Genomic DNA, 417,029 nt, shown 5'->3' on the forward strand with positions numbered 1-417,029 from the left:
AGCTAGTATCAATTGCCGTTTGCGGAAGAGAGTTCCAAACTTCTACCACCCTTTGTGTGTAGAAATGTTTTCTAATCTTGCTCCTGAAAGGTCTGGCTCTAATTTTTAGACTGTGCCCCCTACTCCTAGAATCCCTAACCGGCGGAAATAGTTTCTCTTTATCCACCCTATCTGTTCCCCTTAATATCTTATAAACTTCGATCAGATCACCCCTTAGTGGGTGAGCAAGCGGGGTGATTTATGCCAGGAATTCAGTAATGAGGTCTGTCTGCACGTTTATACCTTAACACACCTCCCCCAGAGTATCCACAATTCTCATCTGATGAGGTGCCAGCTTTGGCTCAGTGGGTAGCACTCTTGCCTGAGTTACAAACATCATGGGTTCAAGCCCCACTCCAGAGATATATGTACATAACATAGCCTGACACCCACAGTGCAGTACTGAGGGAATGCTGTACTGTCAGAGGTGCTGTCTTTTGGATGAGATGTTAAATTCAGGCTATGCCTGCCCCCTTGGGTAGATGTAAATGATCCCATTGCACTATTTCAAAGAAGAGCAGAGCTGGTGTCCTGGCCAATATTTATCCCTCAACCAGAATCATTTAAAAAAAAACATTATCTGGTTATTTTTTATTTATTCCATTGTTGTTTGTGGAACCTTGCTATGCGTAAAGTGTTGGCCGTGTCTCCGACACTACAACAATGACCACGCTCAAAAGTACTTCATTGACTGTCAAGCGCTTTGGGACGTCCCAAGGTCGTGAAAAACTAACTTTCCTTCTAATTTCTTTCTTTCCTTTGTTGATGTGAAGCAATGGCAATGATTTTAAAATTTATTTATTGAGAACTTTGGGTGAGAGACAGAGGTCCATAATGCAGGATACTGCCAATGTTGGAAAGAGTAGGACAGAAGGTGAGATAAACCAAGCTGTGGTTGGGTAACACTAAGCTTGAGTTTTCCAACTACGGAGGTGGCCTGGCACTGGGACTCTCGCGCTTCAGCTGCAATACAAGACGGTCACTGGTAACGACTGTAATGCAATGAGGCACCCTAGAGTGCCATGAACTGTATTTACAATGTATGGTGCGTAACTATTGATTGTACCGGGACCGTTGATTTGTACTGTATGTCCCATTGCAAATTGTATGACCTGTATTGTATTGTTTGAAGCATGACTTGGATTGCATTGTATGTACCTTTACAAATTTTATGAATAAAGTTTATTTTGAAATATAAAAAAAACAGAGGGTCACTGATGAGGGAGCTCTAGGGGGAGCTCTATCACCAGGTGTGATAAGATGCAATACACAGGAACTCTCAGTAGATGAGGCTAGCACATTACTGTACTACACCTTCCAGGTGAATCAGAGATTTATTTGTACTTCTTTCAATTTAGTATACTGTAATCGCTGCTCATGATGCGGTCTCCTCTACACTGGGGAGACCAAACGCAGATTGGGTGATTGCTTTGCTGAACACCTTCGCTCAGCCCGCAAGTGTGACCCTGACCTGCACCGCGGTCACTTGCCATTTTAACTCTCAGTCCCACTCCCACTCTGATCCCTCTGGCCTCGGCCTCCTACACCGTTCCAATGAAGCTCAACGAAAGCTCGAGGAACAGCACCTCATCTTTCAATTAGGCACTTTACAATTTTCCAGACTCAACATTGATTTCAATAACTTCAGATCATAACCACTGCTCCCACTTTTTCGGACAGCAGATGCTGGTAATGGTTCTGCTGTTGCCATTTACTGCTCCTCTGATCCATCTTTTGCTTCTTCTTTGTTTCTTTACTTGAAACCACCCTCCTTCCCTTTTGCCATTTAATCACTCCTGCCTTCCACCCTCTCATAGAATTTCCCATTTGTTCTTTCCTCCCCTCCCCTTCCTCCCCCCACCTTTCCTGGCTCTGCACTTGCTTAAAAACTGTTAAATCTTTAACTTCTTCCAGTTCTGACGAGAGGTGACGCAAACGTGACTCCAGGATGGTATGTTGCCTCCCTGGTGCTAGGGTCAAGGATGTCACGGAGTGGCCGCAGGACATTCTGGAGGGGGAGAGTGAACAGCCAGTAGTCGTGGTCCATATCGGTACCAATGACATAGGTAAAAGAAGGGATGAGGTCCTGCAAGGTGAATTTAAGGAGTTAGGAGATAAATTAAAAAGCAGGACCTCAAAGTGATCTCAGGATTACTACCAGTGCCACGTGCTAGTGAGTATAGGAGCAGGATGAATGCGTGGCTGCAGGGATGGTGTAGGAGGGAGGGATTTAGATTCCTGGGACATTGGGACCGGTTCTGGGGAAGGTGGGACCTGTACAAGTTGGACAGGTAACACCCGAGCAGGACCGGGACTGATGTCCTCGCGGGGGTGTTTGCTAGTGCTGTTGGGGAAGGTTTAAACTAGAATGGCAGGGGGATGGGAACCTAAGCAGGGAGACAGAGGAGGGGGAAACAAGGATAGAAACAAAAGACAGAAAGGGAAGAAGCAATAGTGGAAGGCAGCGAAAACAAGGGCGAAAAACAAATAGGGCCATAGTGCAAAATAAAACTGAGATGACTAGCAATCTTAAAAAGACAAGTCTAAAGGCATTGTGTCTTAATGCACGGAGCATTCGCAATAAGCTAGATGAATTAACAGCGCAGATAGATATTAACGGTTATGATATAGTTGTGATTACGGAGACATGGCTGCAGGGTGACCAAGGATGGGAACTGAACATCCAGGGGTATTCCATTTTTAGGAAGGACAGGCAAAAAGGGAAAGGAGGTGGGGTAGTGTTGTTAGTAAAGGAGGAAATCAATGCAATAATGAGGAAGGATATTGGCTCGGAAAATCACAATGTGGAATCTGTATGGATGGAGCTAAGAAACACCAAGGGGCAGAAAATGTTGGTGGGGGTTGTCTATAGGCCCCCAAACAGTAGTGGAGATGTAGGGGAGGGCATTAAACAGGAAATTCAGGTGCAGCAAGCAGTTAGGAAGGTGAATGGTATGTTGGCCTTCATTGCAAGAGGATTTGAGTACAGGAGCAGGGATGTCTTACTGCAGTTATACAGGGCCTTGGTGAGACCACATCTGGAGTATTGTGTGCAGTTTTGGTCTCCTTATCTGTGGAAGGATGTCCTTGTCATGGAGGGAGTGCAATGAAGGTTTACCAGACTGATTCCTGGGATGGCAGGACTGACGTATGAGGAGAGATTGGGTCGACTAGGCCTATATTCACTAGAGTTTAGAAGAATGAGAGGTGATCTCATCGAAATATATAAAATTCTAACAGGACTAGACAGACTAGATGTAGGGAGGATGTTCCCGATGGCTGGGGTGTCCAGAACCAGGGGTCACAGTCTCAGGGTACGGGGTATGCCATTTAGAACTGAGATGAGGAGAAATTTCTTCACTCAGAGGGTGGTGAACCTGTTGAATTCTCTACCACAGAAGGCAGTGGAGGCCAAGTCATTAGATGTATTCAAGGAGGAGATAGATATATTTCTTAATGCTAAAGGGATCAAGGGATATGGGGAAAAAGCAGGAACAGGGTACTGAGTTAGACGATCAGCCATGATCATTTTGAATGGTGGAGCAGGCCCAAAGGGCTGAATGGCCTATTCTTGCTCCTATTTTCTACGTTTCTATATTTCTATAGGTCATCGACCTGGAACGTTAACTCTGTTTCTTTCTCCACAGACGCTGCCTGACTTGCTGAGGATTTCCAGCCTTCTCTGTTTGTATTAACATATATCCTGGCCATTAAAGTCTAACACCTTCAGCACTGTAGGATGTTGTTGGTATGTCTGCCTTTTCTTTACTACTATGAATTAAGGACCCCTCCACTTGTCATCAATGTTGGTAGAACTCTTCATCTAGTTCATTTGAAACAAAAGAATAGGTTTGTTGTGTTTAATTCTGCAAACAGGCACCTGTACCCCAGTGAGAGTCAGTGCCTGTGGGACCCGTATCCCAGTGAGAGTCAGTGCCTGTGGGACCCGTACCCCAGTGAGAGTCAGTGCCTGTGGAACCCGTACCCCAGTGAGAGTCAGTGTCTGTGGAACATGTACCCCAGTGAGAGTCAGTGCCTGTGGGACCCGTACCCCAGTGAGAGTCAGTGCCTGTGGGACCTGTACCCCAGTGAGAGTCAGTGTCTGTGGAACCCGTACCCCAGTGAGAGTCAGTGCCCATGGAACCCGTACCCCAGTGAGAGTCAGTGCCTGTGGGACCCGTACCCCAGTGAGAGTCAGTGCCTGTGGGACCCGTACCCCAGTGAGAGTCAGTGTCTGTGGAACCCGTACCCCAGTGAGAGTCAGTGCCCATAGAACCCGTACCCCAGTGAGACTCAGTGCCCGTGGGACCCGTACCCCAGTGAGAGTCAGTGCCTGTGGGACCCGTACCCCAGTGAGAGTCAGTGTCTGTGGAACATGTACCCCAGTGAGAGTCAGTGCCCGTGAGACCCGTACCCCAGTGAGAGTCAGTGCCTGTGGGACCCGTACCCCAGTGAGAGTCAGTGCCTGTGGGACCCGTACCCCAGTGAGAGTCAGTGTCTGTGGAACATGTACCCCAGTGAGAGTCAGTGCCTGTGGGACCCGTACCCCAGTGAGAGTCAGTGCCTGTGGGACCCGTACCCCAGTGAGAGTCAGTGCCCATGGAACATGTACCCCAGTGAGAGTCAGTGCCTGTGGGACCCGTACCCCAGTGAGAGTCAGTGCCCATGGAACATGTACCCCAGTGAGAGTCAGTGCCCATGGGACCCGTACCCCAGTGAGAGTCAGTGTCCGTGGGACCCGTACCCCAGTAAGAGTCAGTGCCCGTGGGACCCGTACCCCAGTAAGAGTCAGTGCCCGTGGGACCCGTACCCCAGTAAGAGTCAGCGTCCATAGAACCCTTACCAGCGCCTTCCGGCGAAGAGAGGAGGAAACTGGGGAAATTCATTTATAATGATCGGAAAACCCAACAGAGGAAATTCTGGCTTCTGCAGAAAACCAACACAGCAGGAAATTATGTGGTAGAATCTTTTTTAGTTTAACCAGGAACCCAGTCTCACCACAGCGCATTCTGTAGAAAGGTGATGAGACATCCGTATCCTGGTGCTGACACACAGCCAGATGTCAACCTGTCCTGTGGTAAGGTCAGGACTGTCAAAAACCAGAGAGAGAACCAGCTGGGAGAGTTTTGAAGTGTGACCCAAGCAAACACCTGTACTTCAATAGCAGCCCCTCTCCTGTGACCTCGACTACCGAGGAGGACAAGAGCAGCAATGTCATGGGAACATCATTTCCTCCAAGTTCCCCTCCAAGTCATGCCCCACCTCCATCAGTGCCCTGCGAAGGCGGTAATGGGCCTTCTCCTTGTGGTGATGGTGCTCCCACAATGTAGTTCGATCGGGATATTGACCCGGCGGAAATGAAGGAATGGCAATACATGTCCAAGTCAGGGTGGTGTTTGACTTGATGGGGTACTTGGAGGAGATTTTTAAATTTTCATCCTCATGTTCAAATCCCTCCATGGCCTCGCCCCTCCCTATCTCTGTGATTCTGCTCCAGCCCTACAACCGTCCAAGAACTCTGCGCCCCTCCAATTCAGGCCTCTTGTGCAGCCCCCACTCCCTTTGCCCCACCTTTGGCGCCCGTGCTTTCAGCTGTCTATGCCCTAAACTCTTGAACCCCCTCCCTAAACCTCTCCACCTCTCAACCTCTCTCTCCTCCTTTGCTCCTTTAATCCTACATGTTTAACCAAGCTTTTAGCCACCCATCCTAATATCTCCATCTTTGGCTCGGTGTCAATTTTTGTCTGATTACGCTCCTGTGAAGCGCCTTGGAACATTTTGCAATGTTAAAGGCGCTTTATAAATGCAAGTTGTTGTTGTTGAATGTCGGAGGGTGGTGGTTGGGCCTTTTCTTGTTAGTGATTGTCATTGCCTGACATTTAGGTGGTGCAAATGTTACCCACCACTTGCCATCCCAAGCCTGGATGTTACCCAGGCCCAACTGTAAGGTGGCACGGAGCTATTGGAGGATTTGTGAATGGAGCCAAACATTGCATCAGTGTTTCGGACTTAATGACGGAGGAAAGGTTGCTGATGAAGCGGCTGGAGATTGGGTGGAGGATGCTGCACTGAGAGACTCCTGCAATAATGTTCTGGGATGTGGACAGGTGGAGTTACCCAGCGGTGGTGAGAAGAGCGTTTCTTTGGTGGGGGGTGGGGGGGGAATAGGGTGGATACATGGAGTCCATGTCTGAATCTCTCCAATCAGGATTCCGTCCCTGCTACAACCCTGAAATAGCCCTCATCAAAGTCACAAATGACACTCTCTGTGACTGCAACCACAGTTCCTCGTCCCTCCTCGACCTCTCTGCAACCTTTGACATCCTCCTGTAAAGCCTTTCCTCCATTGTCCATCTGACTGAAACTGCTCAACTGGCCGTTGGTCTCACGAATCAGTCAAAGTGTTTGTAACTGGTCAATGGGTCAAACCATTCATTCAACTACAAGGATCCCATGGAACAGTAAACAGGATGTGTTGATTTGGCAGCTGAACCCATGTGTGCCACCTGTAAATGAGGTGAAGAGGAGTAAGACAGCAGAGGACAACGGGACCAGGGTGTAATTCAGATCTCCTTTCAAGTTGTATATTCCATCCTTAACACTTGGATTTTATATAATTAGTTAAAGTCCAACAGCAGATGAGAGAGGAATCTGGGGCTGGACACCTGGATCTGAAGCTAGATCGCTGTCCAGTGATTCCTGTTGCAAACCCCATGGTTCAATAGCCTACCGATACTGTCTCTGCTCGCGAGGGGAGTGTGGTCATTCCCAGTGGAGGCCTCTCCTCAAGCCTGCGGCAGCTCCAGGGAGGGAGGGTGAAGCGTTAAATGGGTTTTGGGGGTGTGGGTAAGGAGTTGATCTCTCTATAAGCCGGGGCAGTTGATAGGCCTAAGCAGTGTCCTGCTATCCCCAACACCGAGCCAAGTGGGAGGGAGACAGGTTCCTATTTGTCTAAAGATTAGGAACGCCCCCTGGTGGCTCATTGGCAAAGGTGGACACGTGGAAATAATGACCAGATAATCTGTTTTTAATGATGTTGGTTGAGGGATGAATATTGGCCAGGACACCGGGGAGAACACCCCTGCTCTTCTTTGAATAGTGTCGTGGGATCTTTTACATCCACCTGAGAGGGCAGACGGGGCCTCGGTTTATCACGGTGAAACGGGCGGACACGTGGCAGATGAAATTTAATGCAGAGAAGTGTGAAGTGATGCATTTTGGGAGGAGGAATGAGGAGAGGCAACATAAACTAAATGCTACAATTTTAACGGGGTTGCAGGAACAGGGAGACTTGGAGGTTCACATACACAAATCTTTGAAGGTGACGGGACAAGTTGATAAAGCTGTGTAGCAAACAGGGAAGCTACGTCCAAACCTACACATTTAAATTTAAAATGACATCAACAGCAGCCTAGCTGGAAAACCTATTTGTTTGTTCTTGTGATTAAATCAGTTTTTTTAATGAAATTTCATTACCAATAAAGCAAGTCTGAGAACTCAATCAGATAGATGGTTTGAAGTGCTAATTTATACACAGCTTTGGAGACAGTCTGAACATGCCTGATTGCTGACTGTGGATATGTTAACATTTGAGGGTAGTTGCACCAACCAAGGTTGTTCCTCACAATCCCTGTAAAAATCCACTTCTACATAATTATACCAGTGTAAGTTTTGGTGGATTCTACACAAGTGTTCTATGTCCGCCATTATCCACTTCGATATACAACTTCGTTTGTCTTCAAAACTTGACGTCAAAAGCTGCTTTTTCGTTGTGCAAAATCCACTAAGTCTTCTTGGCAACCTCTTTCAGTGAGTCTTAGCAGTTTTACATTTACTTTGACACAACTAATGTGGGTCTTGCCCAATGTAAAAATCAGCTTTAATAACGAGTCTTTGGTTTGGCAATCTGTGTATCCACCTGAGAAAGCTGTGTAGGGGAAGGGCTCACCAATTGAAATACCTCTCTACCTCTCTCTCCTCCTTTAACACCTTCCTTAAAACCTACCTTTTTGACCAAGCTTCTAGTCACCCCTCCTAATATCTCCTTCTTTGGCTCGGTGTCAATTTTTCTCTGTGACGCACCATGGAACCGCTTAAAGTTGCTTTGTAATCACAAATTGTTGTTGAATGGCTGTGGATTTTTGGCCCCAGGTGTTTCTGTGGGATGTTTCGATCAGCCATGATCATTTTGAATGGCGGAGCAGGCCTGAAGGGCCGAATGGCCTACTCTTGCTCCTATTTTCTATGATTCTATGTCGGACGCGTTATCATACAAGGCTTTTTATTCATTTATGTTGGTTTAAACTATGATCTATTTTGATGTAGAACTCTATTATTTAATTGGGTTTGGTGATAAATCTCATTCCTGAATATTTCCCCCAACGTTGAGGGAATCAGGCGGGAAAGTGGAGTTGAGGTCAAAGATCAGTCATGAACTTACTGAATGGTGGAGCAGGCTTGAGGGGCTATTTCTTATGTTCTTATATTGATAGCTGTGTTAAACACAGACAGCTCTAATAAAAATACTTGCATTGGTATAGTACCTTATCCTATCCAAACGTCTCAGAGTGTTTCAAGTGTAGAGACTGTTGTTATGTGGGCAAACTTTGAGATACAACAACGACTTGCATTTATATAGAGCCTAGTAAAATGTCCCAAGGTGCTTCACAGGGGTGTTATCAAACAAAATTTGACACTGAGCCACATAAGGAGATATTAGGTCAGGTGACCTAAAGCTTGGTCAACGAGGTAGATTTTAAGGACCGTCTTAAAGGACGAGAGGTGGAGAAGCAGAGAGGTTTAAGAATGGAATTCCATAGCATAGGGCCTAGACAGCTGAAGGCACGGCCGCCAATGGTGGGGGTAAAGAAAATTGGGGATGCGCAAGAGGCCAGAATTTGAGGAGCGCAGAGATCTCAGAGAGTTGTAGGACTGGAGGAGGTTACAGAGATAGGGAGGGGGGTGGGGGCGAGGCCATGGAAGGATTTGTAAACAAGGATTTTAAAATCAAGGCATTGCCGGACCGGGAGCCAACGTAGGTCAGCAACCATAGGGGTGACGGGAGAACGGGACTTGGTGCGCATTAGGACATGGGCAGCAGTGTTTTGGATGAGCTCAAGTTTATGTCAAAATGAGTCACATTTTTTTAAAACCTTATTTTCCAATGAGACTTTACAGGCCAGTGAAATGATTTATTTGTTATGTTGTCATGGTAGTCTTGCTCTTGATCTCATTCTCAGCCACTTGGTCCCAATGTGTGGGGAGGAAATTGAGGCCATGGCTCTGACGTCATTGCGGGGCGGGAAGGAACCGGGTTGTGGGCTTGACGTCACAGCGGAGGGGGGGGCGGGGTGTGCGCGAGCGCGGAAGGGGGCGGGGTTAGATGGGGGGGCGGCGCCGGTCTCACGTGACATTATGCGTTTAGCGGCGTCGAGGGAGCGTTCGAAAAAAAAAGTGGGCGTGGCGGAAAGGAGTTGGGCGGGGCGGGAAGGAAAGGAGGCGGAGCTCCGGGGGGGCTGGCTCGAACTTGCGTGCGTGATATACGTATGGTGCGCGCGGCTGACGCGTTTCCGCCGTGCGCGTGCACGAGTGAGTGTGACCGGCTGTCGGGGGCTGGGGAGCGCGCGCAGGAGCGAGGGGAAAATAGTCGGAGGCGCGAGCGGAGGGAAGCGGAGAGAGAGAGAGAGAGAGCGGAGCCCGGCCTGCGCCTCCCCTCCACTCCCCTCCCACACACATACACAGCCGAGCCCGGCCACGCAGCGCCATGGACACCCGGCACAGCACGGCAAGCGACTGGGGGTCAAACTCCGGCCACTGACCGGCTGACCTTTTTTTTAAAAAAAAAACCCTCCCTTTTTTTACCTCACGGAGTGACCGGTCCCCCGGGAGAAGGAAGGAAGGAAGGAAGGAAGGGGGGTGGAGGAGGAGGAGAGAAGGTCGGACGGAGGAGCGAGAGAGCATCCCTGAGGGCAGCGCTGGGGTACTGGGGGTAGCGGAGAGTGTGGGTCAGTTTCTCCACCCCCCCCCCCCAATCTTCCTTCCTTCCTTCCTTCCTCCCCTCCCTCCGCCTCCCCTCCCCTCCCTTTCAATCACCACCGCTGGCTGAGGGAACCGAGTCTGGCGGCGACTGACCAGCGGATCCCGGGGCCCTGAGGAGCGAGCGAGCGAGCGAGCGAGCGCGGGTCCAGGCGGTGAGTGACCGCAGGGTCGGGGACTGAAGCGGACAATCGCCCCTGCGCGCGCGGGGTAGGGGGTGGTGGGGGGGGGGGGGGCGGGGTGTATGTGTGTGGTGTGTGTGTGTGTTGTGGGACCTTATTGACAAGAGGTGGCCGTAGAGTGACTGGCGGCGAACTGACCATTGCAATAAATTAAACAGCAGCAAGGCAATGGAGTGGGGGCCGTGGGCCGTCCTCTCCTCCTGGACACTCGTCGCTCTTTGCGCCACTTCGGCGGCCGTCCCGCAGAAAGTTTACACCAACACCTGGGCGGTGCACATCACAGGAGGGCAGCAGGCGGCGGACAGCATCGCCAACCAGCACGGCTTCGTCAATCTGGGAAAGGTAAGCAAGTGGGGAGCACCTCACTCCAGTAAAGAACCTGCATTTAAATTGTTGCATGCAACTTTTTAATTTTAAAAGCGCATTTCACTACCTGCACGTTAACCCAATGCAACGCGTTTTTTTAAAACTTTGAATGAGCTAATTCTGAGTAACTTTTTGCTCTATCTTCATGAAAAAGTACTTGGCAATTGTTTTTTTACAATTCTACAACGCAGCAAGTTTAAAATGCATGAGAACTCATTCTTGTGTCATTTTCGTGATGATATTATGATTAAAATGATGGACAACTTTTTATCACGACCAAAAGGACACAGAGGAAGCCCGTTCAGCCCATTGTGTTTGTTCTACCTCCCCATCGGAGCGATTTGCTCTCATTTTCCTGTTGTTTACCTGTACCCTTGAATATAATCAAAATGATGGAAACAGAATCCATAATAACTTTTAAAAGGGACGTGAGTAAACATTTGAAAAAGATAAAATTGAAAAGGAATGGGGAAAAGGCAGGGGAATTAGACTAATGATTACCCCTGTTCAGAGATCTGACACAAGCAATGGGTTGATTGGCTTCCTTCTGTGCTGAAAAATGATCATGACCGATTCTGCTTCAGGTATTCTTGTAATGCATTCAAGGTGTGTTGTAATAACCCTTTGCATGAAAGAAAACTTTTAGCCTCACCCAATTTGTTTTGTTTCTAATAACATGTAATTTAGTTATGGAAATAATTATGCTAAGTATGTTGTATTTCTCTATGTCCTTATCTGTAATACCAAGCTAAAGATTTGTTACATAAGGAGGAAGCTCTGAACAAGGGATTTATGTGGTACATTTTAGAGTCTTTATCATTGAATCCTGGGACTGTAATTTGGGTTTTGCATTGGAAGTTGTCGCAGTCCCTTCTTGTATCGCAAGGTAGTTCCATGATCTGGACAAAACAAAAAATGGTTGTTCCCACTGCCTGTGTGCTGTCCTATTTTTCACCACCTCTCACTTTGCATTAGGAGAAATTAAGGTTTCCATAAAAGGAAGAGTTGGATGTAACAAGTGGCTTCCTTCATCTGTACTTTGTGATAGCTTTAAAATTATGCAGATACATTTTGTTGAATTTTTTTTTAGTATGGCAATTATAGAGCGGTCTGACGCAGTCAGTATGTTTAGGAGGGTGAAAAATAGTGGAGATTCAATTTTATACTGAGAGAACTCTTTGTGTCTAAATAGGCTTTGGGATGAGACCTGCTGCTCAGTTGGGTCTCTATCTGGGCACTAATTTGGAGTATGGATCACATATTGTAGCAAAATAAGCCCATTTTGTATGATTTTGACTCCTTTTACCACTATTAATTTTGCCATCACATTAAATCTGTGTGGACAGTGTTGTTGCATACTTTGCTTCTGTACGTTACCACTTGTTCCTATCTTGTAATACAAGTGTGGAACTATCTAGCATTCCTGGACCTCAACAGAACTGATTTTCCTAGACCATAGGACAAGGAGTTTCATACCACTGTATGAGTTACAGACTTCTAGATGTTAACCAATATTAAACACCTGAGTTCTGTATTGTATTGTAGTTACAGATTCAGTTTGTTTTGAACTTAGTGACTTCCATGAGTGGGTTACATGAGGTAATGTGTAAGAGCTATAATCTTTCAAGGCTTAGTAAATGAATAAATTTAACTTTCCTCATGTGAACTTTCTCATGTTCTGAAGTGTGTACTATTATCTAGGATATCCTTAAAGAAAGGTAGTAATGAATTGCAGTGACTGCATGAGTTCTGTTTCTTGAAAATTGGGTAGAATTTTGTAAAAACTTTTATGAAAAAATCTCATAATGCATATGTGTTTTTACTAGCTGATATGTAGAAATTGGGAAGTAGTTTTTTTCTAAACTGGAAGAGAATAGCAGTTTTCTAATATCACAAATTAATAACTTTCACTTCTATCTACTATCCCTCATGGATTTAACTGTTTGTAATGTTTGCATTTTTAAGCAATTTTTAAAATGCTCATAGTCCTGCAGTGAATTTACTGGTTGTCTGCTTGTAGAACAGTGGGTTGGTTTATTAATGCACTCTGCTATAGAGTTTGACTCTGTGATTCTGCAAATTGTATATTCCTGACTATGGTCATGTTAGCGGAGATTGAAGCCAGCCACAATCCCACAGGGGAGAGGGAAAAATTTATCGGTGAACAATCCTGGGATTCTCTTCCATACCGTTGATCTTCAGATTGAGTGAGATGTAGTAGCAGGTTATCTGTCTGATTGTCAGGCAGAGAGAAGTGCAATGTGGGAAGCAATGAGTGCAATCGTTGTAAGATCAGTAAACTAAATGGGAGGTTCAGATGACTATCTAACCTGCACGAGTTTTACTCTTTTTATATCCTCATGAGGAGCCTGGGGGGAGGCATTATTCATGGTGACCCGCAACCTCTGTGTGCAGCTCACCCCTGTTTACTTCAGCTGGTGTTGTCTGTCTAGAGACCTGTTTGAAACCAGAAATCTGCCACTGTTCTGGCTCCATGGTTTTAGTTTTAGGTGGAAGTATGATGGCAGCTTATGAAAAAATGTGTGACTCCGGTGAGGTTGGGACCTTTTATATTATAGATTGCTATCGGCAGCAGGAGCTCTGAGTCAAATGGCACTGCTGGCATTTTAGTTTGGTATCGGAGCTCCTTGAGTGAAATAGCTTTTTGATTCCACTTGAGACTATTCCATACAGCAATGTTATACTGTGTGTATGAAACCCATATTAATCATACTTCCTCCTACAGCAATAGTCATACTGTGTTGGGATTAAAGCAGAGATACAGTTGCAGCAGAAGTGGTTACTGTTTAATGCCATAATTCATTATCCTCTGCAACACATGATACACCCCATGCTATTGAGTCATTTCTATACACTGTAAACTAAGTAATTTTCATGAGGGAGCTTAATGAAAAATTCACAGGATTAATTTTGCCCCTGGCAATATTTGACCTTTTCATACAACATGACAAGCACTTATGGTTTGATTATCACAAAAAACAAGATCCACAAGACTAAGACCCAGTCTGCAGTAGTTCTCGCAGTTCATGTACAGATTCAGAATGTTCCTTGTTTTTAAGTTGGGAAATGGTTTCTTAAAAACCATAACTGAAACAAGTTAAGCGATCTAGATCAATCAGTATGTTTAAAATCTATTCAAAGAATATAATCTAGGTTTAGTTACAATTAAAGAGTAATGTTAAATATTTGACCTAGTGCTTACAATGTCTATAAAAGGAAATTGTGATGGAGGTAAATCTGATATCAAACTGCGTTGCCCATCTATTTGATTTGGTCAAGATATGATTTCTAAGCAAATACGATTTTTCTAGCAAAATGCTTGTTGTATCATCTTAGTCCAACTATTCCTAAGCATTTTGGATCTTGATTAAAAATTTATGTGAAGAAACAAATCTCCTCGTTACTGAGCAAGTCAGGATTTATGCGCCATTGCCTATTTATAAGGGCGTTGGGTCAGTTCAGTATGCGCCTGTGTTTTCAGCAATGGATGTATTTGTGAATCCCTGTTAGTTGCCCGAAGTTATGAAGATTACAGGAATAGTAATTTTTTGGTGTGTTGGATCCAGGTAATAGTCCTTAGGACCCACCCACCGTCTGCAGTCTGTCAGACTAGGACATGGTGTCGAGCCAAGGAGCCCTGCAGTAAGTCACCCAAGTAGCCGTTTTTTCACGTGAACCTCAACAGTAAGTGTCATCGGGCAATTTGATGCGAACGGAAAAAGTCATTGCTGAGATCAGCTAATGGAGCACGGCAATTGAATTTTGGACCTTACTGTTTGGTATATCCATAGACATGCCCCTTGATTTATTTAGTCACTGGATTGTTGTGGAAATCTTGTTTAAAAATTGTCTTAAACCTCTCTTTAGTGTCCAATTTATTATTAGCTGAGCAGCCCTCGAACCCAAACTCAAAAGGATAGCGTTGTCCAAAGTTGTAGGAGGGAAAGTAAAAGGAACAGATCTCCAGTTAGATTTTGTAAACCTTGTATTGGAATAACTGAAGGAAGGTGACCTTCAGACTCAGGAGAGTACTACCACTGTGCTAAGGCTGACACCTGAAAACTCCAATTTATAAAAAGCTGTATGTGTAAAGTACATGTTGAGGACAAGACATTTGTGCAAAATAAGCCTCTTCATCTCATGGCCACCAGAACTCCTGCTTACAGAGGTCATGAGTTAATCAGTTATTACCAGTCAGTGCTTTATTTTGTGTACACCACCAGTTCTTAATCAGCAGGTGTCCTCTAACCAGGAAAAAATTCAATTTCCAGTGCTGAATATTTAAATAAATGTTTGATTAGTCTTGGATTGCAGTAGACTGTGCATGCAGTACTAAAGAGGAGAAAAAGTATATTTTATATATATTAAAAACACAATATTAAGGCACTTACTAATTACTGTACAAACTTAAAAATTTGCTTGGATCTTATTTGTCCTTTTCCCCACCCTGCAAAAAAAACCCTAACTGATTGACCACTGTTCAAATTCCTGGATTAAACAAAGCCTGCGCCCATTTCCTGAAACTTCAGGAGTGGTTCCTAGTAAAAGCAATTACCATTTACCAGGAAAGAGATGTGGTGGAAGTGGTTGGTTTGCAAATGTGCATTGTCACGTAGTGGTAGGGCAAAAAGCAGCTCTCATTTCAACATTTTTGCTGTGTTTGCTATCTTTCAGTTGATCTTAAAAACCCCCCAAAAAAACTTTACCAAAGGCACAGGCTAATAAGTCTTAGCGTCAGATACTTGTAAAATTTAAATTGTGACTTCGAAAAAATGTTATTCCTGCAGTCTTAAGAATTTTTAGGAACTGCAAAAGGTCATTTGACCCAAGGACTTGTGCCTTTTTAAGTTTTAATCTGTTGACTTCAACTATGTCTCCAATTTCAGTAGTATTCAATTTATTAGAACCTAGTAATTGCCAGGATAATTTTGCAGTAATGGGTGATTTTTATTGATGGTAACTGATCACAATTCAACACTTACAATACAGGTTTTTGATTTTTAAAATTAGTCCTACTTTGGAAATGGTGAATATATAGAATGTGAATTAAGTAAACTTGTAATCATGTGAATCATTGAAATTTGTATAATCCTAAACCTTGACTCTCCATTTATAGCTGGGTTGGAGTGGATGTCAGACGGAGGGAGTATAAATATTGAGTTTTATTTTTAATAGCCTTTGAAGAACATTGATACCATAGTTTTACAGTATTGATACAGCTTAGTATTGTCATTAGGCTTATTTAGCATATTGGTATCAGCAAGCTATAGGAAAATGGCATTTAAGCCAATTAAGTTTTATATTGTCCCAATTCATTACCTCAAATAGCACACAACCCCCCCCATCACCAGTGACAGACCTATGACCAACCACCAGTACTTTCCCCTAGTCTTACGTAATTCAAAATGCTCTCTTCAGATGTAACCCAAGTTTGAAAGGGTAAACTCTATATGGTTGTGTTTTTCCTAATACAAATGGAGATGTACTACCCACCTCTCAGCCACATTCCTGATGAACTGCCAGAATTTTTGTAAGAAAAAGCCTTGTGCAAGACATTTTTTTTGTTCACCTTTTCATTGAATTTTCTTGAAGAAAATTATGATTTAAAAAGAATTATATTGCACTTGTCATTCATGTGCCAAGGGTATTGCTGTACCATATGTATGGGACTTTAATTTTAAGGACACTCAGTGTTGAGATCTATGTATTTCACAGTAGTAGTTCTTTTTATTCCAGTCGCTGCAATTATATAATGAATTTGCACAAGAGAAATTATAACTGTGAAAATTGGTCTGTTTACATAGCCAAAAGAGTACCCTTTGGATTCCTTTCACATTTCAAAAATGTGGCATCTTGGTTTTTTACAATAACCACGTGTAAGTGCTGTATTTCTGCTGTTACAGTAAAATTTCACACCAGTGTTAAAACAACTGTGGCAGCATTTGCATTGTTACTACAGAAGCATCAACACTGCAAATAACCTTTCATTACCATTCCCTGTCACACATTGGGCTAGAATGTCATGGTGTTCTGTCGCTTTGTCTATAGCGAAACACTACATGGCATACTAATATTTGCATGTGTTTGTATTCTGTTGAAACTTTGTATTGATGAGTCACACTGTTGCGTACATTGTTTCCAGGATATTGGATGTTATGGGGAAAAGGCTCGAGGGGCCGGGTGGCCTACTCCTCCTATTTCTTATGTTCTTAACTATCATTTGGAATTGAGGGTACAGTTTTTCAATTCTTGTTTTTCCCCCCTCCCCAATCTTCCGGCTTCCTTCCCTGAGCGTGCTGAGGTATGGTTCCACGGGTTGCAGCAGTGCTGTTACCTTACTCAAATGACCATTGTTCATGTAAGCCTAAGTACCAGCAAACTTTTTGAAGCAGGAGGCATTATAGCCGAGTCCATACCTATCCTCACCTGCATTTGCAGCAGGGAGCTCTGGTGTTTTTTTTCCCCCATCCCTGATCCAGGGATGCTAAGGCCAATTGTAGCACCCCTGCTCCTGCAACAGCTGAGCAACTAACTCAGCACAGACTAGGGATTGAAACTAGTTTGTGGAGCTCTACTGCTCATTGTCTTAAGCAGCTGATCAATTTGGGAGTTAGACTGGTACTGCAAATTGATTACTACCACAACATAGTTTACAGGAATATTGGACATTTTGGAGAAAATACCAATGGAGTAGAAAACACTACGCGACCCGTAAATCGATTTTATTTCCATGAAAGTAGAGCAACAGTTGAGGGATTTGGATAAATAAAACATTTCACAGGTAAGCAGTATTTCATGCTTGAAGGGTTTGTCTGAATTCTGTTCTTAAAAAAAAATTAGAGAAGCATTGGGTGGCATTATGTCAGAATGCCTCTGAAATATGCCAAATATTTTTTAGTCTTGAGAGTTTATATGCCACATTCTCCAACATAAATACTGATGCTAATAAACTGTTTGACTCCAAGAGGTTTCATAGGTATCAAAATTTAGCAACTGTTTGACTTTTACTTGATACTTTAGTACTTTCTCTGAGTGAAGACAATATGGGAAGAGGGAGGTTGTGTGGAGGAAGGGAAAGTGGGGAGGGGTTCTCTTATTGGCTAGAAAATATCAGTCTGTGTTTGTCTGGTTTAAAAAATAATTCCTATTTGTACAATGAAAGTTTGTGGGCTGAGAGATTCAAAGTGGCCATTATAGCTGTGGAAATATCCTGTTCTCACTGAAATCTGCACACCCACTTCTAGCAAGAATTGCTGCAAAGCTATTGGGAATGGAACCTTCCCCCCCCCCCCCCCCCCTCTAGTCAGAGAATTCTGAGGTTGGTTGGAGTGCCGCCTTGCCATCATTTGAATTTTAATGTGCAGTCCTAGCAGACTTGTAGAAGTCGTCATTATTTGATGGTGTGAGCAAGCTAATTGGAAGCAATACAGGACTTAGATAATGTCCATTTCAGTTCTATTGTTAAGTCGCTTTTATTCATTTTCTACATGTTGCAAATGAGTAAAGCTCCTGCTAGAACCAGTTGAAAATGCAGCATGTGGTTCCATGTGAAAAAGCATTTTCTTTTATATTTGATGCAATATAAATGGAATTAATACAGGTGATGTAATTGAGCCAAAAAGACTGTTCGATCCCTGGTACGATTCCTGCTTTGCGCTGAATTAGCTGATCTCAACCGGAATGACTTGGGATGCTATGACTGGCCGCAGCATCCCGAGTAGAGAGGTGGGAAGTAAGGTATAGCCAATGTCACCTGTTGGGTATAGATCATACCTAGTGACTCTAATTTATCCTTGCCTTTTCTATTGGTCCACAACTTGATATCAGCATCATAAGATCCCCATTCCAATCTAGTACTTTAATTTTAGAAAATAACCAACCAACTGATTGTTGTCACTAGGATTTCAGTAAAGTATAATGGTGGGTGTGAGGAATTTTTGTACTATGGGGAAAAATTGGAAATACCGAGCACAATTATAGATTGTTATCCTTCGGTTGTTTCTGGAGATAGCATTTTGATCTATATAACACTTGAGTGAAGTACTAATGGAAGCAGTTGGAGGAGTTGAATGAGTATCACGCAAGAGATCTATTGGCACACATTAAAGTGCATTAACTTAAATTAAATTTTTACTGTAGCGTTTTGGAACCAGTACGCTAAATAAGCCAAGCAACAACACTGGAATCTCTGTCTGCTCAGACTGGGTAAAAGACTGCACCGCCAGGAAGTGCTGCAGAAAATGTTTCCCAAAGGAAGGTTGTTGGGATGAAATAATTATGGAAATGAAAATAGGGCAGTGAATGATTTTTACAAGGTTAAACATATAGGTCTTTAAAATGTTCAACTATGAGTTTAGGAGAGGTTGGGAAGAGGAGACTAGTGCTTCTCAATTTGCCCAATGTAGGGCAGTTGAAATGGGATATCACTGAGGTTTCATTTCCCACAGTGTTGTGACTGTAGTGTAATTATTAATTTGAATTACCTATTCATTTTGTGCTAGCAGTTTAAATTCCAGCTGGTCTGTATGTTGACAATGCTGTGACTGTTCACTGCTCTGTGCTAGTAACATTGAGGGCTTTTCTCCCCCTCCAATTTTGAAGGGATTTGGGGAGCCTAGAATTTTTGTATACTAATAATTGCAGGAAAAGTCCACATGATTACTTGCAAAATATAAAACAGGAAGTCTTCCGTTTTTAGTATTTTTCCATTCACTGTCAGCAGGACAGAAATCCAATCTTTGTGATGGGCTATGCATCATGTCAGCAAAATATGGATTGTGGCCATGTGGGTGTATCTTGCACTGTACTGTATTTAGATCTGCATTGGAGTTGGAAAACAGCTGTTCTGATGTGCACACTATATCTGTGTAATAAAACCTTGTTATGAAGCTGAGATGGCTGGTTCCTGTTTGGAACAAATGGACCCCATTGGCATCAGAACTTGGGATTCAGATGTTACTGAAATGAAAGTCAGTACTGTATTGTAATTAACTGAACTTTTAATTTCCAAATCATCTTTTTACAAAATAGTTTCTAATTTAGTATATTTTAAAACTCGCTTTTAATTATGTCTGCGAATAATATAGATTTTTTAAAAAAAAGTCATTGAACCAGACATCTGTTTATTGTCTTTAGTGTTAATGAATATTACAGACTATTTTGTTCCACTACTATATCACCTTTGGCTCTAGTAATATGCACCCATTGTGATGGACCCAAGATAGGCCCAAATCTCTAAGTATTCGTGCTATTATGGAATTAGTTGATATTTAAAAAAAAAAGACTCACTCAAACCTGTATCCTTCTTGGATCCTCATGGAATTGACTAGTGTATTCCTTTCTTGTCTAACGGATTTCAGCTGCCCGTGAAGAACATGTGCAACTTATATAAATGTATTCACCACCCTAAACATTCACTCCCTTCACCAACGGCGCACCGTGGCTGCAGTGTGTACCATCCACAGGATGCACTGCAGAAACTCGCCAAGGCTTCTTCGACAGCACCTCCCAAACCCGCGACCTCTACCACCTACAAGGACAAGGACAAGGGGAGCAGGTGCATGGGAACACCACCACCTGCACGTTCCCCTCCAAGTCACACACCATCCTGACTTGGAAATATATCGCCATTCCTTCATCATTGCTGGGTCAAAATCCTGGAACTCCCTACCTAAAAGCACTGTGGGAGAACGTTCACATGGACTGCAGCAGTTCAAGACGGCGGCTCACCACCACCTTCTCGAGGGCAATTAGGGATGGGCAATAAATGCTGGCCTTGCCAGTGACGCCGACATCCTATGAACGAAGAAAAAAAAACTTAGCTTGTTGCATTATATGTGCTATGGTAACTCGTGGTATTACTAAGCATTTGTTTACATTGTTTAACAGGTTAAATGCTTTTTGTTATTGATGTTTGCAATGCTAGTGTAACGGGAAACCACATCAAATGAAACTAATTTTATCTTTTTCATTCCTTTGTGTCTGGAGAATTACTGCAGTTTCTTTTATGCTACAACGGTATTCATGTGACAACTATAATCCATATTACATAGAATGTACAGCACAGAAACGGGCCATTCAGCCCAACAGTTCCATGCCAGTGTTTATGCTCTATACGAGCCTCCTCCCACCCTCCTTCATCTAACCCCATCAACATATCCTTCTATTCCTTTCTCCCTCGTGTGTTTATCTGGCTTCCCCATAAATGCATCTATGCTAGTCACTTCAACTACTCCATGTGGTAGCAAGTTCCACATTCTAACCACTCTCTGGGTAAAGAAGTTTCTCCTGAGTTCCCTATTGGATTTATTGGTGACTTATATTTATGGCCCCTAGTGATTCTATGATTCTATGTTCTCATACTTTGCACTTAGTCATCGTTAGTCAGTAAACTGATTCACTGGCAGAATAGTTATTTTCTTGGAGCTGTGATAGATTTTGTCTGCCTCGCCATTAAGTTCTGTTCCATATACTTTTCTGTTAAAGTTTTGATTTTGTTTGGAGTTTGTATGAAGTTTCTTATGTGAATTAAACTGAAACCCTGCCTGCCTGCCTGCTCAGGCAGAGGTAAAAGATCCCATGTCACTATTTGAAGAAGAGCTGGGGAGTTCTCCAAGTAATTCCACCAAAATAGATTATCTGGTCATTTATCTGTTTGCTGTTTGAGGGACCTTGCTGTGCAAAATTGGCTGCCACATTTGCCTCATTAATAATGGTGAATACTCTTCAAAAAGTAATTAATTGGCTGTAACATGTTTTGGAATGTCCTGAGATTGGGATAGGTGCTATATAAATGCAAGTTCTTTCCTTCCCATGTTGGTAAATTGGAAGTTTGATTTTTGAAAATTTTTTGCTTTTTTACTAACTGAAGCATCATTCGCTGGCTGAGGGGGCAGGCCATTAACTGTTACTAGCCTGATGTATCAAATTCTCAGGCCCTTTGGAATATATTTATGTTGGCATCGAGAGAGAAATAGCTCCTAAGCCTTGGCTAGATTTTGTGTTGCACATTTATTGGTTTAGAAAATGCCAAGCTTGTGAACCAGTGTAGATTTAAGGTAGGAAAGACAGAGGGTAAGGAGTTCCATGGTTTTGAAATACTTGGAAAGAACAGATAAGAGTAGGAAATAGTGGTGTGCCTTGATTTCAACAGAGCAAGGGCACAGAGGAGGAACTGTATATAGGATGGTGTATTTGAAGCTTGGGAAGAACAAGAGTAAAGTTCAGAGGAGCAATGTCCATAGTATTGATTAAAACTGAGATAACAAGTGTTACAACAGCAGCATTGACTACAATATACACAAAATGTGCACCATGCAGGACTGCTGTTGGTGCTCTTGGCTTTTCACTTCTATAGCTGTTCCATATTCGGCAGAAAGTTGGAAAGCATAGACTTTGTGATTGTCTTAGCGATATCTAGGCTTAAGGCAAAATTAAAACACTAGTATTGACACTGATTGTATGCCAATATTAAAAAAATTGAAAAACCAAGTTGAAGGGCTGAGCCCATAGTGTAGGAACTACCAAGGTCAATAAAAGTAAGAGACAGCAGTGTAAATTGGGAAGTGATGGTTAGGTGACACCAAGCTTGAATTTTAAAGCCTGAAGACTGCAGCTGGAGGGTGCAAAGAGATTCATGGTTTGTGGTCCTGGCAAGGATTGAGTGTTATTTTGTATGCCAGTGTATTGTATGTAATTTGATCTAAAGTGCATTTCAAACAACAGATTCACTTCTTTTTCCATTACCCTGCCACTTTCTTGATCTGATTCTCATTAACAGTACTTGCCAGCTTCAATATACAGAATCTCTTCTAAATAACCTTACAATAAACTCAGAAGACCACATTACAGATACAAAGTTAGTTACATGAGCTTTCCTCAACTGCTGATGGAGTGTGCTCTAGCACTGGAACCTAACTGACTTGATGCTTGTAGCCTGGCTATTCAACTGGATGTTGTTACTGAGTCAAAAAACCAACAGGTTCTGATCAATCCATTCAATAATAATAGAAGTAGCTTGTTCTTTGGTGTCACGATCTTGATCCTCCACTGCACATAGACTTGATGGGTGACAGGCTTAAAAATCACTGTGGATATCTAGAAGCCTAGTCTACCGTCTTTTTATGGCAACATCCTTGACTTGCAGCTTTTATGAAAGGTCCTTGGGCAGTGAAGCCCCCAGCTAAGCTTTTGAAACTTGATACAGCCTCCCTATAAATACCATAGAGCTCAATCTGCTGTTACATCAAGGTTTCCCCCAGGAGAGTCAGTAATAGGTTTTTTTTTCTCCTAGCTGAGCAACCTTACCTGAACTTGCACAAAGATGATGTGGAACACATATGGGACACAATCATTGTTCCAAATTATATTGCCGTCTCAGTTGATGGTGTCAGGGCGGAGCCTAACTTTCATCTTCTGGCTCTGCAAATTCTTTATAGCAGCCATATAAAGCAGTTTGTACACCTTGCGTGCTCACTTTTTTTCCAGACCTATGCTTTGCTCCTTTTTTTTTAATGCAAGGTAAACTGGCCTTTCTCGGCCCCAGGAATCACTAGTTTGCTACCCAAAACACAATTTTCATGTCAGATCGGGTAAAGTTGCTCAACTAGGAATAAAATTCTGTGTTTCAATTTTTTAAAATCTTTCTTTCCGTGATGGGTGTAAGATACCCATATAAATTACTTGTTGAACCCCAAGCTCTGCCTCTGGTTGTGAAATAATTAAAGCTTGTGTTATGCAGGAATGGAAGATCACATCGTTCAGGCTTGAATTCCCTTGACATTTATGTTCTCTCCTTTTTTCAGTTTTTTTCCCCTTCTGCTCCTTCCTCTCTTAACTGCCACCCCCCCCACCCCCCAAAAAAAAACACTTGGGTAAGCTAGCTACCCTTGAATTGTGCAATGTGCTGTCTGTTAACAAATGTCTAGTACTCATAAGGGCATAATCTAGCTGTCATAGATGAATTCATTTGGAGATGAATCTTGCTGATTTTTTTTATGAGGAGCTCATATTTCATTTTCTGTTTGAATAGGTGCTATAATTGTCACAGAGTTAAAGGAGTATACGTTGACTATGGTTGCAATGGCTCACAGCAGGCAGAGTTCCACAATTGCATCTTGGATTAATGGGCAATGAGGGAAAGAATCCTTTGCTCGCATAAAAAGAGCAGTATATCAACACTGTCATATCGAGTACTTTGGAGAATGAGGCCTGGTGTGTGAGATGTGCCAATTCAATGGATTGCAAATTGGTGTAGTAGGAGGCATATTTGCTTACACTTCCTAACATGGCACATTCCACATCTTTTTAAATTTGTTGTTATTGTGCTAATCTCTGTGAAGGATGATCATTCTGAGGCATAGTACGCTTCCTGTTTCAGGCACCTGGTGTCAGCATCAAGCGCTCACTCCCAGGATATACTTGCTGGTTATACAGGGCCTTGGTGAGATCACACCTGGAGTATTGTGTGCAGTTTTGGTCTCCTTACCTATGAAAGGATATACTTGCCATAGAGGGAGTGCAGAGAAGGTTCACCAGACTGATCCCTGGGATGGCAGGACTGTCATGAGGAGAGATTGGGTCGACTCGGCCTGTATTCACTCGAGTTTAGAAGAATAAGAGGGGATCTTATTGAAACATATAAAATTCTGACAGATCTGGACAGACTGATGCAGGGAGGATATTTCCCCTGGCTGGGGGGTTCCAGAACGAGGGGGTCACAGTCTCAGGATACGGGGTAGGACATTTAGGACTGAGATGAGGAGAAATTTCTTCACTCAGAGGGTAGTGAACCTGTGGAATTCTCTACCACAGAAGGCTGTGGAGGCCAAGTCACTGAATATATTTAAGATGTGGAGATGCCGGTGATGGACTGGGGTGGACAAATGTAAGGAGTCGCACAACACCAGGTTGTAGTCCAACAGCTTTATTTGAAATCACAAGCTTTTGGAGCTTTGCTCCTTCGTCAGGTGAGCACAATAACAAGTACCAGACTCAGAAGGGAAACAGCAAATCAAAACTATTAATTTCCTGGTGGTGTATAAATGACATGATGGCCCAGAGATAGATGTTTCTCTTTTCAGCTGGCTGTAAGGCTTCTATGTGAAATGAGTTTGGGCAGTCTCAGGCCAGTTCCAAGTGAAATTGGGCCTACAGCACAAAACTGTCCTCAACTTGGCTCCAACAATTTAAGGAGGAGCTAGATAGATTTCTGGACACAAAAGACATGGGGAGAGAGCAGGAATATGGTATTGAGATAGGGGATCAGCCATGATCATATTGAATGGTGGAGCAGGCTCGAAGAGCCGAATGGCCTACTCCTGCTCCAATTTTCTATGTTTCTATGTAAGTCAGGTACAGCACAGCCAGAGGCAGAGTAATGTATATTCTGTCCCAACGGCATGCCTCCACTCCAGTGTCAGTAGATCATCCAGTACTGCAACAGTGTGACATTATTTTCATTTCCCACACCAGTCATCTTGTGGCTTTTCGGTGCGATTGTTGGAGCCAAGTTGAGGACAGTTTTGTGCTGTAGGCCCAATTTCACTTGGAACTGGCCTGAGACTGCCCAAACTCATTTCACATAGAAGCCTTACAGCCAGCTGAAAAGAGAGACATCTATCTCTGGGCCATCATGTCATTTATACACCACCAGGAAATTAATAGTTTTGATTTGCTGTTTCCCTTCTGAGTCTGGTACTTGTTGAAGATGTAAATGTGCATAAAGTGCCACGTTCCACTCACTACTCAAAATTCTAAGAATGATTCATATGCCATTTGGTGTGAAAACACTTTGTTACCATAAAATATTGTAAAGCTGTAAGGAACCACCACAGAAAATGAGAGTTCCTGGTGTGAAGTATAACTGCTTTCTAGAATTGAGACACCACTGAATTTTAATGCTGTTGGACAAACTTGTTTTTACTATGCAAGCAAGGTTAATTTGATTATTATAAAAATTAATTTTTTTTGTATTTTTGTTCGTGGGCAGTAGTTTGTTTAAAGTTAAATGACCAAGTGGATGCTGCTTTTCTCTTTTTAAAAAAAAAAATCCAGTTCAAAAGTATGAGCAAGAATATTTTAAATGGGGGTGGGGGTTGAGTTGCCTGTTAGTGCAAATTCATCCTAAATCTGGAAGAGTGGAGGGAGATTCTTTGGACACTGTCTGACTCACTTTGCTCCAGTCATGTTTTTTTTTATTCGTTCATGGGATGTGGGCGTCGCTGGCAAGGCCAGCATTTATTGCCCATCCCTAATTGCCCTTGAGAAGGTGGTGGTGAGCCGCCTTCTTGAACCGCTGCAGTCCGTGTGGTGAAGGTTCTCCCACAGTGCTGTTAGGTAGGGAGTTCCAGGATTTTGACCCAGCGATGATGAAGGAACGGCGATATATTTCCAAGTCGGGATCGTGTGTGACTTGGAGGGGAACGTGCAGGTGGTGTTCCCATGTACCTGCTGCTCTTGTCCTTCTAGGTGGTAGAAGTCGCTGTCGAAGAAGCCTTGGCGAGTTGCTGCAGTGCATCCTGTGGATGGTACACACTGCAGCCACAGTGCACCAGTGGTGAAGGGAATGAATGTTTAGGGTGGTGGATGGGGTGCCAATCAAGCGGGCTGCTTTGTCCTGGATGGTGTCGAGCTTCTTGAGTGTTGTTGGAGCTGCACTCATCCAGGCAAGTGGAGAGTATTCCATCACACTCCTGACTTGTGCCTTGTAGATGGTGGAAAGGCTTTGGGGAGTCAGGAGGTGAGTCACTCGCCGCAGAATACCCAGCCTCTGACCTGCTCTTGTAGGCACAGTATTTATATAGCTGGTCCAGTTTAATTTACAAGTTTAGTGTCGGTGTGAAGTGGAAACTGCTTAACACTGCTAAATGTATAGTGAATGCACCAATATCTTAAAACTGGGATTAAAATGTAATCGAAAAAGGTCATTTTTTGGTAGCGTAGTATACACACGTTTAACAAATGGAATGAAGCCTGAATTTGAAACCCCTGAGTTGGGGGTGGCAGAGAGAGACAGAAGCAGCAGTTTGGAGGTCATTGAATTAATTGGAAATTCATAAATGCAGGAGAACTGAGGTAATGTATATTATACTAGCTATTCATTCTAGTGCCATAAAACTTTGTTAAATTGAACTCAATTAGCTGAACCCATAAATATGTTAAATCATCCATTGATTTTAGAACATTCAATGTTTAATGCTGTTCATTAGCAGAATGAATTACAATCCAGTCAGCTCAATTTCACTGCAGCTTTGGAAGTTTTGTTATTTAGTTTAACTTTATGGTCTTTCCTGAAAGCTTAATTTTTCAGAGACTATGATCTTAAATGAATACCAGAAAAGTCATGGATTTGCTAAACTTTATTTTGGGTCAGATGTTTGAATGCAACATTTGCTCCTCTTTGAATATTTGTTTGTTCATTATTTGTTTTCATCATATTCATTTATTTGTTCTAAGAATAGATCGAGAGTTTAGCTGAGGGGAAGTTGTTGGGGCATTGCTTCCCCATGATCATCTGTGCAGTTTAAAAGCCCATCTATAGATCAGCCTTTGGTCGACTTCCAGGATAATAGTATAGTCATTGCCTCTCAGTTGGAAAAATTCTCAACCAAATTTTTGAAGTGCAAGTAATGTCTTCCTTTCAACTTGGTTGAAGTGTTGTTGTGGATTCTCATTGGTATGAGAGTGTTAAACTTGAAGGTTCATGTACATACCTGCAGCCAGCTTTCAGATTTTGCGATTCCTCTTGTCAGAATTCCAAAGATTGTATAACTTCAACAACCACCACTCGCTTGGAATTGGACTTTGACATTTGGGTCTGGATTCCAGAAAAGTACTTTTAGGACTGGATTTTCAACCAGATAGCATGTCCTTTGAAGAATTTGATTTATCCCCAGGATGTCTTTTAACATCCACAAAATCCAGCCTACTCTGTTAACCCAGACTTCTTTGAACATGCAGTTTTCTTTGCTGCCTAGTCCATTACTGTGGGCACCTTCCAAAGATGGATCGGCTTTCGAAACGATTGAATCTTCCACTTTTAGTGACGTTGTTTGCATCCAAGAAATCAATTCGTCATGGTTTAAAGACAGACACTTTGTCATAAACTAGCACTTTAGCAATGTTTTACTTGAGCACTCTTTTTGATTAGAATGTTGACCCTAGTTCCATTAGTGATTTAGATAGAATTTCCTTGGAGGTTCATGGGGAAGAGTGGCTAGCACTTAACCTTTCATGGGATCTTTTCTTCCTTTTATGGCTCCCTTTATAAACCAGGCCTTCTGACTCGGGTGAGTGTGTTACTATTGAGGCAAACTTAGACTTGAGGTACTGTCCTATACCCGGATCACCAGAAATAGCTGGGCACCATTCTCCCATTTTAAAATAAATAAATAAAAAATTTGGCTGAGAAAAATATTTTTTAAAAGAAAGTAACAACCAGTGTATAAATGAAACAGGTGGCTGCCATTCATAGTAAAGTTATTTAATCCATTGTGCTGTTTGGCAGCTTGCACAGAGCATGCCACTCGTGGGAGAAACTAGAACTTTGAAAAAAGTTTTCTCTAAAAGCAATGGGGGAGGTTGAACCTTAGCTGGTGATCTATGCTAATTTATTTCAAATAACTTGTAAGTCTAAAAAGAGTTTTGTGAATGAATCGACATTTATCTTGCTAAACTGTTATACAGTACATTTCAGAGAAACTTTCCCAGAGATTTTGTTTGCTTAGTTGAGGTATGTATTTAAGCAGAAACTTCCAAATTTCCTCTGGTCCTTTACTGTCTTGAAGAACTAGTTTCTTGGTTTCAAAGCATGAGTAAGCATCCACTTCTAAAGCTTAATCTAACATTTGAGTGTGGGAGAAGTGATGGGTGTTGTCCAATGTGCAACAGATCAGCAGAGTACTTAAATATTGCCTGTTAATACTGACTAAATGTATCTGTGAGGTATTGATCTAACTTCTATTAGTGGATGAGAGGTGGAAAGTCTTCCATAATCACAAGAATTCATTTAATTTATTCAGTTGCATGGAATAACCAGCATGAATTAATGTGCCAAATAGATTGGATCTTAAATTCACTTATCTAAAAATGTTGATTCAAATTCATTTGTATTGGTACTGAGACAGTATAGGAAAACTGTCACTTAAGTATATATGCTTTAATGTTGTGTCAGTACACTACTTGTGTTATGCTGTTGGTTAATCAACTCAAATTGCTTGACTATTATTACTTCTAGTCACAGGCCTGTAAATACCAGCATTTTCCTCTGTTAGATATAACAATGCTCTCCAGTGACACCTCTAGTTTGGCAGGGTGAAATCTATGAACAGTCTGTACTGCTGGTTATACAGGGCCTTGGTGAGACCGCATCTGGAGTATTATGTGCAGTTTTGGTCTCCTTACCTATGAAAGGATATACTTGCCATAGAGGGAGTGCAGAGAAGGTTCACCAGACTGATCCCTGGGATGGCAGGACTGTCATGAGGAGAGATTGGGTCGACTCGGCCTGTATTCACTCGAGTTTAGAAGAATGAGAGGGGATCTCATTGAACCATATAAAATTCTGACAGGGCTAGACAGACTGATGCAGGGAGGATGTTTCCCCTGGCTGGGGGGGTTCCAGAACGAGGGGTCACAGTCTCAGGAAACGGGGTAGGACATTTAGACTGAGATGAGGAGAAATTTCTTCACTCAGAGGGTGGTGAACCTGTGGAATTCTCTACCACAGAAGGCTGTGGAGGCCAAGTCACTGAATATATTTAAGGAGGAGCTAGATAGATTTCTAGATATAAAAGACATCAAGGGGTATGGGGAGAGAGCGGGAATATGGTATTGAGATAGAGGATCATATTGAATGGCGGAGCAGGCTCGAAGGGCCGAATGGCCTACTCCTGCTCCTATTTTCTATGTTTCTATGTTGTTCCAGCTCAAGTGGACATACATAGTACAAAAATTTCACATGCTTATTTTGGTTTAAAGAAATCCATGTGACAACACCTCATTTAAATGACATGGCCTATTTTGTAACTGAGAATTATAGGATATCAGTATGAATAAAATTTGTAATTAAGACTTCAGTAACAATTTATACTAAACTCCAGTATACAGATATGTTCCATGTTATGCTGTCTGATCAAACAGCTGACTTTACAGCTTGTATCAAGAAAGTGTAAGGACAAATTTCTAAGGATTACTTTGTGTGGAGGACAAATTAAGCACACTTCTGAGAGATTTTCCTTATTTAAGAAGATAGACTAATGATAAATGATATGAATGACTGTTACTTTTTCTAACGTAATTGCCTTCAGGAGTTGTCCATAGAAATGCTGGTGGATCCAAAGATCAGACCCTCCCCACTCCTCCAACTCCATCCCATTTCTTTACTCCTGGCCCCTCTACCCACGCTACGTGTGGGCCCTGCTAGTCCTTTTGACCATTTCTTTAGGCCTGGCCCCCTCCCATGTAGGCTTCTGCAAGGAGGCTTCCATTACATAATACACAGCACAATATTCTTTTTGTTACATAGCAGTGTATCTTCTGACTCACTGAGCAACACTATGGGAGATAACACCTTTTAATAGTCTAGCCCCCTTTTTGAGATAAGAAACTTGAAAGAAGTCATGCTGGAGATATTGAGCCTATTTGGGTGTAGCAGAAGGCCTGTTTTTCCTGTTTTGAGTTCTGTGGCAGTGGGGGAGGGAACTAAAAGCTGACAAATCCCCAGGACCTGATGGCCTACATCCTAGGGTTCTAAAAGAGGTGGCTGCAGCGATAGTGGATGCATTGGTTATGATCTTCCAGAATTCTGTAGATTCTGGAACGGTAGCAAATGTTAACCCGCTATTCAAGAAGGGAGGGAGAGAGAAAACAGGGAACTACTGGCCAGTTAGCCTGACATCGGTCATCAGGAAAATGCTGGAATCCATTATTAAGGAAGTGGTAACAGGGCACTTAGAAAATCATCATATGATTAGGCAGAGTCAACATGGTTTTATGAAAGGGAAATTGTGTTTGACAAATGTATTAGTTTTTTGAGGATGTAACTAGCAGGGTAGATAAAGAGGAACCGGTGGATGTAGTATATTTGGATTTTCAAAAGGCATTCGATAAGGTACCACATAAAAGGTTGTTTACACAAAATAAGGGCTCATGGGGTTGGGGGTAATATATTAGCACGGATAGAGGTTTGGTTGAAGGACAGAAAACAGGGAGTAGGGATAAACAGGTCATTCTCAGGTTGGCAGGCTGTAACTAGTGGGGTGCCACAAGAATCGGTGCTTGGGCCTCAGCTACTTAAATCTATATTAATGAATTAGATGAAGGGACCGAGTGTAATGTATCCAAGTTTGCTGACTATACAAAGCTGGGTGGAAAAGTAAGCTGTGAGGAGGACACAGAGAGTCTGCAAAGAGATAGAGACAGGTTAAGTGAGCAGGCAAGAAGGTGGCAGATGGAGTATAATGTGGGGAAATGTGAGGTTATTCACTTTTGTAGGGAGAATAGAAAAACAGAATATTTTTTAAATGGTGAGAAAGTATTAAATGTTGGTGTTGAGAGATTTGGATGTCCTCATACAAAAAACACCAAAAAGTTAGTATGCAGGTACAGCAGGCAATTAGGAAAGCAAATGGCATGTTGGCCTTTATTGCAAGGGGGTTGGAGTACAAGAGTAAGGAAGTCTTTCTACAGTTGTACAGGTCTTTAGTGAGACCTCAATTGGAGTACTGCGTACAGTTTTGGCCTCCTTATCTAAGGAAGGCTATACTTGCCTTGAAGGCGGTACAACGAAAGTTCACTAGATTAATTCCTGGGATGAGAGGGTTGTCCTATGAGGAGAGGTTGAGTAGAATGGGCCTATTCTCTCTGGAGTTTAGAAGAATGAGGTGATCTCATTGAAATATATAAGATTATTAGGGGGCTAGATGCTGAGAGATTGTTTCCCCTGGCTAGAGTGTCTAAATCTAGGGGGCATGGTTGTAGGATAAGGGATCGGCCATTCGAGACTGAGATGAGGAGGAATTTCTTCATGCAGAGGGTTGTAAATCTTTGGAATTCTCCACCACAGAGGGCTATGCATGCTGAGTCATTGAATATATTCAAGACTGACATGGATAGACTTTTGGACTCGAGGGGAATCATGGGATATGGGGATTGGGCAGGAAAGAGGAGTTGAGGTCGAAGATCAGCCATGATCTGATCGAATGGCGGAGCAGACTCTAGGGGCCATATGGCCTACTCCTGCTCCCGTTTCTTATGTTCCTATGTTCAGGGTGCAGCTAAAATTGCATTCAGAATACATACCAAATTTGTGATGCTGATTTTATGCATAGGCTGGATACCAGTCGGTACTTAAATTGCCTGTTTTTGTAGTTCGTGGATCAATCTGAATTAATTTAAATTATCTTCAGTAAGCTATCTTATAGATCCTTCTCTCCATGATTGTGCACACATGGTTGCTACAGCCATCTTTCTGCTGTATTTTTTGATGGTTAAATGAGGATGTGGAAATGCCAAGATTGTTACATTGCTGGTGGCTTTTCCTTCTGTAGCAGGTTCCATCAGCAGCTGGAATTACAAGTATTTTTAATTGCTCATCTGTACATATTAGTGGCTTTTGATACAAATAATTTGAAAAGCCTTGATTTGTGCAGCATTCTGGATATAATTTTAAATTGGATTTTTGCCCCTCTCTTAAAGTTGACAAATTCATGCTAAGTATGGTCCAAGCAGTAGTGGCCTTCTGAGGCCTTGCTGCATGCCATTCCTTATTTGTGAGGCTGGACAGTGTATATTAATAGACTTGTCAATTGTGGATGCTGGTCTTGTCCAGTGGCCATACATACTTCCCACAGAATTTGTTATGCAGTAGTTGGGATGGCAGTTTTGCTGCGCACTTTTTTTCATCACTTTTCCTCTACTCTTAAAATTTTCCTCCTCCTTCCCTATTCTAGGGATGCTAAGGCACAGTTGTATCCCAGTGCTTCCCTAGTTGAGATCAGTTAACTCAATATAGAGTGAGGATGAGTCTTGAGACATTCCTGAGTTTTGTGACTCATTGCCACACTATTTGCTCACAGCATCTGCTCACAGCATCAACATGGAACTAGATATAAAAGCTATCCCAATGCACTTAAGAGTCTGAGCATCAGATGCAAGAAAGGAGGAGAATTTTTGGGCAAGATCACGGTTCTAATACATTTGTAAACATTTAAAAGTGTTTCTCTGAGCACAGGAGAACACAAGTATTTTAATTATTCCACCAAGGTATTGCTTTGAACTTGTCCAAGTAAATTGTCTTTTCTTTTCAGATTTAAACTTGGCAGCCTTAAGTCAGTTCATTAAAGAAGCCCAGCTGACTGGAGAGCGATCAGCTTAAGCTGTTTCAGCATTGCCTAACATAACTTTCCGTGCAAGTCTAGTTGGAATCTTTTTCTCTTTTTAATTAAATATTGTGTGCTTAATTGAATCTTTGTCATCCAGTGTGGGATTCTCAGTTGTGCCAATGTGTTGATGCTACCTAAAATTCTTGACTTCCTTGGAAAGCTTCTACCAGCCTTGTATATGGGCAGTGTCCTAGGCCCAACCATCTTCAGCTGCTTCATCAATGACCTTCCCTCCATCATAAGGTCAGAAATGGGGATGTTCGCTGATGACTGCACAGTGTTCAGTTCCATTCGCAACCCCTCAGATAATGAAGCAGTCCGAGCCCGCATGCAGCAAGACCTGGACAACATCCAGGCTTGGGCTGATAAGTGGCAAGTAACAGTCGCGCCAGATAAGTGCCAGGCAATGACCATCTCCAACAAGAGAGAGTCTAACCACCTCCCCTTGACATTCAACGGCATTACCATCGCCGAATCCCCCACCATCAACATCCTGGGGGTCACCATTGACCAGAAACTTAACTGGACCAGCCATATAAATACTGTGGCTACGAGAGCAAGTCAGAGGCTGGGTATTCTGCGGCGAGTGACTCACCTCCTGACTCCCCAAAGCCTTTCCACCATCTACAAGGCACAAGTCAGGAGTGTGATGGAATACTCTCCACTTGCCTGGATGAGTGCAGCTCCAACAACACTCAAGAAGCTCGACACCATCCAAGATAAAGCAGCCCACTTGATTGGCACCCCATCCACCACCCTAAACATTCACTCCCTTCACCACCGGCGCACTGTGGCTGCAGTGTGCACCATCCACAGGATGCACTGCAGCAACTTGCCAAGGCTTCTTCGACAGCACCTCCCAAACCCGCGACCTCTACCACCTAGAAGGACAAGGGCAGCAGGCGCATGGGAACAACACCACCTGCACATTCCCCTCCAAGTCACACACCGTCCCGACTTGGAAATATATCGCCGTTCCTTCATTGTCGCTGGGTCAAAATCCTGGAACTCCCTTCCTAACAGCACTGTGGGAGAACCGTCACCACACGGACTGCAGCGGTTCAAGAAGGCGGCTCACCACCACCTTCTCAAGGGCAATTAGGGATGGGCAATAAATGCCGGCCTTGCCAGCGACGCCCACATCCCGTGAACGAATAAAAAAAAAGCGGGGGATACCTGTACCCCTCCATCTGTAGTTTCATTCTGGATGTTAAGTTGCATTTTTAGCGGAGTCTGATTAACAGCTATGGTAGCTGTTTCAAGGCTTTTGCCAGATACATATATTCCAGCTATAAAATACTTTCTTCAATAATTTATTGATGACTTCTATTTAACCTTCAGCAAAGATGCATTAGTAATTTATTGCATTTCTTAAATATTTAAGAAATTTAAAAAATTAAGCATGGTGAAAACGCATTTCTTACCCCCCCCCCCCCTCCCAATTCTTCAAAAACTCAGGTTTGAAGTGACCCACGGAGACAAGAGATTAACCTTTCCACGTGCTGGGTGAATTATTTTCACCAAAAGGCCATTTGTTTGCATGAAAGCTTTGTGTCAAGCAAAGGAATTGTTAGACAAATAGTTGCACGGTGCTCGTTCCCTTTGAACTATAAAAGGATTAGCAGCTGTACATTATCTCAACACCTGTAACTTGGTTTTTATTGAGAAACCTTGGTGGTAGGCCAAGGCCCATAGTGCAGGGCATCAATGAGATTGGAGCAGGAGGGAAGAAAGATAAATAGAGTAGTGAATAGGTGGTGGCAGGCTTAGATTTTTAGAAGCCTGTAAATTGTAGGGGGTAGGAAAGACTGGAAACATGGCTGAAATCAATACCGCAGTCGACTTCCCAGTTGGAGTTGCAGAGGAAATCTAGTATTCTTTTGTGGTGACTGACTAAAATAAATTCTCCAAATGCACCTATTGTACAAGCAAAATTCCATAGCTGTGAGATTTCAGAAGCCATGGCTGAGATGTCCAGTATCGCTCAATTCAGCAGCATTCATGAATGTTCTTGCCTTTTTTGTCCAGAGGTGTGGATACGGCATTAGTTAGAATTCTCTAAGAATTGAAAGTTTATGAGAAGGAAAGGCGTGCATCGCTCCAAAGTCTTCACACAATACTGATATGTTAAGATCTGGAATGCACTGTCTGAAAGGGTGAAAGCAAATTCAATAATAACTTTCAAAAGGGAATTGGATAAATACATGAAGGGGAAAAATTTGCAGGGTGATGGGGAAAGAGCAGAGGAGTGGGACCAGTTGGATAGCTGTTTCAAAGAGCTGGCGTAGGCACGATGGGCCAAATGGCCACCTTCTGTGCTGAATCATTCTATGATTTTTATAAGGAAAAGTTTGCAGGAGTAGGTGTGGGACATTTTTAAATCCTTCCATGTGTTCAGTGTCCATGCACTGCATACTTCGACTATTTTTGTGGTTGGAGCTACCCTATGAAAAGTGTGGAAATATTTTTATTGTGAACATAAACAGTTCTACGGTATTTCAGTGAATGCATTACAGTATTGGTCTCTGATCTGTTATAGCGACAAGAGTCGGAAGACCATAATTATGCTGTCTGCTGCACAAGGCTAGTAAAGAAAACCTAAATTTTGTGCACAAGTCCTCTTTCCAGCATCTGAATGAAAGTTTAATTTTAGTGGAGAAGCCAACTGTTCTCTTGGCTAACTAACATCAAGTCCCTGTGGATTTCTCAATAGTTTTGTTTGGAGGCTCTTGAGTATGGTGCTGGGTTCTCATGTGTGTCAAACACTCAACTGGCCAAAAAAAAGGTTCAAAATTATATCTTGAACGTTTGAAAGCAGTGTTAGAGCTGATCTTACCTTTTGTTTCCGGTGACTTCAAGTTGAAGTTTGTGTTGATGTGAATCTGCTGCTGAAACCGTCATCCAGCCTTTGTTACTTCTAGACTTAACTACTCCAGTACTCCTGCCGGCCGCCCATCTTCCACCCTCCACAAACTTGAGCTCATCCAAACTCTGCTTGTATCCTAACTCGCACCAAGTCCCGTTCACCCATCATCTCTATGCTCGCTGACCTACATTGGCTCCCGCTTCACGATCGCCTCGATTTTTAAAATTTTCATCCTTGTTTCCAAATCCCATCGTGGCCTCGCCCCTCCCTGTAACCTTCTCTAGCCCTACAACCCTCTGAGATTTCTGCATTCCTCCAATTCTGGCCTCTTGCGCATCCCTGATTTTAATCGCTCCACCATTGGCGGCCGTGCCTTCAGCTGCCTAGGCTCTAAGCTCTGGAGTTCCTGCCCTAAACCTCTTCACCTCTCATTCAAGATGTTCCTTAAAACCTACCTCTTAACCTGTCTTAATATCTCCATATGTGGCTTGGTGTCAAATTTTGTTTGATAACACTCCTTTGGAGCGCCTTGGGACGTTTTACAATGTTAAAGGCGCTATATAAATGTAAGCTGTGAAGCCAAATCTGCATCATGTTAATTGAACTGTGTGATGCAACTGTATACTACAGTTAAAACTTTTTTTTAAACAAAGTTTGGTTTCTGTTCCAGTTAAATTACTTGCTGTCTGTAATTGAAATGTGTTTCTCTACCCCCACCAACATTTTTTCTTGCCTCCTTCCCCTTTTTCATGTTGCTGAGGCCTATTCCAGAATTTGTAGACTGGATCTGACATGATGGTGCCAAGTTACATATGGTGCAAATCAGCAGATAGCCTTTGCGAGACTTTAATCAAACACAAATTCATGCAGGTCACGAATGAATCCTAATCCCAAAAGCTACATCACAGCCTGATTGGTGGTGTTGCTGCTTAAATGCAGGATATTTCTTTGCACAGGAGCCTGCAGCAAGATGGTGCCTCAGCAGCTTGTTAACTCACTCTCTGCAAGAAGTCCTTTTAATGAGCTCAGTAGCAACTTTAAAACCCTTTTTTAAAAGATGGTTAATTTGCTGCAAAGTCAGACTCCCCCCTGCCTAGGTTTCAATATCAAAGGACTGTTAAAGGCACTCCGTATTAATTACTGCATACTCCAGCAGGTGAGGGCACTTCCTGTAACCTGACTGGCAATATTTGAAAAAGTAATGAAGAAAGCTGCCGATTAATTTTTCCTATTGAATTACCTATACATTAGTTCAACCATTAACTATTTACTTTGTGGCATATTTTGAGTTATTGGAAAGGATTAAAGTTGCCATATTCTCACTAAATTTAAATTGGAATTCATAGAACTGCGACAACTGTGGTTTTTGTCCTAAAGCTGCGCAATTAGGCATTTAAATTTTCTTAGTACCTATGTCTGTACTTCATCAAATATTTTGTATGTTGGCATTGAAATATTTCATTTGAGTACAATTTAGTTTTTGCAAATTATCTAATCACCTACGCCTTCGTGGTTAGATTAGTGTTATGTAGAACATGCTGAGATCTGAGGGAGAGATTTTACTTGCATGTTATACAATGCAAGGAGATTTCTGACTTGTGGCATTTGACTGTAGCATTGTGCAGCTGCTTTAATACTGGTTGTAATCCTCTCTACCAAACTTGGATTACTAATTCATAGGCCCCAGTTTACTTTTGACACATATGCAAATTTCAGTTGGGATATATTTGCTGTTTGTGGTGTTATGCATGGCATCTAGGTTGCTTCAGTTTTTCACTCGTGTGCAGGAAGGCAGAGCAAGGATATTCGTGTAGGAGAAGAGGAAAACTTGTGATGTCAATATAGCAGCTCAGCCCAGTTGTTTTGCAATCACCTTGGCAAAAGGTCACATGATTTAGTAGTTATTTTGCATTGCCAAAAACCACCCTGAATGCTTCATCAGTAGGGTCACCACAGAGGTGGCCTTAGCACCTTCAGCTAGGGAAGGGAAAATTTTGGGTTACTGCTCCTGATCTCAATCCAGTCACCCTTGCTAGAAATTGTACCTGATGAGTGTGGGCAGGCTGAGGCGAAGCACCCTTTTCCTCCCCTTTACTTTTGCCTCGCTTGCCACCCCGCCGCCCCTAAAAATCCACCTCTTGACCAAGCTTTTGGTCATCCCTCCTAATATTTCCTTTGTTGGCTTAACGCCCAGTTTTTTTCTTTGTCTTTTGTGAAGCATGTTAGGATGTCTTTTTTTCTATATTAGAGTTGCGACATAAATGTATGTTTGTTATTGATGTAGAGGCTGCAGACAATTCATATACTTATTACATTTATTGAGGCTATATTTTCCACTCCTCCACGTTTGTTTAGGAAATGCCTATTTATCGATCTACCCAATGTTACTGATTCCTGGAGCACATGAAGAAAACATTTTTCTGTAATAGCTTTCACCAAAAGCTTACTATTTGTAAAATTTTGGAAAGTATACACGTTGTTGTCCAGAATGAGCAGCATTTGTTTCAGACCGTTTCAGTAGCATGTTGCTGCACTGTATCACTTTGCCTTGTACTAAAGGATTGTCTGTCAGAGCAGAGAGACAAACATTTGCATCTCTAGCCTGCACAACAAAGGAAGTTGGAGAGGGTGGGGTTCTGCATATGTCTGCTAGCAGCCAAAGCAGAAGGTAGGACATTATGGAAAATGTGTTAGAGATTAAAGATAACAAGCACACTGGTAAGACTTTACACCTGTTTTTGCAATATATATATATTGGGCTTAACAAGAGACTTAATACAACTTATGTTGCTCCTTTTTGTACCCTTGTGAAGTTTTTATTCGTGGCGTTGTCTCAATCAGATTCATGAACCATTTTTGCATACCTGGTGTTTTTTCATGGTATTTGGTTTTGTTCCTTTTTAAATTTATAAACAGCTTTTATTTTTTCGAATGCAACTACATAGCTTAAAATTGGCCAGCATGTAAAATGGAATACAGAAGGATTTACTGGAGCTAGTTGCCTGTCCAGGATATCTATTATAACAATGTACATCCTAAATTAAGGAGTAACAGAGGAACGTGATAGTGTGGCTAGAGCAGAAAAATGATGAAATATACTTACGGTCAGAGAACAAACTTATGAAAGCTAGCAGTTACAGCCTATTTGTAGGAGGTACTTTATTTTGCAGTCCCAAACTTCTGATCAAATCAACCTAGGTGCTGCTAAATATGAAAAGTTGATTGTTTTCATTTTAAAGTTTATTAATTTGTTTGAATAAACACGATTCTCTACTTGCTATCAGTAAAGTAATAGTTCCACATGTATGCTGATGACACCCAGCTCTACCCCACCACCACCTCTCTCGACCCCTCCGTTGTCTCTGATTTGTCATGCTGCTTGTCTGACATCCAGTACTGGGTAAGCAGAAACTTCCTCCAACTAAATATTGGGAAGACTGAAGCCATTGCCTTCGGTCCCTGCCACAAACTCCATTCCCTAGCCATCAACTCCACCCCTCTCCCTGGCCACTGTCTCGGGCTGAACCAGACTGTTGCAACATTGGCATCCTATTTAACCCTGAGATGAGCTTCTGACCACACATCCACTCCATCACCAAAACTGCCTACTTCTACCTCTGTAACATTGCACGTCTCCGCCCCTGCCTCAGCTTATCTGCTGCTGAAACCCCCATCAATGATTTTGTTACTCTAGACTTGACTATTCCATTGCTCTCTTGGCCAGCCTCCCATCTTCCACCCTCCATAAACTTGAATTCATCTAAAATTTTGCTGTCCGTATCCTAACTTGCACCAAATCCTGTTCACCCATCATCCCTGTGCTCGCTGACTTACGTTGACTCCCGCTCCGGCAATGCCTCGATTTTTAAAATTCTCATCCTTGTTTTCAAATCCCTCCCTTGCCTCACCTCTCCCATCTCTGTAACCTCCTCCAGCCCTGCAACCCTCCGCGAACTCTGCGTTCCTCCAATTCTTGCCTCTTGCGCATCCCCTATTTTAATCGCTCCACCATTGGTGGCTGTGCCTTCAGCTGCCTAGGCCCTAAGCTCTGGAATTGCCTCCCTAAACCTCTTCGCCTCGCTACCTCTCCTCCTTTTAAGATGCTTCTTAAAACCTACCTCTTTGACCAAGCATTTGATCACCTGTCCTAAAATCTCCTTATGTGGCTGTGTCAAATTTTGTTCGATAACGCTCTTGTGAAGTGCCTTGGGATTTTTACTATGTTAAAGGCACTATATAAATGCAAGTTGTTGGTTGTAACTGGTAAGTGCTAGTGATCTAGCTCTTGTGTAGGGGACCCACATGAGTGATTATCACTGTTGAATTTTAAAAATCTTTCTTCCCCCTCTTGCCTTTCATGTGGCTGTCTTTTTTTAAAATTGTATTTTCAAGAGTTTACATTATGATGCATATTTGAAACCATTGTACATTTTGCCTGCAGGGGAATACATTGATAATTTAGATTACTTGACACGGCTGTGCAGTATTGTAGCTGTTGTGTATTTAAGGATTGAAGCAGTTTGTTTAGTTGCTATGTCGAGTTTATTTGAGCAAAGAGAGTAAGGAGGTTCTGTTTAACGTGACTGAGTATTTGTCAAAACTATGCTACTGTATGTAATTTTTCTAATTTGGAAAAAATTCTCACCATGAGGTGGCTTATTTTCCAATTAGAACTTTTACCTTCATTGCATTTGAGACCTGCGTATGAAAACATACACTCTATTGTCAAATCTTGGCTTCCACGTAATATTTCCCCTTGCTTTCACTGAGTGGAAAGGTACTTTCAGATTTGGTGAATCTAGTTTTTCAATTGAAAAGCCATCCACGTCAGAAAACAGAAATATTTACATGTAGGAGTGATTTTTGCCAAAAATAATTCGGCCAATGTAAACATGGGCATGACCAGAGGGAGAAATGAAGGAGACATAGGTTCCTGCCCCAACAATTTTTGGGGCATTGTTTACGCTAGCCTTTTCTTCTCTCTTCTCTTCCCCCCCCCCCTCCCCCCATTCTTTATATATGGTTGTGCCTTAAATTGTGAGACCTTATGCTTAAGTGTTGCTTTTCACAAGACCATATAATAGTCAGATCAGTGCACCCAAGAACTAAAAGAGGAAAACAAACCTGCTAGCAAGCTCTAAGGGGAAGAGGGCAGAAAATACAGTTTCTGGAATATAACTTAATTCAAAGGATATTGAATAATTTGGTAGTTCAAACATTGGACCAATATCTTGCACTGAGATATTTGACATGACTCCATTTGACACCAACTTGCTCAGGATCCAGAGCAGAATTGGGTGCAAATCTACCAAACTTTGTCTTTATCTTCCCTCTCTACCTAGTTTTTGCCCCTTATTCTGTCTCTCCTGAAAATGGTAATTCCTTTGGCGAGCAGTTCCATGAGTGCCTAGAGTCCTCCAGTACCTTGCTGGAATTCGCATTCTTCATGTTCAAGGCTTAAGTGTTGACATTCGCAGGTGAAAAGCAACAGGCTCCTCAACGGGAGAGGGGAGGGGAGGGGAAGACGAAGAAATTGCACAGCCGTGCTCCTGCATCCAGTATCCATGCAAATACAACAACTTGCATATCGCATCTTTAACTTAACAAAACGTCCCAAGATGTTTCACAGAAGCGGAATCAGACAAAAATGAATGTTGAGCCAAAGGAGACTTATTAGGAGGGGTTACCAAAAGCTTGGTCAAAGAAGTGGGTTTTAAAGAGGCTCTTGCAGAAAACAAGGAAGGTGGAAGGGCAGAGATTTCTAAAGGGAATTCCAGATTTGGGGCCCAAATGCTGAAGGCATGGTCACCAATGGTGGGGCGAAGGAAGTGGAGGGTGTAGAAGAGGCCAGAGTCAGAGTAACACAGTTATGGGAGTGTTATAGGGCTGGAGGAGGCCATGAATGGATTTTAAATTGAAGATTTTGGAGGACTGAGAGCCAGTGTAGGTCGGTGAGGACAGGGGTGATGGGTGAGTGGTACTTGGCATGGGATATAGGCAGAAAAGTTTTGGAGGGTGGAGGATGAGAAGCAGGCCAGGAGAGTATTGGAATACTTGAGTCTGGAGATGACAAAGGCATGGATGAAGCGGGGGTGGATGTGGATGATACTGAAATGGAAGTAGGTGTTCATTGTGATGGGGAGGATTTGGGGTCAAACAGGATGCCAAGGTTACAAACTGGCTGTGGAAGGCTTTCTGGGGGAAGGGGTCCTCTGTCAGAGCCAGAAACCCTGCCTGATCATGTTCTGCAAGCTTTCCCTTAGAATAAGAGGGGCACTAAGGCCAACTAATAGCTTTTCTGCACTGCTACTAAACTCTGTTTTTCTAACATTTTAAAAATATTTATAGTGTGCAGAATGTAGAGGAGTGAGTGTGCTTTGGGACATCCTCAGCTCTCAATAAGATGCTACATAAATGTCAGTTCACTTGTTCTTTCTTCCTTTTCCCTCTTTCCTCCTTTCTACCTTCCCGTTTTACTTTTAATTTTCTTCCCTGTCATTCTTTCTCTTTCTCTCTTCCCCCCCCACCCACCCCACAACCACTTCACCAGTCAGAGAGACGAGCCTGCTGAATGATACAATACCCTAACTGCATTTGAAATGGTTGCAAATATCTGATATTTTGTTTTAAAATCTGTTTTGCTGCTTTTTGAATAAATTGAATGATTGATCCTTTCAGCAGGAATTCAAAAAGCCATCTTATAGCTGCTCATAAACATGCCATCCTTTGGAGATTTATTACATTTATGAAGCCAACAGAAATTTTGGCTACCATAGGGTTTGTATGGTCCGTCAAGCTTCAGTGGAAACTAGTAAAGCAAATAATCCTCGTACCACATCACTGACTTCCATTTTTAAAAAAAATTACTGATGGGTCCATTAACTTTTCTCTATCCCTTGATCCTACTTAAAATCTGAGTTGGCTGGCATTATTAGTCTTAAGAGTAACATTTTTACTAATTCCAGTTGGGCTGTCTTTAAAGAGACAAAAAAATTATCTTGACATTGCTCAAGTATGCCATTAGTTCGACTGTAGATGGCACATTGATGTCCAAATCCCTCTAGCTCTAGTTTTCCCTACTTGCATGTATTTACACCAAAAATGGGATTAAACAAAAGGTGAGAGGGAGGGAAGTCCATGATAGAATAATCATACATGGACTCTCTCCAAACTCTTATTTTTGATATGACTTTTATAAAATACTGGAATGATAAATTGAGCAACTTCTCTATCATGCACTTCTACATAAACTATTACTTGGTTCCAAGGACAGGTCTGTTATTTTATTGCAAGCACAGTACCATTTTCTGGTTACCAGTTTTTGCATTTGATTTTTCCTGAAGGTGTTAGTTGAGATGTTATAAATCAGTGGTTTATATTTTTTATACAAAAAGGAAAATGCCAAGGGATATTGAACAAGATGAATAGAAACTGGTGTATGCAATAACTGAGGAAAATAAATACAGCTCTGTGTATGTATGCCTGTGATTGGATATTTCCCACTCTTGCAGGAACATTCAGTTCCTAGAGTTCATGGCTTGGAATGTTTATCCACAGTATGTACCAAGAGAAACAACCCTGTGTGCATGACTGTTGGTTACCATGGTAATTGGAGTTCAAGGGACACTGGAGGTCCTTGCACTGTGATTCAGGATTGATGCCTGAAATTGTGCATGAAAATGTCAGATTAACTATGCTATTATTTCATTAATAGCATGCCTGCATGTGGTTTGTATTTTAGGGCAGTGTTGTCCAAAAGAAATTGCTGACTAGCCACAGGTGTTGCTATGGTGACACCGTTTTAGCCACATGCACTAATTTTAGTAGAAAATGCAGTACACTCGATATAGGTAAATGTACTTATTTATTTGCTATTATTTATTTATATAAATATTTATTTAACAAACATCTGCCACCATTCAGTGCAAAACTTTGCAGTCTTTCCCTTCCACCAAAGTTTGGAATCCTAGCATGAATTTATCAGACACCGAACATCTTAGTATAGCTTCTAGGTTTTTGTCCAGCAGTTGAGAGTGGTACTTTGACTTCATCAGACTGATGGCTGAGATTGTTGACTCGCACAATGCGTCACGCCAGACCAACCCTGCTCACCATCCAGAACGGGGTTAGATGCTGTTTTACCTTTGACATCTTTGCAGATGCCCTAACTATAATCTTTCAAAGTTCTCTAGATTCAGGAAATGTCCCTCCTAGATTGGAAAATTGCACGCGTCACTCCGCTTTTTAAGAGAGGAGAGGGAGGGAAACCGGGGAATTATAGACCAGTTAGCCTAACATCTGTTGTGGGGAAATTGCTGGAGTCTATAATTAAGGATAGGGTGACTGAACACCTCGAGAATTTTCAGTTAATCAGAGAGCCAGCATGGATTTGTGAAGGGTAGGTCGTGCCTGACAAACCTGATTGACTAAAGTAGTGGACAGGGGACTGTCAATGGATGTTATTTATATGGACTTCCAGAAGACATTTGATAAGGTCCCACATAAAAGACTGTTAGCTAAGATAGAAGCCCATGGAATCAAGGGAAAAGTACGGACTTGGTTAGGAAATTGGCTGAGCGAAAGGCAACAGAGTAGGGATAATGGGTAGGTATTCACGTTGGCAGGATGTGACTAGTGGAGTCCCGCAGGGATCTGTCTTGGGGCCTCAATTATTCACAATATTTATTAACGACTTAGATGAAGGCATAGAAAGTCTCTTATCTAAGTTTGCCGATGAGACAAAGATTGGTGGCATTGTAAGTAGTGTAGATGGAAACATAAAATTACAAAGCGATATTGATAGCTTAGGTGAATTGGCAAATGGAATTTAATGTAGACAAATGTGAGGTCATCCACTTTGGATCAAAAAAAGATAGAACAGGGTACTTTCTAAATGGTAAAAAGTTACAGTGGATGTCCAAAGGGACTTAGGGGTTCAGGTACATAGATCATTGAAGTGTCATGAACAAGTGCAGAAAATAATCAAGAAGGCAAATGGAATGCTGGCCTTTATATCTAGAGGATTGGAGTACAAGGGGGCAGAAGTTATGCTGCAGCTATACAAAACCCTGGTTAGACTGCACCTGGAGTACTGTGAGCAGTTCTGGGCATCTTCGGAAGGACATATTGGCTTTGGAGGGAGTGCAGCGTAGGTTTACTGGAATGATACCCGGACTTCAAGGATTAAGTTACGAGGAAAGATTACACAAATTGGGGTTGTATTCTCTAGCGTTTAGAAGGTTAAGCGTTTAGAAGGTTAAGGGGTGATCTGATCGAAGTTTATAAGATATTAAGGGGAATGGATAGGATGGATAGAGAAACTATTTCCGCTGGTTGGGGATTCTAGGAGTAGGGGGCACAGTCTAAAAATTAGGGTTAGGGTAACCCTAACCCTAACCCTAATGCAGACCTTTCAGGAGTGAGATTAGAAAACATTTCTACACACAAAGGGTTGTAGAAGTTTGGAACTCTCTTCTGCAAACGGCAATTGATACTAGCTCAGTTGCTAAATTTAAATGTGAGATATAGCTTTTTGGCAACCAAAAGTATTAAGGGATATGGGCCAAAGGCAGGTATATGAAGCTAGATCACAGATCAGCCGTGATCTTATCAAATGGCGGAGCAGGCACGAGGGGCTGAATGGCCTACTCCTGTTCCTGTGTTCCTACATGATGTACCCTGTTGGAGCTGCTAGTTATTGGTTCGTTTTACTTTCTTCTGGCTTGGAGCGATTATTCAGATTGGTCGAGCTGACCACGACGACAGCTCCCCTCTCCATAAAATGTTGCTGGTGTTTCCATGGTGCTGAAATCTGGCTTTTTCACCCATGTTAGATGCCATTTTAGCAGATAACAAACAAGCGGTAACCAAGGAAGTAAATCACCCAACAATTTTAAAAAACGCTTGCACCATCTGCTTTTTGTCTTACAATTTTACCAACAAACGCACAAAAAGGCATAAGTGCACATGCATATGCTGTGCAAATGAGAATTGAGACCACGTACCCCACGTGTTTATTCATTTTTATTTACCAATCAAAAATGCAATTAGCCACACCTGCATTCCCAATTAGCCATGTGTGGGTAGTGGCTAATGTATTGGACAACACTGGTTTAGGGAAACAATCAACATTTTTCTAAAATCAAAATGAAGGGTTCAGTTGCATGAAAATGTCCAATGTTTTAGAGAAAAAATTCTCAGCCAGTTTTGGAACAAGTATTTGTTTTCTCCTTTGCCTGGCAATTCTTTCAAAGATTCATGTTCAAATCTACGAACAGGAAAAAATTCTGTAACCTGCACAAGAACGTGTGACTGACTGATTTAAAATATTCTGAAACAGAACTGATCATATTCTACTATCTGGTTAAATGTAGTTTAATACTTCAAAATGCAAGGTAAGAACAGTAATATCTTCATGCTGATCCTTGGCTTGTTGGGCTTCTGTTTTTCATCAGTTGATACTGATGAAAAATCCCTATACTGGTTAAATCCTAAGAATGATTTTTGTTGTAAGCCATATTGGTGGTTGTATGTGACTGAATTAGCTCCTATTTTGATTATATAAGTTGACTTTGTAAATGACGCAACCAACTTTAAATTTTGTATGCATGCTAACCCTTCTGTTTCAAATCAAATGCTTCATGAAATGAAATCCAAGTATTTCTTGATTTGGGAAAGCTGGAGACAGTTTTACATTAATGGATTGCTGCGTTTGAAGTGCTCCTTAATACAAATAACTGGGTCTCTAAAGACATGACTGCGTTGGAGACCCATGTTTTCCTGGTTCTTGTGAGCTGTATTTGGTCATCCAGTTTAAAAGCGCGCAGAACCTAACTACCCCCTCTTTCAGCAATGACAATTGTGAAACTCACTAAGTAAGTGGCAAGAAAAAAGTTAAAAGGGCGAGAAAAGTGAATGGAGGTTGTGATTGAGTGTGGAACCACTTGTATAATTCTCAGACTATCTTAACGGCTTCAGACAAGATTATGACATAATGTGTTTTCGTCCTTTTCTGGTGCCAACTGAACAGCTTGCGCTTTGGGGGCTGCTGATTGCTTGGCTCCCAATTAGATTTTGAGGGGTGCCTATCAGACTTTGCTAATTAAATGCTAGATCACTGGATAGTGACCCATTCAGGTGTGTGATGATCAGTTTCAGGATAAGAGGAAAAACTGACTCTGTTGGCCTAATCCCACTTAAATTGAGTTGCCTTCTGTTCTATTATGGAGCAGCAATTGCATTCACTACAGAGCAGACAGACTTTCCAATGCTCGTGGATTCCAAAACATAATGTAATACCAAACCTTAAAGACAGAACCAAGAAGAGGAAAACTTCTATTTTTGTTACTTGATACCTACAGATTGATCTATTGGGGTAATACATATAATATTTAGAAATACTTGCAATGTGTTGGGCTCTTCCACACTCCTCCCTCACAATTGTACACCATAATCTTCAAGCTTAGAAAATTAGAAACTTTTAACTGTCTAACTTTTCATATCTCAACACTGAAGGCTTTCATGTAGAGCGAGATTGCACACTTTTTACAGTATATTGGAAAATTTCACATGTATAATGCTGCTGCGTCCCTTGTGTCATGCAATTTCTGCTTTGGTTTTGCGGTCTCAGCTTTTCAGACATCAGATCAACCCAACAGTCTCTGAAATTATTTTATCTATTTTCACGCTCCAGAGATGTACAGAAATGATTGAATTCCTGGAATATCCTTATTTAAGACATAAACACTCGTCAGGCTAATAAAAAAAATCCTTTGTTTCTATAATTTCATACTGTTATAAAAGTTTGACTTTATTCTCTTTTTGATTATCCTGAATCAGCAAACTGTAGAAATGTGGATGTAGAAGCACAATATCCTCTTTCTCATGTCTTTTGCGATTAAAACACAGTATCAATAAATAGAAATTCTGGGTTTCGTAATTGAATCCGGAACTTAAAATCTATTACGGAAATCACTTACACATTTCAATAGTTGCTGCTTTAAGGATTAGCTGAATTTAAGGACAAAATACTTTGGGTTTTAATCTGTTCCTTTCAAGAATAGAAATTAAAATAGATGTGATACAGACAGTAATACCCAAGTAGGACTTTTTTTTTGTGGAAGCTGCTGGTTTTGGCCAAAGCAATACGATTTTTGTATATAATCAAATCTGTGAGATGTTGAGTGCGCAATGGATGCATTCTGGAGACTGACATGAGTGATCGTACAAGTGAGTTGTCCTGATAACTCATGACAGACGGTCGATGGTCAGAGCCAAAGTGGGATATAAAAAACATACTTGCACTATACATTAAAGATTATGAAACTGAAATGCCGCAATTGATCCCAGGGCCCATGTCTAGGGAGGGGAGAATCATCCAGGGTCCTTGCTTGTGATTACTGTTGAGTAACTGTGTGTGTGGGGAAAGATGTTGGTGAGAACAAGTTGAGAGGGGGTTATGATCCCTGCCCCCTCTATGGTCAAATAGCCTGCCAATACTCCAGCTAGGCTTTCAGGTACAGATAGGTCACTTGGATGAGCCATTGGAGATTGCTAGCAGCTGTGGAACTATACCCAGTGCAAGTTTGTGTTCTCAGGAAAGGAGGGGAGCAATCATGATGAGGGAATAGCAAGATATAGATTTAATGTTGTTTCACCTTGCTTTACATATTGGGTCCAGGTCAGCAAGTTCTTTGTGTGGTGTGGAATGAAATGTTTATGCTTTTAACATTCTCTTGAAACAGATTTTTAAAGCAAAAATAGTGCAATAATATTTCCATGAAATGAAAAATATTCCATAGATATTATATCTGTTTATCTGTCACTTTATTTGCATGATAGTTTCTCTTAATTCAGCATAGACAACATCATACTAAACATTGCAAATGGCCCTCGAGAGCCTAAATACACTTTTTTGGGTACTGGTTGTAGAAGTAGTCTTATCCAGATTTTTTCAAAAGTTGTTATATCCAATTTTTGTGTTCATTTTTTAATTCTGATGTAGCTTGTTCCATCCCTGCCTCACCAACTAACAGACATATTCTAATTTAGCTATTTCCTAAATAAAAAAGCTATGAAATTGTATTCAGAAATCAGCTTCTGAAATGGTTGGATGGAAATGAAAAATTAATCCCAGGCCAGTGCTGAATCGAAGATGGTATCTGAGCCAAACTTGTTTATATAGAAAATCAAAATAAAACTAGCAGTTGTGCAAATCCTATATTTAATCTACACATCTGGAAATAAACCAAGGGGCATCCTGAATTAAATGAATTGCAGATAACTCCTTGTAATTCAAAGTCATGTTTGTGCTAATTATCCAATAATTTGAATTAAGCAATGTAAATAGCAAAGTGGAAATTTAATGCCAAAAAACAGAATTCAGATAATTTGAATTATGTAACTGAATTAAGAAGAAACTCTCTTCAGCCAATGTTGCAGTCTTTTTTGTGCATTTCTGTATTGATTGTGTCCAGCTACAAAATATTGACAGGGCTACTTGCATGTAGTGTGTTTTCTGTTGTGTATATTATCAAGAGTGGGACAGATATGTGTATTTTTTGTAATACTCCTGGGTAAAATGTGTATACAGCAGTGCTTAAAATTAACTCTGGTGCGCTAGATTGACAACCAGACTTGGCAACAAAATGATGATGTTGGGAGCTTTCCCTCTGCAGTTTGAAAAGCAAACTCATTCTGAAGCCAATTGACATTGTGCATATTGTTTTTACAAATAGGAGGCTTTGTGCAAGCTTTTTACATATTGCTTCCAAGATATTGTCAGTATATCTATATTTAATACAAGTTCTGTACCCTTGCTGAGTGGGTTCTATTGTGGGTCAAATTTTTGGTGGCGTTTCTAAAGGATGAGCCCCTTTTTATTAAGTCATTTTTTTCCCCTTCTATTCCTACCTTCCCATAGTTTTCTCCAATAAGGAGACTACTTCCCTCTTCGACCATACCTTGAGCATCTCCTTGTGCATTTCCAGTTCTGAGTCCACCGCTGGGAAATTTTGCTATGTGAAAGGTGCTTTATAAATGGAAGATGGCTGATTGTTGGTCACATTGGCTGCCAGGTCTATGGTGTTTTGAGTTGCATTGCATTATCATTGCTTAGCTCCTTCAGGTCATCTCTTCATGCAGAAACACTTGTTATTTGCTGCCCAACAAAGCAACTGAGATTAGAAATTCCCACAAAGATTTATTTCTTGTAATCTGTATTTTCCTTTCATAATTCTAGCAAAAATATTTTTAATGAGTATTTACTGATTGGGCTGCAAAATCACTCTTCCTTTCCTCCTAAATCTTCAAGGTTTTAAAACCCAAGCTTGGGATCACATCAATTCTTCATTTACCTCATTCTCTCCCCTACTCTTTTCAACTTTTGTGCCATGTGATATGGACCATGGCCCTTTACCTGAATTTCTTAATTTTAATTCTCTTTTTGAAGAAAAAATACGTTCATGTGGTCTTTCATTAATTTAAAAGCTAAAACATATTTTTGATTAATCTTGATATAAATTGCTTGCTGAATGTGTGTTTTTTAGTTGCTGAAAGAAACTCGAGCAATTTCAGTATTATCTTTGCTAGTAATGCCTTGCACTTACAGTAGCCATCTCAGCTGTTTCTACTATAATTTGTTGTAATTTACAATTTTGGTTTCAAAGTTCCATGAAAAGCTGGTTTTTTGGCAGGTCCAGCCCTTTCCCAGTAGTCCTGGCCAATGTTATAGTACATCTGCTCTAAATTTCTGTATTGCAATGTTAATCTATTTACTGTTTCAATAATCATGTAGGTAGGAAGTAGCAGAGTGCACTCTGAATAGGAGTTTATTTTTTTTTAATAAATTCTTTTACCAATTTTGCTATGCCACTTTTCTCTCCTCCCTTCCTTGAGGCATTGACTGAGGTACAGTCCTTGCCCATGTGACTGTGTGTTGGCAGGCCACTTGATTACAGGGGTATTGCGGGTGTGTCCGACCCTTCCTCAGCTGAAATACACACAAATTTCTAGCAGCATCACTAATCACTAGATAGCAATCATGAATGGGAACCCTTACCAATGTGGTGGGGGGAGAAAAAACCCTCTTCCCCACCCCCACTAACTACCTTGGGACAGAGGCAAATTATAGCAATCTTACTACTTCCCCAGCAGAGATCAACTAACTTAGTACAGATCATAAATTGAATCTGGAACTTTTGTGGTCTGTGTGGTTCATCTACTCACTGGATAAACTTGCTGAGCCATTGAAGGAGTCTGACTATTTACTCGAATACCAAGGTTATGACGGGTGCTTTTGAGCATCAGGGTTTCATTAGGCGACAACTAAATTTTCCCATATATTCTCTTAATCTGACTAACCAGTGACATATTAACTTTTGTGACCCCCGCACCCTTCCAAACCAAAGAAACTGTTTTGTAGATTTTGGTGTAGGAAACTTTGCTGATACCACCCTCCTGGTCAAGGAAAACTGGATTCTCTCTGATCATCTAAACCTATGATGTGGAGATGCCGGTGATGGACTGGGGTTGACAATTGTAAACAATTTTACAACACCAAGTTATAGTCCAGCAATTTTATTTTAAATTCACAAGCTTTCGGAGGCTTCCTCCTTCTACACATAATTAGGATCACACTAAATGGATGTGTGTTCACCTGACGAAGGAGGAAGCCTCCGAAAGCTTGTGAATTTAAAATAAAATTGCTGGACTATAACTTGGTGTTGTAAAATTGTTTACAATCATCTAAACCTAAGCATTGATGAACCATTTCAGATCCAATCCACAACATATGTGTTGAGGTGTAGGGCCAAGTGTGAAAGTGACAGTTTCGTTCTTGAGAGCAACCTAAACAAGCAGGGCTTCCTACCCTTGGTTGAAACACTCCTGGCCATATTTAAAGCTTGGGTCTTGTAGGCTTTTATACCAAATGGAAAATGCTTGGTAATTGGTGCTGGCACCGTAGCTATAACTTGCTTGGATGTGCTGCTTCAGGTATGCTGTTATGACTCTTCCACTGAAAGCAAATGAGACAGTGGGAAGGACTTGGACTTTCACTTGTCTCAGGAAATCATGGTGTCACTCATTTTTGCCAGAACAATAAATTATTCTCTGTTGAGCACTCTATCCAGGTAACAAACAAGATATGTTGGATTTATCACCAAAGTGTCTAGTTCATTGACAACACACATCCATTTAGTGTGATCCTAATTATGTGTAGAAGTTGAATGAGAACAATTACTTACTTGTAGATATGGTCTTAAATTTATCCCAAAACTTCACATGTATTTGTAAGTAGGATAACATTGTTCAGGAGTGTGCAAAGGGAGTAGTATAACAGGGTACTGATAACCAAAAAGCAAGAACTAGGTTATGAACATTGGGTGAACTTCATACAGTTACTACTTTGAAACATCTTTTGTGTTCTTTTACAGATTCACTATTCAGAATAATTCTTGAACAAATCTGGATTTAGGGTAGCATAATGAGCACTGAGTCAGAGTTATAACAGCATGTGACGCATTGTGGGTTCCACTAAAGTGAGATGCCAGTTTCACAGTTATATATCATACGCGAACGGGGCTTTGTGGACAAAGGTATTCACAAAGCTGTTCAGAGGAAACTTCTGATGAAATGTTGTGGTTCTAATTCATCAAATTGCCAAAACTACCCAATTAAAAAACCCTTGCAAATATAACTTATTATGGCTCTTCTACTATAGTTATTGGTCTCTGGAGTAGATATGTGAATGTTTCTATTTTATTGTGCTGTTGTACTTGGGTGCCAGAGCAAGTCAGGTGCATTGAATGATACCAGATGGGTTTTGGGAAAGAGCAAGGAAATGAGATTGAGTGGATCTCTGAGAACCAGCACAAATGGCCAAATGGACTCCTGTGCTGTAAAATATGATCTGATTTTCTGGCCATCCCATCTTCCCTTCACCCTCTGCAATGAATTTCTAGCCTCAGCCAGAGCTGTCTGTAAATATGTACTTCCTCCAAAAGGAGGGACATCTGAGGGAGTTTAAACCCATCCCCACTTTTGAGCACTTCCTAGTGGCCTGTCCTAGAGTAGTAGGAGCCAGAGAACAGATTATACTTTTTTTTTGGAATTGGTGAGTTGTGATTGGGGAGTGGGGGAGAGAAAAAGAAACTGGAAAAATAGGAGAAAATAGACCATTTCAAACTGAACCTGGGCTAGGCACTGGTGACGAAAACGATCAGGACTGACTCCACACCTGTTAACTGGCAGCATTAGGAAAGAGGCAAAATTCAACTCTGTGTAATGCCCATGGTTATCACTGTTGTAGCTTAAATATCCAAGTGTAATAAATATCAACAAAAGGGGAAAAAATACAAAAGTTGAAATGTTTGTGGTACAATTCAGAGTTTTATTACCCAAGGCTGGTGAATGGGGGATTTATTGCCTCTTAAACTAACATGGACCACTGAGTTGTGCTCTGAGATAGATTGCATTAAAATGCAACTTCAGATATGCCAGAGCTAATCTCTGTTTGAACTGTATAATGTTTTTGCTGTTAGTTTTTGAAGTGTGTGTGTTGTGCAACTAGTGTGGCAAGCTGCCTGCGTGTTAGCTTGAAGATGTGTCAACACCAGCCTATCCAGGGTGATTGAGACAGTAAACATATGCGCTGTGTGCTATTTGTTTTCTTTTTAACGTGGCTTTGACCTGAACCTTGAATGTACTAATGGAAAGTGGATAGATTTTTATTTTAAATTTGGCTCCAGTGAGCTAAAGCTGACCCTTTTAAAAAGGCAGGCAGGCGCTATCCGATTTTAAAAAGGGGGGTGAGCGAAGTGCAAGACTGAAATAAACAGAAATATACAGCAGATCAGAGAGTCTCTGAGAAGAAATACATAGGTTAATATCCAAAGTTGTCTGTTTGAAACATAAACCTGTACTTATTTTTCAGCATTTCAGATGTTGTCATCTTCCTGTTTTGTAGCATTTCCAGTTTTCATCTGAATTGTTCTCAGGCAGCCAACAGTTTGTTCCTCTTGTTCTCTGCCATAAAGCAATATTATTTCTGATTAAGCCACTCCATGATGAAATTAGTTTTTATGTAGCTGTAAAATTAGGGTACCAAGAATTTGTTACACTCTGGTCATAAACCCAGTTTTGAAATTCAGTAGCTTAAAATGTCCATTTTGCCAGGGGTCAAAACTTCACAGGAGTTTGCTTTTATTAATCTATTTTGTGTAGCCATGCTAATAATGGTGTTTTCTAATGGTGAAAATGCTAGATCTTAAGGGGAAAAATGTGCAGGGCTATGGGGAAATAGCAGGGGAGTGGGAATGATGGGATAGCTTTCAAAGAGCTGGAACAGGCACGATGGACCGAATGGCGGCCTCCTGTGCTGTTTCATTCTGGTTTCAGAAAAATTACCAGAATATCGACAAAACTCATTTTTCTGTGATCAGGAAATCTTGGAATTGCTGTATTAAACATGTTAAATTTATAATACAGCACAAATACTTAAATTGTCTCAGCTTATGTCAGTTAGATTTATTCAGAGCATCATCATTGGTATTGGGGAAAGTTGGCTGAGTGTCAGGGAATTGAATTCACCTCCACATAAACCGAAGCAGTATTAATGGTTACTGAATTCAGAAAGGGACATCTGACTTAGGAATACGTTTTTACTACGTTAAAGGTGCTATATAAATGAAAGTTGTTGCCCCAATAAAGGGGGAAAAAACTGCAAATTCTGGGTATTTGAAATTAAAACACAAAAATGCTGAAAATACACTTTAATCTGTAAGCAGCTATAAAGAAAAAAGGACAGGTTCATGTTTCGGGTGTGAGTCCGTCCAAACTGATAAGCGTTCACCTCTGAAATGGTAACCTGTTCTTTCTTACAGATGTTGCTGTACATTATTTGCGTGTCCTGAATTTGATGTCTGTCTTTATCAGCTCAGAAAACAATGTACATGAGTGATTTTTCAACTGAGCAGGTGGGGGGTGGGGGGCGGCGGGCGGGGTGGGGAGAGTTGGTGGAAATATCATTGCCACTGCTAATTGAAGCTACCCCCTCTGTCTGGCATCCAACTCCTACAATGTCTTTTCTCCACTCCCCACCAACTTACTTTGCCCACGGCCTGGAGATCAGTTGAAAAGACTTAATTATTTTTTTTAATGTTCGTGCGATGACACAACCATGCTATAATATTGAAACCAAAAGATTGACATCTACTCCTGAGGCAAGCACCGCTTGAGTGCAAGTAAGTGGTGCGTGCAGTTTTGCAGACTTTTGAAGTAAAGCTAGGTGTGGGGCTTGGGGAAAGTGGAGTCGCAGAGGAGGGGCAGCTCACCCAAAAGAAATGGACTCTTGATTGACCAAATTAATGTTTCGTTGTCTTTGTAATACTAAACTAGATTTATCTATACAGAAATTCAACTCCCATGGGTGGGGCCAGTGACTACCCAAAACATTCACCTCCAGTACCAACAGTTGTTTAACAATTTTTTTTTTGTTTTTAAAAAGCAGAAATAGAAAAGCTCAATGACTTTTTCTGAAGTTTTTTTTAACAATGGGCACAGATGGTTACTTGCTCAACTGTGCAATTTGTTGTAAAAAAAAATCATACAGGATGTTATACACGTTTGTCCAACATAAATCCTGAGCTTAAACTTCGAGCAATTTTTCATTTTTAACATTGACAGTCCACAGTCCTCCCTTTACTTTACTTGTGGTGCAGTTTGACAGTGGTATGGTTGCTCTCTATAATCATCTGTAATCCAAGTTACTAAACTAATAATTATTGTGATGTAGGGTTTTGTGAATTCTGCACGTAAACCATACTCTGGTGATTTTCATGGGTATTGTACTTTGGGGAGAAAATGGTGAATTTCTTTTGCAAATTGAAGAAACAGAGGCCCACAGTGCAGGATGCCAACAAAGGTGGGGTAAAAGAAGGAAAGTCTGGAGCAAATTGAGCAATGGCTAGATGAAGCCACACTTGGATTTTAAAAGTCTGTAGATTGTAGCTCAAAGGGTAGACAAGGAGATAAGGAATTCCTTGTGGGGATTGTGTGGGGGGGGGGTGGAAATAGTGTCAGCGACGGTGGTTAGAGTTGGCTATGAAAGTGTTGGATAGACTCTTGTAAAAGGGCAAGAATTTATACTCTGTTCAGCCAGTGACAGATGTTCTTTGCGGCAATTTTCAGGGCTTTTTTTTTTCTTTTTACCATGCACATGTAGCTAATTAAAATCAGTGGTAAGAATAAGCAATTGTAATGCCATTATCCTCTGTGCAATATTGCGGTGCATTGAGAATTATTTCTCGTTCAGATTTAGCAAAAGTGGACTGATCCAAAGTTTTAAAACTCTCATTCATTCGATGCTAAATTAAACCTAACATAGCCACAAAATTGAGTGTGCTGCTAGCTGAGTTCAGCAGGGCAATTTGAGCAGCTTACTGATATTGTATAAATGTAAGGAGTCGTACAACACCAGGTTATAGTCCAACAGCTTTATTTGAAATCACAAGCTTTCCTCCTTCGTCAGGTGATTTCAAATAAAGCTGTTGGACTATAACCTGGTGTTGTACGACTCCTTACATTTGTCCACCCCAGTCCATCACCAGCATCTCCACATCGTGATATTGTATAGGTATTGTAAATTTGCAATCCATTTTTTTAAAACAGGTTTTTAAGCCCCGTTTATTTTGGAATCTGCGGCTGCTCCATTTCCAAGTATTAGCAGGACTCATTTTACGCCATGCTGTTCCTAATGCACGCAGAGACGTGGTTGGAAACATAAGAGTTGCATTTTTTACATGTCCAAAAAAAATTGGAGGAAAATTGCCATTTATAACGTGATATAAAACTGTAAAAGATTGTAAGTATATTGATAAAATATCCAAGGTATATGGAAAGCTAAGAAAAGTGGGAGCGTAAGAAAGCAGTTCATCTGTTCCTGCTGCCTTGTATATTAATTAAGCTAATGCAGTGCTTCCCCACTTCCTCACCGCCCCCCCCCCCCCAACATGAGAGCTTTCAGCCATAAAATATAGGAAATTATATTTTTATAGTGTCAGTATGGAAGAGGCAAAGTGTTATTGGAGGAGCTCCAGACCAAGTGTCTCTGGGAGAATTTCTACCACCTCACTTTGAATCCTTGGCATGATGCCCAAATTACTCATGCCATGGTTGGGGCAACTGTTAAAGTAAATTGATATGTGCTGGAAATTGGTAATGCCTCACTCTTCCTTGTATTCCCATCTTTGCCCTCCCCCTTTCTAGTCGATCCTGTAGCGATGTTCTTAATTAGGCCACCATTCTTTTGATCTTCGAATAGCAAATCTGCCACAACTTTCCACACTCGCCGCCTTTTCAGTTTCATTGCCCTTAGAATAAAGTGTGATTCTCAAATAAATGTAATAGTGCCCTTCAACTTGTTCAGCCTCTCCATGAATATGAGCACCTTGGGCTATTTATACCGAAAAGGGTTGGGACAGGGTATCGCAGCTGAGCCCGACGTCCAAACGTGTACTGATTTTGCTTGACATCCACACGTGTGCTTCCTTCTGTGGTTACTCGATACTGATCATGAGCAGGAACCCTGGTTGACTTTTTCCTTCCCTGAGGCCAATCGTAGCACCCATGCTCCACCCCTCCTGAGATCAGAAAACTCAAAACAGACCAGGTTTTGAACCTTGGGCCTTCTTGGTACTGAACTATGAGACAAGCTTACAAGATCTATAATGCTGCTGTTACACTGAATTTGAATTTGGTGCTGCTTCAGTATCATTTAAGTGGAATTAATTCTTGAGTATTACACTCACTGCTTCATTATAACAGATAAAGAAAGAAAGAACTTGCATTTATATAGCACCTTTCACGATGTCTCAAAGCGGGAAATGTTGGGGAGGGAGAAGTGCTGGAAACTTGATGGTTTTCAAAATCATGAAATTGGTGTGGTGAGCATAGTTCTTTGTGTTTCACTGGGAGCATGATTGAGACAGATGCCAAAAACCATTGAAGTTAAAACACTTAAAATTCACATGAAATAGACTGTCACCTAGTGGAATAACTGTGCATTGAGCTGAAGCATTCACAAAAAAGTCAGATTTTTGATTCAGGAGGTTTTATGACTAGGTAGATGGAAGATTAAAGTTGTTTGGGCCTGAACAGTGGTCCGATAAGGGAATGTGAATTAAATGGGATGGGGTGGTCCCTTGATCCTGCCTTTTAGTTCTTGCATTGAACAGCAAAATGATAGTTCAGTCAGCCACTTAGCATTTGGTCACAGTTGCCATTTTTTTTAAACCTAGTTTTTCCTGGGCAGAATTTTTAAAAGTAAACTTAGATGAAGGGCTGAGGCCCCTACCACAGAACAGCACAAGTTCGAAAAGTGTAGGAGAGAAGGGGAAATGCACAGAAACTGTAGTTAGGTGATGGCAAGTTTGAGTGCTAAAAGCATGTGGAGGAATGGAAAATTGATAGAGGTAGGGATTTGCGACCTTGGAAAAGAGTAATTTGAAGTATGAGCTGGTGGAGAGAGCACTGTTTAATGGTGTTGGAACAACTTGTGAATTTATAAAATTCTGGTCAGGCGGGTAGTGAGTGGCGAACTCCCATATAACTTTACTGTCCAGTTACATTGATAGTCCAGTCCTGCCCATTCAGATGTTCTAGATTTTGCCCCTCGTCAGAAAGTGTAAAATATATCCTGGATAAACAGTATAGCTGAAGCAGCCTGGTAATATGGAAAGCAAAGCCCACAATTACTGCAGTATCTTGTGCTGCTCGGTGACGGTGGAGAAGGCTTTGCGGAATGTTTTCGGAAAATCTTGTGTTTTTTAATGGACCAAAAGAAACACTTGACGGCCTGATTGATGATCAGCCCATTCGTGTGGCTGTGGTTGCTTGCTGCTCCTGTAGGTGCTGATCCCTTTAATCAGCCTGAAACAGAGGAAAGCAGACCAATGTGTGAAGTAACAACTTTTATTTTGGGATAGGGAAGATAACTCAGTCATTTAGAACTCCAAATCTTAGTCTTCAACCCAGTTTCTAAAGAACATGGACCATTAGAACAGAACTGGCAAGCCCCATCAGAGGCCACAGAATAGCCGGTGTGGAAAACAAAGAATAATTTCACAATTCTGCAATAGGGATTGCTATGCTCCAATTGAAGGTGACGGATATTTGGACAGAGTCGAAAGAGCTTTGGATTGTATCTAACCACACTGTACCTGATCTAGGAGTGTTTAGTGCAGGCACTGATTGGGTGTCCAAAGTGGAAAGTGTCCATTTTCCAATACTAGCATATTTCCACTTCACGTAATTCACAGAAGCATTTTTCATTTTCAATAAAACCTGTCAATTCAAGCTCTGAACTATTAATCATCTGTCTGCAAGCCAATCTGAACTACAGCAGTGGTATTTTACTCTGGTCATGGGCCATAGCCTTGCCTGTTATTTCGATCACACAGCTGTCTTTTCAAGAGAATTAACAATGTACAATGTCACATGTTTCAGAAATTTCTTAAACTTTTGATCTTCTAAAGCAGCAATTGCCACACATTTCTTGCATTTGGTATACTGCATTCTAATCTGGAATAGAATGCATTGTATGAATTGGAAACAAGTTAGACAAACTTCTGACAGGGTGTCAGCCATGGCTCATTGGGTAGCACTCTCGCCTCTGAGTCAGAAGGTCTTGGGTTCTAGTCCCACTGCAGGAACTTGAGCACAGAATCTAGGCCGACACTCCAGTGCAGTATTGAGGTAGTGCTCCACTGTCGGAGGTGCTCTCTTTTGGATGAGATGTTAAACTGTGGCCCCCGTTTGCCCCCTCAGATGGATGTAAAAGATCCCATAGCACTATTTTGAAGAGCAGGGGAGCCAGTACAGTATTTATCCCTCAACCAACATCACGAAAACAGATGATCTGGTCGTTATCACATTGCTGTTTGTGGGAGCTACGCATATTAGCTGCGGTGTTTCCTACATTACCAATAGTGACTATACTTCATTGGTACTGTAAAACCTGAGGTCATATAAGATGCTCTATAAATGCAAGTCTTTTACCCAATCATACTACACTGTAACTTCATTCATTCTCTCTTTCACTCTTTATCTCTAACTCTGTCTCTGTCACTTTCTCCCATACTAATAGTTGGTCATTGGTCCTTGAGCTTTCCCTTCTCATTATTCCGTACTCAAAGTTTTTATATCCTATGCAACATCCTTCTCCTTGCCTCCTCACTGTTTTGAAATCAAGACTCATTGCAGTGTGTCCTGTTCTCACTCATTTTTCCCAGAACCTCAAAACTTCTTTCTCTCAGTCGTCTTCCTTCCATTTGTAGTGTCAAGTTAGCTCAGTTGGTGACACTCTCTTCTCTGAGTCAGAAGGTTGAGAGTTCAAGCCTCACTCAAGGTTGACACTCCAGGGCAACACTGAGGGAGTGCTACATTGTTAGATGTGTAATGGTTGGATGCGATGTTAATCTAGGGCCCCATTTGCCTGCTCCAGGTGGATGTAAAAAATGCCATGGCCGTTTTAGACAAAGAACATGGAACTCTCCCTGGGTCAGAGCCAGTACTCTTCCTTTCATCTCTCTTTCACATCGTCCCTTTTCCCAAACTAGGTGCTTCCTTTCCCTCCATAACTGTTGTAAAATCTTGGCGTCCGTTGGAGTTTCACGAAAAGACACGTTATCTTTTCAAATGGCGACCCTACATCTGACACATCGACCCCACTTGAAATGTTTTGCTGATTGAGCTGTGCACTTCCAGCATTTTCTTTTTTTTGGCATTATAGAATCTTTTTCACGGGTGCTTTATTATATTGGCACCACTCATTTATTTTGTTACATAATTTTATTCTTGATGTAATCTATTGTAATCCTGTCTCTTAAACAATGTGTCCATGCCCTATTAACAGCCAGCTGTACAAACAAGATATATTTGCTCTGTGTAAATCCGAATCAAAAGGTTAAACTATGGCCCTGTATTCTACCATAAATATGACCTACGTTTGTGATGTACAGGTGCACTTTTGTATTGCACGATCACAATAATGTGAATGAGATGTGGCATCTTTCTGTCTGACAGTGTTAAACTATTGTCCAGGAACATAATAGCGTAGGTATTACGGGAACACCAGGAAATTTGTGTCCTGTAAATATTTATTGGCAGGTTTTCTGAACCTGATGCTGCTTATTTGTGAAATGCAAGACTCATTCTGTATGCTATCGTTTGGTACAATGCAAAGTGGGACTACTCTCCGCACCCCCCCCTCCCCACCATTTAAAATCAGAATTGTGGATTGAAGAAAACTACAGATGTATTTATTATAAATTGCAAGGAAAGAACATGCATTTATACTAGTGCCTGTCATATCCTCGAAGTCCCAAAGCACTTCACAGCCAAAAAATACTTTTAAAATGTAGTCGCTGTTCCTAGGTAGGCAAACACAGCAACCAATTTGTGCACAGCAAGGTTCCACAAATAGCAAATCAGCTAAATGACTAGTTAATCTATTTTGGGATTAATAGTTGTAGGATTAACTTTGGGAGAACACTGGGAGAATTTCCCTGCTCCTTCGAAAAGTTTCATGACCAGGTAGACAAGGCCTTGATCTGATGTTTTGTTTGAACGACAGCACCTCTGACAATGCAGTATTCCCTTAGTACTGCATTGAAGTGCCAACCTAGATTATGTATTTCAGTCCTGGCTTGAGGCTTGAACCTTCATTTGGAGGCGAAAGTGCTACTACTGAGGTGTAGCAAGTATATTCATTATCCATTTAGAAAACTAGCAGATCTATAAATAATCAGTCAGCTGTTAAGCCATGTAGCACTTTGGCATAAAATTTGATTCTTGATTTAATGAAGGAAGCCAAATGGATGGATGCTGTAGTGGGGTCACTTAAAGATAAAGTTCCTCTTGTTAAATCAAAATTGGCATTAGGACTCCAGTATTGGGCGCAAGCCCAGCTTGGGTTGAAGATGAAAGCATCCAGTCCTAGTGGTGAAACGGTGCTTTTAGATCATCCAATAGTTGCAGAAAAGTAGTGCCAATGAGTAGGGTTAAATAATACACAATAAATGGGCGGCAGTGGATCACAGAACAGATATTCAACTCCAAGAGCAGACAACATAATCTGAATCCCTCATTTTAATAACCAGCTTGTAATCCACCTCTACTCACCAAGTGCTCTTTACGTATTAAACATTTCACAAAGATTGCTGGTTCTCCGCCGTTCATCTAATGCATAGTTTGAATTTGCCTTTCTGTAGAAACTCCCAATTTTTCAGCCAAACCTTAAGTTCAGTAGCTTCAGGCATTTGTTGCAACTGCAATTACTGTAAATTAAAACTTATTGTTAAAAAAGCTTCAAGATTTTCAAATCCATTTCTAAAATTCAGCATCCCTCACTGACTGCATTTAGAATTGCTGGCGCTGGAAGTGTGCCTAAAGTCCTTTAGTGTACAAACAGCCCACAGTAGCATTTCAGCATTTGAGCCAACCAACCAGCTACTGAACTGAAGCTGGACAGAAAACTTGGGAGTTTCTATGAAAGAGAAATTCATTGGATTAGAGAACTGAGAGGGGAATATGAGGTCGTCATCCAAATGAGGGCTTCAGGTAATGCTGTCTGCTCCTGGGGTTGTTTGTTCATAAACTTCTTAATTGGACAATTGCCTTGTAATCCATTGTTCCACTTTTTAAAAACCTTTGTCATTGTCATTGCTTCTCTTAAATTGTTGGGTGATGCAAAATGACAGTCGTAACTGCTGGTCACAGGTACTGTTGATCCTGCTTGTATACAAGTTCAATGTATGCAAGGTCCCCCTATCTGCTTCAGTTTTCCATGCAGCTATTTTTGATTCAGCTGGCTACCAGGTAGGTTTATGTGCCCTGTCCAAGACCAATTCATATGATGGCGTTGCTGGCGGTCTTCCTAGTTGTAGATGCAAATTCCTAGCTCGGTCAATGAGTTTCAGCTTTTCTGTGTAAACTATTTTGACTCTGATAACATGGTTTGCCATTATCTGTCCCCTTTTACTACTTGGTCCATCTCCATCCTGCAATAAATTCAGACTGTTTCAGTGTTCAGGATCTCCCAATCTTCATCAATTCAGACCGGTCAAGCCTTGTTAATTTGGAGTGAAAATCGCTCCTTTTAGATTAAAAGCTGTACACTGCTCTGGTCAGACCACACCTTGAATACTGTTTAGTTTTGGTCGAGACATTGGGGACATTCAAGTGCTGGAGGCAGTGCAGAGAAGAGCCATGAGGCTGATCCCCAATGTTAGGGGTCTGAGTTATGAGGAAAGACTGGAGAAACTTGGCCTTTTTATCCTGGAAGAAGGCGATCTTAGAGAGAGGGAATGTTTGGAATATTTTAATTAAATGTATATCAAGGAGACAGAGGTTCAAAGTTATCAAAGGCAAATTTAGGACTGATGTCAGGAAACTATTCACACATGTTGATCAGTGTATGGAATGGACTTTGAGGAAGAGTGTGTGGGGTAAAAACCTGGAATCTTTTAAGAAACAATCCATGCTGGAATGGGAAGCTTTAGAATCTCTGGATGAATTAAGATGGGCCGAATGACCTTCAGCTGTAATTATCATGAAAATTGTGTCCTAATTTCACAAAGTTTTAAAAAAAAAATAGGTACAGCTCCATATATTTGATCTAACTCCCTGATGACATCTCTGCATTCTTGCACAGATCATGCACTTCTTACTCCCTACTGCACAATTGCCATCTCGTGTCTAGTCTCATCTATAGACTTATAGTCTTAATTGCAAGTGTACTCGTTACATTTCTCACAATTTTCAAATGAACACAACTCATTTTTTGACCACAAACTGACCCAACTACGCTACAGGAGTCAGAATTCCAATAAGGTCATGTTTGTTTGTGTGTTCTATTCCGGATTAATTTGTGTAACAGCATCAGCTGTAAGAATATTGCACAATAAAAGTGTGTTTTTTGGTATTCAGGGTATGCTCACTAAGTGGTGAATATGCTGTCTAGTTAACTATTTTGTATTGCTTACCTGGTTTAGCAAAAGTGATATCTCAACATTTATTTGGTCAACAGTTTGGGGTTGCTTTAGTGTGCAGAGCAAGTACTGGTAAATGGTGTAAGGTCGTAAAAATAGATTGCATCAGTGATGTACTGAGCAATCATTCAGTCACTTCAAAGATGAAGTATTGGAGTCAGCTGCAGGCAGTCACAGGCCATTGTGTTTGATGTTGTGAATCATTTACACCCACAAACAAATGTTTTGCCTCTCAGGCGAAGCACATGGAACAAGATAAAACCAGAATATTTAGTTGGCAGTAGGAGCTGATTTAGCCCATCATCCATTTATAGTAGTAAGTGGGAGCCCCTGAACAAATCAATGGATTGAATCATTTAAGAACATAAGAAATAGGAGCAGGAGTAGGCCATATGGCCCCTCGAGCCTGCCCTGCCATTCAGTAAGATGATGGCTGATCTTCAACCTCATTGCTGCTGGAGTTCCTCAAGGCAGTGTCCTAGGCCCAACCATCTTCAGCTGCTTCATCAATGACCTTCCCTCTGTCATAAGGTCAGAAATGGGGATGTTCGCTGATGATCGCACAGTGTTCAGTTCTATTCGCAACCCCTCAGATAATGAAGCAGTCCATGCTCGCATGCAGCAAGATCTAGACAACATCCAGGCTTGCGCTAATAAGTGGCAAGTAACATTCGCGCCAGACAAGTGCCAGGCAATGACCATCTCCAACAAGAGAGAGTCTAACCACCGCCCCTTGACATTCAACGGAATTACTATCGCCGAATCCCCCACCATCAACAACCTGGGGGGATCACCATTGACCAGAAACTTAACTGGACCAGCCATATAAATACTGTGGCTACAAGAACAGGTCAGAGGCTGGTTATTCTGCAGCGAGTGACTCACCACCTGACTCCCCAAAGCCTTTCCACCATCTACAAGGCACAAGTCAGGAATGTGATGGAATACTCTCCACTTGCCCGGATGAGTGCAGCTCCAACAACACTCGAGAAGCTCCACACCATCCAGGACATAGCAGCCCGCTTGATTGGCACCCCATCCACCACCCTAAACATTCACTCCCTTCACCACTGGCGCACCGTGGCTGCAGTGTGTACCATCCACAGGATGCACTGCAGCAACTCGCCAAGGCTTCTTCGACAGCACCTCCCAAACCAGTGACCTCTACCACCTAGAAGAACAAGGGCAGCAGGCACATGGTAACACCACCACCTGCACGTTCCCCTCCAAGTCACACACCATCCTGACTTGGAAATATATCGCCGTTCCTTCGTCACTGGGTCAAAACCCTGGAGCTCCCTACCTAACAGCACTGTGGGAGAACCTTCACCACATGGACTGCAGCAGTTCAAGGTGGCGGCTCACCACCACCTTCTCTAGGGCAATTAGGGATGGGCAATAAATGCTGCTTTTGCCAGTGACGCCCACATCCCATGAACAAATAATTTTTAAAAAATTTACCGCCCGATCCCCATTTCCTTGATTCCCTTAGCGTCCAAAAATCTATTGATCTCAGCCTTGAATATACTCAATGACTGAGCATCCGCAGTCCTCTGGGGTAGAGAATTCCAAAGATTCAGACATCAGTCCTAAATAGCCGACCCCTTATCCTGAGACTGTGCCCCTAGTTCTAGACTCTCCAGCCAGGAGAACTAGCTCCTCAGCATCCACCCTGTTAAGCCCTCTCAGAATCTTTTATGTTTCAATGAGATCACCAGTCATTCTTCTAAACTCCAAAGAGTAAAGGCCCATTCTACTCAATCTCTCCTTGTAGGACAACCCTCTCATCCCAGGAATCAATCTGGTGAACCTTCGTTGCATCACCTCTAAGGCAAGTATATCCTTCCTTAGGTAAGGAGCCCAAAACTGTACACATTACTCCAGGTGTGGTCTCACCAAAGCCCTGTACAATTGTAGCAAGACTTCCTTGCTCTTGTACTCCAACCCCCTTGCAATAAAGGCCATTTGCCTTCCTAATTGCTTGCTGTACCTGCATGTTAACTTTGTGTTTTGTGTACAAGGTCACCCAAATCCCTCTGAACACCAACATTTAATAGTTTCTCACCATTTTAAAAAATATTCTGTTTTTCTATTGTTCCAACCAAAGTGAATAACCTCACATTTCCCCACATTATACTTCATCTGCCATCTTCTTGCTCAGTCACTTAACCTGTTTATATCCCTTTACAGACCCTTTGTGTTCTCCTCGCAGCTTTCTTTCCCACCTAGCTTTGTATAGTCAGCAAACTTGAATATATTGCATTCGGTCCCTTCATCTAAGTTATTAATATAGATTGTAAATAGCTGAGGCCCCAGCACTGATCCTTGTGGCACCCCACTAGTTACAGCCTGCCAACCTGAAAATGACCCGTTTATTCCTACTGTCTGTTGTCTGTCCGTTAACCAATCCTCTATCCATGCTAATATTTTATCCCCAACCCCATAAGCCCTTGCCTTGTGTAACAACCTTTCATGTGGCACCTTATTGAATGCCGTTTGAAAATCCAAATATAGTACATCCAAATATACTTCTATAATTTGATTTCATTCATATCATAAATCTTAATCAAGTAACAAATTCTGGTTTCCCCGCTCCCCTTTTTCCTAAAGGCAGTGAGTCATGCATGCTCATTGTCTTGTATCTTGCCCAAGTGGCCATTCTTCACTGGGAAATGCACTGACCTACTGGGTCATTAGGCGAGCTGGTGAATTCTTTCCTGATTCTGCGCATTACTTTCAGGCACCTCATTTATATATAGTAGTATTCCATTTGTTAACTCTGCATATGTAACATGATACACATGCAATTTTGAGAGGGCTTTTTCTGGATATGCATGAGTCAGGGAGCTCATGTAAAGATGGTTGGTTGTAGTTGGCATAATTGGGAGGGCTTGTAGTAGACAGGAGCCTGGACAATGAGTGGCAGCAAGCTAGTTTACCACCAGGGGTGTAATACCCAAGATTGACTCTTTCCTTGCCCAACATCCTTTCTGGCACTTTTCCAGCAGGGATCAGTGGATAATCAGTAGCAGGGATCCTCGTCAGTCTTTTATAATAAATGTTACCCGTCCTAGCCCAAGGATACTGGGGCCAGCTACTGCCGCAGCTGGAATCAGTTAACTCAGCACCGAATGGGAATTCAACCTGTAACCTTTTCATCTGTGTGGCTCCATTACAGCGCACTCTTACCAATTGTACCATCAAAGGAAGCCTGCCAACGTAAATCTGTTGAAATGGATATTTGCATATAGTGAAATGTACCTCCTTGTGTGTTTTAAAGCAGCATTTGATGTGTTGTTTGAGTTTACTTTCCCACTCATAAACTGATCAAGTAGGAAAATATTTGAGGTAGCCAGAAACACTACTGGTTCCAGGCTGACTCCTGCCTGTTTCATGCCCTCCAACTTATGTCCAGCTGTTTTTACATGAGCTCCTTGGCTAAGTATGAATACTGTGGGAGGAGGAGGGGACCCTTTTTGAAGAAGAGTCCATCAGCTCCCTAATGGGTCTAATCAATAAGGCATAAAGCCTTTGAAGTTTTTAAGTTCAATTGCAAATCTGTGAGTTAGCTGATCTTGGATGGAACGGGGTGGGGGTGACGGTGACGGTTACAATTGGCCTTTGTGCTTTTGACCTAGGGAGGGTAACAATCCAGGGTTATATGGACGTAAGTGAGAATCTAATGAGGATCAGCTGTGATTCCCCGTATAGTCAAATAGCCTGCCCACCCTTACTGTCACATATGAAGAATGGCCAATAGAACAAGGTGCCCTATATGGCAATAGCTGCTGGCTCTGCCAAGAGGAGAATTAGTGGAAAGAGGAGGGGAAAGTTTGCCGCCATATCAGTGCCATTAGAAAAAAATAAGACATTTACTGTATTCTGAAATCTCCCTTTACCATTAAAAAATGAATTTGTGATTTGGAGAATTTTATTAATGAATGTTTAGAAAACTTTTGCCACTGTGTAATTTTAAAATTGAAACACTCGCTCTGCAGCAGGTTGGATTAGAACATTGCAAGTTTCTTTTGGATGCTAATCTTCATGTCTCTCCTGAAGGTGCCAACTCTTGCTTGGGTATGGTTTCCACAGGTGCTGGAAATCTGCTCAATTTTCCTCTGCCTAGCTTGGGGGCACTGAAGCCATTTATAGCATCTATATTATTGCCCTGACTAGGATCAGCTAACTCAGCAGAGGCCAAGTTATCTTTGCTTAATACTGCCCAGCATCATAAATTTCCTCAGCTTCAAACGACTTGCTTTTGTTTGACTTAACGAACATGAGAAAACTTGACTTTTTTTATAGTTAATATTTTGTTTTAGGATTAACTAACCTTTATTATGTTTGTGTTTTGCAGATTTTTGATGATTACTATCATTTCCGGCATCAAGGGGTGGTGAAAAGATCATTGAATGAACACACGCATCAGCAGAATAAACTGCGACAGGAACCTCAGGTATATAAGGGACCAGGCTTGAATTCATATTTCCTTTACATTAAATTGGGCCTTTGGTTTGGTTGCTGCAGCTCTTAAATTATTGTCATTTCTAATAACCTGGGAATTGGCTTCTGTTTAAGGACTGTATTCCCAAGTTAAATGCAAGGACACTTGTGCACAAGTTTGAGAGAACATAAACAGTGTTGTAACTAGGATTTCAGTAAACACATCCATTAGTGCAATTGTAGATTCTGTTCTTCCAAACTTGGATTGTAGCTCGAGGGAGCGCTTTAAACTGTACAACACGAGGATGAAATGCTGGTGGTTACAGGTCTGTCACCAGTGGTGGGAACAACTTGAGATGAATTAAGAGTTCTCAAGTGTATTAGTAATTGGAAATGTGATTACTTGAGCAGAATATTCCTACTATAGTATTTTGAGTATATCTGTGTTTCAAATTCATCACACCTCTGGTTCAGTAACTGGTCCTGGATCAATTCAAAAGCATGACTTTTTAGCACATTGAATCGGATTTGCTTGCTTTCAGACTAGTTTGGATGCCTGTGACCTGGTAGCCGTAATTCGGAACCTGGAGTCAGTGTTCATGGCAGGCTTTGCACAAAAAAAATAATCTGGAATAGGTATACCTATATATACATATGAACTGTTTGTTTTCATGCTAATATTGGGTGGAACCAGAATTTAGTGTGTGGGAGTCTGGACAAGCAAGAAACTCTGGTTCCACTCCCATGCTAATTATTTAGATTCCATTTGGAATTAAGAGAAAATTTTAAACTGAAATTTTAATAGTTCCTGTTATCATACTCAGGCTGCAGGAGTCTCCCAAGCACATTCCCTTCAGCTTGTGTTATTCTGCTTTCACAACATCGTGGTTGTAATGGAGGAACTCGAGGCTGTATTCTACTTGTGCATGTTAGCTTCTGGCCATGGAGACCAATGCTGGCTTTGTGGGCTTGTGAGCTTATATCCAATATAGATAGGCTTAAACCATTTCATTCTGACTTCAATCCATTTGATGCACAATCTAATTTGGGAAATGGAGACAACATGGCTGGCAGTGCAGTGTTTCCAACCCCAGGTGCAGAGCTGGTGACTGAGCACGACTGCAAATTCCACCCTACTTGGATAGACTCTGGTATTGGAAGCAGTCATTTTGACCATCCACATCTTAGCGGTGGTATTTAGAATGCAGTGCTCTTAGGAGCATAACTGACAAGCATGGACTCTTCTGTAATGTTCCAATTTCTTTGCATATTGATGAGTGCAGCTAAACCTTTTATCCGTTTTGAGAAATAAACCCATTTCAAAATTGACCTATGTCTTGTTGCTCTGTTTCTTTGAGATAACATGTTGCACAGGAGATGCACAGAGAATACAATGATGATTCTTTGAAGCCTCCTCAATATCCTAGTATGTAATGAGGTGCCTAGTGTAACACTAACCCAAGAAGATTTGGAAGATCCCAGGTTTGATTCTTGGTCTGCACTGGGATAACTGATCTCAGCTGGTAAAGCATTTGGATGCTGCAATTTTTGATGCTCAGTTGTTGAGAGGGGGAGGAGAAATTAGCCAGGGTTTCCACTGCTGCTCACTATCCTGCTGCAAAGTGCACATGAAATCAGGATATAGCTTGGCTGTGATACCCTCCATGGAAGGATAGCCTGGCCACACTACTTTTATGAAGAATTGCTACTTGGGTGAGGTACCCGGGTGCAGCCCTTGGAACTGTACCCCAGGAAGAGTTGGTGCTCGGAGAAGATTCCCTGAATATTTGCTGTTTTATTTTCCCTTTGTTAAAATAAAAATTGTAACTGGCATTTTGCAGTATTTGAGGGTATTATTTAATAACACCATTCAATTAGATGCAGAGGTTAACAAACCAGTGAAGGAAACACACAATACAGGGACTTGGTTGAACTTTGTTTAAAAAAACAAAGGCGGTGGGTTTATTTCCCTTTCTGAGTAAACCAGCAGGATGCAGCTGGCAGAGCCAAACAATACATGCAAAACATTAGAGCTGAGACTTGCACGGTATTCCCACGCAAAGAGGGTAAGGCATGCCAGTTGCATTGTATTTGTTCCACAGTTTGTCTGCTTTGATAAATAAATATGAAAGTGGTTTATGTTCGTTAGATATTGTATATCCTGCACAGTTTTCAACTCAGTGTATTCTCCTTTTAATTAAGAAAAGCTAGAGAGTAGTAAAATCAGCTGTTTCCTTATTCAGGTGAGCTGACTTTCTTGTCAGCATACAATTGGTAGAGCCCACAAGTGGAGCTGCATGCAGGTGCAAGCTTCTCCTGAGTTATTCATGGGAGTGCCCAGGAGATTAATCTTTAATTCCTGGAGACTCCAGGGCACCCTGGGGGGTTGGCAAATTTACCGACATAAGGTTTTAAATACCTACTTGGAGAAAGCCTAGGTGAAGTTGGTGCAATCCAATCCCCAAGGATACTGTGTCTTGAGACACCACAGATGTAATCAATTGAGGATTGCAGACATATTCAGTGAATGAACATCTGGTGTATTCCTTCCGTTCCTGGATGCTAATCTGAAGCAACCAGTCACCCCCTAATCCTTTTTATTCTCTGCTGAGATCTAACCTTTTGGTCCATGTTATGTCAAAAATACAATGAATGAATCTGCTGGTTTGATTTCTTTATTAAAACCAAGCTTGAATTCCAGCTCGACTTGCAAGGACATCTGGAGGAGACTTCTCTATCTTGCATGCAAATGTTTTTATTTTGACTGCAGAATACAGAATGCACTTTGCAGAGAGACTAAAGTCATATACTACATTGCTGCAATGTTCTCAAACCAATGGGGCTTTATCTATTCATGCTGATAAAGGACTCATTTGTAGACTTAACCGCCACTGATACTCCATTTACAGTAGCAATCGGCGCCAAAACAAAGCAGAATTCATCTGTTTCTCCCTGGTAACACTTGAATTAAAGAAAACCTATAATGGGCTTACAAAGATTGGAGACGCCATGTGTGACTTGGTAGAGATAAAAGGAAAATCACAAATTCTGAAATAAAAACATAACATACTGACTATCCAAAAGAGAGAACAGTTAATATTTCAGGTTGGACTTCTATACATTCATGTGGGATCCCAGATGCAGTTTGGTAGAAGGGCCTGAAAAGTTGGTGGAGCTCAGAACAGGAAGGTTAGGGTGAGTGAGATCATTTGTCTGAGGCCAGGAGGGATCACACATCTTCCCAAAGATTTCATTTTTTCCTTAAAAAGGAGAATTGAAAATTGGTCAGTATAGTGTATCATTTTAAAAGGATGTTGACCAGATTTGATTTTTAATGCTGCAGTACTCTGAAATTTGCTGTAACGTTTTGTGTTCCTGCAGGATTTCTCCATTTGGAAATACTAGAGTATTGCTAATGGCAATTACTGAGTTGAAGACTTATTGCAGGTGAAATCTAGGCCAGGGAGGGTGCAGAGCCTGGGGTTGGGGTGGGCCAGGGAGGGTGCAGAGCCTGTTTATTGGGGTGGGCCAGGGAGGGTGCAGAGCCTGTTTATTGGGGTGGGCCAGGGAGGGTGCAGAGCCTGGTTATTGGGGTGGGCCAGGGAGGGTGCAGAGCCTGGTTATTGGGGTGGGCCAGGGAGGGTGCAGAGCCTGGTTATTGGGGTGGGCCAGGGAGGGTGCAGAGCCTGGTTATTGGGGTGGGCCAGGGAGGGTGCAGAGCCTGGTTATTGGGGTGGGCCAGGGAGGGTGCAGAGCCTGGTTATTGGGGTGGGCCAGGGAGGGTGCAGAGCCTGGTATTGGGGTGGGAAGGAAAGTCACCTGAAGCCCAGGGCTGAGATTGGAAACTGAGAAGCGTACTGCAGAGGGGTCAGCAAAAGCAAGGTAATGTTTGGCCCTGAAAACTACATGACTTATTACACACTTCTGCTCTTGCAAAGGCCAGCGTGTACACATTGAGCTGAAGGCCGCGTCCTGTGCTCTAGACATCTATGATTAAACTGAACCAATGAAATGCAAAATGGGTAGACAGCTCCATTTCTTTTGCACAGGTGAAATGGAACTTCAGAGTTCGTTCTTCCTCTCCTATTCTCCTTTTTCCGCCCCCTGCCCCCCAATCCCCAGACAATTTGTTACACAAGACCATGATCAAAATACTATGAAGGTCTGAGCTAATAGATACCATTGCTTTCCAGTTCTGGGGACAGATGCTGGAATTTTGAATTTCATTGCAGCTTAAAATCAATTTACCATGCATGATTATTAAAGAATTGGAATTGAATCACTGGGACTTTGAAAACTCATTTATATCTATTATGGGGATGAGTTTAGCTGTGCAGGAGCCATGAGATCAAACTCTGGAGCTTTAAATGGGATTACAGTAAAAGAAAAATAATGGCATGATATTTGGCTTTTATTAAAAGCTGGCTCATTCCACTCGAGTGATCCTATCTTATCCAGTCACTTTCCATCTGCTGTATTCCAACCTATATCTTCAAATATAATGTCTTCACTTTTTCCGCTTTTGTCGACCAGTAAAAATATTTACGGAGTTGTAATTGTGAGCTGAAACTCTCAGTAACTGAGAGAAATGTGAAGCATTTCCATAAGCAACAGATAGACTTGAGTTCAAGGGTTCCACCTCCCAGTCCAAAACCAGATGGGGGCGTGCATATTTACTTTTTTAAAAGGGGGGCCATGTCCATGTGTGAAACAGTCCTGAACATGCACAGCCTTTACCGTAACAGCCAAAAACTGGACTTTGGCACTCTGCTTTTCATTCCTCAAAATTGCTGGGACCATCATCAAAAACAGGTGATTGTCCAGTTCAAAATAAGTGTGTTTTCCTCAACCTCTCATCCCCACTCCTTCAAATAGCTGCCAGGTCTTCCTGGCAGCAGGTGTTGGGCAGTTTTACATTTGGGCTGCGTAAGAGACACGTTTTGGGAACCTGGCAGCAAAGCACAGGTCTGGTAGAATGTAATAGCACCTCAGTAGGAGGTACAAGGTGGGGGAGGAATAGAGTGAGAGTTACCTGACTTAAGATGGGATTGGAATTGAGTAATGTAGTTGTAGTTACACCTGTTCTGTAGTATGTCATGTGTTTACTGCCAGTATCAACCTAATGGCCTGGGCTTCTTGGGTTGGCCTTCAAACAAATCTAACTGAACCTATTAACGGATGCAGTTACACCCCGCTCTGTAGCATGTCATCAGAATGATGGGTGGCTGCTGTGAATAATCCTGATCGAGCTTCCTGTTTGAATATGGGACATAGATGGAAAACTTATTAATAGTTTCACTTTTATGCGACACAGGTAAAATAATTGCACATTTTCTGTTGTACATTGCTCATCAGGTTAAATATTGTCTTTTCTGGTAAGAACAGGCAATCACTCTAAATATGCAGTGACTTTGTCACAATTGTTCCTTGGGTGATGTTAAAACATGTAGACAGCTGATCTTCGTATTATTTACCAATAGCGCAAACTTGATTGAAAACCAAACAGAACAGTTTCTCCCCACCTTCAGCTTCACAATTCGTTATATTATTGAGAAATAATGACGAGTGATCGCAGGTAATGTTGGGAGGGATTGGATACTGATAATTTACCTTTTCTTTGGGTGTACAGTGTGCCCAGCTGGTAGCTGCCTTCCTGAGGTTTGCTAGTTATGGCTGAACTCTGACTTGGCTGAAATTGTGTCTCCAGTTAAAATGAATGGCAGCCCCTCAATATATGTAACAACCTGGAAAGGTGACGACGCAAAATGCGGGTCTCCATTGGGCCAACAAATATTGAATCATTTTTATTTAAAAATGCATTATTTGCAATTTTTTTCAGACATGGGTGGAGTGCTTTGAACAAATGTAAAATCCGCCACCCTTTCCTTCCCTTTTTATTTGGTACATTAGATGTTTTATTAATCTGGTTAAACAGAGTTGCTTATCTGTAATATCCTTGTAGATGAATAGTTTACTGATTACTTTTTTCCTAAGATGCAATTTTATTTTTGTAAATAGGTCAAATGGCTGGAACAGCAAGTAATTAAGAGAAGAACAAAGCGGGATATTTACACCGAACTAAATGACCCCAAATTTTCACTGCAGTGGTACCTGGTAAGTAGTAATTTCTGCATTGTGCTGCACCAGTGTATTAGAATGGAAAGGTGCAAGTTCTTCCCCATATTCACATGTCCTTTGATCACTATGGTGAAGAGTTCCAATATCTGGAACTGCAAGGGGAAGTAAGGAGGTCAGTAGATCTTTCTTTAAACCTAAAGGGGAATAGGAGTTGTGGAACAAGTTATAAGGGAAGAATATTGAAACCAATAGTGCAGACTAGCTCAAAGTTTCTTTTTTGTGTTAATTTAAGTGCGGTTAAGGAAAGGAGATTTTTGTATGTAAAGTATGTCCAAGCCTCAACACATCAAACTAAACACTGTAGCTGTCTTCAGCGGTTTTGTGGACTTTTGTTTATTGAAAAGTTTCCTTTTCACTATTCAACATCCCGATGACTGGGACACTAGAGTGGCACAGTATTTGTAGCAATATGTTTTGCATTAAATTTTTGTCCTGGATTGATGCATGTAGGGAGCTTTCAAGTCTTGAGAAACAACTATCGGCAACTGCTCTGCACCCCCTCCCCCCCGACCACCTTTAACTATCTCCTTAACCCGCCTCCCAAATAATTTTGTTTGCCTGCATTATTTAGTTCTTCCACCACCCCCCCCCAACCCATATTAAACTAATTGTACAAAGAATTCAGCAAATCTTGAACTTATAAATAGTTTTCCTGTTCAGACAAACTTCAGCAGACAGACCCAACGGGAGTGCGTTTGGTGAGGGTTGGCCTGATTTTAAGCTCCTGTCGGTCTGTTTTGTGCACAGTGGGGGGTGATTTTAAACCCCAAGAACCGGGTGGGTTGGGGGTGGGTGGATTTGGAAATTAGTTGTTTTTTGGGTCGCGATCACAACCCGGCTTTATTTCCAGGTTTAACGCTGGTGCGGAAAAGTACAGGTTTCCCACTGGGAGAACACAGTCCGAAAATTTTGCAGTTGTGACCCCAAAAAAACAACTATTTTCAACTCCCACCCGCCCCCAACCCACCCGTTCTTGGGGTTTAAAATCACCCCCAATGTGTGTTTTTTTTTTATTCGTTCACGGGATGTGGGCGTCGCTGGCGAGGCCAGCATTTATTGCCCATCCCTAATTGCCAAATGTGTCTGATTGGATCCATGGGAATTTGGAGATGCATCTTGACATGGTATAACAACACTTTTGGACAAGCCCTATATAAGCCGCCTGGGGCGCCGAATGTCTTTTTTTTCTGATTTGCTTTGACCTAGTGTTTCTGGTGGGCAAAAAATGTACAGAAATTGTTTGCCCATTAACTTCACTGGAATCAACGACCTGTGTGAGGTAGATTCAGTAAAGTGACATTTGTGAGCCATTTCACCTGTAATATGTCCAGGATGGTATTGGCCAGGTTTATGCAGTGCAGTCAGTAATAATTCTACTTATCCTCTAAGGAAATAAATCTTGTATGTTTATTAAATTGAAGGTTTGTACATATTCAGTGTGTTCAGGTCAGAATCACCACTTAATGTTAATAAAGCAGCGCACTGTGCTAAAGTACTTAAATTCCAGATAAATCATCAACATTGTGTTTATATAGCACTTTTCACATAAGAAAATGTCCTAAGGAACTTTTCAAAGGCATCGGAGGACCCTTAGCAAGAAGTGGGAACAAAGTTAGGGGAAGTGGCAAGGCGGTTTAAAAAGGATGTATTCATTTCACATGTTGTCAATTCAAAGCTGGGATTAAAGCTTCATATTGTTCTAAGTTAAAGCAGAGCAGCTTACTATTGCTGTGTTCTATTTTCTAGCGTAACTCAAATCATTATGACCTGAATGTACAAGATGCTTGGAAGCAGGGTTACACTGGAAAGGGTGTTGTAGTCTCTATTCTGGATGATGGAATTGAGAAGAATCACCCAGACCTGGCAGTTAATTATGTAAGTAGAACTATTTTTTATTCTCAGGCTGGTATTTGTGACCTAACCTAACGACTACCAGATTCCTATGAAAAGGGAATGCTAATTAACAAGACCCCTGGTTTTCAGGGGAAAAAAAACTGGAGTTGTGTAATGTCTTCCAAAATACTGGGAAAATTCATAGAATCCTGTGTGATAAAAGTTGAGTTTAACTCAGTCACATTAAACCAGTGGCCCTTGTAATGAATAATTCTGCAATGGATAACCCTTCCCCCTCCCCGCCAAAAAAAATAAGCTCAAAACTTGAGTGGGTCAGTTGGCTGTCCATCAATTCTGAAGTCAAGATCCTCTTCACATTCATTGGAGCTGCTCCAGGACAGTGCACATTAGTGACATCCAAGCAGCTCAGCAGGATGAAGGAGATCCAGTCTGCTCAGTCTACATGGAGATACATAGGAACAGGAGTAGACTATTCAGCCCCTCGAGCCTGTTCCGCTATTCAACTAGATCATGGCTGATCTGTATCCTTAACTCCATTTACCCGCCTTGGTTCCATAATCCCCTAATGCCCTTGCCGAATAAAAAAATCTATCACTCTCTGTTTTAACATTTTCAATTGACCCCCAGCCTCAACAGCTTTTTGGGGGAGGGGGGGTTGTTCCAGATTTCCACTACCCTTTGTGAAGAGGTGCTTCCTGACATCACCCCTGAATAGCCTAGCTTTAATTTTAAGGTTTTGCCTCCTTCTTCTGGACTCCCCCCACCAAAGGAAATAGTTTCTCTCTATCTACCCTATCAACTCCTTTAATCATAAACTTTCATTTTAAAGTTGATGTCCAATTTTATGTTGAAGCAAAACTGGTTAATACATTGAATAAAAATACTGTTTCTCTACCCCCTGGATTTTCTTCCTCCGCCCCCCCCCCTACCTTTTTAACATGAAATGCTCTAGTGATGCAGTATATAGTTTAAATACCATTGTTGTGTGACATTTAAGTCTGTTTGAATACCATTCACTGGTCTCTGCTCAGTTGACATCACTAGGTACTCGATACTTTTGACAGTGCGCTAGCAGGAGTCAACCAAGATCCAATCCTTTGTTCTTGCTGGAGGGAACTATTTGGTGGTACATAAGGAAGAGGAAATTAAGAACTTTTATTTCTTCCTGTTCCAGGATCCAGGTGCCAGTTATGATGTGAACAATAATGACCCTGATCCTCAGCCTCGTTACACACAGCTCAATGATAACCGGTAGGTCACTGCAGTGAAAGACCTGCTCCAGGGTGAATCTGAAGTCTTTTAAAAATGATTTTGCTTCAGCATCTCCATATACCAGTGGTTTTCAAGTGTATCCCTGTATCTTAAAAAAAAAACTTAATGTATAGCAACAGAATTAACATGCTAATAAGTCAACACTTATAGACAAATGCAGGAATGCAGTCACCATATTATCTCTGAAGGGTCCAGAACCCCCAGTGTAAATGGCATGAATTTCATGTTGACTCTGGCACCATAGCCCTGAATTTTCAAGGATCCTCAGGGCTACTGTATGGAAAAAATGAGAGCAGCATTTGTTGGTTGAGTCTCTGCTTGAGTGTCAATATCCTGGGGCTTAACAGCATTGTGTAAGCAATATTAAGAAAGTAGGAGAATTCAGTGTAGAAAATAAACTGACTTCTGAAAAGAAAACTAATGAGACTTGCCTGGTTTTGTCTTAATTGGTACTTGTCCAGAAGAACCTTACTGTTGGGCAACAATGAATGTGTTGTCATTGGAATTTCGGTAAAGTTTAATGGTGGGTGTGTGAAATTGTCTCACTAAATGAAAAGCACCAAATAGCGCATTTATAGATTCTGCCCTTCCAGCATGAGTTGTATTTGGAAGGAGCATTTTGGTAACACTAGGATTAAGTACCAGTGATTTCAGGTTTATCGCTGGTGCTGCATACAAACCTCTTGTCACAACAAATGAAGTAACAGAGGGATTCAAACCCAGGTGAGACTAACTGATAAATTGTCTGACCTCCCCATCACATCTGTGTAATACGGTTTCACTGGCATTGATTATTCTGAAGGATTCCATGGGGTTGTTCCACGTTTCAGCCTGTGTAAAGGCACTGTGTATGGACTAGAATGAAAGGGATAGGAGAAAGTAGGGACACGAAATTGTGTAAATTTTTTTTTGTTTGTACAAGAATTTGAACAGTTAATGATTTGCAATGTTCTCATGTTTGCCATTTCTTCGCAGACACGGTACACGATGTGCTGGTGAGGTGGCAGCTGCTGCCAACAATGGGATTTGTGGTGTGGGGGTGGCGTATAATGCCAGAATTGGAGGTATGTATCAACTGTGTCTCCTGAAGACACTATTCTTGCTGGGATATGATTCTCCTAGTGCTGAAAGCCCAACTGGCCATTCATTAACGAATGCTGGCACTCTATTTGGGGTATCATTTCTGGATCTGATCCTGTCCACTCGCACCTTCCCAGTGATCAGAAGCAAGAGCCCTGGCTGAATTTTTAAAAAGATTTCCTCGCCACACTCTCTAGCCCAAGGGCAGTGAGGTCAATTGTAATGACTGAGTCCTAACTGACATCCACTAATTCAGCACCAGAGACCAAACCAGGGACCTTCCTGGACTGTCATATGGGGCAGTGTATTTACCTGCTAAGCCCATGGCAGTTACAGATTTGTTCTATTAGATATTTTTTAGTGTTTGCTGAGATAATCTGGAACGCACCTAGGCTAGAAGAGGATACAGTGTATAGGGCACTGAGCTGATTTTCGATTTTGTAAGAGGCATGCTGATAAATCATCAGTGTGAGTGTAATTTTTTTCCCCCCACTGCCTCCAGTAATGTTCCTTTTGTGACATGCCATTTCTTAAGTTTAGTATTGTATTTTATTTATATGCTGCCTTGCTTTCTATTTTACTCTTTAAAAATATTAATGATTGCCATCTTGAAAACCCCTTAGCAAAGAATATCATCACACTGCATTGAATTTCTCACCTGAGCCATGTTGAGGTTTTTCTTATTCATGGGATGTGGGCGTCGCTGGCAAGGCCTGCATTATTGCCCCATCCCTAATTGCCCTTGAGAAGGTGGTGGTGATCCGCCACCTTGAACCGCTGCAGTTTGTGTGAAGGTACTCCTGCAGTGCTGTTAGGTAGGGATTTCCAGGATTTTGATTCAGCGATGTTGAAGGAACGGCGATATATTTCCAAGTCAGGATGATGCGTGACTTGGAGGGGAACGTGCAGGTGGTGTTCCCATGCGCCTGCTGCCATTGTCCTTCTCGGTGATAGAGGTCGCGGGTTTGGGAGGTGCCTTCGAAGAGGCCTTGGCGAGTTGCTGCAGTGCATCTTTAGATGGTACACACTGCAGCCACAGTGTGCCGGTAGTGGAGGGATTGAATGTTTAAGGTGGTGGATGGGGTGCCAATCAAGTGGGCTGCTTCATCCTGGTCGGTGTCGAGCTTCTTGAGTGTTGGAGTTGGAGTCATTGAGCCAAGGGAATTAGATGAGTCGTATGTGGGCAGTCTTTACTGCCCAGCTACAAGGGGGTATTGGTGGCCTGGAGCACGGTGGGGTGCTTCCCATCTTGGCTGCACCAAGGCTAAGTGGACAGAAAAAGGGAATAAATAGGGGAGGGAACATACCCAAAATATCCTGGTAAAAATGATTCAGAATGTTAATTCTTCGTGGCAGTTCTTGTGGCTTTGTTGGTACAGCAGCTTATATATTACTGCCATTAGTACTGCCTCTACTAGTAGGCAGCAAGATCTTTCAGTTGCTAGCAAGCCTATCTGGTGAGAATATAAAGCTTTTGTACTAGCTGATGGCAGTGGTAATTGTGGAAGTTTTTTGAGGCATTTGAGGAATAAAATGTTGTGCCCAATTTTCCAACCGTTATGTGCAGCTGCAGTTGGTTTAATAGAAAACACCAGCATACACATGAGAATTTTTTTTGAAGTATTTGCATTTTCCCACCCTTTCCCTCCTTGCTGGGGTCGGTATCTCAGGCACCAGTCTGCCTCTGGCATATTGCCCAAGTGGCTGCTGTTTAGGTGTGAGCCTCGTCAGTGAATGTCAACATGCTACTTAACCAAGAAGGGCAATACAGTTGAGTGCAACCCTTACTCGGCACTTCCAATAAAAAAGGTGGCTATCACCCAGGAGCGCAAACTGTGGTCAATTTTTTTAATTCTTCCCTCCCCCTGCCCCCCCCCCCCCCACCCCCTCAACTAATTTGGGATCACTGAGGTCAATTGTATTGTCCTTGCTGCTATCCTGGCTGATATTAGCTAGCTCAGCATAGAACTTGGGATTTCCCTGCTCTGTGTAGCTCAACGACTCGTTCTTTAAACCTGCTGTTCCATCTGGGGAGATCTGCTTTTTAATTTCATGGTAACAGTGCTGCGACTTGCTGCTGGACCTCTGCCCATATCGCTTGCCAATTTAGATACTGTGCGCATAATTCTGTTCACTAACATCCCCAAGTCAGACCATGGCCAAAACCAGAACCTGGCCATAGGGAGTCTTATCTACAAGCCAGTACCCTGCTTCTTCATGGTACATCATGAGTGCGCTGGAATGAACAAACTCGGCCACTTCTTGAAAACGCATCAACATAAAACAATTTGAAATGCTACCCACAACATGGGCCTTTTTTGTTTTAAAAGAAAAACCAAAATGGCTATATTGCTACCTGAGGTGATCTCCAACACACTACCATGGTTTACCTGCTGGGGTCACTCATTAAAGTCCATATGATACTGTTGTGCTAGCAATGGTATACAGTTAAGAATATGCAATTTTAAAAAAAATGGTGTTTGGGGTTTAACACAGGTAACTCGAGAAATTTTAAGAATGGTGCAGAGACAATTTTTTTTTAGGTTACTTGCTGTAGGGTTTTTAACTTGCCTGGACTTTCACTTGTCTGTATCTGTAGAGCAGGGGGATTGATAGAGTTATTAATAGCACTGCTTGTTTTTGACAAATTACTGTTGCCGATGTTAGTGGTCAAACACTTAATGTGTTTGTAGTACATCCCTTTGTCCACTATTTTAATATAGATGTTAACCAGTTTATTTTAAGAGTTAACTCCTCCACTAAACTTGAGGGCAAAGGAATATTGTACATGCTAATACTAGCAACAATCATTTTTAGCCTTTAGAGTGCTTAAAGATGGGGATCAATTTTTTGGTGGGGGAAGGCATGATGAGAAACATGGACCCTGGATGGCAGGGGCTTGATGGGTTGAATGGCCTTTTCTCGCTCTGGACTTTTTCTTATGAAAAAGATTTTGACCTTTCAGCCAGAAAACACTGATCCCAAAAGGGATTAATCTCTTTGGTATGAATAAGAAACAGAAAATAAATGAGCTGCAATGCCAGACACACAATGGTAACAGAGGCATTAATTCCAGAAGGACAGAGGTGAATGGAAGCTAATGCTTACTTATATTTTAGTCAAGCTGATTGTACTGGGGTTAGGGAACTGACCACTCCCGAACCAAATTGGGAATGCCAAGGATGACTATCTTCTTGCTTTCACTCCAGCCACTTCCTGATTGAGCTCATGGCCGACTATTTATTGTTCCCTCAATCTCAGGGCTATGTAGGTTTATATGTTACTCTTAAAATGATATTTTACTTTAAAAACACTGAGCAGTTTAAATTTAACCAGACGTACTTACTTTGAAAGGGCTTCCCTCTGCAGCTGTACTGCTTTTAACAATTGATCACATAAATAACCATTCCTCACTTGAGTCTGGACAATGAGCGCTGGCGGGCTCTTTGGTGGAGGTACCATCCCCAGTCTCTACCTGTGTGTTTCCAACAAAGGTTCCGGAATAGTAGAGGAGCAGAAATTCTAGTTTCTCTATTTTCCCCCTCCCCCTTATTTTGTTCTGTACCGTCCCTTCCCCTCTGGTAGTTTGTCAGCTAAGTTTTGAACCTAGAATATTCGTGACATGTATGGTGCATTCCCACACTGGGCAGTCCAGCTGTTTTAACTTGTGCATTTTTTTGGATTCTGTAGGTGTGCGAATGCTGGATGGAGAGGTGACTGATGCCGTGGAAGCTCAGTCCCTCAGTATGTACCCTCAGCACATTGACATCTACAGTGCCAGCTGGGGTCCAGAAGATGACGGAAAGACAGTGGATGGTCCTGCTAAACTAGCACAGGCAGCATTTTTTAAAGGCATTACTCAGGTAAAGTAAATATTACCTGGTGCGTATTGCACAGAATAAGTTACGTACAGTGGAATGTGCATTTCCGACCTTCTGGGCAAAAGTATGAAAGTAAATGCAGTAGAATTGAAGAAGTGAATGGACTTGGCTTCTCTGCAGTGTCCCAATCACAACTGGGTTGCATTAAACTTGATTCAGTTGATGGATTGTAGAGGATAATGTACTTGTATTTAACTGTGTATTTAACGGATCAATTTTGTGCTACTTTTTAAAAAAAAAACTTTTATGGACTGTCTGCTTCAAATATAGGAGATGACCCAGCAATGCACCTGTAGATTCTGCCCTTCTAAACTTGGGTTGTGTTTGCAGAGAGCACTTTGAGCTGTGTGACACTGGAGTAAAGTACTGCTAGTGGGACCAATTTGAAGTGATGTATTAAGAGTAACACACTAGAAGTATATTGCTCAAATGTGTTTTGTTTTTTTCCTGCAGCCTGTTAGTACCAGTGTGTTCAGTATAGTAACAACAGTGTTCTGGCTGAGGCAGATAATTGCTCAACGCAGATGTGTAGGGTTCTGCCGTGTATGTGTCAGCTTTCCTCAGTAGCACTTGTGGTGGAGAGTCAGAAGGTTTTAGGTTCAAGCCACACTTCAGGATTTCAGCACCTATCCAGTGCAGCACTGAGGTAATACTGCATTGTTGGAGGCACCTTCCTTCAGATGTGAAGTTGAACTGAGTTCCTGTCTGCCACTTTGGGTGGTGTTCTAGATCCCATTGCACTATTTGAGAAAGAGCAGGGAGTTTTCCCAATGTCCTGGCCAAGACTTTTTTTGTATCTTCCCCTCCGCACCCCCCACACCATGTGTCTTACCCCATCTCTCCTGAAGGCAGTCGCTTTTGGTGCGATATGGTTCCAAAGGCACTTGCAGCCTTCAGATGTTTGCCCAAAGTCCCCATTCGTGTGCCTTTATAGTCTTGATAGGCTATTCCACCACAGGAGTATCACAGCTGGCCAGATTCTCACCCTACTTCCACACTTATGCCCTTTCCAGAAGTTGTCACTGGATAGCGATCAGATGAAGGAACCATAGCGTTTTTCCCCAGCCCTAACCCAGGGCATTGAAATCAGTCACGCGTGAGGGCAACTAACTCAGTATAGACCAGAGTTGTAATGTGAGCTTTGTGGTCTGTACCTTGCTAGGCTATCCTTTACCCAATAAGCCACACTGAAGCATGAAGCTTACAACACACTGTTGCCAGTGTGTGGGGAAGGTTGAACATTGTAGAAGAACTTGATGTTAAAGAAAATTTTACCTGCGTCTTCATGCAGGACACTTACCATGTTGCACATTGTTGTCAAATCAATCACTTTGAAAAAGGCAGAGATAGGGACTGTTGACTGTAAAGCTGTCCTGGAAATAGTTATGGTGCAAGTGTTGACAGAAATGACTTGGCTACAAATGCATTTCTGATAAACACGCACACAAACAATTTTGTAACGTAAAATTATCTGAATATTTAAATTTTGTTCAATGGCAGTATCAGGTTGGACTTGTTTTTGTTAACTATTTACAGGGTCGTGGTAGTCTGGGCTCGATATTCGTGTGGGCCTCTGGGAATGGTGGCCGGGAGCATGACAGCTGTAACTGTGACGGATACACAAACAGTATTTACACCCTTTCAATCAGCAGCACGACTCAAAATGGGAATGTGCCGTGGTACAGCGAGGCATGCTCCTCAACACTTGCTACTACGTACAGCAGTGGAGGTCAATTTGAAAAACAGATTGTAAGTAGTTGTTACTCCGTGTTAAAGTTTTGTTACCCAAAGTTCAAAACTTTTGTTGTATAACCCGCTTTCAGTTATTGATGCAGTGATGTTGGAATAATCAATGCCCATTTTCAAAGTGTTACATTATAAAACTTTTTTTGCTTGGGAGAGGCCTAATAACATTGTTGCTTGAATTTATTTTCATGTGCAGATTTTAGATTACATTTTACAAATGGCTATTAAACTGATTCAGTTACAACGTTTAAGAGGTTACTTCCCATCTTAAAGAAAAATATTAAAGGGCAAGATGAGGGAAAACAGGATTAGAATAGACAGCACTGAGTGAAGCTGGTGGTGGAACAGGCACAATAGCCCTATTGGTTTCCTTTCTGTGCTTAAATTCTACGGTTGTATTCTAGGAAATACACTATGGTGTGTCCTAAGGTTGCATTGTCACTGCTAAGTTAGCTTATCTCAGCTGGGGGGGTGGGGGAAGAAAGAGATACAAATAAGAGCGTAGCTAGATTTGAACTGGCAGTAATGGATGAGGTCAGATGTAGTAATGTTTTGGGAGTTTATTTGGTCTCAGTAACCTACCCGTTCAAACCTCTCATTAGTTTCTTTACCATTATTCTGCGACTAATAGCTGTATCCCCTCTTCCATCAGGAATCCATCCTCTTTTTTTAAATCCTGCCATGGTTTCCTGTACCACCACTCTTGCTGGTAATCTGTTCCACAATTCTATCACCCTCTTTCAAAAAAAACAAATGCCTAAATTTCCCATTTTATTTTGACACCATTAACTTTAAACGCTGTTGCCTAGTCCTTGAATCCTGTGCCTAACAGTAGAACTTTCCTGGATGAGATTCTCCATGATGTGGAGATGCCGGTGATGGACTGGGGTTGACAAATGTAAGGAATCTTACAACACCAGGTTATAGTCCAACTGTTTTATTTGAAAATCACAAGCTTTCGGAGGCTTTCTCCTTCGTCAAAGGAGAAAGCCTCCGAAAGCTTGTGATTTTCAAATATAACAGTTGGACTATAACCCGAGATTCTCCATAGCTGTGAAAATCTTACACCTGTGTCAAGTCCTCCCTCTTATCCTGTTCTTCAGACTAAAGTCCCAGGTAGATGATCTTTTCTCCTAACTCAACCTCCTGGAATTCAGGAATCAGTGCTCCTGGACTTTCTCCAATAATGCTACATCTTTCCTGTAATATGGAGACCAAAACCAAATGCAGTTCTCCAGATTTTTTTGTCTCCTTTGAAGACTTAGAAGCCACACCCTTAGTAATCTATACGCCCAAACAATTTACTTGTTTTCTTCCTGCCTGCGAACACTGAACTGCCTTTTTTAATGTATCCACTGAAACCCCCAGATCTCTTTCCTGCTCCATTGCCTCAAGCATGTTGCCATTTAATATGAATCCACATGTTTATTGCTTTTATCTGATATCAGGATATGGGGTAGTTGAAGGTTTTCACCTCACCAGCATTCATTTTGAGAATAGAACCATGCAGGATCCATGAGTCAGGCTGCTTGGGCTTTCACGAATAAAGAGGAATTGTTTCTGATGACTCACCTGATTTTTGCTTCTCCTTAACTGGTAATTTAATAAGAGGCTTTTGTTTAAACAGTTTACAATCTGATGCCAATTGTGTTCCATCTTGTCTCGTGCTTCAGTTTTAAGTTTCAGTTGATTATTCTCAAAATCCTTTGCTTGACTTGTTGCTGCCATACTATTTAATCCTGAAAGTGTAAACGTTTTTTTGCTTTTCTTTAAAAGATAGTTCTCTTTTCAAATTTCCACTGACTATTGCCCCAATGCCCTGTGTATAAAGGCTCCTCCCAACATAGTACCAAAGCTTTCACAGTCTGGGAGGTCAATTCAGATCAAACCTTGTTTGATCTCCAGTCTATGCTGAGTTAACAATCTGAAATAGGCAGCAGTTAAGGTGCTACATTTGATCTTCAGGTCCCTGTTTGGGAGGGTAAAAATCGGCCAGGTCTCTGTCCAGGGGGATAAAAATCGGTCAGGATTCCCACTTCTGATTGCGATGTGGTGACTTGTGCTGTCAGGTCAAGTCAGGATTAAGTTTGGTTACAATGCATATCACTGTCAAATAGCCTGTCGACATTCAGTTTTGAATTGACCTGTGTAGAGTGGCCACATGGGCCAAGTACTGGAGGATGGCCAGCACCTGTGATTCCATGCCCAGCTACAATCGGTGTCGTCTAGGAAGGGAGAAAATCACAAACACTTTTTTTTAATCTTGCTCGTGCAATAAGGTGTGTTCCCTCCAAATGAGACAAAATCACTGTGGTGATATCCCATCAAAAGCTGTGGTGGCTGTGGAACGAGAGCACTTTGATCTCTTTCCCACCCCAACCTGTGTAAGTCTCTGATGTGTTGCTAATTAATACCAGCTGGTGTGCAACAACTGTCTGACAAGCTCTCAGTACAAACTGCCTTTAGTTTTGGGTCATCCAGATAGACTCGAATATTGGAGGAGGGTGGACACGGTATAAACCAAGTGTATTAATGCTATTGTGCATTTTTGAGAGTGTTTTCATGATCAGAAGAGAAATTGCTGGGATATGTATCTGGTCTGAAACAGAAAAGGCTATTTTAATGTTTCGGGTTAAAACCCTTTGTCGGGACTGATGCTGACAGACCTGCTGTGTACTTCCAGCATTTTCCATGTTTTATTTCAGACTCCCAGCACTTGGTGCCAGTTTTAGCACCTGATCAAGATGTTTGCACGTTTTGGTTGCTCATGTACCTCGTAACAATTCCTTTATTTCTGTTTAGGTTACCACTGATCTCAGACAGAAATGTACAGAGTCACACACCGGAACGTCTGCCTCCGCTCCGCTTGCTGCAGGAATCATTGCCCTTGCACTGGAAGCGAAGTATGCATCACACTCTAACTTGTCACGCAGCTGTCAGCAAAATGTTTCTGTACCAACTTGCTAGTTAAGGTTCCAATAAATACAGTATTTAAATTGTAGCTATTTGCTATCAAAACTGCAGCAACTTTTAAAATTGCGTGACTTCATTGTCAAAATATGAGCTGAATTAGTAAGACTTGTTTCTCCCTCCCACCCTGTATAATTTTCTCCCCATCTCTCTCCTAGTGGTGCAGGGATCTTGATGGGACATAGTCCTGTGGGCATCACTCATGGTCATTCTTCACGTGAGTCTAGACAGTGAGTGTTGGCAGGCTGTTGGACTACGAAAGCATCAATTGAGGCCAATTCTGTCTGTATCTGACTTGCACTCTTTTCAGCTGAAGTCACTGGTTATCCATTAGGTGTCAGATCCCTGGCTTTTCATTCCCCCCCTTCACTCCTCTTGCCCCACCCCCTGGCTCCCAAAGCTTACAGGCACTTAGGCCAATGTAGCAACCCAGCTGTTTCCCTGATTACCTTGTCAGTTACCTCAGAACAGACTGAGGATCAAACCTAGTACCTTTTGATCTCAATTGCTCAGTCCCACATCACATGGTGCATTTGCCTACTAAACTATGGGGAGAACTTCATTAAGTTTAAATTGCTGCCGATGCGATTTTGTACATGATCAGGGTCAGTACAGATAACGATGAGCAGAAATGCAGTGTAACTTGATGAAGGTCCATACTCCTGGACCCAGTTAAGTAAAAACGAATGTGTTGGTTTTGCCGTCCCTTGCAAGTTGCAATTTTTTAATCATAAAACAGAAGCAGGATAAGTGAACGTTCCCTGTTGAAAATTGTATACAATATAATTAGTGATGCTGGAAAATCTCATGCCATTGATTAAATTTTTTCCTTCCTTCCCTAGTAAAAATCTGACCTGGCGAGACATGCAGCACCTTGTAGTACGAACATCCAAACCTTCCCACCTTTCCACTAACGACTGGATCACAAATGGTGTCGGCCGCAAAGGTGAGAACACAACTGTTTAATTTGTCTGCTTACATCTCACGTGAGACTCATCTGGAAATAAAAGAAAAATGAGGGGCTATAAAAAGCCATTCAGCTCATCGAAGCTTTTCCCTGTGGTCCCCTAACTCTCCTATCACAGCATCCAGCTACAACTTGTACAGTTCCCAGCATTTCTGCCTCTTATTCAACCTGGCAGGCTATTCTGTATATTTGTCAATGAGTAAAGAAGTTCTTCCTGATACCTGTTTGAAATTTACTTTGCACTAATTTAAATATATTTAAATTCTGGTTCTATTTTCCTGGCTTAATTTGAATTAATTTTCTGTTTTTTCCACTTAATCTGAATGTTGATAAGGTTGTCCTTATCTGCCTTCTCTGTAGTCTGTAGAGTTTAATCTTGTGTAATCATTTCTCTTAGCTCATCCCCTTATACTTGTGGTTTGTAGAGACATGTGCATCTTTTTGTTGGCACGGTGATGAGAACCCTATAGGTTGTGAATGCTTTTAACATGCTCTGTGGATGCTTAGCAATCTTGTCTCCATATAGCATTGTATAACCTTCACCCACTAGAGAGTGAGAAAGAAAGAATAAGCATCTGTACAAAATGACGGTTAGAACAGACTGTTTTTTCTACTGTGTAAATTTTTTTTTCGTTCACGGGATGTGGGCGTCGCTGGCAAGGCCAGCATTTATTACCAATCCCTAATTGCCCTTGAGAAGGTGGTGGTGAGCTGCTGCCTTGAACCGCTGCAGTCTGTGTGGTGAAGGTTCTCCCACAGTGCTGTTAGGGATTGGGATGCAACAGGCAGAATGAGATTTTAGGGGTGTCCTGTCCTCTACCTGCTTATCCCTTCAGCATTTTCCACTCTTTTGCCAGTGCTGGAGACAAAATCTCAACTTGAATCCTTTGTGGATTGTCGGACAATAAAGGGTAGCAAGATTTAGGACTGATTTCCCACCCCCCCCACTTTCCCTCTTTGCCCCCCCCTCCCCATCCCTTTTCTCTTTGCCTCCCCCTCCCCTTCCCTTCCCTTTTGCAATTGTGCTATGAATCGTACATTCATAGTATTACAAAAAGCCCTAAACAATCATCATGTCAACTCAACTTAAAAAAAAAATAGACAGGAGTATTGCCATGATTTGTGTTACTGAGATATTTTCCAATTCTTTTACAGTCAGTCACTCCTATGGGTATGGGCTTCTTGATGCTGGAGCTATGGTTGCGTTGGCTAAGAACTGGACAAGCTTGGGAGATCAGCGGCAATGTGTCATTGTTATCACCTCCGAGCCAAAGTAAGTGGAGCTCCTTTGGTTAGAATTTTCCTTGGAAATTATGCAGGCAGAGTTCTGCTAAAATTAGACATTATTTGCCTTCATTTTCATAGTTTCTTTGCAACCCATAGGAACTAAAATGAGATGTTTGAATACATTTTCCACCATGATTACATGAAAAATTCTTCCCCTCTTTTTTCCACCAATTATCTCCCTCCTATTCTGAAGGCATTGACTCCTGCTGGGGTATGGTTTCTCTGGTGCTGGGAGTCCCCCGGTACTTAGGCCGAATGATCATCCATCTGTGAAACTTGACAGTAAGCATTAACAGGGTATTTGATCTTGGAGGATATCCCAGCCAAGCCCAATCCTGCCCTCGCCTGATGTCTACACACACGCTCTTTCCATCAGAGTTACAGGATACCAACTAGGCACAAGAGCTCTGATTCTGCTCCCTAAACATGGGGTGGTGAGATCAATTCTTATGCCCCAACTACAGGCCCATTTGAGGTAAGTTACGTCAGCACAGACCAAGGATCAAACTTGGGACATTCTTGATGTGCAGGAACTAGTTACTCACTACCTTAACTAACCAAGCTGAAGGAGAGCTATGAGCAAACATTTTTACAACACTGATGACCTGTTTTATGCACCTGATTTAATAATGGATGAGCACTATCATCCATCTTTAACTTCTTTGCTATTTAAATCCCAGTAGCACTGTTGGTAAAGACACTGCTTTATATGATAATGAGCCATACCAGTTTTGATCCCTGATCTCTGAGTTTGCCGATCTTTTCTGGGTTGGCATATTTGGCCTCCGTGTCTGTAGACTAGAAAAGGTAGAAAATTGCCCAGACATTCTACTCCTGATTGCTACTAAGTGATCACACGACTTGGTTGTGGTGCCCCCCCCTCCCATGGTCAAGTAGCTCATCACTTATTGTCCAGGCTCATACGTGAAGAATGGCTATTTGGTCAATATACTGACTTAACACTGTTTTCCCGCTTCCCATGTGAGATCAATTCTATTCACTGCTGTGCAACATTTTGATTCAAAGCATCAACAGTTTAAATCTCGGGGTTTGTCTTTTTTCAAGCCTGGATTGGTTAAAATCAAACAGTATTTAACTCTGGCACCGAAGTATTTAACTCTTGAGTTGAGCCGTCTGTTGACCATTGAGTTACTCATTGAATATTTTTAGTATTAAATTGCCTACTGGCATTGAACTAGCAGTTTTAAAGGCTAAAGCAGAGAAGTCCCTGAACCCCAGATAATTTCCAGCTCTGCAGATTCTAAATTGTTGGAGAATTGCTACTGTAGCCTTCACCAAAGAGGTTTGCTTTTTAAAACTAGATTTTATTCTCCTCCCTCTCTTCCCCTCCCCCCCCCCCCCCCCCCCACCCACCAGGCCTCTTATCGATTCATAGCTTGCAGCACCCTGTTTATAATGTCTCGCTGTGAATCTGACCCCTCAGTCCCACAGACCTCTCCGTACATGCACACCTGGCCAGTAAGAGTGAAAGCAGGAGTGTTGGTACACTCAAAATAAGTTCAAGTGCCCTTGACTCTAATGCACAACCTGAGCACTTTATAAGCTAGGCTTGACACCACACTGGAGTCGAAGCTGTGTGAAACAGCCAAGTCCCCTCGCTGCTGCCCTTTGATGTCAGGTCAAGAGCTGTGTTGAGTTGTGCTGCCACTATTGCACCACCATGAAGTGAAGTCACCAACACAAAAATGGACAAGTAACTCAGTCCTGAGGTTTCATGATGTAAGTGAATGTTTACCCAACATTGCAATTTAATTTTTAAAAAGCTGTCTGTTTATTGAGTCCTGACTATCCAGTTTATTCACGGAAACCAAAAGAAATTGACAATTGGTACCCGATCATCATCGGTGCCAGGTATCTCATAATTAGGTTTCATGTGTCTGTGGATAGCTGTGCGAGTTGTGCTGAATCAGGTCACTGAATGAATGGTCTTTTGTGATGACAGGGTGTCTGACAGATCAGTTACCACAGGACTGTGGTTGTGGGCGTAGTAGCAAAGTTAAAGGCTGGTGTGTGTGAGCTCTGTTTGTGGGTGGGTGTGTGGGTCCACAGTCACACCCACGCCCACACTGCTGGTAACCTGTTTCTAATGAAGGGAGAATTGTCTATTACCTGTGTGATTAGTAAGACCGTTGCAATAGATCTGGCACAATTCTTGTTGGTGCTTCTGCTAAATTACCTTCATTGAGGCATATTATAAAAAATGAAAACCTGACCATTTAATTTAATAGCCAGTTCATTATTTCTTTATTGAGGAACACTGTTCCCAGAAGCGTTTGTCCCTTTTACTAACTTATTCTTCTCATTTAAATTATTCTGTCGGAAGTTTTTGAATATAAACCTTGAATTCATATGAAGGAGGGAAAAATACCAAATACATTTTTTAAAAGTCACTAAGCCACAGAGCCCAGGAGGGTCCCAGGTTCGATACTCTGCCTGTGCTGCATTAGCTGATCTCAGACAGGCAGCAGTAGGCATGCTAAAATCATCCTAAACCCCTCAAATTAGGCAGGGGAATATTGGCCAGGATTCCTGCTGCTGATGGTTATTCAGTGCCACCCTTGCCGAGAGAGTACAATTACAGTGTGACAAGTTTATATGGACAGTTTCAATTATAAATGTGGACACAGAAATTTACAATGGAAATATAAAAATAAGGGCAGAATGTATAACTTTAAATGGGGACTGAATTATGTCTGTGTGCCCTAGTCCGATTATCCCCCAGATTCTAACCCCATTTTACCTGAAGACTATATAGAAGTGGTAGAAGTAGGGAACCTTGGATGACTCGGGAGATTGTGACCCTAGTCAAAAAGAAGAAGGAGGCATATGACATGCATAGGCAGCTGGGATCAAGTGGATCCCTTGAAGAGTATAGAGATTGCCGGAGTAGAGTTAAGAGAGAAATCAGGAGGGCAAAAAGGGGACATGAGATTGCTTTGGCAGATAAGGCAAAGGAGAATCCAAAGAGCTTCTACAAATACATAAAGGGCAAAAGAGTAACTAGGGAGAGAGTAGGGCCTCTTAAGGATCAACAAGGTCATCTATGTGCGGAACCACAAGAGATGGGTGAGATCCTGAATGAATATTTCACATCGGTATTTACGGTTGAGAAAGGCATGGATGTTAGGGAACTTGGGGAAATAAATAGTGATGTCTTGAGGAGTGTACATATTACAGAGAGGGAGGTGCTGGAAGTCTTAACGCGCATCAAGGTAGATAAATCTCCGGGACCTGATGAAATGTATCCCAGGACGTTATGGGAGGTTAGGGAGGAAATTGCGGGTCCCCTAGCAGAGATATTTGAATCATCGACAGCTACAGGTGAGGTGCCTGAAGATTGGAGGGTAGCAAATGTTGTGCCTTTGTTTAAGAAGGGCGGCAGGGAAAAGCCTGGGAACTACAGACCGGTGAGCCTGACATCTGTAGTGGGTAAGTTGTTAGCGGGTATTCTGAGGGACAGGATCTACAGGCATTTGGAGAGGCAGGGACTGATTAGGAACAGTCAGCATGGTTTTGTGAGTGGAAAATCATGTCTCTCAAATTTGATTGAGTTTTTTGAAGGGGTAACCAAGAAGATAGATGAGGGCTGTGCAGTAGACGTGGTCTACATGGACTTTAGCGAAGCCTTTGACAAGGTACCGCATGGTAGGTTGTTACATAAGGTTAAATCTCACGGGATCCAAGGTGAGGTTGCCAATTGGATACAAAATTGGATTGACGACAGAAGACAGAGGGTGGTTGTAGAGGGTTGTTTTTCAAACTGGAGGCCTGTGACCAGCGGTGTGCCTCAGGGATCGGTGCTGGGTCCGCTGTTATTTGTTATTTATATTAATGATTTGGATGAGAATTTAGGAGGCATGGTTAGTAAGTTTGCAGATGACACCAAGATTGGTGGCATTGTGGGCAGTGAAGAAGGTTATCTAGGATTGCAACGGGATCTTGATAAATTGGGCCAGTGGGCCGATGAATGGCAGATGGAGTTTAATTTAGATAAATGTGAGGTGATGCATTTTGGTAGATCGAATCGGGCCAGGACCTACTCTGTTAATGGTCGAGCGTTGGGGAGAGTTATAGAACAAAGAGATCTAGGAGTACAGGTTCATAGCTCCTTGAAAGTGGAGTCACAGGTGGATAGGGTGGTGAAGAAGGCATTCGGCATGCTTGGTTTCATTGGTCAGAACATTGAATGCAGGAGTTGGGATGTCTTGTTGAAGTTGTACAAGACATTAGTAAGGCCACACTTGGAATACTGTGTACAATTCTGGTCACCCTATTATAGAAACACTTCTCACCACGATGGACGTCTCGGCACTATACACCAGTATCCCCCACGATGACGGCATCGCTGCGACAGCATCAATACTCAACACCAACAACAGCCAATCTCCGGAAGCCATCCTACAACTCATCCGCTTCATCCTGGATCACAATGTCTTCACCTTCGATAACCAGTTCTTTACCCAAACACACGGAACAGCCATGGGGACCAAATTCGCACCCCAATACGCCAACATTTTCATGCACAAGTTCGAGCAGGACTTCTTCACTGCACAAGACCTCCAACCAACACTATACACCAGATACATCGACGACATTTTCTTTCTATGGACCCACGGCAAGGAATCACTAAAGAGACTACACGATAACATCAACAAGTTCCATCCCACCATCAAGCTCACCATGGACTACTCCTCAGAATCAGTTTCTTTCTTGGACACACGAATCTCCATCAAAGACGGGCACCTCAGCACCTCACTCTACCGCAAGCCCACGGACAACCTCACGATGCTCCACTTTTCCAGCTTCCACCCTAACCACGTCAAAGAGGCCATCCCCTATGGACAGGCCCTGCGAATACACAGGGTCTGCTCAGACGAGGAGGAACGCGATGGACACCTACAGACGCTGAAAGACGCCCTAGTAAGAACGGGATATGACGCTCGACTCATCGATCGACAGTTCCGACGGGCCACAGCAAAAAATCGCATAGACCTCCTCAGGAGACTAACACGGGACGCAACCAACAGAGTACCCTTTGTCGTCCAGTACTTCCCCGGAGCGGAGAAACTACGCCATGTTCTCCGCAGCCTTCAACATGTCATCAATGAGGACAAACACCTCGCTATGGCCATCCCCACACCTCCACTACTCGCCTTTAAACAGCCACCCAACCTCAAACAGACCATCGTTCGCAGCAAACTACCTAGCTTTCAAGAGAACAGCGTCCACGACGCCACACAACCCTGCCACGGTAACCTCTGCAAGACATGCCAGATCATCGACACAGATACCACCATCACACGAGATGACACCACCCACCAGGTGCATGGTTCATACTCCTGTGACTCGGCCAATGTTGTCTACCTCATACGTTGCAGGAAAGGATGCCCCAGAGCATGGTACATTGGCGAGACCATGCAGACGCTGCGACAACGGATGAACGGACACCGCGCAACAATCGCCAAACAGGAGGGTTCCCTCCCAGTCGGGGAACACTTCAGCAGTCATGGACATTCATCCACCGACCTTCGGGTAAGCGTACTCCAAGGCGGCCTTCGAGACACACGACAACGCAAAATCGTCGAGCAGAAATTGATAGCCAAGTTCCGCACCCATGAGGACGGCCTCAACCGGGATCTTGGGTTCATGTCACGCTACACGTTACCCCACCAGCGAACAAATGTTATCTGTTTTTAATATAATGGGTCATTTGCTGGCTCTCTCTGCCTTCCGGATGTTTCTGCCTCTCTCTGTTTTTTTTCTCTTTTTTTTTCCCTGTTTGTTTTTTTGTTGAATGTGTATTCGGGGGTTCTGCAGGTGACACCTCTCTGTCTGAACACGGTGATTGCCTTGGCAACGGGCAGTTGCAGGGGCAGTCTGTAAACACCATGTATTGTTCAATATGTATAAATGCGTAGGCTTCAAGGAGCTCTTGAAACATTTGCCTGAGGAAGGAGAAAATCTCCGAAAGCTTGTGAATTTAAAATAAAATTGCTGGACTATAACTTGGTGTTGTAAAATTGTTTACTATTATAGAAAGGATATTATTAAACTAGAAAGAGTGCAGAAAAGATTTACTAGGATGCTGCCGGGACTTGATGGTTTGACTTATAGGGAGAGGTTGGATAGACTGAGACTTTTTTCCCTGGAGAGTAGGAGGTTAAGGGGTGATCTTATAGAAGTCTATAAAATAATGAGGGGCATAGATAAGGTAGATAGTCAAAATCTTTTCCCAAAGGTAGGGGAGTCTATAACGAGGGGGCATAGATTTAAGGTGAGAGGGGAGAGATACAAAAGGGTCCAGAGGGGCAATTTTTTCACTTAAAGGGTGATGAGTGTCTGGAACGAGCTGCCAGAGGCAGTAGTAGAGGTGGGTACAATTTTGTCTTTTAAAAAGCATTTGGACAGTTGCATGGGTAAGATGGGTATAGAGGGATGTGGGCCAAGTGCAGGCAATTGGGACTAGCTTAGTGGTATAAACTGGGCGACATGGACATGTTGGGCCGAAGGGCCTGTTTCCATGTTGTAAACTTCTATTATTCTATATGGTCTGAACTCCCCATATGTAGCACCGAGAGGTTGACTCATACCCTAAATATGCTGCACGATATCGTATTTACCCAGCGTATTTGTTTAAAATTCTTTGTCCACTATTTTAAAGAGTGCATTGACATCTGTTAAAATAGCAAAGTAATTTTATAAGATAAATTGAGTTTATACAGTAATATCTCAGTGCAATTTCTAAGTATATATGTACATGCGTGCAGTATTGTGGAAAGCCAGATTGCAGTAGTTGGGTGATGGCTTTGAAACAGCTGCTCACTTTTGCGCCCGCTGGATTTTGCCAGCAAATGTTTTAGTATCTGGGATATGGATAATCTAATCAGTATCATTTTCATTAAAAGTGCATTAATCCGATTTGCAGCATATGACAGTGAGCTACTGTTAGTATCTTGGCAGGTGAAGCCTGGAGTCTTATAACAGTAGATTATATTCATTAAAGCATGAGGTCAATTGAAACAGCAAGTCAATACTGTAGGAATATTCTCTTGAGAATTCAATGTAATAGGAATTTGATGACTGAGTTTGTAGCGTGGCTGTACAAATAGGATATGAAATTTTAAATAAACTTACCTGCCTGATAGTCTATACTGTTTGTGTTTTGGTTTTGTATTGACTCAAGCTGTGCAGTATAATTTGAGTGTGAAGTTGTCTGGACCGTATTTGGGGACAGAGCCGTACGTCTTCAGTTTCACACCATCTAGTATAACTGCAACCAGTTCAAAGCAAACTTTTCAACTTCATTTTAAACTCTTCATGTTGACAAAGAGCTTACTGTCCTATTAGGCCTGCTGGCTTCTGCAATCTGTGGTTTGAGCAGAAGTGATAATGTAACACATACTTTCAGCGGTGGTTTTGAGAATTTTATTTACATTATGTTACGTGGAAATATGGTTGCATATATATTTTATCACTGGAATGGCTGTCTGAAATCTCCATTGACCAGATGTTCTGACTTGCTGATCAAAAGGCTACCAGATGTTGTACCACTTCATCCTTAAGGTGAAGAATAAATAGGCAGCAACCCTGGTGTGCAGAATTCTTAATTACAAAACCAAATGGCTTGTTGAAGTTGTCTCACTGTCAGCATGTCCCTACCCTTTGTGTTTTATGTTTTCCACACTGGCTGTTCTCCCCTGCTCCAACTCGCTTGCACAGTGAATGTGCTGCTGCCATATTTTTTATCTGCGTGTTGGTGACCACTACCTGCCTCCAGCACTTTAAGTAAAAATGCAGCATCCAAGCAGCAAATTGCACTGAACGCAGTAAGTGAAGAAAAGATTTGCACTGCCCTAGCACATCTCTCAAATGTTCCAAAGCGCTTCATGTACAGTGGGTTGGTTGTTACATAAGCTAATTTGCACATAGCAAGGGATGCATGTCAAACCGATCTGTTTCTGGTGGTGTTTGAGGGGGAGGGGGGGAATGTTCACTAGGACACTCCCTGCTGCTCTCCAGTCAGTGTTGTGGGATCTTTTAATGTCCAGCTGAACCACCAGAGCAGGCAGGTGAGATCTTGGTTTAAAATCTAAAGGATGACATCTGACTATGCAGCACTCTGCCCAGTACTGCACTAGTGTGCCAGCCTAGATTGTGTTCCAAGTCCTAGAGTGGGACATGAAACTACAACCATCTGATTTTAAGGTAAGTGTTCTACCAGCTAAGCCAAGCTGAAATAGGATTCAACCTGGGATTTGCACAGCCCTAGATCGCTAGTCCTGCAAATGACCCACGAGCCCTAGGCCCAACTGATCTTGTTTATACTGTGCATGCTAATGGGTGATTTCAATGGATAATGTGACACTTCCTTTGCATAATTCACAAAGTTCAGTACTTTCTGCAGGTCTGATGTACAACCTATCTTTTTAGGGATATTGGTAACCGACTAGAGATACGGAAAAGGGTTGATGCGTGCTTTGAAAGTGCAAATTTTATCCAGTCTTTGGAGCATGTGCAGGCAAGAATCACACTATCATACAACAGGCGTGGAGACTTGGCTATATACCTCACCAGCCCCATGGGGACAAGGTCAACGCTGTTGGCACCAAGGTATGAATTTGCTAATCAATTGGTGAAATCGGTAACTCAAAAGACAATAGAATAAAGTACATAGAAATTATGAATAATATCCTGTGAATAACAAAAATCAGACCACTTGATTCTATAATGTGTGGGTTTTTTTTAAAAAGTGTCTTTGTGCTTGACACCATTTTGTTTATTTCTATCTGGTAATGAGGAGTTTGAAGTTCAATCTCTTGTAGCATAACTGCAACCTGCTCAGATGGTGGTTGGATGAGCCACTTTCCCCTTCTGCCCCAAACATGGTCAGTTAAGGCTCTAAGGAAGATAGTGGCGTGGGCAAAAATGATGCTGGACCATGAGAAATCCGGACCCCATTTGGTGCTCACTGCTGGTGTCTGGCACGTCTTTAGCAAGCCAGTTACCTGGATTCTACCGGAGCAGGGTGACAGAGACAAAATGGCACAACCAAAACTGACAAGGCACGGACACAGCAGTACTCACTAGTACCACTCCCACTACCTTAAATCAGTCCTTACGGTCATCAATAACCTCAGCCACTCTAAAGCTCACTCACTGGTGCCATGTGTACCGTACCTCTTTTTATTAAATTGTGTACATTGTGTGCCATGAATATAATGGCCCAGATTTTGCTGTAGCAGGGCATCTAACTGCATCTGCCGTTAGTTAGACTTGCCTTTGCACGTTTAGGTTTTTAAAAAAATTTTTACCTGGCAAGTTGCTGAAAGTGCGAGCTGATAACAGGGCAGCGAGGGAAACAGGGCATCTGGGACCTGAGTGAACTGGGCAAGCAACTGTATATCACCTTAACCAATCCGATTGAAGGATTGTGCAATGAACAGTGCAAGGACTGAGAAGGAAAAAAAAGAGACTGAAAGGAAAAGTTTAAAAATCTAAATTTTACGTTTTTAGAATCTCCAACAACAATTAATATCAGAAGGAATGAGACTCCACAACTGTTATAGTTAATTTTCAGTGCCAGAGAGGTTGATTGGCAGTAATTAACACATCACTTCATTAAAAGGGTACTTACATTTGAAATTACAAGACTTAACTTTCTGTGACGAGTTTAGTTCATATCTACTGTCCAAATACAGCAACTTCACGACATTCAATGCATGTCAGTGGTGAGGCAGACAGCGAAATCCCATTTTCACGAAGCCAACGGAGCGGCGCAACTCAGACAGCAACTTATGGATACTGGCATTTAAACGTGCATCTGCTGCTTGCCTGAAGTTGCTGTACCATTTGTGCATAAATAACGGTGAATGCCATTAGCCTCACTGTTATTTTGACAGCAAAATCTGGCCCAATGTATGTCACTGGGTTGTAAGCAAAGAGCAGTGGCAGTTTAAAAGTAATTGACTGTACTGGTGTCGAGTCAGTACCACTGTAAAGTAATCTGAAGGAGAGTAGCCATGATGTGGAGGTGCCGGTGATGGACTGGGATGGACAAATGTAAGGAATCTTACCTCCTTCGTCAGGTAAGTGAGTGAAGGGTTCTTCACTCACTCACCTGACGAAGGAGGTAAGCTCCGAAAGCATGTGATTTTCAAATAAAACTGTTGGATTATAACCTGGTGTTGTAAGATTCCTTACATTAATCTGAAGGAGTCCTGCTAATGGAACTTGCCTTTATAAAAATGTTGCTAAATATTGGGCTGGTTTTTGCTTCCAGAAAATGCAGAGTTTAACAGCTCTGAACATTGCTGGATCCTTATCTCTCTAGAAAGAAGTAAATATACAAAAATGTCTTAATTGAAACGCATAATCACAGTTCAATTGTAAAATATCAAGAAGTTTTAGCCTTCCTAGAGTGAAGATGAGCTGAGTCATTCTGTTTACTGCCATAGGACGTTGACCTTTAGGAGAGATGGGCCAGAGTAAATCTGATATGTGGGATACATGTGATTGAGTTTCTGGCCTCCATCCCATTTTTGTCAGAGAAAATAGAGCAAGTTATTGGACCTATCATTGCAGGGGCAACCTGAGAGTCTTTATCTCTATCATTGTTTTATACAGAGAGTAAACTTGAATCCACTTGTTTATGTGGAGCTCATGGTTTAGCGACTGTAGCACTGATCTCTGATATGAGGGATCATGAATTACAGCCCTTGATTCTTACCTTCCAGACTTTCAAGGACGGAAGGAGGCCAAAGCACTACCCTAAATTCCTGCTCGATGTGCTCTTGGAGTTGGATTTCAGGAGATCACAATTTCACCCTTTATGTCCCTGTCCATCACTCAGCAAATAAAGCATAGACTTTGCCATTTGTGTGTAGAATGTTGGTTTTGTATGGTTAGGAGTAAAAGTAAAATTGGGAGGGGATAAGTAAGCATTGCATTGTATACTTTCAGAAATGAATCAATGAGTGCTTACAATTTATTTTTTAAAAAAGTCTTTTCTATATCATTTGGGGCTGAAGAGATAAAATAATACCATCAAGTTTTCTTCAGTATTTTGGGATGAAAGAACCATAAGGGTTTGTACTAATTTACAACTGTGTTTCTATCTCGTGCAGACAGCGTGATTACTCATCTGAGGGGTTTACTGACTGGGCATTCATGACTACACATTCATGGGATGAAAATCCATCAGGAGAATGGGTGCTGGAATTGGAGAATATGTCTGGTGCAAATAATTATGGTTTGTGTTTCTAAAATCAAGCATTAAGTAGTTGGTCTAAACCCCTTCCTCAATGGCCATATGTGAATCATAGAAATTACAGTACAGAAGGAGCCCATTGTGCCTTTTGGAGCTATCTGTTCTACTCCCTTTTGTGTGCTTTCCCCGTATCCTTTTATATTCTTTTCCAATATGTAGTTCCCTTTTAATTGATCTTGTTTCTGCCTCAATAGCCACGTGGTACATTTCATGTCCTAATGATACTCCATGTAAAAAAAATTTCTTCAACTACTTTGTTCATTCTTCGAGTGATCTTCAATCGATGCCCTTATGTTACTGATATACCAACCAGCAGAAACAGTCTTTTGCTGTTTACCCTCTTAAAACCCTTCATAGTTTTCAAAGCCAGGTTGGTCTGGATCCAGACAAGATTACGGTTTGGGGTGACCCTTCATGCAAATATTCTATTAAAGGGCCACACCCAAACAGGTCTCTCCTCGCGCTTGCTGTCTTCCAGATGCTAACTCGATCTGTTTTATATTTCCAAAAAAAATTGAAGTGTCTTTGCATTCTAATATCTCTTGTAGTTTTATTATGGTTGTCACTATTTAACGTGCTTGCTTCGAACAACGTGTAGCGGATTTTTTGTAATACGGAAACGTGGTGCATTCTTTTGTCTCTTCAGGTACCCTGAGACAGTTTACGCTGGTTCTGTATGGTACAGCACCAATTAATCAGAGCCAGCTGAAATTGACCAACACCTCACTACCCACCAACTGCAAGACACTGAACTCTCAGCAAGTGTGTGCGGGTGAGTAAGCAAAAAAAAAATGCAGGGGTTTGAATTTAATAGGAGGGGATAGAATTTTCTGCCTCAGAGCGCCCTCTACAAGCAGGAGCTGGAAAACAATTACAAATATATATTAAGAAAAACCTTAAGCTCCCTCCCATCCCCCCCCAAAAAAACAAGCCATGACTGAAAGAATAATTAATGGATATTTTGTATACTGTTAAATGTTTAACACAGAAGAAAGTTAAATAATTTTGATTCTAGGGAGAACAGTTCCATATTTGGTTTGTGCTACAGTTTTTGAAGTCAGCTGTTAGCTTTTTCAATACGTCAGGAATTAAATGACTAGTGAATGGGAATTCCTTCAAATTAATTCGATGAATTTAACGTAACTTCGGACAGAGCTTAATGAAGGCTTTCTGTAAAGTTACCAACCTGAATGACTAGTGGTAACCTTCGATGGTTAGTAGATGCTTATAGTGGCACTTTGCTCATATTTGCAGCCTAGTTGTGAATTTTGTTTTTGCTTGTGCCTTTGTTATGCCTTGCACAAATGATGTGTTAAGCCTCAGTATTTCAGAGGTCATCTTGCACTGTTATAGATCTATTTGTTACAGGCTGACCAATTGGTGTCAACACTCCCCAAATAAAGGACCTTTGTATGCTGGTTGCAAAAAGTCAAGAGTGGAGTTTTGTGGAGTGGTTAGGGATGAGGGTAGAGAATAAAAATGAAAAAAAGACCATATATTAATAAAATCTCATTTGAGGTTATGCCCCGTATATTTCTGAAAGATTTACAAGTGTTAACTCTTAAAAATGCCAGTATAAGCATTTGTGCTAACTGGGTTAAATTGCTGCTAGAATTTGGATCTTTCATCCCATGGAGAGTGCTGTAATACTTGACTCTAAGATTAGAAACCAACACTTCAGATTAAATTGTTATGTTAACCTTGCAGTCATTGCCATGTTATGGTGAGTAAGCAGTGATATGGTGAAATAAAAGTTTAAATCAATTCACTAGTGTTTTTTTAGCTTTTAGAATTTTTCTTTTAGTGAAACCTAGGTGAAAGGCCACGGCTCATAATGCTGAACACTGTGACTTGACAAACACTAAGAAAAGGAGAGAAAATAACTTCATTCGGGAAGTAGTAATTAGGTGACGCTAAGTTTGGAGGGGAAGGCTTAAGTAGATGTGAAGTTTAACTTGTACTTTCCCAGGTTCAGACAACTGAGTGTAAAAAGTGTGTCGGGTGCAGTATTTGCAGCAAGACAGAAAAGTTCAGAGGTGCAACAGCCATAGTAGTATTGACGAGAGAGAGCGAGACAAAAAAACATTGCAGCTAGATATGGGGGTGATTGGAGGCTGTGGTATAGAATAAAGTCTGAACCAAACAAGATATCTGAGGGATGGTTGGGAATCTATTGACAATTTGTGTCTTGGTTTGAAGAGTAGCTGTCGTTGGGCAAGAACAGTACAGGCAAAGTTGTGGTATTGGTAGGTTTTATATGAACGATGACTTTTTAGGCCTAGACTTGAATCCCTCTGTGAAGTGCTAACTACAGATGATCCACTGTTTTGAGGAGAGGGAATTGGCTGGGAGTTGAGGTTATTGGTGCACAGTGGAACTGGGTAGTTTTACATTGAAGCTATATTCATTCTTGTGATTGACTGTTTTAGGTGCCAAATCACTGCCAGGTGTTACATGCACAGTACTGCCATACTACACAAGTAATTGTCATTTTAATAGTGGCTTGGTAGAACCACAACCTAAATGTTCCCCTCCAAGTCACACACCATCCTGACTTGGAAACGTATCGCCGTTCCTCCTTCATCGCTGGGTCAAAATCCTGGAAGTCCCTTCCTAACAGCGCTGTGGAAGAACCTTCACCACACGGACTGTGGTGGTTCAAGAAGGTGGCTCACCACCACCTTCTCAAGGGCAATTGGGGATGGGCAATAAATGCTGGCCTTGCCAGCGACACCCACATCCCATGAATGAATCTTTTAAAAATGCACTTACATTAATAACTGGCTACGACAACTTCAGTACAGTGAGCAATGCTGAATTTTACAGGGTTTCTTGCATGATGTTGGAGCTGCTATTTGCTTTAGCTCTTATATTAGACTCGATTAATAGCGAGGTGACCAATGGCAACTCTCGGCCAAAGGCATGTATATGATTGACGTACTAAATCCAAGTAATTTTGATCAAATGCACACTACAATGCAATAATTGGCTCGTGTGGTTTTTTTTTGGGAGTGGTGTGTGTGGGTTGGTGTCCAACTCGAGTTCGAGACTTTTTTTCCGTCGTGGCTTTTGCCTTAGAAAGTTTTAAAATTCCCCCTGTATGGAGATCCTTTTTTGTGTAGCTGAATCTCAAGATTGCTTTGACAGTCAGAAGGGAAATGGTTCTTTGCTCTCAAAGTGAACTCTGCATGTACACTTTGCAATAAAGTGACAAAATCTCTTCATGTTCCGTGTCGTTGGTTTCGCAGGGATAAATTGGCAGTGTGTGTTTGCTGACCTGGCAGACACAGTGAATGGAGCGCCGTAGATCAGGCTGACTTGTTACCAACTTTATAACCAAATACCAGCATCTTATGTTGGTTAAAGTGCAAAGAAAAGGAGGGGGGATTTGTGTTTACGGCATGCATCTCTCTCCCTCTCCCTGCCCCGTGTGTGCGCGGGATGATGCAATTGAGGCCCACATCCCTGGGCTAGGGAGGGGATAAATTGGGCGTCATTCCCGCCCCTGGTTGATATCCAGTGACTCCTGCTGTGTGTGGGCATTGTGTGAAGACAGGATTGAGCTCAGCTGTGGTGCCCATGGTTGAATAACCTGCCAGCATTCATTGTCTTAAGCGCTCACATGAATGGCTTCTTGGCCAAAACACCAGAAGGGTCTGAGTTTTGCTAAATTTTAGCAATTGAGGTAGGCACCTGGATTTCATAAGAAAATAATTGGGGAAAATGCTTTGAAAAACTTCAAAGTTTGTTTTTAAGTTATGCACCCTGTTGAGCATTTTAAAAGGCTTCTGTCTACTGAACAGGTTTCAGATACAGCCAGTAATGTTTTATAAATTTATCATTCATTATAACCTGCTTACTATACGGTTTGGAAGCAATGTCTCAGCTATGTTTTGAATTGAATTTTAAAACAAACAAGTTATCTGCTTTTCGATGAGCCATTTTATGTAGGTTTCAGTGAAAAAAGAATCTGGTGTTTTGATCTTTTTTGAGGCATGTTTCAATGGGGAACTTTTTAATAGGTGATTTTAAAAAAAGGTTTGTGGGTTTCTTTGAAGTTCACAGGTTCTTTTAGGAGTGTTTTTTAATAACCTTCTGTTTCACATTTTTACCCTCCATTTTTCCTACTGGTGATTTAAAAATAGAGTAGAAGATTAATCTTTTCTTATTGTATGATTTCTTGTAAAACAGAAAAACTGCAAATGCGGGAAATCTGGAATGAAAACACAAAATACAGTGAGAAAACTGGTTAATACTTCAGGTGGAGACCCTGCATCAGAAGTTCTGATGAAGGGTTTCCGTCTGAAATGTTATCCTTTCTTTTGATGGGCCCTCTGAATATTTCCAGTGCTTTTTTAAAATTTCATGCCTCCTTGAGGTCAGTGAGCTTACTAATTTTAAAAATTGCTGCATTGAGATTGGTTGGACAGGGTCTTCCTAAATTAGTTTTTATTTTTAATTAGTGTACTTTCTGTTTTTATTTGAAACCAAAATGTGTATTTTCCCTGCTCCAGCACCCCATTTGCAAATTTAGAACAAGTTGCAAGTACTGTCACCAAGCTCATCTAGTACGCTATTGGATTTCTTGCTTGCGCTCATAGTAAGTTCACAGTAAGCTCAGCCACTGGGCTGGATTTTGCTGTGAAAATAACAGTGAGCGCGCATACGCAGTTAAACACAAAATCTGGAAGTTGCTGTCCGAGGTGCGCTGCGCCTCCGTAAGCTACACGAAAACGGCACGTCGTGTCTGGCTCCCCATTCAAATGTATTGAACGGCGTGACGTTCCTGTACTGACGTCGTAGATACGGATTAAACTCGCCACAGAAAGTTAGGACTTGTCCATTCCAGTCGAAGTACCCTTTTAATGGCGTGGTAAGTCTTAATTACTGCCAAGCAACCTTTCTGGCACTGAAAATTAACTTTTACAAGTGTGGCGTCTCATTCCTCCAGCTTTTGATTATTATTGGAGATTTAAAAAAAAAAAATTTTTTTTTTACTTTGTCTTTTTTATATCTCTCTTAATCCAATCTTTCTTTCCCTCTCTTTATTTTGTTTCCTGTATCTGATTTGACATTGAATTCACTATTCTAATTTACACTTCCTTCTCAGTCCTTGCGCTGTTTATTTCTCCTGATTGGTTAAGGAAATACACAGTAGTTGCTTGCCCTGGTCATTTCTCCTGATTGGTTAAGGAGATACACAGTAGTTGCTTGCCCTGGTCACAGCTCCCAGATGCTTTGTAGAGGGTGCGCACTGTTTGGATCTCAAATATACAATAACTTGCCGGGCAAAACCCTACAGAAAGTCTGTGGGCAAGTGCCATTCGTTCACCGCTCAGAGCAAAATCCGGCCCAATGTGTTGTTTTATGCAGGGAATATTAATGCAGAGTGTAATTTTCTACTGCTAAGGTGGAGCTGCATTTCAGCTGGTCTATCCTTTTAAGGCCATAAAGTCCAATTGTAGTGAATAAACCCAGCCCGAGGTTAACTAGAGTTTAATTGCTGTTGAGTGGAGAGGGGTTATAGGGCTGGAGGAGGTAACCGATTGGAGGGGCATGGCCATGAAAGGAAACAGACTTATTAACCAATAAATGGATATGAATGGAGGCAGTGACAGTAGATTTCCAGTAGTTACAGTTTTAACTATCCTCCTTAGAAGATAGGAAATAACAAAGTCACAAAAAGGCTAATGGAATGTTGGCCTGTATTTCAAGGGGGCTGGAATTTAAAAGTGAGTTGTGAAGAGCCTTGGTCAGACCCTATCTGGAGTGTACTGCGTTTGGTTTTGGGCACTGAACCTTAGGCAAGATATTGGCCTGGGAAAGGGTACAGTGCAGATTCACAGAATGATCCCAAGGCTTAAAGGGTTAAATTATGAGGACAGGTTGCATAAACTTGGCTTGTATTCCCTTGAGTTTAGAAGGTTGAGGGGTGATCTGATTGAGGTGTTTAAAATAATGGAGATTCAATAGGGTAGATTCAGAGGAACTATTTCCTTTTGGTGGGGGAATTCAGAACGAGAAGGCATAATCTTAAAAGTGGAGCTTGGCCATTTAGGAGTGAAATCAGGAAGCACTTTTTCTCACAAAAGATAGTGGAAATCTGGAACTCGCACCAAAAAGCTGTGGATGTTGGGACAATTGGAGCTTTCAAAACTGAGGTAGATAGATTTTTGTTGGATAAGGGTAGCAAGGGATATGGATCAAAGGTGGATAAATGGAGTTGAGGTACAGATCAGCCATGATCTAATTGAATGGCAAAACAGGTTCGAGGGGCTGAATGGCCTACTCCTGCCTATATTTGCTTTGTTAAACCACAATCTACATCGCATTGGACATGAGTTCCTTGAATATTAACCTTTATGTGGCTCTTTGTTGACAATATACAGAGTCTCCAGAATCTGTGTGTCACTCACTAGTTTCAGGTAGACAAAAAATTACTTTTCAAAAAAATGACTGGGAGAAATTAAAGACCTACTAATCAAACATATATGTACAAATAAAATCAACAAGATACTTGAATTGAATGGCTTGACTCCTTCAACACCTGGCCAGATGTAACGTCAACAGTCTTGGGTATATTGTATCAAAACGAGTTGTCATTTTCTGTGACTGAACCTGGTTTTTAACTCCATACACAGTGTGGCAAAGAAAGAAGCCAATACCATAATGGATCATAGACTAAAATGCTTCATTTTTGTTACTCCTAATTCATCACTTCAAATTGCTTTCTCCTGTGTCACCACTACTTCATCCTCATATTATACAGCTCAAAATGTTCTCTGCAGACTCAATCCAAGTTTGAAAAGTTCAAAATCTCAATTGTTTTAGTTTACCATTCAAGTGAACACAGTAAAAGTGGGAACGGAGTCTTGTTTAAAAGATTGTACAGACTCCTCAAACTTTCTACTTTCAACCTTTAGTCTGTTAAACCAAAATTAATCATGAGGTCTGTGAATGAGCCACTTGGATCCTGTTCCATAATCTAAATCCAGTCTAACCTTAAATGATGGGGAGTATTTTAGATCTTAGCTGAATCCCTTTGCCTTGCCTGTTTAGAGCCTCACTGTAGCTGGAAAGTTATCACTGCTGAAATTGTTCCTGAAGTTTTTGTTTCTCTCCTGTTCTGTCTTTTCAGAATGTAAAGATATATTTTACCTACATCAACAAAGCTGCATAGAAAAATGTCCGCCTGGCTTTGTTAAAGGACTCATCGACGGCCCCCTGGAGAACAACATTGAGCCTCTGCAAGTTTTGGCCTGCATTCCTTGTCATGCTTCTTGCCGCACGTGCAGCGGGTTTACTGCCAATCACTGCCTTTCCTGCCTCCCTCATTCACGCCACAATGAAATTGAGTTGAGCTGCTCACCCCAAATGCAAGTCAGTAGGGAGTCTCCCCTGGAGGATGAGGAAGTCGTCGAACCACTCACTGAGTCACACGTACCTATATGGTTTGCGTTAACCATCTGTGCCTTCATTATAATGGTATTTTTTATAATATTTATAGTTCTTCAGGTCAGGTCAGGATTCCAGTTCAGCAAAGTGAAAGTCTACACTCTGCAAAACGGGAAAGGGATCATATCTTACAAAGGAATTTCTGATACCTTGAAGGACGGTGATTTATCCGAATCGGATTGTGAAGAATTTGATGTTGAGGGCCAAAATGAGAAAACGGCATTTATAAAGAAAATACAAAGTGTCCTCTAAGATTCCTCTTTCAAATATTCCATCCCATTGCTAATGTGTGTCTCATATTCATGGACTTCAAGGAAAGGTGTCTTTAGGGGACAAGAAAGCCACACACCCATTTTTATCTGGAATGATATTGGACACAGTCCCTTACAGCTGAACTGTTGACAATACTGGAAATTGGGCATTTTTCACAGCATTAAATGAGGTAGGTTGGTGACTTCAGTTCCCAGCAAGACCTGGTCAGGGCCATAAAATGGTCAAGTGGAGTGGAATTTTTTAAAAAATCAGTAGTGTACAATGAAATCAGTAATGATGGAAATTTTGTGACTCCAAAATTATCTGCACCCAAAATTGAAAAGCAAAATCTAGTCTGGATAAATTGACGTCCTTTAATTGTGAGGAATTTGAAATTGCAGTTTAGAAGACTTTTGGAAAATTCTTTTAATCACAACCTATCGAAGGGAACAGAAGCCTTACTGATGTTTGGTAAAGTGTCATAGCCTGTTTTTATGTTGTAGAAATAGTGATAGTTTCAAGGGATACCATTTTTGCAATTTCAAAAAAAAATTCCATCCCTTAAAACACTCACTGAATTGTAGTTGAAGTTTCAATTAATTTTAACATTTTTTTCTCTATGAATTCCCTCTGACTCATTGGGTGAATCACAACTCATTGTGGTCCTGAGGCATTCAGACCAATAAGCTTCCAGATTCAGTCCCCAGTCTGTGCTGAGTTAAGGTACCAGTTAGAGTGCTATGGTTAAGCCCAGTACTTCTGGGGGGGCTAGGGAGGGAAACAATCAGCCAGGGTTCCTCCTGCTAAAAATGCACATGTGGACGTCGTAGTCAAGTTTGGGCTTGACGTGATGTCCTGCATGGCTGACTAACCTGATAACCTTTCCTATCGAAGCTCAGATACAAAGATTGGCACTTGGGTGAGGTACCAACAGGCTGATTGTAGCTGTGGAACCATCACCCAGCAAGAGTCAGCAACTTGGAGAGAAGCAAGAATAAAATTAGAGTTCTTGAGCAAGAACTTCACCTTGAGCAGATTGGACTCTGGCAATTTTGGGGCAAATAAAATAATTTGATGTTGAAGACGAACCACACTATATAGATTTTCATATTTGTTTTATGCATCATCTAAACAACTCACTTGTGACCCAGTTGTTTGAGCTATTTAGTTCTTAACAGGGCACTGGTGATATAGTCCATTATATACTTCCATACTTGGCACCTGGGCTTAAATCCAGGCTAGACTAATGGGGTGGTGGTCTCTTCTGTCTGTTGGCTGTAAGGATCCTATGCAAAATGACTGGTCCAAAATAGTATGAGGCCTAAAGCACAAAACCTCCCAATGAATTGGCGATCTCGCCTGGAGAGGCCAGAGGACGGTGTAGGAAATGGAAAAATAATATCCTGGTGCAGAAGGAGGTGCTTTTGAGGTTAGTGCTGAGGCACATTGTTGGGGCAGCGAAGAGAGGGCTTATCTGGCCCAACTTAGGAAAACATTTTATTCCCGAGCACTAACACACCACTTTGAGCACAAAAGATTCCCCTTTAGTATAAATATTTATTGCACGCCACATAAGTTACTGAGGTGTTGATTCAACTCACTTCAATAGCACTTTGTATAGCTACCAGAATTCCTGCTCCTAATTAACACAGTATCATTTTCAAATAGTGCTCACCAGTTATTTTCATCAAGGGAATTGACTATAAGCATTCTGTATATTTTTTGTCAGGGAAATCTGATCAGGAAATGATGTCTCAGCTGGCCAACAAAGCAGAACAAATAGAACAGGCTGAAATTGGGCACTAAATATGATTCAATGTTGAGATTCACATTTTCTTAACTATAGTAGTGTCTGTTGCAGTAAGTTTGGCATCCGGGAATTGTAGATACAAATGCACTTTTGTTCAACTGCATTTTTCTAAATATGTACCAAGTTCCAAGGAAGAGTATTTGGGCATCTATGCATTTTAAGGAAAAATTTTAAGGATGTAGCATTAAAATTCAGAAATAAACACTATTTAAAAATACACATGAAAACGTTACCCAAATCCCATTCCATGCTGCAAATGTCATGCAGTTTATTGGACACGAGCCAAGTCTCTCAACAAAACCTTGGACAGGGTCTGTTCTGAACAGTTCTATAATCTCCACCCTCTGGTCAGTGCTGCTTCCTCTTGAGTCAAACCTTAGACTCTTCAATTTTATTTTTTTCCCTTTTACCATTTGTGCCTCCTGACCTGTGCTGAAATTTGTGGCTATTAGCTGTGAAAAATGTTTATCTTCACTGCTGTATGTCTGTAAGAAAAAACAATGAGTACAAAACATCGTGGAGAGGGGGGTGAGGTATTCTCTTTTTTTTCATGTGGTGGGGGGGGGTAAATTAAAGTGAAATGGGGGTTCAGGACTTCAGGGCAAAAAAAACCTACAGACCATTGAATCCCTCAGGGTGATTCACTGATGACATCAAGATTTCCTTCAATGGAGTATGGCGACTGTCTCAGAATAATAGTGTTTTAAAATTGCATTATTCTTGTTTTTGTCTGGTGTCAGCAATTATGGATAAAAATGTTAAGCACTCAACATTTGAAAGAAAAGCTCAAAGGTTGATCAGAGAATAATCTTACTCAGAACTTTGTTGGATCTGTTATAGATATGTATTTCCCTACCCTTAACCTAGTCAAATGATCCATTTGCTCTGCATTGGTAGTGGACTAATCATTTTATTCCCAATTGGTTTGTCACCAGGCTTATTTAGCATACTGCCACTAATACACTACAGAAACAAATCAAACTTAAACCAACACTTCAGTGCTGTTCAGTACTCTTTATTCACCTTAAATTGCTCCTCCCACCAGTGACAAACCTGTTCCCCATGGTAATTCATCCTAGTGTTGCAAAAATGCTCTCCCGAGAACACCACCCAGGTCTAGAAGGACAAAATCTATGTTTAATGCACAAGTAGGTGGGCTTTTTTCCCCTCACAGTTCAAGGAGACATATCAAAATTTGACACACCGTTGCACTTCACCCAAATCCTAGTGAGAAAATGATGCCTTCACACAACTTCATATTACTCATGTTGAGTTATAACACTGTAGATGCTGAGTTACTGGTTTCACCTGAATGGATAGGGCAGGAGACTGATTTTGAACTTGTCAAGTATAGAGGTGGGGGGGTGGTGGAATGGATTCAGCCAAAATTGAATGCCGAATATCTTGCCTGTGGATAGGTAGAATTTAGGTGACATTTAAAAGCTGAAAATACTCCCTTAACCAGGATGTAGAATCATGCATTAGTGCATGTTGGGTGGAATTTAATTTTGTTCTGCAGGAAATCTTGCAAAATGGGAGTGATGTCTTCAGTGAAGCATTGTGCTTGTACCTCAGCTTTCACGCACAGTTCTAACAGGCCAAACTAAATGGAGAGAGAAAGATTCTGTTGGACCTCATTTGAAATCTACCATTACCCATGAGCTGTGTGATAGAAACCCTGTTCTTGATTATAACATTCTTATTGATTGACCTAAGCCAGAGCAGCAATTGGGGGGGCTACATTTGGCCTCAATACCCCAGCATTAGGGAAGTTGAAAAGTCTGCCATGATTCCTGCTCCTGATTACTATCCAGTAACCCTTGCTAGAAAGTGCATGTGTGGGGATGCCTGGATCTGGTAAGGATGGGACTGGACTTGGCTGTGATGTTCTCTGCCATTGAATAGCCTGCTTGACTCACTGGGCTCTCGTATGGAGAAAGGCCACCTAGGGCGAGGTACAGTAGTGTGGACCAACCTTTGTAGAACCATACCGCATTAAGAACTGACACATTCAGGAAAGGAGAAAAATTACAGTGGAAAAAAAATCACTTCTTTATGACAGTATGCAAACCATGTTGAGTAGATGGGGTTTTAAATATTTAGGGTTTTCAGGCCTCGGGTATGAGAGTTGCGGTCTAGCCTCTATATCCCTGAGGGTGTCGTGTGTAGTTCAACAGCCTTGCTAACATAAGTCATCGTTTTGTTATCTATTGACTTTGCACTATTTTAACATGCACAATATTCTCTTCCCTTCTATCATTGTGAATCTCGAGCACTAAAACAGTGGTGCAAAAGCATTACTGAAATCCCAGTTGTTCGCAGTGCTGGTTCAGCGTGACTTCTTTGAACTTGTGTAAAGTGATGGCACCATGTGACTTGTATTTTAATAAAGCAATATGATTGTGGGCCTTGGGGTGGGGGGGCAGGTATATGATTGTCAATCAGTGAATTCATGAAAAGTAATTGTAAATAATTGTAATATATATTATAAACCATGATTTGATAATATGCAACCTCTTAATGTATAAAGGAATCGAGCAGTTCGTCAGCGTGCGTCAGGGGGATCCTGAGGTGAGTTGATTGTCCTGGTGTGGTGTGGGAGGAGGAGAGGAAACAACCTTGCCTATTCTTTGTTTTGCAGTGCATTGTGGGATACTCAAGGATGGGGGGAGGGAAAGGGACGCAGAGCTAAACTTAAAATGGTGTTGCGTTGTAGCAGTCTCTTGTATGGGTGATCCTTCATCATTATCACTACACCCAAGTTCCATTCCTACCTGTGCTGCACCCGATTGCTCGGTTTGGTGCTACGTTTCTCTGTCCTGTAAGGCACGACAATTTTACAAATAATATGTTGTGCTCTGGATTGGGAAGGAGGAGATAATCTTGCCTGTAGCACCATTAAAAAGTGACCAATTTAGACTCTATGGTCAGTTCCGTCCATTCCTAAAACACCTTTTCACTGTTGAATGTTGAACAGCTCCAAGTTCCCATGTTTGTCAACGCACTTTAGACTGGCTTTTTTTTTGCTGAACCCCGGATGGTTTACCCCACAAATTCTGTGGTATTTGCTCCAGTTTTTGGTGTTCCTACCCCCACAGTATTACAACACGAACCAAAATCTTTTTTTTGAAGTGGGTGGGGGGGGGCATGCGGGAGGAATAGCTTAATGCTGTTCTGGGCGTTTTTCTAAACAAAAAATAATTGGGGCTCAAAAAAAGTTTGAGGATGAAAAGATCTGTGTCTTTTTGACCCTTTTGCACAACTCTTAATGACAATATACTGTGCAAAAACTATAAATGATTAGTCATAGTTACCCCAGAGTACCAGGGGCTCTTTAATTGATTTGTTGGCGATGCGCTGGTAGTCATTAGTTTCATGCATTCCCATTGATCGATCAGTCACAATTAAGCTTTGTCTTAACCAGGTAAAAACAAAGTTGCAGAAATGTTTGCACATTTTGTTGGAGATTAAGTGTAGTTGTAGTTCATAATAAATAACGACACTTCAGTGGGTTATTATATTCTCCTCTTTCCTTTCTCCCCTCATTATAATGTGTAGCTGCATTGCACTAATGTATTTTATCATTCCAAATCTTGTCTTATGCATTAACTGTAGTGCCCAGAAACCATTTGCAAAGAGACTCCCCCAAGGGCTTGGTGGGTAAAGGCATTCTGCAGGGTAGCAGTGAGCCATACAGACCAGAAGGTCTGTGTCTCAGTCTGTGCTGAGTTAGCTAATCCCAGGCAAGATAGAACTACAATTGGCCTCAGGGCCCATAAGATTGGGAGTGGTGAAATCAGGAGTGAGAGCCAGAGTTGCTGCGCTAATTGCTATCCAGTGACTTCTGTTGCAAAGGGCATGTGTGGATGACCGTTTAGGAGCGCATCAAGCTATATTGTGATGCCTGCCTTCGTCAAATAGTCTATCAACACACTTTGCCTAAGCTCGCACGTGAAAAATGGACACTTGTCAAGAGACTGGAGAGCAGCTAGCACCCATGGGACTGTTCCCCATTGTGTCAAGCCTTTGGAAGAGGAGGGGAGAAAATTAGGGGAGTGGAGAAATGTGCAGCACCCAAAACCATTCACAAACATTTAATTGAAAGGGCTATGTAAACTCAGTTGCAGTCTTATTCCACAGTGCAATGCACTAAAACACGAGAGATGCTGGCTGCTTGCTGTGATGTGAAGTCCTAGTGCTAAAATGCTGACATTGTGGATGATTTACTAAGATAACTGAACAGACATATTTTTGTACAATATTATATAGTGCACAGTAATTTTCTTGTAATATAAAAATGGCTTAAAACAAATTACTCTTATTATTTAATGGATGTGGAAATATTGTCATAGATCTACTTAAAGAAATTAAAGACTCTTTCAAAGCAAACAATGTGTTTTCTTTCTCTCTAACCTATGACGAAAGTCAAATCTTTTCAGGGAGATATGCTTTACGTCTTTTTGCAGATGCTGATGGACCTGCTGTGTTTCTTTTTTTTAAAGACTCTGCTTTGCAGTGAATAGTTACAACTGCACTACAGCTCGGTCAAGAGATCTGGTGTAGCAGGAGCTCCTGTTGCAACGTTGCACCGATCTTGAGGGGTTGGGCTGTGGAAAGGTGGAGTTGTGACTCCCCGGAGCGGAGGGTGTGTTGATTATATATGGCAAAACCCAGAAGCCTGTGTGAAGAGAGGGAGGTAGACAGTCAACGTATTAAATATACTCTGATCTGTATTTGTGATTATTTGGAGTTTTGTCTGGAAGAAGTTGAGCCTTTTATCTGGTGAGTTTCTGTAGGGTATAATGTAATTTACTACCAGAGTTAGAAATTTTGTTTAAAAGTACCAGAGGTAGAGAAAAGGCAGGTTTCTGAGCAAGTCTCACTGATAACTTTTTGTTAAGTAAGGCTAACCAGGAATATGGAGAAAGGGTGGGTAAATGGAGTTGAGGTATAGATTAGCCATGATATAATAGAATGGTGGAACAGGCTCGATGGGCTGAATGGTCTTCTGTTCCTATAACGAATTGCTTGCTGAAACTATAGTGCAAGAGACCTTTGAGAAGAGCAGAAGGCCAACAACCAATCCTTCTCACTATATCCTTCATTTCCAGAACCAAATGAACTAATTTAAATTGGTTCTTGAACCCATTTATATTGTCTGCTTAAATGGCTATCACTGGTAATTGATATAAACACATGGCCTCTATATTTAATGACTGTGTTGTATCCCAGATATTGGACACATAACTTGGAAGATGAGTAATTATATTTTTATTTCTCCTCAGGAGTGAAAGTGCTCGGAATTGTTGCAATATTCAGCTTCATCTGTGGATGGCTGGCTCCTGACTGAACAATTATTTAAAGATGTGCTTTTGATTCTAACAGTTGGTGCTGTACCCTTGGAATAGCCTGCCGACAAACTCACTCGGGGAAGATTGGCCGAGGTATTCGCGGGCCACGTGGAGCCACGTTACCGGCATGGTATTTGAGGAACTTGGATAAACGCCTGACAGGAGCAGGAAAGTAGGAATAAAGTAGATAGCCCTTTGTGGGTGGGGGGAGGGGGGTTAGGAACCAGCAGTGTGGACAGTTTGGGCTGAAAGAAATTTCAGTAAAGGTCAATCATTTGACGTGTTCTGGCTGGTTCCTATCCAGCAATAAAGAGCAGAGGTGTTCAACCTGTAGCTTCTGAGCCCTGGGACTCTAGGCCTTGAAGCCTATCTGTGCTTTTATTTCTTATTTGCTGGTTTGTCCCATTTGAATTTAATGGGCCTGGAGGTTTGGGAAGGGTTGTTTTGAGTGCTGTTATTTCATTAGTTAATAAATTCTAAATCAGAACAAGATCTGTTAGTATCAGAAACTTGAGATATTTGCAGATTAATGGGGACATGGATTTAAACTTTCAGTGTGGTCCCTGAAATATCATGACACATACAATAATACATAGAGAAGATGTTTCCACTTAAAATAGTCACTAATAAATCCAATTAAGAATTCAGGAGAAACTTCTTTATGCAGAGAGTGGCTAGAATGCGGAATTTGCTACCACATGAGGTGAATAGCATAGATACATTTAAGGGGAAGCTAGACATGTACACAAGGGAGAAAGGAATAGAAGGATATGTTGATGGGGTTAGATGAAGTAGAGTGGGAGGGAGGCTCATGTGAAGCATAAACACGGCATAGACCAGTTGGGCCAAATGGCCTGTTTCTGTGCTGTTAGTTCTATGTATTAGCAACCCATGGAATACCCTGCTGACGCACTCGCTAAGTGGTGACAAAAACTTGGCCAACCCCGATGCAAGGTTGTCGCAAAACTAGTTTTTATGGAGGCGTGTAATGATGTGCATTTACCTCTGTGTGTCACTGTTGCTGAATTCTGTACATAAAGTGCTGCTCTTCGCTTTAATAATTTTGTTGAACTGGTTTCTTGGCAACCAGTCACAATTCTGCCCCAGCCAACATTCCTTCCACCATCATAAGTAGATATATTGGCCATTTATATCATTGCCATTTTGTAGGATGTTGGCACTTTAAACTAATTAAGCACCACTTCGAGACATTTTGCTCTGATAATGTTGTATAAATGCAAGTATTACTGGATCTTTTGAGCTGTTAGAAAGGTGGCTACAGTGTGGTTTGTGTTTAAATCTGAGAGATGCTAAGATTGAAATGCTATTTGGTTCAAGTCACGGGCATTTTGTCGTTTTACTAATGGAAAGGGAAGAGAGAATTTGCATTTATGTAACTCCTTTCACATCCTCAGGAAATCTCGAAGGGCATCACAGCCAATGAATCACTTTCGAAGTGAAGAGACTCGTTTTGTAGACACATTCAGCAGCCAATTTGTGCACAACAAGGTCCCCCAAACAGAAAATGGGATGAATGACCAGTTAATCTGTTTTGCTGGTGTGGGTTGAGGGAGGAGTGTTGGCCAGGAGACTGGTAGAACTCCCTGCTCTTTGGAAAACATGCCATGGGATCGTTTACATCCACCTGAACAGGCAGCAGGGGCCTTGCTTTAACATCTCATTTGAAATACAGTAGGTGGGTAATGCAATGGGATTATGCTGTGTATTGGAAATTCTTGGTGTATCCTATTTCCAATTCACAAAGTTCAATAAAGTCCTAGTCACCAGAAGTGTTTAAAAGGGCACTTTGGTGGGTAGGTGGGATAAACCAGCCTGCCAAAAGAAAGGATTGGCACTGGCTGCAGCTGTTTATTGTAAATGCATTTTGCTTTTGGGGGCAGGGAGTGACATTGTGTTTGGGTCTCCAGAAGCACGTCCGGTCCTCCATCTACGTTAGAATGCCGCTGAGGAGGTGACGGATATGGGGGAAATGCAGCAGATGCGATGTGCATAGACTTCAGAAAGACGGCGACAAGGTATCACACAGGAGACTATCGGAGAAGATTAAGAGGTATAGGATTAAAAAGGTGGGGGAGGGTAACAAATTGGATTAAAAACTAGTTGGAAGGGAGCACAGTTTCTCGTGGGTGGCAGTGTCCAACAGGGTTCTGTTCTGGGACCATTTCCATTCACTCTGTACATCAATGATTAGGATGTATGACTAGAGGTGCCCAAATTTGCAAATGATACTAAAATAAGCATAGTAAGTAATTAAGGACGAAAAGAAACTGCAATAAGATGGTAGAGTGGGCATAAAAAGTGGCAGATGGAATTTAATGTCAATAATTGAGTTGGTACAGTTTGGTAAAATAAAAGTAATTATATCTTGAATGGGGGAAAGCTGGGTGATGTGGAAAAGCGAGGGATTTGGTTTGGGTTACAAGACTTTAAAAGCAGCACCTCAAGTAGATAAGGCCATAAAAAAAACTAATAGAATACTGAACTTTATGACGACAGCCATAGAATAAATGTTGAGATGCAAAGGTGAATCTATATAAAACTTAAACATGACCAGAGTTGGAATACTGTGTGCAGTTTTGGGCTCCACACCATAGGAAGGAAATTGAGGCAATAGAGAGGGCACAGTGCAGATTCACTGGGATGTGATCTGGTATGAGGAAAGACTTGGGAAAAGTTAGGACTGTTTTCTTTAGAACAGAGGAGATTGAGGTGATCTGATAGAGGTGCTTAAAATTATGAAGGGATGGGACAGAATAGATAGTAACAGACTGCTTTCAGTGATTGTGGGGACTAGAATGAGGAGACTTGGATACAAGATTAAATGTAAGAGTTTTAGGATAGCAAACAGGAGAACTTTTCTTGCACAGGATTTGTGAGGCTGTGGAATGCACTACTGCAGTTAGTGATTGAAGCAGATAACTGTGTCAACATTTAAGAATTGGTTAGATGGGTGGTTGAAAGAAAGAGGCATAAAGGATTAGGACTCTGCTGGTGTGGAGAACAAACACTAACACAAGCTGGTTGGGCTGAAAGGCCTCTTCCATGTTGTAATTTCTATGTAATTCTGAAGGTCAACAGCTGCCCCTAGAGCTGAAAAGTAAGTGGGGTTCCTTGTGTTTTTACAGGCCCTGGCAGACAGCTATGCTCAGAGATCTTCGACCTCTATCTGCTGCTGCTCCCCATTTACTTCAGGTGCCGCTGTTTGCGTTGGAAACCGCAGATCCACAATTCCCATCCTTACCAGCAAGGGAATCTGACTCCGCGGTTTTAATTTTAAATAGAGAGCCGATCGCAGCTCAAGACTAGTCACAAAGTAAGGCCTCTGATTCCGTGGCAATAGCAATTGTAAGCTTGTTTATGTTTACAAATGCAGCTGACGCCAGATGACTTTCCGAGTGACGGCTTGACTCAGTTGGTAGCGCTCTTTCCTGAGTTAGAAGGCCATGGGTTCAAGCCCCACTCCAGGATGGGAGCATGTAATCCAGGCTGACACTCCAATGCGGTACTGAGGGAGTGCTGCATTGTCAGAGGTGCCATCTTTTAGATGTTAAAAAACCAGGGCCAGGTGGACATTTAAAGAACCAGTGACACTACTTGAAGAGAAGCAGAAAGTGGTCCTACATTGTTGGCCCTGCTCAACATTCAAATATCACCAGCAAAAAAACAGATTAGCTGTCATTCATCTCTAGCTGTATTTGGGATCTTGCTGTACACAAATATTGGTGTTTGTTGAGTTCTTCTCTTGAAGGATTTGTTTAGGGAAAAAGCTTCATGATCTAAACTTGCTCACTCAGGCTTTTGTATCATTCTGAAGGCAACCAGTCTGAGACCTGCTGACCCTATTGATTAAAGAAAAACACCAAAAGTATTTTGTTTGCATTTCAAAGTTTAGCTGATGAAAGTTAATTTTTGATTAGTTTATCTTTTTTTATTAAAACCTTTGTAAATTTGCACCACATTGTTTAATATCACTGTGCTGAACATCAAGATTACAAGTACAAAGGGCAACATTTTCACTCAATCTTCATGATGGCAGTCCTAGTCTCTAAAACAAGTTAAGTCCTTAGGTATGTGGGCAATCTGTGTTACGGTCTTATTAACCAGTGAAAACAATCTCTCGCTATTTACCTCTTCAGAACCCTTCAAAATCTTGCTTTCTTTAACCTTAAAAGCTCTGGTGGAAAAAAACTTCTAACTTCTTGAGTTTCTCTCTCGTGCCCACGATTTTCAGCCAGTAGCTGGCAGGAAACAAGGTTCCTCGCCACTGATGCACACTTGGAAAATTCTTCACTACACGTTGTCTTTAAAATATTAGCCAGGAATCTGGCAGTGGTGAGTATGCATCTGATGTCTGGATGCATTGGTTGTGGTATCTAAGCCAAGGCCACCTGGAAACTTGGAACACATTTTTTTGCTTTTTGTTGTGAAATTCAACTTTGGCATTGAGTATCGATCCCTAGGTGTCAGCCGTACGGAAACTAAGACACCTTTTTCTCCAGGTAACATTCCCTTGCCACACCAAGAAAAAGGAGAGGGAACAGCACTGAATCCCAGCTCAATTAACATCCCACAGCCAGGCATAGCATGAATGGAGGCCCAGAGAGACAGCGAGCAGCAACTCCACGGAGGCCAAGGGTGAACGAGATGTGCCCCTCAAGTGGCTCCTGAGCCCATATTATGAGAACTACTGTCATTACCTATTACTTCAGTTGATTTGCCAAATATCAATGTGCTCTGACTCCACCTACCCAATGTTAGATTCTCCCTAGCTACCTCTGAGTCACTGTGTTGCGTGGTACAGGATAATGCTTGGCTCTCAAGCCAAGTACCTGTACAAATGTTACTTAACCTGTAATTTTCTAATTGCATGCCTTGTTTTGCCAACTGTGCAGAGTTCCTGGTAATTCAGCTGAATTATTTAACCAAAGTAATCTTATTGGTGCAAGGACCAGGAACAAGAAAGAATGAAAAACAGCAGGATCCTCCTCTTAAAAATCCAAGACTGCTGGACTCCAGTTCTATTTTGACCTCTGGACTGTCTTGATTTTGTTTTTGGAGACTGAGTTACTGCAGCAAGAAACAGCAAACCAAATATTTGACTCTGGGCTTTTTTCTAAACTTCCCTCTTGTTCCTTGTAAGATGTGGTTATATCATACCACATACCCTTCCTCCTTCCTCTTTGTTTGAAATCAAGACTTGTTACTCTGTCTCCTATGCTTAACTCATTCTTTGCCAGTATCTCAAAAATGGTACAACTCCTCACCTCCCTTAGTCTTTTCTTCATCCTTCAATCTAAAGGCTTTTAAAATTTAAGTATGGTATCACCTATCTACTACCTGATTTACCTTGTGTTTTTCACTCTTTTTAACCCAGCTGGTGCCCTATACTGTGGGGCCTTTGCCTGTCATTGAGGTTTCTCCGTTTTAAACAAAGCCTTAGTAGCAGTTAAGTGGATAACAACCTTTTTAACTGTCGTCTGAGAAGGTGCCCTGGGCCTTAGAGTGTTATTGTACTTGACAAACGGCCAGTTGGAGTGGACATCGTACAGATTCAAGGATGCAAGAGCAGACACTGCTTGGGAGGAAGGAGTCTTTGGAGCCATTCTGTAGCTCTTGGACCTAGAACATTGTTGACTATTACCAGTCTCGTTAGATGGAGGGATTGGCTGTTCCTGTTTGTGATTGATGATGGAGATGTTTCCACTTCTGTAAAGATATAATGAGCTGTGTTGAACAAGTAACTGTCTGGGAGAGGGATTATTATATACTGTACTGCTGTATTTGAGAAGTTATTAAACTTGGAACTTACAAACAAAGCATCTTTATTCAAAGCACATTGCAGATAACATTGAGAATGGACATGCTGATAGGTTTTGAACCAGTTGTTTCCTTTTTGAGGTACTTCCTCATTCATTTGCTACAGCTTTCCCGACTCGTCTGTTGCCTGCTGGTGCTGCCTATTAGCAGAAGCTACAGGTCATCCACTGACCCACCAACTACAAGACAATAATACCTGCAGAGGACAAAAAGAATTGCCTGATACAGAGCCAGCTGATGCTATAACCCCAGAATCTTAACAGGGTAAGGTGAAAAGTCAGTTCCAATTGAATTGTGTTTAGTGGCCCAGTGTGGTATTGAGCCATACTATCTCGCAAGGTCCCAGGTTTGATCACTAGTCAGCCTGAGTTAGCTAATCTCTACTGGAGGCAGCAGTGGAGGTGCTGTGTTTTGGCTTAAGTTGCAAAGGAGGCAAAATCAGCCAGGGTTCTAGTCAGTGATTCCTTCTAGACATTCCATGAGCGCAACAACGGGATCTGATTTACCATTGGACACTGTCCATGATCGAAAACCTTGCTTTTACAATATTTGGAGAGGCTGACCTATGAAAAATGGCCACTTGGTTGAGATGCCAGAATTGTCTGTAGAGCTTGGACCCAGCAACAGTCGACGTCTTCAGGATGGGAGGGGAAATTGTGACTCACTGAAGTGTACTTTTGAGTATGATCAACTTAGCTTAGTTAGTATCACTCTTGCCTCTGAGGCAGAAGATTGTGGGCCATAACACAGCAAAAGGCAACAATTCAGAAAACTGATCTGTGGTGTCAGCTCAGAGGGCAACACATGATTGATTATAATGACTTTCTGCCCTGGCTCAATCTCTCTGTTCAGCTAATTCACCACCTGTCCAGCTCAGGAAGTGAGAGTTCTCAACATCCTCATAGCTGAAGAATTTCGACTTAACGATTTTAATTAGAACTTTCCCTCTTGTGTCCCCAAAGTTCTGTTCGACGCACTCTTCCCCCTTCCTGTATGTGCTGAAATCGATGCTCATCTCCTACTCTAATTCATTCTTTCCCAGGACTTCAAAATCAGTGAACTTCTCACCTTCCCTTTCTCCGACAATCTGCAGATACTTAAAACCCAAGTTTGCTGTCACCTACCCACTACATCCTCATTTAGCTTGTCTTCTCTCCTACTCCTTTCAACCTTGATGTGGAGATGCCGGTGATGGACTGGGGTTGACAATTGTAAACAATTTTACAACACCAAGTTATAGTCCAGCAATTTTATTTTAAATTCACAAGCTTTCGGAGATTGTGAATTTAAAATAAAATTGCTGGACTATAACTTGGTGTTGTAAAATTGTTTACACCTTTCAACCTTGGTACTGTCCTGCACTATGGGTCTCGACCTTTCACCTGGGTGCCTGAATATTTAAAAATAACTTTAATAAGCTGAAGGAAAAGAAGTTCGAAAGTGAAGGATTCAAATTCGCCGGATGCTCTCTTGTTGAGTTGCCATGGCACTTAATTAGCACAGTGGGAAACTGGCAATTCTGATACAGCCCTCGACAAGGTTCCACATCTCTCACAAGTGAGAAACTTTTTTTTTTACTCTGTAGTGGTGGCCTGTAAACTCTTCATAGGTGAAGGTTGAATCCAACTATACCCCAGCCTAGCATACTGCTGAAGTTAGATGCATTCGTGGTTGTGCCTGATTCAGCCATTAACTGGGGTTTCAGAAGAGATTAATAATTGAGCGGGACCAGTCACCAACTTGGATGAGTCTGGGACGCGTTTGATGGAGCTGAATATCCTCATGAGTCTGCAGCCCTCCCGTGCCCTCTGCTCTTCCTACTCTGGCCTTCTGTGCACCTCAATTCCACCATCAGTGGCTGGGCTTTAAGCCAGCTCTCTGAAATTCCCTTCCTAAACCCCTTCCCCTCAATCCACCTCTCCCAACCCTCAAAGGTCTCCTCGCCATCCTCCTCTTGGATTGCACCTGTTACGTCTCTCCCGCCTGCTCCATTTGAAAACATTCCTATGGGTATTGTGACTTTAAAGACACTTGTATGACTACAAGCGTTTACATCTCACCCCACGCCGAATTCGGGCAGTGGTCGAGGCCCAGTCTGCCTGTTCCATTCGATATAGGTTTCACTCGATGCTAATCTTGGGGTATCTTTTCATTTGCTGCGGTAAGCCAGCATTAACCACTTGTTGACGTTTCAAATTAAAAACACAGACTCGCATCTCCACACTGCAACACTAACACACAGGCCCTGAGCAGTGTCTCTTCATGTTTATATTTAACCTGCTGCATGCAATTGACTTCCGTCACTTTGTTTAAATGTACAAAAAACATCACATGCCCGATCGAAGTTAGCGTTATGAATAAAAGTATTCACAAACTCCATTTCTCATTTGGGAAGGTCGAAGAGCTGAGTTATGTGTAGCTACAGCACACAGAGACACAAGGGCCGAATCAATTGCCCACCTAACAATCACTGCACCTCAAAAATGAACTCGCAGTGTGAACACTAAGACATTTGATCCGAAAGGTGTTGTATAAATGCAAGCATTTATCACTAACTGGTCCGTTGTTGCTGGTCGATAGTTTGCAGCACGGCTGTGGTGTTTAGCTACTAAAATTGGACCATTTGATGTGGCGTGTCCTATCAAAGCCAATGTTCAGTTACTCCGAGTGGGGAAAGTGGTTTAAGATAGGCCCACTGCAAAGGTCAACTAGAATCTAATTGGCATTGGGGAGAGCTCTGTTGTCAAAATCAGAAAAACACCAGGAAATGGCCCATAACCTCTTGCTCTAGACTTTTGTACATAGGATAGGAATATGTTAACGAACGAAAAAAGTGCTTTTATCAAACACTTTGGATTTTAAATGCCCCCTTTAAGAACATTGACCAATCTGTATGCTTCACAATGATTTCAATATTGATTTTGCAGATATTTTGAACGGCGAAGGTTAAAAAATATATAAATTCTAAAGACTTGGTAAAACTTTGTGCCAACTGTTTAATATTCCTCCCCCAATTCCAAGGCCCGTCAAAAAGTCTGCGTGTTATTTTCTGTGTGAAAAGTCATTTAAAAAAAATTAAACTGGTGTTAATGTCCAGCAGTTCGAGGGTTAAGCAAAAGCACCGAGCTTGGTTTGAAATTCACACTTTACAATCGAGAGGAAGGAAACTCGGGGAGGGAGCGTGAGATGAGGAAAGAGTCCAAAGCGTGAAACTGAAAGGAGAAACAGGAACGGTTAAAAAATAAACTGCAAAGGACGAGCTTTGAGGGCACCGAAGAGAATATTTAAGGATGAAAAAATGTAATTGATTAGAAGGAAGAAGAATCACCAGAGTTTTCGGAGAAACTCAAGAGTTGCTGCCTCGTTAATTTCATCATTCGACTGGGTTCAATATTCGTCTGAACAAAGCTCCAACTTACAGTCGGGTCATTTTCCTAAAAAAAATATAAACTCACCAAATTACTTCAGGGGGAAAAAAAAGAGCACCAGAAGAACGAAAGAGTTTCTATTCAGCCATTTCCGGTAACTCCACGCTCCATTAACAATCATTATAATATAGAAAAGTCGTCAGTAAACAATAAGTAATAGAAAAGCAGGACAAAGTACCTCGATGTAAGTTTATAATCCGTTTTTATTTCCTTGACGTAATTACTTCTCAGTTTTTAAACTCTTCCTAAAGACTCTGGTGTGCTGTAAAAAAATATGCAATTTATAATTACTTGTAGACAAAAATCTGCTTAAGAAATCAAATATTAATTTAATTATAGTGGTAGACAAAGGGGCTATAATTTAATTTATTGGGAAGGCACTCAGAAACGGTACAACTGGTGCTGGAAATTTTGACTAGGAGTAATTAGATATTTATGTTTTAAGTAGATGGATCTATTTATAGAAAGAGCTCTTTCACATTTTGTCTTAATTGAATTTTGATAAAATAATTTGTTTTGCAGAGAGACATATAGCAGACAGCAGACCTGGGTTTAGCAGTATCATGGAACAGATGTTGTATCATTTCACTATAGCACATGGGTTTCAGTAAAGTGCAATGGCCAGTGTGTGTGAAACTTGCACGCATGAACTGTGAAAAGCGCCTGGCAGGACAATTTCAGATGTTACCCTTCTTGATGTGGACTGTCTCTGGCGAGCGTTTTTTGAGCAGTATGACAGTATTGGGCGAGTGCTGTACTGTCACAGGTGCTGCCCTTTGAGTGAGATGTTAAATTCTACCTGTTCAGGTGGATGTGAAAGATCCCACGGCACTATTTGAAGAAAAAGCAGGGAGTTCTCCTGGTGTCCTGGTCAACATTCATCCCCCAACTAACACCATCAAAAACAGAGGTCATTTGTCTCATTACTGTTTATGGGAGCTTACTGTGTGCAAATGGCTGCTGTATTTGACTATATAAAAATGCTTACACTTCAGAAGTATTCCATTATGTGTGAAACACTTTGAGATGCCCCCGCAGATGTGAAAAGCATTGTATAAATTCACGTTTGTTCTTTCTTATAACAGTATGGTGAAGCATTGGTGATTACAGGTCTGTTACAGGAAGGTGAGTATCTTAAGGGGGTGAATTAAGAGTGTCTCACAATATTAAAGCATGCTGGATTAAGTACACTACTCCCTGTAGTGTGTTGTCACCATGCATTAAATAATCCTTGTGCTGTACACAAGCTTTCCTTTAATGGATTTTACATGTGAATTTGTTTTTGGCCCTAACTGAAAATGCTCACAGAAAGTTCTCCCTGAAAAAAACATTGCTGGACAAAGCAACTTATTTTTGGATAGATTGAGATGAAGAACTTTTGGCTCATTTTAGCCCTTCCTTTGAGAATACCACCAACATTTCACTGAGAGAGTGCTGCACTGTCAGAAGTGCGTCTTTCAGAAGAAACTTTAAGCCAAGATCCTGTCTGCCCTCTCAAGTGGGCATAAAAGATCCCATGGCACCATTCGAAGAAGAGAAGGAGAGTTCTCCCCGGTGTCCTGGCCAAGATTTATCCCTCAACACCTAAACCAGATGACCTGGTCATTTATTTCATTGCTGTTTGTGGGACCTTGCTGTGCACAGTTTGGCTGCCGTGTTTCCTGTATTACAACAGTGAGTACATTTCAAAAATACTTCATTGGCTGTGGAGTGCTTTGGGACGTCCTGAGGATGTGAAAGGCACGATTGAAATTAGATTTTTTTTCTTTCTTTTACCAACCCTTTTGTCTAAACATCCACTTTGACAGATAGACAAGACCTAGGTTTAACATCTCATCCAATGGATGGCACCTCTGACAGTGCAGCACTCTGTACAGAAGTGATGGCCTGGTTTATGTGCAAAGCAGGCTTTGAGTCACAACTTCTGACTGAGGCAAGTATGCTGTCAGTTGATCCAAGCTAGCTCCTGCAACCCCAGTGATTGAGAATTTAAAATAATACAGCTGAGACTATTACTGTAACCAGAAGATGCTAAATTTCCATTCAGTTTGTTCAGTGAATGCTCCGGATTTAAGTCTAAAATTGACTCTAACTTTCAGTCTGCACGTTTATCTTGCTCTGGGGTAAACCGTTTCTAACTTTCCAGAAACATGAACGTGTGCAACATATTTAAAGTGTTTTCATTCGGTACAGACATTGTGGAAATGTGTAAAGCAATGAAACAAGAGAAGATCATTCTACTCATCTGGCCTGCTCCATCCACAGGCTCTTTATTTGTTGCATTTTTCAGTCATTTAGAATTTGCAGGACATGTGGGTATTGCAATTTCTTAATCCAAAAAAAGGAAGTGAAATTTGCTGAATTTTTATTGAAAACTGTTGTCTCTTCAATTTTGGAATGAATTGCTTTACTCCATATTTTAAAACTTCTTTCTCTCATTAGCAGCAGATATTCTATTACAAATAGGGAGTTTAAACCCCATCCTCCTGACCGTCCCTGTTAGGGTGCCGGACAGCAGATGGTACCCACATTTCCCCTCCATGCAACAATTTCTAGGAGGTCTGGGGGCCATGTTCCCTTGGAAAATATTTAAATTTTACATTGAAAATGATGTATTATTTTAATTAGTTTTGAGCACTTTTATACTTCACAATTGCTAGATTTTTAATCTAAGAATAAAGGAAGATTAATTACATTTGGGTTTTCAACAGACTAACCAAACCATCACTTCCCCAAAATCTATCTTTGTTCCAACTTCTCCATAGTTCACGGAGACATTCTACCCTCCCCAAACCCTGTCCACATACAGTAGCCTCTCCAAACTCTGTTTTAGTGTTGTTGGTTGAAGGATAACGCTGACAGTGCAGCACTCCCTCAGTACTGCACTGAAGTGTCGGTCTAGATTTTGTGCTCAAATTTCTGGTCCGCTCGTTGCTGAACACTGGAATAAGTGTAAACAATTTTACAACACCAAGTTATAGTCCAGCAATTTTATTTTAAATTCACAAGCTTTCGGAGACTTCCTCCTTCCTCAGGTAAATGTTCGAACATTTACCTGAGGAAGGAGGAAGTCTCCGAAAGCTTGTGAATTTAAAATAAAATTGCTGGACTATAACTTGGTGTTGTAAAATTGTTTACAATTGTCAACCCCAGTCCATCACCGGCATCTCCACATCATGACTGGAATAAGTGGCTGCAAAGCAGAGGTTGTGTTTTACACTTGCTGCCCAGTGCAGAGTTTAAGGATTTCTTGTGTCTCCCCCACTGGAAGCTGCTCCAGGTGTTCTCTCCTTAAAGGAAGCAGGAGTTGTAATTCTTCCAATTAACTTTTCTCATTTATATTTTGTGGGGTGTTGAAGCTATGCTGTGTGAGATTAAAAACAAACAAATCAACACTGATGAATTGTACCGAATTCCTCGGCCAGCTAATTTAATAATGAAAGAAGAAAGGAGTTGCAGTGGAGTCATTGTTTCAGTCACGCACACACTCACCCTACGCACCTCACACGCACATACACACACCGCACTCACACCACGCACACCACACACACTCCCCACACACGCACATACACCCTCCACACACACCATGCGCACATGCACATACTCTCACCACGCACCCTACATACCCCTCATGCACACTACACACACTCGCACACCACACGCACATACTTGCACCCTACACACCCCACACGCGCACACATACCTCATACATACCACACATACACCCTCCACACACACCATACGCTCATGTACATACTCAGACCACGCACCCTACACACCCCACACGCGCGCACACACACCCCATACATACCACACATACACCCTCCACACACACACCATGCGCACATGTACATATTCAGACCACGCACCCTACACGCCCCACACACACTACACACCTTACACGCACACCTGCACCCCACACGCACAGCCACACCCCCCCCACGCTCACCACACGCATATACTCGCACCCTACACACCCCACATGCAACCTACACTCCCCACACGCACACACACACCCCATTCATACCACACATACACCCTCCACACACACCATATGCACATGTACATACTCAGACCACGCACCCTACACACCCCACACACACTACACACCTTACACGCACACCTGCACCCCACATGCACACCCACACACTCACCCCACACGCATATACTCGCACCCTACACACCCCACACGCAACCTACACTCCCCACACGCACACACACCCCCCATTCATACCACACATACACCCTCCACACACACCATACGCATATGCACATACTCGCACCACACGCACCACGCACCCTACACACCTTATATGCACACCCCCACACACACCACATGCACACTGCGCACACCACACAGTGAATATTGACTTTAGTATCATTAGACCCTAACTAGAGCTCCTACTTTTCTCTTTGGCAGGGAGTGCTGGCGATGTGGGATAGGTGTGCCGGTATTTCTGGGGTGGGTGGGTGGGATGGGTTGGTGCTTGGGATGCGGACCCTCCCTCAGAACACCATGCTGGCGAGGTGGTTTGCATCCTTGGTGTTGACAGGCTTTTTTCCTCTCCCAGGCTTCTGACCACCAGAGCTTGCTCCACTTTGCCAGTTATCACTACCTGTCTTATCCCTCACCACCTCAGCTATTCTCTGTATCTCACAGTGTCTTTAATTTCATTGATTTCTCTCATTGTGCCTCCTATTGTTTCATGCTGATATCACTTTGGCCATTTAACCATGCTATAAAAGTGCCAGGCAATGATAATCTCCAACATGAGACAGTTGACATTTCAGGTATAAAGCTTTTCGTTAGAACTTCAGAAAGGTTGTTTCTGTCATTGTCAACTGTCTCGTGTTTTCTCAACTGACATTGCCTGACCTGCTGAGTATCTCCAATGTTTTCTGTATTTACTTTACAAGTCATTCTATTTCTTTTCTTGTCCGTGTGCTTGCATGTCCGTTTGCTTGCTTGCATATGCATTTGCTTGCATGTGCGTGTGTGTGCTTGCATGTGCATGTGTACCTTTGCGTGTGCTTGCATGACCCTGTGCGTTTACATGCCTGTGTTTGCATGATAGCGTGTGCGTGTGCCTTTTCCCTCCTCTTTCCTTTGTTCTGTTCCTTTCTAAATACTGCTCTGTAATTATTTTCCAGTTCTGAAGAAAGGCACCTGAAACATCAGCTTGTTTGTTCTCTCTATGGATGTTGTCTGCCCTGCTGAGTGTTTCCTGTATTTTCTGTTTTTGCTACTTGTTTTTATTTTCTGTTCCCTGGCAATTGAACCCTTCACTCTAGTGAGCAAATTACTTGGAATCAAATCATTTTACAATCCGTTCTAGAAACACAATCACTTGACTGCACCCGAATAGAATTCGCTGTGTTTTTCTTCCCACAAAATGAACAGTTGGTTTCTTGCATAACTAATTGGCAGCATTTTTTGCACATGGGATTATTAAGGTTCGCATTCCTGACTACAGAGGCTGCCTCCAAGCTGGCAACCTCCAGCTAATACTTGACAAATGAGGAATACCACAATTAAAGATGGAAGGCAGCTGTTAAACAGGGATGGTTTGGGGAGTTTTGCGGTGAGGAGGAGGAGGATAGAGTTGACCAGGTGCAGACAGCTGGGTGCTTCATGCCTGAGCTACATTCTGTGCTTCTAGACAACATCAGATGGTAGCGTTGCCAACCCTCCAGGATTGTCCTGTAGTCTCCAGGAATTGAAAATTAATCTCCTGGACACTACTGCGAACAAAAACCAAGGAGAAAAATCATAGGGGCATTAAAAAAAAAAGTTGAGTTTTTAAACATTTTCTTTGAATGCTTTCATTTATTAGTTATAACAATATTGGAGATGGGGATAAAAGGCTGTTTGACTAACAGACAAGAATAATCCAATTGGGTAACTAAGAACCTGTTCCCTTTCCAATTGGCGGAAGGCAGTACACCTCGAGGATGAAGCAATGGATGGAGCAACCCTGCTGCCCGTGCCCTAACTCGCACCAAGTCCCGTTCTCCCATCACTGTGCTTGCCATCCTACATTGCTTCCTGTTCCGGGAGCGCTTTGATTTTAAAATTCTCTTCCTTGTTTTCAAATCCCTCTATGGCCTCACCCCTCCCTACCTCTGTAACCTCCTCCAGCCCTACAACCCCCCGAGATCTCTGCGCTCCTCCAATTCTGGCCTCTTGCGCATCCCTGATTTTCATTGCTCCACCATTGGCGGCCTTGCCTTCAGCTGCCTGGGCCCTAAGCTCTGGAATTCCGTCCCTAAACCTCTCCGACTCTCTATCTCTCTCTCTCCTCCTTTAAGACGCTCGTTAAAACCAACCTCATTGACCAAGCTTTTGGTCCCCTGTCCTAATATCTCTTAATGTGTCTCGGTGTCAAATTTTGTTTAATAATGCTCTTGTGATGCGCCTTGGGATACTTTACTACGTTAAAGGCGCTATATAAATGCAAGTTGTTGTTGTTGAGTGTGGGTGGGAGGCCCTGCGATGAAACCTCCAGGAATACACCCGACCAGACTTGGCAACCCTACCGGGTGGCCAAACTGTTAAATTGCCACTCAACCATTGAAAGCCTGTCTATCTGTCCAGATTTATCACCCTTGGGCCTACATTTTCTGAGTAGGAGCTGGAAGCCAGGGCCTCGCCTGCGTATCGGAGAGTCTATGGCGCGATTGTCTGCTATTTCTCGATATGCACTAATGCTGTGTGAGGTTCCTACCCACCAGCGACGACACAGAAAATTACCCTCTTGATGTTGACCTTAAGGAGATAAATCAAAATCAAAGAATGGGTAAAGGGCCTTGAGCCGATGTACCAAGTACAGCCTCACTGCCGCCACCTAAACCCAGGAGTCACTGCGTAGAGCTCAAGAGGGGAGTCCCCTATCCATCTTTTCCCCCTCCTGAGCTTCAGTGACTCTGGGGCCAGTTGCAACTGAGGGCAGTTAACTCAGCACCGACCGTGGAAGGGACCTGGGAAATTAGTGATCTCTCTTTGATTCAGTAAAATACCGTGCAATACACTTACCCATTGAGTCATCGTGGGGATCTGTTTTTCTAAAAATTTGATGTGAGATGAGGCAATGAAGCTAATGCAGCAACAAAACTGAGATGGTATCTCACATCCTGTGGCAAACAGCTTCCTTTGTGCCTGTGAAGATCCTGGTACAACGTTTGGACAGAAAGGAAAAGCAGTTCTGACTCTGTGTGCGTCTTCAGGTGTGTCTTTATGTTAAAATCGTGGTTGATTTCCCCCCCCCCCCCCCCCCGGAAGTGTTGACCCTCACAGGATACCACATGTGCCAGCTGCTCGCTCAGCCATTCTTTGAGTCTGACCCCAGACAATGAGGCTATTTGATTGACGGGACATCACCAGCTCAGCTTGATCCCATCCTCAAGGCATCCTAGCTTATACTAATGCCATCCTCAGCTGGCACCTGTGCACACAGCTGGCATCATTGGGTAGGGCTAGTGTTAGAGAATAAGATTGAGAAATAGTAAGAGAAATCATTTTACGAAAATAATTCATTTGTTAAGTTCTACAGTTAAATCTCAGTTGGTTTCACCATCTTTAATTTGACAGTGCAGTGTCGGTACAGAGGTTAACTACAACCTGCTTCTGGGCCAGGTTTGTACATGTTTACATTTAGATTCACTTAATCACTCGAAACTGGAGACTCAATATCATTGTTTTGGTAGCATGGCTCCTTTTTTTCTCTTGCTGTCAGCTGTGGCTCAGCAGTAGCACACTTGCCTCTGAGTCAGAAGGTTGTGGGTTCAAATCCCACTCCAGAAAAATCTAGGGTGAAGCTCCAGTGCAGTACTGAGGGAGTGCTGCACTGTCGGTGGTGCCGTCTTTCGGATCAGACATTAAACCGAGGCTCCGTCTGCTTTCTCAAGCGGATGTAAAAGATCCCGTGGCACTATTGGAAGAAGAGCTGGGGATTTCTCCCTGGTGTCATGACCAATATTTATCCCTCAACCAACATCATTAAAACAAATTATCTGGTTATCATCACATTATTGTTTGTGGGACCTTGCTGTGCACAAATTGGTTGCTGCGTTACAACAGTGACTGCATTTCAAAATAAATCATTGCACTTAAAGCACTTTGGAATGTCCTGAGGTCGTGAAAGGCACGATATAAATGCATGTCTTTTTCTTCCTATGGTGTAGTTCACACATGATTGTTAAAATGATCTTCTCGCCAGTTCCTCTTGAGGTTCCTTAAATTCATATTTTTGTTGGTTCTGCAAATTTAATGCTGTAACCGACCTCCCACACTGAATGCCTAGTTACAAACTTCCTGCTGCTGGCGGATTTTAGTTCTAGTTTCTCCTCTACTGTCCTTTAAAGGCAGTGACTGGTGCAGGGGCATGGGTTCCACGAGTGTTGGCAGCCCTCCAATACCTCAGCCACATGGTCGTTCTTCACATGAGCCCAGGTGGCGAATGGCATCTTGCTATTCGACCACTGAGGGCATCGCAGCCACCCCTGATCCCGTTATCGCTTTGATGCCCACACGCATGAACTTTTCAGCCAGGTTCTCACTGATTAGCCACCACATCCCTGTATAATCTAGACTGACTCTCCCAGTGCAGTGCTGAGGGAGTGCTGCAATGTTGAAGGTGCCGTCTTTCGGATGAGACTTTAAACCAAGGCCTCATCTGCCCTCTCATGTGGAAGTAAAAGATTCCACGGCACTATTTTGAAGGAGAGAAGGGACATCTCCCAGTGTCCTGGCCAATATTTATCCTTCAACCAACATCACTTAAACAGATTATCTGATCATTATCTCATTGCTGTTTGTGGGACTTTGCAGTGCCCAAATTGGCTGTCGCGATTCCTACATTACTGCAATGACCACACTTCAAAGGTATTTCATTGGCTGTAAAGAGCTTTGGGATGCCCTGAGGTCGTGAAATGCGCCATATAAATGCAAGTCAGCCTTTCTTTTACTGCACCTGGCATACTGTGCACCTGTACGATGTAACATGTCAACATGTTATAACCAAAGAGGAATTGCAATAAGAAAAAATAAAAAGAATGAATAGATCTCCTCTGACACATTACCTGACAACCCCTCGTTGAAACCAGGGTAATCGTTGTAGGGAAGAAGAAGCCATGGAGAATGTAGAAAGTTTCAGACACAGGAGAAAGCTGTTCAGTTCCGCCCAGTGATTTTGTTCCTGATTTTACATTACTGTTTCATTGTGTGAGATTTCCAAGACAGATGGGGGAAGAGAGAGCACATTAGCTCTTCCTCCCTTCCTCCCTCCTTCCCTCCCTTCCAGTTAATCTGGGAATCAATAAATCATTAACAAAATTGTGAGTGTTAGGAACGTTGCCCGCTCCTTTTTTGATTCATGTGAATGTGCAGGGTTGTAAAGGACTAGTTTCCTCCATCTGGTAGGTGTCTCAAAGTACCATATCCCACAATACCTTCCATACCCCTCTCTCAAATATCTCTTATCTGATTCTCTCTTGAAGTTGCTGATATTCTCAGCATCCCCACGACAAACCCCCACCGCCCTGTCCCCTGCCTCCCTGGGCCATGCATTCCAAACATTCACCATCCTCTGAGTAAAAGAGTTGAATCAAGACTGTCTTTTCAACTTCCCCTCTTCTGAGTTTAAGGCCCCTGAACTGCACTTTTCGGTCTTTTGACCTTACCCAACTATCCAGTCTTTCTCCTCATGCCTCTGCCCTTTAAAAAAGAAAGACTTGAAAGAAGTGCATTTATATAGCACCTTTCACAACCTCAGGATGTCCCAAAGTGCTTTACAGCCAATAAAGTACTTTTGAAGTGTAGTCACTTGTAATGTAGGAAATGTGGCAGCCAATTTGCGCACAGCAAGGTCCCACAAACAGCGATTTGATAAATGACCAAATAATCAGTTTTTAGTGATGTTGGTTGAAGGATAAATACTGGCCAGGACACCTGGGGAGAGCTCCCCTGCTCTTCTTCAAAATATAGCCATGGGGTCTTTTGCATCCACCTGAGAGAGCAGACAGGGCCTCGGCTTAACGTCTCATCCGAAAGATGGCACCTCTGACAGTTCTGCACTCTGTCAGTACTGCACTGGATTGTCAGCCTAGATTTTGTGCTCAAGTCTCTGGAGTGGGGCTTGAACCCACAACTTTCTGACTTAGAGGTGAGAGTGCTACCCACTGAGGCACGGCTGGTACTCTTGTGTGTATTAGCTGGACATTACACGCTGATTAGTAGATAGGTTCTGGTCTTGTATTCAGCTGAGCTCCTAAGGTTGTAGAGCTTGTGCTGTGGTTCCATTCCCTTCGAGATCATTCCTGTCTTCCTAAGCTTTTTTTTCCCTCCTCTTTCTGTGTCAGGTCCAGGAGTGATGGGTTTCAGCACTGATCTCTGGTGTCCCCAAGGTCACAACATGCTGCTGCGCTTACAAGACTCTGAGCTCCGGCTGATGGAGATGATGAAGAAGTGGATGACCAATCGAGTTAGGAGCGACAAGGAATACTCAGGGTTACTTCACCAAATGTTCTCCCAAGTAGAGAAGCAGGAGAGCAGCCTGCAGGCTGGAGGGGTCGATTACATCAGTCAACTCAACAAGGTAGGAGCATCTCACTGATGCAGGCTTCATCTGATTTTTCTCATTTACGGCCACGCCTGGACGCCGACCCTGGACATGGCTCTGTGAGCAAATGCACTGCCCAAGGTGGTACTGAGTCAAACAGACCACAAACATTAGCCATGGCTTAGCTGTAGCGCTCTTGTCTGAGTCAGAAGGTCGTGGGTTCAAATCCCACTCCAGAGACTTGAGCACAAAATCAAGGCTGACATTCCCATTGCAGTACTGAGGGAGTGCCATTCTGTTAGAGGTGCCGTCTTTTGGATGAGACGTTAAACTGAGGCCCCGTCTGGAGGGTCAGGTGGACATAAAAGATCCCATGGTTCTATTTGAAGAAGAGCAGGGGAGTTCTCCCTGGTGCCCTGGCCAATATTTATCCCTCAACCAACATCCCAAAAAAACAGATTATCTGGTCGTTATCACATTGCTGTTTGTGGGATCTTGCTGTGCGCAGATTGGCTGCTGTGTTTCCTACATTGCAACAGTGACTATATTTCAAAAGTACTTTGTTGGCTGTAAAGCACTTTGGGACGTCCTGAGGTCATGAAAGGTGCTATATAAATGTAAGTTCCTTCTTCATTAGCGTAAGTCAGCCGAGGTAGTGCTAGGGGCACAGAGGGATTGCTGCTCCTGATCGCTATTCAGTGAACACTGTCACAAAATGCAGGTGTGTGGACAGTGGGCGAAGGGCAGGGTCGAACACTATTCCTGTGCCCCCCACAGTCGAATAGGCTGCTGACACTCATTGTCAAGGATCACACAGTGAACAGTGGTCGGTCGGGGTACTCCGTTGAATTGTATCCCAGCTGAGAGCCAGTGCCTGGGGAAACACTGGGAGAAATTTTTTTTCAGGTATTTGGAATACGGCATGCTGCACAAAGTTCGAATAAACCCAGATAATGGTGGAAATAGGCTCACATGGAGCATAAACACTAACATGGACCTGTTGGGCTGAATGGCCTGTTTCTGTGCTGCACATTCATTGTAATTCTTTGAACTACACAGCAGGTCACTTTCACTGGTGTCCTGTGCTGTGGACCTTGGCCTTTCACGATAACCCAGCAGAGGTTAGATACAGAATAAAGCTCCCTTTATGCTGTCCCATCAAACACTCCCAGGGCAAGTACAGCATGGGTTAGATACAGAGTAAAGCTCCCTCTACACTGTCCCATCAAACACTCCCAGGGCAGGTACAGCACAGGTTAGATACAGAGTAAAGCTCCCTCTACACTGCCCCAACAAGCTGTCAATAAGCTCTTTGCTCTGTGTTATTTCCTGTTTGTTAGGTTTTTTTTTAGCTTGATGCTGTCTCTATGGCTGGATGTTTCCACTGCTCATCTGGTAGTGGTTTTCTGAAGAGGACTTTGACCACCTCTCATCTTGCAAAAGTACAGAGAGAGGCAAGAAAGTCAATAATTTTTGGAAAATGGCCTGTTTGCTTTTTCAGTCCTGGTCAACGATTGTAAATCAGACCGAAGTTTTGAGCCGGATGATGCGGAAACATTCGGACGATCTGAACTCGGGGCCCATCAACAAATTGACGTTACTAATCCGTGACAAGCAACAGCTGAAGAAAAGCTACAGTGAGCAATGGCAGCAGATGAACCAGGAGGTGATCAAGGTAAGGAGTCAAGCGATGTGCCTCCTTGTCAATATGTTAGAAAAATTCACCAAAAAAACGACTGGCTTTAAACATTCAGAATATTTTCCTTTCTTTGTCTGCACTAATTTTCTCTTCCACCTTCCCTTTCTCAGAGGCACTGACCCCTTGGTTGGGTATGGCTGGGTAGGGTTGCACCTCTGTCCCAGTCCCCCGTTTACACTCCCGATACACAGACCTCTGTCCCCAATCCCCCGTATACACTCTCGGTACACTGACCTCTGCGCCCAATCCCCCGTATACACTCTCGGTGCACTGACCTCTGCGCCCAATCCCCCGTATACACTCTCGGTACACTGACCTCTGCGCCCAATCCCCCGTATACACTCTCGGTGCACTGACCTCTGCGCCCAATCCCCCGTATACACTCTCGGTGCACTGACCTCTGCGCCCAATCCCCCGTATACGCTCTCGGTACACTGACCTCTGTTCCCAATCCCCCATATACACTCCCAATACACTGACCTCTGTTCCCAATCCCCCATATACACTCCCAATACACTGACCTCTGCGCCAAATCCCCCATATACACTATCGGTACACTGACCTCTGGCCCCAATCCCCCGTATACACTCTCAGTACACTGACCTCTGCGCCCAATGCCCCGTATACACTCTCGGTACACTGACCTCTGCGCCCAATGCCCCGTATACACTCTCTGTGCACTGACCTCTGTCCCCAATCCCCCATATACACTCCCAATACACTGACCTCTGTTCCCAATCCCCCATATACACTCCCAATACACTGACCTCTGCGCCCAATGCCCCGTATACACTCTCGGTACACTGACCCCTGTCTCCAATCCCCCATATACACTCTCAGTACACTGACCTCTGCGCCCAATGCCCCGTATACACTCTCGGTACACTGACCCCTGTCTCCAATCCCCCATATACACTCCCAATACACTGACCTCTGTCTCCAATGCCCCGTATACACTCCCAGTATACTGACCTCTGTGGCCAATCCTATGTACTCAGATAATAAAGGGAGTGGGGAGAGGTTGAGTGTGGAGTGTTCATTGACTTCCTGCAATGCCTCACCACACAGTCGGAGAACCTGCTGTGTTGATGAGATGCACGGCTGAGTACCTTTGGCAATTGAGCTTTGAAATGTTGGGTCACACCTTCTGACACAGTCTCAAAACGTTTCATCAGATTGTGCAAGTGTTGTGTTAGTCCTTTCGGAGCACTTGCAGTTACAGTGTTTACCCTTGGGTGTCAGATTAGGTCGCGTGCTCAGGTTTCTGGAGTGGGACTTGAAGCTAAACCTTCTGACTCACTGATCCTGACTTCGGGACCAACAAACCTGTCCTTCGAACATCTCACCAGTAGAGTTGCCAAGTCTGGTTGGACGTATTCCTGGAGGTTTCATCACACAACCTCCCGCCTCAAACCGAGCTGTTTTGCAGCTCACTTCCACTTCCCCCGTGGCCCTTGGCTCTATGCCTGTGATTCTGACCTACGTAGATGAATGATGCCCCTGTTCACCTTCCCTTTTTCTTTGCCAATTCTCTCAGAGCTGCTACCTTTTACATTGAGAAACATTTTCGTTGCTCTTCAAGTGTTGCAGCTTCAGTTAGCGTGCCGGGAAACTTTGAATCTTTGCGGGTGATTTAACAGACACATACTGCACTGCCAGTTGTGCCTGTAGCAAGTGGCAAAGCACGGTTGATATAGTTACAGTACTAAACAAAAGCATTTTGTAAACTGGTTTGTTGAGGGTGTAACTTTCTCAAATATTTACCAACATATTAATTGTGATAACCTGGCCAGTCCCGTTAAGGGTGAGTGTCGGTATATGGAGTGAGCTGAGCCCAAAGGCATTAGTTAGATTTGTACCAATCCTGTTGAATAAAGACAAACAATATTTTAGAATCATAGAATCTTACAGCACAGAAGGAAACCATTCAGCCCATTGTGCCGGCTCATTGAAAGAGCTGAACAATTAGTCCCACTCCCCCTGTTCTTTCCCCATAGCCCTGCAAATTTTTCCCTTTCAAGTATTTCTTCACCTTTCCCCAAATGTTTTCTTTTGCCTCACTCTTACCCCCACCCCCCGCCCCCCCAACAAAAGCTGTCACTTCTTCCAGTTGGCCAAAGGTACATTTACTCTACCGTTTTTCCATTGCCCCCTCGGGAGAGTCGTTGTTACCCCCCCCCCCCCCCACCGATCTCCCCCTTCTGTTTTGTTCTTGCGTAGCGAGCTCTGCAGTCTCGCTGGGCTTTGGCGGCTCGATCAGTGCCATCAGCTCCTGGAAAGGAACCCCCATGGCCAACAGCACCTTCAGGGACAACCGCGTGGATTGCTCAGGCTGGATCCGTTTTCTCACCCGTTTAATCTCCTCCCACAGCCCGTGTACACTCTCCCCTATCATGGACTTTACCCATTTAATCTCCTTTCACACCCTACCCCTCCAATCCCATTCCTAAACAGGGTCATCGCCAGCTCCGTTTTGAGCTAATCAATGCAACCTCATTTATATCCATTCCTTTCTCCCCGTATCCTCATCGTGTTGCGATCAAGGCACATTACCCTGTCTCCTGTAGGTGTCAGCCGTGGTACCGATGGTAGCACTCTCGCCTCTGAGTCAGAAGGTTTTTTTTTATTCGTTCATGGGATCCTGTTGGCCATGTGGGTGTCGCTGGCGAGGCCAGCATTTATTGCCCATCCATAATTGCCCTTGAGAAGGTGGTGGTGAGCCGCCTTCTTGAACCGCTGCAGTCCGTGTGGTGAAGGTTCTCCCACAGTGCTGTTAGGAAGGGAGTTCCAGGATTTTGCCCCAGCGACGATGAAGGAACGGCGATATATTTCCAAGTCGAGATGATGTGTGACTTGGAGGGGAACGTGCAGGTGGTGTTGTTCCCATGTGCCTGCTGCTCTTGTCCTTCTAGGTGGTAGAGGTTGCATGTTTGGGAGGTGCTGTCGAAGAAGCCTTGGCGAGTTGCTGCAGTACATCCTGTGGATGGTACACACTGCAGCCATGGTGCGCGGTGGTGAAGGGAGTGAATGTTTAGGGTGGTGGATGGGGTGCCAATCAAGTGGGCTGCTTTGTCCTGGATGGTGTCGAGCTTCTTGAATGTTGTTGGAGCTGCACTGATCCAGGCAAGTGGAGAGTATTCCATCACACTCCTGACTTGTGCCTTGTAGATGGTGGAAAGGCTTTGGGGAGTCAGGAGGTGAGTCACTCGCCGCAGAATACCCAGCCTCTGACCTGCTCTTGTAGGCACAGTATTTATATGGCTGGTCCAATTAAGTTTCTGGTCAATGGTGACCCCCAGGATGTTGATGGTGGGGGATTCGGCGATGGTAATGCTGTTGAATGTCAAGGGGAGGTGGTTAGACCCTCTCTTGTTGGAGATGGTCATTGCCTGGCACTTGTCTGGCACGAATGTTACTGGCCACTTATCAGCACAAGCCTGGATGTTGTCCAGGCCTTGCTGCATGCGGGCTCGGACTGCTTCATTATCTGAGGCCTTGTGAATGGAACTGAACACTGCAATCATCAGCAAACGCCCCCATTTCTGACCGTACGATGTGGGTGGTGGGTTCAAGTCCCACAAGGCACTTCAGTGCAGTACTGCTGGAGTGCCATCTTTTGGATGAGATATCTGCCCTCTCAGGTGGACGTAAAAGATCCCATGGCGCTATTTTGAAGAAGAGCAGGGGAGTTCTCCCTGATGTCCTGGCCAATATTTATCCATCAACCAACATCACTAAAAAACAGATTATCTGGTCGTTTGTGGGACCTTCCTGTGTGCAAATTGGCTGCCGTGTTTCCTACATTACAACAGTGACTACACTTCAAAAAATACTTCATTGGCTGTAAAGCGCTTTGGGACGCCCTGATGCAAGTCTTTGTTTCTTTCCAGCTCTAACTTTTTCTTTCATGGGATCTCCTCACCTCCCTCACTTCTCCATTCCTCCCTACAATCCACATCCTTTTAAATCTCCAGCTGTAACCACTGCTTCAATGCTGCTCGCCTTGTTTCTAACCTTTTCAATTTTAGTGGTGTTTTCGATGGGGGGCTTAGACTTTCACCTGGGCCTCTAAACAAAAATATTGCTTTAGTTTCTCTAGAACGGCTGAGTTTGAGAATGCTCAAGCCAGCACTTGGCTTCCTGTACTGTATTCTTGCGTTTAAACTGTGCTGCTGTGATTTACAGAATACGCAGAACGAAATTGAGAAAATTAAGTCGCAGTATCGGCAACAAGCCAAGGAAACGAGCTTGGCAAAGCGAAAGTTTCAGGAGGCCAGCAAAGGTGAGTGCAGAGACAGAGGAAAGAGTACAGTAAGCCAAACAGGTAAACACCTTGGGACACTGCACTGGGAACTCACACAGGTAAATCATTCACACCTTGGGACACTGCACTGGGAACTCACACAGGTAAATCATTCACACCTTGGGGCACTGCACTGGGAACTCACACAGGTAAATCATTCACACTTTGGGGCACCGCACTGGGAACTCACACAGGTAAATCATTCACACCTTGGGGCACTGCACTGGGAACTCACACAGGTAAATCATTCACACCTTGGGGCACTGCACTGGGAACTCACACAGGTAAATCATTCACACCTTGGGGCACTGCACTGGGAACTCACACAGGTAAATCATTCACACCTTGGGGCACCGCACTGGGAACTCACACAGGTAAATCATTCACACCTTGGGGCACTGCACTGGGAACTCACACAGGTAAATCGTTCACACCTTGGGGCACTGGACTGGGAACTCACACAGGTAAATCATTCACACCTTGGGGCACCGCACTGGGAACTCACACAGGTAAATCATTCACACCTTTGGATACTGCACTGGGAACTCACACAGGTAAATCATTCACACCTTGGGGCACTGGACTGGGAACTCACACAGGTAAATCATTCACACCTTGGGACACTGCACTGGGAACTCACACAGGTAAATCATTCACACCTTGGGGCACTGCACTGGGAACTCACACAGGTAAATCATTCACACCTTGGGGCACTGCACTGGGAACTCTCACAGGTAAATCATTCACACCTTGGGGCACTGCACTGGGAACTCACACAGGTAAATCATTCACACCTTGGGGCACTGCACTGGGAACTCTCACAGGTAAATCATTCACACCTTGGGACACTGCTCCTTAAACCTATCTCTGACCAAGCTTGTGGTCACCTGTCCTAATATCTCCTTACGTGGCTCGGTGTCAAATTTTGTCTGATAATGCTCCTGTGAAGTGTCTTGGGACGTTTCACTACGGTAAAGCTGCAATGTAAATGCAAGTTGTTGTTACCTCTCAAGGGAGCTTCGCGAAAAATATTTAAGAGAAATGGCACACTGGTACAGAATGAGACACCTGGGTTCAAGATGAAGATCTCCTCCATCTGATGGTCACAAGGGTCCTTTGTACAATGAGTTCGGGCAGTCTCAACCCCATTTAAAATTGCCCCAAATTTGACACCAAGTTGATGATCTCACGCAGATAGGCCACAGACTGGCTGGTGTGGGGAATGGTAAATTGTCACATTGGTGTAGTTAGAGGCGTTGCTAATATTGAGGGGGGGAGGGGATTTTGCACTTGCACTCACCAGTCTGTGTGCTATCATCCAATCGGAAGCAGGAAACCCCCAGCCTGAGTGTGCAAGTCTCCTCCGCGCTAATATCCCTCGCCTCAATGAGTACAACAATTTAATTTTAATAATCTCTCCGACTGCGTGCATCTCTTTCCAAATCCAGATAAGGAACGGGATAGATTGAGGGACAAATACATCAAAACCACCATGAAGATGCACCTGCTCCATAATCAGTACGTACTGGCTATCAGATCTGCAGAACTCCATCACCATCACCATTATCACCAGGGACTGCCGGGTCTGCTCAACACTCTGCAGGAGCTGCACGAGGAGATGGTTTATATCCTGTAAGTACATAGCCCCATTCCTGCATACAGATCACCCGTTCGAGTTCATTGGGAGGGGGAGGGCTCAGCTTTAGAATATTTTTTAAATGGTGAGAAACTATTTAATGTTGGTGTTCAGGGAGACTTGGGTGTCCTCATACAAGAAACACAAAAAAGTTAGCATGCAGGTACAGCAAGCAATTAGGAAATCAAATGGTATGTTGGCCTTTATTGCAAGGGGGTTGGAGTACAAAAGTAAGGAAGTCTTACTACAATTATACAAGGCTTTGGTGAGATCTCACCTGGAGTACTGCGTACAGTTTTGGTCTCCTTATCTAAGTAAGGATAAACTTGCCTTAGAGGCGGTGCAGCGAAGGTTCACTAGATTAATTTCTGGGATCAAATGGTTGTCCTATGAGTAGAATGGGCCTATACTCTCTGGAGTTTAGAAGAATGAGAGGTGATCGCGTTGAAACATATAAGATTATGAGGGGGCTTGACAGGGTAGATGCTGAGAGGTTGTTTCCCTTGGCTGGAGAATCGAGAACCAGGGTGCATAGTCGCAGGATAAGGGGTTAGCCATTCAAGACTGAGATGAGGAGGAATTTCTTCACTGAGGGTTATGAATCTTTGGAATTCTCTACCCCAGAGGGCTGTGGATACTGAACCATTGAATATATTCAAGGCTGAGATAGATAGATTTTTGGACTCTAGGGGAATCAGGGGATATGGGGATCGGGCTGGAAAGTGGAGTTGAGGTCGAAGATCAGCCATGATCTGATTGAATGGTGGAGCAGGCTCGAGGGGCCATGTGCCCTACTTCTGCTCCTATTTCTTATGTTCTTGTGTAATCCCAAACTAAAGAATCCAACTCCAGTGGGAGAGTATTTGTGGTTCGGGTGAGAAAAATTGGGGCAGAGAGCACTTTCCATTTCAGACATCCAAGTCCCATCAAACAATCCCCCGTCAGGTACAGCATGGGTTAGATACAGAGTAAAGCTCCCTCTACACTGTCCCATCAAACACTCCCAGGGCAGGCACAGCATGGGTTAGATACAGAGTAAAGCTCCCTCTACACTGTCCCATCAAACACTCCCAGGGCAGGTACAGCATGGGTTAGATACAGTGTAAAGCTCCCTCTACACTGTCCTATCAAACACTCCCAGGACAGGCACAGCATGGGTTAGATACAGAGTAAAGCTCCCTCTACACTGTCCCATCAAACACTCCCAGGGCAGGCACAGCACGGGTTAGATACAGAGTAAAGCTCCCTCTACACTGTCCTATCAAACACTCCCAGGGCAGGCACAGCACGGGTTAGATACAGAGTAAAGCTCCCTCTACACTGTCCTTTCAAACACTCCCAGGGCAGGCACAGCACGGGTTAGATACAGAGTAAAGTTCCCTCTACACTGTCCCATCAAACACTCCCAGGGCAGGCACAGCATAGGTTAGATACAGCCCTGGAAAAGAATGAATTAGAGTAGGGGACGATGTGGGGATCGGGCTGGAAAGTGGAGTTGAGGTCGAAGATCAGCCATGATCTGATTGAATGGTGGAGCAGGCTCAAGGGGCCATGTGCCCTACTTCTGCTCCTATTTCTTATGTTCTTGTATAATCCCAAACTAAAGAATCCAACTCCTTACAGCTCAAGTGGGAGAGTATTTGTGGTTCGGGTGAGAAAAATTGGGGCAGGGAGCACTTTCCATTTCAGACATCCAAGTCCCATCAAACAATCCCCCGTCAGGTACAGCATGGGTTAGATACAGAGTAAAGCTCCCTCTACAGCCCTGGAAAAGAATGAATTAGAGTAGGGGACGATGTGGTGAATCTTATTGCCGGTGCAGGGAGGAGGACGGATGTGTAGGACGGAGGGCTTGGAACGTTGGAGGAACTGGAGATGAATGTTCCGAGAAGCACTGACCCGTATAGAATCTGTTTCTGAGAAGCTCACCTCTGCTGCGTGTTTTTTCCTGTTTGTCTGGTTTTAAGTTTGACCATCTCCCTAGTGTTTTCACTGTTCGTTTGGTTCAATTTCAACACTAGCTGTGACGTACAATTGTTGTGGTTGTTTCTCAATCCTTCAATCTGCTGTGTTTCATTTTACAGTACAGAACTGTTGCTGCCATTTTTGAAGTTGTTACTGATGGTCACTTCTAACAATATCCTTTTGCAGTACAAAGCTGCAGGTCTGAGCTGAACTATCAGTCGGTGTCTCCTCTATCAACCAAACACTGGGGGAAAGGCTAAACACAATCTCATATTTTATAAAATAATGTGAAAAAAAATGTAGAAATGATACTGTGCTGATCTCACTCGGTGTGGTCCTGTGGCAAACAGAGCGGAAAGAGCTCGGGCCCTATTCCCGGCCTGTGCTGGGTTAGCTGATCTCACCCTGTGTGATTTCATTCCTAAATGGTCCAGCTCCAATCGATCATTAAAATAATCATCAGCACTGCAGGAGGAGAAAGATTAACTCCTGATAGATAAGAGACAGACTAATACTTTTATATAAGTCACTGAAATACTCAGTTGAGCTAAAGTTAAGACAGCAGCAGAGGGCAAGTTTTCCAATTCCCAGCATGGAGCCTCACCAACTGGGAGCATGTTTCAGGAAATTGTGCATACACAGCTGGTTCTCCGTCCACATGTGTGTGCGTGTGATTTCCTGATAGACGTTCCCTGTGGGTGGGGGCCTGAGCTGGGTATGTGCATGCATGTGTGTGTTGGGTGTGTGTGTTGGGTGTGATTGTATGTTGGGTGTGAGAGTATGTGTGTTGGGTGTGTGTATGTATGTGTGGGAGTGGGCGTATGTGTGTTGGGTGAGGACAGCATCGGTCTCATCCGTTCCACCCCTCCCCTCAGGCGGAATACCCTGCCAACAGCTCATACACAAAGACTGGCCACTTGATTGAGGTGTTGGAAGTTAGCTAGCACCCAGTGAGCATCAGCACCTGGGAGAGGATGGGAGGAAGAGGAAAAAAATATGTTGATTGCTGATCATAAAGAGTCTGATACAGTCCACTGGCAAAATATCCCACTCGGAAACACGTGGGGTAGAAATTCACCTGTTATACGCTCGCTTGATAATCAGATCTATTGAAGTCAATGGGCGGGAGTGTATCGGGAGGCTGATGCGATACACTCAACACGAATTTCTACTCCCCCAATTTCGTCAAGGACTCCAACATAAAGGGATCACCGGTCGGAGTGTGGGGGGTTGGGGTTTGAACCCTCGCGGAATATCTTTGAATGGGGAGCGGCGCACTTACACACCTGTCTTCCGATCTGTTTCTTGTTTTCCACAGTAAAGAGATTTTGCAGGAATATCAGGAGCTTACCAGCCTGGTGCAGGAGGAAGTGCTGACCGTTCACCGGGAAATCAGCGACGCCATCGAGGGCATCGACCCTCGCAAAGAATACGAGAGCTTCATTGAACAAAACAGGTCTGGGCTTCCGGTACTCACAGCTATTAGTACTCTGATCTCTGTCCCACACTTTGCTCCGGTGATTTGAGAGGCGTGCAGTACTTGTTTGAGAGGGGTGCAGATTTTAGAGGGGTGCAGCATTGTTTCCAATATTTACAACACTGTACGTGCTCCGAAAAAAAGTGCTTATCAAGAAATAGTTTTCTCCCTCCTCTCCTGAAGATGCTGACTCCTTGCTGTGTGCAGTTCCACTGTTGCCAGCTGTCCCTCCAGTACTTCGTTCAGTGGCCATGCTTCACGTGTGAGCCCAGGCAGCAAGTGTCCGCAGGCTATTCCACCATGGACCTCATCACAGCTCAGCCCGCCCTCCACGTGTGGGGTTTACTGGATTGCTATCATGAGCGGGAGCCCTGGCTGATTCACACCCCCACTCCCCAATCCAGGGCCACTGCTAACTCCCTGCTAACCCCAGGCTGACTCAGTAAAGATCGGGGGTTTGACCCCAGCACCTCTCTGGCCTGTACAGCTCAGCACTGCACGTCGGGGGAGCTCTGAAAGAGTGTTCCACGTGAAACTCCCAAACGATGCCTGTTGTTGGGGTGTTGCTCTGCCCCACTGTGAATCTCTATATTCTTTGCCCGAATACACAGGTCAGTGGCTGAGACCCCTCCACTCGTGACCTTTGACATTAGCCTCCTGGAGGACTTGGACAACCTGCAAGCGGGAAAGTTACAGCTCAATGAACTGACCATCGAGTCAATGCAACACAGGTAAGCTGCACGTCTCTTGCACTACTGTGCGTTTGTTAGTGTGAGTGTTTGTGCACTTGTAAGTGTGGGTGTGTGCAGTGCATGCATGTGAATAAGTGTGTGCACATTTGTGTGTGCCTATGAGCATATGTGTGTACATGCATACGTGTGAATTTGGGTATGCATTTGTATGTGTGTGCACACTTGTGCATTTCTAATAAAATATGACGTCTGGAGTGTGACGTCTGGAGTGTGACGTCTGGAGTGTGACGTCTGGCTTGTTTTCAATATATTTCTGGGTAGATATTGTACAGATTCATGTTTCTTTCTTCCCCTAGTCTAACATCCATCGAGGAAGAGTTGAAATCTCTGACAGAGACTATTGACAATCGACAGGCAACCATCAGACAGATATCTACAGAAATAACAGCAGAGGAACAGTCGAGTGGCTGCAGATCACGGTGAGGAAATGCCCACTCTCAGATGCACGGCCGTATCTCAGATGCACGGCCCTGTCTCAGACGCACGGCCTGCTCCCAGGCACTCCCAATCCCCCCTGTAGCAGTTGCCTGGAAGCCCCGGAGAATATCCAAATACGACTCTCCCTCCAATTTTCCTTCCTCTGAGCTGGGATTTACCTGTCCTCCACCCCCCCAAGATCCCCATTGGACGTGTCACTGATTGAGATTGCCAGTTTTGTGCTGTGGATCTGTGCTCATAAACAACTATGCTGAGACTGGCCAAACTTCACTTCACATGGGACCAGTATCTAGCCAACTGCCAGAGTCTCTCCCCGCATCAGCCCGTCCTGCTTTCAAAACACTGGCCTGAGAGGCATGAAGTCAGTGTACCACTCGCTGTTCCGCCCATCTCCATCCCACCTCTTGCTGTGCCTCCTGTGCTGGCTGCGTCTCTTTCTCACTAAATGCTTTCCGTCTGTTCCCTTGCAGTGTCTACATCTTCAGCAAGAAATGTGCCTTGGAAGAGAGTCGACAGCAGGTCCAGGCCCTTCTGTGCAATAAGGGGAGGCTGGAGGCTCAGCGGCTGCCGCTGGTACAACAGCTGAAGGAGCTGGGAGACAAGGAGCCTCCACCCGCCGTCCAATTAGAGGAGGACGGATATTCCATCTCCTCAGTTGTGAGTCTCGACAGTCGTCAACGTGGAAAGAATGAGCTTGCATTCTGTCCAGCAACTTATTGTGTCCTCGGGACGTCTCAAAACACTTCACAGCCGATCAGTTACCTTTGAAGTGCAAGTTTGTTCTTTCTTAAGTTTGTTCAGATAAAAAAAAGAATGAAAAAAAACTGCAAATGCTGGAAATCTGAAAAGAGAAAAGTCTCGAGTGTCGCAGAGAAAACATTTCTGCTTGTGGATGATACCAGAACTGAGAGGTTATAACTATCAGGAAAGATTGAACAGGCTGGGGCTCTTTTCTCTAGAAAAGAGAAGGCTGAGGGGTGATCTGATGGAGCTCTTTAAGATTACGAAAGGGTTCGATAGGGTAGACAGAGAGAAGATGTTTTCACGTGTGGAAGGAGATCAAAACTAGGGAGCTATAAATATAAGCGATTCAGGGAAAACTTTTTTACCCAGAGAGTGATGAGAATATGGAACTCGCTACCACAAGGAGTATTTGAGGCGAATAGCATAGATGCACTTAAAAGGAAGCAAGATAAGCACATGAGGGAGAAAGGAATAGAAGGATATGCTGATAGGGTGAGATGAAGTCGGGCGGGAGGAGGCTCGTGTGGAGCATAAACACCGCCATAGACCAGTTGAGCCGAATGATCTGTTTCTGTGTTGTAATTTCTATGTAATTCTATGTAGACCCATCATTGGGACTGGTGAAGGGGCTACACACCAAAGAGGTCATTTTACGCTGGACTGGGGCGTCTCACTATCGGAGTTCCGACTCCCCACCGCCTGTGATTTTCCGACCGTCTAGTCGGAAGACTGCGTGTGGCACTGGCCAAATTTCCGATCCCCCGACCAGTCCAATGACCCTGAACCTTTTAACCGGCCGATCCTCTTTACAGATACTGGCAGAACCTGCTGTGCACTTCCACCATTTTCAGCTTTTATCTTGTTCTAAACTGTTTGTCTTTTGTTAAAAGGAGAAGGATGGAGTCAAATCCCTGACCCTGGAAACGCTCAAGAACCACATCTCCGGACTTTTCAAACCCAAATTCAGTGTAAGTGACACCTGCTTCTGAATTCTGAGCATGAGATTTTTGATAGATTTTTGTGAGGCAATGGTATTAAGGGTTACTGAATCATGGCGGATTGATGGAGTTAAGATACAGATCAGCCATGATCTAATTGAATGGCGGAACAGGCTTGAGGGGCCTATGTTCCGATAATCAGAAATGGGGCAATCGTTAACAGAATCGAGTTGCTTAGCTTCCCAAAATAACCCATCAGACAGTCTGTTGCATTTGGAAATTCTCTCTTACTCAAACATGCTTAGCCAAGGTAGAATCGGACCAAAAACATTCGTTGTAACCAGGCCACCCGTGCATCTCATAGCGCACCAGGAGAGCCCTGGCTGAATTTGTACCTCCCCCCTCCAGCTCAGGAATGCTGGGGCCAGTTGTAAGACCCCCCCCCCTCCACCTGCTTCATAGGAACAGGAGGAGGCCATTCAGCCTCTCGAGCCTATTCCGCCATTCAATTAGATCATGGCTGATCTGTATCTTAACTCCATCTACCCGCCTTGGTTCCATAACCCTTAATACCCTTACCTAACAAAAAAAATCTATCAATCTCAGTTTTTAAATTTTCAATTGACCCCCCAGCCTCAACAGCTTTTTGGGGGAGAGAGTTCCAGATTTCCACTCCCCTTTGTGTGAATAAGTGCTTCCTGACATCACCCCTGAATGGCCTGGCTCTAATTTTAAGGTTATGCCCCCTTGATTTGGACTCCCCCCACCAGAGGAAATAGTTTCTCTCTATCTACCCAATCAACTCCTTCAATCATCTTAAACACCTCAATTAATCTTCTAAATTCAAGGGAATACAAACCTAATTTATGTAACCTGTCCTCATAATTTAACCCTTTTTGCCCCAGTATCATTGTGGTGAATCGTCCCTGGCTGATAGCCCCTACCTCAGCACACGCCAGGAACTGACCCCGGGGCCTTTTTGGCCTATATAGCGCCCTGCTCCCCTAAAGGAGCTTCAGATCCTGCTCCTGATTTACTGTCCAGTAACTCCTGCTGGAAAGTGCATGCGTGTGGACTGTGGCTGAGAACAGGAGCCTCCCTGATGCTCCCCATGTTTGAATAGCCAGATGGTGCTCTGTGTCCAGGCTCACAGGTGAAGAGTGGGCACCTGGAGGAGGTACAGGAGGGCGACAGGTGTCTGTGGAACTGTACCCTAACAGGGTTTCGAAGAGAGGAGGAAATTGGAGGGGATGAAAAAAAACATGAAATGTAAGAACGTTTTAATGGGAATGGCACGATGGAAACTGTTGGGTTCAACATTAAAAGATGTTCACTGTGATTCTGTGAGGGTTCAGGTGATCTGAGGTAATGTTAGTCTTTTTTTTAAAATCTGAGATGACATGACACGATATAATACAGAGTGATATACGGGCTCACGATATAATACAGAGTGATATACGGGCTCACGATATAATACAGAGTGATATACGGGCTCACGATATAATACAGAGTGATATGCGGGCTCACGATATAATAGAGTGATATACGGGCTCACGATATAATACAGAGTGATATGCGGGCTCACGATATAATACAGAGTGATATGCGGGCTCACGATATAATACAGAGTGATATACAGGCTCACGATATAATACAGAGTGATATACGGGCTCACGATATAATACAGAGTGATATACGGGCTCACGATATAATACAGAATGATATACGGGCTCACGATATAATACAGAGTGATATACGGGCTCACGATATAATACAGAGTGATATACGGGCTCACGATATAATACAGAGTGATATACGGGCTCACGATATAATACAGAGTGATATGCGGGCTCACGATATAATACAGAGTGATATACGGGCTCACGATATAATACAGAGTGATATACAGGCTCACGATATAATACAGAGTGATATACGGGCTCACGATATAATACAGAGTGATATACGGGCTCACGATATAATAGAGTGATATACGGGCTCACGATATAATACAGAGTGATATACAGGCTCACGATATAATACAGAGTGATATACGGGCTCACGATATAATACAGAGTGATATACAGGCTCACGATATAATACAGAGTGATATACAGGCTCACGATATAATACGGAATAATATACAGGCTCAAACAGTAACCATGTTCAGTTGAGACTTGTTTTGACTGCAAATTGAGCGTAAGAAATTCTGGAGTGAGAAAAGGCCACTCGGATGATCCAGGCTTCGTGTCTGATCGCTGGACCATGGACTGGCCCCTCGCCTCACCACAACTCTAAGTTCCTTTCCTTATCTCCCCTGAAAACCAAAGTTTAAGCAGTGCTGTTAACATTGGTCCAGTGTTAATTCACCCTGAATCTGCCAGAAAGAAGGAAGAACTCCCATCAATTTAGCACCTTGCTCATCCTCAGGACAACCCAAAGCACTTCATAACCGACAAGTTATTTTTGAATTGTAGTCAATGTTGTTTTGTAGCCAAATGCAGCAGCCAATCTGCACACAGCAAGATCCCACAAACAGCATTGACATGGATGACCAGTTAATCTGATTTGGCAATGATGATTGAGGAAAAGTGTTGGCCAGGACACCCGGAGACCTTCATGCTCTTGTTCAAACAGTGCCACCTAATTTTAGCATCCACCTGACCCTCCAGAAGGGGCCTCAGTTTAACGTCTCATCCGAAAGACGACGCCTCTGACAATGCAGCACTCCCTCAGTACTGCACTGAAGAGCCAGCCTAGATTATGTGCTCGAGTCCTGGAGTGGCACTTGAACCCACAACCTGGCTCAAAGATGGCTCCCTTCTCTGGGAGTCTATTCCACAAGTTGACTAGCCTGTGGGGATGGAGGGAGTTTTTTCTAATCGCTAACTTTGCTCGAGGCTTGTGAATTTTGTTCTTGTAAACTGTAATCCTGCATGGGATGCCTACTTCCACCTCACCTCTACCTTCCATTATTCTGAAGACATCTTTTCGAGAAGTAAGTTTGCAAGAAACTTGAAGCGTGCAAGTTGAGTTGAGGCCGTTTCTCCCCAGAACCCTCCACAGATTGTTTTCGTTTTGATTCATCGATTAAGTGAATCTGACAGGATGTATTCTCCTCATTCCAGCTTCCTCCCCTCTTGACGATAGTACCAGCCGTTCAGAAGCCTCTGTGCCAGCAGGCCTGGTACCATGGTGCCATACCCCGAATGGAAACTCAGCAGCTCCTGGTTAACGAAGGGGACTTCCTGGTGCGTGAGAGCCAGAACAAGGGAGAATATGTTCTTTCCGTGATGTCTGCGGGACAGTGCCGCCATTTTATCATTCAACACGCAGACGTAAGTACGAGAGCAGTGTGGGACAGCAAGGGCGGTGTTCTAGAGACCACCCCAGGATATTTATTTCCAGCAGCTGATGTTTAGTCAGGCTTGCTTGATTCTGCTTTGTGGTGAGATGTTTATCTCTCTGGTAGGGGAGTTAATCCACCAATTCTGGCCTCTTATGCATCCCTGATTTCCTTCACCCCACCATTGGCGGCAGTGCTTCAGCTGCCTAGGCCCTAAGCTCTGGAATTCCCTCCCTAAACCTCTCCGCCTCTCTCTCCTTCCTTAAGTCATTCTTTAAATCCTACCTCTTTGACCAAGCTTTCAGTCACTTGTCGTAATATCTTTTTTTTTTGACTCGGTGTCAAATTTTGTTTGATTACGCTCCAGTGAAGCGTCTTGGGACGTTTTACTACGTTAAACGCGCTATATAAATGCAAATTGTTGTTGTTACAATTGGCCTCAGTGCCCCTGAGTTAGAGTGGAAAACAATCAGTGGGGGTTCCTGCTCCTGATCGCTCTCCAGTGACCCTTTCCCTTTCCACTGGAATGTGGATAACTATCTGGTGAGGTCAGTGTCAGGCTTGGCTGTGATGTCTCTAAGGTCGAATAGCCTGTTGAGCACACTGTGTAGGCTCAAACATGAAGAATGGCCACCTGGGCATTTGATGCCTGTGGAACTGTGACCCAGCGAGAGTCAGCACCCTCAGAAGAGAAGGTTGGAGAAACAACAAAAGGTGTTTTGGGTCGGGCACCGACAACTGTGGAACTGAATCTGTGCCTTCAGGAGTGGAGGGAGAAAGGAGTGACCAAAGGGGAAGAGCTATTTCCACAGTTACATTGTCAGTAAGTGGAGTGAGTACTCTGTGTCTCTCCTGTTCAACATCAACAACAATTTGCATTTATGCAGCGCCTTTAACGTAGTAAAATGTCCCAAGGTGCTATACAAGAGTGTCATCAAACAAAATTTGACACCGAACCACATCAGGAAATATTAGGGCAGGTGACCAAAAGCTTGGTTAAAGAGATAGATTTTCAGAAGCGTCTTAAAGGAGGAGAGAGAGGTGGAGAGGCAGAGAGGTTTAGGGAGGGAATTCCAGAGCTTAGAGTCTAGGCAGCTGAAGGCACGGCCACCAATGGCGGAGCGATTAAAATAAAGGATGGTAAGTGGGAGGCTTTCAAAAGTGTGTTAACCAGGGTTCAGGGTAAGCACATTCCTTATAAAGTGAAGGGCAAGGCTGGTAGAAGTAGGGAACCTTGGATGACTCGGGAAATTGAGGCCCTAGTCAAAAAGAAGAAGGAGGCATATGACATGCATAGGCAGCTGGGATCAAGTGGATCCCTTGAAGAGTGTAGAGTTAAGAGAGAAATCAGGAGGGCAAAAAGGGGACATGAGATTGCTTTGGCAGATAAGGCAAAGGAGAATCCAAAGAGCTTCTACAAATACATAAAGGGCAAAAGAGTAACTAGGGAGAGAGTAGGGCCTCTTAAGGATCAACAAGGTCATCTATGTGCGGAACCACAAGAGATGGGTGAGATCCTGAATGAATATTTCACATCGGTATTTACGGTTGAGAAAGGCATGGATGTTAGGGAACTTGGGGAAATAAATAGTGATGTCTTGAGGAGTGTACATATTACAGAGAGGGAGGTGCTGGAAGTCTTAACGCGCATCAAGGTAGATAAATCTCCGGGACCTGATGAAATGTATCCCAGGACATTATGGGAGGTTAGGGAGGAAATTGCGGGTCCCCTAGCAGAGATATTTGAATCATCCACCGCTACAGGTGAGGTGCCTGAAGATTGGAGGGTAGCAAATGTTGTGCCTTTGTTTAAGAAGGGCGGCAGGGAAAAGCCTGGGAACTACAGACCGGTGAGCCTGACATCTGTAGTGGGTAAGTTGTTAGCGGGTATTCTGAGGGACAGGATCTACAGGCATTTGGAGAGGCAGGGACTAATTAGGAACAGTCAGCATGGTTTTGTGAGAGGAAAATCATGTCTCACGAATTTGATTGAGTTTTTTGAAGGGGTAACCAAGAAGATAGATGAGGGCTGTGCAGTAGACGTGGTCTACATGGACTTCAGCAAAGCCTTTGACAAGGTGCCGCATGGTAGGTTGTTACATAAGGTTAAATCTCACGGGATCCAAGGTGAGGTTGCCAATTGGATACAAAATTGGATTGACGACAGAAGACAGAGGGTGGTTGTAGAGGGTTGTTTTTCAAACTGGAGGCCTGTGACCAGCGGTGTGCCTCAGGGATCGGTGCTGGGTCCGCTGTTATTTGTTATTTATATTAATGATTTGGATGAGAATTTAGGAGGCATGGTTAGTAAGTTTGCAGATGACACCAAGATTGGTGGCATTGTGGACAGTGAAGAAGGTTATCTAGGATTGCAACGGGATCTTGATAAATTGGGCCAGTGGGCCGATGAATGGCAGATGGAGTTTAATTTAGATAAATGTGAGGTGATGCATTTTGGTAGATCGAATCGGGCCAGGACCTACTCCGTTAATGGTAGCGCGTTGGGGAGAGTCATAGAACAAAGAGATCTAGGAGTACAGGTTCATAGCTCCTTGAAAGTGGAGTCACAGGTGGATAGGGTGGTGAAGAAGGCATTCGGCATGCTTGGTTTCATTGGTCAGAACATTGAATGCAGGAGTTGGGATGTCTTGTTGAAGTTGTACAGGGCATTGGTGAGGCCACACTTGGAGTACTGTGTACAGTTCTGGTCACCCTATTATAGAAAGGATATTATTAAACTAGAAAGAGTGCAGAAAAGATTTACTAGGATGCTACCGGGACTTGATGGTTTGACTTATAGGGAGAGGTTAGACAGACTGGGACTTTTTTCCCTGGAGAGTAGGAGGTTAAGGGGTGATCTTATAGAAGTCTATAAAATAATGAGGGGCATAGATAAGGTAGATAGTCAAAATCTTTTCCCAAAGGTAGGGGAGTCTATCACGAGGGGGCATAGATTTAAGGTGAGAGGGGAGAGATACAAAAGGGTCCAGAGGGGCAATTTTTTCACTCAAAGGGTGGTGAGTGTCTGGAATGAGCTGCCAGAGGCAGTAGTAAAGGCGGGTACAATTTTGTCTTTTAAAAAGCATTTGGACAGTTACATGGGTAAGATGGGTATAGAGTGATATGGGCCAAGTGCAGGAAATTGGGACTAGCTTAGTGGTATAAACTGGGCGACATGGACATGTTGGGCCGAAGGGCCTGTTTCCATGTTGTAACTTCTATGATTCTATACAAGAGGCCAGAATTGGAGGAGCGCAGAGATCTCGGAGAGTTGTAGGGCTGGAGGAGGTTACAGAGATAGGGAGGGGCAAGACCATGGAGAGATTTGTAAACAAGGGTAAGAGTTTTAAAATCGAGGTGTTGCCAGACATTGTCATGCGTATTGTGCCATGTTTAATGCGGCATGCATACAACACCACGCATACTGCAGCATGCATACTGCGCCGTGCATGCTGCAGCATGCATACTGCGCCGTGCATACTGCGCCACGTACGCTGTACATTATTAATGCAACATGTGTCAGCGTGCAATTACATAGAAATTACAATGTGGAAACAAGCTGTTCAGACTAGTCTATTTTGATGTTTATTCTACATATTGTAATGAAAAGATGATTACAATTTTTTTTAATGAATTAAGACAAACTACAGAAAAAATTGTTAACAGTTTCAGGTAATGGTTGATGTTGGCAAAAGGTGAGCTTCGAATGTGTAAATCCAATTTTGTTCTCCACTGCTATTTCTCAACAGTCCCAGTTCCGATTTGATGGTGAGAGTTTTCCTACAATCCCTCTCCTCATCGACAACCTCTTGAAAACTGGACAACCCGTCACCAAGAAAACAGGAGCTATCCTGATCAAACCAATTCCTAAGGTACACGTTAACATCTCAGACATCCTATGGAAAAGGACACAGACCACTCTAAAGTAAAAATACTCAATTGGAGGAGGGCCAATTTCAGTGGGATGAGAACGGATCTGGCCCGGGTAAATTGGAATCAAAGATTGGCAGGCAAAACTGTAATTGAACAGTGGGCGGCCTTTAAGGAGGAGATGGTTCGAGTACAGTCTAGACACATTCCCACAAGGCAGAAAGGTGGGGCAACTAAAGCCAGAGCTCCCTGGATGACAAAAGAGATAGTGAGTAAGATGAAATGGAAAAAAGGAGCATATGACAGATGTCAGGTTGATAACACAAGTGAGAACCAGGCAGAATATAGAAAGTTCAGAGGGGAAGTGAAAAAGGAAATAAGAGGATCAAAGAGAGAGTATGAGAATAGATTGGCAGCCAAAATAAAGGGGAATCCAAAAATCTTCTACAGGCATGTAAACAGTAAACGGGTAGTAAGAGGAGGGCTGGGGCTTATTAGGTACCATAAAGGAGATCTACTTATGGAGGCAGAGGGGATGGTCAAGGTACTAAATAAGTACTTTGCATCTTTGGTCTTTACCAAGGAAGAAGATGCTGCCAGAGTCTCAGTAAAGGAAGATATAGTTGAGATACTGGCTGGGCTAAAAATTGATAGATAAGAATAGGTACTTGAAAGGCTAGCTGTACTTAAAGTCGATAAGTCACCCGGTCCAGATGGGATGCATCCTAGGTTGCTGAGGGAAGTAAGGGTGGAAATTGCGGAGGTACTGGCCATAATCTTCCAAACATCCGTAGGTATGGGGATGGTGCCAGAGGACTGGAGAATTGCAAATGTTACACCCTTTTTTGAACAAGGGTGTAAGGATAAACCGAGCAACTATAGGCCAGTCAGTTTAACCTCAGTGGCGGGGAAACTTTTAGAAACAATAATCCAGGACAGAATTAACAGTCACTTGGACGAGGGTGGATTGATTGGAGAAAGCCAGCACAGATTTGTTAAAAGGCAAATCGTGTTTAACTAACTTGAAAGAGTTTTTTGATGAGGTAACAGAGAGGGTAGATGAGGGCAATGCAGTTGATGTGGTGTATATGGACTGCCAAAAGGCATTTGATAAAATTCCACATGGTAGGTTTATCATCAAGATGGCAGCCCATGGAATAAAGGGGGCAGTAGCAACATGGATACAGAATTGGCTAAGGGACAGGAAACAGAGAGCAGTGGTGAACGGTTGTTTTTCGGACTGAAGGGAGGTGTACAGTGGTGTTCCCCAGGGGTCAGTGCTGGGCCCACTGCTTTTCTTGATATATATTAATGACTTGGACTTGGGTGTACAGGGCACAATTTCAAAATTTGCAGATGACGCAAAACTTGGAAGAGTAGTAAACAGTGAGGAGGATAGTGATAGACTTCAAGAGGACATAGACAGGCTGGTGGAATGGGCGGACATGTGGCAGCTGAAATTTAACGCAGAAAAATGCAAAGTGATACATTTCAGTAGGAAGAACGAGGAGAGGCAATATAAATTAAAGGGCACAAATCTAAAAGGGGTACAGGAACAGAGAGATCTGGGGGTATATGTGCACAAATCGTTGAAGGTGGCAGGACAGGTTGAGAAAGCGGTTAAAAAAGCATATGAGATCCTCGGCTTTATAAATAGAGGCATAGAGTACAAAAGTATGGAAGTCATGATGAACCTTTGTAAAACACTGTTTCAGCCACAACTGGAGTATTGTGTCCAGTTCTGGGCACCGCACTTTAGGAAAGATGTGAAGGCTTTAGAGAGGGTGCAGAAGAGATTTACTAGAACGATTCCAGGGATGAGGGACTTTAGTTACGTGGATAGAATGGAGAAGCTGGGGTTGTTCTCCTTGGAACAGAGACGGTTGTGAGGAGATTTGATAGAGGTATTCAAAATCATGAAGGTTCTAGAAAGAGTAGATAGACAGAAACTGTTCCCATTGGCGGAAGGGTCAAGAATCAGAGGGCATAGATTTAAGGTGATTGACAAAAGAACCAAAGGTGATATGAGGAAAAACTTTTTTACACAGCGAGTGGTTAGGATCTGGAATGTACTGCCTGAGGGGGTGGTGGAGGCAGATTCAATCATGGCCTTCAAAAGGGAACTGGATAAATACTTGAAAGGAAAAAATTTGCAGGGCTACAGGAAAAGGCGGGGGAGTGGGACTATCTAGATTGTTCTTGCATAGAGCCGGCGTGGACTCGAAGGGCCGAATGGCCTCCTTCCATGCTGTAACCTTTCCATGATTCCATGATTCACACCAATTATAACCCTCCCAAGATCTCTCTCTCATGCTCTCTTTCTTTCTCTCTCGCTCTCACTGTCTTGCTCCCTCTCTCTCTCTCTCTCTCTCGCGCTCTCTCTCTCTCTCTCTCTCTTTCTCTCTCTCGTTCTCTCTTTTTCTGTCTGTCTCTCTCTTGTCCCAGAAAACTAGAGCACACGGAGATGTACCATACCAATTATAACCCATTAGGGAATTTCCTCATTGAAGTAGGAGGTAGAGGAACTGTGTGATGTGGTAGTGAGCCAAATGGACTAAAAGGTATCAGGTTTGAATCACTCTGTGGCGAGTTATCTAATCTCTGCCTGGACTAATGGTGTTGGGCAGAGGCTACAATTGGCCTCAATGCCCCGGCTTAGGAATAAGAAAAACTAGACAGGGATCCTGCTCCTACCTACTGTCTAATGACTCCTGCTGGAAATTGTGGCTAGCAGGTGATGGTCTCCACAGTTGAATAGTTTGCAGACACTCACTGTTTAAGCTCCCACACCACCATTTGGATGAGGCACCTTTGAGCTGCCAAGGCCTTTAAACTGTACTGATACTATGCATTTCTTTGTAGGATAAGTGGGTACTGGACCATGAAGATGTTCTAATCGGAGATCAAATTGGTCGGGTAAGTGCATGAGAGCTGATCTGCCTGTATGACTGATAACATTCACACAGAATATCACTCTTCTCCCCTGCCCCCCCATATTGCATAAAATCGATACCCGGGGCGCCCCCTCCTGAAAGCTTAGCCGGTTAAGCCAGTGAGCAACTCAGCTGTACAGAACAGGAAGGACTCGATGATGCCCTCTGCAGTTGAATTGCCTGCTGATGCTCACTGTCCAGGCTTGCACATGAAGACTGACTACTTGGGTGAGGAGAGCTGTTGGTGCCTGTGGAACGGTACTCCACCACCCACCACCCACCATCCATCCTCTCCAGGATCAGCACCTTCAGGAGATTGTTTTGGGGACGGAGTATGTTCTGCTGTTTGAGGCAACCAGGTGTATGACTGATCAACAGGTGTCGTGGCTTTTAACCTTTCCTAATCCTTCTGCCCACAGGGTAACTTTGGCGAGGTGTTCAGTGGGAGGATGAGAAATGACAATACTCTAGTGGCTGTGAAGATGTGCCGCGAAAATCTCCCTGCTGACCAGAAGAATAAGTTCCTCATGGAAGCCAGGTCTGTACTGGTGGCGTGTAGCATGGGATCCCAGCTTCATGAGATCAGTGATAATCTGTACAAACAGCAAAATACACAGATCAAAGGCTTGGCGAGCCAGCTCCTTAACTAACTCTTAGCATGGTGTAGTTGTCCAGGCCGATCCAGGAGTGTTGTATGCCCTACCAAAGATGTTCTGGTAATCTCTAAATAACCTATCTAATATAAGTAATGTTTTGGAACCAGAATTACCATTGCTGTGTGTCTACCACCAACACTCTGCCGTTTTATGGATGAGTGAGCTCAGTGGACCACAGCACTGCATTGTGATGGGAGTGACCGTTCACTGGTGTCCAGCGATGGGAGTGACCGTTCACTGGTGTCCAGCGATGGGAGTGACCGTTCACTGGTGTCCAGCGATGGGAGTGACCGTTCACTGGTGTCCAGCGATGGGAGTGACCGTTCACTGGTGTCCAGCGATGGGAGTGACCGTTCACTGGTGTCCAGCGATGGGAGTGACCGTTCACTGGTGTCCAGCGATGGGAGTGACCGTTCACTGGTGTCCAGCGATGGGAGTGACCGTTCACTGGTGTCCAGCGATGGGAGTGACCGTTCACTGGTGTCCAGCGATGGGAGTGACCGTTCACTGGGGTCCAGCGATGGGAGTGACCGTTCACTGGGGTCCAGCGATGGGAGTGACCGTTCACTGGGGTCCAGCGATGGGAGTGACCGTTCACTGGGGTCCAGCGATGGGAGTGACCGTTCACTGGGGTCCAGCGATGGGAGTGACCGTTCACTGGGGTCCAGCGATGGGAGTGACCGTTCACTGGGGTCCAGCGATGGGAGTGACCGTTCACTGGGGTCCAGCGATGGGAGTGACCGTTCACTGGGGTCCAGCGATGGGAGTGACCGTTCACTGGGGTCCAGCGATGGGAGTGACCGTTCACTGGGGTCCAGCGATGGGAGTGACCGTTCACTGGGGTCCAGCGATGGGAGTGACCGTTCACTGGGGTCCAGCGATGGGAGTGACCGTTCACTGGGGTCCAGCGATGGGAGTGACCGTTCACTGGGGTCCAGCGATGGGAGTGACCGTTCACTGGGGTCCAGCGATGGGAGTGACCGTTCACTGGGGTCCAGCGATGGGAGTGACCGTTCACTGGGGTCCAGCGATGGGAGTGACCGTTCACTGGGGTCCAGCGATGGGAGTGACCGTTCACTGGGGTCCAGCGATGGGAGTGACCGTTCACTGGGGTCCAGCGATGGGAGTGACCGTTCACTGGGGTCCAGCGATGGGAGTGACCGTTCACTGGGGTCCAGCGATGGGAGTGACCGTTCACTGGGGTCCAGCGATGGGAGTGACCGTTCACTGGGGTCCAGCGATGGGAGTGACCGTTCACTGGGGTCCAGCGATGGGAGTGACCGTTCACTGGGGTCCAGCGATGGGAGTGACCGTTCACTGGGGTCCAGCGATGGGAGTGACCGTTCACTGGGGTCCAGCGATGGGAGTGACCGTTCACTGGGGTCCAGCGATGGGAGTGACCGTTCACTGGGGTCCAGCGATGGGAGTGACCGTTCACTGGGGTCCAGCGATGGGAGTGACCGTTCACTGGGGTCCAGCGATGGGAGTGACCGTTCACTGGGGTCCAGCGATGGGAGTGACCGTTCACTGGGGTCCAGCGATGGGAGTGACCGTTCACTGGGGTCCAGCGATGGGAGTGACCGTTCACTGGGGTCCAGCGATGGGAGTGACCGTTCACTGGGGTCCAGCGATGGGAGTGACCGTTCACTGGGGTCCAGCGATGGGAGTGACCGTTCACTGGGGTCCAGCGATGGGAGTGACCGTTCACTGGGGTCCAGCGATGGGAGTGACCGTTCACTGGGGTCCAGCGATGGGAGTGACCGTTCACTGGGGTCCAGCGATGGGAGTGACCGTTCACTGGGGTCCAGCGATGGGAGTGACCGTTCACTGGGGTCCAGCGATGGGAGTGACCGTTCACTGGGGTCCAGCGATGGGAGTGACCGTTCACTGGGGTCCAGCGATGGGAGTGACCGTTCACTGGGGTCCAGCGATGGGAGTGACCGACTATTCAATGATGTCCATAAATCATGTGAAAAATTGGGGCTGTTTTCATTGGCATACAAGAGATTATGGAGTGATTTGATAGAGGTGTTTAAAATCATAAAGGGATGGAGCATAGTAGAACCAGTCTGTTTCCAGAGATTGATTGGTCTAGAACAAGGGGACAAAGATATAAGATTAAACGTAAGAGGTTTGGAACAGAGAGCAGGAGAAACTTTTTTTGCACGGGGCTGTGAGGCTGTGGAGTTGGTGATTGAGTAGAGACCAGGTCAATATTTAAGAATAGGTTGGATAGATGATTGAAGGAAAGGGGAATAAAGGGATATGGGAACAGAGCAGGCACATCGGATTAGGACTATTGCTCTTGTGGAGGATAAACACTCAGACGGACTGGTTGGGCCGACCGGCTTGTTTCTGTGTTGTAATTCTGTGTGTGACACATCTGTGAGGCTGTTAAAGGAAAGGGCGCTATTTTAACATTCTGGGTTTTTTTCAGAATCCTGAAACAATACGATCATCCAAACATCGTCAAACTCATTGGGGTCTGCACTCAGAAACAGCCCATTTACATCGTCATGGAGCTGGTACAAGGTGAGGGGATCAGGCACTAAAGCAGGGCGACTAACAGCAGGGGGCGAAAAGTAACGAGAAAATGAACATTCAGCCCTTCGAACCTATTCCTTCCACAGATCATCTACAACCTGTTCCGTCATGAACTACACCCAATCAAAAGCAAAACACTGTTGGAAATCTGAAATATAAACAGAAAATGCTGGAAAATACTCAGCAGGTCAGGCAGCATCTGTGGAGAGAGAAACAGAGTTAATGTTTCAGGTCAATGACCGTTCATGAGAACTGGAAGATATTAGATTAACAGTTTTTCATATTCATCAAATCACTGATGTACACAATCAAATCACCGCTGACCTAATTTGGCTCCCGGTCCAGGAACGGCTCGATTTTAAAATTCTCATCCTTGTTTTCATATCTCCCCGTGGCCTCACCCGCCCCTATCTCTGTAACCTCCTCCAGCCCTACAATACTCCAAGATCTCTGCGCTCCTCCAATTCTGGCCTCTTGCACGTCCCCGATTTTAATCGCTCCACCATCGGCGACCGTGCCTTCAGCTGCCTAGGCCCTAAGCTCTGGAATTCCCTCCCTAAACCTCTCCGCCTCTCTCCTCCTTTAAGACACTCCTGAAAATCTACCTATTTGAACAAGCTTTTGGTTGCCTGTCCTAATATCTCCTTACGTAGCTGTGTCAAATTTTGTTTGAAAATCGCTCCTGTGGAAGGGCCTTGGGATGTTTTACTACGTTAAAGGCACTGTATAAATGCAAGTTGTTGTTGTTGCTATACACCATCAAATCGCTGATGTACACCATCAAATCGCTGATGTACACCATCAAATCGCTGATGTACACCATCAAATCATTCACACACTTCAAGAAACATGCCTTTTCACTCGTTACTTTCTCATTTCAGGGGGGGATTTCTTGACATTTTTACGCAATGAAGCAAATAGACTTCGCACCAAAGACCTGATAAAGATGGCGGAGAATGCTGCCGCCGGAATGGCCTATCTGGAGAGCAAGCACTGCATCCACAGGTTAGTACAGAACAAACTCTGGGAACCGTTCCAATGATACAGTCGCATGGGGTCACGGAGCCGGTTGATTGTTGATTTGATTGTCACTATGCCTGGTTCCTGTTTCTTCTCTGGCAAATTCCTCTTCTTCTCCCTCCTGAAGGGGGGTGGGGGGGGGATTCATGGGAACCCTGCAATACCTTTCCCATAATGGCCGTTAGTCCTCTCTTAACTTTGGCGGCGAGCTGTCCGACTACAGTGAACATCACAGCCAACCCCAAACCTGCTCTCACCCAACAGGAGCCACCAGCTCACAATCATAAGTGGGAACTTGGGTGGATTTTCTTCCCCTTTTCCTCAGTCCAGGGCAGTGAGGTCAATTGTAGTTCACCTGCAGCCATTCCAGCGGAGACCAGCTAACTTGCACTACTCTGCACAGATCAGGTCTCCGTATTATAAAAAGGATATGGAGGCACTGGAGAAGGTGCAAAAAAGATTTACAAGGATGATACCAGAATTGAGAGGTTTTAGCTATTAGGAAAGATTGAACAGGCTGGGGCTCTTTTCTCTAGAAAAGAGAAGACTGAGGGGTGACCTGATAGAGGTCTTTAAGATTATGAAAGGGTTTGATACAGATGTTTCCACTTGTGGGGAGACCAAAACTAGGGGCCATAAATATAAGATAGTCACCAATATATCCAATAGGGAATTCAGGAGAAAACTAGTTACTGAGAGAGTGGTTAGGTTGTGGAACTCGCTACCACATGGAGTAGCTGAGGGAGCGCTGCAATGTCGAAGGTGCCATCTTCCAGATAACATGATAAACTGAGGCCCCATCTGCCCTCTCAGGTGGACATAAAAGATCCCATGGCACTATTGGAAGAGCAGGGGAATTCTTCTGGTGTCCTGGCCAATATTTATCCCTCAACCAACATCAATAAAACAGATGTGGCCATTTTATTTCATTGCTGTTTGTGGGAGTTTGCTGTGCACAAAGTGAAAGAAAGTTGACTTGAATTCTCTTACAGAGATCTGGCAGCCCGGAACTGCCTGGTTTCTGAGAAGAATGTGCTGAAGATCAGTGATTTTGGGATGTCTCGAGAGGAAGAGGATGGAGTGTACTCCTCTACCGGAGGAATGAAACAAATTCCTATCAAATGGACGGCACCTGAGGCACTCAATTATGGTATGTCATGGCTTTCAGTAAGACTAGGACTAATTAATTTTAAACCCTATTTAATAAGTGTGAGCATCAGTGTGTCAACCTGCCACAGCAGTGAGTACCTGCAGGTTAATCAACCACAGTGTTTGCTAGAATCGAGCTCGATTTTTTACCTCACCCGACGCCCACACTCACCGACATTTCAGCAGCGAGCTCTAGATATCGATCAGGAGCCTCGGCTGATATTTTTCCCCCTCTCCCTAGGGGCACTGAGGCCGACTGACTAACTCAGCACGGACCAGGGATCGAACCTGGGACTTTCCCCTTTGTGTGACTCAGTGACACACCATGGAAGGGGCTGTCACCCTGAGGCAATGATGTTTATTCAGCTCCTTATGCTGCTCGAATTAGAAAATCAGAGGACGCCAATCAGCATTATTTTTTTACAAATTGTGTCGCATTATTTATTAATATTTTGGGATGGGAGCATTTACAATCCTGGGGGATCGGCCTTGACTCTGTGCGATAGTGTAAAAGGGGTGCTCGTCAGTCGGCAGCCCGTTTTACATCTCTCCTGATTTTTATTTCCTTTGATGTCAATTGTGGAACAGACGTAAAACGTGCCGCCGATTCACTATCACCTGTTTTACACCATCGCACAAAGTCAAGATCTATGTGGTGCTCATATTTGTAAAATTCCCTTGTGAAAGTCTGTGGGCGCTAAATTGGGCCCATTTTTTTGGCGCTACATGGCCTCTCCGACATCCAGGATGGCGCCGTGGATGTGCACGCACGTTTCCAGCGTGATGTGCGCCAGACACCACCTTGGTATAGGAGTTAGCGCAGGCACAGATAACGAATGCTGGAATCATGTAAAGTAGGGAGAAAATGGCTTCAATCAGTGTGCAACGCTGATTTAAAGTGACAGACACCATTTTGGGACTTAACGCTCAACTCAATGCAGAATCTTAACCCCGACCATCTGAACGTGTCTTAGAGTGCCTGGAGGACCCCCCCAACCGGCGCTATTTAAAGGGACCATGCAGGATTTACACGTTAGTGGTTGGATTATTGCTTCTGGTTGCTGAAACATTTGTAACTGTTTTTGGAGGTCTCCTAGACTTGAATACTAGGACGCAGGGACATAGCCTAACATTTACAGCTGGGACGTGCAGGAGTGAAGTTAGGAAATGTTCTACACACAAAGGGTGGGAGACATTTGGAACGCTCTTCCACAGATGACAGTTGATGCAAGCTCACTTGTGAATGTTAAATCTGAGGTTGATAGATTGCTGTGAACCAAGGGTATTAAGGGATATGGAGCTAAGACGGGTATATGTGGAACAGGCTCGAGGGGCTAAATGCCACTGCCACTTGCTGCCTCCTGATATGTGCCACCTTCTCCTGCAAGAAAGAGGGACGTGTGTCTGGGTGATGTGCCTGTTATGGTTGAATAGCTAGTGTGTGTGGCCTGTGAGTTGTGGGTGGGCGGCTTGAAACAGTGGTAATGTGTGAGGAAGCATCTGGTTGGAAGAGTTGAGTACTGATGGAAAGAGTTTTTTGGTATGTGGTGTAGTGCATGGTGCAGTTGGTATGAGACGCCACTTGAGAGTTGACCTTGCTCACCTTGACCACTCCTGTCAAAGCATTGAACTTCTTCCTGCACTGCATCCATGTTCATGATGCTGTGCGGCTGGCATCGACTTCATCCCTCGCTGCCTCCCACTGCCTTTTGGATATATATCTGGAGGGCCTCTTGCCCTTCTCCCACCCCCCCCCTCCACTGCGGATATAGGATGTCCCTTCTTCTGTCCACCTCTTACACCAAGGTCTCTAGTGCATCAGCAAGACACTTGGTGCACACCCTCTCGCAGGCCTGGTACCAACTCAGATCAGCAGATTGGTGAGGTCTGGCATGCAGATTGGAGGATGTGAGATTTAATAGTGCGCAACTTTTATTCAATGTTTTAACATAGCTCATCAGTGTGTAAACATAGGGATGGGACCTGTATCTGTGGTTTACGTGTGCATTGTCTGATCTCTGTTCATACTCCGTGCGTACGGTAGACTGTTATTTTCAGCAAATAACAGGCACCAGCTACCTTTAAGAGATTTCGAAGCAACATCCTCCCTTTAAGAGATTGAGCTCCCCCTGGTGGCGGAAAGTGCGAATCGCATTGATTCCACGTGCAAGGCCCGGAATGGAACGCTGATTGCAGGGGAGTCCTTGGGCCACCTGCGCAGGGGTCATTGTACGCGGGTAATAGCACATCACGCTACCTACGCCCAAAAACGGCCCTTATCTAATTTTTTCCCCCTGTGTTCGTTAAATAAAACCAGAAACTGCTGTGAACATATGGCAGGTGAAGGATTTGATGGGGTAGATAGAGAAAAACTATTTCCTCTGGAGGGAGAGTCCAGAACAAGGGGGCATAACCTTAAAATTAGAGCTCGGCCGTTCAGGAAGCACTTCTTCTCACAAAGGGCAGTGGAAATCTGGAACTTTCTCTCCCAAAAGAAATTGTTGAGGCTGGGGGTCAATTGAAACAGAGATTGATAGATTTTTGTTAGGCAAGGTATTAAGCGATACGGAACCAAGACGGGTAGATGGAGTTAAGATACAGATCAGCCATGATCCAATTGAATGGCGGAACAGGCTCAAGGGGCTGAATGGCCTCCTCCTGTTCCTATGGTCCTAGGCCTTTCAGCATCTGAAAGAGAAAAGGCCGGTTCATGATTCTGGTGTAAAACTTCGACCAGTACTGATGAAAAGGTCTTGGCCCAGAAACACGATCCTGCTTCTATTCCGTGCGGATGGACCTGCTCTTTTTTAAATCTCTGTCTCTGTTAATTTACCAAGTTGATTATTTCACAGGGCGGTTCACAACTGAGAGTGACATCTGGAGTTTTGGGGTGCTGCTGTGGGAGACTTTCACTCTGGGCTCAACACCATACCCAACAATGACAAATCAGCAAACTCGAGAGGAGATTGAACAAGGTGAGAGTTCGCACAAGAGAAGTTTAAAGCAATAAGAATGGAAAAAAGCACTGGGCACAACAAACATCCCTTTTTCATAATCACTGCCACTGACCAACCTTCTCAACCTGTGCTTTCTGCTGTTTGATGGGACAGTGTAGAGGGAGCTTCACTCTGTATCTAACCCGTGCTGTACCTGCCCTGGGAGTGTTTGATGGGGCAGTGTAGTGGGAGCTTTACTCTGTATCTAACCCGTGCTGTACCTGCCCTGGGAGTGTTTGATGGGACAGTGTAGAGGGAGCTTTACTCTGTATCTAACCTGTGCTGTACCTGCCCTGGGAGTGTTTGATGGGACAGTGTAGTGGGAGCTTTACTCTGTATCTAACCCGTGCTGTACCTGCCCTGGGAGTGTTTGATGGGACAGTGTAGTGGGAGCTTTACTCTGTATCTAACCCGTGCTGTACCTGCCCTGGGAGTGTTTGATGGGACAGTGTAGTGGGAGCTTTACTCTGTATTTAACCTGTGCTGTACTTGCCCTGGGTCTGTTCGATGCTGACACTGAGAAGTCTGAAATGAAAAGCGCATGTGCAGATATCAGATGAGGGCAGGATTGAGCCTGCCGACACTTACTATTGGGCTGACACATGTAGAATGTCGGTGTGGGTAAGGTGCTGCCGAGTGTGCGGAACCGAACCCCAGAAACCTTTTAAGGAGAGAAGAAATGTTGTTTGGTGGGGGTGGGGTGGGGGGGGGGGGGGAGAAAGTGGAGGGAATACACAACTGATTTGCTAATTGATTTGTTCCTTGTCCTAGGCTATCGACTCAGTGCCCCTGATTCATGCCCGGAGGAGATTTACAGTATAATGTGCCGCTGTTGGCTGTACGATCCGAAGAAACGGCCAAGTTTCAGCACCGTTCACCTGGAGCTTGTGGATGTGAGAAAAAGATGGAAATGAAACTGGAATTTATTTCTTTTGTGGAGTCTCCCTGTTCCCCTTGGCGTGAATACTTTAGTACAGCAGCAGCAGAGGTTAACAGAGCTGGGGAGTAACACCAAATGTTTAGCTTAATTCTCATCCTTGTTTTCAAATCCCTCCATGGCTTCGCCCCTCCCCATCTCTGTGATCTCCTCCAGCCCTACAACCTTCGGAGATCTCTGCGCTCCTCAATTCTTGCCTCTTGCGCATCCACGATTTTAATCGCTCCACCATTGGCGGCCATGCCTTCGGCTGCCTAGGCTCTTAAGCTCTGGAATTCCCTCCCTAAACCTCTCCACCCCTGTACCTCTCTCACCTCCTTTAAGACACTCCTGAAAACCTACCTCTTTGACCGAGCTTTCGGTCACCTGTCTGAATACCTGCTTATGTGGCTCAGTGTCAACGTTCGTTTGATAACGCTCTTGTGAAGTGCTTTGCACCTGTTTTAAAAATCTCTCTTTAACCTATGGGTGCTGAGGCTAATTGTAGAACCCCAACCACTAACACAACACAGACTGGCATTGAACCTGGGACCTTTCTAGTTTGAATGGTTCATCTGCTCACTATCTTAACCAGCTGAACCATTGAAGGAGCCCTCAGAAAAGTCTATAGGCTACATGATTAATATGGGAAATATTTGCCATTACTAAATCTGCCTGCACGATCTTCCTGTACATGCTAACTGATGTTGAATTGTTATCTTGGAATTAATTATGCTCAAGATTGTGTATTTCAAGGATGTCTAAACCATGACCTCTGGGCCAATTCTGACCCTCGAGCCTAGCAATCCAGCCCAGGCAACTTTGTTCTTTTTGCGTTTATATTTCTCACTTGTTGGTTTGTCCTATTTGAATTTTATCTGCCTGGAGGTTTGAAAAGGCCTGTTCTAAGTGCTGTTTTTTCATTGGTGGATAAATCTTAAAATCAGAACACCAAGATCTGTTAGTATCAGCAACAGATTAATGAGAACATTGATTTAAACTGTACATGGGGCCTCCTGAAGCTCGATGGTGTGCAGCTAAATGGCTCACAACGACAAAAAGCTCAAATGCTCCTGATATACTGTGTTCTACTGTGAAAATGAACCGCAGAAATGTTAATCCATGAAGTACAACAGTCTGCTATGTAATAAAGCTTAAACTGGAGTGCTATAAGTTATTAATTTATGTGTTGAATTGGTTTACTGTAGTGTGCGGTGAAACAAACAAACAAACTATAGTGACCTAATTTATTGCCTTATGCTCTATACTGGTGTACAGTGCAATGAGAATTGAGTTGTAGATATATAAATATCTAGCCTCTGCTCTAGGCCAGTTGTGCTGATAATATAGACTGGACTGGGAGTCTCCACTTCACAAGATGGATACAGTTAGAGGAGGTCATTCAATCCATCTATCAAGTTCCCCCATCATGTCAGCCAACTGTTGGGGTGGATGTTAAAGAAAAATTAGGACATCTCCCAGTGTCCTGATCAACATTCCTCTGTCAACCAACACCACCAATAATAAATCATCTCATCGCTGTTCATGAGAATTTGCTGGGTGCAAAATGGCTGCTTTATTTGCCTACAGTGAGTGCACTTCAAAAAGTAATTTACTGTAGGTGAAGTGCTTTGACAGTGCATTCGCACCACAAGTCAGCGTGGCTACAAAGGTGGTTTAGGTTTTATACTGTGCTAACCTTCTGGAGTGTAAATCGAATATCAAAGCCCAAACTAACTCTTAAAGTGAAAGCAGAGCAAGACTACTTCCCACAGGGGCTCTCACTCCACTTGTCAGATTGGCCCTGACACCTGATTCAGGCTACATTTACACTACAAGCATGTGATCAGTGGGGAGAAAAGCACTGTGAGATTTTTGTTTTTTTTATTCGTTCATGGGATGTGGGCGTCGCTGGCGAGGCCGGCATTTATTGCCCATCCCTAATTGCCCTTGAGAAGGTGGTGGTGAGCCGCCTTCTTGAACCGCTGCAGTCCGTGTGGTGACGGTTCTCCCACAGTGCTGTTAGGAAGGGAGTTTAAGGATTTTGACCCAGGATGAAGGAACGGCAATATATTTCCAAGTCGGGATGGTGTGTGACTTGGAGGGGAACGTGCAGGTGGTGTTGTTCCCATGTGCCTGCTGCTCTTGTCCTTCTAGGTGGTAGAGGTCTCGGGTTTGGGAGGAGCTATCGAAGAAGTTTTGGCAAGTTGCTGCAGTGAATCCTGTGGATGGTACACACTGCAGCCACAGTGCGCCCGTGGTGAAGGGAGAGAATGTGGTGGATGGGGTGCCAATCAAGCGGGCTGCTTTGTCCTGGATGGTGTCAAAATGATTGAATCCTGGCTCCCTTTGTACATTACCACGGGAGATTGACTAGTACAAGTGTAGTCACTCAATCCTAGCCCATGGGTGCTACTTGTGTCTCAGTGGGTAGTGCTCTTACCTCTGAGTTAGAAGGTTGTGGGTTCAAGCCCCACTCCAGAGACTTGAGCACAAAGTCCAGGCTGATACTCCACTGCAGTACTGAAGGAGTGCTGCAGCGTCGGAGGTGCTGCCTTTTGCACGAGACAATAAACTGTGCCCTCAGCTGCCTTCTCAGGTGGATGTAAAAGATCCCATGGTTTTATTTCGAAGAACAGGGGAGTTCTCCCCAGTGTCCTGGGCCAACATTTATCCCTCACCCAACACCACCTAAAAACAGATTATCTGTTCATTATCACAGTGCTGTTTGAGGGGCCCTTGCTGTGCTCAAAGTGGCTGCCATGTTTCCTACATTACAGCTTCAAGAAGTACTTCATTGGCTGTAAAGTGCTTTGGCAGGTCCGGAGGTTGTGGAAGGTGCTATATAAATGCACTCCTGGATTGCTGAGTGGGAGGTGGGCGGAGCACCGTGATGGCTCTGGGAGGTCTGCTGCTCCTCCAGGCCGCTAGGGGCGCTGTGCGGCTAATATAAGGTGAAGCGGCGGGGTCCCTGAGGGGTGCAACGGTTCCAGTCCGATTAGTCTGTGCCGGGGCGAAGAAGGACTCGGATCGTGGCCCGCCTCCTCCTCCTCCTCCACCACCATCTCCATCCAAACCTCTTCTCCCCCACCAGTCACAGCCGCGGGCCGGCAGCGGCACAGTGCCCCGGCCAGTGTGAGGGGGGGCGGTCCCTTAGCCTTGCGCTCTACGGGAGTTCGAGGACGGAGCGATGACACCGGGAGGCCTAGGTGCGGGATGCCGCCGCTGAAGCCGCCCCTCAGAAGTGGAGGCGGCGGGGGTGCGGCGGCCCCGGGCACTCGAAGGATGAAGCTGAAGAAGCAAGTGACGGTTTGCGGCGGCGCCATTTTCTGCGTGGCCGTGTTCTCGCTCTACCTGATGCTGGACCGGGTGCAGCACGAACCGGGCAGGCGGCAGAGCGGCGTCAGCTTCCCGCGGGTAAGAGCAGCGCAACACCCCCCCCCCCGCACCCCGGCGGCAGGGCACAAGCCCCCCCCGCACCCCGCACCCCGGCGGCAGGGCACGCAGGGCACAAGCCCCCCCCGCACCCCGGCGGCAGGGCACGCAGGGCACAAGCCCCCCCCGCACCCCGGCGGCAGGGCACGCAGGGCACAAGCCCCCCCGCACCCCGGCGGCAGGGCACAAGCCCCCCCCGCACCCCGGCGGCAGGGCACAAGCCCCCCCCCCCCCCCGCACCCCGGCGGCAAGCCCCCCGCAGGACCTTTTTAATGCAATGTTAAATAACCGCTGAAATGTGTTAGCAATCTTTTAGGCAGTGAGTTAAGATCTGGAATGCACTGCTGAAAGGGTGCTGGAAGCAGATTCAATAGTGATTTTCAAAAGGGAATTGGATAAATATCTGAAGGGGAGAAAATTGCAGGGCTATGGGGAAAGGGCAGGGGCGAGGGATTAATTGCATAGCTCTTTCAAAGAGCTGACACAGAAACGATGGGCCAAATGGCCTACGGGCGCCGTAAGATAGATCGATTTACAGAATCGGTCAGCATTCGTGATGGGTGTACAATTATTGAAAATGTTCCTAATTTTACCGATACCCTTTCTGTACCCCTCTCAAGTTATTCCTCTTATGTGAGGCTAGACGGTGAGTGGATGAGGGCTGTATTTGACAACGGTGGGTATCGTGCCTGAGCTCGATCCTGCTTCTGAAGTGCACTTCCAGCAGATTGCTGAATGCAAGCAGAAGCATTGGCTGTTCCCCACCCCCCTACCTAGGGGTGCGATATGCAATTATATATCTCTGCCTGTGACAGCCTATTGCACCTCTGTCTGTGTGACTCAGTACCACATTAACCTAATCAAACACTAATCCAGCATACTTCTGCTGTGTTGTATCTGCTTCTAATCTGCATGGATCAATGACGCCGTTCTTTATCCAAAGCCGTTTTGACATGATTGTCTCCCCTCGCCAATCAAATAGAATCTTACAATCACCTTAATTTAAAACTGACTGCCTTCAATGTGACTATAAATTTTATCCAGGTTCCATAAACTTTTCTGATTCCTTCTCTTTTTTCCCCCCCCTGCCCCCGTGCCTCTCCTGAAGGGACTGACTCATGCTGCAGTACAGTTGTGTGGTTATCTGCTGTCCTCCAGCTCTTGGCAACTGACTATTCTTCCAGTGTGATGCAGATGAAATGGAGCATGTGAATTTTGGAATTATGGCAAAGAAGCAAAATTGCTGGGAATGTGCAGCAGATGCATTAACGTTTTGGGTGGGACCCTTATGTGTCAGCCTTGGCTCAGTTGGTAGCACTGTCACCTTCAATAAGAATGTCGTGGGTTCAAGCTCCCCTCCAGGATTTGGACACATAATCTAGACTGACACTTCAGTGCAGTACTGAGGGAGTGCTGCACTATCGGAGGTGCTGTTTTTCGGATGAGACGTTAAACTGACACCCTGTCTACCTCTTCAAGTAAACGTAAAAGATCCCATGGTACTATTTCGAAGAACTGGGAGTTCTCCCTGGTGTCCAGGGTTTATCCCTTGAGCAACAGCACTGAAATCAGATTATCAGTGCTGTTTATGCGTCCTTGCTGTGTGCAATATGGCTGCCATGTTTGCCTACATAACAGTAACTACAGTTCAAAAGTAGTCCATCAAAATGCTTTGATGAGAAAGGTGATTTAGAAATGCAAGTTCTTTATCAGGAAGGCTACTCAGGGGCTCCCATTGCTTTTCAAATCCAGTTTGGTTAAAAACCGTCCACACCAAAAGCTAGCCTGCATTTTCTGCCTTCCAGTGTGAGAAGTTGGGCTGTTTTTGCAGTGCCTGCCGCCCCAGGTAAAATGCGGTCACAGAGCGCAGCACACTGCCATTTGTCCAGAAGTACAAATTGCGTGTTGAGCAGTATGTCTGGTTCTGGTCACCGAGACATGATGTTCCGGCATTGGAGGCAGAGCAGTGGAGAGACAGACTAATTCCTAATATCGAAGGACTGAATTATATTGAGGTGGGGGGTGAGGAAGAAATGTGGGATTTTCTTTGTTGGAAGCAGACAAATGAGAGGTGACCGTACAGATATGATCTAGTTAGCGGTATAGAAAAGGTAAATTCTAAATGCAAGTTCAAATTAAGCAGGCACAGGTTCAAATCAGCAAAAGACAAATTTAAGACTGATGTTAAGTCAAATCAAATCCACCTGACCGGTCAAGTTCAGATCAAGTTGGATAAATATTTGAAGGGAAAAAATTTGCAGGGCTATGGGGAAAGAGCAGGGGAATGGGACTAACTGGATTGCTCTTGCAAAGAGCTGCCGCAGGCTCGATGGGCCGAATGGCCGCCTCCTGTGCTGTAATGATTCTGAGTCTATGTAAGATATTTATCCTTGAACCCCTATTCTAAATTTGTAAAGAAATCACAGCAATGCAGAAACAAAGATGCACTGTATTGACAAAACAGTGATGCAATCATTAGCAGATGAATGAATCTTCTGGTGCAGAATATCTTTTTAAAGTAAATTTAAGATGTAATTCGTTGACCGTTTATAAAATCATTCTTGTCAAATACACTTGCCGATATGCTGCCTGCAACAGAAAACGCTGTTTCCTATTTTTAAAAAAATCTGCGCATCATATCCCGGCATAGATTTTTTTTCTTTAAAGTGACTGAAAGCCAGTATGAAAAGGGACTGTGACAGTAGAGGACAAAGGTTGCACGTGCTCAGGGGGTGAATTGATTAAGTCGAGCACTAGGACAGCCAAATGCTGAGCCTGGAATATAATATTGGGTATCAGTGTAAACACCCCAACTGCCTGATGAGTAAAGGCACTCCCTGGTGTGGTACTAAGCAATACAGGCTAGAGAGCTCCAGGTTCAATTCCTAGTCTGTGATGTGTCAATTGGGGCATTACAACTAGCCACAGCACCCCTGCAGGGTGACGAACAAACTAGACTGGGTTATCCAGCAACTCCTGTGAAGACTGGAATAGGTTCAGTTGTAATATCTTAAATAATCTGCCAGCACTCACTATCGACACGCAAGTTGAGTGGTCATTAAAGATGAGGTATAGGAGGATTGCTAGTAATCCTGAAACCACATCTCAGCAAGATTTGGGGTCTTCAGTGGAGAAAAAAGGGTGAAAATGGACCACGGAAAAGTGTTAGATGAGAACAAGGCTTCATTATCCACTGCTATAGTGTAATCAATAGCAGTGAGAGTTCAGATCGGTATTAGACACATTGCAGGTAGCATATAGGCAAGTATATTTGACACTGATTTTATAAAAGGTCAAAGAATTACATCTTAAATTTACTTTAAAAAGATATTCTGCACCAGAAGATTCATTCATCTGCTAATGATTGCGTCACTGTTTTGTCAATACAGTGCATCTTTGTTTCTGCATTGCTGTGATTTCTTTACAAATTTAGAGTCGGGGTTCAAGTATAAATGTCCTACATAGAATCGTTACAGCAGAGGAGGAGGCCATTCGGCTTGATGGGGAAAATAACGGGCCAGATGGGGAAATGAGTGGTGAATCTGGCTGCCCCTTACTCTGCCTGATATGTACCCGAATCAGCCATGGAGTGAAACCAGCTGAAATGCATCGCTATGCATCTGATTTATAGTGTGTTACTCTATTTAAAACACTCCAGTGACACTGTGACCTATATTGACCGACCTATCAGAACATTTATTTGAGCTTTCCTCACAGGGAACCTTGTCTGACCTTTGTTGTTTTTGGTAGCTGAATGATTCTGTGTCCTCCAAAGTGCTGCTTTCTCATTGGGGAAACAGAGCTGAAGGGTCAAGACTCATAGTGCAAGATACCATCAAAACTGAAAAGTCAGAATGGGTGGGAGTGGTTGGTTGGTTGATGCCAAGCTTGGGTCTTAAAGCCTGTAGGAAAGGGGGTGGGGTAAAGGGAACTTATGAACCTCTGGGAAAGAATGAGCCAAGAGTCATTCCAGCACAGGGAGGAGGCACAGTATGCAAGGGTATTTGGAACTCAGCAGGAACGAGGGAGGAAGGACATTTTAGTCAGAGGACACTGATCATAGTATGGATTGTAGTGTGCTCAGGTCGTTGCAGGTTAGTTGCCATCCCACTAATACGAGCCATTGAGTGTTTCTCTTCCCACTGGTGCAGAAACCTGTGAACAATAAGCATCGGTAAAGTTGAGGTGCAGGGCTGTTGCTGGGGACCTCTGATTAAAACCATAGCTTTTTTGTTGTATTTTGTTTTTTTGAGCTGCAGTTACTTGTTCTGGAAGCAATGTTTTCTGTGGCCAAAGACACCGTTTATTTTTAAGACCTTGGAGTAAATTGTCGACCGATGTCAGTGTAAACCATTTCAGGATCCTGACAACTGTGATTAAACTACATTGAGCTGTCAGGGTGACTAATTCTGAGACTTGTTAACAGCAAATCAATTAAGTGGCAGATCTTTCCAAATAAATTGCATGCAGTGACATTGGGGAAATGTTCATTTAAGGTGGGTGATTTATTGCAAATTCTGCCCAGCCATAGACTCTTCGACAGGCAAAAAAAAAGTATTTTTCTTTAGGACAATCTTCTAGCATTAATGACAGTAGCCTTCTGAGAGGAAAATAAGTTTGTAGCTGCGAGAAAGGAAGAGAAGAGAGCCTGTGGGAAAAATAAATAAATTTAGACTATGAGCCTTGGTGAGTTCCTGAAGTCAAGTGAGGGTGGGACAGAAAAAACAACTCAACAAAATCTGTGTTGGATCAGCTTTTATTGAGCTGTGTGAGGGTGGGATGATAAGACGGGAGTGTTGTACAATGTAATGCACAGGGTATTCCACTACGGTGGATCTGTGACCTTTTAAGGCCACAAAGTCTAATTGGTGCTAAGTAAACGGATCCTCCGGTCAGTCAGAGTTTAATTGTTGCTTAGTGAAGTAAACTGCAGACTGGGAAATGCTTGTAAATTTCAGGTGAAAAGTCAAGCACCCAGCATTAAGTGACTGGCTTTTGTTTTTAAAAAAAGATTGTTTTGCATCTGTGACAAAGTGCAGTGTTTTGGTGTGAGAGGAGTAAAACTGACCGACTGTCTTGCCTGTTCTTTAAAGTTTTTTTTTAAAAAAGTACGTTATTAGGTCTGCGTTCGTGTGCTGATAGGCTTGCGCTGAGCTCTGTATTCCCAGCCAGAGAATGATGTGCAGCTCGCAACATATCTTGGGTCTGTGGGCTTCGCACTGCTTTAAGCAGGTACCGCTATCAAACTACCTGGGCCCTTGAAGAATTTTAAAATAATTATTGATGGCTGATGGAGCCATTTTGGGCAATTGTACAATAGATTTTTTTTTCAGCCATTCTGAATGGCAGCAAATTAGAAGAGTAAACCTGATGTGAAATCTCCTGAAATCTGGATCCACAATGTAACATTTCCCCACCGCCCCTGTTTTTTTTTCCCCAATGCAGAGTCAAATCTCAGTGCTGCAGAATCGCATTGAGCAGTTGGAACAGCTTTTGGAAGAAAATCACCAGATAATCAGCCACATCAAGGACTCTGTGCTGGAGCTCACGGAGAATGCAGATAGCCTCCCGGGACTGCTCGCTTACCAGACAAATGGCTCTTGGGTTTTACCCACAGACAATCACCTGACCTTCCTCTCTGTGTCCCCTCAGGATTGCCAGTTTGCACTTGGGAATAAAGGACAAAAAACAGACCTACAGGTAGGGAAACCTGATCAAATGCTGATCCAGCATACTTCTGCTGCGTTGTATCTGCTTCTAATCTGCATGGATCAATGATGCCGTTCTTTATCTAAGCCGTTTTGATATGATTGTCTCCTCTCTCCAATCAAATAGAATCTTACAATCACCTTAATTTAAAACTGACAGACTTCAATGTGACTGCAAATTTTATCCAGGTTCCATAAGCTTTTCTGATTCCTTCTCCCCCCCCCCCCCCCCGTGCCTCTCCTGAAGGGACTGACTCATGCTGCAGTACAGTTGTGTGGTTATCTGCTGTCCTCCAGCCCTTGGCAACTGACTATTCTTCCAGTGTGATGCAGATGAAATGGAGCATGTGAATTTTGGAATTATGGCAAAGAAGCAAAATTGCTGGGAATGTGCAGCAGATGCATTAACGTTTTGGGTGGGACCCTTATGTGTCAGCCTTGGCTCAGTTGGTAGCACTGTCACCTTCAATAAGAAGGTCGTGGGTTCAAGCTCCCCTCCAGGATTTGGACACATAATCTAGGCTGGCAATTCAGTGCAGTACTGAGGGAGTGCTGCACTATCGGAGGTGCCATCTTTCAGATGAGATGTTAAACTGACACCCTGTCTACCTCTTCAAGTAAACGTAAAAGATCCTGTGGTACTATTTCGAAGAAGAACATGGGAGTTCTCCCTGGTGTCCAGGCCAACATTTATCCCTTGAGCAACAGCACTAAAAACAGATTATCAGTGCTGTTTATGGGTCCTTGCTGTGTGCAATATGGCTGCCATGTTTGCCTACATAACAGTAACTACAGTTCAAAAGTAGTCCATCAAAATGCTTTGATGAGAAAGGTGATTTAGAAATGCAAGTTCTTTATCAGGAAGGCTACTCAGGGGCTCCCATTGCTTTTCAAAACCAGTTTGGTTAAAAACCGTCCACACCAAAAGCTAGCCTGCATTTTCTGCCTTCCAACTGAGAAGTTGGGCTGTTTTTGCAGTGCCTGCTGCCCCAGGTAAAAAGCGTTTTCGGAGCGCAGCACGCTGCCGTTTGTTCAGAAATACAAATTGCACGTTGAGCAGCATATCTGGTTCTGGTCACCGAGACATGATGTTCTGGCGTTGGAGGCAGAGCAGTGGAGAGACAGACTAATTCCTAATATCGAATGACTGAATTATATTGGTGGGGGTGGGGAAGAAATGTGGGATTTTCTTTGTTGGAAGCAGACAAATGAGGATGACCGTACAGATATGATCTAGTTAGCGGTATAGAAAAGGTAAATTATAAATGCAAGTTCAAATTAAGCGGGCACAGGTTCAAATCAGCAAAAGACAAATTTAAGGCTGATGTTACATCAAATCAAATCCACCTGACCGGTCCATTCAGATCAAATTGGATAAATAATTGAAGGGAAAAAATTTGCAGGGCTACAGGGGAATGGACTAACTGGATTGCTCTTACAAAGAACCAGCACAGGCTTGATGGGCTGAAAGGCCTCCTTCTGTGCCGTTATGCTTCTATGACTCTGTGTTCTTCACACAGTGGATCAGAGTTTCGAGTGGACCTGCAGGTAGGCTAGTGGAATCAATAAAGCAGCTCTCTTCCCCTGTGACTGCTATCACCTGAGAAGGACAAGAGTAGCAATGTCATGGGAACACCCTCACCTCCGGGTCATGTACCATCCTGACTATGTCGCTGTTCATTCATCTTCGCTGCATCAGTACCCTGAAATTCGTTCGCTTACGCTAATGTGGGAGCACCGTGACCACAAGGACTGCAGAGGTTCAAGGAGACAGCCCACCACCACCTCAGACATACAATAAATGTGGCCTTGCCAGCATCGCCCACATCCCAAGAACAATTTTTTTTTAAAAGCTCAATAGCTGGATTTGTGTTGGAGGGACTGTAAGTTCTTTCTGGATGGATGCACTAAGTCTTTGTCATCCATATCTATTTTGTAATGGTGTGAACACATTGTACCTGTGTTAGCAGATACAGTAAGAATCATCCAAACTACTTGATCTATTGCTAAGCTACTTGGTTAATAGGCACTAATGCAGAAGAGAATGACCTTGCTAGCCCAGCGCCTGGAAGGGACACAGAACACTTTGTTGCTTGTTCGTAACCAGATCATCTGATTCAAGTGATGTAATTCCTGTACCACTGGATCTTGTGATATATTCTGTGTTCCCTCTGGACACAGGTTTCCTGAAGTCTAGGCTTCTGTGTTTGAAATTCTGTGCTGCACAATGCATCTATATTTACTTAACAATGTTGCATGCATTATGTTTGTGGCAGTAGAGATTTTTTTTTAAAAAACGAAAAGCTATAAAAGCTGAACCTCAAATAAAAACAGACATTGCTGCAAATTCACAAGATGTCCATTGACATCTAAGCAGCCCCAGTGAGGCTAAGCACCTGAAACGTTAACTTTTCTCTTCTAATTCTCATGCTAACTGATCAGCTGTTTTTAATTCCAGCATTTTCCAGTAGCGTTGAGAATGTGAGATTTATTCATTTAAGATCAAACTTGAGATAAAACTAATACCTAGCGCACCACGAATGTGTCCTTTGGGAAGCAGAAACTTCAAAACTACTGACAGTTTTCATTTTAAATTGTATTTAGTGCTGCCTTCCGGAAGCTGCTTTTGTTCTGAATCAAATTATCACATGGCAAAAGCTTAAAATAGGCACTCAAAATTAACAATAATCAATGGCAACCTTGCAGTGTTCAGAGGATGTATAAGCGGTGCTGGTAATTGGGATTAATGTATTCACTCAGTAACCAGATCCTGGAATGTGTGGCTTGAGGCTAAAATGAATGAATAAAGGGATTCAGACTTCTGTAGTGGGCTGTGTTTGTGAGTTGGGGGCATCCTCACACTCTCCCCACCCATGTTTCTCTGAACTTCTGGGAAGTGCCGTGGGTCATGACTAATCGCTTATAATGGTGATAATTTCAGTCTGCAGTGCTGGAATGTGACTAAAGTCTGCAGTCTGGTAAATCCGTGCTATTTTGTTCTGCCAGATGCTGGATGTTTATTCAGTCTTGAAGTTTGATAACGTGGATGGTGGAGTTTGGAAGCAGGGCTTCGAGATCACGTATGATGAGCACGAGTGGGACAACGAAGCGTTGCAGGTGTATGTGGTACCCCATTCCCACAACGATCCGGGTGAGAGGAACACTGGGAGCTGATGCTAGTAGGGAACATATATACTATAGGGAAAAATTGGTTTTCGGAGTCGTCTGGAGTTCATTTTGTAAAGAATTACCTGTGGCTTTGCTTTTTTTTGCATTTCTGTATATAAACATACATTTCAGCTGTGGCCAGAGTGACCAGTTAATTTTTATTTAGTGACACCCCTGAATGTTTAGCTTGTGACCAAGACTAATAATGGGATTGAAAAGTCTGCAGCCAGCTAGCCTGTGTACCTGTAGCTGCTTTTACATTGGTATTGGTTTTGGTTTTGCTGGCATGTGGGTCACGTCGAGCCACTAGCAGCAGCATCATAAACCTGCCACATTCACAACAGGGAGACCTGTTTCTTTTTAACTGCCTCTTGAGTCAGAGATTGTGGGTTCAAGCCCCACTCCAGGACTTGAGCACAATCTATTGAGGGAGTGCTGCACTGTCTTTCTTTCAGATGTGATGTTAAACTGAGGCCCCCCTCTGCCTGTTCTGCTGGTTCAGGTGGACATTAAGGATCCCATGGTACTATTTGGGGGTTGAAAAGCAGCGGGTTCTGCTGTCCAGGCCATCATTGCTCCCTCAACCAACACAAACTCATTAACTGGTCATTCATCTCTGCAGTTTGTAGGACCTTGCTGTGTGCCTATCGGCTGCCATGTGCACCTACGTAACAACATTGGCTACACCTCTGGGTAACTCCATGTATGTGAAGTACTTTGGAATGTTTGAGAGATGTGAAAAGCTGCTGTATGAACATGTTTTTTTCTTTTGAGTCCCTGACTCTTGTAACTCCCCATTTCCGTTGTACAGGCTGGATAAAGACATTTGATAAATATTATCAGGACCAGACACAGCATATTCTGAATAACATGGTACTAAAGCTGCAGGAGGATCAGAAGCGCCGCTTTATCTGGGCAGAGATCTCATTCTTCTCAAAATGGTGGGACAACATTGACACTCAGAAAAGGGCGGCTGTGCGCAGGTACACTGAGACATGAGACTTAATTGATTTTTAAATTGCTGTCTCTTCTCGTGAAGGCACTGACCTCGTACTAGAAAGTGTTCCACAGGTCCCAGTCATCCTCCCATACTGTACCCATGTAACCAGTCAAGATAGTGTGTGTTGGAAGGCTATTGACCTATGGAGGCATCACAGGCAAGCCTTATCCTATCTTCTCTTGGTGTCCGCATATGCCTGTTTCAGCAGAGGTTGCTGGAGACTGATCAAGTTTTTTTTTTAATTCCCCCTCCCTTGGACGCTGGGACCAATTGTAGAATTAATTCAGCAGAAGCATTTATCATCTTGTTACCTTGCTAAAGCAAAATGGGATGTTGATACTGTTTAAGCTCAGCGAGTAACCTCGCTGTGCGCTGTCATTAATTCACTTTTTTCTTTTACTTGTATTATGCAGCTCTTCAGTTATAGCTTGAGTTTAACGGGTGCAGCGTCTGATTTATTGGCATTTACCTGAATACATTGTTTGGTTCGGTCACCAGGCTGGCAGTTGATGGTCAGTTGGAGTTTGTGACCGGAGGCTGGGTAATGACTGATGAAGCCAACTCCCACTATTTTGCAATGATTGACCAGCTAATCGAGGGACATCAGTGGCTAGAAAAAAATATTGGTAAGTGTCTACACTGACAAGGCACGAAGTTGACATTTAAAGGATTTTTTTTTTTGGTGTGAATTTTGTGCTCGTAAAGGTACAGGATATTCTGGAATGGAATGTTTTCCCATTGTCAGCATCAAACTTTTTATATGGTAAGGTATTGCCCGTTCAGACAGAGTAATGCTCCCTCTACACTGTTCCATCAAACACTCCCAGGGCAGGTACAGCACGGGTTAGATACATTGCCACAACATTTGATCGCCTTGTGTAATACTTCCCATTTCTGTACCAGTTACTTTGCGGTGTTTTGAGTGAGTTTGCCAGTTCAGGGGAATACCTTTTGTGCACTGGACCTGTGGTTACAGTCATTTTATGAGGGAGCCTTGCAGATTGGGCTGGATTTGAACCAGGGTCCCAGAGATTAAAGACTCTTCTGATCCAGTGGATCACCAAGTTCCCCTTGAATTGAGAAGCTTCTAAAAGTGTGCAGTCAAATTGTCCACCAGCACTCATTTATAAGGTTCATGTGAAGGAGGGCAGGATACTGGAGGGTAGCTGGTACCTGTGGAACCACATTCAGCACCTACAGCTGAGGAGAGCATGTTTGTTAGGAGGTGGGGTGGGGCTGGGAGGGGATGACTACATTTTTAAAATATATTTGAAATCCCAAACTTACATTCCCACAGACTAAAGTCAGATTTATATTTTGAATTCTGATTGTGTTTAGGGGCATCGAAGATTTGTCAGTGATATTGTATCTTTACCCACTCTTGGGACATGTAATGCAGTGCTCTTGTAACCTTCTGCATACGTTGTGGTTCTCTCAGTGTGATGTTTCCCTATTATCGAATGAGTGTTTACCCTATTGTGAGTTCCTACTTCTCTTATTTGCAGGAGTGATCCCAAAGTCAGGCTGGGCAATCGATCCTTTCGGACACAGCTCGACCATGACCTACCTGCTCAAACGCTCCAACCTGACCAATATGCTGATCCAGAGAGTGCATTACTCCATCAAAAAACACTTCGCAGCCACGAAAAATCTGGAATTCATGTGGAGACAGACTTGGGGTAGGTGAGAGCCCTGAAAGGAAGTCCCACGAATGTGGGAAAACCTAAAATAAACACTGAAACAGCTGGAAATGCACAGCGGGTTCCCATCAACTTCTGAAAGAGGAGCTATCTCTCTTCTAGGTGTTGACTTGATCTATTCTGCATTTCCAGCATTCTTCCCCCCCACCCCCGTTTCTGTAAATTTGCACAGTTTGCAGGAGTGGGAAGGATCCAGTTAATTGTTAATGGGATTCTGTAACAAGTCCATATTGATTTCTGACTAAAATGAGTATTTTGCTTTGTGCCCCCCCCCCCCCCCCAAACTCCTTGTAGACACTGACTCGAGCACCGACATCTTCTGTCAGCTAATGCCGTTCTACAGTTACGACGTCCCTCACACCTGTGGGCCTGACCCCAAAATCTGCTGCCAGTTTGACTTCAGGCGCCTGCCTGGGGGCCGCATCAGCTGTCCGTGGAAAGTCCCGCCTAAAGCAATAACCAGCGTCAACATAGAGGAGAGGTAGGAGCTGTCCACGTGGGCCCGTATGGCTTTTGTTGTCCTCTATACTGACTTCTTTCTCTCTCTTACCACTTGAAGGATAAAGCTTTAGTTTTATTCTGTCTGTGTGAAAGGTGCACTTAATTCAGCTCCTCACTAGTCAGCCTTTTCTAGCACTCGTTTTTCTCACCCTGACTCCAGCTGTACCTGCTCTCCATTCGTGTCTGTGTACACTAATCTGTCAGTTGTAATTTAGGTTAAGGTTTATGAAGTATTTTTAGATGTCATTTTTTCCCTTCCCACCCTGGGAGGACTGGGTTCCTTTTGAAATTGAGGGTGTTTGAAACTATCCATGTGCTCTTTTGATGGGTCCTAAAATGTTGGTTGACCCCCCCCCCCCCCCCCTCTGTATTAGGAAGTTCATGTGATGATCAACTTGATGAACAGACCTTTTGGGGTAGAAAGGGTGGTAGTGGAGGTTAATGTCCCTGCAATAATTCAAGAGCTGGTTGGATGCTGTGATGGAATGACTGAAGATTCTTAATAGGTAAGCTTAGATGAGTGGAATAGTCTTCCTTATTTTATCTGTGTTGTGTGCAATCTTGCCTGGCTTTCACACTCAGCAACAGGGATCATTGGATAGTGACCTGAAGCAGTAACCCTGCTTGACTTTTGTTCCTGAAACCCAAAGTCACGGAGGCCAGTTGTAGAATTTTCCTGTCGTCCTAGTTGAGGTCATCTACCTCTGAGATCTTCCTGTCCTAAGTTCATCAGGAGGTGTTCTAAAATTATCTAAATTTGTCGAGGTGTAATTACCTGCTCCTCACACTGGTGACACTGCAGCATCTCCACTGGTGGTAGAGAGAAATTACAGTGTTACAAGTTTACATAGGTCGCTTCCATTATATATGGGAACATAGGAATTTATAATAAGAAAAGGTGACAGGCAGTTTTGCAGATGTTTTATTTTTGCTAAATAAATCATATATATATTAAGATTCCGTATTTGTTGTTTTGATATCCCAATTTCTATTAGCATGATGCTGTTATCCTGATAGCAAGTTTCCATTTCTAAAAGGAAAACTCAGTCAATTGATATAGTCACCAGTTTGTTGCTGACAACGTACTAGGCTTGCCATTGCCTTCCTTCCACATTTGTTTAGTTCTCTCATTACAGATTCTTCTCTCTTGCTCAGGGCGAATTTACTCTTGGATCAATATCGGAAGAAGTCCAAGCTGTACCAGAGCAAAGTGGTCCTGATCCCTCTCGGAGATGATTTTCGTTACGACAAAGCTCTGGAGTGGGACCAGCAGTTTCAGAATTATGAGAGACTTTTCGACTACATGAACTCTCACCCAGAGCTTCACGTGCAAGTAAGTGCTCTGTGTCGAAGGTAAAATCTGGCTGCTCAGTTTCCAGTGGTTCAGTGGGCAAAGTCTTCATCTCGGCCATACAGACCAGGGAGGCCTCTGGTTTGAACCACAGTCTGTGCTGAGCTAGCAAGTCAGGGCAGTGGTGAGGCAACAGCTGACTACTGTGCCCTTCGATTAGCCAAGGGGAAATGGTTGGGATTTTCTCTACCAACAACATCTTAGCGAGACTCCTGGAAATGCGCGGGGACTGGGTGAGACCAAATTGGGCTTAGCTGTGATATCCTCCACAGTTGGATAGCCTGCCAAGACTTGCGCATGAATAGTGGTCGCTGGGAAAGGTACTGGAGGCCATGTACCAGAGAAGGAAGTCATTGTATTGGGAGATGGGAGAAAAATGTTGAGGAAAATGTGAAGAGAGAGATGGAAGTTGTGCATTCAGTATTGAGGCGTCCTCTCCCAGCAATGCTCTGAATGTCCATTTGTTTTTAGGTGCAGTTTGGGACACTATCTGAGTACTTTGATGCTGTTTATAAGAAGAATGGCGTTAGCCCTGGTAGCAAGCCTCCGTCCTACCCTGTCCTCAGTGGGGACTTCTTCACCTATGCTGACCGTGAGGACCATTATTGGAGTGGATATTTTACCTCCCGGCCTTTCTATAAGAATCTAGACAGAGTGCTGGAATCACACCTCAGGTAAGAAGCCTCCATTTTGTTTTGAAAAGGGGGCCGTGTTTGCAAATAGTTCTGTACTTGGAATCTTCACGTTCTATCTTACTGGAGAGGGATAAGAAAGTCTTGAGAAAAACATTTCAATGAAAATGTGAGAGCCTTGGAGAGAGAGCAAGAAAGAGACTGAGTGGGGAAAACAAGAGGACAGAAAAGGGTAGACATAGAATTAGAGAGACAGTTACAGGATGGGAGAGGGATTCAATTTATTTTTTTGTTACTGAACAATAGCATAGGAGCTTTGTGCACCCTCATTTAGAAACTGTGTCAAGGCCATCGACAGGATGCAGGAGCGATGTACCAGGGAAGAGGGATTTTACTTATGAGACAAGACCAGTCAAACGAAGCTCTTATCACTAGAGCAGAGAAAGTTAAGAGGGAATTTGATAGGGATGCTCAAAATTATGAGTAGCTTCAGTTAAGTAAATCGGGGAAAAACTATTTTCACTGGTTGGTAATTGGAGGGCATAAATTTAAGATCTTCAAAAGGAGAGGCTAGGAGAATTTTTTCTACACAGGATGGCTAAAATGGTCGAGGCAGAATAACTTTTAAAACAGGAAGTGGATAATTTTTTAAACAAGTGTCAGCGGGTAATATGGAGAAAGGACACTGGATTGGGATTAAGGGGATAGCTCAGAGCGGTGGCACAGTAGGCTGAATGACCTCCTTCTCTGCTGTAAAATTCTATGAGATCCGCGAGTGTGTTGGTATTTTGATTAAATGACCCATGCTGGCCTTCTGTAAAACCCTGTCATTTTATTGCAGAGCAGCTGAGATCCTCTACAGCTTGGCCCTGAATCACGCTCGGCGTTCCGGTGCTGATAGTAAATACCCGGTTTCTGACTATAGCTCGCTAACAGAAGCTCGACGGAACATAGGCCTGTTTCAGCACCACGACGCCATCACTGGCACGTCAAAAGAAGTGGTGGTCGTTGACTATGGAGTCAGGTACCTGTCACTATGAGCCTCTATAAATGAACATAAAATTCCCAAATATCTTTTATTTGGGTCAGTATGGAAACCCATCACTTTACTCCAAACGTAACTACCAAGAAGACCACACAAATAAGAGTTCTTTGCAAGGCGTGCGCACGGGCACGTTAGCTAGAGCTGAGGCTTAGGGACCCCTAAGTATAAAATGAATGAAGAGCACAATTTGAGATTAATGCTCCCAGTTCTCCTTTACTTTTACAAGATCCTATTCCCATTCGCTAGCTGAGGAATAAACTCTGCTACTTTACTTTGGTATTTGTTTACACATAAATGATCCCGTGGCTGAACTGTGCAGTAGTTGGCCTGCCTGCTTTGTGACGACCACTGAGGTATTATTTCAGCAGTTTACACCTGCCAAGTAAATCCAGAAGGGTTTTATATAAAGTTCCTGCTCCTAATGTTAAATGCAAGGCTTTGGAGAGATGTGATGGGGCGCTGTATAACCACGAGGCTTTTTTTCCTTTTCAGGCTCTTTCACTCCCTTATGAATTTGAAGCGAGTGATAATTAATGCAGCTCACTTCTTAGTACTCCAGGACAAGAACAACTACAGATATGACCAGTCTTCACTTTTCCTGCAGCCGGTAAATTAGCTTGTGATATTTTAAAAATATATATAAATATATTATCCCTATTAAAACCAAAGCTAAGATAAGCACCTATTTCCAAGGCCAGAACTGAGAGGGGGCAGGGAGGAGGGAGGGGTGGTGGGGGGGGGCAATCTATCCTTCAGCCAGTTTCTTATCTACTCCCAGGCTGAGTGCGGTGCCCCAGAAACCAGTGTTGGATTCAGAAACTGAATGCAAATTGGACCAAATGAGTTCAAAACTCATTTGCAAATGATGCCAAAGTAGAAGGAAGGTGGAATCTGAAGAATCAACTTAGGAACTACAGAATGAGCTGGATAAAATATATAATGGACAAAACAATGGCAGATGAAATGTAATAAGTGGGAAGTAAAAAAAAAAAAGTGACAGAATTCCTCATGTCAAAATAGCAAAGGATAAATTTGAAGTGATTGCTGGAATTTAGTGGATTCAACGCTGAATATGTGCATTAGCAATCATCAAACCAAATAGAATTCTGAACCATATAGCTCAAACAGTAGAATACCAATCAGAGGAAGGTATACTCAAACGGTATAACGCTCTGGCAGACTGTATTTCATGTACAGTCATTTTCTGATCACTGACACAAAGCAAGACCTTTTGGTTCAGAGAAGAGTCAAACGGCTGATGCCCGGTGTCGGAGGATTGAGTTACAAGGAGAGACTGGTGAAACTGGGGCATTTTCAGCCTTCGAAGGAGTTGACCGAGATGACCTTGTATCCAAGATGGTAAATGGTGTGGAAGAAGCAGATTCAGAAATTACTTCAGATTGAACCCTGAGGGGACGGAGATTCAAACTAGTAAAAAGTAAATTTAGGATTGATGTTAGGTAGTTCTTCCCACAAAGAGTGAGCAACACTTACATGGCCTTTGGGGTAGGGTAGAAGAGGTGAAAACCCCAGACACATTGGATGCTGTAACCCGAGAGTGGGGGGACTATAGGGCCTTTCTGGAAAGATGGATGCAGTTACTTTCCTCATCCATAATTATCTTGTGCTGGAAATTATACCTGGGGTTTTAATGTGGTTGTTGCAGCAGATAAGTGCATAGCAGACTAACTTTTTTGGCTTTTATGTTTCTGCTGCCGTAACACCATCCAGTCTGCAGTGCTTGGAAAAGGTGTCTCCTCTCCATGTGCCACTGCTGCAGAATTTTTCTCTCTATATGGTAGGTTCCAGTGCAAGTAACAGATCGTAAGGACTGTTTCTGTACAGTTTTCAGGGAGAGTTCGACCCTTAATTCTCTGTGCACTTTTTCAACCAATCTGTGGCTCAATTGGAAAATGCATTGGAACTGAGCCTTGCAGACCAGGGTGGTTTCAAATTCAGTCTCTGGTCTGTACTGATCTCAATCCAAGGTGCTGCTGTAATTGACTAGGGAGGGGAAATAAAGCCAGCAAGGATTCTTGCTGTTGATTATCATTCTATGATTCCTGCTGGAAAGTACATGTGTGCAGATATGAGGTGAGACACCTGAGGGCTTCTACTGGCAGTGGTCTGTACCCTAAAAGCCAGAGCCTTCAGTGGCAGGGTAGGGGGGTGTGGATATGACTGCAAAAGCTGCTTGTGCCAAATACTGTATAACTACTCGATCTTGCAATGGTTATAAACCTTGTAATTTTAAAATATTCTTTCCCCTTAACTTCATCCAAACGCATCCTCCTTAGGGCAGGCATGTTTTCTGCTTCTTATGTCCTTTAAGGAGCAGGTGAATTGGTTGCAGACCCTCCTTTACCCTGGAGTGTCGGCAGATGTACCTATGTCCTTGATGCTTATATTGGTCTTGATGTTCTGCTAGTACTTGCCTCGTTTCAAGGCCTGTGTCTCGGCCACTTTTGTATATTCAGAAGGAAAGATTTGAAAATGGTCAGTGGCGCTACTGCAGGCAAACTTATCTGGTGGCAGCATAGGCCCAATTTATTTATTTGCTGGGTCTTCTGGTCTGCCATCAGTTCCTGCTGCTCCTAAGCTTAGTCAGTCAATGTGCCAAGTTGAATTTGGTACGTCAATACTTTACATCTGCTCACTCTTCGAAATGGCATAGCCCACTCATGCACGCACCATTAAACGGGTTTCCATTCTGAAGCCAATTGGCACGGAGCCTAAGTCTGCAGTAGTGTGCAGACAGGAGGGAGTGGCACATGTACGTCACTCCTGCAACCAGACTTGGAGCCTGCCAGTGTACAAATGCCTTAGTGCTACTTTTTTTTGTAACTAGTTATTATGTTAGTTTTGCCCTATTTGTGAATTACAGTGAACTGGTTTTTAATTTCAGGATGACAGACGCCAAAATCATGATACATTAGCAGAGAAAGTGGTGATAAAGCTGGAGTCTCTTTCCAGGTATAACTGTTTTACATTAATGAAGCCAGTGTTTTCTGTATATATTTTTTTAAAAAGACTTGTGTCTATATAGCATCTGTCATGACCTCGGGACATCCCAAAGCGATTCACGACCAACGAAGTACTTTTGAAGTGTAGTCACTGTTGTATTGTAGGGAAACATGGCAGCCAATTCGTGCACAGCAAGGTCCCACAAACAACAATGAGATAAATTTCAGAATGACAAACACCGGCACAGGCACGATGTGCCGAATGGCCTCCCTCTGTGCTGTATCATGACCAGATAATCTGTTTTATGTTGGTTATGGGATAAATATTGGCCGGAACACCGAGGAAGGAACAATGCGCTACCATTTGTCTGTTCAAAAATAAAAAGGCTTATTTCATTTGTTTCTCCCCCTCCACACCCCCGGCACCCCTATTACCCTGGGGTCAGGTGGCCCCAGATCGGCTCGGACTCATCCAAAGTCATGGGCCCATTCAAATTAATGAAATCACTGGGCTCCTTAGTGATGCCATTGAAGCAATCTGGGGGCAATGAGACATCAAGGATTTTCTTTTGAACAGGTCATGAGGGGAGACGCTTCGAATAAGCAGTACTCCCACCTAGGCTTTCTTTTCCCTTTAATCAGGTTGCCCTGGTTTAGATTGCAGTGCAATTAGTGTCCTTTCTGCTGGGTGTATGTAGAAGATGAATTGACTGATCAGGTTAGGGAAGCTCCATTGTTGTCTGGGTGGCACTGCCCATCCTGACCAGTATGGTAAAACCTATATTAATCTCATAGGAAGGAACTAGTCAGACTGTCTGTAAGGAATGATAGAGCTGCTGTATGTACTGAGGCTGAGCCATGTCCATGAGCTGCACGGGTGTTCATTTGTTCCTGTAGGTCTTTAACCTGTTCCTTGTTTTCCCAGGTATGTGGTTGTATTTAACCCTATTGAGCAAGAGCGTCTCTGTGTGATTTCTGTTCTCGCTAGCTCGTCCCGCATCAGGGTTATGACAAACGACGGAAGTAATCTGCCCACGCAGATCAGCGCTGTGTGGAAATCACCAACTGATATGGTAACCGACATATACCAGGTACTGAAGAGTGCTGGGCCACGTGGATTTAAATCCAATTCTGTGTTGACACAAGAATTTCAGTAAAGTATAATGGTCGGTGTGCGAAATGTTCATTCTGTGTCCACTTGGACTTTGAGAAACAGATAGAAGTACAGCTATTGATTCTGCCCTTCCAAACTTGGCTTCAAGAGAGTATTTTGAGTTGTACAACACTATGACAAAGGACTATTGGTTATGGTGTCAGCTTGGCCACTCCTACCTCTTGAGTCAAAGTTCAAGCCTCTATCCAGATTTGAGGGTGTAATTTAGGCTGACTCTTAGGTTCAGCACTGAAAGAATGCAACATTTACATTATCAAGGAAACATTAAACTGAGGCCTGTCTGCCTGTTCAGATGAATATTGAAGTTCCCATGGCACTATTTGAGGAAGAGCAGAGTCTTCTGGAGCCCTGACCAATATTCATCCTTCAACCAATGCCACTATAAACCGATTAACTGCTCATTTGTCTCTGGTGTTTGTGGAACCTTGCCATGTGCAAATTGCCAATATAATAATTGTTACACATCAGAAGCAATTAGTTGACTGTGGAGTGCTTTGGGATGGACTGAGGATGTGATACATTTTACAAATGCAAGCTCTTTCTCTATGAACCTGTTACCAGTGGTTCAGGAGCCAATGTTAGTCTGTACCCTGAGTATGTTCCTTCATTTCTCTTCCCACTCCTCCCCCAGATAGCCCACTGGTACTAATTCACTAAATAATCTAGTGATACCACTGGCTATTTACATTGTGGTGTAAGGGCAATCCATACAAGGATGGTTAATGATTCCCTTTACTCAGTGTCTGATATAACTTGATTTTGTTAAACAATCTTTACGAAAACTTCCATCCTCTTTTTTGCCATAGATCTCCTTTGTTGCTCGACTCTCTGCCCTGGGACTTGCTGTGTTCCAGCTCTCCGAAATGTTTAACAACCGTGCATCAGTGAAATCCAACGTGGCCATCTATCTGCGCAACAGAGATGTGACCGTGAGTAAGAAGGAGCCGTTCAGCGTGAAGATCCTGGAGTCTTCGACTGATGATTTCTTCATCGAAAATCAGCACATGCAAGTGTGGTTTAATGGAGTGACAGGACTAATGGAGGTAAGACTCTGCGTAGAAATGAAGAACGTCACTCTGCCACAAGTTACTGAGGAGTAGTCCAGTAGGTTTTGCACATGTCGTCCTGATATACAAACAAATTTGTAGGCAAAGTTGCACCTACGGATTTGTAGAGCGTAACTGAACTGTCTTTATGTTTGAGCCATTTTACCTGGATTAAGAAACTCTGGTATCCTGTGCTGTGCTTTCTTATTTCCTACATCCCAAAATTATGGTGGTTGTGCATAATGCCATGGACAGTGAGTGCACAGAACAGCTTCTGATAGAAAATAGCAGGTTGACACAGTTGCTAGTTGCAGACAGAGCCAGGGTGGGTGTGGGATTATGCCTTTGTATAATTAATTTTATGTTTAGAACTCTGCACATTTTCAGTAATGATTAATCACACGACGTCACATTAATCAATGATATTTTATTCTGCGTTTGTTTCTGATGTAGGTCAGGTGGAATGTAACCAGAGCGCCTGAGACCCGGTTTGTTTGCTTATTTTGCTCAGTTGTGCTGTTTAATTTTCAGAACATCAAGCGGAAAGATGTACAGCAGGAGCAGAAGGTGCGGATGGAGTTCATGTGGTATGGGACACGGTCGTTTAAGGATAAGAGTGGGGCGTATCTCTTCCTACCTGATGGTGAAGCCAAGGTATGGATGTTTATAACAGCAACTTTCAAACTGGGGGCAGAGGGTTTTATATTGATTATCGCAGTCTAGAAGTGTGGAAAAGAAAAACCTTGTTGCTTTCTTAATATCTTTTCAGAACTAGAAAATTGAAGTGCGAAGTGTTTGTGTTACTGCATCACTTGTGATTTTGTAATTCATGAACAGTATGTTCTCTGTGGCATATAAACCATAAAAATTCGCCCACCGCACCCCCCCCTCCCACCCCACCCCCGGCCATGTGTCCTGAGCTCACTGATCTCGGCAGCAGCCTGAGTTACTGCTGAATGCTGTTCCGCCCGATGGAAAGTGCGCACATATGGGCTCAGCTGAGTTGCCCCTCACAGTCGAATAGACTCTGACACTTGCTGTCGAGACTCGTGTGAATAATGGTCTCTTGGGCAAGCTACTGGAATTGTAGCCCAGCAAGTGTCTGCCCTTGAGTGGTGGTAAGGAATCCGTGGAGGAAATATAGTTGTTTCCCCTCTTTGTGTGGGGAGGGTGTAATTACAGACCTGTACCAATCGCTATACGCAACAACAAATATTTACATGCTGAACATTATAGAGAAGGAAACTAGTACAAGAGGTACTGCAAAATGTTACACGATATTGTAATGTGGTTCATATCTTGGTGTAATTTGTTTCACTAAATGGGAAAAGGGAGTGGGACTAATTGGATAGCTCTACCAAAGAGCCAGCACAAGCACAATGGGCCAAATGGCCTCCTTCTGTGCTGCATCATTCTAGGATTCTAAGTGGCTGCACGTGTTTGTGTCTGGTTTCAGGCCTACATTTCCAAACCAGCTCCGATCACTCGCATTACCAAAGGCCCGTTGTTCTCTGAAGTTGTTAGCTTCTATCAGCACTTCCACCAGATAGTTCGCCTCTACAATCTGCCAGGTAACAGCAGCTTTCATTGTCTTAAGCACCTTTTCAGGTGGCAAAATTTCCCAGGGGTGCTCTTGCAGGAGGAGCAGGAGATGACTGATGGCACCATCCAGGAAAGACTTTTGGAGGAGAGGGGTGCGGTTCTGAGGCAAGGAGGTTTAGGAAAAGAATTTCCAAGTGCATGGCTGTGTGGCTGAAGACTGCACTGATAGAGCAATGGTGGGAGGGGAAAGAGATACGCAGTAAGCTAGAGTTGGAGGAGCAGTGGCTGCATGCAGAGATCTAGGGTGGACAGTGGAAAGATTTGAGGAGGATTTAAAGCCGATGCGTTCAAGGACACAGTGGAGGTTAGCGAGAATGGGCTAAGAACATAACAGAGCCCATTAGCTGGAGCTGTGCAGCATTTGTCAGATCAGTAGCACATCCTCACCACCTTTCCCTATTCAGTATGTGGCTATGTTCTGAGTGTCTTATTGAGTTCTACACTTTTGATAATTAAAGCATTATTAGAGTTACACTTTTTGAAAGTCTACAAAACAGTGATTACAGTTTAAATGTAATTCACTGGGTGTGACCTGCTTGGGGATGTGAGTGGTGCTGTATGAATACAAATTGTTTCTCTCTCACCAGTGTGGTTTTTACTCTAGTTTTGGATAAAAGGCAAAACTCCAGTTGGAACAGTACAGATCATTCCTGCTGTGCACTGGATTCCCTGGTGTACGGTAACGAGGTAGGGGGAAAGCTGGTGTCTGGTGACTGAGACTGTTGCACTGAGCACAATAAGCTTGGCTGTTGTGCACCATCTCGGGGTTTCGTACTTGTAGATTTAAGTGTCAGCTGTGGCTCAGTGGGCCGCATTCTCGCCTCTGAGTCAGAAGGTTGGAGATTCCAGTCCTACTCCAGAGATCTGAGCACAAAATCTAGGTTGGCACTTCAGATCAGTACTGATGGAGTGCTGTACCGTCAGAGTTGCCGTCTTTCACATGAGATGTTAAACTAAGGCCCCATCTGCCTTGGGTAGATGTAAAAGATCCCATGGCACTATTCGAGGAAGAGCAGGGGGAATTCTCCTTTGTGTCCTGGCTGATATTTATCCCTCAACCAGCATCACTTAAAAACAGATGATCTGGTCATTATCACATTGCTGTTTGTGGAGGTTTCTATCTATTTTGCATGATTGAAGCGATAAATCGAGAAATACTTCTGAAAATTTGAAAAGAAGGGTGAGAATATGCCATCAGGAATATTTGCCCTACTCACTGGATGGCATTGCCCTTGCCACTGGCCAGTAATACTAACTCCTGGGGAAAGATGAAAAGGCCTAAGTTTCAGGAAAAACTCTGGGGAAATTCCTGAGTCCCTAAGACAATTGAGCGAGCTCCAGGATTATCCATTACACATCACTGATGTACTTAACAAAACACTTTTCCTCCCCATCCTGCTGTGTTCCAGCGCCCTTGGGAGGGTAGCACTAAACAACAGTGGGAAAACATTGGGTAGGTTTCAACGGTCATAGAGTTATTACCTCACCAGTGGTTAGGCCATAGTGCAATATCCAGCCGCCAAGTTACTTTCACTGTTCGGTTGTAGGGAAGCACCATAGCCAATTTGCACACAGCAAGCATCCACAAACAGCAAATAAGATAAATGACCAGTTAATCTGTTTTGGTGATGTTGGTTGAGGGGCAAGTGTTGGCCAGGACACCAGGAGAACTCTTGTTCTGTCAACAGTGATATGGGATCTCTTGCATCCAACAGACAGACGGGGCCTCGGTTTAACGTCTCATCTGAAAGACGGTACCTCTGACTGTGTAGCAGTCTGTGAAGTGTCAGCCTAGGCTATGTGCTTGCATCCTGAACTGGACTTTGAATCCACTCTGACCATGGTGGGAGCTGTCATCGAGCCACGCTGCCACTTTAAATATAGGAGAATGGGAAAGATAAACCCAGAGGCAGTGGTTAGACAATGTCAAGCTTGGGATTCAACAGCCTATAGTTTGTCAGAGGAAGGGAAGATTGGGGGAGGTGAGGAGGACCTGGGGAAAGAATAGGAGATGGAACAATGAATCGGACTTCAGCACAGTGAGGATGTAGGGAGGGGGCAGAGTGTGTAGGACAGGGGATTTGGGACGCAACAGAGGAGGCTAACGCAGCAGCTGAAGCATTTCCCTCCCAAAGCCTCAACAATGAATAGACGATAAACCCTCTTAAACTGTAATCAGTATCCTGTAGATCTTATTGGTCAATGTTACAGAATTTATTTGATGAGATAATACCATGACAGGATTGCTTGACCTTCCATTACATTGGTGTATATTTAAATCTGGCCCTTGCGTGCTGTATAATAGCTTAATGTATTTACAATCTAACCCCTCCTCCCCTGAAGATGCTGATTATTTTTTTTGCATGCACTTTTATTTTATTGCCTATCCTTAATTGCCCTGATAGCTGAGTGGTTTGCTGGGCTACCTCAGAAGGCATTGTGTAGGACTCCTGGAGTCTTGTGTGCGCCACACCAGATATGGGTGGCAAATTCCCTTCCCTGAAGGACAGTAATGAACCAGTCGAGTTTTAACTGCAACCCGGCAGCTTTCATAATTTTTCTGGTGCTAGCTCATACATTTCTTGAATTGAGATTCACAACTTTGGTTTACTAGTCCAGTACTGTAACCTCAACATTACCATACCCTTCACAGCTCAGCTTGATCTGTCTGCGCTATAAACACACCCCTTTTGCAAGTGGCACCAAATAGTGAGGCGGGCACTGAGCCAGTTTTATTGCCATCAGGAGGTTGGAATTGCTATGGGTGAACATCACAGAGCACAAATGAAGACTGATAAACTTTTACTTTTCTTGGGTGCTGTCATGGCTAGCAGTATATTTTAATAAGAGGATTCACTTTCAGTGCTGTGCATGTGTCATAGATGCACACTTTAAATCTACTGCCTGGGTCCCCAGAACAGGGCCAGTTTGGTCTTTTTTTAAAAAAAAGCTTTGTGTAATGTGGTTTTGATTAGTTCGACTTGCTGACCACAAAGTGAACTGGAATAGAGAGCTGATTCAAGCTGTCTGTTTTAGCCCAAGAAAAAGGCTTTGCCTGTTCGAAAGTGGTCTCCCTAGCTCCTTCCCTGAGGGTAAATATAGTATCCAGTCTGGTACCGAGTCATCTGGACAAGCAAGTCCCATCCCAATTCCGTGTTGAATTAGCTGACGTCAGCTGGCATTGCAATAGGGGCAGAGAGAAGAGTTATGGTCTTACAGTATAATGATTCCAGTACTTGGCTTGTAATGTGTTCTGTTAAATGCAACTCAGTGATAACCTGCCTGTGGACTCTTGTACTGACAGGAGTTGAAGGGCTTTCATTGGATGTTTCCATTGTTGTTGACATCCACGACCAGATCAACAGGGAGCTGGCGATGCGACTGTCCACCGATATTGAAAGCGGAGACACGTTCTTCACTGACCTGAACGGGTTTCAGGTAACTCGGGTCTAAAATTACTTCGCAAAGGATTGTAGGGTTCCCGCCCTGAAAAACTGTGGTGGGTGGAAGGGGACAAACAGAGAGGATAGTGTAAAACTCTCCAGCCTTGAACTCGGCTCTCTGCTAATACTCCAGTGCAGTGTCCTTCAGAGGATGCGTTAAACCGAGCTCCCGTCAGCCTGTTGCTGTCATTCAGATGGATGTTAATAATCCAGTCCCACTATTTGAAGAAGAGCAGGGAGTTCTCCTGTTGTCCTGGCCAACATTAACCGATAATGCCAAAAACAGATTAACCAGTCGCTCACCTTGTTGCTGTTTGGGGCCATTGACAGTGCAGCATTACTTATGTAACACTCGCTGCACTTCAGAAGTAATTCATTGTGTGAACCACTTTAAGACATTTCTATGCGATAAGGTACTATATAAATGCAAACATACTTATTTACTAGTGAATCTCCTGTAGAGTCAAGATCGAGTATAAGATTTGGGTGAAGTGGAATTGGGGGATAATTGGACCAGGGTCCACTAAGTAATCAGTCCCCATTTTAAATTAATTCATTTTGTCCTTATTTTTGTTTTTTCCAATTCTCTGTCCACATTTATAATAGAAACTTGTTGCCCTGTAATTACACCGTCCTGCCAGTGTTGGCACTGCAGGGCTCCCACTAGCGGGAGAGTAATTACAGTGAGACAAGTTTACGTAGGCAGTTTCCATTATAAAAGTGGACGGAGGGATTTATAACGGATACTGCACACAGGCACAAGATTTTTAATATTATAATCCGTATATGTTTAAATATAACCGTTGATTTCAGTCCTATGAACACCAGCCTCCCCTCACACCAGAGAGCCACTCTGCTGATAAGGACTGGCTCTGTGGGTAATCCCTGATGGACCTGAGCTTCGAAAAATTAGGTACAAAATAACGTCTGGAGGGGAGACTTAAAGTCGGTTACACGAGGCTAAGAATCAGTGATCAAATTATGAATGTTCTTCCCAGTTACAAAGCTTTTTCACTGTAGTGGTGTATATATTTTTTGTGTTGCATGAATTGTGAGGGTAATTGATACTGGAAAAAATGTTTTTGTTTTTTAAAAAAAAATTAAATCTTCTTTGCCCCAACAGTGTGGATCTAGCTTCCTATTTTTGCACCTCTTTTGTTTTGTATTATAGATTCAACCTAGAAAATATTTTCAGAAACTGCCACTTCAGGCCAACTTCTACCCCATGCCAGCCATGGCCTACATCCAGGACAATCGTTCCCGCCTCACGCTGCACACTGCACAATCTCTGGGCGTGTCAAGCTTACACAGTGGTAAGCGACCCGTCTACATCCTACTTGGATTTTACGGTGATAATTTGCCGCTGTAATTATGCCCCCCAACACCATGACAACGTGAGGAATGCAAACTGTGCACCTCCAACACCGCTCTCGGGGTGGGGGAGAGGAGGAAAGAGAACGGACCCCCCCCCCCCCACCAGTGGCAGCCCTAGCAGTGCCTGGGGTGGTGGGGGGGGCGGTGGTCACAGGACTCTACCATTCTCCTTACCCCCTCTAATCACGCTCTGTAATGGCATCGGGGTTGGGGAGATTGGTAATTACACAGTGAGATCCTGCAGCCTTACGGTTTAGGCAGTGACCAGGCAACTGCATGTGTTTTTTTCTGGGTTTGTTTTTTCAGGATGTTCTGAGGAGAGGCTAAACAAAAACAAACTGTTGCCTTTTGGGGTGAGGTGACAGGTTATGGTTTCCCCTGACTCGGTGCATCTAGCCAGCGAGTACCTGCTCCACACAGATCAGAGAGGTTGCAGATTCCATCCACTTTCTGCATTGAGCTGATTGATCTGAGCTAAGGTGGGGGGTGGGAAAGGGGTGCCACTGGATTAGGGACAGTTATAAAATCTTCCTGGGCTCCTGCCCCTGGTTGCTTCCAGTGGCCCTCTCCTGAGAGTGAGGATAGGATTAGCATCGACTAGGAGGCCCTCTGTGCCTGCTGAGACCCACTGACTAGGTATTAATAATAACCACCAGGGGAGTTAGTGGAGAGTGAGCAGCACCGTTGGAGCTAAAGCTCAGGAGAGGAGGAAATTGTCATGGAAACAATCCCCGCCCCCCCCCCCCCCCCCAAAAAAAAAATTAACTGGGGGAAAAAAAAACACATAGGCTTCACTAAACACTGAGTTGTTTGATTCACTTCTGCTGCTAAATGCTAAGTGGATTTCTTTCACCTTCATTCTCAGGTCAGTTGGAGGTTATTCTGGACAGACGTCTCATGCAGGACGACAACCGTGGCTTGGGACAGGGGCTGAAGGACAATAAACTGACCTGCAACAGATTCCGTATCTTGTTGGAGAGGAGGGCCACATCCGACGAAGTAATTAATTGTTTATAAACCTACTTTGTTAAGGCATCTTTGTATGTGATCTGTTGTCTCCATGTTTTAAGTACAACACATGTACCAGTTATTAAGAGGAGGTAGGTTTGTAAGTAAAATAGATTAGCTTCTCCCAGAAACGCCATTGAGGTGATGCTCGGCCCTTACAGTTCAGAGATGCCCTGATTCAACCCCTGGTCTGTGCTGAATTAACTGATCCCCTCCGGGGCAGTAATTGTGATGTTCCAAAGCTCCTCAACGTCCCCGGGTTAGGCAGAGAGTGGAAAATATCAGCCAGGGTCCTCCCTGCTGTTGCCCAGAGACTCCCACTGGAAAATGTGTCTGTCTGGTGAAGTCAGGATTGGACTCGGCTGTGATGCTTGCCGTGGTCAAATAGCCTGCCAGCACTCACTGAGCATAAACACTTGGTGGAGGTTCCAGAAGGCTGGTGTAGCCTGCAGAACTGTACCCCGGCAGAGGACAGTGGTGAGGGGGGAGAGGGAAGGAAAAGGTCTGGGCAGATAGTCTTGGGTTGTCTGCAATGCTCTTTGTGTCTTTTTTTCCCCCTCCCCTGCCTCCTCTTTTCCTGCCACTAATTTCTAAATAGGTTTATTTTCACTTTCCCATCAAATGCTGCACTTGTAATTAAATCTGCTAAGGTTGAATAAGACCAGAGTTCTGCAAACATGCTGTCGATCTGGGAGATTTAACCTTGAAGTAGAGTAACCAGAATCAGCTGAGATGTTAGTGCTAATAACCCCTTCTTCCCAAAACATTTGGAGAAGGTGAGAAGCTGATATTTTTGCTCACCTGCCTGGTTGGAGGGCAGAATTAAGTGGTTCAGTTGGGTGTGGGACTGCCTGTGTGTGTGCACACCATATAATTATTTCTGTGTCTATGGGTTGTGAAGGGCTGTACTTGCCCGTTTGTTGTACTGCATTCCTTCATGTTCACCGTTTTCTTCATTCCCATTGCTCCTCTTCAGCACATTGGCTTTCTGTCAAGGCTGTACTCCATGTTACAGGCACTCGCAGCCTCCATCTTTTCCCGGACCAGCACCCACGAGGTAACCTATTAGAGAGGGGGCTGGGTCAAACTGTAGTCTGTAAATTAACTTTGACCTCCTCTGTGCTGTGAGTCATAGTTGCAGTATGAGATGTAGCCATTAGCTTTCTGTGTGTGTGTGTCTCTCTGTCTGTCTGTCTGTCTGTGTGTGTGTGTGTGTATATACAAGTGCTGTAATCTGTCTTGTTTCAATCGCCAACTAGCAGTTAGCCTTCGTGTCCTTGGGCTAGGGCGGGAAATCAGCCAGGTTTCCAGTCCCTGATTGCTGGCTGGTGATTCCTGCTGGAAAGTGGGTGTTTGTGACAGTCTGGGGAGGACAGGAGCGGGGTTGGCTGTGATCCAGGTGAGACCATCGATTGACTAGGTTCACGCCTTTAAAAATGTATGTTTAATTAAAGTACCAGAGGGCTACTGCTGCCCTTGGAACTGAAGCTTGTTATGATCCATTCAGGAGGGAGAAAACTGGCAAAGTTTAAACATGTCAACCTGCAGTATTTGTAAACTCCCAAGCTGTGTGCTAGTGATGCTCCAGTACAGCCTGGACAGCTGCTTGTAGCCCACCTCCGGCCCTCCGCTGAACAGCTGCCCCATTTGTCTCTGGGCCTCAAGTTATGGCCCACCAGCTGACTCTGGCACTGGGAAACCGTGCAAGTGTTTAATAAAAGGACGATAAAAGTAAGAGTTTTTTTTACTTTTTTGAAGAGTTGTTTCAGAGTAGATCTGTGATGGTGCAAAGTCACTGCTCAAATTGTGGTCCTGAGCCGGATTAATGAGCATATCAGCCCTCTGTGTAAAGAAATGCAGGAGTCAATCAGATCAGATGTGTGCCATAGTGCAGTGCCCACTGATGACAACTCTGCTCCTTTTTAATAGATGCTGAGCAGCTATCTTAAAAACTAGACTATAATGATTGTCAGTTAGAATCCATGCCATGTTTTACATCATCTCATTTCTGTTTGAGACTGTCCTGACCAAGTGTGCTCCAGGTGAGTAAAAGCTCAATTCTCAATGTTTCAAACTCTCTGGTTCCGTCCTCTGGATTCTTTTATTCAAAAGATGATACAATAGCTCCCCCCAAAGGTTAATTGGGTAACTGCAGTAACCAACATAGCACTGAGGCATGCTGGCCAGAATGGTCCTGAGTTCGACCCTCCGCTTGTGCTGTATTAGCTTGGCTATGATTCCCGTCGGCACTCACTTGGGGTGTCCAAGCTATGCCCTGTGAGCCATCTGTGGCCCATGAGTCCTGGCAATCCAGCCATCGAAGCCCAGGCGATTCCTTCCTATCTGTTTTTATTTAGAACTCCTGGACCTGGAGATTTGGAAAGGGCTATTCTTGGTGCTGTTCCCTCATTGGCAGATAAATCCGAAACCAGAACTCTAGCATCTCTTGGTATCAGCAGCCTGCGTATCTGGAAACTGATGGGGACAGGGATTTAAACTTTATCAGCAGTTCCCCAGGTCGCTGTGGTTTGTACGTAAGTGTTTCCTGAAATCAAAAGCTTGGACATTCTGGGCCTAGGTTCATGCTCGGACGGCCAAGTAGATTAGTGAACCTAATGGGACTGTTAAGCCAACACGTTAAGAGTTCTCTGGAGACGTGTGCGCATTTTGGGAGAAGTGATTTTAGAAGTGCAAAACTGCACCTCCTTCAGCAGCCACTTACCCAACTGGAGAGGAGGCTGGATTAACAGCAGACTGACTGCCTCACACCAGGTTTCTATTTCTGTTCTTGCAGGTGCAGGATAGCAGGCCAGTGAGCTTTCCATCTCTGCTCAGTCACGTGACCTCGATGCACGTGAACCATGACGTCCTGGCAATGCCAGTTACCCCACAGCCACAGAATATTCCACCCATCAGAACATGGCACCCCCTTTCGACTACAGTGCCATGTGACTTCCACATCCTGAATATGAGAACTCTACAGTCTGAGGTGAGAGGATATGGTGGAAATACAATACAGATTAGTACTGCTGGTCGACCAGCTTCACTTTTACGCCACGGGACAGAGCACTGGCACGCTTCCCGCTTCTCGACCGGTCTGAGCCGCCCTGCCCATTAGGCCTTAGCTTGCAGAGTTACGTGGAGCAGAGTGGGAAGCGACCCATCCCCCTGGTGACAGATCCACCCCTCCAGGTCCCATTAATGAGTCAGGCCGGCCACCGTACCCTGCAGTCCTGCCTGGTGCAGGCGTTTCGTTACTGAGTCTGTCACAGAGGGATCGCTTGGTTCCGACTTCGCAGCCGCTGGGCTTTGCCCGCCTGAAGCCCCCCTCAAACCCAAAGCAGCTCCGCAAACCTTCCCCACCCCTGCGAAGGATGGTTAGTTGTTTATCATTTGACGAGTGAGTTTGAGCCTTGTTCAGCAGATGATGGGTACCAGGAGCTCCTCACAGGTGGCAGGGAGAGCAACACTGCTCACTGTGAAATGTGACCATACACATTGCATGGAGACATGCCCTGCCCCATCAGTTGGAGGTGGTGGAGCATTAGCAGCATCTCATTGCCCTTCTACAATCCAGTCATGGTAAACGCCAAGCCTTGGATGTATGGATGTGCGTTCTCACACATGGCTGCCAGGTAACTCCTTTCAGCAGTGGTAGTTTCCTGCACCAGCTGAGCTAAAACAATATAATTGTCGTTGAGCAGATCTCGAACTGCTCTGTATTGAAACGTAACTCAATTGCCCAGTTGCTGAATGACCCTTCCCCCTCATTTTATGCTGCAGGTGGTTTCGGCCCCTGGATTAGAGATGGCACTCATTCTTCATCGGAAAGGGTTTGACTGTGGGCTGGAGGCCAGGAACCTGGGCTTCAATTGCACTACAACCCAGGGCAAGGTATGAAACACAGGAGGATCTGACACTGCAGCCACAGTCAGTCCAACACTGGGCTTAAACAGGCCTCTAATAATCAAACTTAGCTTTAGATGGTATTTGTTTTTACATGACACAGGTTTGTCCAGATGAATACAGCTGTTGTCTAAATAGGGGAAATTGACTTGTGGGATCCATTTAACCCTTAAGCTGCCCAGACCATGGGGGTACTACCTGTTTACTGTGAATACAGAAGTCTTAACAAAACAGTGTTCCACGATAGCCTGTATAAGAAGGCTGGACTCTGTTTAAAGAATGACGGTTATATAACCTTTTTTCTGTTTGGTTCACGTTATGGAACGTGAGGGTTCTCCCAACGACTTGCTTAAAAACTGCACTGCCTCATGTGGACCGGCCACATACAGACCAGGAGAGTCCCAGGTTTGATCCCCTCTTTTTCTCCCACTGCCAATTGGTCAGTGACCCCCTGCTGGATAAGCATGTGTATGGGTGTCGGCTAAGGACAGGATTAAGCAATGACATCGTGGTCGAATAGCTTCCGGATACTTCTATCTAGGCTTATACATAAAGACTGGCCACTTGGCTGAAGGGTTGGTGATGGCCTGTGAAATTGTACAAGAGCTGCTACCGTCAGGGGAGAGGGGGAGAATTTTTTTAAAGTTATTCCTGGAATATGACTTATGAATAAAAAACTCACCAACATGTTTGTTGGGTTCATGTAACTGACTGAGGTTTTCAAGATATTAAGGGGAACTGATAGGGTAGATAGAGAGATACTATTTCTGCTGGTTGGGGAGTCTAGGACTAGGGGACATAACCTAAAAATTAAAGCCAGGGCTTTCAGGAGTGAAGTTAGGAAACCCGTCTACACGCAAAGGGTGGTAGAAGTTTGGAACTCTCTTCCTCAAGTGGCAGTTGATGCTAGCTCAATTGTTAATTTAAAATCTGAGATTGATCGATTTTTGTTATCCCCATATCCCTTAATACCTTTTGGTTAAGGTGGGTGTATGGAGTTAGGTCACAGATCAGTGATGATCTCATTGAATGGCGGAACAGCTCGAAGGACTAAATTTCCTACTCTTGTTCCGATGATCTGATTCGGGGAGTAATCCTGTCTGGATGCTTGAATTGAAGTAAAGCAAGAAGGGAAAGTTAATTGCAACCTAACTTGGCTCTTATCTTTCTGTTCCAGTTTTCATTGGGGGGCCTGTTCCAGGGTCTGGATGTCAGGAGTGTCCAGCCGATGTCTCTGTCCCTCCTGTATCCCACTGAGCCCTACAACAGCAGCCTCGTCTCCCTCAGACCAATGGAGATTTCCACATTCCGCATCCGGATGGTTTGAACGATTTCCCGACAGGGCTTCCTCATTGGAGCTAGGAGTTGTGAGGTAGCCGCCAATTAGCAATAGGAACTGCGGCTCTTCGATCCATAAAGCCTGGGTGGGGGGGTTAGGTTAGGTTGGGGTGGGGGTGGGTGGGGCAGACATGGTCAGCACTGAGAAACATGGAACTGAGGACAAATCTACTCGAGTCCAAGTTTGCAATTCGTGGATTTCAAATTGCTTGTGTAGCGAAAGCACAGCAAAAACCACCTCAACCAACGCACTTTTTAAAAAAAAAAAAATCTAGATACAATTCGTGCATATATCACTATAGTGTACGTGAATTTATCACTTTTATAAGCAGCCCTGATTTGATTGTCGATTCATAACCGCAAGAGCAAGGAAGGGAAGCCTCGCGATCTGAAAGGCGAAGGGCGGTGAGTTGGTTCATGACGTGGAGGTGCAAGAACAGCTGGAGACGAGTGTAAATGTAACACTAGTGTACACGGGCGTCGAAGCAGTCTGCGGATTCACAATTGCTCAGTGCCAAGGCTGCAATCCAAACGAGCAGGCAGAGGCAAAACAGTGTTATGATCTGACTGATGTGTAGTTGGTGTGTTCCAGTGAATTACAGCAGGACTGGCAATGGATTCCTCAATGAGGAATCTGACCGATGCACTTGACGGTGGGGTGGCGGTTGTCTTTGGAAAGTATTTTTTCTGTTACAGATGGATTTAACAGTGACTGAACCTAAACGCCATGTAAACCAGGAAACGTAACTTTCTGGTACGTTTTATCGTGTAAATAACTTGGAGCCGAGCCAGTGGCAGATGACGTTTTGTTACCAGACTCTTTCAGGACTTGTTCCACAAACAGTGATCAAACCTGCAACTGTACTAGAATATTTGAACACCCTGGCTCCATTAGTACACGTCTCTTGGGGTATTTGTGCAATAATCTGTAGTATTACTGTGAATTCCGAACTTAAGCTTCTGGGAGAGTCAGGATTTCTAGGACTCGACTGAACCGTAGTTTAAAATGGGAATGTCACAATATTTACATCGTGGTGTAAGACCCACAATATCCTGATGTTAAAAACAAAAAATGCTGTAAATACACAGCAGGTCTGAATAAGAAAATACAGGTCAGCGTTTCACTGGGAAGTTTATGCCGGCTCTGGGAAAGTTCTCCACCTGGAACATTCTTGTCCTTTTGGATGCTGAAGGACCTGCTGTGCATTTTCCATTTTTGTATGATTTTCAACATTCACAACTTTTCTTTGCGCTTATCATGTGCTGTATGGTAACTTTGAAATAGTCAGGAACAATTACCTTCTGGCATTTCTGAAAGGTTTACTTTTTTTAATACCAACTTGCTGTTGGAGACAATCACTTGGTTATTTTAACAAGGATGTTAAAAGGCAACAATGGAGTGTTTGGATAACTGGCAATTGTAATTATTAGGAATTCCTGGTATAAAACAAGGAAAATCCCATGTGAAAGTTTTGGAAAAATCCTGGAATAATTAGGCCTGAAATTGAAGCTGCTACAATGGAGTAAGTTGAACAAATTTTTTTTATAGTTTTAAATTTATGATGCTGAGTAAAATATCAAAAAGCATCAAAGCGAACCTATACATATATTGAAATTAATTGAATCCACAGTGCGGCATCTTTTGTGAAACTAGCCTTTCAGTGCACTGATCACCACAACCGGTCTTAACGCTGAGATTTCAGTGAAATGTAACAGTGGTTGTGTGAAATTTTCATGTGGAAAAACACCCAGCAGGACAGTTATAGACGCCGACCTTCCAAACTGCACAGTGTTTGGGGAAAGCATTTTGAGCTGTATAACACTGGGGTGGGTGGGGGGGGGCCACAGGTCAGTCACTGGTGATGGGTGCAGCGGTGAGGGGATGAATTAAGAGTAGCATACAAAACTTAGACGTGCACGTTACCATCATGGTATGTACTATATGTAGTACAAGCAATTGCAGTCCAGTTGCTGCAATTGTCAACTGTTCATATTGTGACATCCCCAGTTTAGGGGGTTATTTTACAGAAATCTAGGACTGTATATAACTAGATTCTCTCCATGTGCCTCACATCCATCAGGTTCAACTGTTCTCTATCCATAAAAGACCCACCGATCCGGTTGGGATCAGACAGGCGTGTCACTTGTTGCCTGAATTTGGAGAGTGTTACGTTTTGAGATATCAGAACCTCAAGTCTGGAGGGGGTGGAAAAAACACAGAGTTGCTGTAAAGTTTAAACACAGCGAGTCGTCAAATAAAACGTTACAGAAACTAGACTTCTTGCCTGAATTGTAAGCTTCCATTCTGTGCAGGAAGGGCTGGAGACACTACAAGCGGGAGCTAGCACAACTTGCTGCCTTGGTTTTAAGGAACTCGCTGCAGCTTTTTATACCAGTCTTTTTTTTTCCTCCAGTTTCTGCCACACAGGACCGGAAGGGTCTAAGTTCCATCTCTTAGCCTGTGCTGGGTTAGCTGATCTCACCTGGTGTGGTACTGAGCTGCAGCAATCAGAAACGGCCTGGGCTCCACCCCTAATGTTGAACAGGGCCCAGCAATTGGTCACTTTGCTCCCATGATTGGGAGGGAGGTGGAAATTAGCCAGGGTTCCTGCTCGTGCTCACTATCCAGTGACCCTCTACCGGAATGTGCATCTGTTTGTATGCTGGATAAGGACAGGATTGAGTTTAGCCATGATGCCTCCCACATTCAAATAGTCCCAACATTCACAGTCTAAGATCATAGGTGAATAGACACATAGGAGGAGCACTGATGGTGCAGGAGATGGGAGGAAAAATTTGGAGAGAGCATGTATCTAGCAATGCATTTGTTGCTGAATATTCAGCTGACATAAACTGATTCTTCCTGAAGACTGATTTATCCTTTTTTAACTGTCACTCAGATAATAGCGAACAGCCCTTTAAGATGTTCACAGTAAGCAAACCAATACCCAGTATGGGGCTAGATTAATATTTATGGATGCTGTCTGAAAACATTTGCCAGTGTTGAGCTGTGCCTGCTTCTTGTTGTTAACGCCTTACAGTGAATTATTGGGCAATATGGGGCAGTAATTTTAATTGTCAAATAAATGCCAGACCACAGATCCTAACTCAAAATTAAAAACTAAACTCTGGAGCCTTGTGTTGATTTGTAGTTTAGCTGACAGCCTCATGTCAACACTGACGTACTAGCCCTAAGTAACTCCAATCACACAGGCTCCATTCCACATTCACTGCATAGTGATGAGCTGCAGTAATCCTGGTGGATGATTGTTCCAGCAGGAAGCACTTAACTCACTATATACCAGGGATTAAACCAGGCTGTGTTGCACCATTCATCACTACACAGGACGTTTACCCGTAATCAGCGGAGGCTGTTCAGCTGATTGATATAAGATTCTGAGGGGACTCGATAGGGTAGATGCTGAGAGGATGTTACCCCTCATGGGGGAATCTAAAACTAGGGGGCATAGTCTCAGAATAAGGAGTCGCCTGTTTAAGACGGAAATGAGGTGGAATTTCTTCTCCTAGAGGGTTGTGAATCTTTGGAATTCTTTACCCCAAAAAGCTGTGGAGGCTGAGTCATTGAATACATTCAAGGCTGAGTTAGACAATTTTTCATCAGCAAGGGAGTCAAAGAATATGGGGAAAGGGCGGAAAAGTAGAGTTGAAGTAAAAATCAAATCAGCCGTGATCTCATTAAATGGCGGAGCAGACTTGAAGGGCCAAATGGCCTACTCCTCCTCCTATCTCTTCTGGTCTTGGTTGTTTTGCAACAACTGATTGAATCCAAATTGATTTTTTTACCTGGGTGGAATTTGACCCTTTGTAATCCAGTACAGAGAGATTCTCCCAAAGGGGTGTATGCCCAAAAACGTTAACTCCTCTCCTCCATGGATGGTGCCTGATACGCTGAATGTTTCCAGCATTTTCTGTTTTTGTCCAAGACTCTCAAGTGTCTCCTTGAACTCCCTCCTTCCGCACGCTATAATGCCTATCTAATCTCCTTATTTATCCTTGGGGCTGATGTTTCTGTGGTCCCAGTAGCATCTCCTGCCCACCATATCCTGTCTGTATTTACACGTAGTAACATTCTCTCCTAGGTATTCATCCAGCCGCTTTTAAGAAGCTGAGGCACTCCTCCACTGTTGTGCTGCTCATCAGAGCTTTCAACATCGAACCCCCATCCCCCTGTGCTGTTCATTATCACAGAATGAACTGGTTCAATTGTAGGATCTACTCCATGCTTTTTTTGAATAGGGATCAGGAGCAAAAAAAGTCTGGCTGATCTTTTACCCACCCTCACTGGGGGAACTTGCTGTGCTCTCTTTTTTTCTCCAGTGTGTGCCATTAATGACCCAGTGAAGTCTTTTCCCCATCCTTGACCTGTGCTGAGTTATCTGATCTCATGGCAGTAGTAGGATGGTCCACAGTGGATTAGGTTAGGGAGGGGATAAATCAGCCAGGGTTCCCACTCCTGATTCCTGTCCAGGAACTCATGTGTGGGTGTTGGCTGAGGATAGGATTGGTCTTTGCTGCGATGCTCCCCATGGTGGAATATCCTGCTGCCACCTGCTGTCTTGGCTCACATATGAATAATGGCTATTTGGGTGATACAAACCAGTGTCTTGTGAAAATCTATCCCAGCAAGAATCAGCACCTAGAGGAGAGGGAGAAAACTGCCAGAGGTGGGAGAAAGAGAAGTACAGTAAGCGAGATCTTCCAACACATCAAACCTCAGCAAATGGTCCAGCCTCTTCTGCGTAATTGGCGATTTATAACGTGAAGCTCGTAAGGAGTTGGCCGTTGTATATTGTTTCAAAGGAAAGCAAATGCAGAACTTTAAATCCCATTCCTACTCTGTTTTAAGTCAGCATGACATCAGCCGTACCCTCACAGCACTTCGATATGATTGAGTGCCGATGATAATCACGCTGTTAACCCTTTTAATGTGTAGCTGAGGTCAATGCAATGGATTGGACAGATGTTTAATGAAGAACAGGTGAAATGGAAAGCCTGAATTTTTTTCGAAGTAAAATAAAAGCTGTGGGATTGAAAGAAGACTTGTGTGTATTACACAGAATCATGGAATGGTTACAGCGCAGAAGGAGGCCATTTGGCCCATCGAGGCTGTGCCGGCTCATTGCAAGAGCAATCCAGCTAATCCCATTCCCCCGCTATCTCCCTGTAGCCCTGCAAACTTTTTCTCTTCAAATATTTATCCAATTTATTTTTTGAAAGCCACGATTGAATCTGCTTCCACCGCCCTTTCAGGTGGCGCATTCCAGATCATAACTACTCGCTGTGTAAAAACGTTTTTCCTCACGTCGCCTTTGGTTCTTTTGCCAATTACCTTAAATCTGTGGCCTCTGGTCCTCGACCCTTCTGCAAATGGGAGCAGTTTCTCTTTATTTACTCTATCTGAACCCGCCATGTTTTTAAACATTTCTGTCAAATCTCCTCTCAACCATCTCTGCTCTAAGGAGAGCAACCCCAGCTTCTCCAGTCTATATCCACGTAACTGAAGTTCTTCATCCTTGGGACCATTCCAGTAAATCTTTTCTGAGCTCTCTTTAAGGCCTTCACATCCTCCTAAAGTGCTGTGCCCAGAATTGGACACAATACTCCATTTATGGCTGAACTAGTGTCTTATAAAGGTTAACATAACTTCCTTGTTTTTGTACACTATGCCTCTATTTATAAAACCCAGGATCCTATATGCTTTTTTTTAAAACCGCTTTCTCAACCTGTCTTGCCACCTTCAAAGATTTGTGCACTTTTACCCTGTGCCCTCTGTTCCTGCACCCACTTTAGAATTGTACCCTTTAGTTTATGTTGTCTCTTCTCGCTCTTCCTGCCAAAATGTATCACTTCTATGCATTAAATTTCATCTGCCACGTGGCCGCCCATTCCACCAGCCTGTCTATATCCTCCTCACTATTCGCTACCCTTCCAAGTTTTGTGTCATCTGCAAATTTTGAAATTGTGCCCTGTACACCCAAGTCCAAGTCATTAATATATAATCAAAAAAAAAAGCAGTGGTCCCAGCACCGACCCCTGGGGACCACCACTATATACCTTCCTCCAGTCTGAAAAACATCCGTTCACCACTACTCTGTTTCCTGTTACTTAGCCAACTTCATATCCATGCTGCCACTGCCCTTTTTATTCAATGGGCTTCAGTTTTGCTGATAAAGTGCCACATAATAGGCTTATCAATCCCCTTTTGAAAATCCATATTCACATCAACTGCATTGCCCTCATCAACCCTTTGTTACCTCATCAAAAAACTCAAATCAATTTGCCTTTAACGAATCCGTGCTGGCTTTCCTTTATTAACCCACATTCGTTCAAGTGACTCTTAATATTGTCCTAGATTATCGTTTCTAAAAGCTTCCCCAACACAGAGGTTAAACTGACTGGCCTGTAGTTGTCAGGTTTATCCTTACACCCTTTTTTGAACAAGGGTAACATTTGCAATTCTCTAGTCCTGTAACACCATCCCTGCATCTAAGGAGGATTGGAAGATTATGGCCAGCACCTCTGCAATTTCCACCCTTACTTCCCTCAGCAACCTAGGATGCATCCCATTCAGACCGGGTGACTTATCTACTTCAAGTATTAGCCAGCTTTTCAATTTTCACCCCATCCAGTATCACAGCTACCTCCCCTTTTACTGTGACTTTGGCAGCATCTTCTTTCTTGGTAAAGGCAGATGGAAAGTACACACTTAGTACCTCGGCCATTTTTTTTCACTTCCCACTCCTTTATATCCCCACTCATAGGAACAGGAGTAGGCCATTCAGCCCCTCGTGCTTGCTCCGCCATTTGATAAGATCATGGCTGATCTGTGATTTAACTCCATATACCTGCCTTTGGCCCATATCCCTTAATACCTTTTGGTTGCCAAAAAGCTATCTATCTCACGTTTAAATTTAGCAATTGAGCCATATCAATTGCCGTTTGCGGAAGAGAGTTCCAAACTTCTAACTCCCTTTGTGTGTAGAAATGTTTTCTAATCTCGCTCCTGAAAGGTCTGGCTCTAATTTTTAGACTGTGCCCCCTACTCCTAAAATCCCCAACCAGCGGAAATAGTTTCTCTCTATCCACCCTATCCGTTCCCCTTAATATCTTATAAACTTCGATCAGATCGCCCCTTAACCATCGAAACTTGAGAATACAACCCCAATTTGTGTAATCTCTCCTTGTAACTTAACCCTTGAAGTCCGGGTATCATTCTAGTAAACCTACGCTGCACTCCCTCCAAGGCCAATATGTCCTTCCGAAGGTGCGGTGCCCAGAACTGCTCACAGTATTCCAGGTGCGGTCTAACCAGGGTTTTGTATACCTGCAGCATAACTTCTGCCCCCTTGTACTCTAGTCCTCTAGATATAAAGGCCAACATTCCATTTGCCTTCTTGATTATTTTCTGCACCTGTTCATGACACTTCAATGATCTATGTACCTGAACTCCGAAGTCCCTTTGGACAGCCACTGTTTTTAACTTTTTACCATTTAGAAAGTACCCTGTTCTATCCTTTTTTGATCCAAAGTGGATGACCTCACATTTGTCTACATTGAATTCCATTTGCCACAGTTTCACCCATTCACCTAATCTATCAATATAGCTCTGTAATTTTATGTTTTCATGTACACTGCTTACAATGCCACCAATCTTTGTGTCATCGGCAAACTTAGATATGAGACTTTCTATGCCTTCATCTAAGTCGTTAATAAATATTGTGAATAATTGAGGCCCGAAGACAGATCCCTGCAGGACTCCACTAGTCACATCCTGCCAATGTGAGTACCGTCCCATTATCCCTACTCTCCGTCGCCTTTCGCTCAGCCAACTTCCTAACCAAGTCCGTACTTTTCCCTCGATTCCATGGGCTTCTATCTTAGCTAACAGTCTCTTATGTGGGACCTTATCAAATACCTTCTGGAAGTCCATATAAATAACATCCATTGACATTCCCCTGCCCACTACTTTAGTCACCTCTTCAAAAAATTCAATCAGGTTTGTCAGGCACGACCTACCTTTCACAAATCCATGCTGGCTCTCTCTGATTAACTGAAAATTCTCAGTGTTCCGTCACCCTATCCTTAATTATAGACTCCAGCATTTTCCCCACAACAGATGTTAGGCTAACTGGTCTATAATTCCCCGGTTTCCCCCTCTTTCCTTTCTTAAAAAGCGGAGTGAGGTGCAATTTTCCAATCTAGAGGGACAGTTCCTGAATCTAGAGAACTTTGAAAGATTCTAGTTAGGGCATCCGCAATGTGCTCACCTACTTCCTTTAAAACCCTGGGATGGAAACCATCTGGTCCTGGGGATTTGTCACTCTTTAGTGCTATTATTTTCTTCATTACTGTTGCTTTACTTATGTTAATTTTATCGAGTCCCTGTCCCCAATTCAATATTAGTTTTCTTGGGATTTCTGGCATGCTATCCCCTCTCTCTACTGTAAATACTGATGCAAAGTAATTGTTCAACATGTCTGCCATTTCCCCATTGTCAATGACAATATCCCCACTTTCAGTTTTTAAGGGGCCAACACTGCTCCTGACCACCCTCTTTTTCCTAATATAACTATAAAAGTTCTTCGTATTGGTTTTGATATCCCTTGCGAATTTCTTTTCATACTCTCTTTTTGTAGCCCTTACTATCTGTTTTGTGACCCTTTGTTGATCTTTGTATCTTTTCCATTCACCAGGATCTGTGCCATTTTTTGCCTTTTTGTATGCCCTTTCCTTATGTCTTATACTGTCCCTTACTTCTTTAGTTGTCCATGGCTTTTTTTTGGCAAGTAGAGTTCTTGCCCCTCAGGGGTATAAACCGATTCTGTATCACGTTAAATGTTTCTTTAAACATTTCCCACTGATCATCAGTTGTTTTACCCATTAACAGATTTGCCCAGTTTACTGTGGACAGTCTCTGTCTCATCCCATTGAAGTCGGCCTTGCCCAAGTCTAGAATCTTAGCAGCTGATTCACTTTTTTCCCTTTCAAACACTACATTGAACTCGATCATGTTATGATCGCTATTGGATAGATGTTCACGCACAGTTAAGCCGTTAACTAAATCTGGTTCATTACTCATTACTAAATCTAGTATGGCTTGCCCCCTTGTTGCCTCTAGGACATACTGCTGTAGAAAACTATCCCAGACACACTCAAGAAATTCGCTACCTTTCTGACAGTTGCTAGTCTGCTTTTCCCAATCTATGTGAAGGTTAAAGTCCCCCATTAAGACCACTATGCCTTTCTTACACGCTTGTCTAATCTCTGCATTTATACAATCTAGCACTTCAGAGCTGCTGCCAGGGCTCCTATGTACAACTCCCACTATAGTCTTAGATCCTTTCCTATTTCTCAATTCAACCTGTTGGCTGCTTACCTCTCGTTATATCCCCCTTTATCATTGAAGTGATTTCATCTCTAATCATTAAGGCTACTCCTCCCCCTCTTTCATTTTCCCTATCTCTCCTGTAGACCTTATAACCCGGTATATTTAGTTCCCAATCCTGACCATCCTGCAGCCATGTCTCTGTAATAGCTATCATGTCATACCCTCCATGCATAGATCTTTTTGGTCCCTATTCGGCCTCACCCCTCCTCTTACTAGGCCTACAGAAGACTTTTGAATTCCCTTTTTATATTAGCCGCCAGTCTATTCTCATACTCCCTCTTTGCCCCTCTTATTTCCTTTTTCATTTCTCTTTCTGTTTTCAGCCTGATTCTCACTTGTATTATCAACCTGACATCTGTCATATTCCCCCTTTTCCTGCTTCATCTTACTCTCTATCTACAGCACATAGACAGGCCCAACGGGTCTACGCCAGTGTTTATACTCAACACAAGCCTCCTTCCATTCTAATTACCTGTTCCCACCCTGCCTCTATTCCCTTCTGTATGCATCAAGCCTCCCTTTCTATGCTATCTGCTTCAACCACTCCCTGTGGCAGTGAGTTCCACATTCTCACCACTGTAAATAAATTCCTCCTAAATTCTTAATTGATCTGTTAGTGACTATCTTATATTTATGCCCCCTTGTTCTGAACTCACCCACAATTGAAAACAGTTTCTCCATATCCACCCTATCGAACCCCTTCATAATTTTAAAGACCTCTATCAGGTCTCCTTTTCTCCAGTGCTGTATCACATTGTTGAAACAATTCAGAGTTTTACATAATGAAATACATAAAGAGCAATGACTTCTGTATGCAAAATCAGCAGCTATTGTGTACTGGTGACATCCCACCAACAGCAGTGAGATGGAGGACCAGTTAGTCTGTTTTTGGTGTTGGTTGAGGGAGGTGTGTTGGCCCAAGGCACTGGGAGAACTCCCTGGTTTACATCCGCTAGTGCCATGGTATCTTTAACATGCACCGCCGGCAGACAGGGTCTCAGTTTCACGTCGTCTCCACCAAAGGCTGGCACCCCTGACAATGCAGCACCTCCAACAATCCACCGTTCACTCTGCACTGCACAGGGGAGTTGCTCAAGTCCCAGAGTGAGGTTTCATCCTCCACCTGACCCAGAAGTGACAATGTGACCCGCTGAGCTAAGATGACACTAGATATTTCCTTACTTTTTAAGCAGTGTCTGGAACAAAGTCTGGCTTAAAAATTGGTCCAAATTTTAAGAGAGACATTAAGTATAAACTCTTGATGCCCCAAGGTCTGAGTTTATTTGATAAGTAGCTGAGTCATGCAGAGCCAGAGGCGATATGAGGAAGTATTTTTTTTACAAGGCGAGTTGTGATCTGGAATGCATCGCGTGGAAGCAGATTCAATAATAACTTTCAATAGGCAATTGGATAAACACTTGAAGGAAAAAATGTTATGGGGTTATGGAGAAAGAGCAGGGGAATGGGACTAATTAGATAGCTCTTTCATAGAGCACAGGCACGATGGGCCGAATGGCCTCCTCCTTTGCTGTACCTACTATGCAATTTGTAAGGGAGCAAGACTTAGAGTGAATTGCATAGCTATACAGTGCACTGGAGCAGGTGTCAGCTGTGGCTCAGTGGTAACGCTCTTGCTTTTGAGTCAGAAGGTTGTGGGTTCCAGCCCCACTCCAGAGACTTGCGTACATAATGTAGGCTGACACTCCCGGTGCAGTACTGTCGGAGATCGGCAACTTTCAGATGAGACATTAAAGCAAATCTGTCCCCTCAGGTAGACGAAAAAGATCCCACGGCACTATTTCAAAGAAGAGCAGGGGAGTTTTCCTCCGTGTCCTGGGCCAATATTTATCCCTCAACCAATATCACTAAAAACAGATTATCTGTTTGTGGGATCTTGCTGTGTGCAAATTGGCTGCCGCGTTTCCTACATTACAACAGTGGCTACACTTCAAAAGTACTTCATTGGATGTAAAGCACTTTGGGATGTCCTGAGGTTGAGAAATGTGTGATATAAATGTAAGTCTTTATTTCTTTATGAAAGGTGAGGATAGAATCAGGCTCAGATGCAACATTTCCATGGTTGAATAACCTGCTGCTAAACGACAACAAACGAAGAACGGGGTCACCTGGGGGCTGGCTGATGCTTGTGAAACTACCTCAACCGTGAGCTGGCACCTTCTGAAGAGGAGAGAGAAATTGGAGGGGAGAGGTGGAACAAGAGATGGATGTTCAGCAATGTGCAGTTTTAGATTAATTAGAATCACAGAATGATTACAGCATGGAAGGAGGCCATTTGGACCATCGAGTCCGTGCAGCTCTCTGCTAGTCCCACTCCCCCAGTCCTATCCCTGTACCCTGCAAATTTTTTCCTTTCAAGTACTTATCCAATTCCCTTTTGACAGCCACAATTGAATCTGCCTCCGCCACCCCCTCAGGCAGTGCGTTCCAGATCAAAACCACTTGCTGTATTAAAAAAAATTTTCTTTGGCAAAAGAACCAATCACCATAAATCTATATCCTCTGGTTCTTGACCCTTCTGCCAATGGGAATAGTTTCTCTAATGATTTTGAACACCTCTATCAAATCTCCTCTCGACTTTCTCTGCTCTAAGGAGAATAATCCCACCTTCTGCCAATGGGAACAGTTTCTCTCTACTCTGTCTAGACCCTTAATGATTTTGAACACCTCTATCAAATCTCCTCTCAACCTTCTCTGCTCTAAGGAGAATACCCCCAGCTTCTCCAGTCCATCCACATAACTGAAGTCCCTTATCACTGGAATTATTCTAGTAAATCTCTTCTGCACCCTTTCTAAGGCCTTCATATCCTTCCTAAAGTGCGGTGCCAGGAACTGGGCATAATACTCCAGTTGTGGCCGAACTATTGTTTTATAAAGGTTCATTGTAACCACCTTGGTTTTGTACTCTATGCCTCTCTTTATAAAGCCCTGGATCCCGTATGCTTTCTTAACCACTTTCTCAACCTGCCCTGCCACCTTCAACAATTTGTGCACATATACCCTCAGATCTCTCTGTTCCTGCACCCCTTTTTGAATTATACCCTTTAGTTTATATTGCCTCTCCTCGTTCTTCCTACAAAATGTATCACTTCACACTTTTCTGTGTTGAATTTCATCTGTCACGTGTCTGCCCATTCCGCCAGCCTATGTCCTCTTGAAGTTTATCACTATCCGCCTCACTGTTCACTACCCTTCTAAGTTTTGTGTCATCTGCAAATTTTGAAATTGTACACCCAACTCCAAGTCATTTATATATATCAAGAAAAGTAATGGTCTTAGTAGCGACCTCTGGGCAATACCTCCCTCCAGTCCGAAAAACAACTGCTCACCACTACTCTGTTTCCTGTTACTTGGCCAATTTTGTATCCATGCTGCTACTGCCCCTTTTATTCCATGGGCTTCAACTTTGATGACAAGCCTATTATGCGGCACTTTATTCTCACGTTAGAGCTGAAGGCAGCTTAACTTGGAGGCTTAACTAGACGCTGGCTCAATATTTCCATTGCATGAGCGCGGTGTGACCCGTCGGTGCTTGCAATGCAACAAATTACTGGAACAGAACAAGCCGTAAGGGACGAAAAGTATGTGTCACAGAGTTTCAAAGGGTGGTTTTAGACAGTGAAATAAATCAATTTATGGTCACAGTGAACCCAGAGAGGTGAGATGGTCGGAGCAAAACTGATGAACTATCAGCGCCGGCAGGAAAATAAAAAATACATTTTTTAAAATTGCATCAAGTCGAGCAGGAACTCCAGCATCCTATTCCTGGAAAAGTGGCGTCGCTGAGTGAGCATTGAACAGCCCTTAACCAAACAGCACCACGTGGCCAAGGGACCGAGTCGAAATTACATAAAAAGATTTGTGCAAATTCCACCCTCCAGGGGCTCTTTAAACTGCGAAAGAAACCGAACAAAAATTCGCCCAGACTCAGTGCAGGAAGCACTTTAAAACGCATCTTTCCAAATCAGAGAGCAATTTAAGGATCTGGACCCCCCCCCCAAAAAAAAATAAAATAAATTGAAACAAACCATAGAGAACCATCCAACAGAAATAGTGCAGAGCTGCAGAATTTGGAATTGCAAACTGGTAAGAAAAAAAAAAGTGTATAAAAACTAGATGGGATATTTTCTTTGTTGGTTATTTCTAGCAGCCGAGTCTTTGTTTGAACTCCAGCAACATAAACAGACCATTTGAACAAACGCAGCCGAGAGCATTTTATCAGCGATAAAAGGATTCTTTCCTTCACACAGTTCCAGCCGAGGCCACCTAGGAACGGAGCCCGAGAAAGGATAAGGCTGCAGTTGTAAATTAACTTGATTTCTTTCCTCTTCAGTAAATTTCTCGTCTGCCTCAACATGAATTCGGTGAATTTTGTTTATTATTAATTCAGTGACTTATCGACACGAGAGGAACCTGTTTTTTAAAAAAGAAATTTGGATTCGATGTAGGATGGTAAACTCTTAACTGAAATTAAAAGATTGTTTTAGTTCCATTGTAATTACAGTCTATTTAAGATATTCTGGGCTACGAAGTTTTTGTCAGGTTTCGGTCTGCAGGCTGTGCTGAATTACCTGATCTCGGATGGGGTGGTTATTACAATTTGCCTCAGTTCCCCTGGACTGGGGAGGGGGGGGGGGAATCAGTCCAGGGTCTTCGCTCCTGACCACTATTCAATGACCCTACTGGAAAGTGCAAGTGTGGATCTCAGATGGGGAGAAGCTGGGGCTAGGTTGCGATGCCCTGGCAGTCGAATAGCATCTAACACTCACAGGCTCTTTTGTGAAGAATGGTCATTTGAGCATAGCACTGAATTATGGACTCGCCTTCGATTTTTAAATCCGTCACATTTTTATTGTGTGAATTAAAACTGACACTTAATTCATTCACAGATCATTTCTTCAAACAATCCAAGCGTACAATTAGTATTTTTTTTCTATTCCGGTTAATTTACATTGCTGAAAAGGAATTCATTGTTTTTTCACTCCAGGCTTTGCAAGAATTTTCTTATTGCTGTTAGTTGGCACCAGGGATATCTCCAGCAGCCGGTTCTGAAATTATCTCTGTTACGCTGGGAGTTGTACTCAGTCTGAATAATTTTATTAATATCTTTCAGCAATTTAATCTTTTTTAATCTTAAAGGTATAACTTTTAGTCATAGTTTTCAAACTTAAACAATGAGAGATTAAGTCTGCATGGAAATTGTGGGTTCTATTATATATCTAAAATATAGTAAAAATCTTACATTTGTGCAAACTTCCTGCCAACTTTATAAATTTGTAGGCCCCTATTTATAATGGAAACTGCCCATGTAAACTTGTCACAGTAAGAACACCCTCCTCAAAACTAAGTGCTACAGCGCCACCACTGGTGGAGATTGTAATTACAGAGTGACTAGTTTACATAGGTACTTTCCATTATAAATATTGATGTAGGAATTTACAGTAGAAATGTAAAAATAAGGATAGAATGCATGACTTTAAAATGGGGACTGAATTATAGCTGTGTGCCCTGGTCTAATTATCCACTGCTGTCTCACCCCACCACCTGCAGACTACACTTGGTTTTGACTCCCTAAGTGCAACACCATGAGAGATCAACTAACTATACATTAAAATTATTATTGGTCTAGAATGTAGAGGTGACAAAAATCAATTTTTGAGCTCTATAAACTCTACACTGTGTATAGAACCCATTGTAAATGATTCCTTTCGACCCCAGTTCTCTTATTCCCTTGAAGGTGCTGACTCTTGCTGGAGTACGGTTGCATGCCTCTGTCTCCTCTCCCAAGTGCCCATTCTTCATGCGTGAGCCTAAACTGTGACAATTGAGCGGCTATTTGACCGTGTTGGGCATGACAGCTGAGCCTGATCCTGTCCGCACTCGATGTCCTCTCTATCTCTGTGCTCCCTCTCTCTCCGCCCCTTCTCTCCACACTCCCTCTCTCTCGCCTTACTGTCTCTCCCCCTCTCTGCTCTTTTTTACTTTTCCTTTTTCTCTTTCTTACCATTCTATTTTCACCTCTCTTTGTCTCTGTAACAATGGGCGGTCAGACACATCAGGCCTCAGGTCAATCTAAGGGGCAGCAGCAAGTTGGGGATTCAGGTAGCAGATAGAAGAGGTGAGACATTGCATGGGAAACAAATGGTGCACTTTGTTTTAGGTGCCGGCACCATCCCTTGGGATGACAATTGGGAGGTCCAGGCTGTGGATTTAACAATGTCACTCTTCAACTGGCTCCAGACTGTACTGCTGCTCTGTGAGTTACTGGCAACAGGTATGTAAAGAAAGAATGAACTTGCATTTATATGGCACCTTTCATGATTTCCAGGATGTCCCAAATTGCTTTGCAGCCAATGAAGTACTTCTGAAGTGTAGTCACTGTTGCAATGTAGGAAACGTGGCAGCCAATTTGCGCACAGCAAGATCCCACAAACAGCAATGTGATAATGTCCAGATAATCTGTTTGTAGTGATATTAGTTGAGGGATAAATATTGGCCAGGAGACCGGGGAGAACTCCCCTGCTCTTCAAAATGGCGGTCTTGGGATCTTTTACATCCACCTGTGAGGGCAAGCGGGGCCTCAGTTTAGCGTCTCATCCGAAAAACGGCACTTCTGACAGTGCAGCACTCCCTCAGCACTGCGCTGGGAGTGTCAGCCTAGATTGTGCTCAAGTCTCTGGAGTGGGACTTGAACCTACAACCTTCTGACTCGGAGGCGAGAGTGCTACCGACTGAGCCACGGCTGACACATCCTCTAGTCCTCATCACAGCCCAGCCACTCCTGCTGGGAAGTTGGTTTGGACACCGGATGAGGACAGGATAGGGCTCGATTGCGATACCCTCCACTGGTCAAGAGGCTGTCGAGACTTGCTGTCTAGGCTAACGCATAAAGGATGGGCACTTGAGTAAAATACTGGTGCTGGCACGAGTGGAATGTACCCCAGCAGGAGTCTGTGCCTGCAGATAAGGAGAGGAGGATATAGAAGAGGCAGAAAAGGAACAAAATGAGGCTTTGCTAATGTTGACGGTGCGCATAAGGAACTTATTCCTCATTGTGACTGTATAGTTTAGTGAAACCGGATAGATTTATGGAGCTGAATACCCTTTCCCCCCCCATTTTATTAAGGGGTACCCTGTGAATGATCCTATTTGTCGGTCCGTCTCCTGAATGCCAAGAGGACAGACGCACGGCCAGGCTGCCACCAACGCTTTGCGTCAGGCCCAAGCGGTAACTTCCTGGCTGTGCCTCTTCCCTTTGAATTCCCCTCCTCCTTCCTCGCAGGTGCCACCGACCCCCATATGCAGCCCCAGCACTGAGCCGACAGTCTGAACAATGTTTCCACAACAATTCCCGGATCTTGTTTCCTGATCATGCTGTTCCATTCACAAGATCGCAAGATACTTAAGGGTGAGGAAGTTATTCGGCCTATCTTAATTCATCCTTCCAGAACAATCCAACACTCCCTCCGTTGCAGCATCTAATTGCTTCTCGTATCAGGGCTTTCATCTCCCCCACTGCCCCGGAATCCACTCCAAATATCGATCGCTCTCTGTGAAGAAGAATCTCCTGATATCAGTCCTCAAGTTACCTTTTACCAGTTTGAACCTGCATCCCCTTGTCCTACTCCCAATATTTAATTTAAAATAATATTGCGGATTAACCTTTTCCGTACCATTTACTATCGTGTATCCCTCCAGACGATCACCTCTCAGACACCTCCATTTCAGGCTGACAAGCCCAAGTCTCTTCCAGTCTTTCCTCACTACTCAAATCCTTGACAGTGGGGATCAGCCTCCATCTTCGTCCCTTGTTTCCCGGTGATGGAACTGGACAAGGTGCTGAAGGTGCAAACTGACCTCCTCCTTGTGCTGGCCTGATGGTATCAGACACCCCTGAGTGTGAGCTTGGATTTTCCCCTGTTAGAGATTTTTCTCCAGAGTAGTCCAATCTGTGGCTAACCCCCTCCCATAGGATCAACTTCATTTATCTCCCAGTTGTCCCCGCCATATACGACTACAACCCCTCCTTTTCTCTCCTTTGTGAACACTGTCCATCCCTTAATATTAAATTAATTTGCATCCTCTGGGCTTAGCCATGTTTCTGATATTCCCACCACATCACTATCATAACAGCCTCCAGTTCGGTCATCTGCTGGTGTTCGTATATAAGCATCATAATGTAAATTTGCCTTTATTCCAACTCACGGTTCCTATTTTTTTTGTAATAAAAACAGAAAATGCTGAAATTACTCAGCAAGTCAGGCAGCATCTGTGGAGAAAGAAACGAGAGTTAACGTTTCAGGTGGATGCCCTTTCGTCAGAACTGGAAGAAGTGAAAGATTTAACCGTTTTTAAGCAAGTACAGAGCCTGGGAAAGGAGGGGAGGGAGGAACTAAAGGGAAGGTCTGTGAGGGGGTGGAGGGCAGGAGTGATTAAATGACAAAAGGGATGATGGTGGAAGGCAAGGAGGGTGGGAATGGGACAGGTAAAGAAACAAAAGATGGGTCTAGAGGAGCTGTAAATGGCAACAGCAGAACCAGCACCTGCCGTCTGAAAAAATGGAAACAATGGTTATGATCTGAAGTTATTGAAATCAGTATTGAGTCCAGAAGGTTGCAAAGTGCCTAATCGAAAGATGAGGTGCTGTTCCTCGAGCTTCCATTGAGCTTCATTGGAGGCCGGGAATGAGAGGTCAGAGTGGGAGTGGGACGGAGAATTAAAATGGCAAGTTACCGGAAGGTCAGAGTCACACTTGCGGACTGAGTGGAGGTGTTCAGCAAAGCGATCACCCAATCTGCGTTTGGTCTCCCCAATGTAGAGGAGGCGGCAGCGAATACAGTACACTAAATTGAAAGAAGTACAAGTAAATCGCTGTTTCACCTGGAAGGAGTGTTTGGGGCCCTGGACGGTGGGAAGGGAAGGGAGTTCCTTGCTCCCAAAACTAATTATTTGACGTTTGTCTATGTCGAACTGCATCCGCCATCTAATGGCCCATTTCCCAAAAGATTCAAATTCTTCCGAGTCTGGCAGTGTTGTAAATAAAGACTTGCATTTCTATCGTGCCTTTCACGACCTCAGGACGTCCCAAAGCGACTTACATAAGTGGATAATTTGCAGCTGGCCTGGGAAATGCGTAAATTGGCAAAAGTCATCTTCAAAAGGCAAGAAACCAAAGAAGCACAGCTTTATACAGCACAGGCTTATCTGAAACTGGGAGAAGTGGGAATAGAATCTGAAAACTCCAATGAAGCACTTTTGAAGTGTAGTCACTGTTGTAATGTAGGAAATGCGGCAGCCAATTTGCACACAGCAAGATCCCACAAACAGCAATGTGATAATGACCAGATAATCTGTTTGTGGTGATGATGGTTGAGGGATAAATATTGGCCAGGACACCGGGGAGAATTCCCCTGCTCTTCTTCAAAAAGGTGCCATGTGATCTTTTACGTCCACCTGAGAGGGCAGTCGAGGCCTCGGTTTAACGTCTTATCCAAATGACAGCACCTCCGACAGTGCAGCACTCCCTCATCACTGGCACTGGGAGTGTCAGCCTGGATTTTGTGCTCAAGTCTCTGGAGTGAGGCTTCAACCCACAACCTCCATGACTCAGAGGCGAGAGTGCTGCCAACTGAGCCACGGCTGACACAAATCACAGTTGATCTGTAACTCTGTTAATATGAAGCCACAAAACACAATGACCTGACAATAACCTCTCTCTGTCCAGTTTATGCTTCTAATTACAGGACCTGTGAGCCATACCTGGATGCCGCGGAACTGTATCACTCCGGATTCCACTGTCCGCGACTCAACGAAGAGCGGAAATGGACTTACTGCTGTCGTCTTGATAATCAAACCCTGAAATATTGCTGCAACGAGTCTGAATTTCAGAGCACGATGAAAATTAACCAGACTGCGCCCACCAGGAGCTCAGTGTATGTATGAGCGTGGAACGTATCAAGGTCTAATTGCTGGCTCTTGTAGAGGTGAGGGGTAATAGTACGGGATAGCAGGAAGGCTGTCCTGCTTATGATGGCTTTAAAGGGGGGGGCGGGGGGACTTTAGTGCAGGGACGTCTACATGGGACCTGGGCCTCCCCCAGTGGTTCAGTTAAAAGGAAAATGGGTCATGTGGAATTGAGTCATATGCACTAGGGAGGGGAGGGGTAGCAGTATGGGGTCGGAGGATGGTGATCCTGTTTGTGGCAGCGTTCGAACGTTTCAATCCCCAGCCTGTGCTGAGTTAGCTGATCTCGGGGTGCAACGACTGGCCTTAGCAGCACTGAGACGGTGGAGTGGGGGGGGGGAGGGAAATTCAGGCAGTGCTCCCGCTTCTGTTTGCGACCCAGTGACCCTATGTTGGAAAATGCACGTGTTTGTGGACATGGGGCGAGGGTCCGTCCATAGCCCTGGGCCACTGATGCCAAAACGTGTTGGCTTTGTTGCCACGGCTGAGATCGGTTAACTAAGAACAGGCCAGGGATCGACCCCTTGTCTTTCTAGTTGGGGTAGCTTAGTTCCACAGTGACTATTGCACCCAATAGATGAGCCACACTAGGGAAGGTTGCTTTATCGCTGTTTGTCACTGTGATTGAGATTGAGTTGGTGATATTTTCTCACTCCCTGTGCTGTAGTTACTCCCTTTGTTAGTCACTAATCAGTGTTTTGTTGTTCTTTTCCCCCAGTAATTACGGATCGAGGACCGTAGTCTTTGTTTACGGACTCTGTGTTGCGTCCCTGTTGCTGATGGACCTGCTTCATTACTGCACGCTGAACAGGCACAATCTCAGCAGGTACTGGGCTCCCTGCTGTCTATGCGGATGCTGCATTGGTGGCCATGAAAAGCAAGCCCTCCACAAACCTGAGGTTAGCGTCACAAAGCTGGGACAACGGTCATCAGGTGGTTTGGTGTCTCGTGCCCATTAAAGATTCTTTCCTCGCTGGACTTGTCTGGACAGGTTGAGTGCTGTGCTGCCCTTACGATGGAAGAAATGCAGGCATCCAGCTCCAATCTCCCAGTCAGATGGACCTACAGGAGGAGTTGTACCATTCGCAATGTTAAGGACAATGCAGTAGATTTTGAGCAATTCTCTGACCGTAGAGTCATAGGAACATAGGAACAGGAGTAGGCCATTCAGCCCCTCGTGCCTGCTCCGCCATTTGATAAGATCATGGCTGATCTGTGATCTAACTCCGTATACCTGCCTTTGGCCCATATCCCTTAATACCTTTGGTTGCCAAAAAGCTATCTATCTCAGATTTAAATTTAGCAATTGAGCTAGTATCAATTGCCATTTGTGGAAGAGAGTTCCAAACTTCTACAACCCTTTGTGTGTAGAAATGTTTTCTAATCTCGCTCCTGAAAGGTCTGGCTCTAATTTTTAGACTGTGCCCCCTACTCCTAGAATCCCCAACCAGCGGAAATAGTTTCTCTCTATCCACCCTATCCATTCCCCTCGATATCTTATCGCCCCTTAACCTTCGAAACTCTAGCGAATATAATCCCAATTTGTGTAATCTCTCCTCGTAACTTAACCCTTGAAGTCCGGGTATCATTCTAGTAAACCTACGCTGCACTCCCTCCAAGGCCAATATGTCCTTCCGAAGGTGCGGTGCCCAGAACTGCTCGCAGTACTCCAGGTGCGGTCTAACCAGGGTTTTGTACAGCACAGAAGGAGACCATTCGGCCCATCGTGCCTGTGCCAGCTCTTTGAAAGAGCTATCCAATTAGTCCCACTCCCCCTGCTCTTTCCCCATCACCCTGCAAAATTTTCCTTTTCAAGTATTTATCCAATTCCCTTTTGAAAGTTACTATTGAATCTGCTTCCACTGCCCTTTCAGGCAGCGCATTCCTGATCATAACAACTCACTGCGTAAAAAAAATTCTCCTCATCTCCCCCGTGGTCCTTTTACCAATTATCTGAAATCTGTGTCCTCTGGTTACCAACCCTCCTGCCAGTGGAAACAGTTTCTCCTTATTTACTCTATCAAAACCAGGACTCTGTGCTGAGTTAGCTGGCCTCAGCTGAGGTGCTACAATTTGCCTCAGTGCCACTGGGGTCAGGAGGAGACAAATGAGCTCCTGGACTAGTTCAGGAAGTGTAGTATCACATCAGGACATCTCACGCTGTTATTTCCATATAATGCACAATTGGTATTCTTCTTCAACAGGGGAGGTGTGCCCCTTTGAGGCCACATAATTAAACAAACAGAAGCTAAGGTCACAGTTTTTATTATATAAAAACCGTTATGTGTCTAGTGCACACCTCCCCTGCTGACACACTTTGTCAATCTTGAAAAAAGAAGCCGCGCTCTTCTGATCCAGAGCCTGAAATTTACAAGCCATTTACCAGCCCCTAAAATGACCTCAGCAATTTAAAAGCAGATACATTTACCTGGCTTCCTAATAAGAAATACCTGGGCAGTGGCCTTAAAGGGTCAGGCTGGGTTGGCAACTAAACATCGCAATCTGCCCTCTCAGATGTTTGTAAAAGATCCCATGGGCACTATTTGAAGGAGAGCAGGGGAGTTCTCCCCGTGTCCTGGCCGACGTTTATCTCTCAAACCAACACCTAAAACAGATTATCTAGTCCTTTATTTCATTGCTGTGCGCAAATTGGCTGCCGCGTTTCCCACATTACAACAGTGCCTACACTTCAAAAGTACTTAATTGGCTGTAAAGCGCTTTGAGACATCCTGAGGTCTTGAAAGGCACTATAAAAATGCAAGTCTTTCAATGCCTCAGACTCCAGACTGCCCTGCGAGCAATGCCACGGGACATCAGCTAGTTTAAATAAGATAAAATCACAATGTGTGCATTTGTATCCAGGGTGACTTTGGTACGGCTCAGTTCAGGCATCACAATTCAGATAGATTTCTTTCAGAAAATAATATTTTAGGACACAGTATATGAGTACTGTGAGACATGGCGTGTGGTGAGTGTAACATGCTCGGGAGGAACAGTTGACTTTGGACCTCTGGTTCCCAAAGCTCTCCATCACTGGGGATTTCCTCACCTCATGTCTGGGTCTGTTGTAGACTAATTGATAGAGATTGATTGCTACGATTAGTCAACAACTCCATTATCGTTGTATCATGCGACTACCAGGATGGTAGACGGTCAACGAGGTGGACTTCGGTCTTTTTTGTCTGGCAATTCCTGTGTTCCCATGTTTTACTGTTTACTCTGCTTCAGACTTTGACCCACACGATCCAGCTGCACCGGATGGATTGCAATTCTGTGACGACAAACTGCTCTCCCAGGTTAAATGCGGAGGAGTAGCTGTTTGGTACAGTCGGCGTACTGGGCAGGAACCTGGTGATGCGTACTGGAAAATGACCTCTTCTTCATATTTTTGCGATTGGTGATGAAACCAAGTATTTTTTCTTCATCCCTCCTATCTTCTCCCCTCTTCCCCTGAAGGTTCAGTGCAATAAAGGCGCCAGCAGCCCATCATACCCTTGTCCCAATATCCTCTCTCCACGTGTGAATCTCAGCAGTTCTGTTGACCCCGCTGCTCTGCCCACTTCGGTATGTACTTTCCAACAGGAACCATTGGACAACGATCAGGAGCGGGGGACCCTGGCTGACTCTTTTTCTGCCACTCACCAGCCCAGGGACACTGGAACAACTTTTATAGGTTCCCCCTATTGCTATCCCTAATCTAAGACCAGGTATTGAACCTGGAGCTGCTAATCTGTGTTGCTGAATGTCAGATGCGGCAGTGCATTCACCCACTGAGCCATCTCAGCTCACGTGTCTTTAATTAGTAGCTCAGCCTTTGTTTTTTTTTTAAGCTCTGTGTGAACATGGTGGCAGCCTTGGAAAGCTCCTCTGGTATTTTTCAAATTATAAAGAGACACGCTTTAAAAATAATATATAGTGTCAGCTGTGGCTCAGTGGGTAGCACTCTTGTCTTTGAGTCAGAAGGTTGTCCTACTCCAGAGACTTGAATACATAATCCAGGTTGATACTCCAGAGCAGTACTGAGAGAGTGCTGCACTGTTGGAGGTGCCATCTTTCGGATGAGATAATAAACAGAAACCCCGTCAGCCCTTTCCATCCTGGCAGAGCCCCACCGACCAGCACTGAGATGAATGAAGAGGTAATGTGATGTTGGCTGGGGGGGTATGAATGTTGGTCAGGACACCGTGAGAACTCCCTGCTCTTCTTTGAATAGTGCTGTGGGATCTTTAACCTCTACTCATACCCCAGAACAGGCAGTCAGAAGCCCAGGTTTAACATCTCGTCTGAAGGACGACACCTCTGACAGTGGAGTGGTCCCTCAGTACTGCACTGGCGTGTCAGCCTGGATCCTGTTTCTGGTGTGGAACTCGAACTCAAAACTCTCAACCTGATCGCCAAGAGGTAAGAGTGCCACAAATTGAGTCAAAGTGACACCAACACTTCACCAATAAATTTGGTGATGATTATGGAGGTAGAAATACAGGATGATATTGTACAAACCACTTGCCTGCTACAAACGGAATAAAAATGATTTATCACATGCTTTTACGTAACTTCAGTTTCTGTGCGACTTGTATTTATTTATCTGATTTCATCACCTGAGCCTATAGAAAGTGCAACTCTGGTCAATTAATCACTGAGGACAAATATTACCTTGGGACGGAGGTACAGAGACAAGCAGTGAAGATTATTCCAGCAGTAAGGAGGAAGCTAGAAAAGTACACGAGGGAGAAAGGAATAGGATATGTTGATAGGGTGAGATGAAGTAGAGTGGGAGGAGGCTTGTATTGAGTGAAAGGCCTGTTTTTGTGTGATAAATTCTACGTAAATTAATTGATGAGGAATTTTTTTTTTTATTCGTTCATGGGATGTGGGCGTCGCTGGCGAGGCCGGCATTTATTGCCCATCCCTAATTGCCCTTGAGAAGGTGGTGGTGAGCCGCCTTCTTGAACCGCTGCAGTCCGTGTGGTGAAGGTTCTCCCACAGTGCTGTTAGGAAGGGAGTTCCAGGATTTTGACCCAGCTGCGATGAACGGCGATATATTTCCAAGTCGGGATGGTGTGTGACTTGGAGGGGAACGTGCAGGTGGTGTTCCCATGTGCCTGCTGCTCTTGTCCTTCTAAGTGGTAGAGGTTGCGGGTTTGGGAGGTGCTGTCGAAGAAGCCTTGGCGAGTTGCTGCAGTGCATCTTGTACATGGTACACACTGCAACCACGGTGCGCCGGTGGTGAAGGGAGTGAATGTTTAGGGTGGTGGAAGGGGTGATAATCAAGCAGGCTGCTTTGTCCTGGATGGTGTCGAGCTTCTTGAGTGTTGTTGGAGCTGCACTCATCCAGGCAAGTGGACAGTATTCCATCACACTCCTGACTTGTGCCTTGTAGATGGTGGAAAGGCTTTGGGGAATCAGGAGGTGAGTCACTCGCCGCAGAATACCCACCCTCTGACCTGCTCTTGTAGCCACAGTATTTATATGGCTGGTCCAGTTAAGTTTCTGGTCAATGGTGACCCCCAGGATGTTGATGGTGGGGGATTCGGCAATGGTAATGCCATTGAATGTCAAGGGGAGATGGTCATTGCCTGGCACTTTTCTGGCGCGAATGTTACTTGCCACTTATGAGCCCAAGCCTGGATGTTGTCCAGGTCTTGCTGCATGTGGGCTCGGACTGCTTCATTATTTGAGGGGTTGTGAATGGAACTGAACACTGTGCAATCATCAGCGAACATCCCCATTTCTGACTTTATGATGGAGGGAAGGTCATTGATGAAGCAGCTGAAGATGGTTGGGCCTAGGACACTGCCCTGAGGAACTCCTGCAGCAATGTCCTGGGGCTGAGATGATTGGCCTCCAACAACCACTACCACCTTCCTTTGTGCTAGGCATGACTCCAGCTACTGGAGAGTTTTCCCCCTGATTCCCATTGACTTCAATTTTACTAGGGCTCCTTGGTGCCACACTCGGTCAAATGCTGCCTTAATGTCAAGGGCAGTCACTCTCACCTCACCTCTGGAATTCAGCTCTTTTGTCCATGTTTGGACCAAGGCTGTAATGAGGTCTGGAGCTGAGTGGTCCTGGCGGAACCCAAACTGAGCATCAGTGAGCAGGTTATTGGTGAGTAAGTGCCACTTGATAGCACTGTCGACGACACCTTCCATCACTTTGCTGATGATTGAGAGTAGACTGATGAGGTGGTAATTGGCTGGATTGGATTTGTCCTGCTTTTTGTGGACAGGACATACCTGGGCAATTTTCCACATTGTCGGGTAGATGCCAGTCTTGTAGCTGTACTGGAACAGCTTGGCTAGAGGCGCAGCTAGTTCTGGAGCACCAGTCTTCAGCATTACAGCCGGGATGTTGTTGGGGCCCATAGTCTTTGCTGTATCCAGTGCACTCAGCCGTTTCTTGATATCACGTGGAGTGAATCGAATTGGCTGAAGACTGGCTTCTGTGATGGTGGGGATATCGGGAGGAGGCCGAGATGGATCATCCACTCGGCACTTCTGGCTGAAGATGGTTGCAAACGCTTCAGCCTTGTCTTTTGCACTCACGTGCTGGACTTTGCCATCATTGAGGATGGGGATGTTTGCAGAGCCTCCTCCTCCCGTTAGTTGCTTAATTGTCCACCACCATTCATGACTGGATGTGGCAGGACTGCAGAGCTTTGATCTGATCCTTTGGTTGTGGGATCGCTTAGCTCTGTCTATAGCATGTTGCTTCCGCTGTTTAGCATGCATGCAGTCCTGAGTTGTAGCTTCACCAGGTTGGTACCTCATTTTTATGTATGCCTGGTGCTGCTCCTGGCATGCTCTTCTACACTCCTCATTGAACCAGGGTTGATCCCCTGGCTTGTTGGTAATGGCAAAGTGAGGAATATGCCAGGCCATGAGGTTACAGATTGTGCTGGAATACAATTCTGCTGCTGCTGATGGCCCACAGCACCTCATGGATGCCCAGTTTTTGAGCTGCTCGATCTGAGGAATGGTTCAGGACGTTGGGCTTGTTTACTTTGGAAAAGAGGAGAGTTGAAGGAAAGTTAACTGACATTCTCCAAAATTGAACCAGATAAACAGTTCTCACCGTGCTGAATAGCTCAATTGCCAAAGGAAACAAGTTAAAAATAAGGAAGTTAGGAAAAAGATGGAAGGTTCAGAGGGGGGAGCTTTTATACACAAGATTTGTTGTAAGATAGTGGGAAGGCCACTGAAGCAGACAGAATGGTCAGCTGAGACTTTTGTCAAGGTGATGCACCAAAGATGTCCAGAATCCATGGAACTGTATCGCAGCAAGGAGTCATTGCTCTAAAGAGAGGAGAGAAAAGTGGCAAAAAAGAAACATTTTTGAAGATGTCAGATTCCTTATCCCAGCAGAGATTGGTGCCCCAAAGCAGCCCCATTGATTGCAGAGCAGTAGTGAGAAAACTCATAGAATCATAGAAAGGTTACAGCACAGAGGAAGGCCATTTGGCCCATCGAGTCCGTGCCGGCTCTATGCAAGAGCAATCCAGCTAGTTCCACTCCCCCACCCTATCCCCGTAGCCCCTGCAAATTTTTTCCTTTCAAGTACTTATCCAGTTCCTTTTTGAAAGCCACGATTGAATTTGCCTCCACAACCCCCCCTGGCAATGCATTCCATATCCTAACCACTTGCTGTGTAAAAAGGTTTTCCTTCATGTTACCTTATGTGCCCGTGGGGACCCGTCCCCCAGCGAGGGGTCAGTGCCCGTGGGGAACTGTCCCCCAGCGAGGGGTCAGTGCCCGTGGGGACACATCCCCCAGTGAGGGGGTCAGTGCCCGTGGGGACCTGTCACCCAGTGAGGGCGTCAGTGCCCGTGGGGACCCATCCCCCCAGCGAGGGGGTCAGTGCCCGTGGGAACCCATCCCCCAGCGAGAGGGTCAGTGTCCATGGGGACCCGTCCCCCAGCGAGGGGGTCAGTGCCCGTGGGGACGTGTCCCCCCAGCGAGGGGGTCAGTGCCCGTGGGGACGTGTCCCCCCAGCGAGGGGGTCAGTGTCCATGGGGACCCGTCCCCCAGCGAGGGGGTCAGTGCCCGTGAGGACCCATCCCCCCAGCGAGGGGGTCAGTGCCCGTGAGGACCTGTCACCCGTAGCGAGGGGGTCAGTGGCCATGGGGACCCGTCCCCCAGCGAGGGGGTCAGTGCCCGTGGGGACCCGTCCCCCAGCGAGAGGGTCAGTGGCCATGGGAGAGGGAGAGGTGAGGGGGCAAAGACAAACTCCTCATGTGTTTCTTCTTGTACAGGTGCCGGAGTCGGGGGAGGGAGAATGAACGGGACCAGAGAGACCCCCAATATCCAGGTCAAGTTGGAGACTCACATTATCAAAATGGATAGAAATAATTAATGGGCATTTTCAACAAAAACACCATCCGGGTTTTCCCACCAATTAATGCAATTGCATTCCTGAACTTAACCAGAAAGGTGACAATAGCTTTATTTAATCCTGTCCAAGTCCTGATTCATTCAAGTACATTTGACAGGAGCAGTCCGGCCCCGCCCCCGGCCCCGCCCCTTTGATTGACAGCTCATCTCCTTTTATGGAAATCGAGCGCTGGATTTACATTCCCATTACGTCATCATCCCGCGCCGGCACGGACTCCGCGAGTCGCTGGAATTTCGGCCTGGCCTCAGTCACCAGGGCAACTGGAGTGAAGATGGCGGTGAGGGTGAGGGTGAGGGAAAGGGGCCCCTGGTCAATGGGGGGTGGGAGAGGGGGGGCCCCTGGTCAATGGGGGGTGGGAGAGGGGGGGCCCTGGTCAATGGGGGGTGGGAGAGGGGAGAGGGGGGGGCCCTGATCAGTAGGGGGTGGGAGAGGGGAGAGGGGAGAGGGGGGGGCCCTGATCAGTAGGGGGTGGGAGAGGGGAGAGGGGGGGGCCCTGATCAGTAGGGGGTGGGAGAGGGGGGGGGGCCCTGGTCAGTAGGGGGTGGGACCCTGGTCAGTAGGGGGTGGGAGAGGGGGGGGCCCTGATCAGTAGGGGGTGGGAGAGGGGGGGGCCCTGATCAGTAGGGGGTGGGAGAGGGGGGGGCCCTGATCAGTAGGGGGTGGGAGAGGGGGGGGCCCTGATCAGTAGGGGGTGGGAGAGGGGGGGGCCCTGATCAGTAGGGGGTGGGAGAGGGGGGGGCCCTGATCAGTAGGGGGTGGGAGAGGGGGGGGCCCTGATCAGTAGGGGGTGGGAGAGGGGGGGGCCCTGATCAGTAGGGGGTGGGAGAGGGGGGGGCCCTGATCAGTAGGGGGTGGGAGAGGGGGGGGCCCTGATCAGTAGGGGGTGGGAGAGGGGGGGGCCCTGATCAGTAGGGGGTGGGAGAGGGGGGGGCCCTGATCAGTAGGGGGTGGGAGAGGGGGGGGCCCTGATCAGTAGGGGGTGGGAGAGGGGGGGGGCCCTGATCAGTAGGGGGTGGGAGAGGGGGGGGCCCTGATCAGTAGGGGGTGGGAGAGGGGGGGGCCCTGATCAGTAGGGGGTGGGAGAGGGGGGGGGCCCTGATCAGTAGGGGGTGGGAGAGGGGGGGGCCCTGATCAGTAGGGGGTGGGAGAGGGGGGGGCCCTGATCAGTAGGGGGTGGGAGAGGGGGGGCCCTGATCAGTAGGGGGTGGGAGAGGGGGGGCCCTGGTCAGTAGGGGGTGGGAGAGGGGGGGGTGCCCTGATCAGTAGGGGGTGGGAGAGGGGGGGCCCTGGTCAGTAGGGGGTGGGAGAGGGGGGGCCCTGGTCAGTAGGGGGTGGGAGAGGGGGGGGTGCCCTGGTCCAACGGGGAGGGAGGGGGTGATATAGGGGGGAGGGGCAGAGGGGTATGCAGTAGCCAATTTACACACAGCAAGCCTGGGATCAGTGTGCTGACAAACCTTCCTCCCTCAACCTACACCACTGAAACAGATTAACTGGTCATTATCTCATTGCTGTTTGTGGGATCTTGCAGTGTGTAAATTGGCTGCTGTGTTTGCCCACATTACAACAGTGACTGCACTTCAGAAGTAAATTATTGGCTGTGAAGCGCATTGGGACCTCCTGAGGAGGTGAAAGGCCCTATCGAAATACAAATTCTATTCATTTTTGTATTCTCAAACAGGGGCTGGAACCTTAGACTTTCCTGATCTGTATGGCTCAGTATCACATGAAGCAATGCATTCACTTACTGAGCCTTTGTGGTGCTCAGGGAGCTACATTTCCAGTTGATGTTATTACTAAAATCTTTCTAACTAGATCCAATGTAAAGTAAAACCCAAGTGAGTGAAGTTCTAATACTGAGAGACGGACCTGGTTTGAACGAACTGGTTCCTTTTGTTTCTGGTCATTTCAGAAAGTGCGTATTTTGTGCACATCAGGGTGAGGGATGTTAGTGCTGAGGAATGGAACACTTTCCCATTTCAGATACCTAATGTTAGCATCAACCACTTCTAGGGTAGGTACAGCACAGGTTAAATACAGAGTAAAGCTCCCTTTACACTGCTCCAACAATGTGTCTCAGTCCCTATCCCAGAAAAGCGTCCCATGTGGCACCAGCTATCTTTTTGACCTCTGAGTAAGGTTACCAATTTAGTGCCAAATCAGGGCCAGTTGTTCCCACTAATGCCCATGAGAAGCGGATTGGAACTGCCCAATGTCTCATAATTTTCTTGTTGCAGGCCAATGTGGCAGAACTGCGGGAGGACGGCAACAAACATTTTAAATTGGGTGACTACGAGGTGGCCTTGTCCTGTTACACACAAGCAATCAAGCTTTCCCAGGACCCATCGGAGGCCACGGTCCTTCACCGCAATAGAGCAGCCTGCTACCTCAAACTGGTGAGTAAAGATAAAATGACCAGGATTTCACAGTGAGTAATTGTAGTTGGTAATGAATTTTTAAGTAGCTCAGTCCTACAGACACTGTGTCTGATTTCTGTACATTTTTTCATGTTATTTATTAGGAGGAGTACTCAAAAGCTGAAGCCGATGCCTCGAAAGGTGAGTGAGAGGAAATTTCTGTGACTTGCGCATGTAAAGTATCAGCGTCCAGTGATGCCATGTTTACCTGGTTGTGTGTACATACTGTTCCAGAATACTTTGGCCTGGAAGTGTGTGTGTGCCCGTGTGTGTGTGTGCCCGTGTGTGTGTGTGCCCCCCTGTCCACATTTGCGTCCACTTTGTGATGCTGATGTAATTATGCAAATTGCACAGTGTAGACAAAGTACTGGATCAGAAAAGACTTTGCAGTGAACCTGGCCAGTCCTCAAGTACCTATCCAATTCTCTCTTAAATCTTTCCACACTTGTGCTTCTCTGAACAGTCGATTCTACAAGTCAGTGCTCCTTGTTTAAGGTAGTTAAATCTCTCCGTGTAGATCTGCATCAACTCTCCGAATCTTTGCTCACCTGAAATGATTGTCCTTTTGTTCTCAGTGATTGAGGCGGATGGGAAGGATGTAAAGGCTCTGTTCCGCAGGAGCCAGGCCCTGCAGGAGCTGGGGAGACTGGATCAGGCATTTGCCGATATCCAGAGGTGTGCTGTTCTGGAACCAAAGAACAAAGTCTTTCAGGAATCGCTGCGGAAAATTGCAACAAAGGTCCAGGAAAAGGTAAAGGGGAAATGGGGAGGGGGGAGGTGCCAGATCAGATGGGGGAGAGCAGCAGGGGGAGGGGGAGCCAGATGGGCTGGCGAGGGGTTAGGAGCCAGATTGGCGAGAGAAGGAAGTATGTGCAGACATAAGATTTTTAATATATTATGGAAAGTAGGTGAAAATGCAGTTCTGGGATTGGCTTTGTATATACCGTACAACCCTAGTCCTCACATATTGTCAGTATCACATGGTAATAAAGATTGACTTCAGCTTCTTTAATCTGTACAGCTTGTCCTTACCCAGATAGTTTACTTTATTCTGTTATCACTGGGGTTTCAGTAAACTATAAAACTGGGTAAGTGGGAATGTGATATTTTCATACCGTATCTACCTGAGCTGTGAAACCCACCCAGCTATACAATTCTAGAGTCCGTCCTTTCAAACTTGGGTTGTGTTTGGAGAGAGCACTTTGATCTGTTCACAAGCAGCATATCGCTCAATATTTAAAGTGTGAATTTTTAGAAATTAAGTCCCGTTTCCCCCCCACCCCCCCCCCAACAAAATACTGAATTTGTGCCAGTGACCAAGCTTAAATATGACCGGTGTTCTGGTCTGGTGATGTGTTTGAAGAAGGGACCTTGTTCTTTTTCATTTCCAGTATAATACCCTCACTCTGTGGTGTCCCCCCTCTCTCTGTTCCAGGCCCGACTACAGTCCTCCACTGATGCTCGAGTGGAGCAGATGTTTAACATCCTCTTGGATCCTGGAGAGAAAGACTCCGACAAGAAACAAAAGGTCAGTGTTTTCCTTAAAGTACTCTCGTTAGAGAGAATGTTCTGACCTTAAGATGGTGCTACAGATAGTGAGGGGCTGGGTCAGAGATCTGGCTCCACAGCTGCCCCAAGGATTGCAGCGCAGTGTAGCGCAGGGTCTGTAACATTTCACAGTACCTTCACTTGAACTGTGGAAAAACAGCCAGCAGTGCAATTATAGATTCTGTTCCTCCAAACATCTGTAACACTAGTTAAATTACCACTTAGTCAGTTTTTGGTGATGTTGGCAGAGAGATAAATATTGGCCAGGACACTGGGGGAAAAATTCCTGTACTCTTGCCTGAATGGTGCCATGCGATCTTTCACTCCCTCCCAAGCAAGTAGATTGGGCTTTGGTTTAATGTGTCTCATCTGAAAGACAGTACCTCCAACAATGCAGCACTCCCTCAGTACTGCACTGTTATCGTAGTTTATGTGGTCAAGTCTCCGGAGTGGGGCTTGAACCCACGACCTTCTGACCCAGAGGTGAGCGCGCTACCTATTGAGCCACAGCAGGAATTTAAATAAAAAACATATTTTTGAAACCACAAAAGTGAGAGGTGATTTTCATATCTTCTAATTCCAAATTGAATTGTTGGTTTTTAATATTTTCCCTGTAGGCTGTCCAGAATTTGATTGTTCTTTCCCGGGAAGACGCAGGGGCAGAACGGATTTTTCGCAGCGATGGAGTGCGCCTCCTCCAGAAAATGCTGGACACCGGGGATGTGGACATCGTGCTGGCTTCACTGCGGACTCTTGTGGGCTTGTGTTCAGGCCACCAATCCCGGGTTAGTCAGGCAGTGAAAGATTGACAAAAGAAGTGCCCTTAATTTTTTTAAATAATAGATTGTGTGTGACGTTGCCCACAGTCATAGTTGGTGAACAGACGCGGGAATTCGGAAACCCGCTCCACAGAGACTCTAACTGCACATCGACATTCGACATAGCAAAATTGAATGGGAAAAGCATGACCACAGTAAGGTCTGGGGACAGGAAGTGGGCGCCTTATAAAATTTTGAATATATAAATTTATAATTTTTTATGCCCCTGTTTTACCTCGTTGTGCGTCATTCAGTCAATCATCCACCAGAGGTGGCTGCTAAATGGTGCGTCTATTGCAGGCAAATTTACATTGATCCATCATCTGGGATGTATTCAGTTTAAGGCGAATCTCCGTACATTTTGGTATAGAAAGGAAGAACTTGCATTTATAAAGCACCTTAGGTGGTTATCTAAAAGCCTGTGTTAAAAGCTTTGGTTTTCTTTTGTAGGCAATGGTGATTTTGCACACAATAGGAATGGACAGGTTCTGCCGTGTGATGGGCAGCGACAAGGAGCAGGTTTCTCTGGCAGCATGTAACATCCTGCAAGGCATGTTCGATGCACTGGAAGGCGGAATAAAAGGCGAATTTCGAGGGAAAGAGGAGGCACTGGTTCTCGGTGAGCGTTAAATATAATAGCGATGTAACTCTGTATGTGTGGGAATGATTTCCTGTTCTTTATAATGGGTGTATCACTGTCACGATCTGATTTCTGCAATGAAAGCCCTGTTTTCCCAAGGTAACTGGCATTGTCTTTTGGAAGGGAGTCCCCGAGAGTGTGTTAAGGGGTCCGCACTTGGAAAAGTTTGAACATCACTGCTTTAAATACTCCAGTTCTCTCTTATTATAAAGCATTAATTAAGCCTTGTGTTCAGATAACGTAATGATTATTCTTTGATCTTTAGATCCCGTGAAAGAGCTGAAGATGATGGCCCTCCAGCTGTTGGAGATGTTGATTCAGCGCGAGGCCTCCGCTCATGGCCGAGACAATTCCATAAACCTCCTGATTAAGAACGTCCCACGGAAGTCCTTACGGGACCCCAACAACTCCATGACGATCTGGGTAATCGATCAGGGTAAGGCAGACCTGAAGGAGCTGGGTGAATGCATAGTTTTATCAGTGTGTCAGAGAAGCTACTGTTTTGCAGGGCTGATCAGATACAAAGTTTAAGTCTATGTCCCAGATATCTCGAGCCATGGACACTAACAGATCCTGGTGTTCTTATTATAGGATTTATTTACTAGTGAGGCAACAATGTTAAAAACAGTTCTTTACAAACCTCCAGCCCCACAAGACTCAGAGGTCAAACCAGTGAGTGGGAATAGAATTGAAATATGAACAGAAAATGACTCAGCAGGTCAGGCAGCATCTGTGGAGAAAGATCAGAGTTAATGTTTCAGGACGATGACCGTTCATCAGAATCGAATTGAGTTGCCCTGGCTTTGAGGCCCTGACTATCAGGGCCCATTGGCAACTCGTGGAGACCCCTGTCCTATTGCTATAATAAAAATAAAATATAAAGTATTTATGGGGGCGGAGAAAAGAACTGGTGAGCACACCGTGTAAGACTAGAAGTTTAAAAAAAAACCTGTGAATGCTGGAAACCTGGTCCTAGTGAGGTAGAATTTATTGACTTGGTGGAAAGGCAGCATCTAGCCTTCACCGAGGAGTTGGCCTGGTCTGATGGCCCACTTCTAATACCCGTCCAAATCCACTGGAAGTGTGAATGCTTTGGGAAATTCCCTGTTATTTATTGCCTGCGAGGTCAGGGTCTGCCTGCCTCTGACCCTCTCACACGCACAAACTCTGGGTGTTTTATTCGGCCGCTTTCGCATCGATGCAATGCAGTTTCAGGTGCACATCAACGCAAGTAGTGTCAGTGTCCTGAAATCACTCTCAGATGCACTAGAGCCAAGTGGTGGGAGAGTCTCTCTGGGGGATGGGGAGGAATTTCTTTGTGGTTTGGCTTCACAGAGGGTACTGTATAATTCAGCACAGAAACGAGCCATTCGGCCCAAAGGGTGTATGTCGGTGTTTATGCACCGCACGAGCCTCCTCCCACCTTACTTTATCTCACCCTATCAACATATCTAATCGTCTTCTGTCTGCGCTGATTAGGAATGAAGATGATTCTCGAAGTGGCCGGGACGGTCTCGGAAATTGCCGACAGCCTTCCAGTGACGGACACCGGTCGAATGAGCGCCTCAGTGCTTTTGAACAAACTCTTTGACGATCTCAAGTGTGATGCAGAGCGAGAAGCCTTTCACAAACTCTGTGAGGAATACGTCAGGTAGGGGGCTGGAATATTAATGGCAAATGAGCGGTAATGAGACTGGATGGTCCAGGTTTCAATCCTGGGACGGAACTCACACGGGGTGGGGCCGAGCCTTACTGACCAGGACCTGACTTGGACCAAAGCAGGAATTGAGGAAAAATATTTTTTTAAAAACTCGAGTTAAAATTTCTTCTGCACAGGAGCCGTTTTGAGTCGCAGGGGATGGACGGGAAGCTGCAGGCCATCCAGACAGTGTCCACCCTACTCCAGGGGCCCTCGGAGGTTGGAAACCGGGTGCTGGAGATGAGCGGGATCTTGGAGTGCATGATAGCGCTGTGTAGCTCGGAGCGGGAGATTGACCAGCTGGTTGCCGTGGAAGCGCTCATCCATGCTGCAGGCAAATCTAAGCGGGCCTCGTTCATCACTGCTAACGGAGTGACCCTGCTAAAGGACATCTACAAAAGGAATGAAAGTGATCGAATCAAGATTCGGGCGCTGGTGGTAGGTTATGGCCGTTTAATCGGGTGAAAGCTCAGGGAAGTGGTCGACAAATGTTACAAAATCACAAGGTGGATGCAGAAGGCCATTTGGTCCATCTCTGTTTATTTCCACTTCCCAAAGTGGCCTGGAGGCAGGGAGACCCGGTGTGGTTTAAAAATAATGTGCTTTTGTTGCCCCCCAATCCCCACTTCCTGACAGTTTAGTGAGTTAGTGATCCAGTGAGTAGCTGAGCCGTACGGACCAGGAAGGTCCCAGGTCTGACTCTCGGCCTGCGATGAGTTAGGGTGGCAGGAAAGGTTGGCCTCAGTGCTCCTTAATTAGGGAGGGGGAAGTTTGGCCAGGGTACGTGTTACAGCACCCATTGCTGGAACGTGTGTGTGTCTGGATGTCAAATTTGTCTTACGATGCCCCTTGTAGTTGAATAACTGCTAAGACTTGAAGTCTAGGTTCACACATGAATAAAGGCCACTTGGTCTAGATGCTGTGCTCTAATGAACCAGTACCATCAGGAGAGGAGAGGAGTGGAGGGGACAAACATGGTAGAAAATATTTTTAAGATGGTGAGGAGACAATTTGAATTTGACACTTTCCTTCTCCTTTGACCAATCTGATTATTAAAGGGACTGTTATAAACTTTACTGAGCTTTTCTACATGGAGGACACTTTGACTCCTGCCCCCACTCCCCACCTTAAATGCTGTACAAACTTTTACTGCCCTGCTTTCTGTTGCTGTTGTTAAACCTGTGCAATGTAGCCAGATCCCTTCATCTATTTCCTGTTCTCAGGGTCTGTGCAAGGTGGGATCTGCAGGAGGAACGGACTGCAGCATGAAGCAGTTTGCTGAAGGGTCGACATGCAAACTGGCGAAGCAATGCCGCAGGTGAGTCCGGCTGTGATATTAGTGACACTGTGTGGGGAGTGTGAGCGCATGTGATGCTTTCTACCCATCCCAGACAGAGCGAAAGGACATGGCGTCTGCTTTTAATTGGAGGTAGAGAAAGAAAAATGATGAAATCAATCACTATTATCCAATAGTTTTAATTTAGTATTCTATTTTTCGTGCTCATTGAGGTGTGGGATGCTAGTGCTGAGGAATGGAACTTCCCATTAGATACAGATGAAAGCTCCCTCCAGACTGCCTCATCAATATGCCTCAGTCCCAATCTCAGAAGAGCACCTCCTACTGCATTAGTGTGGCATTTCTCCATTTCCTATATTAGCAATCCTATGACCCCTCGGAATGAGATTACTAATTAGGGATAGTTTTGTATTGTAGTTCCATCACCATTGGATTGAGACTGTCCAAAACTTATTTCGCACTTACATTATTGTTTTATCACTTATTTTATCCCTTACTTCCATCCCATCAGTCTGGGTGGGATTTGAACCTAGGTCCCATGACCAGTGTTTAACCCACTGCACCACCCAGTTCCCTAATCGTTCCATTTTAATTCCCCTTCACTGGCTGTGTGTTAACTGGTATAATCCCAGTGTTGCCAACATAAATTGCTGGCAGCAAATGTCAGGTGAGTGGGCATCTGTATGGGAGGAGGTGGGTTAACGTCTTGGGCGGAGATCTTTCATCAGGAGTGGCAGACCTGACTGACATAGAAGCTGATTGTATGTTGCAGCCTGCGTTTTGGGAGAACAAGCTGATTGAGCCACTCTCCCAGATTTACCTTTCGTAATGTGAAGCCCGTCTTCCAGCTACACTGTGGGGGCCCACTATTCTGTGCATGTGCAAACTGCCTTGATCTTTCGGACTCTGTGTGTGTGTGGTGTGTGTGTGTGTGTGTGTGTGTTAGTGATGTCATGAGGTTGCATCACCGTCTCACTGCACACATTCTCTGACGTCCCACCAAAGCACGTTGAGCATCGGAGCAGCATGTTTACTGGCCCTAGGACGACGGGCAGCAGTCAGGAAGACTCAATATTAGCAAAACAGGTCTTCCTGGTTTTTGGTATTAAAAGATCAGGTTGGTTTGTTTTCCTATGGCAGCTGACTGCACGAGACCCACAATACAGGAGCAATACAAAAACAGCCAGAGGCCATAAGTGCAGCTATATTAACTACTTACACAGGGGCAGTTAATGGGTTCAGTAGACTGTAGACTGATCCAGAAAGTGGTGAAGAGCGATGGATGATACACACAGGCTCTGTCTGATCACACTGCTGTTCCACTCTTACCAGGTGGTTATGCAATGACTCGAATCAGTCCAGCACGCGGCGCTGGGCAATGGAGGGACTGGCGTATCTGACCTTCGATGCTGATGTGAAGGAGGAGTTTGTGGGGGACCAGCCTGCAGTGCATGCTATGTTTGAACTGGCAAAGGTATGCAGCTAACTAAGTGACCGATAAAGGGAAGGAGGAAGCCTTGTGTGGTCGATGGTCTGTATCCCAGCCCATCCTGTTTAGATTGTTGGAGCATTTGTGACGCGATGAATGTTTAACCCTTGGAGGTGCTTCACATGTTTGGCTCTCAATGCAGCGTTGCTTTTTCTACAGAGATGGTTCTCAAGTACTCCAGTGACCGTGTGGGTAAACATAAGAAATAGGAGCAGGAGTCATCCATATGGCCCCTGGAGCCTGCTGCACTGTTCAATAAGATCATGGCTGATCTTCGACCTCAACTCCACTTTCCCGCCCGATCCCCATATGCCTTGATTCCCTTAAGAGTCCAAAAATCAATCGCTCTCAGCCTTGAATATACTCACGATTGAGCATCCATAGCCCTCTGAGGTAGAGAATTCCAAATATTCACAACCCTCTGAGTGAAGAAATTCCTCCTCATCTCAGTCCTAAATGTCCAACCCCTTATCCTGAGACTATGTCACCTAGTTCTAGACTCCCCAGCCAGGGGAAAAATCCCCTCAGCATCTACCCTGCAAAGCCCCCTCAGAATCTTATGTTTCAATGAGATCACCTTCATTCTTCTAAACTCCAGAGAGTATAGGTCCATTCTAATCAATTGTCCCTTATAGGACAGCTCTCTCATCCCAGGAATCAGTCTAGTGAACCTTCGTTGCACCCCCTTTAAGGCAAGTATATCCTTCCTTATGTAGGGAGCCCAAAACTACACACAGTACTCCAGGTGTGGTCTCACCATAGCCCTGTACAATTGCAGCAAGACTTCCTTACTCTTCTTCTCCAACCCTCTTGCAATAAAGGCCAACATACCATTTGCCTTCCTAATTGCTTGCTGTACCTGCATGTTAACTTCCTGTGTTTCGTGTACAAGGTCACCCAAATCCATCTGAATACCATCATTTAATAGTTTCTCACCATTTAAAAAATATTCTGTTTTTCTATTTTTCTTACCAAAGTGAACAACCTCACATTTCCCCACATTATACTCCATCTGCCACCTTCTTGCCCACTCAATTAACCTGTCGATATCTCTTTGCGGATTCTTTGCATCCTCCTAAAAGCTTACTTTCCCACCTAGCTTTGTATCGTCAGCAAACTTGGATACATTACACTCGGCCCCTTCATCTAAGTCATTAATATAAATTGTGAATAGCTGAGGCCCAAGCACCGATCCCTGGGGCACCCCATTAGTTACAACCTGCCAACCTGAAAATGAACCATTTATTCGTACTGTCTGCCTTCTGTCCGTTAACCAATCCTCAATCCATGCTAATATATTATCCCTAATCCTATGAGCCCTAATCTTGTGTAACAACCTCTTGTGTCGCACCTTATTGAATGCCTTTTGAAAATCCAAATATATGACACCCACTGGTTCCCCCTTATTTACCGTACCAGATACACCCTCAAAAAAACTCTTAATAGGTTTGTCGTACACTATTTCCCTTTCATAAAACCCTGTTGACTCTGCCTAATCATCCCATGATTTTCTAAGTGCCCTGTTGCTCCGTCCTTAATAATAGATTCTAGTATTTTCCATACTACTGATGTCAGGCTAACTGGCCTGTAGTTCCTTGTTTTCTCTCTCTTTCCTTTCTTGAATGGCGGTGTTACATTTGCTACCTTCCAATCCACTGGGGGTTCTAAGGAATTCTGGAAGATCAAAACCAATGCATCCACTATCTCTTCAGCCACCTCTTTTAAAACCCTAGGATGTAGGCCATCAGGTCCAGGGGATTTTTTGGCTTTTAGCCCCATTAATTTTTGTAATATTTTTTCTTTAATCTTAATTACTTTAAGTTCCTCCCTCTCATTAGACCCTTGATTCCCCACTATTTCCAATACGTTTTTTGTGTCTCCTACTGTGAAGACAGGTACAAAATATTTGTTTAACGTCTCGGCCATTTCCTTATTCCCCATTATAAGTTCACCTGTCTCTGCCTCTAAGGCACCCACGTTTACTTTCGCTAATCTCTTCCTTTTTATATACTTGTAGAAGCTCTTACAATCTGTTTTTATATTGCTAGTTTACTCTCATATTCAATTTTCTCCCTTTTTATCAATTTCTTGGTTATCCTTTGCTGATTTCTAAAACCCTCCCACTCCTCAGGCTTACTACTCTTTTTGGCAATATTGGAAGCCTCTTCTTTTAATCTAATACTAGCCTTAACTTCTGTAGTTAGCCACGGTTGTATCACCTTTCCCGTGGAGTTTTTATTCCTCAAGGGTATGTATATTGGTTGGGAATTATGAATTATTTCTTTAAATGTTCACCATTGCTTATCTACCGTCATATCTTTTAATCTATTTTCCCAATCTACCTTAGCCAACTTGCCCCTCATACCTACATAATTGACGCTAGTTTAGGACTTAACTACATCACTCTCAAACTCAATATGAAATTCTATCATATTATGATCACTCTGCCCCAGAAGATCCTTTATTATAAGATTACTAATTAATCCTGTCTCATTACACAATACAAGATCTAAAATAGCCTGTTTCCTTGTTGGTTCCTTGACATATTGTTCTAGAAAACTGTCGGATGCATTCAATGAACTCGTCCTCCAAACTACTTTTGCCAATTTGGTTTGCCCAGTCCATATGAAGATTGAAGTCCCCAATGATTATTGCATTACCCTTGTTACATGCTTCTCTAATTTCCTGATTTACACTCTGTCCAACACCATAACTACTGTTAGGGAGCCTGTAAACTACTCCCCACCAGTGTTTTCTGCCCCTTGTTATTTCTTATCTCCACTCATACAGATTCTACATCCTGATTTTCTGAGCTAAGATCCTTTCTCATTTCTGTCTTTATCTCATCTTTTATTATCAGGGCTACTCTTTCCCTCCCCCCCCCCTACCTTTTCCATTTTGCCTATCTTTTTTAAAAGTCAAGAACCCCTGGAATATTTAGTTCCCAACCTCAGTCACCCTGCAACCACGTCTTAGTAATGGCAACTAGATCAAACCCATTTGTCTCTCTTTGTGCCATTAATTCACCCATCTTGTTACAAATGCTTCGTGCATTCATATACAGCGCCTTTAATTTTTACTTTTTTTCCCTGATGTGAAACACTGCACTGAGCCATGCAGTGCAGAAGTTCCCAGCTTTGATCCCTAGTTTGTGCGGAGTTAGTCAACCAGGGCAGTAGTACGGGCTACAGTGCTGCCTGGGATAGGGAGGCGAAAAGTTGGCCAGAGTTCCCACTTCTAATTGTTATCTGGTGGTTCTCACTGGGGTGTATGTTCGTGTGTGTGTGTGTGTGTGTGTGTGTGTGTTTGTTTGCACGGGACCACCTGGGTGAGCCGCAGGGCGCTGGTGCCCATGAACCTGTATCCCAGCAGGAAACATCACCTTCAGGAGAGGATGAGTGGTTGAAGCACAAGGTTCGGCTTTGTCATCTCAGTGTAGAGCATTCTACTAACATCTGGATTAAGGAGAGATGGACATTTTTATGTTGCCCTTTTCTATTCCTTTTTATCTTGATTTTTTTTTTGTAAACAAACACAACATTCTTAATGTTAAAAGTCACTGTCATTGCTTAACGATTGGCCAGCCAATCAGACTCTACAAATGTTTTGTTACATAGAGTTCGGGGTGATGTTTGGGCTCTGCTTGGAGGGTTGGAATTGAGGGGTTGTTGTAGAGGGTGGGTGGTGGCTGTCATTTGGTAACATATATAGATGAAGAGGGTGCAATTAGGTGTGGTGTTTGGAGCTAGGGTTAGTATGCTGGAATTTTAGTCTCTTGTGTTGACTAGAATGCTCCTTGTGAGGAGATCCACTATCGTTCACGTTTCTTTATGAGCCACTCAGGAATGCTGCAACATGGAGTGATGGGATGTGTGTCTACCTGCTATTTCCTTACATACTGAGCTTCTAATCTATCTCTGTGGGCAGTTGCCAAGCAGCAGCCAGACATCTCCTCCCCACCCTCCACAGCAAGAGAATTGGGTAAAACGACAGGATCAATAGTTGTATTTGAGTGGAGCCTGGTCCCTCACGGTATGGAAGCTGGGATAACCCTATGTCCTAATACCATTCCAGGGCCTTGTTTTGCTGGAGCACAGCCCTGAATCCCAGCTCGGTCACCATCCCACACTCTGACAGGCTGTGAATGGGGCCCCAGAGGCGCATGGAGCATAAAGACTGCAGGGGGCCAAAGGTGAAGGGGTAATGGGCTGCAATTGACCCCTGGCCCATATTGTTAATACCATTGCAATTAATCATCTGGTTTATTTGTTAACTGTGGCAAAATACTGACGTTTTATCTTCTGATCAATAACGAGATGACTGATAAGTGTTTTCTGCTCTTCCTTCCTTCCTGTTTTGTGAATAACGATCTCTCGCTTTCATTGCTCCCCAGTCGGAAGATAAAACCGCTCTCTTTGCAGTTGCCTCGACCCTTGTAAACTGCACAAACAGCTACGATAAAGAGACGCCCGATCCACAGCTACTCGAGCTGGCCAAGTACGCCAAGCAGCATGTTCCAGAGGAGCACCCCAAGGTACAATACTCGTGCTCTGCCCAACAGTTACTGCCCCAGTGTGGATCTGAGCCGTGCAGACCTGGAATGTTACCAGGACTCCAAGGGTTAGATTATGAGGAGAGATTACATAAACTAGGCTTGTATTCCCTGGAATATAGAAGGTTAAGGGGTGATTTGATTGAGGTTTTTAGGATTTTGAAAGGAATTGATAGGGCAGAGGGAGAGAAACTTTTTCTGCTGGTGGGTGAGTCTAGGGCAAGGGGACATAACCTTAAAATCAGAGCCAGGCCATTCAGGAGAGAAGTTAGCTAACACTTCTTCACGCAAAGGATGGTAAAAGTGTGGGACTCTTCTCCACAAAAAGCAGTAGATGCTAGCTAATTTTAAATCTGAGATCAATAGATTTTTGCTAGACAAGTGTATTAAGGAATATGGAGTCAAGGCAGGTGGATGGAGTTATGATACAGATCAGACATGACCTCCATGAATGGCGGAACAGGCTCTAGGGGCTGAATGGCCTCCTGTTCCTATTTGATCCCCCAGTCTATGCTGAGTTAGTTGTGGCACGGCAATTGGGCCTCAGTGCTGCTGGGACAGGGAGAGGAAATAATCAGCCACGTGTCCTGTTCCTGATCCGCTGACTCCTGCGGGAAGTGTGTCGGGTGAAAACAGGATCGAACTCAGCTGTGATTTTCCTCTGCCATCGTCAAATGGCCTGTTGACCCTCGCTGTCAAGGTTCACCCATGCGGAATGGTCCCTTGGGCCAGGTAGCAGAGGACAGCTGGGGGCAGTAAACCATACCAGTATGAGTCAGTGCAGAGCTATCCCAGCACCATAGTGAAAGGACTCTATTAAAACTATAGAACATACATGAAAGGCCTGTATTAATAGCGCTTTATTGTATCTCTCAAACATCTCAAATCATCCATGATGATTTGCTTTAAAGTGCAATGACTTGTTATGTAGGCAAACGTGGCAGCCAAACGGTGCACAGCAAGATCCCACAAACAGCAACGAGTCCAACGACCAGTTAATCTGTTTTGGGTGGTGCAGAGTTACACGACCAGTTTTCACATTACTGCTCATCCTAAGCCACTTTGCATCAGTGTGAAAGCTGCAGTTATATTGGCTAACGTGGGCTGGGATATACCCCCCTCTCCTGTGTTGGCTGTTTTATAGAATCGTAGAATGTTCCTGCACAGAAATAGGCCCTTTCGTCCATCAAATCTGTGCCGGTGTTTTTCTCTACATGACTGCCCCAGTTTAATCCCTCTCCCAACGTCCTTCAAAATCCCATCTAGTTCATTCCCACTCTCCTACTTGCTCCCCGTACTCTTAAATATTTTTTTTCCAAGCAACCGTGTAACTCCCTTTTAAAAGTATTTAATGGAGTCTTACATAGGAACAGGAGGAGGCCATTCAGCCCCTTGAGCCTGTTCCACCATTCAGTTATCATGGCTCATCTGCATCCTTACCCAACAAAAAATCTATCAATCTCAGTCTTGAAAATTTCAATTGACCCCCAGCATCCACAGCTATTTGAGGGGGGGGGGAGTTCCAGATTTCCACAAGCCTTTGTGTGAAGAAGTGCTTTTTGATTTCACTCCGTGAGAGCAGTTTGTGGCAGAGTTCCACATTCTAACCATTCCCTGTGCTAAAGACTTTTTTTCCGACAACGACTTCAATTCTTTTTACAATGACCTTAAATTTGTGGCCTGTAGTTACTGTCTCACTGACCAGTGGAACAATCGCTCACTATTATGGTGAGTAACAGTGGTTTGGTGTGTATTCTTTTTAAAATCCAGGTTGCTAAGAATACATTCAGTGAAAATGTGAACTGAGAAATGATTTGTCACTGAAGTAAAATTTTCTGAATTGCAGGATAAATCCAAGTATGTGGGGAAACGCATCACAAAATTGCTGAAAGCGGGGGTGGTGTCGGCACTGGTGTGTATGACAAAGAAGGAAAGTCCGGCCCTGACAGATTCGTGCAAGGAGATGATCGCACGGTATGTGTGGTCAATACAAGGATATTAATCAAACAGTTCTTGCATAGCCCCTTGTTGAAAATGTTTCATATACAGTGAACTACATAGAAGTGCAGTAACACTTGTTTTGTAGACAAACCTAGCGGCTATTTTGCGCCGAGCAAGATGCCACTTGTTGGTTGAGGTGGGGGGAGTGGAAATGTCGGCCAGGACACCAGAAGAACTCCTTGCTCTTCTTCAAACAGTGCCGTGGGATCTTTAATGTCAACCTGAACCACAGCAACAAGCAGAGTGGGCCTTGGTCTAATGTTTCATTCAAAGGATGGCACCTTCAACTCCCTCAGTACTGCACAGGAGTGTCATGCAAAATCATGAGCCCACGCCCTGGAGTGGGACTTGAACCCACAAAGAAAGAAAGACGGCACCTCCGACATTGCAGCACTCCTTCAGTAATGCACTGAAGTTCTCCAGTCTCTGGAGTGGGGCCTGAACCCACAACCTTATGACTGAAAGGTGAGAGTGCTACCAACTGAGCCAAACTAATGTGGAACACAACACAACAAAACAGGGTGGCGTGTTTACCGGCTTTACTAACCAGTCTGGTTCAATATTAGACCCGGAGGGTTAGACTTATTGCTGGGGGTTAAGATCATTCTCGCTCTGCTGCAGATAACTCTGCAGGCCAGTGGTTCCGTGGGTAGGGTGGTCCAGGCTAGACAAGCAGCAGAAAGTTGACTGGTGGTTAACCAAACTCTAGCAGTGCCTCTGCAAACACTTGATTCCAAATCGGTCAATAGGTGCCCGAGATCTTTAGGCTAGGGGAAGAGTGTGAACTCTATAATGGGCAAGCAGACACTACTTATTGAGATTTCTCAGTAGATTGCTTTTCATAGACTTGATTAAAAGAATATCTCAAGCTGTATTTAAAAAAAAATTATACAGGCATTTAACTCTTCTCTTGCCTCCTGCCCTGTCCATGCCTCCGTCTCTAAATGTACTGAGCAGAAGCCCCACATTTGGCACTTGGTCAGTGAGGCTGACACTAAGGGTTTTACTGTAGCAGCAGTTACTGCTTGTAGGTTTACCTCAATGTTACCAACTCTAAGTAACTGTTGGATGATGTCTATCACTTGAGAATTTTGGTCTTTTTCAGTCACTTGCAACCAAGTTAAATGCAGTCTTGTTGCTGTATTACTTTGCGGCTCTGTAGCAGTGAGCTGAAACAGTGTAAGACTAAGAGCTTTTTCCCTCCCTTTCTGTATTTCAGGGTGTTCTTGGGTCTGGTGGAGGCCCCAGAGGATCGTGGAATGGTGGTAGCTCAGGGAGGAGGGAAGGTGAGCATGTTAAGTCCTCGGCATTTTCCCACATCAATGGTCTATGTGATTCTTGTTTTATTTATAAAAGTGCATTGCAGACTGTGGTGGGATAAAGACTGGAGACAATGGCCAGAAGAAAATGAGGTTAACCGAGGATAGTTAGCTCCTCTTCCTCTTCTGAAGGTACTGACTGGTGCTGAGAGGCGGTGCCATGGCTGCCAACAGTCCTGCTACGTTCTTCTTGACGATGAGTGTTGACAAGTTGTCTGACTGCGAAGGCCATCATAGCTGATCCCGATCCTTCCACCACACAGCACTCGCACCCTCACTTTCAGTGCGAGTTGAAGGATAGTGATCAGGAATTACAGAGAATTACATAGAAATTACACCACAGAATCAGGCTGTTCGGCCCAACTGGTCTATGCCGGTGTTTATGCTCCACACAAGCCTCCTCCCTCCCTCATCTCACAGTATCAGCATATCCTTCTATTCCTTTCTCCCTCATGTACTTACCTAGCTTCCCCTTAAATGCATCTATGCTATTTGCCTCAACTACTCCATGTGGTAGCGAGTTCCACATTCTAACCACTCTCTGAGTAAAGAAGTTTCTCCTGAATTCCTTATTGAATTTATTAGTGACTATCTTGTATTTATGGCCCCTAGTTTTGGATTCCCCCATAAGTGGAAACATCTTCTCTACATCGGAATGGGAGCTCTGTCTAACTTACAGGCCCCTAAGTGAGGGAAGTGTGACTGATTTTAGCATCCTTACTACCACCTTGACTGAGATCAGACTTGTGTTGTTGAGATAGCACAAACGTGCTTCCAATAAACCCATTTAATAACCTTTTACTCCCTCTTCATTCCCACAGGCTCTGCTTCCTCTGGCATCAGAAGGCACAGAGATCGGTAAGACCAAGGCAGCCCAGGCATTGGCGAAGATCACAATCACCTCTAACCCGGAGATTGCTTTCCCTGGAGAGAGGGTGAGCTCTGAGGATTTATGTCTACTGCCTTAGTTTTATTTTTGAGTGCTGTGTTAGCTTCACAGATTTCAAAATAGAGCTTTAAAATATTAATCAGAAAATTACATGTCGTTGTATGACACTGGCCTTTCCCCACTGGGATCTGGGTTCAAATCCAGTCCAGAGTAATGGACACCCCTTTATCTGCTCACTGTAAGGGTTCTATGTAGAATGAGTTTGGATAGTCTCGATCCAGTTCCTAGTGAACAAGGACCTCCAGCACAAAACTGTCCCTATTTTGCCACATCGCTCACACAGGCCTAAGGATGATTGGTGTTAAAAAAAAGCCCCACTGGCATAGTAAGGGGCACTCTGCTGAAGTTGGGGCTGAGGCACGTTTATGGGACAGTGTAGAGAGAGATTTACTCTGTTTCTGACATTGAGAATGGGAAGAAAAAAGGAATTGAGGAGATAAAATAAATCCTCCAGTTCCTGAAGGTGCTGACTCTCACTGGGCTACAGTCCCTGAAGGTGCTGACTCTCACTGGGCTACAGTCCCTGAAGGTGCTGACTCTCACTGGGCTACAGTCCCTGAAGGTGCTGACTCTCACTGGGCTACAGCCCCTGAAGGTGCTGACTCTCACTGGGCTACAGCCCCTGAAGGTGCTGACTCTCACTGGGCTACAGCCCCTGAAGGTGCTGACTCTCACTGGGCTACAGCCCCTGAAGGTGCTGACTCTCACTGGGCTACAGCCCCTGAAGGTGCTGACTCTCACTGGGCTACAGCCCCTGAAGGTGCTGACTCTCACTGGGCTACAGTCCCTGAAGGTGCTGACTCTCACTGGGCTACAGTCCCTGAAGGTGCTGACTCTCACTGTGCTACAGTCCCTGAAGGTGCTGACTCTCTCTGGGGTACAGTCCCAGAAGGTGCCGACTCTCTCTGGGGTACAGTCCCTGAAGGTGCTGACTCTTTCACTGGGCTACAGTTCCTGAAGGTGCTGACTCTCACTGGGCTACAGTTCCTGAAGGTGCTGACTCTCCTTGGGTATAGACTGGAGTCCCCCAAATGGCAATATGTTTACCCAGTGAGATGGAGGAATAATATGCCGAATACTAACCGATTTTGGTGTTCTGGTTTACGATTTATCCACTAATGAGGGAATAGCGCTAAGAACTGCCCTTTCCGAACCTCAAGAGACACAAAATTCAAAGAAGACAAGCCAGCCAACATGAAACCTTAAGTTCAGATAGAATTGAGCTGCCTGGGCTTCGTAGGCCAGATTGCCAGGGCTTGTCAGCACGTAAAATGTTGCTGCATAAGTGGACTACGTGCAATGCAATGTAACCAACTGTGGAGTGGAATACCCCAGTTGGACCGGGTCTGCATTATCCATCTGTAATCTCTCTGGGCCACAGTATGAGTGCCATGTCTGCCCTGATCAGAGGAGCTGCGTTACTGCAAGTAGAGTATAACTGTTTTGTTTGGAAATGGTCACTGATCAAACACTGCTTTCGCTCTTCACTCCCCCAGGTTTACGAGGTAATCCGACCTCTGGTGAGCCTCTTGCACCTTGACCGCACGGGGTTGCAGAACTTTGAGTCACTGATGGCGTTGACCAATTTGGCTGGAATCAGTGAGAGACTGCGGTAAGCGACTGGGTGAAGGGTCCATGGTGGGGGAGAGGCTCTGCCAATGGCTCAGTGGATAAGCACATCCCTTTTTAAATAGACAAGCCTCCACCTTCAGTGTCCTTCCCTGGTCACTGTTTCCACAGCTCGGTTGTTCTTTGGGTTAAAAAGTTCCTTCACCATAGTGAACTATTTCCCAGGACCAATTTTGTCAATTCTTGCAATCTTCAATGAGGTTACCTCGATCTCTCCTCTTATAAAGAAAAAAACCCAGTTTCCTTAGTGTTTTCGTACCTTTGATTCTTTGCACAGAACGATTTCTGTTGCTCCTCTCCTGTGGTTAAGTGACTACACTTCAAAAGTATTTCATTGGCTCTAAAGCGCTTTGGGACATCCTGAGGTTGTGAAAGGCGCTATGTAAATGCGAGTCTTTCTTAAGTGACCAGAGCTACCAGATGGGCATGGAGCCTGAGGCGGGGTGAGTGTGTGCAGGCCCCAAGCCAATGGAATACATTTAGTACGTTAAACAGATTGAACTTCACTACATTAAGGGGAGCTCCTAAATGGGCAGCACTCTCTCCGTAGCCGGAGTGTCTGCTGAGATTCTGTGCCCGATGCTGGACTGAGCCATTACATAGAATTCACAGCACAGAAACAGACCTTTCTGCCCAACAGGTCTGTGCCAGTGTTTTTGCTCCACACGAATCTCCTCCCACCCTACTTCATCTAAACCTATCAGCATATCCTTCTATTCCTTTCTCCCTCGTGTGTTTATTTATCTTCCCCTTAAATGCGTCTATGCTTGAACGCACGAACCTTCTGATTTGGGTGAGAGTGCTACTCACTGAGCCGGGGCTGGCACTAATTTACTGATTAACCTTTTTTTTTTTAGCCAGAAGATAATTAAGGAAAAAGCCATTCCCATGATTGAGAGCTACATGTTTGAAGACCACGAGATGATCCGATTGGCAGCTACTGAGTGCATGTGCAACATGGTCCTGAGTGAAGAGGTATGTTATCGCTGGATACCAATAGTTGCTGCTTTCTTTCAGCAGTTTGGTCTGTGGCTCTTGGAGCTGCTATCCTGGGTATCCACGAACCATACTGATCCAGAAAGGCTCCAGATACAATCCCCAATCTGCTGACTTAGCTGATCTCATCTGGAGCGGCACTACACTTGGCCACAGCACCCCTGGGAGAGGAAATACCAGCCAGGGTGCCTGGTCCTGATCACCGACCAGTGAACCCTGCAGGAAAATGCAGGTTTGTGGACATTGGGTGAGATCAGATCTGAGGGTCAAATACCCTGCTGGCTTTCACAGTCTAGGCTTATACATGGACAATAGCCACATGGGTGAGTTACAAGAGGCCTAATGGTGCACATAGAACTGTCCCCCAGCGAGGAGAGCAGGGAAAAACATTGAAAGTTTTTTTTAAAAAGTAACTAGTCTAAAAAGATTGTTGCTTGGTTTTTTATTTTATTGGAAAAGAAAACCCTTTGTTGCAGCTGCTGTAACTTTTTTTTTCTTTGTTTGGATATTGTTTCAGGTGCAGGAGCTGTTCCTGGTCGAGGGGACAGATCGTCTGAAACTGTTGGTGTTGTACAGCGGTGAAGATGATGAGAAGTTGAGGTGTGCAGCTGCCGGGGCTGTCGCCTTCCTGACATCGCTGCAACCAAAACTCTGTACCAAAATCACACAGGTGGTGAGTGACTCTACATATCCTGCTCCTCCCTGCATCCTCACTGTACTCAAGACTTGTCGCTCTGTCTCCTACTTTTTCATTTCTTATCTCCCTCCACCTTCCTGAGGCTTTCTCCTGCTTGCAATCTTCTCCCCATTTCTCCCGAAAGGGACTGACTCCTGCTAGGATGCAAATGCCTGTTGCTCTCTGGTATTTTGCCCAAATGGCATTCTTCACCTATGAGCCTAGACAGTGTCTTGTCAGCAAGATATTCGACCAAGGAGGGCATCAGCAATGAACCTGAACCCTGTTGTCACCTGATGCCCGCACGCACTTTCCAGCAGGGGTGCTGGATAGTGTCGGGAGTGGGAACCTTGGCTGATTGTGTTTATTCAGTTCCATAATCCAGGGGTGCTGAGGCAGATTGTAGATCCTACTGCCACCCCCACCGGCTGAGATCTGCTAACTCAGCATGGTCTGGGGATTGGACCTGGGAGCTTTGCTTAATGTAGGTTTTCCTTTGGTGGTGGGGGTGATGGTTGTGGGATTGTATTGTGATATTATATTGATCGCCCAAAATATTCAGGAAAATAATAGCAAAACCTAAGTCAAATGCCAGAATCAGTGAAGAGACCTGGTGATTAAACTTAGGCTGTTCCTCAACTGTACGTCACAGATGGACACTGAGCAACGAACTTACCAACTGAACCATTGGGGGAGACCCCTCCCCAATTAACAGCACCACTGGTACTTTGTGTTCAGGTGGTGAGAATTCAATGCATTGTGGAGTATCTTCATCACTAGGTATAGTTATTAAGTGTCTTTAATTCTTGGGTGAACCACTAGGTAGAGCACCCTGTGATGAGAGTGTTCTACTCCCAAGGAAGTCCACAGCCAGTACAGTACTGCCTCCCAGACCGCATGCAGTTGGCAGCTTTTGTGGTATTAAAAACGGGGTGGGGAACTACAGATCTTATGGAAGACATAGGGTCCCCGATAGTTAAATACACAGCCCTGCGAATTATAGAGCAGGGAGTTCCCAGGTTTGACCCCTGCCTGTGAAAAGTGAGCTGATCTCAGCCAGAGCACCAGTTGTGGAGCCATGACTGGGCTCAGTGTCCTTGGGTGAGGTGGAGGGGGGGAATTCAGACAGAGGTCCCTGCTCTTGGTCACTACGTTGTGACCTCTGCTGAAAGGTCTATAGACATTGTGAAGCAGGATTGGCCTAAAAAATAAAGACTTGCATTTATATAGCTCCTTTCACGACCTTGGGCAGTCCCAAAGCGTTTCACAGCTTTTGAAGTGTAATCACTGTTGTGATGCAGGCAGCCAATTTGCGCACGGCCGGATCCCACAAACAGCATTGTGACAATGACCAGATAATGTGTTTAAGTGATGTTGGTTGGCCAGGACACCGGGGAGAACTCCTCTGCTCTTCTTCAAAATAGTGTTACCATCCACCTGAGAAGGGCCTTGGTTTAACGCCTCGTCCGAAAGACGGCACCTCTGACATTGCAGCACTCCCTCAGTACTGGCACGGGGAGTGTCAGCCTGGATTATGTGCTGTCTGGAGTGGGGACTATGAACCCATGACCTTCTGACTCAGAAGCGAGAGTGCTGTGCACTGAGCCACTGCTGACACCCAGGCTATGCTATCTCTCATGGTCAAATAGCCTGCAGATACTCGCTGTCTAGGCTTAGTCGGAGAATGGTCACTGGGAGGACAGCTGTTATTTGTGAAACTGCACCTCAGCAAGAACCAGACGAGAAGAGATAATCGTCACGGTTCTGTTCTCTGTTACATCTGCTCCTTTTGGAAAAGAGATTGCACTGCAGCTGAAAGTTACATCTTTGTGCTTTATTCTTCCCCTCTACCCCCGACAGACAAACCACTGGTTGGAGATCCTGCAGGCGCTTGTGCTGAGCTCGAATGCTGACCTGCAGCACCGAGGGCTTGTCATCACTCTCAACGTGATGAGTGCGGAGCGGGACCTGGCAGCCCTGCTCATGGAGACGGAGATGTTGGAAATCCTGTCCGCTCTGACCAGGGACGGAGATGAGAAGAAATGCAAAGTGTCAGCCGCTGCCAAGGAGTGTCTCGCCCAAGCAGTGGAGTACGGCCTAATAAAACCCAACGAGGAGGGGACCAGCCCGTAGCAAACGCAAGACATTGCAGGGACACATGGACCAGCTTGCAGGCGAGAAACACTCCCACTGCGCGATATGCTGCTAACTAATGACCTCTGGATGGGTAATCCGTCCTGCAAAATGTCTTATTCACAGCAGATTACTGAATATTTTGATCACAGTCCTTCACTCTGAGGGGCTCCAGTACCAGCAGACCCCCACCCCCACCGACAGCGACTTGGCTTACATAATATTGGTTGAATAATTGTGGTGTTGCAGGATTTTCCTGCAGTGTTGAAATCACATCAGAAAAAGTGCTCGCCCTGTGTGCGGGTTGGAATCGTTTAATTTTTTTTTCATTCCCACCCAGTTGCCAGCTGTTGGCTTGCTTCCATGGCCACCCGCAGCCTCTGGCACCTGGCCCAAATGACCACTCTGTGTCTGTGAACTCGGTCAGTGAGAGTTGGCGGGCTATTTTGTCTCTCCAGCGGGTCACTGGACAGGAAGAGGGGCCCCTAGCTGATTTTTTTCCCCCCCTCCCCCCGGCCCAAACCAAGGACGCTGAGGTTGATTCCACTACCCTAGCTGAGGTCAGCTCACTCGGACTGAGGGGATCAGCTCACTCGGGCCAAAGAATGCAGGTTTACCTTTGTACAATCAAGAAAATGCCACAATATTTTAATATAAAGTTAAGAGGGAACATCAAACTACATGGAACACTAGCACAGTGGAACAGAGATGTAGATCTGCTTTTGGTGTGGCTGGGGGAAGCTATGATTTTATGATTTTTTTTAAAAATGAACAATGTTTCAGTAATTATTGGTTACTTATATGTATGGCACCTTTTATTGAATTATCTACTTTTACATTTACTGTTTGGCTCAGTTAGTAGCACTGTCATCTGTGGGCCAATAGGTTGTGGGTTTGAACCCCATATAATCTGTGCTGCCATTGCAGGGCAGGGGTTCATTTGTTCAACCAAGGCCCTGTCTGGTGGATGTTAAAGATCCCATGGCACTACTCAAGAGTAGAGCAAGGATTTCTCCCCATCTCCCGACCCTCAACATTCCTTCCTCAACTAACGCCATCAAAACAAAAGCAGCTTGTCCGCTCATGCGTCTCATTGCTGTTTGTGGGAACATGCTATGTGCAAAATGGCTGCTGTGTTTAACCATATAACAACAGTGACTGCACTTAAAGCAATTCATTGGATGAAAAGCTCTGAGATGTTGCAGTGATATGGTGCTTATTTTAAGCATAGGTTAATCGTTTAGATTCTAAAAAGAAAGTACATAAATATTTGGATTTAAAAGAAAGTTCATGATTCCACTAGGTGTTTAACACTTTCCTAATCCCTATTTGGTCCATTTCAATGAGTCAGAAGTTGCTGTGACCTTTTGAAGAAAACAGTCCTTGGGACCCTGAGGCTGCATTTACTCTACAACTGTAGCGCAGTGTGAAACAGTTTCACTTTGCACCCATGCAGTCGTCATAATGTAAATTAGGTCTGAATTGGAATTGGTGGGAGGGAGTTGTGCTCTGCTTTGCCTTGGTATCAGTTCAGATGTTAACACCTGATTTTCACAACAGAAACTAATCTACGTCAATGCTAAACTCTTGTGAATACACACGTAGTAGAATTAGTAGCTCGATAAAACAGCTGCCTGAGTGAGATGAAAGGAGATGAACCGGTTTAATTATCAAAATGAGCTCTGTCACTTCACTCTGCATCTCACGCCTTAAATTATCTTTCTCACTTAAGTTGAATTAAGATTGATTATCATCAGTATTGATGCATTATGTGTAATCACATAAGGCTCCGTACGCAGGCCTTATTGCGAAGGATGTTTGTTAATGTTGCTGTTGCAGGCTAGTGCCTTTCATATTTAAGGTGAGATAAGGTTCACCATTGACGGGATTTCATCAAATATTTGCTTGTTTACAATCTGCGTTGCTGTTCATTGCATCTACAAAATGACAAGTAATCCAAGGGGCTGAAGTTCCGCCAGTCACCTATTCTAAAATCCGAAACTGTAACACTAGCAACTGTGTCATGGCAGAAAAGTAGTGGAAGAAAGGATTCACTAGTAAAACAAACTTGGAGGAATAGAAGATATTGGAGAATCACACATGAAGAACAGCCACTTAACCAAGATTCATAAAAGCTAACAATTACTGTGGAACAAACAAGTCAATGCCTTTTGTGAGGAGAGAAATAAAGGTTGTATCTAAAGAAACAATCAGATTGCTGACAAATTCAGAATTTAGACAGGAATCGTCCATTGCAATTAATTTTTCATCAGAATTATGATTCATATTTAATATTCAGTTCCAATAAACATTAAACCCGAATAAAATCCAAGTAGCATTAAATGGACCATTTGAAATCAGATGCCATATATTTTCACTGATGAAAATTTAAGTGAATCTTAAATTCAGATTCTTCCCTCCTCCAGATCCTGGCAGTTGGAGGGAGAGGCAATGAAGTTGGAAGCTCAGCTTATGATGGTGAGGTTGTGAATGGTCTCGTTCAGCCTGACAGAGAGGCCAGGGAGCAGAGTTTGTGGCGGGGTGGGGGGCGAATACAATGGCTTTGGTCTTCCTAGTATTTAATTGGAGGAAATTTTGTCTTCTCCAACACTGGATGTCTGACAAGCAGGAGGTGGGGGTGAGGTAGAGCTAGGTGTCAACAGCGTACCTATAGAACCTGACTTCAGTGCAACCTGCACCACTCAAGAACTGCCACATTGTGCAGGAAGTGGTTCAGTTATCTCACATGGTGGCCAAGGTAAGTCAAGGCACTGAGATTGCATCGCTGGTATAACTCATACGAATTAAGAGCAGGAGTACACCATTCGGCCCCTTGAGCCTGCTCTGCCTCACCCTATTACCACACCGGGCAGGGCAGTCACCCACTAATCCTCCCAAAAAGCTCAAGATTGCTTTTAGCAGCGTAGAAGTTTACAGCACAGAAGGAGGCCCATCACACCTGTGTAGAGGGAGTTTGACTCTATCTGCAGAAAAGTAATTTAAAATCACAATAATTGTATATATTCCCTATTAACAAGAGGCAAAAATATCATAAGGCAACCTTAAGGATTCTTGTGATAAACTGTTCTTGTGGTTAAGTGTGGGCATCCTTGAACCTTGATAATTTGTGACCTCACGTGTATCCAATTCGTCTGTATCATTCCTTAATTGTCCCTCTTTTTTATTCTTGTATATTGTGCTCTGTATTACTCTGTATGTGAGTTGAAGTGGAAAAGCAGTGGAATGTACCACTTCCATGTGTAATCTTTCTAGTAATCATCGTACTGCTGCATTATATACAAATCCAGCAATAAAGTCACTTAATTTTGTCTTGTGTTGGGTGCACCAGGTAGGTGCTCATTTTTTTTATATGTACAGTGCAGTGGTTGCTGGGAGTGAGGTCGCTGCGCGGTTGCTCATGGGTGTGAGGTCACAGCGCGATGACTGTGGCTGGCGAAAGTGAGAGCGAGACTGAGTCTGCGCGGGTTCGGAGTTTTCAAATTTACCGGCCGCGGTTTTCCGTTGCCCGGCAGTCGCTCCTTGCGGGGAATGGCGGCCCCTGGATTAGGCGGCGCTGGGCACTGGTTTGGGTTCGGGTTTAATCGATTCGGGCAGGTTATTAACCCCGGGTCCCGGAGGGAGTGTGAAGCGGACGGGTGGATACTCGAGCCCCGCGTGGTGACTGCCTGCAGCCCGGGACCGGGCCAGGAACGGGTTGAAGCCGAGGCAGAGAGGCAGTCACCGCCTCCTAACGATGACCCGCGGGGTGGCGGCAGGTCGGGGCCTGAGGGGCTGCAATCAAATCCCAGACGTGAGGGGCCCGGCGGCAGGAGGTGTCCGGCGGAGAGTGCCCCTGTTTCTAAGATCTGTCCCTCCTGGAGTCACTCTACGTATTTGACAGGTGTGTGGTAACAGGTGAATGTGTAGCCTTCGGGCCAGTGAGTGTCTCAGGTGAATGTGCACCGCTTAGGTGAGTGCGTGTCCCGGGTGAATGTGTAGCCCACAGGTGAGTGCGTGTCCCGGGTGAATGTGTAGCCCACAGGTGAGTGCGTGTCCCGGGTGAATGTGTAGCCCACAGGTGAGTGCGTGTCCCGGGTGAATGTGTAGCCCACAGGTGAGTGCGTGTCCCGGGTGAATGTGTAGCCCACAGGTGAGTGCGTGTCCCGGGTGAATGTGTAGCCCACAGGTGAGTGCGTGTCCCGGGTGAATGTGTAGCCCACAGGTGAGTGCGTGTCCCGGGTGAATGTGTAGCCCACAGGTGAGTGCGTGTCCCGGGTGAATGTGTAGCCCACAGGTGAGTGCGTGTCCCGGGTGAATGTGTAGCCCACAGGTGAGTGCGTGTCCCGGGTGAATGTGTAGCCCACAGGTGAGTGCGTGTCCCGGGTGAATGTGTAGCCCACAGGTGAGTGCGTGTCCCGGGTGAATGTGTAGCCCACAGGTGAGTGCGTGTCCCGGGTGAATGTGTAGCCCACAGGTGAGTGCGTGTCCCGGGTGAATGTGTAGCCCACAGGTGAGTGCGTGTCCCGGGTGAATGTGTAGCCCACAGGTGAGTGCGTGTCCCGGGTGAATGTGTAGCCCACAGGTGAGTGCGTGTCCCGGGTGAATGTGTAGCCCACAGGTGAGTGCGTGTCCCGGGTGAATGTGTAGCCCACAGGTGAGTGCGTGTCCCGGGTGAATGTGTAGCCCACAGGTGAGTGCGTGTCCCGGGTGAATGTGTAGCCCACAGGTGAGTGCGTGTCCCGGGTGAATGTGTAGCCCACAGGTGAGTGCGTGTCCCGGGTGAATGTGTAGCCCACAGGTGAGTGCGTGTCTCAGATGAATGTGTAGCCCTTAAGTCAGTACATGTCTCAGGTGAGTGCGTATGTGTTTCACAGGTGAGTATGTACCCCACAGCTGAGTGTGCATCTCAGGTGTAGACCTGATGGTGGCAGGGGTTAGAGATTGGTTTAAAAGTCCATTCAAATGTCTGCTTCTTTAATCAGGAAGACCAGAAAAGGCAAAAGATGGGAAAACGGCCATTTGCGCTCACTCTTACGACTCCAACTCTCCCATTATAGCATCCACCTGTATTTTGAATTACCTTAATGCTCTTGCTGTTACAGTCTTACCCAGAGGATTATTCCAAACATCACTATTGAGTAAAAACATTTTTTTATCTGCTTTAAATATTTTTAAGTAAGCTGAACTGATATCCCCCTGATTTACTTTCATGGCTTACTTTGAAGTAATGATCTTACCATTTAATATTTTATATATCACATTGAGGTTCTCTCTAAATTTTCTGTAGACTACAACTTCAGCTTATTTTTCCTTGTAGCTCACCCGTTTCACACTTGGGATTATTCTTATGCAGGCAAAGAAGAAGGATAACAACAGTGACTAGATTCCAAAAAGTAGTTCATTGGATTTGAACTGCGTCCTGAAGATGTGAAAAGGCACTATATAAGTTAGCCGATCTTATCCAGGGTAGAAGTTGGGAGCTACAATTAGCCACAGCGTCCCTGGGCTAGGGAGGGACAGATCGGAGAAGGATTCTACTGTCTGCTGGAAAGTACATGTGTGTTCCTTTCATGTAGGAATAGGATTGGACTATGACTTAATGATCCCCATGGGTGAATGGGAACAGGAATAGGCCATTCAGCTTCTTAAGCCTGTTCTGCCATGCAATTAGATCAAAGCAAGTCAACTCCATTCACCTGCCTTTGTTCCATATCGCTTGGCCTAACAAAATCTATCAATCTCAGTCTTAAAATAGTTTGCCAATGCTTGCTGTTTCATACATCATAGAAATTGCAGCACAGGAGACAATTTGGCCCATTGCACCTGTGCTGGAAAGAACATTGCTTCTATCAAGATGAAATATAGCCCCTCGCACGAAGTACTGGAGTGATGCTGGGACCAGTACCTTCAGGAGAGGAAAATAATAAAGGTTTTCAGATCTGTATCACTGTGTACCTTTATGGTTCATTCTATCCTTTTACACATCAAAATAAACCCCACCGAGCAAGTTCCATATCATTAACTTTGTTTCAGTTTTGTTCCAGATGATGGATCTGTTTATTCCTGTGGTTTTGTTGGAGGTCGCCCTTGGCATCAGATTTGCATTAGTAATCAAGGTTGCACAGACATCCTGTCCTCTGAGAAATATTTGCTAATGTTGTGGCAGGACAGAGTGGAATGCTGGGATATCCAAAACCTCTGTACTGAAGGGACCAAGGGTGACGTGACTTGGACGAGGCAGCTGAAGGAGGGAGAGAGGCCATGTACAGGTATAGTAAATTAGAATGCAACACAGTCTTCTTCACCCCTTCCCTAATTCTACTGCTTTTATCCGTTTGCTTTTTTTTCCCCTCACATTTTTTTCCCTCTCAGGCTATTGATTCCTTGCTGGGTATGTTTGGGTGCCAGTAGCTTCCAGTGCTTACCCATGTGACACAGTGTCAGTTGGGGGCAAAGATTGCAACTGAGCCTGATCACTGCCCTTGTCCCACATCTACATGTGCCCTTCTAGTTATGGCAACTGGATTTGGAGCAGGTACCCTGACCTTTTTTAAAACATGCTTTCTCCTTGCCTCCTGGTACAGGAACTATAATTAAAATCAATTGTAGTACCCCAACTAGCTGAGACCAGCTCAGTCAGCCAGACTGGGGATTGAACTTAAGTCTTCGAGTCTGTGTAGCTGAGCTGCTAATTGCCTTGACCAGCTGAGCTAATGGAGCCTTGCAGCCACAGCTTCTTGCCTCTTACCTCACTTCAACTAAGCATCTTGGGCCTTCATCTAAGTTTCTTGAAATAAAAGTATAAACATTTTGTTAGTCTGGTTGGAGAGACTGAGGTACGATGATGGTTATTGCAATTGGCTTCATTGATGATGCTGGTTCACAAATTCATATACCCTCACATTTATTTCACTGAAGTAATGGACTTCTGTTAAAGCTTACACCACTGGTCCTTGCAATTTGGCCCCTTCCACTTTGGCCCTCAGAAGACTCGCTGCTCCTTATGTCTTTTGGCCTCCATTCATGACCTCTTAAATTTTGTTGTGCTGACCGAGCTTAGGATTAAACGTTGTTACTTCACCAACAAAAAGAGGCAGAGTTGTCCCAACTTCTGTACAGTGAATGAAGCACCCTATTAATGTAGGACTAGGTAATAGAGTTGTTGATTTTGTTCTTTCTATTCCTGCGAGGAGGTCCCTGACCTCCAGAATGACGTAACTGAAATCAGGATCTGACCAATTGGCAAATCACAGGACCCATACCCCATCGTTTGTATAAAGCATTTGATGGAGCCGCTCTCAAGCAATACGTTGGTTAGGTTTGTGACCCTTGGCACTAAGTTAGTGAATAACATCGCCCTACAACAATTTTTACACCTTCTGTACTAACTGACTTGTTTATTGAGTACTTGTAACTAAAAATCAATGATAAATGAATGCTTTCTGTCTAAATTAGTCATATTCATAGGTATAGTGCGCATCGGGACACTAGGATAAGCAGTTAATTTATTCAGAGCTGATGCAGTATGGCTTGTATATGTTCCTGTCATAACTCCTGTAGCTGTAAACTGGGTACATTGTACAGAGGCCAACAGAAAAACGAACATTTGAGAACAAAATTTAAGCTATATTTGTGATGGTATTGCCTATCATGTCATAGTACACCAGCTGTATAAATATGCGCTATAATCAACATGATTCTCCTGTACAAATGTCCTAATACCCCATACAATTCATACTGCAGTATTAGTCTTTATGTAGTGAGTGAACACAGGAAATTAAATGGCAGCTTTTATGTAGCGGAGCAATGAGTGGTGATTTGTACCTACCCCACTGTAAATCATATTAGATTAGTTAATACTCCCCTCTGATTACACAAGGTGTAGGACAGATTTATGCATCAACACTAATTTATACATTTAAAAGAAAATTAAAGGCTTGCTGGGTAAATGCATGGCTACGGCTAACGCCAAGTGATATAGCCCAGGTCTTGGGTTCAGTCCCTGATCTATGCCAAGGTGGTGGGTTGCTACACTTAGCCTCGCTGTCCCTAGATTAGGAAACAGGAGTAAAAACAGAAAATGCTGGAAAAATGTAGCTGGTCTGTCAGCATCTGTAAAGAGAAGAAAAGTTCACTTGATATGAAAGGCCCACCCCCCAAAACCTTAACTTTGTCTTACAGATGCTAACAGACCTGTGATGCATTTTCAGTCTTATTATGTGTTGAGAGTAGGAATCATTGGATATTGATCGACAGTGGGAATGTAGGCCAATTTACAGCTGTCTAGCCCAGGGTCACTAAGGCCATCGGTAAAGCCTGTCGATTGTCAAGGTGAATTTGTTAACTCAGCACAGACCGTGGATCAAACCTTGGGTCCTCTGCTCTATATGGATCAATACTGCATTGTGTGATTGCTTTCATTACTAGGGAATGGCGGAGGGGAAACTCATACTTTTTCCCCCCTCACAGCACTTCCACTGGTCCCTGGTGGCTACGTTATAACAGTTCCTCCATTTTACAAACCATTGTCACCAATGCTTTGTGCAAGAAAGCTGGTACTTGGCACTGAGCATGCTCTCCTACTGAGCTTTGATTGGACAGTGTATTCCTGGGGCTCGGGACGGTAAGATGTTTTTTAATTATGTACTTGCTGTTGTATAATTGGCCCGTGTTCTGGATTATGAGCTAAATAATCTGACTATATACAGTCGTAAAAAGATCCAGTCTCATTAAAATTGTTGGTTTGAATTCAGTCACTCGAGGATGTGTCTGTGTTTTTGTATCTAATTCTAAGGGACCAGTGTGGTACCCATGTGGGTTAAAATACTGCTTTTTCACCTCTATTTGAACACAGCCAGACAGATAGGGTGAAAAGTTTCATCTCTTGCTGCTGCCTGAAATAAGCTGATGCAAAATGTCTTTGAGCAGTCTCAACCCTGTTCATAATGGGTGCAGCACAATTATGCAATCTCAGAGTGTAGTATGCCCTGTCACCTCACTGCAGGGGACAAATGTGTAGATCCAAAATTATTTGTCAAAGTTGTAGATGTTACTCTTTTCATTTCAGATACCTAGTGTCTGTACTCCTAGGCAAATACAGAGTAAAGCTCCCTGCAATTCTGTCCCAACAATGTACATTGGCCCCAGTGTCAGAAAAGAATCTCTACTGCACTTTTGTTCCATTTCGCACACCAGCTATCCTGTAGCTTCTCTAAGTGAGATTGTTGGTTTAGTGCAAATTAGGGGCACTTTTGTGCTGCATCTCATTATCTGTAATGAATTTGAGCCCATGTCCTAGAAAGGGGAAAAACTATTGTCTAACCTACTGCACCACTTAATCTCCTCAAAAGTGTACAGATGTCCTCAGTACTATATTGGTGGGGTACTTAAATGGATGCTAATATAAATCTGTATTGTCCAAAACTAGTTGCTGCGTCACTGGTTATTTACTATTCTATTAGATTTCATACTTCTATTTCAAATTGAATTTTCACATACCTGGTTCCACTCTTGCCTATCCAGTCATAGCTGGAGAGTCTCCTGCAATGGCTTCTCTTCCCTCACATCGTTACCTCTGGAATCCCCCAAGGATCTATCCTTGGTTCCCTCCTATTTCTCATCTATATGCTGCCCCTTGCGACATCATCCTGGGCAATCTTCTATCTTCAACCTTGCATAAACTTGAGCTCATCCAAAACTCTGCCCATATCCTAACCCGCACCAAGTCCCGTTCACCCCTGTACTCGCTGACCTACATTGGCTCCCGATCCACCAACGCCTTGATTTTGAAATTCTCATCCTCATGTTCAAACCCCTCCATGGTCTTGCCCCCCTCTATCTCTGTAACCTTGTCCAGCCCTACAACCTTCTAAGAATTCTGCGTTCCTCCAACTCTGACAATAATCTTGTGCATCACTCACTACCTTCGTCCCATCATCAGCCGTCTAGGTCCTAAGCTCTGGAATTCCCACCCTAAACATCTCCGTCTCGCTACCTCTCTCCTTAAAGCTTACCTCTTTGACCAAGCTTTTCGTCACCCATCCTAATATCTCCTTCTTTGGCTCAGTGTCAGTTTTTGTCCGATTATGCTCCAATGAAGCATCTTGCGAAGTTTTACTACATAATAGGTGCTATATAAATGCAAGTTGTTGTCTACAACCCAATATTAAAGTATCTAATTATTTTTGAACTTCAGTAATAATAACTAAATTTTGTCAAAATAACCCTGATCATTGGAAAAAACTTCCCGTTCACTACATTCTGATCTTATTATCTTTAAAATCAGTTCTGTTTTTCCTTCCAAACCACTGTTTCAGTCTCTCATTACTCAGATTTCATCCTAGATGTTATCTGATTGAATGTTAAGTATGCTTTTCTGTACATTATATATTCATTACTTTTCTGATATTTGACCTGGATCATTTTAATCTCTCAAACAAGGTCATACTCTGACAGTGGCAGTGACATGCAAGCTACATATTGGACTAGGATGGGCAAACAGGACTGTGTCACTTTGATTGTTGTAAGCTTAAAAGTAGCCATCCCACAATAATTTCACATCTGAAACACGCTAATAATATTTCTACATAAACTGGCTGTTATTAGCTCCCCTGATGACCTAGTGGATAAAGGAGAGCCATAAAGACCAGAAGGTGCAGTTTGATTCCTGGCCTTTGCCGAGTTGATCTCAACCAGGACAGCTTTTTGGATGTTACTGTTAGGATGACTTCCCTTGGACCAGAGTTATGGCTCCTGTTTATTATCCACTGACCCTTTTGGAAAGTGCATGAATTTTGCAGGATTAGGCTTGGCTGTAATAAATGCCCAAGATTAAATACCCTGCCAACATTAATTGTATAGGCTCACATGTGACAAATGGCCACGGGTGAGGTGCTGGAGCGCATCTAGGACCTGTGGAAATGTACCCCAGCACAAGCCAGCACCTTCAGAAGAGAAGAGAGAGAAAATTGGATAAAGGATTTCAGCTGGTAAAATACTTTGTGAGCATTGACATGGACCTGATTTGACATTCCTGGAGGTGGTGTGATTTTTATTTTTAAACACTGTTGATGGCATTCTATAGTAAATTTAGTTCAAAACCTTTGGTCCTCCAACTCTGGCCTCCTGCACATCTCCCCCCACCACTCTCCCATTGGTGACAAGCCATCAGCTGTCTCTAAACCACACCGTACTCTGTAAACCCCTCCACCTTTCTACTTCTCTTCCACTTTTAAAGCATCCTCAAAACATACCTTTTCCACCACACTTTCAGTCATCTCTCCTAACTCTCCCACCCCTGTTTCGCCTCCGTGAAACATCTTGGGACATTTACTTCGTTAAAGACACTAAAGAACTTCAAGTTGTTGTAAATATTTATCCATTTGGTGCTTATTTTTCAGCAATGTATTATTACTTTTTACAGGCATGGTCAGTTGGGTCATGGTAGCGTTGATAATGAAACAGAGCCACGAATTGTGGAGGCGTTACATGGGCTGGCAATGGCTGAAGTAGCAGTTGGGGCCTGGCATTCCGTAAGTGCAAGTGGTAAGATTTGTCACAAAGTTGTGCACTACAGCATTATCTTATCTGCGTAATATTTACGGACCCCTGATTTCTCCCCCCTAATGCAGTTCTCAGCAACACTGGGTCTCCTGTGGTACGGGAGGTAAAGGATAGTGTGGATTTTATCTTCTCCTCCATCAAGAAGCTGCATCGATGCCTCCACTACTACCTGCTGATGAGGTGTACTTATCCCCTTTCCCTGATGGCATGCCCTGCCACATGAAGTACTCTATCTACTAGCCTGGTATAAAACTGATGATTCATTTGCTAAAACAGTTTTTACTCCAGTTTTCTCCTTGCCTCTCCTGTAGGCACTGACTTGTACTGGGGTAAGGTTCCATGGGTACCTCATCCAAGTGACCATTGTCAGCCTAGACGGTGAGTGACAGAAGGTTATTCAAGCCATCACAGCTGAGTCTGATTTTGTCCTTGTCTGAATGTTCACAGATGGACATTTTCTAGCAGTAGTCACAGGATAGTGATCAGGAGTAGAAACCCTGGCTCCTTTTTTCCTCTTCCCTATCCTGGGGCACTTAAGCCAACTATAGTGACCCATCTGGTGACCTTACTGGGATCAGCTACCTCAGGACAGATCAACAATCGAGCATGGGCCTTTTCTGGACTGTATGCCTTTGTACCACACTATGCATTTACCCAGTTGTAGCAGTTTCTAAAAGTAATTAATTTAGGACCCCTTAATGTACCGCATAGTGATGTAACATGATTGTTTAGGGCTCTCTCATTAACTGAGAAACCATAGGAATCTACAGGCATGACTCTACTATAAAAGTTAGATGTTTCCCAACCTCTTTACCACCTGTTAAATGTACAAGTTTGGTTTAATGATGTATTTAATTATAACTTGTCATTATTGGATCTTGTGTTTACTTTTAAAAAAAAAATAATTAGCATCAGGAGACCTGTACGTGTGGGGATGGAATGAGTCAGGACAGTTGGGACTGCCGACAAAGTCACGTTCAGAGGAGGAGCATCGGATCCCCTCTCAGCAGAAGGGGCTCTCCCAGGGTGGTAAGGATATTTGTTTTTAAACTGTTGTGTACCTCTCAAAAGTAAGAATGTTTTCAACAAGAACTCAGTTGTAGGATTTAGCTTTGCAGTACTACAAATACCCTGTATATACTGACACTTGGCATCCTAGATAAATACAGTTGTGTAGTGAGACCTAAAAAAGTTTGTCCTGTGTGTAATGCAGATATTGGCCAGGTCACTTTAGTAGTTTTGAAGAGCCTGTCATCTCACACATGCAGGTATATTTTATTACTTTGCTAATGTTGGTGATAAAGTCAGTATGAATTCTTCACTAACAATAGGTGGAGGAAAATATTACCTCTTGGACTGTTTCATATTCCCCTTTCCCTCCCAGTTGTACCAATAAATAAATAACCTGATCATATGGGTTGTCTTCTGTGTAAAATTAACATACAGAAATGTAGTATATGTGCATTAAGCCGTATGTGAACTTTGCTGATCGATTTATAAAAGAAACAAGCCGTTATAATTTGTACTTTTCATTGAACCTGTTCTTTAAAACCTTATCACGCAGCAGCTTGGAAAGGGTTTACACAATTTATTATGGAATGGTTCAGCACCAATGCATTACTTTGTTATCATGGTAACAAGGAACATAGCAGAACAAATAGTCCTTGTTGGCAAACTGCATTTTAGTTACACCAATTCACAATATTGAATTTTTTTCACCACTTTTCTCTCCTCCTTTCCTGAAGACGACCTTTGTAGTGAGTCTGTTGGATATATACTGGTTGCCCTCTGGTACCTCACCTAAGGGATCATTCCTGAGCTTAGACAGTAAGTTTCAGCAGTTTGATTGAGTGAAGCATCACAGCTGAGTCTATCCTGTCCTCATCTGACAAGCACATGTGCATTTTCCAGCAAGGGTCACTTGATAGAAATCAGGAATTTTCCTTTCCCAAATCCAGGAACACTGAGAGCAATTGCAGCGCCCCTACTACTGCTCCATTAGCTAACTCCATCGACTGGCTGTCAATCCTGAGACCTTCCTGGTATCTATGGCTCAGCTACTTGCTGCTTTAACTAACCGAGCCGTTCATACTGTTTTTAATATGAGCTAACCCAGAATCTATCATGCCCCTTTATATTATAGGGTTGCTTCCAACAGTAAGTGCAGCATCAGAGGCAATCAAGACACTCTTGCCATTGGAACTAGCAATACCGTCCCAGAATGGTGATTTCTCTCTCTGCCTTACATGGAATTTACAATCCAGAAACAGACCATTCAGCCCAACTGGTCCATGCTGGTGTTTACGCTCCACACAAACCTCCTCCCACCCTACTTCATCTCACCCTATCAGCATCTTCCTCATGTACTTACTTTCCCTGTAAATGCATCTATGCTAATCACCTCAACCACTCCATGGTTTTTCATTTTCTTTGACTATTTTAGTTAAAGAGTTGGTGGGGATGAGGCTTTGTTTGGGCGAGGTGGTGGGAAGTCACGTAATGAAACCTCCAGGAATAGCCCCTACAGAGTTGGTAACCCTAAGCAAGTGTATGATTCAACTTCAGGCTTCACCAAAGCCTGCTGGACCAAAAGCTCCCGACAGCATTTGTTATCGTGTCAGTCATTGTGAGTCTCACTGTGGACAGGCTGGTCTCTCGACCTGTCTGAACAGGACAACAATATGGTTTCCCCACTGACACTGCAAAGATGCAAAAGTGGTTTTGCACTAATTGCATGTGAGAGATTAGCATGTGGACAATAGTGTTAAAGTTATTCAGAGCAACTACACATTTGTGTAATTGTTGCAGAATCTGCCCTACAGCAGAAATTAGAAAGATTCAGCATCAGTGGGAACCGGCACAATTACCAAATTACTTGTTCCCATTCAATGTAGTTCATTAACATAAAATGGGCATCACTTTTATTGTTAGCAGTTACTTTATTTTAAATGGCAATAAACATTCAGTGCTTGTAAGGGTTAGCTGGTGTTTAGCTTAAACTGTAACTTCAATTTTACATGCAGGCACACCGACCCCTAGTGATGCTGGTGACATGATTACAAAATCCACCAGTAAAGAAGCAGCTGCGGGAGATCTGAATGTGTTTATCTCAATCCAGGCATTTCCTGCACTGGTGGATTTACCAGAGGAGTTGGAGGTCAGCAAGGTCAGCTGTGGGTCACGACATACTGCGGCCGTCACCAGTACGTGACAGTAGGCACTGAGTAATGGTTATGTTTTTCTCTAGAGAATGGCAAATTGGTCTGTGTGGTGAAACTGATTTTTTTTTTGATAGTTTTGCAATGTGTAACCACTGATGTAAAATTAGTCACTTTAATGTTGTGTTAATGCAAGATTTTAACATTCTTAATGAGAGACATTAGAAATGAAAGGTCTTGGCTGTTTGTAGAGCTGAGATTTTAGATTGTGAATGGTATCGGTGGACTTTGCTCTCTTTAAGCCCCCTCCCACCCCAAATCACACAAGTGTTCCTCAGTAGACAAGGAAAAGAGTCTATCTGAATAACATGTCCATGGACACTATTACTACCATCCCTTGGTTAATTGGCTAGAAAGAGTGCTTGAGCAATGAAGGGAGAGGCCCCTCTCGAGTCAGTTTCCCTTGTTCCCTTCCAAACTGTCCAGATGGGATGGTGAGCTGTGGATGTCAAGGATGCCTGATGTCATTACAGATTGGGATTCGGGTCTCCTAGTGAGAGTGCAGTGCTGTAACACGTTTACCAGATTATAGATTTGAAGATAAAGATGATTTAAGTTTCACACACCTTCATTATGAGCAATCTAGCCCAAAAAGAGAGAACTGAAAATTTGAAATGAAAACAGGAGGTGCTGGAAATACACAGCAGGTCTATCAGCTTCTGAAAATAAAAAAACCTGATTAATGTTTGAAGTGCAGATTCTTACTCGAAATATTAATCTATCTTCAGATGCTGATGTGCTGTGTATTTCTGACACTCTTGTGTCTGTTGTGAACAACAGTAGCAATTTCAGTAAAGGTACTGGGTCTTGTTGGTTGAGTACACTGTCTAGAAATTTGTACAGCATAAATCAGACACAATTAGTCTGATTCTTAAACTAGAAATCAATTTTTTTCATTCATGATGTGGAGGCATTAGTTATTGAGATTATTAAGGTTTTTGATGTTTTTCGTCACTAGCAAACCTCACAACTTGAGCTCGCATCCATCCTTCTATCCAGTTGTGGACTTGGCAAAAAGAGGCCTAATCTTCACATTTTTTATATATTTAGATTTTGACAGGAGCTTTCACTGACAAGAAGTTCAATTAAGTAGCTTCAGTCTTGACTATTAAATCCTGTCATTTTTCCTCTTTTTCAGAGGGAGGTAAGCTCTTCACATGGGGCTGGGGTAAGTAATAATCAAATAAACTGTTGATCGAAATAAGGTTTAATGTTAATTTTGGTTCTGTTGGTAGTATTCTCTGGACTAGAAGGTTGTGAGTTTGAGCTCTAAATCAGGGATTGAGCTCTTAATCTAGACTGCCACTCATGCAGTACTTAAGTGAGTTTTCCATTGTTCAAGGTGCCATCTTTTGGATGAGTTCCTGTTTGCTGTTCTAGCAGCTGTTGATGGGGCCATGGCACTATTAAAAGAATGGGTAGCTTTCCTTGTGTCCAGGCCATTATTCATCCTTCAAGCAACATCACCAAAACAAATGGACCAACTAGACTTCATCTCAGTGATGGTTTGTGGGCTGTCGTTGGTGTAAAATGGTGGCTGCATTTTCCTACGTTACTGGGCTCCATAGTACTTAATAAGTGAAGTTCTTTGAGACTTTTCAATGTGACATGGTGCTGTATCAATGCAAGTATATTATTTTCACTAAGTTTTACAGATTTTTTATATTTTCCAGGTAACTATGGACAACTTGGCCATGGACAGACTAATAGTTCTGATCTTCCAAGGCTTGTTGAGTACTTCATACAAAACCATCTTTCCGTTCTGGATGTTGTCTGTGGGCCGTGGAACACTTTTGTGTTTGCACAACAGGAAGAATTTTAAATTGCGGATGAATTGTATTCTGTCAAACTGTGGAATATGTGTGTTTATGATCGTATGGAAGAGCACCACAGTGGCCTAGTGAGTAATAGTGTAGTACTGAGCCATACTATCTGCAGTTGTTGTTTTTGATTCCCAATCTATGCTGAGTTACCTAAGGCACTAGGTTGGACACTCATGGGTTAGGGAGGGGACAAAATGGCTTTTGTTTCCTGGTCCTGATTTGTTATCCAGTGACCCATTTTGGAAACTGCGAGTGTAGACACCTGGTGGGGGTGCCTTTTATGGTAAAATAGTCTGCTGACACTTTCTATCTTGACTTTTGAGAAGAATGGTCACTTGGGTGAAATATTGGAGGACCTAAAGTGCCCGTAGGATTGTAACCCTGCAGGAGTTAGCACTTTCAGGAAAAGAAGAAAAAAAAATGGTTTCCAAACATTAAAATTTGCATTGGTATCAGAACAACATGGCTGATATGAGAACTATGCAACTGATTAGGATCAAAAATGTTTATAAAGAATCATAGAATGGTTACATCACAGGAGGCCATCGAGCCTGTGCCAGCTCATTGTAAGAGCAATCCAGTTAGTCCCATTCGCCCGCTCTTTCCCTGTAGCCCTACAAATGTTTTCCCTTTAAGTATTTATCCAATTCCTTTTTGAAAGCCATGATTGAATCTGCTTTCTCCACCCTTTCAGGCAGTGCATTCCAGATCATAACTCTCATGTTTTTCCTCATGTCACCTTTGGTTCTTTTGCTAATCACCTTAAATCTCTGTCCTCTGGTTCTCGACCCTTCCGCCAATGGAACAGTTTCTCTTTATCTACTCTATCTAAACCAGTTATGATTTTGAACACTGCTTTTAAATCTGCTGTCAACCTTCTTTGCTGTAAGGAGAACAACCCCAGCTTCTCCATTCTATCTGCGTAACTGAAGTCCCTCATCCCTGACACCATTCTCGTAAATCTTTTCTGCACCCTCTCTAAGGTCTTCACATCCTTCCTAAAGTGCGGTGCGCAGAATTGAACACGATACTCCAGTGGTGGCCGAACCAGTGTTTTATAAAGCATCAACATAAATTCCTTGCTTTTGTACTCTATGCTTCTATTTATAAAGCCTGGAATCCCGTATGCTTTTTTAACCGCTTTCGCAACCTGTCCTGCCACCTTCAAAGATTTGTGTACATATACCCCCAGGTCTCTCTGTTCCTGCACCCCCTTTAGAATTGTACCATTTAGTTTTTATTGCCTTTCCTCATTCTTCCTGCCAAAATGTATCACTTCGCACTTCTCTGCGTTAAATTTCATCTCGTGTATCCGCCCATTCCACCAGGCTGTCTGTGTCCTCTTGAAGTCTATTACTATCTTCCCCACTGTTTACTACACTTCCATGTTTTGTGTCATCTGCAAATTTGAAATTGTGCCCTGTACACCCAAGAAGTCATTTATATATATCAAGAAAAGCAGTGGTCTTAGTACCAACACCTGGGGAACACCACTGTATACCTTCCTCCAGTCCAAAACACAACCGTTCACCACTACTCTCTGTTTCCTGTCACTTAGCCACTTTCGTATCCATGCTGCCATAGTCCCTGGACTTCAGTTTTGCTGACAAGCCTGTTATGTGGCACTTTATCAAGACAGAATAAGTTGGAAAGTGTTTAAATTATTAGTTCCTATTGATACAGAAAACACTGTGTATGGATCAGATTTCCTGCCATATCCCTCCCCTTTCACATCTATATTATTGTAATATTCCCACTCTGGTCTACTTTGATTTCCTCACTATCCACCCCTCCATCTTGCATCATCTCTCAGGTTTTGAGGATGTTTTTGAAGGCTATCTGTTCACCCTTGCCTTTGGTTGCTTCCCGTAGCGCTCTCCCAGCTCCTGCTTGATGTCTGAACCCCATTGTGAAGCATATTAGGATATTGTATTACATTAAATGTGAAGTTGTTGTCCGTAATAAGTTATCTAAAGCAATGTAGAGAACTTTTTGTAAACGTATTAAAATTAAGTATTTTATATTAATAGAAATGGATTTTTTATCAGCTCCTAATATTCATACAGTAAAATTAAAAGTAAACTAATAGATTTAATTGTCAATTGACCTATTTAAAAACTTTTAACTTTTCTGTTAACTTTTAACAGAAAACTCACATCACTTGTGTAGAGAGGGAGTGTCCAAGAGGTGGCCTGAGTTGAATCCATCCCATGAGCTCTCTTTACCCAGCCTGTGGTTCATTCCTTTCTTCAGTGTTTGTGCACAAAGCTGACTTAATTTATTAATATTGGGAGTTTGCTGAGGATAGCCCAGAGTTTGTTGCCATTTTCACATCCTTTTTCTATTGGATACTCTGGAATTTGTAACTGAATTTGAGAGTTTATGGAGGGCCCCTAAATGACAAGTCCCAATCCTTGGTTCAGGTATTGGAATCATATTGACATAAATCAGGAATCGGATTGGGCTGAGCGCTGTGGCATTCCCACCGTTGAGCAAAACCTGGTGGATATTGCTCCTTTTGACACCAATTGTGTGCTCTGCCAGGAAATTTAATATCCATCGAGTATGGTCGCTGGGCATGTCGTCTAGCCGTAGCGAAGTCTTTTCCACATCCAGGAACACCACCAGTGTGCGCTCTTTCTTGTTAAGCTTGGAGGATATTTTCTGACAGTTGCTGCAAGTTGTCACTGGTGGTGCTTTCTCCTGAACCCTGGCCTGAGTTGAAGATCAACGTTCTCGAGTTGATATTAGAGACAGTGTGCGATGACTTTCCCAGGCAGCTCAGCAGACTGAGGCTGGGAATCGCTGGGATCATTAGGGTCTTTGCCTGATTCGTGGACCATTGTGAGCACAGATCACAATTCACATTAGGCTCCCAGTATCTTGGGAATTAGCCCAGAAAACATCCCACTACTTTTTGGCATTGGCTTTGAGAAGTTGTCAGATTCCACAATATTCATCATTGTTCCTTGCTTGACCCGAGTTTGCTGCCATTAGCTGGGGCAGCACATTTGGGAGAATATGGAGGTAAGGGGGAAATGAAGGGAAAAACAGGAAGTGGAAATCAGACTACTCAAACATTTTTGTTGGCTAAAACTGATGAAAAGTGAGTGCTTAAGCTGAAAATACTTTTATTGGACAGTAAAAATGTTAAAAGGTTTCTGTCATTTTAAGCATTCTAGTCACAAAATAGGAATTTTTTTTTCCATTTAAGACACTTTGAAACATGATTATTTTGAATACTGTAGCTTTAGAAATTGATGCTGTGATACAGATGAAAGATTTCCAGTGAAAGACTCTTTTGCTTCCTCTTTCTTTCCCCCACCCCCCCAACCAAAAAAGTAAAGACAGTCTGAGTTTATGGAATCAGGAGAACACTGATCTTTTCCATAGGGCCAAAAGTTCCAAAGAGGTCATTTGATTTTTCCCATCACAGATGATCCACGATTAGGTTACAGGACAATCTTAAAGGAGCTGAAAGGCAAACAAAGTTTCATCAAAATCTGCAGAGGAGGAGAGCAGCAGCAGCTCAACACATTTTTACTTTTAATTCTTCCACTCCCCCAGCTGACTCATGCTGGGGACTGTGTCACAGTGGTACTTTGTCCAGGTGGACATACAAGATTAGATAGTAAGTGTAGGCAGGCTATTTAGCTAAGTGAGTGGGGGAAGAGCTGGACATTTTTTGAAGGACACAGGAGGAGCACTGGACTGTTTTAAGTCCCTTGTGAGGCCACGCAACACCTGGTACAAATAGACAGAGGGTGTGAGACGCACGCTTCATTTGTACCTCAAAATTGCAATTGGGTTCTTATGCAAATCAGGGTCACGTGACATACATATTACTAGAGACCTGAAACAAGCAGGCACTCCAGCCATTTTGTGCTCCACCTCCGTGCTCTTGCATGGTTGGTAGATGTGATTGAATCAAAGCCCTGCCAGAGTGCCAGCTTAAACTGGGCAGTAAATGACCTGCCATTTTCAGGCTGTTACTGCCCTGTTTATGCTGGGCATAATGAATTAAAATCAGCCTTGTGGTGTCCTCACAGGTAATCCACATGTATATTTTTCATCAGAGACCAATTGCAGTTCCCCAACTGTTGGCCCAGCTGTGTTTAATTAAGCATGGACCAGAAATCAAATCTGGTCTCAATGAATTTAGATTTAGTATTTACAATAGCATTCCTTTTCTCAAAAAAACATTATCTGACTTCGTGCACTTTTGTGCTCCCCATCGGTGCTCTTGTTCAGTTTATAGAAGTGATTGGATCAGGTTTCAGCTAAGATGTGTGTTACTGAAAGTGTGAAGAGCCATTAAATTCTGTTTACTGTACCTCACAAAGTCAGGGGATCGGGAGATGACGTGCTGAAATTCTGAAAGATTCACGGTCCCATCTTTATCAATATCGGATTCTTCCAAAATCTGAGTGAAACAGTAAGTATATATTTAAAATATTTTAAGTCTTAGGTCAGGCGATGACCCAAATATCGCTTTTTCAAAGTGGCAAAACAATCTTAAAAGGAGAAAGAAATCCAATCATTTAATGCTGGATTCTTCAAACCTGGATCTTGAAATTTACAAGTAGCAACAATTAATCTAAATTTTTTTTTACTTTGCCCACTGGCCTTAAGGGGATAAACCAGGTTAGCATCTAAAACATCACAACTGTAATCCTCAAACTACTAATGATCAACGAACGGCAATAAGCTGGTACTTTAAATTTACTGATACTCAGCACTTTATTCAGAGAATATCGATTACATACACTCTGAATGCAAGCTGTCTTTAGTTTTTAATTCTAACATTTTTTTTGCTTTGTCACTTGCTACAAGTCCTCCATTGGTCATTAAGATGGGATGGTCTGGCTCTCTCTCTCTCACAGCAACTGTCCATGTTACTAGGCTAACATGAAAAGTCAAATCTAACTACAGGCAAGGCCACTCACTTGTGATTTTCATGTGGAAATGGACAGAATCCCAGAATAGAATGCACCACAAGAACAGTAAAAATCCCTATTATTCCATATAATAGAATTTGACATTAGTAACAAACCCTGGGTCTTCAAGTCAGAATCATGGTTGACTACTTGAAGAGGTAGAAAATACCCTTGCATAAATGATAAATTAAAATCTCTTAATTTACTATTAATTCTAACAGAACAATGTTCTAAATTATATTTTTTGTTGAATTAGAACCCAAACATTTCCTATGTAACACACAGTAGCCTCACTCTTATGTTTCTCATTGCAAGAGAGAGGGCGTAGAGGCATAACCTGTTCGAGTCGAACCAATTACCTAACAATTTAAATATTTTTAATAGGAATAAGTTTATGTAAAAAAAGTAAATATTTTGCATAATAGTAAACCACCAGGAGCTCCCCTGAAATGAATTACTGTAACTCTTGCAAAATCCCAGTTGGTGTTCCTGCTGAAGCAGTGAATGCTGGGCTGAGTTCTGTAGTTCACTGCCAACAGTGCCACAAACTTCCTCTAGGTTCCATAACAAAGTACATTTGAAAATTAATGTACAAGGGATATATAGGAAATGACTTCTTTCATCATAAACAAAATAGAAAATTAAAATTGCTCAAATAAATATCTCCAGTTTAATATCATGGGGAAGGGGGAACCCCAAGGGGCCACAATGCCAACAAGAAAAAGTAGTCACTCGATTTCTGGCACAGATTGCTATACAGTGACACCTGTTGGAAAGGGTGTACGAGTGGACAAGGATCTCGTTTGGCTAGCGTGCTTCTAGTCTGCTGACATTCACCATCTAGGCTCACATGAAGAATGTGTACCTGGGCTAGAGACTTGAAAATATGTACCTCAATTAGAGAGGAGGGGAGAAGATTCAGAGAAGGAAAAAAATAATCGAAAGGAAGTTGATTTAAGTCCAGTATGAATAGGCTGATAAACCTATGCATGTATCTATATAGTAATCTGATATTCATAACATTCTGGGGGCAAAGCTGCAATGCAACTAGAAAAGATCATGAAATATTTAAACACATTACTGTCTGGTTGACTCCAACTTTCCATTCATGGCATTTTCATAGACTAGGAAGCAGGTTACTGGCCTGTACCCTCAAGGGGAGAGTGTGTAAGGGATGATAAAACAAAGGTAAATAATAAATGAACTAAATAGAAATAGCATTTGTATAGCACCTTTCATGACCTCAAGACGTACCAAAGTGCTTCACAGCCAATGAGATACTTTTGAAGCGTAGTCACTGTTTTAATGTAAGAAATGCAGCAGACAATTTGCACGCAGCAAATTGGGATTAATGTTTCCCCTTCCTTCCAAGTAAAATACGCTGTTCTCGTGCTCTTTCTGCTATCTAAATTCTCACTTTGATTTTAACATAAGATCATCTCACCGCCTCCTACTTTAACTTATTCTTTCTCAGCACTCGGCAACTGTACAATTCTTTCCATCCTCCTACATCTACAGGCTTGGAGGCGGAAGGGAAGACTGAAGGAAGTAAGGAGTGCCACAGTTAGCATCACTTCATCATTTCCTGATTTATCTTGCCTTCTCTTGTACTCTTTCCAAACTTGGTATCCTAGCTTTGCATCTAGGTTTCTCAATTTAAATAAAGGATGCTGTTTAGTTTTAAGTATTAAAATGAGCAATTTGTCAATAAGAGTTTCCCTTACATTTTGAATCAGCTGGTTCATTTCAGGCTCTGTCAGTTGTGTATCGGATGTGCCTCCGGTCAGACAATTCACCAATTTCTTCAAATCCTCTTTATCTAAAGTCCCGTCATCATCAAAATCTGATCAGTGTAGAAAGAATGAACATTTTAAACCCGTACAAACACACGCTCCATGTTAAATCAGTGTTACTCACAATCCTAACAGTCTTTCACGTGAAGCCAACTCTTATGAACACCAACCTACTGTGCAGCAAACTGATGGGCTCAGTTTTGCACCCATGGCATCTCATGTACTATGCTCTCCATTACAATCATGCCACTTTAAGAAACTGCTGTGCAGAGGTCAGTCAGTTTCCCCACAGGAACAGGATGGGGGAGCAAAACGCCAAGGGTGATAAATTCCATAAAACTACAGCCTTTTTCTTTCTGCTGAAGGCTTTGACTCTTTGCTGTGATAACAGGCACCCTCCAGTACCGTCCCCAAGTGGTCAATCTTCAGATTTGAGCTTACACAATGAGTGTTAGCAGATTATTTGGATGTTGGGGAGGAGAATCACAGCTGATCCAGATGCTATCCCTCTCCAAATATGCACATTTCTCACAAGGATCATCCGATAACGATCAGGAGCAGGAACCCTGGCCAATATTCCCCTCCCTAACCCAGATGTGCTGAGCCCAATTATCAATCCCCTACTGCCGCTCCAGTTGGGATCAACTAACTCAGCTACTCAATTTAGTTAGCTGAACAAATCATAACCTTTTAGTAGAGGGCACACAGTTGGTCTGTGAATACGAGATAAGAATTCTCTTGTTTTTTTCTTACTGGGAAAGGAGAGAAGGAGCAGCACTGAATCTCAGCTTGGGCAGGAATCCACAGTCTGATAGTTCTGTGTATGGAGGCCCAGACACACATGGAAAAGCAGGTCTACCAAGGGCCACAAGTGAAGGGGAGGCAGGCTACAAGTGACCCTGGCTTCATTACAAGTACCACTGCATTAAAACAGGCTACAGTATCCGTTGTACTAACCCCTTGAAGACCAGACTAACCAAAAATTCGAAAAGCATAGTGAGACTTGATATCGGGAGTTGCGGAATCACTAAACGCGCTGAACATGTCCAAGAAATCCTCAAAAGACATACTGCCATCCTTTTCATCCGCAGTTGAGAACACCAGACAGATTCTTTCTCTGAAAGGGTTAGCCTATAATTAAAACACAACATAATTTAAAAATAAGGTAACTTAAAATAGTTAATGCCTTTGTTACTCCTCATCTTTGCAGTTTTGGCCATTATTCACGAGATCGCCTTAACCGTGAGTAGCAGTCAATGATCTGACTGGAGGGCATCACAGCTAAAACCAATCCTGTCCTAAATCATCAGGGAAGCAAGTAGCCATTCTTCATGTGAGAACTTATGCCATGATTGTCAAGAGGCTATTTTACCACAAGGGCCATCACAGCCAAAACCAATCCTATTCTCACCCACCATCCACAGAGAGGCACCTTCCAGCAAGGATCACTTGATAGTGAGCAGGAATCCTGACTGATATTTTCCTTTCTTGAGCCCAGAAAGCTTTCAACAATAACTTTTGTTTACACAGAATCCATTTCTGTATTAGATTTAATTTTCCAGCACTACATAAACCATTGTGATGCATCAGTATCTTTGCTAAAGGATTTTCCTGTTGGGAACTATTAGGCCAATAAAAGAGCTCTCCACAGACTGACCATTACACATTACTGAAATCCTAGAGGCCGCACTGAGATCGTCTCATACCTTCAACTCTGGCATCTCACAGATGCTGTCCTTTGAAACCCGCGTGTTCTGGAGGTCAACCTGTTGATCTTTCGAAAGCAGCTCCGTAAATAGTCGATGAGCACTTTGTGGATAAAAGAGTTAATGGCCATTAATGTTAAACCACTTCTTTGGAATGTTACATACAAGCAATGCAAATTTTTTTAACCAGAACTGCAGATTACAATGTAATTCACAACCAGGATACAGGTTAATTTTTAATGCAGGGCAAGACGCCAGTTGTTCCTCAGCACTGCTATATACTGGACTCTGCATTGATTCAGTTGAATTAGCTGTTGATAGTTCACTTGGACTTGGACACAAAAAAAAATCGTTCACACCGGTCATTAAATCATCACCATCGTTACAAGCAGCTGTTTTTTATCTTCCTTCCCTCCTCTCCTGAAGTGCTAACTCCTTGCTGAGCTATAGTTCCACAGGTACCAGATGTCATCTGATGCCTCACCCAAGCATCCATTCTACTTGTGTGAGTCTAGACAGTGAGTGTTAATTGCTATCTGACTGTGGAGGCATCACACCAAGCCTGGTGCAGTTCTCACCCTATATCTACATATGTGCAGTAGTCACTGAATAGCAAAGAGGAGCAAAACCGTGGCTAATTTTTCTCCCTCCTCATAGGCACAAGGCAGCCAATTGCAGTGTCCCAGCTGCCATCCTTGCTGAGATCAGCTAATTAGTGCAGTTCAACGATCAAATCTTTGACATTCCTGGTCTAGAAGAGTCATTGCCACATTGGGGAGTGTATTTAGCCACTAAGTCATTATTGTAGCCCTCTAGCAGTTGCTGAAATGTCAAATCCCACCTTGGTTAACTGATGAACGTTTTCAATATTGGCTCAGTAACAGGAAACAAAGGGTAAAAGTCGATGGATGTCTTTGCGAATGGAAATCCGTTTCCAGTGGTGTGCCACAGGGCTCAGTGTTGGGTCCCTTGCTGTTTGTGGTATATATTAATGATTTGGACTTGAATGTAGGGGGCATGATTGGCAAATTTGCAGACGACACAAAAATTGGCCGTGTAGTTGATAGTGAAGAGGATAGCTGTAGACTCCAAGAAGATATCAATGGGTTGGTGGAAAAGTGGCAAATGGAGTTCAACCCGGAGAAGTGCGAGGTAATGCACTTAGGGAGGGCAAACAGTAAAAGGGAATACGCAGTAAGCGGGAATATTGAGCGGGGTAGAGGAAGTGAGAGACCTTGGAGTGCACAGGTCCCTGAAGGTGGCAGTACAGGTAGATAAGGTTGTGAAGAAGGCATACGGAATGCTCTCAGTTATTAGCTGAGGTATAGAATACAAAAGCAGGGATGTAATGATGGAACTGTATAAAACGCTGGTGAGGCCACAGTTGGAGTATTGTGCGCAGTTCTGGTCACCACATTACAGGAAGGACGTAATTGCTCTGGAGAGACTGCAGAAAAGATTTACAAGAATGTTGCCAGGGCTTGAAAATTGCAGCTATGAGGGGTGACTTGATTGAGGTGTACAAAATTATGAAGGGCCCAGATAGAGTAGACAGGAAGTAACTGTTTCCCCTAGCAGAGAGTTCAAGAACTAGAGGACATAGATTTAAGCTGATTGGTGGAAGGATTAGAGGGGACATGAGGGAAAACTTTTTTAACCCAGAGGGTGGTGGGTGTATGGAATTCACTGCCCGAATTGGTGGTAGAGGCAGGGACCCTCAACTCTTAAAGTACCTGGACCTGCACCTGAAGCGCTGTAAGCTGCAGGGCTACGGACCGGGTGTTGGAAGGTGTGATTTAGAATGGGCACCTGGTGGTTGTTCGAGCCGGCGCGGTCATGATGGGCCGAATGGCCCCCTTCTGTGCTGTATCTTTTCTATGGTTCTAATATCCTCCAGCATCAACAAGAAATAAAATATAAAAGTCGCCTACTTACTGCAGAATATCTTGCTTTGTTAAAAAAGTCAGTTCCTAAAATAAGAGGAAAAAAAGGATTGAACATTTTCTACTACAGGCATAGGCTGCAGCAATGGTTAAATCAAAGCGCATTCAGGCAAGTCAGGTTATTTATGTACCAACCACTGATGGGCGTTCCTGGTCTTTACAGCATTGGGGAGAAAAAGGCTTTTACTCCCTTCCTGCTTCTTATGATCATGATTCAATTAACAACTGTCAGTTTGGCTCAGTTGATAGCATTCTCACCTCTGCGGGCTGAATCCCCACCCCAAGGCTGACACTTCTGTGCAGTATGAAAGGAGTGCTGCATTGTCAAGAGGTGCTGACCTTCAGATGACACATTAAATTGATGCTCTTTCTGTTTCTTTAGGTGGATGTAAAAGATCCCACAGAAATATAACAAAGAAAAGTAGGGCATTCTAGTGACCTGGTCAACATTGCACTGCTCTCCTCAACTAACACAATCAAATCTAGATTAGCTGATTATTTATCTCATTTGCTAATTGTGAAATCTTGCCATGTACAATTGGCTGCTGTATTTACAACAATGATTTCACTTCAAAATGTAGCGAATGTGATGTGAAGCACTTTGGGACATCCTGAGAGATACAACAAGGTGCTATATAAATGCGAGTTCTATCTTTCTATTCATCTTCCACTGGGTTTTTCTGCTGGCCTCACTAATCTTGTTACTGCAAAGTCTCATTCTCTTAGGTGAAGACAGCAGCAAATGGAAACCAATAGGTTCACCTCATGCTCGGCTTTATGAGACTTTGATCCGATACTGCAACTAAGACGGGGTGGCCACCGACTGCCACCCAGACCAACTTAGCGATTATCGAAAAAGAGTTGCGATAAAATACTTTGGATTTAATTTATTTTTCTAAGTACATAGAATTACAATTTAATCCAAATTTCTGACACTGACTCCAATCAGTCAGGGGAAAAACTCCCCTAAAAAATGTTTTTATAAGTTAAATTTTATTTTCTCACCTGATATTCAGAAAGATGCTCCTTGGAGAGCTGGCTGGCCGATCCCCCCATGTTCCCAATTCGACCCTACTGGCTCCAAACTTTGATTTCCAGATCCTCTGGGAACAAACACCCTCTGTGATTGCCAGCAGTTTCTCTGAACCCTGGTGTAAATGAATTGAAAAAAACTGCAAATGCTGGGACCACACAGCAGGCTGGTCTGCACCTGAAAGGAAAACGGACAGGCTAATGTGTGAAGATCTTTCTTTAGAACTGGAAATCGAAAAATAAGTGAGTCCTTTTATGGGGTGGAGGGAGGAAACCAACAACAGTTAAAAGCAGAACTAGGACTGCTAACTCTTGTCACAGGCAGTTACTGGATTTAATAACTGCAATTTTTTTGAAAAGCTAGAGAGGTGAAAACTGGTAGATGATACTCGAGGATCATCTGAGGCAGTGAAAAGGCATTAAACTAACTTACATTTATTACTTATTTATTACTATCTTTCACAGAAATTCTCCCAAAATACTTCTCACTTAATTTAAATTATACAGTTACTATTGCTATGTGGACAAATAAGCAGGATCCCACAAAACGAGTGAGATGAATGATCAGTTAATCTGTATCTGGTGGATTTGATTGGGAGGAATGTTGGCCACGGCCTTGCTCTTTTGAGTAGTGCCTTGGGATCTTTAACCTTCACCTGAACACAGCCAAGGGATTAAAGCATCATCCTAGATTGTGTTCAAGGGTGTGAACATACTTAAGTAAGACCATGAAAAGGCAAAAGAAACCCTCCAAAATGGAAGGAGATTAAATAATGGCAGAAACCAGCATGCAAATGGGGGAAGACAGCCAAGGTCTGAAGTCAGTGGTCAGAGTGGAGAGGTTCAGAGTGCTGAGGAGACAGATGAGATACTGTTCCTGAACCCTACATTAAGCCTGGTAGTACAGACCAAAGAGAAAAGGTCAGGAGTAATGGGAGGTGGAGTTGAAGTGGTGAGCCATGGGGAGGTTGTGATCAAACTTAGGGGCAGAACAGATGTGTTCTCGTGTAACTAAATCACCTGATTTGCACAAGAAACATGGGTCAATTCCCCCCTCAGGAAATCTTGATATTTAATATTAAAATGTTAACTGGAAAATGAGGGGGTGGGGAAGTGATGAGATAAAGCTCTTGACTCCTAACAGTAATGCTGTATACATTCCTTCATGCATTATAAATCAGATCATTGATGGTTTGGCATCTTGTTACAAAGAATAGAACATAATGCTCCTGCTCCTAATTACTCTAAAGTTGGACTTATTGGGAAATGCATGTACTGGATACCAAGTGAGGAGAGACTCTGATTCAACTATGATCCAGTGTGCGTATCCCCCCCCCCCCCACCCCCCGGTCAAGTTTATAACGCCATCTGAGATCAGCAGTTTATTGACTTTGGATCTTTGTTGTTTTCATTGACAAGACAGATAATGATAAAGGCCATTAGGTACATTTTAGCTCATCGATCCAGTGAATCCTCTATCACAGCAGGAAACATTTTCTTAAATAATTCCAGGGTTTTTGCCTGCATTACCTACCCCGAAGTCTGTGCCATGTGTTGATCATCTTATGTGTGAAGAATTTCCTGACAAGTCCTAAAATTGTTCTTGCCAATTTGAACCCCTCTTGTTTTACCATCAATCCTCGTAATTGAATGAAGATGAGGATGGCTCATGAGGAAATAGTCAGTTACTTTGACCGGTTTCTTTATTATGTGGGTGCTGAATAAAGTGATCAACCTTGAATAACTCTTGTAGAAACTTCACAAATAAACATCAGGTGTGCTGAAGAAATAAAGGGTTAACAGCTTTAAAGCAGTAGCATGCAAGCGGTTGAGGTGGAACTACAGGAAAATAAAACTTTCATCAGCTTAGTTTTTTTTTAAAAAGACGACTGATTTAAAGGGGAACACCTCAGTTGCAACAAAAGGGGCTTGAACTGCCCAGAGCACACACTGTTTAGTGATCTAAACAACTTCTTACTGGGAACTGGCACAACCCTAATAATTTGATTTTTAATGTTTAGAGAACGAGTGAATGCCTACAGCTAAGATTTGAGCCTAGGAAATTAAAAGGCACAGTATGACAAACAAACAGCCAAACCCAATGACACTCAGTGCAGGATTTTGGAAATGTCTGTATGACTAATGGACAGGCTGAAACTAGCATTCCTGGAAGACTAGTGAGTACAATAAAGGTTTTATGGATGTAGAACAGAAAGCAACTAAAAAGCTGTTAAAAGTGAGCCAGCAAGATATGCCTGGATGAGCTATGCTGCTGCACACTGTTGTATTCCCAAGCTGAAACTTTAAAGATAGAAATTCAGCAAAAGAAGGCAGAGACTCAGGATATTAGGGCAGAACTTCAGCAAACGAAGACATAGAATACAAAATTAAAACAGCAGTTGCTCTGAAAGAGGCAACAATCCAACAAAGGAACGTGGACTTTAAACCACAATTAGCACAAAACAAAGCGCCTTATAAAGCAACAATTTTCCCAAATGGGAATAAAGTGCCCAGGTGTTACAAAACCTTAGTCAAAAGGCAGAAGAATTCATTTATGGAGACCCTGTATTAAAACCAACAACAGGAAAACTCACCCAGCGAGAGAAATGCAAACACGAGATGAAAAGCAAAATGATCGGAGATTGTAAGTCTTAAGAACCGCAGGAATTGAAAGACTAGATATAGTCAAGGCCAAGAGCAAACTGAGGAGCTTAAATGTCATAAACATCCATGTGAAACAGATCACGCTAGTCTTTGTTCCCAGATACCTGGTGTAGGAAACATTATCCTAAACGATGGATACGATCGGAAATCAAATTGAAAACTCACAAGAGCAGATAAAGTTAGTAATGTCCAGCAAGCTTCCCCTCCGTAGAGAAAATTATCCCTCCCAAAGGGAGGAGTTATCACCCCAGTCAGGAATAGCTGGAGAAGCTCGCCCCTCCCAGAGGGAGGAGTTACTTTACCAATAGTTCAGCGTAGGAACCGGGGCGTTTCGGGCTTTGTGAATAACCACATTTCCCATGATGAAAGATATGTGTTGTCTCTACGAAATGTTAGAATAATTTCTCTAGAAGATTATAACCATTGCAGACGAAGAGTAGAATATTTTGACTGACAACGGTCCAAGGAGTCACAAATTAAGGTGAATGTCCAACCAAAATAGTTAGGATGTCAGGGACAGCCTAGGGAGAGTATGGGAGAGATGAATGACAGGATTCAACTGCGTCCTTCTCTGGTACTAAACGCCAAATAAATCCCAACTCATTAATTTCCAGAAAGTTTTAGCATAACCTGGCAATCCTGCTAAGCTAAAATATTTCAATGAAAAACCAATGAATAACAACACATAGAGGATGTAACCGAATACAGGTCAAGAATAAACACTTTGACAGACTGAAGTCAAAGAAACCACCTAAAAGGTCCATACCTAAAACATGGGTCCAATAAATCTTAGATTCACTCCAGGGCAAGTATTACCCTGATGACAAGATATAAGACACTCCCAACAATTAAGCTATAAAGGGCAAATCTATTTAAATGAAATCATGTTAAAGGATTCCACTGATAATGCTTCACCCAAGGAAATGGGATAGTGCCTTTGAATATAAAAGTGTTTAATAATGGGCTCCTATGACTACCAGAAACCTGATGCATTCTATAAATTGTTCCCCCATTTTGACCACCTTTATCCCATTCTTTCTTGGGATAAGCCTTCTGCTTCGATTCCAACAGCTTCATTAATCCCGATTTCCCTCTCTAGGCTCAATCCCCACCCCTTGTCATATCATTTTAAATCTTTCCCCATTGCTCTACTCTCTCTGCAAAAACTGCCGTTTTGCTTCAGGTGAAGATTCTCCTATCGATATAGCCCTTGCTTGTTCCAGATCTCACTCCAATGTCTGAAGAATGTAAATCTCTCCCTCTGTACTAGTCCTGCAGCCATGGGTTGCCCTTCGTAATCTTCTTATTACCCTGTCCATTGTGTGGCACACGATCAATCCAAAGATTACCATCCTTGAGGTCTTGTTTTTCAGTCTACTGTCTAACTCCTTAAATTCCCTCTGTAAGACCTCAAATAGACTTCTAACTATGCAATTGGTTGCAACATAGGCAGTGAGCTTTGGCTGTTCTCCCTCCCATCAGAGGTTTATTCCACAGTTCTGTAATGTCCTGCACCCTGGCAACATGGAGGAAACATACCTTTCAGCGATGAATGCAAAAAAGGCTGTATATTCTTCTGACTATAGAATCTCCCACTGCTACCACTCTCTCATTCCTCTGACCCACTTCTTTCTCAGCAGCCCCCCCTCCCCTCCCCTCCCCTGCATCATCCATGAAGGCCCACATATCACACTCGACACATATCATGAGGGTTCCCTGCACTGCCAACCCTCTGTATAACTGACTAAAAGTGTGCATAGTCTTAGCCTGAACTCCAAGCACCAAACTCTCACCAGAATCAAACTCTGCTTGCTCACTTCAAACAATCATCAATTATAGGGAAAAAAATCTTTTACCATTCCTAAACTGATTTCTGAATTTGGCAAAACTTCCTCCTTTAAATCTCACACTTTTATGACTCACCAAAATAAAAAAAAAGGAGCTTTTTGTTATTGATGAGTAGAAGACAATCCAGTAATGAACTGTTGGGGCCTTGTGAAGGAATAAACAAGCAGGCATGTACTTGCCCTCATCTTCTGCTCAGTGACTCCTTATGCAAATTACAGCTGAGCTATTGCTTGTTAGAGAAAATTCCCAGCAGTCATCCACTCTTCACTCCTCTCACCTACTGCTGGTATATATGACTGCTGGGAACTAGGCTAATAAAACATGTTCTACTAAACTATAACTAACCATACTCAAGTCTAAAGTCTACATCAGCATTTCAGAGCTGCCAGGGTGAATGGTTATTCAAAAAAAAAACAAAGCAGGAAAAACAGACTATCGCAACTACAATCTGGATTTATGCACTGTGTGTTTTCTTCTCAATAGCATCGTTCCTTAAGAGGTCACATTTAATAGATGCTAATTCTGGGTCTATTTAAAAACCTGAACCCTGAAACAGTCAGGGTGTGTTATATTAGAGTGTGACCTTAGGACTGTCATTTATGATATCAGATTTCCTCTTTTGCGTTTGTCTAAATACATTGTGGTTAAAACTGCCCTCTGCACCCCCCCAACCACCCCTGCTGTTGCTGAAGGTGGTATATTATATGAGCCATACAGACCAGGTTCAAAGTGTGATTAGTTTGCTGCTCTCAGTTAGGGCCCAGGGATGGGGGGAGGGGAGCTGAAGAGATCAGCCAGGTTTCCTGCTCTTCATCACAAAGCAATAACTTCACAAAGGGGAAAAGTACATTTTAAAACTTGGATGAAACATTAGGTTTGAAGCCCACTTTCTGTTCACAGCTCAGGCGAAAAGCAAGAGCTTTTCTCTTCCCCTGGTTCAGTACGTCGATGTACCATCCAGTGTGGTAGTGAGCCATACCTGCTAGGGAAGTTACAGGCTTGATCCTCAATCTGTGCTGAGCTAGGTGGTTTCGACAGGAGTCTTGATGGGACAGCCCCATTGACTTTAGTGTCCCTTTGAAAGGGAATGTTAAAAAAAAGCCAACCGTTCCCCATTCGTGATCCCTATCCAGTGACTCCTGCCTCAAAACCGGTGTATGGACCTGAATTGAAACAGAATTAGGCTCAACTATGATGTCTCTGTGGTCAAATAGTCTGCCAACAAACTGTCTAAGATTACACATGAAGAATGACCAGCTACCTCAATACCTACCAGGGACTGAACTCCAGGCCTGCAGGTCTATATGGCTCCATACCACACTAACTGGTACATTTAGCCACCAAGCCATGGATGATTTATTTGTGGGGGTAGATTATTTATGAACTTCGCACTGCTTTCCATAGTTCACATAGTCCCAGCTTCGACAGTCAAGTTGCTGGCTTCTCGAGCACTTCTCTGTTGCTACCGGTACCGGCCTCCCTGCACTACTCTGTTTGCTTTTCTACCTGGTGCCAGACATGAGCCACAAACAGAGCCTAGACTCAGGTAACGTTCCACAAGATCCACAATAAAGGTCATTATTGGTAGTATAAGTCAACTCTTTTATATTTCCGAATGCAGTCGATTTGCCAATGACTATACTTTTATTTAAGACTAGCAGGTCTTCTATGGCATTGCTCACAGTGAGTCAGAGGATAAACTGGAGTATTGTGACCAGTTCTGAGCACCGCACTTTGGAAAGCATGTGTTTGCTGTAGACAGGGTGCAGAGGAGATTTACTAGAATGATTCCAGGGATAAGGGACTTAATTACGTGGATAGACTAGAGAAGCTGGGGTTGTTCTCCTTGGAACAGAGACGGCTGCGAGGGGATTTGATAGTTATTCAAAATCATGAAGGGTCTAGACAGAGTAGATAGAGAGAAACTGTTCCCATTGGCGGAAGGGTCAAGAACCAGAGGGCATAGATTTAAGGTGATTGGCAAAAGAACCAAAGGTGATAAGAGGAAAATCTTTTTTACACAGCGAGTGGTTAGGATCTGGAATGCACTGCCTGAGGGAGTGGTGGAGGCAGATTCCATCATGGCCTTCAAAGGGGAACTGGATAAGTACTTGGAACAAAAAAATGTGCAGGGCTATGGGGATAGGGCGGGGAAATGGGACTAGCTGGATTGCTCATGCATAGATCCGGCGCGGACTCGATGGGCCGAATGGCCTCCTTCCGTGCTGTAACCTTTCTATGATTCTATGAAGTTGTTTTATAATAGGAGTGACGTCAACATAATGTGATGAGGATATTGTTACAGAAAGTGTGGCACATAAGTGCACATCAAATGGAAGACTTGCAAATATAGATATAAAAATGTGTAGATCTTTTAATATACTGTATATAATGCATTGAACATCATTTATATTCCAACTATACAACAAATATATTTAGAGAGTGTCAGTTTCTCTGCCGATTAGAATATTAGCGTGAAGTTCTGATGTATCTGATAGTCGGAGGGGCTTTGGATTGATTGGTGTGGAATGGGATATGCAAGTAACGGGGAAACAGGCAGTTTCGTGGGCAGGAGACTGAAAGCTGGAGCAAGAGACATGAGGGGGTAAAAAGTTTTTTTTTAATGTTAAAACAGTACAAAAAGTTAAATATTAATGTTAAAAACTAAGTTTACTTCCAGAAAATAAATTGGCAAGAGTTGGGATACATCAGAAAGTCACTTCACAGACCCACCTTGGGCCAGAGCTTGAAACTACAATGGTGAATGTTGACACAAAAAGCTGGGGAGGTAGTCGGAATGGGTAGTGGTCATTTGAAGTGGATGGGTCGTGGGAAGTTTAGGAGGTGGTGATTTTGGTGGATTCTGAGCAGTGGTTTGATGAGCTGAGGCGGTGGGAGACTGGGAGGCAGAGGCACAGCGAAAGTGGGAGCAGCGGGTGAAGGAAAAGTGGGAGCATTTGGAACGGTGGGAAAAGGGTAGATTGGACGGGGGGGGGGGGGGGGGCAGTCAAGGAGCAGATGGTTGACCTGGAAAATACAGGGGTGGGCAGGCAGAAGAGGCGAGCAGCTGTGGGAGGGAGCAGTGGAGAGAACCCGGCCACTGGCTTTCAAACATGTGGGGTGTTCAAGTGTTAATTTATCTTTGTAGGTTTCCCAGCAAAGTTTCTCTCCTGTTACCCTCTCTGTCCATGACTGCTCTACTGCACTCTTCCCCTTCCCTCCTGAAAGCACAGAGCCGGAAAGAGGCATCTTAAAAGGTAAATTCATCTTTTTACGCCCCCACCTCCCAGAAGAGCTGCTGCTTCCTGTTGCTGGCTTCTCTCTCTTTTCCCCTGGGCTTCTCCACGCCCTTAGCCAAGTTATCTTTGTAGTTCCCCAGGGATGCTCCGATCCTTGCAGTCTCTCCGCTCCTGTTAGATCGCCTGGCCCCGCTCCACTGCCGACTCTCCCGCGGTAGGTCCCTTCGGTCTTTGCCCGAAGCGGAGCGGTTGGGGGGGGGGGGGGGGAAAGAGAGGAAGGCTCAGTGTCGGCACTTGGAAGCCGGACTCGGAGCCCGGCGAGCGAACGAACGAAAATGGGAGTTGGAGACGTGGAAGGAATAAAAGGTTTGGAAATGTATTTTTTAAAAAAAAGTTCACTATTTAAAGTAAAAAAGTTGCAAAACTTTACTGACCTGCGTACAACTTACCGGAAGTTAGGAGAGATTCCAGAGACTGGCTCCACAGAGCCGCCTGGTGGCCACAATTACGGTCCAAAAGAACATGGAACCACATCCAAATCACACACCACCCTGACTTGGACATAATCCTTAAGCATCGCTGAGTTGAAATGCTAGAATTTCCTCCCTAACTCCATCGTGGGAGCATCATCACCACCTCAGGGCAAGCCAATAAGTGCCAGCGTCACCCACATCCCAAGAACCGAAAGAAACCTGTTCGGTGTTGGGAGGGACAGCAGAAACTCCCTTCACATGGCCACACGTTGACCATTACATAGTGACTGTTTGCAGAGCATTTTTGTTCTTTGCCACGTTTGAACCCGAAGTGTGGATTTACAGTTGAAGATGGAGAGCAGAGCAGGCCAGGAGACCGTGAAAAAAGTTGCCCATGTTTGAAGAAAGACCATGAAGAGAGGAAGGAAACACTCAACAGGTCAGGCAGCATCAGTGGAGAGAGGAAGATAGGGTTAATATTTCAGGTGAATGACCATTCTCCAGACCTGAATCATTAACCAGCCTTCTTCCCCTCTCGACAGATGCTGCCTGACCTGCTGAGTGTTTTCAGTATTTTCTGTTTTTATTTCAGATTTCCAGTATCTGCAGTATTTTGCTTCTTGTTTTAATGAAAAGAGGAAGGTTGTGGCCCAATCATGGAGTGCCATGGGGAGGGGAGAGGCAGCTGTGGAACCGGTTATGAAAAACTAAGTTAATTTTTTTAAAAAAAACCTTAAAGTAACAAAAAAAGTTTAAAAAGCTAAGTTTACTTGTCTGGAGGAAAACAAAATGGCAACAGTGTCGGGAGATAGATCTCAGAGAGCCATCTAGTAGCCAGAGTCTGCAACTACATCAAATTGGTATAACAAAACTGAATGGGAAATTGCAACATACCAATTTCCAATGGGAAAAGCCGACAGATGTGTGAGCAAAAATCATAATAGGAAATAAAATTTGTGGATAGGAAATACATACTATGCAATATGTTGAATATATATAGATAGATGAAAGCACTTTTAGAAGCATTGAAAATGATGGGAGCCTGTGTGGCAGGTGCACTGCACAGCAATTTGCATTAAATAGACAAAATGATGCATCAGCTTTTCCCCCAATTCTTTGATGACACCCACATAGCACCAATGGCACCATGAAGCACATAGTGACAGGCAACAGGGGTCTTGGCCATGGATTTCCATTGGCTGAATAGCCTTATCGGCTCAGCTACCTAAATATGGTAGCTCATACTATGAAGAAATATATCACTGAAAAGTCAACTAGCAACAGTTGATAAAAGGATATGCCATAAATGTGGTTGTATTGATTTACAGAGCCACTGCCAAACATGGCTCTTGCTTGTGCCCTGTGGTCATCTTCATTTAGAAGTGTCTTGTGTTATTAGGACTGAGTATAGAATGTTGTTGCATAGACTAGGCTTGTATTCCCTTGAGTATAGAGACCGTCATCCACCTCCTGATGGACTGCCCCTATCGTGCAGAAGTTGTGGAGAGCGATGCTTTGGTATGTGTCCTGGTTCAGCCTCAACAGTTCGGTAACAGCCCATAGAGCACAGCGTCCTCTGTTTCCCGGGACACACACCGAGACGTTTATCAACTGTGGCTGGAAGACCATCAACTCCGTGAAGGAGGCCCCTTGGTCCACCTAAAACCTGTTGGTCTTCCAGCTGAAGGACCGAGTATTGCAGACTAGCACACTGCATGGTCTAGGAGTATGTGCTGCAAGACACAGTGAAGCAAGGTGCAACCTACACAAAGGCGCTATGGGGAAAGGCCACCCCACCTTGTATTGTACAGTATGTGTTTATGTACTGTATTTTAAATTGTAATCATTGTGTACAATCAGTTGTAGCAGCTTGGAAGTGTGGTATCTTTAAAATTTTTATGAAAAAGTATATTTTGAATTTTTTTAAAAAAGTGATGTAATTGATGTGTTTAAGATGAATAAAGGATTTGATAGGATAGAGAGAAACTATTTCTTTCCTCTGGTGGGGGGGGGGGGGGAGTCCAGACCAAGAGGCATAACCTTAAAATTAGAGCTAGGCTGTTCAGGGGGTGATGTCAGGAAGCACTTCTTCACACAGAGTAGTGGAAATCTGGAACTCTCTCCCCCTCCTCCCCCCCCCCCAAAAAAAAACTGTGGATGCTGGGGGTCAATTGAAAATTTCAAAACTGAAAGATTTGTTAGGTGAGGGTATTAAGGGTTACAGAACCAAGGTGAGTAGATGGAGATAAAATACAGATCAGCCATGATCTACTTGAATGAAGAGGCTTGAGGGGCTGAATGGCCTCCTCCTATCTCTGAGTAAACAATCCACTCAGTTTTATAAATTCTAGTTATTTAATAAGAAATTGTAAACAAATACAGACTTCAATCAGCAATCATTGATTTACACAACATTGATATTTCACTAGACAAGGAAGACATACATAAAAGTGCAATTGGAGACATCTAGTCCAACCCATTTCCCTGCTTTTTACCCCCTTTAATATTTTTCAAATGTTTATCCAATTTCCTCTTAAATGTTGTGGATAACACAGCATCAATAGCCAGCAGCAGCAATGTATTCCATATTCAAACAAGTGTGGGGAAATTTTTTCTGGCCCACTTTTCACAAACTTATGCAGTAAACACAGAACAAAAATCAATGGTTTAATGAATTGCACAATGGTTCAATCATTCAGTTCTAAAAGTTTAAAAAAGAAACTTTTTTGTAAGTTGTGTAGAAGGTAGGAAGGGTTCATCATTTCAGAAACAGTTTATAACAATCCCACTCGCCAGGATTTATATAAAATCTCACTCAGTGATGTTCCAAACTACTTTCAGTTGATATGACTTCAATCAGAAGTCAGATTTCATATAAATGGCAGTGCAGGAAGTGGCCATATAGGATAATGCCATTGGAGCCATCCACTCCATTTCCCTGCTTTCTGTCCCCCACCTTTCTTTTTTTCCCAAGTATTTTTCCAATCGATTGTAAAGCACGTTTTCCCACACCCTGACTATCCAAATGCTCAACAGTGGATTCTGTTGCTGGTTACGTTTATAGATCATCGTGAAGCTATTATACATAAGAGTCTCAAAAAAGTGAAGCATAATACACATTTTCCCCAAACACGGAATTCCCCCTTCCCATTCCGAAGACATTGACTCATGCTGGGAATACGTTTTAAAGTTGACCTGCCGGCTGCAGGGAGCCTGTATGTCCAGGGCTGGCCATCTCGCCAAGATCAATGTAACAGCAGCTAGAAGGGAGCAATTAATGCACTCCATTTGGGTGATGGTTGCGAGAGGCTGATAGGCAGCTGGTGAACTGATTTCAATCCTCTAGAAGCCCAGTTATTTCTGATCTAAGTTGGGAGAGTTCCTCTTCAGAGAGTAAGTGCTTGCGGATTATTTCCAGCGCCTTCCCCTCAGTCATCTCGCTGTAATGGTGGGGGGTTTTGATGGGCAAGTGTCCCGCCAGCTCACACAGAGCCACGTTAAATGCCGACTCCTCCTTGACGCCGAAGCAGGATCTCCGCGGCCAGAGTATGAGCCGAACCCCGTCCCGCGATCCCGGGTCTGCAACTCGGCCCCCCAGCGGGCAACCCCGAGTCAGGAACAGGTTGTGAGCCAGCGATCGGCCCAGGAAGAAGTCGGTGATTCGGTGAAGCGCGGCCGCGGTCTGCGGGATGTCGGTCCCGTCCGTGTACAGGACCAGCCCTCGAGTGGGGTGTCCGGACAGAAGGTGAACTCGGTGCAGCGGCTTTGGCCGGGGCCGGGACCGGGACCGGGGCGGCTCGCGTTCCCCTTCAGCCCGCTGGAGCCCAGGTTTGTCCAGTCCTGGCCCCGGCTGATCCCGGGTTGTCCCAGTCCAGCCCGCTCCTACATCCAGCTCGGGCTCGGCTCTATTAAAACCCGTGCCCGGGGCCAGAGGCTCGGTCGGGGCCGATTCCACCTCTAACTCGTGTCCCAAATAATAGCCGTGCAGGTGCAGGTGATTGACGGAGGCGAAGGCCCCGAGACTGTTAAACCCCATTCGGAAGCCCGGGTCCGAGCTCAGGAAGACCAGCTCCAGGGCCTGGAGCAGCGAGTCCCCGGTTAAAACCTGCGGCAGAGCCCGAGCCGGGTCGGGGAGCAGCAGAACGTGGCCGTACTCCAGGGGGCTCACGTTGATGATCAGCAAGGCACCCCCTTGCCCCGTAAGTCTGTCCCCGGGACAGGCGGCGCCTCCCCGGCGGAGGGCGAAGAGGATCTCCCGGGGCCGGATCTTGCCGAAGTTGAACTGATTGGGGTCGAAGGGCTGCCGGAGGCTGAGGATCTCCTGCGGCCTCCGCCGCTCCGTTCCCCGGCTGACGTTCAGCTGGGCCACAAAGCGGCGCGGCCCCGGCAGCACCCGGCTGAGCAGCTCCGGCCCCCGCAGGGCGTAGCGGAAGCAGCCCCGGGACATCCGATCGGCCCAGGCCGAGCGGAGCGCCGCATCGAAGCGGCAGCGGGTTCCCGGGCGGCCCCACCGGACCCCGCTCTTAAAGAAATCACCCTCCGAGTACGCGAACACCTCGGCCTCCGTCCACGGTCTGGCCTGCTCCGGCTCCCCGTTTACCGCGGCTCCATCCGCCGGCTTCAGCTCAGCGATTCCCGCCTCACTGGGCGCCGCCATTTTATGGTGACGTCACCAGCCGCGCCGAGGCCCCCGTTTCCACGGCTTCCAAAGGGAGCTGTCCCCCCCCCGCCGCCGCCGCCGCCTGTATGCACAGCCCAGCAGCTATTCGAAGATTAAAGAATAGACAAGCAATTTGATTCCTTTTACACGGAATAATAATTAATTTTCCAACGACATCCCTGCATCAGCTTTTATTTTAGAGTAAATTAGAAAGCCGCTCAGAAATAAGATTGCACTAGCCAATCGAATTGCGATTCTGTCAGCCTATCAGAGCTTTTGTAATTTTATTTTAACCAATGAACATCGACCTACTGATTTCCAGCCAATAATCGATGGTTGAGTGTCACTACACAACCAATCAGCGTTATGCAACGCAGGCCACCAATGAAAAAGCGAGGCTCCGCGGACCAATCAGAACTAGCATTTGGTTGCCATGACTGCGAGGCGGGCAGAGCGCGGCCTGACAGGGCGGCGGGCGCCAGGTGAGTGAGGAAAGCGGAGAAGGGGGAGTTCGGGCGCGAAATAAAATAAATAATGAAATAGCCGCACCGCCGAAAGTTTACATCGGGACGCGGTCAGCACGGAGTGGGTTGAAAGCCACTCGGAGCCCCAACGTTTCCCACCTGTTGTCGGCGCTTCAGTACCATAGCAACGCGCCGCGGCAACGGGCCTTAGCAACGGGCAACTAAACTTGAGCAAACTTTTGCACAGTAAACAAGCTGCAGGCTTTGATCCAAGATAAAACCTTTAGTTAACTTGGGGTCACCAGATTAACGGTTTAATTTTAGCAAACTCAAGATGGCAAATGCATTGTACTGGGTTTTAAATATTCAATGTGAGGTGGTGCATTTTGGTAAAAGGAATAAGGAGACCACCTATTCCTTGGAAAGTAAGAGTCTAAATGGGGTAGAGGAGCAAAGCTAGGGCTACAGATTCACAACGTAAGTTAACAAGGCCATAAAAATGCAAACAAAGCATTGGGGTTCATTTCTAGAGGGATAGAATTGAAAAGCAGAGAATTATGTTAAACTTGTATCGTACCTTGCTTAGACCACACTTGGAGCACTGTGCACAGTTCTGGTCTCCATATTACAAAAAGGATATAGAGGTACTGGAGAAAGTGCAAACAAAATACTGGAACTGAGAGGTTATAACTATCAGGAAAAACTGAACAGGCTGGGGATGTTTTCTCTAGAAAAGAGAAGGCTAAGGGGTGACCTAATGGAGGTCTTTAAAATTATGAAGGGGTTTGATGGGGTAGACGTGGAGAAGATGTTTCAATTTCCACTTGTGGAGGAGTCCAAAACTAGGGGCCATTAATATAAGACAGTCACTAATAAATCCAATCAGGAGAAACTTCTTTACCCACAGAGTGGTGAGAATGTAGAACTTGCTACCACATGGAGTAGTTGAGGCGAATAGCATCGATGCCTTTAAGGTGGAGTTTAAAAAGAGAAAGCAATAGAAGGGTATGCAGATAAGGTTAGGTGAAATAGGATGGGAGGAGGCTTGTGGTGGAGCATAAGCACAGACATTGGCCAATTGGCTTGTTTCTGCGCTGTAAATTCTATGTAAAAAAAACTTTTAAAATTCCTGTGTTTAAATTTTTGTACGTTTCTGCCTTGCTCTCCTGAAGGCTGGAATACCTTTTTCCTGTGCATCCTTCATTACCACCCCAAATGGCCATTCTTCACGTCTGACACCAGTGAATGTGGGCAGGCTATTCCACTGTGGGCGGCATCACAACAATCCCAGATCTTGTCCTCACCCGACTTCAGGATGTTTGACCAAGCTTTTGGTCACTTGTCATAATGTCTTCTCCTTTGGCTGGTCGTCATCTGTGGAGAGTTAACGTTTCAGGTCGATGACCTTCAGAGTTCTGACGAAAGGTCATCGACCTGAAACGTTAACTCTGTTTCTCTCTCCACAGATGCTGCCTGACCTGCTGAGTATTTCTAGCACTTTTTGTTTTTTTTTCAGATTTCCAGCATCTGCAGTATTTTGCTTTAGGATTTTTTTAATAGTTAGAACGGAAATAAAACACGAATTATTGATGGAATGGTATATAACCCACTGAAAAGAAAAACGGGAGATAGATGGCTGAGATCAATGGAAAGAAGCATGGATGAAATTAAAAGACATCAAGTAGTTAATAGCTCAGGTATTTAGAGGTGGTCGAAGGGAGAGGTAAGAAGATGGGAGACATCAAAAACACAGATAGCCTGCAAGACACGGTGCTGAAAACAAGCACAAAAGTAGGTAGGTAACAGGGGCACAAACTGTCCCACCTGCACTCATAAAGGATCTCCACCGCAAGTGTAAACCTGCTACTCCTCCCCTGGCCGCTGACAGACCCAACTCATGTCATTGGCACCCTGGCTGTAAACAAATGGCTGAGGTCCAAAGTCAGAGAGCTGACCTGAAGTGTGTAGGAGAGAGATAAGGTGCTGTGCCACATGTATTTTGTACAGATGCCTCCAGACGTAACAGCACCCACAATAGCATCAATGAGCATGGTTGTTTTCAAGTTGTTCTGGCTGCTGTGCAAACATCACAATATAAATTCAATTAAGGAAAAAAACAACACTACGAGTGTTGGAAATCTGAAAGAAAATGCTCCAAATCTGTCAAACAACTGAAAAGGGAAACGACAGGTTAATACTTCAGGCCAAGGGGAGAGACCCTTCATCAGAACTGCAAAAGGTAGGTGAGCCCCTTTATGGGATCGATAAGAACATAGGTTAAGTGGGATGCAGAGCTGGTACTGCTCCATAGAAGCGGTTCAGCATTTTAAGTGTGCTACAAGTTGTTACCATAATAAGACTATAAAAGCCTTAGTTAGCTAGTATCAACAGTGAAAGGACTATTGAACATTGCATTGAGAGCCCATGGCATTGGTTTCTGTAATGTTATTTTTCCCATGTGGTACATTTCCATGGATGTCAATTACCCTCCGGTAACTTGCCCACGTGATGATTCTTCATGTGTGAGCCTAGGCAGGCTAGTCAATCACATAGGGCACCATAGAAAACCTAATGCTGCCCTTCACCCATCGTCCAAATGTACACTTTCAATCAGGAGTCACTGGATATCAATTACGAGTAGGAACTCTGGCTGCTTTGATTTTTTTTCTACCCTCCCTAGCCCAGCGATGCTGAATCCAAGTGTCACAACCTAACTATTGCCCCACCTGAGTTCAGTTATCTCAGCTCACACCAAGGATTAAACCTGTGATTCAGATCCACACCAGCAAGTGGATTCACCCATTGAGCCATTGGGGATGTTTATCAAAATACTACAATGAGAATTTGTTTATCGCAGCGTATCTATAGTACACTGTGTTATTGCAGTCGCTTTACAGCAAGCTTTTCAGTAGTCTGTGACATTACATCACCTCACTTTGGGCATTGAGCTGTTTTCCAAAGCAGTTGCTGTGATACTGCAGTAAATAAAGCTATATCCCCAGTAAGTGCTGATGTGATAGAAGACTCTGTCTGACATGGGCTATTCATTCTTGAAATATCAAAAAGAATCTGTGCCTATTGAAAAGTGCCCACATATAGATGCCAGCTGAGGACAAGATAGAGCTCAGCTGGAATTTCTCCACCCGGCCCAAATGGCCAGTTGACATTCACTGTCTCCTCATGGGTCAGGTACCAGATAGCTGCTGTATCTCAGCTGGATTTGAGCCAAGATCGCAGAGGTGAAAGATCTAACCTACTGTGCCACCCAGTCCCCACCTAGGTTATTTCTGTTGTTGGTCAGTCTGAGACTGAGGATGTTTTTGTCAGTCCCTTTCACAAAGTCTCTACATCTCACAGAATGAATGCTTCCGGAGGCATGAGTGACTCCGAGGAAGAGTCAGCTGAAGAAGAAGCAGAGAATGAGGAAGAGAGTCCAATTGAGGACTCGGAGGACGACACTGAGCCAGTTCAGAAAAAAGCCAGTGTGCTAAGAGGGACTATAACAACGAGAGAGTTGGTGAGGCACATCAAACATCGTAAACAGGTGGGAGAAGAAAAGGAACTTCACAAACAAGAACAGATAATATCCAACCAGAACACTGAAGGAAAAGACCCTGCCATGAAAGAAGAGACACAAAAGAAGAAAAAGAAGAGGAAACGCAGGTATAACCGGGACTGATCTTTTCATGGTCTTTCACATTTTTACCACCACTTTCACAATATTTTCTACTGACCGGTGCACCGCAGGCTCCTCCCTCACACTGACCGGTGCACCGCAGGCTCCTCCCTCACACTGACCGGTGCACCGCAGGCTCCTCCCTCACACTGACCGGTGCACCGCAGGCTCCTCCCTCACATTAATCAATATTAACCTGGATCGTATGAATTCTGCTCCCATATCTGGGACGACTCTTCTAACAGATTTCCCACATTCATAGACAAGATGTAAGGAAAACTTGTTGCCTTGTAGTTAACCCTTCCCTCAGACCCTTCCCTCAGCTCTAGCCTCCCATTTCACATTGTCGCAACTTTTATTGTTTTATTTTCTCATTACTACTATGTTCATTGCTTCTCTGAACTTTCCTCTCTTAGTCCTTCTAAGGCCAAATAACACCATTCAACACATTCTTCCTCCTCCCTATATCCTCTTTGTGTTGAAATTAAGACTGCACACTTTCACACAACCTCAAAGTTGTGGACCTCCTTACCTCTTGCGGCCTTCCTTTGCTCCTACATCTTTTGTGTTGAAAATCACAATGGGGCTGCATGTCCTTGGCTATGTGGGCGGACTCCTGCCATAACTCCTGCAGGAGTCCCACGGAGCGGCTCAGAAAATGGCCAGAATCCAGCTCCCCAACTGAGCTGGGATATCCTGCTCAGCTCTCTGAGGGCTGGAGCCTCTGGCTGGCCTCTAGAAGGCCCCGGGCACTCCCTAGGGGATGCCCCATACGCTGGGCGTTCTTGTTCCTTCTTCTAATATGGAGTCTGGTACACCATGAGATGAGGCATATCCAATTCCAGAAGGGTGCAAGTGGGCCCCAGGGTTGTTTGGGGGGGGGAGGGGGAGAGGAGGGAGAGGAGGGGGGAGAGAGGGGGAGAGGGGGAGGGGTCAGGCCAGGATTCCCAAAGATAATGGAAATCTTTTTGAAACCAAAGCTTTGTATCAAACTCCCTTGGTAAGCGGATTGAAGGGGCCGACGATAGCAGGGAAGGACCCAGGTACCCCCCACCACCCTCTCATCCCTCTCCCCACTCTCACCACACCCCCACTCCCACCACCTCCACCCCCTCCCCCTCGGATGGTAGTCGGGACTGGCAGACACTTGAGGGGTGCCTGTAGCCACACAGAAGCTGACAGGAAGCCAGGTGCCCTCTCACTGACCCCGTATACTCTGGCAGGGTCAGTAGCGGAGGTCACCGACAGGCACCATCCCACTGCACCTGCCAGGATCACAGCTCATGGATTATCAGTTTCAATATCTGTTCCTTCTTGGTATCTAAAAAGAGGAATTGTTAAAATCTTTTAGGTGGAGGGAGACTCTTCATCAGGGCTGACAGATGTACTGCGTATTTCCACAGTTCTATTTCATGTTTCCACTTTTTCTTTTGTTACCTAACAATGATTTATCGTGACTCCTCTACACACTGAATACTATCTTTAACTGTTGTGCTATGAAATGGCAATGCGGAGCACAGCCCAGTCATTTCCCACATGGAAATTTATAACATCTGTCTATTTGATTAAGATTAGCAAACTGCTCTGCCCTTTTTTCTCAGCCTGTTCTTTCTTGCAGGTGGATTGGAATAAATCTGCTCAATTGCAAGTATGAAAGTGGTGAGTATTAATGGGATCAGGAAATAGGGGAGATTCGCACAGACCTATATCTATACAGCACATACTAATTTTTGCCCTCCAATTTCCTCCCCTCCTCTCCTGAAGGCACTGACTCATTTTGGGGTGCAATTCCATGGGTGTCGGCTGCTCTTTTGTGTCTTGCTCAGGTAACCATGTACGAGCTTAGACTGAGTGTTGGTCAGGTTGTTCAATTTTGGGCCGCCTGTGATGCCCTTACTAATCATGGTGTTCCCGAAGCCCATACACATGCACTTTCAAGCAAGAAAGAAAGCAAGCAGGAGCAGGAACCCTGGCTAATTCCACCCCTCCCTTCACTACCCCATGGATACTGATTGGATATCAGAAGTACAACTAGTGTTTCCCGATTGCTACTCCAGCTGAGATCAGGTAACTCAACACAGTCTGGCACATCGAACCTAGGACCTTCCCAGTATCTGTAGCTGTATCTTGCACCAGGCAGTGTTTTTACCTACTGCTCTATTCTTGTATATATAAGATGTATAGACCGAAATATATTTCAGTAGTCTACTCTCTAATAAGTCTAGTTTGGTTGGTATTCTGTTTTGATAGTTTATTGCACACTCACTGAATGTGAGGATGCCTGTTCCATTTACATTTCACTTAAATCTTTAATTACTGAATTAATTGGTAAAAGATTTACAGATCAATTTTTTTCTCTGTCCCATCCTCTTCCCTTCTTCTTCATTTCTTTATCTGTCCCATTCTTACTCTTCTGAATTGTTCATTCATCCCCTGTCTCTTTTATACCTTGCTTTCTTTTTCTATTTCTTTCTGTCTGTCCAACTCTCTGTTCCTTTTCACCTCTATCTTTCTCTTTCTTGTCTATCTATCTATCTATCTCTGTCTCTTCCTCTCTCCTCTGCCTCTATCTCTGTCTTTCTCTCTGTCTAACTCTGTCTCTCTCTGTATCACTCTCTTTGTATCTCTCTGTATATCCCTATGTATCTCTGTATCTCTCTTACCTTGCCATGTGACAATGGTTTATGTCTCTACCCTCTGTTCTTGTGTTCCAGTCCGTCGTGCAGCTCGTCGTTATGGACTGAAGGAGGTTGGGGAGGATGAAGAATGGATATTGTACTGGACTGACACTGCCGTCTCTCATGAAAGAGTTATGGAGATGAAACGTTTTCAGGTCAGGATCATGGCACAGAGGAGGAAAAGAAGAAATAAGCATGTAAAGTGATTGGTTTCAGATTAATGAGATGTGGACACACCACAGTACTGGACTGGCACTTTGTCTTAAACATTTTTGTTTCTGAAGAACTGTAAGTTATAAACTATTCTTGAGCTCAACTTACTGTTATGATGCCTTTTTAATTGTTATTTTTCACTTAAACTAGATGTTTGCAGAAAAACCAGGACTATATTCTTATAAATGTTATTTTAATTACAAGAAAAAGTTGTTATCTGATCGGTGAATCCTTCTCTCATCTCTCGTCTCCAGCCTCTCTGTCTCCGTTGCAATCTTGTCTCCCCCGCTCTTTTTCTCACTTATCAATACTACTATGGTCATTACTTCCCTGAACTTTCATCTCATGTTCCTCCCAACCCACAGTACAACATTCTAAACCCTCTGCTTCCTCCCTGTTGAAAGAGGTTCACAACCACATCTCCTACTCTAATTCATTCCTTCTCAAAACTGTTGAACTCTGTGTGTCCGTCATTCTTCCCTTCTTCCTACTGTCCAAGGCTTTTAAAATCCAAGCTCGGTGGCACCTCATGACTGTATCTTTTGATTTTCCTTTTCTTCTCTCCAGCCCTTCCTGGTCTGTATTTGTCTTTTCTTTCTTTCAATGTTATCTGGTGTGTGTAATTGTTGATTTTTGTATTTCTTTTTTTTGCAGAAAATCAATCACTTTCCAGGAATGAGTGAGATTTGCAGGAAGGACCTACTGGCCAGGAATTTGAACAGGATGCTGAAACTCTTCCCGAAGGAATATAACATCTTCCCACGTACATGGTGCTTACCTGCCGAGTGAGTGACCTTAGAATTGAAGATGAAATGTATGTGCAGTCTTACTGGTGGTTGGGTGGAGATAAGGATAGCTGGCTGAGTGAAAAAGAACTTGTATTTATACAGCGCCTCTTCACATCTCTCAGGATACCTCAAAGCACTTCATATACAATAAACTATTGGAAGCGCAGTCACATTTATTAAATAGGTGAGTGCACAGCAAGCTCCCACAACAGTAACGTGATGAATAACCAGTTAAACTGTGGTTTATTGGTATTTGTTCAGGGAGGAATGTTGGGCAGTTCATTGGGAGAAGTTCCTGCTCTTAGCTGGTCATTCATAGTGTTGCTGTTTTTGGGACGTTGCTTTATATTTTTAGGGTATCTTGTGAATGGGTTGGGGACGTAGACGTTTTCTTGTGATTGGTTTGGGGGAATTGGCTAGTTGAAAAGTTAGGTTCGATTGAATTGGTGCTTGGGTCTCCCGGTTATAGGACTTGCTAAATTCAGTCTTTAGTTGTGATCTTTTGGGAACTTGAAGGTGAAGCCGATATTTGCTGATGTTATTTAGCTGTGGGCAATGATCTTTATCGTGTGATCTTTAAACGTTCTGTTTGTATACTGTGCAGTTTTGGGGATTTTCAGGCCTACTGCAGGATGAAGAAGACTAAGACATATATCTGTAAACCAGACTGTGGGTGTCAGGGCCGGGGAATATTCATTACCAGGAACTTAAAGGAGATTAAACAAGGAGACCGCCTGATTTGTCAGCAGTACATCTCCAAGGTAACAGCAACCAAACATTTTGCTTCCAATTTTCTTCCCCCCTCTCACTTGACAGCTGCACTCCAGTACCTTAACGCAGTAACCAATCTTTAAAATGTGAGCCTGAACAGTGAAGGTTAGCGGGCTATACGACTGTGTTGGACATTGCATCCAAGTCTAATCCTGTTCTAACCTCAAGACCAGACACACACTTTCCAGGAGCCCTGAGGCCGACTATAGTACCTCCACTGCCACCCCAGCTGCGATCAGCTAACTCAGCACAGACCAGGAAGCTGGGTCCTGCTCTATATGGATCAGTAACGCATTGGGCAGTTCATTAAGCCACTGGGAGTAGCCTCACAATATGCAATCTGTCAAGGTTGATTCCAGACATGTTTCCCACTAGCCCCTATACTACTGTATTATTTTTTACTTTAAACTCCTGCGACTAAACTCCCCTCTGTCAGAGCTCAGTGTACAAAATCATCTAAAAAAAAATGATGAGAAAAGGCCACTTGGCCCATCAAAGCTCATCCTGTCCAATATTCCACCTTTCCCAACACCGAACTGTTCTCTAATTAGGGCCAGGAATGGGATTAGAGCGCGTAGGTTCCGTTGAAGAGCTGGCACTGGCACTGGCACAGAAACAACGGGCTCATTGACTTCCTTCCGTGCTACATTTTCAATGATTCTGTGATTCTAATTGTTCTGAATGTGCCTTGAAGTTTGTATCCCTACTCCCCCCGCCCCCCTCCCCCCAGCTGCTTGGCAGATTATTCCAGACATTTCGATCATTTGACCTTTTTTAACCCTTGCCCCACACTTGGAATCATTCTTGTTGGTTCTCTTCCCCTCCAGTGCTTGCATATCCCTTTTGCAGCAAGGCCAACAGAACTGTACACAATACCCCAAGTGCGATCAGACTGGTGTATTGAAGAGTCTCAGCATAACCCCAGTAGATTTGTATTCCACTGTTTGAGCTATGCATCCCATGATTTGGTGCGAAGATCATGTTTGCTGTTTGACAAGTTTTGTACAGCCTGCCTAACGTAGCCTTCAATATCTCTTTCACAGCCTTTCCTCATAGACGGTTTCAAATTTGACCTTCGTGTCTACGTCTTGGTCACATCCTGTGATCCCTTTCGAATTTATATTTACGACGAGGGTTTGGCAAGGTTTGCAACGAGCAAGTACAGCGAGCCCTCTAGCAGCAACTTGGTAACTTTTATTCCTGTTATTGCCGGGTTTATTGTTATTGTATTTATTGTATACTCGCATTTTTTCTGTCTTCTGCATCTTGTGGACGTATAACAGTTTTTTTTTAAACAGTGAACTAACACATCTGGGGATAAAGAAAGAAAGGCAGGCCTTGCATTTATACAGTGCCTTTCACGACCTCAGGACGTCCCAAAGAGCTTTACAGCCAATGAAGTACTTTTTGAAGTGTAGTCGCTGTTGTAATGTAGGAAATGCAGCAGATAATTTGCACACAGCAAGGTCCCACAAACAGCAACATGATAATGACCAGATAATCTGTTTTCAGTGATGTTGGTTGAGGGATAAATATTGGCCAGGACATCAGGTGAACTCCTCTGCTCTTCTTCGGAATACTGCCATGGGATCTTTTACGTCTACCTGAGAGGGCAGACGGGGCCTCAGTTTAACGTTTTATCCAAAAGACGGCACCTCCGACAGTGCAGCACTCCCTCAGTGCTGCACTGGAGTGTTAGCCTAGAGTTTGTGCTCAAGTCCCTGGAGTGGGGCTTGAACCCACAACCTTGAGTGGGGCTTGAACCTACTGAGCCACGGCTGACACCGTGGTAGGAATATGTAGATGGCTGTTCTTGTGTTTATCTCTCATTTCTTTTCTCCCCTCCTGTCTTGCTGGGGTACTGTCCCACGCCTACCAGCTACATTCAGTACCTCCCTCAAGTGAGAACTATGAGCAGGGTGCCCGAACTGAGCTATGGACCTATGGCAAAATAGCCCTGGAATTCCAGCCTTTGCGTTTTTAGTTCTTACCCTCTGGTTTGTCCCGTTTTAATTTTGTGGGCCTGGAGGCTTGGAAAGGCCTGTTTTAGTGCTGTTGCTTCATTGGTGGCTGAATCCTACATTAAAACGCCAAGATCTATTACTACCACCAACCTGAGACACATGATGATTAAGGGGAATGTGGATTCAAGCTTTATATGTGGCCCCTAAGGTCTAATTCTATACACCTAGGTGGACCACAAAGGCAAAAAGTTTGGACAGCCTGGCTTAGATAGGATATTCTACCATGAGGACATCACAGCCAAGACTGGTGTTGTCCTCACCCAATGTCCACACACCCATTTTCAGCAGGGGTTACAGGAGAGGGAACCCTGGCTGATTTACTAACCTCCTCCACCCAGGGACACTGAGGCCAGTTCTAATGTCTGCCCCTGCTGAGATCACCTATCTCAGCACAGATCAGCAATCAAACTTGATTCCTCATTGAGTCTATTTGGCTCAGTACCACACGCGGCAGTGCATTTAACCCATTGAGTCACAATTGGCGCCTAACGTAAATCACCTCAATAGTTTTGGTGATGGATTCCATTTTAGTACCATCCCTCTGCAGGCTGTAAAGTAAATCAGAACCTCTCGACAACTTAGTGCCCTCAGAGGAAGAAGGAAGATGTTTGGGCATGGCGGTTGTAAGGGAGTGATTTACATTACAGCCTGTCGAGATGGCCATGTTTGGGAACAACTGGCAGTCTTTATAAACTGGTGCAGCTCAGATCTGAATGATTAATGTATAAGACTGATGTTATCTCTTTATAGTGATGGCTCTTAAGGCTTGTATCCCTGTATTTATCTACAACAATAACTTGCATTTTATATAGTGCCTTTAATGTAGTAAAATGTCCCAAGGCGATTCACAGGAACATTATCAAACAAAATTTAGCAACGAGCCACATAAGGCAATATTAGGACAGGTGACCAAAAGCTTGGTGAAACAGGTAGGTTTTAAGGAGAGCCTTGAAGGAGGAGAGAGAGGCAGAGAGGTTTAGGGAGGGAATTCCAGAGCTTAGGGCCTAGGCAGCTGGAGGCACGGCCGCCAATGGTGGGGTGAAGAAAACCTGGGATGCACAAAAGGCCAGAATTAGAGGAACACAGAGATCTCGGAGGGTTGTAGGGCTGGAGGAGGTACAGAGGTAGGGAGGGGATTTAAACACTAGGATGAGAATTTTAAATTCTAAGTTCCTTGTGTCACCCATGTCCCAAATCACTGAAGTGTTTTATTTGTTGATGACAGGATGACATCTGCATGCACCTGACAAACTATGCCATCAACAAACACAGCAAGAACTTTGTCAGAGATGGGGACGGTAGCAGCAAAAGGTACATTTAACAGGCTGGAAAGGAAAATCTAACAGTAAACCTACATTCTTTCCCCACTTTCACTATGCAGCAAATATATCATAAAGATCCTATAAATGTTGCCCTGATGGCTGGTACGGCAGTGAGTGGCTGCGTTTGTCACTAGATCAAAGCGTTGTGGGATCAAACATCACTGGGAGGCTGGCTGGTTTGGTGGGAATCCTCGGTACTTAAACCCAAAGCTTTTGTGATCTACTTTTGGTATAAATCTGGTGCCATGGTCATAATTTTCAGTCGGCATCCCTAAGACCCAAAGCCAATTGTGCTGGTGAAGCACTATCCCTATTTCAAAGGAGCTACATGATGCCAGTCACTGAAGCCTCACCATTTTCAACTGCTTGTCAGTCAGACATGAAGATCTCATTGATGTAGTGCAAGGTCTTGAAAATATCCCGCGACAGACCCAGCTGTAGCTGTGCTGTTTTAGCCCATTACGGAAATGAAACTCAGGCAGTTTCTATAATGTGTGGCCGATCTGCAATGCTAGTTTTACTCCTGGGTGGCAAGTGAAAAATTTACCCCTTGCTGTCTGATGTATTAGTTAAAAGTAGAAATGTATCTATCTACCCCTGTATTAGTCCATTCATACTGTGTTCTGTCTTGTACAGAAAACTGTCCTCGCTTAACAGATGGTTGGAGCAGCGCGGGCACAACATAGCAAAGGTTTGGGCAGACATTGAAGATGTGATCGTTAAAACTCTAGTTTCTGCCTATCCGATCTTAAAGCACAATTACCGGACTTGTTTCTCCAGCTATCTCTGTGGCAGTGCCTGCTTTGAGATACTAGGATTCGATATCCTAATGGATCGCAATTTGAAACCATGGCTCTTGGAGGTGGGTTAAACAAAGAACAAGGTGTAATCATTGCAGATGGTATCAAAAGACTGTTGGAAAAATATGGCACTACAGAGTGCAAGAGGAACTGCTAGTAAAAGAAAGAACTTGCATTTATTTAGTACCTAATCACACTCTCAGGATGTCCCAAAGCATTTGGGTCAATGAATTACTTTTGAAGTGTAGTCAATGCTGTTACATAAGCAAACATGACAACCAATTTGCACAGGTCCCACAAACGGCAAATGAGTTGAGTGACCAGTTCATCTGTTTTTGGTGATGTTGGCCCAGGACACGGGGAGAACTCCCTGGTCTTCCAATTGTGGCACGGAATCTTTAACAACCGCTTGAACCACCTTGTGGAACCTCAGTTTAATGTATCATCTGAAGGCCAAAACCCCCATCTCCCTCAGTACTGCACTGCAGAGCCAGCCTGGATTATGTGCTCAAGTCTCTGGAGCGAGACTTGACCCCACAACCTTTAGACTCAGAGGTGAAAGTGCTACTACTGAGCCAAGCTGACATTTGAGGGGTAGTTGGGGTTTTGAGACCAAGCTCTGGTATTGTGAGGTTCTGTGTTTCGTTATTGTGCAGGGGAGGTGCTGTCAAAGTAAATTGGTGAGTTGCTGCTGTGCATCCTTTAGGTTGTATGTACTGCAGCCGCAGTGCGCCGGTGATGGAGGAGTGGATATTGAACCTAGAGACAGGGGTGCCAAACAACCAAACTGCTCTGTCATGGATGGCGTCGAGCTTCTTGAGTGTTGTTGCAGCTGCTCCCATCCAGGCCAGTGGCAAGTATTCCATTACGCTCCTGATTTCAGCCTTGTCGATGGTGGAGAGGCTTTGAGGGGTCAGGAGGTGAGCCACCCGCTGTGGAATACCCAGCCTCTGCCCCGCTCTTGTAGTCCAGTTCAGCTTCTGACATCCATACACAGCACTTTCACATCCACTGGATGGCGATCAGGAGCAAGAAGCAGGATTTATTTCCTTCATAACGCAGAGACATTAAAGGTAATTGTAGTTATCCACCTATTGCCCTGGATGAGATCAATTAATTTATTGCATGCCAAATCTCAAGTTTTGTTTGCCACACCTCAGTTGAATATGGAGTCTCCTTGACAACGAATTATTTGACTAGATCTGTGGTTTTGTACAAGTGCATTCAATAACGGCCAGCCTGTGTGTTATGTACTAACACATCCCACATTTTGCTTTCCAGGTGAACCACTCCCCCAGTTTCACTACAGATTCCAGGCTAGACCGAGAGGTGAAAGACAATCTACTGTATGACACGATTTGTCTGATAAACCTTGGAGTAAGTGACGTGCAAAAGGTGACGGAGGAGGAGAGGCGCAGGGTGCAGGAGCGCATATGGCACCGCCACACAACTCGCGAATTAAGGTAGAGGATGTGGTGTCCAAAGGTACACTGTACAATTCCGGCCTCTTGTGCATCCCTGATTTTTATCGCTCCACCATTGGCGGCTGTGCCTTCAGCTGCCTAGGCCCTAAGCTCTGGAATTTCCTCCCTAAACCTCTACCTTTCTCTCCACCTTTGAGATTCTCCTTAAAACCTACCTCTTTGACCAAGCTTTTGGTCATCTGTCCTGATATCTCCTTATATGGCGCAGTGTCAAATTTCGTCCCATGAAGTGCCTTGGGATGTTTTACTACATCAAAGGCGCTATATAAATGCAAATTGTTGTTGTAATTTCACGAGGTTCTGCCGCTGTTTTTTAAATCCATCCTAAAGTTTTTTCATTCTCGGGATGTGGACGTTGCTGGCTAGGCCAGCATTTACTGCCTATCCCTAGTTGCCCTTGAGAAGGTGGTGTTGGGCTGCCTTCTTGAACCACTGGCAGTTTGATACACATTAATGGTTTGCTAAGCCACTTCAGAAGGCAATTAAGAGTCAACCATGTTGGTGTGGGACTGGGATCACATATAGGCCCAGACCGGGTAAGGACAGCAGGCTTCCTTCCCCAAAGGACATTGGTGAACCAGTTGGATTTTTACGACAATCATGGTCACTTTTACTGATACCAGCATTTTATTCTCAGCTCTCACCTCCTCTCCTGAAGGTGCTGCAGTACAGGCGCTGAGCAACAACCACCCCCTACCCTTTAATCCCCCACCCCCACCCCCATCCTACCCCAAACCCCCCCGCCCCGCCAGTGCCTCACCCGTGGCCATTCATGCATGAGCCTCGATGGTGAGTGATGGCAGGCTATTTGAATCTGTGGGGCATCGTAACCAAGCCTGATCTTGTCCTCGCCTGATGCCGTACACATGCACTTTCCATTGGGACGAGGTTGGCGAGGGGTGGGGGGGTCACTTAATGATGCTTGGGGAGAAACCATGGCTGGTTTTCTCTCTTTAACCCAGGTGCTGAGGTCAATTGCAGTTACCCTAGTCAATTACCTTAAATGAGATGAGCTAACTCGGCACAGAACAGGGATCTAACCTTCCTGATCTATCCAGCTCATTGAATTTTTAAAAAAAGTTTTCATTTTTGAAAAAAAAACTTTAAAAATTGTGATTCCATTCTCAGCTTACTACAGAATGTTTTCCATACTCCCTTCTTTTACGTGTGAGCCCAGACTGTGAGAGCTGGTGGGCTATTCAACCATTCAGGGTCAACATACAAGCAGGGGTCAATGGATAATGGTCAACGGCAGGAACCCTGGCCAATTTTATCCTCCCACCCAGCCCATGGGCACTGAAGCCAATTGTGACACCACAGCTGCTGTCCCAGATGAGATCAGCTAACTTGGCAAAGTCCAGCATTTGAACCTGGGACCCCCGGTCTGTGTGGCTCACCACCACACCATACGGTGAATAAGACTCCTCCTTTAATGATAGCGCAACAACAAACATCCATTTCTAAACGCCTTTAACTTGGGGAAAAAATATCCCAAAGCGCTTCAATGAGGCGTAATAACAGAGGTAACGATAATGTAGTCTGATTACCTTTCTCCTGATTTTATGTCTGTTACTTCCACAGACGGGAGCAGCACGAAAACAACCAGTTAGCCTGGCTCCAGCAGGTGGAAAAGTATGAAAAGGAACACCTGGGAGGATTCCATCGGATTTACCCACAGCCCGACTCCGAGAAATACGACAATTACTTTAAACATAGCGGATCGCTCTTTCAGGAGACAATAGCTTCCAGAGCGAGGGAAGAATGTGCCAGGTATGAACTATAGGCACTTGGGCTGAGAGCTATTCATGAGCAAGGAGGACTATTGATATGGATGGAAGAGTGCATTGGTTATAAGGCCTTGTGCAGACACAGAATTGTTTTGTACTTAATTGTCCTGGCAGTACATCCAAACACTCTATTTGCTTTTGCAATAGCTTCGTGTCATTGGCCATGGACCTTCAATGATTCATGCACAGTAACACCCAGGTTCTTCTCCCACTCAGCAGCCTTAAGCATGCATGGTGTATACATGCTTGGCATTGCTGCTACCCAAGTGTATAACACTACATTTATCTATATTAAAAATATCTGCCAAAAACAGACCCATTCCAGCATCGCATCTAATGCCTGCAATTATAGAAGTTACAACATGGAAACAGGCCCTTCGGCCCAACATGTCCATGTCGCCCAGTTTATACCACTAAGCTAGTCCCAATTGCCTGCACTTGGCCCATATCCCTCGATACCCATCTTCCCCATGTAACTGTCCAAATGCTTTTTAAAAGACAAAATTGTACCCGCCTCTACTACTGCCTCTGGCAGCTCGTTCCAGACACTCTCCTCCCTTTGAGTGAAAAAATTGCCCCTCTGGATCCTTTTGTATCTCTCCCCTCTCACCTTAAATCTGTGCCCCCTCGTTATAGACTCCCCTACCTTTGGGAAAAGATTTTGACTATCGACCTTATCTATGCCCCTCATTATTTTATAGACTTCTATAAGATCACCCCTTAACCTCCTACTCTCCAGGGAATAAAGTCCCAGTCTGTCTAACCTCTCCCTGTAAGTCAAACCATCAAGTCCCGGTAGCATCCTAGTAAATCTTTTCTGCACTCTTTCTAGTTTAATAATATCCTTTCTATAATAGGGTGACCAGAACTGTACACAGTACTCCAAGTGTGGCCTCACCAATGCCCTGTACAACTTCAACAAGACATCCCAACTCCTGCATTCAATGTTCTGACCAATGAAACCAAGCATGCTGAATGCCTTCTTCACCACCCTATCCACCTGTGACTCCACTTTCAAGGAGCTGTGAATCTGTACTCCTAGATCTCTTTGTTCGATAACTCTCCCCAACGCCCTACCATTAACGGAGTAGGTCCTGGCCCGATTCGATCTACCAAAATGCATCACCTCACATTTATCTAAATTAAACTCCATCTGCCATTCATCGGCCCACTGGCCCAATTTATCAAGATCCCGTTGCAATCCTAGATAACCTTCTTCACTGTCCACAATGCCACCAATCTTGGTGTCATCTGCAAACTTACTAACCATGCCTCCTAAATTCTCATCCAAATCATTAATATAAATAACAAATAACAGCGGACCCAGCACCGATCCCTGAGGCACACCGCTGGACACAGGCATCCAGTTTGAAAAACAACCCTCGACAACCACCCTCTGTCTTCTGTCGTCAAGCCAATTTTGTATCCAATTGGCTACCTCACCTTGGATCCCATGAGATTTAACCTTATGTAACAACCTTGTCAAATGCTTTGCTGAAGTCCATGTAGACCACGTCTACTGCACAGCCCTCATCTATCTTCTTGGTTACCCCTTCAAAAAACTCAATCAATACAGAGGGAAGTTCGTCTAAAATTTGGAATTATTGTTATTTATAGGGGAGAGTGCTTGTTGTGACAGCTCTGTTTTGTTGTCTCCTTTCACTTTTCTCCCCTCCTCCTGAAAGGTGTGACTCACCCTGGCATCTGGTTCCATTGGCACCAGTTGCTCTCTGGGATTTTGTCCATATGGTCACTCTTCATCCATAAGCTTGGATGAGTCAATGTTGGCAGGCTGTTCAGCTGTGGAAGCAGTACCACTGAGCCCTGTCCTGTCCTTGCACAATGTCCATGTAGGCACAGGAGCAGGAATCCAGGCTGATTATTTTGCACCCTCTTCGTGGTCCAGAAATGGTGGGGTCAATCTTGAGTCTTCAACTGCTAGGCTGGCTGGAGTCAACTGGCAAGATCTTTACATGTAGCTGGTGCTGGGAATGTGTGAGATGTACAAGAGCTGCTGATACATAGATTTGTGTTGGGTGCATGTTTATTGATCAGTCGTTGGATACTTTGTGATCAGGCAGCAATTGGAGGAGATCCGCCTGAAAAACGAGCCAAAGGAGCAGTTAGGAAAGGGGAAGAAATTGAAGGAGCCAAAGGACAGCAGCCTGCAAGGGGAGTCAGGGGGCGAGCGCACAACACTAGATCTGCGCTCCAGGAGGCGCCTTGGCTGCTCATCCTTCAGGAAGTTAAAGAATGAGGTACCATTTCCAATTATTACAACTGCGTATTTCACTCCTCTGCTGTGCAGCTACTAGAGGAACTGAAGCAATGGTATTTTAAATCTCTATGTTGAGTTCTTAATGCTGACCAGCCCTGTACAGAGATGCACAAGGGGATCAAAGTTCCTCTACAGGTTAAACACTTTGGATGAAATTCCTTAGTTGGCTAATTTAACAAACACATTAACCAATTTGTTGAAAACAGCATATAGAGGAATTTGTAACCCAAAATGCACCATCTGATATTTGCAATTTGAAATGATTGAAACTATTATAAAGCAGAAATGAGTTAGGGGCAATATTGGGGAAATAATTTCTCCCCACCCAAATTCCTCTTCTCTCCTGAATGTGCGAACTCTTGTTTGGCTATGGTTTATGGCCACCAGGTGCCATGTGCAGGCCTGGCCCAAGAGGCCATTCTTCATGTGTGGGCTGAGTGTCAGTGGGCTGTTCGATTGTGATGGTCAAGCTTGATGCCCCATCAAATAGCCAGCCACATAAGCCCCAATTTTAATTCAGGATGGGAGGGAGTGAGGAGAGCAGGAAGCCCCCATGGCATCGCTAGTGAGAGGCCTGGGTGATTTTAACTCCTGGGCCTCGTTTTATTATGATTGACGTGTTGCCCACCGGAATCTGAGAAATGAGTCGGAGAACTATTTGAAGAAGAGCAGGGGAGTTGTCCCCGGTTTCCTGGCCAATATTTATCCCTCAACCAACATCACTAAAACAGATCATCTGGTCATTATCCCATTGCTGTTTGTGGGATCTTGCTGTGCGCAAATTGGCTGCTGCGTTTCCTACATTACAACAGTGACTGCATTTCAAAAGTACTTCATTGGCTGTAAAGCGCTTTAGGACATCCTGAGGTTGTGAAAGGCGCTATATAAATGCGCCTGTTGCTGTTACTCTGCCTCCTCCAAATGCAATCCTCTCTGCCACCTGAACCCGCCCCTGCCTCAGCGGTCCGATGATGTGCTCAATAATCATTCTGGTGGTCCAATGGAATTGATTATACCTTTGTTGCTCAGGTATGGTTGGGGTGTCATGAGCCATGTTTGAAAGACTATAGCTTAGCCTCTAGCAGCCATCGTGTCACGTTGGTGGAAGGGTTGCATATTGGTGGGGGGGGGGGGGTAATGGCTGCGTGTCACAGCAAAATCGTCCCTATAAAAAGAAACACCGCTCCTTTTCAAATCTCCAGGCCCACAAAATTCAAACAGGACTAACCAGCGGATAATGAGGACAATTAAGACTGAGTTGCCTGGGTTTCGTGGGCTGAATTGTCAGGGTTCAGAGGCTGCATGTGGGCAGAGTTTGGTGACTCCCATACTAGGCCATCAGTGGAGCTTGCTGCCTGTTAGTTGATCCTTCTCTCATCTCTAACCTGTAACCAAGGAGGGGCATGCAAGTCTCATCTTATTTCCTTAATATTTTAATAAGAATCAAGCCAGCCATAGGACTGTACAAGAGGGCAGGTGAAGTTGATTGCAAATTGTACTGACTTTGTTCCACACCTACTATTGTTCAATGGGACTAGTCAGAACTGATGGTGCAGTGGGTTAGACACTGGTCTGTCACCTCTGGGACCTGGGTTTCAAATCCAGCCGAGACCGATGGGAGGATTATCTCCTTTGCCTGTTGGCTGTAAGGCTCCTACATCAAATGGGTTTGAGCATTCTCAAGCCAGTACCTGCACTGCCCCTAATTTGGTACTAAATTGGCAATCTTGATCAAAGAGGTTACAGGATGGCTGGTATGGGGAAACATTAGATACTGATACATTAGGTAAGAGTAGAGAGAAGCTACCTCTGCATCTAGCTGTGCTCAATGTGACCTGGGGATACTTTTTGCTGTCACTGGGTGTCCAAAATGCTATTCCATTAACATCCCTCACCTTGACGACTACAAAATTTGCTGAAAAATTCCCAAAAAAGGAACAGCTGGAATAAATTTGTCCAGTGAAAGATGTTAAACAATGCCTCTTTGATTCTGTTGTAGGTCACAGAGCAGTTGTTGCCATTGGGTGCCTATCCTATTCACCTCTGTCGACTGACCTTTCAGGATCTTGCTTACGAACCTGATTAATTCAAATGCAAGTGCTCTGTGCCCTTGTCAATAAAGGTGGTTGCAAAAAGAATACAACGAGTTACTAATTCTGTTTTAATTGTGCTTCACATTTATCAAAACTTCAGAGAAAATTTTTAAAAAACAGGCAGGACACTGTAATGGGAGGGTTTGGATACTCTGGTGAAATATGGTTTCAGAATGTATTTTTGTGATCTGATTTAATCGGAGAGGCCCCAAGTGAACTGCAGGATCTCAGGGAGGCTGCCTGCACTGGCAGCCTGTGCGGCCTTCCATAAGAGAGAGCAGCACCTTAGAACTAAAGACAGAAAATGCTAAACACACACAGCAGGTCAGGCGGCATCTGTGGAGAGAGAAAAACAGAGTTAACGTTTCAGGTCGATGACCTTTCATCAGAACCCATTAGGATCATGTGCCTGGTATTTCTCTGCAGCGACCATGCAGGTGATTTTCCAACGCACATACTATTTTTTTTGATGTAACAGGTTCTGAAATCCTTTGTGTGACATAGATGGGGTATTTTCAAATGCTGTGCTTTAATCAGTGAGGATGCAATGAGTTTAAGTTCTGCTCTTACTGTGTTATTAAAACATTAGATATGCAAATATTGAGCAGCCTCAGAAAGAGGGTGAATGCTATAATGATGAGACTTAGGGCATGGCGGGGGCGGTGTTGGTAATGAGCTTCATCAGGCCAAAAGATCTTTTCTTGGGAGTTCCTTGTGTTGCTGACCTGGTAGTTTCAGGACAGGGATTATCTAAACTGACAGTGAACATGGAAATGGGAAATCAGATGCACAAATCTTGCATTAATTTGGATATTCCCTATTGCTGTATAAATTTGCTGTTGTAATATTGTGTTTTTAATCAGCCAAAATATCCAAATGTGAATAATATCCTTCAGAGACGTGTGCTTTTCTTGTCTACACTGAAGTACTTAGAAAGCTACCCACTCTGATGGTTCAGTGAGTGAAGGTGCTGCTCAGGGTTACACTGGGCAGCACAGACGGGGAAGTTCTCAGGTTCCACTTCTTGTCTGAGCTGACTTAGCTGATCTCAACTTGCCTGACCTTAAGGGAGATACAGATGGCTTTAGTCCCAGACTAGGGAGGGAAAAAATCTGCTCGTTCTTGCTCCTGATAGGGCTTTGCTGTGATGCCTCTTCTAATAGAGTGTCCTCAGTCTAACGTCACACATGAAGAAGATGTATCAGAGGGCTGCCATGATTTAGTGCCTTCAGGGGAGAGAGGCAGAAAATTGGGGTGAATTGGGAAAGTAAATCAGTACAAAACCTCCCTGCATGGGTTGTATTTAATAACAGTATCAATTTGATGTTGAGAATCAATCCGGGCTTATAGAATTACATAGCAATTACAACACGAAAGCAAGTCATTCAGCTCTATTAGTCCGTGTTGGTGTTTATCCTCCACATGAGTACACGATCTGTGATTAATCCACTATCATTCTATTCTACAAAGTTTATTTTAGTAGGAAGCCAAACACGTCATAGGATTAATATTCTAGACAGTTGCTTCAGGTAGCCTTGTCTTAGTCAGGAGGTGATTATGGACACTGAGACTTGTCCTACTTAGTTGTGTCACCATTTTGTCCTTCCCTTTGGCTTCAACTCATCCAAAACTCTGCACCCCCACCTCCCCCAACATCCTGTCCACAGTAACTCCCGCTCGCCCATCGCCCCTCTCCTCCCAACATCAATTGGCTCCCAGCCACTTAATACATTGGAATCAAAATTTCTGTCTTGTTTACAAATCCCTCTATGGCCTCACCTCACCTTACTTCCTCAACCTTTTTCAGCCCAATGTCCCAGCCCGTGTCCTTTGATCCTCCAATTCTGGTTTCCTGTGCATTTCTCACTCTATTCCACTAACAGTGGAACTCCCTCCCCAAATCTCTCCCCATTGCTACTTGTCGCTCCACCTTTTTTTAAAAAACTCCTCAAAACCTTTCTCTCTGGTCACACTTTGGTCAACTCTTCTTCTCGATGTACCTTGAGATGTTTACTACTCTAAAGGTGTATAAATACAAGTTGTTGGAGTTGAACTCAGTTCCCTTCTCTTCAATGTTTCTCGCCTCTCTCTCCACAAGGTGCTTTCTTATGATGGGGTACAGTTCCACAGGCGTCAGAAGCCCTTTCAGATACACTATCTGTGGTCATTCTTAATATGTGAGCATAGTCAGTGAGTGTCAGAAGATCCAACCAAGCTCAGTCCTCACTCAATGTCCAGGCAGAAACTTGCCAGCAGGAAACACCAAAAAGCAATTAAAAATGAGGATCCTTGCTGGTTTTTTCTCTCCCAGTGATAGTGAAACCAATTGTAGTGCCCCTACTGTTGAACCCAACTTCCTCGCGGACAAGGTCAGTGACTGAAATTAGCATCTGAACACCATTCACGTTCTGACCCATCCACTAACTACTGTAAGTGTGTTGGTTATTGAAACCTTTTTCTAAATAAATTCCAGAACTTAATTGCACATTGCACTTTTGCTAATTGAAATGTTCCTTTTTTTGTTGCACTTTTTACAGGAAGCTATAGACACCATGAAACCGTTGGATATTATTGAAGAGGAGGAGCTGCAGCGACTCAGTGGGCTACTGCAGCGGGAGAATCTACTCCGAGCTCTGGGTGTCATCGAACAAGTTTACCGTATATTGCAAAACACTCCGAGCGTTAACTGCAGTGTTCAAACTGCTCCTCCATGTGGTATTATCCAGAATAAAGTGAGTTGCACAGTGTGAAAGAGTTAATTGGTAATCCTTCAACTTTGCACTCTTGTGGGGGGGCCTTGCCTGCCAGGAGTTCATACCGGAAATTCAGGGGCGCTTGGAGCAGGATTTAACATTGTGAAGTGCGCATGCCTGCATTTCCAGCAGGTGAAGCTGCCCAGTGGGAGCACAAAGTTTGAAAATGACTCGTTTAGTATTTACTGTAATAGTATATATCATATGCACTGGGAATGCTATCTCCCTGCACCTCACCCAAGGGGCCATTCTTCATGTGTGAGCCTAGACAATGTATCAGCATCTGTTTAGTCGTGAGTGCATCACACAGCTGAGCCCAAGCCTGTCCTCATGCAATGATTACAAGCACGCTTTCCAGCCACTGGATTAAGAAAGAACAAACAAACTTGCATTTATATAGCACCTTTCAGGATATCCCGAAGCTCTTTACAGCCAATGAATTACTTTAGAAGTTTAGTCACTGTTGTAATATAGGCAAACATGGCAGCCAATTTGCACACAGCAAGGTCCAAGAAACAGCAATGTGATAAATGAACAGTTGATTTTTTTTTAGTGATGTTGTTTAAGGGATAAATGTTGACCAGGACACCAGGAGAACTCCGCTGCTTTAATTCAAATAATGCTGTGGGATCTTTAGCATCTCAACATGCACCTCTGACAGTGCAGCAATGGAGTGTCAATCTAGAATATGTGCTAAAATCTCTAGAGTGGGGCTTGAACCTTCTGACTCAGAGGTAAGAGTGCTATCCACTGAGCCACGGCTAATAGCCATCAGAAATGTGAATTCTGGTTAACTTTTTTTTAACTTTTCCTAGGCCAGAGGTGCTAAGGCTAATTGTAAAACCCCTATCACTGCCCCAGAAATATTAACAATAGTTTGTGCTCGCTCTCGATCTTCCTCTTCTGTATGGCTCAACCACACCTAGGTGGTGTATTTTGGCGCTGACCATCAGGATTAATGACTTAAATGAAAAGGGGAGAAGGTCAAACATTGCTACCCCCATCTTCCGATACCCACTTCTTCCCATGATTTAGTTAAAACTTCAGTTCTTTTATCCCACTCTCATACACGACATTCTCTAGAAATGGGAGTGGGAACAAAGTCTTTCTGATTTTATTGTGTACAAGTTATTTTTGTGTGGTCACTATGCGTAAACCTTGTTCAGTATTACTCATAAAATTGCAAATCCATTCTAAAACATGTTTGAGTACAGTTCTACTCCACAGATATTATTTTTGTGAATTTTGAGCTGATTAAGGTGAGAGATATTAGTGCAGGGAAATAGAACACTAATCTGTTTCAGGCACACCAGTGTCAGCAGCAAGCACTCCCAGATCAGATGTGGCATGGGTTAGATGCAGAGTAAAGCTCCCTTTACACTGCCTCTCTTGACTGTGCTTCAGTCCCAACCTGAGAAGAGCATCTGACTGCAACATTTCCCACACCAGCCATCTCTGAATGAGATTGCCAACTTAGTACACAACAGTGCAGAAAATTAGGGACAGTTGTGTGCTTGGAGCTCGTGCCCACTATGAACTGCATTAAGACTGTCCAAGCTCATTTTATGTAGGACCCTTGTAAGCCAGCAGACTTTCATCCTGTTAGTCGGGGCTGAATTTGAACTCTGGTCTGAATGCATTACCCAGCTTCCCCTGCCATTTTACTTCTTGATCTGAAATCACACAAATTTTTGTTACTGTTACATTTTGGTTGTTGACCATCCATGGAACCTCAAGCCACAGGAGTTGCAGAGAAATGACAGTAACACATGCTGGTTTCAACCACCCTGCTCATGTGGACAGTGAATTTGCAGAGTGAGAGGGGGAGCAAAGAGCAGACAAAGGGGGCTATGGAGAAAGAGCGGGGGAGTGGGACTAATTGGGTAGCTCTTTCAAAGATTTGGTACAGACACGATGGGCTGAATGGCCTCCTACTGTGCTGTATGATTCTACGAAATCTAGGTATAGAAACTCTACAAGGTTGTAAATTGGTGTTTCAGAATGGATTTGTCCGCCCCAGGAGTCAGGAAGGACGTGACCTAGAGCAGGTAACAACAGCAGTAGCAGAAGTGAGACGAGGAAGGTATATCCAGCAGATACAGAATGGAGGGAGTTAGCAAGGCAAATTGTGTAACACAATTACAATTCAAAATGGTAGCTCCCTTGAAGGTTCAGTGTACGAGCCAGTGTAATATTGAGCCATACACACCAAAAGGTTCCACATTTCATTCCCGGGTCTATGTTGAGTTAGCTGATGCTAGCCGGGGCAGGGCTGGGCACAGTATCATAGGCCTCAGTATCTGTGGGCTAGAGAGGCAAAACCTAAGCTAGAGTTTCTGTTCCTCATCCCTGTCCAAAATGTGTGTAGGTGAACACCAGGTGAGGACAGGTTTGAGCTTGGCTGCGATGCTCAGCCTGATCAACACTCACTCAATGTCTAGGTTCATATGGTTGCAGTGGCCGCTTTGGAGAGGAATTGGAGGGCAGCTAGCACCTGTGGAACTGTACCTCGGCAAGAGTCTGCACCTTCCAGAGAGCTCGAGAGAAAAAGTCGGAGAAGACTATGTAGAAAATGTATGTACCACCACTGCTTGATCCGACTTCCAGTATTAACCTTAGTCAAAACAGATTATCTGGTTGTTTATCTCATTTGCTGTTTGTGGAATCTTGCTGTGCGTAAGAGTTGGCTGCGAAGTTTGCCTACATAACAACACTGACCGCACTTCAAAAAAAAAACTCATTGGCTGTGTCGTGCTCTGGGATGTCCTGAGAAAAGCACCTTTTCTTGATATATATTGATGACTTGGACTGGGTGTACAGGGCACAATTTCAAAATTTGCAGATGACACAAAACTTGGAAGGGTAGTGAACAGTGAGGAGGATAGTGATGGACTTCAAGAGGATATAGATAGGCTGGTGGCATGGGCAGACACGTGGCAGATGAAATTTAACGCAGAAAAATGCGAGGTGATGCATTTCAGTAGGAAAAATGAGGAGAGGCAATACAAACTAAAGGGTACAATTCTAAAAGGGTAAAGGAACAGAAAGATCTGGGGGTATATATACACACATCGTTGAATGTGGCAGGGCAGGTTGAGAATGTGGTTAAAAAAGCATAAGGGATTCTGAACTTTATAAATAGAGGCATAGAGTACAAAAGTAAGGAAGTCATGATGAACCTTTATAAAACACTGGTTCGGCCACACCTGGAGTATTGTGTCCAGTTCTGGGCACTGTACTTTAGGAAAGACGTGAAGGCCTTAGAGAGGGTGCAGAAGAGATTACTAGAATGATTCCGGGGATGAGGGACTTTAGTTACGGGGATAGATTGGAGAAGCTGGGGTTGTTCTCCTTAGAATAGAGAAGGTTGAGAGGAGATTTGATAGAGGTATTCTAAATAATGAAGGGTCCAGACAAAGTAGATAGAGAGAAACTGTTCCATTGGCAGAAGGGTCAAGCGCCAGAGGGCATAGATTTAAGGTGATTGGCAAAAGAACCAAAGGTGACATGAGGAAAAACGTTTTTACACAGCGAGTGGTTAGGATCTGGAATGCACTGCCTGAGGGGTTGGTGGAGGCAGATTCAGTCATGGCTTTCAAAAGGGAACTGGATAAGTACTTGAAAGGAAAAAATTTGCAGGGCTACGGGGATAGGGCGGGGGAATAGAACTAGCTGGATTGCTCTTGCATAGAGCCGGCATGGACTCGATGGGCCGAATAGCCTCCTTCCATGCTGTAACCTTTCTATGATTCTATGACATGAAAGGCACTATATAAATATATAAACACCAGCTTGCTCTTTCTCACTTTGGACTGATTTTCTAAATGAACACAGATGACCATATTAGGTGTGCTGAAGAAACACTGGGGTTAAATTTCCGCAGGACTTGTCCCAATCATCTGTCGTAACTTCGGAACCCCCCCCGGGGAAACGGCATCCGTTTCTCTGAGGTTTCCACAAACCTTCCGCCAAAGTTACGATGGACAATCTGGAGAACCCCCGTGGAAATAACGAGGTTATTCTGAAACTAATCAACACAAGGCTTTAACATGCACAACAGTGCAGCGCGGAAATAGTTCTCAAACTTAATGAAAAGCAAGTAAATCTGATTGTTCTTTGGTCAGCTGGCTTGTCTGACACACATGGAAACCTATTATCATGTTTAAGAGTCTCCAGACTCAACTATTGAAAAATTGATATAGGCAGAGTCTTTAGTACACTCTGATGCCCTCTAAGGACACACCCCACTTAGCTAAGCCAATATAGTGCAGCTGCAGATTGGCAAGAGCCAAGGTTCAACTGTTCCCAGGCTTGGGCAGGGGTTTAACCGATTAAAGCCATACTGCCTGCCTGCACAGACCAGTTGTGAGCACTCTGTTCGGGCACTGGCTTGCAGAATTATCTGTGCCTTATGTCATAGAAGCATAGAATAGAACCATATGGCACAGAAGGAGGCCATTCGGCCCATCATGCCAGTGCCGGCTTTTTAAAAGAGCGATCCAATTAGTCCCACCCACCTGCACTTTCCCTATCGCCCTGCAAATTTCTCCTTTTCAACTATGTATCCAATTCCCTTTTGAAAGTTACTGCTTCCACCACCCTTTCAGGGAGTGCATTCCAGATCATAAAAACTCGCTGCATTAAAAAAATTCTCCTCATCTCCCACCAGTTTTTTTTTTGCCAATTATCTTAAATCTGTGTCCTTCAGTTACTGACCCTCCTGCCAGTGGAAACGGTTTCTCCTTATTTCCTCATGTAGGAGGGGAGATGTCAGTTTCCAGTGAACGCTGCTGTGTGTGCGGACATAGTGTGAGAGCAGAATTGGGCGTTGCTGTGATGCCCTCGTGGGTTAAATAGCCTGCTGACTCTCACTATCACAGTGAATGGCTACGTGGGCAAGACAGGGAAAGGTGGCTAGTACATCCTGAACTGTTTACAAAGCTGAGTCAGCTTCCTCATGGTGGGGGGGTATCAGACAGGAAGAAGGGAATAAAGCTAAAATATGTAAATACTACTCAGGATATACACAGATAGGTTTGGTTAGATGTGCTACTAGACTGGGTCTGTGTCCTGTCATCGCTCAGCTTGTGTGTTTCTTTAACTTTCCAGTCATTAGGTTACCCAAAATCATACAGACCTGGCCAGGAGTTGGAAGAGTTAGGATACATCGGCCCCTTTTCTTCTTCGGGAAAGAATACTGCAGCAGAGCTGGGGTTCCTGAACCCTTCTGCAATAAACTGGTCGACACTGCTGACTCCCCACGGTCAGGCTCCTGTCCACATCAACCATAAGGGGAATCAGAGTCTAGGAATGGGTCTCCCTCTGCAACGGTTTCAGCATCGCTTGTCCATGCGCAGGGGTCTGACGTGGACAGGAGGTAATCATTTACCAGTGTCGATTGAAACCGTTATGGCGGCGAAGGCAGCTGGATCCTCGGAGTTACGGCTCAATGCAGTATCAACCTATCCTCGTTCATTGAGTGCCAAATTCAGTCCTGGTGAGAAAATAATCTGTCATTCTCAATTTTTATATGTAGCAGAATGTACTTTTGTTTTAAAAAAGCCAGGCAGTGGCTTAGCGAGCACATGCACTGCCGGAGTAGCACTGAGTCATACAGACCAGAAGGTCCCAGAGTTCAATCCCAGATGGCCATTGAGTTAGCTCCAGATGCATTGGTAGTTGGAGTGCAGAAAATTGGCCTCTGTCAGCCAGGGAAGGAAATTCCCAAGGTCCCAGCCAGGGAGCCTGCTCCCAATCACTGCCTAGTGATATTGTTATATTTTTGGGTTTTCACACTCAATATATTCTTTGGGTTCAGTGTAAGTAGCCAGTGTGGTAAGTGGACCTCGTGTGCCTCTTGTTGCCCAATATCTAGAGCAATGTAACAAGACCAGGGGGTCAAAGAGAGAACCCTTGTCATTGGACTCTGACTTACTGAAAGATATCACGTGCCACCACATGATCATACTATCAGATCACAGCTCAGGCTACAAACTACCAGAAAAATGTATTGAACATTAAACAGGTAAGTGAATAGTACTCGGTGCAAAAAGTGCTGCTGAGGTCAGTACTCCTCCGAACTTTATTCTAAGCTCCAAGTTCACCATCCTGCATGCTCTTCCTCTTCACATCCATTTAAGTGGGAAAGACCAGATGGTCCCTGGCTATGCTGATCTCAGCTGGGGTTGCAGAAAAATATTAACCAGGTACCATCCTAGTGACCCCAACTGGAAAGTACAAGCATGTGGATGTAAGGTGACCAAGGTCAGGCTTTGATGTGGAGATGCCGGTGATGGACTGGGGTGGACAAATGTAAAGAGACGCACAACACCCAGTTATAGTCCAACAGCTTTATTTCAAATAAAGCTATTGGACTATAACCGGGTGTTGTGCGTCTCCTTACAAAAGTCAGGCTTGGCTGTGATGCTGTCTGTGGTCAAATAGCCTGCCGACACTCGCTGCCTAGGCTGACGCATGAAGACCGGGCATTGGAGCAAGGCACTGGAGGGCAACCAGTGGGCGTGCAACACAACCAATGCCCGTGGAACCACAAGAGTCAGGAATGGAGGGGAGAAAAGTGGTAGTGGGGGGGGAGGGCGGATGGGGGGAGAAAGAAATCCATTTATTGTACTGTGTTTCTGTACAGAAAACTCTCTGCAGGAGCCAAAAGGCCCCCGAGGGAACAATGTGCTGTCACGCAGTGGAAACAGCCTGAGCAGCCCAGTGAATACAACACGAATCAGTAGCACAAGCACTGGCTCCAACGTGTGGAACATGAAGATGAATGCAGTCAACCCTGAAAACCATGGCCTGACCGTGGTCTCAGCTCGGGCCCCCATGAATCAACGGGCTCATTTAACAAGGCGAGCGAACATACTGAACTTATTCCAATCCGATATCAACAGGTAAATCCAAAATTCTTCAACAAGACTATTGTGTGTTTACAGACCGTTTGGTTTTTAAAATGTCAGTCATTGTGGGATGTCTCGCAACTCTCTGTTTTTAAATGGTTTTTTTATGACGTATCTAGAGTTGAGTAGCGAGTCTAACCTGGTATCAGGCCTCCATGTGGGGGAAAACCTGGCCAACAATGACCACAACATTATAAGCTTTCAATTGGCTGGTAGAACCAAAGGTGCTGAAAATCTACAATTAATTCCAGATTACAGAAGGGCGAACTTTACTAAAATGGCGGAAGATTTGGAACAGGTAAATTGGTTAACCCTACTGGGTGGTGATATAAACGGAAAGTTTTTAAAGAACAAAACAAAACAGGTGGAAGACATGTACATGCCCAAAGTCAAAAGGAGGGAGTGTGGAAAGAAAAAGCCAAATGACTGGTCATGCGCAAAGACAAATGTGACATAAACAAACAACGTTTTTTATAAATTAAAGGCACATAATGCACAACAGAACAAAGACAAGTACCGGGAACAGCTAAAGAAAACTAAGGCTGCTATTAGATCAGCTAAAGGGTTCATGGAAAAGAGGATCGTAGACAATTGTGGTAGAAATGGAAAAAGCCTTTTCAGTTATGTGAAGAGTCAGAGGACCATCAAAGACTGTATTGGGCCATTGAAGGATACTCAAGGGCAGGTTACGAAGGACTCTCAGGGACGGCAGAGATACTAAACAGATACTTTGCATCGGTCTTCACTCTTGAAGATGATGCTCAACTGACAGAATTAAATTATGTTGTTAACAATAACACTGTTAATATTAAAATAGATGAACATACTGTTTTAGTTAGAATTGGATATCTTAAAATAGATAGAGCAGCTGGCCCAGATGATATCCATGTGAGAGTCCTCGGGGAGATGGGGCAGGTGCTGTGAAACCCCTTGCCCATAGTTTGAATAGCTCGCTGGAGTCTTGGACTATTCCCTTAGACTGGAAGGAGGCTAATGTAGTTGCGATCTTTAAAGAGGGAGATAAGACTGATCTGGATAATGATAGGCCCATTAACTTGACGTCAGTAATAGGGAAGATGCAGACAGAGAAGGGCATATCAGGGACACAACATGGCTACAGAAAAAGGAGGTCCCATCTTACTAATTTGATAGTATTTTTTGAAGAAGTCGCCAAGGTAATGGATGAGGGAATCCCGGTAGACATTGTCTACCTAGACTTCCAAAAGGCTTTTGATAAGGTACCACGTAATAAGCTTTTCTACAAGATCCAAGCCTCTGGTATTAGTGGCAATCTACTGAGCTGGATTGAGAACTGGCTGAAAGCCTGTAGGCAGAAAGTGGTTGGATCTGGACCGAGTTTAGAGATTGGTCACCAGTGGTGTTCCGCAGGGATTGATGTTCGGATCATTGCTATTTACTATTTTCATTAATGATCTAGATGTAAGTGTTTGGGGAATGATCTAGGAAGAACATAGGAACAGGAGGAGGCCATTCAGCCTCTCGAACATGTTCCACCATTTAATTAGATCATGGCTGATCTGTATCTTAGCTCCATCTACCTGCCTTGGTTCCGTAACCCTCAATACCCTTGTCTAACAAAATAACAAGTTTGCAGATGAAAGAAAGAGATCTGGAAGTTTTTGTGCATAGAGTTCTAAAGTTTCATGACCAATGCTGTGAAGCGATAGGTGGAGCGAATAGGCTGCTGGGGTGTATTTACAGGACAATTAACTATAAAACAAAGTATACTATTTTGTCCTTGTACAAGACCTTGGTTAGGCTTCAGTTCGAATACAGTGTCCAGTTTTGGTCTCCTCATATGGTGGGTGATATTGAAGCTTTGAAAAAGGTGCAGAGGAGGGCCACCAGATTAATTCCCAGATTAAAATATCTTAGTTACCAAGATTGGCTCAAAGAGTTGGATCTCTACACTTTAGAGAAGCGGGGACATAGGGATGATTTGATCAAGGTTTATAAGATGATGAAGGAATTAGATTGTGTTTGTGTAAACAATTTGTTTCAACTAAGTAAGATAGGGAGTACCGGGGTCACAATCCCGAGTTGTGTAAAGGCAGATCTAGGTTAGATGTCAGGAGGTGGTTCTTTTCCCAGAGAATAACGAACCTGTGGAACAGGCTGCCGGCTCGTGCGGTGAACACTGATTCGCCGAATTCCTTCAAGCGAGAGCTGGACCTGTTTCTGGCTGGGGTGGAGATCACCTCGTACAAGAGGTAGGTGCCGTATAACATTAATCAGGCCCAGAGTGTGTTCCTGGACAGGTTTCGATCGCCTAAGGGAGTCGGAGAGGGATTTTCCAGATTTTTCCCTGCTACGTGGCCTGAGTTTTTATTTGTTTTTTTCGCCTATGCCAGGAGAATACATGGCTTTGGGTGGAGTGGGGCGTGTCTGTACCGTGATGCACAGGACATCGCAATTATATGGGACAGGTTGGCTGGACCAGTAGGTCTATTCCTGTCCGCCATTTTCAGTATGTTTGTTTCTCTCACTCTTTCAATCATAAATCTCACTCCTGGCATATCCCTAACTTTACGCCGTTTATCCGTGGTCTCCTCGGCCAAGTGGGAGAACCCCCGTGGGAATTCGACCCCATTTATGAAGTGTACAATGCCTTTCTGTTTCTCCATGAAAAGGTACTTGCTACCTTTTCAGGGCACTTGAACCCAACAACTTGGTCAAGCTGGCACATCTGAACCTGGCACTTCTCCAACTACAGTCTTAACACTGCTGGATTATGTAAACAAACATTAATCACCCTAAACTGTAGGGCCGCCTCTCTTATCTGTTTAAAGTCTTGAGCACAAAAATCTAGGCTGACACTCCCAGTGCAGAACTAAGGGAGTGCTACACTGTCGGAGGTGCTGTCTTTCAGATGAGACGTTAAACTGAGGCCCCATCTGCCCTCTCAGGTGGATGTAAAAGATCCCATGGCACTATTTCGAAGAAGAGCAGGGGAGTTCCTGGCCAATATTTATCCCTCAAACAACATCACTAAAACAGGTAATCTGGTCATTATCTCATTGCTGTTTGTGGGATCTTGCTGTGTGCAAATTGGCTGCTGTGTTTCCTACGTTACAATAGTGACTGCACTTCAAAAGTACTTCATTGGCTGTAAAGCGTTTTAGGATGTCCTGAGGTCGTGAAAGGTGCTATATAAATGCAAGTCTGTCTGTCTTTTTATTTATTTTTCCTCCTCCAATTTTCTCCCCTCCTCCCCCGCTGGGAGTTGACTCCATGGGGACCTCATCCATTCTTTAAATATGAGCCTAGATAGTGGATGTCACTGGGCTATTCAACTGCAGGGACATCAAAGGCAACCCCAATCCTGCCAACAGTCAGAATGACGACCTGGGGCAGGAACCGGGTGGGGTTGGTGCCCATGGTGTACCCCAGTTAGAGTCAGCGCTTCCAGCAGAGCAGTGGGGGGAAAAACTGTACAAAGAAAATACAAATTAAAATTTTGAGTTTGTTAGTAACAAATTTCACCCATTCTTCCTTGTTAGACGGCTGAATTGATCTCAAGCAGCAGATCATTGCTGGATTCCCTTCCACTTCTTCAAGTCAGAGAACTTTTTCACTACCTGGTCAAGCTTGTGCCACTAAAGTTCCTTCTTCTCAGGGCGGGATGAGGGGGAGAAAAAAGGGATCTGAGCATGAACCGAGAAGAGACGAAGGCATTTCATGTTGGTAGCAGCTATTGGAGAACACTGCACTGCGCCTGAGTCGATGCCGTTGTACAACCCACCAACTGATGGGGAAGATGGAAAGTTGGTCTATTGGTTGAGAAAAGTCCACAAACTCTTTTCTAAACATTGAACAAAATAAGCCAAATAAATGATAATGATATGTTTTTTTTACAAAAGTATTTCTTCTTGTTATAATGGGTTGTCTTTTTAGTGATACTTAAGTTATATACCTGATGTACCGGTTCTGCCTGTGGTAACTGAAAACCTTGCAGGACTATAGCGAGATGTTACATAGATGCAGCTGCTTGTGCCTCTCTCTCCGAGGTTTGTTGTCATGAATGTAACAGCAAATCATTAAAAGACTAGAAGGCTGCAGTTTGATTCTTGCCTGTGGTAAGTTGGCTGATCTCGTCAGTGCTAGAACTGGCCTCAGCATATATGCACCAAGAGAAGTATTAAAATAATTAAACTTAATATATTCTGATCCACGGTGTGTATCCATCAATACATAGAAAGTAGGAGCAAGAGTAGGCCATTCGGTTTTTGTTGGGCAAGGGTACTGAGGGTAATGGAACCAAGGCGGGTAGATGGAGTTAAGATACAGATCAGCCATGATCCAATTGTGTAGCGGAACAGGCTCGAGGAGCTAAATGGCCTCCTCCTGTTCCTGCTTCGAACTTTCATTCTGTTCCTCCTCAGCTCCAAGTACTCTGTTCTGCAAGCTGCTCCTTGCCGCTGAATACTCACTAATTTGAGTGTCGTCTCCTAACCTCAACTCATTCTTTCCCATGACCTCAAAACTTTGGAACTTCTTACCCATGTTGGCCTTCCCTTCATCTTACATTTAAAATCCAAACTTGGTGCCAGCTAATCACTGCTTTCCTGATTTACTTCACACACCCCCCTTTATTCTTTTCAAACTTGGCAGTATCTTTACCCTTTACTTAGGTTAAATTAAATAGAAATATAATAAAATCATTAAAGGCAATGCAGGAACAATGCACAGTATACAGGAAGAAGCAAGGCAATCAAGTTTTACTTTTACTCTTTTTTTTTCCATTTGCTTCCTTTTTATTCTTTTTGTCTCTTTTCTGGATTGCGGACACCGTTTTTCTCTTTCGCCTCGGTGTCTTATACTGCTCCTTGTGCGTTTGCTCAGTGTCGCTGTCCACAGCCTGCTTTCTCCATCCTTGGTGGGAGGTAGGTCAGGGAAAGTCCATGATTGAAGAATCATCATCTGGATCGTGGGGGCTTGTTGGGACAAATGTCCTTTTCTTGCTCCAGACTTTATTTCACCCAATCTGCAGATTAGGGCTGGAGGGTAGTGGATTAACATACTGACCTTTCACCCTCATGCTTGAGTTTGCATCAACCACAACAATTTGCATTTATATAGCACCTTTAATGTAGTAAAACAACCCAAAGCGCTTAACAGCAGTATTATCAAACAAAATTTGACACCAAGCCACATAAGGAAATATTTTGTGGTCAAAGAGGTAAGTTTTAAGGAGGGACTTAAAGGAGGAGAGAGAGGTGGAGAGGCTCAGGGAGAGAATTTCAGAGCTTAGGGCCTAGGCAGCTGAAGGCAGGGCTGCCAATGGTGGAGCAATTAAAATCGGGGATGCACAAGAGGCTAGAATTGGAGGAGCGCAGAGATCTCAGAGGGTTGTAAGGCTGGAGGAGGTTACAGAGTTAGGGAGGGGCGAGGGAGGGATTTGAAAACAAGGATGATAATTTTAAATTCGAGGTGTTCCTGGACCGGGAGCCAATGCAGGTCAGTGAGCACAGGAGTGATGGGTGAACAGGATTTGATGCGAGTTAGGAAATGGGCAAGTTTACGGAGGGTGGCCGGCCAGGAGAGCATTGTAATAGTTAAGTCTGGAGATAACAAAGGCGTGGATGAGGGTTTCAGCAGCAGATGAGCTGAGGCAGGGTATCCAGCCCAGGCTGATTGAATGAAAGTCTCCTTTGTCTTCAGCCTGTTAGAACCCTGTATGCAAATTAAATGTCCAAAGCCTCAACCCAGTTTCTGTGTAGGTGCAGGGTAGGAGGGAAAAGCCCCATTGTAATTTGTCACTGGGCGATGTTAAGTGGGTCAACCTCCACAGTAACCACAAGATTATGCTGTTTGGGAAATGGAGGAAGCCACACTGATGCGGTGGGAGATGCAACACCCAATGAGGTTAAAACATACCATTGGGCAGAGTAGAGAGAACTTCATCAACACTCAAACCTCATTCATGAGTCCTGCAGAAGTTTTATTTTAATGCTTGCAGTTACTCTGAAGATTTGAGTATTGCTTTCTATACATTTCCCACATGAGGCACAGACATTTAAAAAAAAAAGCTGCTGCAAATAGCAGCATTTACAAACGAATCACTCAGTCGGCCCTTGCCATGCTGTATCTCACCTGGGAATGTACTTGTTGCTGATATTGGATGTAGAAAGTGATAGAGCATTCATTCCCCCAGCACCTCAAACACAAAAAGGAAACAACTAAAAAAAAATAGATTTAATAGCCCGGTGGGTTGTTAAAAAGCCTGTGAGTAACAGGGGCTAGGGAATCTGAAAGGGTGTCATTTTCTGGATGTGTGCACTCACTGATTACTGTGCTGCAATGCAGAATGATCCATGGTGACTCAGGATCTTGGCAGCTATTTTGAAAGTGGGCGAGACAAACAGCATCACAACGCCCCATTAGATCAAAGGGGCTCTTGCTACTCCTATCTGTAATTGTATCATGGTTTCGGTGAATTTGGGAATCACCATCAATCTGGGAATGTTGTAATACTGTTTTTTAAAGTAATTTTATTTTTTGAATTATCTGTGAGAATAGTTTGCACAGCAAAATTTGTAATAAATTATTCAAGCACCATGACTGAACAGATTTGTTATCATGTGAAATTCTCTCATTTTGTTCTGTGACTTGTAATGATTCAGAGTGAAATGACCATGTGTTTACGAATGCTGTCTATTCATCTATTTAAATAGATATCAGTATCTTTGTATGCCTGATTAGCTGAACAGCTACACCATCTCCCCAGCATGGATGGCATTCGGTCAAGTTTTGCATATGCAGACAGAAGTCACAGATTCCTGACTAACCTGCTGGCTTGGTTAATAAATACACTGCTCAGATGGACCACAGTGAACTATGTTCAAAGCCTGGTGTGTACTGAGGTAGCAGATCTCAACCAGGGCAGCATTTGGCATTCCCCTAAAACTGGAGATGGATTCTTTCTCCTGATCTTTATGCAGCTGCCCCCCGGTGGAAAGTGGACATTTGGTGAGGACAGGATTGGGCTTGGCTGGGATGCCCTTCATGGTTAAGTAGCCCGTGAGCACTCATTGTCCAGGCTCATACATGAAAGGGTAAGGTGCTGGAGTTAGGGCACCACCTGTGCAGATAGTGGGCATCACTGCAACAGGGGAACGGGGGAAAGCCATTTAAAAGGGCTTACCATGGAACCTGGTTTCTTTTGACATCAGATGTAACAAAGCGAGCTGACGGAGATGACCATTGTGATACCAACGACTTAGCAGGAAAGAGCGACCAATTGTTCCAAGTCATTAGCTAATATAGCCATCACGTCGGGCAGTGTCAGTCACTGACATTTTGTTACGGGCTATTTTCAGGAATACTGAAGACATGCAACACCACCATTTCATAGGACATGGGTCCGTACCTGCGATTCACGCACACAGCGACCACCCATGCTTCTGCGGGCAGTTACCAACTGTAGGTCAGGCACTTCCATACAGGAAGAAGAATATTTAATAAGGCCCTTTCATTTGCTTTGTGGGATCTGGAATATCATCTGTCTCCTAATGACATTATTTTCCTTCCTTTGCAAGAAAAGGAGAGGGATGGGCACTTTATCCCAGCTCACTCACTACCCCACAGTCAGATAAACTGTGATTGGAGGTCCAGAGGCACATGGGCATGAAGTCTTGAGGGGCCAAAGTAGAAAGGAAGGTGGACTGTAAATGGTGGGCTGTATTTTATGCGTCAGCTATGGCTCACTTGGTAGTACTATCACCTCTTACTCAGAAGGTTGTGGGTTCAAGTATTACTCCAGAGACTTGAGCACATAATCAAGGCTGATGCTCCTAATGCAGTACTGAGGGAGCACTGCGCTGGTAGAGGTGCTGTCTTTTGGATAAGATGTTGAACTGAGGCCCCACCTGCCCTCTCAGGTGGATGTAAAAGATCCCAAGGCACTATTTTGAAGAAGAGCAGAGGACTTCGCCCCAGTGTTCTGGCCAATATTTATCCCTCACTAAAAAGATTACCTGGTCATTATCACATTGCTGTTGTGGGACCTTGCTGTGTGTAAAACGGCTGCTGCGTTTCTTACATTACAACAGTCACTACAGTTCAAAAGTTCTTATTTGGCTGGAAAGTGCTTTGGGATATCCTGAAGTCGTGAATGGCACTATATAAATGCAAGTCTTTCTCTTTTTTTAGACCTCGAACTAAACCAGGTTCCTGCATGGCTGCTAGTAGTCATGTGGTAAATAGACAAAGAAAAGAATTTGCATAGCACCTTATCACATCTCAAAGTGCTTCAAAACCAATGAATTATTTTGAAGTGTAGCCTCTGTTGTTATGTAGGTAAACACGACAGCCAATTTGCACTCAGTAGGGTCTCACAATCAGCAATGAGATAAGTGGCCAATTAAACTGTTTTTGGTGATGTTGGTTAAGGGAGGAATGTCAGTCAGGACCGGGAGAACTCCCTGCTCTTCTTTAAAAAGTGGAATGGGATCTTTATAGTCAACCTGAACCACTGGAACAAGACAGACTTTTTAAGATCTCATCTGAAAGATGTCGTCTGCAACAGTGCAGCAATCACTCAGTACTACACCAGAGAGTCAGCCAAATTATATAATGACGTCCTGGGCTGAGGTTTAAATTCACAACCTTTTGAGCGAGAGTACTACAAACTGAGCCACAACGACACTTTGAGATTATTAAAATGCGCTTCGTTTTCACAAGGTGGGGGTAGTTCCAAAATATATTGAAATAATTTATTTTTGAGGGTTAAAATGTAGGCCCCAATGCATCACCTGGTGTTGTCTGGAGTCACACCGCCTAGATTTCATCCCTGGTCTACGACAAGTTAGCTGACCTCAGTTGGGAGGGGGTACTATAATTGGCTTCGGTGCATCTGGGTTTAGGAGGGAGGGTGGATAAAAATCAGCCAGTGTCCTGCTGGAAAATGCATGTTTGTGGACATTAGGTAAAGGACAGGATCAGCTTTGGCTGTGCCAACCCCATGGTCAAATATCCTGCTGACACTGGTGAAGAATTTCCACTGGGGTGAGGTTTTAAAAGGGAACCGGTTCCCCAGCAAGAATCAGCACCTTCAGGCGAGGAGGAGAGAAATTTATGGAATACAAATAAATTAATCAGCAGAGTGAGGAGCCTTTACAGATTGGTGTCTCTGTGATTGGGACCAATCCAACGGCGGAACGATTGTGCGGCGTGGTTTGTTTCCCTTGGTGCTGCAGTCGGTGGTGGGATGTGGCATTTTTTCCGGATCCGGTGAGGCCGGGCAGGCGGTGTGATGTGGGCCTCGATGGTGGCCTCGGCTCGGCGGGGCCTCCGGCCTGGGACACCGGCGCCGCGGCTCCGGCTTCAGGCCGTCATCTCCCCGCGGGGTTCGGCTCAGAGCAGGGCCTCCAGCAGCGGGGAAGGGGAGGCCGAGCCCGGGGTGGAGGAGTTGGAGGAAATAATCAGGTTAAGATCGTTAATTAAATCAGTCACCATTAGTTAACTCACAGTAACTACCGTAATAATTACCTGTAACTATAACTTAATTAAAATAGTAACACAAATCATTGATAACCATTAACTAGTGGTAACGACAGTACATTAATATTAACTAATAACTACACGGCAACAAAAGTAATTAATAACTGATAGGCATTAATAACTAACATAGTTACTACAAATCATTAATAACTATTAATCGTAACTACAAGCAATATTAAATAACGGTAACCAAAGCACAATGGTAACTAGTCGCTACAAGTTATTATTAATTACAATACATTAGTGTTATTCATGCACTAACAATTATTAACCAATAGTAACTTTATTATATTAATAAGAAATGAGTTGGTCTGTGGCATTGGTCAGAAATAATTGTGAATTAAGAGGTGAAAGGGAGGCAGGAACTTAAAACATTTTCAATCACCAGGGAAAGGGTTCTGAAAAAAATATTAGAACTAAAAGCTGACAAGTCCCCAGGTCCTGACGGACTTCATCCTCGGGTCTTAAAAGAAGTGGCTGCAGAGATAGCAGATGCATTGGTATTAATTTTCCAAAATTCCCTAGATTCTGGAAGGGTCCCATCAGATTGGAAAATAGCGAATGTAACTCCTCTATTCAAGAAAGGAGGGAGACAGAAAGCCGGAAACTACAGGCCAGTTAGCTTAACATCTGTCATAGGGAAAATGCTAGAATCTATTATTAAGGAAGTTATAGCAGGGCACTTAGAAAATCTCAATGCAATCAGGCAGAGTCAACACAGCTTTGTGAAAGGGAAATCATGTTTGACTATTAGAGTTCTTTGAGGAAGTAACAAGCAATGTGGATAAAGGGGATCCTGTGGCTGTGGTGTGCTTGGATTTCCAGAAGGCATTTGACAAGGTGCCTCATCAAAAGCTACTACACAAAATAAGCCTCATGGTGTAGAGGGTAACACATTAGCATGGACAAAGGATTGGGTTAGCTAACAGGAAGCAAAGAGTAGGCATAAATGGGTCATTTTCAGATTGGCAAGATGTAACGAGTGGATCAGTGCTGGGGCCTCAACTATTTACAATCTATATCAATGACTTAAATGAAGGGACCGAATGTATGGTTGCTAAATTTGCTGATGACACAAAGGTAGGTAGGAAAGTAAGTTGTGAAGAGGACATAAGGAGCCTGTAAAGGAATATAGATAGGTTAAGTGAGTGGACAAAAATTTGGCAGATGATGTGGGAAAATGTGAACTTGTCCACTTTGGCAGGAGGAATAGAAAAGCAGTATATTTAAATAGAGATTGCACAACTCTGAGGTACAGAGGGATCTGGGTGTCCTAGTACATGAATCACAAAAAGTTAGTATGCAGGTACAGCAAGTGATTAGGAAGGCAAATGGAATGTTGTCATTTATTGCAAGGGGAATGGAATATAAAAGTAGAGATGTTTTGCTACAGTTGTACAGGGCATTGGTGAGACCACATCTAGAACACTGTGCCGTTTTGGTCTCCTTATTTAAGAAAGGATATAATTGCTTTGGAGGCGGTTCAGAGAAGGTTCATTCTACTGATTCCTGGGATGAGGGGGCTATCTTATGAGGAAAGGTTGGACAAGTTGGGCCTGTATACATTGGAGTTTAGAAGAATGAGAGGTGATCTTATTGAAACATATTAGATCCTGAGGGGACTAGAAGGGGTAGATGCTGAGAGGATGTTTCCCCTTGTGGGAGAGACTAGAACTCGGGGCCACAGTTTAAAAATAAGGGGTCTCCCATTTAAGACTGAGATGAGGAGAAATTTTTTCTCAGGGTCGTGAGTCTGTGGAACTCCCTTCCCCAGAGTGCGGTGGAGGCAGGGTCATTCATCCTAAGGCTGTTTATACATTTTGCTGCCATCTCTATTTATTTATCTTCAATTCTTTTTCTCTAAGAAAAAGAGGCCAACGTTCCCTTTTAAATAAATCTATCAGATCTGACTGGGATTCGGTGCGGTAACTCTGGCAATGGTTGTGTTTAGTGTTTCAAAGGATTTTTGGCAAATATGGACAAGAATCCACAATTGTAGTTTTATCTAATATTTTTTGATAACCTGAAAATGCTCCTTAATCTTTGCGCTGTGTTCTATAAACCACGTTTTAAAAAAAAAATTAATAGTAACAGTAAATAAACAGTATTGGCAAATAGGAACTATAATCGAGAAAACAGCCAAACGTGGAAACAATTGCTATTTGACTACGATTATTTGTAACGTTTACTAAGGGTGCTTTTTGGAGTCTGAATTGACGAGTAGATTTCAGAAAATATTACTCTGCATTTTCCATCTCAATTTTGCAGAGCTGAGAAGAGGAAGCGGAAAGCTGTTAAGTTTCGGAGAATTCAGGCGGAGTTCGGTCTTTCTGGGGCCCCCCCACGGTCCCTAACGTCAGAGGCACTGCAGCAGATCAGGTAAAGGTTAAACCCGGTGCTGTTACACATGACGTGGCCTGTGTTTTGTCAGCCTGCAACTTTAAACAAATGCACGCATCGTGGCAAAGCTTCCCACCTAAAAACAGATTATCTGGTCGTTATCTCATTGCTGTTTGTGGGACCTTGCTGTGCGCAAATTGGCTGCTGCGTTTCCCTACATTACGACAGTGACTACTGCTTCAAAAAAGTGCTTCATTGATTGTGAAGCACTTTGGGGCGTCCTGAGGTTGTGAAAGGTGCTGTATAAATGCAAGTCTTCTTTCCCGATGGCTCGGTGTGGCAACGAGCACTGCAGACCCAGAATGTTCCTCGTTCGATCTCCAGTCTGTGTTGAGTCAGTCGGGGCACCAAAATTGGTCCCAGTGCCCTGAGCCAGCGAGAGAGAATAAAATCAGCCAGAGTTGCGTGGACGTCTGGCGTTCCCTGGATCAGGCCCGGCTGCAACGACCCCCTTGGTTGAGTAGCCCGATACTCGGCTCACGGATACAGGAGGGCAGACATCGTTTCCCGACTCTGGGATACGATGCGTCGGGCGCAGGGCACTTACCCTAGTGGCTGTTCTTCCCCTCGTGAACCTGGATAGCACGAAGACTGATCCTGTCCTCACTCCATTCCCACGCACACTCCAGTAGGAGTTTCTGGTTGGTAATTAGGAGCAGGGATCGTGCTCAACTTCTCCCCCTCCCCAGAACAAAGAAGTGCTGAGGCCAATTGTAGCTCCCAACCGCTGTCCTAGCTGAGATCAGTTGTATAGAAGCTTTTACGAGTTATGTAACCACCTTGTCTAGGCAACTCCGTTTAACGCAGGTGCTACATTTACTCACTACAGGGCTCTGTAATGCTTTAAAAAAGAAACAAAAAAAGAACTTGCATTTATATCGTGCCTTTCACAACACCCAGGACGTCCCAAAGTGCTTTTTCATTGTTGTGATGTCGGAAACACAATTTGCGCACAGCAAGATCCCACAAACAACAATGTGATAATGACCAAGTTTTGAAGGATGTTGGTTGAGGGATAAATATTGGACAGGAGACCAGGGAGAACTCTTCTGCTCTTCTTCGAAATAATGCCATGGGATCTTTTACATCCTCCTAAGAGGGCAGACAGGGCCTCGGTTTAACATCTCATCTGAAAGACGACACCTCCGACAATTCCGCGCTCCCTTGGTGCTGCACTGGAGTGTCAGCCTAGATTGTGTGCTCAAATCTCTGGAGTGGGACTTGAACCCACGACTCTCTGACTCAGAGGGGAGATTGCTACCCACTGAGCCTAAAACAAATCAGCATCCCAGGATCGAAACACGCTTCACATCGAGGGCATGGTGCAGCACAGATTCACCAGATCGATACCGGGGCTTAAAGGGTTAAATTACGAGGACAGGTTGCATAAACTAGGTTTGTATTCCATTGAGTTTAGAAGGTTGAGGGGTGATCTGATTGAGATGTTAAAAGCATTCGATAGGAGAGATATGGAGAAACTATTACCTCTGATGGGGGATCAAGAAGGAGGGCACAATCTGAAAATTAGAGCTAGGCCGTTCGTGAGTGAAATCTAGAAGCACTTTTTCACACAGGGTAGTGGAAATCTGGAGCTCTTTTTTTCCCCCTCTCCTCCCCCCGCCCCCCCAAAAAAAAGCTCTGGATGCTGGGGATTAATTGAAACTTTTTAAGACTGAGATCGGTAGATTTTTATGGGTAAGGGTATCAAGGAATACGGAATAAAGGCGGGTAAATGGAGTTGAGGTGCAGATCAGCCATGATCTAATTGAATGGCGGAATAGGCTCGAGGGGCCGAATGGCCGCCTCCTATTCCTGCGTCCTTTACTTGCTTTCATAACAAAAGCCACGGAACTTCAAAAGTAACTAATTGTACATGAAATGCTTTGGGATGTTTCTGAGGGATGTAATAAACCGGTAAATAAGTGCAATTCACTGGCTTGTTTCTGTATAAGCTTTTGTTCTCTAGCACGTTTAATTAGGCTTCAAACTGTGTAAAATTATTTGATTTCTAACATTTTTTAGGTTTTTGAAGGAGCAGTTTCCAGAGGAGTGGAGCGTGCCCCAGTTGGCGCAGGGATTTTTGGTGAGTGAGGATGTTATCCGGAGAGTGCTGAGGAGTAAGTTCATCCCTTCGTTACAGAGAAGGATGAAGCAAGATGCAAAAGTCAATGCAGCGACACTGACTCTCTCTCACGGAACAAAGCCACCAACTGCCATTTCACCTGGCGTACAGGTGCTGGCCAATCCTAAACAGGCCACCAAACAAGCAGTCGCACCCAGACTCTCCCAGGGGACCGTATCACTTCCGGTACTTTCTGAATTACAGGGCAGAGCGCACAGTCCCACCAACAAGGAGACGGGAAGAATCGTTCCCGTTCCACAGGGAGTCTGCACAAAACTTGCTGTTCAGTTCAGTCCTGATGCTGTGAAGGCCAGGACTGGGAGAAAGGTGGCTGCTCACCAGGAGAGGGAAGAGTGCGATGAAACCTGCCTCTCACCTGACACGGAGCAATCAACAGGAGCTCAGTGGACCGAGGAGGAATTGGAGAAACTCGCTGCAAGTGGGGTTGAAAACCAAATGAAAGTCGTACAGAAGGGCTACGAGTTTTATGACCAAGAAGGAAATTTTCTTTATAGGATTAATAACTTGGACTCCTGTAACAATCCCAAACAGGAAACCTAACTTGTGTGATTGAGTGACTTATGAATGAAAAGACTTGCATTTATATAGCACCTTTCATTACCTCAGGACGTACCAAAGCGCTTTACAGCCAATGAAGTACTTTTTGAAGTGTAGTCACTGTTGTGATGTAGGAAACGTGACAATTTGCGCACAGCAAGATCCCACAAACAACAATGTGATAATGATCGGATAATCCGTTTCAGTGATGTTGGTTGAGGGATAAATATTGTCCAGGACACCGGGGTGAACTCCCCTGCTCTTCAAAATAGTGCCATGGGATCTTTTACATCCACCTGAGTGGGTAGGTGTGGGGCCTTGGTTTAACGTCTCAACGGAAAGACGGCATCTCTGACAGTGTAGCACTCCGTCAGTACTGCAGTGGGAGTGTCAGCCTAGATTTTGTGCTTAAGTCACGGGAGTGGGATTTGAACCCACAGCCTCCTGACTCAGAGGCGAGAGTGCTACCCGCTGAGACAGGGCTGACACAAAAATGCAGCGAGCTCTTCAATTTTCTCCTCTCCTCTCGGTGCTGACCACTTGCTGGGATGTAGTTGTGTGACTACCACTTGCTTCTGGCCCCTCACCCAGGTAGCCATTCTCTGTGCACCTACACAGTGTGTGAAGGCTGACTATTTAACCGTGAGAAGCATCACAACCAAGCCCGATCTGGACCTCAGCGAGCGTGCACACGCGCGCGCACAGCGGGGACAGGATGCCCTCCGCAGGAGTCACTGGTCGGTGGGCAGGAGCGGGAGTTTCTATCTCAGTCACTGAGATCAGTAGTAGCACTGCAGCTGACAGTATGGAGCAGGAATTGAACTGTGTGGGTCTGTTTCATTCTGGGAAGTGAATGTAGTGGCTGAGCCATTGGGAAAACCGATTCTGTTAAGTTGGGATGTGTAAAGTAACGGATTTGTTCCGACAGTAACAGGAGGCACTGCTGCCATTAGTGAAATCCTGGATTGGGATATGGTGCGCTGATGTCACTGGGAAGGGCTTCCTCCTGTTCTGTTGCATTTCTGTAAAGTTTTGTGCATAGTTTATTTCAATATTAAAACAAAATCAAAGCCTCTGACATTTTTCCAATGGATGTACTGTTCCACCAGGTGTAATAAACGATGAAATAAAGAACTTGTCGCTGTCATTGTTTATATGTAAGGGGTTATTTTTTGCACAGCTTCAAGTACTCTCTGGTCAAATGCAGCACGGGTTAGATACAGAGTGAAGTTTCCTCTACACTGTCCCGTCAAACACTCCCAGGGCAGGTACAGCACGGGTTAGATACAGAGCGAAGCTCCCTCTACACTGTCCCGTCAAACACTCCCAGGGCAGGTACAGCACGGGTTAGGTACAGAGTAAAGCTCCCTTTACACTGTCCCATCAAACACTCCCAGGGCAGGTACAGCACGGGTTAGGTACAGAGTAAAACTCAGTGATTTTGATAATTGGGGCTATTTTGTGCTTTGCTTCTATGTTTATTGGGAACCGGGACAAAACTGTTCAAATATTTAAGGTTTAAGGTGGAAGCAAATTCAATAGTAACTTTCAAAAGGGAATTAGATAAGTACTTGAAGGGAAAAATTTACAGGGCTATGGGGAAAGAGCAGGGGCGAGTGGAATTAATTGGCTAACTCTTTCAAAGAGCCGGCACAGACATGTTGGGCTGAATGGCCTCCACCTGTGCTGTACCAACCATGATCACCTGAGGCCTTTTAATCCCATCAGTCGAGAGTGGATTCGAACCCGGGCCTGAGGGGGGAGGTGCCGGTGTGTGACCCATTCTATAGGAGAGGTATTTTTAAGAGTTTAGATGTTTTCTCCCCTCCTCTCATGAAGGCGCACAGACTCTGGCTGGGGCACAGTTCCACAAGTTGCAGATTCCCCCCTTGGTAACTCATCTAGTAATTCTTAATTTGTGAGTCTAGATGGTGAGTGTTGGCAAGCTAATCTACCATGTAGGGCATCATAGTTGATTCTGCCCTCACATGTGCATTGTCTAGCAGGGGGGGGGGGTGGTTACTGGATCGTGAGCAGGATCCTGCCTGATCTTTTCCCTCCCTGGCCCAGGTACCCTGCTGAGATCAATTAACTCAGAGTTGAACCTGGGTCCTTGTGGCTCAGGACACCAACTGGTACCTTTACCCAATAGGATGTGGCATATTATTAAATGAATGGACAACATGTTACGCAATCACATAGATCCTCCTATATCTGGTATGAAGTGTTTCTGACCTGACCGGCCCTGCTGTAGATATTTTGCAGTTGGGACCTGAAGATGTCCAACAGCAACACCCTCAATGTTGTCCCAAATTTTCCCTGTGCTAAATAATTAGCACAACAACAAAGATCTACACTGAGCATACAATTCTGTCCACAAACCTTACTTCCCTTTGTTACAATTTTGGGTCATAATGTTCTGGAAAAATTTCCCATTCAGTTTTGCTATGTCAACTGTCACGTTGTAGTTACTGGCCACCAGGTGCCACTGTCGAGTGAGTTTCAGAAATTTCCTTCCCAACTCCATTGGCATCTTACGCATAAAAAAAACTTTCACTATTCATCAACAGATGTAAGAGTAATTTACGAGTTAGATTTTCTGAGACAATCGCCCCTCTCCTCCTGTGAGAGAAACACAGCGTAACTTTAAAAAAACTTCAGAAGACTGGACTGTTAAACTTTTCAGCGTGTGTCTGTATTTTGACCGTATAGTAAAGGAGAATGGAATGTAAATTGGTCAGAAGTTATGCTGGATTTTTTTCCCCGTGGGTGTCAGGTCCCCAGTTAAACTGCAGAGTCTGGCTGCGGCTTGGGGTGGGAAGGAGATTAAAAGTTTGGAAGGAGATTAAAAGTTTGGAAGGAGTTGGGTGGGTGTCGGTCTTATTTGGGAATTTGTGCTTCTTGGGGATTGCCAGGGAGTATTTCCTGGAATTATGCTCCTGTGTACTGGGACTTTTCCTGGTTGTAGGAATTAATCCTCAGGAATCTCCTGCCATCTGTGGGGAGTGTGCTTTCTCCGCTCCTGCTGTATCGCCGATCCCCAGTCCTGCTCCGGCTCCAGCTCCGCTTCTTGCCGCTGATCCGGATGCGGAAGTCGCAATGAGTTCTGATGTGCAGCAGATCCTGGAAGCCGCTGATTTTGCTGCAAAAAAGCACAAAAATCAACGGCGCAACGACCCCGAGGGAACCCCATACATCAACCACCCGCTGGGTAAGGAGGGGAGGAGAGGGATTCAAACCCGATCCCCAAATCCTTAAACGAACAGGTTTCCTTTTAAAAAAAATTCCTTTCACACTGAATAAAATTTGAACGTGAAAAGTACCAAATGTTTTGTGTGGGGAAAAAAAAGTTTAACTCTTGACAAACTCTCCAATTTACTTAAAAGTCCAGTCGCAATGGAAGAAGAGCCGGTGATGAGCTGAGTCGGGGGTGTTTGTAACTTAAGTTTTCAGTGAACTTTTACAAGAGTTGGAGCAGTAATCCTGCTCCCAATTTGCTTTGGATTCTCCTTCAGTGCCCTTGGGCTGGGCAGCCGGTCAAAATGCTTCAATTCTCCAGCCCTGGTGCGATCTCCGTTTTTTTTTGTTAGATTCTCTGAGCTCAGAGAAGCTCCTTTTGGGAGGGGAAAAAAAATCAGCCAGGGCTCCTGCTCGCAGTTGCTATCCAGTGACCACCCAGTACTGCACTGAAGTGTCAGCCTAGATTTTATTGTCAAGTCTGTGGAGTGGGATTTGAACCTCTGATTGTCTGACTCAGAGGCAAGAGCACTACCCACTGAGCCACAGTTAACACAATATTTTTTCAGTGTGTTTAGTTTGAAAGTTTCCTGATAAAAACGTCACTCTTAGTCAGGATTTCATCACTGTTTTTCTGTTCGTTTACAGGTGTTTCCCGAATCTTGTCCCATGAAGCTGCAATCACAGATGTGGTCGTCTTACAGGTAAACGTCACAAAAATCAGCTTCGTTGCCATCGTGCCAAACTCAACTCAGTCATTTCCAGAATTCCCAGAGTTTGAACAGGAGCAATGATGTTTTCTCCCCCAAATTTCCCATTTTCCTCTCCTGTCCGTGTTGATTCCTCTGTGATTTATAGAACTTTACCAAGCAGGAAGGAGTCCATTTGGCCCATCGTGCCTGTGCCGGCTCTCTGAAACAGCTGCTCACTCAGTCCCACTCCCCTGACCCTTTCCCCAAACCCTTTCAAGTTGTTTAAAAGTATTTATCTACTTATCTTTTAAATGCTATTATGGATTCTGCTTCTACTGTTGTTTCTGGTCAGGCACTCTATGTGGCAATAGTCTGCGTTTAAAAAAAAATCTCCTACCCTCTCCCTTTGTTCTTTGGGTGATCTTAAATTTATGCCTTTTATTACTGACTCATGATAAAAAGTTTCCCCGACTTACCTAATCAAAACTCCTCATAAATTCGAACACTGCCATCACATCCCCTCTTAACTTTCTCTATTCTTGTGAAAACAATGGCATTTTCTCCAGTGTCTTCTCAAAACAAATGCTTCTCATTTCTGGTATCACATTATTGAATCTATCGTACACCCTGACATTCTTTCTGAAGTAGGTGTAACTGGAGCTGGGGCATGGTTCCACAGGCCCTCTCAGACCTCACCCTAGCGGTCACTCTTCAAGTGTGCGGCCGCTCAGTGAGTGCAGGCGGACTATTTGACCAGGGAAGACATCACAGCTCATCTGAGGCACACTTTGCAACAGGAGTCACTGGATAGCAATCAGGAGTGGCAACCCAGGCTGATTTTTCTCCTCTCTAGCCAAAGGGGCCACTGTGGCAAATTGTAGCCCTCCCCCTCCCCCTCCCCCTCCCCAACCCCACCTCGTGCTGACCCAGCTGAGATCAGACACTGAGCACAGACCAGGGATTGAATCTGGGACCCATCTGGTCTGTAAAGTTGGAGGAGAACAAGATGATTGTCCTTGACTCACACTGAAGTTGATGTGTGAACACTGTTTGGAAGTTAAGTGAGTCGTCACCATTTGGGACTGGTTGTTTTCACACCTTCTGGCACTTGTTATGTAAAGCTGTACAGTACTCGGCACGGGTTAAATGTGAAAATTGGTAGGAATAGGACTTGACACGGCACCAAATCAATCAGCTTAAACATGATTGTCTGCTTACATCATAAGTGAAAACTACTTAGAACTGCATAGAAATTATAGCACAGAAACAGGCCATTCGACCCAACTGGTCCGTGCTGGTGCTAATGCTCCACACGAGCCTCCTCCCTCCCTACTCCATCGAATCCTGCCAGCATATCCTTCAATAATGTATCATTATGAAATGCAGCAGCACTGACTATGTCGCAGTCCCTGGGTGTCAGCTTCAATTAGGTGCTCAAGTCCTGAAATGGGGCTTGAACCCATAACCTTCTAACTCAGAGGTGAATGTATTACCAACCCAGCCTTGGCCTTGGCAGGGTTGGTACTGAGATGCCTGACACTCGTGTCCTGACACTGAGATACATAATAATTCAACTCCGACGCGTGGAACTAATGAGATTTTCTCTTTCTTTGCTCCCTTGCAAGGCTGCGCTTCTTCATGACACTGTTGAAGATACAGACACGACATTTGCGGAGATTGAGGAGAAGTTTGGAGAGAAGGTGCGGAGTATTGTTGCTGAGGTGACGGATGATAAGTCTCTGTTGAAGGAGGAGAGGAAGCAGCGGCAGATTGAACATGCGCCTCACTGCAGCCGTGAAGCCAAACTGGTGAAACTGGCAGATAAATTATACAACCTGCGGGATCTCAAACGCTGCACTCCAGTAGGTCAGGGCCGCAGTCCTTTGTAATTGTTTCTCTTCCTCCCAACTCTACAGCCCACGTTTAATTGCCGTTGGGTTCCCTGATCTCAGGAATGCTTCTTTTAGTGTCAAGTGTTGGTGCATTAGGTGGGGAAAAACAGCCAGGGTTTCCAACCCCGGTTGTGATCCAATGACCTCTTGCTGGAAAGTGCATGCGTGTAGAGTTGGGCGAGTTGTGGATTCAAGCCCGCTCCAGGACATTAGCACCTAATCCAGACTAGCACATAAACTAGAGTAGTATTGCAGTGCAGTACTGGAGGAGTGCTGCATTGTCAGAGGGTAGTAGGTCTGTGGAATTTGCTGCCCCAGGAAGCTGTGGAAGCTACATCATTAAATAAATTTAAAACAGAAATAGACAGTTTCCTAGAAGTAAAGGGAATTAGGGGTTACGGGGAGCGGGCAGGAAATTGGACATGAATTTAGATTTGAGGTTAGGATCAGATCAGCCATGATCTTATTGAATGGCGGAGCAGGCTTGAGGGGCCGATTGGCCTACTCCTGCTCCTATTTCTTATGTTCTTATGTTAGGTGCTGACCTTTGGAAAATACATTAATCCGAGGCCCTGTTTGCCTGTTATGGTGGCCCAGGTGAATGTTAAAGATTCTATGGCATTATTTTAAGAAGAACTGCCTGGAATGCACTGCCTGAAAGGGCGGTGGAAGCAGATTCAATAGTAACTTTCAAAAGGGACTTGAAAAAGAAACATTTGTAGGGCTATGAGGAAAGAGCAGGGGAATGGGACTAATCGGATAGCTCTCTCAAAAAGCCAACACAGGCATGATAGGCCAAATGGCCTCCATCTGTGCTGTACCTACTGTGATACCGTGAACTGGGAGATCTCCCCGATGTCCTGGCCAACATTCCTCCCTCAAACAACAACACTAAAAACAGAGTAAATGGCCATTCATCTCATTGCTGTTTGTGGGACCTTGCTGTGTGTAAAATGACTGCCACATTTAGCTACAAAACAGTCACTGCACTTAAAAATGATTAGTTGTCTGTCCAGCGCTCTGTGGGATGTGATAAGATGCTATGTAAATGCAAGTCTTTCTTTCTGTGAAAGAATGAATTGTAATAGAGGGTTGAGGAACCTCTGGTGGAAATGGATGCCTATCTCACCCTGACTTTTGTTCTGTTTTAATTCTTGTTCAGGGTGGACGGAGAGACGGGTTGAAGAATATTTCATCTGGGCTTCCCAAGTCGTTGGTGGACTTAGAGGAACCAATCAGGTCCTGGAAAAGAGCCTGGATGCACTGTTCAAAGAAAGAAACATTCTTACTGGATAACAGGATTCTGTTTGAAAAAGATTAAACTTCATAGGATCAGGCAATGAATGTACTGCTGTGTCTATTCAGAACTGTTCATTTTACAGTAATAATCATTCTGCACTGAGGTAAAAATCTCTAAATCTAAATATTCAGAAATGTGCTCGCACTCAGTTTCGGTGCCTGATGGGTTTTTTCGCCTACTCAGTTATTTTGTTGCCATGAATTCCTCCATGGTTTGTACTGTTTTGAAATAAAGGTTCTTTGTTTTGTTGGACGTATGTTCTTGAGTCACGAACTGTACTATTAGCTAATTGGTGTGAATTGATTCTAAATAATTGACTGGGAAGCAGAGGGCCTTCTTTAAAATGGGTCTTCCATTTTTCATCCACAAAGATCTTGATAGCAGGTACATTTTAATTGGGGGGTTTCTTTATAAAATCTTCTTAAACCAAACTATTGAGGATTCCACACGGGAAGAATTTCTATTTGCCTGATATGAATGCACACTGTGTCTCTGTAGAGAATCAGCCTTCTTACCTAAATCCAGAGAGCTTAGGCGCATGTTGGCATTGGCAAGTTTGAGGGACCCCCAACTACGCACAGAGGTATCACTGAAGGCTAAAATCGCATGGCTAACCAACACAGAGCACTGGTAAGCCTCCTGCTGCCAGAATCACCCTATTCATTCCGGCATGGACTTGCAGGTTTAAGTGGAGACAAGTGAGGAGAATCCCAGTTGCCATTGACAGGCCCACCATTCCACAGAATTTCAATCCGCAGATTTGGCATCTTGAACCTAAAAGGACGTTGCTTACCTCCCATTCCCAGGGAGGGCGGTTTATTCAGTAAATTAGTTTTTGTACTTTTTGTCCCTAATTACAATGAATCCATGTATTTTTTCATTTACTCAGTCATTCTTGCTTTCGGATAGTGAATCGTGCTGCAGCAGAATTCCACAGATTGAAGCAATTCTCCTGAAAATCACTGAGGTGATCATTTTTCATCTGTCTAAACGGTGTCAGCAGGCTACTTGTTTTTGAGGTGGCACCACTACTGAGATCAGACAGTGCCTGCAGATACGCACATTCCAGAGATCAGGAGCAGCAAGCCTAGCTGATTTATTTTCCCATGCATTGCTCAGGGCCGCTAACATCAACAGTGGTCCCCCAACTGCCATCCCTTCAAAGCGGGAAAGAGAAAAAGAAAGTGGTTTCCTCAAACACATCAACCTCTATCCTCAAGTGATTGGCCCATTCTTTTGGGGTTAGATATTTGCGACACCCAATAGCGTCAAACTTCTTTATGAGGATGAACTGATGAACTGTAACTCGGTATCTGTGAAAAGGGAATTGAAGGAGCTCCATTTCCAGGACTGAGGCCTATGGCGCCATGAGAAGCCTCTACTCCCGTTGCTAGGGGACGTGGTGCCGCTGCATCTTGCCGGAAGTGGCTGCAGTGCCCCCGGAAGCGGTTCCCCGGTAGAAGATGGCGGGCCGCTGGGACGCTCCGGAGCTGCCGGACTTCGACATCTTGAAGCGATTGGCCCGGGACCAACTCATCTACTTACTGGAGCAGGTGAGAGGCGCCGAGCCGGGCCGGGAACCGGACTCTCCCCACCCCCAAATAAACTCTAACTCCGATCGGGGCCGAACCGACTGACCGACCCGCACTGACAGGGCCGGACCGACTGACCGACCCGCACTGACAGGGCCGGACCGACTGACCGACCCGCACTGACAGGGCCGGACCGACTGACCGACCCGCACTGACAGGGCCGGACCGACCGACCGACCGACCCGCACTGACAGGGCCGGACCGACCCGCACTGACAGGGCCGGACCGACCCGCACTGACCGGGGCCGGACCGACTGACCCGCACTGACCGACCGATCCGCACTGACAGGGGCCGGACCGACTGACCCGCACTGACCGACCGACCCGCACTGGCCGGGGTCGGACCGACTGACCCGCACTGACCGGGGCCGAACCGACCGACCGACCCGCACTGACCGGGGTCGGACCGACCGACTGACCCGCACTGACCGGGGCCGAACCGACCGACCGACCCGCACTGACCGGGGTCGGACCGACCGACTGACCCGCACTGACCGACCGACCCGCACTGACCGGGGTCGGACCGACTGACTGACCCGCACTGACCGACCGATCCGCACTGACAGGGGCCGGACCGACTGACCCGCACTGACCGACCGACCCGCACTGACCGGGGCCGGACCGACCGACTGATGGAACTGCGCTCACACAGGGATAGTACATTTATCTGTATTTTCGAAGAAGCTGGAAAGTGAGTTGATTTAGTTCCTTGTTTCCGTTCCTTCTCCTTTCTGATGGAATCTGCTTGTGCTCAGTTGCCAGGCAAGAAGGATTTGTTTATTGAAGCTGATCTGATGAGCCCTCTGGACCGCATCGCAAATGTCTCCATCTTGAAGGTAGGACGACTCTTGACTGCTGAATGTATGAGACACAGGGTCATTTAAATAATGTCTTAAGCCCCGATTGCTCCCGCTCTTACTCTCTCTCTGAACCTATCCTGATTATATCAGTTCCAACAAATCCTTTGTGACCAAGGCCAAGGCACATCTTCCTCCACTGCCACCTCTTTGCTTCACCTTGGTTCCATCCCTACCAATAGATTTTTGTTAGCCAAGGGTATTAAGGGATATGGAGCCAAGGGGGGTGGTTGCAGTTAGGATACAGATCAGACATGATATCCATGAATGGAGGAACAGGCTCGAGGGGCTGAGTGGCCTCCTCCTGTTCCTATGTTCCTATAGACACAGGTTCAGCTCCACCTCTCCACCACTTTTCTCAATCCCACAACCATCTTCCTGCTGTCAGACTGCCTGACTGATGTTAAGTCACGAATGAGCTGGAATTTCCTTGCAGTTGAATATCTGAATGATTCAGCCATTGGCTTCAGCCCCCACCAAAAACTCTGCACCCTTTCCATTAAAGGTCAGAAATGGGGATGTTCGCTGATGATTGCACAGTGTTCAATTCCATTTGCAACCCCTTAAATGACGAAGCAGTCCGAGCCTGCATGCAGCAAGACCTGGACAACATCCAGGCTTGGGCTCATAAGTGGCAAATAACATTCGTGCCAGGCAATGACCATCTCCCACAAGAGAGTCTAACCACCTCCCCTTGACATTCAACAGCATTACCATCGCCAAATCCCCCACCATCAACATCCTGGGGGTCACCATTGACCAGAAACTTAACTGGACCAGCCATATAAATACTGTGGCTACAAGAGCAGATCAGAGGCTGAGTATTCTGCGGCGAATGACTCACCTCCTGACTCCCCAAAGCCTTTCCACCATTTACAAGGCACAAGTCAGGAATGTGATGGAATACTCTCCACTTGCTTGGATGAGTGCAGCTCCAACAACACTCAAGAAGCTTGACACCATCCAGGACAAAGCAGCCCGCTTGATTGGCACCCCATCCACCACCCTAAACATTCACTACCTTCACCACCGGCACACAGTGGCTGCAATGTGTACCATCCACAGGATGCACTGCAGCAACTCGCCAAGGCTACTTCAACAGCACCTCCCAAACCTGCGACCTCTACTACCTAGAAGGACAAGAGCAGCAGGTACATGGTAACAACACCACCTGCACGTTCCCCTCCAAGTCACACACCATCCCGACTTGGAAATATATCGCCGTTCCTTCATCGTCGCTGGGTCAAAATCCTGGAACTCCCTACCTAATAGCACTGTGGGAGAACCTTCACCACACGGACTGCAGTGGTTCAAGAAGGCGGCTCACCACCACCTTCTCAAGGGCAATTAGGGATGGGCAATAAATGCCGGCCTCGCCAGCGACGCCCACATCCCATGAACGAATAAAAAAAAACTCCACCCCCTTCCTTGGCTGCTCACTCAGGCTGAACCAGTCTGCGTGTAACCTTGGGGTTCTAGTCAACCCACAGCTGAGTTTCAAACCCCACATCCTATCGGCTGCCAACCCCGTAATATTGCCTGCACCCGCACTGCTGTCAAAACCTTTATCCATGCCTCTGGATGACACTCCAGTGCAGCAATGAGGGAGTGCTGCTGTGCCCAAGGTGCAGTCCTTTGGAAGCATTGTTCACCTGAAATTCTGTCCACCTGTTGACGATTCCTCGGCACTATTGGAAGAAGAGCAGGGAGGATTTCCCACGGTTCTGGGCCAACTTCAACCAACACCAATAAAACAACAGATCAACTGGTGATTCAACTCATTGCAGTCTCTGGGCATTGCTGTCACACTATGGCTGCCATGTTTGCCTAATTAAAAACAGTTATTGCACTCTAAAGTAATTCCTTGTGTGAAGCACTTTGAGTGATTTTGATATGATAGGGCTCTATATGCAAGTATTTGGGGGGCGGGGGGTGCTTACATTTCATGTCGGATACTTCATCAGAATTTGTGAAGAGTCTCCACCCAAAATGTGAAATCTTTCTTCCCGTTTAGATGTTGATAGACCTAAGAACATAAGAACATAAGAAATAGGAGCAGGAGTAGGCCAATCGGCCCCTCGAGCCTGCTCCGCCATTCAATAAGATCATGGCTGATCTGATCCTAACCTCAAATCTAAATTCATGTCCAATTTCCTGCCCGCTCCCCGTAACCCCTAATTCCCTTTACTTCTAGGAAACTGTCTATTTCTGTTTTAAATTTATTTAATGATGTAGCTTCCACAGCTTCCTGGGGCAGCAAATTCCACAGACCTACTACCCTCTGAGTGAAGAAGTTTCTCCTCATCTCAGTTTTGAAAGAGCAGCCCCTTATTCTAAGATTATACCCCCAGTTCTAGTTTCACCCACCCTTGGGAACATCCTTACCGCATCCACCCGATCAAGCCCCTTCACAATCTTATATGTTTCAATAAGATCGCCTCTCATTCTTCTGAACTCCAATGAGTAGAGTCCCAATCTACTCAACCTCTCCTTATATGCCCCCTCATTCCCGGGATTAACCGAGTGAACCTTCTTTGTACTGCCTCGAGAGCAAGTATTTCTTTTCTTAAGTATGGACACCAAAACTGTATGCAGTATTCCAGGTGCGGTCTCACCAATACCTTGTATAACTGCAGCAATACTTCCCTGTTTTTATATTCTATACCCCTAGCAATAAAAGCCAACATTCCGTTGGCCTTCTTGATCACCTGCTGCACCTGCATACTAACTTTTTGATCTTCTTGCACTAGGACCCCCTGATCCCTTTGTACTGCAGTACTTTCCAGTTTCTCGCCATTAAGATAATAACTTGCTCTCTGATTTTTCCTGCCAAAGTGCATAACCTCACATTTTCCAATATTGTATTGCATCTGCCAAATCTCCGCCCACTCACCCAGCCTGTCTATATCCCCTTGTAGGTTTTTTATGTCCTCCTCACCCTCTACTTTCCCTCCCATCTTTGTATCATCTGCAAACTTTGATATGTTACACTCGGTCCCCTCCTCCAAATCGTTAATATAGATTGTAAAGAGTTGGGGACCCAGCACCGACCCCTGCGGAACACCACTGGCTACTGGTTGCCAGTCCGAGAATGAACCGTTTATCCCAACTCTCTGCTTCCTGTTAGATAACCAATCCTCCACCCATGCCAGAATATTACCCCCAATCCAGTGATTCTTTATCTTGAGCAATAATCTTTTATGTGGCACCTTGTCGAATGCCTTCTGGAAGTCTAAATACACTACGTCCACTGGTTCCCCTTTATCCACCCTGTACGTTATGTCCTCAAAGAACTCAAGCAAATTTGTCAGACATGACTTCCCCTTCGTAAAGCCATGCTGACTTTGTCCTATTAAATTATGTTTATCCAAATGTTCCGCTAATGTCTCCTTAATAATAGACTCCAAAATTTTACCCACCACAGATGTTAGGCTAACTGGTCTATAATTTCCAGCCTTCTGCCTACCACCCTTTTTAAATAAGGGTGTTACATTAGCAGTTTTCCAATCTGCCGGGACCTTTGCCGAGTCCAGAGAATTTTGGAAAATTATTACCAAAGCATCCACAATCCCTACTACCTGTCGTGTGTTTCCAACATTTACTGGTTTTATTTCAACAGATTTTAGTTTATTAGTGATTTGATGTTAGATTGAATAAAATGTACGGCCATGAGCTGGAGAGAGCTCTTCATTGACTATTTTTCTGTTTGTTTTACAGCAACATGACGTGGAGAAGTTGTACAAGTTGGACAATAAACTAGTTCAGGGAGTAAGTGACCAGTGAGTATTACTCAGTGTGGGGGAGAGGGTCAGTGAGTATTACCGGAGAAGGTTCACTAGGTTGATTCTGGGTATGGAAGGGTTGTCTTATGAGGAAAGATTGAACAGGTTGGGTCTATACTCATTGGAGTTTAGAAGAATGAGAGGAGATCTTATTGAAACGTACAAGATTCTGAGGGGACTGGATAGGGTAGATGCTGAGAGGATGTTACCCCTCATGGGGGAATCTAAAACTAGGGGGCATAGTCTCAGAATAAGGGGTTGCCCGTTTAAGACGGAAATGAGGAGGAATTTCTTCTCCCAGAGGGTTGTGAATCTTTGGAATTCTTTACCCCAAAAAACTGTGGAGCTGAGTCATTGAATACATTCAAGGCTGAGTTAGACAAATTTTTGATCAGCAAGGATATGGGGAAAAGGCGGGAAAGTGGAGTTGAGGTAAAAATCAGATCAGCCATGATCTCATTGAATGGTGAAGCAGGCTCGAGGGGCCAAATGGCCTACTCCTGCTCCTATCTCTTATGGTCTACTTCGTGTGTGGGAGAGGGTCATTGAGTATTACTCTGTGTGGGAGGGTCAGTGAATATTACTCAGCGTGTGGGAGGGTCAGTGAGTATTACTCAGCGTGTGGGAGGGTCAGTGAGTATTACTCAGCGTGTGGGAGGGTCAGTGAGTATTACTCAGCGTGTGAGAGAGTCAGTGAGTATTACTCAGTGATGAGACGCTGTCTGCCGGTGACTCAGTGGTTAGACGCTGTCTGCCGGTGACTCAGTGGTTAGACGCTGTCTGCCGGTGACTCAGTGGTTAGACGCTGTCTGCCGGTGACTCAGTGGTTAGACGCTGTCTGCCGGTGACTCAGTGGTTAGACGCTGTCTGTCGGTGACTCAGTGGTTAGACACTGTCTGTCAGTGACTCAGTGGTTAGACGCTGTCTGTCGGTGACTCAGTGGTTAGACACTGTCTGTCGGTGACTCAGTGGTTAGACGCTGTCTGTCGGTGACTCAGTGGTTAGACGCTGTCTGCCGGTGACTCAGTGGTTAGATGCTGTCTGTCGGTGACTCAGTGGTTAGACGCTGTCTGTCGGTGACTCAGTGGTTAGACGCTGTCTGTCGGTGATAGTCGGTGGTGCAATATGAGTTGATGGTGAGGCTTGTCGACTGTTCGTTATGTTAGTGATTCCCGAGTCCTGAATGTTTACTCTTTGTGTCATATCTGTTTTCTTTCACAGACTGTGTTTTCTGGTCAGACCTCGGATCGCCAGCGTAAAGCATGTAGCAGGTAGGAGAACTCACACACTGCCTTCAATATATATCTGTGTGTTTGTGTGTGTGTGTGTTTTTTATATATATATATATATATATATATATACATACATACATACACCTCAGTATTGCACTGAAGTGTCAGCCTTGATTTTGTCCAGAGACTTGAGCACATAATCTAGACTGACACTCCAGTGCAGTATTGAGCGAGTGCTGCACTGTCGGAGGTACTGTCTTTCAGATGAGATGTTAAACCGAGGCCCCGTCTGACCTCTTAGGTGGATGTAAATGATTGGAAGAAGAGCAAGGGAGTTCTCCCCGATACTCTAGCCAATATTTATCACTTCACCAACACCTAAAACAGGTGATCTGGTCATTATCTCATTGTTGTTTGTGGGATCTTGCTGTGCGCAAATTGGCTGCCACGTTTCCTACATTACAACAGTGACTACACTTCAAAAGCATTCATTGGTTGTAAAGTGCTTTGGGACATTCTGAGGTTGTGAAAGGCGCGGTATAAATGAAAGTCTTCCTTTATGTTCTTTCAAGATGTGTAAATTACATTACCAGATTGGGTGGGTTCAGAGGAAGGGCAGAAATAATTATTTAGTGTAATATAATCAAAAAATATAGACTAGGAAGGTCCCTGGTCTGTGCTGAGCTAACTGACCTCACCTTGGGCATTGATAGGGGCTTGACAATTGAACACAGCTCCCCTGAGCTCCTGATGGGAACTGTGTGTAATGGGACGTTGGACTCGGCTGTGAAGTGCCCTCCCACAGTTTAATATCCTGCCAATACTTATCGTCAAGGTTCACACATGTAGAATAACTGGGATGAGATACTGGAATGCTGCCAGTACCCTGAGTCAGGGAACAAAGAGAGAACATTGGAGAGGAAGTCCAAAAAAAAGTTTCTCCCCCCGTCTCCTATTCCTTTTTAAGCTGCTTTTGTACCATGCTCTATTCCAGAGCCCAGACCTGTAGCTGGCCACTAGCAAATGTGCAGCGGTGTTCTAGAGTGATTAGTTCCCACAGTTTTCCTTCACGATCTACAGAAAGGCTCCTGGTAGCTTCCTCTGAGTCACTTGAGTTTGGGAGCTCACTTGGGAGATTCAGAGCGTCAATTCCACAACATGCCACATGGTGGAGCAGCATGTCAGTGTACCAATGTACTGCACCAACAAGCCTATCCCCATACTCTACAGTTTTTATATTTTACAAATTTTATCCCTGCTTTCCCAAACACGCTGACTCGTGTTGGAGTGCTGATGTACAATGTGTCAGCATTTGCAATAGAGAACAGGAGGAAACCCAAGGTTAAGTAGGATAAAAAGTACAGAGTTATCCAGAATTATACACAATAGCTTCATAGCCCAGCCTGTGCCTTAAGAAAGAACAAATGTGAATTAATATAGCGCCTTTCACAACCTCATTACGTCCCAATGTGCTTCACAATGAATTACTTTTGAAATGTATTCACTGTTGTAATGTAGGCAAACATGGCAGGCAATTTGCGCACAGCAAGGTCCCAAAAACAGCAATGAGATAACGACCAGGTAATCTGTTTTTTAGTGATGTTGGTTGAGGGATAAATGTTGGCCCAGGACTCCGGGGAGAACTCCCCTCCTCTTCTTTGAAATAGTGCAGTGGGATCTTTTACATCCTACTGAGAGGGCAGACGGGTCCTCGGTTTAACGTCTCATCTGAAATATGTTAAATCCACTCTCATGATTGATTGACAGACCTTGTGAATACCATTAATTGTACATAAAGTAGAATAATCCAATTGATGATGAGTTTTTTCCCCTCACATTTACGTAAATACTTTTTCAATTTTTTTTTCAATTGGTGTGGGGACATTGCTTTGCCTGTGTTTATAAACGCTATGTTAGTGCTACAGACATCACGTGACTGTTTCCTCTTTCTTTCTCCAGAGATCGTCAACGCAGACAAAGGTGCCGGCAAACTGCGCAAATACAAGATCATATTCACTCCTCAAAAGGTGAACAGACAGGACACAGCTGCCTTGGGCCGAAGTAGAGCAGGGTGCGATAGAGAAACAGCTCCACATACAGACCAGGGAGTTGGCAGGTTAAATTCCCAGTCCGTGCTGATTCGCTGACTTCAGCCAAGGCAGCAGTTTGAAAGAAAACAAAGAGAAAGAACTTGGATTTATAAAGCGCCTTTCACGACCTCGATGTCCCAAAGCGTTTTACAGCCAATGAAGTACTTTTGAAGTGTAATTACTGTTGTAATGTAGGAAACCCAGCAGCACAGCAAGCTCCCACAAACAGCAATGTGATAATGACCAGATAATCAGTTTTAGTGATGTTGAGTGAGGGATAAATATTGGCCAGGAAACTGGGGAGAACTCCCCTGCTCTTGTTCGAAATAGAGCTGCGGGATCTTTTACATCCACTTGAGAGGGCAGACGGGGCTTCGGTTTAACATCTCATCCAAAAAACCACACTTCCGACAGTGTAGCTCTCCCTTAGTACAGCACTGGGAACATCAGCCTGGATTTTGTGTTCAAGTCTCTGGAGTGGGACCTGAACCCATGACCTTCTGACTTAGAGGCGAGAGCGTTTACCCACTGAGCCACAGCTGACGTGTTTCACTTAGCCTCAGTGCCCTTGGGATAGGGAGTAGAACAAATATCAGCTGGGACTCCTGCCGGTGAAACTAGCTGTAAAGCGTGGATGTTGGTTGTGGTCAGGATTGGGGTTCGGCCGTGATGCCCCAACAGTCAAATAGGTGGCTGGTGTTCGGTCTCTAGGCTCACCTGCATCAAATTAGCAGCAGTAAGATGCACAAGCAATTGAAGAATGGCCGCTTGGGGTGAGGTACCGGAGGACTGGCATTGCCTGTGAAACTGACCCACTGCACGGCTTGCTAATTTTAGGTAAGGGGAGAAACCCAACCAGACACTGTACTTGCTCACTTGTGATTTTTTTGTAGGGACAGATTCCAAATTTCTGCTCTTTTGGCTGTGAAGTGATTATTAGATTATTTTACGTGGGTGGCACTAGCCTGGCCCCATGGCACCACTCCCCACTATTTACTTTCCCATTTGGCACTGCTGTCCGCTCAGCCGGTGAAACCAATGGCATTTCACAAGACCCATTAAAAGTGGATCTTCGCCTCCAGAAGAAGGTGGGTGGTGTTGCGCTGTTTATATTTCCAAGTGCAGCTGAGAACTCTGCATTTGCTGTAGGCAGCTAACAGCACTTAGTAAGTGCCCCCCAGTAATAAACTTATACAGTAACTCTGCAGCAACTCGCCCAGGCTTCTTCGACAGCACCTCTCTAACCCGCCACCTCCACCACGTGGAAAGACAAAGGCAGCTGGTGCATAGGAACGCCATCACCTCCAAGTTCCCCTCCAAGTTACACACCATCATGACTTGGAAATATATTGCCGTTCCTTCATCGTCGCGGGTCAAAATCCTGGAACTCCCTCCCTAACGGCACTGTGGGACCGCTTTCACCACACGGATTGCAGTGGTTCAAGAAGAAGGCCCACCACCTCCTTCTCAAGGGGCACCTAGGCCTTGCCAGCGACGCCTACATCCCAAAAATGAATTTTAAAAAATGTGTCTGACAGTAACAGTGTCCAGTATTTGGCCCTGATGCTAATATAATACAGTAACAGTGTGTGTCCCTCCCTGGTAGTAATCTGATCCAGTAACAGTGCCCAGTGTGTGCCTCTAGTAGTATGGAATTGTCTTGGCTGTGAATGTGGTGATGTGAATACGCTGTAAAACCTGTCCTTGTTTTTCAGTTTTATATGTGTGAGACCGTGTTGGAGGAGGAGGGGATCTTTGGAGGTAAGCACTTTTTCATCATCCTCTTTGTTTTTCAAAAATTGTGATGGGTGTTATCTTGGCTCAGTGGGTAGCTCACTTGACTCTGGGAAGGAAGTCTGTGGGCTCATGCTCCGTGTCAAATTTGGCTGACACTTCAGTGCAGAACTGAGGGAGTGCTGCACTGTCTTTCGGATCTGACATTAACTCGAGACCTAGTTTGCCCGTTCCTGTGTTACAGGTCGTTCGGATCCTATAACGCTCTTGGAAAAAGAGCAGGGAAATTTCCCGGTGTCTTGACCAACATTTCACTTTTGACCAATTCCATTTTTTTTTAAAAATAGATAAAATGGTCGTTCATTTTCTTCATGTTTGTGGGATCATGCTGTGTGCAGAATGGCTGCCCACATTTCACTGGATTTAGAAATGTATTCATTGTGTGTGAAGTGTTTGAGATCTTTCTGAGCTATGTGACAAGATGCTATGCAAATACAAGTCTCTTTTTTTTTTCCTATAGAAAGGTTGCACAAGTGAGGAATTTGGGCAGCCTCCATCTTCCATTCACTTGTTTCTAAAATAGCCCTTGGGAATAGGTGTGTTTTCTCCAGCACCGAAAGAAAGAAAAAGAAAGAACTTGCATTTACATAGCGCCTTTCATGTCCTCAAGACATCCAAAGAGCTTTGAAATGTAGTCACTGTTTTAAAGTAGGCAAATGCAGCAGCCAATTTGGACACAGCAAGATCCCAGATACAGCAATGCGATAAATGACCAGATAATCACTCGTCTTTCAATAGTGCTGTGAGATCCTTTACCTCCACCTGAGAGGGCAGACTGGACCTCGGTTTAACGTCATCTGAAAGATGGCACCTCCAACAGTGCAGCACTCCTTCAGTACTGCACTGGGAGAATCGGCCTAGATTTTGTGTTCAAATCTTTGGAGCGGGACTTCAACCCACAACCTTCTGACCCGGGTGAGAGTGCTAGCACAGAGCCAAGGCTGACACTTTATAAATATAAATATATATATATATAAAAAATATGTGTCTGCCGCACCTCCTGTCAACTTTTTCTCCTACTCCTATATCCACATTTATAATGCAGCACCACCTCTGGTGGGAGGTTGTAATTACAGCGTGACAATTTACATAGGCAGTTCCCATTATAAATATGAACACAAAAAATTAAGGACTGAATGTGTGACTTGAAAACGGGAACCGAATTACGTCTGCAGGCCTTGGACTGATTATCCCCTGCCCTCTAACCCTGCTTCACCTGAACATTACACATGGTCTTGACTCTCTGTTTGCAACACAACGGGAGATTGACTCGTTAAAGTTGAAAGAGTGGGAAAGGCCCGGGTAAGAGGTTTGGTACCGAGAAAGGGGAGCATATAGGAATTGTTTCATATTATTATTTTTTAATTAGTTTGTGCTTCATTTTGTCTGATTTCAGACATAACCTTTGATGAATGGGCCTTTTACCTGCTGCCCTTGGACGATGACCTCATCAGCTTGGAGCTACCCGAGTTTTTCCGTGACTATTTTTTGGTGAGCAGCGGGTTTCGTGCTGATAGCCCTCCAGGTCATTCCAGCAAATTCTTACCTCAAAGCGGTTTTGTTCTATCTGCCCAAATGCAAAGAATTGAAGCATGTGGTTCAGTTGGTACAATCACCGCTCTGTGTGCATCAAGCCACTCAGGCCGCTGAGTTCTCAGACTCGATCCCTGGTCTATTTTGAGTTGTTTGATCTTAGTCAGGGCAGCAACTGGGTGCTACAATTAACCTCTGCACCTTGGCCAGAGCAGGGAAAACCAGCCATGGTTCCTGGTCACTATCCAGTGATTCCTGCTCAGAAAGCTGTATATGGGCCCCCTCATTAATAATGGTCATCTAGACATGGGGTGTACATGGGCTGCCGGATTGGTTTGAAAGCCCTACTGGTTCACCAATGTCCTTCCACCCCTACCAGTCCGGCCTACATGTGACATCAGAGCTCCCGTGCTCACTGAAGTGGTCGAGCAAGCCAGTCCACTGTCAAAAATAACGGCCAGAGGAAGGCCCACCACCTTCTCGGGGCAATGAGGGATGGGCAATAAACATGTCCCAAGGACAAATTTAAAACAGTAGTTATTGAGTATGTTTCAAAGGCTATGACGAGAATTCAGCACCTTTCGTTTCATTGTGTTTGTCCTCAGGGCGGTGACCATCGGTGGATCTGTACAGTGGCAAAAGCTTTACACGTGTTACACTCTCTGTTTGGACCTTTCACAAAGACTTACGGGATTGGCAGGTGTGCGAAGGTAATGGAACATGAAATGAGAACCAGATAATGCACCTGATCATCTCTAGAACCATCAGTTTACTAACGCACAAAGGATGTGGTAAGGTGGGCGGCTAGAATTACACAAATCCGTACGTTTTATGAATCTTTGTCATTTGTGTAAGTGAATGGCATCGAGACTCGTTTCATGCAGGATTGTTATCGCCATCAGTCAGTGCTCCAATCAGATCCAGGTCCTGGAGGTGAAAGGCCGCTATCTAATCTTCTGCATCACCTAATCCCAGCACACATGCATGGTCTAGCAGGGCATTGGAATTGAAGCAGGAATCCTAGCAGATTTGCAGCACTCCCTCAGTACTGCACTGAAGTGTCAATCTAGAGGTCAGAGTGCTATCACTGAGCCAAGTTGATACAGTATTAAATACAGGCCTTTCAGCTTTAGGACCTTGGGCTCAAATCCAACCCAGACTCCAGGAGTGAAAGTTTTCTCTGTCTGTTGGTTTTAAGGATCCTACATGAATTGAGCTTGAGTTGTCTCTGTCCAGTTCCTAGTGTGCACGAGTCCACAACACAAGAATGTCCTTTGTTCACTCTCACTCAAAGAAGCTTCAGGATGACTTGTGACATTTGTCCCTTTTTCACACACTAGTGGGGGTATTGCTGAATTTAGGACTGAGGCTTATTGGGGTGGAGGAGGGGGAGCTTTACTCTGTATCTAACCCGTGCTGTACCTGCCCTGGGAGTGTTTGATGGGACAGTGTAGAGGGAGCTTTACTCTGTATCTAACCCGTGCTGTACCTGCCTTGGGAGTGTTTGATGGGACAGTGTAGAGGGAGTTTTACTCTGTATCTAACCCGTGCTGTACCTGCCCTGGGAGTGTTTGATGGGACAGTGTAGAGGGAGCTTTACTCTGTTTCTAACCCGTGCTGTACCTGCCCTGGGAGTGTTTGATGGGACAGTGTAGAGGGAGCTTTACTCTGTATCTAACCGGTGCTGTACCTGCCCTGGGAATACTTGACGCTGACACTGGCTCCCCAACATTAACATCTCCCATTTGGATGAGCACAAAATTCCCACCAAAAATGTGAAAATTATAGTGGCGTGTTCTGATCACTTTAGATGTGAAAGTCATCTCTGCAGAGGTTACATTTAAAGCTGTGTCTCTCTGGTTTTAGATGACCTATGAGCTGTGGAAGGAGATTGTGCAGGATGCAGAGAATGAAATGAAACCACGCCAGGCTGAGATTGGTCGAGTTTTCTTCATTGACAGAGGTAACGAAAATAAGTAACGTATTAAAAAAAAAGTGAATTGCCCTTCAGTTTTATCCCTTGTTTAGACTGTACAGAACATCTCCAGATAGAAGTGGTTCTGCCCATCAATCCTGTGAGATCCAAGTTTCATAACCACAGCCGACCATGTTTCCCCGTGTGACCATCAAAAATGGCGGCTGATGAGAAGCGTTCCTGTCTGGCAGCGGTGAAACTGTATCCCTATAGCAGAGGGGGATACCCCTCGGGGTGTATCTGGATATCTCCGCAAGCAGCGGGACTACATTGCAGCTCTCCTGCTGAAGAGGGGTGGCCATTGGTGGTAGAACTACGATGTTGATTCAATGTGGGATTCTACAGGGTTGTAGCCCTTCAGGGTTTGAAGCTTGTGCTGTGTAAAAAGAAAACTAAAAACAAAAAGTGCTGAGCAAACAGCAGATCCATCAGAATTTCAACAGGGAGAAGGCAGATGGATGTCCTGGCCGGGACCATTATTCACTTGAGTCGTGAGCACTGAATCCCTTGGGCTTGTCGCTCAGGGCTCTTCCTTCTCTGCGCTTGACCTGCGTGAGATGTGTGGGATGTCGAAGCTGTCTCTTTTATAATCTAACGTGTAAAGTTTAAAGGCCTTATCTAAAGAGTGCTGCTGACAGTCCTTCAGTCAAGTGAAAAACATTGAACAGCTTGGCAGTGCTGCAGCCGTTTGTGCACTGAGTAATGAATCAGTGCCAAGTTCCTGCAGCTTAGATTGTCAGAGATTCTCCTACTCCTGGTTTCTTCCCACCTCTATAGACCCTTATTGGGGTATGGATCCGTAGACCGTCCTCTGGTATCTAATTCGGGGCATTGCTCCAACCTAGGGGTGAGTCTCGAAATACTGTCCGACCAAGGCGGGGAGAGCATCGCACCCAAGGTGAATCCTGTTCTCACCCAACGTAAATCCCTCCCTTCCCTCGTCTCCTCCTACACACCTGCACTTTTCAGCAGAAAGTCACTGGATATTGATCAGGAACAGGGAACCTGGCTGATTTTTGCTCCTCAGGGGTGCTGAGGGCAGTTGTGATGTATGTACTGCTGCCCTGACTAAAATCAACAAACTCAGCACACACCTACGACCTTCCTGGGTTATATGGCTCCTTAGCATGGTAATCAGTGCAGTTACCCACTGAGCCTGGAGTACCTCTACCTGTCAATAGGTAGTGTACCTGAAGCTTCCCCTGTCATTATAACCTTGCCATACTTTGAATTTGAACCTATTGTGCTTTGTTTGCAGATGTGGATTACGTGACTCCCATGTGTTCACAAGTTGTGTATGAGGGACTCGTGGATGATGTGTTCAGAATTAAATGCGGTGAGTGAGTCTCCACTGTCCTATTTGGCTGGGAGTTAACAGCTAATGGTAAGATTCAGAATCATTGCCGTTAAAATTGGCCATGACTGATAGCAGGCAGAGAGGGACTGGGCGGTGCAGTGCAGTGGGTTAGACACTGGCCTTTCACCTCTAGGATTTGGCATGCACAGGGCTTTTTAAAAAAAAAAGGTAAAAGATACCAATTGAGTAAATCAGTAAAGGAACGTGTGTGAAAGGCAGACATACAGAGAAAGGAGGAGACGAGGGGAGGGAGAGATTTACAAAAACAATTACAGGATGAAAGAGGCTAATTTACTTGAATTTTGTCTGTGAGCCACACTGTGGGAGATTCCGCTCTCTTATGAAGCTTCGCCTTTTTTCTGAATATTAATAAAATTAATTGGTGGCAGGGATAGTCCAGTTGGCTTCAGCGCGTTGAGCCAGGGAGGGTAACAATCAGCCAAGATTCCCACTCCTGATCACTTTCCATTGACTCCTTGCTAGAGAGTGCATGTGTAGACATTGGGTGGGGGCAGGATTGGCTATGATGTGTACAGCGCCTTTCACGACCTCAGGACGTCCCAAAGTGCTTTACAGCCAATGAAGTACTTTTTGAAGTGTAGCCACTGTTGTAATGTAGGAAACACGGCAGCCAATTTGCACACAGCAAGATCCCACAAACAGCAATGTGATAATGACCAGATAATCTGTGTTTAGTGACCTTGGTTGAGGGATAAATATTGGCCCAGGACACCGGGGAAAACTGCCCTGCTCTTCTTTGAAATAGTGCCATGGGATCTTTTGCGTTCACCTGAGAGGGCAGACAGGGCCTCAGTTTAACGTCTCTTCTGAAAGATGGCGCCTCTGACAGTGCAGCACTCTCTCAGTACTGCACTGGGATTTTCAGTCTATATTTTGTGTTCAAGTCTCTGGAGTGGGACTTGAACCCACAACCTTCTGACTCAGAGGCGAGCCACTATGGTTGAATAGGCTGTTGACACTCCCTATTTTGCACACGGATAATGGTGACACCGCCAACCAGCGGAGAAACCTACCACAGCGCGTGTCGGTGTTTTCCGCAGGTGGGGAGAAAACAGGAAGAAGAGCGGGCGACTGAATGTAATTGGTATCTCGGTGTGCGACGGTTACTCCTCAGACTGGGTAGGAGGATGGACAATTCAGCTATCGCCCCTCACAGAGTCCCTCGCTTTCACAGTCTGTCAATGTACAGAACAGGTGTGCTTCTCTGAAAAAATCTGTTTTGATGAATTTCAGGGAGTGTGGACTTTGGCTCAGAAGTAACTTCGTCGGATAAAAGTGCGAAAGTGTTGCTGAACTCTCAGGACAAGGTGAGTATATATAAGTGAGAGAAACCTTTCAAAGTCAAAAAGATTATAAAATGAAACTAACACAACCTCTACAGACTTGAATAAAAATCTGGCCAATTTTCAAAGCAGGGCTGAAATACCTCACAGTAAAGTAAATGAGAAGTTTTATGGTTTAGCAATATTTCCAAAACTCTGGAGCTCCTCACATCAATCACCCTTCCTTCCTCCTACAACTTACAGCAGAAATGTCCAATGTGCAGCCTGGCAGCTGGCCAACGCAGTCCTATTTGTGCTTATTTCTTACTCGCTGGCTTGTCCCGATTGAATCTTGTGGGCTTGGAGGTTTGGAATGGGAAATTCTTAGTCCTGTTGCCTCACTGATGGACAAATCCTCAATCAGCACACCAGGATCTGTTAGTATCAGCAACTTGTGGCCCACGAGACTTCATGGTCTGCACCAAAGCAGCCCTCAAAGACACACAGGCTTTTAAAACTCACATTCGGTGTCACCTAATCATACTTTTACCTTTCTTGTTCTTTTCAACTTTGGGTGTCCTGCAATAAGGAGTTTGGCTCTTCACCTAGGCTCCTCTGTTGGGAGGGATGGGGTTCCCTGTGTTTCCATTATTCTCCGCAGTCATACAGCCCTGGTCTGTGAGCAAAGGGCTCAGGAAACTGCTGTTCTGAATGAAATAGACGTACCAACCATGATTGATTATGCAAGTGGTCTCTTGTACCCTATCTGAGAGCTCACATGTTGTGATTTCTCCTTTGAGATGGCTGTGGACACTCACTGTCTGCATTTACACATGGAGAATGGGCACTTGGGGTGAGGTAGTGAATGACAGCTGGTACCTATGGAGCAGACCCCCAGCAAGAGTTGGTGCCTTAAGAAGAAGAGAAGGGGGGAAAGAATCAAACTAGGGACCTTCTGATTTAATACTTGCTAATGTCTGCCAAGGGGAACTGCTGTTATCCCAGATTCATGTTAGATTGTTGCACTGCAGTAAACCTTTGTGTTTCATTGTTAAGAACCCAATTCTTACCTGTGTGTTGTTTACACTGTTTACATGCATGGCTGGAAGCAGATTCAATAATAACTTTCAAAAGGGAATTGGATAAATAGTTGAAGGGGAAAAATTTGCAGGGCTGTGGGGAAAGGGCAGGGGAGTGATACTAATTGGATAGCTCTTGCAAAGAGCTGGAACAGGCACAATGGGCCGAATAGCTTCCTTTTGTGCTGTATCGTTCTATGATTCTGTTCTATAAACTGAGTGATTCTGAATTTTAGTCTGCTGAGCTGTGAAGAGAGTAAACAAAATCTATTGACAGAACAAAGATAAAGGACCACGTTTTTAAACCAGCTGAGGGAATTGATGGTATGAGAGTAGAGGGACACGATTATACATTGAACCCACAAGCAAACTTAATCTAAGATATAATTTGCTTACATTTAGGTCTAATGCCAAGCATGTGTACACCATGCAAGGTTGTGAATTTTAAGGCTGTTAGTTTGATAGGTTAGGGAGGACCAGGGGATGTGAGTATAAGTTACGTAAGTGTAGAATTAGTTTAGATGTCAGGAGATATTTCTTCTCACAGAAAATGGTTGACCGTTGGAACAAGTTGCCAGCTTGTGCAGCGAGTGTGGATTCGCTGTATACGTTCAAAAGGGAACTGGACAAGTTCCTAACTGACATCACCGTGTAAGCGTAGGTGGGGTATTAGGGGATATGTCTCCCAGTAACTCTGATCTCCTGGAACTTATTTCATTGCCTTTGGTGCTCAGAAAGGAATTTCCCAGAGTCTTTCCCTAAATTGACTTAGGGTCTTTTCTCTTTTTTTTGCCTCTTCCAGGAGATTGTGTGGCTGGCTGGTGGGGCAGATGGGGATCATGGTGTGCAGAAGTTGCACTATGACGATATGGACAGGCTCGATGGTGTTTTCCTGTCTGTGGTTTTCATATCTTCATATTGATGCTGACACCTAGAGTAGTAATCACAAGTATTCAGAAGGGAACTGAATTGATTCCTGATTCAGTGAGGTTTATGGGTTTGAGGAAGGGAATGGCCTTGAGTCCCAAAAGCCATTCCTTTTTGATGTCAATCCCATCGATCCATTTTATCACCATATCTCTCAATCCCTTCTTTCTCCAGAAACACATTGAATGATCTCTTGTACCCATTTATACTTTCTGCTTCAACATTCTCCCCGACAACTTATTCAACAACTCTGTTAGCCCTTGGGTGAATAAGAATGGCCAGATTGGGTCTTGGATTGGGACTCAATAACCGAATGGCCTTTACTCACTCGTGCATTTTTAACTCTTGGCCATAAATTGTATGCCCTTTGTTTAAACGTTGCTATTTTTACAGGTTTTCAAAGAGATTCGGAATGAGCATTTCTCCAACGTGTTTGGGTTCTTGAGCCAGAAAGCAAGAAGGCTCCAAAAACAGTATGACGTGAGTATCAATGGAAGAGAGCTCTCATTCATAGTAATACTGTCCTGTGGGAGGGGCCTCTCACGTTATGAGTAGTATTGGGGTAGAAATTACAGTCGGTGTTCTTACTGAATTACTTTAACTGAATACTTGGGTTCACAACTCCATTAAGATAACACAGAGAAGGGTTTGGTACAAGTACATCGTGTTCCTATGGGAACAATGCCTAATTTCTTTGTCCATCAGAGGATTTAATCTAGATCCTAAGTCTGCCTGATGGCTCAGCGGGTATAATCACCATCCTGTCAAATGCAGAGTCTTACAGACTAGATTTAGGTTCTTGGCCTGTGCTGATCTCAGTTGGGGCAGCATTCAGCACCGTAAGCTATGCAGGGTGAACAGTCAGCCACGGCTCACCGTCCAGTGACAATGACTGAAAGTTGTGTGACTGTGGAGGTCACGTAAGGACAGGATCAGGGTCAACGATGATGCCACTCATGGTTCAAAACTTGCTGGCACTCTGTGTCCAGGTCCACACATGAAGAGGGATCATTTTGGTGAGGTACTGAATTTGGTCAGTTACCATGGAACCATACCCCAACAAGAATCAGTGCCTTCAGGAGAGGAGACAAGAAAATTGGAAAACAACAAGGGGACATTTCCATGTCTGAGTGCCATAGACCAGGCCCTGAGTGACTTCTTTTTGCTGTTCCACACAGAAACGCCAAGGGATGGACATTAAACAGATGAAGGATTTTGTATCTCAGGAACTAAAGAACTTGAAGCAGGAGCATCGATTACTGAGTCTTCGTAAGTACCCAAGAGGCTGGCCTGGAGTTACATGTAGAAACACTGTGTCACAGGTGATTAACTATTAGTGGCACTCACACACCTGAGTTAGAGGGTTGTGAGTTCAACCCTTCTCTTCAGAACTGGAGCACAAAATCTGGACTGATGCTCCCATTAATTTACTGAGAAAATGCTGCATCATCAGAGGTGAGACGTTAAGCTGAAGCCCCGTCTGCCTTTTCAGGTGGACATTAAAGATCCCATGGCACTGTTCGAAAAAAGAGCAGGGGCATTCCAGCAGTCTCCTGGACAACATTCCTCCCTCAACCAACGCCACCAAAAATGGACTTAGTTGGTCATTTATAACATTTCTATTTGTGGGATCTTGCTGCGCACAAAATGGCTACCACATTTGTCCACATAGCAACAGTCACCGCGTTTCAAAATGATTCGTAGTATGTGAAGTGCTTAGGGACGTCCTGAGAGACATGATAAAATATATAAATATAGTATACATGTAAGTCCTTTCTTTAGCTACAGCTCTTTAATGTGTGTTGAGCCCATAACTTAGGAGTTTTGAAGGCCTTTCCTAGGAGTCAGAGACCAGAAAGGCATAGCAATATCAAAAGTAAAATACTGCGGATGCTGGAAATCTGAAATAAAAACAGAAAATGGGAGAAGCACTCAGCAGGTCAGGCAGCATCTGTGGAGAGAAAAACAGAGTTAACGTTTCAGGTCGATGACCTTTCATCAGGTGACGTTACTAGGTATAGTAATGTCACCTGGTGCCATTAATTTCTTGTGTATTAAGATTGAAATATATAATCTAGAAACATCAAAATAATTTATTAATAATTTAAGTCATGTTAAGTGTAGCATGCTTGAAAGGAACAGGCGACTTTGAACCTATGGTTCCCTCACCATCTGACTGGGTCTGTTGTAGACTAATTGATAGAGATTGATTGCTATGATTAGTCAACAACTCCATTATCGTTGTATCATGTGACTACCAGGATGGGAGAAGGTGAACTGGATGGACCTTAGTCTTCTTTTGTCCAGCAATTCCTATGTTCAGCTATTGCTGCCTTATTGCTGAGAGATACAGACCAGAACATCCCGGGGTCGAACCCGAGACTGCGCTGAGTTAGCTGATCTCAGGTGGGGTGGGATGAGCAGCTGCTCTAATTTATCTCGCTGCCCTGGGCTGGGGAGGGGGAAAACTTCAGCCACGTTTCCCTCCTCCAGGTCACTGACCAGTGACCCCTGCTGGAAAGTGCACAAGTGAGGACAGGGTTGGCTCAGTTGTGACGTCTCTGAGATTGTATAACTGCTGACAGTTAGTGTTTTTAAGAGAGACAGGGAGGAAATTGGTGGGTGGTGGCTGTGGGTGAGGTGATAGCCACTAAAAATAATTATTGAAATCATACCAAGTGAGTCTTAAATTTCTGAGCTTATAAGTTCCCTTTTTGTGGCCATGTTCTGTCTCTTGATGAGAGGGCCATTAAACGCATCTGATGGAAAACTACTATTATTTTGGGACATAAGAATTTCTAGATGAAAAAAGACCAAAGTCCGAGTAGTTCACCTTCTACCGCCCTGGTAGTCACATGCTACAACGATAATGGAGTTGTTGACTAATCATAGCAATCAATCTCTCTCAATTAGTCTATGACAGACCCAGTCATGAGGTGAGGGAAAACCCCCAGTGGTGGAGAGCTTTAGGAACCATAGGTCCAAAATCACACGTTCCTCCCGAGCATGTTACACTCACCACATGTATCCCAAAATGTTATTTTCTGAAAGAAATCGATCTAATTTGCATTTGAATCAATACTAACTGCTTCCCCCGTCTCCCTGAGGTGCCTGTTCTGTAGATTGACCACTCGCTCGCTGAAATATTGTTTCCGCAGATTAGTTTTGAATTTACTCCCCCTTCAAGCACAGGCCCGTCCTCTGGTTCTACTCTTCTGGACAAGATGTAAGTGAATTCTGTAGAATCTCAGCAATTGATACTTTGTCCATTTCTTTTTCTCTTAGATATTGGAGCGTGTGAGTCAATTATGAAAAAGAAAACAAAACAGGACTTTCAGGAGCTGCTAAAGTCTGAGCATGGTATGAATCGTGCAGAATCCCAACAGCTGGTCGGGCAGCTCACTCACTGCTGGCCAGCTGTTTTCCTTTTAAATGAAGGAACCTAGGTGAAGGGCCATGGTCCACAAAGCGCCAACAGGGTGGAAAAGCGTAGGAGAGAAGCGAGGCAAATGAGGAACTAGTGATTAGATGACTAGGGTTTTAAAAGCCTGAAGATTGTAAGTGGAAGGGAGGTGAGGAGTTCCACAGTTTGGACGTTCCTGGGGAGGAATGAGTTTGAGGGGACAGCGAGATGAATCTTGATTTCTACACAAACTCAGAAATTCTGATACAGAAGGAGGCCAAACGTCACCCTGCTGAAGTGATTAATGACACCCGTAGTGTAAAGTGCAAAAAACGGGATTTGGAAGCAAATTCCACCTTTTGGGACACTTTCAGTAATTTCCTTTTGTCAGAATTTGATCGGTTTGTAAAATTCCAATGACAAAATGATAGATCTATCATAGGAGGGACAACTTCCAATGTCAGGAGTGTCTTTCAAAAATTAAAATTTGGGAGCTAAACAGATGGCAGTAAGGGCCTTTTGTCATATGTCTGTGCCTCTTGCAAGTGTGTTCTTGAAGGAGTGGGCCCATAGGCTATTTTGTCTTTTCTCGTTTACCAGTTTTCTGAAGCTCTTTTGTGTGCTTTTGGTTAGTGTTCTGTTCACTGACTGACTTTTCCTCCACAGCACTATTGGAAGGGTTCGAGATCAGAGAGAGCACCAGCTGTATTGAGGAGCACATTAACAGGCAGGTACGTGCACTAGATACATGGTTTGAGATAGTTCAATCACCAGTACAGGAGACAAAACTGGGAAAAAAAATTATTGAACGTGTTTTTGGTTTAGAGAGGTAAGGAGAAGAAATCTCTCTACTTTGGTGAAGAATGACAATCTTCTGATCTTGGCATTTTACATTGCAAACCCTGCACGTCAACATTTCCCACACAGATCTCATTTATTCCTGCTCTCTCCTGACTCATTTTGATCTTTCAGATTTCTCCACTCGAGAGTCTTCGACTGATGTGTCTTCTTTCACTGACGGAAAACGGTGAGTCGAAAGCCTTCAAACTCTAAATTATTCCTTGAGTAGGAACACTGCCAGCCTACAGGAAGGGGGAGAAAATTGGGGAAAACATTAAAATACTGACAAGAAACTATTGAACGCAGAAATAGAAACAGAAACATAAAATATTACAACCACACAACAGTTCCGTCAGCATCTGAAAAGAAAACAGGCAGGTTAATCTTTCAACTGGAGAGCATCTTCTAATTATAGAATCATACAGCACAGAAGGAGGCCATTTGGCCCATTATGCCTGTGTTGGCTCTTTGAAAGAGCTATCCAATTAGTCCCACTCCCCTGCTCTTTCCCCATAGCCCTGTAAATGTTTCCTTTTTAAGTATTTATCCAATTTCCTTTTGAAAATTATTATTGAATCTGCTTCCAACGTCCTTTCAGGCAGTGCATTCCAGATCATGACAACTCGTTGCCTAAAAAAATTTTCTCCTCCTCTCCCCTCTGGTTCTTTTGCCAATTATCTTGAATCTGTGTCCTCTGGTTATCAACCCTCTTGCCAGTGAAAACAGGTTCTCCCTATCTACTCTATCAAAACCACTCATAATTTTGACCACCTCTATTAAATCTCCCCTTATCCTTCTCTGCTCTAAGGAGATGGATCCTTTCTCTAACGAAGGATCTTTTCCTGAAGCATTGCCGTCTTTTCTCTGTTCAGAAGCTGACTGGCCTGCCGTGTAATTCCACACTTTCTGTCAAGACTTTCAGCGTTCACCATTTTGTTTTTCTGATCACCATCTTGTGTGTTTGTGTTTCTCGTCTTTTCCCCCTCAGGCCTGATTTCCAAGGATTATCGTTTGTTGAAAACTCAGTATCTGCAGGTAAGCAAAGAACGATGTTACTGTCACAGCAGTGATCGTGAGTCTGTTTGGATTTTTTTTTTGTTCTTGGGATGTGGGCACCATTGGGTAGGTGGTGGCGGACCTTCTCTTTGTAGTCCTTCCGCTGGAGTGTCAGCCTGGATTATGTGATCAAGTCTTTGGAGTGGGGCTTGAACCCACGACCTTCTGACTCTGAGGCGAGAGTGCTACCAACTGAGCCATTTTTGGTGGTGTGGGTTGTGGGAGGAATGTTACCTAGGACGTTGCTTAGAAGCTGCGGTTTGCAACTTTTTGTTTGGCCATCTGTCCTTCCCCGATCCTTGCAGCAGCTTGGGAGAAGCTGCCCCGTATTGGGGGGGAGTGGGGGGGGGGGGGGGGTTGTGACGCGGAGGTGGAGGGGCTCAGTTCCCACCCAGAGCCAGAAACGATCGTAGTCTCTGCCTCTGCAGCACATTTGTATTTGTCACAGGAGTAGTAACAGGGGAAACACCCCTTTACAGGTGCACCTCAGATCTTCTGGGGCATCAGTGCTGTAAAGGGGTGCAATAGAATCTGTGTGAGGTGATCATGCTGATGTAGTGCTTAGCTTGTAATTACCAAAACCTCATTACGTAGAACCGCTGTACTTTTGCTCTTAGTGCTACTGACTTGGTTGCATACATCACCATGCAGGGCTGCCCATTCATTTACTCTTGGATAACTGAAACATTAAACAAAGGGCGAACTTGACACCCACACCCAGCGGCGGTGATTGATCAATACATTGTCTATCCAACTATGAAATTGACAGTGTGATCTGACACACAATCCAGGCTTAATGTGATTGAAGCAAGCAGTGACATTTATTCTACAACCGACCTCCGCCTCCATCCATTATTGATCACCCTGACATGGTGTAAACATGCATCAGCTCACCGAGCACCTGACCAACTTGTCCCCATTCAATATAATGAAACTATTGATTTTGCAATTCCTAATTTTATGAATTGGGACTTGATCTGTGAATGGCGATTTATGAATGGGGAACTTTAGGATTGTTGGGGATCTGACTTCTGCTGTAGTGCTCTGTCAGATGTAGTGACCACAGTATCCAGATTGAACCATATCTGATTGTAATCTATTTAAACTTTAGTGGGGTTGTTGACTGGTGTATCTTTACTGCATGTTTTATTACGGATTGTGTGCAATACCATCTAACAGCAACTGTCCCTTCCTCAAAAAATGTCCATTTCCTCTTGACTATCTCTTGGTGTTTGCTATCCTGACATGTAACTCCATTCACATTTATTCCCCTCCAGAGTTACGGTTGTGAGCACATCCTGACATTCGCCAACCTGAAACAAATCGGACTGCTGACCGAACAGCAGCCGGGAGAGACCCTGACCGCGGTGGAGAGCACGATGGGGAAACTCGTGACAGATAAAGCAGTTGGTAAGAAGCCAGTGGAAACATAAAGTGGTGATATATTAGATGTTGGGAGATTGTAGGAGATTTATTTGTGTCGTACGTGCCAGGCCAAAACAATGTCATAATGGGACAACAAACAGTGCACCAGATTCTTGAAAACTGAAATCAAAAATGGTATGGTTTCTTCCCTATCATTTTTTTCATGTTTCCCTGATGGTTCAGTTTATAAGCACATTGCCCAGTGTGGAACTGACCCATACTGACCAGTGAAGGCCTTGGACCATGTTGTGTTTGCTAACCTCGGCTGGGGTGGAGGTAGAGGTGTTACAGGACAGTGGGTTCCTGCTTCTTAATGTGCCAGCCGTGGCTCAGTGGGTAGCACCCTCGCCTCTAGTCAGAAGGTTGTGGGTTCCAGTCCCACTCCAGAGACTTGAGCATACAATCTAGGCTGATACTCAGTGCAGTACTGAGGGAGTGCTGCACTGTCAGAGGTGCCATCTTTCAGTTGAGACATTAAACTGAGGCCCCCCATCTGCCCCTTCACGTGGACGTATAAGGTCCTACTGCACTATTTTGAAAAAGAGCAGGGGAGTTCGCCCCGGTGTCCTGGCCAATATTTGTCCCTCAGCCAACATCAGTAAAACAGATTATCTGGTCATTACCTCATTGCTGTTTGTGGGACCTTGCTGTGTGCAAATTAACTGCCACGTTTCCTACATTACAATAGTGACTACACTTCAAAAGTACTTCATTGGCTGTAAAGTGCTTTGGGACATCCTGAGGTCACGAAAGGCACTATATAAATACAAGTCTTTCTTTTGTCCATGCATATATGTGGACTTTGAGTGAAGACAGGATTGGTCTTGCTACCCATGATGGAGTAGCCTGGCAACTCTCACTATCAGGGCTCACCCAAAAAGAATGGGTACTTGGACAAGATGTCAGAGGGCATGTGATGTCCATGGAACTATATCCCAGCAAAAATCAGCACCTTCATGAAAAAGAGGGAGAAGATTTGTGACGTGTGGGAGGAAGATCTGTAATATAAATTCTTTTGCTAGTTTTCACTCTAAATGTACTCTCTGGACCTTTGTCTCCTTGGCTGTGGGGTTCTGTCCCACCAATGCTAACCTGGCTGCTAAGCTTGACACAGCTCTCCTCACTGCAGATCCAACACAATGCTTCCGCTGCTGCCTCCGAGTCCTGTTTCCACTGACTGTATATCGCTGGTTTATCTGCCTAATGATTTTATATAATTAAATTAAATATTGGTCATTTATTTTCAGGGAAGTTGACTGATGCCTTTTCGTCTCTGGCCAGGAAAAGCCATTTCAGAGCTTTGAGCAAACGACTGAACCTGGTAAGATCTGGAGCAAACAGCACAGGTTATTTGGGCTGATATTAAAAAAAATATGCACAAGCTCCCCTGATGTCTCATGGGATAAGTGCTGCACTCAGTGTGAAACTGAGCACCACTCAGCAGGAGGGGCCCTGGTTCAGTTTGTGCTGAATTAACTGATCTCAGTTGGAGTGATAGCTTACCACAGCGCCCCTAAGCTGGAGTTATGTGATCAATATTCAGTGGCTACAGTTGGAATGTACACGTATGGATGTCAAATAAGGACAATATTCAGCTCAATCGTGATGCTTCCCATGGTAAAATGCCAACACTCAGTGTGGTTAGTTGTCTCCCTTAAGGTATTGAGCAGGTTGGGCAGAGTCGATGATGGGGCAAATTGCAGGGAGCATGTTTAATGAGCCGAATGACCTTTTCCCAATCTGTACTTTGATATTTTGACTTGCTTCAGACTAGGGCAATGGCCACTAAGAAGTGTAACCATTATTGCATCTACAAGATTGTTCGTTTAGTCATTTTAATAAATTAATTTATCTCCCCTGGCGTTCAGATCAGTGCACTTTCACAGTGCAGGAAATCCACTGTGCACCACTGCTCTTTACCTCCTATTTGTCTCTTTACCTCCTATTTGTCTCTTTACCTCCTATTTGTCTCTTTACCTCCTATTTGTCTCTTTACCTCCTATTTGTCACTTTGCCATACCGTAGCGCTCAGCATCGTCTCCCATCCCTTTACAGATCCCCCGCACAGAGGAAGAGTATGATCTGAAGGTGCCACGGGACATGGCCTATGTATTTAGCGGTGCATACATTCCACTGGGCTGCAAGATTATAGAACAGGTGGGTTCCGTGCAATCTGAGACAAGGCAGGATAATCCATGCATCTAAACAGCGAGGAGAATAAACCCATCTTGTGTCAAACATGTGGAAGGCTAAACTGTGAGAGCCATTTGTTCTATTTAATTAAATTCATATCTTGAAATATTTAAATACATTCGGTTGTTGTGGAATAAATGGGTTTAGTTGTTTTTTAGGCATAAATATATTTTCTGCATTTTGACTGGTTATATCAGTAAGTACTGGTTGTATGAAAAAGTTTCACCAGTGCATGTCTTTGTATCTGTATCTCTGACAGTCTACTGCTGCATTGATCTGCCACACTAGCTGTATCATTCTCAACTTAGATATACACTGCTTCCAACTCTGGTCTCTTGTGCATCATCCCCCCCTCTCCTTCTTGCTCCAATGTCAGTGGCAATGCCATCAGCCGCCCCCCACCCCCCCAACCTTGCTACATCCCTCCCCACCTTCAGAAGCCTCCTCCTACTTCTGACCTTGCGTTTAGTCACTGGCTCCACTTCTTTTAACTCCTGAACGGTGTTTCTGTCCTCCCTTGGGATGTTTTGTTGTGGTACAGGTGCGCTATAAATGCAGGTTGCGCTCTCTGTCTGCCCCATGTTCCGTGTAACATCTCTTTGTATTCTGTCAGGTGCTGGAGCGTGACAGTTGGGCAGGAATGGAGGAGGTGTCACGGTTACTAAACGGCAATGAATTTATCACTATTGGTAAGTTACTAAATCTGATCAGACGGTGGTGCTTTCTTCAGAGTGCTCTAAGCTGTCGTGTTGGTTTCTGCTCCCCTTCACGTTGTGGCCTCATCCTCTTCTAAAGGCACTATGGCCCGCCGCTGTGCAGTTTCACGGGCATTGGCAGCCCTCCAGTTCCTTGCTGATTCTTCATGCGTGAGCATGGCTAGAGTTGTTGACAGGCTATTTGACGATGGATGTCAAGTGAGGACAGGATTGGGCTTGGTTGTGATGTCCTCCGCGCAAGAATAACCTGCTAAAACTCTACTGTGGTTCATGCATAAAGAATGGTCAGTTGTGTGAGGTACTGGCGGGTGACTGCTCCTGTGGAACTGTACCCCTGCAAGAGTCAGCGTTTTTGGAAGATGGGTGGGGGCTGTGAGGGGAAGAAAAAAAGGGACAAAAAAAACGTATTTTATAACTGTAACATCTTATGGCCTTATCCTTTTTTGCTGTTCTGTTGATTAATGTGTCTGAAATGCTGTCCATGTGTTTCTAGAAAGATCCACGGATGCAGCGTCCTGTTGCAGTGCGCAGAGACTTATTCTTGTGGTTTTTCTCGGAGGCTGCACTTTCTCGGAAATTGCAGCGCTGAGGTTCCTGGGCAGAGAGAAAGGTAACAAGAATTGGATTTTGTCAATAAATGCACTAGTCTCTCCCCAGCTTCCTCCATTGACGTTCTCCCATCATCGCTCCCGTGAAGCTGCGGTTTAAATGCGTGTTTGAAATGATGTAAATGAGAGAAGGGCTGCACTTCTGTAATGGCAAAATAAAAGTGTTGTACAACTGAGAGCTGCGACGATCTGAAAGAAACATATTTATGTCCTGGGTTATCACTGAGACTTATGGCTGAGTGCTTCTGGTGGCTCAGTGAGTAAATGCATCACCCAGAGTGGTACTGAGCCATAAGGACTAGAAGATCCTGGGTTCAATCTCTGGTCTGCACCGAATTAACTGATCTCAGTCAGGGCAGCAGTAGGGACAATACAAGAAAAGAAAAGAGAAGACTGAAGGGTGACCTGATGGAGGTCTTTAAGATGATGAAGATGTTTGAGAGGGTAGACATAGAGAAAATGTTTCCACTTGTGGGGGAGACTAAAACTAGGGGCCATAAATACAAAATAATCGCTAATAAATTCAATAAGGAATTCAGGAGAAACTTCTTTACCCAGAGAGTGGTTAGAATGTGGAACTCGCTACCACAAGGGGTAATTGAGGCGAATAGCATAGATGCATTTAAGGGGAAGCTGGATAAACACATAAGGGAGAAAGGAATAGATGATTATGCAAATAGGGTGAGATGAAGTAGAATGGGAGGAGGCTCGTGTGGATCATAAACGCTGGCATAGACCAGTTGGGCTGAATGGCCTGTTTCTGTGCTGTAGATGCTTATATAATTCTATGTATGTGATTGGTCTCACTGGGCTAGGGAAGGGAGAAAAACCTACCCCAGATGCCCGCTCCTGATTGCTATCCAGTGACCCCAGCTAGAAAATACGAGTGTGTGGATGTGGGTGAGGACAGGATTGGGCTTGGCTGCAATCCCCTGCCCCCACGGTCAATACCCTGACAACGCTAACTATCTAGGCTCACATGTAATGAATGGACATTTGGACGAGGTAGCAGAGGGCAGTCTGCACCTGTGGAACTGCACTCTTAGCATGTCTCAATGACTTCAGGAGAGGAGGAAGGGAGGAAGATTAAAATGACATTTCACACAGTTATATGTCGATGGGGGACTATGTTTGACTCCAACCAACTATTTTTTTTTTCTATTTTTTCACAGGATACAAGTTTGTTTTTGTTACCACAGCGATCACAAACAGTTCTCGAATGCTGGAATCTTTGTTAGAAACGCATTCGTGAAAATGCACTAGCTGCCTCCCAGCAACAGAGGAAAAGAACAGAGATGGAATGAGCCGTACCAATCTAAACCTCACAGAAAAGACAAAAGAGAAACTTGCCTTGATCTCATTGTAAACCAACTGACTGGAGTCTGATATTGAAAAGCAAGTGTTTGTGCCTCACTAACTTATGATGGAACTAGGGGCACATTCTGAGATTTAAACCTTTACCGGTGGCCAGTTTTTTGGAGGTACTGAGCCTATAAGATGACAGTGTGATTAGTAAGCTTCGTCTGTTGAGCTCCAATTTCTTGTTTGGTTGGCAGAGGAATTTGCTGTGGATTTAACTTTTATTTGGGGGAGGGCAGATGGATTCCAGCTCAAGAGGCATAAGTAAAGAATATGCAACACATTTGCCTCGATTAAAGCCCTGAGATAGCTGGGTTTACATTGCACTGGGACAGATTCTGGAAGAAGACTTGAGTTTGGAGATTAGAAAGAAAGGACTTACGTTTACATAGCACCTTTCACGTCCCCGGGACGTCCCAAAGTGCTTTACAGCCAATGAAGTACTTTTAAAGTGTATTCACTGTTGTTTCTTGGGTAAATGTGATGGCCAATTCGTGCACAGCAAGGTCCCACAAATAGCAATGAGATAATGACCAGATAATCATTTTTTGGTGGTGTTGGTTGAGGGTAAATGTTGGCCAGTACACTGGGAGAAATTCTTTGCTTTTTTTCGAATAGTGTTGTGGGATTTTTTTGCATCTGCCTGAGAGGGAAGACGGGGCCTCAATTTAACATCTCATCCAAAAGACGGCACCTTCAACATGCAGCACTCCCTCCCAGCACTGCGCTGTATTGTTGGCCTCGATTATGTGCTCAAGTCCTGAAGTGTGACTTAAACCCACGACCTTCTGACTCTGAGGTGAGAGTGCTACCCACTGAGCCAAGCTGACAGCCTAAATCAGGCTGCATTGTGACTGGGGGAGACAAGGAAGAGAGGGAATGCTGTGGAATGTGATTCACCTGGTCTGAAGTCTTCACTGTCCTCTGCCCCATCCCCCCATAATGAAGCCTGATCTTAAATTCAGACCCCCTGTCCCCCCCCCCCCCCCCCACCCCGAACTGTTCAAGTGCAGTGTGTGAAGCCAGCTGTCTCAGGTTTAACAGTAATTCTCTTTTAAAAAAAATACCAGAATAAGGGGCTTCAATAACTATATCCATGAGTATTTGTCTGAGTTCCAACTCCCTCTCTACTAAAGCTGATATTGGAAATTCTGTGTTGGATTCACTTGTTCCTGTGACCGGTCATTTCCTTTCCCTCTCGGACAGCCAAGTGCATAAAGCGAGTTCGTTATTTTATCAATGAGACCTCACCAGTTACTGAACGGAAGGGATTTGGAGAACTGGAATTATGTTCGTTAAGGAATTGTCAACCATTAAGATGGGGGAGAGATAAAAAGAAAAACCAGAAATGCCAGAAATCTGGGGGGGTGGGGGGGAAACCACTGGAAATATCGAGCATCTGCGTCTGAAAGAGAAAAAAATAAGATTAATATTTCGCATTGGGACCCTTCCTCATCTGACAAAGGATCTCAATTGAAACATTTATCCTTTTTCGGAATATGGTGTAGATTAAGGATTGAATAAGAAGATTTGAAATGCTATTTTTGTGAGGCAATGGCACAGTTTCTGCACAGGAGCAAAACTGTTGCACTGTGGATGTCGGGGGTCCATATTCATTAAAACCGTTTAATTTTATACCAAAGCTGCATGATCTGTAGGATTAGAAATATTCTGTCCAGAAAACATATGTAACCTCTGTAAATACCAGTGAGTCGTGCATCAAGTGTTTGAGGCAGTGTATTTATTAATAGATCCAAAAGTTTAAAATATTCAGTCCACGCATCTTTTGTATCCCCAACTTACTCTCCTGCTCTCCTGAAGGCCTGGGTTCTGGCTGGCTCCTGGTACCTCACCCAAGTGGCTGTTCTTCATGTGGGGGCCTGTTTCAGCAAGTATTCGAGCATGGCGATCAGGGTGGGTGGGAGGGTAGAGAATCGCAACAAAGCCTGATCCTGCCCGCCCTGACACACTTTCCCAGCGGGACCTACTAAATAGAAATCAGGAGTGGGAACCCTGACTGATTTATCCTCTGAACACTCCTGGGCTCGGGAGACTAATTGTAGCCTCCACAACTGCTGTCCTGTCTGTAACTCATACCAAGCATGGAACTTAGAACATTGCATATCTGTGTAGCTCAGTATCACAGCGAATCATCCAAAGCAGATGCTTCTAAATTTCTCAGTGATTTTCCCATTTAGTGTGCTGTCACTCGATTGTCCCAGATTACATCCCATCTTTTGCATTGTTATGAATATAAGCTGCTTATCAAAATTAGTATCTCCAATATACATAAAACATATAAAATTTTCTATCTTAGTCTCCCATTAACATGCCATTTATCTTATTTGTTTGTAAAATGTGCTGAACTTTTTATAGTGACAACTAAAAGGGGTTTAAAAAAATGAACAAATATAAATAGAATCAGAAATTACAACACAGGGAGGCCATTCGTCCCATCACACCAGGGCCGGTGCTAGCTCTTCAACTGGAGCAATCTACTCTAATTCCATTTCCCTGCCCCTTCCTCATATACTTTTACATTCCTCCTTTTCAAATTCTTACCCAATTTGCTTTTAAATGATAAAAGTGCAGCTACTTTAGTAGTTAAAATGTCAAAAGGCCTATTTTGAATTGGACTATTGCAGGTTACAATAAGACATGTGATTTAACTACAACCAACAAAATTTATTAACGGTAATATTTGAAAGTTTAGGTTTCCAAGGACGTGAAACTTCACCTGTACAGATACGCTATGATAGCTTTAGAACTGTGAAACTGCATCTTGCACTGAACTGTTTATGTACATAATGTGTAATAAATCTATTTTAAAAAACTTGTTTTTATGTATACTGGAATGAGGCTACATGGAATATTTAACTCGTAAAATTAAAAGAACAAGTCAGGTTTGTGACCAAACGCCCAGCTGTGCTCCATGCCCCAACCACCGGTCTGATCATTGTAATACAACCTTTACAAGTTCTAATTCATGTTTCTATTAATTATTTTGCATGTCTGTGAATAACACCCTGAACACATGTATAATGTATCCAACTTCTCTCTTGCAACCTTTCTTGTCTTTAGTTTATCAACACTACTACGGTTGTTGCTCCTCTGAACTTTCCTATCATGTTCCTCTTAAACTAAATAGTCCATTCTACACAGTCTTCATCCTCTCTGTAACCTCATTGTGTTGAAATCAAGACTTATACTGTTTTTTTTCCAAAAAATATATTTTATTCATAAAATTTGTAACAATACATACAATAGTTGTCATCACATTTCAAACATACACAATACAGATTATACAGTTTGCAAGATACATAAAGTACAGTTCAAATATGATTCCAACAATACAGACAAACAATTAAGACTTATACTGTTCTTTTCCAGCACCTTACTTCCCATCTACAATCTACAGGGTTTTAAAACCCACGCTTGCTACTTTTTAACCACTACTTGCTGTTTCATCTTTCTTCCTCTGTTTCAACAGGTTTCTTAACAAAAGAACAATTGAGGAAAGAAAACCAGCCGGTGTGGGGGGGTGGTACTTTTTTTCATATATATATAAAAATATTAGAGCAGGATTGTTTTTTGACTTTTTAAAAAAAAAGTTTCTTAGGACACAATAAGGCTGTAACTTCAAAGCAGGCTGGGAGCTGAATGGGGTCTTTTGACTGTGGGAAACCACACAATGAGCTGTGGATTCAGATTTTATAGTTTACAGTGTGGTTTCCTGAGATTTTGCTAGTTAGGAATGGCTTTGAATTAGGTTCCCCCGTTTTGGTTTCCATATACGGGAATTCAGTTACAGGAAGAGGCTGCAGAAGTTGAGATTGGTCTCCTAAGAGGAGATTTGGTGGAGGTGTTCAAAATCATGAAGGGTTTTGATAGAATAAATAAGGAGAAACTGTTTCCAGTGGCAGAAGGGTTAGTAACCAGAGGACACAGATTTAAGGTAATTGGCAAAAAAAGACATGAGGAAAAAATGTTTTATGCAGCAAGTTGTTATGATCTGGAATGCACTGCCTGAAAAGGTGGTGGAAGCAGATTCAGTAGTAACTTTCAGAAGGGAGTTGGATAAATACTTGAATGGGACTAATTGTATAGCTCTTTCAAAGAGCCGCCACAGGCACCATGAACCAAATGGCCTCCTGTGCTGCATCAGCCTATGATTAGTCCTGAGCAGTAAGGGATACCTAGCTCCATTCCAGTTTTAACATAGCTTGTACTAAAATAAAACAAAATTCCCTCAGTTTTTTCTATTAAAACAGGGATTTCTATTCCCAATTAAAACCTATGCAAAGACCAATGTAGCCCATTTGCAACCTTTCCCCTCTGTGAGGAAGAGCGCATGCGCCGAAGCATAGGGTGAGGTAATCGTTGGTTTGCGCGTGACGTCATGACAAGGTAACCAATGGGAGTTTTCTGCGGGGTTGGCGGTTGGAAAATTTGAATTGAAAAAGGAGCAACGGTCCAGGCGGCTCGAGACAGACACCGAGCGGCGGCAGGGACCGGGACTGCGGACAGACACCGAGCGGCGGCAGGGACCGGGACTGCGGACAGACACCGAGCGGCGGCAGGGACCGGGACTGCGGACAGACACCGAGCGGCGGCAGGGACCGGGACTGCGGACAGACACCGAGCGGCGGCAGGGACCGGGACTGTGGACAGACACCGAGCGGCGGCAGGGACCGGGACTGCGGACAGACACCGAGCGGCGGCAGGGACCGGGACTGCGGACAGACACCGAGCGGCGGCAGGGACCGGGACTGCGGACAGACACCGAGCGGCGGCAGGGACCGGGACTGTGGACAGACACCGAGCGGCGGCAGTGCGGGAGGGACCGGGACTGCGGGCAGACACCGAGCGGCGGCAGTGCGGGAGGGACCGGGACTGCGGGCAGACACCGAGCGGCGGCAGTGCGGGAGGAACCGGGACTGCGGACAGACACCGAGCGGCGGCATTGCGGGAGCGGCCAGAAAACGAGAACGAGCGGAGCCAGCAGCGCTGCGGGATGGTGAGGAAAAGGTAAGCGAGGTGGGGGGCTCGGGGAGTCCGCCAGGCCCCCACGGGCATCGTCCCAGGTGCAGGATGGAGAGCGGCGGGCACTGGCCAGGCGGGACCTACCCCGACCCTCGGCCGGTGGAGCTCGGTCAGGAAATGCCCTTGTAGTCAGGCTGATGTTGTAAATCTCAGCTGGTAGTAAAGGGACGCGCGGGTTTCACCTGGCCTGTCCTCGCCTCACCTGTCCTGGCCTGTCCTTGCCTCGCCTGTCCTGGCCTGTCCTCGCCTCGCCTGTCCTGGCCTGCCTCCCCTTCCTCGCCTCAACTGGGGTTGTTTGTCAACAAAAATGCCTGCTTCAGCAAAAGAATAAGCATAGTGTTTGTTTGTTAGCGCCTTGGGATGTTTTGCTACGTTAAAGGCAAGTTATTGTTAGTAAATGCTACTGATGTTATGGTTAAGTAAGCAAGTTTTGTTTCAAAATGGAGTGGAATTCCACAAGTGAAATACGTATGCTGCATCTACGTGGTTTGCTATTATTTGGCCAGCACTTGTTCCGCTCACAGGTAGTTTAATTCACCCAGCATTTTTAAATTGTGCTGCTGAGTGGAGCACAAGTTACTAAGACCAGACTAGCTGGAAACTTCCTTCACAGTTAAGGCAGAGAGGGGCAAAGCACTAACACTTTTAAAACATGCTTCTGATTAAAATTGAAGTTGTGATTGGAGAAATTTGGGCTTGTGAATCTGATTCTTTAACAGTGCCAGTGCTACCAAAATTTTGGTTTATCAAATTGAACTTCTTTAGAATATGGTTGCGCTATATCTTAGTGTCATCAGGTGCAACCCTGGCTTTAGTGAAGACACTAAGTTAAATAAAGCAGTGCCACTTCCACTGATGGTATGGAGAGCCACCTCAAACAGTGGTTCTCCTTACTGCTGGTGATAGCAACCTCAGCTGTCAGTCACCTCAAAGTGCGCTTAATGCCAGCAGTAGTGTTTTTATGTTAGTGAGCTGGCTGGCAATTGAGACTTAATATTGGCAGCAACACAAGTGGAAAACACCACCCCATAATATTAATGGGACATATTCCACAGAACCATAAGACGTTCAAGAGAACATTTTGTGTAACTGAAGAACAAACTTTGGGTGTGTTCCCTAGGCAGACATTTGCAGGGAGTTTTTTAAACTCCAGAGCAAGGCATTGACTCATTTTAACTGTCTTCAGCCTGTGGTCTGTCATGCTACATTGCTTTGGATATAGCCATTATTTTACTTCAAATGTATTTGTTCAAAATTTTAATTTCTCATTTTTCAATGCTTAGAGATGGTAGAATATTTTTCATTCTACATTCTGAAGTAGGTATAGAGGTCAGCAATGTTTTTTTGATGAAATTTCTCCTGCATCCTTTAAATACATAGTTTTGCAAAAATGATGTGATAATTTGTGACCTAAGTTGTAAATGAAGCTCTTTAACCTGCCCCAATTTAAGGACATAAGAAATAGGAGCAGGAGTAGGCCATATGGCCCCTCGAGCCTGCTCCACTATTTAATAAAATCATGGCTGATCTTCAACTCCACTTTCCTGCCCAATCCCCATACCCTTGATTCCCTTAGAGTCCAAAAATCTATCAATCTCAGTCTTGAATATATTCAATGACTCAGTATCCACAGCCATCTGGGGTAGAGAATTCTAAAGATTCACCACCCTCTGAGTGAAGAAATTCCTCCTCATCTCAGTCTTAAATCATCCACCCCATATCCTGCGACTATACCCCCTAGTTCTAGACACTCCAGCTAGGGGAAACAGCCTCTCCACATCTACCCTGTCGAGCCCTCTCAGAATTCTATATGTTTCAATGAGATCACCCCTCATTCTTCTAAACTCCAGAGAGTTTAGGCCCATTCTACTCCATCTCTCCTCAAAGGACAACCCTCTCATCCCAGGAATCAATCTAGTGAACCTTTGTTGCACTGCCTCTAAGGCAACTATATACTTCCTTGGGTTAGGAGACCAAAACTGTACACATTACTCCAGGTGTGGTCTCACTAAAGCTCTGTACAATTGTAGCAAGACTTCCTTACTCTTGTACTCCAACCCCCTTGCCTTCTGTTTCTGTGTTTCTTGTACGAGGACACCCAAATCTCTCTGATCAACGTTTAATAGTTTCTCACCATTTAAAAAATATTCTGCTTTTCTATTCTTCCTAACATTTTCCCGCATTATACTCCATCTGCCACCTTCTTGCCCACTCACTTAACCTGTCTATATCCCTTTGCACACTGTGTCCTCCTCACAGCTTACTTTCCCACCTCGCTTTGTATGGTCAGCAAACTTAGATACAGTACACTCAGTCCCTTCATCTAAGTCATTAATATAGATTGTAAGTAGCTGAGACCTAAGCACCGATCCTTGTGGCACCCCACTAGTTTCAGCCTGCCTGCACACCATCCCTCTATTGAAGCAGTGTGACAATTTCATTCCTTGCGCCAGCCATGTACTTGTTAGTTGAAGTGTGGCTTTGTGATGTGCACTCGTGTCTCTTATGAACTGCTCAAGATTTCATCCTTTTGGTCTGAGCTGGATTTGATCTTTGGCCCTGCAGATGAAAGTATGCTAACCTGTTCTGCCATGCAATCCTCAGGAATGTGTTCAATAGCAATTTTAGAAACAGTATTAAACTAATCAAAAATCAGGTTCAGTACCTGTGTTCACGTGCAAGACTTCTGCAAGCTTGCTGGGTGGGGTGGGGGGGGGGGGGTGGCGGCAGTTTACCAGGCAATTCTTGCTATCTGACTGCACTGCTCCATAAAGGATGCAAGTGTTGCACTGGTGCCAGCTGCATTAAAATGGATCAGAATTGTACGTCTGTCGATGATAACCAGTGGTAAGAAAAAATGCTTCCATAGGAACTTCTGAATTCTTATTGACCCTTTTACTACTCTTCTACATGACCCTTTTTAGGGCATTGATTGTGGTTGTGAATTCATATTCAATAACTATACAAGAAATAAAGTTCTAAACTAGAGTGCCAGAGGAGATATGAATCATGCCCAATGTATCAAACATCTGTGGGCTCCTTGCAATTTGTAGTAAATAACATATCAACCAAGCTAGTTTTGTATTTTCAACCAGGACATCAGTTTAAATCAAAATATTGTTTATTTAATGTCCCCCTTCCCCTTTTTCACCAGGTAAAACCTTCCTCCTAGCCCTATCCCTGATCCCATGTCCTTCTGGTAATTTCTATCTCCCTCATACTCTCACCACGCTCATCTTGTCAATGAGACCCAAATCCTTCTCCCTTGACCCCAGGGCCCATGCTAGCTCAGATACTATCCCCCTCCCTTTCAAAACAGCTGTCATCACCACCTTCCTGGGGGACACCCTCGACCCCTTTATCCTTGCAACTGACACTCTGTCCCCAATTTCTTTTTCCTCTTGAGTCTTTGAACATTTTCTCACCTCCTAAATCTGTGCCAATCTTTCCTGCAAATTCATGTTTGAATACCTCCAGTCAGGTTTCTGTCCCTGCCATAGCACTGAAACTGTACCAATGAAAATCACAAATACATCCTCTGTGACCGTTATACATTTTTTTTCTTCCTCAACCTCTCTGTAGCTTTTGATGCAGTCGACCAGGCCATCCTCCTCCAATGCCTCTCCTCCATTCAGCTCAGTGAGACTGCCCTCGCTTGGTTCCACTCTATCGATTTGTAGCCAGAGCTTTTCCAGCAATGGCTTCTCTTCCCACCCCTGCACCATTATCCCTGGAGTCCCCCAAGGATCTGTCCTTGGCTCCCTCCTCTTCCTCATCTACATGCCACCCCTCGGTGACATCATCTGAAGACATGAGGTCAGGTTCCATGTGCACGCCGACAACACTCAACTCACCACTGTGCTGTCAGACTGCTTCCAGACGTCTTGGATGAGTTGGAATTTACTCTTGTTAAATGTTGGGAAGACCAAAGCCATTGCTTTTGACCCCCCACCACAAACTCTGTATGTTTGCCACTAATTCTACTCCCCTCCCCACCACTGTCTCAAGTTGAACCAGATAGTTCACCACCTCAGCATCCTATTCCACCCTGAGCTAAGCTTTGACCCCATGGCCTTTCAATCACAAAGACCACCACTTCCACCCCTAACATCACCCGCCTCTGCTCAGCTGTAACTCTCATCCATGCCTTTCTCACCTCCAGACTCGGCTATTCGAATGATCTAGCCAGCTTCCCATTCATCACCCTCCATAAACTTCAGCACATCCAAAATTTTGCTGCCTGTATCCTATTCCGCACCAAGTCCCATTTGCCTATCACTTCTGTCGTTACTTTGGTTTCCGGTCCTCCAATACCTCCAACGTAAAATTCTCATCCTTGTGTTCAAATCCTTTCTTGGCCTTACCCTCTCCATCTGTCACCTCCTTCAGTCCGAACTCGCTCTGCCCCGAACTCGTGTGACCAACTTTTTTTTAAAAAAAGCTGCATTAACGAAAGGACTCATTTTGATTTTCATTTTAATCTTGCCAAAAAAAATTGTTTTCTACAATTGCAACTGAACTCCTGGCACTTTTCCATTATTTCAGTAATTTTTCTTTGTAGATATATATTGTATCCAGTGAGTCCTCTATCAACTGAGCTTGAAGTTTCTCTCAATGACAGTAGTGTCAGTGAAATCATGTAGAACCTCATCTGTCAGTAAAGAAGTACTTGCTTTTTTGACCTGAACTCTGGCATTAAATAATATTTAGCAATATGATATTCAGTTCCGTTATAGGATCTATATATTTGTGTGTTTTTCTGATGAGGGTCATTGTAAGATCTGAATTTTCTGATTTGGATTGAGAGGCAAGTGAAATTGAAAGTCATCTTCATTTTTTGGCATTTGTGTGCAGATTGTGCTGATATTTTGCTATCATTGCAGAAATTAACCATTTCACCTCTCTGCAGTGATGCACTGGCCACAGAGTCAGTGACATGTCTCAATGGAGCACTTTCCCATCTGCGGAATATCTGGGAAGAGATAGGGATTCCAGAAGATCAACGGTTGCAAAGAACAGAAGTTGTTAAAAAGCATATCAAGGCAAGTGGCAAAAATGATTTTCAGAATTAACTACTTGCACTTAGTGAAACATCTTAGGGTACATTCATCAACTGTTCACACCTAAGCAGTTCTGGTATTGTTACAAGTTTTGGATCTGCATTAGATATTCTCTTTGGTACAGCGGAGCTGGTCAGTTTCGTAAACGGTCCAAGTGTCTTAAGTTTCAGAGTGTGCCCTTACCTGCCCAATATCGAGTTACCCAGTAGCATGCAGCAAAGGCATCCTTGTGATCCGAGCTGGCTATTGTCTTTCATACGTGTTCACATATGGTGCTTCTCCAATCTTTCCAAAGGCAGATTGAAACACTTTTTTTTACAAACGGCAAGCAAATATGCAGAATAACGGAAACATGACTGGCATTTATCGCCCTTCATTTCCACACAGGGCCTATTAGATATGATGATTGCAGAGGAGGAAAATTTGAGGCAACGGCTGAAAAAGAGCATCGATATGTGCCAGAAGGAACTGCATGCAGTGTGCCAGGAACTCAACTTGGCTGTATGTATGGTAAGAGTAAAATTTCACCACAAATCACCTCTTTTTGGAGAGGGGGAAAGGAGAAAGAAAAATTTCAAAAATTATTTTTCAGCCTTGTTAACCGTTTAAACATGTGTCTGACAGCCAGAAGAAGATTGCACAATGCTGCAACTGGAAAAAGATCTGCGGACACGATTGGAGGTCCTCATGAAGGAGAAAAAAGAGAGAATGCTGAAATTAAAGTGCCTTAAAGAACAAGATGAGGAACTTTGTGACATTCTCTGCACAACAACCTACTCCATTGATGCTGACGCTGTGCCCAGTGTTGAACAGCTTGATGCATTTCGCCACCATATTGTTTCACTTAATGCAGAGAAGGTAAAGAGAAATTTAATATCTCAAAGCAGAGGTATCCTAGAGTGTACCAAGTCTGTTGTAAAATTGTATTCAACAGATTTTACTAATGTACAAAACTACTCGCATATTTAGTGTCCACGTACTCTCTCGTTACTTGAAACTGGTAACAGACTTGTGCAATTCAGGTGATCTCACTTGTTTGGTTTACATGTTTAAGCTTTAATGTTGTCATGTTTGACTCCTTTCTCCCCTCTTTCTGCCTACAATTTAAACATTCTGTTGGTCACTTAATGAGGTGACGCTACTGTGATCTGCAACTCCCCTGCCCCCAAAAAGGCTGTGGATGCTGGGGGTCAATTGAAGCTTTCAAGACTGAGTGCGCTAGTTTTTTTTGTTGGGCATGGATGTAAAGGGATATGGAGTATAGGTGGTTAAATGAGGTTGAGGTATAGATTAGCCATGATCTAATTGAATGAATGGTGGAACAGGCTCAAGGGGCTCAATGGCCTACTCCTATATTTATGATGTGTGCTTCCTGCTTCTCTCAATGATGTAAGCTCAAAATAACTAAATGCAGTGCTATTTGACCTAACCTACAAATCATTTGCCTATATAGTAGAAATTAAGCTTGAGTGTGATATTCATGTACTGTAGATGTGGAAATCTGAACCTTACAATTCCCTAATAGATATATTATTTTGCTTTTAGGAACACAGAAGGGCTGAGTTTGTTGAAACAAAGAAAAAAATCATTCTTTGCATGGACGAACTCGATCAACTGCCAGACACCAGCTTTGAGAGAGATGTTGTGTGCGAGGACGAGGATGCATTCTGTCTGTCTAATGAGAACATTTTAGGTCTGAAAACGCTTCTTCAACAGGTGTGTAAATGGAAGCAGGAAAGAACTTGCATCCATATAGCACCTTTCACATCCTCGGGACATCTCAAAATGCTTCACAGCCAATGAATCACTTTTGAACTATAGTCACTTTTTTTGTAGAAGAATGTGGCAGCAACATCCCACTGACAGCAGTGAGATAAATAACCAGTTTCTGTTTTTGGATGTGTTGATTAGAAATAAATGTTGGCCAGGACACCAGGAGAATTCTCTGCTCCTCTTTGAATAGTGCTGTTAGATCTTTTATGGCCACCTAACCGGGCAGTTGAGGCTGATTGATAGGCATACATGGAAATGTTGAAATTGATTTTCAACTTCTCTCCCCAATTTTGCAGAAGGCAGCAATTTTATCGAGGCAAACAAAGGATGAATGTGCTGGTGAAATTAAACCACTCCTGATTTGCACCCAGCCTGATACTGGAAAGTTACCTCCCACTTTATGAATGTCGTATACTTGTTGCAAGCTGTGATTGCCCACCTGAGCAGTTTTCCTGAATGTTTACTTCAACTTGAAATGATGTTTGTGCTGTGCGTCCATTTCAATTTAAATTTGGAGAGATTTGAGCCCTATGTGTCCAGGCTTATGGCCTTTGAGATAAAATTGCAGTGTTTTAACTGTCTCTCAAAGCAGTTCCATAATGCCACACTTTTTTTTTAAATTCTGGAACTTGTTCGATCAGCTGCTGTCCGTCATTTATCTAATTGAAAGGCTGTAGAACCAACGTGAGTTAGTGGACCTTTTTGTTTTTAAAAGCGCAGAACTTAGCCGGCTTCAAAGAAATTGAATTTACATCTGCATTTATCAATGTTGTAGGATCGTTTTATGACTTGTCATTTTGACTGCTGATTTGCATCAAGTAAGCAAGACAATCACTAATGACTGGAAGCTGCTCAAAATGATGAAAATATTGAATCAATATGCAAACTTATTCCCCTTCCATTCCCAAACATGTCAGCCTGGCTCATTTGGTAGCATTGCAGTCTGAGTCCGAAGGCATTAAAGCCCACTTCCAGAATTTAAGAATATCATTGAAGCATGCCCAACCTTTAGAAGCTAGAGGATCGGATATATGTGTCACAGCCAGTGAGTGGGTTGCATTTGTCCTTTCAGCCTCAGGATCTGGGTTTGAATCCAGCTCTGACCGATGGCATCAAAGTGTCATCTGTTGCTGGCCAACTGTGTTACATGAACTGAAACTGGGGCAGTCTTAACCATATTTTAACTGGTGTGGGCTCAAAATACAAACATTCCCTAATTCAGCATTAACAGGCATTGAAATTGAATTGGCAATCTCTTAGACCATCAAGGTGGCTGGTATGGGAAATGTAAATGACTCACTGGTGCAATAGTTTTTCTTCTGATGTTGAAATCTAGGCACATTGGGTCAAAATGGAGGGGAACCAAATACCCAATCCATTGGATTGGGTCATTCCACATTGGACCAGCGCTTCTTTGAGCACAAAATTCAAAAACATTTTTAAAACTCAAGAGAAAAGTTTGCATTCAGCTTGTTGGCAGTGATGCAAATAAGACTTTGGTGTAGAACATTTTTAACCTAGATGTTCTCTGTTGTAGTTAATAGTTTTTTTGTACATTATGATATGAATGGTCTCCATTTTGTGTCCTTGTGTCTGGTTAGTAGGAATATGCCAGTATCTAATTGTGATGCACATTTCTCTTTAGTTGGAGATGAAGAGAGCCCAGAATGAGGTGAAGTGCTCAGAGATGAAAAATCAAATAATTAATCTGTGGGACTGGCTGCAGATTTCCCATGAAGAACGAGATGCTTTTGCTGTACACATGGTTGGTTCCAGGGCTAAAACAAGGCAGGCAGTAAGTGTGTGTGTGTGTACACATATGTCAGTGCATAGTTTGGCCTTGAAATTACAATGAACATTGGGCCAGAATTTGCTGTCAAAATAACAATGAGGCTAATGGTGCCCACTGTTAATTACATGTAAATGTGCAGCAACTTCAGGCGAGGAGCAGATGCGCGGTTAAATGCGACTATCCAAACTTTGCTGTCCGAATTGCACCGCTCCCCTGTTAGCTTCGTGAAAACGGCATCTCGCTGTCTGCCTCACCATTGACACACGCATTGAATGTCATGAAGTTGCTATATCTGCACAGATACGAGGTAAACCTGCTGCATATATGTAGGGTTAGTAATTAGCAATGTAATCACCTTTTAACAGTGAGTGTTAATTACTGCCAATCAACCTCTGGCACTGAAAATTAACTCTTAAAAATGTGGGGTCTCATTCCTCTAGATTTTGAATTTTTTGGGAAGATTTTGAAAATATCAAATTTAAAAATTTTTCCTTTATCTATTTTATCTCTCTTAATCCAATCTTTCGCTGCTTTATTTCTCTTTCTGAACCTGATTTAACATTGAATTCACCTTCCTTCTTAGTCCTTCTGCTGTTAATTTCCCAATCTAATTGGTTAAGGAGGCACCCTGACCTGTTGACTCAGGTCCCAGATGCCCTGTTTCCCTCGCTGCACTGTTATCTGCATGCTGATATTTGCAGTGTAATCTCAAACCCTTGCAACTTTCACTTCTTTATCAACTGTGATGCTCGCATGGATGAACCTTACCTGACAGCTACACAAACTTTACAGCAGGGCCCACTGGACAGTGATCAGGAATGGAAGCTCAGACTACTTTTTTTTTTTTCCCCTGCCCTTCCCCCATATGAAGGTTAAAGCTTACTGTTACCCCCTTTTCCCCTCCCCCTCCCCCCAACTGCCACCCATGCTGAAATCAGCTAATACGATAGACCAAAAAGCAACTCCTGGTCAGTATGCATCCCTTCATTCTATTGTGGCAGCCCATTCCTAGTTATTTGATAACACATGCATATTTGTAAACGTACCACCCTGCCCTCCCAGTTAATTTTGTGGGTTTGCCCAAGAAAATTGATCTGAAGATATTAACTGCTTCTGTCCAATGTTGAAAACTCACAAGGATCTTTAGATTCCAATCCATATTTTGTAGAGTAAGAAGTTACGGAGCAATCAGTGAGGTTGTTGTGTTGATATAAGCAGTATTTTTTGTGGTTCAGTTGCAGACAGAGTTGGAGCGTCTAGAGGTACTGAAACTACAGAACATGAAAAACGTGATTGAAACAATCAGGCAAGAGCTGGCATCATACTGGGAGAAATGTTTCTTCAGCCCTGAACAGTGCCAAGTATTTGCTCCATATTATAATGGTTTGTTTAAATTTTAATTTTGTTCAGAGTGACATGGGCATTTAATAGTTTTACTAGCGTGGCAGAGCATGGGCCTGATATCTGTAGAATGCTACAGAACCTGGTTTCATTTCTGCTGGTACCTCAATGAGCTGTGGGAGCAGTGGTATCTCTGCTGACAGTAGATGGGTACTGCCACATTTCAGTTAACTGCATAAATTAGGACTGGAACTAATCTTTTGGTTGTCCTTTATCTATACTGTATTTGGTTCCTGTTTTATTTGGTCAATTTATAAAGGGTTTTTTTGGGGAGGGGGAATTGTAGCCAACTGAAATGAGGATAGATTTTTTCATGAATTTAACGGTTGATGTGAACACATGATTGGAGAAATTGTTGGGGGTGTCCACATCACTTAATGCATATTTCAGCCATACTCTAACAAAGACTTTAGATACCAGGTTATCATTGAAATATTTTTCACAGCTGCTTAGTGTTCAGTTTCTAAACTTTGCCACAATTGGCAGTTGAGACACTGGCCTGTGTTATTGGGTTATGTGCATAAATGCATTTTCACATCCATTCCCAGCTGGAAAAGTAACTGAAATACATGTCGTAAAACAGTGGATAGTAAGGGGGAAGGTGGAGGATATTATGCTGACTCGATAATGTAAAGCAAGGATGGAGGTGAATTTGACTCTGTTTCCATTTCAGATGACTGAAATTCAACAGAGTAGCACTTTTGATGAAAATTTAGTTTAGACTGGTGTGATATTTCACTGTTCAATTTTTATCTTGTTAAAATTCTTCCTCACCCTCCTTTCAAAAGAGGATTACACAGAGGACGTGTTGCAACTCCATAACCTGGAGCTCGATCGATTGAAACTGTATTATCAAGCACACCAGGAGCTGTTTGAGGGTGTCTGCAAGTGGGAAGAGAATTGGAAGCTTTATCTAGGTTTTGAGGTGAGAAGCAAGAAACTTTTTATACGCAGTAGCACTCAGATTTTGTTAATACTTGAGTTCATTGTGCTTAAGCAGATTGTACTGTGATACTGCTGTTACTCAAATCCCTGCCACTGTTGGGAGTGAGTTCTTGACCAGGCAACAAGATGGAGGATTATGGCAGCTCAAACCACTGCCTGCCATTTGCAATCAGAGTTGGACTGCCCACTTAACCAGGTTGAAGGAGACATCAAGAAAACCTGTGACAACATTTTAAAATTTCTTCTTACAGAAGAAAGCATCGGATCCAAACCGATTCACCAACCGAGGGGGCAACCTATTAAAAGAAGAGAAGCAGAGAACAAAGCTTTACAAAATGCTGCCTAAAGTATGTGGAGCAAACTGTGTGTGTTGAATATGATTTATATAAGCCACGGTTCATGTGGAATTTCCAGTAATGGTACTGGAGTGACCATTTGTTCTATCCTGTCCAATGAGTTCATAGGAACAGGAGTAGGCCATTCAGCCCCTTGTGCCTGCTCCGCCATTTGATAAGATCATGGCTGATCTGTGATCTAACTCCATATACCTGCCTTTGGCCCATATCCCTTAATACCTTTGGTTGCCAAAAAGCTATCGATCTCACATTTAAATTTAGCAATTGAGCTAGTATCAATTGCCGCTTGCGGAAGAGAGTTCCAAACTTCTACCACCCTTTTGTGTGTAGAAATGTTTTCTAATCTCGCTCCTGAAAGGTCTGGCTCTAATTTTTAGACTGTGCCCCCTACTCCTAAAATCCCCAACCAGCGGAAATAGTTTCTCTCTATCCACCCTATCCGTTCCCCTTAATATCTTATAAACTTCGATCAGATCACCCCTTAACCTCCTAAACTCAAGAGAATACAACCCCAATTTGTGTAATCTCTCCTTGTAACTTAACCCTTGAAGTCCGGGTATCATTCTAGTAAACCTACGCTGCACTCCCTCCAAGGCCAATATGTCCTTCCGAAGGTGCGGTGACCAGGACTGCTCACAGTACTCCAGGTGCGGTCTAACCAGGGTTTTGTATAGCTGCAGCATAACTTCTGCCCCCTTGTACTCTAGTCCTCTAGATATAAAGGCCAACATTCCATTAGCCTTCTTGATTATTTTCTGCACCTGTTCATGACACTTCAATGATCTATGTACCTGAACTCCGAAGTCCCTTTGGACATCCACTGTTTTTAACTTTTTACCATTTAGAAAGTACCCTGTTCTATCCTTTACAATAGAATTGTCTGATTACATGGTTTTATTTAAACAGGGTGCGGTATTGGGTAAAGTAGCTTCGAACAGTTATTCAAAATTGTAAAATTAGGATATCTTTAGCCCTTTCTGCTAGGTAAGACTCGTTCTGTTTTTTAATAATGATGTGGAGATGCCGGTGATGGACTGGGGTTGACAATTGTAAACAATTTTACAAAATTGTTTTATAAAATTGCTGGACTATAACTTGGTGTTGTAAAATTGTTTACATCTGTTTTAATAGGATAGTCAATTGTATTCAGTATTTTGACACATTTTTCTGCTAATACCAAACATAGGAACAAGTGTAGGCCATTCAGCCCCTTGAGCCTGTTCCGCCATTTAATTAGATCACGGCTGATCTGTACCTCAACTCCATTTACCCACTGTTGATCCATATCCCTTGATATCCTTACCAAATAAAAATCTATTTAACTCAGTCTTGAAATTTTTAATTGACTCAACATCCGCAGCCTTTTTGGGGAATTACACATTTCCACCACTCTTTGGGTGAAAGTGTTTCCTGATTTCACTCTTGAATGGCCCAGCTCCAACTTTTAAGATCATGCCACCTTGTTCTGGAATCCCGCCCCAGAAGAAATAGCTTTTTTGTATATCCATCGTGGTGAGCTGAACGCAGGACTGCAGATGGGGTATGACCAAGGCTCTCTACAATTGAAGCATAACTTCCTCCCCTTTATTCCAGCCTGCTTGAGATGAAGGCCAATATTCCATTAGCCTTTTTGATTACTTTTTGTACTTGTGCACTAGTTTGTGATTTGTGTACCTGGACACTAAATCCCTTTGCTCTTCCACAGTTTCTAGTCTCTTGCCATTTAGAAAATATTCCAGTTTCTCTTCCAAAGTAGATTACTTCACACTGAAGTTGAAATTCCAAGGCAGTTAACAGTATGTGGAGGGGCAGAGGGAGGCTTTGTTCAATATTTAAAACTTTAAATCTATGAATGGGAACCTTACACTGTTTCTGCAAGGGTACTGACATACTGCTGTATATTTTAGCTGGAGGAAGAGTTGAAAGCTCAGATTGATGCCTGGGAGCAGGAGCATTGTTCCCAATTTCTGGTTAACGGACAGAATTTCATGGATTATGTGACAGAGCAATGGGAGCTGCATAAATTAGAGAAAGAGCGGGAGAAACAAGAACGGGTGAGGTCAAGCTTTAATCTAACTTTGTTTATATTGGTTACATTATTATGTGGTATGGACTGTTGCCTGACTGAAGGCTGATATATCCATTCACATATCTCTGCCAGTATTGCCTCTGAATCAACCTTTGGGAGGGATTGCATAGGAACAGAGGTGTCCCTCCTGTGAAGAATAAAAATGGTTTGGCTGAGATTGCAAGTCTGGGATGGGACTGACAGCAAGGTGTTTGGTACACTGATTTATTGTGCCACTAGGCCTATATATTTAACTGCCTAATGATGAATGTTGTCTTGCATGTGTTCATTGGGTTGGTTAAACTGATTTTATTTGGGAGTCTCAACAATAAGGCCAAAAGGCTTTCACCATCTTCTGTGGAACACCAGGTTCCAGGGGTGAGAGAATCTGTTCCCACGGTACCAGACGTTTAGGGAGCAGACTCTCATTCGCCTCTCTTAACCGCACTTATCCCAGAAGCCAAAGATGATCATTGTATAAAAACATCATATAGTGACAGCAAATGTATGATTGGAGATTAACAGGATATTGTCTGTACTGCAGCAACTGAAGAAGACCCGGCTGATTGAGGAGGAAATGCTGTATGGCAGTGCCCCCAAAACTCCAGGCAAGCGAAAGTTTAATGCAGTGAATACGCCAGGGAAATTACGGAAGGTAAGTGCTTTTAAAAACTGTTGTACACTGCACCGTTGACTCTTGCTTTGAATGTGCACACAACGAGTAACTAATGGTCATTTCCAAAATTGAGACATGACTTATTCCCACAAGTCTCTTGGTGATTATGTCAGTGATTGCTTTGGTATGGACTACAATTTGGTGACTGCTGGTAAAAGATGTGTATCTATCTGTCTCATAGTATACCTGTGATTGAGTCAGTAATATCATTTAAGGGCTTGAGATTCTGATTGAACCTATTCTATGGGGTTTGAGGAGCAAACCACTTCATATTACTTTGCAATATCCATCGTCATCAGTAGTTGAGATTGATGCTATTTACGTTTGAACTCTTCTGCGTTGTGGTTATTGAAAGTTAGGTGTTACTGCATGTTTATCGTAAAGTTGCATAGCATGGATTATATAAGAGCACTGTTTGTGGTTATTAATTCTACATTGCTTCTGCTGAGCTACAAATCTAACCGTCGGTTGTGTTTTAAAATATGAATTCAATGTTGCCACTAAAACCTAGTTGTGCTTGATGTGCATGTTGTCCTTATTGCCCCACAGATCCTTGCATTAATATTTCCTCCTTTTTTCCTGATTTTGTCTTAGCTAAATGGTATGTCGATCTCCAGTGCCACCCCCAACAGCACCCTTCGCTCTGCTATTGGCGGTAGCGTCTGTTACTCACCCATCTCCCGACCCCCACTATCTGGACGCAAGGTCAGTCACCAGTCTGCATGTTTTGTTTTGTTCTCTACACAAATATACAAGCCGGTGTCTGTTTATGGTTAAGATTACAATTATAGGAGTCAATATCTCCTATTGTAAGAATATATACTATCAATTTTAAAAAGATTGACGTCCGTTGCAGAAGGTATATTGTCACTTGTAACCACTGCTAATCTCTACCTCAGGTTAAGACTCTGCGGTGACATTTTGCAAATAGTAACCTTTTTTTCATGTTTTACTTGGTCTTTACCAAAAGTTCCTGATGACAATACTATTTCCCCCCCCCAATTTCCTCTCACTCTCCTGAAGGTGCTGACTGTTGCTGGGATACAGTTCCATGGGAATAAGCAACCCTTCAGCACGTAGCCCAAATAGCCCTTCATGTATAAAACTATTCAATGAGTGCTGGCTGGTTGTTTGTGGAAGGTGTCATAGCCAAGTCTGATTGTGTTCTTGCCCATCTTTCAGATGAATTGCAAAATTATAATTAGGGGAGCGAACCCTGGCGGGCTTTTCCCTCCCTCACCTAAGATACTGAGGTCAATTCTAGTGCCCCAAATGCTTGGCTAACTCTACACAGACCAGGTGTGTATTGCTGCTACATGCCATCTGAACCATCAGAGGAGTCTTACTGGCGATCTGCTTGGACGATGTCTGGTTAAAATTGTGTGGCTACCTTATCCTCGAATTAATGCCTTTTGATCTTTGTTTGCATTTATGTAAAATCTTTTTAATGCAGTCTGACTGGTACAAAAATGTTTTCCAATTCAAGTTTGGTTATGTGCCACAATACACCACAAAGGCAGAGATTGTGTGGGGATCTTGCAGCCTTACTCAGGACACCGATCCTTTTATGTTGCCCAGTTTAAGACGTGCATATTTTACTGTGTATGAAGTACAACTCTTGTCACTTTGTGGAGTGTAGAGTTATGTACATTTTTCATAGTTTGTTATAGGACTTATTTCGTGTAGCAGTAGCAATATGGTATAGGAGATTCACACTGTCGGTGTTTTTTTTTTGATTGAATACCTTGACATAAGATAGCTCTTTCACAACCTCCAATTGCTCCCATCAGTACTTCACTCTCTTCAGCTCAAAATACCCTTTCCTGACATAACCCAAGATTGGAGGACATTTATAATTGTACTACTGGGTGTTAGTTTAGGTGAATGCCGTATGAACATTTCAATACCAAAAATGATGCTTTACTAGTGGCTACACTAGTAATTGTGACGTTAATGCCGTTGCCTTCAGTGTTTCCAGTCTAATTCTCCCTTTTCTTCCTGCTCTTTTTAGCCAGGACAACCTATGCGCACACCAGGATCTTCAGCTACAAAGCCCCCACGCCTTGGTCTGATTGACAGGAACAAAGAGAATATTTCTCACCTAAATGCAACAGCTATGAGTGGTGCGTCCACCGCCGTCTCCACCCCACAGCATAATCTCAGCGTAAATTCAGTTGCCACCACTTATTCTGAGTTTGCGGTAATTTCATTTTTTGCAGTCATCTACCAATCGCTGTGGCAGCACACAGTTGGTGTTGGAGGCCATGGGGGAGGTGCAGGCTTGGAAAGTAGAGCAAAGTTTCTCACACAGCATATTGTGGGGATGGGGAACATTAAAGGATTGAGCCAGTAAAGTCTTGAACAATGATTCAGAGCCAGTAACCCAGCCCATACATTAAGGACGATGACATGTACTGTCCAGTACAATTGTTTCTTTTTCATATTTATTTCACATCTTTAAAATCGCGAAGCACCGTTAAGAAGAAAGAAACTTTCAGTTATATAGTGCTTTTCACAATCTCCGGATGTCCTAAAGTGCATCACAGCCAATGAAGTACATTTTGAATTGCAGGAAAGGAGACGAGGGAGGTTAGTCAATTCACTGGGGGGTGGTGGCAATCACAGCTGGGCCTAATACCTACAAACATGCACTTTCCAGCTAGAATCATGATCAGAATATGAACCCCTTCCTAGTCCAAGTTCCTCAAGGTCAGTGAAATACTTATTTCACTCGAGCCTTTCTTTCACAGGCTGGAAAATTGATCTGGGACTACACTGATTTGTATGGCACATTTATACACTACCTTTACTAACCGTCTCATCGGGAAGCTATGGTGTACTGTTTCATGTACAAATTGTTAGTGTAATAAACCATGGAAGGGAGGGGGGAATAGAAAAATATTCGCGCAGGTGGACTGACCTGACATTTTGACTGCATTCTTTGTGAATTCTTCCACGCCAGTCTTTTTGAACGGGGGTTTTTTTAGTTTTAAAAAAAAATTGTGCATTCACACAGTTTGCCATTTTCATAGGAGAATCAAGTGGCACATTAGTGTTGGTATAGTGTGCATGTAATGTTTGGGAGTCCAGATAATTTACCAGTAATTCCTAGGGTTCAGCTGGGTCAGGGAAATATCGGGGCCCTGTCTATAAAGTGAAGGATTCAGTCACTGTTAAGCATCTATTAACTTGTGACCCCATTCTTACCAGTTCGGGGCTGGGGAATGATCTGGATTGTTGTCATCCAGCCTATGATACTTGATGTATTTGTAGCATGTCAGAGTGATGGAAAATTTTCTTTGGTCCATTTGGCTGCAGGTTTGGGGCCATGTCTCCATTTCCCAGAACTCCAGTTCAGCCTCCAAGTGCAATTTGTTTAAATAGTGTCATGGAGTGCAGGTTAAATGTTTTTTTAATGTATAAATTTACTGCTGCCACTTGAGATAAACCCCTGCCCAACAATTTGATAGTGTAGTAAATCAATCACAGTCTTCAGTTCTTGGGAAACCTGTTAATGTTTGTTTTTACTAGATTTATTTTAAAAGTGTCCAACGGTTTGCAGATGGTAGCATAAAATGTTTTGCATGGCCTTGACTTATTGAGTTGTAGGAATTTGAGCAGAAGGAGTTTGCACTCTTCCCTAAAAACAGTAAATACTCCGTTCTTTCCATAACCAGCTACTCTGGGAGTCCTGATAACTTATTTTATTCTATGTTTGTAGATGGATTCAGCTCCACTGTAGGAGTCTGCACAAATCTACAGCAATTTGCAGGTCGGTATGGTAACCCACCATAGAGGATTTCTGAACTCAATGTTGTGAAAACTAGAGCCTTAAAGCCATTAACTACACAGCCCTGATCTCATACCTGTAGTTGCAAAGTGTGTACACTAAGTGATTAGAAAAGTTTACCAAACTGGGTTTTTGTAGTTCTTCAGTAACTGAGGATTGTACCTCTCCTCAACCTGCAACACTTCCGTTCTTAATTGCAACTAGAAGCATTAATACCATGAGACTAACGCACGAAGTATTCTGTGTACAATTACTTCTCTAACTGCTCGTCCAATTTTAGAAATGGGCAGGTAATTGAAAGTTTTGTATATTGTGTATTTTTTTTTTCAGGTCTCTTTTCCCCTTGTAATTTGGTGTATTCCCAATTAGGGAGGTTGGGTATTGGGTTAGAATTCATAGTTCCTGACTGTGTGTTGCCATTTTGTTTCCTTGCTTGAGATTGCTGATTGTTTATGGCGTGCTTGCATGAAAACTGTTTTACTTGTACCGTTGGGCTGTATATCTGCTTAGTCACGTTGCTTTTAACCATTTAGCAGCCTTACCCTGTAGCTATCTTTACACTAATGCTTTCAAGACTGCAGGAGTAATTAACCAGTATCACCGTACCCTGTGCTTTTGTGGTCCTCTGACATGCGCTTCCTATAATGGTTGAGTTTTAGATAAATGGAACCCATAGTTTCATTACCCCCGGAGGTGTCCTGTGCAACCAATGGCCAGGAGCCACCATGGGCAATATACGTACGTTACTTTTATCCTTTTGAGAAGCAGATTTTTTTCGAGTCTACATTGCCTTATCCTGGGAAAACTGCATCTGATGGCGCACGCCCCTTTGCAATGGAATGATATATTTCAATAATTTATCAGTGATTATAAAATGGCAAGTGTTACACAATACTGATACCAGTGGAAATGCATGCATAAAAACGGTGTACAATTAATATGCAAATTTTGTGTGCTGGGGTATATCAGTTATTGTATTGCCAGTCCCTTTACAAGTTCCTTCAAGTTTGTACTCTTGTGCTGGTTTTTGGGAAAGGATCACCTGGGATACTGTGTAGAAAAAGCAGTTTTCCTAACTATACACTTGGAATTTTTTTCTCTATGGTAATACTCTGTTTCATATGGCAACTAAACTCCATTTAACTAAATGAGGAGGATTCTTGATGGTGGGTAGATGACCTGCTCTCCAGTCTCATGCTGTATGACTGGATGCAAGGAAATAGTCGAGCGATTTGTCCCTCTGTGATGCTTTACTTCTATTCAGTATTTTTTTGTGCTGCCTTTTACCCCAACTGAGATTGGTAATGTGTGTGGGGAATTATAGCTGCACACTAGCAGATCACTTTAATGGCTTCATTTCAACATTGTCTGTCTGCTTAACATCTCTTCCTCTTTGCGCTGAGCATGTCAAGTCAGCAAGTGTTGTTTTATTTTACTGTTCATATCAATTAAATCAGCAAATCAAAACCACTGTTTGACAAGGTTGGTAGATCAGTACAGCTGTAATACTCTATACTAGGAAACACTACTCCCAGGGATTGGTAGATGGTGCTGCTTTAATGGTCAGTGTGGATCATATGCTTACAGTATTGGTGTAAATGATGCACCTTAAAATCCAGTTTCTCCTCCTCTTTCTGCTTTGCTTCACATCTGAATTATTGCCAAGGGACTGCCTCTGTGAATCCATTATAGCAAATGATTTGACTTGTACAATATGATTGGGGAACTAAAAGACTCTTGCTTAAAATATAACTGAAGCACTCAACCTATGTAATTGAAACAGCTCTTGTGTAATTAGAATGGTTAAGGAAGTGAGTCACTGACCGGAAAGATTAGAATTAGCTGATCTCAGTCAGGGCAGCAGTAGGGGTGCTGTAGTTGGTAACAATGTCCCTGGGTTAGGGAGGAAAAATCAGCCTGGATTCCCACACTTGAACATGAGGACAGGCGTAGGCTATTTAGCCCCTCAAGCCTATCCCACTATTTAATCAGATTATAGCTGATCTGTACAGCAACTCCATTTACCCATCTGATTCACATCCCTTGATACCCTTACCTAATAAAAATCTGTCAATCTCGATCTTGAAAATTTCAAATGACCCCCAGCCTTTTGGGGGAGTGAGTTCCATTTTCTGCTACCCTTCGTGTGGAAAAAGTGCTTCCTGTATGGCTTAGCTGTAATTTTAAAATTATGTCCCCCTGTTCTGGAACTCCCCACCAGGAGAAATAGCTTCTCTGTATCTACTCATCAAATCTTTTATCGTTTTAAACACCTCAATCAGATCACTTCTAAACTAAAGGAAATGCCAGCCACGTTTATGCGACCTGTCCTCATAATTTCACCCTTTAAGCCCTGGTATCATTCTGGTGAATCTGTGCTGTACCCCCTCCAGGCACTGGGACCAGCCAGATGGACAGTAATGGTCTTTGATCCTGTACATTGCTTCTGCCTCTCCTGAAATTACAAAAGGATTGTTGGGTAAGGGAAGGGGGGGAAAGTATTAGAATTATAATTGAAATCCCTTTAGTTCCCCCATTTGAATTTTAGTTAAACAAATGTGGAGTTTGCAACTTTGGGTTCACATGTTTTTAAAGCTGTTATCAGTAATGACTACAATATGGAAAAAAATAATTAATCATGTTTCTTCCTGGGAAAATAATACCCCTTTTGTCAAGTGTAAAGATTTTTGCAGTGATCACTGAGTCCCTTCCCTACTGGCAAAATTAAGGTTTTAAGACCTTTATGGTCAGGGAAAAATCTGTGTACAATTATCCTACATTTGTCATTGACCTGATGTTCCAATATATCCAGCTTTTCACTCTAATCTCTGATCACTCTCACTGTATTTTGATGTGCTGCAATATTGAAAATATTGTAGTGTTCAGTGTTCCCAACCTTTCAATTGCTTCAGCAGTTATAGGTAATTAATTGACATTATGGGAGCCTAACTTTTTGGGGGTTTTTTTGTTACTATTTGAACAAAGCACTTAATTATTTCTTCATGCTTGTAACTGTGTTGGCACACATGCTCAGTGCTAGAGCACGCTTAGAATCTGACCTACACTGTAAACAAAGCTGTTCCTAATGAGACATACTGCCGTGTGTTCTTGGGTCATGGCATTCACTACTTTCCTGGTCAAGAAGTATTAGTATCTCACACCTCATTCTCATTTATCACTTTTATTAACCTCTCAAACTAATGCATGACATGCATTCTATCCAAATGCCTCTCTATCTAAACTCTGAATTGTCTTTGCTCAAATATGGGGAAAAGTTTCGAGTGTCTTTTTTTTGAAAAGTTGCTTGATGAATGGTGCCTGTAAGAAACTGTGAAATTTGCCTAATGTCCTTTTGCGCATATTGTTCTAGAACAGATGTTCTTCCAACCTCACTTGTGTTTTTATTTTCCTTCTTTTCCAGCGAGAACTTTCAAAAGCTTCCAAGTTTGACTGTCGGTCACGAATTCTCAACTCGACAACCACCAACATCCAAATCTGAATCAGCACCAAGATACCGATGGGGAGCTGGATGCTCAGCATTGAGCTGGAGAGACACACATTGCATGTGCACAAAATGAAGTCTGTGTATACTGTATACATGTTGCAATAGAGCTGGCATTAGGATATATATTATGTTAACCTGTAAATTACAGTTTTTATGTGAAAAATACCACCGATGAGCACAGAGGTATTGGAAAGCTGTACAACCTGCATAAAAATGTCATTGTCGAAATGGGGAATTGGTGATCATAGGTTTAAAAGTACATTCAGGCAGTGTTTTTAGATGTGTTTTAATGTGGAGAAATTCAAATGAATCACCCTGTTGAATATCCCATACCAGTGCAATACTATTGAAATTAAATACATAAGTTTCTGGCAGTCACTTTCTGCAGAACCATTTGGCAAAGGAGAAGGATAAACAATCAAGTTTTCAGGGCTCAATTAGAGTAGCATATTGATCCACAAAACTGTCCCATCCGAGTCCAGTTTTAAATGCTAATATTTGGTCTGTAGTATGTGAAATTGGTTGGCAACTTTTTTTTAAAAATCACATCAATTTTTGATCATTCTAATCAATTATCTTGAGACTTCAAAGGAATCTAAGCTGCCCTAATTCCCAGGTTCATGCTATGAGGAAAGCCCAAACCACTTTAGTGGCAGTCATTGAATTAGGAAAATAATAGTGTGTTTGTATGGAATGCTAAACTAATGAAACCTCCAAGAACTTAGGAAAGCTATCTCTATATAGTAGCAGGCAACTGTTTTCTGTATGCATTAAGTTCAGCCTTCTCTTGCATCACTGTTGGCAAAAATGGAACCATAAAATAGTCAGCTAGTTGTGTCAACTAAAAAGCAGCAAATTGAATTTAAATATTTTTTTTTGGTTTGTAAAACAATGGAGACCTTGAAGATTAATTCAGTGTATGAATATTCTGCATTGACATCTAACTTGTTGTAAATGTCATAACCTAGCTCTGGTTCACTGGTTGCTTTTTTTCACATCTTACAGCTTTTATGGTCCTTTTAGTTGATCGTACCTAGTTTTAAATATTTTAATTTCTCCACATTTAAATTGTGTAAATATTCTTAAGCTAATCATGAAGTTTTGCACTGTTTTTGCATTTTCACTTATTTATTCTTGTATTAGCATTCTCTCTTTCAATTAATGTTTTACATATATACTGTAAAATAGTTATATAGGTGGTGAGAGGAACCTTAAAACACTAACCATAACTTCATAGTGTGCTATAGAGACTTTGTTTAATCAGTTGCTACCAAATAGTGTAATATCTGGTCTGGCACCATTTATCTTCTATTGAGAAGATTCTTTGTTTTTGGTACGTCTAGACAGTGTTCTTCCTATGTCTGCTTGAGTCTGTTCATGACTGAAGGTACTGCATTCATTCAATCTAGGAGTGAAGAATCTCTAATCTGAGAGCAGATTTTAATAAGCTTGAGTTGGGTTAAAGGGGAAGGAGATTAATCTCCCATTTTATGTTGAAAAAAGATGTATGTAGATAAACCTTTTGTCCTTTTTCTAACTTTGGAGCCCTATCAGATTTGGTCTGATGAATCTCTAGACGTCACCAGGGAGTCGTCTGTTGCGTCCCAGAGGTGACTTCATGGGAAACAGAGTCCGTGACTCCAGGCTTGCTCCAGAGCTGCTCTGGGAGTTGGGCAGTGTAGGGAAGCACCACACGCATCTTGTTTTAATGGAGCTCCTGTGGGACATGCAAAGCTGCTTCCTGCTGGTGGTGATAGGCAAACTAGCAGAGAGGGAACCCTGACCTGATGTATCTCAAGGTCAAAAAAATCAAGCTTTTTAAATGAACTGAATAATCTTAATGTATGAAATTTGTCAGGGTTGCTGAGTGTACTACAAATTAAGATGTAAAATCAGCATTTATCTTGAGTAAATCCAAAAAAATTCAAATCACATTCACAATTGCAGATAGGTTACAAGAGCAATAAAGGATGTCTAACAGTCTATTTTTGTAATCCAGTAGTGCAGCATAACCAGAAAATTCTGGAAATACACTGTCTGCTGCAGGACCTGTTGATGAAAAGCCTATACCTGGAATGTTTGCCTGGCCTTTCTCTTCAAATGCTAGGGGATCTGCAATTACTTTTCATTGGTAAAGGATATCTGGTTCTGTTGTGCTGTAGCTCAGACATCACTGCTATGCTCAATGTTAAAATTGGCTTTTTAAAAACAATATTTTTATATAAAATGAAGTACTTTGAATCAAAATACTCTCCCTATTTTCCTTCCCCATTGAATTAATTGTTCTGATTTGCTGAAAGCTTGTCCTGTACCTCTTTATGCAAAGTCATGGGGCAGTGGTAGTTTTAAACATTTTGAGTGAAATATTCAAATCGAGAACTAACTCCCATGGGCAGAATGTGTAGGTGAGATGGACTGACCAAATGAGCTTTCATATTTGTACTACACTAGCTCTCTCTGTGCATCTAGAAACCTCTGTCTCTGTTTTGACCTGAAGGCTATTGGACTTTACAAATTGTTCACATTTTCCTGCTAGCAATTAGGAAGTTAACATGTTGGACTCTTAGACTTTTTTTTAAAAACATTTTTTGTGAAATCTAATAAATGTCATATGTGGTACGGAGTCCAGAAGGTACCAGGTTCACCACTGGTCAAGGCTGAGTTTGCCAATCTCAGCCAGGGCAATGGTGGGAAGCACAATTGGTTTCAGTGTTCCAGGCTAGGAAAAGGGGGCAGGATGAAATCAAATAGGCCTCCTGTGGCTGATCACTATCCAGTGCCTCCTGAAGTGCGTACATGTTGGGTGAGATATACCTCACCACAGTATTGTGTAGACAATCACTGTTATAAGCTCAGATGTGAAGAATGGCCACTCTCTGGTACTGGAGGGCAGCTGACACCATGGAGCTCTACCCCAGCAAGGACAAGATGGGAGAAAATCTTTTGGGTGACTTTTAAAAAAAAAAGCTGTAAATGTTAGCATTGGACACTGAAATATGAGGTCAGTATTCTGACCATTGGTTTGAGCTTGTTTTTAAACTTGCAGTGCTATGTAATAAACAAAGTTCTTTCAGTTAGAATATCTAATCTCTCGAGTTTGCAAACCATCTGTCGTATTCCACATAGCAACAGTTGAAACCACAGCAGAGAATTTGCTGTTGTTGCTTTGTTATCCTATCTATAATGTTCATGATTAGTCTGCAATCGTTGGAAATTATGCACTTGTATTGGTGTTAAGTGTGAGTGATTGGATTGAGGTCTTTTTGGACTACGCACACTAGACTGCTGCATAGTACCAGACATAAAATGCTGTGGGTTTGTGGACCTAATACCTGCAATGTTGCACTTAAGGTAAGGCTCAAAAGCAGCTTGTGCTTACATTGAAATGTGACTGCTAAGCTGGGGGGACAAGCAGTTTGTGTGCAAATATTACATGGGGGAGTGGAATTAATCAATTTTTGCAATCAGTTTAATGCTATTATAGAAATGCATGCTAGAAATAGTTCCCAAATAATATTTCTGGGTCAATTCTGGCAGCCAATGCACTTGCCGTTAGCCAGCGTGAGGCACTAGGAACCTGCTTGTTCCCTTTTGTCTGCTCCATGCCCACATTATCTTGGGCTCTCCTGACCATGTGCATAAAAGGTATTGTACAACACAATCTCATTATACTGACCAGGCTCCTCTCGTTCGAATCAAGGTTTGGTTTTTCCAATTGCTGACACATAGCGGTGAGCTTAAAGAAAATTCAAGACATTGAAAGAAACCAATAGGCCAATGGTGTGGTTATAAGCAAAAGAAATGAAAGGAATCTCCAATGCACCATGTTTTTACAGACACAACAGTTTTCTTATCCATTTGGCTTTTCCTTTGGTAAGCTTTTTGCAAATCAGCTGGAAGTAACAATGTAAAAGAGCTATGCCTAACATATACAAAATACTCAATGGAAAGGCAGCTGTTGTAGCAGTGATCCCCGACCCCGGTGGACACTGATTTTGTTTGGACAAAAGTCACTAGCTCAGCAGGAGCTGTCCCCATAAACATCTTAAGAACTGATGCAGACGCTCCAATAAGTCCTGGCAATATCTGACGAGATGTACAGAGCTAGACTGGAATTCTGACGGCCTACTCCATTGTGTGATGGGAGTAGCCCGAACTGATGAATAACACTTTCTCCACACTCTACTAGTCACCCAATCTGGCACTTCCACTGACTTCCAGACACTTTATGTAGCATTATGGTCCTCAGACAGCAAGTTGCCTATTCCCAGTAAGTAGGATTTGTGTTGAGGCAGCCACATTAAATCATTTGCCCTACCACAAAGAAGCTTAAACTCTTCCAATTTCAAAATGGATGCAGGTCTCCTGTGGTGATGCTCAGGTTGTTGAAGAACATGCTAAATTGCAACCAGAAGTAAGTGTGGCTTAGTTCTGTTCAAAGGTCATGGACCTGATACCTCTGCTTCTCTACAAATGCTGCCTGACCTGCTGAGTATTTCCAGCATTTTCAGTTTTTATTTCAGATTTCCAGCATCTGCAGTATTTTGCTTTTGTTTGGGTTAAGTATGACTGTTGGGGGTGTGCTTTAAACGAGACACTGTAGAGGTAGATTCTGTCACACAAGCACTAGGTAACAAATCTTGAAAGGATTGCCAAGCATGAAGAATGTGACCCTTTTTTAAAAAAAAAGTAAATGGAATTTCAAATATCTAATCACCTTCAGGGTAGCTGCTTACTGATCATGTGGGACTTTGCTTGTGTCAATAAAGCTCGATTCTTCGTGATGTGATCCTTTGGCAATACATGTAGCTGACAGCTTGTCAGCATATCATTATCCAAAGACATCTGAGCTAGGGACTGCTAGTGAAAAGGACCCAGATCTTGTTTAGTTTCCCTCTTTGAGCTGTAATCCAAAACTTAAAGCTATCCAGCTACGTTGCAACACTCGGGCCTGTAGACTTTCCAGTTAATCTGGTGTTTCTTTTAAAATTCACTTTTTAAACTTGAGTTATGAGATTAGGATTCAGCCCTGTTGGCCGCTGCATGGGGGGACTGTACCTCACCGGGCAGGGAGGGAAAACCTATCCAGTTACGTCTTGCTTCACCTTGTTTAGCGAGTGCAAAATAAAACTTGAAACTTGCCTGAAGACAATCAGCTAAGTTTTCTTGGGACCAGTGCTGAACAGGATGCTAAAAACAACACATCAGCTGAGAGGTGAACCTTCTACTTCTTGCCTCCAATCCTGCAAATTTGCACTTTAATGATACTAATACAGTCAGTACTCCTCTGAACCACCCTATCCTGTTCCTCCTACATTTCCAATAAATGATCCTACAGGCCTCCTTCCTTCCTGCAACCTCACAGACTCTTTACATCTCTAACTCATTCTTTCTCTGCACCACAAATCTGTGGAATTCCTTACCTCCCTCACACTAGCCTTCCTTCGACCTGCAGGCTTCTACACCCAAGCTTCCTATCACCAGACCAATACGTCTCCATTTACCTTGCCTTCTAGTCTACTTTTCATTCTCCTGCACAGTGAACCTTAGCTTTTCAAAAAAGGTTTCCCAATAACAAAAATTAAAATTCTGTTTTGAAATTTGGTGCACGGTGGGGCATATGTTGGCAGTACTTCATGTTTTCCATCAGATAGGACAGATCTATAAATCTGCTCCCAATAAAAATTAGATAGGTTAGGGAGAACCAGGGGACATGTGTATAAGTTATGTCAGCATAGAACTAGGTTAGATGTCATGAGGCCCTTCTTTTCACAGTGTCATCAAACTCTGGAACAAGTTGCTGGCTCAGGCAGTGAGTGTGGCTTCACTGCAAATGTTCATTAGGGAGCTAGATAAGTTTCTGGCTGAGGCTGTTGTCACTGTGTTCGAAAGGTAGGAGGGATGTTGGGTCTCATGGTAACTGGTCTCCTGGAACTTGGAGGTTGGAGAGGACTAACGGTGTGGAACAACTCAATGACTCACGTGCAGTACAGTATGATGGAGTCATTCCTTGCATGTCTACAGCCAGAATAAGGGAGAAAGATTTACCAGTGGGAATGTCGGGACCCAGCTCCCAAACACTGGCCTCCCAGCATCTGAATTAAATCCATTCCCATGTCAAACAACTAACTGGAAACCTGCAACCTCCAGGTACCATGTCTACTCTACTTGGTGCGGATGTTCCAGTCAAGGCCCTGCCAGATTCCCTTTAGTTTAAAAAAATGGAAGGGAATCCAGCTCTTTACTTTTAACACACTAACCCATGTAAATTAAGGCCATTTGTAGTGCCCACTTCCAATTGCCCGATTGAGCTCAGTTAAGTCTGCACAGACTGGAGATCAAAACCTTGGACGTTCATGATCTATTCAGGTCAGTCGCTCCTTGCCTTGATTAGCTGAGCCACCGGGGGAAGCTATGTGTAGGATAGTTGAGTGCAGCTGCAACAACACTCAAGAAGCTTGACACCATCCAGCACAAAGCAATCTGCTTGATCGGCAGCCCATCCACCTACCTTAAACATCCACTCCAACCACCATTGGCGCACCGAGACTGCAGTGTGCACTGCAGCAACTCCACTACCTAGAAGGACAAGGGCAGCAGGCACATGGGAACATCATCACCTCCAAGTTCCCCTCCAAATCACACACCATCCTGTTTTAGACATATATCGCCGTTGGGTCAAAATCCTGGAACTCCCCTACCTAACAGCACTGTGGGAGCACCTTCACCACACGGACTGCAGTGGTTCAAGAAAAAGGCCCACCACCACCACCTTCTCAAGGGACAACTAGGGATGGGCAATAAATGCCAGCCTTGCCAGCAATGCCCATATCCCAAGAATGTTTTTTTTAGAAAGATGCCAACATGCAGGTTAGGCTACCACTGATAACATAAAACTCTTTCAGTTTATGACAGACGGCTTTAATACTCCACTTAGCTACCTGATAACGTAGAAGTATTTTTGGCATAAGGGAATGTCAATTTGCCAATATCTGCTTTTAAGGACAGCAGGACGAATCACCATAGCAACTCATCTACTTTCATTGAAATGGGTAATGAATCAAATGGGTTTTAGTTTCTATCTGTTGTCTCTCGGGGCCAGTCAGGCTTGTACACTGACTAGTTCCCGCTGCATTATTTATACAGGGATAACTACACTGCATTGTACCTGGTACCTAGAAGTCAAGGATTATGAAGGGATGGAGTTTGGGGGTCCTTTTCAGGCAATATTCTCAGATTGCAAATTCAATTGAACGATTTGACGTGACATTTGAATGAAAGGTTTTTTTTTGAACAGAACAATGGGACGGGCTGCACTGATTAACCTGCCCTTCTACCTAATGGGTTTCTGCATATCTAGCCCAGAACTTTCAATTGCAGCTCACCTTACAAGTAGAAGTATCCAGACTTTCATTTTGATTGTTGAGGAACCCAAATAAAGGGCCCAAAGTGTGGAGAACAACGACCAACGAGAGAAGACTGGGTAACGTACCAGCTAGGTGGTCCTGAACTGGGGACTTTGTCCACATTGTGAAAGTGACTGGGCTTCCAACTAATTCATTGCACGTGGAATGTTTCTGAGAGGAGTGGTGTGTCTTTTTTTTGTAAACCTGTAGATTGTAGGAGGAGGGAAGAGTGAGGGAGCTGAGGAGCTCCGCAGTTTTGAGATCTTTGGGAAAGAATGAGTTAGAGAAGGGAACTGTGCGATGAGTTCTGATTGTAGATACTTTTGTTACAGTAAAAATTTGACTCCCAGCCTTACAACCAATACGATAAAAGTCATCTGATGTATCTGGGTTTTAGTTCTACTTTTTGTGTCCGTATCAGATGAAAAAAATACCAATGAGTTGCCTCTGACAAGGGGAGTTGGAACAAATAGTCACCCCTGATCACTATCCAGTGACTTGCTGGTAAGTTTGTGTGTGTGGACATTGGACGAAGACAGATGGTGTTCGACTGTGATGCAGCAAGCGGTTGAATAGTTCAGCAATATACACCATCCACTTCGCACTTGAAGGCAGAGTATTGGTCAAGGTACCAGAGGACACCCTAGCCTGGGTCAGCACCTTCAAGAGATAAGGGGAGAAGTTGAAAGGGAAAAAAGCAGGTTTCAATTAAAAATTGGTGAGAGTCATTATCCTGTTATTTCGCCATAGAATGTGTGTGTGTGTGTGTGTGTGTGTGAAATCTGACCTACAGTGGTCTAGCTGAAAGATCCTCACAAAAAAGGAGCTGTGAGCTGTGGTCAGTATGTAAGAGGCAGACACGACAGCTCAGTCAAAAGGAAGGTGACAGATCCTCGCTCAAACTTATCGGGGACGCTGTAGGGCGCTGGTGAACAATTCATTGTCTATCTTCTTTTATTATCAAGATTGGCACTAGCTGGTGAATGCGAAGAGGAGAGAAGCTGTAAGTATATAAAACATAATTAAAGGGACAGATGGGGAATAAGCACATAGGAGGGGGGGGGGAGAACTAAATGGGTTTTAATTGCACTGTGCAATATCAGTAACAAACTCATTATTGCACCTGTATGGAATTCTCTGCTATTAAGCATTAGTCCATTTATTTTAAACTGGTTTGCTAAAATAGCAGACAGGGGAATTTCATACAAATTGTGTTACTGGTCGCACACACTGCAATTTCAATCCAAAAGTGGCTTCACAGCATTCGGAGGTTGAAATTAGAGCCTTGTTTTTCTATAGATTTGTGGCTGTAAATAGTTTTATGTTGAACTAAAATATCCTGTGTGATTTTTGACAGCATGTTTGAAAACTTGTATATGACACTTTGGGAACCCCTCTCAAAGGTTTGAAGATTTAGAATGTGACTTTATTGCATTTGGTGCAAGCTCCTAAATTTCATACACTTTCAGTTTTATTTTGTAAATAGGCTTAGGATGTAACATTTTATTGTGTGGATGTTTTATGTTACAGTAAACTGAACTGTTGCCCATCTCTCCGGTTGATCCTGTATAAAGTCTTGCCACTATTTCTCACTCACTCACTTGCCTATCTGTATAACACCATGGGTCACTGATTCTCTATTCTTGCTTCTCGCTGTAATCTCACTCGTTGTTCTTTCCTTGTCCTATTAAGGTGTTATCGGTGAGCAGTATGTTGTACACCCAGTTAACCCCGCATGTGCTCTCTGTCACTCCTGCTGTAGTGAATCATTGTACTTTCAGGCTTCTCCAGGTGACTCAATGGATATTCATCCATCTGCTGTGGTACAAAGTCAGACGGACCATTGAGGTCCCAGGTCCAATCCCCAATCTGTGCTGAATTAGCAGGATTCGGGCAGGCTGGCCTTCTTGGGCTAGTACAATTGGCTTTAACTCCTCTGTATCGGAGATATCAGGGGTACAATATCAACTGCGCTACCAACAACAACCAATCTAGCACGTTCCTCAAAACATTTAACCAGGTTGCGAAGACATGACCTTTTCCAAATGCCAGGTTAAGAGTCTCCAGTAACCCCCTGTCAGAGTGGGGTCAATCTTGACTTTGTGCGATAGTATAAAACGGGGGATAGTGAACCGAAAGCTCATTTTACAACCCTCCTCCTTTGTGTTTCCATTGAAGTCA

General features: G+C 44.0%; 13 protein-coding genes and 1 long non-coding RNA gene across 34 annotated transcripts; 12 read left to right on the forward strand and 2 right to left on the reverse strand.

Moving 5' to 3' along the window:
- Positions 1 to 9,632: 9,632 nt before the first annotated feature.
- LOC137304762 (furin-like) lies at positions 9,633 to 114,771 on the forward strand. 2 transcript variants are annotated; one of them, XM_067973458.1, is made up of 16 exons: positions 9,633 to 10,229; positions 10,415 to 10,598; positions 68,295 to 68,393; positions 74,399 to 74,494; positions 76,265 to 76,393; positions 77,547 to 77,623; positions 78,620 to 78,708; positions 82,415 to 82,587; positions 84,142 to 84,354; positions 87,154 to 87,254; positions 88,164 to 88,267; positions 89,444 to 89,561; positions 98,027 to 98,206; positions 100,720 to 100,844; positions 101,509 to 101,634; positions 108,001 to 114,771. In XM_067973458.1, the coding sequence occupies exons 2-16, from the start codon at positions 10,425 to 10,427 to the stop codon at positions 108,567 to 108,569; spliced, it is 2,373 nt and encodes a 790-aa protein (XP_067829559.1). In that variant the 5' UTR covers positions 9,633 to 10,229; positions 10,415 to 10,424; the 3' UTR covers positions 108,570 to 114,771. The 2 variants fall into 2 exon arrangements, with proteins under 2 accessions (XP_067829559.1, XP_067829560.1); XM_067973459.1 differs by having other exon boundaries at positions 10,418 to 10,598.
- Positions 114,772 to 115,654: 883 nt separating this feature from the next.
- On the forward strand, positions 115,655 to 121,567 carry LOC137304630 (uncharacterized). The gene is made up of 2 exons (XR_010958598.1): positions 115,655 to 115,902; positions 120,644 to 121,567. It is a non-coding gene; the product is annotated as an uncharacterized lncRNA (long non-coding RNA).
- Positions 121,568 to 124,726: 3,159 nt separating this feature from the next.
- fes (FES proto-oncogene, tyrosine kinase) lies at positions 124,727 to 170,111 on the forward strand. 2 transcript variants are annotated; one of them, XM_067973461.1, is made up of 19 exons: positions 124,727 to 125,180; positions 135,353 to 135,588; positions 137,054 to 137,227; positions 141,437 to 141,533; positions 143,003 to 143,186; positions 146,474 to 146,611; positions 147,244 to 147,363; positions 147,681 to 147,803; positions 148,293 to 148,479; positions 149,457 to 149,534; positions 152,633 to 152,842; positions 156,600 to 156,722; positions 159,583 to 159,636; positions 160,073 to 160,191; positions 162,747 to 162,841; positions 163,735 to 163,858; positions 164,866 to 165,023; positions 167,875 to 167,997; positions 168,790 to 170,111. In XM_067973461.1, exons 2-19 carry the CDS (start codon positions 135,364 to 135,366, stop codon positions 168,930 to 168,932), a joined length of 2,475 nt encoding a protein of 824 aa, XP_067829562.1. In that variant the 5' UTR covers positions 124,727 to 125,180; positions 135,353 to 135,363; the 3' UTR covers positions 168,933 to 170,111. The 2 variants fall into 2 exon arrangements, with proteins under 2 accessions (XP_067829562.1, XP_067829561.1); XM_067973460.1 differs by having other exon boundaries at positions 124,727 to 125,090.
- Positions 170,112 to 171,900: 1,789 nt separating this feature from the next.
- man2a2 (mannosidase, alpha, class 2A, member 2) lies at positions 171,901 to 207,605 on the forward strand. Of its 3 annotated transcripts, none has more exons than XM_067973462.1 (23): positions 171,901 to 172,351; positions 177,815 to 178,069; positions 181,084 to 181,228; positions 182,057 to 182,228; positions 182,744 to 182,871; positions 183,751 to 183,924; positions 184,240 to 184,426; positions 185,602 to 185,779; positions 186,269 to 186,471; positions 187,271 to 187,453; positions 187,967 to 188,081; positions 190,380 to 190,447; positions 191,363 to 191,528; positions 192,418 to 192,654; positions 193,189 to 193,311; positions 194,114 to 194,228; positions 197,564 to 197,697; positions 198,874 to 199,015; positions 199,942 to 200,075; positions 201,061 to 201,141; positions 202,879 to 203,073; positions 203,868 to 203,978; positions 205,168 to 207,605. In XM_067973462.1, the coding sequence occupies exons 1-23, from the start codon at positions 172,151 to 172,153 to the stop codon at positions 205,315 to 205,317; spliced, it is 3,597 nt and encodes a 1,198-aa protein (XP_067829563.1). In that variant the 5' UTR covers positions 171,901 to 172,150; the 3' UTR covers positions 205,318 to 207,605. The 3 variants fall into 3 exon arrangements, with proteins under 3 accessions (XP_067829563.1, XP_067829565.1, XP_067829564.1); XM_067973464.1 differs by having other exon boundaries at positions 178,022 to 178,069; XM_067973463.1 differs by lacking the exon at positions 201,061 to 201,141.
- A 10,773-nt stretch (positions 207,606 to 218,378) lies between these two features.
- LOC137304766 (protein shisa-like-1a) lies at positions 218,379 to 229,256 on the forward strand. Its single transcript, XM_067973465.1, has 5 exons — positions 218,379 to 218,841; positions 220,916 to 221,029; positions 224,480 to 224,687; positions 225,437 to 225,617; positions 227,947 to 229,256. Exons 2-5 carry the CDS (start codon positions 220,972 to 220,974, stop codon positions 228,031 to 228,033), a joined length of 534 nt encoding a protein of 177 aa, XP_067829566.1. The 5' UTR covers positions 218,379 to 218,841; positions 220,916 to 220,971; the 3' UTR covers positions 228,034 to 229,256.
- Positions 229,257 to 233,303: 4,047 nt separating this feature from the next.
- Positions 233,304 to 260,598, forward strand: LOC137304767 (protein unc-45 homolog A-like). 2 transcript variants are annotated; one of them, XM_067973467.1, is made up of 20 exons: positions 233,304 to 233,386; positions 235,344 to 235,502; positions 235,628 to 235,664; positions 236,099 to 236,274; positions 236,959 to 237,051; positions 237,689 to 237,856; positions 238,340 to 238,508; positions 238,795 to 238,965; positions 240,009 to 240,180; positions 240,366 to 240,666; positions 241,452 to 241,546; positions 242,858 to 242,999; positions 247,408 to 247,548; positions 249,413 to 249,540; positions 250,787 to 250,853; positions 251,708 to 251,821; positions 253,332 to 253,447; positions 254,322 to 254,439; positions 254,978 to 255,133; positions 256,997 to 260,598. In XM_067973467.1, exons 1-20 carry the CDS (start codon positions 233,381 to 233,383, stop codon positions 257,267 to 257,269), a joined length of 2,802 nt encoding a protein of 933 aa, XP_067829568.1. In that variant the 5' UTR covers positions 233,304 to 233,380; the 3' UTR covers positions 257,270 to 260,598. The 2 variants fall into 2 exon arrangements, with proteins under 2 accessions (XP_067829568.1, XP_067829567.1); XM_067973466.1 differs by having other exon boundaries at positions 233,312 to 233,392.
- A 129-nt stretch (positions 260,599 to 260,727) lies between these two features.
- rccd1 (RCC1 domain-containing like) lies at positions 260,728 to 275,893 on the forward strand. Of its 2 annotated transcripts, none has more exons than XM_067973468.1 (8): positions 260,728 to 261,170; positions 263,314 to 263,538; positions 265,739 to 265,892; positions 268,692 to 268,813; positions 269,741 to 269,860; positions 271,855 to 271,997; positions 273,188 to 273,217; positions 273,723 to 275,893. In XM_067973468.1, exons 1-8 carry the CDS (start codon positions 260,819 to 260,821, stop codon positions 273,948 to 273,950), a joined length of 1,374 nt encoding a protein of 457 aa, XP_067829569.1. In that variant the 5' UTR covers positions 260,728 to 260,818; the 3' UTR covers positions 273,951 to 275,893. The 2 variants fall into 2 exon arrangements, with proteins under 2 accessions (XP_067829569.1, XP_067829570.1); XM_067973469.1 differs by having other exon boundaries at positions 271,855 to 272,034; positions 273,723 to 273,958.
- Positions 275,894 to 276,986: 1,093 nt separating this feature from the next.
- LOC137304770 (calcium and integrin-binding protein 1-like) lies at positions 276,987 to 293,551 on the reverse strand. Of its 5 annotated transcripts, none has more exons than XM_067973472.1 (8): positions 293,469 to 293,551; positions 285,257 to 285,461; positions 284,244 to 284,278; positions 282,309 to 282,411; positions 281,580 to 281,733; positions 280,534 to 280,652; positions 278,207 to 278,295; positions 276,987 to 277,346 (listed from the first exon to the last, which is right to left on the reverse strand). In XM_067973472.1, exons 2-8 carry the CDS (start codon positions 285,305 to 285,307, stop codon positions 277,325 to 277,327), a joined length of 573 nt encoding a protein of 190 aa, XP_067829573.1. In that variant the 5' UTR covers positions 285,308 to 285,461; positions 293,469 to 293,551; the 3' UTR covers positions 276,987 to 277,324. The 5 variants fall into 5 exon arrangements, with proteins under 5 accessions (XP_067829573.1, XP_067829574.1, XP_067829575.1 ...); XM_067973473.1 differs by having other exon boundaries at positions 293,484 to 293,545; XM_067973474.1 differs by lacking the exon at positions 293,469 to 293,551 and adding an exon at positions 293,079 to 293,249.
- A 2,264-nt stretch (positions 293,552 to 295,815) lies between these two features.
- gdpgp1 (GDP-D-glucose phosphorylase 1) lies at positions 295,816 to 298,216 on the reverse strand. The gene has a single exon (XM_067973274.1). The coding sequence runs from the start codon at positions 298,162 to 298,164 to the stop codon at positions 296,842 to 296,844; it is 1,323 nt and encodes a 440-aa protein (XP_067829375.1). The 5' UTR covers positions 298,165 to 298,216; the 3' UTR covers positions 295,816 to 296,841.
- A 378-nt stretch (positions 298,217 to 298,594) lies between these two features.
- Positions 298,595 to 331,826, forward strand: ttll6 (tubulin tyrosine ligase-like family, member 6). 5 transcript variants are annotated; one of them, XM_067973475.1, is made up of 17 exons: positions 298,595 to 298,649; positions 301,989 to 302,294; positions 303,926 to 303,966; positions 305,022 to 305,140; positions 305,853 to 305,983; positions 306,591 to 306,747; positions 307,801 to 307,944; positions 310,007 to 310,092; positions 310,740 to 310,965; positions 312,185 to 312,366; positions 313,969 to 314,157; positions 316,252 to 316,432; positions 321,083 to 321,277; positions 323,756 to 323,872; positions 326,408 to 326,795; positions 327,945 to 328,203; positions 331,731 to 331,826. In XM_067973475.1, the coding sequence occupies exons 2-17, from the start codon at positions 301,990 to 301,992 to the stop codon at positions 331,741 to 331,743; spliced, it is 2,733 nt and encodes a 910-aa protein (XP_067829576.1). In that variant the 5' UTR covers positions 298,595 to 298,649; position 301,989; the 3' UTR covers positions 331,744 to 331,826. The 5 variants fall into 5 exon arrangements, with proteins under 5 accessions (XP_067829576.1, XP_067829578.1, XP_067829580.1 ...); XM_067973476.1 differs by lacking the exon at positions 298,595 to 298,649 and adding an exon at positions 300,808 to 300,870; XM_067973477.1 differs by lacking the exon at positions 323,756 to 323,872.
- A 5,613-nt stretch (positions 331,827 to 337,439) lies between these two features.
- ngrn (neugrin, neurite outgrowth associated) lies at positions 337,440 to 343,945 on the forward strand. Its single transcript, XM_067973480.1, has 3 exons — positions 337,440 to 337,656; positions 340,000 to 340,110; positions 342,154 to 343,945. The coding sequence occupies exons 1-3, from the start codon at positions 337,484 to 337,486 to the stop codon at positions 342,812 to 342,814; spliced, it is 945 nt and encodes a 314-aa protein (XP_067829581.1). The 5' UTR covers positions 337,440 to 337,483; the 3' UTR covers positions 342,815 to 343,945.
- A 1,873-nt stretch (positions 343,946 to 345,818) lies between these two features.
- Positions 345,819 to 350,184, forward strand: hddc3 (HD domain containing 3). Of its 2 annotated transcripts, none has more exons than XM_067973275.1 (4): positions 345,819 to 346,022; positions 346,697 to 346,752; positions 348,366 to 348,602; positions 349,795 to 350,184. In XM_067973275.1, the coding sequence occupies exons 1-4, from the start codon at positions 345,911 to 345,913 to the stop codon at positions 349,951 to 349,953; spliced, it is 564 nt and encodes a 187-aa protein (XP_067829376.1). In that variant the 5' UTR covers positions 345,819 to 345,910; the 3' UTR covers positions 349,954 to 350,184. The 2 variants fall into 2 exon arrangements, with proteins under 2 accessions (XP_067829376.1, XP_067829377.1); XM_067973276.1 differs by having other exon boundaries at positions 345,823 to 346,022; positions 348,366 to 348,606.
- A 1,187-nt stretch (positions 350,185 to 351,371) lies between these two features.
- Positions 351,372 to 382,182, forward strand: vps33b (VPS33B late endosome and lysosome associated). Its single transcript, XM_067973481.1, has 23 exons — positions 351,372 to 351,485; positions 352,280 to 352,360; positions 356,099 to 356,160; positions 357,385 to 357,434; positions 359,355 to 359,422; positions 361,201 to 361,246; positions 362,676 to 362,770; positions 363,418 to 363,522; positions 364,679 to 364,775; positions 366,046 to 366,123; positions 367,399 to 367,472; positions 369,827 to 369,913; positions 370,612 to 370,702; positions 372,719 to 372,793; positions 373,503 to 373,567; positions 373,809 to 373,863; positions 374,665 to 374,711; positions 376,010 to 376,142; positions 377,405 to 377,478; positions 378,213 to 378,314; positions 378,964 to 379,039; positions 379,560 to 379,676; positions 380,847 to 382,182. Exons 1-23 carry the CDS (start codon positions 351,396 to 351,398, stop codon positions 380,924 to 380,926), a joined length of 1,848 nt encoding a protein of 615 aa, XP_067829582.1. The 5' UTR covers positions 351,372 to 351,395; the 3' UTR covers positions 380,927 to 382,182.
- A 3,783-nt stretch (positions 382,183 to 385,965) lies between these two features.
- prc1b (protein regulator of cytokinesis 1b) lies at positions 385,966 to 410,522 on the forward strand. 6 transcript variants are annotated; one of them, XM_067973487.1, is made up of 15 exons: positions 385,966 to 386,061; positions 390,986 to 391,118; positions 391,524 to 391,646; positions 391,761 to 391,994; positions 392,682 to 392,852; positions 394,555 to 394,704; positions 395,937 to 396,084; positions 396,891 to 397,027; positions 397,299 to 397,394; positions 399,311 to 399,457; positions 400,016 to 400,126; positions 400,742 to 400,852; positions 402,159 to 402,270; positions 403,869 to 403,923; positions 407,359 to 410,522. In XM_067973487.1, the coding sequence occupies exons 1-15, from the start codon at positions 386,048 to 386,050 to the stop codon at positions 407,513 to 407,515; spliced, it is 1,899 nt and encodes a 632-aa protein (XP_067829588.1). In that variant the 5' UTR covers positions 385,966 to 386,047; the 3' UTR covers positions 407,516 to 410,522. The 6 variants fall into 6 exon arrangements, with proteins under 6 accessions (XP_067829588.1, XP_067829587.1, XP_067829585.1 ...); XM_067973486.1 differs by lacking the exon at positions 403,869 to 403,923 and having other exon boundaries at positions 402,159 to 402,347; positions 407,359 to 407,513; XM_067973484.1 differs by lacking the exons at positions 385,966 to 386,061; positions 390,986 to 391,118 and having other exon boundaries at positions 391,532 to 391,646; positions 402,159 to 402,347; positions 403,869 to 403,919; positions 407,359 to 407,421.
- Positions 410,523 to 417,029: the final 6,507 nt, after the last annotated feature.

Source organism: Heptranchias perlo, chromosome 38 (genome assembly GCF_035084215.1).
Source record: "Heptranchias perlo isolate sHepPer1 chromosome 38, sHepPer1.hap1, whole genome shotgun sequence".
Lineage (NCBI taxonomy): Eukaryota > Metazoa > Chordata > Chondrichthyes > Hexanchiformes > Hexanchidae > Heptranchias > Heptranchias perlo.

Excerpts from the sequence above, each read along its gene's own strand:
- ngrn (XM_067973480.1), top strand. The coding sequence starts at position 337,484 with ATGTGGGCCTCGATGGTGGCCTCGGCTCGGCGGGGCCTCCGGCCTGGG. Across the intron at positions 337,657-339,999 it reads GAGTTGGAGGAAATAATCAG|AGCTGAGAAGAGGAAGCGGA; the intron begins GTTAAGATCGTT and ends TCAATTTTGCAG. Across the intron at positions 340,111-342,153 it reads GAGGCACTGCAGCAGATCAG|GTTTTTGAAGGAGCAGTTTC; the intron begins GTAAAGGTTAAA and ends AACATTTTTTAG.
- hddc3 (XM_067973275.1), top strand. The coding sequence starts at position 345,911 with ATGAGTTCTGATGTGCAGCAGATCCTGGAAGCCGCTGATTTTGCTGCA. Across the intron at positions 346,023-346,696 it reads ATACATCAACCACCCGCTGG|GTGTTTCCCGAATCTTGTCC; the intron begins GTAAGGAGGGGA and ends GTTCGTTTACAG. Across the intron at positions 348,603-349,794 it reads ATCTCAAACGCTGCACTCCA|GGTGGACGGAGAGACGGGTT; the intron begins GTAGGTCAGGGC and ends ATTCTTGTTCAG.
- LOC137304770 (XM_067973472.1), bottom strand. The coding sequence starts at position 285,307 with ATGGGGGGATCGGCCAGCCAGCTCTCCAAGGAGCATCTTTCTGAATAT. Across the intron at positions 282,412-284,243 it reads ACAAAGCAAGATATTCTGCA|TGCTCATCGACTATTTACGG; the intron begins GTAAGTAGGCGA and ends TTATCCACAAAG. Across the intron at positions 277,347-278,206 it reads CGATCCCCTGACTTTGTGAG|CTCCTTTAAGATTGTCCTGT; the intron begins GTACAGTAAACA and ends TTTGCCTTTCAG.
- man2a2 (XM_067973462.1), top strand. The coding sequence starts at position 172,151 with ATGCCGCCGCTGAAGCCGCCCCTCAGAAGTGGAGGCGGCGGGGGTGCG. Across the intron at positions 191,529-192,417 it reads TGGTAACCGACATATACCAG|ATCTCCTTTGTTGCTCGACT; the intron begins GTACTGAAGAGT and ends TTTTTGCCATAG. Across the intron at positions 200,076-201,060 it reads GGAGGGCCACATCCGACGAA|CACATTGGCTTTCTGTCAAG; the intron begins GTAATTAATTGT and ends GCTCCTCTTCAG.
- gdpgp1 (XM_067973274.1), bottom strand. The coding sequence starts at position 298,164 with ATGGCGGCGCCCAGTGAGGCGGGAATCGCTGAGCTGAAGCCGGCGGAT.
- prc1b (XM_067973487.1), top strand. Across the intron at positions 397,028-397,298 it reads AGCTTTATCTAGGTTTTGAG|AAGAAAGCATCGGATCCAAA; the intron begins GTGAGAAGCAAG and ends TTCTTCTTACAG. Across the intron at positions 400,127-400,741 it reads CGCCAGGGAAATTACGGAAG|CTAAATGGTATGTCGATCTC; the intron begins GTAAGTGCTTTT and ends ATTTTGTCTTAG.
- LOC137304766 (XM_067973465.1), top strand. The coding sequence starts at position 220,972 with ATGTCACTCTTCAACTGGCTCCAGACTGTACTGCTGCTCTGTGAGTTA. Across the intron at positions 224,688-225,436 it reads GCGCCCACCAGGAGCTCAGT|TAATTACGGATCGAGGACCG; the intron begins GTATGTATGAGC and ends CTTTTCCCCCAG. Across the intron at positions 225,618-227,946 it reads AAGCCCTCCACAAACCTGAG|ACTTTGACCCACACGATCCA; the intron begins GTTAGCGTCACA and ends ACTCTGCTTCAG.
- fes (XM_067973461.1), top strand. The coding sequence starts at position 135,364 with ATGGGTTTCAGCACTGATCTCTGGTGTCCCCAAGGTCACAACATGCTG. Across the intron at positions 163,859-164,865 it reads AGCAAGCACTGCATCCACAG|AGATCTGGCAGCCCGGAACT; the intron begins GTTAGTACAGAA and ends ATTCTCTTACAG. Across the intron at positions 165,024-167,874 it reads ACCTGAGGCACTCAATTATG|GGCGGTTCACAACTGAGAGT; the intron begins GTATGTCATGGC and ends ATTATTTCACAG.
- vps33b (XM_067973481.1), top strand. The coding sequence starts at position 351,396 with ATGGCGGGCCGCTGGGACGCTCCGGAGCTGCCGGACTTCGACATCTTG. Across the intron at positions 364,776-366,045 it reads AGTTTTCTTCATTGACAGAG|ATGTGGATTACGTGACTCCC; the intron begins GTAACGAAAATA and ends CTTTGTTTGCAG. Across the intron at positions 379,677-380,846 it reads GTTCCTGGGCAGAGAGAAAG|GATACAAGTTTGTTTTTGTT; the intron begins GTAACAAGAATT and ends ATTTTTTCACAG.
- LOC137304767 (XM_067973466.1), top strand. Across the intron at positions 235,503-235,627 it reads CAGCCTGCTACCTCAAACTG|GAGGAGTACTCAAAAGCTGA; the intron begins GTGAGTAAAGAT and ends GTTATTTATTAG. Across the intron at positions 236,275-236,958 it reads CAACAAAGGTCCAGGAAAAG|GCCCGACTACAGTCCTCCAC; the intron begins GTAAAGGGGAAA and ends TCTCTGTTCCAG.
- ttll6 (XM_067973475.1), top strand. The coding sequence starts at position 301,990 with ATGAATGCTTCCGGAGGCATGAGTGACTCCGAGGAAGAGTCAGCTGAA. Across the intron at positions 306,748-307,800 it reads GTCAGCAGTACATCTCCAAG|CCTTTCCTCATAGACGGTTT; the intron begins GTAACAGCAACC and ends TCTCTTTCACAG. Across the intron at positions 307,945-310,006 it reads AGCCCTCTAGCAGCAACTTG|GATGACATCTGCATGCACCT; the intron begins GTAACTTTTATT and ends TGTTGATGACAG.
- LOC137304762 (XM_067973458.1), top strand. The coding sequence starts at position 10,425 with ATGGAGTGGGGGCCGTGGGCCGTCCTCTCCTCCTGGACACTCGTCGCT. Across the intron at positions 74,495-76,264 it reads TTTCACTGCAGTGGTACCTG|CGTAACTCAAATCATTATGA; the intron begins GTAAGTAGTAAT and ends TCTATTTTCTAG. Across the intron at positions 101,635-108,000 it reads CTCTCAGCAAGTGTGTGCGG|AATGTAAAGATATATTTTAC; the intron begins GTGAGTAAGCAA and ends CTGTCTTTTCAG.
- rccd1 (XM_067973468.1), top strand. The coding sequence starts at position 260,819 with ATGGCGGCCCCTGGATTAGGCGGCGCTGGGCACTGGTTTGGGTTCGGG. Across the intron at positions 261,171-263,313 it reads TCACTCTACGTATTTGACAG|ATGATGGATCTGTTTATTCC; the intron begins GTGTGTGGTAAC and ends GTTTTGTTCCAG. Across the intron at positions 271,998-273,187 it reads AGGAGTTGGAGGTCAGCAAG|AGGGAGGTAAGCTCTTCACA; the intron begins GTCAGCTGTGGG and ends CCTCTTTTTCAG.